Below are 552,140 nucleotides of genomic sequence, written 5' to 3'. Positions count from 1 at the left end.
AGATTAGCGGGGCTGGGGCTGGAGGCAGCCCAGGGCTGAGATAGCAGTGAGGCCGTGGGTCAGGACTGAGGGGCCTGGCAGAGTGGGGAGCTCAGGGCTGGGAGAGCAGTGAGGCCATGGGTCAGGACTGAGGGGCCTGGCAGAGCAGGGAGCTCAGGCCTGGGAGAGCAGTGCGGCCGTGGGTCGGGACTGAGGGGCCTGGCAGAGCAGTGCGGCCGTGGGTTGGGACCAAGGGCCCTGGCAGAGCGGGGAACTCAGGGCTGGGAGAGCAGTGAGGCCATGGGTCGGGACTGAGGGCCCTGGCAGAGCGGGGAGCTCAGAGCTGAGATAGCAGTGAGGCCATGGGTCGGGACTGAGGGCCCTGGCAGAGCGGGGAGCTCAGAGCTGAGATAGCAGTGAGGCCGTGGGTCGGGACTGAGGGGCCTGGCAGAGCGGGGAGCTCAGGCCTGGGAGAGCAGTGCGGCCGTGGGTCGGGACTGAGGGGCCTGGCAGAGCAGTGCGGCCTTGGGTCGGGACCAAGGGCCCTGGCAGAGCGGGGAACTCAGGGCTGAGATAGCAGTGAGGCCGTGGGTCGGGACTGAGGGGCCTGGCAGAGCGAGGAGCTCAGGCCTGGGAGAGCAGTGCGGCCATGGGTCGGGACTGAGGGGCCTGGCAGAGCGAGGAGCTCAGGCCTGGCAGAGCAGTGCGGCCGTGGGTCGGGACTGAGGGGCCTGGCAGAGCACTGCGGCCGTGGGTCGGGACCAAGGGCCCTGGCAGAGCGGGGAACTCAGGGCTGGGAGAGCAGTGAGGCCGTGGGTCGGGACTGAGGGCCCTGGCAGAGCGGGAAGCTCAGGGCTGAGATAGCAGTGAGGCCGTGGGTTGGGACTGAGGGGCCTGGCAGAGCGGGGAGCTCAGGGCTGGGAGAGCAGTGAGGCCGTGGGTCGGGACTGAGGGGCCTGGCAGAGTGGGGAGCTCAGGGCTGGGAGAGCAAGGTGGCCTGCAGGTCACAACTGAGATGTTTTGCCCCATGTCCACAGTGTTTCCTTTGCAGGCAAATGTTTTCATGGTGGAGGGAAAGTTTCTAATAAATCCAACGATTAAGCCAAACTCTTACTACATTTGATATTCAACTCCTAGAGCTTAAAGCCAGATGGGACCATTAGATCCTCTAGTCTGACCTGTCCAACACAAGCCATTGCATTTCGTCCATCTCCCGCTGAGCTGGGCCCAGGAGTTCTCTGTGGTTGTTTTTATGGGACTAGTGGGAAGAGACTCCATTCTACTAACTACATTTCCCTGGGAAATAACTACCGCACTTGGCTTGTTACCATTCCTGCCTGGGTTTCACACTGCGGAAAATCTAGAGTGGCTGCTCTGGAAAGGCGAAAGTCCCTGAAGTGCGAAGGCTTAAGGAGCAATTTTTCACAGTTTAGCACAATGACAAAGCAGCAGGGAATTTATTCTTTACATTCTTGTAGGCAAACAATAGTTGCATTGTACCGGTAGGCTGGCTTCCTAGTGGCTGCAGGGCCCGTGGCACAAAACACGACTTGTTTGCCCTTGCAGTGGGCATCAGTCCTAGGACTGGAAGGGAGAGGTCACCTAGTCCAGTCCCCTACACTCATCAAAAGAAAGTGAAAGATGCGTTAACATACACGGGTGTTTGTGGAAAGCTGCACGCTGCGTGTCTAGTGGTAAGTACCTGGTTCCTGATTCCAGAGAGTGGGAAGCAATTGCTGGGGTGGGGCTGGGAGTCGGGGCTCTCCTGGGTTCTGTTCCTAGCTCTGGGAGAGGGGTGGGAGCTAGTGGGTTAGAGCAGGGGAGGGGAGGGAGTCAGGGCTCCTGGGTTCTGTCTCCAGCTCTCTCCTGATTTGGGGTATGTCCATGGGAGGTCCCAGTCCTGTTGATATTTAAAACACGGCCCTGGAGTCTTAGACTGGAGAACAATCCTGCCTCTTAGGGTCTCACCAGAGCCCCATCAGCTGTACTTGCCACTGTTCTGCGAGCTGCCCAGGGTGGCTGATGAAAGTCTATAGCCAGAACCACTCGGGTAGGTTCATAGATTCCGAAGCCGAATCAGTGACTGACACTCCAGCACCACCCTGGTCAGTTGTTAATTACTCTCACCGGTAAAAATGTGTTCTTTGTTTTCCTCCTGAATCTTAGCTTCAACCCCCAGCCCCTGGATCATGTTAGACCTTCCTTAGCTAGATGGGAGAGCCCGTTACTAACTCTTTGTTCCCAGTGACTGTATTTATAGACTGTATGGGGGACACTTGATTACAGTCCGTAAGAACAAACGGGAGCGTGTGCTGGAAGTGAGAACTGCCTTATAAAGCCAGAGAAGTTAGAGATGGAAAAGCCCCATTGAGTCCCACCTTGTCCCTCACCAGTAGGGGCTCAGATTTATCCCTCCCCTCACACAAACTGTGCCCGGGATCCTGCTCAACCCCCCATGTCACAGAACCCTGAGCTTCAAGGCTTTAAATGGAGGAAGGCGCAAAGCCCTTGGCTCTAGCCAGACATCAATGCCCTGCAGTTTTTCAGGGTGACTCGCTGCTCAGAGAATCGCCAATATTTGACAGTAACTCCATGGAGCAGCTGAGGCCACCAGCAGCAGCCGGTCACGCAGCCCAGCTCTGGCCTCTATTTCCCTTTGCTGCTCTTCACCTACGTTCTCTTTCTTTCCCATTCGCTAATTGAAGGCTCGACCTACAGTGAGCCTCCCGTACCTGAGTGGGGTAGCTGCACGGCGGGCTGAAATCAGGGCTGATCAGTGTAGACTAGGGGGTCGTGAGGTTATTATGTGGGGGTTCCCGAGCTGTCAGCCTCTACCCCAAACCGCTCTTTGCCTCCAGGATTTATAATGGTGTTAAATATAAAAAAAAGTTTTTAATGTATAAAGGGGGGTTACACTCAGAGGGGTACACTTGCTGTGTGAAAGGGGTCACCAGGACAAAAGTTTGCGAATCACTGGTGTAGACGAAGCCAGAGTCAATGAGTCTCCAGGTGGAGGGCAAATTATCAGCCAATGAGATCGGGGAGAAGTGCTGAGTAATTTCTTGTGTGATGGCCAGATGTTGCATTTGGGTCACTGCCTGGTTCTGACCCAAGACCGTCACAGGCTCATGTACCATGATTATCTTGTGTTTTTTGTCAATTTACAGAGCACGTACCAATTCTATGAGTGGATCTTGGGGGTTTCAGGACACGGACGTACGTCTGTGACACTCCGTCAAGGATTTTGATCAGTGTGACTTGATGCTTCCTGGCGTTAGCTTTGAGTTCGGGTGTGAACACACCAAAAATTGAGCCGAGACCATATTTTAGTCTCCCATTTGATCACAGCTGGGGGTAGATTCACCCCAAAAGTCCATGAACCTTTCAAGTAATGCAGGCTGGATTTTGTAATCCAAGTGACTCACGTCCTGTCTCTTCCCCGTCAGTGATGCTTCTCTGCGGTTCGTTTCGCTGCTGGTAATAAGAGTCATGAGAGCTTGGAGACCGTAAAAGCAATGTTGTTGCTTTTGCAGGCAGGTCAAAGGCTGTCTGTTCTGCCCCCATGAAACCACCGGCTTTGTTGCATCTCACTTTTCCTGGTTAGAGGTGTTTCTCTCATGGCCCGTTCCAAAGCTCAGACTCCACAGAAATGTCTGTTGCCTCTAGTGAAACACTTCCTCTTGTCAGCCAGGAAGTGTTTGCGTTGGCCACCGGGAGGTTCTGCATGGGTGCAAATGGAAGGGGCGAGATCTATGAGCCGAGCTTTCGATTCAAATGTGACGCAGGTGTAAGAACCACTAGCTCCCTCAGAACATTTGTGGGTTCAGGAAAGATCTGCTGTGGAACTGGGACGCTCAGCTCCGACACCCAGGTAATCCTGTGACTGCCACTCGCGGATTGAAGATGGTGGATGCTCTGGTGGTTAAAGCACTGGGCTGGGACTCAGGAGATCTGGCTTCGCTCTCCAGTCTTGTCCTGGGCAGGTCACTTAGGCCCAGACTGGGGCCTAGATACCTTTGACAGACTCCCACTGAGCATCTGGCCTGTAACATCTTCATGCCTCAGTTTCCTTTCTGTGAAAAGAGAATAAGCCTTCCTTTGCCTGTCGTGCCTAGCTTGCGAACTCTACTGGGATCTTTCTTGCTATGTGTCTGTGCAGCGCCTGGCACTATGGGTCTCTCACCTCTGTTGTGGCCTCTAGAGCAGTGGTTCTCAGCTGAGGTACGTGTACCCCTGGGGGTGAACAAAGGTCTTCCAGGGGGTACTCAACTTATCTTGATCAGTGTTTCTCAACCTGGTGGTTACGGGACAGGTTTGGGGGATTGCAAGTACAGGGCCGGCCATAGGGGCTGGTAAGCAGGGCAGTTGCCCAGAGCCTCACACCACAGGGGTCTCTATGAAGCTAAGTTACATGCTTCAGCCCTGGGCGGCAGGGCTCGGGCTTCAGACAAGGCTCACAAGTGGAAAAAACTGGTTGAAGTATCACACTGAAATGTAACTGCAATATATTCCAATCCATTTATTTTCTAATGCTATGGTAAAAATGAGCAAGTCAGCCATTTGTCAGCACTAGCAGGCTCTGACACTTTTGTATTTTTATGTCTGATTGTGCAAGCAAGTGGTTTTTAAGTGAGGTGAAACTTGGGGTACGCAAGACAAATCAGACTCCTGCAAGGGGTACAGTCATCTGGAAAGGTTGAGAGCTGCTGGCCGAGACAGAGCAGCTGCAGCACCGTTCTCCACAGGACTGAAGAGCACTTTGCAGAGCTGGGCAGCTGTCATTTCCACCTGGTTTACAGATGAGAAAACTAGGGCAGGTGATTTGGCCAAGATCACAAAGTGACTCAGTGGCAGACCGTATTCTCTCGCTGCTGCTTATGAGTAATGGGACAATTTTCTGACCCCAGGCCTGTCCTCTGACCACTAGGTAACCGTGTGCACATTGAGAGTCCAAGTTACTAGCATAAAACTACCGATGGTACCGTCTACCCTCTCTGGCCCTAATCATGGGACAGAGCTGCTTTGAATCGTGAACTGTGTTAGAGATCTAAGTCACAGAAACGTTACGCCGTTCTAGAATTACATAATGCAGTTAAACGCCCTGCACATCTTAATGCAGCAGGAAAAGCAATGAGGAGGCGGATGGAGGCCCGAGACAGAGAGCAAAATCTGTGCAGAAGCTTTGTGCGTGCGTAGGGGGGAGATGGCAGGGAAGGGAGACAAGAAGACTGTTCTGGGTAACTGGAAGGAGCCGGAGATCGAGAGATACCAGATACCAAGAGAGGGGTTAGGGCAAGAAGTATCCCAGTTTTGTTGGCTGTTAGATGGTAGTAACCTTGTGCCACCCACAAGGCAAATCTGAGTTGAGAGACTGGCTCTAAATGTGATGCTCCAGTGGGCTTAGACCAAAGCAGTCCCAATGGCTGCCAGCGATGTAGGGGGCACCTTCTCCCCACCCCAGCCCATGTAATAAAAACCCTCGAGAGCCCAGGGGCTGAAACGGGCCACATGTGGGTGGACTGGTGACTCACTGCTCCATCTTCCTCCACAATCCAATCTTAAATTCTGGGGCGCTTTGTTCTCCGTGGCACTGCTCCGGCATGGGAAAGGGGCTTCCAATTGAGCGTCAGTTAATCTGTGCCCACTGTAACGAGGCCCTTTTTGCTGCTGAATGGCCGTAAAGAGGCCTGCGTGTACATGGGAACCGGCCCCTGTGCGGATCTAAAACTGCAGTTCTCCCCTTGATAGATCGCTCGGAAATAGACCAGAGTCCACTGAGGAGTCTTCTGGGCTTTGGACCAACTCAGCGGAGAGATGGGGAATCTTAAAGCAAGAGAGATAAACAAACAAGCCCGAATATAATTTCTTCCCTTCCCCTCAGTTGTTCCTATTGTCCCTAGGAGACAGACAGATGAGGGTGATTTTAATAGGGTCTAATGTTGTCATGGAGACAACTGCTCCATTGCTATTAACTGCGATCATGCCAGCTATTATCCTGGTAAAAAGAGTGTGAAGAAATTAATGTATCAGAGGCACCCAGGAATTGGGGAGGCCGCTGCTGTTTTTGGTGGAAAGTCTATTACATTGTCTTGTATTCATGGATCGATGCCTGCCTGCCTGCCTGAGTGGCAAGCACCCTGCTAGGCCAGGGCTAAGGTCCCGAAGGAGGTCTTTCAAAGGCACTTTCCCCTCCGCCGCTTTGTTTGAAGGTCACAGGGAAATAAAGCAGCGGCAGTGTTAGATGTTGATAGAAAACTGTTAATGGGAAAGAATCCATCTTGGAGACAGTTCACACTTAAACAACAGAAACAGAAAGAAGAGGTGGTGGGGGCAGATAATTGGGAGTCAGGACACCTGGGTTCTATTCCCAGCCCTGGAAGGGAATTGGGGTCTAGGGGCTACAGCAGAGGACGTGGGGACGGGTGTCAGGACTGCTGGGTTCTGTTCCAAGCTATGGGAGAGGAGTGGCGGCCTAGTGATTAGGGCAGAGGAAATAGTAATAATGCCTAGCTCCGATATAGTGTTTTTCCTCAGTGGATCTCAAAGCGCTTTACAAAGACAGTCAGTAGCATTATCTCCATTTTACAGATAGGGGAAACTGAGGCACAGAGCGGGGACGTGACTTGCCTGAGGTCACTCAGCGGATGGAGCAGCAAGTCACTCCGTGTCGCAAGTCCCAGCCCAATGCTCTGCCCACTAAGCTACGCTGCGTTCCTGTGGGGAGGCCCAGCTCTGCCACTGCCTGGGAGCAAGTCGCCTCCCCTCCATTTCCTCACATATCCCAGCACTAACCCGGGGATGATGCAGACTTCCTGGGGCTGTTCTGAGGCTGAGTTTTCAGATCCACGGATGGAAGCACTGGGGAGAGGCACGTATCCCCTCTCTAGTGTGCACGACCCTCTCTGGGCAGACTCCATCTCCTAACAGAGGCCGGGAACCTACAGGACGTACTTTTTTGCATACAGGAATTAAAAAAACCTTCCCATTTGTGCCCATGCGCAGCCCTAACGTGAGGCATGAAAGTCTGCTCCCAGACCAAGCCATTCCCGATAAACTGGCGCTCGTTCCTCTTCCATGAATAACCAACTCAGGGCCAGAAGGAACCATTGGGCTCATCTAGTCCGACCTCCTGTGTACCACAAGCCAGAGAACTGCCCCAGGATCATTCCCAGAGCAGAGCTTTTAGACAAACATCCAGCCTTAGTTTACAAATCGCCAGGGATGGAGAATCCGCCATCACACTTAGTGAAGTTTAAGCCTAACAATTCTTTTCCAGAGGCCTCCGTTTGCCTCTCGTCCAAAGGGAAAATTCCAAGTGGCTGCCATGGAGCGAGACCTTGGGGCGCACTTGTCCCAGAAACGGAATGGGGTGACCTATGGCTGGGATCCCAGATGGCCAAAGCAATGAGCGAGGATATTCGAACTTTGGTGAAGTCCCTGGCCCTGGACTAGGTCCTCAGCACCGTCACCCTCTGGAAGAGAGAATGGGAGGATATCTGGACAGTGAGCTGTTTAGCACAACATTCAAGTGCACTAGGGAACTCTGTTTGCACTAGCAGAGTCTACGTGCAGCCATTAATGTGTGCAACACGTCAGTGAACTTTAGACATCTCACCTCTGCAGCGTGTGTTGCCGCTCCATGTAGGCAGAGTCTGTGTCTAAGGGTTGCTCTGCACACAGTTGTTGTACGGGTATAACTATCTTGGTTGGGGTGTGACTTGATTTTTTTTATTTTTTTTTTTTAACCTGCAAAAATTCAGGTGATTGGTTTGGCTGCTAAGAGGTCAGGAAATGCAGCACTGTGTACACAATGTGTACGATTTTTTGGAGGAGGGGGGAGTTGGTTTGCGTCTTGTCTGTGTATCATCCATGAATGCTCGTGGTGTGCAACTGGGCATTTCATCAAATCCACATAAATAAAACTAAGGAAAGTGAAGGAGACTTCTCCATCCAGGGAACCTGCAGGGCGGATTCAGGGAGTTACAACATTAGTGACCCTAGTTAATGGTGGGTTAATTCCTAGGCTCTTATTTTTAATGATCACAAGAGGCCAGGGCCAGGGCAATGGTGCTTCCCAGGCATCTCCGACACCTAGCATCTTACTGGGGCTTTGGGGTTGTATATGGTGTCCTGCACCCCCGACGCTTTGATCGTCTCATCTATTTAGCTTGGCAGCTCTTCAGGGCAGGGGCCGTCTCCTGCTCTGTACGGTGCCTAGCACAATGGAGACCCTGCTCTTGGTTGGCCCTTGGACATACCATAATAAACAGGATTAATGCTTCCTCTGTACCGCCCCGACACTGCCGAGCCCTGAGCGCTGCCCTGGGACATTGACTCAGAAGAGGGCGCCATGGAGAGCCCCCGTTGAAGTGCTGACGCCCCTGGACCCTGCTGAGTTTCTGAGCACTGTCCTGACTTGAGCGCAAGATGGTATCGCTTCAGGCCCTGGGGACGGAAGCAAAGGCCTATGTACTGCAGTTGGGGGAGGATTTGAAGGGCTGATAAGGTCTGAGACCCTGAGAGCGACTCCATTAAGTTTATCGATATGGTGCTGCTGGTGGCAGGGGGCAAAGCCGAGCGATTCTTTTGTCCTTGCACCAAATTGCAAATCTTTTCCCAGCAAACCCATCAGCTCAGGGGATTGCGCGCCTGCCAGAGAAAGTCAGCAGCGAGGGAACTTGCAGTCGCTGGGCTGTTTGCAAGCCTCACTCCAGCCAGCTGTGCCTGCTTCACGGCCCGTCGATACTGTGGGGCTGAATTCAACCCCCGAGCTTGACAAGTCTTGTAATGAAGTGCCACGGATGACCGAGAAGCTGCAGGGAGCACCCCAGCTGCAGCTGCTGGAGTGCAACGTGGCTGATGGGTTTTATTGCCTCCCCCACTAAAACAAGGGTCAGTTTCTCTCTCTGGCGCCCAGAATGTGCTGTTTGTGGTGACTCACGCCTGCAAAGGGCTTTATACTCACAAGAGCAGCGCGGAGAAGTAGTTCCGCGGTTCATGCAGAGCCGGTGATGCAATGACTGTCTTTGTTCTGTGCATGTACAGCGCCAGATCCAACAGGATGCTGATCCATGACTCCTAGGTGCTATGGTAATACAGATAATTAATAATCATTGGATCGGACCATCCAGCATATGTGCCCCATCCCCTCTAGCAGGTTCCTGGAACATGGCTTCTCTTCTCTTCCCTTCCCTTCCCCGGTGCCATGCCATGATCTTTGCTCTATTTGTATTATTACTTAGGCAGTGCCACATGCTTTCCCCCTATACAGCAGGCCTGGTGTTTTGTACCGGCAGCAGGTAGATGTAAGGGAACCATAACACCCCCGCCCCACTACAATCAGCCTGTAGCTGTCGTTATCCTGCTTGGGGGAAAATAAGGCTAGTCGGTTCCTTTGTTAGATTACTGGATATCCTGTCGATAATTTGAATCCTTGGTTCCCCAGTTGGGGAATTGTAAGGTACACTAAAGAGTGACTCCCAACGGAGGCCAGCTCCCACATGCCGTCTCAGTCCATGGGGAGGACGCTCCCAGCTGCCACCAGTTGTAACATGGATTCTAACAAGCATGAGCCAGCAAATCTTGACGAATGGCCCATGGTCTAACCTTGCTCCCGGCCCCAGCAGCTCTAGGGTGCTGTGATTGAGTCTACGGTCTCTCCCATGATTTGCTTTAGCCAGGCTGAGATTCAGGAAACCCCAGTGTAGTGGCATTTAGAATGGGGCCACCCTGTACCCTTGGGTAAAAGTACACGCACTGGCTTTGACTGAGCTCGCGTGCTAAAAATGCAGTGTATCTGTGTCAGCAAGGGCTGGCTACCCGTGTGCGGTCCTGTCCAAGATCCTAGGTTCGTGCTTGGGCAGGTAGCCTGAGCTGCTGTGGCTGCACGGCTATTTTCACCGCACCAGCTTGATCGGAACTAGCGCCTGTATGTCTATGCAAGCCGGAAATTACCCCTCCAAGTTGCAGGGTGGACATACTCGTCGGCAGCAAAGGCCAAGTTGAGTGAATCTGGAAGCTGCGGCGTCATGTCTGTGCCTGGCGTCCTAAATGAAAGAAATCCCTCTTATCTTCATTGCAACTGAGTAATGCCTCTCTTCTACTGCAAAAGACCCTCTGTGGTCTCCTTGGACAACACAGTAAGCTCAGGGCTACTGTAATGTCTTGCAGAGAAGACGTCTCCAAGTGGGCTCTTTCCCTGTTCTTTGTTTAAAACACTTGGTGATGGCAACATAGGGTTCAAGGACAAGGCAAAGTTTGTACCTTGGGGAAGTTTTTAACCTAAGCTGGTAAGAATAAGCTTAGGGGGTCTTTCATGCAGGTCCCCATGTCTGTACCCTAGAGTTCAGAGTGGGGAAGGAACCTTGACATGGCTCTCAACCTTCCCAGATGACTGTACCCCTTTCAGGGGTCTGATTTGTCTTGCATACCCCAAGTGACACCTCACTACTTGCTTACACAATCAGACATAAAAATACAAGTGTCACGGCCCACTGTTATTGAAAAAAATGCTGACTTTCTCATTTGTACCTTATCATTATAAAATAAATCAACTGGACTATAAATATTGTACTTATATTTCAGTGGATAGTCTATAGAGCAGTATAGACAAGTCAATGTCTGGATGAAATGTTCGTTTGTACTGACTTGGCTAGTGCTTTTTATGTCGCCTGTTGTAAAACTGGGCAAATATCTAGGTGAGTTGTTGGACTGCCTGGAAGACCCCTGCGTGCCCCCAGGGGTACGTGAACCCCTAGTTGAGAACCACTGTCATAGAGGGTAGTAGAAGCTCTGAGGCCAGACCATGGGAGGTGCTGTGCTCTAGTCCCACTGGAGGTGAGAATTACATGCTGGGCCTAACTGCTTAAACAAAAAGGCCATTTGTGTCGATCTCTCTCCATTTTTAGGACAGACTGGGGGTGGGGAAGTGGGGTGAAGTGCAAGGAGATCAGATTTAAATAGAAACAGACAACTGACCTGCCCACTTCCTCAGGAAACGCACATGGTAAGCTGACCCCTCTCCTCCCCGCCACCATCACATGGAAATGGAAGACAGCCTCTGCCCAACCCTTTTAGAAACGTGTGGGTGGGGAGCCGGACGCGATTAATAACATCAGCAGGAAATGCTAATTACAGCAGGAGCAGGATCTTTGCCCAGAGACTTATAGGACTTGGCCTTCAATTTGCTCTTTGACTTAATTATTTCTCTCAGTCTCTTTCAAAAGTGTTATGAGTCTTTTGAGAAATCAGAGCGAAGAATCAGAGTGAAACCTGCAAGCCAAGTCTCCCCCACCCCTGCCTTTCCCTGGCCGGCTGTTAACACGGGTGAGGAATGATGGCAAAGAAAGCAGCTCATTGTACAGACCTAAATAACTAGCGTTTTACTTTTGGATCCCCTCTGAACCTCCTAAACCACCTCAAACCATTCCAACCAGAAAAGGGGAGGGGAAAGATTTTGCTTTGTCTCCTCAGAACTGGTGGTGCCTAAACAGGAGGCAGAAAAATAATCCCTCCATTCATGAGGGGAGATTGAAAATCTCAGGCAAAGCTCACATGTCTAAGATATCTAAATGACTTAGGCCCCTAAGTCCATTTTCAAAAGTGATTTAGGCACCTAGGGTGTTAAATCTCATTAAAAGACAAGGTTCCTAAGGGCTCCATGGCAGATTTTAAAAGGTATTTTGGTACCTACAGATGGAGATAGAAGCCTAGGGGGATTTTCAAAAGCACGTAGGTGCCTAATTGACTAGGCCTCCTTGGTGCTACGATAATACAAATAATAGGTGCCAAAGGTCTAGATCCTCAGAGGTATTAGGTGCCTAATTCCCATGGGAGTTGGGTGCCTAAATACCTTTGAGGATCTGGGCCAAAGCCCTGGAACTTCGGCACATTTGAAAATTTTTACCCTTAGTCTTTAACTTTTTTTGTTTGACTCTCTTATAGATACAAACGTTAAATGCATCCAAAGGATTATCAAAGCTGGACTGGCAGGTAGGAATTCCTTGTCCCAGCTCGTTAGTTTGCGGCAAGATCTCCGGCAAGTACCCTTTCTCTATGCTTCAGTCTCTCCTTCTGTAAAGTGGGGATAATGGTACTTAACTACCTCGCAGGCTGTTGTGGGCAAGTTGTCAGGTGCTGTGAAGAGGCTTTAATCCACAAATATCACAGTTTGCGTTTGGGAGTCAGACTGAAAAAAACGTGGTCAAAACGTAGGCAGAAAAGCAACAGGAATGCTATCAGCAGAACGAGCTTGTAACCAATGTGGGTGCTTAAGTGATTATCTCACTGTGAGATCTGGATGTTTTAGTAAGCTACCCGCTTTGTCATTTGGGCTACTCACATGAATCTTTTGTATGTAAACAGAGAAAATCGTTTGATTTTTCTTTCTCTCCAAATAGCTGTGACCCGTGAGCTGACTGTAAACGTCTGGACCCACGGTTCCTTCTTTTCCCACAAACTTTGCCCTAACACTTTCTGTTTCCTTTTCTTAAACTTGACTGGTCTACATGCTCTTCTGCAATGCTCCTGGGAAGCCAAGGGACAATCCTTTCATTTTTTCTAGCTTCTCTATCTGCGGTGCCATTAAACTCTTATTACAAACCTGTTAGCATTTCTTAGTGAGCTGTAGCTCACGAAAGCTTCTGCTCAAATAAATTGGTTAGTCTCTAAGGTGCCACAAGTCCTCCTGTTCTTTCTACTTCATCGTTATTGGCAGTTTCTTTAAGCATCAGCAATCGCAGTATATGCCAGTACAATATGCGGCAAGCTCCAGTAGCTCTTACTGTAAATACACCCGGAATATACTGTACAGCCTACACACATGCGTGCGTATCCACGATGGAACTAAAACAGACAGGAGACTAATATGAGGGAATACAAGGGGGGTGTTGCCAACTTGCACATGTTGAATGCAAGTCTCGTGATATTTGGTGTGTTTCTTAAAGGCCTAGCTGCCAGAGTCGTGGTATTTATGTGAAACTCTCCACTTTAATTGAAAACAAATAAAAGTAAGTTTTTTGCCTTCACGGCTACAAAGCTTGAAAACGTGACTCCTAAATGCTTCAAAAGTCAGAAGGCAAACTTAAAAAAAGAAAACCCAGATATATTAATTTTTTAAAATCTCGTGACTTTTAAGCCAATTGTGTGATTTATGGGGAGGGCTGACTCATTACTCTTTCATGTTTGGAGTTGGCAGTGTTGCAGGACTGTACAGGAGAATGAAAGATATAGAGAACGTAAGTCCAGTTTTCTTTTTTCATAACATATTTTTAACATCCTTTTTTCTGTCTTGTTAACTGCATAAGACACAGTCTCTCAAGGGAGCTAAATATATACTGGATGTAATTCCATTGGCTTTACACCAGGGATGAATTGGGGCAAACATGTTCCCAACCTTCGACCATTATAACAGGCTGCAGAATTTGCTGGTGCTATTCTTCTTCCGAGGTCCTAATGTGCTCGCTTACTAATTTTAAAGCTGCAAATAGAGCGCTAAATAACATCCTTCAAGATGTATAATCTTCTTCCCTTGATTTATAATTCTAAATTCTGCTGCGAATAAAAATGAAGTTCCCACTCTTTCTGCTTTGAAAGTCCTTTTTCATCTCTCAAGTTCCGCCTCCTAGCTTTGCATCTCTGGACTCAGAGCAGGGAAAAGAGGAAAAGGATTTATGAGTCATCATCAAATGTAAGTCCTCTTTAAACCCACCTTCTGTGAGAATTTGCTTCCACTCCTGTTTACCAGAAAAAGCTGCCATCATGCCTCTGTTTGAAGATTTGGTATGTGCTGCCTTGGAAGAGAGTCGATAGCATTTTTCCACAGCTACAGGTCATCCTGTATGTTAAGCTTTAGCAAATTTCCACAAAGTATCTATGCAAACTCTACTAGCTCCGGAATTCTGTGCTAGCAGGTACCTCTAATATGCATATAGTTGTGACCCTAATTTAGCATAACTTGTTTAAGGAACAGCGCATCAAACATTTAGCCCTGCCATGAGTGCAGGGGACTGGATTAGATTACCTCCGCTCTCAAGGTCCCTTCCAGTCCTATGTTTCTATGATTTGTATGGTCTGAGTTTCTTTCATCTCTTTAAAACTATTTTCCAGTTTCTCTGGTCTCTGTTTCACATTCAAAGCATAAACTTTACCATTGATACATCCTCCAACAAAATCATGCATGCTTTTGATGTATCATTGCAAGCCTGATTCTCCAAACATTTCCCCAGCTGAAGAGTTTGTACCTTCTACAGCGTCTGAGTTTTCATCTCAAGGATATGGGGGGTGGGAAATTGCTGGTAGCGGCATGTTCACTGGTGATGGGTTGTTTTTAAAGAAGTCAGTTTTCTTTCCTTGGGGGATTAATTTTTCTCTGTATTTATGCTGTAAATTAGCATTTTAAGATAGAGAAGGAACTCACCATGCACTGGTGTATGTTTTGTTCTCATTTAATGGGTCCTCATAAACATGTTGCTGATTTTGGAAGCATCCACCATGCTTGATTGTTGTCTAAATGGCCCTCGATCCCCCCGTTAGCATTTCTACCACACAACTTCTTTATTATTTGTGTGCCAGTGGTGCATAGAGATCCCTAGCAAGATTGGGGCCCCATTCTACAAGGCGCCCTACAGCCACACGGTAAAAGACGCTCCCTGCCCAGAAGAGTTTACAATCTAAAGGAACAAGATGGTGGAAGAAAGTAGTAGCCCCCTTTTACAAATGGGGATTTGAGGCACAAGAGGGTAGCTCTACACAGCAAAGAACCCATGGCAGCGAGTCTCAGAGCCTGGGTCAACTGACTCAGGCTCATGCTACGAAAAACAGCCGTGCAGACATTCGGGCGGGAGCTCTAAGCCCCTCCTGCCTCGCCAGGCTTCAGAGTCCAGCCCGAGCCCAAATGTTTATGCTGCAATTTTTAGCCCACCGGGTGAGCCCAAGTCAGTTGACCCAGACTCTGACTCGCTGCCAAGGTTACAGAGGAAGTGCGTGGAAGCCCCCAGAACTGAACTCTGCTTCCTACTCCCTTCACCATAAAACCATCCTGACTCTAATCCTAACCCCCCTCATTCCAGGGCTCTCGGACAATTCATGTTCTGGGCTGCACTTTTGCCAGTGACACGTCCTTTCTAGTGTAGTCCAGGAAACTCACATGGTTTTGATTTTGAAAGGCCCACAAAGATATTTGGCAAACCATCAGTCCCCGCTGTGGTCTTATCTCTCTCGGTATTTTGAAAACAAATGTAACACCCAGCTGAGATATTTAACTTGGAAATGTGGCAGCTGTGTAGAGGAGCTCAGAAACTATTTTTGAACACAATGTCATGAGGAGATTTTTTTCATAGTCAGAACAATTACAATCTATCTGCTCAATAATAATAATACTTAGCATAGCCAGCATTACTCTATCTTGCGAACATTAATTAATTCTCACAACCCCCTCTGAGACTGTATTATCCACATTATAAAGATGGAGACACTAACGCCCGTATTCTCAACAGGGCCACTCATTTTGACTAGCTCTGGTTTTGCATCACTAATTTAATACACCGTAAGTCTGATATTTATGAACATAAGAACTGCAAGCCTGGATCAAACCTGAGGTCCATCTTGTCTTGTCTACGATCTCCACCAGGGGCCAGCACCAGATCTTCAGAGGAAGGTGTAAGAACTTTGCAGTGGGCAGTAGTGAGATAATCTTCCCCCTGCATTAGGTCTCCTCTTAATTTCTAATCGTTAGAGACTGTTTTAAGCCCAGAAACATGAGGGTTAATATCCCTTCCAGAGTTTGTTGGTGATTTGTTGGTAACTCTGGATATTCTTGTTATCCATATCAATGTCCAATCCCCTTTTGAAACTTCCTAGATTCTTGGCCTCAATGACTTCCTGTGGCAGATTTCCAGTCTGATTGTGTGAAAAAATATTTCCTTTTACTGTTTCTGCACTTGCCACCTTCAGCAATACTGAGCACTGACGACTCCAAGTGAAGTCACTAGGTGCACAACACCTTTAAAAGTTAGGCCTGAACTCAAGTGGAACACCCCAAAATTGAAGCACTTAAAATAGACCCTGATCCTGCTAGTCACTATGCCCACACAGAGACCCACTGAGTTCATAGCTTCTTAAGGCTAGACAGGGCCATTTTGATCTTCTAGTCTGATTCTCCTAACACAGGCCAAGGAACTGCACTCTATTTCTGCATCAAATCTACAGCTTATTGGTGAGACAGATTAAATCTTTTAGAAAGACATCCAGTCTTGATTTAGTCATAGAGTTCAAAGCCAGAAGGGCCTATTAGATTATCCAGTCTGATCTCATGGGCCATTAACTTTCACCCAGTTATCTCTATACTGAGCCCAGTATCTTGGTCTTTGACTAAAGTGTAATTTACGTTTGGCAAAAGTATATCTTCCAGAAAGGCATCCAGTCTTGAATTGAAGACATCAAGGGATGGAGAATCCACCATGTGCCTTGGAAGTTTGTTCCAGTGGTAAATCACCCTGTTTTTAAAAAAAAAAAAGAAAAAAGTGCCTAATTTCTAATTCTGTTCCAGTGATTATTTACCCTCATTGTTACAAACGTGCACCTTATTTCTAGTCTGAATATGCTTAGCCTCAGCTTCCAACCATTGGATCTCATGACTGTTTCTGATAAAGAGCCATCTATCAAAAATCTTTTCCTCACGTAGACACTTGTAGACTGTGCTCAAGTCACCTCTTAACCTTCTCTTGAATAAAGCAGGGTGAGCTTCTTTAGTCTCCTGCTAGAAGGCATTTTCCAGTACATAAATCACTCATGTGGCTCTTTTCTGAACTCTTTCCAATTTTTCAATATCCCTTTAGAAGTGTGGACCCTGGCACTGGACATAATATTTGAATAATGGTCTCCCTGGTGTCATATACAGAAGTAGTACCACCTCCATATTCCTACTTTATATTCCCCTGCTCATATATCCAAGGATCATACTCTCCCTCTTGAGCTGCCAGTGTGAAGCTGTAGCTAAGTTCAATTGGTATCACTATCTACCACAAACCCTAAGCATTTCTTTGAGTCACGGCTTTCCAGAATACGCTCTCATATCTTACAAGCGTAACCTTCATTCTTATTTCCTACTTGTGAGCTTTGCAGTAACTGGAGTAGAGAAAAGAAGTTTTGAATTACACAACAAAAGAACAGGTTTCAGAGTAACAGCCGTGTTAGTCTGTATTCGCAAAAAGAAAAGGAGTACTTGTGGCACCTTAGAGACTAACCAATGTATTTGAGCCTAAGCTTTCGTGAGCTACAGCCCAGTATCCATCGGTGCATCCGATGAAGTGAGCTGTAGCTCACAAAAGCTTATGCTCAAATAAATTCGTTAGTCTCTAAGGTGCCACAAGTACTCCTTTTTCTTTTTACAACAAAAGAAGAATTTCTGCCAGCTACAGCTCAAAAAGAATCAAACCTGATTCCACCCAGGAATATCTTTCAGAAAACTATAAATGCCCATTTGCACCATCCCCTCCTTCATTTATTCCTACTAATGGAAAGTGCAAGAGAAGGGAGCAGATCGCTGAAGGTATGTCTACACTGCAAGCTGAGATGTGATTACTGCATGGGTAGACATACCCCCACTAACTATCTGCACTGTCATGTCTAAAAACAGCAATGTAGATAGACAGGGCAACAGGGGCTTCAGAGCAAGACAAGCGCAGCTGGGATCCTGAGTATATACTCGCGTTGCTAACCCATGCCACTATGTTTACACTGTCATGTTTAGCTGTGCTACCATGCGTATGGCTATCCATGCTGCAATCACACCTGGGATTACACTGTAGACAGACCCGGAGACTCAGAACTCCTGGATTCTAGTGTCAGCTCTGCCACCAACTCGCTGTTTGGCTTTGGGCAAATCGCTGCCTTAGTTTACACACCTGTCAAGTGTTTTGTAGATGTAAAGCAGCACATACGGGCTTGTGTGTTAATGCTCTGTTTTGCTGTTGCTTCTGCTAAAGACAATGGTAATCTGTTAGCATTCAAACTATACCGTGGCCGGGAAAGACAGAGGAAAAAAATCAATCGGCAATAAACACGTTGGGCTGACTGTTGCTCCATATGAATTTTGAATCAACAGCGTCTGTCTGGCACCAGCGACTACCAGGCAAGAAAATGCAAATCTTCCCTATCAGAGTCGGCAGCGCTCTTTGATTTAGGCTCATTTAATAAGAGTAGGGTTTACAGATTTGTCTCTTGCTGTTACCTGGAGCAAGCACTGAAGTTCTTTTGTAAAATAACAAAAGAAAACCTTCATTCTGTGACAACAGACTCAATGGTCTCCTTTGCTGCAGTGAAAATTAAATGTTTTTTTTTGGGGAAAAGGATAATATGGCATTCTGAGCATGTACCGCTGTAAAGCTCCATGAATAATGTGCATGTTAATTGAAGCTTAATAATATCAATGCTTCTCAAGGAATGAACTTGAGGAGGAAAAGCTTGAATAACTCACACATGCCTGTAAGGGTGCAATCTCTTAAAATGGAACACTCATGCTAGATGAAATAATCAAGTTATATTCATCTGTCAAACTGGGCTGTGAGGCAGACAACTTTTAAACTAGCTGGCACAGAATAAATATTGCGTGCTTGTATTTATAGATACATCCTTTAGTTTATAGCACCCATCATTCACGATTCCAGCATGCATTCCAGATTCAATAGGGTGTCCCTTCACCCACCACCGAAAGGCAGCCATCTCTGGGACAGAAGAAGGCAGGCAGTACACAACCCAGGACTGCCAATAAAATGGCCCCTTCTGTAGCTTTGCCCTCTGCATTGTACTCAGAGCAGTAGAGGCTGGAGACTTCTGGAAGTGGAGAGACAAATCTAACTCCACGCTCCAGCGGGGATTGGGAAAAATGCTTCCTTAAGAAATGCTGGTGATTTTTTTTTTTATTGAAATTGCACTACTGTATTGTGTTCATTTCAGCCACATTATATATACATCTAAGCTTATCTTGACCATTTTATGTAAGTTTCTACATGCCAGAATGAAGAGGCCTAACATAAGAGTCTGAGCTAAAAGTCTCACAGGTACCCACACTTCAATCACCTCCCCAGAAAGAGGGAGAGGTGAAGAGAGAAAGGGAATAAGGAGAAGCAGCGGCGGTTGGGAGATATGTCCAGATACAATATCCCCTTCCCGAATGAAACACGCTTATCATGTTTCTGCTGTTTTTTCCTCTAAGATGATGTTTCCCCCCCTGCCATCTCTTATTGCCTCTCTCTCTCATCTTCCTGTTCATATCACTCCCTGCCCAGGATACAGAGAGGCCTGTTAATATTAGTCCTGTCCGCCTCCTTTGGTTTTTTTCCTGTTCTCTCTTTATATTTCCCTTTCCCACCGCGCTTCTCTAAACACAGGAGAGGCATGGCAGTGGTAGGAAAAGTTGTTTGTGCTCCTTCCATTCCAACGGCCATATCTGACAAGGTCACTGGCTAGCCCTTGCCCACGAGCTGTACCAGAGCCACCCCCACCAGCACAGAAGTACCCACTTCCACTCCATTCTCAACCCTCACATGGTTGGAAGGGGAACTCCCTTTCTTTCACCCCAGCATCCCTTTTCCATCCTCCATGACTGCCAACACCTCTGCCTCCACCTTGAAGGATTTAGGAGCCCAGTAGCCTTTACTGGACTCCACTGAGGTACTGCTGCGTACTTCCCTAACTTCCAGTGCACTGTACATATATTAACAATCCTGCATACACTGCACAGTGCTACATAAACAATCGTCATTCTCAAACATCCATGTCTCCCACAAGCAGATTACATTCTGAAAGCTTTTGCCAGGGAAAGGTTTAGGAGTTTTTTGTGGAATCAAGATTCCTAATCTGGGCAAGGAATCCATGTGACTGGGCACTCATTTTTTAAAAATCTAGAAGGCAAGAGACAGGAGAAAATGGAGACCGGGAAAATCCATCCTACCAGGTATCCTGACATGAATTTTTGCCTCCAGAAGAGCATGAAATTTAGCTGAGGGGGCAGATTCTTCACCCTGCTGAGCTTCCAGATGCCAGCTAGTGCAGATTACAATAGTCCTTTGGGTTGGGCAGAGAATCAGGGGCCATAATTAGCTCTCCGACACCACCTGTTAATTGTAATAGAGAAGCAGGGCCTAGGTTTTGTGGGAGATGCAAACTGTCTCCATTTTGGGTGGGGTCCACAAGGTCTTTGCTGCCCATGAAAGAAGTACTCACCAGCATGTGCATACCTTAGGCAATTTACTCCACTGATCACATCACATTTCCACTCTGAAATTTGTTGACATCAACTATCTAAGCTAACACCTTCGGAGGTACCACTATTTCCTCTGACCCTATCAGTTCTCACACACGAGCAGGGTCAGGCTGGGACAGTAGTTGGATGAATGATAGAGTGCTTTCTCCTCTGAGTCAATGCTCCTTAATGGGTGCCGTGTTGCTGCAAAGGCTAGGTTTAGATTTATCATAAAATTTAGAAGCTGGCCACTAAACACTGGCCATTTTCAGGTGTTCTGGCCCATTATGCAGACCTAAATTCCCCTGCTGTTTCAACTGTATATAGGGCTCCTTATGTCCTGCCCTAAACTATTATGTGATGTTTTCCATGCTGTTAAACAGGTGCTACATTCTGCCCCAGATGTAGTTGAAAGCATTCCTATATTATATACCTCACAGAAATGTGGGGATCCTTAGTGTATGTTTATAAAGTGCTTTGAGAGCCTTGGAAGAGAGGGTCTGCAGAAGGCCAAAGGATTATTTAGGCAAGTACACACCAGTTTTCAGCTGTCACATGACCTAGTGTGCTGACTGAGACGGCCTTTCTCACTAGATGCTGCAAATAACAATGCATAAGCAGAAATGGAAGCCTACACTGTGGCCTCTTTCATGCTGAAAAAGAATGGGACAGATCAAGAGAATCCCAGATGCTAGTGCTGGCAAAGACCGGTTAGATTATCTATGCCACCTTTTCTACTGATAATTTCACTCGATAACCGCCCTGTCCTGTTCTTTCCCTCTGAAGCATCTGGTACTGGCCACTGTCCAAAGATAGGATACTGGATTAGATGGACCACTGATCTGACCCAGCATGGCCATTTTTACATTCTTATAGGGGGAGGGATAGCTCAGTGGTTTGCGCTTTGGCCTGCTAAACCCAGGGTTGTGAGTTCAATCCTTGAGGGGGCCATTTAGGGATCTGGGGCAAAAATTGGGGATTGGTCCTGCTTTGAGCAGGGGGTTGGACTAGATGACCTCCTGAGGTCCCTTCTAACCCTGATATTCTATGATTCTATGAAGATTTCTCCTTAAAGGTCTCTTTTCAAAGGTTTGGTCCAGTCCCAAACAATATGGCTTCCACAATTCCTCAAGGAATCATTCCCCAGTCCAACACACTTCATTCCCAGGGAACTCTCCATGAGTTTCACCCTAAAGTACTCATCTCTTCATTCACCCCATTCACGCGAGCTATTGTCCCCTCAGGCCGCTTCCATCAACACCACTAAACCCGACTGAAGAAGACAGTTTGTTCACACATGGAAGAAAACCCCTTTCACTCCCAGGCTGTGAGAGAGTCCCCAAGAGAACCACCAGCTCCTGTCTCCCCATTCCTGCCTCTTTCATCACCCCCCTCCTCGCTTTGCCCCCCTCCCATCACCACTCAGCCACCATCCTTCCCTTCCCCAGGCACTCCTCCGTCAGCCCTTGCCTCCTCACTCCCCCCAGTCTCCTCCCTGGCTTCTTCCATCACTCCTTAGCCCCAATTCCCTCACCCCCTCCTCCTGAGCCTCCCCATCTGCACCCTATTCTCTTCCCCCACTCCCCTCAGCCCCTTCCCCTTCCGAGTCCCCTCCCCTCAGCCCCCAATTCTACTCCCACCCCCTCTGAGCCCCTCAGCCCCCCATCCCCCTCCTGAGCCCCCTCCCCTCAGCCCCCATTCCCCTCCTGAGCCCCCTCCCCTCTGACCCCCTCCCCTCAGCCCCCCACCCCCTCCGACCCCCTGCCCTCAGCCCCCCATCCCCCTCCTGAGCCCCCTCCCCTCAGCCCCCATTCCCCTCCTGAGCCCCCTCCCCTCTGACCCCATCCCCCTCTGACCCCCTGCCCTCAGCCCCCCATCCTAGTGACACCCTAGTGTCACCCTAGTGACAGAGGATGTGGAAAAAGCTAATGTACTCAATGCTTTTTTTGCCTCTGTTTTCACTAACAAGGTCAGCTCCCAGACTGCTGCGCTGGGCATCACAAAATGCGGAAGAGATGGCCAGCCCTCTGTGGAGATAGAGGCGGTTAGGGACTATTTAGAAAAGCTGGACGTGCACAAGTCCATGGGGCCGGACGAGTTGCATCCGAGAGTGCTGAAGGAATTGGCGGCTGTGATTGCAGAGCCACTGGCCATTATCTTTGAAAACTCGTGGCGAACCGGGGAAGTCCCGGATGACTGGAAAAAGGCTAATGTAGTGCCAATCTTTAAAAAAGGGAAGAAGGAAGATCCTGGGAACTACAGGCCAGTCAGCCTCACCTCAGTCCCTGGAAAAATCATGGAGCAGGTCCTCAAAGAATCAATCCTGAAGCACTTGCATGAGAGGAAAGTGATCAGGAACAGCCAGCATGGATTCACCAAGGGAAGGTCATGCCTGACTAATCTAATCGCCTTTTATGATGAGATTACTGGTTCTGTGGATGAAGGGAAAGCAGTGGATGTATTGTTTCTTGACTTTAGCAAAGCTTTTGACACGGTCTCCCATAGTATTCTTGTCAGCAAGTTAAGGAAGTATGGGCTGGATGAATGCACTATAAGGTGGGTAGAAAGCTGGCTAAATTGTCGGGCTCAACGGGTAGTGATCAATGGCTCCATGTCTAGTTGGCAGCCGGTATCAAGTGGAGTGCCCCAAGGGTCGGTCCTGGGGCCGGTTTTATTCAATATCTTCATAAATGATCTGGAGGATGGTGTGGATTGCACTCTCAGCAAATTTGCGGATGATACTAAACTGGGAGGAGTGGTAGATACGCTGGAGGGGAGGGATAGGATACAGAAGGACCTAGACCAATTGGAAGATTGGGCCAAAAGGAATCTGATGAGGTTCAATAAGGATAAGTGCAGGGTCCTGCACTTAGGACGGAAGAACCCAATGCACAGCTACAGACTAGGGACCGAATGGCTCGGCAGCAGTTCTGCAGAAAAGGACCTAGGGGTGACAGTGGACGAGAAGCTGGATATGAGTCAGCAGTGTGCCCTTGTTGCCAAGAAGGCCAATGGCATTTTGGGATGTATAAGTAGGGGCATAGCGAGCAGATCGAGGGACGTGATCGTTCCCCTCTATTCGACATTGGTGAGGCCTCATCTGGAGTACTGTGTCCAGTTTTGGGCCCCACACTTCAAGAAGGATGTGGATAAATTCGAGAGAGTCCAGCGAAGGGCAACAAAAATGATTAGGGGACTGGAACACATGAGTTATGAGGAGAGGCTGAGGGAGCTGGGATTGTTTAGCCTGCAGAAGAGAAGAATGAGGGGGGATTTGATAGCTGCTTTCAACTACCTGAAAGGGGGTTCCAAAGAGGATGGCTCTAGACTGTTCTCAGTGGTAGCAGATGACAGAACGAGGAGTAATGGTCTCAAGTTGCAGTGGGGGAGGTTTAGATTGGATATTAGGAAAAACTTTTTCACTAAGAGGGTGGTGAAACACTGGAATGCGTTACCTAGGGAGGTGGTGGAATCTCCTTCCTTAGAGGTTTTTAAGGTCAGGCTTGACAAAGCCCTGGCTGGGATGATTTAACTGGGAATTGGTCCTGCTTCGAGCAGGGGGTTGGACTAGATGACCTTCTGGGGTCCCTTCCAACCCTGATATTCTATGATTCTATCCCCCTCCTGAGCCCCCTCCCAAGCTCCCCTCCCTGCCCCCATCAGCCTCCTATTCTACTCCCCCTCCCCCCATCAGCCGATTCTCCTCCGTCCCCGCCCCCCTCCTGAGGCCCCCATTCCTCTCAGCCCCACCAACCCCCTCCCCTTCGCCGCAGTGGCGCGGGCATTGCGCATGCGTGGCCGCGGCGGCGGCTCCTAACTGGGGGTGAGGGGGAGGCCGCTCGCACAGCCGGCGCGCGCCACCAAGGAGAGCGGGCACAGCTCGCCCCCGCCCACCGCCGCTCGAACGCTTCCCTCTCCTACCTCATTGGCTGAGGCTGGCTGGAAGGCGTTAGCGCGTGTCCCTTTCCTTAGCGCCCATTGGCTGAGCGCGAGAAACCCCCGGCTGCGAGGGGTGGGGGAAGGGAGAGCCCTGAGATACTTTCCCATTGGTTGCCGCCCTGAAAGCAGTGGGCGGGGTTATATCGGGATCGTCTCGACCCGTTGGCTGAGGCATGCGTCATGTTTCTTCCCATTGGATAAGGGCGGTTGGGACTCCACCCTCCTTGGCTGAAAGAGGGGAGGAGCGCGAACCACCCTCATGGCCCTGATTGGCTGTGCAACTCTGACGTGCCCGCGAAGGCGCGGCTGCGCCCAGAGGGAGAGGGCGGGGACGGGTGATTGAGTGCGCGAGCCCCGCTAGGGCCCGCCCAGTGACCGAGGCTGCCGCGAAGCGCGCGCGCGGTGGAGTTGGACCGGGAGCGCGCGCGGTGCTGCCTTCCGCGGGGGCGCGCGCAAGGGGGAGCTCGAACGTCTCCCTCACACACGGCAGCGGCGGTTCCTTTGTCCCCCCCAGAAAGAGACCCCGGGCCGCCCGCCCGCCCGCTCGCTTCCCCGGCGGGGATGGACCCCGCGAGCGGCTCCTCCCGGGACGGGCACGGTAAGTCCGGGAGGCCTGACGCGCCGCGTGGGGGGGGGCCCGGCCGGCTCCCCCATTGAATGAAATGGCGGGGAGGAGCGAGGGGCTGAGGGGGCTACGGCGGCCCGGGCGGGTCAAGAGGCCTCCGTGATTTCCCTTTGCGAGAGATCGGCCGGCTTATTGTGTGGGATAGGGGAGCAATTAATAACACCCCCCACAACCCTCCCATCAGCAGCCCCAGGGCACAGCCCCCCCCCGCTAACATCCTCCCTTCCCCCGTCCCTGGGGCCCTCCCCCCATTGACAGCTCCTCCCCCATTGACACCCCCATCCATGGGGCACGGCCCCCCCGCTAACATCCTCCCTTCCCCCGTCCCTGGGGCCCTGCCCCCATTGATACCCCCATCCCTGGTACAGTTCCCCTTCCCCCCCTTACCAGCACCCCCATCCGTGGGGCACGGCCCCCCCATTAGCATCCTCCCTTCCCCCGTCCCTGGGGCCCTCCCCCCCATTGACAGCTCCTCCCCCATTGACACCCCCATCCATGGGGCACGGCCCCCCCCAGCATCCTCCCTTCCCCCGTCCCTGGGGCCCCATCCCTGGGGCCCTGCCCCCATTGATACCCCCATCCCTGGTACAGTTCCCCTTCCCCCCCCTTACCAGCACCCCCATCCGTGGGGCACGGCCCCCCCATTAGCATCCTCCCTTCCCCCGTCCCTGGGGCCCTGCCCCCATTGATACCCCCATCCCTGGTACAGTTCCCCTTCCCCCCCCTTACCAGCACCCCCATCCGTGGGGCACGGCCCCCCCTATTAGCATCCTCCCTTCCCCCGTCCCTGGGGCCCTCCCCTCATTGACAGCTCCTCCCCCATTGACACCCCCATCCATGGGGCACGGCCCCCCCCCAGCATCCTCCCTTCCCCCGTCCTTGAGGCCCTGCCCCCATTGACACCCCCTCCCCCCATTGACACCCCGATCCCTGGTACATTTCCCCCCCGCTTACCAGCACCCCCATCCATGGGCATGGCCCCCCCGCTAGCATCCTCCCTTCCCCCATCCCTGGGGCCCTCCCCCCATTGACACCCCTTCCCCCCATCCTTGGTACACTTCCCTTTCCCGCCCTTACCAGCACCCCCATCCCTGGGGCACGGCCCTCCCACTAGCATCCTCCATTCCCCCGTCCCTGGGGCCGTCCCCCCATTGACACCCCCATCCCTGGTATACTTCCGCTTACCCACACCCCCATCCATTGGGCACTGCCCCCCGCTAGCATCCTCCCATCCCTGGGACACTGTCCTCATTAGCCCCTTCCCCCCCATTGACACCCGCATCCCTGGTACACTTGGCACTGCCCCCTATTAGCTCCCTCCCTTCCCCCATCACTGGGGCACTGTCCCCATTATCCCCCATTCCTTGGTACATTTGTGCCATCAGCACCCCCATCCCTGGGGCACTGCCCCCCACCACGAGCATCCTCCCTTCCCCCATCCATTGCCCCTCACCCTGTTAACACCCTGTCTGTGGTACAGTTCCCTCTTCCCCCATCAGCATCCCCACCCCTGGGGCACTGCCCCCCCCCGCTGGTATTGTTCCTCCCCCCTGTGAGCACCACTATCCCTGGGGCACTGCCCCCCCAGTAGCATTGTTCCTGCCCCCATTAGCACCCACATACCAGTTACACTCCCTGTTGTTACTATCAGTTCTCCCCCATTAGCACCCCATCCTCAGTGCACTGTACTCTGCTAGCATCTCTTCTCTCCCTATCAGCACCCCATCTCTGGTGCACTGCCTCCATTAGCATTTCCGTTCATTCTGGCGTTCGGCCCCTCCTCAAGCATGCTGTCTATTAGCATCGACCCCTCCTGCCACCTCCATTCACGAATCCTCTCCCCGATACTGCCCCACCCAGGGGCTGTGCCCCCTCCTCCAGTCAGCCTCTTTCCTTCATCCTTTCTCCCGGTGACACTGTGCCTCTACCTCATTAGCATCCCCCTCCACCCAGAAATTTCCCTGCTCCTTAGTGTCTCGCTCTTTAGGCTGGGGTACTTCCCCACCATCCGTGTCTGTTACCCCATCCAATCTACCCCAAGGTTACTGCCCCCCATAATATCTCCTACCCTGTGTGAACCAGTTTCACCCATCAGCATCCTCCCACTCCCCTTGGGGTACTGCCTCTATTTTAGCATCCTTCCTCCTGCCAAGGGACATTTCCTCACCTCATTTTAGGGATCCTGTCCTCACTACCATCATCTGCCCAGCCCTGAGGAACTGCATTTCCCCATCTCTTCCCTCTAGCCCTCTGGCTTGCTGTTCTGCCCTCAAGAGCTATTTCCCACCCCCCCCTTCTCCTTCCTTGGGTGATGTGAGGAGTGTGGCCTTAGATTCCTCAGGCCTACAACCTCCAGGCTGGACCTCCTACACATGTGCATGCTTTCCATTCATATATATATTGTGGGGAGGGTTCCAATTTTCCATCTGCCTGGGGCAGATCCACAGAATCAAGCCCAGTCACTTGTGCTTGCAGGAAGGGCTAGAAATCCTCTCCCCTAGCTGAATCCCATTGCCCATGCTCCCATTTCCTGGAGAGACACCCCTGTTCTCATGTGTTGGGGGAGGAGGTTGAAAGGTGCACCATTAGCAGCAGCAGCTGCACCAAATAGGCACATAACCACAGGCAACTCCACCGGCAAAGCCCATTGTCAGATGTGTTGGGGGAAGGGGTGAAAAAGAATTGCCCCAGTTCTAATCAGCTCATTTACATGAATTTGAGGGTGGGGGCGATTTAAAGAGGATCTGCTCACAAAGCCCATTAATAACCACCCCCTCTGCCCCCCGCATTCTCCTTCCCCCCTGCCCCCACACCCACATGGCTTTCTGATACACACAAAGCACATTTAAATATGAATGGTTTCAATATGTAGCACAACTTCCACTTGGAAATCAATTGGAAATAAAAGCAATATTTACTGATGCCCCAATATTTTAATGGTGGGTTTTAACTGTTCTCCTTCATCACCTGTTTTTGGGACAAATTTGTGTCGCCTTTGTTGGTCACACAACAGTTAACAATGTAGTCTAATTGTTTTAAGGCAGAGGCTCTTTGTTGTATTTTGTAACATTTGTAGCAGGTTTTTAATAACTGTCATATATATTGGCTAATACACCTATTTTTGTGGTGTGTGTTTCTGAGGATCATTCATATAAAAAGTCTTTTTAATTCAACATTCACAAAATGCCCTACATTTTTTAAGATACTGCAGGTTTTGATGTGTATAAACTTGACACAAATATTAGCCTGCGTTAAAGTCTGAGACATTTAACTATATATTAAATAATACCTCGTTCTAAATGTTAGATATTTTTACAAATGTTTTTTCCTCATTCCCATCTTTGAGAGAGAAATTACTCTAAGTATCTGAATTTCTCTTCTGCATAATTGTTTTAATGTTCAGATATTAGATGCAATATCTTTATTTTAAAGTACAACCCAATTTTCTGCATGTCTCCTTCAGAGATGGAGGAGAGTGACAGATATTTGACATTTGCTGGGAGGATTTCTTCAGGTTTTTTACTGGTAGACTGGATGTATGTCTTCATATGTTTTGCATTCATCTTTGCTTTGGTCCCTCAGTGTAATGACAGATAAATGGTATATAGCGTGTTCAGATCACTGACTGTGCTTTGCTAATCTTCTTGCCATTAAAATATGAAAGGGGATAGGCAAGTTAACTGAGGGAATCTGTTAATTTTCTGTTAAAATAATTTATATTTTCCTTTTTCAAAGATCAGAATCTAAAGAGAAGCAGAAATGGGGATATAATTAAAGGATTTGTGCAGCTGTTTTTTAAAATTCATGAGTTGCATTAGGATCATATAAAAATGAGTGGCTTTTAAGTGTAGCATATTTGATTACCTTTCTAGACAGGTTGGGTTTTCAGCATAGTGGAACATACTTATCACAGCAGACAGTTCAAGAAGGAGGTCATCCCCAAGTGAGACTTCTGTGGCATGTTTCCTTATTCTTTGCAGCTGGTATTTTCAAAGCAGTTGAGGGGATTTGGGTGCCCGACTCCTTTGAATCCCATCCTTTGTGTTATTCGGGGATGAACCTCAAGAAGAGAAAATGTGCTTTTTAATTTTATTTTTAATGCCTGAATGGTTTTCAAAGGTTTTAAACCTTCCCAAGGCTTTTATTTCTGTGTAATGAGAATTCTGCTATCATTTTCTCTGTTAAAGAAAACTCAAATAAAACTGATACTCCACAAATTATAAAAGATACTTTAGCAAATAACTGTTAAAATTGCAAATGCTTAGTTTTTTAACCAACTAGTAACATTTTTGAAGCAAGTAAGCTTTCAAACTAGATAATTAAGAACATAAGAACGGCAGTACTGGGTCAGACCAATGGTCCATCTAGCCCACTGGTTCTCAAAGTTTTGTACTGGTGACCCCTTTCACATAGGAAGCCTCTGAGTGTGACATCCCCCCGTAAATTAAAAGCACTTTTAAAATATATTTAACAACATTATAAATGCTGGAGGCAAAGCTGGATTTGGGGTGAAGGCTGACACCTTGTGACCCCCCCCCCGTAATAACCTCGCGACCCCCTGAGGGGTCCCGACCCACAGTTTGAGAATCCCTGATCTAGCCAGTATCCTGTCTCTGACAGTGCCAGATCCTTCAGAGGGAATGAACAGAACGGGGCAATTTTGAGTGATCCATCCCCTGTCATCCAGTCACAGCTTCTGGAGTTGGAAATTTAGGGACATGGGGTTGCATCTCTGACCATCTTGACTAATAGCCATTGCTGGACCCCTCCTCCATGAATTTAGCTAATTCTCTTTTGAAGCCAGGTATACTTTTGGTATGCACAACATCCCATGGCAACAAGTTCCACAGGTAGACTGTGCATTTTATGAAGAAGTACTTCCTATTGTTTGTTTTTAAACCTGCTGACTATTAATTTAATTGGTTAACTCCTAGTTCTTGTGCTCTATGAAGAGGTAAATAGTCACTTTCTGCACACCAGTCAAGAGTTACAGACCGCTGTCCTATCTCCCCTCTTAGTTGTCTCTCTTCTAAAATGAAGAGTCCCAGACTTTTTTTAATCTTTCCTTGTATGGAAGCTGTTCCATACCTTAATAATTTTGTGTTGCCCTTCTCTCCACCTTTTCCAATTCTAATGTGTCTTTTTTGAGATGGGATGACCAGAACTGCACACAGTAGTCAAGGTGGGGACGTACCATGGACTTGTATAGAGGCATTATGATATTTCCCATTTTATTATCTATCCCTTGCCCAATGATTCCTAACGTTCTATTAGCCTTTTTTGCTGCCGCTGCACATTGAGTGGGTGTTTTCAGAGAACTATCCACAATGACGCCAAGATCTTTCTTCAGTGGTAACAGCTAATTTAGACCCCATCCTTCTGGATGTATAGTTGGGATTATGTATTTCAATGTGCATTACTTTGCATTTATCAACATTGAATTTCATCTGCCATTTCTTTGCCCAGTCATCCAGTTTTGAGAGATCCTTTTGTATCTCTTTGCAATCAGCTTTGGTTTTAACTATCTTTTCTAATTTTGTATTGTCTGAAAATTTTGCCATCTTGCTGTTTACCCCTTTTCTATATCATTTATGGACATGTTGAACAGCATAGGTCCCAGTATAGATCCTTGGGAGACCCCCCTATTTACTTTTCTCCATTGTGAAAATTGATCATTTATTCCTACCCTTTGTTTCCTATCTTTTAAACAGTCACTGCTCCATGAGAGGATCAGTGAATTACAATAGTCCCTTCTGGCCTTATAATATGTGAATCTAAAAAAAGCACCAAAATGCTTTGGCAATAGGAAAAACATTACAAATGAATAAAATTAAGTATAACTTTTTTCTGTGATCAAGAGGGTAGTAACAGTTCTCTAGGGTCCTATATTAATTTTTGTTTCGATTGAAATTATGGCTATGAAACAAATAAGATATTTTGGGGTGGAGAGAAGTGTGAGATCCCTGCCGCTTTAACAAACATGTTCACACAAAGATCACTAGTTTTGATTCTTGAGGCAATTAATATTTTATTATAATACATTAGCACTCAGGGTTTTAGTCTAGGTCAGGCTATCTCAGCTGTGCTAGGCTATGTACAAATACAGAATTGTCCATCATCCCTGCCTATCTGAAAAGATGACTATTCTGTGAAGGGTTAGGGGAGTGGGAAACAATCACCTATAAATGTTTTAAATGGAATATATGGATTTTTTGTAATCATTTCAATAAATGTTGAGTTTACTCAGCTGCACCTCATTATGTTAGAATAGCACCTGGGACCTCCAATCAGGGTCAGAACAAACCAATGGATCACACTGAACAAATATTTAACATTGTCCTTACAAAGTGTACTTTACAAACACACAACAAAAAGACAGTCCATGCCCTGAAGAGTGTGCAGTGCAAGTATCTTTTTGTAGTAGATTGAAGCAGGAGAGCACATAAACCAGAGCAGTGATGATGACCCATGCATAAGGGACAGCATAGAAGAAAGCAAAAAGGTGTTTGTGGGAGGAGTGAACAAGTGGTAATTGAGGCTGGCATCACTATAAGGTGTGGGTTGTGATAAGAGTGGATAAGTAGAGAGGGGCGGAGTTGTAACAGGCCTTGGAGGTTAGATGTCTTCACTAATAATAACTGGTGCTTTTCATCAGTAGATCTCAAAGTGCTTTACCAAGGAGGTCAGTATAATTGTCCCCATTTCACAGATTGTGAAACTGACGCGTACTGTGGGGAGTAACTTGTTCAAGGTCACCCAGCAGGACATTGGCAAGCCGGGACTAGAACTCAGGTCTCCTTAGTCCAAGTTTAAGTCCAGTTCTCTGTCCACTAGCCGCACTGCGTCCTAAGCTCCCTGTTAGGGTTTATCTCAACCAGCTAACAGGTTAAAACTATAACTGCCCTGTCAATGCTAGGATTACAACATGGGTTTAAAAATGTACTTTTTCTCCTCGTACAGGTGCAGCCAAAGGGGGGAATGATGTGGTCAGTGTTTTGCGTGGAATGACTGTTTATTGCACCTCTATCCTGCTATAACACGGTCCTCGGGAGTCAAAAAATCTTACCGTGTTATAGGTGAAACCGTGTTTATATCTAACTTGCTTTGACCTCGAGCATTTCCATTATTAATAGTCACTTTCTGCCCCCTGACCCATCCAACGCCCCCTGTTCCCTGACAGGGTGTGGGACTCCCAGGACTCCCACATCTAATGCCCCTGTTCCCTGACCGCGCCGCCCACAGAACCTCCGAACCATCCAACAACCCCGTCCCCTGACTGCCCCCCCCGAGACCCTCTGCCCCTTATCCAACTGCTCGGCCCCGGCCCGGCACCCTTAACACCCCGCTCAGAGCAGCGTGTCGGAGCCAGACACACTGACGCGCTGATCCACCGGAGTGCGCAGCTCCGTCCCCCAGAGCGCTGCTTTACTGTGTTATATCTGAATTCGTGTTCTATTGGATCGTATTATATTGGGGTAGATGTGTATTTGTATTGTGGAGGTGCTCCAGTAATGGATCAAGACCCCATTGTGCTAGGAGCTGTACAGATATAAACAAAAACGTAATCAGCCCCAAAGAGCTCAGAATCTGAATATAAGACAGATATAGACAGATTGGGGAGGACAAGGAAACAGTTTTATATTCTCAACCACAGAATGCAAAAGGGTAAATAAGGTGACAAAAATCTCATGATACCTAGAAATGGTCATTTCCCTTAGAATTTTTTCTGTATTTTAATGGAAAGGCAAATAAGTTTAAAATCTATTAAGTGCAGCAATTGTTAGTTTCCCATTTGGAGGAACACAGCACAAATTGTATTAACATTCAGTAGCACACTTAAGTGTTTGGCTCTCCACCAGCAAAACTTGTTTGAGTGAGATGCAGCAGTTCTTTCAGCATTAGAAAGTCTGAAAGGAGCTGAGCCAGTCATTTTACATCTTGACAAAGCAGATCTATTTATTGGATAAACACATGTTTAAGACAGAATAGTAATGACCAGTTTCTTCTACAGCACTGGATTAAAAACTGGTAATCCTGAGACCTCAATCCCTCCATCATCACCACATGGACTCTGGGCTGTGAGATATCAGAGACCTCAATGTCCACAGGTAAGTTCTGGGCTGCTGACTTGTTCATCTCTGTTCCGATATTGATATTTTATGTGCTACAGAGGTGAGTTTTAATCATGGTTTATTGAAATATCACTTAGCTGACATTAGAAAGTGGAGTATCTTTCAATTTCAGTCACCTTAGAAATATATTTAAGGAGCCTATAACGCAGGGGAGAAAGAATCTTAGTGTTGCCGCATTTTCAGATCTGTAGTGAACTGAACTGGGTGTCCCGTTAGAAAAATGGGGCTGTAGTGTCATTTCAGGTTTTTTGGATTCCTTTGTTGGTTCTAAGAGCAGACTTCCTTTCTAGCTAGAGCACTTAAATCGCATTCATATTCCTTGAAGTACGGTATCATCATTTCATTTCAGTGCATTTTCTCAAAGCACTATTTTGTCCTTGAAAGCATTTGAAATCCTAGTGTGGTGCAACCGGCAGATCACATTATCTATTGACAGCAAGAGAATGAAATACATAACTTACAACTGTGCCAATAAAGAATATGTCCCTTCATAAATTTCATTGACCATTTGTAAACTGCAGGTTTGTAGGTCAGCCATTGCAAGCTATGAATCTTGTGCAGTGAATTAGGGCTCAGTCTTTTGTAGATAATTGGGTAGTGTCCTCCCTTTTTTGTCAAAATAAGATATTTAATTGTTCTTTGTTTTCCACTAGCTATTTGGTGGGGCGGGAGAGAGGTTGTGTGCATTTGTTTTTTGTGGTGTGTGGATTTTTTTGGTTTTTGTTTTTAAGGAAAGGGAAGAGGAAAATGTGCAATGACATGTCAGAAATTGGTAAGATTTCTGAGGACTAGAGAGAGACATGAGTGGAAAGACAATAGTCTAGATACAAATACCAGAAACCCATCTACAAATACCTATCTACATAGATTAACAAAAACTATGATAACTGATGGACTTTGACTTTCTGGCTTTTGTTTGGAATCAGTTTTTGTTTATCACTGGATACTAGTCATTTTAAAGAAGTAACTTTTAAACAAGTAAGTCTGACTGTAGTCTGGCCGCTCTGTGCAGTGCGAGAGATAGAGCTATCAACGTTGTTCAACTTCTTAATTCCGCATGACAGTGAAAATAGGTGCAGCTGACAAATGCAGTTTCTGCTTCGAAGGACTTAACAACTTAAGTGTGTTTACGTGTACACAAAAAAAATAAACTATATCCAACAAAGGTTTAAGTAACATTGTAGGTAGGCTATTTAATATTGCTTTGCTTTTGTTCTGAATGGGAATATTGTAAGCTTTAAGAATCCTAAGGCTTAAACACTAACGTTGCATGCCTTTGCATTGCTTGATAACTGTTCTTTGAGCAGGATCCTAATGAAAGGCATCTTTAGAGTGGAAAAGAATCCATAATGTACTAAAATGTGCATCCTTCTTAATGGAGCAAGAAGAAAAATCTTACTGGGAAGAAAATCTAGTCAGTGGCTGGCTAGCCATCAGGAACAGATGTTTTCAGTGTCATCTTTAAATTCACGTGGAATAATTTTTCCTATTTAACTGAAACGTCTTGAATATAGGACAGGGCTAAACACACTGGCACTGTGTAGTGAATTTATCAGTACTGTTGGTAAATTTGTTTGCTGTGACTAAATATCTTTTTTTTTTTTTTTTTTTACATTCTGACTCATGTTTGTGCTCAGGTCTGAATGTTTGAAGAGGAAACCTCCACTATGTCCAGAATTGGAAGGATTAGATTTTTATTGGCAAATGTTGGTAAACATCGATTTCACTGTGTATACATAAACCACCAAAAAATATTTCTATTGAGGGATCATCAAAATTTACAGATAGAGTAAGAAAAGGACTGCTTGAGCACTTATTAGAGTTTGTTTGAAGGATATTTACTTTGTGTATTTTACATGTAATGTTGATTTGTGTTTTAACCGTTATAACGCTTTAACTTTTTGAATCTCAACATCTACTGTCGTTAAATTGTCTGACCCCTCTCATAATTTCCCACAACTGTGAAAATCTAAACAGATAAAAATTGGGGGGGGGGGGGGGAAATGCTTAAAATCTCTAATTTAATGCAACTGTGAAAATTTAAGTCAATAAAATTAGGAAAGAATGCTTAATATAAACTGATATTATCAATGTTTAAATGACTAAAAAAATCAAATGTTGCCAAGCCTCATTATATCAAACTAAAATCTGGACTCAGCTTACCTTTCCATTTTCTTCTTTTTCCTTAACATGTTTGTATCAAAACCATGCATTGCTCCTTTATAGTCTTGTCTTCATTTAATCCTGTTTAGTAATCAGTCAGATTTGTGACCTCATAATCACTTTTGGTGATGTCATAGATGCAGGTTATGACTTCACAGCAAGATCAACAGAAGGTGAGGATGAAAGGATGCAGGCAGACTTCCTTTGTGCCTTTTAATAAGTGCTACACACATTTTTGATTAAAAATGTTGTTGTGTTATCAAGATTCCCTTTTCTTGTGATCAAGAATTATGAACCTAAGAGATTAGTTAGTGTGCACTCTTTCCTCCCTCTCACCTCTTTGCGTTGTCTATTTGTCTCTACAAATTCTTCCACTGAGCTGCATTTAGTTGAGGTCTAAGCTTTCAATGAATTTCATTGCTAATGCGAACTTGCCCTAGATTTCTAACCTCAGAGGTCCCAAAGAAATGCTGGAGGCAAAAACCAAATTTGTCACAATGTAGTGACTAACTACCAGTACCTCTGCAGTTGTGATTTAGGAATCTAAAACTGGACATGAGGTTTACTCAAATGCCATAAGGCCTCATGGAACAAAAGAATCTGCTCCAAATTCCTAAACCTTTGGCCTTATGCAGAAAGGCAGTGTCAACTCCCTGAAGAAGAGGTGACACTGGGAATAGTAAAATGAGGGAGGGTGGACCAGGGATTGAGGCAAGGAATGTGCCATTCTGAAGATCCAGTTTCTTCAAACCCATCTTGCAGCCAATCAGAAACATTTGCCCCCTGGACACAGCACGTCTCAGGGCACAATTTGGTCCAATTTTTACAACATGCAATTACGTCTCTTATCTGAGTACGAGTAGAAGCTGCAATCTGCAGAAAGCTTTAACTGAGGGGAAACCACATCTCAGTGCAGATAACTAATTTGTCTAATTTATCTTTAGGCTTGTCAGATTACCCTTTGATGGAGTAAGCAGCCTTGCTTGATATTTGACACCTTCATATCTTTCAGGCTTGATTACTGCAAATAACATCTGAAGTTTGGTATGGTAACAGCCCTAATGTTAAAAAGAACCACCTGGTTAGAACAAACTTCCCCAAACTGATGGGAGAAAATGGGGGACACTTAAGTTTTTACAGGTCTCTGACAAGCAGAATTTTGAATTTTAGAGCTAAATTGATATATAAATATTAGGTCTGTCAATTAGTCTCAGTTAACTCATGTGATTAACTCAAAAGTAATTGATTAAAAAAATTAATCACGATTAATCGCAGTTTTAATTGCACAGTTAAACACTAGAATACCAATTGAAATTTATTAAATATTTTGGATGTTTTTCTACATTTTCATTATATATAATATAGTAATCTGTGTTTGAAATCAGTGTATATTTTGTATTACAAATATTTGCTCTAAAAATGATAAAGTTCACGAAAGCTTATGCTCAAATAAATTGGTTAGTCTCTAAGGTGCCACAAGTATTCCTTTTCTTTTTGTGAATAAGACTAACACGACTGCTACTCTGAAAAAAATAAATAGTATTTTTCAGTTCACATCATTCAAGTACTGTAGTGCAGAATTGTCGTGGAAGTGCAACTTACAATGTAGTTGTTTTTTTTTTTGCATAACTGCACTCAAAAACAAAAACAAAACAATGTAAAACTTGAGGCTACAAGTTCACTCAGTCCTACTTCTTGTTCAGCCGATCGCTAAGACAAGCTAGTTTCTTTACATTTACAAGAGATAATGCTGCCCTCTTCTTCTTTACAATGTCACCAGAAAGTGAGAACAGGCATTTGCATGGCATTTTTGTAGCTGGCATTGCAAAGTATTTATGTGCAAGATATGCTAAACATTCGTATGCCCCTTCATGCTTCGGCTACCATTCCAGAGGACATGCTTCCATGCTGATGACGCTCGTTGAAAAAATGTGTTAATTAATTTTGTGACTAAACTCCTTGGGGAAGAATTGTATGTCTCCTGTTCTGTTTTCCGTGCTTTCTGCCATATATTTCATGTTATAGCAGTCTCTAATGATGACCCAGCACATGTTGTTCATTTTAAGAACATTTTCACTGCAGATTTCACAAAATGCAGTGAAGGTACCAATGTGAGATTTCTAAAGATAACTACAGCACTCGACCCAAGATTTAAGAATCTGAAGTGCCTTCCAAAGTCTGAGAGGGACAAGTGACAGTGGAGCATGCTTTCAGAAGTCTTAAAAGAGCAACACTCCAGTGTGGAAAATACAGAACCCGAACCACCAAAAAAGAAAATCAACCTTCTGCTGGTACCATCTGACTCAGATATTTTAAAATGAACATGCGTCAGTCTGCACTGCTTTGGATTGTTATCAAGCAGAACCTGTCATCAGCATGGATGCATGTCCCCTGGATTGGTGGTTGAAGCATGAAGGGACATATGAATCTTTAGCGCATCTGGCACGTAAATATCTTGCAACGCTGGCTACAACAGTGCCATGCAAATGCCTGTTCTCACTTCCAGGTGACATTGTAAACAAGAAGTGGGCAGCATTGTCTCCTGCAAATGTAAACAAACTTGCTTGTCTGAGCAATTGGCTGAACAAGAAGTAGGACTGAGTGGACTTACGGGCTCTACAATTTTACATTGTCTTATTTTTGAATGTAGTTTCTTGTACATAATTCTACATTTGTAAGTTCAACTTTCATGATTGCACTACAGTACTTGTGTTAGGTGAATCGAAAAATACTATTTTGTTTTTTACAGTGTAAATACTTGTAATCAAAAATAAATATAAAGTGAGCACTGTACCACTTTGTATTCTGTGTTGTAATTGAGATCAGTATATTTGAAAGTGTAGAAAAAATCCAAAAATATTTAAATGGTATTCTATTGTTTAACAGTGCGATTAATTGTGATTAAACTTTTTTAATCGCTTGATAACACTGACAAATATATGAAGAACATAGGATTTGTAAGACTAGATCTGACCTGAGGACCATCGAGTCCAGAATCCTTTTGAGGAAGGTGCAAAGAACTATGCAGTAGCAAATGTGAGATTATCTGCCCCCCATGAGGTTGTCATCCTGGTCTCTAACAGTTAGAGATTGGCTTAAACCCTGAAGCATGAGGTTTCATATCCTTTTCACAATTTTTGTTATCACTCTGTTTTTATATCCATATAAATGTTGGGTTTTTTTTTTTAAATTCTTGAGAAACTTCCTTATTTTTCTATCCTGTTTACAGATAAGGCAGAGGAGGGACAAAAAAATAGGGAAGGGGTTAACACTGGAACCTTATCTAGCAACATGGATTACCATCTAATATTGACCAATTGACAGTGTCTTACAGAGAAAGATCTAGAATAAGCGTTCTACTTTATCAATATTCTGATCATAAAAGACAAACATGAATCCTTTTAGAGTAGTATATTTTTGTCCCACAGAACAAGAAGCTCAAGAATTCTTAAATATTTAAGCAATACACCTTGCAAAGTAATAAAAAAAGACTTTGGATTGTACTTCTCATGAATGTGTTGGAGACATAAATTTAAAAATCCTCCTTTAACAACCCAAATATAGTATTTTAAACACTGAGATTTGTTATCCTTGATCATATAGGAGAACAGGTTTGCATTTTGTTCTTTCAGTTCCCACTTACGGTACCTTTTTTGCTCTCACAGCTGCAATATGTGTCAGAGCATGAAATCCAGAAATGGATTTGGTTTCCCATGTGGCAATTGGTTGGTTGTAAACATTTTACATGCTCCAGTGTAGCTTGGCAATTCTAAGATAGCTGATTCTGGCAGGTAATGGCATACATCTTTTCCCCAGACTCATTGCTCTGAGTATCTCTAGAACTTGAGAAATAACACTGCATCCTTGTGTTTTATTTTTAAATCAGAAGTTTAATTTATATTACCTGCCTCACAAGCAAGTGAAGCTTTTCTTGCATAATCAGTTAGACTTTTAATCTGGTCTGGGCAGTGAATATCTCGGCATTTTATATCCTGTGGAAACTTCAGTATGGCTACGTTGATGAGACTGTAGTGATGCTACAGGTTTTGCCTCCAAAACTCATTCTGACATGGCTGGGAGCAAAGGAGCATGATCAAAACTGAATACAATAAATGTTCTCTTCTCCATGGCTTATATTAACTGGGGCTTGTGTTCTCTTTAACCATCGGGAATCGTTACAAATATTTATACTCAAAACTGTCACCATACTTGAAATGAAAGCGATTTCAGTTGCAGAAATTGTAGGGTTGCTATCTGGACTCTTCTGTTGGCAATATGCAGCTGTGTAACTTGGAATTGTTATTCCAAACTGTACTTCGGAGCTACTGTTTCCATTGAATTTAGCAGATTTTAACATACAAATGCAATAGTGGTTGCAATTGTTAACGCAATATTTCCACCTACCTGCGTTTTTGAGGTATCAGAAATACAATGTTATGTCAATTTTTGTTTAAGAAAGGGAGTTTCTAATTTAAATGGAAAAATAAATGAAACTTGGATACATTGATTATCAGACAGTGTGTTTAATTTGGTTTATGCTGCCACAGTTGTAGACTGTGGTTTGCTACCACAGATTCCATTTTGCTGCTAACTCAGTCTATATTACCCAGGTCCCATCACACAACACAATTTCCTAGGTTTGGTTACACAGGACTGGCAGACTTATCTTGAAAATGTTCCGATGGTTTGGATTTGCCTCTGCATGAGTTTCTTATACAATTTAGGTTCTGGGTCAAGTTTTCTATTTGAGGTTTTCTGGTATGTATTAGTGACTCAACCCTTAAAAGAAAACTGGCATCTTACAGACTATGAGCCAAACCAGTGCCTTAGGGCACATATCTTCTGCAAAAAGTTAAATGGATAGAGCAATGTTTTCTGTAGGCATATTGATCTCTCCCAAATTAACATATTGAACTGGGTTCAAATTCCAGAGTTTTACTTGGAATATATAACCTATCAAGGTGTAGCAGCAACAGCATCTGGAGACTTGTTTGTACCATTGGAACAGCTTTCCGTGGTTAGTGATAGATTTTCCATCACTTGAAATTTTTAAATCAAAACTAGGTGTTTTTGTAAAAGATCAGCTCTTATTCAAACAGAATAAATTCAAGGAAGTCCTATGACCTGGGTTATACTGGAGGCTAGATTAGGTGATGGCAATGATTCCTTCTGGTTTTACAATCTGAGTCTACACAGAAGTTACATTAGTTAAAGTTAATCTTAAATTGGTTTTAAAAAAAAGTTTTTTGTTAAACCATTGTTTACATGGGCACAATTATATAATTTTAAAATAGATTAGATCAGCCGAATGTGCAACTCTGAATTTACTAACTGATGCAAAGTAAACAAATATAAGACGGATTTAAATCCGTTTGTCTCCACCCAAAAAATTACACTAGTTTAACAAAAATTGGTGTAAAATAACACTTTTAGTTAAACTGGTGCAACTTTGCATATAGACCAGGCCTTATTGGGATAACGCCTCCTTTGCATTCACATAATGCCCAGTAATATTGATGGGTGTTAAGCACATACATTGCAAGGAAAATCGACCCTTTTGTGAACTTCGTACATGCTAATGATAACTGGTTTACAAGTATTTGAAGGGTGTGAAAACGAAGGGGAGAGAGAAATTCTTGAGGGTGGTCCTAGTGTGTGCTACGAGAGTTAATGGGATGAAATTAAAGGGGAGATTTATTCTGAATACCATGAAAAACTTCTTGAAAATGAGATTTACAAGACTGTGAAATCATCTCTTTGAAGAAGAGACGGAAACTGCATCACTGTTGGGGCATTAAAACTAGTCTGGATGGAACACAGGGGAACAGATCTGCCCTGGCTTCAGGGAGTTTGGGGTGGGGGGGAGGGAGAGATTGGATTAATTGATCTTTTGTTTCTCTTTTGTATGGCTTTCTGACAAATGCAAACAAGAATAAAACTGTTAATGTACATTTTTTATATTGGTATAATTTATTTGGAATTTCTATTAAGCCCATAGTCTGGCTGCTTGAAACCCCGTGCATCCAAGTATATGGGCAGCTTCCCCCATCTGTCTTCTGAATTTGTTTCCCATGCTCATGCTCTTCTTTGGCAACATGGTCATTTCAAAGACGATGCATATCGAATAGTAGGGTGCTCGTTTCAGTCCCCTGTCGCTCCGTGAAATAAAATAGCACTATTATGATTTATTTATTTACTGTATTACTGTAGTGTCTAAGTGTCCCAGTCATGGGTATATAAACTTCTACCCTTGCCCCCTCTCAACTTTATGGGGCGACACTTCTGTCTTCAAAGCGGCACACCCTCAGTTTGCCATGTTGTAAGCCACTGACTGACTTACACTGACAGTCCTGTCTAAAGGCATGCTCTCTTGCACTAGGATACTGGTTTGAGCAATTCCATTGAAGATGTCCACTCCAGATCCTCCAATGGGAGGAACTCCTCGCCCAGGTCCTTCTCCTGGACCCGGCCCATCACCTGGTGCAATGTTGGGCCCCAGTCCTGGACCCTCGCCTGGCTCTGCACATAGTATGATGGGACCCAGCCCTGGACCACCTTCATCAGGACACGCTATACCACCTCAGGGGTCTGGGGGCTATGCTCAGGACAACATGCATCAGATGCACAAGGTAACCAACTGTAACAGTGCTCTGTTTGAGTGGGGCTTTTATTTTTTCCTGGCAGAGCTTGTACATTCCTCTTTTTCCCTAGTTATTAAAAATAAATGAATATAAAATGAAACCATTAAGAGTTGCCCTAATTTTCTACAGCATGCGATTTCCCCACAGCCAGTAAAATGTAGAGCAAGATATGATCCTTCCTAGGTCTTATCTTTCACAGTGGATCAAACCTGAAAGCAGATGAGTATAAGTTAAAGGTGATTTGTGAAGGAAATAAATAAAGGCTTCTGCCTCATTTCCATTTCTTGACAATGGATACAGAAGGCCTGGAATGTGGTGGGTTTTTTTTGTTTTGTTTTTTTTTAAAGATGGTTTACTTTGTTTTTGATACCTTAGGGATATAAAATATGGTTTTGCTGGAAGACGTGGGTTTCAGATGTGTAGAACCCTGCAAATCTGCAGATATCCACAGACCATGTTTGTGGATCCAAATTTTGTATCTAGAGCCCTGAAAATCTGCGGATATCTGCTTTTATATCTGTGGATATCCGTGGGCCATGTCTGTGGATCGCATGCAGATCCAAATTTTGTATCCATGCAGGGCTCTACAGATGTGAACTGAAAAACTTTCTTTCTTCTAACTGAAGGGGCAGGGGATTTGAAACTTATATGTATACAAACTCATACTTGTATATTAGTATGAGTTTGTACACATATATTTGTTTGCATGTTCATTTAATTCAAATGCCTAATAAACTCATACAAGAATATATTAGGCATTTGAGTTAAATGAACATTAACAAAAGTAAACAAACCCTCCTCCTACCCCACAGTTTAAGTCTGATTAAAAATATTTTTCCGTGTTAGTTCTCAACTTTTGTGATGTCAGAATTCATGTAGTTCTGTGGCTATCCATAGAGTTCCAGGGTGGAAAAGACCTCAGTTTTTAATGCAATAAACACCCTTTCAGGCCCTCTTCATACAAAGTAAGAAAGCAAAGAAAAGGTCCAACCCCTAATTTTTTACCTGACTTGGTCACCGTTATCACACCCGGTACACACAGGATGTTTTAACAGTTGGTATACTGTGTTCAGGCATAACCTATTTTTCAGTTGCTGATATGTGGGCTGCAAAATAACAAGAAATTGGACTTGGATTTCAAGGAATAATGCATTTAGTCTCAGAGTTATACCTGAAATTCTTTCATGAGATACATACAGCGCCTCTCAGTCTCATGCCACTGTGAACAAATAATGCAAGATAATGTAATAACTAATGCCAATGGCAAATTTTACAGCCTATGAGGAAATTTCGCTAGATACCCTCCAGGCTTAATGTGATTTTGGACTAAAAAATATTTGTCCTTAAATATTTCTCGTGTGATTTTTTTTTTCTTTCACTTCATTGAGTGCTGTCTGTTTATATGGTATCCTGAGTGTAGCCAATAAATAGATCTTCCTTTTGAAGATTGATGTTGGTAGAATCTGGGTCAGCATGCTACAAATGGTGCATCATTCATGTACCTAGGACACTACTCATCTAAATACAAACTGTACCACACAATGCAGCAGCCTATTCTCTGCTTCCACTAGTCCTTTGCCTCTAGGAGTAGCTTAGCTTTTTCTTTGATAGTAATTATTTTTAAGCAGGTTTTGCGCTGTCCCTTTTTCCTTTGCAGCCAATGGATTCCATGCATGAGAAGGGAATATCTGATGATCCTCGGTACGGCCAGATGAAGGGGATGGGAATGAGGCCAGGTGGGCACACGGGAATGGGTCCTCCTCCAAGCCCAATGGATCAGCATTCTCAAGGTCTGTCTTTTTCCTGAGCGAGGGGCCTGGGCGAGATTTGCAAGCAAGTTTCTGAACAGGACACTGGGCCCCAGTCTAGTGTTCAGTTTCCTTGTTGATTACGGCTGCAGTGGGACTCCTCTTGGGAGAGTGCACTATTACAGTAGCAAGAGCAGAGAACAATATGGATACAAACTTCGAATTTTTGTGAAAGGCCACCTGTTCCTCTCCATATTCTTTCTTTCTACCACACTGAGGACAGTTGCTACACAAAAGGGCAGCTGGTGTCCTGGCATAGCCACTTACAGCACAAAGTTCCCACAAAGGATACCCAGCCATATCCTGTAATTTCCTCTGCTGCCACTGAGAGTGCTCCTGTGCTCCCTTTGTCATGGGCATGGCAGTGGTTCAAGAAACTCTGGGGAGAGGGTGGTTTTATGATGGAGAAAATAAATCTACAAGCAGGGAACAGATGGGCCATGCAGCAGGTAAGAGACTTACAGCCCTTCGCAGCCACCAGTATGTCTGTGAACCCTCCCTGGACAGATTCCTCTGTAAATCCTCAAACGGGATTATTTTTGTTCTTTGTTTTAAACCTTTAGTTCCAAACCGGTTTCAGAGTAACAGCCGTGTTGGTCTGTATTCGCAAAAAGAAAAGGAGTACTTGTGGCACCTTAGAGACTAACCAATTTATTTGAGCATAAGCTTTCATGAGCTACAGCTTACTTCATCGGATGCATCTGATGAAGTGAGCTGTAGCTCACGAAAGCTTATGCTCAGATAAATTGGTTAGCCTCTAAGGTGCCACAAGTCCTCCTTTTCTTTTTAGTTCCAAACAAGTTTTAGTGCAATTACTTTCATTGGGGACCCTGGCTTAAAGCAGTTGCAGCCTCCATCAAGAGTGATTAAATAGCCTTTTTTCCTATAGCATTTTTAAAATAAAACTAGCCTTTCTGTATTACTATGCGAAGTCTACAGTATGCTGTAATATAATTGCATCTCTCTTTCCAGGTTACCCTTCTCCGCTTGGCGGTTCTGAGCATGCCTCAAGCCCAGTTCCAGCTAACGGTCCGTCCTCTGGCTCTCAAATGTCCTCTGGTCCTGGAGGAGTCCCGTTAGATGGTACTGACCCACAAGCATTAGGACAACAAAATCGGGGCCCAACCCCTTTTAACCAGAACCAGCTGCATCAGTTAAGAGCTCAGATCATGGCCTATAAGATGCTTGCCAGAGGGCAGCCGTTACCTGACCATCTTCAGATGGCAGTGCAGGGAAAGAGACCAATGCCTGGAATGCAGCAGCAAATGCCGACGCTACCTCCACCCTCTGTATCTGGGACAGGACCAGTGCAAGGAGCAGGGCCTGGGCCTGGACCAGGACCAACACCTCCAAATTACAACAGACCTCATGGTAAGCGCCAGCTTTGTTCCTTCCTTAGTCTAAATTCAAGACTCTTCCATTTCAGTACAGATGCACATAGACTGATGCATGGGGGTAGCATACACTTTCTGTTTATCTGTTTGGTACCTTACATTAGCTTATGGAGGGATGTTTGTCTGTACAATGTGTCTGGTCGTGCGTGCACAAAGACTCCTTTGTCACTTTCAAGATCCTGCACCATTTTGCCCCCCACAATATCTTTGCTCTCATTCCCTTGCATTCCTCCTAGGCCCCTCTCCTAATTGCTTCATGTCTCCTTTCACACTGTTTTGTGTCTTTTCACAAACCCTTTCAAGCCTGCTGCTAAGCACCTCCCCCATATTGCACCTCCCTTGTGGGAAACATTCCATCCTTTATAGCTGTGTTGGTATCACCCACATGCAGTCATGTGTTTCAGTCTGTCTGAATTGGGACTCTAAACTCTTCAGGGAAAGCTTGGAAATGGCCACGTATGCTGACCATGCTCTCACTAATTAAGGAGCCTGGTTTTGTTCCTATTAACTACATGCAAGGAACAAGCAGATATATTAATAAACTGCAGAGAGAGTGTCTTACTGCTGTCTTTTTTTACTCTTCTTTGTGCAGGTATAGGAGGGCCTAACATGCCTCCTCCTGGACCCTCAGGAGTTCCCCCAGGAATGCCTGGGCAGCCCCCTGGTGCACCCCCAAAGCCCTGGCCTGAAGGTGAGAATAACTAGGGTTCTTTTAAACCGTTAATTACAACAAATTTCTCTGGCATTCCCTTCCCCAGAGCAGTGAAGGCAGCATGGGGATGTGCTACTCAGGCATGTGGAGGAAGGGCACACTGAAGTGAAAACTGAGTCAAAAGTTTTTTTTGGCATCTTCTTTTGTTCCCCCAGCACATGAGTTGTTGCAAATCCTAGAAGACCTTTATTTTGGTTTCTGCTACAGTGTGTCCCTGCCAACTGTGGAAGACCTTACAACGTTAGCTAAGCTCTTTTAAAACCCTCCACCTGGATTTTGTGATCCTGCAGACAGACCAGTTAATTCCAGTGCAGATTTTGAAGCCTCTAGAGTATTTTTTTGGCAGCCACTTGATGTCTTTGCTCAGGTGGTTAGACTCCAATGGGTGATCTTTCCAAAGAGCTGACTCAGGCATCTACATGCTTTTATTCTGCTTGAACTGTTGTACTATAGGGGACAGCTGTACAAAGCTGCGCAGTTCATCTTGTAGCTAGGCGGAAGGAATTGCATTTGGTTGATGTGAAATTTACAGCTTGCCAGATGATTGAGAGGAGGTGGGGGGATAAACAGTAGGACTGAACGACTTGTTCAGGAGTCAGCATGGGGTGAACATAGCAATGTCCTATGTTATAAAGTATGGAAAGTGAATACGGAACATATGCAGAAGCAGAATATTTTTTAACCGTTTTCTCTGAAGAGGTTTTTTTGCCCTTAGACCTTGTAGCTGGGCTGCATGTCAGCATTCCAGTGCTACTTAGCGCCAGAATGTTCAAACTTGGGTGCCTGAAGTTTGTCACCTAAATGAGTGTCCTGATTTCCAGAGGTGGTGAAGCCAATAGAAGCTTTGTGCCCACAGCTGCTCTGAAAATCAGGCCATTTACTTAGGTGCCTAACTGGAGTCACCCAGGTCTGAACGTTTTGGCCAGGGCCCACGGTCAAATTCTGACAGGTTTAAAGAGGTGTCGGGGGACATACAACCCAGTGTCACTCCCAGTTTGGTTTTTGAACAGGACCAATGGCAAATGCTGCAGCCCCCACTAGCACACCTCAGAAACTGATTCCTCCTCAGCCAACTGGCCGTCCTTCACCAGCACCCCCGGCGGTACCTCCTGCAGCATCTCCTGTAATGCCACCCCAAACTCAGTCACCCGGGCAGCCAGCCCAGCCTGCCCCCATGGTGCAGCTCCATCAGAAGCAGAATCGTATCACACCGATCCAGAAGCCAAGAGGACTTGACCCAGTGGAAATCCTTCAGGAGAGGGAATACAGGTAAAAGCCATGGCTTCTGTTGGAATTGTGAGATGCTGATATCAAGTGGCTGGCTGCCTCTCTCCTTTTATCCTCCTACTGGTGTCCTCAGTTCTCTTGAAGAATACAGTGACTTTCCTTATTTACCATTCTCCCCCTCAGCGCCCCCCCCCCCCCAAATCAAAATTCCCAGTTGACATGTGCTGTACAGACTAATCTAGGACTGAGAAGAACTGTGCATAAGTTCACTTCAGAGCCTGTCAGGGCAACTCCTGAGATCTTACACATGCCTGCCTCTGCTTCTCCCAGGGGCTGACATTTCCCTGGCACTTTGGTTATTGAGCCCAGGTCTCTTTCATGCCAGAGAGGACTGCTACTGCTATGCCCATGTATTAAATGATGTTTTAAGCCCTATGTTCCAAACAAAGATGGACATAGCTGCCAAGAACTTCCATCGTACTTGAGATACGGTGACTCAAGGACTGGACAAAACACAGATGTATTTGATAGTCTTTTCAGTTGAACAGTAAAAGGCTAAAAGTGCCCAGACTTACTCATTTTATTTGTCTTCATCTGCTACGAAATTGTGTCTTATCCCCACAGATTGCAGGCTCGCATTGCTCACAGAATTCAAGAACTAGAAAACCTGCCCGGGTCCTTGGCTGGTGACCTGAGAACCAAAGCTACCATTGAACTTAAAGCACTAAGACTGCTTAACTTCCAGAGACAGGTAGGTTGTGGAGTTTCAGCAGCTGGCTTTCCAGTGTGTGATGCCTGATTCAGAGCAGGAATTAGCCAATTACTGCAGATTTTGTAATGTAAGGCAAATGCCAGATACACAGGAATAAGATAATTAGTGTGCATTTGTGTCTGTCTGGCTTGGAATAAAACAAACTGAACTAAATACAAGAACCTCCAGGCCTGCCTTGTGTGTTAGCTGGTTACCTTGGAAGTGGTCCCTGGATACTGGACTAGATAGAGCATTGGTGCATCCCATTTCCTGCTCCACTGATCTGACCTGACAGAAGGAAAAGCTGCCTGATGAGATGGGCCATTGGGCCAATTTGATGTGGCAGTGGACTAGATGAACCGTTGCTGTGTGGTGCTCTGGCAGCATCTTTATTCTTATAAATCTCAATTCTGAGACTCCATGTGGAAGAGAATCTGATTTTTTTAAGTAGTTTTGCTTTTTTGTTTTTCCACTGAGGGTGCAATCCACCCTGTGCAGAGGATCAACACAAGGCTGATGCACCATGTATGTCGCACAAGGGCTTAAGATCTAGAATAGGCCTTTTGCTGGTGAATTTCACCCTTAGTGTAAATACGCAGTGTTATACTGCGACACTGCATATTTTTCCAGTTCCATACCATACATCTTCGACCTGAATCTTTTGCCCAAGGCATCTTCAGAATTGTATTTCAGCCTTTGATTGTATGAAGTTTGGCCTTTTTAATGCCATGCAAAACTTTGGCACTTTTAAAATGGCACACAGAGAGAAATTAATTTTTTTAAATGTGAATTTCTTGAAAAGCTGCGCCAGGAAGTCGTGGTGTGCATGAGACGAGACACGGCCCTGGAAACGGCGCTGAATGCCAAGGCATACAAACGCAGCAAGCGGCAGTCCCTGCGCGAGGCTCGCATCACAGAGAAACTGGAGAAACAACAGAAGATCGAGCAAGAACGGAAACGCAGACAAAAGCACCAGGTAAGTTGTTTCCTTCCTGTTACTTTATTTTGTTTGTTGTTGTTTAGGTTGGGATTTTCAAAGGAGGGTAAGGAATTTAAGATTTCTTTGGGAATTGGGCACCGAAGGACAATAACTCTCTTGTTTCTCTGTAGAGAGAGTTAGAATACGGAGGCCATTTAAATTGAGTCGTTACTGAGATGTTAAATATATTTGGGGCAAATTACAGTCAGAGGAAAAGATCTTTTTTTGTGGCTAAATCTATGCATCAAATGGCTTACAACATAAAGACATTGATTATTACAGTGCAGAACAACAGATGGCTAGTGTGTGTATCTTGACTTTTTATAGTCCAATTGCCTTCACTTTGTCCCTTCAGGAATACCTCAATAGCATTCTCCAGCATGCCAAGGATTTCAAAGAATACCATCGATCTGTCACGGGAAAAATTCAAAAGCTTACGAAAGCGGTGGCTACTTACCACGCTAACACTGAGCGTGAGCAGAAGAAAGAGAATGAGAGGATTGAGAAAGAGCGAATGCGCAGGTTGATGGTAAGGTTTCCCATGGGACTGTAAAACAGTTTACACGCGCGCACATGTTGTATAGAAGTTTTAGCTGGCTAAATTTCTACTCGGGGCTGAAAGGATACTACCCTTCCCTCTTCCTTTAGGCTGAGGATGAAGAAGGGTACCGTAAGCTTATTGATCAGAAGAAAGATAAGCGCTTGGCATATCTACTCCAGCAGACAGACGAGTATGTGGCCAACCTGACCGAGCTGGTGCGGCAACACAAGGCCGCACAGGTGGCAAAGGAGAAAAAGAAGAAAAAGAAAAAGAAGGTGACTTAACGATTAAGCCTGCTTGTTGCTAGGACTGTTAGCTCTGGCAGGAGCCAGGTCTGGAGTAAGACAGGGGTTTGGAAACTGCTGTCTCTACTGTCATGCCTTGTTTCCGAGTTGCACTAGCCCAGCCTTTGCGGTTCAGAACATCTATTGAGCAGAGACGGTCATTCGTGCTGACGGCTTGTTCATAGACAGCTGTGACTAGGGTGAGATGAGCAAGCTCACTTCTCTTGTAATCAAATGCCATGTTTGAACTTGGGACTCCAGAACTTAAAGCCTAATGCATCATCTAACCTGCCATACCAATAAGCAGTTTACCCTACTTGAGAATGCATCTCTAAAACCAGAGTCTTCATGCTGTTTTCCTTAATTTTTTAACAGAAGGCATCGTAAACTGCAATGTGATTTTTTTTTTTCTTCCATAGTAATATAGTGAAAGAAACTGAAGACTGGTCTGTTTTGCCAACTTAAATATAACTAATGGAAATTTACTAGAGAGAATTTACTACAAGTTTTCTAAAGCAGAAACTCATTTGGTGAGAGTCACTAGATCAGAAAACTTGCAGTAAATTTTCCTTAGTAAATTGCCATCCATTAAATGGAAGTTGGGAAAAACTGAGAGCAGTTTTTTTGGTTTCTTTTACTGAAAAAATGGAAGAAAACAGTGTTATGAGTACAAGGGAATAAGCTGGTAGAACTGATAACAGTTTTTAAGTGTTGTGGTTTTTTGGTTTGTTTGTTTTTGTTTTCTTGGCGATAGGGATTTCTTTTCCAGGATATTTAAAACGGGGTGTCTTGACTTTTAAAGAACTATTTTGATTTCCTTTTAATAGTAAGGTGTGCAGAATTTTCTTTACTAATAAGAGCTGGCTTTATATGCTACGGTAATGGGTGTTATACAAAAAAAAAAAAAAAAAAAAACCCCAAACAGAGAAAAGTAGCTAATCTTGGATGTAGTAATCAAAAGCATCAGTCCTAATATAACACTGCATGACTGTGATAAACCAGTATAAAATGTTAGCTCTTTTTGAAGGAGGATTTCTTGGCTAGAACTTTACAAATCTGCTCCAACCTGAGCCGCTTCTGCATTTAACTGTGTCCTCCCTTCCCACCCTCCTTTTGAGTTGGGATACTTGCATTATAAACATGCGATTCCAGTGCAGTGCTCATATTTTGGGTTTGATTTTTGTTCCCATTATTAAAGGGTTGCTATGAGTTGTATTCCCTTTCTTTCAGAAGGCAGAGAATGCAGAAGGGCAAACTCCTGCAATTGGACCAGATGGCGAAGTAAGCACAAGAAACTTGTTTCATGTGGTGCCAAGTAGGATAGAAAACGTTTGTTAGCCACACGTTGAAAGGATCAGTTATGATGACGAGATTTTTGGATTGAAAGAGAAACAGCACTGAAGTGTAGTGCAGTAGATGGCTAAATCAAGACTTCCTAAAATAGAACATATTCAACTTTGTAAAGAAATATTTGTCTGTCTTCTTACTGTCTGCACCCACAAGAATGGTTCTGGCAGCCTCTCTAACCTGTCATGTCACTGCTAATTTCGGCAGCAACTCCAGTGTGCTCACACTGGCTCCAATCCTGCAAACCCTTAGATATGTCACGTAGGAGAGGAAGGGTGTAGAGAGTAAACAAGCCTGGGATTGGGAGGCTGGAGTTAATTCCCAGTTCTTCCAGTTTTCCTGTGTGACCTTGGGTAAATGTGTCTGTAAAAGGGGGATGACTGTGCTTTCCTACCTACAGCAGTGCTGTGAGGATCAATATGTTAAAGATTGCGAGGTGATCAGATACTATTGGGATCAGGGCCATAAGAACCTAAGGGAGAGCCACCCATAACTTTAGGCATGTGAGAAGTCCCAGTGAACTCAGTGGGACAAAAATGCTGAAAGTTACACATAAACCTAAGAAGTTGCAAGATCACTTGTGACAAAGTAAGTACTGAGTGGCAAATTAATTTATAAGAGAAGCTGGAGATATTTCACATTACAATAATTCTTTTATTCATGCCTTCAAATGCTAAGCAGCACTTTTGTCACAGCTAGGTCAAGACAATGGTTTCCTGTTCCTTCTTTTTGGATTAGTGCAAACCAAAACTTTTAAAAACAAACCAAAAAAAGCTTTGATCTACTTATTCTTTGGGTAAAGCGGTGTTTTAAAACTTCAGTGGGTGCCTCTTAAATATTTCTGCAATAGCACTTAACTGGTTTTAATTAAAGCATTGGCTAATAGAGCACAGAGAAGCTTTAATTCCAGATGGAATACTGAAATTTACATATGTTGTGCTTTTTCAGCCTCTGGATGAGACCAGCCAAATGAGTGATCTCCCTGTGAAAGTGATCCATGTGGAAAGTGGTAAAATCCTTACCGGCACAGACGCTCCAAAAGCTGGACAGCTGGACACTTGGTTGGAAATGAACCCAGGGTAAGCCATCGCTAGTTCCCAGATTGCCATCTGGTGTCCTGCCAGAAGGATGACAGCCTCACATTTGCTGTAACGCATTCTGTGGCTTTGCTTATACATCCTGTTCCATGCTCTAACTGAAATGGGTCAAAAATTACACCAGTTCACAGTCTGGGATACTGGCCCTGATCCTGCAGTGATTGTGTGTCTCCAAGGTACCTCCCTCACAGAGATCATTGCAGGATTGGGGCCTGCAATGGTTCAATTCAGGCAAGAAAAGCCCAAAATATCAGCATAGGCCCAGCCTAACACCTTGAGAGTCCCAAAGGGTCGGAAGGAGTATGTTATACCATTAGAAAGCGAAGATTCCTTTAACCTTACTGCAGCGGTCAGGGCACTGTTAAAATTATGTGGGAAATACTGTTACAAAAGATGCTTAATTGGTGGCCCTCTACTTATGCACCCAGACCCAATAAATTTTTCTAAGCACGAGTCCTAAAACCTGGGATTAGAAAGGGAAAAAAATTAGACAAATTCCTGTGTTAAAAGTAGCAGTAATCTCACTCTAGTTTGAGTTCAAAGGCTTTTAGAGACCAAGCTAGTCGCATGTTTGTGCATTGCTCTGTCAGAATCAGAACTGATATTAAATATTAATATTTGTATTTAATTAGATATGAAGTAGCTCCCAGATCTGACAGTGAAGAAAGTGGGTCGGAGGAGGAGGAAGAGGTAAGTGGATGTGCCTTAAGTCATATTTTTTGGGTACTTTTGTATTTTAAAATAGAAAATAACCAGTAGACCTAAAAAAGTCATTAAACTGAATCCAGTATTTATTTTTCAAATATAGTTCAGTGTCGATTTTAGCTAAAATGAGTTCATTTAGAACAAATAAATATTGAAAGAACAAATGTGTGCAGTGTGAATCAAATAACCTCGTGCTGTCATATTTCCAACCCCTTTCCACTTAGTATCTCTTCCTCTGTCATGTCTTAACGAGGACACAACCCTGCAAGCTTTTACTTCTGATAGTAGCCTGACATTGCCATCATACGTCAATAAGGATTTAAAAACATAAGAACTGCCATAGTGGATCAGACCAATGGTCCATCTGGCCTGGTATCCTGTCTCCAACCATGGTCAGTACAAGAGCTTCAAGGGGAGTGTACGGAACAGGGCAATTTTGCAGAGATCCACCCCCTGTCCTACAGGATCCTGTACTGGGTCTGTAAGGCAGTGACTGTTTCTTATGAGTTCGTAAAGATTCATAAACAGTCTGAAGCTATGTACATTTTTAAAAGTAGTAGGTCCAAGATGCACCAAGAATCTTTGAGTGCTCTATAAGTTGGGGTGAAGGAGAGATAATATTTTGGGGATAGGGTAAATTTTTTTTTTTTTTTAATGAGGTTGGCAGTGACTAGTGGCTCAATCTCCCTGTCTTACTGTTCTGCACTTGTTGTGCGCTAGACTGTTATTCTGCACTGGCAGCTTAGGGGCAGAACACAATTTTGCCCACATAATGGAAGTTCTCACTCCTGTCAAAAAATGTATTTTTAAATCGCTTTGGGAAATGAGGTTGGGTTGTTAGAATATGTATGCGGGAGGTAGGGTGCATCTGTATGTCAGCTTTGAATGATCAGTGTTCTAGAGCTTACATGAAAAATGTTCAAACTTGGGTGCTTAAGGTTAGCTCCTACATCCATATTTAGGAAGGAGACAAAACAGGGATTTATGTAGGTACCTATATAAATGGTGTGATTTTTTTTCAAAGGTGCCACGCATCTACAAATCTCACTGAAGTCAAGGGGAAAAGCAAGTGCTCACCGGTTTTGAAAAGGGCTGCTTGTATTTAGGTGTCTAAATATGGGTGTGGGAGCCTCATGTTTGGCCTAAGGGTTTATTTCCACCCAATTGATCAAAGATTTTTTTTGCCATTTTCTAAAAGAAAATGACGCAAAAGGGCCACAAATATGATCACAAAGTACAATTGTGGTATCTAGATCTACAGGGAGATGCAAAGAGATTCTCTAGCTTTATGTGCATTTCCTGGTGATTCCTACTCATGGAGAGTCAATGCAAATATACATCTCGGATGCATTCCAACCAATCAACTGGCATGTATATTGTCCTTCATTTCCTCTGTGTGCTGAAGTCTCCTGCATCACCAGCTGGTGAACAAAGCTGCATGCTTTATAGCATCTCAGGAGCAGGAAGGAAGGAAAAAGAGGTGTCTCCAGAGTGGTGATTTTTTTTGTGTGTGTGTGCAAAGTCTGCAGCATGTATTTAAAGAGTTTGCTGCATGTTAAGTGGCTTATGCAGACTTGATCAGCCCCGCCTTGCTGTGAGGATACAGAACACTGCCCTCTCCCTCATACATAAGAAGGAGTGTATGTAACTTGATAGTCCCAGTGATGGAGCCTTCAATTTCTGGCAGGAGGAGGAAGAGGAACAGCCACAACCTGCTCAGCCTGCCCTGCCTGTGGAGGAAAAGAAGAAGATCCCAGATCCAGACAGTGACGATGTGTCAGAAGTCGATGCCAGGCACATTATTGAGTAAGCCCCCCTAGTCACTTGCTGTGTCAGTATTTTTAAATCCTGATGCCCGTTTTGTTTCCCCTTTGGGGGGGCAAAAACAACCCAGGATTAGCCTGGATTGATTTTCATTATTCTGGATCACTTTGTGGGAGGCATAATTGACAGGCACTAATAACTGGCAAGAGAAGACTTGCAAACTGCTGTTTCTCTTGTCCCAGCACAAAGGGCAGCGTTCCATTGTGAAGTCCGTCTTTCACCTGACTGGCACATGAAAATATTATACTTCACTGTGAAAGTTTTGCATGTCATTTACTGCTAGAATAGCTTTAATTTTAATCCCTATTGCCAGTCTCTTGTAACTCCCTCCCAGTGCTCCCTAAAAATTACACTGGGGGGCTCTGATTTGTTATGCTTGGTCTTTTTACCCAGAGATTAAGGCTGAGAGATTCAAATCCACTTAATAGATTTAGATGCAATGCCTGTTCATTTTAATGAGACTTATGTCTGATTCTCCTAGGAAGCTTTGAATATATTGGTCCAGGTTTTTTGAAAACAGAAGAGAAATTAACATGTTGGTTATCAAAGTGCAGAGGAAATTGGGCGCTGTTTTCTTAATTTAAAGTTTCATGCTTAGGTATCCTCCTCCTCAGAGGGGAATGCTGCCATAGCTACATTTGGAGAAGGGAAAAGGTATGCAGATGAAAATAGCGTGACAAACCATGGTTGCATACCTACAAACATCACTAGACACACAAGGGGATGAGGTCATATCTTTTATGGTTTGTGAAAGAGAGAAGCTTTAGAGGTCCTGAAGAAGAGCTCTGTGTAAGTTCACAGCAGAAGTTGTTCCAGTAAAAGATATCTCACCCCCCTTATCTCTCCAATATCCTGGGACCAACACAGCTACAAAAACTCTGCCTACAGACATCAGTCCTAGATTATAAAGCCAGCAGGGGCCACTGATCATCTAGTCTGACCTGCATAATGCTGGTCAAAGGACTGTCGTGAATTAAGTCCTGTTTGAACTAGAGCAGATCTCTTAGAAAATCAATCAGTGAGGCATGAACCGTTACCCTCTAGCTCCATAATCATAAGCCCCTATCACTCGAGCTACATAAGAACAGCCATACTGGGTCAGACCAAAGGTCCATCTAGCCCAGTATCCTGTCTTCTGACAGTGGCCAATACCCGACATCCCAGAAGGAATGAACAGAACAGGTAATCATCCAGTGATCCATCCCCTGTCGCCCATTCCCAGCTTCTGGCAAACTGAAGCAAGGGACACCATCCCTGCCCATCCTGGCCAACAGCCATTGATGGACCTTTCCTCCAGGAACATACCAGCTTCTTTTTTTTTTTTTTTTTTTTTGAATACTGTTATAGTCTTGGCCTTCACAACATCCCCGGCAAGGAGTTCCACAGGTTGACTGTGCGTTGTGTGAAGAAATACTTCCTTTTGTTTGTTTTTAAACCTCCTGCCTGTTCATTTCATTGGGTGATCCCTAGTTATTGTGTTATGAGAAGAAGTAAATAACACTTTATTTACTTTCTCCACACCAGCAGTGATTTTATAGATCTCTAGCATATCTTCCCTTAGTCGTCTCTTTTCCAAACTGAAAAGTCCCAGTTGTATTAATCTTTTCTCATATGGAGGTTGTTGTTCCATACCCCTAATAATTTTTGTTGCCCTTTTCTGAACCTTTTCCAATTCCAATATCTTTTTTGAGATCGGGTGACCACTTCTGCACGCAGTATTCAAGATGTGTGCATACCATGGATTTCTATAGAGGCAATATGATATTTTCTGTCTTACGATCTATTGCTTTCTTAATGATTCCCAAAATTCTGTTCCCTTTTTTGACTGCCGCTGCACACTGAGTGGATGTTTTCAAAGAACTATCCACAATGACACCAAGATCTTTCTTGGGTGGTAACAGATAATTTAGACCCCATCGTTTTATATGTATAGTTGGAATTATGTTTTCCAATGTGCGTTACTTGCATTTATCAACACTGAATTTTGTCTGCTATTTTGTTGTCCAGTCATCCAGTTCTGTGAGATCCCTTTGTAGCTCTTCAGTCTGCTTGGGACTTAACTATCTTGAGTAGTTTTGTATCATCTGCAAATTTTGCCACCTCACTGTTTACTCCTTTTTCCAGATCATTTATGGATATATTGAATAGGACTGGTCGCAATACAGACCCCTCGGGGACACCACTATTTACCTCTCTCCATTCTGAAAACTGACCATTTATTCCTACTCTTTGTTACTTATCTTTTAATCAGTTACCAGTCCCTGAGAGGACCTTCCCTCTTATCCCATGACAGGTTACTTTGCTAAAGAAAAATCTTCCAGCTGTCAATAAGCAGAGGGCTGTTACATTTTCTGGTGACCAGCCAGTCTAGAGAGACAGTCACCTGCATTAAGCCAAGGTATTACGTAGCATAATGTGGTGGTTTTTATAAACCACCCATGGGTGTGGATATAGCCGTATTGGCATAAATGCACCTATGTGAGCTGTTAGTTATTTTAAACTAAAGAAATGGAAGAAAAGAGGGTAATGCAGTGTTGACATTTTACATAACAAAAAGTCAGGGATTACAGAGTTTATGGTTCCCATGGTGGCAGACATTGCCCGAATAAAGATAAGTTATTGCCATGTATGGAAAAAAATGAATATTTCAAAGTGGGTCCAAGTTATGTTTCTCTCAGCAACTAAACTTAAAATTCTGGATACTTCTGTGTATGTAAAAACTGAACCTCACTGTGGAAGTAACCTAGTTTTTTGCTTTTAATATTTATAAGGACTTAGACATCCCATACTCACAGATCTTCTCTCTTGCACCATCCTAGTTTCCTTTCTGAGATGCCCAAAAAAAAAAAAGTTGTGGGGGCCTTAAATTGAACTTGGAAAGTATCATTTGGTTGTAGTGTTAAGCCTCTGATTTGGGCAGTTTCTGGTGCATCAGTTGAAAGAGGTTCTCGTCACACCAGGAAATGTTAAGCTGTTTGCAGAAGAAACTATAATAGACTAAGTATAACTGTGTGAGGAAATAGGTGAAGTGTGTTTTTTAATTTTTTTTTTTTTTTTTTGAAACCATAATTCCTTTAAAATACAAGCTGCTGGATGAAATGGCAATAAGAATTTACCATTCAGGTCAAGATTCTTGCTCTCTCAAAAGTGTACTGTGATTTGGATCTTCAAAAGTCATCAGGACTTGTGCTCCGAAGTCACTTAGGCGCTGCTGTAAATCCCATCCCACCTGGTTAGTTTCCAAGGAATTAAACGTGCAGGCATTATTTTTTTGCTCCCTGATTTTAGAGAGCATGAGGCAAAGGGAAAAGAAACAGGGATGAGAAGAGACTAAAATATTCTTTCAAAAGCAAAGAAGTTGATTGGCTCTTGGGAGAGACGAGCTCATGAAATCCAAGGATTCGTGGGGTTTCCCAGGAGATCTTCGGGCCCCGGGGAAGCCCGTCTCCCAGAGAAGGATTCTCTCCATATCTATTCAAAACACTTTTACTTTATTTTTTAGAAATGCTAAGCAAGATGTTGATGATGAGTATGGGGTCTCCCAAGCTCTGGCGAGGGGATTGCAATCTTACTACGCTGTGGCCCACGCGGTCACTGAACGAGTGGACAAACAGTCTACGCTCATGGTCAATGGCGTCCTCAAACAATACCAGGTGAGACACTGAGGGAGGAAGTACCCTGATTCAGGGTGATGGTGACTGAAATAGCTTATGCACACATACAGCATGTCTGATAAACCATAAGTATACTCAGCACTGGGGGGAGAACCTAGAAATTGCCAGACTGAATGAGACCCAAGGCCCATCTAGTCCAGTATCCTGTCTCTGACCAGCAGCTCAAAGGAAGGTTTTCCTAGAACTCTGCAATAACATATGTAGGATAATCAGCCCCCCATATTAGGTTTCATCCTGACCTCTAGTAGTCAGAGATTGGCTTAAACCCTGATGCCTGAGATGTAATGTCCCTTCCAAAAGGTTGTCATTATTTATTAGAAGTAAACTGCACACCTTGCTCTGCCTTATAGTCTAGATAAGGAACTGAGACATGTATTTGAACATAAAACCCTCCTGAGATTGTTCCAGGCAACTTGTTTCACTCTGCTTGGTGTTAAGCTCCTGTCCTGCTTCCCTCACCGCTCTAATCAGGTGGCACTTCTTTACCATGCTCAGTTATTTCAGCTGTATCTGCCAGCTGATTTATTAAAGTCCATTTGGGGTTAATAGGTCATTATTTCTTACCTTTTGAACTTGCTGAGCAAAATTCATTGCAAGTGCCTCCATAAGCAAATACACAATATAATAAAGCTGACAAGCAAGTTTTAAACATATGCGCGTCTACACACACATCTAAATTGCAAGTTTTAAACATGTGAACGTGTGTGTGTACATACACACACGCCCCCCCCCCCCCCCCCCCAAATTGCACCAAACAGGCTGAAGGTGACTGGATAATACTTGAATCGTGTAGTCTCTGGGGAACAAAGCGTGACTCAACGGACTTTATCTGGCATTTTTAGTTGTAGTTAGATAATTGTGCAGTACTTTGAAGATGCAAAGCTCTATGGAAGGACTAAATTTTTGTGCTTATCAGTAGGCTCTGGTGTAAGACCTTACTTATAATGTTGTGTATTGCACTTGTCAGTGAAATCCTGGGGATTAAAGATAGGAGCCTGTTGACTCACACCTCTTATCTCTCCCACACTGCAGGAGTGGAGGATTGTTCCCTTCAGTCCATGCAAACAACCAGAAAGTTGTTAAGGTTCTGAGAGATGCAGATGGGAATAAAATGATCCAAGCTTCTGGGGGTGAGGGGAGGTCTTTTATAAAATAACCAATTAGCCGGACTTGGCCTCTGTAGCTTAAAGCAAAGAGCATTAAAGGGAGCTTTCAGTGTGGTACACATGATCCAGAAGGGAGAGGAATAGATCAGTGCCAAAGAGCGCTTTGAGATAATTAACTCTAAAACAAGCGGTTTAATAATCTATGAATAATTAATCTACAATGTTACATAAGGTGAGTGGCTGCAAATCATTCACAAGGAAGTGTGGCTTTTTTCCTCTGAGATCCTGTTCAGTTTACATTCTGTGAATCATCCTCCATTATCTTTTTATTCAGATTAAAGGTTTGGAGTGGCTCGTCTCTTTGTACAATAATAATCTGAATGGTATCCTGGCGGATGAGATGGGTCTGGGCAAAACTATCCAGACCATCGCTTTAATCACATACCTCATGGAGCACAAGCGTATCAATGGACCCTTCCTCATTATCGTACCTCTCTCGTAAGTGTGGTGCTCGAACTAATGGTGGGTTACAGCACTGGGAAGTTTAGGAGATATTTTTAGTGAGCAATGTTAATTCTAGCTGTGCTGTGGAAGGTAGCAGGGTGTGATGTTAGAGCAGGGAGGAAGACGGAGTCAGGAATTATGGGTTCTGTTCCTCACTCTGCCACTGACTCACTCTCTGACCTTGGAATTCATTCAGCTGCCTTGCCTCAGTTTAATAATCTGCAAAATGAGTGTAGAGATACTTACTGTACAGGGGAGTTTGGGAGCTTTTGTAAAGTGCCTTGAGGTCCTTGGATAAAAGTGCCTGTAGGAAACCCAAATAATGCTGCAGTTGCCCTAAGGGAAGAAGCTGTTTCTCCACCCCACCCCCCCCCCGGTCATAGACTTTTGGCTCATAACCTATTAATTTAGTCCATTTTAACAGTACTTACGTTCTGAGATGATTTCTCATAATATTAATTTGAATAATCAGAAAAAGTTTAAGGGCACCTTCCCAACTCAGTAGGTCAGCTTAAATAAATAAATGAGCCAGTGTGAAGAATCAGAATTCAGGCATTGCTGTTTGTAGCAGAACTGTTCCTCTCTTTGTATTTTGGTATAACATATAGATCTTCGCCAATAAAATAAGACAGCACTCCCCTGTGCACACACGCGACTGGATTGTTATATTTTCAGTTCAGTCCCTAGTGCATGGAAGTGTTCTTCGAGCGATTGCCCATGCTGATGCCACTCTTGAGGCATGTGCGCCCAATACATGCCACGTCAGATTATTTTGTCCGGTAGCATCTGATGGGGCTGGGGCTGTACCCTGAGTGTCCTCACAGCCCTCCCACTCCAGGGCAGAAAAGCTGAGTGGCCAAAGCATCCTCTGTCCATCCTTGCTGCCTGTGGCAGCAATGTAGAACCCCTGCACCGTCTGCTTCCTCCACGCACTGTGCGACTGACTTAGCCTTGTATAAAATAGTACAGTGTTAATGTAGTTTGCTTTTTTTATGGTGTCCTGGGGTTCACTCACCCCTACTGGCTGTCCTGGGGATTAGCTCTGGCCAGGCATTGCGCCCTCCTCTGGTTTTGTCTCTCCTGTCATCCTGCGGACCCCTTTGTTCCAGGAATGGCAGCTCCTCTTCGTGACTTGACCCTCTGACCACTCTGTGGTTCCCCCTTCCAGGGTCTGTAACAATGTCTTTTTGGAACAAATCAGGAAGTCCAATGTTTTCTGCCTGGTCGGTGCCACATCCCTAGTGGCTGGTAGGGAAACCCAAGCCTGCCCTCTACTCTGGGTTCCAATTCAGGGGCCCTCCAGTTAGCAGCCAAGGCCTGCACTGTCCTACCATGATGCTTTACCCCTGAGCCTTCTCCTATCTTCCTGGCTTCCCCCTCTCTGCATTTGTCAGCCTCCCGACTGCCCTCTACAGTAGACCCTCAGAGTCAGGAGTGAAGATTAGTTCAGCATTACGAACAAACTTTATGGTTCTTTCAAAAGTTTACAACTGAACATTGACTTAGTACAGCTTTGAAACTTTACTATGCAGAAGAAAAATGCTGCTTTTGACCATCTTAATTTAAATGAAACAAGCACAGAAACCATTTTCTTATCTTGTGAAATCTTTTTTTAAACTTTCCTTTAATTTTTTTAGTTCTTTGTTTAACACAGCAGTGTACTGTGTTTGCTTCCCGCCGAATACTTCCAAACGAGGAGTGTGGCTGACTGGTCAGTTCGTAACTCTGAAGTTATACTGTATAGGCCCCACACACCTCCTTTCACCCAGGGAGAGACTGCAAACTCCTTCCATGCAGCCCACGGCTGCTGTCACCTCCTGGGCTTTATTCAGGTGCCTGCTCTTCCTGCCCTGCTGAGCTTTATTTAATCAGCTCCTGCTCCCTGGCTCGTCCAGTGCAGCCTGGGCAGGTAATTGGCCCATCTAGCCATCTTAACCCTTCCAGGCCCTGGGTGGGGCGGACACCCCATCACATATGGTCTTTGTCAGTGTAATATCGGTAAGTTTTAGTTAACCTAGACAAACAGAGAAACTTGTGGAGCAGCTACGGGAGCTTGAGCCACACATTTACAAGACGCTGTTCCTTAGCGGAGGCTTCCAGATTGGAAGCCAATTTTGGTGGGACTGTCCTGCAGTCACTACTTAAGTAAGACTCTGGTTATCCACCTCCAAGCGATAGACAACTGCTTGCACATCACAAGGTGTGGGATCTGCGTTGACAACCACTCGAAGAAGAAAGGACACTTACTTTCCTTGCGGTAATTGGTTCTTCCAAATATCTTGTTCACAACCTTCCCTCTTTCTCAGCTACTCCAGAGTTCTGTACTGGTGAAAGAACTGAGGGGCAGTTGGGCCCACGCTGCCCTTTATGCCCTCAGGCGAGGGGGAAGTGAGGTTACTTATGGTGCAGGCGTGGCCCCAACAGACACTGCTGAACAAAATCATTTGATCTCTCGTGCGTGGAGCACATGTGCACCAAGAGCGGAATCTATATGGGCAATGCATCTCCAAGAACCACATTTACTGTAAGGTAAATAACTGTTCTTTCTGGCAGAGAAGAGAGTACTGTGGTCACATCTCATGATTGTCACAGAGAATTGTTGGATTGTGGTTGAGTGTCTTGGATAATGGATTTTGCAGCAAGAGTTGCTAGCTGGGAATAAAGGGTACTGATTTCTGAAGAGCTGCTGGAGACTTTTATGGTTTTACAACCAGTGGGGGCTGCTTTGGGCTATAGAAGGTTTGGAGTCCATTATGCAAGGGTGGGTTTTACTGTTCTCTTTCTCTCCTCCCCTCTCGTCTAGAACATTGTCAAACTGGGCATATGAATTTGATAAATGGGCTCCTTCTGTGGTGAAGGTCTCCTACAAGGCAAGTAGTGGAGTTCGGTCATGCACTTCTCACTGTGAAACCTTTGGTTGAATATTTTGTAAGCAGCTTTTAGTACCTGTATAACTAACCCCGACAGAAATGCAGCCTTCCCTTTTATCCAAAAAATAAACCGCTGCTTCGGGACTCTTCTTCCCTGTGTTAGATTCACACTCTCACTCAAGCGTTCATATCGAACTGCCACGGCCTGTATAAACATTCAAGCTAGATTTGCTTCCCTCCTGCCAATCAGGAACATGAGATTTTTTTCACCCTGTTGCTAATAATCAGAGCTTGTCTACAGAGTGTGGCAATGTGTACTAGAGGGGGGTGAATTCTGCAATGTACTGCGTGCTGCAGACTGACTGGCCTGCGTAGATGCTGCTGGCATGCACTAAAAATGTGCAATAGGGAATTTTTAGAGCATGCCAGCAGGGTCTACACGGGCCGGTTGGTGTGCAGCATGTTGGTGCTCTTTAGAATTTGTACCTCTCTACTGGTGCATTGCTGCACCCTGTAGGACAAGCCCTCAGTAACGCCCCCTGCTGGCAGTTACATTGGTTTAATTTTTTTTTCTCCTATTCCTCCTTTCCCAGGGCTCTCCAGCAGCAAGACGGGCATTTGTACCTCAGCTTCGAAGTGGGAAGTTTAATGTCTTGCTTACAACCTACGAGTACATCATCAAAGATAAGCACATTCTTGCCAAGGTGAGTGTTTGTGTTTCCTATGGCTAACTGCACCTCTGACACCCTCGTGGCTGCCTTAAGGGCCACCCCACTTAGGGCTCAGGCTCCCAGCCATCACCTTTCTCAGGCCCTGCAGTTTTGTGTTCTCTGGGGTAATAACAGGGTTAAGGAGTGATCAGCCATCTCTCATAAAGCAAAGTGTTCTTCATTCAGAACAAAAGCATTACAGAGGAAACATACCTTACCAATAAACAGCTTAGATACACATGCCTAGCTTAGCAGGTGCTCACCCATCTTTCACATAGAAACCCTGGCAGATCTAAAGTACCTCAGATCGTCTCACGTGGCCTGTCTCAGTTCGGGGTTTGTGCATGTCAGTTACCCTCTTCCAAGGTCAAACTGTATCAAGTGACAGCCTCAAGTCTTTTGTCCTGTTAGACCTCCTGATCAAGTCAAGGCAGTCTATGCAGGTCCTCCCCAGAAGTGTGGGAGTGTGCAACTTCACAAGACTAGTTATCTGAGTTATTTCAGCGTTAGTTACCTCCCAGAAACGTCTCTTATCTTGTGATCTTTATCTGTATCTTGTGTCAGTGAACTACTAAATTAAGCTGCACTGATTAGGGGTTTGTGCCTGTTTAACTATATCCAGTTAAACTGGTGCATCTTTTCTCACCTAGACATGGCCTTAGCAGGGAGGTTTTAGCTTTTTCTTTTCCCTTACTACTCCACTTCTTGAGTAACTGAAATGTATTTGGCTATGGCCAGGAAGCTAAGAAATTACTGATGGTGGTACAGGGTGTGTGAGATGCTAGGAATAACTGGGTCTCTTCCTTAATCATTTCTCAACATTACCGCCCCTTCCCTTTTCTTTACATTCTCTCCCTTATTCCATCAACTGTCTCAGTTCTCTGTACCACAGGCAAAGAAAGGGCTCATGAATGGCAGCACTTTCCCAGCAGCAGCCTGAATGGAACTTGACTAGGTTTTTACAGTCCTACTCAGTTCTGATCGGTCTCTGGTGGTGGCTCCCTGCTGGGCAGGCATATCTGCATGGATGGTTAAGACTCTGTGATTCTCCTGCGTCTGAGGACATGAATGTAGCTGCTGTGCTTATGGAAGGTGGGATTCCCACAGTGTCTGTTGTGATTCCGTCTCTACAGATTCGCTGGAAGTACATGATTGTTGATGAAGGTCACAGAATGAAGAATCACCACTGTAAGCTAACCCAAGTCCTCAACACACACTACGTAGCTCCGCGTCGTTTGCTGCTGACAGGAACTCCACTACAGAATAAGCTGCCAGAGCTGTGGGCTCTACTCAATTTCCTCCTTCCCACCATCTTCAAGAGCTGTAGCACATTTGAGCAGTGGTTTAATGCTCCATTTGCCATGACTGGAGAGAAGGTAGGTATGGAAGTAGCCGTCTGGCAGCAGTTGAGTTTGGACAGTCTTGTGTTAATATAAGGCACCAAATCACTGGATATCCACAGTATTTGGTTGTAATTAGTTTCCAGCTGTTAACTGGTATGCTAGCTCAGCGGTCTCCATCTTAGACCATTTGCTAATTAGGGGAGGGGTATTGTCTTCATTCAGAGTTTAATTTCTGGGACATGACAGCAGAGAAAGTGAGTTTGAGCTGTACGGGATAAAACAGAGACTGATGATAAGCAAATGCTGGAATAAGGGCAAGGTATCTTTCAGTCATAGACCTCCAGCCATCCCAGCAAGGCGCTGCCTTGGTTCTTGTCAAAATGGATTCTCAGATTGCACAGAATCCTCAAGGCTTTTAAGTGAACTGGTTATATTCATTCAAAACACCTTTCTTAAAGTGCAGTGACTGGGGACGTGAATACCAAGTAATAAAACAGCACAGGGTTTGAACCTTTAGAGTTTTCAGTACAGAAACCCCAGACTTGGACAGCAGCATAAGCAAGTTTGCAGTTTTGAGAGTTGTGTGGCTGCTCAAAACTGTAAGTCATCAGTTGCACAGTTTATGGAGGAAATCTTTAGGCCTTATTTCTATTCCCAGCTCTGCTACTGGCCTGCTGGGTGATCTTGGGCAAGTCACTTGCCCTCTCTGAGTCTGTTTTTCCATCTGTAGAATGGAGATAATTGTGACCTTCTTTGCAAAGCGCTTTGAGATCTACTGGGAATGGGCTAGACAAGAGCCGGGGCGGGGTGGGGGGGTTGTTGGGATCTTGCAGTATTTAGTGAAAAATGTTGAGGGGGGAGAGACTCAAGTTATTTTAACCTTTTTGTATTTCTTGGGTGGAAAAAATAGGTGGATTTGAATGAAGAAGAAACTATTCTGATTATCCGTCGTTTGCACAAAGTGCTGCGTCCCTTCCTGCTAAGGCGGTTAAAGAAGGAGGTGGAAGCACAGCTGCCTGAAAAGGTAAAGCTCGTAAGGAAGATGCAGACCCCCATACCCTCCAGGCTTCCTGGATGCATTTTTGGAAGAAGTTCTTTAGTCAAACACAAGTTATTGTGCTCAATACAGGGGGAGTGGAGTGAAATTCCCTGGTCTATGTGGTTATACAGGCGATCAGACTAGATCTAATAGTTCCTTCTGGCCTAAACAATCCTGTGATTCTAAAATCTATGAACTATGCTGCACTTAAATAGGGTTTTATTTGTTTTATGTTGCATCCCTGCTGTAAGTTTGTCATGTAGCTGAAGTGAGAGACTATAAGAGAAGCTGTGACCTCTCCTGAGGAAAGTGGGGAAAGCCCCAAGATTTGAGCATGTACAATGGGACAGGAGGAAGTAGTGAAAAATGCTCTAGACGGCGCTCCTGCCCTGGCCCATGAGTGGGGGATGAGCTAGTTGAACTAACCCATTTATTCTTTTTTAACTTGCATATAGTTGTCAGTTAAGCTGCCTGCTATTTGCTCCAGCATTTGACACCTGCTTCCATGTTGTCTTCACTAAAGGCTTTTGCTTTTTATGGTTTCTCTTTCTTCACTCCAGTGCTGTTGGAAAGGTCTTTTCTGTGGAAGCCAAATTTAGTTTTCTTTCTAGGAACTGCTGCAATTATACGGTATTTTGCAGCTTTTCATCTTGCTATTCTCATCCCAATGGCCTATGCTAGCCGGAGGAGAACAAACCAGATTGGTGGCTTAACTCTCTAGCACTGAGGTCGTAGGGCTCAAAGTGGGGAAGATGGGAGAACAGTGGTGGATGTTCGTGCCCCACAGTGACTTGTATGCCCATTCTGCCACTCCTGGGCCAGCAGCATCATAAAGACACCACACTGAGCCCTCTGGTTAAAGAGTATCTCATCAGCACTCTGGCCAGCTTGAGAACAGTGCTAATTGGTTGGGAAATAAGTCACAGTTCAGTGGTTGGCAGAGAGCTCGGAGCAGTACAGCAAAGTGTGTGTGTGGGGGGGGGGGGGTGCAGAGCTACAAGCCAGTGATGGAGGGGGCGGGGGAATGAGATGTTTTGGGAGCATGCAGAGAATCATGGAGGGTTGGTTACTATTGTTTGTGATGTTAAACTCTCCTCTGCTTTCCAGGTGGAGTATGTGATCAAGTGTGACATGTCAGCATTACAGAGGGTGCTGTATAGACACATGCAGGCCAAGGGAGTGCTGCTCACTGATGGCTCGGAGAAGGATAAAAAGGTGTGGCAATAGGGCCCTGATTTGTTCCTCACTCTCCCTGCATTTACATGCAGCAGGGCTGAAGAGCATTTCATGTACAGGGGCCTGTTTCCAAACTGGATTTTTTTCCATGCTGTCTGCCAGTCACGTTGCTGTTACGGTTTTAAGGGGACATTTTTTGTGGAGTTAAGCATTCAAATCCCCTTCACTTTCATAGGTGCCTAACTGCTCTTTGTGCTTTGGGAAATCCCCTTAATGCATTTGGCGCTGGCTCCCTGGAAACTGAGGCCTGATCTAGACCTAAAGCTTAGATCGACATAGTTGCGGTGCTCGGGGATGTGAAAAATCCACACCTCTGAGGCTGGTGTAGCCGCAGCTCGGTCAGCGGAAGAAAGCTTCAGTCAACTTAGCGACCATCGCGCGGGGAGGTGGAGTTCCTACAGCAACCAAAAACCCCGTCTGTCACCGTTGTCTGCCTGCACTACAGGGTTAAAGCGGTGTCACTATGACACCACAGCTGTGCCACCATAGTACCTGTAGTGTAGGCCTGGCCTTAAAGCCCCGGTGCACAGAATGGGTGCAGCAGGAACTGAGGCAGTGCGGGCTTCCTCCACATAACCATGACCTGAGCCTGTGCGTGCCTCTCCCAAGACTGCCCAAAAGGGCACCATGAGGGATGATGCTGTGCTGTGGATAACCGTCTGTCAGGAATTTCACAGAGAGCACTGAGAGCTTGTTTCACACATGCCACTCAACAGCTATCCGATGGCGGCAGCAGCAGGTTGGGCCAGGTTTAAAATGAACTGAAGGTGAAGTGTCCACTTTTCCAGTATGCATCCTCTGAGCCGCCCTTTATTCCTTGGATTGCGGAAGAGGATTTTAAGGTTTCTCCTTAACACCTTGAAGTTCAGCTTTCTGAGCAATGTGTTACACTGATTGATTGTTGTCTCGCTGTTCTGGGCAGCTTTCACAGCAGTGGGGCTGGGGGACTTGGCCTTGCTAGTGTATGGAGGAGGTTTTGGAGTCATTAATTGGGTTCTCTCCTAAAGTGGCAGCTCTGATACTAGATCTGTGTGACATTCACTTTTGAAAACTGAGTGAAGATGCATCCCATGTCCCATCCATGCTATAACAGCCGTTCACTGTCTTCAGTGTTCTGCACACATAGTTAGCTACTAAAGCTAACGTGATCAGCCTCGAATAATTCCATCTTTGTCCTCAGTTGCACCCATCTGCTTTCTCTCATGTGATATTTTACATTTTGCCAAGAGTGTAGAATGCCATGATAGCAAGGGGGGTGGAGCAGATCCTCCGCTTTCTCTTTCACGGCTTTAATGTGTGCTTGGACATATTTGTAAATTTTGTCTTTATTCACACAGGGCAAAGGTGGTACAAAAACCCTGATGAACACCATCATGCAGCTGAGGAAGATCTGTAACCATCCGTACATGTTTCAGCACATAGAGGTAATGTTGTATTTTTGTATCAGTGTTGCCTAGAGGCTCCTATGAGGATCTAGGTGCCTTAGTGCACAGATCCACTTTTCTGTAAAATGGGTAATATATGAACTAAGCTGTGCTTGGATGCTGTGGGGTAAATTTTCAGGGCAGCACTGTGTAACGTTCCTGTGTCTCATCTTAAAATGTTTCCCTGTAGCATCCAACGTTGGTTTAAACCTATTCAGACATGAAGTGTTCAATGAAGTGATATCAATTAAAAATGGTAAAATCAAGGCTCCTTGTCAAGCTAATCCCTTTGGATGCAGTCTGTCCTCAGAGACAACAAAACAAGTGTTCCACTAGTGAATCAGTGCTCCAACTTGCTCCTTGGGATCATCTTTTAACCTCAAGTGACCCCAGACAGATGCTTTAAAATTACTTTATTCCTACACATCCTTTCCAAGCCTTCATACAGCAATTGGATATCTTATAAATGGCAATAGGTTAATTCATAATTAGACCGCTTTCCAACCGAAGAATAAAATGGCTAATACCAAACTTGACACACACTTCTGCGGTAAGAACATCTGCCACAAGGCTAACCCAAAATATGTTGGTGTTACACTGGACCAGAGTTTGACCTTTCAACAACACCTCGAGAATGTCAGGTCTTGTGTCGCACTTATCAGAAAATTGGCCAGAACATCATGGGGCTCCAGTCCATGGACCCTATGAACTGCAACAATTGCCTTGGTATATTGTGCAGCTAAATGCTGTGCACCAGTGTGGTCTTACAGCAGTCATGCTAAACTCCTTGACACTCAATAACGCTATACGCATAGTGTCAGGGACGCTCAAATCGACTCCAGTCGACTGGCTCCTGGTCCTATCGCATATCCAGCCTCTACAGATTAGAAGAGCTCCTCAGACATCTTGTTTTCTCAACCATGTCAGTGCAAATGCAGGGATTCTGCTGCATGATGACCTGCAGAACCCACCAAAGACAAGATTTAAAATCCCACAATCCTCTATGGAACCACATCAAGACCCTTATGTCAGCTGTGACGCTGAGGCTCACATGGAGTGAGAATCACATGGAGTGTTTCAACTGCTCTAAACAAACAGCTTGTTGTTGACCCTGCCAAGGAACCACCAGGTTTTGATTTTATGTCGGAAAGACTGGTGCAGATTGAATTGCATCAGGACATCTCATGGGAGACTTGGACAAACCCTCTTTAAATGGAAAATGAGGCAAACACTTGCATGTGACTGTGGTCACCAGGCACAAATGATGGAGCACATCATATCTGAGTGTCCCCTTTGTTCCTTGGCCAGGAGCCTGAAGGACATTCACCAGCTCACTGCTGTGGCAATGTGCTGGCTATCTAACCTAGAAATACACTTGTAGTTGTTGCTATCCACCCAAGCCATATGAAAGCAGAAGAAGATTAGACGTATTTGACCTGATGATCAGTTTTCTATCAGGGCAATTCCAAGAGTTTGTTGGATTTATTGGACATTTGTGTTTGTATAGAAGAATGTGGTGCAATCAGTGTGACAGTGTTTCTGTTTTTGTTTGCAGGAATCCTTTTCAGAGCACTTAGGTTTCACTGGAGGTATTGTACAGGGGTAAGTTGAATGCTTTTGAGCTTTACAAAGGAGGATATTTGTAGTTTAAGTGTGGTGTGGTTTATCAATGAAGAATTACTTGGATTAGGTCAGTGTATTAATGTAACAAGCACTGGTAGCTCTCATTTGCTTGCGAGGGTGATGCATTTTTGTAGCATCAGATTCTCACCTATTGCCAATCCTCTCTGGTGAACTAGACTAGACCTGTACCGAGCATCTGGCAAATTTGAGCTCCTAGACAGGATTCTTCCCAAACTACGAGCCACCAACCACAAGGTGCTGCTGTTCTGTCAGATGACCTCACTCATGACCATCATGGAAGACTACTTTGCATACCGTGGCTTCAAATACCTCAGGCTGGATGGTGAGTTTAACTGGTAACAGAGAGACACTCAATCTCCGCCTGAATGCTCTGCTTTGGCAATATCAGTAGGCTAAATCCTACGTGTGTAGATAACGAATGATCAAATAACAAACCTCCTTTTAATCCTCATCACCACGCAATGTGCTTTGCAGCACATGTGGGAAACATGCATGAAACTAACAGCCATTCATAAAAATAGACAACCGAATTATCGTAACCAATCGCATCATGTACTAACTCTTGGTAAAGCTGGTGGGATTACACTGTTGCAACCTTTTCATTGCACACTTGCTTCTGGACGTGTTTCTCCTTTAACCTATGATTGGGAAAAAGGATTAACAGCGTTGCACGTACCTTACGCTTTTTTCTTGTAAGGTTAGTTTAGGGAGGTGGTTCACTGCTAATCCAGTTACCACTTTCCACCTCCTTTAAATTGGTGAAAGTCTCACCTCCAGGAAGAGCCCTGTTCTGTAGTCTGACATGGCGCATAGGCCTTGTGTTGTCTCTTGGAATTTCAGCCAGCATCAACAACTTTCTTCTGGATATTTGTAACCTGCTATCTTTGATACATTGGTCACCTTACATTACATTTTATATCCTGGAAGATCCCAAAGGGCTTTCCGACCTGACACACAGACTGCATGCACAGACCTCAATTTGCCATCATGATTACTGATTTTGGGTGCTACGATATTAGGGGTGCCCAATGTGGACCACCTCCAAGGGGCCTGGTTTTCAGAGGGTGTAGGTGCTCAACACTTTCCAAGTAAGGTGGAACCCCTCTTTGCTCTGTGGAGTTCTGAGTCCATGTTAAATAGAAAACTTTGCAGGGGAGGTAAATAGTAACCTCTCTCTTCTCCCTGGGCTTCTAGGAACCACTAAAGCTGAAGACCGTGGCATGTTGCTGAAGACCTTCAATGAGCCAGGCTCGGAATATTTCATTTTCCTGCTGAGCACTCGGGCCGGAGGGCTGGGACTGAACTTACAGTCTGCAGATACTGTGATTATTTTTGACAGTGACTGGAATCCGCACCAGGTAAAAAACCCTACAGAATTGATGGGAATCCCAGTACGGGGTTGTGTGGTTGTCTCTCCGTGTGTACATGAGACACGAGTCTTGCGTTCCCCAAATAACAAGAGGAAGGACTAGTGTGTCCCTCTCCTAGGGCTTGGATGAACTGAATGCCTGTAATGCTAGTTTAACCTCCTCCTAAGGATCTAAGAATGTGTCTGCACTATAGAGTGTGTTCTTAACGTTGGTTAAAAGAGCAGTGGGGGTTCAGCAAGCTGGTTTTTAACTCTGGTTAGCAGCTGGAATTCATCCTCAGACTGTCTCACGGGCTTTCACTCGAGAGGTTAGTGTTAGCAAGGTTGCCATGTTTTCTCTGCTATTAGTTAGCTAAGCAGAGTTGAGAACACTTTTTTTTTTTTTTTTTTCTTTTTTGGCAGTGTAGACATAAAACATAAAGTGCCCCATTGCACTAGGTGCTGACTGCACCACGGCCTGCATCACTGCTTTTCTCTTCCTGCATCCCCAGCACTTGTTTCTTGCCGTGGTCTTTGCAACCCCACGCTGTGACCTTGAGCCGCAGGTGCAGCCCAGAACCTAACACAAGCATCTGTTCATGCGCTGCCCGTCTCCTGGTTGTCTCTGCTCCGACAGGCAGGGTGCGCTGGCATACAGTGGGAGAGCCTCTTGTGGCTGATCATAATTATCCTTAACTATGCTAATTAACATGATTAACAGTTAGCACTGGTAGTGACTGAGGTTAAAGGTCCCCCTATCCCACCCACACCACGTGTCATATGAAGACACTGAAGCCTGCTGCTATCCTCTTATTCCCCCTTCCCCGGTGGTTCACCAGTGCTAGTAAGAATCCACGCATAGACACTCAGCTCTGTCCGGGAGGGCAAGTTTTAGGAGGCCGAGTAGACGAGCACTTTTGCTAGAGTTTGCTGTAATAGCTAGGCACAGTGGCCTGTATTTTCTAAAGTGCGTTGAATCACCAAGTAAAAGAGCAGTCAGCAAAACAAACTGTTTCGATTAATTACACTTCCCCAGCGGATGTAACGGAATCCTCTGGAGTCGTTGAGGGCCTCTAGGTAGCTCTGCGAGGCATGTATACTTTTCCTATGATGTGTTTAAAGGCTCAAATATTTACCTGGGAAAGAGTGAGGTTTAAATTACTCTGCAAACAACGTGCTCCCCTCTTCAGGATTTGCAGGCACAGGACCGAGCGCACCGTATCGGGCAGCAGAATGAGGTGCGCGTGCTCCGCCTCTGCACCGTGAACAGCGTGGAGGAGAAGATCCTGGCTGCAGCCAAGTACAAGCTGAACGTTGATCAGAAGGTCATCCAGGCTGGCATGTTTGACCAGAAATCCTCCAGCCATGAGCGGAGAGCTTTCCTCCAGGCTATCCTAGAGCACGAGGAGCAGGATGAGGTAAGGGGCGGTGCAGGTCACCCTCCCTCTACTGCAGAGCGTGAATGGTGAACGCGTGGCTGGCGCTTGCTCCGTTGCTCTGTGTCCCCGAGGCCAAGGGCATGTGGGCTGGAAGGAAGGAGCATGAACACTTGTTTCTCTTTGGAAGTGAACTGTAGTGTCGGTGAAAGGTGCCGGATTGACAGCCCTGGAGACTGAAGCCCTCTATTTATCCACAGAACAGATACAGCACGGGCAGCGGCAGTGGCAGTGCAAGCTTCCCCCACACTGCCTCAACCCTGTGCCTGAACCCTGACTTGGAGGAACCACCTCTAAAGGTGAGAGGGGTAGTTCAGTCTCCATGCCCAGGCAATCCTTGGCCCCGCTGCTGAGACTGCCAGCAAAGGCGCCGGCTCTGGTGGCGGTCTCCTGCGATGTGGATGCCTGTGTCCACTCGACACGGGACTGAGACCACCCAAACTCGTTTCGCATGGGCGGCCGAACAGGCGTCGGATGGTAGCAATGCTCGGTGTTCGGTTCCCAGGGTACGAACTGCCGCGCCGTCGTCTCTCGCCCTTAAGCCAGGCGTTTGAAATCTTGCAGGAAGAAGATGAAGTTCCCGACGACGAAACAGTCAACCAGATGATTGCCCGTCATGAGGAGGAATTTGACCTTTTTATGGTGAGCTTGGCAGAGGCCGTGGAAGAGAACCGAGCCTGTCCCTCTTCCGGGTAACACAGGCAATGCCATTTCTGATGGAGTTGAGCTCGTTATGTTTGAACAAACATCCCCTTGAGTAAGGACTAGGGGTCTAGTGGTTAGAGCAGCGGGAACGGAGTCAGGGCTCCTGGGTTCTATTCCTGGTGCTGGAAAGGGAGCAGGGTCTAAAAGTTTGAGCAGGCTCTGCCCCTGCCTTTGATGTCCTTGGCTTTCCCTAGATGGATGTAATGGGGAAAAATACTTACCGTAACGTGCTACTGAAGTATGTTGGTGAAGTGCGTTGAGATCTTCAGATGAAAGGCAGTAGGACAAGCAAAATATTTATTAAGCCAGGAGATCTATAGAATGTTCCATGTGACTCAGAGTACAAAAGACTCCTTTAGAAAATGACGCTCCTTCAGCAATACTTTTTAATGCCGACACATGTGTGGAGGAGGAGGCTTGCCCATGTCTGCCCCACGCTTGCCTGTCAGATGTGCTATGCTCTTGTGAGCCTGGGTAAGCTGATAATAGGGTGATGAGCTAGTAATGCTGATGGACGCTATAACCGCGCACTAACAATGCACCGTAGGGGAGAATCCAGCTTTAGCGAAGACAGTTGGCTGAGATGACCCCCAGTAATCGCTCTTGTCTGCCTCCAGTTCCAGTGATCTCTTCTCGTACCTTGTCCTTCATAGTGGTTAGTCTCATGCCAGCTAATATGCTCCCGCAGCGCTTAACCTGATGTACCTGTTGAGCTGTAGTGAGTCAGTAGGTATTTAAATAATTGTTAAACAAACCCCTTGAACTCCACAACACACTGCATTCCTGCTGTATCCCTCCCCCTGCATAGCTTCCCAAGGGCCTTGCGCTCAAAGATGGCAGAACGGCACTGCCATGGCTCCTGCGTGACCGAGAGAGTCACCAGGGAGCACCCCTTCCTGGAGGCCACATGCTGCACTGCAGCATTCCTTGCTCCTTGGTAACTGCTGGATGCCTGGGCCAGTTGGATATTTCCAAAGCCGAGATCAGTCACGTCCTGGTCCATCTGGGGTCAGCTGCATGACCCACAACGTCTGCTATAGAGATGACCTGCCTCAACTAAACAGCACCTAAATGGGCCAGCTAACTCCCTGATAGATGCATTCAGGCAATGGCTGCAGACCCTTCTGTCGCTGTGCCAGCGGTCCCCCCCACCCCAGCAAACACCTCTTATTTTAGCGCATGGACCTGGACCGCAGGCGGGAGGAGGCACGTAACCCAAAGCGAAAGCCACGTCTAATGGAAGAGGATGAGCTGCCATCCTGGATTATTAAGGATGATGCTGAAGTGGAGAGGCTCACGTGTGAGGAGGAGGAGGAGAAGATGTTTGGGCGAGGGTCACGTCACCGTAAGGAGGTGGACTACAGTGACTCGCTTACCGAGAAGCAGTGGCTCAAGGTATACATGGTACAGCATCGTTCTCCAATGGCCTTCTCAAATCTATGCTTCTACTGTGTTTTTGTCTATGTGCTAAAGAAAATACCCAGTACTGGAGGCTCTGATGGTGCATACCTTAAAATAAGCCTGCTTTGGATGTGTGGCTGAGTCCCCCAGCATCCTTCATTACCAATTGGAGGAAAATCGCCTCTTACCCAAATCTCCACAAAGGGTTTTGAGCAGCATGAATCAGTCATACTGATACATGTTATGCTATTGACCCATTCACTTATTACCAAACATTTGTTGCTTTAGGGTCTGTTTCTATTTCGCCACCTGATGCTGGTACTGGGTATTTGAAAAACTCACCTCACCCCATCACAGGGCTCTAGAGGGGTTTAAACAGTTGAAGCCATGCCATAGCTGACTACTACTTTAACAGCTGTCGAGCCTCCCAGGTAGAATGCACCCGATGGGCAGCTGAGTGCCTGCCGGATTCTGGGTAGCCATGAGGCTAATTCTGCTGAAGGGGGTGTTTATGGGCAGCAGGGAGAGGGAGGCTGCAGCAGCTCAAGAATTCATGTTAATTATTTCAAGTCTGGGATCTTAAGAGCTTTTCTTGAGCAGGAGGCTAGAGATGATGTTTTAGCTGTAGAGAATAGAATTACCCCCTCTTCCTTCTGTGGAGGTTAACCCTTGAGAGACCCTTTGCTTTCCTCCAATATCCCTCCAGTAAATACATTTTTCATCTTAAAATACCTCCGTGTTCAACTAAAAATCTCCCCTACATCTGGCATTTTCCTACTTTGAATTTAAACTTAGGGCCATTAGAGACTGCCTGATCAGCTGGGTGTAACGAGCAGAAGGCCGGTCTCTAGAGGCCTTCCATTCTTGGGAGGAAAAGCCCCAAACCATGCATGTGGTTCAGATGCACTCAGCAGGGCAGAGATGCTTTAGCCCATTACCAAGGAGCAACCACTTTAAAAAAAATGCTGGAGCATTAGCATGTGTTGCCAACCCAGGGGCCTTGCCCATATGGCTAAATTGGAAGGGGTCCCAATATGGAGAAGGTTACCATATGAAAAAATCTGAGAACCCCTTTTCTGTAACAGCCTGAACTACCGTCTCCGGTTGGGAGGAGGTCTGCCCACAAGCAAGGGGCAGCCCATAGAGCGCCCGCCCCAGTGGGCAGGACACCCTGGTCAGTAGTGCAGCAAATTAAAGCCTCGTATAAATGGCCATGCTTAGCGTTTCACAGGCCGCTCCCTTGCCCTTTCTTTGCATCTTTGCCCAGCAGTCTTGGTGCTAGCGGCCGCTCTGTTGCTCCCCTCCATAGGCTATAGAGGAGGGCACGCTGGAGGAGATCGAGGAGGAGGTTCGTCAGAAGAAATCTTCCCGCAAACGCAAGCGAGATGTTGACGTTGGCTCTGCCACCCCGACTACCAGCACCCGGAGCCGGGACAAAGACGATGATAGCAAAAAGCAGAAAAAGCGCGGCAGGCCTCCCGCCGAAAAGCTCTCCCCAAACCCCCCCAACCTCACCAAAAAAATGAAGAAGATCGTGGATGCTGTGATTAAATATAAGGACAGGTAAGAGAAGCAAGGGATGAGCACTCTCCTCAGAACTCCTGCATAGGGTCTGCTTTTCTGTCTTTTTAACCGCCAGTGCGCACAAACGTCTGGGGAGGAACAGCCAAATCCTAGTCCCTGGCTGGGCAGTCTTGGCATAAACCCACAGCACTTCTGACTTAAAATGGGAATAATTCTTACTCCCCTCCCAGGGAGTGGCTGATGTTTGCAAAGCCCTCTGAAGGCGAAGTCCACAGAGTACTGGCAGTTTCTAACTCACGGGCCAGAGGAATGTCTTGCCTGTGGGTGTTCTGTAGGCTGCTGTGTAACCTAGCAGAGATCGTGCCATGCAGTTAAGGCAATGAAAGGAGGGTGGACCCGTATGCATGTTGTGTAAGCTTTGGGAGTCAGGCTGTGATTGCTTCATTCCACCCAGTTTGTGCCTGCTTCACAGGCAAACTGCAGCAAGGGACAAATCCAGCTCTTGTCCCATTTCTCTCCAGTGATCAGCTGATCTGCTAGGTCCTTCTTAGGATCTTCCATCTAAGCGTGAAATGTCATGCTGTTGGCAGCTTCTGGTCGAGAACTGCAGCAGCCCCGCTGTTGCGTGCTGTGCATGACTGCTGGGGCACGGCTGGAGAGCACTTGTGGCCCTGGGGTGCTCTTCTGGCTAGCGCAGTAGGCAGTTTCCAGTATTGCTGTTTTCTAATAGAGGGTTGCAGTTCAGGCATCAACCGTACAGAGCAGAAGTTAAACACGTGGTCTGTGTGAATCAGTTTGAAAAGATCAAATTATTTCCTGTGGGATTTTCCAGGCTCTTTTATTTGGCCAGCGAACAAATAGTTTTTTTCTATCCTCTACTTTTGATTAATTGACTCACAGCCGGAAAAAGTTCCCTGGATCGAGGGAAGTATTAAATGTCTCAGCTCAACATGCTAAGTGGGTTTTGAACCATTGTGACTGGCCAGCGCATTAGAGCACAACCTGGAAGAAGCATAGCTGAGTTGACGCCTGGTTTGCTTAGAAGCTCTGGTGCTCTCCCCACCCCATGTCTTAGGAGCCTTTTAAGAAAAATCCAAGTTTTTCTCTGCCCTATTCCAAACAGACCACTGCTTTTCCTCACCGTACTTTAATGAACCACTGGATTTTGTGCAGTGGCAAAAAAAAAAGATCAAGAGACCAGGGCCAGCTTTCAGAGTTGTAATGAAAGTGCTGACAGGCTCTTGCTGTAGTACCCATTAGGCAACACAGTAACCCTGCCAGCTTCTTGGCTAGCATAATGGATTGTCCGTCCTTCAGCGCTGAGCAGGCCTCCGTGCTAAAGGAGGGACGTTTTCCTGCCTGCGCGGTGGCAGTGTGTCGTGTGATTTTGGAAGCAGTTCTGCGTGGCAGGCTGGAAGTTGCTGTCCTGGCGAGAGGGGAGGGGGATTGATTCGGTCTTTGATCTTGTATTTCTTCCTTGTTTTGTAGTAGTAGTGGACGCCAGCTTAGCGAAGTCTTCATCCAGCTGCCTTCTCGCAAGGAGCTCCCGGAGTACTATGAGCTCATCCGCAAGCCAGTGGATTTCAAAAAAATAAAGGTAACCCTGCCCGCCCTCAGTGGATGCTTGAGGTACCAGGCAGCACTCTTACATCACATCCTTGATTTGTGTCTTCACTGTGATTTAATGCCGCTCAGTGCATCCGAAACAGCCCAGCCCCGGCCCTCTTCCTGTCCTGTGGCACAACCATTGCTGTCCTGTCACTCCCTGTTCTCCCCTCCAGGCCCAGCCCAACTCCCTCCCTGCATCTCTACCTGGTTGCTCCCTACATGCCCACTGTTCCCTGGTCTCCACTCAAACTTCTCCATCTTTGCTTGTTCCTGGGCCCACCCTGAAGCTGGGGTCAGCCAAATCTCCCTTACCAAGTGCTGTCATTCTCCACCATTAAACGCCTTCTGAGAGCTCCTGGCGGTGAGACGAAGTGAGGGGCTATACAGCCGCCAGCCCACTGTGTCGTGACGCTCTGCCTCGAGCGCCCTCCTGCCTTTAGCTCTACAGAGCAAGGACTCCTCTAGTCAGGTCTTGTGTTAGCTGGACAGCCGTGCTGCCAAGTGATTTGGGCCAGCCCCCTCAAGAGAAGTGGCTAAATGGGACCCGCTAATTGTCTCCCCCCACTTATTGGTGTGTTCCAGGAGCTGTGCTTCCCACCAATCCCCTCTCACTGGAGAGCCTCCTCCACTGGCACATTTTGCAGCTCGCTGCATCCTTGGATGCACCGAACTGGAGTCCGGTTGGGCCGGGGAGATAATGGAGGCATTCAGCCTTCTGTTCTCTATTGGTTCTTATCCTGGCCTCATCACTGTCGTGTCTGAGCCCCCACCAGACACGCGTTAAGCAAGGCAGTTCACCCTCCCCCAGCATTGACTGGTGCAGAGGAATAAATGAAAATGGAGGCCGACAGGCATGCACAGAACTGGGGCTTGAGTCTGGGAGCAGGATTCTAGGCAGTTAAAAAAAAAAACAGCCCAGGGAGAAAGTGCAAACACCCTCCTCCTTAACAGCAGGTTAGACAAACCCCTGTCAGGGATGGTCTAGATAATACTTAGTCCTGCCACGAGTGCAGGAGACTGGACTAAATGACCTTTCGCGGTCCCTTCCAGTCCTATGATTCTTGGCACTCTGTCCTTGTGTTCCTCCCTCCACCTTCTCAGTGACACCTCCAAAACTGCCCAATGCTGCTGCTCCTGACCTCTCCTCCTCCCTCCTGTCCCTGGGCTCCACCCAAATTTGTGCCGACTGCTCCCTGCCTCTCCTTCCCCTGCTCACACCTGCAGATCCGCATTAGCCAAGCACCTTCTCTCTGCTTGCCACACCTGTTCTCACAAGGCCTGTCCCACGGGGCCCCACCTGGCTGCCTTTGTGGCTTGTGGCACCTGTAGGGTGCGGACCTCTTTCTTGATGGTGCAATTCTGTGTGCTAAATACCAGTGTGTGGGGGGAGATTTCCTTCATGGTCCCAGCTATCAGTGCCTCTGCAGCTGGCTGTGATGACAGCCACTCACCTGACTGCGTGTAAGGTGCTGCAGCTGGGTTGGGAGCAGCACTGCTTATTTCAGGCTGTCGATTTGAGGGTTCGCACCACCCTGCCAGAGGCTGCCTGTAGTTCCATGGCACAGGCCATGCAGGTGCATTGGGGAGGGCTGGGAACAAAGCCCCAAGGGGCACACAGCCTAAAGGTGTAAGAGAGCAAACTGAGGTGTGCGGTCTTCCTTGAGCTTGCTGGAGCCGTGCACTTGGCCTGTGCTAATTGTGAGGCCATTCTAGGTGATGTGGAAGGCAGCATTGGGCAGCCCGCAAGGGAGCTGTTAGGGTGGAGCCCAAGGAGTGGGAGCAGCAGGGCAGCACCAGGCGTTGAATCGCTGGCCATGTTTGAGGTGACACTGACCTTTGCCCCTTTCTCAGGAACGCATCCGCAACCACAAGTACCGCAGCCTGAATGACCTGGAGAAGGATGTCATGCTGCTGTGTCAGAACGCACAAACCTTTAATCTGGAAGGCTCTCTGGTAAGGAACTTCCTCCCCACTGCCAGGGCTCAAGAGGGGGCACCGCCCTTACCTGGCCAGCGATCCTCCCTCTCTCGACCCAGGGTGTGATTGGGACTAAACACCCCTTTTTTAGGATGTACTTAGAATCCCATTAAATCCTGCCAGCCAGTTAGATTGCAAGATGACCAGCCATTTCTTCCTAATAAAAGATGAAAAGCTGATCCGGTTAAAGCTGGATTATTCCTAAGCACGGCAAATGCTTAATACCCAGGCTTTGGCGTGAGCGGGCATGTTAGATTAAGCAGGCGTTGCGTTGTGTGAAAGAGCACCAAGACTCTGGCACCCTGAGCAGGGAATGGATTGGGAGAGCCACAGCTCTCTCCAGAAGGTAACCTACCCTGACTCACCCTGGCCACTGTGGCCTCTTCCTCTAGATCTACGAAGACTCGATAGTGCTGCAGTCTGTCTTCACCAGCGTGAGGCAGAAAATTGAGAAAGAGGAAGACAGTGAAGGTGAGGAGAGTGAGGAGGAGGAGGAAGGAGAAGAGGAAGGATCTGAATCCGAGTGTGAGTACTCTTCTGCTGCTGCCTCTGCTAAGCAGGAGTGTGTGCATGTGTGGGTGTCTGCCCTATTCAGCTGTCCTGTGTGCGTTGGAGACCAGCTCGAAAGCTAACTGTAAGGCCGCGGACCCTGCCCTCTCCTCTCTTCTCCAGGACAGGACTGAGGCACATTGGCAGGGCACTGTGGCTGGGGGAAGCTCACACTGCCCTGCCTGTGTTCTCTCTGTTCTGGGGCAGGGAGAGGACTGCAGGCGCCAGGGCTGCCTTGAAGGAAAGGAAATGCATGTCGGTTCTCTGCATGGGGAACGTAACTCCTCCCACTTGCTTTCTAGGCCATAGCTGCTCAACCAGGTAGGTCTGGAGATTTCCAGCGGCAGCTGAGTTAAAGGACAACATGAAACTTACTAGGGATGCAGCTGGGGGGTGGGGGGGAGAGTTCGATGAAAGACCAGATGCTCTGAAAGTACGGGGAAGTGACGAGGTACAGTGTTGCATTTGTCTGTGTTTTAGATGGCAGCTGTTGGAAGGTAAGCAGAAGGCACCACTGTCGCCCTGAGGTGGAAAGCATTCTAGAAGTGCCACGTACTTACTATGTCTGTGTTAGAACAGGACAGGTCTAATTTGCAGCGGAAGCTTTGTTGCTATGTGGGAGTGCCAAGCCTTAACCTGTGCAATTGTTCAGACTCTCTGCCTCTCCTTGTACTTCCCCGCAGCTCGCTCCGTCAAGGTGAAGATCAAGCTGGGCAGAAAGGAGAAAGCACAAGACCGGCTAAAGGGTCGCAGGCGCACCAGCCGCGGCTCCCGGGCCAAGCCAGTGGTTAGTGACGACGATAGTGAAGAGGAGCAGGAAGAGGTAAATGCAGGAGCTCAGTTCTCCACTCCAGGTTGCTGCTAGTGTAACCTTGTATGGTGGTTGGCTTGGTGTTTGCAGAGTACCTGAGATGGGGCTATAGCGGGAGTGGGAGGAGCCCTCTTTAAAAAGCAAGGACTGGGAGGACTCAGGAAGGCTGATGGGATTAAACTGTCCCTAAGCACTCAGCCCTGCCACTGGAATGTCTCCACTCTGATCTCTCCCCCTGTCCATTTCGTCTTTTCTTCCAGGATCGCTCGGGAAGTGGCACCGAAGATGATTAAGCAACATTCCATGGCCCAGACCACCAGAGCCGACCTTTCCAAAGCGGACGTGCTGCATCCCTTTAGCTCTAACGGGTAGCAACAAATGTAGTATCAGACTTCAGTAAACTGTATAAAACTCTTCCATATTTATACTGCAGAGAAGATGTAGGACTGTTTGTGTCTTGCCTTGTCCTGACATCAGTAGCGTTTGTTACAGCATTAACTGTTTAAGAGAATTATGAATCGGGGAACACGTGATATCTATTTTTTCTTTTTATGGCAGTACTGTTTCAGTTGCAGTATTGAATCACTGTAGTTTTAAACTGTGGATGCATGTGTGTAGCAGTCCACTCCTAGTACTGTATTTTATTAAACCGGTCAAACTGCCAGCTGCCCGCTAGTTGACAAGGGTGGCGGCGGTGACTGTGTGTGTCAATGTCACTGGATTTCAAACAGTAATAAATTAAACAGAATGTTACTTTTTTTTCTCGCTGGGTCGTTTTTCTGGCTCACTGAAAATGTGTGTTCAGTTAATTAGGCCCCACAACCCCCCTTCCAACTGCTGCCTGATCTGGCCTTCAGCTGGTTCCCTCCCTCCCCCTCACCCCGCCCCCCAAGAAATGCTGAGGCTGACCCCGTGGCTGGCTCTTGGCTCGGCAGTTGTAGCAGCAGGGCTGCATCAAGACCTTCTGCCTCTCTCTACTCACTGTAGTGACCGTCTTGTAAGAGTACACATTAGCTCCCCCAGCATAGCAAGCCCCAGTGACCCACCCGGATTGTAAGGGGTGGTACAGCCCAGGCCTTGGGTCCATGAGCCAGATTAGATCTAGAATTAAGCAGTGCTGTCTCTGCAGCATCCCGCTGGCCTGCTGCACTCACCCCAATATCCACAACTGACATCTGGATAAACCGATCAGCTGGACAGCGGTTTATATTTGAATTTGTCATCTGCCGTCAGGGCTGACACCATCTCTTTGGGATGAAAGCAGCCAGCTCACGCCCCTGAGTTAGTCCCGCTGGCAGACTCCACTGCATCAATTTACATTTGAGTCCGCCATGGAAGGGATTCTTTGCACCCCCGAGGGCTGGAGATTGAGTTAGTGTATTAGTGAAGGTTCAGATTGCGGAGCACGGTTCTGGAGACAATTTAAAAATTCACAGTCTCGTTTCCAGCCTGAGGATGTGCCCGGAGCCAGCAGGGGAACACTGCGGCAGTGACCCGCAGAGAGACCCCAGTGACACCCAGCCATGAAGTTCCTGTCTTCTCGGCAAGATCCACTAGGTGGGGGTGTGCAGTCAAATACAGCAGAGGGTCTGGCAGTGGCTGGCTATTGGCACCCCCCTGCAGTGCCCTGTGTTTCAACATGGGCACAGAGAACCAAATTGTCTCTGCCTCGGGGTGGCTTCTTGTTTTGTTAATGTATTTTAACCCTAATTGTTCCTGAGGGTTTCTTTTAACGATTTGTGACCTGCAAGCCCCGCCTAGTGGGTTGGGCTGAGAGAGACAGGTAAATAATCCACCTCTTTTGGGAATTATTTACTGATATCTGTGAAGTCCCAGAGGTTCTCTGCTCTCCCACAGGCTCCCTGCTGCCCTTTCCTCTGCGCTCGCTGGCACAACGGCCTTTTTCACCTAACAATCATTTAATATTTTGACAATGAAAATTTAGGGCAGCCAGGGAAGATGAGTGGGAAGGAACGGTTACTTCAAGATGTCTTGGCCGCGTGGACCCCACTTACGGCTCCCATGCGTGCTACATGTGAGCGTAAGTGGATCCACATGGCCAAGATCTCTCACAGAAGCGGAGGGTTTCCCATAGGAGCTGTAGCCAGCTGGCAGCCCTGGCAGCACCTCCCCTCCAAGAGCCAGGCTGCGCCGCTCAGAAGCGACTGAGCTGGGTTTCCTCTGCCCCGCCACACTAGGAAGTTGGAAGCTGGCTGAAGGCAGGGCCGGTTTGACTGGAACGTAAGCAGCAGTCAAGTCTCTCCTTCCTGGGATCTGTTGTCCTCGGTGGCTTGACTCAAAGATCTCTCCATGGAGTTGTTGCCACATGGCTCTGACTGGAGGGCAGCAGACCAGCGTCTGGGGCACCCCTGTGATCAATGAGCCTGGCTGAAGAATCTGGTTAGATTAATGTCTGTCTTCAGCCTCAAACATCACAGGATCTAGCCACCTTAGTCCTCTCTCTTGCCCTGCTGTTGGAAAGCGGGGAAGGTCCTGGGAGGGATGACAGCTGCATCTTGCATTCCACGGTGCTCACGATAACACCAGTCACGTGGATGCAAACTTCCCTCGCCTGATGTTTGCTGATGCCATCTACCCATGTACGTCAGAACCGGAAATCCGGCTCACCTCCTTCCCGGCCCCCTCGCCCCCCACTACAGTTGCACCAAGAGTGACTCATTTGCTCTGTACTAGGCGCTGTGTTCTTCTGCCTTCCTTCCTGTTTAACGGAACATGTCCCGGTAGAGAGGCAGGCCTGTGTCATTCTGTAGGAGATGCGGGGAGGGGAGCATGGCCCTGTCTTTCCCAACTGCCGTTCTGAGGCTTTCTTTTTCCCAAAGTGAAAGCAACCCAAGCAGAAGGGACTGATTTGCTCTGGGACTTTGTCCCACGGTAGCGCAGCTGAATGGCCAGTTGCAGGCTGTGAAGCTCTTGGTTTGTCCAGTGCTATGGGAAGATGCTTTTCAGAAAAGAACAGGAAATAAGGGGTGACATTTTCCAAAGCACTCTGGTGATTTAGGAACCTATTTCCATTCTCCAAAGGGATTAGGACCCACCATGTCACTAAAAGCTGATGGGCGGTAAGTCTACCGCACCAGCAGCCTCTCGCTTGGGTGAACCTGCCTTGGTTTATCAGAGGGGGATGTGAGATGTGTGCTGAGGACAGTGGCTGGGGGAGAGAGGGAGACCTCAGCCCGAGCATGGCATGGATGCCTCATTTCACCCCTGCCACTCGGAGCCAGGCCAGCTCTCACTAGCCATTTGCCCTCATAAGAACATAAGAATGGCCCTACTGGGTCAGACCAAAGGTCCATCCAGCCCAGTGTCCTGTCTACTGACAGTGGCCAGTGCCAGGTGCCCCAGAGGAAATGAACAGAACAGGGAATCATCTAGTGATCAATCCCGTGTCGCCCATTCCCAGCTTCTGGCAAACAGAGGCTAGGGACTCCATCCCTGCCCATCCTGGCTAATAGCCATTGATGGACCTATTCTCCATGAATTTATCCAGTTCTTTTTTTGAACCTAGTTATGGTCTTGGCCTTCACAACATCCTCTGGCAAGGAGTTCCACAGGTTGACTGTGCGTTGTGTGAAGAAATACTTCCTTTTGTTTTAAACCTGCTGCCTGTTAATTTCATTTGGTGACCCCTAGTTCTTATGAAAAGTAGTAAACAACACTTCCTTAACACATCTACTTTCTCCACACCAGTCATGATTTTATAGACCTCAATCATATCTCCCTTTAGCTGTCTCTTTTCCAAGCTGAAAAGTCCCAGTCTTCTTATCTCCTCACATGGAAGCCGTTCCATACCCCTAATCATTTCTGTTGCCCTTTTCTGAACCTTTTCCAAGTCCAATAGATCTTTTTTGCGATGGGGCGACCACATCTGCATGCAGGATTCAAGATGTGGGCGCCCCATAGATTTATATAGAGGCAATATGATATTTTCAATCCTATGATCTCTCCCTTAATGATTCCCAACATTCTGTTAGCTTTTTTGGCTGCCGCTGCATATTGAGTGGATATTTTCAGAGAACTCTCCACAAGGACTCCAAGATCTTTCTTGAGTGATAACGGATAATTCATATCCCATCATTTTATATGTATAGTTGGGATTTATGTTTTCCAATATACATTACTTTGCATTTATCAACATGAAATTTAATCTGCTATTTTGTTGCCCAGTCGCCCAGTTTTGTGAGATCCCTTTGTAGCTCTTTGCAGTCTGCCTGGGTCTTAACTATCTTTAGTAATTTTGTATCTACAAATTTTGCCACTTCACTGTTTACCCATTACCACTGTTTACCCCTCGGCCCTGCTGCCAGCCTCCTGCACGGGGCTGTCACCCCAAGGAGCAGAGGGTAGAGTCAGAGATATTGGTGGGGATGGGGCAGAGGCTGGACCCCCCACGTCTCTGCCCTGAGGCATCACGGGCCCCCTTGGTACTGTTTCCTCAATGTGCCAGAGCCTTGGTGTGGCCCCCTGTCACGGAGTCCCCAGGCGATGCTCTGGAACTGCTCCCTACAAAGCCAGGCAGGACTCGGGTGAAGTCTCCTCTCTGGGAGCAGACTGTCTGCAGGGCAAGAAGCTCACACGGCTTCCACCTTCCTGGGTCTGATCTCGGAGCATTCAGCCCCTCCATGTGCTTCCCACAGCGAATCTGCCCAGGCGGGGTCCTGGGGGGGCCAGAGGGTCCTGCCCCAACTCCATAGCTAGACGAGACTCTCACCCAGCCAGTAAACCAGAGGTTTATTAGATGACAGGAACATGGTCTAACACAGAGCTTGTAGGTACAGCAAACAGGACCCCTCAGCTGGGTCCATTTTGGGGGGGCAGTGAGCCAGACAACCCCTACTGCCCTTCACTCCATGTCCCCAGCCAGACCCAAACTGAAACTCTCTCCAGCCCCCGCTCCTCTGGGTTTGAATGGAAATCCGAGCATCCACACAGCCGGTACTGCGGGTTTCTCGTCGTGCTTTTAAACTGGTGCTGCTCTGCCCGTGCCCCCGCTCTAATAAACTGACCCCTACCCGACCCAGCTGTCTAGCTCCACCCTCCCGCCCCCCAGGCCTTCTTCCCAGAATTCCCAGGAGCCAGCCGCAGCCCTCTCTGTTCTCAAAGAGGGCTGCATCCCACGCACTAAGGGCCTGCTTTCCATGGAGGCTTGGGCTGGAATTAACGGCACCGAACTCTGAGCCTGCTGCGGTTTGAAGCCGCTGTCCTAGGAGTTTTGCAGTCCTGCACCGGCTGCATTAGGACAGCGTTGCAACACGGTGTTGGCACCCAACTGGCCTCCCTCCCCCCAAATATCACCGTGGCTAGGGGGTCCCCTTGGGATTCCAAGCAGCCGTGGGCTGGCCCAGGGTCAGGGCCTCACCCAAAGGTGGCTTAAGGCCACTTTTGCATGTACACAGCCCTCCCCAGCTGGGGCAAATCCACCCCATGGGTGGTGGAGACTTGGGCTGAGAGGACGTTCCATCGGCACACAGCTAGAATCCTAGAAATGCAGGGCAGGGCACGAGGCCACGTGGGAAGAGGAGTCTGCACCTACCCAGGAGGGAGGCCAATTCCCCAAGAACCACCGAATTCTGAATCTGAGCTGCACTTTCCTAGAGACGCATTCCGGAAAGGCCCTCCTGGCCCACAGCCACCGCCTCTTGGATGCCTTTCACCCACTAGGGATCGTTTCCTCCAAGCTTCCCCTTTCCAGTTGCCAGAGGCTGGCTCTGGGGAGGAGTCTGTCAGCGCATCGCCTCCCTGGTCCCCTGCGGCTCGGCAGCCAACCAGCAAAGGAGCAGGGAGGAGTCACAAAGTGGCCTGATTTCTTTTTAAGGTAAACCTGACTCCTCGCCATGTAGACCTGGCTCCATCTTAGCAGCCGCCAGATTCCTCAAGTACAGCCAGCTGGGAGAGGCTGGGCCTCACTTCATGGACGTCAGCGACTAATGAATTAAAGGGCCCTGAGAGAGCGGCTTTGCCTGCTGGCGTGATGAACACAGGCAGCTCCACTCACTCTTCGTGACCACTGAATGCGTCCGATGAAGCGAGCTGGAGCTCACGAAAGCTTCTGCTCAAATACATTGGTTAGTCTCTAAGGTGCCACAAGGCCTCCTGTTCTTCGTGACCTAGCAGTTCACAGGGGTCCCTGGGATCAGCTGAGCAAGGTTCTCTGCCTTGTGAGATGATCACAAGGGTCCCGTCTCCACGTAAACTCGGGGGTGAGGTTGTCACCCCTTTCCTGCCAGGAGTGGTGTGATCCCCATACCCAGGCAGGGGAGGATTCACTTCCCAGGGCCCCCTCGCGAGCGAGAGGGGGGCAGTGTAAACTCCTCCCTGGAGCATGTGGAGTCAGCACGCTTTGGCTCTGGCAGCTGTCCAGAGCCTTGGCTCCAGGACGCATGGGAGCATTTAGGTCGTCGTGGCTGGTGGCATGTCTCGGTAACTGGGCACATTGACCAGAGCTCAATAGAGCCGGTGGCGGGTTTGAAACCCCAGCAAGTATGTTTGTCAGCGTCCCTCGCTCGCTGCGACCTGGGCCAAGAGGCCTGTCATGCTAATCCTGTGCCCCTCGGAGAGCGGGACCATTGTTCTTGTTTAGGGCTAGTATTATAGTCTGGTCTGGAGGCCTCTGCTGAAATCAGGGCCTTGCTGGGCCGGGCAAAGCGCAGACACATGCTGAGGTGGTCCCTGACCCAGGAAGTTCACCGTCAAAACCAATGAGAGACAAGAAGGATCATTCTCCCCATTGTACAGATGAGGAAACTGAGGCCCAGACCCTCAAAGGTATTTTGGTGCCTACAGGAATCACTGATTTCAATGGTAGTTAATCATGTAAATGCCTCTGAGGCTCTGGGCCTAGGTCCTGTGGGAAGTTCTGACTCCGGCTCCCCAACCAGAGCCGTGCCTCGGTAGCTCTAAAGATCTGGGCCGAGACTTGCCCAAGGTCGCCCAGGGAGTCTGTGGCAAAGCAGGGACTCCCACCCAGGTCACCCTAACCATTGCACCCTCCTTCCTTCTGCCCCCCTCCTGACCGACCCCACCCCGAATGACCCATGCTGTGCACACCCCCCCGGAATGAGTGTTGCTACCATTTGAGCTTCTCAGCAAGACGCTTGATTTGGAGGGCGGGCGGGCGGGGTTACGCCAGCTCCTGGGAGCGCAGTCCGGTGCAGAATGGAAGTGACTGGAAATAAATCCTACACCTATTCATAGGAAATAAATCCGATAAATTCTGCAGCGCCACCCATCCCAGGAAGGGGCCTTTTCTCTGCAGCACGCGGCCAGGCTCCCTTGGCAGCGTGCAAACCGTGAAGACGAAACCAACGTGAGCCCAGCCTGCATGTGACCCCTGCCATTGACGCTCAGTTACCCAGACGAAAATGCACAAAGATCCAGGAAAGGGCTCCGGACCAGTGAGTTGAGGGTGGTCAGGCTGCCAGGAGAGAAGATCTCTGGGAGGAAAACGCTCCAGCAGGAGGATTAAACTCTGGCTATGTCAGCCCCAGACGACCCAGCACCGATTGTCAGAGAGCCAGCACAGACGTCTGCTTGGTCCAGAGACTCAACTCCTACCACAGCATCTCACCTACCAAGGGTGCAGGGCTCAGACCCTCCACGCCCTGGGCGTTAGGATCTGGGCTGAGGGGTCTAGGAAGGGCCCCCTCGGAGGAAGGAAGCAGGAGCTCGCAATGAAGGAGAACCAGCGACAGGCTGTGGCTATCATGGTTAAGGTGCTGTTGTTAGGAGGTAGAGTAGTCCAGTGGTTAGAGAAGGGAAGGGGGGTCAGGACTCCTGGGTTCCGTTCTGAGCTCTAGGGGACAGCATGGCCCGTGGTTCGAGAAGGAAACCAGGACTCCTGCATTCTGAGGTGGAGGTTTGTCCAGTCGTTGGAGGTGAGAACCGGGGGTCAGGACTCCTGGGTTCTGTAAGCCTCTCTGTGCCGCCTCTCCACTTTATCTTTCAAATGGGGCTGCTCTTGATCCGTCTCCCGGGTACAAGGTGTCAGATTGGCTGGTCCCTGAGATCTGGAGGATCAGCAATTGAGGAGCTCGTTGGGTGGTCCTAGCTGAACTGTTGCTCAGCTCTCCTGGTCTGAGCTGAGTCACCTTCATCCTCATCCCTGTGGCCGGCCTCCTCCTCTTCCTGACCCTGGACTGGCTAAGCCGCGTGCCGTGCCGAAGGAGAGATCGAGGACACGCTGCTGGGCGATGGGATGAGTCCGAGCATCGTGAAGAGGCATAGGCCTGTTCAACGGGGATGCTCTGAAACGGGACCCCCATCTTCACCTTCCTTTGTTGTTGATTAATGAAGCTGGGTTCATCACATGCTCCCTGCCCCCAGCAGCCTCTTCTGCACGGCCCAAGGTGGCCTGGATCGGAAGAGAACTCGCTGCCCAATTCCAGGCCCCAATCCCTCCGGTGAGCATGGGCACAGGGGAAGGAGAAGAGGTCCCCCAGTGGGGTCAGGGCTGTGAGATGACTCTGTACAAAGCTTGGTATGTAGAGGTTGCAAGGGGACCGTGACCAGAAAAAGCTCCTGGAAGAGGAAGTCAGCAGAGGAGCCCGTCCTCTGTTGGTGTCCAACACCCGCAGCTAATCTCTCCCCGGCTATTGGCTTGGTGTTCTGGGCTGGCAGGAGAAAACTCTTTCAAGCACCGCAGCAAACCTAGGGCAGGAGGACACCAGGGCGTGCGGGGCTGAGATCTAAACCCGGTCTCCTCTTGGACTGACCAGCGCCAAAGCGGTTCCCGTTGCAGGGTGTCTGTGGAGGGCAAGGCCCCTCTTGGTTAAGAAGGACCCAGGATAAGGAACGTTTTAACTGTAGCTTGCTTGGCTCAGAGGATGGGAACAAAGCCAGCTGGAAGCGAGTTAATTTCTTTCTCCTGAAAGGAAGTGACTAGTGTCAGAGCAATTATCCCAGCTCTTACTGTGGGTAGATCTCAAAGCACTTTACAAAGGGAGGGTCAATGTCATTATCTCCATCTTACAGGTGGGGAAACTGAGGCACAGAGAAACAAAATGATTTCAACAAGGCCATGTGGCAGGCCTGGGCAGAGAACCCAGGTCTCCTTGAGTCCCCAGCCACTGCTCTATCCGCTAGACCATACTGTCTCCTCATCTGCCGTCCCGTCCCTCCTTTGTGTGTTTAAACGCCTAGGGAGACCGCCGGCAGCTGCCTGCTGGAAGCTCTGCTGCCCCAGCCTGCGCCTTGCATCCACCTGGAGGTCCGTCTGCCATGGCCGCCCGGGGTGTCTTACCGACCGATCCTCCCCAGAGCCGCTAAGCTGTACCAGGGAAACCCATTGGGCCGCACGTGAGCCCAACGCTGCAGGGCCGGCGGCGGGGGACGCTCGCCAACAACTCGAAGCGGCATTGGGGAGGACCATCTGGCTACGGGGGCAGGCCGGGTGGACTTTCCCCCGTGGAATCCAGGGGCTGGCGTGCTGTTTAACGAGAGCTAGCTGTGTGTTTGCAAATTCGAGCTGTACGCTGGCCACAAATGGACGTGCTGGCCCCGTGGACCTTGGGCCACCAGTGGGGCACTCCGCCTAGCCAATCGCACACCTGGGAGCCAAGCCAGACAACACCGTCCACTCCGGCGGGGCTCACCGAGCCGGGGCCATCAACCAGCAGCGCTTCCCTGGGCTAATTCTACTGCTAGGGCTGTGCCGGCAGGCCACCCCGCCTGGGAGTTAGAGCACCTTGTCCAGTTTAGCTCCTGTCACTGGGGAAGCAGCTTGAGCTAGAATTAGACTGCTGTAGCTATGCTGGTGAATTGTCCTATGTAGACATTATTGTGCCAGGAGCTGTACGTTATCTATTAGGTGTATTATGGTAGCACCTAGGAGTCCAGTCATAGCCCAGGGCCCCAGCGTGCCAGGAGCTACACAAACACAGAGCAAAAAGACGGGCCCTGCCCCAAAGAGCTTCTAGTCTAGGTATGAGACAGACGCCTGCTGGGTCCGGCCGGACGGGCAGCGCAAGGAAACACTGGATGCTGGTGCCCAGTGCGATGGGCCGTGCTCAACGCAGAATTCTCGGGTTGGTTGCAGGCCTCCCGGCAAAGGGGAGGGATTTGCAGGTGGATGATGAGGCTCTTGGGAGGGGTTTATGGGGAGCTGCTCCCAAGCAGAGAGAAAGCACCGCGGGTCTGGTTTGGAAAAGGTCCAGGCAGGTGCTGGAGGCTGGGATCAGGGGCCGGTTGGAGAGGGGAGTCGACAGCTCCATGTCCGGGGAAATGAATCACACACCAAAAATGCAAATTATTGCAAAAAGAAATTCACTAGCTCAGCACTAACCCTGGCTCAGATCCTGTCCTCTCTCCCATGCTGGAAATCACTGGAGAGTTTGGCTCCAGGGGCCCGTTCCCCCTCCTCCCCTCCCCCCAGCACCCTGCGGACTTTGAAGTGAGTTCAATCATTGCCTGAGGCCGCAGGAACTCAGAGTGGGTGCCAGGTGCAGCTACAGCCCCTTTAAGGGCCCTGGACGCTGCTGGATTTTTGCCATTGTCTCTGCACCTTTTATGCCCTGAATTTGAGGGATCAGCAGCTACTGGTAGCCAGCACGATCCTGAACTTGCCCAGCAGGGACCAGGGAGGCCGCCCATGCTGCAAACCACTGTAGCTCTCGCAGCTGCTGAGCGGCCCTGGCCTCCCATTCCAGCCGCCAGGGCCATGCTCTGGCACCGGCCGAAGTTCTGCTAGGGAGGCCTGTTAGCTGGACTCTAGGCGGGATCCCTGGGGGTTTGGGTCACATGCTATCTTTTCACCCGCCCAGCTGTGTGGACCTTGCACAAGCCAAGCTCGCGTGAGCCCTGGGTGAAGAAGCAATGCAGGACCAAGCCCCAAACCGGACTTGGGACAACTTGTCCGGGCGTGCAGAGGAACTCTGTGAACGCTGGGGTGCTTCCTCGGTGGAAAACCACTGGGCTGGATCTCAACGGGCAGGAGCCGCCTACCTTCACTTTGGAAGTGACTTGAGCTAAACGGCATGGAGGCCACTTTAAGTCTGAGGGCTTGGTTAGGCCGTTGCGAGCTGGGCGTGACTCTACCCCACGGCAGCGGGCCGCGCGCTGGCTGTCTGGCCGCGGCTGCTGCGTAGACGGTTGCGGGTGGGCTTTGATCTGAGCCGTTCGGAAACGGGAGTAGCCCCAAGCGCCCTGGGGAACAGTTCGTGCACAGACGCAGCGGCCCGGCAGGCACCGAATGCGCGGCCGCCTAGCTCAGGGGAGCGGCGCACCCCCGCTTGCCCCGAACGCCGTGTCCAGGTAGACAAGCCCTGAACGAGGGTCCACACAGGAGGTTAATGTGATTTAACTCTTTACATTCACGCCGGTGGTGAATTTGGATGTGTTCCCCCCAAGTGCTGGTGTGTAGACAAAGCCCTGCTTTAGTTTTAAAAAATCAAACTGCTGGGGCCCTGGCCCCAAAGCTGCGGGGCCTATGCCATAGTCCAGCCATTTCAGAGAGCACTTGGGAAGCAGTTATGGCCACAAATCTTCTAATAGAAGGAACTAGGAATAAAGAGCAGGGAACAGACAAAAAGTTTCCTGCTCTTTGCCTCTGCTTCTCCAAGAGTTGAACAATCAGCGCATGGTGCCACTGTTATTTTTCTGGGGTGCCAGCTCTCCTATTTTCATTGCTAGTCTTGTGATATTTGGTGCTTTCCTGTAAAGCCCCAGCTCCCGGAGTCAGGTGATTTTTATTTTTTGCCTGAGAATTGCAGCTTTCGTTTAAAAAATATAATCCTGCTCTCCACAGTTGCAGAGAAAAGCTTGCCAATGTGACCTCTCATGGCTCAGAACCCACACGGCAAATGGGAAGAAACCCAATAATACATTTTGGGAAGATCTCATAATTTTTCTAGCCATTCGCCTGAGTTTTTTGGGGCTGGATTTGTGAGTTTTGTGAGCTTGGCAGTGCTGCTGTTAGAATGAACGATTGCCATGGCAGCTGTGAAGGGTTTTGAGGGATGTCATGGCCAGGGGCAGGAGACCATTACAATCATCTGGGGCTTGTCATGCAGAGGGGAAGCAGCCAGAAACTCTGGGTCCAAAAAGAGGCAAGAGACAATTTCCTTTGCTAAATGTTTAATGCCTCTAAATGCCATGGCCTCTTAAGACCCAACTTCACAACTCTAAAAGTAGAATTTTATTCTATCTGCACCAGTAAAGATCAGTTTTTCTACATAACGCCCTTTGCCTTGTTCCTGCGGGGGAGGGGGCTGCCCTCTGGGCCCATACATCAGGAATTGAACCTGGGATCTACAGCTGCTGGGGCCTTGTAATAACTCGTGGACTGACAGAGAGGGGGACTCGCCCGCGTGGGGTACACACGTTTGGCCAGATGGCCGGAGCTCACTGGATGTCCCTGATGTGGGCTCTCTTACGGAGACACCCACGTACATAACATGTGTGTTAGAAGCAGACAATCTGACACCCCGGCCTTGAAGAGCGAGGCAGTGAAATTCGGGGCCAAGCTCTCTGCAGTGACGCAGAGTGCAGACGGAACTGTCAAGGTCTCCTGGACCCTGCGGTGTCCACGCCCCTGTCTCCCTATAAACCACGTGATGCTGCAGGCTGATGAGTGCAGCGGCTTGAGTCCTCCTAGCATAACACAAAATATCTCGGTGGTTCTAGGCTCATTCCCTTCCCCGGGGCGGTGCTGAGACACCCGTGGAGGGTCTGGCCCACAACGGGGGCTTGCAAAGTTTCAGTGGCTCCTCCAATGCCTGGTGGGCAGGGTTTGCCCAACGCTGTGCCCTGCGCTGCCGTAGGCCAGTAGCCGAAAGGCCGCACCTGCCTCACAACTGGGACATCTTGCCACCAGCTCCTTTTTCCTAGAGCTGTGCAGCCCCCGCACCCGACAGCGCCCGCTGAGCCAAACCTGCCCTATGGGGCGTTGTCTTTGACGCCCAGGTGAACAGAAGAGGTTTATGATCTGTAGCAGTGGTTCTCAGCCCGCGGGCTGCCTGCAGCCCGATCAGCACACAGTCGCAGCCCGTGTGACATCCTCTGGGCCACACAGGCCATCTGTACACTGCGTGGATGTGGCCCACGTAACAGAGAGTTGCGTAGGTGGCCGACAATGGTAGAACCACTGGTCTATAGGGACTTCCAGATGAGGATCGCAAAGCACTTGCCAAGCATGAATGAATTTAGCCTTAAGTCAGCCCTGTGAGGCCATTACTATTAGTCCTCATTTAACACATGGGGAAACTGAGGCACAGAGCAGTGGCCATGATGTACCAAAGGGCGCACAGCATTAGAGGTATTGGTGACTGCGGCTCTTCTCTTCCCTCTCCCCCCCCAAGCTGCGGGCTGCTCATGTGAGCAATCACGTGGCAGGTGGCCTTTCAGCAAGGCCCAAAGCAGCTGTGGGCGGGTTAAGTTCAGCTGATTAATCGGAGCATCAGGGAGAACCTTGGAGGACCATCGCCTGTCAGTTTTCAGTCCTTGAGGCGGTCGCTGTGGTTACAGAATACCGGACGGCAAGCAGAGGTGGGCATCCTGGGACCGGAGGGAATAGTTCTTAGGTTGCAATTCACATTTGGCATCGCTTCGGTGAAAGTCTTTCCGGGATCGTCTTTGAGTCGGTGGGATCATCTCATTTGACCTGCGTCGCACATGGGGCTGCCCTGAATTACTTCCTGGTTGTACTACACAGATCTCAGGCCGGAGGAGCGTCAAAGCAGGGGCCATCTGTTTTGTTCTGTGCTCGCAGGGCGCCTCGCACAAGGGGTCCTGAGCTGCTAGCCGAACGCCAATAAATATTCAGAGTCTTCTAAGTTATCAACCATTGTCTCAAATGGCATCTGTGCTGCCCACATTCCTCCCTGTTTGCGCCCGCACCCGCTCGAAATACAGCTCTCAGGGAAGAGCACAACTCTGCAAAGCTTCCCAGGCAGGGTTTAAACACAGTGTGCCCGAAATCCCGCGGGCTTGTGTCTCCTCACACATCGGTTGACCCTGGGGTAACTCCAGGGGCCGAAGAGGGTAAAATCAGGCCCAAAGTCCTCAAGGAAGCTGCCAAATAAGGAGACTCTGTAAGCTAAGGGTTGGGGGTAATTGCTGCTTTTTAATTTCGCCCCATTCAGACGCTGGTCTCTCCCCCTAATTATTTTTGTTGCCCTTCTCTGTACCTTTTCCAGTTCTAATACCTCTTTTTTGAGATGGGGCGACCAGATCTGCAGGCAGCGTACAAGATGTGGGCGCACCAGGGATTTATAGAGCAGCGTTATGGTATTTGATAATAACACTGTCAATGCACCTCTTCATTTTGTGGTGTTTGCTTAACTCTGTAATTATGACTGTGACTGTCACAGGTCCCGTGAGTCCTGTTGCTCTGTACACGAGTCGTGGGCGCTTTCGAGAGCCCTAGCCATTCTGCAATGTATGTTGTGAAATGACAAAGATAGATGATGCTCCCCAAAATGGACGTGTATTGCAAACCACAACCAGACACAGAAAGGGTGTGCAAAGCAAAATAAAAACTCACTCTGAAATCAACGAACAGAACAGCACTTCACCAGGGGCAAGAGCATCCCTGTCCATTTCACTCTATTTTGGCTAAACCTGCAGCAGTGTGTGCGAGGCAGGCGGGGCTGTCCTGGCCCTCCCCGGGGCGGAGGGGCAGGGATGCAGCCACTGGTGCCATGTAGATTGTCCACAAGCATCTGCAGCATCTGTGTTTGCTGACGGAAAAGCCCCGTTATGTCCTGGTGGAACTCCCCCTGCTCTCCTTTTCCTGCTGGGCCTCTTGGGCCTCTCCTGTCTGCTCCTTCCTCCTCCTCCCTCTAGAGACAATGCTGCCCATGCAAGTCCCCTAGCAGCTGACAGGGGAGCCCTGGGCTCCTCAGTGCAAGGTCTGCTCCCAGGACTTTTCCTCCAGCTGGTTATCGGTTCCCATCCAGCTGTGGTTGCCAGCTGCAGAGTGCCAGGCTGCCCCCTGGGGGCACTGCTCCCATTCTTTAGGCCTTTACGTCCAAGTGATCCCGGTGTAACAAGCAGCTAACGCCGGTCTCTGAGGTCCGAGGCGCTCGGCTGACCCACTGAACAGCACAGGCCCCGCTTGCTCCCCTGGGCAGTGGAGTTCACAACGGTGGCCAGAGCGGTCAGTGTCGGGCATCGTGGGACAGCTGCTGGAGGACTGTTTGGGTTGCCATAGGTCATGCAGCGTCTACGCTCGTATGTCAGCCACAGCCCAGTGCCACTCGGGGAGGTCGTGTTCCTGCGTCGCTGGAGCAGGGCGCTCGCACTGGTGGTAAACAAATCTAAGTGCAGACACGAGCCCAGCTTGGTTGACGCAAAGCGTCTTACATTGACCTAACTTTGTAGAGTAGACCAGGCGGGCTTCAGTGCCAGGGGAGCAGCCTGCTTTCTCTCTCTCTGGTTAGTGGGTATGCTCGGTCTGGAGTCTAAGCAATCAAGGCGTGTTATATTGCAACCGCCCAGCAAGAATGATTGATGTTTGGTTCTAAGTTCTCTGTGTGTGTACCGTGAAACACAGCCCCAACGAGGCGATTAAAAACACGCAGCCATGCTCATATGATGCCTGCCTCCTCCTCCTCCGCCAGCCTCTCTGTGTCTCCTACCTCTTGGGTTGGGATGTTAGCCAGGATAGCAAGCTGTTTGGGACAGGGATTGTCATTCTGTTTGCACAACGCCTTGCACAATGAAGCCCTGTTGCATGATCAGGCCCTTTGCCAGTTGCTGTCATGCAACTGAAAAAGAAATCCCCATTAAACCCTTGAAGGCGGTGTCTTAACATTGATTCAGAATCACAGGTTCCACTCACGTCAGATGGAGTCCCCAGATCACAGTGGCTTAGGGTGAACCCCTTGGGGGTGGGAGGCTGGCTCTGCATTGCTGCGCTGTGCCTCAGTTTCCCCATTTATAAAATAGGGGTAATGATACTGACCTCCTCGGTAAAGCACCTAGGCCCCGATTGACAAAGGGATTTAGGTGCCCAATGGGATTTAGGTGCCAAAATACCTTTTCGGAGCTAGGCCTTTTGAAATCTACTGATGAAAAGTGCTAGATAAAAACTAGGGCTTTTTATTAATACGGACCCATGCCTTCAGAACCCACCAGCTCCCTTAATGACTAGCTGGAGTGCTAAGCCCCTAGGGCTCAGCCAACTCTTTTGGGCTGTTACTAGCTGACATCCTAAAACGTATTTATCAAACATCATTCAACCCCAAGAGGATTTTAGGTTTTTTATAGCAACAAGGCCCCATCTAAGCTCTGGCACGATGCTGCTGTAGTACAGTATTGTAGCTTCTTCCTATAGCAACGGAGGTGGGTTTTCCACCGCTGGAGATCCTCCCCCTCCAAGCAGCGGTAGCCAGGGCAGTGGAAGAATGCTTCTGTCAGCCTAGCGGCATCTACACCACGGTCGGGATAGCTCTAGGGCTCAGGGGTGAATTTACACCCTGAGAGCTGGAGCAATGTCAACCTCACGCCTAAGTGTAGACGAGGTTTTAAAGTTTAGATGGGGCCAAATTAAGGTCCCCAGTTCTCCAGCTGTGGATGACAAAATTCTTTGTCTGTTTACATTTGACGTGGTTGGTTGGCACCTGTATGTGCTCATGGACCAAAGAGTAAAAAACACTCATCTTCCCACCTGCCAGCAGAGCTGCTATTGCTGAACAGACAGATCCCAAAAGGGCAGTTTTCCTCTGGGCAATTTCTTGGTCCTGTTAGTGGTGCCGTGATTCCAGTTCGCTCTCGGAAAAGAAACGGGGTCTGAACCGTCTGCAGTGTTGCTCGCATGGCATGTGTTGCCATGTGACGTTCCCAAGAGGGCTGATCAAAGGAGTTGCCTTCAAATAACGTCCTTTTCCTTCCAAGATTTTGCTCGGTGTCTGTCACAGTCTGGTCAGTTTCTGTCCAGATAAAGTATTTTCATGCTATCACTGGAAAACTTCAAGGGAGAATTTCTGGGACAAATCAGTGGCAAAAAATAGAGCTAACTTTGGCCCCTACTTTCCCTCAAAGCCAAACACAATCGAACTCTCAGGATCATTTAGCTCCAGAGTTCAGGTTTTGATTTAAAACACAACGGTAAGAATGTTAGGGCATCTTTCAGTAGCTGGATTTGACACCTGTAGTTTGGGCAGCAGCCACTGACGCTTCCCCTACACATCACACCCTGCCATGTGTCCAGTTATCCGTGGCCATGCGAACACAGCACTTACGTGAAATCAGGCCTGCGTCCTTTGCACACGGCTGTGGAAAGCTGCAGCGTTCGCTTGCTGGAGACAGGACTGCAAGAAGGGATGCAAGATGTGATCACAACCTACATTGTTCCTTGTTGATTGTTCCTGTGGGGATAAGATCTGCCATGTTCCCCCACCCAGCTTCTTGCAGTGGGGTGACTGACTGCTTTCACGGGCCACGCCCTGTATGGTGTGATCCCTCTTGAACCAGTTTCTCTGGGTTTTCGCTACCCCTGAAGGCCAGGAATATTGCTCAGCTGGTAGTCTTAGCTGAGGAGGAGTGTAAGCCATGACTAGCTGCAAGGTTGCAACAGCCAAGGACCATGGTGTCCCGGAAAAGCGCAGTGACAGGTGATTCTCACTTTCATCAGCACTAGAATACAGGAAGGGTAAAGGGCTGTCATCAGGCATGGGTCAATTACAGAGCTGGTATAAAGCTGGAGGTCCTAGCCACCCTTCTCTAAGGCTAAAGGGGGGGAGCAATTAAGCCCCTTTGTGTAGTGATAGCTGGAGCCAATAGAAACCATCGCCCAAGGCAATTGGCTGCACACCGAAGCCTGAGTGGAATTAAACCATGTGATCTGAGGGGTATCCCTGGGGACTGATTGGCACCAGGGGTTGGGGAAAGGGGGAGTTGCTGGGAAGCTGTGTGCCTGAGGGAGAAAGCAAGCAGGCAGCGAGAAAAGCAGTTGTGGGCATAGGCAGCGAGTTATATGGGCCCGTGGTGCCCTGGCACCAGCAGTATTCAGAGCCCAGGGGCCCAGCTCCACCAGTATTTGGGGCTGGGTGTCCCCCGGCCTCCCCTTGCTGTGCCCAGGCCCTGCAGCGACTGCTGCCGCAGGGTCCTCGTGCCCCCAACTCCCTTGCCAGGGCAGACTGACTCTGAGCCTGCCCTTCCACCTCAGACCCTTCCCTTTTCCGGGGGGGACCCTCCACCAGCACAGGGGGCCCCCCCGCCCGCAGTCACTGCTCCTGCCCCGTGCTGGGCAAGGGGCAGCCCCATCCCTCACCCCCAGTGAGGCTACAGGCAGGGGCAACAGCACGGGGGGAGGCGCACACAGCACCCCCCCGCCCCGACACCTACCACAGGGGAGGGGAGGGAGATTCCTGGGCCTGAGAGAGGCCCTACCAGCACATGCAGTGAGAGTGGCGGGGGGAGAGTGTATTGCTGGGGGGGCAGGAAAGGGGGGCTCCTCCCCCAGAGCTCGCTGCTGCCAGCAGGGAAACGGGTAGGGGGTAGTCCTCCTCTCTGGCCCCTGTCCTGGAGCAGCCTGCCTGCACCCCAAACTCATCCCCAGCCCTGCCCCACCCCAGAGCCCATACCCCCCAGCCAGAGCTTTCTCCCCCCCACCGCACCCTCAACCCTCTGCCCTCGCCCTGAGACCCTCCAGCACCCCAAACACCTCATCCCCAGTCCCAGCCAGAGCCCTCATCCCCCTGCACTCCAACCCTCTGCCCCAGCCCTGAGCCTCTCTAACACCCCAAACCCCCCAGCCCCAGACAGAGCCCTCACCCCCTACACCCCTACTCTCACCCTGAGCCCCTCCCACACCCCAAACCCCTCATCTGCAGCCATACCCCACAGCCGTCACCCCACACCCCTCCACCCCCTCCCTCTGCACCCCCTCCCATGCCCAAACTCCCTCCTAGAGCCTGCACCCCAATCCCCTGCTCCAGCCTAGGGCCTGAACCCCAGACCTCCTCCCCAACCCTCCCTCCCAGAGCCTTGAGCAGGTGGGGGTGGAGTTTGGGCAGGGGCAGGTTCTGGGCACCACCAAAAATTATACAAACCTGCTGCCCCTGGTAGTGAGCATGTCCCTGAGACAGGGCGGAGGGACAGAGCTCCTTGGGGCACAGGACTGGCTAGAGGGAGGCTTGGAAATAGCGAGCCAGGAAACTGCCTGCTGTCGTCTGTTTGTTTCTACTGTGATCAAGGAAACAGGACTTTGTGCATTCTGTGTAAATAAACAGGATTGCACCAAAGAACTACCTGACTTGTAGCATCAATTTTTCCTCCAAAAGGGAACAAGCCTGGCACTGATTAACCACTTGAGCAAAGGGGAAGCGCTGGCAACGAAAATATTGGATAACTACAGCGGCTGGCACAGCAAAGCCGGCGTGCACCTCGGAGCCAGGTGCTGAATGTTGGCGATAGGCTAACCCGCCGGCGGATTTTGACGCATCTCACCAGGGCCCCCCCCCACACACACACCGGGGCTGACAGAATGAGAGAATGCTCTACGCTGTCTGTGTGCTGCGGGGGACTGCCCTGCTTCCGCGAAACCCACTGCTTAGCGGGTGCTGAAGTGCTCTGCTGAACTGCGGCCTATACGACTGGAGAAGGTGCCGGGCCATGGAGAATCTGGCCTTTGCTGTTCTGCTTTCCTACCCGCTTGCATCCTCAGTCTCTCTCTCCCTTCCCGTGGGCTTCTCCCTGGAGCTCCGGTAGTTTGGAACTCTCCCGCTGTGCCCCTTTCTGCCTCACTGATCTCGAGGCCTGCTCTGTGCACAAGAACTATTGCAGGCAGCGGTGGGATTTTTCTTTTGACTCCTCTCGTATAATTTCATTGATTTATTAGGTGAATTATGGTTGCACCAAAGAGCCCCAGTCATGGAGCAGAACCCCACTGTGCTGGGCTCTGTACGCACCCAGAACAAAAGTCAGTTCCTAATCATTATACCTGCATCGCCCCTCACGTGGATGCGGTTACCCCCACTAGAATTGAGGCACAGAGAGATTAAGCAACTGGCTAAAGCTCACTCATGAAGTCTGTAGCAGAGGACGGACTTGAATCCAGGCATTCTGAGTCTAAGCCAGCTCCCTAGCCACCAGCCTGGTGGGTTTTTTAATCTCCTCTTGTATTATTTCAGTTCCTCTGCACTGTCCGGCACTGTCGTAGTTCTCAGTGCCTTGGCCCTCACGGCTCTCAGGTGGCAGCCAAAGAGTTTCATTAGTAGAAGTGAGTGAAAACTGGACTTTTCGGTGTGTTGGCGATTTGGAGAAGTCAAAAGAGAAACCATTTGGGGTCAAACAACATTTCGACAAAATCAAAATGTTTTGATTCTGAGCATTGTTAATTTTTTTGGGGTTAAAAACAAAATATCAGTAAAGGACATCTTGACAGCAAGACTCATTTCAGACGGCGAAGTCAGGGCGTTTCGTTATGGAACTAGCCATCCCAGCATTTCGAGTTTTCTCAAATTTTAAAATTTTTTCCAAAACAAAAATGTCAGCAAAAGCGGCGCCTAGTTGGAACCCGTTTTGGTGTCACTGGAGTGGCATTGTTTGCCAAATAAAAGGTTGGTGTAAATAATTTCACCCAGTCCTAGTTGTTAGCTCGCCGGCAAACCACGGCTTACTCCTGTCTGCATCTGTTCCCATGGTAATGGCCCTCCCAATGCTGCAAATGAGGCAAGGTCCTTTTAAACCAATGAAAATAAACCAGTGAGGAGCGAATTCTCACTATGGACTCCGTGCAGCCAGCCCGCATTTGACCCCAGTGAACAAAGAGGCAGAGAAAGTGACGGGCCGAAGAAAGCAAAGGACACTTGGAGACAGGGAAGGGGAAAATCTGGACACGACGTAAGAAAACTAGAGTGTCAAAGCAAAGCAGCAACCCCTAAAGAAATAGCGTCACACTGTCAGATCCAGCATAGAACTACCAAAGGACTCGAGACAGAGAAGGAAAGAGGAACAGCACATCAGGAAATCTCAGTCACAAAATATAACAGTAAATTATTTTAAAAGAGCGAGAGATCAAAGAACATTTAAATATTTTTTATGCTTCTTCCTCCAGCTCGAGTGCGTCACATCAGTGTCAGTCACTCCCGTGCCTCCCTCTGTGAATAGTAAATGTTGTACATTTCTACAGCCCCTTTCATCCCGACGGATCCCAAAATACTTTAACAAACTACTAAACACACAGACGACAGGCCGGGATTCCCTGTGTGCCCCAGGGAAACGCGTCTGTTTTGCAGCCCGCAGCGATACTCCATGAGCGTTTGGGACAGGAAGTCAATATTTCCTCCAAATTCGTTTGCAATTCTAATTAACCCATTGCGGGGGACCTAGAGGCGTTAGACCATAATTAACGACGTTGGACTTTGGTTAGGCTGCCTGTGTTAATATTTCAGACTCTTGCAAAAAAATGCTCTGGGATCTCCAATCTCTACCATTGCATGCTGAGGAAATAAAGACAAATTAGACCCCTTTCCAGTTACTTTTCTCACACTCTTCAATTCAAGGCCCCTGCCAACGCAGCCCTAACTTCTCCCCTCTGCTACCAGCCGTCCTCCCCACTCAGATCAGCTCCCGGTTCTCGCTTTCCAGGCCTGCGCCTGACGCAGGCCCCCTGCGAGCTGTAGGAATGAGACCGCAGGCCAAGGGAGGGGAGGGACAGTGGGAGCCCCGGCTGGGTCGCTGGCCTAGTGGTGGCAGGCCGTTGTCTGTGTCTCTGTGAGTGTGTGCCAGGTCCCGCCCTATGCCCAAGCCCCAGCGCTGCCAGTTGCAGTCCCAGCTGGGGCGTTTCAGCGGTGGAAGTCCCCGGTTCACTCCTTAGCGTGCTGAGTGACGCGGCAGCTGTCACTTCTCATGTAGGTGCCTTGACAGGTCACCTCCACGGCTTGGCACTCATTTAGCAACCCAGCCGTTAGCCCTGCTGTGCACCCCCCAGCGAGGTAGGGGAGAATCCTTATCCCCATTTCACAGGTGGGGCAGTCCAGCAAAGTCAGCATCCAGCAGGAAACGTCTAGTTCCCAACAAAACAGACGGTGGCGTGGGGAAGGGACGAAGGTGCCAATCGGTGCATGTTTCCTATCGCAGCCGTTTGGCCGTGGTACGAACCCTCCCCGCTGCACAGGTCGGGAATGGCCCCCAGCGGGGTAAACAGGGATCAGGCAATGGAGCCGCTGTGCAGATCTGCCATTAGCACGGGAGAGACGGTCGTGGCCCAAACGTCGCGCTGGGAGAATTTGCGACCGGTGAATACAGAGAAGCACCAGAGGGGGCCCCACTTTCCGTTCTGCTCACAGGATTAAAAGGGAGCCCAGTCAGAAGGCTGCCATGCTGCTTAAGTCCCACTTAAGTGCTACTGTGAAGGCTTAAGTGGGACTTATGTGATGCATCAGAGGTGGGCGGGGCCACGCTGGACACTAAGAGGTGCTGAGTCCATGACCCTCCCATTGCTAGAGCTAGAAGTCTCAGGACATTCCAGGTGCTCAGGGCCTCTCAGGATGAGGCCTTGAGGATGAAAAGTAGGTTTTAAATCTCCTGCATATGGAAACTTGCAGCTACTGGAGGGACCTGCTGTGGCGTCCCCAGGCTGTGTCTCTCCTGGCCCTATGCCAGCCTTCCCAAGAGGGTTGCTGCAGCTCTGATGGTGGGGGATCCCGGGGAGCAGCGTTACCTAGGGGCTAGAGCTCTGGGCTGGGACTCTGGAGACCTGGCTTCTAGTCCTGGCTCTGCCACAGGCCTGCTGGATGACCTTGGGCAAGTCATGTCACTGCCCCGTGCCTCAGTTTCCCCCCTGTGAAATGAGGATAATGCTGCCTCCTGTGGTGAAGCTCTTTGCGCTCTGCTGATAGAAAGTGCTAACTCAGAGCTGGGGCTTATGATTTATTTTCAACAAAACCAGCTTTCCTTCGCTGGCTTGAGCTGGCTGCCATCTTGGCTCGTAATGCGTGTCTCCACCATCCTGCATTTCCTGCAACCTGCGTTACAAAGTGCTGGGCGGCCATTTCAGCCTGTAGCCCTTGATCTTCATCCCTGCATGGCATGAGCTCCCCCCGCGCCCGTGAGTATGACGTAGGCGTGGCCTTGTGAAAGAGGAACACAGGGCTGGTGTTGTGGAGACACGGTTGTAGCTTTTGCTTCAGACATTTCCTTTCTGGTTCAATTTTCTAGCTAGGGTTGGAGACCCGGGTTAACGGGCGTTTTAGGAAGACAGATCGAGTGCTGGGCTGTTTTACAAGGTAGCGTTTCTCCTCCCCACTGTCTCTGCCTTAGATTCATGCCCAGCCCCACCTTTGCTGAAAAATTGAGCAAGAGCGCACCACTGGAAGGCTTCCTAGAGCCCACCACTGGAAGTTTACAGACTGAGGCAGCTCAGGGTACCTTTAGGTCAAGGTAAAATGATGAGAACTAAGGGGTTGGTGCAAACCTGGGTTCGTGCACCCCCAGGAAAAGCTCCAGATCTCTGCTTCCCCGCAGTGGGTTGGGAATGGCTCTGAAAAGCCGGAGGGCACGTGCCTGCCCAGACAGAGTCACTGGGCCTGGGTCCTGTCTCTCTTACTCCAGTTTTTACATCAGTGTCACGCCGCTGGCTTTGGCGGAGTTTCTACTGATCCACGCGGCTGGAAGTGACGAGAGAATCAGGCCTGGAGTTTCTTCGGGAACATATGCCCAGGCACCGAGGCACCAGGCCAGGGCCCTGGATTTCTAGCACGGCACCATCTTGATTTCAGCAGAGGCAGGAGAATTACTCAGCTTTGCTTCATGCTCTTAGCACATCCACCTCTCCCCGGTGAGAAAGCAGCATCAGCCCTGGATTGCAAACAGTGTCGGGAATAAGAACAAGACTTGAGCTGTAGCCCAGGAAAGCTTCTGTGCAAATACACTGGTTAGTCTCTAAGGTGCCACAAGGCCTCCTGTTCTTTCTGAGGAGTCCTTGTGGCACTGTAGAGAGGAACACATTTATCGGAGCAGCGTAGGGAATGCAGCCCCATGGGTTTCAGAGCAGCAGCCGGGTTGGTCTGTATTCGGCAAAAGAACAGGAGGACTTGTGGCACCCTAGAGACTAACCCATTTATTTGAGCAGAAGGGTTCCCGCACTGGCCCCTCACCCGGTCTTACTGGGTGGGGCTGGGCTGGGCTTACCTAGTGTGACCTTCTGAATTGCTCGAGGCTCTTTTATTGAGTAGCCAGGCTGGCTTGTGCCAGCCCCTTTACTCGGGAATCAGGCCTATCGCTACCTTGCATTCCTGCAGCACCGGGGGAGGGGGGGACCAAAGCACTTTGCTGGCAGGAGTCATTAAAAATTAACTCCTCCATTCGTAGCAGGGGCTCCGCTAGCGGGGACCGGTCTGGGGGGAGACCAGGACGGGCCATTACCATGGCTTCGGTTGGTAAACGACCCAGCCGGGGGGAAACGAGGCCCCCCCCTTGTCTCTGGTGGCCGGCGAGGCGCTCAGCACCCGCCCTACGGCCAGGACCTGGGGGGGGCCTAAGCCGCCCATGTCACATCATCCGTTCCCAGCTCCGCCCCCGCCGGTGAGGTTTGAAAATCACCCCACTTTAAACCCCTCCCCGCCGCAGCCCGTTGAAATGCGCTGACTCCAGCCCCACGGGCGCTGGCCACAGCAGAGCGGGCTCCCGGCGGCGGGGTACGGCGCGCCCAGGCCGGCCGCTGCACCGAGAGGCGCCCCCGGGGGAAGCCGGCATGGGGCAGGCAGGGGTCGCAGCCGCCCGGCTGGCGCTGGCGCTGCTCGCCCTGGCTGCAAGCGCAGGTAGGGGCCGGCGCGCGGCGTCCCGGGCGCGTGGCTAGGCTGGGGGGGGGCTTGGCTAGGCTGGGGGGGGCGCTTGTTGCCCCCAGGGCGGGCTGGGGGGGGCGGGGCGCGTGGCTAGGCTGGGGGGGGCGCTTGTTGCCCCCAGGGCGGGCTGGGGGGGCGCGTGGCTAGGCTGGGGGGGGCGCTTGTTGCCCCCAGGGCGGGCTGGGGGGGGCCGCGTGGCTAGGCTGGGGGGGGCGCTTGTTGCCCCCAGGGCGGGCTGGGAGGGGGGGGTCGGAGGGAAAAGGGGGTGACTGGGTGGTCCTAGAGTGTGATGTTGGGGCTCGGGGGGGGCCCCCCCGGCTGGGGCAGGGGCTAGTGACTGCCCGGAGCCCCCTCGCTGCCTCCCCAGCATCGCGGCAGCTAGAGGTGGGGGAGACCCCGCGTTTCTCAGGGTGAGGGGCTTTCCTGCCCCCCCCATCGCCTCCGAGGGGGGCGGGTTACTGTCAAGCCGCTTCCTCGCTGGGGTGTTTCTCCCGCGTGGGGAGGGGCTGGGAAGTCGGGGGGGCTCAGCCCCCCCGTGTGTGTGGGGGGGTGCAGCTGGACTCACCGCCCCCTTTCCTAGCCACCCCTTAACCCAGCTGGAAACCTCCAGGGCCCGTCTGTCTCCACCCGTTGCTGCCTCCTAACCCCCTTGACACACGCTGCTCCCCCCGGCGTGGCTAGACCGGAGTTACTCCGGATTGACACCCCAGCGCCGAATCAAACCCTAGACCGTGCTGGGGGGGGCGGTCTCTGTAGAAGGAGGGTTCAGTGATCAGGGGATTGCAAGGGGGACTGATTTGGTCTTGAGGCGCCCCTGAGCCCAAAGTGCCGTCAAGGGGCGTTAGGAGCCCAAAGTGGGGGCGTGCGAGGTGGGGGGCCTGGTGGCTGCTCTGGGGGGGGTCCCCGGTGGGGCTCTGAGGTGAATGGGGGGGTCTGGTGTTGGGGGGGGTAACGGGTTTCACACAGCGGGGGGGCACTGTCCGGGTGAGGGGGGGACTGGAGAACTTGGGGGTGAGGGTCTGGCACCGTGGGTGGGCGGGGCCACCCGGATGGGCGGGAAGGAAAAGGGGCGGGGCCCCGCCCCTCTCCCCCCCCCACCCTTTCCGCCCCAGCCTGCGCGCGCTGGACTCTCCCCTCGCCCATTGGCTGTGGCGGCAACTGGCCACCGGGGAGGCCCCGCCCCCTGCCCAATGAGAGCTGATGTGGGCGGAGCCCAGCCTAGGAGTCCCCGTGTCTCTCATGACCCCCCCCATGTGAGCCCCCTGGATCAACCCCTCTTCCCACATGACCCCTGAGCCCCCCCAGGGTCTCTCTCAGTGACCCCCCCCATATGGCCCCCTTCAGTGTCTGCGTCAGCCCCCCTCCCATCATGACCCCAGACCCCCCCCAGGGTCTCTCTCAGTGACCCCCCCCATATGGCCCCCTTCAATGTCTGCGTCAGCCCCCCTCCCATCATGACCCCTGAGCCCCCCCCAGGGTCTCTCTCAGTGACCCCCCCCCCATCATGAGGTCAGAAGGGACCATTATGATCATCTAGTCCGAGCCCCTGCACAACGCAGGCCCCTATTTACCATGAGGCCCCTAGTGTGTACTGAGCCCCCCCGTGTGTACCCCCCCTGCAAATCCCCTTCCCCCCCATAAACCCAGGACCGTCCCCCCAAGAGCCCCTGGTGCAGGTGTCTCCAGCACCCCCCACCCATGGCCAGAGTCGTGCCCCAGCCAGGGGGAGCGGGACCTGGGGCGTTGGCTCCTTTGCTGACTTGGGGATGTGGCTGATCCCGAAACTCATGTCTGTGGCCAAGCCCGTCTCAGGGTGTGAACGGTCGCCCTGACTGCGGCAGGACCCCGGGGAGCTGCAGCCCGGCCCTGTCCTTAGTCGCTGAGTCTAAAAATCCATAAACAAGCTTCAGAGCCGTGGCCCCAAGGCCATGGCCCCACGTCCAAAGCCCCTTGTCAGGCAGCCTGCAGCGTGTGTCAGAAGGGACCTGCTTTGACATGCCAAGGGCTGTGACCAAGGTGAACCCTCCAGGCCTGTTCCTGGTACACTGGCACGTTTCCGTCCCATCCCCTCAGCGCTTCACGAGCGAGGATCTTGCGTCGCTCTGCGTCTTGTGTCATCACTTACACTAGTGCAAGGGGCTACCCATTCGGACTTGGCAGCGTTTTGCACCTCAGTGTGCAGGAACGTAAATCTGTTCCGAAGGGCTTTGTCTGCACCCAAATGCCTGTTGCTTTGAGTGTCAGGTGGGCATTTCCTTGCTTCCCCTGAGTGGTGGCTGACTGCAGTCTTTTTTTGGGGGGGGATCCCCCTAATTTTTTAAAAACATGCTAGTATTCAAAAGAAGAGAGACACTGCGTGAGTTGATACAAAAGACTAACTGATCAGCTCAGTGTTTAGTAGGGTGTCTTTGAAGCTACATACGGTTTTGGTTCAGGATCTCTCTCCCCCTGTTCAAAATCCCCATGCAGGGGTGAACTCTTGGGGTGTTTTTACCCAGGCGCTGCTCTCTGCAGCCAGGGAATGTGCACTTGTGCTCTGTCCAAGAAAGCAGAGAGTTGTTATATGCCTCTGTAGGCAAATATCTACCTGGATGTTCAGCAACCACAGAGGTCACTGTAGCATTGCTGTGCTCTCCTAGTTACCTCTGTAGCCAAAAATCCTAGTTAGCTGAATCCACAGCCTTGGGCTCCCCCCTTCCCCACCCCCCTTGGGTGCAAACGCTGGGTCTAGATAGCCAGCATTGCTGTAAATTGGGAGTGTACCGGAATTAAAGCTACTGTAGGGGAGCACCTGGATCTTTACTAGTTGCAGATGTTGCTGTCGCATTCATTTAACTAGAGCAAGAGGCAGAGTCCCTTCCCTACAAATCTTCCTTTCCCTCTGACTTCACCAGGGCGCTGTGGGGTCTTGAGAAATCAGTGTTTCCTTTCAGTCGAGCACAGTGAGCTGTATTGAACGTAGGGTGTTCTATTCAGCAGGAAAGGAAACTCATTGCTCATCGTACAAATCTGGCTCATTCGAGATTTCTCTGCCTGTGTCACAGAGAGAGAGAGTTTCCACAACAGGCTGCGTGTCACATTGGGGCTGCTTCTCCTGGCACCCCGTGAGCCAAACTGTGCGGACATAAAGTTAGACTAAGGGCCAAATTGATGATGGTATTTAGGCACCTGGAGATGCTGATAGATTCTTTTGTAAATTCCTCTAGGTGCCTAACTCCCAGTGACTGTCAACCCAACTCAGGTGCCTTTGTAAATCTGGTCCTAAGTCTGTAGAGTAATTACTCTGTTACTTTGTCATTACTTTGCTTTGGCCTTATGAGCTGTTCCTGATCTACACTGATTCCTCCCCCCCCCCCCCCCATGGACTCCTGCCATCTGCGCTAATTGCCTAGTGCCCTTGATTTTCCGGAGTGTGATTCCAGGCCCTCTGGATCTGTTCCCTTGCTTCTCAGCTCCTTCTGAAGGCTGAATGGAGACACGCTGGGTTTCAATTGCTCGTGCTCCAGGGCGACCTACAGCAAAATGCCACTAATGAATGCACATGGTTTTCTGGCTGAGTACAGACTCTGGAGTGAGTGCATTACTCATTCATCCTTCCAGGCGCTGTCAAGGGCATGATGTCGTTGCTACAGGGAGGTGATGCTCCAGACGCCCACGCCAGGCAAAGGGGCTTTGCGATTGGCTTTGCCAGCGATTTGAGGAATTTAACTGTATTCCAGGCATTCTTACAAACTAGGCAAGGGCTGGAGTGATGTTTTATCCTGAACTTGTGACCTGAGAAAGCTGAAATGGAAAGAGTAGCTACAGGCTTCTATAACCAGCACTTGCAGGACTTACGAACGGTCTGTGGCAAAGTGGAACCTGCCGTGGAAGTGGTTAGAAATCGTCTGTCACGTGAAAGGGTGACTTGAGCTCCCCCTAAAAAATCCAGCCCTAAATCTCCAACTGGAGCAAATAGAACATCACAGTTCTAAGTGTCTGCAGTGAAAAGTATTTAAAAATTAATTTGTTTCTAGGACCAGTAGAGAAAAATATACATGTTGCCACTAGGCAATGGTTCCTTTTGCTCTCCACTCTCTCTGTGCAGACAGCAGGTGTGTGTGGTAGGACAATAAGCCAGGCAAAGTTTAATTTGATTTTTAGGGAAGATAATTGAGGATGTCGATTTGAAAAGGAAGTGGTGTTTTTTAGTTGCTTAAACTTTTTAATGTAAATTTCAAAGCGTTTCTTAGATGGGCGTCTGTTCTGGCCAAGATGGCAGGGTCTCTTCCATTTAAACCCAGAAATACTATCTGCAAACCACCCACTCCCGGGGCAGTTGACCATGGTCCGATGGGATGCCGGATGCCCCAAGGCTGGGTTGAGAAAATCAGTTTGGAGAGTCTTGTCGTCTGACTGTCCTCTCCTGGGGCTCAACAGTCAAAATGTCTCCTCGGTGCTTTCCAGCTTTTTGTTGCTGCGGCCATAAAATGGCGTGAAATGGTTTAGTTCTGTCTAATCTAAATCCCCAGCACCAGTGGTGGCTGTCAGGCTGCACCCCTTGCAGTACAAATAGCCTGACAAAGAGATGAAAACCCCATAAGGGATGCTCTTCTTCCACAGTCAGTAGTGCATGGGGCTGCGCTGGGCAAAGCCGAATGAGTGGCTTTCTCCTGCAGTGCATTGACTGAAGTATTCTTCTGAGCAGCCTCCGTCTCTGGCTAGGTTCGCACTAATGGGTTAATGGGAAGTAGGTTGCCTTTACTGGAAATTGAGCAGTGCTGTTGCGAATTGTGCCCAACAATCCTGTTGTTAACTTTGCTTGGGCGCTGCTAGTTTCCCACATTAAAGGTCTGTGTTGGCTCAGCGTTACCTTGATGTGGCTGAGCTGTACGGGGTCCTTGCACTTAAGGCCTGCGAGGGGCAGAAAATGTTGAAATCTGCAAGTGACGCGCCACTTGGCCATGAGCCCCTGAAAGCTTTCCCCAGGTGAATGGAATCACTCGAGCCCTGATCCTGAAAAGACCAAAAGGTGGGCTTAGCCCTGCCATGGGAGCAGCCCCAAAGCTAAGCAAGTGCGTGTATGTTCCCAGGCAGCATCGGGGCCCAGACGAATAGGGATGCTGCGGTGACTCTAAAGTGAAGTGAAACCAAGGGATGTCTCAAGTGCCACTTTGATGTGTCTGACCTTGTAACAGACAGAGCTGCCAGCTCCTGCTAGACGTTTCCTCTGGCTGTAGGACAGGGCCCCAGCCTCAGATCCCTCAAGAATCTAGCGTTTGGCCTGGCTGTGTGTGGTTAAAGTAAACCGCACTAGAGGTTGATGTCCAAGGCTTTGGACTACATAGGGAGACTGTTACGTTGCTGGGAACTGGCTTCCCCAGATACAGATGCTGTTTGCTTTCTTGGATCCTTCTGCGCATCAGCTGACGTCTGTGTAGCGACAACCCCATCTTAGGATTGTCTACGCTTAAAACGCTTGTGCCAAGTAGAGAGGCTCCCGTCAGCGCAGGTGATCCACCTCCAAGAGGCAGTAGCTAGATGGACGGAAGAATTTGTCTGTCGACCTAGCGCTGTCTCCATGGGGACTTGGGTCAGTGTAACTATGCACTCCGGGGTGTGGATTTTCCCCACCCCTGACGGACGTAGTTAAACCAACCTCATTGTTTGGTGTAGCCCAGGCCTTTTGGGGGAGCTGTAAAAAACAGAAGGACACAGGGTTTTGGAGCTGTGTGTTAGTGGAACTTTCGTAGGGCGAAGTCAGATCCAGCGAAGCCCAGTTAAAAATGGAAGGAAAGTCCCAGGTAGCTTGTGGTTCCAATCGAGAGGAGAGGTGGTGTGTGGGCTGTACTTCTCGATGCCTTCCTGCCGGAGCCACAGCTGCCATCTTGCGTCTTTTCCTTCACAGAAAGAACGTTACAAAGCAGCCGACTGTTGGCCTCTTGGGGTGCCTTACTGTCTGTTCACTCTTGTCCTGATGTCAGGTGAAATAAGCCATCTAGGCTGGAAAAAATGCCCGGCTCATGTCCATTTCAGTGCCACACGATTTGCAAATTAGTAACCATTCCAGATCCTGGGAAGGGCACTGTGGTCAGGGCCAGCTATATAATAGACTGACTTCTAGAAAGGCTCCAGTCTGCCATTACCCCTCATGACAGGTGCAATCCTGTAACAAGGTGCATACTAGAAATGGACCAACAGCTGCAAATTCAGCTGGAGGGGAGGAAGGTTTTTACTTCAGGCCTCCCGAGTATTTAAACTCGGGTGACGCAACCGGGTGTGCGGTGTGCGTGTGAAGGCAGGGAATAGATTTCAGTGTTGTGCCAAAGATGTCCCTGTGGCTCAATCACCTGATGGTGTCTTGTTTGTGTTAGGCTCTGGCTAGCAAACACTGAAGTGTTGGTGGAGCCAGACAGGAAAAGTACTTCTCCTTTGGAGAGCTTATCTCGGAAGATTAATAGCTGGGCTGAGCCCCGGCTGCTGGTGGTGTGATCCTGGCTCCTCCTCGCCGTGCGCTGGGATGACTGCGACACAGAGCCGGGGCGGCTCCCCTGTTTTAAGGGCGTGTGAGAAATGACGTCTTGTGAATCAGCTGAAACTCGGTGGTGTGCTGCAGAGCAGCAGCAGTGGGAGGAAAACCCAGTGTGCCGTGAGTCAGCTCATGCCTGAGATGTGTGTGTGTGTCTGTTTCGCAGGGCGTGTCGGATGCCAGCTGGGATCTGAGGGCCGCGCACAGTCATGTACTTCCCCCCCGGGGTGCAGGAGCCGGGGCAGAACAGCCTAGTGCCCGGCTAACCCTGGTCTCTTCTAATCATTGTAGTTCACTGTAATTCTCCGCGGCTTGCAGCGGGACTGTCCCTTGAGTTTTGAACATTCTGGCTGACTCCAAGCATCAGACAGTCCCAAGCTGGGCCCCATAAAACCATGAGATCTTAAAAGTGGACTCTCTTGGTGTAGGAACTGGGTGGCCCAGCAGTTAGAGCACTAGCCTAGGAGCTCTGGGTTCAAATCCTGGCTCTGCCAGACTCCCTGTGTGACCTTGGCCCAGTCTTTGGCCCTCCATTCCCATCTGGATATAATGGCCCTACCCTGCCTCCCAGGGGTGTGTTTGAGCCTAAAGACGTTAAAGGCTGTCAGGTGCTCAGCTGTTCTGGTGCTGGGGAGAAGGACCTTGGGTATGGCTGACATGTTTGAGATTTCCCCCAGCAGCTAGGGGGCTAGGCGGCTTCTCTTTTAAATTAAAGCTGATTTGGGGGGGAAGGGGTAGGAATGTAAATCACCAGACCCCAGAAGCTGGGCCTTCACAAAGGCTGTCAAATATCACAAGACTTGCAATAGACATGGCAAGCGTTGGCAGGGCTGAGCCGTTCTGTTCTCGAATCCGGCTTCTGTCCCACTGGGGCAAGGCACCTTCTGTTTCCTAAACCCCACTTGTTCCATGAAGGGCTGATGGGGCCCCGTGTTCTCCACGGGCCGCCGTTCCCCTGCAGCACCATGGGACGTGGCCCTGTTGGGTCCCTTTTAGACTGGTGGATGTGAGCCGTGGGAACTGTGTAGTGGAAAAGGTACCCTGCTTTCCAACCAAAAACTCCCGGCTCCTTCTGGTCGCTTTCACAGTGTGTCTAGTCGGGTGATGGTATTTCTTAGCATGGGTTGAACACCGGCTCCCTCTCTCCTGTGGATGAGCAAGGACAATTCATTTCCTTTCCTCTCCAGCGATGCTTTTCCCAAGGCTTCTGCTTGCATTGGCGAAAGGGATCAAGGCTGGAGGAGCAATTCTTTAATGCTCAGCTGGTGTAGGGAGACCGGGAATTGCTTCATGGCCCCGTGCAATGCCCATATGCAGAATGCCTGTAAAAAGACACTGGTGAAGTCTGGGCCCACTGAAGCCACAAATTCACTCCATGGATCTACCATGAAGATCTTTAAAATGTGGATTCACTCAAGTGGGGGACCCCAATCCCCATGGATAGTGGGGCTCCGATCAGAGCTGGGAATAACAGCTTGCGTCCAAAGATGCTGAGAGACCTTGGTTTGCCCCTCTCGCCCTCAGATGGGTTAAGGGGCCAGATCTTCAGCTGGTGTGAATCAGGATGGCTCCCTTGGCATCAGTGGTCTATGCTGATTTACACCAGCGGATATCGCTGGAGCGAAGTCGCTGTGGAGCAGAGGATCTGGCCTGTTATCTCGCCCGCTGCAGCAGACAGGCAGATGAGGGATACTACGGGCTTAGCTGGAGTTTTTCCAGGGATGAACTCGACTTATAGGGTCTAGTCCATCTCCGGCCATGCAGCGTGGTTCCTGACGGAACATTTCCGAGCACTCTGCTTCACTGTCTGCACCCCGGCTGCTGCTGCTCCCCTGGGAGCCTGTCTCGCTCTCCTCTCCGCAGCTAACCTGGTGGCCTCTTGTTTCCCTCGCAGCAGAGGAGAAATGCGGTAAGACCGAGTTCCAGTGCCAGAATGGCGAGTGCATCCCCTCCAAGTGGGTGTGCGACGGGAGCCCGGAGTGCAAAGACGAGTCCGACGAGTGGCAGGAGACCTGCAGTAAGTAGCCACTCCAGGAAACCGAGCAGGGAATCGAGGGCCGATCTCATGGGAGGAGATGTGGAGCAGGGCGGGCCTGCATCGGGGCAGGGGGGACCCCCGGGGGAGGGTGAAGAGCTGTTAAAGGGCAAAGTTGGCCCAAGAAGAAATGGGGGCAAACTGGCCAGGGATCGACGCCAGCTGGAAAGGAGAGGAAATCTTTGAACCATCCGACAGAGGGAGGGAGGGAGGATCTGGGCCAGCCAGGGTGAGATGACAGGGTGGCCCGTGCTAGCAGGGACTGGCCTCGAGGTCTCATCCAGCCCCATGTCCCCTGCACCCAGTGCAGTTCCTGAGGCCGTTGCCTGTTCCTTGTCTCCTCCAGAGTTGGTGACATGCAAGTCAGAGGAGTTCAGCTGCGGGGGCCGCGTTAACCGGTGCATCCCGGCTTCCTGGAGGTGCGACACCAAGGCGGACTGCGAGAACGGCTCAGACGAGCAGGATTGCCGTAAGTTGCGCTCGGCGCCGGGGCTGTTCGGGCTCCTGGAGCCAAAGGCCCTCACAGAACGTCCTGCATGTCTGGCTTTAAAGGGAGGGAGCAGGGCCTGGCATCCGAGCAGGCATGTGGGGAGGTGCTGGTGCTGGAGGGACTGGTTTGGTCTAGGGGAAACCGGGGAATCGTGATTGCGGGGTTCTGCTCCCAGCTCTGGGAGGGGAGGGGGGCTAGTGGCTAGAGCAGGGGGACCTGGGAGACAGGCTCCCGGGTCCTACCCCAGCTCTGTAGCTGCTTTGTTGTGACCTTGGGCACCTCGCTTCACGTCTGCACGTCGAACAGGGCTGGTGCCTAGCTGCAGTTGGAGGTGTGACTGCTGCACGCATAGACAGAGCTGAGTTCGCTCCAGGATCAGCCTCCCAGGCCGCCGGGGACGTGCTCTGGGGGCTGCCCATGCTCCTGGGGCTCTGTTGCGGCTGTTCACGCTAGCTGGCTTGCATGGAAGGCGAAAAGCGCATCAAGTCCTGTTGCAGGGGCCAAGTCTCTCTCCCTAGCCCCCTGGCATGGGCCGCTGATTTCCCCCCCCCACCTTGCCCCTCTCTCCAGCCCCCTGGTGTGGGCTGCTGATCACACCCTCTGCCTTGCCCCTCTCTCCAGCCCCCTGGCGTGGGCTGCTGATCCCCCCCACCTTGCCCCTCTCTCCAGCCCCCTGGCGTGGGCTGCTGATCACACCCTCTGCCTTGCCCCTCTCTCCAGCCCCCTGGCGTGGGCTGCTGATCACACCCTCTGCCTTGCCCCTCTCTCCAGCCCCCTGGCGTGGGCTGCTGATCACACCCTCTGCCTTGCCCCTCTCTCCAGCCCCCAAGAGCTGCATGGACGACCAGTTCCAGTGCCACGGCGGGCAGTGCGTCTCCTTGGCTTTTGTCTGCGACGAGGACCACGACTGCGAGGACGGGAGTGATGAGGCTGACTGCCCCGCCCCGACCTGCAACCCCAACATGTTCCAGTGCAACAACTCCGTCTGCATCCCCAAGCTATGGGCCTGCGACGATGACCCCGACTGCCCGGACGGCTCCGACGAGTGGCCCCAGAACTGCGGCGGGCGGGTGGCCCCTGCCCCCAACCCCTGCTCGCCGCTGGAGTTCCACTGTGGCTCCGGGGAGTGCATCCACGCCCAGTGGCGCTGCGACGGGGGCTTGGACTGCCGGGATCGATCAGACGAGGAAAACTGTGGTACGCCGGGCACTCTCTGGGCGGGGCCAGGCAGCTGCCGACTTCTAACCGCGGGGGGAAGGCCTGACGCCTGTGACCGGCTGCGGGCCACATTGGCTCCTGGGAAATGAGTCGGGTTTTCAGTGCACTTCCAACTGGCCCAGTCTCCTGCCTCCCAACCGGCTCTAGTGGATCAGCATCGGGAGAGGCCTGGAACAGCCCCAGATACTGATCTGGGGTCCCGTCCAGGCCCAGGGCTCAGCCGTGTTGGCTGAAGCGTGAGGTGGGGCGGGGAAACCTGGCCTTAAGAAAAGACCGGCCGTACTGGGTCAGGGCAATGGTCCATCCAGCCTAGTGTCCTGTCTTCTGACAGCAGCCAGTGCCAGGTGCTGCAGAGGGAATGAACCGAACAGGGCAATTATCGTGTGATCCATCCCTTGCTGGCCTCTCCCAGCTTCTGGCAAACCGAGGCTAGTGACCCCGTCCCGGCCTGGCCGTCTCCTGGGCTGACCCTGCTCAGGGATGAATTGGGAGTGGCTGATATGATAGTCACGTTGCCCGCCTGCTGCCTGGCAAGCGACCGCTGTGACTGCCCCTCGTTCAGCTGGCGCGTTCACCGGGGCCGGCTCCAGCCCAGAGACGCCGTGTGCTTTCTGGGGTCGGATTTAAATAAAATCCCTCCGGAGCAAGCGGGGTAGAGACCCGAGCTGGCTTTCCCCGGGCAGCGGGAAACGCCGCGCTGGTTGCTTTTGCAGCTGGGTCCTCAAGTCTCTGCCTTCCTCTCCGTCCCCTCAGCAAAGCCCACGTGCCGCCCGGACGAGTTTCAGTGCAGTGACGGGGCCTGCGTGCACGGCAGCCGGCAGTGCGACAAGGAGTATGACTGCAAAGACCTGAGTGACGAGGTCGGCTGCGAGAACGGTGAGTGCTGCAGGGTGGGCGCGCCCGAGAGACCCGCGTGACCTGGCATTCGACAAGCCCAGGGCCGCCTCCTGTGGGCTTGAGCCAGATCACCAATGCTCTCCAAGCTGTCCTAAGACCAATGGTGCCCATTTGGGCCAGAATCTCTAGCCGAACAAGGATTTCTGCAGTCACAAGTCGTGCCTACGTCCTAGGATGGCTGGTACTCCTGGGGGCTTCTGCAGGGGCGCACAATTCATGTGGCCTCCATTTTTCTGTGCCCCCCCCCCCCCGCCACAAAAAAAATCTGCTGGGGGACACGCCCCTCTTTCCAGGCAGCGCATCTGTTCCAGCGTGCCCGGAGCAGCCTCCGAGACGGGAGGGGCGCTGGACGTGCATGCCTGGGTGATTGATCACTGTCGGGGGGAGAGGGGGCGCAGGGCTGGGTGTACACACGTGCCAATGAGAGAGACTCTGTCCCTCTCCCTTGCTACTGCAGCTGGCTGGTGTGGAAGGGTCGGGCTTTTTATTATGCAGGAGGCGGCTAGAGATACAAATGTAGCAGCCTGCCTGAGTAAATTGATCTCCTTCTTTGAGGCAGAAATGCAGCAGCCTGCCTGCTCGTAACATTGTTAATGTTCCTGGTGTTAGTTAACGATTCCCATTCTCAGTCCATTCCCCCAGCAGCAGAAAACCTGGGACAGTTTTCAGGCCCCTACACTGCCAGCGTGGTGTAGAGGAGCTTTACCCTAAGTGGCAGGAAAGGGATCCTCCACTAGGAAGAGCGATGCGCTTTCTCGCTCGTTTCCTGTGCCGAAGTGGCACCATGGGGTTCAGGATTTATTTTACTTATCCATTTAAAAGCAAGACTCGGAGGGCAAATAAAACCTTTCCCAAGCAGTCAATAAAATGTCAGGACAGTCCGAACCCAGCACTTCCCAAAGTACCCAGCCAGGTCCAGGACAACGATGGGTTTAGCAAAACTGAGAGACTTCCATGTGGAATTGGCTGCTGTGCTGAGCTCTTAGCTGGAGGAGGGGGAAGACTGAACCCCCCCACCCCATCCCATCCTGGCCTTTCTCTGCACAGCTGGAGGTGAGGCGCTCAGTCGGCAGACCTCTCCAGCTCTTGCTGAGTGGGGCAGAGCAGCCATCCAGGGCTTGTCTGTCTTACAAGAGAAGCCCAGCAGGAAACTCAAGAGACTCTTCCTTCCTTCCAGTGACTACCTGCGAAGGGCCTGACCAGTTTAAGTGCCGCTCTGGGGAGTGCATCGCTCTGGACAAAGTGTGCAACCGGCAGAGAGATTGCAGGGACTGGTCTGACGAGCCCATCAAGGAGTGTGGTAAGAGTTTGTTCTGTCGTGCGTTGGGCGTGCTGCCTTGCAGCATCATTGCTCGAAGACACACAACTGGCCAGAGCAGGGCACCATCCATTCAGGGGAGAACAGATGGCTCTGTTGAGCTGGGATCCCAAGTTTCTTGCAATTGGTTCTCTCACCATTGCTGGATCCTACAGACTCTCTGATGGGTTTGAGGAAGGGGGCAGTCAGTGTCGTGCTTACAGACACCTCTGCTCGGGACCTGCGCTGTGTGTCGATGGCCTTGGAGGGGCAGGCAGCTTAGGTGAAAAGCTTTGCTCACCATCGTCCACTCATGCCCCAGTCGGTTTCCTTCCAGATACAAATGAGTGCCTGGCCAACAAAGGCGGCTGCTCCCACATCTGCAAAGATCTCAAGCTTGGGTACGAGTGCCTGTGTCCTGAGGGCTACCAGCTGGTTGGCCAGAAGAAATGTGAAGGTAGGTTCTCCACCCCGCCGTCAACCTCCCGCCAACTGCTGCATTTGGCTTTAAAATCCGCTGCCAGGTGCGGTGACGAGTCTGGAGCAGTATTTTTAACTGCCTCTCGCTGGCCGTGGGGGACATTTCTGTGGCTTTGAGGGGTAACGGCCGCTTTTAAGCAGCATGCTCGGAGACCGCTCCCGACGGCACCACAGCCTGCAAGCGCCGTCTGACAAGTGAGGCCCGTGAAGGTCCTACTCCATCCTGACTGGGCCATATTCAGTGCAAAGGCAGGTCCGTTTACCGTCACCAGACGTGTGGCTGTCAGTCCCGCCTTGCTGTGCAGGGGGCTTTGCTCCGTCTAGCACAGCTGACTTTCCACAGGGTCCCGCTGATGAGTTTATGCGACCTCCGGCTCTGGCCACCATCCCTAGCCCTGAAATTGGGGCGACCCTGTTTTTATAATGGTGGTAAATGTAGCTCCCTTTCTGAAGCCCATTCCCTGCTCTACCTTGGCAAGACCCTTTTTAGTATCTCCTCTGGGATTGTGACACAACAAACGCATGCGGCTCTCAGCCTCCCGGGAATTAAAAAAGAAAAAACTTTTCCCTATGTAAAATCTCTGCTGGGACGTCCTGTCTCTTACATTTCAAGGGGTTTTTAACTGCTTCCTCTTGGGGTTTGCAGATATTGACGAGTGTCTGAACCCCGATACGTGTAGCCAGACCTGCGTGAACCTGGAGGGAAGTTACAAGTGTGAATGTAACGAAGGATACCGGCTTGACCTCACTACCAAAACCTGCAAAGCCGTCGGTAAGTCAGCAACTCCTGGTTCTTGGGGGCACCTCTTTTGGTTTACACTCCTGTATCTTTTGGCCAGGCGGGGCTAAAAAAATACTGCAGTATTCTTGGGAAAACTGGGGTTCGCTTCACTGTGCAATGCAGCATCTGGTTCCTAGTCCCTCCGTGCAGCCAGGCTGATTCAGGTCTGCCTCTTGCCGGTCCCAGGTCTGTCTCTCAGCAGTCCCTGCTTTTAGGACCATTCCCCATCAGCGCTTCCCAACTGTAGGGTCAGGTGACTCACCAGGAATCTGAGAGCAGGATGTTTGCTTAAGGAAACTGTTGCAAGTGGTTAATGAGAAACCCACGGGCTATTTCCCAGCGCCTGGCGGTGTCAGGCGGAACCGCCCTGTGGGATGGTAGCTGTGGCCACGGCAGGTGTCTTGGTGTTGGACTGTGTCTATCGCTGTGAACTTCCAGCTCTGCCGGGCTGTTCCCTCTTCCCGCTCGCGAAGGGGACCGGGCGCATCTTGCCTGGGTCTAAGCTAACGGCCCTGTCTCATGGCCCCCCTCTTCCTTCCCGTCCCTGCTAGGCACCATCGCATACCTCTTCTTCACCAACCGCAATGAAGTGAGGCGCATGACGCTGGATCGCAGCGACTACGGCAACCTCCTCTCCCACCTCAAGCACGTGGTGGCCTTGGACTTGGAAATCGCCGAGCGCAAAATCTACTGGACTGACCTGTCTCAGAAGAAAATCTACAGGTACAGCCGGTTCTGCTGGGGCAGCTTGGCTTTGCTAGCGATGGGCGCGACCCAGACCTGCGCTGGGCAGGGGTAACCCGACCCAGCAGGGTGTGAAGGCCGCCCCCAGCTGATAGACCCTCCAGCAAAGAAGCTAATCCCGTTTCCCAGTGGAGGGGGGTCCACATAGTGAAACCACAAGCCCCTTCATGGTAGCCCCAGCAGAGACTCCCGTGAGGTCTCCTCCCTCGGCTGGGAGGGGTGATGTGGGCTGGGGGAAGCTGGCCCTGCTGATCCCTAGGCTGTCCTTGTCCTGTGCCTAGAGGATGTCTGTCTCCAGGACTGTTGGTCTGGTGTCTTCTCACCAGTGCCAGAGTTTGCCCTTGATCCTCCGCTGGCAGAAACCGTCGCGGTTCCGTGGCATTCATTGGCACTGCCCTGACTGGCCTGTTGTCTCTGCTTGCCTGCAGCCCTGCTGCGAGGATGCGCTTGGTACCACTCCTCCAGTGTGCCTTGGTCCAAGCCCCAGGCTCTAACCCATCTCTCTTCTCCCCGGCAGCACCCAGATAGACCAGGCTGACAACTCCACCCACCACACCACTGTGATCAGCACCGGCCTCCAAGCCCCCGACGGCATCGCCGTCGACTGGGTCCACGGGAACATCTACTGGACGGACTCGGAACTGGGCACCGTCTCTGTGGCCGACCGGGAGGGTGCCAAGAGGAAGACCCTGATCGAAGAGCCCGGCTCCAAGCCACGAGCCATCGTGGTGGACCCCAGTCACGGGTACGTGGCTTTAAAGCCGTCTCGTGTGTAACGGGAGGAGGGGAAGTGCCCATCAGAGCTCCTGCCAATCTATGAGCATTCCCTAGGCAACGCAGACAGATGAGGCATCTGATGCCCTGACTGGAGAATTCAAACAGAGATGGGCTTGAACTCTGTGCCCAGACTCAGAGCTTTCTTCTCCAGGTTGTGCTAGCTTAGCCTGTCCCCGGTGAGCAGTGGTTTCTAATCTCCTTGTGCCTCCCTCCTGGCAGCTTCATGTACTGGACGGACTGGGGGACTTCTGCCAAGATCGGAAAGAGCGGGCTGAATGGAGTGGACAGCTTTCCTCTGGTGAAAGACGGCATTGAGTGGCCTAATGGAATAACTCTAGGTATGAGGGGGGTGTCTGTGGGTCCCACTGTTCCCTGCCAGAAGGGTGAGCACAGAACTGAAGGAATGTTCCCTTGAGGAGAGCCTGGGTAGGAGAATGCAGGGGGAAACCGATCGGAAACCAAAGGGAATTTGGCCAATATGGTTTCGCTGTCCTGGGCACTGTGCTGCAGTGACCCCTTTCAGCCCAATATTTCTATGGGTCGAAGAACAAACACCAGGGCTAGAGTAACGAGCTTGCGGGGGGTGTCAGTAACACACACTGAGGAGGGTTTATTGGCCAAGACTTTCAAGTCTGGGAGCCCAAAACTAAGCTCCTCAGGGAGTGAGTTTCTTGGGAGCTTCTGAAAATCAGGCCACTGACTTAAGCACCCAAATATAGATCTTCTGAAGGCCAGAAATTGTCTAAAGCGAGGCTCCTGAAACCATCTGTTGTGTCCCATTTAAATCGGGTTTCTTTGACCTCTTGGCTACGCGGAGGTTTCAGGCACGCGTACGAGGTGTGCTGGTGGGTCTTGTTGAGCCAAAGATGTCTTTGGAAGCTCTTGTTTCTGTAGCTTTGGGGAGTGTTAGCACAGAATGGGACGTAACGTTCCTTTCACGTGGCTGGATTCTCCATGGCTTGGCTGAATGGGGAGGCTGGCTTGTCTAGAAGGTCTCTTAGCTGAGTGCTCCAGCTCCCTGCGAGATCTCTGCTGCCCTGGAGCCCCTGGAGCCTTCACTGTACCTGGGTCCATTTCAGATCTGGTAAACCAGCGCCTCTACTGGGTAGACTCCAAGCTGCATTCCATCTCCAGCGTGGGCGTCAATGGGGGCAGCAGGAAAACCGTCCTCGAGGACCGGGAGAGACTGGCTCACCCTTTCGCAGTCACCGTCTTTGAGGTGAGTCTTGGGTCTAAGCTCTCCTGTCTTGGATCAGCCTCGCAAAATCATGGTGGAAACTTAAACGTCCCGGGACAAAATCAAAGTACCTGCCCCTGGCATCATGGGGCTCCCTGCTTTCAAAAGCAGCTTGTGATGTGGGGGCCTCTGTGATTGCCCGACTTGACACTTCAAAAGAGGCCTGGCTTTTTCCCCCGCTCTCCCAGCGAGCACTGAGCACCTGCCCTCTGAAAATCCAGCCACTTTAAGGGATCCCAAGTTGGACACCCCGGTAATTGCTAGTCACTCTTGAAAAACATTCACCTTGGAGTTAAAAGCCTCTCCGTGTCCCGGCACCTGATGTAGCTTGTGTTGGTGGGTGACACTGCATTACAGGCTCCAACCTGGTCTGACACCACCCCGTTCTGCTGGGGGCTGTGTAGACACAATGGAAAAGCCCGTCCCAGGAGCTTACGGCTGACGTGCTTTGTGCACAGGGGCTGTTCCGAACGTGGCCGGTCTCCTGACTCGGCTCATCTGACGAATCACTAAATTTCTAGCCTCTCTTCAACCCCCGATTCCATCCGTTGGGTCGACTGCTTAGAGGAGGAAGGTCTGGGACTGCCTGGACCTTGCACCATGCAGAGATCAGTGATGCAACTTGCTGTGGTTACAGAGGCCAGGCATTTGTCTGCCTCTTTGTCAGTATTTGCTCTTGTGTCCCTGGCACGTACTGTTGTGTTTTCGGTGAGTGGGTGTCGGGAGGAGTCAGTGGCTAACGAGGGGGCGGCTTTTTGATTTTTTTCCATCTCGAATCCCACTTCAGGATAAGGTGTTCTGGACAGATATCCTCAATGAAGCCATCTTCAGCGCCAACCGCCTGACTGGTGCCAACGTCACCCTGGTGGCGGAAGACTTGTTTTCCCCGGAAGATCTCGTCCTGTATCACAACCTGCGGCAGCCAGCAGGTACGGAAGGTGCTCATCCGGTCGACCCGGAGTGTGCCGGCTGCGGGACTCTCTGCCCCCACGCTGGGATCTCCTTGCAGAATCCCTCCGTCTGTCTCTGGAGCGCCCCCCCATTGCTTTCGATGCTCATGCCTGTACTCTGTGCCCTCCCAGGCGTCAACTGGTGCGAGAACCACCCTCTCCCGAACGGCGGCTGCGAGTACCTGTGCCTCCCGGCCCCCCAGATCACACGCCACTCGCCCAAGTACACCTGTGCTTGCCCCGATGCCCTGCACCTCGCTGCGGACATGAGGAGCTGCACCAAAGGTACGTGGGGGAATCGGTCACCACTTCTGCTGCCAGCTCGATGGCGTTTCCCGCTGCCTCTGTGCCGAGTTTTCTGTAGAAGGCCTGGTCCTGTTGGAGGGGGCAGGAGTGTTCCCTGGTGGTTAGAGCAAGGGAGTGGGTAGCCAGGACTCCTGGGTCCTATTCTCAGTGCAGTCGTTGACACCCAGCATCACACAGGGAAAGTCACTTGACCTCCATAGGCTGCCAGTAAAATGGGCAGAGAAACCTCTCTTCCCACCTCTCCGCTAAGTGTTAAATTCCCCTCCCAGATCCTGAAGTCCCAGCGGCCCCCAGAACCACGCCTGGGAGACCTGCCGCCAGCATCACGCCCCCGGCCCGGCTGCTCACCACGACCAGCGTGCTGAAGCAGACAGCAAGGCCGCCGGCTGCCACCCGTGCCAGCCCCGACCTCACCACGCCAGAGATGGTCACTCTGTCGCAGCAGGGTAAGAGTGTCTTTCTATTTCTCCCCCCACCCCCGACAAGCTCAGGGGGCAAACAGCCTCACTTCTGCAGAACCATAGCTAGAAATGCTGTCCAGCAGTTAGAGCAGAGGGGACTGGGAGTCCTGACTTCTGGGTTATGCTCCCAACTCGGGGGAGGGCAACATGGTCTAATGGTTAGAGCCGGGTGTTCTTGGTGTCCGGACACCTGGCTTCTATTTTTCAGTTCTGGGAGAGGAGTGTATTCTCATGATTAGACGGCAGGGGAGAATGGGAGTTGGGACTCCTGGGTTCTAATCCTGCCAAGGCATCAGCTTGCCTGAGGTCACTGGGCTTCTGTGCCTCAGTTTCCCCACCTGTAAAAGGAGGCTGATGCAATCAGCGGCAGAAGAGCCAAGAGTCAGCCAGTCGCTCTGTTGGCTACTGTGACAGTGGGATCTCTGTACAGTGCCTGGGATAGACAAGCCATCCTTTCCACCAGTCCCATCCTGTCTTGAACGGCCACTTGGCTCCTGCCCTTCTGCCACATGCTAACTGGCTTCTCCCCCCTTCCTCCAGCTCGCAACGACGTTGCTGCTGAGACCAACCAGGACAAGCACAGCGGCCCCACTGTGCTCTCCATTGTCTTGCCACTGGGTAAGTTCCTGTTCCTAAAACGCTGGCTGCTCTGAGCAGCCTCCTTCTCTGCGAACGAAATTGCCGGGGGCTTGGATCCTGGCTGTTCCCTGCCTTGGTTGCCAAGGCGTCCGGTCATGGCCATCGGGTTCAGCGGCTTGCCCCAGTCTGGAATTGGGAAGGAATTTCTCCCATGAATGCGTTAGGGACCCCTGGGGTGGGCGCCTGCCTCAGTTTCCCCATCAGTATAATGGGGAATAGCAGCGCTGTTGTGGAGATGAACACATTGGATTCTGAGGCACTCATAGTCCCCATCAGCGGGGTCTAAGTACCAGAGAGAGAGAGAGAGACCTCCGTTACCTCTGATCCATCTTTCCCTCCCATCGGTGATTCTCTGACCTCGGCTTAAATGCTTTGCCGGATCAGGACCGGTTGGGGGCCTCTGTGCGCCATGGGAATTTCACATCCCAGCATCTTCCGTAGTGAATCGATACAGACTGTACCATTGCCTCACGGGGGCAGGGATTGAATAGAACTTCTCAGGTCTTGTGTTTAATTCCAGCAGTTACAATAACGTTTCCTCCTCCTCTTACCTCTCTCGCCCCCCCCAGTGCTCATTAGCTTAATCGCCTTCGGTGCTTTCCTGGTGTGGAAGAACTGGCGCCTCAAGAACACCAACAGCATCAACTTCGACAACCCCGTCTATCAGAAAACGACGGAGGACGAGATTCACATCTGTCGGAGCCAGGACGGATACACGTACCCATCGGTAAGCCAGTTCCTGCCTCTCTGCTAGCTGCCAAAATCTGCTTGCAAAACAGAGTTCTGACCTGTACGCCAACCGGGAGGTCTGCAGTCCCTGCTGAGAGGAAGGTGGCAAGGAGCCCAGGGTCCAAGTATGTCCCCAGTCTGTGCTCTGCTAGGAGTCTTCCAAGAGCCGCAGGCATGGCCTGCACGCAGGGCTGGCAGCCAGGAACGTCTGAGCAGAGCTGGGCCAAAAAACCTCTGCTTCGTCCGCAACTTTGGAAACTTAAAAAAAAAATGTTTCCGGGTTTTTTGTCCGCTGGTTTGGTTCGGAGTAGCTTTAACTGAAAGGAATTGCTTAGACAAAAAGCTGTGTCAAACCCAAACAGTTCAATCGGGACATGTTGAAACTGGCTGCTTCAAAAACGCAGTGAAATTGACGCCTGTGTTTGAGAAACATTTGCGGGGTCGCTGAATCTGCTTTGTCAAAAGTTTTTTTGGTTTTTTTTTTTTTTTTTTCCCCCACCCAGCTCGGGGCTTTGGCAAAGTCACTGCTCATCTCACGGGGATAATATTTCACACCTCCTCGGGATCCTGGGAGTACCACTACCCCCTACTTGATGGAATCAGAGTAGTTGACTGTCCTAGCCCCCATACTGCCAGCAGCTAAGAGGAGTTCTCCTTTAGCACAAGCAATTTCTGAAGCAGAAGTTCCTGCCTCCTATTTCCCAATGGCCGATACACCCTGGCTAGTCAGAACTTCACCCAGTAGGGACAAACCCTGAAGTCTGAAGCAGCCGCTTTGTTTGGTTTCTGAGGCTTAGCTAGATCCCCACCCGAAGGAGACCCCTTTGGTAACGGCTGAAATGTGTTTCCTTGACAGAGACAGATCGTCAGCTTGGAAGACGATGCTGCATGAACCTGGAATGTGCCTCCCGCCAGACTTTGCTGCTCGTTTCACGGGAGGGAAGGACGCGCCACGTCTTTCTCCCCCCCTGACTTTTTGATTCTTTAACGACCGTCCAATCCGCCCACAGTGCCGCACCACTTCCTGAGTAACTTGATGAGCCTGCGCTGCTTCTCCCCCAGCACACTGTTCGCCTGGCTCTCAGGGGAGGAGACGCATGTGGTTTGACTCATGGGGTTTTTATGTTTTATATATTTAATACTTTTTGTATCGGATGCAGTCAATTTCCCCCAGGGACGTACCTGCTGGTTTTCTTCCGTTTTTATCTGGGGAAAGAGAATTTTTCTTACGTGGGAAATCGGGGGGGCTGTGCAAAGAAACACAACTTCTCTGGATGTAAGCTGGCAGTCCCCACTGCTACAGCTGGTCAATTTCACTAAAGGGCTCAGGGCAGAGAGGAAGAATGGAGCCTGATCTGTATCAGGGACTTAAAAACCAAATCGGTGCTACCATCACATCTGTACTCGGTGTCTGCCTGCGTGCGCCCCTTCTGGGGAATGGATGTTTGCTTGGCTCTGGAATCCCGCCCCCCACCCCGACACATATGCATGTCCCATGTCTCTTTCCCAAGCAGGATAAGTCTTCAGACACGCCCCCCCCCCCCAGGCAAATATGGCACGACCCACGTGCTTCTCTCGGTCAGCGACACTGGCATGTGAACAGGACGGTTCTTTGGAGATGGGCCGGTGCAGTTGCCCTTCGCCGATTCCCGTCGCCGGGTTCAAATGTTGTAACTTCTCCCCCAGCCGCCTTGCACTTTTTGGGGTTCTCTTCAGGGGGGGTTGTATATTTTTGGTAACTTCTTTTTTTGCACGGTCTTTCATTTTTTCCCTCCTTCCCTCTTGCGCTGCAGGGTTGGCAGAGCACGGGGGGGGGGGGGGGGGGGGCGCAAGGAAGAAATCCAAGTTGGGCTCAAAGAGGTCTCGTTGCGTTGGCGCTGTGCTGATGCTTAGTACTGTACGTCCTCTGCGCACCTGGCTGGGAGGGCAAAGAGGAGTGGCTTGTGCTGGCCAGGGCAGTAGGAAATGTAAGCCATGATAGTGGGCTCTGAATTTTTATTACTGTTTACAGTTGCCACATGCCTTAGCACTTTGAGTCTTGATAACAGCTAAGCCGGCTGCCTTCCCCTGCCCCCCAATTCCTCCCTCCCTCCCTCCTGCTTTGTCTGAATGCTTTTTACAGCCCCACCCCTGGAACTGCCCTTTTTTAAAAAAAAAACAAAAAACAAAAAGAAAACCCTGCGCAGGATTCTGCACCCTACCAAAAATACCCAGAATGAAAAACCTTCTAAGCTTTTGTGAACGATGGAGCTTTTCTCTACCCGTGCTCGACAGCGTACTTGAGTTACTGGCATTCCCCATGTGCGTATATCTTGCGTTGGAGCGACTTTGCTCACAAACGTGCAGGATCAGGGCTTAAATGTTGCCTTTCTGATTTGGTACCTTCCCTATTCAGCCTGTCTGCTGGGGGGGAATTCTGCATAGATGTGAGTTTTAATAATCGAGGTGTGGGGAAGGCAGTGTAATGTTCCGGGATCTAAAGGTTAAAGATAACAAAAGGGCAACTCTTCCCGCCTTGGCTTAGCCACCCTTTCCCTCGGGCCAGGGAACACGGCTACAGACCAACGCAAAGAACTCGCCCCTTTCTGCCTGAAGCTGTGACCAATTCAACTTTTCTTATTTTGAAGGGTGTAAATAATGTCTGTGTACAGCTTATACATAGTATCTATGGTCACACACACTGGCCTTTTGTGTGTTTGTAAATGTTTGGCTGGAGCCATTTCCTGTATGTAAAATATGATTTATTTATTTTCTCGATTTCATGGTTGCTGAGTTAATTTCTTCCTTCATCCCCCCCCCCTTTCTATTTTGTTTGTGGGGGTGGGAGGGTGTCTCCACCTGCCAGCCAATTTTTCAGTGAATAAAGGGATTTTTGCACTACTGACCGGTCTCCGTCACAACTGGCGCCTACTGGGGAAAAGTGTCCTCTACAGTCAATAAGTGTCACAGATTTAAAAAAAAATCCAAGTGTTGAAATTTCTATTCTAATATGATCAATTAAATTTTGGAATGGAAACTATCAGTAGAAACTTCACCGTGTCCTTCTCTTTGTAATTAATATAGACTCTTAATTAGTTACATCTCCCTTTTGAAGGAGGGGATAAGGTTTGTGGAGGTTTCCCCCCCACCCCTCCAGTTCTTCTGACTCTCAATTCAGGAAAGCTTGAATTCCATGAGACCTTAAGCATGTGGTCAAAGCTAAGGGCCTGCTTTCTTGAATTGTTTTTTTATATATAATTTAAACAAAGGAGATTCTTACAAGTTCTGTAAACTCTGTTTCCAGCTTATCTTCCCCATTGGGCACACCTATTTGTAAATTGCCTGGCAAATGTGCTGATATTAATCACTAACTGTGCAGCATAATGTTAATCTATCGATCTCTGTCAGTTGCCCTCTTTTAACTGCATCTTTAATTGTGATCATCTGGCTCCACAGCCAAAAAATAACCCTTACCCTGGCATTTTTACTTGAAAAAAGACATTACGCAGACATTACTTGTATAATACTCCCCAGCCACTTACCCTTCCATAAGGGCTTTTGATGGTAGCTTAGTGGATGCCGGATGATCAGTCATTAGACTCTAGCTCCCTGGGGCGTGACTCTTCTGCTGATTTAAGCAAGGGCTGCTGCATGGATTGATTGCAATCAGAGATGGCTCAGAATATGCCGCCGTCTGTTCTGTTCCCCTCCTCGGCTGTCGTATCCATGTAATCAAGCCTGAGCTTGCTCTTCAGTGGCTTTGAATACGTCCCCTGAAGTCTCACATGTGCCTGCAGAATAAGGCACGGGTTGGCTGCGCTCACGTAGTCGAGCTGCACGTACTTATTTAAACCAAGTGACTCTTAAAGAAGGAAAAAAACATCCTATGGTAACTTCTCTAAACTTTGTTGCCTTTTATATAAACACAACTGCAACCTGTACCCGGAACGAATGTTGGGTTCTGCAGCGTCTGTCCTCCGTTATCTAAACCAACTTCTAATGCTGGGCCTTCAATCCAACATGAGCTGGTGTTTTTCTGTCAAATACAGAGACCTTTATAAGGAGAAGTTCTGTACTCCGTGTCCTGAAGTGCGGCTAAGGAAATGGGGCTCCAGATGTTAATTCCACACATTTCTTAGCTTTACTAACAAGTGGTGGATCTGTTTTTTGATGGCAAAGCGCTGGACCAAGTCCTTGTCTTGCAGAGGACCTGATCCAAAGGCCGCCTTTCCCAATAGCCGCTAGGTCCGGCCCAGAGGACAAAGCCTGTGGCCCACAGACCCTTCCCTTTCCGTGGCAGAGGTGCCTCCAGAAATCAACTTACTCTCCTCCCGCTCTTCTCCATCATCAGCTGGCCTCCTGCCAGAGTCTCCTTCTGCCAAAAGCCAAGAGCGCTGCTCTGTCAGAAAGGGAAAGGAGCTTAAAAATTGCACTCGTTATTTTTTTACGTGGAGACAGTTGCGTGGCTCACCTGCAGTCCTCAAGCAGGGTTAGTGAATTGGAACTTCTTTAATTGTATTTGACCTGATCTTAGTGCCACGGGCCCCATCCCGGCTCATGGTGAGCATGACGGACCTGTGGGGTTCTGAGCTTCAGCCAAGTCTCCCACGCAGTGAGACAAGGGAAAGGAATTGAATGGGGCAAGCGGGGATGTTTCAAAGGAACCTAAGACAATTAAACACCAACTCCAGTAGGATTTGAGTGTTAAGCTCTTCTGAGCCTGTTGGAAAAACCCTGCCTGAAACCTGCTCAGGTGAAACTTGTCCTAACGCTGGCTCCAAGAGCTAAACCCAACTGCCTTGATTCTGTTCACTTTCTGCCTTGGTTTTTTTCTCTTTTCTCTTCTCTTCCCCCCGCCTTACCTTCCAGGCAGGTGGCCTGTTTCTCCACAAATTCTTCATATGGTGCTAAACTGATCTCCTGCCACTTGCCTCGTTCAGCATCCCTGGTTCTAAATGTTTCCGCAAGTTCCTTCTTTTATGCACGAAGGAAATTCTACCTCTTTTTCCCTTCTAGTAAATGCCTCCTTTCCTGGAGGCTTTGAGGGGTGGGGGCTGAAAGTTGTGGGGCCAAGGGCTAGTTGGAATTTCTTAGCTGCTCACTTGTGGGGAAAGTGGCAGAGTGAGGTATTGGAGGGGGAGGGGGACCTGCTGGTAGAGTGGTTTCTCTCTCCGTGAAGCAGCCTGCGGGGCCGTCTGTCCTGCCCCTCTCTGTCATGGTTCAGCCTGTGCCCTGCAAGCCTTAGGAGGAAGATTTTTGCAAGCTTCCCCTGTTAACAGCACTTCAACTACAGTAACCCTAGCAATGTTAGGTGCCCTGGTGTAGACAGGCCTCTGGCGTTCTGAATGCTGTTATCTAAACCACCTTGGAACACGTTTTGCTGTCCCTCCTAGCTGGCTCTGCCCTGGTTTCCCCTTTACATGGTAGAGTTTTGAACCAGTGCCCTCAGTGGTGGCTGCGTTCTGCAGGATTGGCAAGACACTGAACTGGGGCAGGAAGCAAAAGCAATGATGGCAAAGGGCTTGTCTCCCCTGGGCATAGGGCTGGTGCAAAAATCACAGGGCTCCTCGATCCAGATCCCATTGAGTCCAGGGGAAGATAGAGGCTATCTGCTGCTGCAGAGCTGGGCCTAGACTAGCAGGTGCCTGTGTTCTTGGGGGGGATTCCCCCAGCCAGGGCACAGCTGCCCGCAGTGTGCTCAACAAGCAGCCGGGTGGTTGCCAGGGTGTTGCTACACCCGCCGCAAAGGCCGTTTAACCAGCTGTTTCCCCCCTTTCATTTCAGGCCGTTTGCAGGCACTTTGCAGCAAACCCCATGTGCAGGGCCTGCTCCCCTGCCCGCGAGGGGTCCCTGGGAGCCCAGGCAGGGTTCAGGTTCGGGTTCGGGCACTGAGCTGAGGCCTAGATGTAGTTCCGGGCAGGCCGGCCACGGACGAGGTACTTGACCTGGGAGCAGGGTTTGCAGAAAGGCTGGCTCTGGGCTCCTCCGTGGGAGGGGAGACGTCTTAAAGTCCCGCTCCTTACTCAGACAGGGCCCGAGTCACTGCTGTGCGATTGCCTGAGGCCGGCAGCTGCCGGGCCAATGAGCCTGGGGGAGATTTCAGAGACCGCGAACGCCTGGTGGCTAGGTTTGGGTCGTGCTTTGCCAGCCTAGCTTATGTGGGCTGGGGAGAGGAGGGATCGGCTGAGGAAGCCTCCTGACCTGGCCTCAGCTGTGTTAAAACCCTGCCTTAAACCACCACCCCCCGCCAAGCCCCCCTTTGCGTTTGGCTGTTTCCATACATCAGTGACTGAATAAAACTTTAAATGCACAAAACCAGCCCCTTGTTTCTTTCCTCTGTATTGCTTTGACATTTTCCATGGTGCCCATGGCATTTGCCTTGGCCTGAAGGGGGGGAATTGAGGAGCTCAAGGGGGGAGGTGTTTCAAAAATATTTGGAGAGGGGGGCTTGGGTGTAAACCCCTTATTCCCCGTCTCCCCCGGAGCTCTGTGCAATGATCCTGAATGATCTGTTAATCATCTGTTAATCACTGTTAACCACAGGAGGCCCGTAGTGCCAGCTTCAGTTTACAGAGAGGGGAAACTGAGGCACGGAGAGGGCAAGTGACTTGCCCAAGGTCAGAGGTAGCTGGTGACAGCTCTGCTGAATCAACCACATTTTGGTGAGCCTGGCTCGGGGCAAATGAGCTGCTTTGTTTTCTGTCTCCACGGGTGAGTTGGGTTAACGCTTGGGAGAGCTGCTGTTTGCTGCTGTGGGAGCGGCCGGCGCAGGGGGCTGTTAGACTCGCTGCGCTGCTGTTGTGCAAACATCTTCTGCAAATCATTTTCTAGGCTAGTTTGCCCTTAAAGGGCGGGTGTTACCCTCACAGCATCGAGGTGCACACATAACTGTGCCTGCTGGCAGCCTGCAGCATAACACGGCTTCCTGTCTGAGAATCCCAACCCCGTCAAATCCAAAACCAGCGAGAGCCAAAGCAGGCTGCTCCCTCTGGCAGAGGTGCACAATTCTCCCCACCTTCCACTAGGCTGGGACACAGATCACAGCGTTTCCTACAGCATCTCGCTGCCAGCAGCACCAGGAGACCCCCCTGAACCGCACAGGGTCAGCCTGCAATTTTAACATGCTTTGCTGTCGGCCCAGCAGCTCTGGATGCCCACTCACCTCTCCCCGCTGCCAGAGAGAGAGGCGTATAAATAAGGTTTGAACTTTGTGCTAGTGGGCGCTGGGCCATCCTGGGCATTGCTCCCTGCCAGCCAGCCTACGCCACAGGGCAGGGGACAAGGACGCTCACCAGCCATCGCTCCCACTGGGGCTTGTCGACAAGTCAGGGTTGAAGAGAGAGCTGCAGGGGTCACCAAAGCCGGCCCCACAGCTCACTTGCCTCTGAAAGGGCCTAGGGATTTGTCAGCAGAGACAGCCAGAGAGCCAAAGGGAGAGATGGGGGAGCCGGGAGCCAGGACTCCTGGGTTCTATCCCAGCTCTGGGAGGGGAGGGGAATGGGGTCTAGTGGTTAGAGTAGGGGGCTGGGGATCAGGACTCCTGGGGTCTATCCCAGCTCTGGGAGGGGAGTGTGGTCTAGTGGTTAGAGGGGCTAGGCTGGGACCCTGGGTTCTTTCCCTGACTCTGTAAGGGGAGTGGGGTTTACTGGTTACAGCCTGGGGGGAGGGTTGAGAGTCAGGACTCCTGGGTTCTCTTCCCAGCTCTGGGAGGGTGGTGGGGTGCAGTGGTCAGAGCAGGGTGTCAGGACTAGATCCAGGAGAGATGGTTTGGGCTGGGCACAGGCAGGGTTATTCGCAGCATTTGATACCCCTGAATGTTGGACCCCTGAGCCTGAGCCTGGCTGACAAATGCTGACTTTGTTTAGTGATCCATTTGCCGGTTTTTGAGCCCTTGTGTGTGTTTGTGTGTGTGAGTGTGAGGGAGAGGGAGATGCTCTTTTCTCCACAGCCGAGAGGGTGAGAAATCAACTCATTTTTTAAACTGAAACCTGCAAGTCTCCCTGTCCCAGTCTTGGGTGCACCCAGGCTGTGGCCTCCTGCCCCGTACCCGCAAGTGCCTCCCCAGACCATGCCCCTGGCCGCGACAGTCCAGCGCTCTGGGTACTGTGCAGCCCTAGGCTGCCGCGTCGGGTCCTGGGGGCAATAGCACAGATCTCCGGTGGCGTCCCCCAGCCTTGGTTACCTGCCCCGAGCCATGCGTGTGGGACGGGCCAGCCCTGTCTGGGAACACTCAGCGGGACGGTCGCGTTCGTCGCCCCTTTAAGGCCTCAGTTTGTTCCTTTAACGGGCGTTACCAAGCTGGGCTGGGGCAGAGTAAAACTAACCCCGGGGTAGTAACAAAAGGAGCCAGGCGTTTGCGTGAATTCCCGGCTCCGGGGTGACGACAGACCTGGGGCCTGGCAAATCTAAGTGACAAGACGCAGCTAAAAGTCTCAGCTGTAACCTAGCAAGTCTGGGGCCCAGGCTTTGCTCATGACGGCCACTACCCCCTGGCGCCCCTCTCCTGGCCCCGGCTCGCGCCCAAAGTCTCCGTAGGTGAAAGGGGATCTCGGCCCCTAACTTCTATAGTCCTGTGAACCACTGGTGTCTTCGGCAGAGTCCCTGCGAAGGGCAGTTGAATCGAGCTGTGACAAAGGCAATGGGAAGGTGGCTCTGGGCTCCTCGAATGCAAATTGCTCCGTGTCCTGCCAGCACCTCCCAGGCCGCCTTGAGGCCCCTGTTTAACCCGCCCCGGCTGTGTTTAGGCCAGGCCGCTTCGATGCCATTTGCCGGGGCAGCACCGCCAGCTAATACCATCGTACAGGGAGCTGCCAAACTGCACCCTGCATAGCACCCTGGCCATTTCATAGCGACTGGCAGGGGGGTTAGTTTTCAAATGAGCCCTCACAAGGCAAGTCGTGTGCGAAGACGATTACAATAGTGTGTAGGGGTCTGGGAGGGGGTTGGGGGGGGGTGAGGGGCTTGATAACGTGACTCCAGGAGCTGGGGCTTTAGGAAGGCCAGGAAATAGTGCAAGACTGGATGTATGGGCAGTCAAACTGGTGGCACTGCATCCCCTGCCAAAGCTGGGGTGGGACCCAGGAGTCCTGGCTCCCAGCCCCCTGTTCTAATCCACCAGACCCTGCACCCGCCAAGGGCTGGGCCGGGAGCCAGGACGCCTGGCTCCCAGCCCACTGCTAATAGCGAGTGCTTACACTATGTAACCGCTCTGTTACTTCAGTGCTGTGGAATCCCAGCGGCTGCAGCTAATGCTAGGCCCAGGGAGGGCAGGCAGTACCCAGGTGGAGGGCTAGGACTGTTCATGAATGGCACGAGGGCACCCCCTAGCGGTGGGAGCCAGGGTAGCACTGCTTTCCACCAGGGCAGCTAGCCAGTGAAGGGGAGTAGGGTCTAGTGGTTAGAGCAGGAGAGGGCTGAGAGTCAGGACTCACGGGCTTGATCTCTAGTTCAGGGCGGGTAGAATCCAATGCTTAGAGCAATGTGATCTTGAAACAATTGCTAGACCACTCTGTGCCTCAGTTTCCCACTCCAGCAATGAGGCTGAGCCCGATGCCCCTCCCTCCCCCGTCAGATACATCAGGTGATTTGTGAGCTCCCTGCTAGGGCCGCCCTGTGCCGCAGCGACTGTCAGTGGCACCTTAGTCACTTAGGCTCAGGTACCCAACCCCCATTGCTAGCACCTAAATCCCACAGCGGTGCCAGGCTTGGGGCACATCCGAAGCTGGTGCCGTGTGGGTGGGGGGGATGGGCTATAGTGCGGCAGCAGCTCCGGGCTCCTGGCCCTTCGCCCTCACCCGAGGGGCTTGCTGCTACTTTGGGAAGTGCTGCCCCCCAGCTGGGCACGCTTGGCCTGGGGGGTTTCCAGCCCTGGCCGACGCACGAGCTGCTGGACCTAGCAGGAGGCTTTGGCCAGCCCAGCCCAGGCCAGCCCTTGGCGCGGCAGTGTTCAGCCTGGCACCCGGATGCCTGGGGGGCCTAACTGCCCTGCCCTGGTGCACATGTGTACAATGGCCCGGGCCCCAGTCATCATGAGCCTCTGCTTCCCCACACGCTCTGCTTGGCTTGCACGGGAGCCCTCCGCACCCTGCCGCGCCCATGGGCCGGCCGCCTTCATGCCCAAAGCCCGGCCGTGCCCACGGGCCGCCCGTCGAGGTGGCTGAGCGACGACCCGGCAGCTTGCGAGCAGCCCGGGGCTAATGGCTCGGTGCCGGCTGGGCTATGGGAAGCCCAGCACAGAGCCCTGGCCCTATGGGGTGTGTGGGTGTGGAGGGCCGGGGAATCCATTTGCCCTGCAGGCTATAAAAACGCCAGGGCCCAGTGGGGCGGCCCCCAGGCTTCAGCTGCCAGCGCCGGGGCTGCTTCTGGGCTGGCGGGCCATTAGCCCAGTGGGGCTGGGCCTCTGGGCCTCAGCCACTGGGTCTGGGGCTTGAGCCCTCTGGGGCTGGGGGCTTCTCCCTCATGGGGCGCTGGGGCTTGGCGCTCCAGGCTTCCAGCTTCAGCCCTGCAGGGGGAAGGGACTTGGGACTCGGGGTTCTGGGCTTCGGCTGTGGGGCCCCACAGACCCCTGAAACCAGTCTCCCCCCACCCCCACCCCCGGAGTGCTGTGGACCCTTGGTTGAGAACCGCAGGGATTGATGAGGGGAGCGCAGCGGGATTAGGAACATATGCTGGCTCCTTTGGGTGCTGGGTCCGCACGGAGGGGGTGGGAGGGTCGGGGGCCCCAGCCGGCTCTCTGGGGCACTCATTGGCACGGAGGGGGTGGGAGGCTGCAGCTCTGTCTGTAGGGTGGGGCTCACACTCGCTCACCTCGGGTGGCTGGGTGTCGTGGTCCATTTCCCGGTGACGCTGGCCGAGGTGACGCTGGGGCTCATCCAGCTCCCTGGCTGAGGAGACGGGGAGCCAGCCCCCATCCCAACGAGACACAGCACGGCCCAGTCCCCCGGCCATGGGGCTGGATTGGAGCTGGCAGCCCCTAGAGGTAAAGGGCCCCATGTCCCACTCCACAAGCCCTGGGATCTGAGCTGGCTGGCATCTCTGGGGCGGGGGCCTTGGGCAGCAGTTTATAGCGAGTGGCCGGTGGGTCCTAGGGGGTGGTGTGGCAGTGTGGGGACACCGGGGGGGGCTGATGCTGAGCCCCCCGAGCCCAGCAGGACAACGGTGCCGCGCCGAGGACGAGCTCCAGGACGGCCGGGGGCAGCAGCAGTCCCATGTCACCTTCTGACTCAAGGCATCCACCCCCCACGGCGCCCCTGCCCTAGCCCCAGAGGGTGGAGCTGCTGCAATGCTCCATCTGTCTGCCCCTCGGGTCTCCTGAGCGTCGCCCGAGTCCGCCAACATGCCCCTCTTCGACTCCCCCGGCAAGTATGACCAGGCCTTTGGGGCGGTGGGGATGCTTCCTCTATCTCAGTGCCCTGAGCTGGTCTCCTCCGATGGGATCCTTGCCCCGGTCACGCCCTGGCCCTGTTCCTGCTGCAGCTCTCTCTCTACACACACCCTGTGCTGCCTCTGTGAAGTCCTGGCCCTCCCCTCCCCTCCCCATCTGTCTCACTCCCCTGCGCTAGCCCTGTTGGACCCCCTGCTGGAAGTGCACCTGGTCCTGGCCACCTTGTCAGACCCCAACAGCAGCTCACAGGCCCACTCCACAACCTTGCAGGCCTGGCCAGCCAGTGGGTAAGCAGGACCCTGAGAGTTTGACAGTGGCACTCACAGTTGTCATTAGGGTTCAGAGTAAACAACCCCATTGGACTGCCTGGCTGCCATCTCCCTCATAGGGCTGCTGTTACAGGACGTCTGCCCACTCAGGTAGCAGCTTCTGTGGGGAAGCCTAAGGGTGGGAGAGCTGGGATAGCAGGCTGGCCCCAGGGGGGTAGGGTAGGGACCCCATCTCTGGCCCCAGCCCCACTCCCTTCTCCCCACAGGGCCTTTCCCCCAGCTACCCCTGCTGATGACTTCGATTCCTACCTGATCGCCATGGAGACCACACATGAGGAGGGGCTTGGGCTGCCCTCCAGCCCCACCTTTCCCCAGAGACAACCCCATCCGGGCACTGCCCTGGAGTCAGAGAGCAGCGATGTGGAGGGGGCTGTGCCAGGGACCCCCCCACACACAGAAAAAGCTATGGGGTGGTGACTGGGGTATCCCTGATCGGGGGTACAAGGTTTACGGGGCAAGGTACAGGCGGTGAGATATGGGGTATGATGTTCCTAGAATGGCTATGTTCCGGCGTGGAGCATAACGAGCGGCTACGATGATGAGGCTGGATTGACCCTCATTTGGGGAGAGTTAACGTTCAGTGAGCTTATGGTTTCCGCCCATATGGTCCAAAGGAAAAAGTCTCTCGGTCCCTTTCTCACTGTCGCTCCTGGTCACCCCTCCTGGTCCTGTCGGTGGCCGGTGTGTTCGCTGTACATGGCCCTGGACCAGCGGCTGGTGGCCGAGACCATGAGGGGCCGCATGAGCCGTGCATAGCATCGACCCATCCCGCAGGCCCGCAGCACACACTCGTCCCAGAGGTCCCAGGCGCCCGGGGCTCCGACGACCAGGGCGTCCATCTGCCCCTCGTAGCCCTTCGCTCTCAGGGGGTCAGCCGGGGGGCCCTACTTTTCCAGCTTACGAGCTGGGGCCTCGCGGAAGGCCGGGGTCCTGTTCTCACCGGAGACTGGGACGTCGACGAGGGTGATCTTTTTCTGGGCCTCGTGGGCGACGAGGACGTCGGGTCGCCGCTGGCTGGCGGTGCGGGGATGGCGCGGTTCGGGACGGCGTTGTGTAATAAAACAGGCTGCTGCCGGCAGAGCTGCTGCTGGAGGAGAAGCTCAGCTCCCCCTTCTCCCGGGCAGAGGAACACCCCCAGGATCCTTTCCCTCCTGCACCTTGCAGAGGCTGGGCCAGGAGTGGGAAAGGCTAGTCCATCCCCCAAGTTCCTCTTACAGTAGCCAAGCTAGCCTAGGTCCTTCTTGCAGGGCTGGTGGGATTGCGGCGGGGGCTGGGGGTGTATCTGTCTCCCCCAGCTTGCCCTGCAGGGACTGTCCTCACTCAGGGCGAATTGCTGGAAGCTGGCAGAGCCTTGCTTCCGGCCGAGAGGGGACTGGTTATGGAGCTGAGCGGCTGCGGCCCGCGGTAACTCTCTGACTGCCCCCGGAGCAGGATCCCACCCAGCCCTGGGGCCCAGTAACCGGACGTCCCCAGGCCACCCTGCTAGGCAGAGCGGGAGGTGGGTCCCGCTCCTGGCTCGTATCAGCCCACATGGGGGGCAGGAAGAGCAGGCCCAAGCTTCCCCCCCCCAGCAATGCAACACCCCCTGCCCCATTGTAATGGCTGTGATACCCCGAGACCCTCTGCGACAGCGACCCTCACTTTGCCAGTCTGGGCTCAGTGTCCTCTGACGCCCTCAACACCCGCTTCCGGGCAGGGACCCCTTGGGTCCTGGAGCCATCAAGGTCCCCGCAGGGGCTGTGGCCCCCTGCTCTCCTCCCTCGCATCAGCAAGGTAGATCCCAGCGGAGTTCATGGCCCCACCGTAACACCCCCCGACCCGCAGTGAGGGGCAGCATGGCTCTCCCCAGAAGTGGCTGCACGTCAGCACTCCGCCCCGGGGGCATGTCAGGAGGTGCTGGGGCCCGGAAGGCACCACCCAGGGCGAGGCCCCCGCTCACAGGTCAGGCAGGAGCCCCCCATGGCATTGGCCGTGGGAGCAGAGGGGAGATTCCATGCTCCACTCCCAGGGGCATTAGAGCCTGAGCATGGGGCAGGACGGGGTATTCCCTGCACAGCCCCCCAGCCCCCTTCTCCCTGCCACGGGTAAGAATTTCTGGTAAATATTTATTCGAGAAGGAATCCTCTGAGCGTGGGGGGCAGGTATGGGGGCTCAACTGGCAAAACAGACTTGATCCAAAAAGATTAAACTCATGCTCCCAAAATCAAGAGCCCTCCCTGGCCCCCTCGCCCCAGAGCAGGATTTTTGGTCTCGAACTCCAGGAGTTTAAAAGTAACAATTCAGCTCTGCCCCAGGCAGGCAGGGCGGGTGAGCACAGGACCGCAGAGCCAGAGAGCCGGGGGCACGGCAGTGAGGGGGGCACCCCCCGTCCATGGGGCAAGGCAGGGGGAGCAGCCCGTTACTTCTTGGCCTTGGCCGAGTTGTGCGGGGGTGTGACAGGGCGTCTGCCAGGGTTCAGGCCCCTGAACTGCCCGTACTTGCCCTTAGTCTTGTCAGCCGGTTTCAGGATCTGCAGGAGGAGAGGCAGGTTGGATGCAGGGAAGGGGGGCTCAGCCCCCCAAGAGCTGTCACAGGTACTGGACCAGGGCCCCTGCCAGGCCCCACAGCCCAGGGGATCTACTGCTCTTGAAATTGGAGCCCCACCCCCTACCTGAAGAAGTGGCTGCCATGGGGACACCCCCCCACACACGCCTCAGTGCCACAGAGCCCAGACTTGGGGTCCCCACAGCTCCTCTAAGACCCAGACCCTTCCCCATCTGGACTGTTACTGGAAGGGGGGTTGTCCTCTGCAGGAGGTTTCCTCCTGCACTCACTGTTACCCCAGCCGAGGAGTGACACCCCCCGGCCGGGGGCTCACCTGGAAGGAGCACATCAGCGTCTCGTCCACACTCATCATGGCGCCCGCGCTGTCAAACTCGCCGCAGTAGTTGGGGGCTGAGAAGAGCGTCACCAACTGGCGCTTGGCAAAGAACTCGTAACCATCCTCCACCACCTGGGGCAGGGAGACAGGAGGGCGTGTCTGGCCCTGCCCACCCCCAGCACCCCACTCCCTGCCCCCAGCTCTGCCTGCCCCCCAAACAGGCACAGCCTGGCACCACAGACTAACCCCTCTCTGTCACCCACATGGGACGCAGGGGCAGGGAACAGACTGATCCGAACAATGCAAACCACCCCCAGCCAGCAGGGTCCTGTACCCCAGCCAGGGGAACCCCCGCCAGCAGAGCACCCCACGCAGCTCTGCCGATCTCCTGCCATGCCGATGCTCTTCCATGACGACCCCCAGCTGTCCCAGCCCTTCTGATGCCCCTCAATCCCCGCCGACAGCCCCCCCGGCTGGCACCTGGTGTGCCCGACAGATAAAGTCCAGGTTGTGTTTGTGCAGGAACTTGGTGACCACGTCAGGGCCAAAGGTGAAGGAGACGCCACGATCGTTCTCGCCCCAGCCCTGGACATCCTTCTCGGGGTCCGACCAGAGGAGGTCGCACAGCAGGCCCTGGTCCGGCACGTCTGTGGGGCGCATGATCCTGCGGATCTGCTCCATCGACTGCAGGTCTGGCGAGAGCCCTGAGGGGAGGGGGGAGATGGGTGTTAGATTCTGCCCCTCACAGGAGCCCCACCCACTGTGGCAGCATGTTAATAGGGCCCTTCATTTTCAGTTTTTATTTTATTTAATTTTCCCCAGGAATTTATCAGTGTTTATTACCACCACAACAAACCCAGGTGAAAATCAGAGCAAAAATTCATTTCTTCTGGGTAAATATTGGATTTATCTTGGCGGCCGGAAGGACGGGGGGAGAGGATCCAGCAGATGACTGGAAGTCACAGCATTAACCAATGCGGTTTGAGCGCTAACCCCCAAATGGAAAAGTTTTCGTTTGAACAGACAGGCTACTGGTGTGGACTTAGACCCTTTAGCCTATAAATAGTGACGGTTGATAATGGGGCCGCACCCACCTTCGGCCTCTTCTCCTCTTTCGGTGTCTGAAAACTTCGGAATACTTCCTCGTGTCGGAAACGTATTCCGACAGATGTTCCCTGGCTCCCCGTTTCAGTGGGTCAGATCCTCGCACTGTTACCTGCTAACGGCTTGAAACGCGGACGTGGCAGGTCAGATGCGTGCGCACCCCCGAGCGTGCCCGTTTCTGGCGTGCATCTTCGAGGCCGATACGCAGCCTTAGTTCAACCGGCAGCTTTGGGTAGGCGCCCAGACGCACGTCTTATCGTGACACCTTTCGCCCATGCGATGCTTTGTACTTTCCTAATCAAACACGTTCTTTATATACCTCTGAATGACACAAAAGTAGGGCGAAAATCAGAAAAACTGAACAGTCCTTTGTGTAAAACCTGGGGATTTTCCAGTAAAAATCATTTAAAACTGAAAACGAAGGGGCTTACATTTTAATTATCCCACCATACAGAGCCCCGATAGCAACTCCCTGCCCTCCCCAATATCTGCCTTGCAGCCCCTCCCCCAGCATCCATTAGCCCTGCCCCAGCACCCCCCCATCCCACCCCCATGACAACGCCCGTGGGGCCTAGCGCCCTCCACCTTCCCCCGCAGCGCCCTCCACTGGACGAAGCCCACATTCCTGCAACACCCCGCTGGGCTGACTCCCTCCCTGCCGGGGGGCAGGGGCACAGGGCACTGCCCCCCACACCCTGTGGCCCCTCCCGCACCTCCATGGCAGCAGAAGATTTTCTCGTCCACAGCTGCAGCGATGGGCAGGCAGTTGAAGCAGTCGGTGAACGTCTTCCACAGCTTGATGTTACGGTGCCTCTTGCCCGTGGGGGACAATCGGGGGCACGGGGGCCTAGCCACTGAGGGAGACCCACGGGAGCGGGGCCCCCGCCCAGGCTGGGCCCTGGCCTGCTGGGAGAGACCCAGGCCATACAGGGAGCCACGTGAACCGTGCAGCGACTTCACACAGGGCCCTCCTCCGCCGGACCCCAGGATCAGCACACGGCATGTGGGGCAGAGGCTGCCCTCTGCCATGGACACTGGTGCACTCACGGTTGGGGGTGTAGGGGATATGGTGGTCAGGGCAGAGGGGGTACAAGAGTATAGATGTGGGGCGGTGGAGGGGATGGAGTAATCCAGGCACACTCATCGTAGAAGCCGTAGAAGCCGTAGATGCTGGGGCACTCGTGGTAGGGGTGAGGGGAGCAGGGTGGGGGGGACTCGGGGGGCCGGGTGCTGGGGGGGCCCACACTCTCACTCATCGTAGAAGCCGTAGATGCTGGGGCACTCGTGGTAGGGGTGAGGAGAGCAGGGTGGAGGGGACTCGGGGGGCCGGGCGCTGGCGGGGGGGGCCCACACTCACACTCATCGTAGAAGCCGTAGATGCTGGGGTGCTCGTGGTAGGGGTGAGGGGAGCAGGGTGGGGGGGACTCGGGGGGCCGGGCGCTGGGGGGGGCCACACTCTCACTCATCGTAGAAGCCGTAGATGCTGGGGCGCTCGTGGCTGCCGCGCAGCAGGAAGAAGTTCTCGGGGTACTTGTAGGCCAGCAGGAGGCAGGTGGTCTCCAGCGACTGCTCGCCCCGGTCCGCGTAGTCGCCCAGGCGGAGGTAGTCGCTCTCAGGCGGGAAGCCCCCGTACTCGAAGAGCCACAGCAGGCGGCAGAACTGCCCATGGATGTCGCCTGGGGAGGGCGGGAGGTGGGGGAGCAGCTGCCAGAGCCAGGCCTAACCCGCCTCCCCCCCAAGGCCAGGGATCCCTCCCACCGCTGGAAAGGGCCAGCAAGGGAGCCACGGATCCACCCCTGGCCTGCCCACCCGGCCCAGCCCCAGCCAGTGAACCCCTGCAGAGTGAACAAGGGGTGCAGGGAATCCCCCCATGGCCGCTGGGAGGAAGGGTCCCCACCCCCCGACCTGGCCCACTCACCGCAGATCTCCAGCAGGACGGGCTGGCTCAGGAAGATCCCCCGCGACTTGTGGCAGAGGTCCCGGACCTCATGCTCCGGCAAATGCACGTTCTTGCCGGGCCGGGAGCCTTGCACTGCAACATGGCACAGCGGGCGTCTCTGCCGGGCCAGGGTCATAGCCCCCACACTGCTCACAGACCCACCCACAGCTCAGGGCAAGGCCCCAGCTCCAGCTGGGATGGTCCAAGGGGCAACGGGGCTGAACTGCCGGCGGCTCTTCTGGACGGGCCTGGGTACCACCCCTCTGCCCCCGGCCAAAGGGCAGGATCAGAGCTGGGGCCCACTCGAGGGACAGGTCCTGTATCCCATTCCCCAGCCGCCTGGCTCCTGGGCACACTCGAGTCCTTTCCAACGCTGCAGGAGGCAGAATACAGACGCTTTAAGAGGCAGGGTGGCCTAGCAGCTGATACCGGACTGTGAGGCCGGGCACCTGGGTTCTTTCCCCAGCTCTGAAGGTTCCCTAACCTTGGGCCACGCCCTTCCCCCGTGCCTCAGTTTCCCCATATGACACACAGGACTGATGCATCTGCTTTGCCTGTGTGATGCATGGGGATGCGAGATCAGATAATCTGCCGCTCAGCAACTGCTCCAGCCCCGGGTCCAGCCCCAGAAAGCGTAGCTAGGGTCACCCCCCGCAACACCCCTAGTATTATAGGGGTGCAGGGAAGTAACAGCTAATCTCCCCCGCCCGTTTGGTAGCAGCACGGGGAGAACAGAGTTCGCACTGGGACCCCCCCCCCGGTAGGGTCAGCCCCGACCCCCGCCCAGGAGCTCTGCAGGCGGGGAGACCCGAGCGAAAACAAGGGACCCCACAAAGTCAACAGGGAACTTCCCGGAGCGCCCGGCCCGCGGCCGGCCCCGCCACAGCCCAGCCTGTGCATCTGGGGGGGGGGTAGGATCCACCCGGACATACCCCCCAGCACCGCCCCACGCCCTTGATCGCCCCCACTCAGACTCCTCCCCTCCCGCCCCCCCCCATGCTAGGCTCCCCCCCAGGGCTCTCCCCCCCGCACCTTCCAGCAGCCGCCGGAGTCCAAGCTGAGTTTCTCGCCCTCCGACATGGCAGCTCTGCGGGGGGGGGAAGGGGGGGGGACCTGGACTCATAGGCACCGACTTCACCTCTGCCCTGCACCGGCACCGCCCTCACCCCGCCCCTCCTGTTCCCGCAAGTGCCCGCCCCTGCCGCGTCCCTTCTCCGCCTCCCCCCCCCCGGGAAGCTCCTAAGCCCCGCCAAACAGCTGTTAGGGGGCGGGAAGCGCTGGGAGGGAGCGGGAGGAGCGGGGGCGCTGGCTGGGGGCGGGCTCCCGGCTGTTCCAGCCTCCGCCGGCAGGGGGCGCTGCAGGGAGCGGGGTGGGGGCGCTGGCTGGGGGGGGAAGTTCCCGGCTATTCCAGCCTCTGCCGGCAGGGGGCGCTGGAGGGAGCGGGGTGGGGGCGCTGGCTGGGGGGTGGGAGTTCCCGGCTATTCCAGCCTCCGCCGGCAGGGGGCGCTGCAGGGAGCGGGGTGGGGGCGCTGGCTGGGGGGGGAAGTTCCCGGCTATTCCAGCCTCTGCCGGCAGGGGGCGCTGGAGGGAGCGGGGTGGGGGCGCTGGCTGGGGGGGGGAGTTCCTGGTTATTCCAGCCTCCGCCGGCAGGGGGCGCTGCAGGGAGCGGGGTGGGGGCGCTGGCTGGGGGGGGGAGTTCCTGGCTATTCCAGCCTCTGCCGGCAGGGGGCGGGGTGGGGGCGCTGGCTGGGGGGGGAGTTCCCGGCTATTCCAGCCTCCGCCAGCAGGGGGCGCTGCAGGGGGCGGGGTGGGGGCGCTGGCTGGGGGGAGCTCCCAGTTATTCCAGCCTCTGCCGGCAGGGGGCGCTGCAGGGAGTGGGGTGGGGGCCACACTCCCCCTGGCCTCAGCCCTCCTCCCCCCCCCAGCCCCCGCCTCAGCCCGGTCGGCTGCAAAGGGAAATGGCAGCAAAGAGGAGACCAGTTTGCAGCGCCCGCGGGGAGCGCGCTGGACTGAGGGGTTGGCAAGGGGCGGGTGCCCGGCCCTGCCACCTGGGCACTGCCCCACTGGGAACGGCCCCAGCACAGAGCATGACCCAAGGGGATTGGGCACCCTGAGGTGGGAACAAGAGAACGGAGCACGGGGAGGGCTCCTTGGGGGCAATGTGGGGAGATTCCTTACGAAGCCCCCTGAGCCGTGCTGGGGGGGGGGGGGCAGGCTTGGAGACAAGAGCTTCGCAAAGTCACCCCCCCCCAGGATAGACACACGAGAAACCAGCCCCCCATGGATTCCTCCCCACCGTACACATGGGGTGGGAGGAGCTGGGCCCGGGGCGGGGGAATGGAGGTGTGGGGCCCTGGGCTGGAATCAAAGATGTGGGGGAAGAGCCCTGAGCGGGGCAGACCCTGGGAGATGGGACTGTGGGGTTTTCGGTGGGGCAGATCCTAGGGAAGATGGGGGTGAGGGGCCCTGGGCGGGGCAGACCCTGGAGGGGAGGGGATGAGGGGCCCAGGGAGACAGACCCTGGGGAATATGGGGGGTGCAGGGCCCGGGCCATTCCAGCCACAGCGCCCCGGGGCTCCCCGCCCCCCTCCCAGCCCAGCTCAGCCTGTGCTTTGGGGGTAGATGGTGGGATCCAACTGGACAAACCCCCCAGCACCGCCCCACGCCCTCAATCACCCCCACTCGGTCTCCTCCCGTCCCGGCCCCCCCATGCTAGGGCCCCCCCCGTGCCTCCAGGGCCCCCCGCACCTTCCAGCAGCCGCGCGATGAGAGAGTCCAAGTTGAGTGTCCCGTCCCCCCCCATGGCAGCTCTGCAGGGGGAGGCCCGGAGGGTTCAAAGCCCGGCTCGGGGGTTTAGTGTCGGAGCATTAATGCAATCGGCTTCGCGCTGCCCTGGCTGAATGGCGGGTCAGGCGCTGCCTGCCATGAGGGGCTGCAAGGTGCCATGTTTGCTGGGGGGGTGGGGGGGGGTTGGCCTGGGCTAGCTGGAGGGCAGTTGGTCAAGAGTGAGGGGCATTGGTGGGGGGGGAGCAGGAGAACAGGGGTGGGGGTGGGAATGAGACCAAGGCCGGAGCCTGCCACGTTTCTGCCCGGGGCGCGCCTGGCTCAAGCCGGGCCAGGTGAACTCCCAAGGCCTGTGTGTGGACAGCGGCTCCCGGGCTGCCAGGACCAGGCGTTAGCAGCTGCTGATGGCTTGTGCTGGCAGAGCAAGGGCGGGTGCTGGGGCTTTTCCGGCCCAGGCTGGGGCTGTGCAGGGAGCCGGGCACCAGCCCCTCTGCCTGGACCAGGGAGACGCGTGCCAGCCTGAGCCCAAGGCCAGCGCGTACTGCAGCCCCCGGGGCGGGACGGGGGGACAGAGCTGGGTTGTATTAGTGACACATGCCCCCGGGCTGGTGTCACCCAGACCAGCCCGATGATGCTCGGCTCCGTGCACCGATGCACTGACTTTATTTCAGTCCCTGGCCAATAGGGGGCGTCTGGCACCTTCCTCTGCAGCAGCTGGTGGCTGTCAGAGGCCAGATACCGGGGTAGATGGGCCCCTGGAGTCTGGCAATTCCTTTGCGCTGACGGGCCATGCAGGGATTTGAGATGAGAGCTTAAAATCCGAGTGCTGGCTGGACAATAACGCTCCCCAGGTGAGGATGCGATTTCACAGCTAGCTGGCCCCATTAATATTAGTTGCATTATGGTAGCAATTAGAGATAGATAGACTGAGATTGCCCCCCCCCCCCCCCACATACACACACAGTGTGCCAGGTGCTGCACAAACCTCCACCCAAGATCAGGGCCCCGTCGTGCCAGGCGCTGCACAAACCCCCACCTGAGATCAGGGCCCTGTCGTGCCGGGCGCTGCCCAGACCCCAGCTGAGACCAGGGCCCCGTTGCGTCGGGCGCTGCCCAGACCCCAGCTGAGATCAGGGCCCCGTTGCGTCAGGCGCTGCCCAGACCCCAGCCGAGATCAGGGCCCCGTTGTGTCGGGCGCTGCCCAGACCCCTTGTCATGCCGGGCCCTGCAGTGACACACTGAGACAGTCCTTGCCCTAAAGAGCTTACAGTCTAACCAGACAAAGATAGGGAGGGGAAACTGAGGCATGGAGGGACAAGTGACTCACTGTAGGTCACCCAGCAGGGCAGTGGCAGAGCTGGGACCAGACCTTGGGTCTCAGCTCAGCCCGCAGCACGCCCCAGCCCTCTAACCGCCCTGATGTTTAACAGACCAGAACCAGGGCATCGTTTTTCCAAGAGCTTTATTTTTAACAGGTTATAAATGGGATTAACGTAATACTGACATCAGCGAATACACCTCTTTGTATGTGCGACTAAACAGCCCCCCCAGGTATAAACTGAGTGCTGAGCTCACCGCCCCCCTCCCCAGAATACTGCCCCAGCGTGCGCGGGCGGGGGGTGGGGGGATTATAAAATGTTCAATAAACATGGCTGGGGGGTGGGGTGGGTCAGACAGCAAACGGAAGCTTAAAAAAAAAAAGACACAGATTTGTACCGCGGCTTTGAACCAAGCCCCAAATGTGGGGGTGGAGGGGGCAGGGGAGGGGAAAATAAGACATCACCCTAAAAGTCTGACTGGCTCATACCAAGGCAGAGCATAAATGTGGAAGCTAAACACCCGGCGGGTCTGTGAACGCTGCAGCCAGCCCTGCCCTCTGCGTCCGGCTGTCTGCGTCCGCCGAGGCCCTAAATACCGGGCGGTAAAGTAACGTAGATCTGTCATTCTTTTCTCGGCGTATATTAATCTACAGATTTGGTATAAATTAGGAATGTTTCCCTTCTTAGTTCTTTCTTTTTAAAACCACTTGCCACACCCTTTGGTTCCAATTTCTTTCCCATCCTTTGGCCGGAGAGAAATGGCTTTTGGGAGAAGTTTGGTACTTAAAAGGATTTGTTATTGCAGCTCAAAGATACATAGAGCTGGGTTCCAGAGGAGCAGCCGTGTGAGTCTGTATCCGCAAGAACAGGAGGCCTTGTGGAACCTCAGAGACTAACCCATTTATTTGAGCAGAAGCTTTCATGGGCTACAGCTCACTTCATCGGATGCATACCGTGGAAAATACAGTGGGGAGATTTGATATGCACAAAGAACATGAAAAAATGGGTGATCTATGCCATCCTGTGCCAGCAATGCCCCTCTGCCATGTACGTTGGCCAGACCGGACAGTCTCTACGTAAAAGAATAAACGGACACAAATCAGATGTCAAGAATTTTAACATTCAAAAACCAGTCGGAGAACACGTCAACCTCCCTGGACACTCGATTTCAGACCTAAAAGAGGCAATTCTTCAACAACAAAACTTCAAAAACAGACTCCAACCAGAGACTGCTGAATTGGATTTAATTTGCAAACTGGACACCATTAACTTAGGCTTGAATAGAGACCGGGAGTGGTCATTACACAAAGTAAAACTATTTCCCCTTGTTTATTCCCCCTTCTTCCCCCCCTCCCACGCACTTCCTCACACGTTCTTGTCAACTGCTGGCAATGGCCCACCTTGATCATCTCTACAAAAGGTCCCCCCCTGCTCTCCTGCTGGTAATGGCTCGCCTTAAGTGATCACTCTGGTTACAGTGTGTATGGTGACACCCATTGGTTCATGTTCTCTGTGGATATAAATCTTCCCCACTGTATTTTCTACTGAATGCATCCGATGAAGTGAGCTGTAGCTCACAAAAGCTTATGCTCAAATAAATTGGTTAGTCTCTGAGGTGCCACAAGGACTCCTGTTCTTTTTATATAGAGAGCTAGGTAGGTATAGAGAGAGAGGAGGTGCTGCCCCCTACTGGCCAGGTAGGGTAATTAATCCATGCAACCTCCCAGACAGTTAACACCCTATGAGTTGTGTGGGTATTTACCAGGCTGGAACTTTTAGGAAGGTTTTTTTAAAAAACCTGCTCCCTTTAAAATCAATTCTAGAAACAGAGCCCCAGCTGCTTCCATCACAGAAATAACACTGAGTAGAGCAAGCTTTTTTAAGTGGGGAAAACAATCCAGACGGGAAACTGAGGCACAGAGCGACAGAATGTGACTTGCCCAAGGTCACGCGCACAGGAGGAGTCTGGGTCTGTCCCCTGAAGATGGACGGAGTACCCACAATGCACCAAAGAGCCCCCCGTCTCCAGCTACAGTCCAATGGGGGGACAGGGGAGGGGAGCTCCTGGCTCGCGTGAATTTCCATGGCGTGTAGGAATGGCCCCTGGACGGGAATCCCGTGTCTGCCAGAAGCAGGCCAGGGCGATGCAGCTGCTGCTGGAGCGGAGCCTATCAAACCAGCTGTGGCAGGGCCCACAGTCGCGGGTCCTTCCCTGTGGGACCTAATCCAGCGGAGACGTAGAAAACGCAGCTGCCCGATTTCCACCACCGAGCTTGTCTCCGGCTTCCTTTGTCTCATGTCCTTGCTGCCCCCCAACATCCATCCCAACTCCCCCCAGCCAGCAGCAGCCGCCCCCCGGCTCCGGCTGGCACAGGGGCTCCAGTGGCTCGGCTCGGACCGCAGGAGGGATGGGCCTTCGTAAGTTTCAGTGCTTGGGGTGGACGGCATTCCCTCGAGACCCGCCCCCTTCCTCCCCCCACATCTCGATCGCTGTCTTCGGGGCTGCCTGGGCGGAAACGCCGTCCCCTGCTGCCAGCAAGAGGGGGGAGAAACACGGCAGGTCCCTCCTCCGCTACTGAGCCTCGGTGGGCAGGACGGCTGCTGCGGTCTCGGCTTTTGGCTGCTTTGGGGTCCCCTGGAAAGAACATTTTGGCTTCAGTGTCGACCCGGCCTTGGCCCCGTGCGCCCGCTCCCTGTCCCCATTTAACAGCTGGGGAAACTGAGGCATGGAGCGAGCACAGGACACGCCACTGCTCATGCACAACAGAGCCAGAATTCGAACCCAGGGCTGCTGAGTCCCAGCCCAGGTCGTCCACTCAGCCGTGCTCAGGGAACCTCTCTCAGAGCCGGGGATAACGGCCCAGACCCGGGGGCCAGCCGGCTCTAAGCCGTGCCGACCACTCCAGAAGCAGCCCACCCGGCTCGGTCTGCATCTGCAGGTGTCTTTGTGTGTGAGACACGCCCAGGCCTCCCCCTTACCCAAGACACTGTCCCCCCATCCCACCCTTGGGAGAGGACACCAGCCCCTGCAGGCTCCGTCTCCCAGAGGGGCTCTGGGCACTGAGCTGCCCCACCCCGCTCCTGCTGCGTGCCGAGGGGCTGCTGGCCCCCAGCTCTGCCTGGCTCGCTCGCTGCCCCATCCTCGGGGCTCCCAGACGCCCGGCAGCCAGAGCTCCCTCTTTCGGGGCCGCGCTGCCCCACGGCTCCCCCCAGCTAGAGCCACTAGGGGCTGGGGGAGCCGGCAGGAGACACCGAAAAACAGGGCCCAAGCCTGGGAAAGCTGGACATGCCCCTTGGCATGGCCCTGCTCCATTTGTATCAGTGTGCGGGGGTGCGTGTTACACGCCCCGGGCCGGGCTCTGTCTGCACCCAGGGGGGCCATGCGGGGGTGGGGGGCACACCCATCACTCACCGGGGAAGGCGGCTTGGCGAAGTTCATGTGGGCATAGAGCATGGCGGCGATGTCGTTCTGCCCGGCCTCCAGCGCGATGGACAGGGCTGTGCTGCCGTCCTGCCGGGGGGGACGGGGTCAGGGGCGCCTGCTTGGGGTGACCTGTCCCGTCTCCGCAGCTGCCCCCCCCCGATGCTCCTGGCCCCTCTGGCTGCCCCAAAGCAGCTAGCACCCACCCCGTGGGGGAATGGTTCCGCAGTGGGTGACGCACAGGCCAATATGCAAATCAGGACATCACTACATTTGCATAAGCTCCCCCCACACCCCTCGGAGTATCTGCAAAGCTGGGTCTCCCCCCGTCCGCACCTCGAGGGCCCCCCTTTAAGCTACCAGGCCGGGGATGCTGACAAAGTCCCTGGGCTGGGCACTCACGTGGTCGGCCAGGCCCACGTGGCAGGCGGGCGTGGCCAGCAGCAGGCGGGCGATCTCGGCGTGGCCGTGCTCGCAGGCGCACATCAGGGCCGTCGAGCCGTCGGCGTCCTGCAGGTTCACGTCGGCCGCGCAGGCCAGCAGAGCCCCCACCATGTCCTGGCGCCCGTGGCTCACGGCCAGCATCAGGGCCGTCTGCCCTGCCTGCGGGGAGCCCGGGGTCAGGCAGAGCTTGTGGGGTTGATCCATGGGGGCAGGTGGGAAGGAGGAAACTCAGGGCGAGGGGAGAGATTGATGGGGGAGGGAGGACGGGGGGGGTGAATCTCAGGAGAAATCTATAGGGGGAGGAGTCCACAGGAGACAGGAGGGGTGGGGGGGTGTCAGTGGGTGGGGGGGGAGAGCGAGCTGGGGGGGTGAGGGAGGAGTCCGTAGGGAAGGGCGTGGGGTGAGGCGTGGGCCAGGTGGGGTGGAAGGGGTTGAACCCAGGTTAGTTCATCCAACCCCCGCCCCCCCGGCCAGTCCCCAGCCCCCTGCACTCCTGGCCAGCCCCACTCCCCAGCCAGCCCCCAGCCCCCCACGCTCCCAGCCAGTTTCCCCCCCCGGCCCTGGCCAGTCCCCCGCGCCCCCGTGCTCCTGGCCTGCCCCCGCCCACACCTGGCTGGCCTTGGCGTTGACGTTGCCCAGCTGCAGCAGCTGCTGGATGGTGGCCATGTCCTTGTCGGAGCGGGTGGCGGCCAGTGCCGTCAGCATGATGGCTGTGTAGCCCGCTTTGTTCTGCTTGTCCACGTTGCACAGGCCTGGGGAGGGAAACAGAGTCAGTAGAGGGAAGACCCCCCCCCACCCTGCCCTGCTCTGTTAACCACTAGCCCCCACCCCCATCCCAGTGCTGGAATAGAACCCAGGAGTCTGGGCTCTCCACACACCCCCCTGCTCTAACCACTAGCCCCCACTCTCCCCTCTGTGGCCCCTCACCGGTCTCCAGGAGGCGCTGGACCACGGGGAAGTTGGAGTGCGAGACGGTGTAGTGCAGGGCCGTGTTCCCGTTCCCGTCCGCCATGTTGAGGATGAACTCCAGCAGCCGGGGTGAGAGGTCGCGGTACGCGGCCAGGCGCCCCCCAACGGCCTCAGGGGCAGCCTCCCTGTGGCATGACAGCTGCAGCCAGTCCTGCAGCACCAGGGTGTAGGCGGCCTTCTGGGGGGAGACGGGGAGAGGGGTGTCGCCCGCGAGCTTTTGGAGGCTCTAGCCACCAGCCCCCACTCCCCTCCCGGAGCTGGGACAGAACCCAGGAGTCCTGGTGTGATGTTGCACTCCATATGTTTATGGAAATATGCTTATGAGTGTAAATATAATGTACCTGGAATATGCTTTAAGCAAAAGGTCTTGTGTAAGGTATCATTACAAAGCTTATAATCCACTGAGTGTAGTCATCCTATTTGTATGAATGTACCGTTCTTGCATCTGAAACTAGAAATATGAAAAATAACTCTGAGGTCCTATTGTAATTATGCAAAGCGTGGGCCATTAATGGTGGTTTGGAATCTTGATGGCTCCCATTAACCAGGACAATTGACTGTAGATGGCTCTGTTTACTTGCAAGCCTTCCTGTGAGTCAGGCCTGGAAGAATGAAGGCTTGAGGGGTCTCACAGGACATGTGACCATGTCCCCTGGTACTGGAATCCATCTTAAACCTGGTGCTTTTCCATTTAGAAGAAGGGGTGGGGACCCAGAGAGACAAAAGAGTCCCACCTTGTGCCAAAGCTATAAAAGGGGGTGGAGCAGAACAAAGGAGGCTGCAGTCATGAGAAATCCCCTAGTTACCACATGAACGGGAACTAACAAGGTCTGTACCAGGGGAAAGGATTGGGCCCAGACTAGGAAGGAGTCTAGTCTGTGAAGGAAGCTTATTGGAACATCTCTAGGGGTGAGATTTACCTGTATTCAGTTTCTTAATGTATCAGGCTTAGACTTGTGTGTTTTGTTTTATTTTGCTTGGTAACTCACTTTGTTCTGTTTGTTATTACTTGGAACCACTTAAATCCTACTTTTTATACTTAATAAAATCACTTTTGTTTATTAATTAACCCAGAGTAAGTGATTAATTCCTGGGGGAGCAAAGAGCTGTGCCATCAGTGTTATAGAGGTTGGACAGTTTATGAGTTTACCCTGTATAAGCTTTATACAGAGTAAAACGGATTTATTTGAGGTTTGGATCCCACTGGGAGCTGGGTGTCTGGGTGCTGGAGACAGGAGCACTTGCTGAGCTGTTTTCAGTTACGTCTGCAGCTTTGGGGGCCTGGTTCAGACCCTGGGTCTGGGTTGCAGCAGGCTGGCATGTCTGGCTCGACAAGGCAGGGTTCTGGAGTCCCAAGCTGGCAGGGAAAACGGGCTCAGAAGTCTCAGCACATCAGGTGACAGTCCCAAGGGGGTCTCTGTGACTGAACCTGTCACTCCTGGCTCCCAGATCCCCTGCTCTGACCACTAGACCCCCCCAGTCTCAGCCAGGGGCTGTGCAGCACCCAGCATGATGGGGCCCTGATTTTGGCTGGGGTCATTACCCTCTAACCCTAGTACAAAGAATTAACAAGAGCAAATCTTTGCCTGGCACCCGCTTTTGCTCTGTTTCAATCCCCCCACCCTGTTTCTCTCAGCTGACATGAACGAGGTGCCGCATTTCACTTTAAGGCCACGTCACTTTCACCTCCCGGCGCTGCTCTGCTTCGCTGGCAGAATCCTGCCGGGGAATTTCCTGGTTGTTTGAGCCCCTCTGCAGGCTCTTTGGCCGGGCTTCACGTTGTATAACCCCTGGCCCTTCTCGGGGTGCTCCCTGCAGCTAGCCAAGACGGCAGTGTGAAGGGAGGCAGCGTGGCCTCAAGGGTAGCGCACTGCCCTGGCCCTCAGGAGCCCGGGGATCTCCTCCCAGCTCTGCCCTAGGCCCGCTGGATGAGCTGGGGCAGGTCACATCCCCTCCCAGTGCCTCGGTTTCTTAGATGACGATTCTGTGACCTGCTTTTCAAAGGGACCTGAGCTCTAGGGTTTATTCTTGTCTGTTCCTCCACGTCCATTAAACCACCTGCCGGGCAGGAAGCTGGGCCGTGTCTCGCTGCCCCAGGCTGGCGGGGTGTGTTCTGGGCTCGCTGAGGAAAGCCCTCTGCCAGGAGAAAGCAGCGAGAACCCGGGAGTCCTGCCTCCACCCACAGCCTGCACCAGGATAGTTCGCTGTCCCCCCCCACCACACACACAGTGGCCACTCTGTGAACAGCAGGTGCTGTAGATCCTGTAGCTCCGGCAGAAGCAGCCTGGGCTGTCGTACCCTGAGGTCCCAGGTTCTAGACCCGCGCACGGGCCCCTTATCTCTCCGTACCATCTCCTTGTCCATGAGCAGGTCTGGGCTCTCCAGGTACTTCTGCAGGGTTTCACAGGCCGCTAACAACTCCGGGCTGAGTCCTGTCCTGCAACGAGAGGTGGGAGCAGGGGGCTAGTGGGGTCTAACCCATTGGGGGGGGGTTTCCTGAATCTTGGGGGGGATGAGAGGACGAGCCAGGGACTCTAGTGAGTCCTGCAAAGGGGGCTGGTCCCTGAAAGCGGCATCCAAGGGTTATGTTGGGCCTAACGGGCAGCAGGGCCAGGGCAAGGCGGCCGGAGGGGAGAGCTGCCCTCCCCAGGCATGGTTCAGGACAGACGGAAGCCAAGGAGCCAGCTGCTCAGGGCATGATCCCGGCTCCGGCTGCAGCCCCGAGAGCCCAGCCTGGGCCCAGGTTAGTCCCAGCTGGGTGGGGGCAGAGCCCAAGCAGGTGCTGAAGGCGTTAGCCCAGCTAGGATCCAGACAAATCCCTGGCACAACATTCCCCTCCCAGAGCTGGGAGAGAACCCAGGAGTCCTGGCTCCCTGGTCTAACCCCCAACCCCACTCCCCTTGCACGAGGGCGCAGACCCCTGTACAGTTACCCAGTGGTGCTTCCTTGTGCCGTGCTGGGGGGTTCCCCTGCCGTCGCCGTGTTGCCCTCTGCCGGGACTCTCTGGGGGGCCAGCACCTGCCCCGCCGGGGGCCCCTCGCTGGCCTCATGGTACTCGCTCTCCGTGCTCTCGTTGTCAGAGGAGTTCTCGGCCGTGCTGGAGCCCGAGGAAGTGGACTCGTACCTGAGGTGGGGAGTGGGGTCAGAGCTGGCAGGGCAGCACCAGGTCTCGCGCCCCTCCCCGAACCCAGGAATCCTGGCTCCCAGCCCCCCTGCTCTAACCGCTAGACCCGCACTCCCCTCCACAGCTGGCAAATAGAACCCAGGAGTCCTAACACCCAGCCCCCGCCCACCCCGCTCTAACCACTAGACCCCCATTTCCTGAAACAGGAAGCGAACCCAGGAGTCCTGGCCACCAGCCCCCTCTCCTCCTGCTCTGCAGTTCTCCTTACCCGCCGTTGACGCCCACAAACTGGAGAGTTTTCTTGCTCGCCATCTCCGGGGCCTCCTCTTGCCGCTTCGTGCCGGTTCTGACGCCCCCCTGAGCCGGGGCTGCAGGGAGACAAGCAGAGAGGCCAGGATCAGAGACCGGCCCGAGCCCCCCACCCCTGAAGCCCCTTGGCCGCTCCTGAAGCTCCTGGCCCACCGTGCCCCTCACCTGGGTCCTCTGCCTTGCTTGGACACGGTGCAGCTGGCTGAGCTGGGACAAGGTCCGGGGCGACTGCAGCCTCTGGCTTCTGGGGGGCTCCGGGGGGCTCTGGGGGGGGGCGAAGGGGGGCAGAGTTAGAGACACAGACCCATGCCCAGGTGGCACCACTGACCCTGGGCTGGCTGACGGGGGAGGGGAGATGCTCAGATGCCGGCTGGGCCTGGCCCGGCAAGGCTGTGACAGGTGCCCAGCGGGCAGGGGGATGGTGGAGTGTGGGGGAGGGGCTCTAAGAGGTTCGGGTGGGGGTTGGTTGGGAGATAGGATCAGAGACCCCCCGCCCCCCCCTTAGCAGCAATCCTTGCATCCATGGGCCCAGTGCCTCCCCAGCAGGTCCCGTTCCACCCTCTAGCCCCCCGCACCCCCCGGCAGGTGGGGCAATCTGGGGGGACGACACTGGGTGATGCAATGAGCCCGGCTCATGGTAATGGTGGACTAACAAGGACGCTAATCGAATCTCACGCTCCCGCCTCAGCTCCAGCAGTCCAGAGCCCCTGGGCAGGAGGGGGACCCAGGGGTCCGGGCTCCCAGGACCTCTAGGCAGGAGGGGCACCCAGGGGTCCGGGCTCCCAGGACCTCTAGGCAGGAGGGGGACCCAGGGGTCCGGGCTCCCAGGACCTCTAGGCAGGAGGGGGACCCAGGGGTCCGGGCTCCCAGGACCTCTAGGCAGGAGGGGGACCCAGGGGTCCGGGCTCCCAGGACCTCTAGGCAGGAGGGGCACCCAGGGGTCCGGGCTCCCAGGACCTCTAGGCAGGAGGGGCACCCAGGGGTCCGGGCTCCCAGGACCTCTAGGCAGGAGGGGGACCCAGGGGTCTGGGCTCCCAGGACCTCTAGGCAGGAGGGGCACCCAGGGGTCCGGGCTCCCAGGACCTCTAGGCAGGAGGGGCACCCAGGGGTCCGGGCTCCCAGGACCTCTAGGCAGGAGGGGGACCCAGGGGTCCGGGCTCCCAGGACCTCTAGGCAGGAGGGGGACCCAGGGGTCCGGGCTCCCAGGACCTCTAGGCAGGAGGGGGACCCAGGGGTCCGGGCTCCCAGGACCTCTAGGCAGGAGGGGGACCCAGGGGTCCGGGCTCCCAGGACCTCTAGGCAGGAGGGGGACCCAGGGGTCCGGGCTCCCAGGACCTCTAGGCAGGAGGGGCACCCAGGGGTCCGGGCTCCCAGGACCTCTAGGCAGGAGGGGGACCCAGGGGTCCGGGCTCCCAGGACCTCTAGGCAGGAGGGGGACCCAGGGGTCCGGGCTCCCAGGACCTCTAGGCAGGAGGGGGACCCAGGGGTCCGGGCTCCCAGGACCTCTAGGCAGGAGGGGCACCCAGGGGTCCGGGCTCCCAGGACCTCTAGCCAGGAAGGGGAACCAGGAGTCCGGGCTCCCAGGACCTCTAGCCATGAAGCTACAAGCCCCGGCTAGGGCTGGGAAGGGACCCAGGTGTCCTGCGTTGCACTCACTGTCTTGTGTGGTTTCCCAGCCCTGCACAACCCTTTCCCCGCCCCACCCCACAGCTCCATCCCAGGCCTTCCCCCCAGCCAGCCCCCATCTCCCCTTCCAGCTCTTAGGTTTAGGCCAGCTGCCCCCCACATCCATCCCCCCCCAACTCCACTTGTGAGACCAGAGACCCCTCAGTCAACAAGAAGGGGCCCGATTCTCAGTGATGCTCGCCCCGCCCCCGGGGTGGAAGTGCCCCTCTGAGGTCGCTGCTCCCTGGTGTAGGGGGATGGGTCAGGGGCAAGGCCAGAGCACATTATGGGTATTCTCTGCTCGGCCATGCATGAGGTAGAGCAGCCCCAAGGCTGCTGGAAGTGACACGGGGTCTGGGCAAGACAGGGAGAGGGGAAGGAGCTAAAGAGGCTCAGACCCCCTCCCCCAAGGACAGGCTGGACATTTGCGGAGAGAGCTGGGGCCCCAGGAAACAAGCCTGGAGCCACCCCAGAGGCACGGGCAACGGGACTGGGGGGCAAGTACGTTTATCCATCCAGCCGCCGGGAAAGGACCGAAAAGAACCAGAGCTCGCCAGGCTCCTGGATTCCCAGCCCCCTTTGATCTCCCCAGGGAGGAGGCTGCTTAAAGTCTCTCTCATCTGCTCTAAGCAGCTGGCCCCAACCATCCTCTCCAAACAACCCCCTGCGATTTCGGACAGGCGGGAGACGGGGGACGGCCAGCGGTGCCCCTTCCCCCGCGATTTTGGGCTGGCGGGAGACGGGGGATGGCCAACGGTGGCCCCCCGCGATTTCAGGCAGGAGGGGGATGGCCAGCGGTGTCCCCCCGCGATTTCGGGCAGGCAGGAGACTGGGGACGGCCAGCGCTGTTATTGCAGGAGCCGTCGGCACCGGATTCTGCTCTGGTTCCAACGGGGACGGACGCTGGACATTTTAAACTCAACACGGGCTGGGTTCTGGCGAGATCTCCCTCTAATGCCCGAAGTCCCAGGGCCCGAGTTCCCCAGGAGACTGGAGCCCACGCTCACTGCGGCCCAGCTGGCCGTGCAAGGCTCGGCAGCCAGCGGGTTTATTTTGGACTCATTTTGATGGCCGGCAAAGTTTATTTTTAAGCATCTTTTCTCTATTTTTATCAGTTTCGGTTTCCCCAGTTGCGCTGGCTGACGGGGTCCAAGCACAGCTTTGCAGTTTCCCCGCTGGTGGGATATTACGGAGGGGCAGGCAGGAATTGTTTTTTACTGCAGCCGCCGAGCGTCCAAAAGGGAACACGCTGCAACCGGTCCAACCCAAACCGCCTGGGGCACAGGTCCAAGAAGCCTGGGGGAGCAGCCTGAAGTCGAACGCCGACGGAGTCTCAAGCAGCGGCTCGCTGGCTTCGCCCGCCTGTGCCCTTCGCTGACTGCCGTGGGCGAGATCTTTCGGCTGGGTCCGTGCCATGACATCGGCAGTCCCTGAGAAAAATCTGACCCTTCCGAGCCTGGTTCTAATCGATGGACCTTGTTGTAATACAAGGTATGAACTCAGGGCCCCTTGTTCCCTGCAAAACCCAGCTGTCTTCTTACCCTTAACTTGAGTAACGAGCCTAATCAAGAGGAATTTGGAGGTCACATTAAACTCCAGACGCCCTTATGACCTTGATCTGCTAACTTGTGTTCGACTCCTACCCACCGCTCACTCGCCAGAGCTGCGGCCAGTTAGACCGCACCTCGCTGCGCCGTGTAGACGTGCCCCATAGCTGGGCTTTCAAACCAGTTTAGGTCGGGCTGGTTGGACGAGTGCAGATCTCACCAGAACATGCAGCCTTTCCCTGGGGGGCACTGCATTGGATAGGTGGGGGGACGGGGGGACGGGCCGGCTCAGGGGGGTGGGGAATGGGACACGGGGCCTTTCCCATTTAGCTCTGCCCCCCAATAATCCCCACCCCAGCACTGACCAGGGGCTGGGGAGCCCCTGAGGAAGGACACAGGGAGCCCTCCCACCCCCCCACAGATGCCTGCGCTGGGCCCTACCTGGTGAGGCTCCACCGCCCGGGCCCGTCTCCTCCCCGCGGGGCTCGGCCACGATGCTGATCTTCTTAACGCCGTGGATGGGGGCGGCGTGGGGCGCGGCGGCGTGGATGGGGAAGGCCGTTTCCACCACCACGGCCTGGGGCGGCGTCCCCGGCTCCCCCCGGGTCAGGGCCCGCAGGCTAGCGTAGGGCTCCTTGGTCTCCAGGCTCTGTGCCCGCTGCGGCCGGTGGGCCACGCCCGTGGCCTTGCTGGCGGCGATCTCCGGCTCCCGCTGCACCTGGATCACCTTGACCGTGTCCGCCTTGACGGGCACCTCCTGCTGCTGCCAGCCGGGGCGTCCCTCCTGCCCGGCCGTGCCCGGCTGCGCCAGCTTCTGCTGGGCCCCCTGCAGCTCCCGGAGGGCCTTCTGCAGCTGCTTCTCCAGCACGGCGACCTTGGCCGACAGGGCGAGCGCGGCCTGACGCTGCCCCTCCGGGACCAGCTCGTGCTCGCTCACCCCCACCCCCACGCTCCGCCGGTCCCCCGGCTCCGCCGTCCCCACCCCCACCGACCTCACCTCCTTCCGCTCTGCCGCCGGTGGGGGGGTCAGGGGGGCCGAGCCCCCCGAATCCAGCCTCCGGCTCCCCCGCAGCGGGGAGGTGGCCCCCTCCCCGCCCCTGCCCTCCTCCGGGATCTCGATGTAGAGCTCGCCCCTGGCTTTGCCCTTCCCAAACCCGCCCGGGTGGCCCAGGAACTTCTGGCTCTTCAGCTGGACGCTGAGCTGCCGCTTCTCCTCCTGCAGCACCGAGACCTTCACCTGCAGCACCGGGATCACCTTCACCTGCTCCTCCAGCTGCCGCAGCTTCTGCAGGGCCCCGGCCATCTGCTCCCGCACATGCTGCAGGTGCCCGGGGCTGGGGCACACGGGCGTGGACAGCCCCGAGCCCAGCGGGGTGAACCCGGCCGGCGCGCCGGGGGGCTGCCCGCCCAGCAGGGAGCTGGAGGAGCCCGAGACGCTGCTGTGCAGGCTCCCCAGGCCCCCCGCCTGGTCCTCCAGCTTCTTGCGGGCGTCCAGCAGGGTCTTCTCCACGCGGGCGTTGAAGGCGCCCGTCCCGCCCGGGGGGTAGAAGCCGGGGGCGCAGTAGGAGTAGGAGGAGTGGCGGCTGTCCAGGCTGGCGTTGGAGCACAGGGACTCGGTAGAAGTCCACCAGGAGCCGGCGCCGCGGGGCAGGGAGCTGTGGCGGGGCCGCCGGTGAACCGGGACCCGCCGGATGGTGTTGCCTTTCTCGATGTCGTCCACGTACTTCAGGAAGTCCAGGTCGAGGCGGTAGCCGTACGGCGTCTCCACCGAGTAGGGCAGCTGCGGCTCCTGGGCCCCGAAGGCGGCGGGGGAGGTGGGGGTGGGCTTCCCTGCAAGCCGGGGGAGGGCAGGGGTCAGTGGGGGTGCACAGGCGTTAGCTGACTCCCCCGCCCCGCCCCCATCCCTGTTTGCAGAGAGAGAAAAACTGAGCCACGAGAACGTTACCCCCAAGTGCATCAGTAACTAGACCCCCAGCGTCCTGGCACCCAGCCCCTGCCTCACTAACCCTTCCCCTAGCTGGGGATAGAACCCAGGAGTCCTGGCACCCAGCCCCCTCCCCTCCCAGAGCTGGGGATAGAGGCCAGGAGTCCTGGCTCCCAGCCCCCCTCCCCACACACACATTAACCACTAGACCCCACTCCCCTCCCCGAGCTGGGAACAGAAACCAGGAACACCGTTAGGCCCCTGGGATTTGGATTTATTCAGCGCCTTGCACCCTGGAGGAACCCACAGGTCCTTAGAAAACCAATTTACCATCTATAGGTGCCCAGGCAGCTTCCTTGTCTCATGGGTAGAGTGCAGCCACCTCTGGGGTGGGGCACAGCAGCTGACTAACACCCCACAGCACCGCTGCACTGGACAGGAAGCGAGGCTCTTGGGTTCGACTGAAGCCGCATTGGGGGCAGATGTTGGCCCAGACTCCTGGTTTCACACCTGAGCTCTGCAAAGCGGGCCCAGAGGTCTTTGCACTCCCTGTGCCCTGAGCACAACACTCACCTGGGAAACCGGTCTCCATGTGCAGCACCTGCGCCATCCTGGCCCGGGTCCCCGCCTCAGCCCGTCACCGAAATCCGGGGAGCCCTTAGCAAGCGGGAAGACGCAGCCCCACGACCTGCAACAAGAGGCAGTGACGTGGCTGGGAACACGGCCGGGGGAGGAGACCGACCAGGGGGCCCATCTAGCTCCAGGCCCCCCCAGCCTCGAGGGGACTGGCTGGCCCAGGAGTCCTGCCTCAAACTGCTACACGCCCACTTTCCTCCCAGGGCTGGGGAGAGAACCCAGGCGTCCTGGCTCCCAGCCCCCCTGTTCTAACCCACCAGCCCCCCTCCCCTCCCAGAGCCGGGGAGAGAACCCAGGAGTCCTGGCTCCCAGCCCCGCTCCCCTCCACCACGATCCCAGTTTGCTTAAAGCCTGACTCTCCGGGCCCCGTACCGCCCGCCCCGCCCCGCCCCTGGCTCTTGCCCTCCCAGTGACCCAGCGCCCAGACCCCCCCAGCACTTTCCCATCTGCTGTGTCTGGTTTCCTGGCCCCGCCAGGCTGGGCCCTGAGCCAGCAGCATGGATCCCGCCCTCCCCCATCCGCTCGCTGGGGGGTCCTACGGGGTGTCCCCTCCCCAGCCTGCTCAGCCAGTCACGGGGCGGGGACATGGCCTCCCACTGACCCACAGTGTCCCCCCTCCCTCCCACTCCCTCCCCCAAGAGCCCCTCCGACTGCAGGGGGTCTCTTCCCCACTCCATCCACGCCTGGAGCCCGGAGCAGGGTCCCCCACCCAGTGTGGAGCCCGGGACCTGTTGGGGGGAGTCCTGCTCTGACCCCCCATCAGACCCCACTCCCCTCCCAGAACCAGGGAGAGAACCCAGGAGTCCTGCCTCCCAGCCCCACCCTGCTCTAACCCACCAGCCCCCACTCCCCTCCCAGAGCCAGGGAGAGAACCCAGGAGTCCTGGCTCCGACCCCCACCCGCTCTAACCACTGGACCCCATTCCCCAGCCAGGCATTAACGTGAGCTGCTTGGCCAGGCTGCTCAGCTGGGGTGAGCTGGCGTTGCTCCGTCAGCCGCAGGGGAGGCCCGCTGGGGCTCCGGCCCCCTGGCACCGTCACGCCAAGGGCATTTCTGCCAAGGAGCCAGGCGCAGAGAACCAGTGACAGGGGCCAGGGAGCCACAGGGACTTTCCAGCCCCCCGGCCAAGCGGAGCTCTTGGCAGGGTCATTCCCGGTGCCAGGCCTCTGGGAAGTCTGATGCTGGGCAGGGGAGGGGGCTGGGAACTGGGCCAAGACAGCGTCTCGCTGGGAGGGGGAAAGCGCCCCCCTGGGGTTGGTCTGGCCTCCCTGGCAGGGGACTGGATCCCTCTGCCGGGCACATCGACGCCTGGCGGCAGGACAGGAGCGTGGCTCTGGGAGGAGGTGGTGGCTGGGAGACAGGGCTCCTTTCCCAGAGTTGGGGAGAGAACCCAGGAGTCCTGGCTCCCAGCACCCCGGCTCTCCCGGACCCCACTCCCCTCCCAGCGCTGGGGAGAGAACCCAAGAGTCCTGCGTGATCCCTACAGATGCGATGCCAAGGGGGGGGCTGGTGGTGCCAACCCCAGAGCACGGGGCTCTGACGCTGTGTTAATCTTGGGGTGCACCCGCCCCCCCCAGCCGCCTGCCCACAGGCCTGCATTCACCCGCATTGCCCCACGCACCTCGGCAAAGCCCCGAGCCGGGATGCAAGCGGCCGCCGGGCTTGGGGGGCGAGATGGACACACGGACACGGTGAGAGACCCAGACAGCATGCACACGTGCCCCCTCCCTCACCAGCAGGGGAAACACACCAATGGCATTGCTGGACCGGGGCTGTTCACGGCACAGTCCGACCCACATCGGCATGTGGCTGGTGCCCATTGATTTTTCCATGTCCCGCTGGGTCGATGGGGCCTTTGCGCCCCCTCCCTGCGATGTCGGCCTTAGGGGCAGAGGGCTCCGCTGCCCTGGTGCTCTGGGAATGGCGCTGGGGGGCGGGGGGATAACTGGGCCCCAAGCCCCCTGCTCAGCCCGTGGGGGGGGGGCACCATCCGATCTACGGCATCCAGTGTTTCCCCTTTGCAACCCCCCACCACCCAGTCAGCCAATTAGGAAGCAACAAAATCAAGCAGAAGGGAAAATAGTTCATAGCCAAGGAACAATCCCCCCGCCCCCGAGGCTGCCATAGTGACCAGGGGTGGCATCACTCGCAGGATGCCGGGGTTCACGGTGCAGCCGGTGCCCAGGCCGCAAGGGGCTGAGATCTGGTCACAAGGGGGGGGAGGTACCCGGAGGGGAGGGCGAGAAGCGTGCGGTTGACAGAGATCAGCTGGGCACCAGAGGAGAGATTGTCCCACCTACAGCAGGTTAAGCGCCAGTGGGGGTCGGGGGGGGGCGGCTGGGTTGCGAGCTGGGTGCTGGATCGGTCAGCCCCCCCCTTCTGGTCAGTTTCCAGGCGCTGGGCTCTGCCAGGAGAGGGGACCCGGGGGCATCGGGACGTTTTCGTGTCATGACGGCGCCCGGGAGCCCCAGCCACGGCCCAGGCCCCCGTTGTGCCAGACGCTGCCCCCCACGCACCGAGGGCCCGTCCCTGCCCCCCCCAGGCCCTAGTCCATGGGGATAGGAGGGACTCGGGCCCAGCAGCTGTGGGGGCCACCCGGACCCCGCTCCCCCAGCGGAAGAGCGGGGCCCAGCCATGCTGGTCCCCCCGGGCCCCCGCTCAATGCCCACCTGCAGGACCCAGTGACCCCCCCCAGCCCCCGACTCCCCAGTGCCGGGGACCCCGTTGGGGGGCACGACCCCGGCCGGGCTGAACAGGACGGATGTTGCTGGGGGAGGGGGTGGCTCCGTAGCTAAAGCATCAGATGGAAAATAAAACAAATGGTTTAAAAATAGAAGTGGGGGGGGGCAGGGGAGGGAGCTTTTGAGGCACAGACCCAGGAAGCAGCGTCTGGGGCCGGGGAGCTGCCAAGGCCGGGGTGGTGGGGGGGCAGTGGGGGGAGGCAGAGCAAGATCAGGCCCTCTGCCCATTTCACCAGAGCCCTGCCCCCCCAGCCCTGCCGGTGCCCCTCACTCCCCACCCGCAGCCCCTGCCCCCCCAGCCCTGCGGGTGCCCCTCAAGGGGAGAAATGGAAACCCAAATCTCCTGCCCAGCCCGAAGCTGGGCTCCGGCCCCTTTGGTGGCTGATTTGAGAAACGACCTGGGGCTGCTGACCCAGCAGGGGGAGGGGCAGGAAGCTGGAGAAATGGGAGGCAGGTGGGGGGGAGGGTCTGTGTGAGCCGGGGAGAGGGCAGAAGGGAAGGGGGGGAGCGGGGAGGGGCAGGGGCTAGGGGAGCAGATAGGGCAGTGAAGGGGAAGGGCATAGAGAGGTGGGGGGAGATGGGGAGGGGGGGACCGCAGCAGGCGAGGGGGGAGCACGGGAGTTGGGGATGGAGCGGATGGGCAGTGGGGGGAGAGCAGGGGATGGGCAGGGGAGGGGAGCACAGGGAGAGGGGGAGGGGGGATGGGCAGGGGAGGGGAGCACAAGGAGAGGGGGAGGGGGAGGGGGGATGGGCGGGGAAAGGAGCACAGGGAGAGGGGGAGGTGGGGGGATGGGCAGGGGAGGGGAGCACAAGGAGGGGGGATGGGCGGGGAGGGGAGCACAGGGAGCAGGAGAGAGTGGAGGGGGGGATGGGCAGTGGGGGAGCAGGGGAGGAGTGGGGGAGGGGCAGGAGAGGGGGAGGGGCAGCGGGGGGCGCACGGGGAGGGGGGGAAGGGCCCCCGCAGCCCGGGTCCTTTCCGTATATGGCAGCGATTTGCTCTAAAAATAAACAGTTTTGCAGGCGGCTACGTGAGAATTTCCTGCCGCCGGGCCAGGCTCAGCCCCCCCGCTGACCCCCGCCTGCAGCCCCCCCCAGCCAGGGGCACGGGGGCAATGAGGCAAAAGCAAGAAGAGGCCCTTCCCCTCGGGGGCGCCAGCTCCCATCCGGCCCCGGGGGGGGACTCAGGGATTTCCCCAGCTCAGGCCTGTGTGTGCCCCATTGTGCACCAAGCGTGGCAGGTCTGAGCCCAGGCCCCGGTGGCCAGCAGGGTGGGGGGGTGGCTTTACCCTCAGGGGCCCGGCTCCCCCCCCAGGGCGCAGAGCAGGGCCCTGGGTGCCAGGCAGGGAGGCAGCCATGGGCCTTGCTCTGGGAACCACTGAGGCACAGCAGCCCCCCCTCCCGCCCCACGCAGGGTCCTTCCTCCTGGGGCAGCCCTCCTCCTACGCGCCCCCCTGCGAGTGTCACCCCCTGCCCAGCCCAGAGCGGGGCGCCCCTTCCCCCTCGTCAGCCCTTAGCAAAGCTGGGGACCCCCCTGCCCACCCATGGGGCTGCCGCTGCAGCCTCCTCTGGAGGGGCCCTTAGGGGGGCCGCGTGGGGCGAAACGAAGCGGACCCGGCTGTGTCGTGTGCTGCATCTAACTGCCCATCCCCCGGGAGCCCCTGCTCCAGCCACGGGTCCCCCAAAGGCTCCCTCGCACCCCCTGCCCCCCAACTCCTGCCCCGCCAAGGGGAGCTGCCCGGCCCCAGTCTCAGCGGGCTACATTGGGGCTAAGCAGGTGGGTCCCTGGCCCGTCGGGCAGCGCGGCCGGGTGCCCCCTCCCTGGGCACAGTCACCTGTGAGCCCTTCATTGCACAACCAGGGACCCTTCGACCCCTCTGGTCCTGGGGGGTGGTATGCTCCGCCCCCCGCGGCCGGCGACCCACTCTCACCCCAGCCAGCGGTGCCTCCCGATCACTCTGCCTGTGCCGGGGGAGACGGGATGCCAGCACCATGCTGCCCCCGGGCACGTCGCCCCCCGAGCCGTCCCCACCTGCCCAGCGACGGTCGCTGCCCTGCGGAGCAAAAGGCACCAAGTGTCAGTCACTGAACGGAGGAGAACCCAGGAGTCCTGGCTCCCAGCCCCCCCCCCCCCCCCCAGCTCTAACCACTGGACCCCACTCCCCTCCCAGAGCTGGGGAGAGAACCCAGGCGTCCTGGCTCCCAGCCCCCCTGCTCTAACCACTGGACCCCGACTCCCCGGAGAGACCCCCCGGCGTGCTCTTCCCCCCGCCCCCGCAGCAAGCTGCCAGTCTGTGCATGGAGGAAATTTAGCTTCGCTCCTGAGCCTCCCACCACAGGCCGGACGCGGCTCAGCCTCCCCCTGCCCCACCCCATGGGGTGGGGCAGGGGTGGGTCCCCCTCCTGGCAGCGTCTGGGAGCTGAAGGATGTGGGGGAAACGCCCCGCCAATGCTGGACTCACGCTCAATTGTTCCATCTCCCCCTGGACCCCAAAAGAATTCGTATTAAGAAACAGTGAGATTGAGGCACTGCGCAGACCCCAGCCGAGACCAGGGCCCCGTCACGCCCGGCGCTGCCCAGACCCCAGCCGAGATCAGGGCCCCGTCGTGGTGGGCGCCGCCCAGACCCCAGCCGAGATCAGAGCCCCGTCGTACAGGGCCCCGTCACGCCCGGCGCTGCCCAGACCCCAGCCGAGACCAGGGCCCCGTTGGGCCAGGCGCCGCCCAGACCCCAGCCGAGATCAGGGCCCCGTCACGCCCGGCGCTGCCCAGACCCCAGCCGAGACCAGGGCCCCGTCGCGCCCGGCGCTGCCCAGACCCCAGCCGAGATCAGGGCCCCGTCGTGGTGGGCGCCGCCCAGACCCCAGCTGAGATCAGGGCCCCGTCGCGCCGGGCGCCGCCCAGATCCCAGCCGAGACCAGGGCCCCGTCACGCCCGGCGCTGCCCAGACCCCAGCCGAGACCAGGGCCCCGTTGGGCCGGGCGCCGCCCAGATCCCAGCCGAGACCAGGGCCCCGTCACGCCCGGCGCTGCCCAGATCCCAGCCGAGACCAGGGCCCCGTCACGCCCGGCGCTGCCCAGATCCCAGCCGAGACCAGGGCCCCGTCGCGCCCGGCGCTGCCCAGACCCCAGCCGAGACCAGGGCCCCGTCGCGCCCGGCGCTGCCCAGACCCCAGCCGAGATCAGGGCCCCGTCGTGGTGGGTGCCGCCCAGACCCCAGCCGAGATCAGGGCCCCGTCACGCCCGGCGCTGCCCAGACCCCAGCCGAGACCAGGGCCCCGTCGCGCCCGGCGCTGCCCAGACCCCAGCCGAGATCAGGGCCCCGTCGTGGTGGGTGCCGCCCAGACCCCAGCTGAGATCAGGGCCCCGTCGCGCCGGGCGCCGCCCAGATCCCAGCCGAGACCAGGGCCCCGTCACGCCCGGCGCTGCCCAGACCCCAGCCGAGACCAGGGCCCCGTCGTGGTGGGCGCCGCCCAGACCCCAGCTGAGATCAGGGCCCCGTCGCGCCGGGCGCCGCCCAGACCCCAGGCGAGACCAGGGCCCCGTTGGGCCGGGCGCCGCCCAGATCCCAGCCGAGACCAGGGCCCCGTCGCGCCGGGCGCCGCCCAGATCCCAGCCGAGACCAGGGCCCCGTCGTGGTGGGTGCCGCCCAGACCCCAGCTGAGATCAGGGCCCCGTCACGCCCGGCGCTGCCCAGACCCCAGCCGAGACCAGGGCTCCGTCGCGCCGGGCGCCGCCCAGACCCCAGCCGAGACCAGGGCCCCGTCGCGCCCGGCGCTGCCCAGACCCCAGCCGAGACCAGGGCCCCGTCGCGCCCGGCGCCGCCCAGACCCCAGCCGAGACCAGGGCCCCGCTGGGCCGGGTGCCGCCCAGATCCCAGCCGAGACCAGGGCCCCGTCGCGCCCGGCGCTGCCCAGACCCCAGCCGAGACCAGGGCCCCGTCGCGCCCGGCGCTGCCCAGACCCCAGCCGAGACCAGGGCCCCGTCGCGCCCGGCGCTGCCCAGACCCCAGCCGAGACCAGGGCCCCGCTGGGCCGGGTGCCGCCCAGATCCCAGCCGAGACCAGGGCCCCGTCGCGCCCGGCGCTGCCCAGACCCCAGCCGAGACCAGGGCCCCGCTGGGCCGGGTGCCGCCCAGATCCCAGCCGAGACCAGGGCCCCGTCGCGCCGGGCGCCGCCCAGACCCCAGCCAAGACCAGGGCCCCGCTGGGCCGGGTGCCGCCCAGATCCCAGCCGAGACCAGGGCCCCGCTGGGCCGGGTGCCGCCCAGACCCCAGCCGAGACCAGGGCCCCGCTGGGCCGGGTGCCGCCCAGATCCCAGCCGAGACCAGGGCCCCGTCGTGGTGGGTGCCGCCCAGACCCCAGCTGAGATCAGGGCCCCGTCACGCCCGGCGCTGCCCAGACCCCAGCCGAGACCAGGGCTCCGTCGCGCCGGGCGCCGCCCAGACCCCAGCCGAGACCAGGGCCCCGTCGCGCCCGGCGCTGCCCAGACCCCAGCCGAGATCAGGGCCCCGTCGTGGTGGGCGCCGCCCAGACCCCAGCCGAGATCAGAGCCCCGTCGTACAGGGCCCCGTCACGCCCGGCGCTGCCCAGACCCCAGCCGAGACCAGGGCCCCGTTGGGCCAGGCGCCGCCCAGACCCCAGCCGAGATCAGGGCCCCGTCACGCCCGGCGCTGCCCAGACCCCAGCCGAGACCAGGGCCCCGTCGCGCCCGGCGCTGCCCAGACCCCAGCCGAGATCAGGGCCCCGTCGTGGTGGGCGCCGCCCAGACCCCAACTGAGATCAGGGCCCCGTCGCGCCGGGCGCCGCCCAGATCCCAGCCGAGACCAGGGCCCCGTCACGCCCGGCGCTGCCCAGACCCCAGCCGAGACCAGGGCCCCGTTGGGCCGGGCGCCGCCCAGATCCCAGCCGAGACCAGGGCCCCGTCACGCCCGGCGCTGCCCAGATCCCAGCCGAGACCAGGGCCCCGTCACGCCCGGCGCTGCCCAGATCCCAGCCGAGACCAGGGCCCCGTCGCGCCCGGCGCTGCCCAGACCCCAGCCGAGACCAGGGCCCCGTCGCGCCCGGCGCTGCCCAGACCCCAGCCGAGATCAGGGCCCCGTCGTGGTGGGTGCCGCCCAGACCCCAGCCGAGATCAGGGCCCCGTCACGCCCGGCGCTGCCCAGACCCCAGCCGAGACCAGGGCCCCGTCGCGCCCGGCGCTGCCCAGACCCCAGCCGAGATCAGGGCCCCGTCGTGGTGGGTGCCGCCCAGACCCCAGCTGAGATCAGGGCCCCGTCGCGCCGGGCGCCGCCCAGATCCCAGCCGAGACCAGGGCCCCGTCACGCCCGGCGCTGCCCAGACCCCAGCCGAGACCAGGGCCCCGTCGTGGTGGGCGCCGCCCAGACCCCAGCTGAGATCAGGGCCCCGTCGCGCCGGGCGCCGCCCAGACCCCAGGCGAGACCAGGGCCCCGTTGGGCCGGGCGCCGCCCAGATCCCAGCCGAGACCAGGGCCCCGTCGCGCCGGGCGCCGCCCAGATCCCAGCCGAGACCAGGGCCCCGTCGTGGTGGGTGCCGCCCAGACCCCAGCTGAGATCAGGGCCCCGTCACGCCCGGCGCTGCCCAGACCCCAGCCGAGACCAGGGCTCCGTCGCGCCGGGCGCCGCCCAGACCCCAGCCGAGACCAGGGCCCCGTCGCGCCCGGCGCTGCCCAGACCCCAGCCGAGACCAGGGCCCCGTCGCGCCCGGCGCCGCCCAGACCCCAGCCGAGACCAGGGCCCCGCTGGGCCGGGTGCCGCCCAGATCCCAGCCGAGACCAGGGCCCCGTCGCGCCCGGCGCTGCCCAGACCCCAGCCGAGACCAGGGCCCCGTCGCGCCCGGCGCTGCCCAGACCCCAGCCGAGACCAGGGCCCCGTCGCGCCCGGCGCTGCCCAGACCCCAGCCGAGACCAGGGCCCCGCTGGGCCGGGTGCCGCCCAGATCCCAGCCGAGACCAGGGCCCCGTCGCGCCCGGCGCTGCCCAGACCCCAGCCGAGACCAGGGCCCCGCTGGGCCGGGTGCCGCCCAGATCCCAGCCGAGACCAGGGCCCCGTCGCGCCGGGCGCCGCCCAGACCCCAGCCAAGACCAGGGCCCCGCTGGGCCGGGTGCCGCCCAGATCCCAGCCGAGACCAGGGCCCCGCTGGGCCGGGTGCCGCCCAGACCCCAGCCGAGACCAGGGCCCCGCTGGGCCGGGTGCCGCCCAGATCCCAGCCGAGACCAGGGCCCCGTCGTGGTGGGTGCCGCCCAGACCCCAGCTGAGATCAGGGCCCCGTCACGCCCGGCGCTGCCCAGACCCCAGCCGAGACCAGGGCTCCGTCGCGCCGGGCGCCGCCCAGACCCCAGCCGAGACCAGGGCCCCGTCGCGCCCGGCGCTGCCCAGACCCCAGCCGAGACCAGGGCCCCGTCGCGCCCGGCGCCGCCCAGACCCCAGCCGAGACCAGGGCCCCGCTGGGCCGGGTGCCGCCCAGATCCCAGCCGAGACCAGGGCCCCGTCGCGCCCGGCGCTGCCCAGACCCCAGCCGAGACCAGGGCCCCGTCGCGCCCGGCGCTGCCCAGACCCCAGCCGAGACCAGGGCCCCGTCGCGCCCGGCGCTGCCCAGACCCCAGCCGAGACCAGGGCCCCGCTGGGCCGGGTGCCGCCCAGATCCCAGCCGAGACCAGGGCCCCGTCGCGCCCGGCGCTGCCCAGACCCCAGCCGAGACCAGGGCCCCGCTGGGCCGGGTGCCGCCCAGATCCCAGCCGAGACCAGGGCCCCGTCGCGCCCGGCGCTGCCCAGACCCCAGGCGAGACCAGGGCCCCGTTGGGCCGGGCGCCGCCCAGATCCCAGCCGAGACCAGGGCCCCGTCGCGCCGGGCGCCGCCCAGATCCCAGCCGAGACCAGGGCCCCGTCGCGCCCGGCGCTGCCCAGATCCCAGCCGAGACCAGGGCCCCGTCGCGCCGGGTGCCGCCCAGACCCCAGCCGAGACCAGGGCCCCGCTGGGCCGGGTGCCGCCCAGATCCCAGCCGAGACCAGGGCCCCGTCGCGCCCGGCGCCGCCCAGACCAGTAGATGGGTCCCCTGGAGGTGGGACATGTGGAGGGAAGGGAAAGGACATAGAGAGAAGAGGGCAGGGCAACCCGAAAGCGCCGCCGAAGCCCACGGGAGGGAGAGGGACACACAGAGACCGCGGACGAGGCCGGGGCGAGGGAAAGGAGCCGGCGAGGGCCGCGAGTTGCCGGCTGGACGAGCCGCTCCCTGACCCCATCCCCAGGAGACACCCCCTTGTCCTTCGCTTCCCGTGAGTCACCCCGGAGGCCCCGCCGGCGCTGGCTGGAGCTGGTGGTGAGCTGGACCTGGGAGAGGAGCTGCTCCGGGGCATCCACGCCGGGGAGCCAAGCGTCCCAGCCGGGGTCTGGCTCAGAGAGCACCCGACGGGGCGCGGTCGGCCCTGGGGGAACCGGGCTCAGAGCAGCCCCTGGCTGGGGAGGGATTTGGCCGGCTCCCGGGGCCCCGGCTCCCCCACGCTGGAACATCCATTGCTCCTGACCACAGCTGGCACCGTGGGATCCCTGCCAGCTCCTGGCTCTGCCCTGGGCCCCACCGCCGCCTCGGCCAGCGAGAGACCTGGCTCCTGCCCCAAATGCAGCCACCTCTGGGGCGGGACGCGGCAGGCAGGCGATCCCCTGGCAGCCTGGGCTGGCCAGTGCCCCAGTGCAGCCCTAGGGGGCGCTGTGCCGCAGGGGGGGGGGCAGCAGGGGGCGCTCTCTCCCGACACTGAGCCCCACCCTGTTCCCGGCAGTGGCCCATGGAGGAGAGGAGAGCGCCCCCCGCAGCAGGGAGTGGCCGCCATGGGGCTTTCCTGGGTTGAAGGAGCCAGAGTGGGGCTGGCTGGGGGGCGGCTGACTGACCTGGGGGGGGGCACAGGCTGCAGGGAATTTGCTGCACCAGCCCTGCCCCGGTGCCAGACAGCATAGGCCAGGCAATGGAAACCCCTCGCCCCCCGGCACCAGCCTGGGATCCCTGCTGGGAGCGCTGGGGGCGGGGGGGCACTGCACCCAGCAATGCCAGCACGCCTCAATCCAGACTCAGCCCCCTGAAACCCCAGCCCTGGGCTCCCCCCTGGCCCCTCACTCCCGCCCCGCAGCCCCCTGCTAGCCCAGCCCTGCCGGTGCCCCTCAATCCTGACCCACAGCCCCCTGAAACCCCAGCCCTGGGCTCCCCCTGGCCCCTCACTCCCGCCCCGCAGCCCCCTGCTAGCCCAGCCCTGCTGGTGCCCCTCAATCCCGACCCACAGCCCCCTGTAACCCCAGCCCTGGGCTCCCCCTGGCCCCTCACTCCCACCCCGCAGCCCCCACATGTGGCTTTGCCTATAGAAGGCCAGGAGGCCGGGGCAAAGCTGCCACATTCCTGCTTGTTTTGCAGCCGGGAGCTGCAGGGCTCTGGCTCCGGGACACGCCCGAGGGGTGGGGGCCACGCTGCCTGGGTGTGTCCCTGTGTCTGTGGTTTCCATGGACCCCTCCCCGGCCCGCCGCCCCTCCAGCCCAGCTCAGGCCCTGCTAATCCTGCGGCTCAGGGTGTCGGGAACCCCCAGGGCACCAGGGAATTGGGGGGGATCCAATAGTGTTAGAGGGACCCTGGCCTGGGCCTCCCCCCGTCCACCACCCAGGGACTGTCACCCCCCAGCCTTGGTGCATGTGCCAGGAGACTGGGAGTCAGGATGTCTGGGTTCTAGATTCAGGCCTGGGAGGGGGTTCTGGGCCCCCAGATCACACCCCGGGGCCCTGTGTCCAAGTGCTCTCCACACGGGTGCCCCATACGGACCGGTCTCTACAGGGCCAGGCTGCCAGGCTGCAGCTTGGAGGGGGAGGATCACAGAAGGGACACTCTCCCCCACCCCAGACCTCAGCACGGCCCCTTTAAGGCAGGTCCGCCCCCCCCCCCCAGCCCTGGGAGCACATGGAACCAATTAGTCTGGGCCTGGCTCGCATGGGTCCGGCCGGGGCTCGGGTTTCACGCCCAGAGCTGTACGCAGGGGAGGGGAGCGGGGGCTGGTTGTACAGGGACCCTGCCCCCACCGCTGAGATGCAGCTACCTCTGGGGTGGGGCCCCAGGGCTGGTTATACAGGGATCCCGGCTGGGAAGGAGGGTGCTGGGGCCAGGCTGGTGCCGGGGTGGAGTGGGTCGGCTGGGCCCAGGCTCAGGGGGTGCGGGGGGGGGGAAGCAGAAACCCGGGCTTGCTCCTGGCCGAGGCACCGGACTGGGTTTTCTCAGACGCCTGCGTCCAGCTCTGGTCTGAGCCACAGCGGCCTTGATCCCACCTGGCTCCCACTGACTGCGGGACCTGCCCAGCTCCGACCCCCGCCAGCCCCCCGCAGCAAGTGCAAATGCCCCAAAAGAGTGCGGGGCCACGGCCGGGGGGGCACCCGCCTAGCAGGAGCTCCGGGCGCAGACACAGCCGCGGATCAGTGCCCCCGTTCTAGGGCAGTCCCTGGCGAGGCCGCTCTGGTCCCACCCATGGTGCACTGGGCCCTGGGACGGCGCTGAGAGCAGTGACCCCTCCAGGGTGCCCATCCCCGGGGCGTCTGGGCCTCGGACACCACCCTCAGAGCCGGCCCTGTGGCAAAGACATGGACAGGATGCCCCAAAACCAACCCCATGGGCCAAGGCCAGGGTATCCCAGCCGGGCCCCGGGCCCTGCCTCCTGCCTCCCCCAGCCTGGGGTGGGTCAGAGGGGAAAGGCCCGGTGTCCTGTTCCCCTTCTGCGGCCGTGGGGATGGGCTCAGAGGCCGGGTGAGGGACTGGCATGGGAGGAGGGCAGGACCTCCAGATGGTCCATGCTACAGCCCCACAGATTTTGGACCTCCTGCCCCTGTCTCTGCCCCAGGGGGGAGCTGCAGGAAATAAATCAAGCCCCCACCCCCATCCCAGCTGGAATCCCACCCCCAAAGCTCCCCATCCTCCTGCTCTGAGCCCCCCCCAGCCACAGGCCCCGCCTGGGCCCCCTTAGGGACTTTTCCTACTTCCGCCTGGGCCTGGCATGAAAGCAGCGATTGTCTGACCTTCCCCCGCCGCCCGCGCCTCACTCGCACAACGGAGCCATTCAGCCTCGGGAGCCCCCCAGCCCCCTCCCCCCCAACGGGGTCCGGCCAGTGCGCAGGGACTGGGGGGAGCCGTGGGGAGGGCTGCACCTTGGGAGACGGGGCCCCCAAAATGGGGGCATCCGTGCGAATCCTCCCCTTCTGGCACAGACCAGGGGGTGGGAGAGAGGGGCTGCAGTGCGTTAAATGGGCTTGCAGGTTGTGGGGCAGATTCTGGAATAGGGGGGACGTTGGGGGACCCTTTCCACTCTCCCCAAATGGCACAGAGCCCCCCCCACAAGAAGGCAGGACTTAGCCCAACCCCCCCCGATTCTGTTCCTGGCCCTAGTGCCGAGACTGGAGGGAGCAGAGAGGCTGCAAAGGGGGAAAAACAGCTGCAGGCTTCAGGGCTTCGGCAGCCGCAGGGGGTCAGGAAGGACATGCCACTAATGCAGGGGGCAGGGGCCTCTGGGGTGTCAGGCGCTGGAGATTGGACAGGAGTGGCTGGGTCCAGGGATCCAGACTGGAGCGGCAAGGAACAGGGGGAGCCTGGCTAGCTGGGCCCATGGGGCTGGACTGGGTGGTGGGGGACAGTGTGGGGGCAGGAGGGATATCGGGGGAGCTGATCTGGGGGATGGCGTGTGCCAGGGGGATCCCACAATTCCCGTGGCCCCTGGGAACAGGCCCATCCCTCCGCCCCGAGCAGCCCCACCCCACACACTCACCCCAAACCCAGCCAGCCCCAAGTGTGGCAGCCACCCCCGACCCAGACAGGCCTGGGCCAAGCAGCCCGCATGGCCCAGGGCAGTGCCTGGGGGAGGGGGGGAAATCAGGCTGGGTCTCCTCAAGCTACGATGTGGGGAGACAGAGACTGGCTGATGTGGGTCGGATCCCCCCGATCCTCCCTGCAGGCCAGGACCCCCCCACCCTCTGCCCCATCCCTCCTCCCCTGCCCACAGCCCTACGACCCCCCCTTGCAATCCAAGCCCCCCCCAGTCCGAGCCTCCCCGCCCACTGCTGCTGCCCCATCCCCCATCCCCCCCTTCCCATGGGCCAAGTCCAGCCCCCAACCGTCTCGAGTTTGTCTCCCAGCACGACTGGGCCCAGCTACCCGCGGCCCCTCTCTGCCCAGAGCTGAGAATGGGGGGCCTGGGGGGCAGCACCCCTGTTGGGCACAGAAATTCCTTCCGCTTGAGCTGTTTTTGAGCCACCGTCAAGAATGTCCTGGGGGGGAGAGGGGGGGCGTCTCCTGCCCCGTTGTCCTGCTTGGGGCGGGGAGGGATCGGGGCCCAGCCTCCGGCCCTGCACCCTGCCTGGCCCCCCCAGGCTCCCTGGCAAGGAGCCTGTGCAGAAGCTGAAAGCAGCAGATCTCGGGGCCAGGTGGCCGCCCCCGAGGTGCTGCGGCACTGGATTGGGAGCCCGGACACCTGGGTTCCATGTCTGCCTCTGATCCCCTGGCTGAGTCCCTTCCCCCGCTCCGTGCCTCAGTTTCCTCCATGTGAGCTCTCATGGTACATGTCCCAGCGCCCAGCACGATGGGGGCCCCACATTTGACTGGGGGGACACACACAGTGGGGCCCTGATCTCGGCTGGGGTCTGGGCTGCAGCTGTCACGATGGGGGCCCTGAATTTGGGGAGACACACAATGGGGGGGTCCCCGATCCCAGCCATGGCTGCGTGAGGGTTTTCCCCCAGCAGCTCTTAGAGGTGGCCACGGAGGGGTTAATTGCTAATCGGCCCTAATCGGCTAATCCCGGTTCTGATCCTTCCCTTCTGACATCACACCTCTCAGCTGCTCCTTGGCACTGTCCCACCGTTACCTCCCCCACGGCCGCCGCACCCAGCCTGCCTGCCGGGGTGGGGACATGGCCCGTCAGGGCCCCGGCCACCCACCGAAACGAAACGCCACCCGATCCCGACCTTCACCCCCTAAACTTATTACTGGCCCCTCCCCCTAAATTCCACCCCCTTAAAGCTGGGATTCTCCATCGCTTCCCGTTCCCCACGGCTGCCGCATTCCCCACGAGAGGCAGCTACCTGTCTGCATGTGGGGTTGCAGGAAACGGGCCCTTGTGATTTATGGCCCTGATTCTGCAACCGCTTTTGCACGTGCACAACCGGGATCTTAGCCTGGGAGCTCTAGGCTCTGCCCCTCTGTGTCTGCAGCACCAGGCCCGCCAGGGCCCCGAACTTCCTGCAGCGTAGCTGGTAAACCTCCCGTGTTATAACCTCCCGCCAGTGTGGGAGCCTGTTAAACCAGGGGCATTTCCACCTGGCGGGTGAGTCCGGGGGGGATCTGGCCTCCAGCGACTGGAGGAGAAATGAGATACTGCTTACTCGATACTTAGTGCCCAGAGATCCGGCTGAGGTTGTGACCCCTTGTTGTGCCAGGCGTGGCCCAGACCCCGGCCAAGATCAGGGCCCTGTTGTGCCGGGCACTGCCCAGACCCTGACCGAGATCAGGGCCCCATCGTGCCGGGCGCTGCCCAGACCCTGGCTGAGATCAGGGCCCCGTCGCGCCGGGGGCTACCCAGACCCTGGCCGAGATCAGGGCCCCGTCGCACCGGGTGCTGCCCAGACCCCGGCTGAGATCAGGGCCCCGTCGCGCCGGGCGCTGCCCAGACCCCAGCTGAGATCAGGGCCCTGTTGTGCCGGGCGCTGCCCAGACCCTGGCCGAGATCAGGGCCCTGTCGCGCCGGGGGCTACCCAGACCCTGGCTGAGATCAGGGCCCCATCGTGCCGGGCGCTGCCCAGACCCTGGCTGAGATCAGGGCCCCGTCGCGCCGGGGGCTACCGAGACACCGACTGAGATCAGGGCCCCATCGTGCCGGGCGCTGCCCAGACCCCAGCTGAGATCAGGGCCCTGTTGTGCCGGGCGCTGCCCAGACCCTGGCCGAGATCAGGGCCCCGTTGCGCCGGGGGCTACCGAGACACCGACTGAGATCAGGGCCCTGTTGTGCCGGGCGCTGCCCAGACTCATAATAAGATCCAGTCCCTGCCCCTGGGATCTCCCAGTCAAGGGGTCATGGCCCCCACGTTACCCCCAGAGAGGCTAAGTGAGCAGCCCAGGGCCCCACAGCAAGTCGCTGGCAGAGCTGGGGATTTGACCCCCATCTCCCAGCCCTGGGCCATGTGCCAGAAGCACGACGCCGTCCGCCCTCTCCCCAACGGCCTGCGGGCCGCCCCATATCCCTTGGAGTGATTTCACCCCCCGCACCACCCGGCACCCTCACCTGGCACCCAGATGTGTAGGGAGAAGCCAAGATGCCTGACCCAGGGCTGCGGCTCAAAGCGTCTATCATGGGGGGCCAGGCCGGGCCCAGGGACCTGACTCCGGAACCCCAACTGGGAATCAAACTGCAGGCCCAGGGGGCCAAAGACAAGGCGCTTCCCCTGGGAGTCCCCATCCCACTCCGATCTCAGCCCCCAGAACTGGGTCGCTCCCGCATTTCCCTTCCCCAAGGCCAGGGAGCCACTCTGCAAGCCCCTGCCCAGCTGGCCCAGCCACTGGCCACCCCAGCCCCCAGCCCGCCCACACACAAGTGGAAAACAAGGGGTAAAGCCGCTAGAGTCTAATGACAAACATCTGGAGCTGGGAGACTGACCAGAGCTCCCCTCCCCCCGGCACAGTCCAGCCCAGAACCGTGCCCTTCCAAAATATATCCGATTGCCTCCGAGCGGAGCCGTCCCCGGCCCACAGCTCCCCCTCGCCGGGCTGGAGGGCAGGGACCCCGGGAGAAAAAGGGGCCCAGCAAAATACTCCAGCCTCTTCCAGAGCCGATTGGTCGGGAGTTGGGGACTTCTGAGGCCGCCTTTGGGCCCTCGCTGTGTTTCAAATGGACCACGGACAGCCCGATCGACGCCCCTGGGGTGCAGTTAGATTTCCCTACTCTCCGGGCTCCTCTCCTGGTCCTGCCCAATGAGGGGCTGGGGAATCCGGCTGGAAAGTCGCCTGGCGAAGAACGCGAACCCGAGCGAAGCAGAAGGCCGGGGATCGTCGCTCGCTTACCTTGGGAGAAACCCCGTCCCCACGTCGGACTCTCCTCGCCCCGTCCTGACCTGGCGAAGCGAGAAGAAAGGTCTCGGTTTAACGGGAACTGGCGGTTCGGGGGGCCGGGGGCATCGGGACTGCGGGACCGCGCGGGGTCAGAATCTGGGGTTTGAACAGGGGCCGAGAAAGAAGCGGGTGAAGTGACCTCAGCTAAACTCCGGGGACGGGACGGACGGGACCTGGTCTCCGCAGGCCCCAAAGGAGATGCCGGCTCCCTCCAGTTCCCCACCTTCCCCCTCGACGCCGTGCCTGCAAAGAGCCCCCCAGGTTGGCACCAAATTAGTCGGGCTCCTTGGGAGGAACGGGCGGGTTCTCTGGGTCTCCAGCCTTCCCGCGGCCCAGGTGCGCCCCTCGGGGGCCCCACGCCAAGGGGGCAGAGGAGGATCCGGGGGGATTTTGCAGGGTCTGGTACCGTTTTTCCCTCCGCTGTCAGTTTCCCAGTCTCCCAGGCAGAGACTCCAGAGCTCTGAAAGTGACCAGCCAGCCCAGCGCCCTGGGGCTGCCTTCGGTCCCGCCCCCCTGCCCGGGACACACCCCTCCCCAGCTAAAAGGGGCAGCGACCAGTGTGAGCGGGGCCCGATCCGGCGTGCGAAGCACTGGTGGGATAGAAGATCAGGGTAGGAAGGGACCTCAGGAGATCATCTAGTCCAACCCCCTGCTCAAAGCAGGACCAATCCCCAATTTTTGCCCCAGATCCCTAAATGGCCCCCTCAAGGATTGAACTCACAACCCTGGGTTTAGCAGGCCAATGCTCAAACCACTGAGCTCATTCCTCTGCCAGGAGCAGAACCAGAGCCTGGCTGCGGCCCACCGGGGAGCTGCACAACCAGGAGCCCAGAGCGCCAAGGGCTGGGCCTCAGGCTCGGCTGCTTCCGAGCTCCAGGCAAAGGGGATTTGGGCAAACTGGGCGAACCGGTAACGGCCACGTCTTCCTGAGGGTCTGGGCGGCGCGACGGGGCCCTGATCTCGGTTAGGGTCTGGGCAGCGCCCGGCCTGACAGAGCCCTGGTCTCGGTTGGGGTCTGGGCAGCGCCCGGCCGGACGGGGCCCTGGTCTCGGTTGGGGTCTGGGCAGCACCCATGGGGCCCTGGTCTTGGTCGGGGTCTGGGCAGCCCCCGGGCCACCGGGGCTCTGGTCTCGGTCGGGGTCTGGGCAGCCCCCGGGCCACCGGGGCTCTGATCTCGGTGGGGGTCTGTGCCAGGTAATATTCCAGGGGAATCTGTGGGGATTGAGGGGCCCATTTACACCCTCCATCAGCACAGTAAGTGGCGTTTATTAGGTGTATTACGGTAGCGCCCAGCCCCCACCCCGTGCCAGGCGCTGCACAGACCCAGAACTAAAAGCCAGGCCCTGCCCGTTGCGCTGCCCCTCTCCGGGGGCTCCTCCTGGGTCCTGTGGGCTGCCGCGAGGCAGGAGAAGGCAGCCTGGCAGGAGTTAATTCGCAGCGGCTGGTGACCGGCTCTCGGGCCTGGTTCTAATTTAGCTGCTGCTCCCGGCTCTTGGTGCATTTTTGCTTGGAGCTGAAACGTTACACGCAGAGTTTGTGGCTAGTGATAATGACGTGGGTTTGAGCTTCATGGGTGGAGCCCAGCCGAGATTGGGGCCCTGTCGCGCCGGGCGCCGCCCAGACCCCAGCCGAGACCAGGGCCCCGTCACGCCGGGCGCCGCCCAGACCCCAGCCGAGACCGGGGCCCCGTCGCGCCGGGCGCCCCCCAGACCCCAGCCGAGACCAGGGCCCCGTCACGCCCGGCGCCGCCCAGACCCCAGCTGAGACCAGGGCCCCGTCACGCCCGGCGCCGCCCAGACCCCAGCCGAGACCAGGGCCCCGTCACGCCGGGCGCCGCCCAGACCCCAGCCGAGATCGGGGCCCCGTCGCGCCGGGCGCCCCCCAGACCCCAGCCGAGACCAGGGCCCCGTCGCCGCCCAGACCCCGGCCGAGATCAGGGCCCCGTCACGCCGGGCGCCGCCCAGACCCCAGCCGAGATCAGGGCCCCGTCGCGCCGGGCGCCGCCCAGACCCCAGCCGAGACCAGGGCCCCGTCACGCCGGGCGCCGCCCAGACCCCAGCCGAGATCGGGGCCCCGTCGCGCCGGGCGCCCCCCAGACCCCAGCCGAGACCAGGGCCCCGTCGCGCCGGGCGCCGCCCAGACCCCAGCCGAGACCAGGGCCCCGTCGCCGCCCAGACCCCAGCCGAGATCAGGGCCCCGTCGCGCCGGGCGCCGCCCAGACCCCAGCCGAGATCAGGGCCCCGTCGCGCCGGGCGCCGCCCAGACCCCAGCTAAAACCAGGCTGGGGTTCGGATGCACCAAATCACTGTGGTGCTGCCGGCCGCAAGGCTCTGCTGCCAAACCCGGGCCCCGATCCTGCAGCCCGGACTCCACCAGGCGGCCGAGGTGGGGGGCAGATCCTGGAAGGGTCGGGCCCTCGGCCTGCACTGGGGCTCCGGGGGAGGGCGCAGGGAGAGTTGGGTTTTGCTCCTGCCTCGGCCCTGCCTGACTGGGGGGCAAGTTACATCATCCTGCTGGCTGTCCAGTTACACTGCACTCGAGGGTCGGGGTCTGGGCAGCGCCCCGCCCGATGGGGCCCCGGTTTTGGCTCCAGCTGCTCCCCCCTGCCCCCCCGGGGTAGCCGGCGAACCCAGCTGCGTCGATTCCTCACCCCGCTCGGCTGGGTTTCGGCTCAGAGGCCCAGGGCAGAAGGCGTCGCTCTGCAAACAGCCCAGCTCCCGTCTTTCCCATTGCTGGGGGCTCCAGCTCTGCCCTGACGCCCGGGGGAGGGCGCCCTGCCCCGCAGAGGGGGCTCGGCCCAGCGGGTGCAGAGAGGGGCCGGCCAAGGGACATTTATCCCTGGCCTCACGAGCCCCACGGCGCCAGGGCTGCAGCCAGATGCATGGGGCACCACCCTGAGCTGGCGTTTTGCTCGGTTGTGCCCGTCTGCTCCTGCCAGGGCCCTGGGCTGGGCCGCCCCAGAGCTGAGCAGCTCTAGGGCCGGATAATCCCCCCTTCCTGCCCCCGAACGGGCCCAGCTGGACCCAGTGACTTGCCCGGGGGCCTGAGAGAGGCCTGGCGTCAAGCCGGGCATTGAACCTGAGGTCCCGGCCTCCATCTCAGGGCCCCTCGTCCCCCTCCCCACACCTGGCAGCTGCCGGGCCCCAGGCCTGCTGGGGCGACTCGCAGGCAGTGTCACTTCGCGAGGGTCCCATCCGGCTGCCTTGCCGAACCCCACCCGCATGGCCTGAGACACCTGGGTTCTTTCCCCTGCTCCAACCATAGGCAAGTCCTGCCTCAGTTTCCCCTCCCACCCTGCCTCTAGCTAGTCTGGGAGCTCTTTGGGGTCTGGACAGTCTCTCGCTGCATGTCTGGGCAGCGCCAGGGCCCGGATCTCAGACAGGGACTGGGCAGCACCTGGCACCAAGTGGGGGAGCCCCAGATCTCAGCGCTACCATAATACACCTAATAGTAACTAATTCACATCCAGCCCAGCCCCTAACCCCTGCTGTCCCCCACGGCCATCAGCAACTCCTGCCCAGGTGCCCGCCTGTCAGCAGCGCCTGCCCCCCAATTGCCCGTGCACAAGCTGGGCCCCCCGGCACAGCTGTCTGTCCCCTCACCGCTCCAGCTGTTGGGTCTATCAGGGCTGGGTGCTATCACCCAGCACACGCCGCCCTGGCATGGGCCTGGCAAGATTAGATGCCACAAGCTCCAGCGAAAGGGGGCGGGTGGGTGGCTGGGCCTGGCTCTGCCACTGGCCTGCGGGGGGGGGGGTGTCCTCAGTTTCCCCTCCAAAGCCTTGGCGAGCGTCAGCTCGACAGGCAGGGATGTGTCTGCCCAGCGCTCAGCCCGAGGGGGCCCCCACATTCCTGGGGGGCTGCATGGGGGCTGGTGGGCAGAGGGGCCCCCAGCCTGGCTGGGGGTGTCTGCACAGGCCCCCCCCTCCGCCCCCCACCCTCACTCGACCCCACTGCAACACAAACCAGACTCGGCTCCTGGGAATTCAAACAATCCAAAGGTTTTGGGTTTTATTGTTAAATCGCTTTATAAATAAACCCCCAGCCGGCGCCTCTCCCCGCGGTCCCAGCCGGCCAGACGCGGGGTGGGGGGGCAGGCCCGGGGTGGGAGGCTACGGAGGACGCTGAGGGGAGACCATGTCCCCCCATGTCCTGCCCCAGAGCAAGGCAGGAGCCAAATCCAATGGGGTGCATGGGAGGGGAGGGGAGGGAGCTGGGGGGGGGGGCAGCAACAGCTTCACCCCTCCCCTACCTGGTATTTAATGTGGGGGAGAGTTTCCAGTTTGGGGTTAAGGCCGGTGGCCCAGACCGGGAAGGGGGAGGGGCACAGCACCAGTGATTTGAAGGGGGCAGGGAAGGTCTGGGCTCCCCCCCAACTCCCCATCCAGGCCCTGCTGGAGTTGAGGGGGCAGCAGGGCCCCACGCCGGACACTCTTGGCCCCCCCAGGGTACAGCTGGGGGGTGGGGGGGCTCGCACTGACACTGCAGGGCCTGGGGAATCCCCTGCCCACCCCACAGGTGGAGGGCCTGGAGTGGGACCTAATGGAGGGGCCCATGCCTGGCAGCCCCCCCCCCCATCTGTGCCCCTTTGCTGGGGGTACCGCCTGCCCCACTGCCAGTAGACCAGCCCCCTCTCCCCGACTCACGTGGAACAGCCTCATGGCTATGCTTCACCCTGCCCCTGCTTGCCCTCCCCATTTAACCAGATCAGCCCCCCAGACCACCCCTTCCACCCATGGGTTAATGAACGTCCCAGAGGGGGCCCCCCGCTGGGGGTCAAGGAAGAGATAGCAGAAGCGGGGGAGAGGAAGGCTCCCCAGGGTGAGAAAAGAAACATACAGAGGTGAGTGGGGCGGGAAGTGGGGCACCCCCCCTCCTTCCACTACAGCTAGGGCCGGCCCAGGCACTTGGGGGGTTGGAAGGCTCCAGCTGCCCCCCCCAGCACAGGGATTGGGCAGAGGCTGTGTCCCCCCCCTCCCCCCAGAGGGGTGGGGGAGCAGGATCCTCAAGCACCACAAGGGCCATAGGGCCCCTGGCTTTGGCGCAGCGGGGAGAGGACTCCTGGGTTCTGTTCCCAGCACTGGGAGGGGGACTCCATGGCCTGCCCCATTCTCTCGCCCCAGGAACCAGCCAGCTGTGCCATTTGCCATGGGTGAGGTGGGGGTGATCTTGGCCTGGTGCCGCTTCGCTGCCCGCATTTGGGGGATCCGCAGGGGGAGATGCTCGGGAGGCAGCTTGCTGAGCTTTGGTCCAGAGGCAGGGTCCCTGGCAGGATTGGGGCCACCCAACTTCTACCGCTGGCTGCTAGGTAAACAGGCCAGACAGCCCGCCTGGCTCCTGCAGCACCGGGCACAGGCCGCGGGAGAGACACCAGACCCGAGTCCTGGCGCCTTGCCCTTAACGCCCCGGGCAGCAGAAGGCAGCGGGAAGGGGCGGAGAACGACCCTGATACACCACGGACACCTGGCATTTGACTGGGTCGAGTGGTCTCCCCGCAGGCCCGGCTGGGGGCAGAGTTTGAGAGTGGGCCTGGACCCGGGGGAGGCGGCTTGGGCTGGCTCCATACGGGGGGCTCAGCAAGGCACTCTGGAGGCTGGCAGGGTGTGTCCCCCCAGGCTGGAAGAGCGGACGCAGCCGGTCCAAGGTCCTCGGTGATCCTGCTGGCTCCTCCTAGCCCTCCAGCTTGTGGAGACTAGACCTGTTCAGAGAGTTTCTGGTGGGGGCGAGGGGGGAAAGCCTCTAATTAATCCAATGGGTGAAATTAACATGTGGCAAATCTGCCCCCTCCCCGGCGGGTGGGGGACCCTGGGAACTGCCAGGTGTGGCGAGACCCCAGGGAACAAGCCAACCCTGGATTCCCTGCTCAGGGAAGGGAGTGGAGTGTAGTGGTCAGAGCAGAGAGCCAGGACTCCTGGGTCCCATTCCTGGCTATGCCACAGGATTCCCTGCATGACCCTGGGCACGTCCCATCTCCTCACTGCCTCAGTTTCTCCTCTTGTCCTGTGCGTATTCCGGCTGGGCACGACCTGGGGACGGTCTCTCCCTGTGTCCGGGCAGTGCCTGGCGCTGGGGGGTGCTCACCGGTGGGTGGAGCGCGGGACGGGCGGGGCGTAGAGCTGGGGGATCCGGCGGCCCAGCAGGGGCTGCAGCGACTCCCGGAGGCGCAGGAAGTTCCGTTCCAGCTCCCGGTGATACTCGCGCTGGTCCGGCCCGATCAGCGCCTTGTTCTTACGCAGGGCGTCTTCGCACCTGCAACCGAGGGGCGGGGCTCATCACCACGGCCAACGGGGGTCCCAGAATGCACTGCTTCGCCCCAGCTGAGTGCAGGGCCCAGGGCTGGGGGGCTCGGAGCCCCACGGAGGGAGCTGGGGGCAGGCAGGGGCCAGGACGCAGCCCCCCATCTCCTGGGGATGAGGCCAGCCCTGGCGAAGGGTTGTGCCGGTGGGGGAAGCGGGGGGCCGGGGGGGAGAGGGGGGAAGGGGGGGCTGGGGGGTGGGGGGGGGGCCGGTACCGTTTGGTGAAGTCCCTGAAGCAGAGGCGCAGCTTGTTGTGGTGCCGGTAGAGCCGGGGGTCGTCCGGGATCTCGGCCAGGAACACCTGGGCCACCTCCAGCGGGCCCTGGGCAATGGGCAGTGGGTCAGCGCCCGGCCCCGCCCCCGCCCGGCCCCGCCCCGCCCCCTGCTGGCCCCGCCCAGCCCCGCCCCGCCCGGCCCGGCCCCCGCCCCCGCCCGGCCCGGCCCCGCGGTGCCCCAGCATGACTCAACTCCTGGCGCAAGGGCCAAAGCGGCCGTGGGGCGGGGGATGTGGGGGGGGGCACCGGCGCAGCCCCAGAAGGGGGCGGGGGGGAGGATCGAGGCCCCCTCCCGGCCCGTGTCCGCTGTGTGACCCCCGACCCCCCTGCCCTGCCCGGGGCCGCCCCACCTGGTTGACGGTGGTGCCCACGCAGCCCTGCAGCACCATCTGCAGCATCTTGGCGTCGGCCGGGTCCTGGTGGGTGGCGAAGGCCAGTTCCTGCGTCTTCTTCTGCATGTCCTCAATGGCCACCTCGATGGGGGTCAGGATGATCTGGGTGCACCGGGGGGGGGGTCAGCTTGGCCCCCCAGACCCCCGCAGCGCCGAGCCCCCCTCCCAAACCCTCGGCCACGGCGCCCACCGCTGAGCCCCCGCCTCCCCCCCCCGCAGCCCGGCGCCCACCGCCGAGCCTCCCTCCCGAACCCCTGCCCACGGCACCCCCGCCGAGCCCCCCTCCCGAACCCCCGCAGCCCGATGCCCACCGCCGAGCCCCCCTGCCGAGCCCCCCGGCGGCACCTCCTCCTTGTGGACGACGGGCAGGCGGGTTCTGAGGTAGGGGAAGGCGTGCGAGGTGGCGAGCAGCGTCTTGCGCTTGAACTGCTCGTGCAGCTCCCCGTGCGCCCGCCCGTCCAGCGTGAAGGGCGTGCAGAAGAGGAAGCTGCGCAGACCGTAGTTCTTCTCGAAGTAGGTGACCCGCTCCTTCAGCTCGTAGGTGTCGAAGAAGGGCTCCACATAGGTCAGCTGGATGTAGGCCTGGGGGCGGGGGGGGGGGCCGTGAAGGGGGGCACAGCCGGGAATCTGCCGCCCAGCCCCAGGGAGCCCCATGACAGGAGGACCCGGCCCACCCCGCCCTCCTCACGGCCCCGGAGCTGGGTGACACTGGGCGAGTCCTTGTCCTGCTCCGCGCCTCGGTTTCCCCTCCTGCCTTGTGCCTACTCAGACTGGGAGCTCCTTGGGGCAGGGCGGGTCTCGCTGTGTCCATGCAGTGCCCGGCACGATGGGGACCCCCAATCTTGGCTGGAGTCTGGGCAGCACCCGGGGCGTGACAGGGGAGGGAGGGGGTCCAATCTCAGCCGGGGGCCCCAGGCACTGCCGTATACCCCTACCCTTGGGTCCCAGCTTTACCTTATTGGGGTCCAGCTTGGCCTTGTCCACAGGGTTCGAGTCCTTGATGATCTCGACCAGGTCATCCCCGAAGCGTTCGGCGTAGAACTCCTGGGGGCGGGGGGGGGGAAGAGACCCCCCCGTTCTATGGGCCTGGGCCTGGAACTGGCCAGTTTCCAGCCAGGGTGCCTCTGGCCGTCACCCCGGGGGGTGGCCCCAGAACAGCCCCAGGTCCCCCAGCCTGCAGCCTCCCTGGCTGGCAGCAGAGGGACCACGGAGGCCCAGTGTGTGTAGAAGGGCCCCCAGCCCCCCACCCCGCTGTCCCGGGGCAGAGCTGCCCAAGCTGCAGACAGAATTCGTCTAGGTGCCCAGAGACCACAATGATGGGCAGAGGGGGCATGGGCGCCTGGCGATCAGAGGTCCATGGGGGGGCACCCAGGCAGCATCCCATGCAGGGGGGCGGGTTACAAGCCGGGCTCCCAGGAGAGCTGCCAAAATCCAGCAGGATTCCCACCCCTCCCCCCTTGGCCACTGCGGGAAGCTGGGGGGCAGTGTGAGGGGCAGAACCAGCCCATGGAACTCCAGCCAGGGAGGCCCGAGGGGGAGAGCAGAGCCATTTCCAACCGACCCGCAGCCCCCAACTACCCCAGCCCTGGGCTCCCCCCATCCTGCCAGTGCCCCTCACTCCGACCCGCAGCCCCCAGCCACCCCAGCCCTGGGCTCCCCCCATCCTGCCAGTGCCCCTCACTCCGACCCGCAGCCCCCTGCTAGCCCATTCCTGGGCTCCCCCCATCCTGCCAGTGCCCCTCTCCCTGCCCCTGCCTCACCTCCAGCCGGTGGGAGATCTCGGCCAGCTTGGTGATGGACGGCTCTTTATACACAAACTCCTGCTCGTCCAGGTCCCCGAACTTGCTGCCGTAGAATCCGACCCGGAAATACGTCCCGAACATGCGCTGGGGGCCTGGGCAGAGCGGGGCCGGTGAGCCTGGGCGCCGGGCCAGGAAAGGCCAAGAGCCGGTGGCCGCAAGCCTCCCTTAACTGCAGCCATCTCCGGATACAGCAACAGCTTGCGGGCAGGGTGGGGAAGGGGCGGCCATGGTGCTGCCATAGGGGAACCCTGGGACCTGACTGGCAGGGGTGGGAAGGGAGGCTGTAGGGGGCAGTGGGACCTAATGGTTACAGCAGGACGCCTGGGTTCTCTCCCCAGCTCTGGGAGGGGAAGTGGGGGCTAGTGGTTCGACCCCACCCAGAGCTAGGGAGAGAACTCAGGAGTCCTGGCACCCGGCCCCCTGCTCTAACCACTAGATGCCCCCTTCCCTCTCAGCAGGGACCCAGGAGCTGCTCTCTGACCCTGCTGCCCACCCTGCGGGGAGCCGGCCGGGCTGGGGGAGCCGGGCACAGCAGGGAAACCCGCGGCCTTGCCTGGGCGTTGCTGGGCGCGAGGCTCCGAGGCCGGACCCAGAACCCACCAGGCTCGGGGGTTCCCAGGGAACGGCCTCCCCAGTCCCTTCCCAGGCACTCGGCTGCCATGGCCGCACCCCCACACGGACGCTCCCCTCCATCCTCCAGCACAATCCTGCCCTCAGGACCCCCAGGGCACCCCTTCACCCGTCCCTGCTGAGAGTAGAGCCCCCCTCTCCCTCGGTAGCCTCGGGGCCCTGGCTCAGGCCCCGTCCCTACGAGCTTTTCTCCGGCTCCTCCCCTGCATCCCCCCCCGACCTGGCTTTGCTCCCTGGCTGGGAGGTTCCTGCAGCTTGGAGGACATGGCCCAGGGCACGCCCCCAAATTGGTGGCACGCCCCAGGGGGGCAACTTACCGCAGCATCGAGGTGGGGGAGCAGCAGCGGGCAGGACCGGCAGCCGGGGAGAGAAGACGAGAGGCAGCAGGTTAGTAGGGGGCAGGGGGTGGCTCCTAGCGTGGCGCTGGGGGGCCCAGGGCCTGGCAGGGGGGGCCCCCGGGACAGATCGGCCCCCCCAGTACGGTAGAGCTGAAACCACAACAACCATGCAGCCCCCATCTCCCCCGGGGCACTGCCATCCCCAGCCACCTCCACTTTGACCCCACATACAGAGGTGAAAGGTCACCGGCATCACACCTGGGGTCACCCGGGGCACACTGGGGCAGAGGGGCTGGGGGGGGCTGCACCCCCACCCTGTATGGGGATTTCCTGCCCTGGCCCACAGCTCTTCCCAGCCAGGGCTACCTGGCCCCCCAGTCTGGAAGTGGGCGCGAAGCAGGGACCAGCCGAGACCTGCTAACTCATCACACTCAGGACAACCGCCCACGGTCGGGGTCACTTGCAGCAGGGAGAGCAGGGCCACTAACCGCTAGGCCCCACTCCCCTCCCCGAGCCAGGGAGAGAACCCAGGAGTCCTGGCTCCCAGGCCCCGCCGCTCTAACCGCTAGGCCCCACTCCCCTCCCCGAGCCAGGGAGGGAACCCAGGAGTCCTGGCTCCCAGCCCCCGCCACTCTAACCGCTAGGCCCCACTCCCCTCCCCGAGCCAGGGAGGGAACCCAGGAGTCCTGGTTCCCAGCCCCCGCCGCTCTAACCGCTAGGCCCCGCTTCCCAAGCTGGACAGCGTTAGAAACAGACCATTCCACCAGGCAGCCCAGACCATGCACGGGGCGGGGGGGGCATGCGCGGGGGGGGGGGGCTGTGAGAGTGCTGCACACACAGGGCTGGGGGGAGGGGGTGGGCGCACACACACACACACACAGTGTCCTACCTCCCAGCCAGCGCTCTGACAGGACGGGCGCAGAGGGGGGCGAAGAGAGCAGGAGAGAGAGCTCGTCAATTGCCGTCGGGACCCCCCCCGCCCCACAGGATCGCACCCACAGCACACCCCAACCCCCCCCCCCGGACGCTGCAGGTGGGGCTCGGAGGGGAGGCCTGACCGATCGGAAAACACTGCCCCCCTGGGGAACTGGGGCAACCCCGAGGCAGCTCCCCACTGCAGCCAGCTGGGCACCACCCACTTCGCCTTCAGCGGGAAGCTGGGGTCCCCTCCCCTACAATTCACATCTCTGCCACAAGGGGGCGCTCTCACCAAGGGGCCACGCCCACACTCTGCCTCAGCCGAGCAGCCAGCTAATAGAAGGTGCTCCACGGTGCAGAGGGGGAAACTGAGGCACAGACAGGAAGGGACCTGCCCAGAGATGCGGGCAGACAGTGGCAGAGCCAGGGAGAGAACCCAGGAGTCCTGGCTCCCAGCCCCGCCACTCTAACCACTAGACCCCCACCTCCCTTCCCCGAGCCAGGGAGAGAACCCAGGAGTCCTGGCTCTCGGTCCCAACACCACCCACTGGAGCCGCCCCCCTCCAGGACCCATGGCCCCGAGGCTGCAGGGCCCCGGCCCGCGCGGCCCCCCAGCTGTGCCCGCCGGCGGGCGCTCACCTGGCTGGTGATCTTGCCGAAGGCGTCCTGCAGGTTGCCGTGCAGCGCAGCCAGCTTCTTGAACTCCCGGTTGGCCTCGTGGATGGGGATGAGGATCTTGTAGACCTCGTTCACCGCCTCGTACAGCCCGCCCTGGGGGGGTCAGATGGGGACCGCAGCCCCCCAGCCACGTGAGCAAAGGGGGCAAATAGTCTGCCCCCTGCCCAGCTCCCCCAGGCCCAGACACCCCCTCCAAACGCCCCACGCACTGCCCCTTCCGCCGCCAGGGGCAGGCTCAGGGCCACGCTGGCTCCCTCCCTCGGCCGGCGGCAGCAGTAGGGCCGTTCCCTGGCGCTCACCATGGTGAAGAAGGCGGCCGCCTGCTCCAGCAGCCCCACCAGCCCCAGCTCAGTGAAGAACTTCCCGGAGCAGATCCCCTCCTCGTCCGGGGCCAGCACGTCGTCCGAGACGGCCGACTCCTCCAGCACGTTGGACGAGATGCCCTGCCGGAGACGGGCGGTGAGTGGGGTTGGGGGGCCGAGAACCCCCCGCTGCTCCCCACGGGCGGGCAGGTCAGCGGGCAGGCCTGCCCGGGGATGGGGCAGGGAGGAGGCTCTAGTGTTAGAGGGGTGGGGGGGCAGCCAGGACTCCTGGGTTCTCTCCTCAGTTCAGGGAGGGGAGCGGGGTCTAATGGTCAGAGCATGGGGCTGGGGGCCAGGACTCCTGGGTTCTCTCCCCGGCTCTGGAGGGGAGCTGGGGCTGGTGGGTTGGAGCCGGGGGCGGGGGCTGGAAGCCAGGACTCCTGGGTTCTCCCCCCAGTTCAGGGAGGGGAGCGGGGTGGGGTCTAGGGGTCAGAGCATGGGTCTGGGAGCCAGGACTCCTGGGTTCTCTCCCTGGCTCTGGAGGGGAGTTGGGGCTGGTGGGTTGGAGCGGAGGGCGGGGGCTGGAAGCCAGGACTCCTGGGTTCTCCCCCCGGCTCTGGAGGGGAGTTGGGGGCGGGGGCTGGAAGCCAGGACTCCTGGGTTCTCCCCCCCAGCTCAGGGAGGGGAGCGGGGTGGGGTTTAGGGGGTCAGAGCATGGGTCTGGGAGCCAGGACTCCTGGGTTCTCTCCTTCTCCCCCTGGCAGGGGTGGTGTGTCTGGTCAGCACTCGAGGCGGCACCGGCCCCGATCTCCTCTGCCGCCCCCCGCTCACCTGGAAGGAGACGCAGCCCACGGGCAGGTAGCGACAGTCCTCCAGCATGCTCAGGTACTCGGCCACCAGCGCGGCCGCGTGCACCAGGCACTGGGCCGCCTCGGCGTGGTTCCCCTGCGACGAGTGCTTGGCCGCCATGTTCTGCAGCCACGTCAGCCGCAGGTCCGGGGAGTTCTGGTAGCCCTTGGCGATCCTGGGAAAGAAACAGGGGCTGAGAGCCAGGACGCCTGGGTTCTCCCCCTGGTCCGGGGGCGGGACGGGACGACTAGTGGGTTAGAGCGGTGGTGCGGGAGGGCTGAGAGCCAGCCCGGGGAGGGGAGAGGGGGTCTAGTCGGTTGGAGTGGGGGGCTGGAACCCAGGGCTCAGTCCGTTAGCTTGTGACAAGTCTCCCCTCTGCTCCTCAGCCCCCCACTTCTCTACTGGGAGGTGCCACTCCCAGGGAGTTGCAGGGGGGGGGGGGCTGTATTCCTGCCTGGAGAGTGCTGAGCAGTGCACGGGGGTGGGCAGGACCAGGAACCTGGCTGGGGGTGGATGGGGTGTGGGGGAGGACGCTGGAGGAGCAGGCTGGGGGCGTGGCCATGGCTGGGGGCGTGGCCGGGGCTGGGTAGGGGGCGTGGCCGGGGCTCTCACCTGTACATCAGGTCTATCAGCATCTCCGGATCCTCCTGATGCTCCTTCATCTTGACGGTGTCGGTGAGGATCATGTGCAGGTTGAAGACGAGGTCCTGCACCTGTGGGGGACAGCGGGGGGGCCAGGGCTCAGACTCCCCCCTCCCCGCCCATCACCCCCCACTGCCAGTGCCGCTCCGGGAGCGTGGCTGGGCCGGGGCCCCCAGCAGAGCTGGCCACGCGCCGGCCTGCCACAGGGGGCCAAGAGTCGAGGAGCCCTTGGCTGGACCAGCCCCAGGCTGTTGAGGGGACCCTGTGCGCCCTCCCGCTACCCCCAGCTGGCACCCACCCGGTACCCACTCAGCTACAGGAGTGGGCCCTCAGGGGGCACAGCGGGGGAGCCTGGCTGGCTGGGGGCCTGTCAATCAGGGCAGGCCCCCCCCGCTCAGGGAAGGTGCCGTGCAGTGGGCTTCCCCCCCGCTCCATACCTGCTCAGCGAAGCTGCTGTCCCGCAGCCCGGCGTCCTCCTCGGTGTAGGTCAGGATGGTTTTCAGCGAGCGCCGTAGATGCTCCTCGTTGAAGTTGGACGAGGTCCCGACGAGCGAGGAGAGCGACATGGTCACCTGCATCTTCACCCGGGCAAAGTTCTGCGGGGAGAGGGGGAGGGGCTGAGCCGAGGAACCTGCGGCGCCCCCTGCTGCCCGGCTGCTGGCACGGGGGTGAGGGCAGGGGATGCCCAGGCAGCCCCTGGGATCCCGCCGGCTGGCTGTGCCCGAGTTCCCTGGCAGCCCGGAGCCTCCAACAAACCACCCCCATCTTCCCCTTGCAAAGGAGCCGGCGGCGTGCCCCAGACAGCCCACCCAACGGCTGCGCTCCACCCCAGAGACAGCCGCATGGCAGCGGGCGGGGAGTGGGGCCGTGCCCAGCGGGGGGGGGCTGCACTCACGTGGCCGATCTCGAAGTTCTGGCGCATGAGCAGGTAGAGGGAGGCGCTGGCGTGGGTGCGGATGGCAGCCACCCGGCTGCTACAATGCCGCAGTAGCCGCAGACACAGGTCGGCGCAGAGCTCCGTGTCCTCCTCGAACAGCATCTCCGGGAACTGCGCCGCGGGGAGAGGGGTTACAGCCGCCCTGGGAGGCCGGGACGCCTGGGTTCTCGCCCGGCGCTGGCAGGGAGCGGGGTCCAGGGGCTGGAATGTTGGGGGGGCGCTGGGAGCCAGGACGCCTGGGTTCTCGCCTGGCGCTAGAAGGAAGCGCTGGCAGCCAGGACACCTGGGTTCTCGCCCGGCTTGCTGGAGGGCCCAGCAGCTGCGGCAGCGGGTTGGGTTCCCATCCTGGCTTCACCACTCCCTCTGGATGGAGTCACACAAACCCGGGCGCGACCTCCCCAGAGCCGGCCTGGCCCAGCCACCCGTGGGACGGGCCCAGGCGAACCCACCCTGGACTCCGATCTCCCGCTGCCCAGGGGCCCCCATGGGCAGACAGAGCCCTTCTCCCCGCTGCCCAGTCACCCCGTCCACCCCCCCGCCAGCTCCCCGCGGGCCATCGATCTCGGGGCCCCTGGATCGACCTGCCCCGGCTGGGCTGGGCTGAGCCAGCGGGCACCTGCCCCAGTCCCGGGGCGCGGCTACTCGGAGGCAGCGGAGCCCGGGGGCCGCCCGGGGGCCCCCACTCACCTTGCTCACCAGCGCCCTCTGGGAGGCGAAGCAGTGCTGCAGGAAGAGGGCGCTGGGCGTGCAGGCCATGCCGTGGAGCAGCACCCGCAGCACCCCGTCCAGCACGCTCTCCTTGGCCTCCGCCAGCAGCACCGTCTGCGGGACACGGGCCGTGAGGGCGGAGCTCGCCAGGGGGAGGGCGGAGCTCGCCAGGGGGAGGGCGGAGCTCGCCAGGGGGAGGGGCCGGGAAGGCGGAGCTCACCAGGGGGAGGAGCTTGCAAGGGGAGGGGCCGGGAAGGCAGAGCTCCCAGGGGGAGGGTCCGGGAGGGCGGAGCTCACCAGAGGCAGAGCTTGCCAGGGGGAGGGGCTGGGAGGGTGGAGCTCGCTGGGGGTGGAGCTCGCTGGGGGAGGGGCCGGGAAGGCGGAGCTCACCAGGGGGCGGTGCTCACCAGGGGGAGGGGCTTGCCAGGGGGAGGGGCCGGGAAGGCGGAGCTCACCAGAGGCAGAGCTTGCCAGGGGGAGGGGCTGGGACGGTGGAGCTCGCCGGGGGTGGAGCTCGCCGGGGGGAGGGGCCGGGAAGGCGGAGCTCGCCAGGGGGCGGTGCTCACCAGGGGGCGGGGCTTGCCAGGGGGAGGGGCCGGGAAGGCGGAGCTCACCAGAGGCAGAGCTTGCCAGGGGGAGGGGCTGGGAGGGTGGAGCTCGCCGGGGGAGGGGCCGGGAAGGCGGAGCTCGCCAGGGGGCGGTGCTCACCAGGGGGAGGGGCTTGCCAGGGGGAGGGGCCGGGAAGGCAGAGCTCACCAGAGGCAGAGCTCGTCAGGAGCAGAGCTTGCCAGGGGGAGGGGCTGGGAAGGCGGAGCTCGCCAGGGGGCGGTGCTCACCAGGGGGAGGGGCTTGCCAGGGGAGGGGCCGGGAGGGCAGAGCTCACCAGGGGGAGGAGCTTACCAGGGGGAGGGGCCAGGAAGGCGGAGCTTGCCAGGGGAGGGGCCGGGAGGGTGGTGCTCTGGGGAGTGGGGATGGAGCTCGCGGGGGGGGGGGGGAGGAGAGAGGAAGGAGCAGGAGGGCAGAGCCTCCTGCGGCAACCAGTCCCTGATGTTCACAGGGAGCAGGGGCTGGTTGTTAGAGGCAGGAGCTGGGAGCCAGGACCCCTGGGTCCCATCCCCAGCTCTGAGAGGGGGCAGGACAGGTCAGCGGCAGCTGCTGGGGTGCGGGGGGCGCTGGGAGGGAAGGGGTTAACTCCGCCTTGCCCCCACCTGGACGATGATCTCCAGTGTGTCCAGCACCACCAGGTTGGCCTCGGTCGCCAGGTTCCCCTCCACCAGCACCTCCTGCTCCACCTCCTCCCGGCTCCTGGGGGAGAGCCGGGCATCAGCATCCGCCCCCCAGCCTGGCACTCCCCAGGGCCAGCCCCCTGCGTGCCACGGGCTCCTTGGCGTCACTCCCATCCTGGTCCCTGCCCGGTGCCCCCAGCCCCCACCCACCCCATGGCCCCCCACTGCTCCCCAGCATCCACCCCCCCCAGACACTGCCCCAGCACCCCCTAGCATGGAGCCCCCCCCAGCCCAGCCCCCCACAGTGCCCCAGCACCCCCTAGCATGGAGCCCCCCCCCAGCCCAGCCCCCCCCAGTGCCCCAGGCTCCCTGGCATCGCTCCCATCCTGGGCCCTGCCCAGCACCCCCAGCCCGGTACCCCCCAGCACCCCCCTCCCAGCCCGGTGCCCCCAGTGTCTCCTGGTGCCCCCCACCCCAGGGCCCCAGGTGTGGCAGCACACGCACTTGTCCACCTTGTCGGAGTTCGGGCGCCAGTGGGCGAGGTTCTTCCTCCAGCGAACGCTCTCCTGGCCCCCCAGGGGGCTGCGCTCTGCGGGAAGTGCGCGTGTGTCAGGAGCTGCATGGCAGGGGCTGGGGTGGGGAGAGGCAGGCGTGGCACAGCAGGGGCTGGGGGGGGGCATGCCACAGGCTGGGGGAGTCTGGCAGGTGCAGTGGGCAGGGTCAGCCAGGGCCAGAAGAAGCAGGGCTGGCGGGGCAGGGCCAGGGCCGACAAGGGGGTGTAACATTACTGACGTGAACTGGGACCGTATAGATCATTGTTGCAACCAAGGTCCTGTAGTTGCACCAAATCTTGTACAAAGAAGGTCCAGGACGGGGTCTATGGAGAGGTTGTGAGTTGCTGGTTATGACGGTGTGTGTGTGTGTGTGATGTTTCTAAGCAGCCTCAGTGAAGTATTGGGCCAGCTTCTTGAGAAGGGACTATTCTCCGAAGGTGCCCAATCCAGAAACACTTCGCTGACAATGGACTTTGGGAGACGCCAGTCCACATCTGAGCTTTCCTGGGAACTCAAACTAACAGGTAAAGAATGGCAAACTGAGGCATGCATGGACATGTGACTTGTCCATGTGACTCCAGACTCCATCTTGCTGCTGTGATTTCCACAGTGGGAATGGAGGGGGGTCCTCCCACGGGCAGAGAATATAACAGGCCCTGAAAACCCCTCCCACCTGGTCGTCTGTCCTGCTGCTCACCTCTGGAGGGACGCTGCTACACACAGAAGCTCTGAACTCAGGACCAAAGGACCCCTCCCAGCTGGGGACATTCTCCAGAGCCTGGATTTGAACCTGCCGCTTATTCCATCCCTGCTACAAGCCTGACCCGAGAACTTGGCCGTTACTGGATGGGACTGATTCCATTTCACCAGTGCTGGCTCTCACCAACCTCGGTTTCCTTTGATCAATAAACCTTTAGCTTTTAGATGCTAAAGGATCGGCAACAGCGTGATTTGTGGGTAAGAGCTGACTTGTCCCGGGGTCTGGGGCTTGGTCCGTTGGATCGGGAGAACCGTCTTTCTTTTACTGGCGAATTGGTTTTCATAACCGTGCGTCCCCACAGCGAGCGGCGCTGGTGGGGATCCTGGGAAACGGGCGCGTCTGAGGGCATTGCCGGCCTGACTTGTGGTTAGCCCGTGGGGTGAGACCCAAGTCCTCGCTGGCTGGCGGGTTTGGTTTGCCTTAGTTTGCAAAAGCCCTGCCCTGCTCTCAGCAATGTGTCCTGACTTGATACGCTCAGAAGTGTCCCACCAAAGCCAGCATTGTTACCGGAGGCGGGGCGGGGCGGGGCAGGGCGGGACAGAGCCATTTGGGGGGGGGGCAGGGCCGGGGGCAGGGCCAGTAGCAGGGGGGGCAGGGCCAGGGGGAGCAGGGCCATGGCTCAGCCCCGTGGCGCTGCTCCCCCCCGCCCACAAGAAGCTGTCGCCGGGGGGGAGCTGACACCGGGGGGGGGGGTGTCAGGCCACCGTCCCACTCCCCCCGCCCCGGCTCACCCCTGCTGCGCCGCACCATCTCCTGGCGGGCCCCGACGGTGCCCAGGATGGCCTCCTCCAGCCGCGCCTTCATGTCCAGCGACTTCTTAAAGGCCAGGCTGCTGATGCGCTCGAAGGCCTTCCTGCCCTGCGGGAGTGGGGGGGTGAGAACAGGGCTGGGGTCGGGGGCGGCCGCAGGGAGCCGGATTAAGCACTGCGGGGCTGATGGAAGGTTCCCCAGGGATTCAGACCCAGCCCCCCAGCATGGGCCCCCGTGACTCCAAGCGGGGCTGGCCCCCCGGCAGCCTGGACAGAGGCTGGAGATGAGGGTCCCCGGCCAGGGCACACAGCCTGCAGGGGGCGCTGCACCCTACATGGAGCCCCAGGGGGCCCGGACGCTCAGGGCTGTGTCTGGGGACCACCCTGCCCTGCCCCGCCGGGTTCCCCCCACAGATCTGCCCCCCGGCCCGCTGGATCCCTGCCCCCAGATCCACCCAGCCTGCTGAGTTCCCCCCCAGATCTGCCCCCACGACCTCTGGATCCCTGCCTCCAGATCTGCCCGGCCCTCTGGGTTTCACCCCAGATCTGCCCCCCCAAGCTCTGGATCCTGGCCCCCAGATCCCCCCGACCCACTGGGTTCCCCCCCAGATCTGCCCCCCGCCTGCTAGATCCCTGCCCCCAGATCCCCACGGCTCACTGGGTCCCCCCAGGTCCCCCCCACCTTGTACTCGAAGCAGGCCACGCAGAGGTAGAGCAGGTCAAGGAGGCGGCCGAGGTGCAGGGGGGACAGCTCCGCAAACCAGCCTTGCAGCGCCCCCACGTCCCCGTTCTTCAGCACCCACAGCAGGCAGGCCAGCAGGGTGCGGCTCGCCTCGGCCGACAGAGTGCCACCCGGGCGGGGGGGCTGCGGGGAGAGACGGGGTCAGCGCCCATCCCCGCCCGGCTGTGGGGGGAGCTCCAGGACCGTACCCCATGGGGTGCCCTCCAGCAGCTGCCCCCCATTCCCAGCCCCTGGTTTCACTCTCACAGCTAGGGCCCAGGATCAATCCTGGGGGCAGACCCCACCCCGCCCATGCCCAGCTGCTCACTAGGGACAGCCCTGCAAGGCCTAACGAGCCCGCAGATGCCACCCACTCCCAGGGGGCGCTGTGCTCAAAGGGGAGCCACTCCTGGCTCCGGGTAGGGGTCTAGTTGTTAGAGGGCGGGGGCTGGGAGCCAGGACGCCTGGGTTCTCTCCCCAGCTCTGGGAGGGAGGGGTCCCTGGAAAGAGCTCTCCATCTCCAGAGATCGGGGTTGCTCTGATGTCCTGGGGGGCCTCTAGGCTCCCCTCCTACCCCCGTGCCCCGACAGGTACTCACGGCTGCTGGCAGCAGGAAGGGGCTGGCCCGGTGGGCGTGGGACAGCGGGGAGCCGGCGATGGCCATGGCCACTGACTGGCTGATGGTGCTGCTGTCACTGTCTCCTTCATCCCCCGGCACAGTGACCAGGCGCCCGCGTGGACTGTGGTTCTCTGGGGGGAGACAGCGCAGGGCTGGAGGGTGTCGGGGCAGTAGGCAGCCTGGGGGGTCCCCGGACAGAGAAAAGGGAACAGAGCCAGGACCTGGAGTGGCTGGAGCTCAGACTCCTGGGTTCTCTCCCCGGCTCTGGGAAGGGGACGGGGTCTAGTGGGTTAGAGCAGGGGGGCTGAGAGCCAGGACTCCTGGGTTCTCTCCCCGGCTCTGGGAGGGGAGTGGGGGCTGGTGTGTGAGGGGAGTAGGGGCTGGGAGCCAGGACTCCTGGGTTCTCTCCCCAGCTCGGGGAGGGGAGTGGAGGCCGGTGGGTTAGAGCAGGGGGGACTGGGAGCCAGGACTCCTGGGTTCTTTCCCTGGCTCCAGGAGGGGAGTGGAGGCTGGTGGGTTAGAGCAGGGGGGACTGGGAGCCAGGACTCCTGGGTTCTTTCCCTGGCTCCAGGAGGGGAGTGGAGGCTGGTGGGTTAGAGCCGGGGGCTGAGAGCCAGGACTCCTGGGTTCTCTCCCTGGCTCCAGGAGGGGAGTGGAGGCTGGTGGGTTAGAGCCGGGGGCTGGGAGCCAGGACTCCTGGGTTCTCTTCCCAGCTCCGGGAGGAGCGGGGTCTAGTGGTTAGAGCCGGGGGGCTGGGAGCCAGGACTCCTGGGTTCTCTTCCCAGCTCCGGGAGGGGAGCGGGGTCTAGTGGTTAGAGCCGGGGGCTGGCTGGGCGTTGCCGTGTACTCTGGGGGGGGATGCCCGGCAGGTCCGAGCCCTCCCCGCTCACCGGTGAAGTCGTAGAGCTGTGGCAGGGCGTCCAGGGCGATGCTGAGGAGCGGCAGGTACAGCCGGGCCACATGGGCGCGGGCGGGGGGGGTGGCATAGCGGGCGTCGGCATCATGGCTGCACAGCAGACTGTGCAGGGCACTGATGGCCTTCTTGTGCAGGAAGAAGACGCTGCGGGGTGGGGGAGGGGGAGGGAAGGAGGGGGCTGCGTGAGACGGGGCCTGGGAATGAGACTTCCCCACTCTACCCACTGCACCCAACTCCCCTCCCCGAGCTGGGGCAAGAACCCAGGAGTCCAGGCCCCCAGCCTCCCTGCTTTAACCACTCCACCCAATTCCCCTCCCCGAGCTGGGATAGAACCCAGGCATCCGGGCTCCCAGCCCCCCCTGCTCTAACAACTACACCCAACTCCCCCTCTCGAGCTGGGGCAAGAACCCAGGAGTCCGGGCTCCCAGCCCCCCTGCTCTAACCACTGCACCCAACTCCCTTCCCTGACCTGGGATAGAACCCAGGAGTCCTGGGCCCACCCACCCGCGGGAAGCTCTCGCGCGCTCTGGGCTGGATCGCAGGGGGGACCCGGGCCTCCCCGGGAGAGCGGCCGGAGGACCCCGCTCACCCTTCGGCATCCGGCTCCAGGACGAGCGCCAACTCCGTCAACACCAGCCCCGCCAGGAAATGCTGCCGGCGGTAGGGCCCCGACAGCTCGAACATGCTGGCCACCCGCGGGTCCTGCGCCGGGCTGGAGAAGGCTGAGCCCTGCGGGAGCGAGCGGGCATGAGCCGGGAGCACAGGGGGTGGGGGGAGAAGGTGGCACAAGGGTGAGGGCGGGGAAGAGCCATGGGAACAGGAACTGCCTGGCCAGCCACTGCCCCATGCCTGGGTCCCCCCCATGGTGCCGCCCGCCAGCCGGGGGGCTCCCCCCCCCCGTGATTCCCCCCTCAGTGCCACCCGCCAGCCGGGGGGCTCCCCCCCCCCGTGATTCCCCCCTCGGTGCTGCCCGCCAGCCGGGGGCTCCCTCCAGCTGTGATGGCCGGGCCGGGGGTGACAGAGCTCGGTGAGGGACCTCCCCAGACTGGCGCCCCCCAGGCAGAGACGGGGGCCCAGGGTGGATTTTGCTCCGCTCCGGGGGGCACCCGGGGGCTTGGGCCTGGCCGCGGGCTGTACCTGGGAGGTGGCGGAGGACACGGAGGGCGAGGGCGAGGCGGGCGGCGAGAGGCGATGCCAGGGCAGGTTCAGGCTGACAAAGTGCTCGTGGCTGCAGATGACGCGCAGGAAATCCAGGCGCAGCGCCATCAGGGCGGGGGGGTTCTGGGCGCTCGGCAGCCGGTTACCGATCTGGGGGGGACGCAGCCTGTGACGGGGGGGACGGGCTCCCGGGGACAGCCCGGCAGCTGACAGCTCCCCAGGTAATCCCCCCGGCCCAGCCGCCCCCCTCCCGACCGCCCCTTTTCCCGCCTGCCTGCCCGCCCCCACCGCCCCAGCTGCCCCCCCGACCGCCCCCTTTCTCGTCTGCCCCCCTGGCTCAACTGTCCCCCCCGACCACCCACTTTCCTGCCTGCTTCCCCCCCGACCGTCCCCTTTCCCGCCTGCCCCCCCAGCCCAGCTGTTCCCCCCGACCGCCCCCTTTCCCGCCAGACCCCCCAGCCCAGCTGTTCCCCCCGACCGCCCCCTTTCCCGCCAGACCCCCCGCTCAACTGTCCCCCCCAACACCCCTCTTTCCCGCCTGTTCCCCCCGAAGGCCCCCTTTCCCGCCCGCCCACTCTAGCCCCCCGTGCCCACCCCCTCCCCAGCTCTCGGAGTTCGCTGGCTGATCTCCTGTAGCCCGGTGGCACAGCCCCCCACCCCAACCCGGTTCTGAGGCCGCAGCTCAAAGTGGAGAACCGACCACCCTAGGGGGGTTTCAAAGCCCCAGCCTGGCCCGGGCCTGCGGAACTCCCAGCCCCAGGACGTCCCGTGGGAAGACTGCCCCAGCCAACCTGCTTGTAGTAGGCGCGGATGAGGCCGAAGACGAAGCCGCGGTCCATCAGGGAGAGCAGGTCGTTGAGGAAGAAGGCCAGGCTGCTGTTGAGGCACTCCACCAGCTCCACGTCCTGCCGAGACAAGGCCGGGGGGTGGGGTGGGGGGGTGTTTATGCCCCCCAGGGACACGGGGCTCCAAGCAATCCAGGAGCAATGGTGTGACAAAGCGGGACTGTTCTTAATGTTTCCTCGGAATAGTGTGGGGGTGCCTCAGTTTCCCCCAGGCAGTTCTCAAGTCTCTAGGGGGTGGGGTAAGGGTGTATGATCGTTGCAGAGCCCTAGAGGGCAGGTGTGTGCAGGGGTCTGGATGCAGACAATGGCCGACACCCTGTTTCCTGGCCACTGATGGCCTGGGCCGGTCCCCCCTGCGAGGTGAGAGCTAAAGGGTTGGAGAACAAAGGAATCCGGTGTCCTCCTGGCCCGGGGAAAGGAACAAAGCCCAGAGGAGGAGGGGCTGGAGGGAGTTTCAGTTTGGGGCTGGCTGGGACATGGAGTGAAGGACAGACATGGTTGTCTGGCTCACTGCCCCCCAAAATGGACCCGGCTGAGGGGTCCTGTTCTCTGCACCTACAAGCTCTGTGTTAAACCATGTTCCTGTCGTCTAATAAAACTTGTGTTTTACTGGCTGGCTGAGAGTCCCGTCTGACTGCGGAGTTGGGGGGCAGGACCCTCTGGCTTCCCCAGGAGCCCCACCTGAGTGGACTCGCTGGGGGAAGCACACGGAGGGGTAGAGGATGCTGGATGCTCCGAGGTCAGACCCAGGAAGGTGGAAGCCGGGTGAGCTGTGTGTCCTGCAGACAGGCTGCTCCCAGAGAGGAGACTTCCCCAGAGTCCTGCCTGGCTTCGTGGGGAGCAGTTCCAGAGCATCGCCCGGGGACCCCGTGTGACGAAGTGGGACTATTCTTAATGTTTCCTCTGAATATTGTGGGGGTGCCTCAGTTTCCCCTATGCAGTTCTTAAGTATCTAGGTGGTGGGGTAAGGGTGTATGATCATTGCAGAGCCCTAGAGGGCAGGTGTGTGCAGGGGTCTGGACACAGAGAAAGAAAAGGAGGACTTGTGGCACCTTAGAGACTAACCAATTTATTTGAGCATGAGCTTTCGTGAGCTACAGCTCACTTCATCGGATGCATACCGTGGAAACTGCAGCAGACATTATATACACACAGAGATCATGAAACAATACCTCCTCCCACCCCACTGTCCTGCTGGTAATAGCTTATCTAAAGTGATCATCAAGTTGGGCCATTTCCAGCACAAATCCAGGTTTTCTCACCCTCCACCCCCCCACACACAAACTCATTCTCCTGCTGGTAATAGCCCATCCAAAGTGACCACTCTCCCTACAATGTGCATGGTAATCAAGGTGGGCCATGTCCAGCACAAATCCAGGTTCTCTCACCCCCACCCCCCTTTTTCCCGGGGACACAGACACACACACAAACTCACTCTCCTGCTGGATAAGCTATTACCAGCAGGACAGTGGGGTGGGAGGAGGTATTGTTTCATGATCTCTGTGTGTATATAATGTCTGCTGCAGTTTCCACGGTATGCATCCGATGAAGTGAGCTGTAGCTCACGAAAGCTCATGCTCAAATAAATTGGTTAGTCTCTAAGGTGCCACAAGTCCTCCTTTTCTTTTTGCGAATACAGACTAACACGGCTGTTACTCTGAAACCTGGACACAGACAATGGCCGACACCCTGTTTCCTGGCCACTGATGGCCTGGGCCCTTCCCCCCTGCAAGGTGAGAGCTAAAGGGTTGGAGAACAAAGGAATCCGGTGACCTCCTGGCCCGGGGAAAGGAACAAAGCCCAGGGGAGGAGGGGCTGGAGGGAGTTTCATTTTGGGGCTGGCTGGGGACATGGAGCGAAGGGCAGACGTGGTTGTCTGGCTCACTGCCCCCCAGAATGGACCCAGCTGAGGGGTCCTGTTCTCTGCACCTACAAGCTCTGGTTTAGACCATGTTCCTGTCGTTTAATAAACCTTCTGTTTTACTGGCTGGCTGAGAGTCACGTCTGACTGCGGAGTTGGGGGGCAGGACCCTCCGGCTTCCCCAGGAGCCCGCCTGAGCGGACTGGCTGTGGGAAGCGCACGGAGGGGCAGAGGAGGCTGAATGCTCCGAGGTCAGACCCAGGAAGGTGGGAGCCGGGTGAGCTGTGTGTCCTGCAGACAGTCTGCTCCCAGAGAGGAGACTCCCCAGAGTCCTGACTGGCTTCACGGGGAGCAGTTCCAGAGCTTCGCCCGGGGACTCCGTGACACCCCGTGACAGACCCCCAGGGACACGGGACTCCAAGCTGTCCAGGAGCAATGGGTGGGGTGAGAAAGGAGGCCGGGCTGGGGGCCAGCAAGGGCAGGTGGAGGGAGGGGCAGACAGGAGGAGCGGATGGAGAACAGGGGGGCTGGCCGGGGGTGGGGGGAATAGGGGATGGATGGACGGACAGTGTGGGGCCGGACAGGCTGGGGATGGAGGGAGGGACACACGGGTGGGTTACGGGGGGCTGGCTGGATACCTAGATGGACAGATGACAATGGGGGGACAGCTTAATGGGAAGAGGGGCGGGGGGGGCAGGGGGGCAGGTGGGGGCACCGACCTTCTGGTAGCGGGTGGCGATCTCGATGCTGACGGCGCCCACCAGGGCGGCGATGTCGTCCACGAAGCGGCTGGGGAAGCGCTCCCGGCGCGGGGCCTCCAGCTTCTCGGCCTGGTGCAGATGCAGGGCCATGCTCTTCCCCTGCGGGCGAGAGCCATCAGCGCTGGGCACAGGCGGGGGCCACCGGGGGGAGGGGGAGCTGCAGCGGGGGCAGGAGCCGTGGGGACCAAGGAACCCCCCGCCGGGGGACGGCAGCCACCTGCTGCCGGAACCGCAGCCTGGAGCCTCCCTCCCCCGCCCCATGAGCCCAGGGACGGTGCTGGGGGGCTGCCAGGCCAAGGCGGATGCACGGAGCGGGGACGGAGACGGGGCTAATGCTGGGGGAGCCCGGACACTAGGGGGGCTGCCAGGGCCAAGGGGGCTGAGGGAGGGGCCCCTCCCGGGCACTCACCAGCAGCCGGAAGAAGAACCAGGCCTGGCGTATCACGGCCTCGCGCACGGCGCTGGTGCTCACCACCCACTGCAGGGCCAGCTCCTCGTGCAGCAGCTGGGCAGAGGGACGGGTGGTTAACGGGGGGGGGCAGCACCAAGGGGGTAACATGGGGGGGGAGCTCATCTCCTCCCGGGCTGGGGCATCAAGTGTCTTCCCCCTCTCCCACTGCTCTGAGGCCTGGCCCCAGCAGGAATTTACACTGATTTACGCCAGCCCCCATCACCCTTCCTGCTCCCCAGTCCACACAACCGCGCCCCGCCTCCCCCGTGGCCAGGCCAGGTTCTGACCCCTCGGCACAGGTGGGGAACCGAGGCGCAGGGAGACTCAGCTACGTGGGTCCAGCCCCGCTGGCACGCGCCAGGCCTGGCTCGGGCAGTCCTCCTGGCCTGGGAACGGTACCGCGCTCCCCACCGATGCTTGCCTGGGGGGCCGAGCAGCGGAAACGCTCCGGAGAGGCGCCCAGGGCGGGGACAGACCCTGGGTTCGTCTGGCCCCAGCACGGCCCTGCCGGAATTCCTTACGGCCTACGGCTGGTCTGCAGCGTGTCTCCCCCCGAAACACACTGGGCCCCTCTGTTAGCTCACGGCTACCACTGGGCGCCGGGCCTGCCCTCGGCTGCGGGACCCGGTGGCTGCACCTCCCCGCCGGCCCGAGGCTGCGAACCTGGAGGGGAAAGCGGCCCAGCCGGGCGCTCCCTGGGCACACCGGCGAGGAAGCCGGCGAGGGGCTGAGGTGGAAGGCGGCTCACGCAGACATGGCAGAGGAGGGGTGGATGGTGATGGGGCGCAGGGCAGAAGATGGATGGAGAGTAACAGAGACAGGAGATTTTAGCTGGGGGGTGATAGATGGAACCTGTCTGAAAGGAGACGTCTCCCCCCGACCCGGATTCTCTCTCTGTCCGGCCGGGGGACCCGGGGCACGGAACGATTTTGGAGCGAGAGGATTCTGAATAATGCGTCGGGCGTGGGCGGGATCACAGCCCAGGACCGATTCAACGCTCTAACGACACACTGGGACTCTCCAGGGCAGGGCTCCAAGCACTTTCCTGGGGTTCGTTAACTCGGCCTCCTGTCACCCCAGTGAGGCTAAGCGTTATCAGTGGGGAAACTGAGGCACAGAAAAGGGACATGACCTACCCCAGGCCACACAGGATGTCAGTGGCAAGGCTGGGGGCAGAGGACCGGACTCCCAGGGCTCCAACTTTAGCCATTACCTCACTTCCTGCTCCTAGAGCCAGGGATGGAACCCAGGAGTCCTGGCTCCCAGCCCCCCCACTAGCTCCCACTCCCCTCCCAGCGTGGGGGACAGAACCCAGGCGTCCGGGCTCCCAGCCTTGGGCTTTGATCATGAGACCCCACCCCCACCCCGGGTCTCCTCTGTCCCATGGGTGGATGCGGGGGGTGGGTGGGGTGAGCCTGAGGATCAGCTGTAGTGAGCAAGAACCATCCCCCCGCCTCCCGATTTTTGCTGGGCCGCCCTCCCGCCCCCTCTACCTTCTTGGCGGTCGGCCTGGTGGGGGCGGCAGGCGCGGAGGGGCGCTCCAGGAAGGAGGAGAGGCGGTTGGAGCTTCGCTCGCAGGCCTGCGGGGTGCGGGGGGCCGCGACGATGGAGGAGAGGAGTTAATGGAACAAGAGGATGGAGCAGAGGAGAGACGTGATGGATGAGCCCCCCCCACCCCGTGCCCCATGCGGGGTCTGCTCCGGATCTACCCGCCCACCCCGGGCGGAGGTGCCGAGGGACAGCGAAGAGGCGCCGCAGGCCTCGCTCCCCACCAGCAGGGGTCAGCGCTGGGCGGGCCGGGGGCCCGGCGGGCGGGCCGGGGGCCCGGCAGGGGCCCGGCGCGGCTGGCAAGCGAAGCGAAGCGGAGAAGGGGAAGGGGCACCTGTTTGAGGTCGGCGCTGGAGCTGGGCGGGTTCCGGCGGAGCACGGCCTTGGGCCCGCCGGGGGCGTAGGCCGAGTTCACCCAGGAGTGCGAGCGGTCGATCCCCTGCACCGCGGCCGCCGGGAGAGAAGAGAGCAGCGAGAGCCGTCACCAGGGGGAGGGCGGATTCAGAGCCAAGAGCAGGACCCCCGCCCACCCCCAGCGGGATTGCAGACGGGAACCGGGAGGAAAGGCCCCTCCCAGAGCGACCCACCACCGGAGCAGCCCCAGCCCGAAAGCACCAAGCGGGGAAGGTGGCAGGGGACGGGGGAGCCGTGCCCCGACCGGCGGCTTGCACGGACCGCGGGGAAGGGCCGACCCAGGGGGGCCAATTCCACCCCGGAGGGTGCAGAGCGCCCCGGGGGAGCGGCAGAGCCGGGAAGGGGGTCGGGGGTGCGGGCCCCGGGCGCCCCTCCCCAGGGCGCAGCCAGCGCCGGCCTTACTTTGCTGCCCAGGATCTTCTGCACCTCGTCGTCGGGGGAGCCGGGCGCGGTGGCCAGGTCGGGGTTGCTGTTGCTGATGCTCTTGGAGCGCGACAGGTTGAGGCTGGCAGGGCGGCCGGAGGCACGGGACAGGGTGGCGCACTGGATGGCAGCCCCATGGGGCGGCGTCCCGGCCTCTGGAACAAACACACCCGGGGGGGAGTCAACGGCGGGGGGAGGCATTTAACCCCCTTGGAGAACCCAGGAGTCCTGGCTCCCAGCCCCCTGCTCTAACCATCACACCCCACTCCCCTCCCAAGGCTGGGGAGAGAACCCAGGATTCCTGCATCTCAGCCCAGTTCCCCTCCCCGACTCTGTCCCCATTCCCAAGGATCCCCTCCTGGGATCAGACCCCCTCCCCACCCCCCTGGGAGCAGCCCTCCTCTCCCCACTGGACTCCTCCCACCCACCCCTCCCCAGAAGCAGCCCCTGCCTCCCCCACACCCCTGACAACTGGTCCCCAGCAGCCGCCCCGCCCCCCCCAGAACTCACAGCCCCATGGATGTTAAGGGGCCGGCTTCCCGGAGCTCCCCCAGCCGAGGAGCCCCCGGGGGCTCTGCCCCCCCCCCTCAGCTCACCGCTCCCCGGGGCCGGTGGCTCGGCGGGCAGGCGGAAGGCGAAGTGGATGTAGGCGGCCAGCAGCGGGTTGTGGCCATGCTGGCCCTGGCTGGCCTCCAGGCCCTGGTGGATCTGGTTCACCATGACGGCCATGGCCTCGAAGGCGGCGCGGCCCAGGTTGACTGAGGGAAGACGCGAAGCAGGCGGGGGTGAGCCAGGGCAGGGCTGGGCCCCAGGACTCCTGGGTTCCTCTCCCTGGGGCATGGAAGCAGGTCCCCATCGGTCCTGGCCCAGTGGGGGGAGCCCTGCCCTGGCACGCGGGAGTCCTTGGCTCTGCCTCTGGCCGATCACAGGCAAGCCACTGCCCCTCCCGGTGCCTCAGTTTCCCCTTTAGGACAGCAGGGCTAAGGCTCCCCTGGGGCGGGGGCTCTGACACGTGCCCCGGGTCACAACTGGGAAATTGACTGTGTAAAAAGCCCCCCCTGATTGGCAGTCTTCCCTAGCCTAGCACCTAGCCTGGGAAGGGGGAGGGGACCCCAGTGCTGCCCCCCCAGGCCTGGAAAGGGGGTGAGCGAGTCCCCAGGAGGAGCAGAGGTGGGGGGGCAGAATTCGATCGGCAGAAAACGACAGACCCCCCATTCCCTTTTTCCAGACCCTGTTAAGCCTGCAACTTGCTGCTCTGGCCACACTCAGGGGCCGAGATCCTCGCGGGGCGGGTGGGGGGAAGAGAGGCCAGGTAATCCGGCGATCAGGGGGCGAGGTCCCCGTGGGGGGCAGCACTAGGTACTCCGGTGATCAGGCGCCGAGAACCCCAGGTGGGGGAGAGGCAGGCACCCCCCCAATCACAGGGCGAGGTCCCCGCGGGGGGGCCGGGCTCCCCCCGATCACAGGGCGAGGTCCCCGCGGGGGGGCCGGGCTCCCCCCGATCACAGGGCGAGGTCCCCGCGGGGGGGCCGGGCTCCCCCCGATCACAGGGCGAGGTCCCCGCAGGGTGGCCGGGCTCCCCCCGATCACAGGGCGAGGTCCCCGCAGGGTGGCCGGGCTCCCCCCGATCACATGACGAGGTCCCCGCGGGGTGGTGTGGGGGCCGGGCACCCCCGATCACAGGACGAGGTCCCCGTGGGGTGGCGGGGGGGCCGGGCACCCCCCGATCACAGGGCGAGGTCCCCGCGGGGTGGCGGGGGGGCCGGGCTCCCCCCGATCACAGGGCGAGGTCCCCGCGGGGTGGCGGGGGGGCCGGGCTCCCCCCGATCACAGGGCGAGGTCCCCGCGGGGGGGCCGGGCTCCCCCCGATCACAGGGCGAGGTCCCCGCGGGGGGGCCGGGCTCCCCCCGATCACAGGACGAGGTCCCTGTGGGGTGGCGGGGGGGCCGGGCACCCCCGATCACAGGGCGAGGTCCCTGTGGGGTGGCGGGGGGGCCGGGCACCCCCCGATCACAGGGTGAGGTCCCCGCGGGGTGGCGGGGGGGCCGGGCACCCCCTGATCACAGGGCGAGGTCCCCGCGGGGGGGCCGGGCTCCCCCCGATCACAGGGCGAGGTCCCCGCGGGGGGGCGTGGGGGCCGGGCACCCCCCAATCACAGGGCGAGGTCCCTGCAGGGTGGCGGGGGGGCCGGGCTCCCCCCGATCACAGGGCGAGGTCCCCGCAGGGTGGCGGGGGGGCCGGGCTCCCCCCGATCACAGGGCGAGGTCCCCGCGGGGTGGCGGGGGGGCCGGGCTCCCCCCGATCACAGGGCGAGGTCCCCGCGGGGTGGCGTGGGGGCCGGGCACCCCCGATCACAGGGCGAGGTCCCCGTGGGGTGGCGTGGGGGGCCGGGCACCCCCGATCACAGGGCGAGGTCCCCGCGGGGTGGCGGGGGGGCCGGGCACCCCCCGATCACAGGGCGAGGTCCCCGCGGGGTGGCGGGGGGGCCGGGCACCCCCCGATCACAGGGCGAGGTCCCCGCGGGGTGGCGGGGGGGCCGGGCTCCCCCCGATCACAGGGCGAGGTCCCCGCGGGGTGGCCGGGCTCCCCCCGATCACAGGACGAGGTCCCTGTGGGGTGGCGGGGGGGCCGGGCACCCCTGATCACAGGACGAGGTCCCCGCGGGGTGGCCGTGGGGGCCGGGCTCCCCCCGATCACAGGGCGAGGTCCCCGCGGGGTGGCCGGGCACTCACCGATCTGGCCCCCGATGACGGGCGGCCGGGCGATGAGCAGCAGCAGCTTGTCCAGGACCTGGTGGCAGTGGGCCAGCAGTGGCCCCAGGCCGGCCCCCCGCAGCCCCGCCACGCTGGCCCGCAGCTCCCCCTCCACGCTGCTCTCGGTCAGCAGGGCGTCCCGCAGGCGCACCGGGAAGTTGCTCTCCTCCAGCACGTGGCCCAGAGTGAAGAACTTATCCAGGGCGGGGTCCTGCCGGGGGACAGGGGCAAGTGGCATCGGGGGGGGGCAGCCCCAGCTCCTGCCTCCTGGGATCTCCCAGCACTGGCTGGCGCCGATCCGCCCTCTTGCACTAGTGCCCCCCAGTGCAGGGGGGGGGGACCAACGACCTGGGAAATGGACCCAGGAGTCCTGGCCCCCAACGCCAGGCTCTAGCTCCCCACGGGGCACCCCAGTGGGTACGTAGTGCGGGCACAGGGGGATCAGACCCATCGGGCACAGGGAGGCTGGGTACGTTGGCAGAGGGGGGCTGGGACTGGTGCCAGCAGGCGCGTGGTGGCCAAGAGCTGGGGCGGCGGGTCTGGAGCCAGGGGGCGCAGGCCCCAATCCCAGCCCCAGAGACAGATGGCGCATGAGGACGAGGGGCAGGGCCCAGATCCTCAGCCAGGCCCCCGGGGACCCAGCGCAGCTGGGCAAAGCGCCCAACACGCAGGAACTAGACACGGTGCCCTGGAGCCTCGACCCCCATCCCCCGTACCTCCCCACCCCACTGGGAAGCCTTACAGAGCACCCCCAACCTCCCCCATCCCCCGGGGATCCCAGTTCCAGCACCCCCCCGTTCCCCCCACCCCCGCTGGGGAACCACACCGCTCCAGTCAGCCAGGATGCCCCCCCAGTCCCCCCTCACCTGCGTGTGCACCGAGGACACGGCCAGCAGCTCCACGTGAAACACCCCCTTGTGGTTATCGACCCACTTCATGCCGGGGAGCTGCACCTGCCGGCGGGGAGGGAGAGCCGTGGGCCCCAGCCCCTGACTGCTCCTGGCCCCACTCCCTCCCCCAGCCCCCACACCTGCCCCTACCCGGGGCCCGGCCCCTGCACCCGCTCCCACCCCATCCCCATGGGCAGAGGGCACGGCAGCGCTCCCTCTTGGGATCTGACCCCGCCCCCGTGACTCAGTTTCCCTGCCAGCTGCAGGGCAGGTAGTGCCCGAAGGAAGGACACCCCCGCCCGGCCCTGCTTAGCCCCGTCTCAAAGGGGGCTGACTCCCCCACCCCGGCCTCACTGGGCGAGGGTGCTGGGTGTGAGGAGGTCCCAGCAGGGCCCTGCGAGGTCCAGACTGGGTCTGCTGGCCTGGACACGCACCTCCCAGAGCCCAGCCCGAGGCGACCGGCGCCCCCTTGGGCCAGGGGCCGGAACACTGGGTCCAGCCGGCCCAGGGCTGCCACGGAGCCACTGTGCCTACTTACGTCAGGGGTGAGCACGGAGTAGCTGGGCGGGGGCTTCTCCACCGACACGGGCAGGCAGAGGGGCCCCGTCCGCAGACGGCCGTGCTGCAGCAGCGGGATCCACTGGCGGGAGAGAGTGGGGATGAGCCCAGGGGACTGGGCCATGGGGTGGTGAGGTTCCTGGGGGACCCAGACACAGGGCGGGGGGTCCGAGCAGCCAGGGAGGTTCCCAGGGCAGGGACACAAGACAGGGGGGGCCTCAGGGCTAGGGAGGTTCCCAGGGGGCAGGGACTTGGGGGTCCAAGGCCCTGGGAAGGTTCCCGAGGGCAGGGATTTGGGGGTCCGAAGCCCTGGGAAGGCTCCCGGGGGGCAGGGATGCGGGCCTGCAGGGGGACCAGGGGTGGGGAAAGTTGCCAGGGGCAGGGATTTGGGGGTTTGAGGCCCTGGGGAGGTTCCCGGGAGGCAGGGACGCGGGCCTGCAGGGGGACCAGGGGTGGTGGAGGTTCCCAGGGGGCAGGGATTGGGGGGTCCGAGGGCCTGGGGAGGTTCCCGGGGGGCAGGGACGCAGGCCTGCAGGGGGACCAGGGGTGGGGGAGGTTCCCAGGGGGCAGGGATTTGGGGGTCCGAGGGCCTGGGGAGGTTCCCGGGGGGCAGGGACGCAGGCCTGTAGGGGGACCAGGGGTGGGGGAGGTTCCCAGGGGGCAGGGATTTGGGGGTCCGAGGGCCTGGGGAGGTTCCGGGGGGCAGGGAGGAGGACCCTGGGGCCAGGCGGACCGTGTAGCCGACGGGAGTCTCCAGCGGCGTGTTCTGCTTCGGCTGGCAGCTGACGTGGTAGAAGGTGAAGAGCAGGTGGTGATTGTCCGTCAGGGCGGGCGGGATCCGCAGCTTGAACTCCTCGTAGAACTCGGGGCACCTGGGGGGTGCCAGCAAGCAGTGAGGGCCCCAAGCCGTCCGCGCGGGGCACCCCCCGATCCCCACGCTCAGGCACTGAACCCCCTCCCCCCGATCTCCAGGCTGGGGGGCTGCCCTGGGCCTCGGCCCACGGCAGAGACCGGCCTGGCCCAGCGCCCCCCTCAACCTAAACACCCCTAGACGGGTTACCATATTAACTGAAACAGCCCCCCCATCCAGTTTAGCACCCCCCACCCAGACACCCCTAGACGGGTTACTGTATTAACTGAAATAGCACCCCCCATCCAGCTTAGCACCCCCCACGCAGACACCCCTAGACGGGTTACCGTATTAACTGAAATAGCCCCCCCATCCAGCTTAGCAGCCCCCACCCAGACACCCCTAGGCGGGTTACCGTATTAACTGAAATAGCCTCCCCAAATCCAGCTTAGTACCCCCCCCCCCGACACCCCTAGGTGGGTTACCGTATTTACTGAAATAGGCCCCCGCAGGCCTCGACAGCTGGGTGGGCAGCGCTCACCTGTTGTGATACACCACGGCCGTGTAGGCCTCCCTCATAAACTCGCTGCAGCTCGACTTGCCAAATATCACCTGGTGAAAGAGAAATGAGGTGACACCAGGTGAGGGGGGGCTGAACTGCGGCCACCCCTGGCCTGGGGAAGACAGGCGGGATGGCCACAGAACAACACGACGGCAAGAGATGGGAGAGGGACAGTGCTGACGAGGGGGTTCAGGCACCAGGCATGGGTTTAACTTCCCTGGGCTCCTGGAGAGAGTTCAACCTTTGGCTGGAAGCTTTGGGTGCCCCCTATTAACATCGCAGAGCTGGGGGGCCCCCACCTGATCTCGGGGCTGACGTGAGGTGCCTCGAAGGGCCCTGGGTTTGCAGGCAACCTGTGGCTCCCCTGAAGCCTGGGCGTTTTTGGGGTGTGTCAGGCTTGGCAGCCCCAAGGAGGCAAAACTCTCCAGCCAGGCCCCTGAAATCCCGAGACGGGCTGGAGGCTGCGGCTCAGTGACGCCCTGAGGAGAGCCAGAGCCTATCGCCCCCACGGGCCCAGCACCCCCAGGGTACCCCATCCCTTCCGCCCCTGGGATGGCGCTTTGGTGTAGGGCCAGGGCCCCCCAGCCTCTTGCTCGGCCGGACTCTGCTTCTGGGCTGCAAGCAGGGAGGGGCGGTGCCCACTCTCAGCGGGCGGGGACAGACCCATCTCGGCTTCACCCCTTTCTCGGGTCCATTTCTGCTGCCCCCCGAACGGGCCATCGGCACAGGTGCCCTGGCTGTGCCCTGGGGCGGAAGAAGCTGGGTGCCCCTGCCGGCTGTCGCTCCCGGGCGGGTGGGACCGGGGAGCTCTGGGCTGAGGCCAGCACTCACCGGCAGGGCCTGGCTGGGGTCCTCGCCCGCCATGAACTGCACCTTCACGGCGATGTTGCGCACCGAGCCCTGGCGGCTGCTGAAGTTCAGACTGTGGGGATAGACGTAGAGCAGGTTCCTGGGAGGGCAGGAGAGACATGCAAGGGGTCAGCGGGGCCCAGCAACACCCATTCACACAGCTGCAGCCTGCAGGCGGGGTCCTGCCCCCCAGAGGCCTGCGGGGCAGAGCAGCGGCCCCATTGCAGGGAGGGAAACTGAGGCACGGAGGGGGGAAGGAGCTTGGTGCCAAGGCAGAGGAGAGAACCCAGGCATCCTAGCTCCTAGGTGGTGCTGCCCTGCCTTCCTCCCCCCCGGCTGGGCAGTGGTGCCTCCTGCCCGCCCCAGCCCCTGCCTGATCCCCGCCTGCACATGGCTGCCCGCCAGTGACCCTGATGGGACTGACCACGAGGCCGCTCTGGGGCGGCCACGCAGCTGGGCAGGCAAAGAGCCAGTGGGCAGAAGGGAGCCAGGAGTGCGGGGGAGGGGGATGAAAGGCGGGGGAGGATTTGGGGAAGGATTTGGTTTGAGATTTGGTGTCATCCCCCTGCTGCCCTGCACAGGACTGCCCCAGCTCCTGTCTCAGCTGGAACCCCAGTCTGGGAGGGGAGCAGGATCTAGTGGTTAGAGGGGCAGGGCTGGGAACCAGGACTCCTGGGTTCTCTCCCCAGTCTGGGAGGGGAGCAGGATCTAGTGGTTAGAGGGGCAGGGCTGGGAACCAGGACTCCTGGGTTCTCTCCCCAGCTCTGGGAGGGGAGCGGGGTCTAGTGGTTAGAGGGGCAGGGCTGGGAACCAGGACTCCTGGGTTCTCTCCCCAGCTCTGGGAGGGGAGCGGGGTCTAGTGGTTAGAGGGGCAGGGCTGGGAACCAGGACTCCTGGGTTCTCTCCCCGGCTCTGCGCGGGGAGCGGGATCTAGTGGTTGGGGGGGTCAGGAGCTCTATGGTTGCCTGCTGGGGCTCTGTCCCGCGCCCCCCCCAGCCCGCGCTGGCGGCAGGGAGCTTTGAGGAGCCCTTGCCAGCTCTGCTATTAACCCCTCGCTGCCCACCTCTGACGCAACCCCCTTTCGCAACTGCCCTGCCCCGGCCAGGGGCTCCATGCCCCAGGGCAGCCATCAGGACAGGGCGCTGGACCCACGCCAGCTGCCAAAGTCTGCTGGCACCGGAGCCCCGGGGGCGGGGAGGAGACGCTCACCAGACACCCAATGCCCTGCCCCACCCCACCCCCTGTCCCCAGGCCCACATAAGGCCGCCTCCTACCCTCCGGCGCCAGGTGCTGGGCAATGCTGAGCCTGGTGCTGCTGCTGGCCCTGCTGCATCCTGGCGCAGCCCTGCCCGCCCCAGGGGGGGCCCCGCAGGAGGAGGTGGACATCCTGGTCTATGGGGTGCTGCAGTTCAGCCAGGCGCTGCATGAGACCTATGGCACCACGGGGCAGCGGCTGGAGCAGGCCGGGCGCCGGGTCGGGCGCTGCCAACACCTGCTGGGGGCCCTGCAGCACCAGGCGCGCCAGGCCCGGCAGGCAGTGGGGGAGCTGCGCGGGGCAGTGGAGGGGCTCAAGGTACCCACCTGGGGAGCACGGGGGAAGTAGGGGAGGGGGGTTGGGAGCCAGGACTCCTGGGTTTTATTCCTGGCTCTGGCACTTGCTCAAGGTTTCAAGTTGCGGGTCACATCTGTGCCTCAGTTTCCCCAGCTGCACAGCAGAGGGTGACGGTTTAGAGTCTGCAAAGCCTGCAGGAGGCCAGGCGGGGAGGAGGACGAGGTCGCTGGACCCTGGCCCTGGGGCTAAGAGGATTTGGGGGTGCCTCCCCGGCTGGGGCCAGGTGTCTATTAACCCCCAAGTCTCTGGGTCTCCCACTTCACCTGCCCATCTGAGGGCTCACCCAGCCCCTGGCCTCAGTCCCACAGCCCCAAGGATGGGGCAGGATTACCAGCCCTGGATGCGGAAACTGAGGCACAGGGCAGGATACTTTTGCTGCTCTCCCCCCTTGCAGTACCCCCAGGCCCAGCTCAGCGGCCCAACAGCTCTCTGCTCTCCCCCCCCGGCCAGGCTGAGGAGACAGCCCTGCGGCTGCAGACCCAGAGCACGGCCCAGGCCTTCCGGGCAATGCTAGCCGGGCACCTCCTGCTGGCAGAGCGGGTGAGGGAGCTGGACGACACGCTGGCCGGTCTGGCGAGGAGGGACCCCCGGGATGGGGGCAGGGAGCTGGCTGCTCTCAAGGTAACGTGCACGCGCGCTGGGGTCCTTACAGGCCTGGGCCCTGGGAATTCCCAGCTCCAGATGCTGCACTGACCCCAGGTGTCAGACACCCCTGAACCCAGCCCTGGCCCGGCCTCCGCCGCAGGGGGAGCGCTGAACGGCGGGCTCAGACCTCGCCTGGCGGGGATCGGCACGGCCCGTCAAGGGGAGTGGAGTGACCCCAGCTGGGATCTGGCCCCAACGGCCCCCGAGGAGCAATGCCGACCAACCCCGGCTGGGATCCGGCCCCTATGATCCGTTGGGCCCCAACAGTTGGGGGGGCGCGCTGATCCCCAGGGCTGCTGGGCCCCCAGCTCGGGGGAGATGCGGGGCAGGCAGCCCGCGGGGAGGGGCAGAGGGCTAACACGAGGGGAGCTGGGGAGAGCGCGGCTGGCGGGGGCGTCTCTGACCCCCGCCTCTCCCCAGACGCACGTGGAGCGGCAGAACCTCACTCTCCGGTCCCTGGCGGACGCGGCCTGGCAGTGGCAGGAGCAAGTGGCCAGGCAGACGGAGCAGCTGGCCCGGCTCCGGAAGCAGGCAAGGCCCCCGCAGGATGGCGGGGAGGGGAGCTCGGCTTGGGAGAGATTGGGGGGCCACAGCTCAGGGCTGCCGTGGGAAAGGCTGGCATCGCTACCCACAGGGAAACTGAGGCAGAGAGGGCCTAGCAGAGCTGGGATTAGAACCAGGTGCCCTGTGGCCATCGCACTAGCCACGAGCCCATGTTGCCTATGATCCCCAGCTCTCAGGCACAACTATCCCCCCCCCCCAGCCCGCCCGCCCTCTGCAGCCAGGGGGCCTGAGCCAGGCTGGGGACCCTGGGTCTGTGAGCGGGATCGGCTCCTTTGGGTGCTGCCTGTGGGGGCGGAGCCCAGGTGGTCTCCCTGAAAAGCCAGTCGGTCCCCCCGCCACGATGCCGATTGCCCCCCCTCCGCTGCCCAGCCCCCGCCTGCTCTCAGCCTGCCCACTCCTCCCCTGGCAGATGGAGGGCCAGGCTGGCACCAGGACATGATCAGGCCCCACGGGACGGCGGAGGAAACCCACACGGAGCCTCACGGCTGCGAGGGATGGCCCGGAGAGCACACGCCCAGCTGGCCGCGGGGACCCCGGCTCCAGGGCGCGCTGCGATGAGGGGCCAGGCCGCGCCAGCCGGGCCGCTGGATCTGGAGGACCCTGGCTCCCGGGGGACGGACACGCCTCACGGGGGCTCTGGCACCGAGCGCCGGAGCCTCCCTCCCTCCCCCCCACATCTCCCCTGGGAAATAAATGAACCTGGGGCAGGGGGGAGCCGCCCTCCTCCTGGAGCTGATTGGAGAGAAAGTGACTCTGGCTTCTACAGGGGCGCGAGGGAAAAGCTCCCCCATAACACAGCTCTGCCGGTGGCCCTCAATCCCGACCTGCAGCCCCCGCTGTCCCAGCCCCTGGCTCCCCCAAGCTCTGCCAGTGCCCCTCACTCCCGACCCGCAGCCCCCACCAACCCAGCCCTGGGCTCACAGCCCTGCTGCTGCCCCTCACTCCCAACCCGCAGCCCCCTGCTAGCCCAGCCCTGCCCCCCAGCTCTGCCAGTGGCCCTCACTCCCAACCCACAGCCCCCTGCTACCCCATCCCTGCCCCCCAGCTCTGCTGGTGGCCCTCACTCGTGACCGGCAGCCCCCTGCCAGCCCAGCCCTGCCCCCCCAGCTCTGCCGGTGGCCCTCACTCCCAACCCACAGCCCCCTGCTACCCCAGCCCTGCCCCTCCAGCTCTGCCGGTGGCCCTCACTCCCAACCCACAGCCCCCTGCTACCCCAGCCCTGCCCCTCCAGCTCTGCCGGTGGCCCTCACTCCCAACCCACAGCCCCCTGCTACCCCAGCCCTGCCCCCCCAGCCCTGCCGGTGGCCCTCACTCCCAACCCACAGCCCCTGCCCCCCCAGCTCTGCCGGTGGCTCGCATTCTCAACCTGCAGCCCCTCCACTATCCCAGCCCCGACTCCCCACACCCCATCTTTGTTGTTGCCCTTCAGAAATCAGACTACCCCTTCAGTCACATTTTCCCAGCGGCTTTCGTGGGTGCACTCAGGGCTGGTAGCCAGCCCCTCTGGCCGTACCAGGGGTCCCAGCGGACGCGCCCGGCCCTACTGATCAGCAAAGCGCCCATCTGATCGCCGATTGCGCAGTGCCCGGGTGTCGCCGCGTGGCCCGTGACTCCCCAGGAGAGGCCAGCAGCCCACGTGCTCACGGGTGCCCACTCGGCTGCCACCCACCTGTAGGTGGTGTGGGGGACATAGACCTCCCGGGCTGGGAACTCCAGGATCTCCTTGGTGGGCCGCACCCGGGGGTCCGGGTAGGGCTTGACGTGCAGCAGCTCCGGGGAGAGGCAGTAGTAGGGGCTCTCGGGCGCCGGCGAGATGTCCACCTTGAACTGAGCTGCAGAGAGGAGGCGACGGGCCGTAAGGATCTTAGCGCTATGGGGCCGGTGCATGGGGCAGACCCCCAGGGCCAGAGCCGGCCCGGTGCCTGATGGGAAAGGAGGGCCACGGCTACGCTAACACACAGGACTGAGCCCAGGGGCTGGTGGGAAGGGGCCCAAGGAAGAATCCAACCGGGGAAGGCACCTGGCCCCTGGCCCAGGGCAGGGAAAAGGTGGGACCCGGGAGGGGGCGGGGCTTGGAGCTCCCCTCCCCCAGAGCTGCCGGAGGCTCCTTTGGCCTCGATGTAGGTTAGAGCAGCCGTGAGGGTTGCCCTGGGTGCAGCGGCCATTGCCGGTGTGGCTCTGTGGCTGCCCCTGGGGCCCCGCCCCCTGAAGGGGGCATAGTCAGCTTCCCTGGGGGGCCTTACTGCTGCGTATGGGCCCCTAACCGCCCCCCCCCCCAGTACACAGAGCCCACACCGTCCCTGCCAGCCGCACCTGTGACGGGCCGCAGCCGGCGCAGCAGTGAGGACGGGCGCCTCATGTCCGCCAGGAACTTGTACAGGTCCTCGGTGCTCAGGCGGTCGCCTTCCTGCGGGGGCCGGGCGAGCGTGAGAGCGGAGGGGGCTGCGGCGTCTGGCACCAGCCCCCAGAGCCACAAGGCGGCCAGGCGCCCCCACAGCAAAGACACCCCATAGCCCCAGCTGCCCATCACACAACGAGCAGCTCCACCCCCCCGAAGCACCCTAAATGCTGCCTCCATCCACCCCAAGCCCCACCCGCCCTAAAAGCGAAGCAACCCCTACCAGGGCCAGCAGGGGGCGCCCCGCCCCGTTACCTGTTTGAAGAAGTTGGTGACGGTCAGGGTGGCGGGGCGGAAGCTGCCGAAGCTGCACGGCTCCTCCCCGGCGCTCACGCGCTCCAGCGTCCTCCGCTTGCGCTCGTTCCAGGTGCCCCGGCGCTCTGCCGGGGGGGGGGGGTGGTCACCGCGGGCAAGGGGGCTCCCAGCGGGCAGGCCCAGCAAAGCCCCACGGGCCGTGCCAACCGGCGACACACCCGGCTCCACTGGGCCTGCCGGCCGCCCAGGGAGAAGCCCGGTAGCGCCCAGACTCTTCTCGGGGGGCCCCCAGCTCAGCTAGACGACGAAGGGTTGGGGTTTTTTTGCAGCCACCTCTGGGGTGGGAGGCAGCAGCTGCCTTTGCAGCCACTGGTAAGAAACCTGCGGCCCACTGTACCCACGGGGGGCGGGCGCGGCCAGCGCTCAGACACGGGGAACAGGAACCGTTAACCCCCCGCAGCAGCCATGACCTCCTGCAGCACAGCGCCCCCTAGCTCGGGCCCGGGGCTCTGGGGCCAGCCCTGCCTGCCAGGGGCCAGTGCCCCCCGCTGAGCCCCATCCCGCCCCGGGGCCAGCCCTGCCTGCCAGGGGCCAGTGCCCCCCGCTGAGCCCCATCCCGCCCCGGGGCCAGCCCTGCCTGCCAGGGGAGAGTGCCCCCCGCTGAGCCCCATCCCGGGGGCACTGGGGCCAGCACCGAGCCAGAGGGCAGAATGCCCCCTACCAAGCCCGGCAGCGCCCCCCAGCCCCAGGCTGCGGGGAACGTGGCGCCAGGGAGGTCTCCGGACCGCGCCCAGGCCCGTGCCCCACGTGCTGCCCCCCCGCCGGGCTCACCGCTCTCGGCGTCGGCGGCCTCCCGCTCCAGGGCCCCGGCGGTGCTGGCGATGTTCAGCAGGTGGATGGCCGTCCAGGCGAAGGGCATGCGGTACCGGCCCAGACGGCCGCAGAACTGCTCCACCGCCCCACGCAGCTTCTCCAGCTTCTCCTTGTTCTGGGGCGGGCGGGCACCGAGTTAACGTGGTGGGGCAACCCCAGCTCACACCGAGCCCCACACCGAGCCCTCTGGGGCACGGGGGCATTGCACTGCCACTGTCAGAGCCGTACCCCTGTTAGAGTGGGGGGGCTGGGAGCCAGGACTCCTGGGTTCTCTCCCTGGCTCTGGGGAGGGCATTGGTGCTGAGTGGCTAGAGAGGGGGACGCTGGGAACTAGGACTCCGGGGTTCTCTCCCTGGCTCTGGGGAGGGCATTGGTGCTGAGTGGCTAGAGAGGGGGACGCTGGGAACTAGGACTCCTGGGTTCTCTCCCTGGCTCTGGGGAGGGCATTGGTGCTGAGTGGCTAGAGAGGGGGACGCTGGGAACTAGGACTCCGGGGTTCTCTCCCTGGCTCTGGGGAGGGCATTGGTGCTGAGTGGCTAGAGCGGGGGACGCTGGGAACTAGGACTCCGGGGTTCTCTCCCGGGCTCTGGGAGGGCAGTGGTGCTCAGTGGTTAGAGCAGGGAGGACGGGCTGGCTCCGAGGCAGCACCTACCTTGGCTGTGTCCGTCTCCTTCATGACCATGTAGGGCTCACAGCAGTCCCCGATGTCCCCCTGCTGCAGTACCTTCTCCAGCTGGGGGAGAAGAGGAACAGTGACCCACTGGGGAGGGGAGTGGGGGCCAGTGCTTAGAGCAGGGGGGGTGGGCTGGGAGCCAGGACTCCTGGGTTCCAGCTCTCGGGAGTGAGGTCTAGTGGTTAGAGCAGGAGGCTGGGAGCCCCCCCCCCCTCACCTTGATGACCAGGAAGATGTCGGGGGAGGGGTAGGTGATGGAGAAGATGGCGGAGCGTGCCAGTGTGGAGATGGCGGGGTGGGCGCCGGGCGCCCGCAGCAGCCCCTTCACCTGCTCCGAGTTGAGGTCGAAGTAGAAGTTCTCGGAGATCTAGGGACGGAGCAAAGGTGAGAGCAGGAGACAGAGCCTGCACGTGGGCTGGCCAGGGCCCTGCCCCTCAGCCCCCCAGCCCAGTCAGTACGGCCCAGGCCCTGCCCCTCACCCCTGGTCAGTACGCCCCAGGCCACGCCCCCCACCCCACATCCCTGCCCCCTGGTCATTTGTGAGGAAGCGGGACTGTTCTTAATGTTTCCTCTGAATAGTGTGGGGGTACCTCAGTTTCCCCTAGGCAGTTCTTAAGTATCTAGGGGGTGGGGTAAGGGTGTATGATCATTGCAGAGCCCTAGAGGGCAGGTGTGTGCAGTGGTCTGGACACAGACAATGGCCAACACCGTTTCCTGGCCACTGATGGCCTGGCCCTTCCCCCCTGCAAGGTGAGAGCTAAAGGGTTGGAGAACAAAGGACTCGGGTGACCTTCTGGCTCAGGAAAGGGACAAAGTCCAGGGGAGGAGGGGCTGGAGAGAGTTTCAGTTTGGGGCTGGCTGGGGACATGGAGTGAAGGGCAGACGTGGTTGTCTGGCTCACTGCCCCCCAGAATGGACCCAGCTGAGGGGTCCTGTTCTCTGCACCTACAAGCTCTGGTTTAGACCATGTTCCTGTCGTCTAATAAACCTTCTGTGTTACTGGCTGGCTGAGAGTCCCGTCTGACTGCGGAGTTGGGGGGCAGGACCCTCTGGCTTCCCCAGGACCCCGGCTGGGCGGACTGGCTGTGGGAAGCGCATGGAGGGGCAGAGGAGGCTGAATGCTCCGAGGTCAGACCCAGGAAGGTGGAGCCGGGTGAGCTGTGTGTCCTGCAGACAGGCTGCTCCCAGAGAGGAGACTTCCCCAGGGTCCTGCCTGGCTTTCGTGGGGAGCAGTTCCAGAGCATCGCCCAGGGACCCCGTGACCGTCCAGCCCAGGCCACGCCCCTCACCCTGCATCCCCGCCCCCTGGTCAGTACGGCCCAGCCACACCCCCTGTCCTGCATCCCCGCCCCTCTGCCCAGTAGGTATAGACCAGGCCAGGACATGCCCCTCACCCTGTGTCCTTGGCCCCCCGTTCAGTCAGTACAGCCCAGGACAGGCTCCCCGCCCACCCATCTGGTCAGTACAGCCGAGGACACGCCCCTCACCCTGCGTCCCCGCCCCCCTGGCCTGGCACATGCCCCGATGGGGCGGGGCCATCGGGTACCTTTTTCTTTTCCTTGATATCATACAGGGCAAGTGTCCCGAAGATGGGCTCGATCTCGATCTCAAACCTGGCACCAGGGAGACAGCGAGCGCATCAGGGCCCTTCAGCTGGGAGCAACAGCCCCACAGCCACCCCCCACCCCCAGCCCCACACCCCTCGGCACTCAGGGGGCAGTGTGGCCTAGGCGGCTGCGAGCCAGGACACCTGGGTTCCATTCCCAGCTCGGGGGGAGCGGGGTCTAGTGGTTAGAGCGGGGGGGGGGGGGAAGGGAGGGACTGGATTCCTGGGTTCCATTCCAGGATCTGCCACTACTCACTGGGCCGCCATGGCGAAGCCCCACCCCCAGTGCCTCAGTTTCCCCTCCAACACAGATATCACTGCCCCCACATGCCCCCCAGTGGTCCTAGGGATGAGCAGGGCTCAGCATGGACATCCAAGGCTGAGCTGTTCGCCCTCACAGCCAGCCCCTCCTCCCATTCTGCGGGGGGAGCCAGGGGACCCCACCCTACCCAGAGACCTCTCCTCCCCCTGCTGGACAGGCCCAGCCTCCAGGGCAGTTCGCTTGGCTCTGGCGGGCTCCTCCCCGCAGCGGGGATGGAAACACTACCTCCCCCCAGCCCCAGGGAGCCCCCGCAGCCCCTAGCTCCCTCGCTGTGATGATGGGGGGGCGACTTACTTGAGAGACAGGCACTTCACCAGGATCCGCTGGCCGAAGTGCTCCCGGGGCATCTCGGGCAGGCTGCAGCGCTCCACCGCCTCGTCCTGCCGGCAGGGGGAGCAGCGGTGAGAGTGGCCTCTCGAACCCAGGGCCCCCAGCCCGCCCCACGCAGCCACCCAGACCCTGCCTTTATACCCGCTGCACACGCAGGCCCTGCGGCCTTGTGAAGACACCAGGGCTCTATTCCCGGCTCTGCCACTGACTTCAGCTCTGTGCCTCAGTTTCCCCTCCCCCCGGGTATGTTTAGACTGAGAGCTTGTTGGGGCAGGGCCCAGCCCAAAGAGGGGGCCCCGATCTCGCTCGGGGCATTGGGACACCACCTTAACACACCTAGGAAAGGGGACCCGGCCCGTTCCCCGCGGCGGGGCTCACCTCGTCAGGGGCGGGGAAGAGGGCCAGGAGCTCCGGGTGCCGGTTCTCCTTGCGCAGCTCCTCGTTACGCCGGTCGACCTCCTCCATCGCCGTGTGCTCCAGCAGGGTGGGCAGCAGCGGGTCGGCCACCGAGTTCTTCAGGTCGAAGATGCTGGAGGCCCAGCTGCCCCGGGGCGTGTCGTCCAGGGAGGGCGAGCGGCGCTTCAGCTCCTCCTGAGGGGGTGGGGAGGGGTGAGGGGGCGCCAGGCCGCCTCCCACCACCCCAGGCCAGCCCAGCCCTGTCACCCCACAACACCCCCGTCCCAGCCCCCCCAACATCCTCCCTCTACCCCAATGTCCCTCCGGCCCAGCCCCCCGACCCCTGCAGACGATACCGCCGTCCCAGCCAGGCCTCTTCCCCTCCAGATCCCCCAGCTGGGGCCACGCTCTGCCCGGGGGCATCCTCCCTCGCCCCCTGGCCTCACCGGCTCCTCCGCGGCCTCGTCCAGCTCGAAGACCTGCCGGGGCAGCCCTGTCTGTCTCTGCCGCTGCCGCTCGGCCGTGTGGGGGCTGTACATGGTGCTGAGACGCTGGTACCTGCGGGCGCGGGGAGCCTTGGTCACATCCCCCGGCCCCCCGCAGCGCAGCCCCACAATGGGAGCGAGGGAGACCAGGCTATTGCCTGGGGGATGGGGGGAGAGGTGCAAGAAAGGATAGTTCCCATCATCCTCCCCCTTTATTTCAGCCACATGATGGGTCGCCCTTGCATGGGGGAGGGGGGGCAGGGAACAACACACCTGGATCACCCCAGCCCAGGTAGAGAGGGGCGGGGACTCAGGGTCGGAGCACAGGAAAGGGAGCCAGGAACTAACCATCCCTGCTCTGTGCCTTGATTTCTCCATCTGTAAAACAGGGGTTGGTGCTCCCCTCCTTCCCAAGGATTCAGCTGCTGTGTAACCCGGGCTGAGGGACGGACAGATGGGCAGAGGACAAACAGATCATTGTCCCTTGGCCAAGCCACCAGTTGCGCCCGCCTCCGGGACACGAGGCAGAGCCGGGCTCGGCTGACCGAGCCCCAGGCACCAGGAGAAACAAGGTCCCTTTCTCTAAGGACTGAACGGATCCGGTTACCAGGAGTTTGGAAGCCCATAGCGGGCGGCTGGCTCCGGTATAGCTCCGGGCAACCCAGCCACGCGCCAGCGTGCTGGGCCCATCCCCCTGGCCTCCCGCCAGGCATGTAGTGGGCCAGCGATTTCAGCCTGCGGGGAGAGGGGACGGGAGACAGGCCTGGCTCCAAAGCGCAGCACTGGAAGCTGTCCACGGGCGCTGGCTCCGGGCGCTGGCTCCGGGCTTGCCCTGCCCCCTCCGACCGGCCGTGGGGTGCTCCGCCAACTTACTTCCTCCGCACCACCAGCCAGTCCTCCGTGTAGACCTGCACCGCGTCCCGCACCCGGGCATCCAGCTTCCTGGCGGGAGGGAAACACACAGGGCTCGCCTCTGAATCAGCGGGGGGAGGGACGAGGGCAGGGGACGCTTGGGCAGCTCCAGGGAGCAGCGGGTACACCACAACCCCAGGGGCCTCTTTTCCAACCCCGCAGCCTTCAGAACTGCCAGGACACCTGGGTTCCCGCTTCCTGGCTCTGCCGCTGGCCGGCTGGGTGACCTTGAGCAAGTCACTCTGCCGGCATTATTTAATTATAACTCCCTAATTAAGCCTCGTCACAGCCCCCGGGGGCAGGCAAGGAGAATTATCCCAGCCATGCGTCCAGGCCGGGGACGTGCCAAAGTGGAGGAATGCTCATATGCCCCATCTCAAAGCACCCCTTGTGCAGCAGAGGACGGGGCTGAGCCAGGCACAGGGTGTGCACGGCAAGGGGGTGAGACACAGAGAGGGTGGGGGGTGATCACGGGGCTGGAAGCTGAGAATTCATGAGCTCTGATGCCTCAAGTCCCCACCCCTGTCCGGTCTGTATGGCTCAGGCCACGCCCCTTATCCAGAGTCCCCGCCCCCATCCAGTCTGTATAGCCCAGGCCAGGCCCCTTGTCCTGAGTCCCCGCCTCCCCAGTCTGGTCAGTCCCCCTGGTGGCTCAGTTTCCCCAGGGGGAGGACAAAATGTCCCAAGACGTAGGACCCTGTGCTAAATGCGCTGCCCCCTGCTGGTGGCTGGGCAGTACTGAGATGCTAATCTGCAGTGCCCCATCCAGGGCTGGGGGTCTCTTGCACCACCACACAGGGCCAGGTCCCACCCCACTCCCACATTCAGCAGCAAGCCCCGGCCCAGGCACCCACCCCTCGTCGGGTAACCCCGGTTCCAGCGTGCGGCATTCCCGCGGCTCCCGGACCACCTCCACGTCATCAGCGGGGAACTCGACCAGGTCACGGAGTGGGCCAGGCTCCACCTCGGGGGGGTGGGCAGCCAGGTACTCCTCGAAGTCCACCGGCTCCACCACCTCCGTCAGCGGCACCTGCGGGGACAGACCGGTCAGCACAGGGCGGGATCGTCCCAATGCAGCCAGGGCAGCTCCCTGCAAACCCCACCTCACCGCTGCCCCCTGCTGGTGGTTGGAGCTGGGACAACCCCAGTGTGGACCCCCAAGGATGAGACAGGCTGCGCTCCCCACAGCGGTGGGATAAGCTAAGGGTTAGAGCAGGGGGCTGGGAGCAGGACTCCTGGGTTCTATCCCCGGCTCCGGGAGGGGAGTGGGGTCCAGTGATTGGAGCAGGAGACTCAGGACTCCTGGGTTCCTTTGCCAACAGTGTGCAATCTGGGGTACCACATCACTGCCTGACTGAGCAGGGAGAGCGACCCCGGCTGAGCTCCTGGCAGCCCCGCACAGCTGAGAGTCAGTATCGACTGGGAATAGAGCGCCCCAAGCGAACCCCCAGCATCACTCCCTGCAGCCCCCCGGCTCCTCCCCAGGCATCCTCCCAGACTGGCCACTGAGAGGCGGCAGGAAGTCGGGCAGCTGCCGGCACGTGGCTGGCCAAGGGGGCTCTCTCAATACTCCTGGGCTGGGCGGGGGCCACGCTGGCTGACGGGAGGGGGCACGGGTAGCACAAGCCATCTGTGCCAGAGGAAATCTCAGCGCCGACCTGCCCACAAGCGCCTGCCGGGCCGGCACTAACCGGGCAGGAAGTGAGGGCAAGACACTGAAACCACACGGGAAAGGGAAGGGGAAACCAACGCGGTTAGATCTAAAGCACGCCAGAACCCTCCCCCTTGGCGCCTGGCCCCAGCCACTCGGCCTGGGGCTCCCGGAGGCCAATGCGCCGGCCCTGAGCCTGCCAGCACATGGGACCGGGAGACGGATGGAAACACCCCATTCTCCACGGCATGCTCCCCCCAGTGCAACCCCCCTGCTCTAACCACTAGCCCCCCACTCTCCTCCCAGAGCTGGGTGGAGAACCCAGGAGTCCTGGCTCCCAGTCTTCTCCCCCACCCACTCTAGCCACTAGACCCCACTCCCCGTCTAACAGCTCCACCTCCTTTTAAAGCTCAGCGGGTTCGCCGCAGGACAAGAGGCAGCGCGGGAGAGAGGCCTGGAAACCGTTGTAGAGGGGGAGTCCGCGCCGTCCCCATCCCTGCTGCGGGCCCCTCACTAAGCCCCCAAGGGCCCCCAGGGTCCTGGAGCGGAGAAGGGACAACAGGGAACAGCGCGGCTGGCTCCTCGCCCGGGTGCTGGGGCCCTCACCACGGCCCCATGTCTAGCGGGGGCCACGAGCCGGCTCCAGCCGCGACTCCCAGCCCTCGGCAGCGCCAGCTCGGGCAGGAGGGTGCCGCCTTTACACACCGAGGTGGCAGGTTCGATGCCTGCTGTCCGCCCCCCCCCCCCGCGCCCAGAGTGGTGGGCAGGGTCGGGCAAGACGGGGATGGGAAGGGCGGGACCAGTGAGGTAGAGTCCCGGGACGTTCCCATGATGCTTTGGGAAGGGGAGAGGCTACAGGGGAAGAGCCAATGGCAGGTGCCGGCGGTGACGTTCCCCAAGGTGGCTCTGTCCCCCACTAGTGGCCGGACCACGCTGAGAGCCCGTCAGTGCCGGGGGCTGAGGGACGCGGGGCGCTGGGGTACTCACCAACTGCTGGGAGCCACTGCGCTTCTTGGAGAGCTGGGGGGACCCGCCATACTCCCGGGACACCTGCTTCCGCACCTCGGCGGCCACCGTCCTGCAAGAGACACGGGTCAGGGGAGATAGCGCCCTGGGCTCGGCCGATCCCGCGGGGCAGGGAGCCGGACGAGGGGGGCTGGGGGTTCGGGCAGGGGGCCATTCGCTCGTCCTTCCTGTCCCCCAGTCCTCTGGTCTAACCACTAGGTCACATTCCCGCTCCGAACAGAACCCAGGAGTCCAGGCTCGCAGCCCCGGCCCCCCCCAACCCCCGTGAACTCCCCCCTCTGTGCCCGGCTGCAGATTAGATCAAACAAGACGCACACTGCACACAACTGAGCTGGAGAAATGCGCGCCCAGCCCCAGGCCAGCAGCTGCTGTCCCCCCCTTCCCCTCCCAGGGCTGCGCTGCCCCCGGCCCCTCCCTCCCCGCCCCATCTCCCATCACAGCCCAACTTTGCTCTCTCAGCCTCAGCTGGCCTGGCAGGCTCTGAGCTCCCCTCCACGAATCGCCCCAAGGCCTGGGGGTGGCACCAGCGAGCCTGGGGGAGCCTCCTTGCTTCACCACAGCATTTGGTTTTTAATTCCCCTTCTCTCAGTGATGTGCACTGAGGACACCCGGGCTCTGCTACTGACTCCCTGTGTGACCTTGGGTAAGTCATAGGGCTGCCCCGTGCCTCAGTTTCCCTCACCTGTAACATGCCGCTAATGATCCTTCCATTTTTCTCTCACTGGGTTAGGGACTGTCCCGCACTGGATCTGTGCAGTGCCTGGCACGACGGGGCCCCGATCACTGCTGGGGTCCGGGCAGCACCCAACACGACGGGGCCCTGATCTTGGTGAGGGCTCCTACGTGCTACCGTAATACACCTACTGCTAGGTAAGGGAGTTGGCAGGAAACAGCAGGCCTGGGTTTAGTAGATCTGCAAGCTCTCTCCAAAGGTGGTTACCATCACCCCCATTTCACAGATGGGGAAACTGAGGCACAGAGCAGGGAAGGGGCTTGCCCTAAGGCACCCAGCAAGCCAGTGGCAGAGGCAGGAATAGAACCCAGGAATCCTGCTGTCACGGCGTGTGGGGGAGTCCAGGCCCTGCACCCCTCTTCCTGAGATTCACTGAGACTCTCAGCCAGCCAGTAAAACAGAAGGTTTATTGGACAACAGGAACACAGTCCAAAACAGAGCTTGTGGGTACAACCAGGACCCCTCAGTCAAGTCCTTCTGGGGGAGCAGGGAGCTTAGACCCCAGCCCTGGGGTTCCCTGCGTTCCTCCACCCAGCCCCAAACTGAAACTAAACCCCCCCAGCAGGCTCCCTTCTGCAGCCTCTGTCCACATTCCCGGGCAGAGGTGTTACCTCCTCCTCCCCCTCCTGGCTCAGGTGACAGGCTCTCAGGTCTCCCCTCCCCAGGGCACATTCCCAGGTCAACACTCCCCCCTCCCTGCTGCGTCACATCTCCCCCCCCTTCAAGACTGAACTGAGCGGGGTCACTCTAACCAGTGACCTGGGGAAGTTCGGGGCCCCCTCTCCGGGACAGCGCATCCGCTATCAGGTTGGCTCTTCCCTTCGCGTGGACAGGTCGTAATCCTGCAGGAGCAGGCTCCATCTCAGGAGCTTGGCGTTGGCTCCTTTCATCTGGTGCAGCCAGGTCAGGGGCGAGTGGTCGGTGTAGACGGTGAAGTGTCGCCCGAAGAGATAGGGCTCTAGTTTCTTGAGGGCCCACACCATGGCCAGGCACTCCTTCTCGATGGCCACGTAGTGTTGCTCCCGGGGTAGCAACTTCTTGCTCAGGTACCCGATGGGGTGTGTCTCCCCCTTTTCATCCTCCTGCATTAACACCGCCCCCAGTCCCGTGTCTGAGGCATTGGTGAACACCACAAAGGGCTTGTCAAAGTCTGGGTTTGCCAGAACTGGGCCACTGACCAGAGCCTCTTTCAGCGCCCGGAAAGCCTCCTGGCACTGCTCGGTCCAGACCACCTTGTCTGGCTTCCCCTTCTTGCATAGCTCAGTGATGGGGGTGGCTATGGTGCTAAAGTGGGGCACAAATCTTCGGTAGCATCCTGCCATCCCAATAAAGGCTTGGACCTGCTTTTTGATGTGGGGAGCGGGCCAGTCTCTGATCACCTCCACCTTGGCTGGTTCCGGATTTAGGCGGCCGCTCCCCACCCGGTTAGCCCAGGTAAGATACTTCCGCCATCCCCACCTTGCACTTCTCTGCTTTTACAGTCAGCCCAGCCCCCTGGAGTCAGTCCAGCACTTGTCTAACCTGGGACACATGGTCCTCCCAGGTCTGGCTAAAGACACAGATGTCATCAATATACGCCACGGCAAAACTCTCCATCCCCCTCAGGAGCTGGTCCACTAGGCGCTGGAAGGTGGCCGGCGCTCCCTTGAGGCCAAAAGGCAGGGTCAGGAACTCATAGAGCCCCAGAGGGGTGATAAAGGCTGATTTCAGCTGGGCATCTGCATCCAGCGGCACTTGCCAGTAGCCCTTTGTAAGGTCCATGGTGGAAAGGTACCGAGCTCCTCCGAGCTTGTCTAGGAGCTCATCAGGCCTGGGCATGGTGTAGGCATCAGATACAGTGATGGCATTGAGCTTCCGATCGTCCACACAGAACCAGACCGACCCGTCCTTTTTGGGGACCAGCACCACCGGCGAGGCCCAAGGGCTGGCAGATGGCTGGATCACCCCCAAAGCCAGCATGTCCCGGACCTCTCTTTCCAGGTCCTGAGCAGTTTTCCCTGTGACTCGGAAGGGGGAGCATCTTATCGGTGGGTGCGACCCCATCTGCACCCGGTGGACAGTCAGATTAGTGCATCCAGGCTGGTTGGAAAACAGCTGTCGGGACGGATGCAGCACCCCCCTGACCTCAGCTTGCTGGGCAGGGGTTAGCTGATCCGAGAGGGGAATTGTTTCCAGGGGGGAACCAGCTCTGGTCCCAGGGAATAGATCTACTAAAGGGTCATCTCCCTGCTCCTCCCACTGTCCACACACGGCCAACACCACATTTCCCCTGGCATAATATGGCTTCATCATGTTCACATGGTACACCCGGCGGTGGTGCGCCCGGTTCAACAGCTCCACCACATAGTTTACCTCACTGAGCTGCTTGACAACCTTGAAAGGGCTCTCCCAGGTGGCCTGTAGTTTGTTCTTTCTCACAGGGATGAGAACCATCACCTGATCCCCGGTGGCGTAGGCCCGGGCCCGTGCCGTGCGGTCATACCAGACCTTCTGCTTCCTCTGGGCTCGGGCCAGATTCTCCCTGGCCAGGCCCATGAGTTCAGCCAGTCTCTCTCGGAAGATCAGGACATACTCCACCACTGACTCTCCATCGGGAGTGGCCTTCCCCTCCCACTCGTCTCTCATCAGGTCCAGGGGGCCCCTCACCCTCCTTCCATATAACAGTTTGAAAGGCGAAAATCCGGTCGACTCCTGGGGCACCTCCCTGTACGCGAACAGCAGGTGCAGTAAGTACTTGTCCCAATCCTGTGGGTGCTGGTCCATAAAGGTTTTCAGCATCATCTTTAGCGTCCCATTGAACCTCTCCACCAGCCCATTGGACTGGGGGTGATAAGCTGAGGCCCAGTCGTGCCGGACCCCACATTTCTCCCACAAGCACCGGAGCAGGGCCGACATGAAGTTGGAGCCTTGGTCTGTCAAGACTTCCTTGGGGAACCCCCACTCGGCTGAAAATGGTCAGGAGCGCATTGGCCATGGTGTCTGCCTCAATGGAAGCTGAGGGCACTGCCTTGGGGTAGCGGGTGGCAAAATCTACCACCCCCAGAATGTATTTCTTCCCCGACAGGGTCGTCTTGCTGAGAGGCCCCACGATGTCCATGGCCACCTTCTGGAAAGGCTCCTCTGTGATGGGCAAAGGTCTCAAAGCCGCTTTCCCCTTGTCCCGGGCCTTCCCCACCCTCTGACAGGGGTCACAGGATCAGCAATACTGCCGGACCGTGGTAAAGACCCCGGGCCAGTAAAAGTTCTGTAGCAACCTCTGCCGGGTGCGCCGGATTCCCTGGTGCCCTGCGAGGGGGATGTCATGGGCCAGGTACAGGAGCCTGCGGCGATACTTCTGGGGGACGACCAGCTGCCTCCTGATCCCACAGGACTCTACTTCCCTTGGGGGAGCCCATTCTCGGTACAGGAACCCCTTCTCCCACAGGAACCTCTCCTGGCAGCCTCTCCTCATGGTCCGTACCACCCTGAGGTCGGCCAGGTCCCTGAGCTTCCGCAAGGAGGGATCTTTCCTCAACTCGGCCTGGAACTCAGCGGCTGGGGCAGGGACGGGGCCCGGTTCCCCCTCAGTGACCAGGTCTGAGGCCTCAGCCTCTCTGAGCCGTGCCCCTCGGCGCTCCCTCCCCACCAGGGTAGGGTCCTGCGCCTCCGGTGTGGTACCCTCCCCGAGGTCAGGGCGCAGTGCCCCGCGCCGGTTCTGGCTACGGGTCAGAACCAGGGCGGTCTGGGGGTTGCTTGGCCAGTCCTCTTTCTCCCCCCATCAAAACCTCAGTGGGCAAATGGTGGTGTATCCCCACATCCTTGGGGCCCTCCTTGGTTCCCCATTTCAGGTGTAACCTTGCCACGGGCACCTTAAATGGGGTCCCACCCACCCCCGGGTCAGGTAGATGTTGGGCACCACCCGATCTGGGGCCACCACCTCGAGTCGGGCCAGCGTCACCTCCGCGCCCGTATCCCAGTGTCCATTGACCTTCCTCCCATCCACCTCCAGGGGAACAAGGCACTCTCTCCGGAGGGACAGCCCCGCGCCCACCCTGTAAACCGAGCACCCTGAGTCCAGAGCCTCCAGCCCTCTGGCGGAGCTGGCCAGGGGTACTCTTCCCTCCGGAGCAGGTGGTAAACTGGCAGCCCCCCTTGCCTGGGCTGTCTTCCCCTCGTCCCGCTGGGTCCCTACCCAGTTAACCCTGGGTAGGTTGGGTCTGCTCAGTCTGTCCCTGAGCCCGGGGCACTGGGTCCGTACGTGGCCTCTCTGGCCACAGTGATAGCAGCTCAGGTCACGTTGGTCCCCTCGAGCGGGTCGGAGGGGCCCGACACCAGGCGTTCCCCTTTGGGGGGGGTTCTCCCTATTTCCCCGCTGGGAGGCCCCCTGGTGACTCTCTCTCTGCATCGGGGGGGCCTGTTCTTTTGTGACTCCTCCCGGCTACCCCCTGACCGACTGTTCACAAACTCGTCGGCCAGCTGCCCTGCGTGCTGGGGGTTCTCGAGCTTTTTGTCCACCAGCCACAGCCTCAGGTCGGAAGGGCACTGATCATACAGCTGCTCCAGTACGATTAGGTCAAGCAGGTCCTCTTTAGCTCGGGCCCCAGCTGTCCACTTGCAGGCATATCCCTGCATCCGGTTGACCCGTTGTAGGTAGGTGACCTCAGGCGTTTTACGCTGACTCCGGAACCTTCTCCGGTACATCTCGGGGGTCAGCCCAAACTCACGGAGCAGGGCCTCTTTGAACAGTTCATAGTCCCCTGCCTCCGGCCCTGTCATCCGGCTGTACACCTCCACGGCTTTGGGGTCCAGTAAGGGGGTGAGAAATTGGAGCCTGTCGGCAGGGTCAACACTGTGCATCTCACAGGCATTCTCAAAGGCCATCAGGAAGCTATCCATGTCCTCCCCCTCCTTCCGCTGGGCCAGGAAGCACTTATCAAAGCTCCTTGCAGTCTTGGGTCCCCCCGCACTCACCGCAGCCGTGGCCCCACTGCTCCTCAGCCTGGCCAGCTCCAGTTCATGCTGTCTTTGTTTCTCCTTCTCCTCCTGCTCATGCCTACGTTCCCTCTCCTTCTCCCGATGTTCCCTCTCCTTCTCCTCCTGCTCATGCTTACGTTGTTTCTCATGATCCTCCAGCTCCCTCATTTTCATCTCCCTCTCCCATTCCAGCCGCCTCCGCTCCAGGGATGGGGAGCTCCGCTGGGAGGATCCCCTGCTGGCTGCCGGGGTCAGGGTGCCCTCGGTATTCACTGGGCTTCCCCCAACCCCTCCCCCAGGCATAGGTAGGAAGGGTCTTGGGATGTCCTTGGCAGCAGTCTGACCCCTCCCAGCTCGGTCAGGTCCCAGGGCCACGCTGCGTCCGCCGGGCGGCTTTCCTCCGGGACAGGGATCGGGTCATCCAAGCGATCCCTCTCCTCCAACTGGGCAATTAGATGTTCCTTGGTGGACCTCCCAATGCGCAGCCCCCTCTGCCTGCACAGCTCCACCAGGTCGCTCTTCAGGCATTTAGCGTACATCTCCCTGCTGGCCACTCGCAGGCCTGGGCAGCTGTCCACGGTTTCCAGGAAAAACCCCTCGTGTGCCAGTCCTTCTTGAGGTCATCACCTCTTTGCCAGGGTCGAGCTGCAAACTCCTCCGCCCCTGGGACCGCTCGCTGCAATCCCCCAGGGGACCCTGTTACTGCAAAAGTCCTTCTCTCTGGTCACACACTCCCAGGGGTTAACCGCCCCCTGAAACCGTCTCTCTCTGAATCTTCAGCACGCCTGGTCCCCGTTAATCCCCCTTCGTTTTACTGCTCCCCAGTCACTTACTGCAGGAAGCACCGTTCACGGGGTGCAGTACATCCCACCGCTGCCACCAGTTGTCACCGAGTGTGGGGGAATCCAGGCCCTGCACCCCTCTTCCTGGGATTCACTGAGACTCTCAGCCAGCCAGTAAAACAGAAGGTTTATTAGACAACAGGAACACAGTTCAAAACAGAGCTTGTGGGTACAACCAGGACCCCTCAGTCAAGTCCTTCTGGGAGAGCAGGGAGCTTAGACCCCAGCCCTGGGGTTCCCTGCGTTCCTCCACCCAGCCCCAAACTGAAACTAAACCCCCCCAGCAGGCTCCCTTCTCAGCCTGTCTTCTCATTCCTGGGCAGAGGTGTCCCCTCCCTCTCCCCCTCCTGGCTCAGGCTCTCAGGTCTCCCATCCCCAGGGCACATTCCCAGGTCAACACTCCCCCCTCCCTGCTGCCTCACATCCTCACACCTGCATCCCTGGCACAAGTGATCTGGAAGCGGGGACGCTCTCCCGCACTGGCAGTGGATCCTCTGCTGCCTTTAGCGCCCCCGTCCTGGGAGGGGGGGGCCCCCCGAATTCCTTCTAGCTCAGCAGCGACTGCAGGGCGGTGCCTCCGAGAAGCCGACACGTGGCCCGCCGTCAGCCCAGTCAGGTGAAGTCAGCCCTGGCCCCCGCTCAAGTTCCCGGGGGGGGGGCAGGGGGTGGGAGCATCATGATGAGCGGACGTCCCGCCCCCCCCATCGCAGACAGGCACTGCTGGGCGCATGTGAAAGGCGACGGGTGCTGCCAGGTGGCCCCGCACCGGGAGATCTCCCCACGGCGACACAGAGACAGCTGCGAGTGGCACCTGCCTGCCCAGAGAGGGGGGGCTCGGAGCGCAGGCGCCAACCGGGTGGGAAATCCCCGGGGGCGGGGGGGCTGCTGAAAAGGAGGGTCTGTCGTCTCCCGGCCCCCCGCTTCAAGCAACGACTTTATCTGCTTCATGTCACTTAACCCAAGCCAGGCCTATACCAGAGCAAGGGGAAAAGCAGGGAGCTAGTGTTCGAGCGGGGAGTCAGGAATCCTGGGTTTTGGCCTGGCAGGTGAGCGGGGTCTAGGAGTTAGAGCAGGGGCATGGAGGTCAGGACTCCTGGGTTCTCTCCTAGCTCTGGCAGGGAAGCGGGGTCCAGGGATTAGACCATGGGGGCTGGGGGTCAGGACTCCTGGATTCTGTCCCGGCTCTGGGAGGGGAATGGGGTCTAGTGGTTAGATTTCAACTTTTCAGTGGGGGGAAAAAAAAAAATTAACTAGTCAAACCAGCAACTTTCAGCCCCAACCTTCCCCCTCTGAAACGGGGCCACAGCGCTTCCGAGGCGGAGCCGAGAATCAAACCCAGGTGTCCGAGGCCCTGCCCAGCGCCTTCCCCACAATCCGGGCCGGAGTCAGCTCTGACGTGCCCGAAGCTCTGCACGGCTGGCCCTGCTCCGAGACACGGAGGCATCCGCAGATGCGAGCGCAGGACGGGCACTGGGGGCAGCTCCCTGCCCCGCCGGAGGGGAGAGGCCCCCGAAGAGCCGAGCGTCTCCAGGCCAGCAGCTCTGCAAACTCCAGAGCAGACCCTGAGCGGGTCTGAAGCCAGCGGCTCCCCGGGGGCCCAGTTCACGCAGTGCACTGAACGGCACAGGCCAGTGGCACTAGCTGCCCCTAGCTCGCGCTCTCTACCCTCGCTCCGGCCGGGGACTCGGAGCACGGCACAGGGCCCCGGCTGGGCACCCGTCTGGCTGGGGCTGGCAGTGCCAGGCTTCGCAACTCAGCCATGGCGCAGCAGCTGCCGGGCCGGCCTCCCCAGCTCAGCGCTCAGCCCGGCTTCCTGGGGAGATGGATGTTTTTCCAGCTGGCTCCTCGGCCAGGCTCCCACGCTCCGGCAGCGGGGCCCAGCCGGGGAGGGAGGGAGAGGAGTCATCAGGGTGGCAGGATAGTCCAGAGCCCCAAGCTAGGCCAGCAGGGACCCCAGGTTCCCTGGGCGTCAATGCTGCCGGGACTGCAGGGCACGCGACCACCCTAGAGGCTTGCGGCTCAAAGCCTGGTGCAGACAAGGCCTGAGGGTCACTGCCCCCCACCCGCCCCCCTGGGAAAGCTGACCTGCCCCCGGGACAATAAAGCCAGCGACAAACCACACCGAGGTTTTAACTGCGGGATTCCTGCAGGCAGTGCCCCAATCCCATGCACAGGGGCTGTTAATGCCCGGGCCCAGCGGGGGGCTCAGCCCCCTAAGGGAAGCGGCGCCCCCCAGTGGGAGGGGAGAGACTGCAGCGACCAGAGCCGGGATTTCGTCAGGACTCCAGGGTCCCTCCCCATCACTCCCACGTGCCAGGGCCCCAGGATTACAGCACTTGCAAAGGGTGGTACCCACAGCAGCACAGCGCCCCCTAGCACCACACTGGGGCATTGGGTCCCGCAGGCAGAGAGAGCGCCCCCTACAGCACAGGCTAGAAGTATCGGCCTGGGGAACAAATACTTCACACCGGGCTCTCGAGTCTAGCAGCCGAAGGAGGCTGGAAGTGGGAGTGAGATGAACTCAGACGGGAAAGGAGGGGAATGGAGCCTGGGTGCAATTCGCCCCGGGCTGCGGTGGCTTCTCCATCCAGGCAGAGGGTCTGTCCAGGGTGAGGAACGGAATCGGGGCACCCGGCGGCCGGTCAGACCAGCTGCTCACCGGGGTCCCCTCGGGCCCTGGAATCCACAAGGCCAGGGGAGTGGTCCAGCCGCGGGACAGCCTTCCTGCCCCCTCCCCTCCTCCGGGGCAGGCCCAGCCAGGAGCTCAGGGCAGGGGAAGTGGGGCGGTGCCATGTCTGGGGGAGGATGTGCAGGCCGTAAATCAGCTGCAGTCAGCCTGGCCCTGTGTGTGTGTGTGGGGGGGGGGGGGGGGCGCCGCACATCTGTCCGGCTCCGAGGTGCCGGGATCAGGCCAGGAAGCCTGGTGGCGACTGGCTCCCTCTCTCCGGTACGCTGGCTGTGGGGGAGGGGGAACCCAGCCACCTGCAGCCCCACAGTAACACCGGGCCCCCTTTAGCTGAAGGGAGTCAGGCCCCCAAGTAACTCAATGGGAGCCCGGCACCTAAATCCCTGCCTTGGCTCTCATCCAGCATGGGCCACCCACCTCTGCAGAGGCTAGGGGAGATCACTCACCCCCCTTACAGATGGGGAAACTGAGGCAAGGAGGGATGCCTGGCCCGATGTCACCAGCAAAGCCAGGATTGTCTTGCCAGATTGTGAGTTCCCGCATCGCGGACTCTGTCCTCGCCAGCTCCCCACAGGCTGGGAGCTAGGGGCGAATGGGAGGGGTTGGGGTAGGGACAGCCGCCCTGCGCTCCTGGGACTAGCTCAGAGACAGGCTCCTGCCGCAGGCTGTACAATGGATTATTTATGGATTCTGTGATAGCACCTTGGAGCCTTGTGATCGCTGCAAGGGCCCCGCCCTGGAGCAGTGGGGAGGCTCCCCTGCTGTGCCGGGTGCTGTACAGAGTCCTTGCCAGAAGGGGCTCACAGTCCAATGAGACAAGAGGGGGGAGGGAGGACTTTTGTGCCCATTTTTGCAGCTGGGAGAACCAAGGCCAAGAGAGTGGAGGGAAAGGATGGTGCAGTGGTTAGAGCGCTGGCCTGGGACCTGTGAGGCGCCCAGATACCCCGGGGATGGGGGTCAGACAAGTACCTTAGACGGGTAAATGAAGAGACTTGCCCAAGGGAGTCTGCAGCCCGGGCAGGTCCCCCAGGTCCCAGACCCGTCTCTTACGCCCCCAAGCTAACCCCACGGGACGTGTCTCTGCCCGCTGCCCCTCTGCCTTCCCCTCAGAAACCAGCGGGGCCAAGTGCAGCCACAGGCCCGGCGGCCCAGCCCGCCGCACACATCCGCCACCAGGAGCCTGGCGAAGGAAAGAGGAAGCCGAAAGCAACCACAGAGGCAGGGGGAGGGAAGAGCCCAGAGCACTGAATTATTCACACACCTGCTCCCCGCTTGCTGCCAGCTCATGAGATGACCCAAAGGCCCCGGCATCGTCCATTTTGCAACCCTGCCCCAACACACACCCCGGAGATCCTGCTCTTACTCCTTTGGTTATTGCCAGGCGACTGCCGGACGCTGAGCTGGGTTGTGTGTGGAGTTGGGGGGGTTGGTTTTTTTTTTACAGAACAAGAAAACGACGGGACACAAATCCAAGACTCCGGCCGCAGAACAAAACCGACACAGTTCAACGTCCACGAACTGCTATTTAAATTTGAATGGGTGCGTGGGTGGGCCCAGCTCCCCGCCTTCCACCTACGAGACACCAGCGCTTTGCCAGAGCATTAGCCCCACACTTTGCAAACTGGAGGAAAAGCAAACCCCTGCACACACACACACACGCCCCCCAAGCAGGCAAGGCAACAAAGCCCAGCAATTAAAAACTGCAGGGCCAGCTCTGGTCCCAGCGGGGAGAGCCAGGAAATGGGTCAGAATTTCCTTCCGCGGGATGAAACAATACATGCCAGAGCGGGGCTGGCCGAGGGCAGGGAAGGGGAGGAGGCGCTGGTGACCGTGGCCTAGGGCAGGTCTTGCCTGGATCCAGAGGGCGTTAGGCACACACGGGTTACGATCCTTGTGTAGACGGGCCACTTGTCATGTCACCGCGTTACCTGGCCCGAGTCAGCGCTCGTGCGGAACGGAGGGCTGTCGCGGGGCCAGCCCATGCTTCCCACCGGCGATCATCTCAGCCCGTCTGCACTAGGCTCCCCGAAGGGGGGACCAGCACCCGCTACGGTCACCCTCTCACAGCAGCGTCTACACGAGGCTGCAGCCGTGCCAAGGTTGTGGGGCGACGGCGAGCTGCTAAAAGCACAGCCACGAACGCTGGGGTGGTAAAACCCACCTCGCCACGGGGCACCCTCCTGAAACACACCAGGAATCCCGCACCACAGGCAGCCTGGCGTCTCGGACGCCGACCCGGCCCCGCACAGCTCCAGCATTTCACGACGGGACACGCCCGGCACAAGCACGTGCAAGAAGTCACCCATGCGCCTTACAAGGGGAGAGCGGGGATACCTGGCTGCCCCGCCATCTTCTGGGGCCGGGGCTCAGCTCACATTTGGGGGGTGGGGGGGTGGGGAGACTCCAGTTCTCAGCCCCATCGGCGCCCAATCCCACATCTTTAGAAAGAGGCGAGTGCGGGGGATGTTCCCATCCGGCAAAGGCAGGAGGGGTGGTTGGCTCACACGCCCACCTAGGGGGGGAAGGGGAGATGCCAGCTGGGACCCCACAGGGCACAGGATTCCTCCCCCAGAGACCCACCCCACCAAGGCCGTGCTAGGAAGCTGCTCAGGATTCTATCCCCTTCCCCAAGTGCACATCCTGGGGACCCCCCCAGCCTGTTCAGCCTACGCCTGGCAGGAGGGGGCTCTGCTGGGAGGTGGAAGCAGGTTTTGGGGAGCACCAGGCTATTGGCTGTCAGACGGGATGGGGACATGGCGCCCCCAGTGCAGAGGGAGCTGTGGGGCTCAGAGGTGCCCCACAGGGGAGGGATCCGGGCTGGGGGTGTTCGTGGGTGGATGGAAAATGGGGGGTGCCCCACAGGGGCCTGTGGGGTCAGGAATAGGGGTGGCTGCCCATTAGCTTGCCATGGGGAGGATCGGGGCTGGGAGTGGGGGCACCGTGGGCTTAGGGGGGCCCACAGGATGCAGAGGGAGATACACAGGGATGGGAGGAGGTGCACAGACTGGGGTGCCCATGGGGTAGGTACAGGGGGCAGTAGGGGAGTACCGCTGGCACTGTGGGTTGGGGACTGGGTACCATGGGGCTGGGAAGTGGGTGTTCTGGGCAGTGGGTGCCTTGGGTGCCTTCACTGGGTGGGTGCTAGGTGCTGGATGCCCTAAGCAGTGAGTGCTGGGGGCCCCAGAGGGGCTGCCTAGGGCAAGGGCACTGGGTGCCCTTGGGGTGGGCTGGGTAGGGACTGGGTGCTCTCAGGCAGGGGTGGGTGGGTGCCCTTGGGCAAGTAGGCTGGAGGGGCTGGACTCTGGGTGGGTGCTGGGTGCCCTCGGAGGGGTGCTGGGTGGGGCGCTCAGTGCCCAGAGTGGTGGGTGCCCTGGTGGGGCGCAGGGGGGACATGCTGGGTGCCTGGGGGGGCGGTGGCGCTGGGGGGGACACGCTGGGGGGACGCGCTGGGTGCCCGGGGGGGGGCGCTGGGTGCCCGGGGGGGGCGCTGGGGGGGACGCGCTGGGTGCCCGGGGGGGGCGCGCTGGGGGGGACGCGCTGGGTGCCGGGGGGGGCGCTGGGTGCCCGGGGGGGGCGCTGGGGGGGACGCGCTGGGTGCCCGGGGGGGGCGCGCTGGGGGGGACGCGCTGGGTGCCCGGGGGGGGGCCGCCGGGTCTCTCACCGGCTGATGCGCTGGGCGAAGGCCCGTCGCTCCGGGGCCGCCATGTGGCTCCGTCCCGCCGCCGCCGCCGCCGGCTCCGCTCCGCGCTGGGCGCCCCGGGCCGGGCTGGGCAGGCGGGGCCGAGCCGGGGGCGGCCCCTTCCGGGTCCGGGCGCCGGGACCGCGCCGCCACCTGCCGGCCGGAGCCCTGTAGGGGCAGCGTCCCCTATGGAGACCCTATAGAGCGCCCGGAGACAGCCCGGCCCCGGGCGGGGACCCTATAGCGAGACCCCCAGAGACCCCCCAGGGACGCTTCCCGCTACACGTTGAGGGAGAGCCCTGTGTGGACTCAGAGCTATAGGCAGAATCCCCTACAGAAATGCGCCCCTAAAGACGGAGAGGTCCCGTGACGAACTCCGTGGAGAGACCACTTCCCCCCCAGAGAGCCCTCAGAGAGAGACCCTTCCGCTACACGGGCCCTTATAGGGCACCTATAGACAGACTTTCCCCCTCCAGTGAGACACCCCCCCCATATAAACAGTGCTTTTATAAAAGACACCTTTAAACAGCGGCATCCCCTACAGAAATGCAGCTGTAAAGGCAGAGAGACCTTTACCCCTAGAGAAATCCCATCAAGAGGGAGACTCCTCCTGCCCGGGGCCCTTTCCCCTATAGAAATACCAATGACCCTACAGGGAGTCCCTCCCCCGCACTTTCGGGAGATCCGACTCCTCACCCTCCCGTGCAAGGAGTGGGGCTGGGTGTCATTTATTCTGTGGGGCTGGTGGGTCGGCCTATTATCAGCTGTACAGTAGGATAGTGCAGGGGGCCAGCACTGCCCAGACCCCATCCGAGATCACCGCCCCACTGTGCTGCACTGGCAAACATTGAGAGACAGTCCCTGCCCCAATTAGCTCACAGTCTAAAGAGACAAAGGGCGGGAGGGGAAACTGAGGCACACAGAAGGCAGGGGATGTGCCCAAGGTCACCCAGCATCTCGAATGCGGCCCGCAGCTCTGGTCACACCAGCTCAAACTAGATATATGAGAACCGGGAAAAGTGCCGTGAAGGGCAACCAGTGATGGGGTGGGGGGGTGATGGGGGGGGTGGAACAGCTGTGGGTGCCCTAAGCAGTGAGTGCTGGGGGGGGTGATGGGGGGGTGATGGGGGGTGGAACAGCTGCTGTGTGAGGCGATTACAAAGGCTGGAACAGTTCAGCTTGGAACAGAGACGACTAAGGAGGGATCTGAGAGAGGTCTGTACGATCATGCCCGGGGTGGAGAAAGTGACTTGGGAAGTGTTATTTACCTCGTCACATAACCCAAGAACCAGGGGGTCACCCAGTGAAATTAGTGATCAGCAGGTTTCAACCAAACAAAAGGAAGCATTTCTTCACACAACGCTCAGTCAGCCTGTGGAACTCCTCGCCAGGGGATGTTGTGAAGGCCAAAAGTATAACTGGGTTCAGAAAAGAACCAGAGAAGTTCATAGAGGGCAGGTCCATCAACAGCTCTTAGCCAGGATAGGCAGGAACACAGCCCCATGCTCAGGGTGTCCCTAAACCTCTGCCTGCCAGAAGCTGGGGCTGGAGGACAGGGGGTAGACCAGTCGATAATTGCCCTGGTTTAGTCATTCCCTCTCTACAGGTGGGGTAAGATTCAATTAGAAATAGAAACAGGCAGACCTATAGATCAGATGGGATCAAATTAGCTTGCCTTAGATTCGATTACAATAGGAACGAACATTTGCACAGAGCAGATTGAATTAGCTACCAACAGGGTTAGTTACAGTGGCTCAGCCCGGGGGGGCCCATCGAGCCCGGTGTCCCGCCTCGGCCAGTGCCAGCTGCTTCAGACAAAGGATCATGACAGGAGACGTTCCTTCGGGACCCCGGGCAGCTGCAGGCGGGCGGATTCTCCAGCCAAACCAAAAGCTCTTTTCAAACTTTTTTTTCCCCCCAATCCTGAAATTATTTCTATTAACCCGGGGCCAGATCCTGAGCTGGTGTCAATCGCCTGAGCCCCATGGATTGACACCAGCTGAGGATCTGGCCCAATAAATCTGATCCACAGCGCTGAACGGGAGGACCCTAATTCTCTTGACGGTGGGATATTGGTGGCTGAAGACGGACACAATCCAGCTGGAAATAAGGCACAAAGTTTATCGGGGCGGGGGAGTAAGCACGGTGTGGGGGGTTGGGGGGGAACTCCCCAGAGAAGTGGTGGATTCTCTGGCTCCCCGTGACTTCCCATGCAGCCTCGCTGCCTGCCTGGAAGATGCTTTAGCCGAACGCAAGCGGCTGGGCCCAGCACAGGGGCACCTGGGTGCAACGGGACGGCCTGGGCTCTCCAGGAGCTCTGGCTAGATCACAGGTGGGCCAGTCAGCCAGCGGGACCTGGCCCGGGCTGGCCCCGGGAATGGAGATGGCTGTTGGGCTGGCCAGGCACGGACGGGGCCTGAAACCGAGCCACGACAAGGGGCAAACAGGGCCGGGATGGTGGTGGTGGGGGGTAACGCACAGCAGTGCACTGGGGTACAGCAAGGCCCCTGCCGACCTCCCTCCGCCGGGCACTGGCTTTCCAAGGCCCTGGCCCGAGCCCGGCGGGGAGATGGAGAAACATCGCCCTCTAGTGAGGCTTTGCAGAACAGCCGCATGAACCGCCAGGGTGTGTTTGCCAAGCTTGGGGTGAGATTTTCCCCCGCTCCAGCGAGCAGCGGCCCCACATCCGTCCCTCCTGAGCCGTGCAGTCGCTGACAGCTGCAGAGGCCTCTGCCCTGATTCAGGTCAATGTTTACAGGCTTCCCGGAGCTGTTTCAGCTGCACAGTCAGAGCAGGGGCCCGTCTCTGAGCGGGGCCAGGAACAATTGCTCCGAGACACCCTGCTGCAGAAGGCAGAGATGGGACATCCAGCCAGCGGGGACAGCTCCTTCCTGACCGCTCCCCGCCAAAGGTCTGCTCAGGCCCTGAAGCATCAGGCTTTATAACCCTTCCAATCGCCTTCATTTACAACTCTGGCTTTGAATGTTCTTGCTAAACCAAGAGCCCAGTGGATGCAAGAGAACTCAGGACAGGGCGGCAACAACATTATGGCCGGGTCTGGCTGTGTTCTGGGGGCCTGATCCCCTACTGGGGTAAATCAGCCTCATGCCAATTCAGTCAATAGCTCTGCTCTGATTCACAGCGGGCCAGGATCCAGCCCCAGACATGACAGTGATGCATGTTCAGACGGACAGGCAGACGGAGGGGGTATATGGGGATAGACAGACAGGCAGACGGAGGGGGTGTATGGGGATAGACAGACAGGCAGACGGAGGGGGTGTATGGGGATAGACAGACAGGCAGACGGAGGGGGTATATGGGGATAGACAGACAGGCAGACAGAGGGGGTGTACGGGGATAGACAGATCCATCTGAAGAAGAGCTCTGTGTAGCTCGAAAGCTTGTCTCTTTCACCAACAGCAGTTGGTCCAGTAAAAGGTCCTCACCCCCCTTGTCTCTCTGAGTACGTAGGTAGATTCCTTTACTGCACTGAAAGGAAATTCAGGCCCTTTGACAGGTCTCCAGAGGAGCAATCCCACAGTCATGAGTCACCGTTTAAAACTACTGCCTTACCCTCTCTGGGCCTCAGTTTCCCCATCTGTAAAGTGGGAAGAATAATCCTTCCTCCCACCTTTTGTCTCTTCAGACTGTGAGCTCTTCAGAGCAGGGGCTGCCTCTCTCTCTGTGGCTGTGCAGCGCCCACCGCGACGGGGCCCTGGTCTGGGCTGGGGTCTGGGCGGCACCCGGCACCAGGGAGCTCTGATCTCAGTCGGGGTCTGGGCAGCGCCCGGCACGACGGGGCCCTGATCTCGGTCGGGGTCTGGGCAGCGCCCGGCATGACGGGGCCCTGATCTCGGTCGGGGTCTGGGCGGCACCTGGCACCAGGGAGCCCCAATCTCAGCCAGGCCCTAGCGGTGTTATCATAACACAGATTATAACAGGTGGGATTTTCCACAGCTCCTCTTCCCAAGTCCCAGTGACTCAGGGTAACCTCCCCTGAATGCCTGCGCTCCCCGGGGGCTCGAGGGAACTCCATCCCACGTTCCCCTGGGCCAACGGCTGGCTGGGCCCAGAGCACCGCCGAAAGCTCGGCCCTCGCCGCGGGAAGCGAAGCGTTAAAGCTGCGAGTGTACAAGCCCGCTGCCTGCACTCCCCTCCCCCTGCCCCGCTGGGAGCTCAGGCGGGCTCAGGTGGGGAGGGCGATGAAGTCCCAGAAGCAGGCACAACTCCAGAGCAGAGAGCGGAGATCAAACCCCGGAGCCGCCGCTCGCTGTTGTGTGGCAGGTGGGGAGCCACACCCTGTGGAAAGGAGACACCCACCGGCACCCACACCCCCGCACACTCACCCGCACACTCACCCGCACAGCCCCGCACACTCACCCGCACACTCACCCGCACCCTCCCCCCGCACACTCACCCGCATACACACCCTGTGGAAAGGAGACACACACCGGCACCCACACACCCACCCACACACCCCCCGCACACTCACCCGCATACACACCCTGTGGAAAGGAGACACACACCACCACACACCTCAGCAGACTCACCCACATGCACACTCACTCGCCCACACACACATCAGGACACTCACCTGCACACACACACCCCGCACACACACACACACACACACAGAGCAAACTTCCCAGCCACCCCTCCAAGAGGTAAGAGCTTTTTGCATGTCCAATATCCGCATTTCTCTTGTGTGTATAGCCAAAGGAGGCCAGGCCCTTTGCTGTCGCTCTGCGGAAATCAACGGAGTCGTGCCCAGCAGAGGATTTGGCCCCGGGAGATTCAGGCTTGTTGCAAAAGTCCAGCTCGCAAACCTGAAATCTGACCCAGTTTGCTAAAATGCTGGGTCTCTGTAGTCTTCTGTCATAGATGTGTAGTTCCCAACACGCAGCTCTGCCGGTGACCCTCAATCCCGACCTGCAGCCCCTGCTATCCCATCCCCGCCCTGGGCTCCCCCCAGCTCTGCCAGTGCCCCTCAATCCCGACCTGCAGCCCCTGCTACCCCATCCCCGCCCTGGGCTCCCCCCAGCTCTGCCGGTGCCCCTCAATCCCGACCTGCAGCCCCTGCTATCCCAACCCCGCCCTGGGCTCCCCCTAGCTCTGCCGGTGCCCCTCAATCCCAACCTGCAGCCCCTGCTATCCCAACCCCGCCCTGGGCTCCCCCCAGCTCTGCCGGTGCCCCTCAAACCCGACCTGCAGCCCCTGCTATCCCAACCCCGCCCTGGGCTCCCCCAGCTCTGCCAGTGCCCCTCAATCCTGATTCTCTGGCACTGTGGACAATGGATTTATCCGTACCCCACCACCAAGTGAGGGTTACCCCCATTTCACAGATGGGGAAACTGAGTCACAGGGCAGGCGTGACTTGCCTGCGTTTCTTTGCCTGCTTTGAACCCGGATCTCGCCAGCAGGGCACCGGGCTCCAGCTGTAGATGGAGCTTCAGCACCAGCCATCAGCACCCACATGGCTCTGCTGCTGCCCCTCAACTCCAGCCTGCAGCCCCCTGCAATCCCAGCCCTGCAGACCACACACATCACAAGGAAGGTGCCTCCTGGCTGAGCCCTTCTGAACAGGGAGTCGGGCTGAACCCTTTGGATTCCCTGCTGGACAGGTTTCAGGGCCCCACCCTGAGGCCCCCGAGCTCTCCTAGTGGGAGGCTGCTGTTCGTGGAACCCCCAGGATAAAGGGGTGCAGGCGGATCCCAGCCCATTGGCTGCTGCTAGGCAACAGCTTCAGCTGCAGGGAAACAAGGGGCTAGGAGACGATGCTGCAGAGGTGGCCTTAGGGAGCGGCGGTGCAGGGAGGAGGTGCAGGGAGTTGGCCTTAGGGAGCAGTGGTGGAGGGAGGAGGTGCAGGGGGAGCCTGTAGCCTCAGGGCAGGTTGTCCTATCGCTGCTGGGAGACGGGCGAGGCCCTGCTCCAGTCTGATCCGGTCAGTCCTGCGCGGGAGCAGTGCGCTGAGTGCTTACTAGATGTGATGAGTCTGCAAGGCTCAGAAGCCCCTGTTCCTAGGCTCACCCTGACTCACCCCCTTCCAGTATCTAGAGCGTGGGCTGGGGTGGCACGACCCCCAACAGGTTGTGCAGAGTCTTCGGGGCTAGATGGGAGGGAAGGCCGAGCACCACTGAACTAGCCGCGGATTCACTGAGACGCGTCACCCTGAGATCTTCCCACCCCCTTTTCCTGGCTCAGTGACTTGCTTATCCAGGCCCAGCTGCCTCTTTTATAGCTTCCACATTTCGGGGAAGGCACCGCTTGGGAACCAGCCCAGCTCCTGAAGCAGTGAGGAGCTACAGAGCAATGGTCCTTGCTGGCCCAGCACGGGGCACCCCGTGACTTGACCCAGTGCCAAGGAGCCATGGCAGGAGGAAAGGACCGAGAGCAGATAGCTCTCCCATCGTGGCCGAACGAGACCCTGCGGCTGGAGCCAAAACTGGACAATTCAGATGGGAAAGAAGGGGCAGATTTTGAACCGTGAGGGGAATTAACCATTGGAGCAGCCACCTCAGGGCCAGGGCAGATTCTCCATCACATGCCCGCTGTCAGTCAAGACCGGATGTCCTTCCAAATCTAGCTCAGTGGGATGTGACGGGCTTGATGCAGGCATTGTTGAATGAGTTTCTAGGAGTCAGTGCCAGAGGAGGTCAGAGGGAGCAGGGCCCAGTGCCCAGAGCAAAAGACCAGCACTCTGCAGACTGGGGTTCTGTTACCCACTCAGCACCTGGCCTGTCACTTCCCTGCCTCAGTTTCCCCAGCTGCATAATGGAGCTAATGAGAGTGGCCTCCTTTTGAGGAGCGCTTTGCAATCTACGATGGAAGAAACTATGTAAGAGTGAGGTATTGTTCTCAATGGTCCCTTCTGGCTTTAAAACCTAGCAACCGCCTTTATGTTACTTTACTCCTGCTCCGTGGGGAAAGTGAATCCCTCTCTGCTTTTTACCGCGGTTGCGCATTCAGTGGTTTGCAAAGGGTTAACACATGATGCACCAACGTTCTGAGCCTATTACAGCCATGAGCAGCTCATGTGATCCGTGTTCACAGCTTCCTAGATCCCCAGGCCAGAAAGGACCATTGTGATCTTCTGGTCTGACCTCCTGGAGAACACAGGCCCTGGGGATTCCCTCAATCCGTTCAGACTTGAGACAAACACCCATCTTGATTTAAAAACTGCCAATGCTTACAATCCACCAGGATCCATGGGAAGCTGGTCTGGTGTGTAATTACTCTCACCGGTACAAATTTGCACTTTATTGCCAGTCAGAATTGGTCTAGCTTCAACTTCCAGCCATTGGCTTTTGTTAGACCTTTTTTGGCTGCTAGATCAAAGAGCCCCCTATGGTCAGATATTTGTCCCCATGTAGGTACTTACAGACTGTGATCGAGGCACCCATCACCCTCTGCTTTGTTTAGCTAAAAGGCTTGAGCTCCTGGAGGCTCTTGCTGGCACTAGGTAAGATCCTTGGGGGATGATGTTCGAGACAGTTATAAGCCCTGGTTATAAGCGAGATCAGTGGTTTGACAATTGATGGACTATTTATGAAAACGTCTAACCACCAGGTTTTCATCTTTTATAGATGCCTTATAAATTGGAAGCTTCAAACAAGGTGTGAGCTACACTGCAACCTGGCTGGGTGGGGAAGTTATTTCATATCAGTGTCTGGAACGCTGCTCGCCCTGACCGTTCAGAAACGGTCACTGTGGCCTTGCATAAATCATGAGCTGGTTTTTTTTAAATCAATTTTCTGGGGATCTGTTTCTATGCCTTCTATTTGTTGAGTCTTTGGGGATCACATCTACAAGCTTCTCTCTGCAGCTGGGAGAGCTAGAAAGTTGCTTTATTTTTCTTTTCTTTTTTCTTTAAATGAAAACTGTGAGTTTCATAAAATCACCTGACTCCAGTGGCTGGGACTTTAAGAAAAAGCCCAAATATAGTGAGAGTTGGGAACACTGTAAACAGTGGAAAACACCCACATCCTCTCTGTCCCCTGTGTGGTCTGCCTCACCCCTCTACATCACACTTCTTATCTCAGGCAGTTTGGACAAGTCTGGGCCTGAGAAGGCTTTGCAGGGTCGGAGCTATCACCTTATTTATTGTGTGTATTATGGTAGTTCCGAGAGATTCACACCGAGTCGGGGGGGGCCCTGTAGTGCCGGGCGCTGCACAGCCCCCCATTGCGACTGAGCGGGGCCATGCTGAACCCCACGTCTTTACTGCCCCCTTCTCCTCTCCATGTAGGTGCTGGAAGATGGGCTGCTTCTCATTCCTGAAGATGATGATGTTTGTGTTCAATGGCGTTATATTTGTGAGTAGGCAAAACCGCAGCTGGTGGGCTGGGGGCTCTGATCCCGTGTGGAAGGAGAAGAGAAGGCCCTGCAGGCTGGGGGTAACCCTGGGAGCTGCAGTGCAGCCCGAGAAAGGAGCCTTGCGCAGAATGTGGCCCCGCAGGGCCCTTTAGGGAAAACTTTTTCACTAGGAGGGCGGTGAAGCACTGGAATGCGTTACCTAGGGAGGTGGTGGAATCTCCTTCCTTAGATATTTTTAAGGTCAGACTTGACAAAGCCCTGGCTGGGATGATTTAGTTGGGGATTGGTCCTGCTTTGAGCAGGGGGTTGGACTAGATGACCTCCTGAGGTCCCTTCCAACCCTGATATTCTATGATTCTATGATTCCCATGGTGAGGAATGAAGGGAGGCCGCTCACTGCTTACCAGCCTCTCTCCCCCAGCTGGGCGGGCTGGCCGTGCTGGGCATTGGCATCTGGATGAAGGTGGATGGAGGCTCCTTCGTGCAGATTCTGGGGGCCGCTGCACCCCAGCTGATGCAGCTGATCAACGTGGGGTACCTGTGCATCGCTGTTGGCACCTTCCTGCTGCTCATGGGCTTTCTGGGCTGCTGCGGGGCCATGAAGGAGAGCAAGTGCATGCTGCTGCTGGTAGGGGCTGCAGCACCATGGGGAAGGGTTGGGGGCTAACGGACAGAGCACTGGACTGGGATACAGGAGTCTCTGGGACCTCAGGCCAGCTGCCTCCCCTCTGTGCTTCATTCTCCCCAGTACGCAGTGGGGATAGCAGCCAGACCTACCTTTGTGCAGAGTCGAAGTGCTCCTGGCTAGAGGGATCATTAAGGGGGTTGGCTAGGACACAGTACATTTTGTTTCAGATTCTGGCTTTGCCCCAGACTCCCGGAGTGACCCTGGGCACAGCACCGCTGTGTGCCTCAGTTTCCCCTACCTACGATGGGGGTGCAGGTCATGGCAACTTCTGCAAAACTGGTTCTGTTTTGAACCTTTGTCCGAATCCTGGGTGACGGTAGGAAGGTGGAGAGGCAGGAGCCAGGAACCAAAGCCCGGGGTCAGAGAAGCTGAACGGCAAACCCAGGGTCTGAGTCTTGAGTCAAGCCGAGGGGCAGAGCCAGAGATGGAGTCCAGGCCAAGGGCCAGCGCCAGGTATCAGGGTCAGCACTGGGGTTCCGGGGTTGAGCGGGAGACAGGTCAGAGCCAACGTCAATGCCGGTTGTTCAGAGACAGAGAAGCAGCGCAGTCGTGGAAGCTGGTCACACTGTTATCCTCTGGGTGCCTCCTGGGATGCCCAGGGGCTTACGGAGGATCAAGGAGCCAATCAGGGATTGTTAAACCACCGGTCAGCTGGCTCTCCCGGGGCAGACCGTCCGACGGCGTGCACCCTCGGTGGATTGCGGGCGGGCGGGCGGGCGGGCGGGCTATGACAGCGCGAGGAGGTGGTGGCTGACCCCTCGGCAGGCCTGGGCTTGAGTCCCACCGTGGAAACGTGCGAGATATTTCCCACAAAATGATTTTTCCAGCTCTGCCCCACCCCTGCCGCCTCTCCAGGTTAGGAAGTGGGAAAATTTCCCTCTAAAGGCTTTTTTGGGACATTTTCACCCCCAAGATTCCCACTGTTGCTGGAAATGTTCAGGTTTCTGCCAAAAAAATCCCCAACCCCTGAAAAGCAGCGGGGGGAGGGAGAACTGGTTTTCAGCAACGGCATTTTGTGGCTTTGAGAAATTTCAGGTTTTGATAGAAAAATACCAGAACTTTTTGTGGGAAGGAGGTGGATGAAAATCTGAAAAATTCTAAGAAACATTTGATGAAAATGTACAAAATTTTGTCAAAATTTCCAGGGGAAAAATATAATTTCCCAGCTAGCTCTGAGCTCAGATTCTTCTAAGACTATCCAAAAGTCGGTCCCTCTGTAGCTAACACCGAACAACTCGTTGTCTCCCCTAGGGGCTGGAAGCCAGATTTACAAGGTAGTTCAGAAGCAGATTCCTAGATGCTAAAGCCCGAAGGGACCATTGTGATCCCTCAGCCTGACCTCCTGTATAACACAGGCCGATTGGCCCTTCCCGACTCAATTCCTGTTTAAGTGAGAGCAGATCTTTTAGAAAAACATCCTGTCTTGATTTGAACACTGCCAGCGAGGGAGAAGCTGCCTTAGCCCTTTGAAACTTGTTTGAATGGTTAATTACCCTCGCGGTTAATAACGTGCCCCTTATTTCCAGCCTGAATGAGTCTAGCTTCGACTTCCAGCTGCTGGACCTTGTTAGACCTTTGTCAGCTGCATTGACGAGCGCTTTAATAAAACAGGCGCCTACTAGAATGTAAAAGGTGCCTCTGTGAGTTGGGTACCTAATTCCCATTGGCTCTGCATCTTCAGGTGCCTAAATACCCAAATCTGGCCCTTGGCTGTGTTGGTCTATTTCTGACTATGACCGCCTGGGGCTGCCACACCTTGCCAGGGGACCCTTTTCTCCAGCCCCCAGGGATGGCTCCTGCAAAGGTCTCTGTGCCGGTACGGGCGGCTTTTGATCTCGGTCTCTCTCTGTCTCCAGTTCTTTGTCATTATCCTGATTCTCTTCATCGCTGAGGTCACGGGGGCTGTCGTAGTCCTCGCCTTCTCTTCTATGGTAAGTTCAAGGCTGGGCTTTGAGAACATTCGAGCTGCCAGCCTGGGTCAGACCCGAGTCCATCCAGCCCAGGATCCTGTCTCCACCACTGCCCTGTACCAGAGCATCAGGGGAGTGTATGGAACAGAGCCGTTCAGTGAGCCACCACTGTGCTCCACTCCCAGCTTCTGGTGTCTGAGTCAGAGCCCCACAGGCTGGGAACTGTTTGACGGCTCTCCTCCGCCTCTTAAAACAGGACCTAGGGGGATTCTGCTAAGGGAGGTGGAAAGTCATGGGAGTCAGGATTCCTGGGTTCTCTCCTGCAGCACCCCCGGGGCCCTGGCCTAGGCTTGTCTCCCTAGATGTTGTAAATAACAGGGTAAATAACAATGCCTAGAGCCTAGAGACAGCTGAGTGAGCGACTGAGTATTTGGTTCAGTGGCTGAACTGGAATTGTTTTCAAAAATATTTCAGGTTGACCCCAAACTTTCATTTTTTTTCTTGCCAAAACAAAAAACTGAAAAAAAAATTGTTATAGATTCATGGACACTAAGGTCAGACGGGACCATTATGATCATCTAGTCCGACCTCCTGCACCACGCAGGCCACAGAATCTCACCCACCCACTCCTGCAATAAACCTCTCACCTATGTCTGAGCTATTGAAGTCCTCAAATCGTGGTTTAAAGACTTCACGGTGCAGAGAATCCTCCAGCAAGTGACCCGCGCCCCATGCTGCAGAGGAAGGCGAAAAACCCCCAGGGCCTCATCCAATCTGCCCTGGAGGAAAATTCCTTCCCGACCCCAAATATGGCGATCAGCTGAACCCTGAGCATGTGGGCAAGATTCACCAGCCAGATACCGAGGAAAGAATTCTCTGTCGTAACTCAGATCCCACCCCCTCTAACATCCCTGGGTTTGTTTAGTTTCTCGATGGTTTCTTTTTACCCTTTTGGGGTTTGTTTGGAATTTTTCGTTAAATCTAACTAAATTTAGAAATGAAATGTTTTGACTGTTTAGGAGAAACCCCTCCCCCCTTTTTTTGGCCGAAACTATGCAGAAAATTCAACTAAACCTGCATTTTTGGCCAACAAGCATTTTGCACCCCCCCAAAATAATAACAATTTGTTCAACTCCAATCCTCATGACTTTCTCTGGGTCAACATTTAAAACCCCCGTCAAAGCACAAGATCAAGGGGATGCTGACTGGAACTGAAAGGTGTCAACCTCAGGGTTGATTGACAGAAATATTTTTTCACACAACGTGCTATTCATCTGTGGAACTCACTGCCGCTGGATGGTGCTTAGGCTGAGAACATAGCAAAATTCAGAGAGAGGTTGGAAGATTACATACGTACTAGAAGTAGAGTTGTGATAGTTAATGCAAATAAATGGTCCTGGAAAGGAAATTAATCCTATTCCTTCCTCTGAAGGATGTGACTTTGACCACTGTCAGAGATGGGATATTGCCTTAGATGGACCATTGGTCTGATCCAGGCTGGCCGTCCCCGGGTTAAACAAATAGAAGATAAAGGTATAAAACACTAGATCTGCCATGTGTCTCCCGAGGGCTGGTGCAGTCATTTAAATGCCTGGCTCGTTGCACTGGGAGGTTGTTTCATTTGTCTGCTAAGCTCAATAAATGAAAAACCAAACAGCTCCTGAAAGACAAGACAAGGTGCCAATCTGTGTGTGTCTCTGGGTTCCAGGCTGATATATTCATTGAGCACCTGAAAACCTGGGCTGTGAAAACCTTACGAGAGGATTACGGGAGGCAGGACGACTTGACTGCAATTTGGGACACAACCATGAAGGAGGTGAGCAGTGGCGCATTTCGGCATTCCCTCTGGAAGAGATGGATTTGGCCAGCTGATGCATGGCGGGCAAGGGGAATTCCCCCAGCAGTGTGTGTGTGGGGGGGAGGGGGAATCTCCATGCTGGAAGGCCAGTGGGACTTGAGCACATGCTTGAAATTAAGCACCTGCAGAGGCAGCTCTTACATCACTCCTAGGGGTCCGGCTGGAGGGCTTTAGTGCTCTGGATAGTCTAAGCTGGCCCACGGGGGAGCTGGAAGGATCATTAGCTGCATTTTCCAGATGGGGGAAACTGAGGCACAGAATCTTGCCTAGGGACTCTAGAAATTGAATGTAGATCTCCTGTGTCCCAGCCAAGCACTTTAAATGCAAAGCCACCCACTTCCGTTAGCGATTAAGCCTATGTGATTCACTTTCAGGGCAGGGCAAGGTTTTTACAACACTGCCTTCTTAAACGGCCACATCCTCCCCCCAGTCAAACCGTCCTGGACGTGAATCTAAAATGTGGCTGTGGCTGTAAATCAACTGGTGTTCTCGTTCTAGCTGAAGTGCTGTGGCTTCAACAACTACAAGGATTTCAACAGCTCCTACTTCTACCAAACGCACAGCCAGACTTATCCCGCAGGCTGCTGCCTGCCGCCCAAGCGGGAGTGCCCGGAATCTGAACTGGACAGCACCAAGAAGGTAAGGAAAAGACCATAGCAAGGTATTTGCCATAGGAGACAGGCTATGAGTTGTTAGTGAATGTGGCGCTGACATACACAGTCTTCCAAATTCTTCTTATTTTTTAGCGTTCTGAGCAAGTTTTCAGTCTTGGGAAGAAATTCTGTGTTCTTAGTTTTGGGTTAGCAAGGCTCTGGGTAGAGTTTGCTGTCTGCCTCGGGCTCTGATTAGCCAGTTCCTGAGGCAGAGTTGCTCCCGGGGAAACTGGTTGGATTGAGATTCCAAGACGAAGGAATTGCCTGGCTTGCTCTTTGGTCACCTCTCTGAACTCTTCCGCCGGTAGATGCTGCATCTCCATTCGGAGGGTTTGCTGATAGAGCTGCATAGCTCTATCAGTAAATCTGTCTAGTATAAGGCCTGGCCTAAGAAGAAACTTTCCCAGGGACAGGTTGTGGAACTGCCGTTGGTTTTTCACACCAACAGAGAATCCAGCCCTAGGTTTGATATTACAATCACATCCCCAGTTAACGAGCCGCTATGGGCCATTGTGGGGACAGACTGTCATTAGTGCCGAGATGAGACGCACTGGCCCCATCACTGGCCCGCTTTGCATCTGTGATTCTCTTTCCCCTCCCAGGGCTGCTTGCAGGAGTTCCAGACCTTCCTGAGCAGGAACGGGAGGATCGTTGGTGGGGTGGCATTAGGAATTGGTGTGCTCGAGGTACGCTTTATGCTTTCATGGCATACTTGTGGTCTAGGACTCATGAGAACTTCATTCAGTTCCTGGCTCTGCTACTGCCTTGCTGGGCAATCCCTGGCAAGTCACTTCCCCCAGCCCCACTCGTCCCTGCTCCATGCCTCAGTTTCCCCACCTGTAAAATGGGGGGCAGTTATCTTTCCTTGGATCGTGCCCCTCGGCACCTTGGCCTGAACAGTTTGGCGGTGTCAGAGTTCACAAGTCCAGGTCCTGCAGACCCGGGTTTACAATGCAGTGCAGACAGGGGTAATTCTCTGGCCTGTTATACAGGATGTCAGACTAGAAGTTCTAATGATTTATTACAGGGGTGGCCAATCTGAGCCTGAGAAGGAGCCAGAATTTACCAATGTACATTGCCAAAGAGCCACAGTAATACGCCAGCAGCCCCACATCAGCTCCCTTCCCCCTGCTCCCGGCACCTCCCGCCCACCGGCAGCCCCCCGCCGGTCAGCGCCTCCCCCTCCTGCCTCCCCCCTCCCTCCCTGCACTTTCCAATCAGCTGTTTCGTGGGGTGCAGGAGGCTGGGGGGGAGAAGCGAGATCAGGGTAGGCTCAGGGGAGGGGGCGGGAAGGGGTGGGGAGCCAGGGGTTGAGCAGTGAGCACCCCCTGGCACATTGGAAAGTTGGCGCCTGTCGCTCCAGGCCTGGAGTCGGGGCCTAGACAAGGAGCAGTGTATTAACTTCTGAAGAGCCGCATGGGGCTCCCGAGCCACAGGTTGGCCACCCCTGGCCTATTGTGATCTTAAAATCTATGAACTCTTTGTAACTGTTTCCCTCTTTGTTTTCTTGTTTCCTAGCTGGCGGCTATGGCTGTTTCCCTGGTTCTGTATTGTCAGATCGGTACAAACTCCTGAAAAACAAGATTTCCACCGGAAACACAAAATGCCTCTCCTGCCGTCCATAACTCCTCCTGCCTGTGCATCTTCCTGATGTTTACTGCGAGAGAAACCTAACTTTTCTTATTAATAACTAATCACTAATATTTCCTGTTAATCTGTAATAGCACTAAGCAATCAGATGGATACGACGCCAATGAGACTACGTGAAAATGGAGATGGTATCTTTTCCATGCCATTTTTTGTGTATGTTTCAATGATAAATTTGATCTGACCTGTTTTTCTTGTGTGCTCAACAAGAAATTAGCTTAAAGGTGGCAATCTAAACATCTAAAAGAGGAGAATGAAACCAACATGCCCCCTACCACATGTTATTGTAGACCCTACCCAAAACATGCACTGACTGAGGATCATTTACGTAGCTCTTACAGTATTTCCTTTCATTTGTCACATGCTTTGAGCTGTGACACAGTGAGCCATGTTGACATTTTAACGTACTCTCATTGCGTCTGAGCTGCAATGAAAAGGGCAGGTCCCTCCTTTCAGAGTGACTGATTCAGGCTCTCTGCAAACTCAGGCAGATGTCACTGCATCAGTTACTTCACATGCTGAGGGTTCTCTTTGCAGCCGTAACAGCTTGAGACTGGCTCTTCCATCCCTTCTTTTAATGAAAGCAGAGACTTGGGGGAATAATTACAAATTCCAGTCATCCCTCTGTGCTCACCACAGCTTTAAACATGCCCAGCAATCTGAGAAACACTTAAACGATGCACTTTTACTGATATAGCACATCATGAACTTGAATTCTAATGAAATATTTCATGTCCCTTTTCCCCCATCCTCCTTGTGTGTGTTCGGAAAAGATCAAGTCAACAGTGTGTCATTGGTTTTCTGCCCCCGGCAATGTTTTTTCTGCCAATGTCTTGTAATTTGTATAAATTAAATATCCATGATCTTTCTATGCAGATGTTGTTACCTTGGCTATTGCAAGTGGCTGTTTGAAAGTGACGAGGTTCAGGGAAGAGCAAAGCTGGGTTGTGGAGGGAAAAAAAGATTTCCCTTTACTCATTTTGGAATGAAATTCATCCCTGGGATTATGGACAGCACATGATCTTAAACTCCCAAGGGGTGACTCTTATACTTCTAGAATTCAATTGCCTTGTTAATTTCTAAAAGGAAGACGGTTTTTTGTGGGTGCCTATTTATTGTTTGTGTTATGGTAGCACCCAGAGGTCTCCTGTACAAACAGTCCCTGCCCCCCAAAGATTCTGAAGAGACAAAGAAAGGAGAACAATCTCCATTTTACAGATGGGGAAACTGAGGCACAGGAAGGGGACAGGGAATCTGTGGCAGAGCCAGGAACAGAACCCATGTCACATGAGTCCCAGTCCCACCCCTTAACTACAAGCCCTTCCTTCTTCATTTTGGGAGTTCTAGTCAACAAGAGCCAGCCCAGCCCCCTCCTTGGCTAACTCTCTGTAATGTACAAAGCACGACCGTGGTTACTAAGCCCTGTACAGAATGGCCCCGTGGGAACACTTGTTGCAGGATCGCAGCCCGTGCTTTACAGAGAGGGAGAGGTGGGACTGGGCATTGCACCCCCTGGCCAAAATGCCCCCAGGGGGCCTATGGGCGGCGTTGCGGGAATCCCCTATCTCCCGCTGAATGGAGCTGAATAGTCATGGGCTGCATGTTCCAGCATATGCCGCTCAGCCTGGCCCCCCACCAGCCCCCATGCCCTCTGCTGGCACGGCCCTGCTCCCGGCAGGGGCTAGCTGGATGTGGCAGAGGGGTGGGGCCCCAAATACGGGACCAAAAGAACAGCCCTTGGTTGGTAGTCACTGACAGAATGGGGTCCCCTAGTGTTCTGTGGGGAAGATCTGATTTAGTCCCAAGCCATAGACCCTGCAGCCATGGGAAACTGAGGACCGTATAGACACCCTACAGTGGTCCCAGTCTATGGCCCTATAGCAGTCCCACTCTCTGGCCCCTAGGGACGAAGGAGGCAGATGCTGCCTCACAATGGAGCCTGCTCCCCATTCTCCCGCCCCTTCCAACAGCCATCGGGCGACGGTTGGAATCCCCACAGGCGCTGGGCGAGCCGGAGCACAGGGGCCCGGACCAAGGACACGTGAGACCCGGGGCACGTTGCAGGGCCGGGAGCCAGGCTGGCCAGGGCAGGAGGCTCCGGGGAGCCAGCACAAGGCCCCGTGGGTGGGTCTGAGCAAATGTGCCGGCCGCTCCCTTAGCTCCGGGCTTGTGAGTTTCGATTCTGAGGCCTGGGCGTCAGCCACGCCACCCGCTAGGGCTGCTGGCCCCTGGACGCCCAGGCCTGGGTCATGGGTGGGAGGTGAAGAGCCCTTGACGCAGAGAAGGGAGACGGAAGCGTCAGTAGCAGCCCCCTGCTAGCCTCTACACGGGGCGAGTTTCCCCTGCAGCGGAGTCCGGGCTAAAGCTAACAGTGGCTGCGATGGGGGATAAACACTTTCCTTCCCACAGCCCAGGAGTCACCGGGTCTGTAGTCTGTAAGGCCATGACAATTGTCGAGTACTGAAATCTCCCCTGGGGGGCGGCTGGATTTTCACATGTCACAGAGACCCCACTCCCCCAAACTCAGTGACAACCTCTCAGTGCAACCACTGATCATTATTTACAGGATGCGCTGACTGGGGCCTCACTGTGTCAGGCGCTGCACAGACCCTCTCAACCGAGATCGGGGTCCTGTTGTGCCAGGTGCTGCATAGATGCACAGCAACAGACAGTCCCTGTCCCGCGGAGCTTCCAGTCTAACTCGACAAAGGATTATTACCCCCCTCTGAGATGGGGAAACTGAGGCACAGAATAATGCAGTCACATGAGTGGTCTGGATCAGAGCCAGGAAACAAAATCCAATCTCCTGGTCCCTTGGCCAGCAGTACCCACTAGACTAACCTCCCTGCTTAGCATTAGCTTTTAAATAAAAGTATTTGCCCCGTCATAAGTAAAAGCCTCCAACAATGTGCTGCATTGCTAGTGGGTTTAACATAAAACCAAGGTGCGAATGGATCCTTGTGAAAGGCAGCAAGTCCAGCTGAAAATCTCTCCGCCATCTCTCCAACCTAGAAGCCATTCTGCGAGCAGCCGCACTGGCCGGTTTTCACCATGGCTCCCTCGCGCAGTTGCTATGCCACTCTGAAGACTGTAATGATTTGCTTCAACACCATTATCTTTGTAAGTCTGTGTTTTCAAACACAGGTTTATTTAGGTGTATTATGGTGGCACCAGGGTCCCATGGTGCCAGGGGCTGCACAGACCCAGAGTGAGAGGCAGTCCTGCCCTGAAGAGCTTACAGCCTAACCAGGCACTAGGTGAGAGGGGAAACTGAGGCACAGAGCAGGGAAGAAACTCGTTCACGGTCACGCAGCAGGTCTGGGGCAGAGCAAAGGATAAAACCTGCCAGTCCTGTGCCCAGAGTTCAGGGGCTCAATCCTCAGCCGGTGTAGATCTCTGTTGACACTGATGGCGCTGCAATGATTTACATCAACGGGGGATCTGGCCCTCGGCGTTCAGGTAACATTCACATCTCTCCACGGCTGGTCAGAACTCTGGGTTGTGTTCAGCAGCCTCTGTTCAGTTCTTGGTGGGCAGACCTGAGCGGGGAGGAGGGACTGGCCATGGAATGGCACAGAGGGGCTGGCTCTCAGTGACGTTCACGGCTCCCCGGCCTGGCCCTGGCATCTCTGCACCTCGCCCCGGGTGAATTGGGGGAATGGCCGGAGCGCTCGAGCTGAAGGGCCAATGCACGCCCTAGCACACACACACACACACACACGCATATACGTTTATTGTCACCCTAGGTTGTCGGCTGCACCTTGGTTGCGCTGGGCCTGTGGATTAAACTGGGAAGCACCTCCTTCGTCAGGGTCCTGGGCTCCACCTCGGTGAACTTTGTCCACATCGGGTACTTCTGCATCGTGGTGGGCATCGTGGTGGCCATGCTGGGGTTCATGGGGTGCTGGGGTGCAGCGAAAGAGAGCAGATGCCTCTTGCTGATGGTGAGTACACACAGCTGCTCTCAGCTGGGGCGGAGTCCCGGACCGCGAGGACAGGGCTGCAGACCTTTCCTGCTTGAGCTGGGGGGGGTCAAGTGTGCCGTTACGATGCACCCATTGCCACAGCCACGTGATTTACCCCAGCTGGGGATCTGGGTTCCTAAATTTGGCCCTAACCATGCTTTAGACTCTAACTAAACAGTGGTCTCCCTTGCAGTCACAAGCTATTTTTTCCCATCCTTAGCGTGTGAAACTCACGTCTGTTCAGAGGGAGCGGGACAAGATCCACACACCACTTAAGTCCTTTGGCAGCTTATGTGGTCCCCAGCGCGCTCTGTTCTGGGGGGACTTTGACCATGTGTGCCCTGCTTTCTACCCACGGGAAAGCTTTGTTTAGGAGACAGCCTCTCAGTCAGCAGCGGTCAAGACTCTTATGGACGGGCATGACCTCCTGACCCCTGTTCACCTTCATTTGGGCAGCCCCAGCCCCTCTGGGCTAAATCCTTTTACTGCAGTGTAAATTTGCCTCTTGTGTTTCACTTCGCAATCCCTGCACCTTCATCCCGAATGAATCTGAGCGTGAACAAGGCCTCCGCTGTGTGCACTCACAGCAACCTTCCAATTTCCTTCCACACCCCTCTCTCACAGTACTTCTTAATAATGCTGGTCATCTTCATCGCCGAAATCACAGCAGCCGTCGTCGTTTTCGCTTTCACTCAGTTTGTGAGTATCAAGAATTCCCTTCTGGTGTGGGAAATTCTCATTTTCCTTGACAAAGCTGCAGGCCCCGATCCTACAAAGAAGAGTCGCTTGGGATCGGGTCCTTTTTCCAAACAGGGAGACATTTCCAAAGGGAAGTTAAGTGGCCAATTTTTGTGAGTATCTTGGAAAATCTAGGAGCCGCACGGGACCCTAAACATCTAGTGCTGCCCCTTTCCAATAGCACTGCTCCAAAGAACGAGCACAGAGTTTCCAAATCTGGAACTTTTGTTGACCAAATAAAAAAATGTTGACAAAATTTCCCCTCCAGGTTCTGATCATCTGGACTCTGAGAGCAGGAGGAATTCAGACTAACTCTTTTGTCAAAAATTTAATTGCACAAAAAGAAAAGAAAAAGGAAATCTCTCCCCGCCCCTTGCATTTGAACCAGCTCTGTCCCTCAAAACCAACTCACGGCTTTAACTGAGGTCTACCCACTCCCCATGCTTAACTGAGTAAAAGGTTCCTCTTTGCTTTAGAATTATTCCTACCGCATTATTCTTATTCTTTGTAAAAGAAAATTTAAATATGAGTGATTATCCTTTGGCTTGGATATACATTTACAAAACTAAGGCCCAGATCCTGCACAGATTCACAGAGTTTAAGGCTAAAATGGATGGTTATCATAGAATATCAGGGTTGGAAGAGACCTCAGGAGGTCATCGAGTCCAACTCCCTGCTCAAAGCAGGACTGATCCCCAATTTTTGCCCCAGATCCCAAATGGCCCCCTCAAGGACTGAATTCACAACCCTGGGTTTAGCAGGCCAATGCTCAAACCACTGACCTATGCCTCCCCCCTGATCTAGTGCGACTTCCAGCATAACACCGTCCAGAAAATTTCACCTAGTTATTCCTGTATCCAGACCAGTAACCTCTAGTTGCATGAGCGACTCCTCTAGAAAGGTGTGCTGCCCTATGCCTTGGGAATCTGATCCACTGGCTAGTTACCCTACCTGTTAAGTACCTGTACCTTACTTCCACGCAGGCTTCACTTTACACCCACCCACTGCAGGAGCAATAGATGTCATGTTAAGTGCGTGAGTAAATCTTTGCAGGATTGGGGCCCACCCTAGGGCCAAAGTGAGCTCGCTAGTCTGAGGCTGGCCCGCGGCTGCATTGCAGTCAGCTTTTACCAGCCCAGCGTAACACTTTGCTGTCTCTGGGCTAGATCTTTAGCGGGTGGACATCAGCTCAGTTCTGCTGAGCTCGGTGAAGCTATGAGGATTTACCCTCCCTGAAAGCGTTTGGCCACACTTTGGCACCAGACGGGATCTGAGGAGAAAATATTTCCTGGTCTAGCCCTGTTTCATTCCCCCCGTTTAAGGCTCGTAGTATCGTCCTAGACAAATCACTGACTGCCTTGAAGAAGAAATACAGCGGCTACAAACACGATGATATCGTGTCCTATGGATGGAATGCATTCATGCTGAAGGTAGGGGACCCTCTGCCCCCCAAACCTCCTGTTTCAATGGACTCAACACTTTTTCCCCACAGTCTTATTAGATGCATTACGGTAGCTCTGAGAGTCCCCACCCAGTGTGCCTGGTGCTGCATATACACAGTGACAGTCCCTGCTGTGACGAGGTGGTGTGAGAGGAAGGACAGTCTAGTGGTTAGGACAGAAAATCCTGGTTCAATTCCCTTCTCTCCCACGCACTCCCTGTGTGACCTGGGGCCAGTCACCTGGACTCTCTGGGCAACAGTTCCCCATCGGTACCATGCGGATTGTAGCCGAGAGGTTGGGAGGAGATGCCCAGCTGGTACGGTGATGGGCCCATGTACACGCCTCAGACAGAGAGCAGAATTTACAATCTAAAGAGGCAGGCCAGGCGAAAGGGAGGCTGGTTGTGTGCCCACCCTACAACTAGGAAAAGAGACACACAGATTCGCCCAAGTGCTTCTGTAACACAGCTGGGAATTGGGTCCCAGGGCAGTATCTTAACCACATGCCCTCCAACGCAAGCGTTGAGCGAGTCTCCGGGCTGGAACCTCTGTGTGAATCAGCGCTGCTCTGGCCATAAAGCAGTCAAGCCGATACACACGTGCTGAGGATCTGCTGTGTAGATTTTTTGGGCCAGAAGTTTCACACAGTCTCAGGCCAGACGGGATAGCCAGTCTGAGCTCCCATTCAGCACAGGCCACTAAACTCCACGCAGTGACTAGTTAGATCAAAGCATCCTAATCCTCAGAGACAACCCTCTTGTGAGCCACAGGCAGAGAATAGGGCCCACCAAGGAGTGACCAGTGCCTACAGCCCTTGCCATGGCAGGGAACTGATTGGGTGAGACAAACCCCAGGACCCCAGTAGCGACCTGCACCCCACACTGCGGAGGAAGGTGAAAAAATCCTGTCAATCTGAGCTGGGGTTTCTTTCCAACCCCAAATCTGGCAACCTCGAGCATGTGAGTGAGATGCACCAGCCAGATGGAGGTGCCTCTGTACCAGCTCAGAGCACTGGTCCATCCCGTCTGGTGTCCCATCTCCCACTGTGGTTGATTTCTGGAGCTTCAGAAGAAGGTGGAAAAACCCCACCCCAGAATACAAGATGGGACGATTTTGCTTATCTTGTCTGACCTGTCAACCACAGGCCTTAGAATTTCACCCAGCGTTTACAACTCAGGCATTTGATAGCAATTGAATCATAGAATCATAGAAGATAAGGGTTGGAAGAGCCCTCAGGAGGTCATATAGTCCAACTGAAGGGTTAAATGTACTTCTCCTCTGGTAAAAATCACCATTTGAACAAAGGGGCATTGAGGAAATTCTGCCAGGATACCGCAGGGAAGGGGAGGTAGAAAGGAAAAACTAACTGTTCAAGACCCTGGCCTTTAACAAACCCTGTTGTGTGTCGTTCCTAGCTGAACTGCTGTGGGGTTCATAACTACACAGACTTTTCTGGCTCTGCCTTTCAAATACGGACCAACCTGACTTATCCCAAAAGCTGCTGCAAAGATCCAATGAGCTTGGCATGCAACGGACACAATGTCAGCAGCGTGGTCATCAACCAGGAGGTCGCAGCCCAGTTTGGACGTTGAAAAGGAAACCGTGGGAATAGTGCTGTTAAAAACCTAGCCTGTGTCTGCTGGAGTTGAAGGGAGCAAGGGAGCACGTGGGGGGAGGGACCAGCACCCTGATCTTGCAGAGAATGCTGCATGAATGTCTCCCTGCACTCACAGGGATCTCATGGCAGGATCAGTGCCTATGTGCTCTAAATTCAAAACCAGAAAGCCCCTTGTAGACCCCTTAACTGAAGGTCGTGGGCCTAGTGGGCAGGGCACTGGGTTGGCTCTTCCTGCAGCACGACTTTAGGCAAGCCACTCCCCCGTGCCTCAGTTTCCCTCTCTGTAAAGAGTGGGGGAATAACGATACAGACGTCTTTTGGAAAGCACTTTGAAATCTATGGATTTAGGCACAGGCATAGGCCGGTGGCCAGTCAGCCACACAGGGGCTAATTCCACCCACCCCTTGTGACGGGAAGATACAATAGTTTGCACAGCAAGTGTGTTGAAGCCAATGGGATTCCACCGGGGGATGGGCAACCATTGCTTTTTGTTTCCAATTACTCTTAAAGCAGCCTACACCTCACTGTCATTTTTACCCTTCAGGGCTGCTTCCACAAGCTGGTTTCCCTGGTCAAAGAGAAGAGCCTACTGCTCGGCGGAGCTGCCACCGGAGCTGCCCTGCTGGAAGTGAGTTGAACCCAAGTTAGCCTGGCCTTAAAGGGACGTGTCCACTTTTAAGTACTCCAATGATGCACAATTAGCCAGCTGTGCACAGATCGACCATGGGTATGTGCAGTGCCTAACACAGTGGGGCCCTGACCTCAGTTAGATGCCAGGGGGTTACACATAAACCTAAGAACATAAGAATGGCCAGACTGGGTCAGACCAATGGTTCATCTAGCCCAGTATCCTGTCTTCCGACAGTAGCTGGTGCCAGATGCTTCAGAGGGAATGAACAGAACAGGGCAATCATCAAACAATCCAATCCCCGTTGTCCAGTCCCAGCATCTGGCAGTCAGAGGTTTAGGGACACCCAGAGCACTGGGTTGCATCCCTGACTATCTTGGCTAATAGCCGCTGATGGGCCTATCCTCCAGGAACTTATCTCATTCTTTTCTCAACCCAGTTATACTTTTGGCCTTCACAGTATCCGTTGGCAGTGAGTTCCACAGGTTGTGTGAAGAATTACTTCCTTTTGTTTGTTTTAAACGTGCTGCCTTTTAATTTCATTGGGTGACCCCTAGTTCATGTGTTATGTGATGAGGTAAATAACACTTCCTTATTTGCTTTCTCCACACCAGTCATTATTTTGTAGTCCTCTATCGTATCCCCCTTAGTTATCTCCTTTCTACGCTGAACTGTCCTAGTCTTTAAAATCTCTCCTCATATGGAAGCTGTTCCATATCCCTGATCATTTTTATTGCCCTACACTTTTTCCAATTCTATATAACATTTTTGAGATGGGGTGACCAGAACTGCACGCAGTATTCAAGACGTGGGCATACCATGGATTTCTATAGAGGCAATAGGATATTTTCTGTCATATGATCTATCCCTTTCCGAATGATTCCCAACATTCTGTTTGCTTTTTTGACGGCCGCTGCACATTGAGTGGATATTTTCAGAGAACTCTCCACAATGACACCAAGATCTCTCTCTTGAGTGGTAACAGCTAATTTAGACCCCATCATTTACATGTATAGTTGGGATTATGTTTTCCAATGTGCATTACTTTGCATTTATCAACATTGAATTTCATCTGTCATTTCGTTGCCCAGTCACCCAGTTTTGTGAGATCCCTTTTTAACTCTTCACAGTCAGCTTTGCACTTAACTATCTTCAGTAAATTTGTATTGTCTACAAACTTTGCCTTAAGAAAAGGAGTACTTGTGGCAAAGCTCATGCTCAAATAAATTGGTTAGTCTCTAAGGTGCCACAAGTACTCCTTTTCTTTTTGCGAATACAGACTAACTGTTACTGTTTCAGGCTGTTACTCTGAAACTTTGCCTTGTCACTGTTTACCCCTTTTTCCAGATCAGCTATGGATATGATGAACAGCACTGGTCCTAGTACAGACCCTTGGTCAACCTCGCTAGTTACCTCTCTCCACTGTGAAAATTGATCATTTATTCCTACCCTTTGTTTCCTGTCTGTTAACTAATTATTGATCCATGAGAGAACCTTCCCTCTTATCTCATGACTGCCTACTTCGCATAAGAGCTTTTGGTGAGGGACCTTGTCAAAGGCTTTCGGAAAGTCCAAGTACACTATATCCACTGGATCACCCTTGTCCACGCTTGTTGAACCTCTCAAAGAATTCTAGTAGATTGGGGAGGCATGATTTCCCTTTACAACAGCTGTGTTGACTCTTCCCCAGCAAATTGTGTTCATCTATGTTTCTGACAATTCTGTTCTTTACTGTAGTTTCAACCAATTTGCCTGGTACTGAAGTTAGGCTCACGAGCCTGGAATTGTCAGGATCACCTCTGGATCCTTATTTAAACATCGGCGTCACATTAGCTATTCTCCAGTCATCTGGTACAGAAGCTAATTTAAGCGATGTATTACATGCCACAGTTAGTCGTTCTGCAATTTCACATTTGAGTTCCTTCAGAACTCTTGAGTGATACCACCTGGTCCTCGTGACTTCTTATTGTTTGATTTATCAATTTGTTACAAAACCTCTACTGACACCTCAATCGGGGATAGTTCCTCAGATCTGCCGCCTAAAAAGAATGGCTGAGGTGTGGGAATCTTCCTCACATCCTCTGCAGTGAAGACTGATGCAAAGAATTCACTTAGCTTCTCTGCAACAGCCTTGTCTTCCTTGAGTGCTTCTCTTACTTTTTTTGTATTTGGGGTATACATTTAGTTTGAGCCTCTATTATGGTGTTTTTAAAAAGTTTCCATGCAACTTGCAGGCATTTCACTCTTGTGATTGTTCCTTTTAATTTCCAAATTAACTAGCTTCTTCATTTTTGCATAGTCCCCTTTCTGAAGTTTCTTGTTCCTGTGGTGGGTTTCTTTGGTATTTTCCCCTAATAAGAAAAGGAGTACTTGTGGCACCTTAGAGACTAACAAATTACTCCTTTTCCTTTTACAGACTAACACGGCTGCTCCCCTAATAAGGATGTTAAATTTAATAACATTATGGCTGCTGTTACCAAATGGTTCATCTATATTCACCTCTTGGACCAGATCCTGTGCACCACTCGGGACTGAATCAAGAATTACCTCTCCCCTTGTGGGTTCCAGGAGAAGCTGCTCAAAGAAGTAGTCATTAATGATGTCTAAAAATGTTATCTCCACATCCCATCCAGAGGTGACATGTTCCCAGTCAACGGGGGGATAACTGAAATCCCCCATTATTATTATATTTTCTGTGTTTGTAGCCTCTCTAATCTCCCTGAGCATTTTACAGCGATTATCACCATCCTGGTCAGGTGGCCAGTGGTATATGCTATGCTCTTATTACACAAGCACAATTGTGTTTGATTCATTTAAGATTTTCACTATATTTGGCTTGATGCTTTCTTTCACATACAGTGCCGCTCGGCCACCTGCCCCACCTACTCTGACATTCCAATCTATTTTGTACCCTGGCGTTCCCGGGTCTCATTGAATATCATTGTTCCACCAAGTGTCTGTGATGCCTGTTATATCAACATCATTTACTACCAGGCACTCAAGTTCACCCATCCTGGTAGTTAGACTTCTTGCATTTGTGTACAAGCATTTATAAAATATGTCAATATTTAGTTTCCTGCCTTCATGTGGGGTAACTGAATGGGACTCTTTTTCATTCAAAAACCAGTCGGAGAACACCTCAACCGCCCTGCTCACTCAGTTACAGACCTAAAAGTCGCAATACTCCAACAAAAATACTTCAAAAACAGACTCCAACGTAAGACTGCTGAATTGGAATTAATTTGCAAACTGGACACCATTAAATTAGGCTTGAATAAAGACTGGGAGTGGACGAGTCATTACACAAAGTAAAAACTATTTCCCCTTGCTAATTTTTCCCCTACTGTTACTCACAGCTTTTTGTCAACTGTTGGAAATGGGCCATCCTGATTATCCCTACAAAAGTTTTTTTTCTCCTGCTGATAATAGCCCACCTTAATTGATTAGTCTCGTTATAGTTGGTATGGCAACACCCATTTTTTCATGTTCTCTCTGTATATATCTTCCTACTGTATTTTCCACTCCATGCATCCGATGAAGTGGGTTTTAGCCCACAAAACCTTATGCCCAAATAAATTTGTTAGTCTCTAAGGTGCCACAAGTACTCCTGTTCTTTTTTCTGATACAGACTAACACGGCTGCTAGTCTGAAACCTGTCATTTGACTGTTTCTCTTCAGTTCCTACCTGTACTTTATCAAGTTCTATCCTCTCCTCTTTACTAGGCTATATAGTACCCCCTTTAATAAATCCTCCCCTAAGGGATGTTTCCATCCAAACCGGATCCTCCTCTGCACCTGTCAGCTTTCCCCCAGCCCTTAGTTTAAAAACTCCTCTATGACCCTTTTAATTTTACATGCCAGCAACTTGGTTCCATGTTGGTTTAGGTGGAGCCTATCGGTCTGTATAGAATCCTCCTTTCACAAAAGGTTTCCCAGTTCCTAATAAACCTAAATCTCTACTCTGAACACCATTGTCTCATTCACTCATTGAGACCCTACCGTTCTGCCTGTCTAACTGGCCCTGTACACAGAACTGGAAGCATTTCAGAGAATGCTACCATGGAGGTCCTGGACTTTAATCTCTTACCGAACAGCCTAAATTTGGCCTCCAGGACCTCTTTCATACCCATCCCTATGTCTTTGGTACCTAGAAGTACCAAAAATGTATGTAACAATAATCATGAGTTTAGATGCCAGTCTTTAGGCACCAAGGTTGGAAAATTTTTGACATAATCCTTAAGACTTTTATTCATTCCTTCTATATTTTTTCTCTCCACTGCAGCTAGCAGCTATGATAGTCTCCTTAATGCTGTACGTTAAACTGGTATGACAACATGTGAAGAAACACAGAAGGACTGAAGCAATCGGTTCCATTTCCCAAACACCTGGAAGTTTGTTGCATCGGGGCCGGGAGGGCAGACGGGCGGACACACACTGCACTGCATTGCAGCAAAGCTGAAATAGTACCAAGCACTCACGATCCTGCCCCATGGCCGTCACTGGGACTTTGCCACTGACTTCCGCAGGAGCAGGACCATTCATTTGTCCAGTTTTCCAGCTCCATATTCACATAACAGGAAATCCTGGGAGCCATATCAATATGCAGGATCAAAGTGTCTCCAGAGCTGTGAATATGGAAACCACTCTACACATGTGTGGTTATTAGTGATTAATATACTGAAATCTGTATATTTTTTAATTCTCCATCCCCTTGGGGGGAAAATACCATTTAAACAGAGATAATAAAAATGGGGAGATTGATTGCTAGAGTCTCTGTGTTTTTAAATGTCTCATCTTCCTAAAATACCAATCAACAGCTTGCTTACCTGTCTGAGTAGAAATCAGGTTTTAATTCTGCACTGGCAGGTGTCTTTTTGCCAGAGGCCTGGAAAGGACTGAGAAGGGGATAGCCACTTTCATACCACTGAAAATAAAAGGAGAGAGAATGATGTTGGGGTTAAGGGACAGGACCAGGGCTATGTCACATTAGCAATGCTTGATCAGTTTAGGAATGCCAATATACTATATGGCAACGCGCTCCTAGGGCAGACACAGCTATGCTGGCAAAGAGGTACAGTTTATTCCAAAGTGCAGTTTTGCTGGTATAACTGTGTCTACACTAGGAACTTCTGTGGACATAACTGTCAGTCAGAGGTCCCACCTCTTCCCACCGCTGACTGACACAGCTATGCCAGTAGAGGTCTCTAGCGTAGATGCGGCCTAGGGCTCTGGAGATTTTAAGGCCAGAAGGGACCATTGTGATTATGACGGGTTGGGTCACAGAAACCCCCTTGTGACAGCCACCTGATGTACCTAGACTACCTCTGAGCCCGTTTTCCCTGTCAGCTTGGGACTTCAGTACCTTGCCTTGTTTGAGCCAGACACGCTCGCCTCCTGCAAACACAGATCCAAGTCTCAGCCACGTCCCCCACAAGCTGCAGGCTTAACTGAAAACAGCTCAAGAAGTGCTCCCACCTCCAGCACTCGGATACCCAGCTCCCAATGGGGCCCAATCCCCAAATAAATCCATTTTACCCTGTATAAAGCTTATACAGGGTAAACTCATAAATTGTTCGCCCTCTATAACACTGATAGAGAGATATGCAGAGCTGTTTGCCCCCTCCCCCACAGGTATTAATATTTACTCTGGGTTAATTAATAAGTAAGAAGTGATTTTATTAAATACCAAAAGTAGGATTTAAGTGGTTCTAAGTAATAACAGACATAACAAAGTGAATTACCAAGCAAAATAAAATAAAGCACACAAGTCTAAGCCTAATACAGTAAAAACTAAATGCAGGTAAATCTCACCCTCAGAGATGTTCCAATAAGCCTCTTTTACAGACTAGACTTCCTCCTAGTCTGGGTTCAGCAATCATTCACACCCCTGTAGTTACTGTCCTTGTTTCAGTTTCTTTCAGGCATCTCCTTGGGTTGGAGAGGCTATCTTTTGTGCCATCTGAAGACAAAATGGAGGGGCTTCCCCAGGGGCTTGTATAGTCTCTCTCTTGTGGGTGGAAACCCCTTCCCCTCTCCTAAGGAGAATCCAGCTCCAAGATGGAGTTTTGGAGTCACATGGGCAAGTCACATGTCCATCCACGACTCAGTTCCTTACAGGCCAATGTCACATTCCCAGGAAAGCTCAGATATGGATTGGCATCTCTCAAAGTTCATTGTTAGCTTAAGTGTTTCTTGATTGGGCACTTACTGAGAACAGTCTTTTCTCAAAAAGCTGACCAACTGCTTCACTGAGGGTACTTAAAATCAAACAAGTACATAGCCAATATTCATAACTTTGAATACAAAAATGATACATGCATACAAACAGGATGAATATATTCAGTAGATTTAACCTTTGCAGAGATATGTTACATGGCATATCTAGCATAAAACATATTCCAGTTATGTCATATTTACACTCATAAGCATACTTCTATAAAGCATTATGGGGTGCAACATCACAGTGATTATCTAGTCTGACCTCCTGTATAACACAGGCCAGGGAACTGCCCCAAAAGACTCCTGCATACAGCCCATCACTTCTGGTTCTGACACAGGTACAGTTACAGAAAGCAGATACCCCTCTCATCAGGTCAGTGACCTTCTTCCCGGTGTCAAAACCAAATGCAAATAAACCATAAGCCCAGCCACCAAAAGCCCAACCAGTGAATAACACACCCCAGGGCCTGTGTCTAGGAGGAAGACCTAGAAAACCCAGATGGAAAAGAGGGTTGTTGTGCCTTTCTCATGGCCCTGGTGGACAGCAACCTTGGGGCAGAGGCTGGGGAGTGCCGACAACTATGAGGGGATAGGTAATGGCCTCAGGTGGGGGAGTGACAACTACGGAGGGCAGAGGTACAGGCCGGGGGCGGGGGAGGGACAACCATGAGGGCAGAGGGCAGAGGTAAAATCCCATGGGAAGCAAGTCTAAGGGGCAAAACAATTCAAGACAGTTGGCAGTTTTTCAAAGAGACATTATTAAGGGCGCAAGAGCGAACTATCCCACTGCATAGGAAAGACAGGAAGTATGGCAGGAGACCACCCTGGCTTACCCAGGAGATCTTCAATGATCTGAAACTCAAAAAAGAGTCCTGCAAAAAGTGGAAACTCAGTCAAATGACAAAGGATGAATATAAACAAATAACACAAGTACGTAGGGACAAAATTAGAAAAGCCAAGGCACAAAATGAGATCAAACTAGCTAGGGACATAAAAGGAAACAAGAAAACATTCTACAAATACATTAGAAGCAAGAGGAAGACCAAGGACAGAGCAGGCCCATTACTCAATGATGGGGGAAAGACAATAACAGAAAATGTGGAAATGGCAGAGGTGCTTCATGACTTCTTTGTTTCGGTTTTCACCAAGAAGGTTGGTGTGGATTGGACGTCTAACATAGTGAATGCCAGTGAAAATGAGGTAGGATCAGAGTCTAAAATAGGGAAAGAACAAGTCAAAAATTACTTAGACAAGTTAGATGTCTTCGAATCACCAAGGCCTGATGAAATGCATCCGAGACTACTCAAGGAGCTGACTGAGGAGATATCTGAGTCATTAGCAATTGTCTTTGAAAAGTCATGGAAGACAGGAGACATTCCAGAAGACTGGAAAAGGGCAAATATAGTGCCCATCTATAAAAAGGGACATAAGGACAATTCAGGGAATTACAAACCAGTCAGCTTAACTTCTGTATCTGGAAAGATAATGGAGCAAATAATTAAGCAATCAATTTGCAAACACCTGGAAGATAATAAGGTGATGAATAACAGTCAGCATGGATTGGTCAAGAACAAATCGTGTCAAACCAACCTGATAGCTTTCTTTGACAGGGTAACAAGCCTTGTGGATAGGGGGGAAGCGGTAGATGTGGTATATCTTGACTTTAGTAAGGCTTTTGGTTCTGTCTCACATGTCCTTCTCATAAACAAACTAGGGAAAATCAACCTAGATGGAGCTACTATAAGGTGGGTGCATAACTGGTTGGAAAATCGTTCCCAGAAAGTAGTTATCAGTGGTTCACAATCAAGCTGGAAGGGCATAACGAGTGGGGTCCCGTAGGGATCGGTTCTGGGTCTGATTCTGTTCAATGTCTTCATCAATGGTTTAGATAATAGCATAGAGTCCACTTATAAAGTTTGCAGACGATACCAACCTGGGAGGGGTTGCAAGTGCTTTGGAGGATAGGATTAAAATTCAAAATGATCTGGACAAACTGGAGAAATGGTCTGAGGTAAATAGGATCAAATTCAATAAGGGCAAAATGGGAAATGACTGCCTCGGAAGGAGTCCTGCGGAAAGAGACCTGGGGGTTGTAAGGATTCCGCCAGAAGCCCTCAGATGACCCCAGGACACAGCAAAGACAGAAGGCAGAAACAGCAAGTTAAAGGGACGAGCTGATGCAAACAGCAAGGCAAAGATGCCAGCTTGCAAAGAGGAAGTCCTGCGGGAGTAGTGCGTTTTATGTACGGTGACGAACAAATTAACAAGAACAAAATGTAACAAGCAATATAAAGTTTGCAAGCAGCAAAAAGATGTTAGCAGCAAAAATGCTTATAATAGATGCAAGCGCTTAACACAGTCTACACGCTGGGCCAGTCAGAGATGGGCAAAAGGCACAGACCAAAACAAGTAAAAGGGTATATAAGGATACCAGGTTCAGCACAAAGTGTGCTTCCACCGGTATTGCAGACCTGGGAAGAAAGTAAAAGGTCGTGCTGACTTGTTCCACCTCGGAAGAGGCTCAGCGCAACGGACTGGTAATGTATTAACTTGCTTGCTTGAGTATAGGGACGCCTGTAGGGAACTAGCCAGTGTTTTCACCTTGCGCAGGGAAGCGCAACGTGTTAGAAACTGAAACTGAGAAATGAAAATAAAGCCTGCTATTAAAAGCTCTCTGGTTATTGACTGTTCAGAGTCATTTGACGTAGAGTCCCAAACAGAGGCTACAGGGGACAACTGGGACCCAAGCTTTCTCTGGGGAGGTTTCCTTTGGTGGTAGGGATTTTTGGGTGGTGTTACCGTTACTGTCACCCTATTTGGATTATTATTCCTCTTTTACGCTTTGGCTGTGGCATATTACCTGTAAATGTACATCGCCTTTGGTTGGAGCCCTAACAGAACCAAACTAGCAATTATCTCTGCACCCGCTGTGGACCCCCTCCCAGAGGACGATTGGGATACTGTGTATTTTTCAGGTAACGGGGCCCCAATTCCAGCTCTGCAGAGCACTGCCTTAGGCCCATTGTTGGTACAATCCCCCGGTTGGGTTTGGCGAGTCCATTATGTCCCCCGACCTGCACCTGGACACTATGTCACACAACTGAATGAGCAAGGGCAGCTTCTGCATCAGGAACTAGACGACTTCCTCCCTTAGGCACCCGCATATATCACCCCCTTTATGAAAATCAGTTGTGGTTTTATACCCCCATGCCAGCCCCTCCTCTAGAATAACTTAAATTCGCCACGAGATGGGTTGTGACGTCTATTCACCACCTGACCATCACAGGGGTCATAGTGGATCACAAGCTAAATATGAGTGAACAGTGTAACGCTGTTACAAAAAAAGCAAACATCATTCTGGGATGTATTAGCCGGAGTGTTGTAAGCAAGACATGAGAAGTAATTCTTCCGCTGTACTCTGCGCTGATTAGGCCTCAACTGGAGTATTGTGTCCAGTTCTGGGTACCACATTTTAGGAAAGATGTGGACAAATTGGAGAAAATCCAGAGAAGAGCAACAAAAATGATTAAAAGTCTGGAAAACCTATGAAGTTTGGACCTATGAGGGAAGATTGAAAACATTGGGTTTGTTTAGTCTGGAGAAGAGAAGACAAGAGAAGACTGAGAGGGGACATGAGAACAGTTTTCAAGTACATAAAAGGTTGTTACAAGGAGGAGGGAGAAAATTTGTTCTTCCTAACCTCCGACGCTAGGACAAGAAGCGATGGGCTTAAATTGCAGCAAGGGAGGTCTAGGTTGGACATTAGGAAAAACTTCCTGTCAGGGTGGTGAAGCACTGGAATAAGTTGCCCAGGAGGTTGTGGAATCTCCATCACAGGGGATTTTTAAGAGCAGGTTGGACAAACCCCTGTCAGGGATGGTCTAGATCAGTGGTTCCCAAACTTGTTCCGTGGCTTGTGCAGGGAAAGCCCCTGGCGGGCCAGGCCGGTTTGTTTACCTGCCGTGTCCGCAGGTTCAGGTGATCGCGGCTCCCACTGGCCGTGGTTCGCCGCTCCTGGCCAATGGGGGCTGCGGGAAGTGGCAGCCAGCACGTCCCTCAGCCCGATGAATCCAACAAAGTGAGCTGTAGCTCCCGAAAGCTTCTGCTCAAATAAATTGGTTAGACTCTAAGGTGCCACAAGGCCTCCTGTTCTTTCTGTGGATACAGACTAACACGGCTGCTCCTCTGAAACCTTCCAGTCCTGTGATTCTGTAACTGGGGGGGTACCCGACAACCACAGGGCAGAGCTCCGAGCCTCCGGGGGACGACCACCACCGGGGCAGGGGTGGGAGCTGCGGGGAAGGAGCCGGAAATCTCTGCCTTTGAGATGGGGAGCAAAGGTCCCGGCCTCGTGGCTGGGTCAGAGGTCACAGGCTCAGGTAGGGGGCAAAGGTCACATCTTTCGAGCCGGGTCAGAGGTCACAGGCTCAGGTAGGGGGCAAAGGTCACATCTTCTGAACCGGGTCAGAGGTCACAGGCTCAGGTAGGGGGCAAAGGTCACATCTTCCGAGCCGGGTCAGAGGTCACAGGCTCAGGTAGGGGGCAAAGGTCACATCTTTCGAACCGGGTCAGAGGTCACAGGCTCAGGTAGGGGGCAAAGGTCACATCTTTCGAGCCGGGTCAGAGGTCACAGGCTCAGGTAGGGGGCAAAGGTCACATCTTCCGAGCCGGGTCAGAGGTCACAGGCCGGAAGGGCCGCACTGAGGCAAAGGCCAGGGGCTGGCTAATGCTCCCAGAGCGCACTGGCGAGAGCGAGGCCACATGGGACATGCACAAGAGAAACCACGCGCCCAAAGGATTATGGGTAAAGCGCTCTCTAAGCTGTCACCCCGCCTGGGCAATATACACTGGTGAAGCCCAGCTCACTTCCAATGTGATTGGCCGATGTGGCTGTCAATCTGGCCAGAGCTTCAATCACTCTCCACTTCTTTCCCTTCAACGTCGTATTGGCTCATCCTCCAATAGGGAGGTAGATGGGATATATTACTTTTTATTGGCTTAGCTGCCTGTCAATCAATGTTAGACCCACCCATCCATGCACCAATAAGGAGAGCTCTTGGGCATTCTACATTTCTGATTGGTTTGCATACCTGTCACTCACTAATAAGAACCGCCCATGCATTGCACCTTCCAATAAAGAAGTAGCGTGTGGAATCCCTTCCCTGTGAATGGCTCAAATACCTGTCAATTAAATTCGCTCCTGCCTTTTCATCATTCAATAGGTGGGCCAGATAGGCCTGTCCTGGGCACTTGCCATCTTTGATTGGTCCATAAAAATGTCAATCAATTATAATATCAGCCCATCCTTAATCTTCTCCAATGGAAGTCCAAAAACGAGCAACATTTCATCTCTGACTGGCTTAATCCCGTGTCAATCAATACAGACACTCGCCTACTTGTTCTCCAATAATAAAGCAAATTCAGGGATCTTTGCCGGTGCGATTGGATGAGTCCTCTGACACTCAGTTTTAACTCCCGCCTCCCATCCCTTTAATAGGCCAGTCAGGTAAGCCGGCTCCTTCCTTATCGGGATTGGTTGTATGTCGTTGTCACTCAGAGCGCTCCGCGTGTGTGACTGGCCTTCGAGCCTCGCGGGGGGCGGGGATATCGGCGGAGTCCCCGCCCCCCGATCCCACCGTGCTTTGCGGGGGTGTGTGGAGAGCTCGGCCTGGTTCCCGCGTTGAGCCCTCGCCGCCGCCGCCGCCTCCTCAGCGTCTCTCGCCGGCCTCAGCCGCCGCCATGTCGGACTATAGCCCGGCCGGGCCCCCGCCCTCCGGAGGGCCCCCCGGTGGGGGAGCCGGCGGAGCCGGAGCTGGGGGGCCGCCGCCGGGAGGAGCGGGCGCGGGAGGCGCGGGGGGGCCCGGCCCGGGCGGAGCGGGGGGGCCGCCCGGGGGGATCCGCAAGGACGCCTTCGCCGACGCCGTGCAGCGGGCCCGACAGGTGAGGGGGCGGCGGGGCCGGGCCGGGAGCCGGGGGGGGCTTGGGCCTGAGGCGCGAGGTGGGGGGGGGGCCGGAGCTATGAGGGTTAGAGGGGATGGGCGGAGGAAAGGGGATGGGCCGCGAGGGCTGCGAGCAGAGGGGAGGGGGGGTGGAATGGGGGGGGCGGGACGGGGCGGGGGGGGGCTGGGAGCGGGGGGGGGCAGGGACAGGTATGGGGTCCGGGAGCAGAGGGCTGGGGGCGGGGGACAGGGACGGGTTATGGGGGATGGGAGCAGAGGGGAGGGAGCTAGGAGGGGCGGAGAAAGGGGTATAGGTTATGGGGGGAGGGGGGCTAGAATGGGCCTGGGGCGGAGGAGGGGGTATGGGAGTGGGGGAGGTAGGATGGGAGGGAAGGGGTATGGGTTGTGGGGGCTGGGAGCAGAGGAGAGGGGGCCTAGGGGAGGGGCCTGGTGTGTGGGGGATGGGTATAAGCTGTGGGAGGAGGGAGGCGGGGTGGGTTGGTAACAGGGCTGGGGGTAATGGGATGGAGAGCAGGATGTGGGGAGAAGAGGAATTAGGGACTGTATGCGGTAGGTGTTGGGAACAGAGGGGCTGGGCTCTTAAGAGTGGAAGGGGAGGTAAAGGGTTGGAGAGAGCTGGAGGAGAGGATAGGCTGGGTGAAGGGATCCCCCCAAGGTGGCCTACTCCTGTTCCCCCACGGGGGTAGGACACTCCCTTCTATCACCAGTTTGGGGAGGGGGAAGGTCAGAGTTGTTCATCTGCATTCAGCTTCAGGATTTAATGGTCCATATTCAGCTTATTCTTAGCCTGGGTCTCACTTCTTGCTTCATGCATGTGGAAGAGGGGGTTGGCCAGGCTCCTGGGTCTGTTCCCTCACATATGGCCAGCAGAGAGCTCTGCTCAGCCCTCCCCTATTTCTGCCTGCAGCACCCATTGGGGCCTCATCCCTAGTCCCACATTAAATAGGGACATGTTTGGGATGGCCCTCCTTAATTCTGGGGTTCTTTCCGTTCTTGTTGCAATATGACTGTCCCAAAAGAAGAAGGTTGGCAGTGTTAACCTTGTCCTCAGGTGGTTGGTGGTTTATCTAACTTAATGGGTGGTAGGGCTTGTTGTCCCCATGCATCCCAACTTCTGCAGGTGTCCCTTATTTTTCTGACTTTGCAAGACTAGCAGAATGCTATAAAACCGCAGAGCCATGGGCTGCTAACCCAACTGCTCAAACAAGCTTGTCTCCAACACACAGTCTACAAAAAATAGATACCCAACATTTGGGAGATGAGGGTGATGCTTCCCACTGAAATTGTGGAGCAGATTAGCATCTTTATCAGCTAGGCAAGCCACTACAACTCATGGCTTCATTTCCTCAGACTACAGAGGAAGCAGCGTAAATACTGACAAGTCAGTCACAATTCAGATGAACAATTGCATTTGCAGAAGGAATTTCTCTACGTTGAAAATGTCTGTATCCTGCTATGACTCGTGGGCACTGGTGGTTGGACATAGCGCTGAAATGTGGGCTCTGCTAACATGCAGGGAAATTCTGCACTAGTCTTCTCACTGCAAGGAAGTACTGAGATGCTGGTGGTTTGGTGATGTTTTATGCTAATTTTCTTCCCAACTTTTAGGTAAATTTTTCTGCAGTGCTAAAATCTTGGAATATTAATGCATCTGTATGTCAGATGGATGCTTCAGTATAAAACTGACAACTTAAGTTTGGGAAATGTATTTCTAAATTTTTAACCTCTTGAATGCTTTGTAGCTGCCCCAATTTGAAATTTGACTTTTAAAATGAGAAGATTATTTTTTTGTTTTTAGGGGATCAAGGGGCAAAGCTCACTTCGTTAAAAAGTGAAGGATCCCAAAGTGAAACAAATATGCAACCTTAAATCAGGGATAAGTCTGTTTTTAATAAAATGAAGGGATTGGTGGGATGGTTTAGTGGCCTAATAATGGGGTGTACAAAGCTTTTCACTTCTGTGTCACTGATTGGAATCCAGTCCAGCTTGATAGCTGCCAAAAGTGCTCACCATTGAATGGTGTGGCTGGGCTGGGGAGTTAACTTTTGTCAATAATAATGTCAATTTAAGGTGTGATTTTTTTTAATGACACTTTTATATGGACAAAAGCCTAGTGTAAACCCGGTTATGTCAGCAAAGAAATACTTTTCCAGAATAGCGTCTGTCCTTTGGGGAACTGTGTAAACTGACCCAGCACAAACACTCTTAATCTGCATTGCCACTAGAAGAGTTTGCAAGGAGAGCCCTGCGTGGGACTCTTTTTTGTTTTTAATCCTGCTCCAGTCCTGCACCGCAATATCCGCTCCTGCATTGTTTCTTGCATTTTATCCCGCTCTCACCCACAAAAACCTTAGATCCTACAAGAGAAACCGATTTCCCCCATGCCACTAAAACCAAAACCTCAAAACAATCCCATCAGTTTTTCTCTCTGAAAAAACAGAATTCAGACCATTTTTATCATTAAAAGAATAAAACAAATCTTTAACCATTTACAGTTTTCCCCCACAAATTACTGCAGTCTGGGGTATTTTTATTTTATTTTGTTTGCCCACCCAATTGCATCTGCAACAAAGTACATTTTACCTGTTCCCACTATTAGGGCAACAGGTCCTGCGGAACCACAGGATTCCAGTCCCACTGCAGGGCTCTGTTTGCCAGGATCGGTATCTTCTAGCTATCCCAGCAAACCTTTTCTGGTAATGACTAAGCTTCAGTCCGCTTCTCAGTGAACAGGTCTCCACAACACACATCACCAGAGTTCAGTTGGCTTCCTCACCAAAGGGGCAAAGGATTGAATGGGCCATGGAAACTGAGCTGTCCTCTGCCCCAAAGAGGAGTCCCTCCAGGTCACTTGAGAATTGCAGTTCTTCCGGGCAGGGATAGCCTTTTGTGAATTGTACAGCAGCAAGCTCACTGTCAGCACTTAACAATAATTACTAGTCGTCGTGGATGACACACATTGCTGCGGGCATTGCAGGGAATCTCGCCTTGCTGTTGGACTGCCTGGCTGTACTTGATTTGGCTAGGTAGAGAACTTTGACCTTCAGTGCTGTCAGTCTTGCACCTTTTATGAACACTATAAAAATGACTTATCTGCCAATACCCAAGCACGGGATTTTCTCTGTCCTGCAACAGCTGAGCACATCACCATGTCCTCTACTGTCTTCAGGTGCCTGTGGTGGTGTCAGCTCCTGTTGAGCAGAATCCTAAACTTGAGTTGCAGCAGGTAAATAAACAAGGGAGCTACTTCTAAAAATCAGTTGAAAACCGATGTTAATGCAGGGTTAAGGTTGTGAATTTAAATGGGAAATACAAAATATCATCTGATAGTCTTACTTCTATCCTATTGGATCTTAACTGTACACATTAATCTAATCAGTAATTGAAATAATGAATATTTGTCGGTTCCAATTATTAATGAATATACTCAAGTTACACATTTGTCCTGTGTGCACAAATTCAGATTCTCATAAAAACACTAACTATTGCAATGCTTGACTTCTTAATTAAAATTTGCAACCTTAATGTTGTATTAACAATTTTTTTGCATTTAATTTCCTAAGTTTAATGAAAGAGGGAAATCTGTCTGAGTTGTGTACACTCATGTAAATACAAAATTAATGCATGCGCACACCTAAGAGACACGAGTGTATACTGATGCTTCCAGAGAGCTAGCTGGAGTGTGAGAATTTGAAATGAGCGTGAGCTAACAGTTCTACGTACAAGAAACACTGTTGTGACCACACATCCTACCTGAGAGGTAGAAATGGGACAAAGTCTCTCAACTGGCGTTCAAAAGTGGACTCTTAGCTAGTGAAATTTGCTGCTGCACATTCTGCTTCCACGCTCTCAAATTATTTGGAGTTAATGTGGTACAGGTCTCTTGGCTGAGAGTTGTGTCTGGTAGGTATAAAGATCGAAGGTACTGCCACTTTTGAGTTACATCAGTGAACAAACATAGGAAGGGACATTTATAATGCGTTTTTAAGTAAGGTTTTTTGCATAAGTCGCATTTTGGCTGAAATAAAGTACAAATCTTTCAGCCCCAGAAAATGTTTTTCAGGAAGTTTAAGCACATGCGTTAAGTAGCTGCAATTTTTCAGCTTTAATAGTGTTTGCTACATGCAAATACTATGTCATTAACTCTCTTTATATAGACCTAAGTTAGAGTATATTTTTTAGTGCTGTAATAACATGCTAGCCCTTGCTTAGCTTAAGCGTGGTTGTTTAATGTCATCTGAACTGTGTAGCCTAGCCTAGGACTTTTTAAATGGCATTGCAGTTATTGTGTGGTATATTTAATGGACTGAAGGTCCTAGGGCTTGAGAATTTTGTTTTTGCTAATCCAGTTGCTTTTACTTCCCCATTGTTGCTAATTTCTGGAAGGATTTTCCCTTTGGTAGTAACTGTACAATGCCAACTGCTTTCTTTTCAGATAGCGGCTAAAATTGGGGGTGATGCAGCTACCACGGTGAACAACAACACTCCAGACTTTGGGTTTGGGGGTCAGAAGAGGCAACTGGAAGACGGAGGTACTGCAGGGTGTTCGTTGTCTATATTTGAACAGCACCATTATGTGATGAGTGCTGGGCCTTGGTGATACTTATCACTTACCTAGTGCTTTTCATCTGTAGCTGGGGGGCGGGGGGGGAGCTTTTCAGTATATCCCTATTGTACAACTAACACAGCTGACATACACAGATGAGAAATGACTTGCTCAAGCTCTCACACAGCCACTGGCCAAGCTGGGAGTAACCCCCCATGTCTCTGCACTTCTAGTTCAGTACCCTCTCTGCCCAATCCATTGCCATCTCTGATTCCAACACCTGTAGAAGTGCCAGGGCCTTTCAGCATGGGTGAAAGTTTCCTGGGTATTGTCTAAGCACAGGATGGAAAGTACTACATAAATGCTAGTTGTTGTCATAGGCGCTTGGATTTAGAATATTAATTTTTATTTTGATAAGTTTCCATTGTTTAAATGTTCTAATGGTTTCCTTAATGAAGATGTACATAGCTCACATCTAGACCATCATACTTCGAGAGTTGGTCTCCTATGTCACATGTCAGCATGTGGAGAAAGGAGGCCACCTGTAAGTACTGGAAAGAGGTTGGCTTGCATCTAATCTACTCCCTTCTCTTTTAAACAGACCAGCCAGAGAGCAAGAAACTGGCTGCTCAAGGTGATTGTAAGTACAACATACATTAAAAGGGATTATAGCCGGTGCCTGGGGAGGTGCTGTTAACCACATATAAAACCCTCTGATAGCTGTTGCTCACCTGGAGTGGGCATTTCATGTTGAGGCTGAGAAAATAATAATGGATTGGGTGAAAGATGAGGGAAGGGGGAAGATTTGGGTTAGAAATGTGCAGGAACCTGTTTTTAACCTGCTGGGATTTTTATCTTCCATAGTCTACCTGGATAGTGACTGATTTGTTGTTGGCTTTGTGGCATTGTTCTGCATTCTGGTATGTGAATTCATAACCCAAAACCTCTCATGGTTTTCCTTTTTAGCAATGTCAGCTCAACTTGGACCGATCCATCCTCCTCCCAGGTAAACTCCACCTTCACCCTTCTCCCCCACCCCAAAGTCATGAGGCTTGTGAGTTTGAACCGAACATTCAGAACCAGATTAGCGACACGTCTCTTGTACTTCAGATGTCTGCAGGAGGGGCAACATTGTGATGCCCCAAAACTTAACAAGCTGCTTTGCTCAGATGTGAGGCTTGCACTTGGAGTCGTGTGACATGCCATTGGGGAGACTGGTCGCTCCTGGCATGAGTGTGCCGTGTTGGTAGTGAGGGACGTGCTTCTTGGCCACCAGCGTGGTATTTCTAGCTCTTGTGCAGCCTTTGCTTTAGGTTTCATAGCTTTGGCTTCTGTAAAAACCAGAGCACTGTGTGCAAATGCTGATACAGTGGACTCCAGGACATGTAGCTAGTTTGCCATGCATAACCCCGACACACCCGCATCCCCTAGCCTGGTGCCAATAGCTCTGTCACCTTCCAATCGGTCTGTCCTCCCAGGAGAAGGAAAGTCCTTTTCTTTTGTTTCTGATCGATGCAGGTGACTATCGGTTCCTATTTTGTTACCCTCCCACTCCTCACTTTAAGCCGCTGACCGTTTCCCTTTGCAGGTCTACAGTGACTGAAGAGTACAGAGTACCTGATGGCATGGTGGGACTCAGTGAGTATTAGACAGGGAGGGAGCAGCCTTGCTGTTGCTTTAGTGAAAGGCTTTCACTGTTACCTTTACTCGCAAATACCTTCCTGGCTTCTCAGGGCCAGTTGCTGAGCTTTTTGCAGAAAAACTCAGTTGTTCTTTGCTCTGATCCCCTTCGCTGTTGGGTTACAGCTATCCGAGATCTGACTAGCATTTGAGTCTTACGCTAACACTCTGGCAACTCTGGTGTGGCACTTGTGCCAGCCAGGAAAGATGCAGGGTGGAGCATTTTGTGTTATTGGTTGCACGGGCTCGGACTCCCTGCTTTAAATGGTAGGGATTAGATACCGAGGGGAACTTCCTAGACGGGTGTGTTGTCACCGTGGTTGTTGGCACTTCCATTGTGCACTGAGATTGTGGTCTGTGGGCAGTGGCATGGATTCACAGGAGTGTTGTGAAGGGCTCAGTGTTCCTCTCCCAGGGAAGAGGGGACTTTCAGTCTTGTCTCGCTGATCTGAGAAGCAGTGACTGGCTCTGAAGGGAGTCCAATCTAGACCTTTGCCAGAAGGAATGGTGGCTGTAACACTGGCTTCAGCGTGATGCTAAGCAGGAGAAAACTGGGCTCCATTGCATACAAGATCTGAGCCCAGGAAACAGTTGGTTTGCAAGATGCGGTTTCAGTTGGCTTGGTTTTCTGAGCTTTTTGAGGCTAGAGGAGGAGTTGAGTGAGTTTGGGTGCCCCAAACTCTCCTTCAGAGGCTACTGATTCCTTTAGGCTGCCCAGGCCCTGTGGTGAACAAGGCCCTTCTGAGAGTCTTGTTTAACTAGATTTAATATTTGAATCTGTTGCTTCTCTTCCCCCTTCTGACCCCCATAGACTCACATGGGGCACTGGACTCGAGCCCTGGGTTCTGTTCGCTGCTGCTTCAGTTTTCCCTTCTCTAGAAAGGGGATAATGAAACCCACTCGCCTTTGTAGAGTGCTTTGAGATTCATGGCTGAAAAGTGCCATATGTTAGTAGCTGTGAGAGCGAAGATCATCCTACAACCTGCAGTGTGGGGGGGGAGGGACCCTCCCACTACATTATATTTGAACATTATTTTTACTATTCCTCCAGTAGAATGTAAGGCTTCTATCTTCTGCATGGAGATAGATGGATATTGGATTGTTTTCTTTTTAAAGTGGTTGCAGATTAATAGTCTATAACTGAATCATGTGAAGCATTTTGCTTTGAGACCTGTCTGCTAGTGACATTTCCTTTCCCTGTAGTAAGCCAGTGTTCCTTAGCAGTTCTTCTCCTTTCCTTTTTTTTCCAGTTATAGGCAGAGGAGGTGAACAGATCAACAAAATCCAGCAAGACTCGGGCTGCAAAGTACAGATATCACCAGGTATGGACTGGTGCTTCTTGGGAATCCTTCACGGTGCAAGAACTCTGCAGAGTGCTCATCAATGCCCAGCTAGACTGGTCTTCCTGGGCCCCTTCATTTGAGGTGTAAATTTATAGCAGTGAACATAATTACCCCTTTAAGCAATGGATGTGGTCGATTCTCAGTCCTCTGTCGCTAGTATATTGTTGGGCTCCGTGGCAATTCCTGGGTGGAGTTCTATGCAGGTCAGACTAAATGATCATAGTGGTCCTTTCTGGCCTTAAATCTCTGAAGCAAAGAATGCCCCTGGCATCGAGCATTCCCCAGAAATATTCTAATGTGTTCCCCGGGAGTGTGGTTTAATAGTGTGTTAGACAGCTCTGGCCATGTCTTTCCTGGGATGCAGTGAGTTCACTCATCTATAGAGTAGTGCCTAGCTACTGTAGTGATGCCTTATAAATACCAGGGGTCACTGATATAAAATGGCAAAGGCCATCAGCACCAGCAGGCATAATGGAATTACGAGCCACGTGGCACAGTGTGAACTCAGCCACCACAGAGCATTTCCCCCTTCAGATCTCTGCCGTTATTCCAGCTCCTTCATAGCACCATTCTGCCTTAGTTTGTAGGGAGAGAAAGCATAAGCACATCTGTAGAGGTTCCCGTGGGAACCTCCAGGCAAAGTGCCCTAGGAGCATGTCATTTAACACGGTCTTCTCCTACAGACAGTGGCGGATTACCAGAGCGGAGCGTCTCTCTGACTGGATCCCCAGAATCTGTCCAGTGAGTACACCCTTTATTCAGCCATGGGTCCTGGTACATACTGTAATCAGCTGGCTGTCAGGCAGGGCCTTGTTGTTGAACTTTAAGCTCAAATCTTCAGAACTTGCTTTGTGTTTGCTGCCTCTCCTCCCTCACTATCAAACCACTGCCAAAGGTTCTCCCTGTCACCTGCCTTCTGCTGTGCTGTCCTGGAGGTTCTGCTGCTGTTTGGTGGTTTTCTTCTTGGGAACTTTCGCAGTCTTCAGGGAGGACAAGAGCTGTATAAAGTTAGTGGGAAGAGAGACCCTGAAGAAAATTCATAACCCTTCCCCTCCCCTTTCCAAAGAGCGGAATTCTGAGTGGGCGATTTGCAAGTATAGGGTCTCCTGCCCCATCATTAGAAGGGACCGTAGCCTCTTGTCTTGAGCTGGGCAGTTGTAAAAGGGTTTGGCTATAGGCTGTAGAACCAAAATGCCCAGGTATAGGTGCAGCAGTAGGAATCTCCTGACCTTACTGCTCAGGGCTCTTGATGACAGAACAGCAATGTCCACTTTGGTTTGTAATCATGGGGTTAGCATGTAGCAAATGTCAGCCCTGGGCAGCGTGGCAACTGGGCCTGCCTTCTTGGCAAGGTCTTACTGTCCTTGACTGAACAACCCCCCCTCTGGAATATGCAGGGATAGGCAGAAACACGCTGTGCGGGTTATCTGGGCTGTCCAAATCTTGAGACTTGGCATGGTGGGATGGGAGCTCCCGGCGAGAGGGTCATCCTGGAAGGGGGCTGGATGGGCCACTGCAGTGCCAAGGGCCTGTCCTGTGTATTGCAGCATTAGTCTGGGGTGTATGAATGGTGGCTGGGTGTCAGTTCCCTCCCCCGCTCCCCCCCCCCCCACTGCTCACCACCATTGCTGGTTTTCTTTCCCCTTACAGGAAGGCAAAAATGATGCTGGATGATATCGTGTCGCGGGGTCGTGGGGGGCCGCCTGGCCAGTTCCATGACAATGCTAACGGGCAGAATGGCACAGTGCAGGAAATCATGATCCCGGCTGGGAAGGCAGGGCTGGTGATCGGCAAAGGGGGAGAGACCATTAAACAGTTACAGGTAAGGGCTGGGAGCCACCCAGCCTGTGGGGCAGGTGGACTGAGAACTGCCTGTGGTTAGAGCAGGGGGCAGTGCACCAGAGCTGCCCCTTTTCCCCTCACTTAGCAATTTCCTCCTCTTTCCTGTCTCATTAACTCTACCTGCCTTGCGGCTCAGCCTGCTCTAGCATGGTGCCTTTGGTGGCCTCTTCATCTTCATCAAGCAGTGAAAGGCTTCTGCCCTGGGGCCACTCTGATTCCTTCTGAAATTCTGGGTCACTCGCTAATGTGGTGTGTCCAGCTGTGCCCTGTTAGCTCAGGTGGGGTGCATGGCCATCTTTTCCTCAGGGGGCTTGGCAAAGTCCATATAATGCCCCTAAGGCCCTGTCTATGCAACGGGTTATGTTGGTGTCGCTCCACCAACATAAGCTGGGGTTGGCACCCATCTAACTTACCAGGATGTCACTTGTGCAAACCCCACTTTGCACTGGAGCAACCCTGTGCAGACTTCCCTAGTCTAGATAAGCCCCAAGGCAGTTTTGCTTAGCTGCCTCCCTGGCATCTCTGGAAAAGTGCAGCAGGAACAGAGGGACACTGAGTCACCCGGGCATCAGTCAGGGCGCAGGGAATCCTGCCTAAGTCGGCACATGTTCAGAAAGCTTCATCACTGGAAAGGCTAGGAGTGTGACTCAATGGAAACCTAAAACCCTGGAGATCCCAAAATCTACAGGTAGGGGCTTGTGCCCTTGGCAGTGATGGTTCCAGGTCTGGTTTCTACTGCCAACTGCCATGTCTGTATTGGAACTATGGTTCACGACACAAGCTGAATTCTTGGGTGAGTCTCTCTAGAGACCATGGTGAAGGTCCTGATGTTAGTTAGTGGGGAAGTCTGGTCCCTTCTACTTCCCCCCTATCAGAGCTCCAGTCACCGTAGGTTATGGCAGGTTTATGCTATAGAACCTTGATGGCTGGAACTCTCCAGGCTTGCCCAACCTCTGGCTGACTTCCAGTCTCCTTTCGCCCCAATGCAGGAGCGAGCTGGAGTGAAAATGATTTTAATTCAAGACGGTTCCCAAAACACCAATGTAGACAAGCCCCTTCGGATAATTGGAGACCCCTACAAAGTACAGGTAGGTCAGGCTGACTTGCCCTAGTGAGAGTGTTTGTGTATGTAGCTGTCTGTGTGGAGAGCGAGGGGAGGAGGTTGACTGCACTGTTTTCCCTATTTGCCTGTGGGGAGGGCTTGTTGTGGATGGTATAAAGTGGTTCCCGTTTCGTGGTCCCTTTATTGCAGTGGCTCTCAACCTTTGACTATTGTACCCCTTTCAGGAGGCTGATTTGTCTTGCATACCCCAAGTTTCACCTTACTTAACCACTTGCTTACAAAACCAGACAAAAATGGCAAGTGTCACAGCCTGCTATTATTGAAAAGTTGGTTACTTTCTCATGGTACTATATAATTATGACATCAATTGGAATATAAATATTGTACTTTCATTTCAGTGGCTAGTCTATAGAGCAGTATACACAAGTCATTGTCTGGATGAAATGTTCGTTTGTACTGACTGGGCTAGTGCTTTTTATGTCGCCTGTTGTAAAACAAGGCAAATCTCTAGATGAGTTGATGTACCCCACAGGATACATGTACCCCTGGTTGAGAACCGCTGCTTTCCTAGTCAGTGGTTACCTGCCTTAGGGCCATTCTGAAGCTAACTACTTTGGCTCAAACCTTATAAGTGTTCTAATGCAGTGGTCCCCAACCTTTCTTGTGGGAATAGCATATTGCTATTCACAGAAGACTGTGGCGGGTGCCAGACACCCCGCCACCGCAATGCTGCCGCCGAGAAGCAGTAGTGGGAAGAATCATCGCCGCCGAGAAACAGCAATGCTTCTCAGCAGCCTTTCAGCGGCGGGGTGTCCTGCGACTGCACAAAAATGCCCCAGTGGGCTCCATGGTGCCCGTGGGCACCGTGTTGGGACCCCGTCCTACTGAGTCACTTTGATCTCTCCAGAACACTTTACACATTCAGAATTGCTTCACGTACATGCCTCCCCTTGTGAAACCGCTCAGTCCGACAGCACAAACTTGTTTAGGACAGGAAGTGAATACTGAATAGTGTCCACCTGAGAGGAAGGATGGGCTTGTAGTTAAAGCACCAGGCTAGGAGTCTGGAGGCTTGGCTTCTAGTCCTAGCTCCGCCTCTCACTTGCTGTGACACCTTGGACAAGCATGTGAGATGATGCTGGACATCTTGCGAGAACGTGGACATGTCGTTTCTGTTCCCTATTTCCCCAAAATTACACTTAAATAGGGTGTGGAAGTGAATTTGATGTAAACTTCTGAGCTCTTCAGATGGTGGGCACGGTACAGGTATAAACATGTATTGAAATGATTAAATTAAGCAGCTAGGGAATCTGCCCGTGGTTGTATCATAAACACTGTGTATCCTTGGGCAGTTTGACCTCTGTCTGCTTGTACCTTGGTAAAAGGAGGTTGAATATACCTGACACACAGCTGCAGTGGATGTTCTGCTATATATAGATCACTGAGATCCTCTATGAAAGTGCTGGACAAGTGTGAACCAGGCGCTCTACTACAGTGGTCTTATCGTACCTGCCACTGGGGCGAATTTAGGAACTGCCCAGCCTTGGCCAGGAGACTGAGAACAGAGCTGTGTATGCCTGAACTGTGAAACATAGCTGGGGATGTGCGTGTCACTCTTGGATCTTCCCTTGAGCTGCATTGTTCCCGGTCACTTGGTAGCAGTTGTGACTTTTTACTGTGGCTTTTCTGGACCACTGGGATCCTTTGTGTGGGGGGCCCCTGGGATTAAAGTCACTTAACCTAGCTAATGGTCCCCATGTATTTAAAGAAGGAATTCTTGGCTGGGTGCCCAGTGGTCCATGCAAGCCTCAGTCCTGCTTACTCTGGGAGCCAGGCCTGCAGCATGGGAGTCACTGGTTCCCTGGGCTCATGTTGCTGTTTCTTGTTTGCAGCAAGCATGTGAGATGGTGATGGACATCCTGCGAGAACGTGACCAGGGAGGCTTTGGTGACCGAAATGAATACGGTTCCAGGATTGGTGGAGGAATAGATGTAAGACCGATTTAGCGCATTAGTTTGGGGCACAATCTTTCCTTGCTGAACAGTCTGCCTGCTGCTGGTTCTGTCAAAGGCGAATGTTATGTAGTCTGACAGTAGGGGGCAGCAGTCACCAAAAAAAACACCTTAGGCCTAGTGTCCTAGGAAATTACTTCCTAGGTCTTAGCCGTGTTTCCTGTTCTCCAGTTAATTTTGCTCTTGACCCTTCCTCAGGTCCCTGTGCCCAGGCATTCTGTCGGTGTGGTTATTGGCCGTAGCGGAGAGATGATTAAGAAAATACAAAATGATGCTGGAGTTCGGATACAGTTCAAGCAAGGTCAGAAGCCTAAATAGCTCTCCCCTTCCCCTTCACCAGAGAATCCTTCCAAACCCATCTCCTGCATGGCTAAGCATCAAGATTCTCCTCAACCAGAGACTCAGCCTGGGCTCTTCTGCACACACGTTCCCTGGGGCATTGATATTGTAACTCGCATCATTCAGTGATCACTTCAAAGTTCCTCATTCATAGCCGCACCACACTAACTTTTTTTTGGGGGTGGGGGAGGGTATTTTTCCTGTAAACCAATAAGACAGATTGTTTGTTTTTTTTCCTTGGAAAAAATCCCAAGAATTGCCTATCCAATCTCATGCCTTGTGGGTTAAGGGATCAGGAAGGAATAGTCTTCCCCCTGTACATGAGTGCAAATAGCCCAGTGCATTATGCAAAGTGGGATGGGATGGTGGCCTCCTTCTGAAGCAACAGGTATCTGCCACTTCCAGAGGTGGATAACCTGGCTTGGGGAACCAGTGGTTGGCCCTGGCTGGGAAGTTCTGTGCTCTGGGCACTCTTTAATGGAGAGAACATTTAAGCATAGAGCAGATTTCACTCCAGCTTCCAAGAGGTTAATTTCCCCACATAGCTTAAATCTGCTTCTTCAGGCTGATTGGATGTGTGACCTGCTCTTCCACCTGCTGATCCTATGTTAACAAAACGGGTACCGTGCAAGCTTGTAAGGCAGAGGAAGCGCATTTTAGCATAGTCTATGCTGTCCAGATAGACTTAAGCCAGGAGGTTGGCTCCTGGTACTTGTACCCCATCTATACAGCCCTCTTCACCATGGTCCAAGTGCCACGGCTGAGGATAGGTACAAGGGAACGCTACTACTTCCTTTTACTGCTGCAAACACAATGGTAAACCTTGTCCGCTGCTAATGCGAAGTGTTCTGGGGCCTGGCGCTTGTCTTGAGGAGTCGGGCATGGCAATGGGTACCTCGCTTGTTGAGCTGGCTCCTGTGCTTGTTTCAGATGATGGGACGGGTCCTGAGAAGATCGCCCATATTATGGGGCCCCCAGACAGGTGCGAGCATGCTGCCCGGATTATAAATGACCTCCTGCAGAGCCTTCGGGTAGGTAACACTGGGGTGCCCCGCTCCAGCATACTGCCCTAGGAGGGGCCGACTCCCCGCCCAGTGCGTGTTCCTTAGCAGAAAATTCATCCTTATTAGCTGGCGAATAGAGTGAGTCAGGAAGACCTGAGTCTCAGAGCGACCTGGTAGATCAGAATGAGACCTACCATGGTACAGGTTACCCTGCTGCTGCAGGGTTTTTACACCTTCTTCCAAAACCTCAGGGGTGGCATCTGCTGGAATACTGGGCTAGACTGGCCTCAGGTCTGATCCAGTCTGGCTGTCCAGATGTTTCTTTAACCAACAAAGGAGTCCTAAAAATAGAACCTGTACCACTTCTTTTCTGCTGCATGATGTATAAGGGAGCCTGAAAAGTCAGATTTCTTCCTACTTATTTTTAAGTTTAAAAGAAAAAAAAAAATCAGGACTGTGATCTTCCCTGGCTTTGGCAGACCAGTGGGAGATAGAAGCTCTGTTTGTTGCAAACTCTTAACACCTTAATTGAAAAGCTGAGTGTTGCAAATTAGGGTTTCTTTTTAATCAAAATGTTAATTAGGTGTTAACAAACATTTAAGTGGTGACTCAGGGCATGTCCACGCTAGGGGAGCTACAGTGTCACAGCTGAAGCATCTTAGTGTGGACGCTTCCTACAGTGGAAAGGTTTCTGTCCCTGTAGGTAATCCAAGAGCAGGAGCTGGGTCAAATGAAGAATTTTCTGTTGACCTAGCTGCTCCTGTGCTGAGGGTTAGGTCTGCATAGCTAGGTTGATCTAAATTGTAAGTGTAGAGGGGGGCCAAGGTGTGCTCTGTAGGCTTTTTACTGATTTTAACTATTTCAGGTGTGATTATTTCTTACTGAAATAGTTACCCCAGTGCAGCCCATAAGGTGGATGCTGTTAGGATAATCTTTAGTTCTTATCAGTAGATCAAAAAGGAGGTCAATATTATCCCCATTATACAGATAGGAAAAGTGAGGCACAAGGAGGACTTGCTCAAGGTCACCCAGCAGGGCAGAGCTGGGAAGAGAATCCAGAACTCCCGAGTCCCTGGCCGGTGCACTCTCCACTAGACCACACTGTCTCCTCTTATCTGTGCCTTATTCCAGTATGGCTTGGTCCCTTTCCCATAAGGGAATAGCAGTATCTGGAGAACTGCCCACAGTAGGGGGTGGTGCCACTTTAACGGTACCAGGGCAAATGATAGAAAAAGCTGTACAAAAATGGTTAGCCCACTCCTAAAAATCTGTCCCTCTTAACAAGTAGCTTTTGTTCTTGGGTCGTCATTAACACTAGCTCTGTTCCCAGCCTCCCAGCAGACTGGACCTGAATTTTAGAACCTAAGTAACGCAGAAACATACTTTCTGACGGGGCATTTCTCAACCCTTCTCGGATAGTGGCCCCTACCTAGAGGTCAGATTTTCATGACCACCCTCTAAACTGACTCTCTAAGAGTGTGTAAAAAAAACAAAACAAAACAAACACGGTATCAGCGAGAACCTTATAGAATGTGTGTGTGTGAGAGGTCGACTGAGAATACCTGACCTGGAAGGGAGAGGGAGTGAGGTTGTCTTGGCTTTCAGTACATGCTCGCAGCCTGCCCCCAAGTGATTGCTCTTTGTGCTCTCTGGGGCTTGTGACCTGGCACACGCCCACTTTTTCCTCCCTCAGCGGGTCGCTTTTAAAGCACAAAGCACCTGAATCCCAAGACTGATTTCCCCCCTGCCGGCGCGAGGTGCCAAGATGTTCCGCACTGCAGCTGGCTGCCAGTGACCCATCCCTGAAGCTGTTTCTGCTGTTGTCTTGCAGAGTGGCCCGCCGGGCCCCCCTGGCCCAGGAATGCCCCCTGGAGGCAGAGGTCGTGGCCGAGGGCAGGGTAACTGGGGGCCTCCTGGAGGAGAAATGACCTTCTCTATCCCTACTCACAAGTGTGGGCTGGTCATTGGCAGAGGTGAGTGCCCTTTGCCATCGGCTCTTCATACAGCGGTTCCCAGCGTCTCCCCCGCCACCGCTCCAGCAGAGCCAGAGCTCACAGCTCCACCCTCTCTTCCAGGCGGGGAGAACGTCAAAGCCATAAACCAGCAGACGGGGGCGTTCGTCGAGATCTCCCGGCAGCTGCCTCCCAACGGAGACCCCAACTTCAAACTGTTCATCATCCGAGGCTCCCCGCAGCAGATCGACCACGCCAAGCAGCTCATCGAGGAGAAGATCGAGGTGGGTGCAGGGAGTGCCCCCAGCTTCCACCTACCCCCACAGCGAGGGGGCAGCAGAGCACTGGAGGCTGACCTGGGGCATCGTGGCTCTCAGCACTTACGGATTATTTCCTCTCTCCAGGGCCCCCTCTGCCCAGTTGGACCTGGGCCTGGGCCTGGAGGGCCCCCGGGCCCTGCTGGCCCAATGGGCCCTTTCAACCCAGGACCTTTCAATCCAGGGCCACCAGGAGCTCCCCCTCAGTGAGTATTGGAATCTCCTGCCTCTTTTGGGGGCAGGGGAGGGAGTGCATGACATGCTGCAAAAAGGTGTTTGTGGATGATGCTGGGTCTTTAAGGGGTTGGAATGAGCAATGAATCCAGGGGCATCTGGTGGCCTAGTTTTGGAGGCAGGGGCTGCTCCCCTAGTGTCTAGGGAATCCTCTATAATGTCTAGTGCCCAAACTTTGGACCATCCTTCCAGTCTAGGAGCAAGAAAAAAAACAGCCCTAAGTTCTGCTGGGGAAGCTCCTGGCCAAATCCTCCCCTCCTCGGGGAAGATGGGAGAATGGATAAGACTGCAGAGACCCGGTTCTGGATCTTGATGGACCAGAAGCAGGGCTGCAGGGAGTTATTCTGCACCAGGGAAGATTAGTCTTGAGCTTGCCCTTTGGTGGAGGTGGATGCTAAGAAGTAGCCTGTAAAATAGGTGGATTAACCCCACCAGATCTTCAGAGTCAGCTGGCCTCTTCCTATCCGCCCTGAGTGCTCGAGAGCTGTGCAGTTGGTACTTTATACTGGGGTGGCACAGAGGAGCCCGGTCACTACCCTGGAGCCCATAGTGCCAGGCCCTGTACAAACACAAACCGAAGGGAGCACAGTAAAGCCTCTGTCTGCCCATTTGGCTCTGTTGGGCTGCCTGTCCCCACTGGTGCTGCAGCAGGGATCTGAGAACCATGCTTTGGGGAGATGTGCAGGGACATGCCCACCCTCCCAGTCAGCATGTCCCAGCCGGGTTCTGCTCCCTCCTCATCAGTGTCTCTTGCTCTCCTCTTTCAGCCCTGGGGCTCCTCCCCCCCACCCATACCCACCCCAAGGCTGGGGGAACACCTACCCGCAGTGGCAGCCTCCGGCTCCTCATGACCCAAGTAAGTACCTAGAGCCACCCCCTGCGGAGCCAGTGGGCGGGGCAGGAGCCGGTGTCTGTTCTCATGTGTCTCCTTTCCAGGCAAAGCAGCAGCGGCAGCAGATCCCAACGCAGCCTGGGCAGCATACTACTCGCACTACTACCAGCAGCCACCTGGCCCCGTGCCCGGGCAGCCACCAGCTCCCACAGCGCCCCCGGTTCAGGGAGAGCCGCCGCAGCCACCCCCGGCCGGGCAGTCCGACTACACTAAAGCGTGGGAGGAGTATTACAAAAAACTAGGTAATGCCCTGGGCGGCCCAGGGGACTCGGTCTGCCTCTAGCGGGGTGGGGTGGCTTAGCCAATGCAGACACAGCCCCAGGTGAAGAGCGCTGTGCTGGATGGCAGCAGTGAATCGAGGGTCTTGGTCCAGCTCCTTGTGACCTCAGGACTGACACTAACTGGCCCTAGTGCAAAGGCTGAACATTGAGAGTCCTGAGGACTGAACTCCAGCCCTGAGCAAGAGGTACCTGCCTCTGAAGCAGACTGGCCTGGCCGCATATGTGGGCAGAGGGTTGTTCTAGTGACAGGCCATGGGCTGATTTCCCCAGCACTGAGCAGTCAGACCTGTTCTGAGAGGGAAAGTCACTGAGGGTCAGGTGGAGAAAGGGGTTCAGCAGCTTGTCTAGTTCGGGAGATGTAGGCCCGTGGGCAGACCCAGCAAGTGAGCCGTGTGCCCTGCAGAATCCATGTGAACATCCCCAGTCTTCACCCCAACCAGAAATGCCACTTGGCAAAGCCAGTTCGTGTTGGTCTCAAACCCACTGGGCAAAGGGGGCAGTAATACTGCCAGGCTGCTCCTCCCTCCCCAGCTGCTCATTCCCTTGCCCACCTGTCCGGGGTCCCTGATGCATGTGTCTCTGCCCACAGGCCAGCAGCCCCAGCAGCCTGGGGCACCCCCACAGCAGGACTACACGAAAGCCTGGGAGGAATATTATAAGAAACAAGGTGAGCGAGGCCTGGAGCGTGTGCATGCGTGTGTGTGTGTGTGTGTGAATCAGCAAGGAAAGTCCAGCTCCTGTCTGCTGACCATTGGAGACATATTGGGGGGTGGGGGAGGGAGCCCAATGCCCCTGGAGTCACTGACTCACCCCCCTCTTCTCTCCCCTGCCCCATCGTAGCAGCTCAAGTGGCTACTGGTGGAGGACCAGGGGCACCACCGGGACCTCAGCCAGACTACAGCGCAGCCTGGGCAGAGTACTACAGACAGCAGGCTGCCTACTACGGACAGACACCAGGGGCTGGGGGCCCAGTGCCGCCACCGACACAGCAGGGACAGCAGGTGAGTGATCGGCCATGTGCCCCGCTGCCTGCCTTCAACCCCCAGCTGTAGCTTCTCCTGCCTGGGCGAGACCCTCGGTCCCACAGGAAGCGCTTCCTGAGCGGCATCTTTGTGCTCGTGCACCGGCTCCCACATCGGTCGTCGACGGGGATTCAACCCAGGACACCTCGACCTACAAGCCTGAGCTTCTACTGCTTGAGCTAAAGGACCCAGTCCATTAGCTGGAGGCAGTAGCAGACTCGTAAACCTCTTCTATGGATCCGCCACTAGGTGGCAACACAGACCCACGCTGTTAATGTGGATTTACGTTGATGCATAGACACCTGGGGGGTGGTCAGAGGAGATGGGAGCTCAGGGAAATGGACAGAACTGGTAAAAGATTCTCCAGTTTCCCCTGGGCTCTTAGCTCTGGCTCATAGGTCCATTTTCAGGGGCTAGGACTTCTTCGTAGGGTTAGGGGTTGTCTTATCCATTGGGGGATGTGGGGGGATCACTTTGTTAGCCCTGGTAGTTCAAGGGGATCGGTCTGTAGAGATGTTGGAATATAGCGAGCTTCAAACCAGGGAAACTCCTTCAAAGAGAACCTGGGTGCAGATTCCTACGTTTCTGACCAGCTTCTCCTCCGTAAGGTGAGAGCACGCTCGGCAGCGCTGACCTGAAAGGTGCTGTTCGCTGACCTAGGGAACTAGATTCGCTCCAGCCTCTAGCCTGTCCTGCTGCAGCTCTTGGGCTGTCAACCCTGCAGTGGGCCAGGCTTAGTGGTTACATTCTAGGGCCACGTTTTTCAGAAACAGAAGCCTAAAAATCAGGTTTCAGCTACATTTAGGCACCTGACTAAGTGACTTTTTTCCAGCAGCACCTGGAGACTTCACTTGGTCTTGCTAGGGGCTCCGTGCCACTTACTTAGCTGCCTAAATATGCCGAATTTCAAGCAGCCCCCTTTAGAAATGCTTTCCCCAGGCCAAGACTTTCATCTGATCTTCAGGACTGACCAAAGCTGCTGCTTCTGAAACCTAGATTCTCTTCCAGACTTGACCTGCCAATTTCCTTTTCAAACACCCTGCTTCAGTGGTGGGATTTCCTAGTGTGCAGGGGAGTTGGGAGCCGAGGCCAGTTTTCGCTCCACTCCAACTTGGCAGCACATTGCCGGTGCTGTTGCAGCAGAGGGCGGCCCTGTGTTGCTTTCGGACTCTTCCGTCCGTAGCGGTGTCTGTCAGGGGTAACTGACTCCTGTCTCTCTCCCCGATCCTTGCAGGCTCAGTGAATTGAATGTGAACTTCCCACCTGTGAAACCCTTTTTGTTTTTGGAAAGAGATGGCCGCTGTTGGGGAAGGGAGCTGGGTCTGATTGCTGGGTTTCTTAGCGGAACCTCGGCTGCTCCTCCTTCAAGTCCTTTAAAATAAAATAAAATAAAAATAAAAATATCTGAATCCTTCATGTTGAGCCAGCTGTAGAAGATAGTGAACTAAAACTGCTGCAAGAACTCAGCCCTCCTGAAACACACGTCGATTTCAGGGTAACATGTTTTTTCTTTTCGTTTTGTTTTTAAAAAAAAATAAAAAACTTTACAAGGAGAAAAAAAAATCACTCTGCTTTTTAGTTAGAGTTGGAACATTCCTCGAATAAGGTGTCGGTGTTTCAGATAAAACAACCCCTTTCCCCCTCCCATTTTCCCACAATTGGGACTGGTCTGTCATGTATTTCGTCTGTTCAAGAGGAGACTGAAACAAACAATTGTACGCTCAGTTTTTACTTTTTACCGCTTGTTTTTAACTTCACAAATAAATGATAACAAAACCTCCCTGTGTCTGCTGGGTGGCGTCTGTCTGTCCATAGGGTTTTGAAGCGGATTGTTCTCATGATATAGCTGTTGTAAAACCTGATGAACTAAGAGCTCCTGTGGTTTTTTTATAGTTTGAGCAGGCAATTGTGCTTTGTTAAATAAAATGCTCTTTTTGTTTTGAAACCAACTCTGCTGCACTATTTCCGAACCGAGCAACTGGCGATAAGGTATGCCCCCGGATACTGCTTGTTAGGAGGGGCTTTATGCCACTGCCCCTCAGCGGCATATCTGGCCTGGTGAGCTGAGGTTACCCATGTGGGGTAAGGAATTGCTTCTCTTGACAGTTGAGGAGCAAGTGGAGCTGTGCTCGGCCCATTCAATACCTCCCGTCTTTTGCTGAGCAATCCCAAGGGACTGTAATTTCACTGATACCTAGGCAGGTCCATTCCCACTGTAAGGCCTTAGCTGGCCCTGTCTCTGTAGTACCTGAATGCCTCCTACTCATCCATGTTTGTCCCTGCACCCCCCTGGACGGCAGGGCAGAGCTCTGATCCCCACTGGACAGATGAAGAACTGGAGGCCCAGACTGTGACTTGCCCAGATTCCTCTGGGGTCAGACCTTACACCTGGTTTCCCCAGTCCTAGGCTGATGCCCTAAGCACTGAACTCTCCTCTGCTTATGGACAGATGAGCCTCCCTTGGCTTGGCCTCTCCAGCTGGGGCAGGAGGTTGTCCAAGCAGATGTGGGGGACCTGGTGCTTCTCCCATAGAGCGAGTGCAGGCTATCAGAAAGCACCTTTGGAAAGGTTCTTCCCTATCCACCTGCTGGACACTCCCTGGCTTGGGGTGATGCAGGGGGAAGCCTTCCCTGGAACCGCTTCCTGTGCTAGCCTGCTGTTCTGCCCTGAGCTGCCCGGGCAGCTGAGGGCAGAGCTTGGCACAAAGCTCACTTTCAGATGACAGGTGTGGGGCTGACCTCTGTAGAAAAGCTGGTGCCCAGCTGGAGCTCTCTTCACTCATGTGTAGCTGAGCTTGAACTCATGTATTGAAAAAACAAAAGGACTTTTGGTGGTAAACTCAGTGTTTTGATGGATGTGGTCTTGTCTTGGCTGCTACTTGTCCCCTCAGAAGAACCCTCCCCATGCTCCAGCCTGGCTGTCTTGTCACAGCCGTTCTCCTTTCATGCAGTCCTGCTCCCCGAAGGGGGGCTGATTTGGAATTGCGTAGGTCTGATTCGGGGGGGGGGGTGCCGTAAAAGGTTCCTGCAGCTACTGCCCTGATGAGTAAGGAGTTAGGGGTTAGGCCAGGAGGCTGGTGAGCTAATTGGCTGCTCCAGAAGGCAGAGCAGGGACTTTTGCCCTGCGATATCTGCCTAACTCAAAGCAGCCAGTGTGGTGGAGCTGTGGCCATCTCCCCTCCGCTGGGACCTGGGCGTTTGCTCTTTGCCATAGGCTTCACCCACCTTGCCTGGCTCCCTTGCATGTGTCAAATACTTTCCGTGTCCGCAAGCCCCTGGATCCCTGCTGGCCGTTTCTGTGCACCTGGGCCACTGCCTCGCTAGCTCTGAGGTACCTTGGCTGCTGGTATAGCTAGTTCCAGCAGCACGATGCTGCCTCTGAGGGGGGAGGCGAAGGGCCCGGACTGAGAAAGGGCCCTGGACCATCCCCATAAGCATGTGGTGTCAGCTCTGGGCCACCAGCTGGCACTCATAAGCCCCATATGATGGGGCAGGCGCTGAGGGACGTCTCTGCGTAGGGCAAGCGTAGGACCAGGGCCAGAAGCTGAGCCTTTATTTGAACACAGCGCCAGCTGCGGGGTGGCCCCAGGCAGGGCAGCAGCAGGCCCGTGGCCTAAACGAGGCTGTCGATGACGAAGCAGCACTTTGAGTAGATGGCGTCTTCCGGCTCCTCGCCTAGAATCTGCAGGACACAACAGAGCAGCTGGGCTGGAGCCGCATCTGCCATGGGCCCTGCAGGCACCTGGCTCTAGTTCCCTCCCGCTGGGCCTCACTGAGCACCTGGCATTAGTACCCACCCCCTGGGAAACCCTTGGGTGTCCCTGTGCTTGGGGGAGGGGGGAATGCAGCCCTAGGCCCTGCTCAAAACCACTGAGCTTTTGTGCAGCCCAGGCCCATTCTCTCCCACCCCCAGTGCTGTGGGCAGGGGGGCTCCAGCTGCCACCGAGTTCCTCCTCCCCTCTCGGGCCCAAGGGGCCTGCCCACTGGCTCAGCCCCTGGATGGTGTTTCCATGCGCCTGGTGAGTGGTACCCACGATCCTGCTAACCCAGGAGGGCCCACCCGGGCAGCCTGCAATGGGCTCCGCTGGGCTGTGAGGGGAGAAGGAAAGGGGAGGGGTTAATGCCCAGGAAGTCTCTTGTGATGCCCCCCCTACGTTTCTGAGCAGGTTCTGCTGCTGGTAGTAGCTGATGACGGGCTCGCACAGCGAGTAGTGAGTCTCCAGCCGCTGGCGGATACAGGCCTCGTGGTCGTCGGCCCGATGGCCGGTCTGGCCCCGCAGCAGCAGCCGCTGGATCATGGTCTCTGTCGAGCAGTCCAAGACGATCACGATGTTGGGAGGACGCCCCACCTGCGGCATGGTAAACCCCCGCTCAGGGGTGCAGCACCACCCTGGCAGACTGCTCCCTGGCCAGCCACCAAGGGGTGGGGTGCAGCAGCCCCAGGGCCAGCGGAGAAATGGGCATCAGGCCGTTCCTGCGCAAGGCGAGAGGATGGGGTGGGGGCCGACGCCCTGGAGCAGGGGGAGCCGGGCCATGACTGAGCCCTGCTGGCTCTGAGTTCGGGAAGGGGGAAGAGTGGCTGCGGCTCCAGCATGCACTCAGCCCCTCTGAATGCCTCACGCTGCCTCCTTCCTCTACCTCCTGGGTATCAGCACAGCACCTGCCCCCCGCCCTGGCCAGCGGCCTGCTGGTCCTTCCTCCCCTGCGGCGCTTACCACACGCTCGAAGTCCTTGGCCTGCTTGAGCTCCCGGGGGAAGCCATTGACCAGGAAGCCCTTCGCCTCCTCTCTCTGCAGCAGGTTGTCGTTCAGCAGGTCAAGGATGAAGCCCTAGGGAGACAGAAGCCCCCCCTCAGCGCTAAGGAAGAAGGGCTTTGTCCGGAGCCACCCCTGGTTGCGTGAGCAAGTGCCCCACGTCCCCTTGCCCACAAGACTAAGGCACTGGAGGGACCCCAGACCCCCACACAGCTCCTGGCCTCTCCCTTGGGCCGGCTAGTGGGGCGGTGGGGCTGGATCCAGACTGGGAAAGGGGGTGGGAGAGGGATGAGCAGGGCAGGGAGCAGCAGAGGGGGAGCCAGGGCGGTGGCAGAGCTGGCAGGCTGGTGCTTGCAGAGGGTGGCTCTTTTGCAGCCTTGGAACATTTCTTGGGGCCCTTAGGAAGTGCCAGGCACGGAGCTGACTGGGGGGGATCATTCCCCCAGGGAAGGTGGGGCTGCTGCAATCCGCGAGGGAAGTGGGGTGGGGGAGCCTCACTGAAGGCACGAGCGCTCCTTTCATCATGATGTCCTTGATTTGTCGCCCCTGGCGCGTGGGCTGGCTGGCTTCCGCCCGCAGGAGGCTCCCCAGGCCCAGGTGCTGGAACTGGTACTTGGCAGCCAGCCTCTCACACTGTGTCCCTTTGCCACAGCCCGGGCCTCCTATCACGAAGATGATGACTTGCGACTTCAGCTTCTCTGTGGCGAGAGACAGAGATGGGGCAGGGAGAAGGGGTGAGACAAGGATCTCCCAAGGCGCATTGGACAGGCCTGATGCTGCTCCATTTGATGAGATCCCAGCCCAGAGCGGGTTGGTTGTGAGCACAAAATAGGCACAAAAATTGCTGTAGCCCGATGGGGAAAATAAGCTAAGGGGAAGGGACCAGGAGGGCCTAGCACTGGGTGCTGAGTTAGATGGACCCCCGGTCCGGTCCAGTGCGGCAACTCCCCCATCTCAACCATGCAGTAGACATCAGCTCCTGAAAACCCTCGTTAACCCCCCACTAAATTGACAGCCCTCGACCCCCTAGGCAAGTATCCCACGCTTAACACCAATGTGCCTCAGTCCTGCCCTGGAGAGATCCCTCTTGTGGGAAGCTCGCTGTCCGTGGCCCACCTCCCACCCCGAAAAGGGGCCCATTAGCTGGTGGATTCTGGGCTGTGTCCATTAGGAACTAGAGTCACCGCGCTGGCTGTTGGGAGTCGCAGCCTGAGCCCCTCTGGTGTCAGTGCCCAGGAAGTGGCAATTGTAGAACCAGAAGCAGAATTTGGGCCAAGGCCTTTCAGTCACTGCTAGGTGCTACAAAGCAGCTGTCTCGCTAGGACCTGCCCCCGTGAGCAAGACCTCGGAGTCAGCCAGGGTTAAAGTACCCACTGAGCTGTTTAGAAAAGCCAAGGGGCCTTGGTGTGAACCAGCCACCCCATAAATTGCAATCATCCTCTAGAGACATCTCTACTCTGTACGATGAGCAAGCAGCCGGGGCAGTTATGGGCTATGTAATGCCCCTCAGATACCACAAAGGGCCAGATAAGAACACAGATGGGCGAACCTGAGCTCTGTTCATTTCTAGCTGGGATAAACTGGTGGAAGAGCCGGGCCTGACCCTGTGGTAGCAGATGGGCTTAAACCTGCGTAGAGAGCCCTGAAAAAACCCAGCCCAGCCCAACCGCTCCAGTGCAGGCAGATGCGACTGAGCGTTGTTCTTCCTCCAGAGGAATTTCGTGCTGTAAGAGGTGGGGGCTGGTAACTCCGGGGCCCAGTGTTCTGCATTTATCTCCAGAACTGAGACCGACTCGCTCTCCCTTATGCGGACACGCTGCGCTGCTGGCACTCGCTGCCATGTGCACACCCCCTTCCCTGGCACAGATGGACACACGCTGCCACTCCACATGCATCCATCCCTGCCATGGTGGGACAAGAGAGCTGGGCCTCCATCCCCCAGAGGAGGTTGGTCCAGGCTGTGACTTTGATGGGATCGGTTGTTCTCTGGGATCAGGAAGAATCCCTTCTCCTCCCTCTGACTTTCTGCGCCAAGCAGGGAATGAGTTTTGACCATCACCCATGGGAGCTGGCTTCCAGAGGGCGAGGCCGGACTGGTGGGTTTCACACCCCATGCTCCCTCCAAGCCAACATCTCGCTGCAGTAGGCGTGCTTCTGGATCAGGGTACACCCTGGACCAGCATCTTCCCCCTAAATCCCAGCCAAGCTAAAGTGCTGCTAGGAAATAGGCACTGTTTTCCACCGGGAGCCAACCACCCTTCTGTTGACCTGCTGGCGGAAGCAGGAGTTCCCAGAAGAGTCATACGGTAACAAGACAGCAAATTAAATCCTCCCTCATGGCCCAGCCTCTCCATTGCTTGGGTGGATTTGTCCCGGGTGGATTTGTCCCTTCCCATAAAGGCTATTTCCCAGCCTTCTTGCAGCTCTGACCACTAGACCCCCCTCCCCTCCCGGAGCTGGGAATGGAACCGAGAGTACGGGCTCCCTGGGCTCAAACCAGCAAGAGAGACTCACCCATCCACACATTTTGATATCCCCTGAAAGCTCAGAAAGCCCCACCCCCGCCATGCCCCCAGAGCCAGCTTGCCATTTACCCTGCAGTTCAGGTTTCAGTGGCTTAGCAGTTTTAGGAAGCCGGGCCTGGCAGAGTCCCATCTTCCAGGGCACAAACCGATCCCCTCTTCACTCCCTTTCTGGGGGAGGGGCCCCAAGGTGCTGGCCTGGCCTGCAGCCCTCAAGCTCCCGTGTAAAACTAATCTGGCCATTTTAGCCCAGGCCCTGCTGCTTAGCCAGCTGGGCTTTCTGATGTCACAAGGCAGCCATGAGCTGGCCTGTCGCCGGGGCCAGGCTCAGCACTGGGATGCGATTCCAGTTGGTGCTGGAAGTGGGGGAGGCAGCGAGGAAGCCAGAGCACGTGGTCTCGTGACCAGAACGATACAACCAGGACACCTGGGATCTCCCCCAGCTCCACCACTGGCTGGGCCTCAGTTTCCCCCAGGGGAGCTAGTTCCCCAGCTCTGAGATCTCCAGATGGGAGATGCATTGAGAGCAGCCTGGCCAGGATCCAACGTAAGAGCAGCTGCATTACCCCCATCCCGCCCCGGGGTCAAGGGGCCCGTACCCCCCATCCCCCACCCCGGGGCAAGAGGCACCATAGCCCCCCCCCGGGCAAGAGGCCCGTACCCCCCATCCCCCACCCCCGGGGCAAGAGGCACCATAGCCCCCCCCCGGGATCAAGGGGCCCGTACCCCCCATCCCCCACCCCGGGGCAAGAGGCACCATAGCCCCCCCCGGGATCAAGGGGCCCGTACCCCCCATCCCCCACCCTGGGGCAAGAGGCACCATAGCCCCCCCCCGGGATCAAGGGGCCCGTACCCCCCCATCCCCCACCCCGGGGCAAGAGGCACCATAGCCCCCCCCGGGATCAAGGGGCCCGTACCCCCCCATCCCCCACCCCGGGGCAAGAGGCACCATAGCCCCCCCCCGGGCAAGGGGCCCCTACCCCCCATCCCCCACCCCCGGGGCAAGAGGCACCATAGCCCCCCCCGGGCAAGGGGCCCGTATCCCCCATCCCCCACCCCGGGGCAAGAGGCACCATAGCCCCCCCCCGGGCAAGGGGCCCGTATCCCCCATCCCCCACCCCGGGGCAAGAGGCACCATAGCCCCCCCCCCCCGCAGCCCAAGCGGTGAGAGCTGCCCCGCCCCGCCGTGGAGGTAACCCCGCCCCTTTTCCCTGAGGGGGCGGGGCACGGCCGTGCAGGTTCCCACGGCAACCATCGCGGCTGGCCTCTCTTCCGGTGCGAGGGGGCTCCGGCTTCCGGTCATGCGCGGCGAGCGGCGCACGCGCAGGCAGCCGCTCCGTCATTGGCGTGGGCGGGGCGCTTGGCGCGGAGCAGCGGGGCCGGCGGAGAGGGGGGAGCCGGGGGCGGGGTAAGGGTCACTGCGGGCGGCTGGGGGAGGGGGCGAGGGTCGGTGGGGGAGGGCGAGGAGGGAGGGGGTTGGAGTAAGGGTCACTAGGGAGGGGGTAAGGGTCACTAGGGGTGGGGGAGGGGGCTGGGGTGAGGGTCAGTAGGGGTGGGGGAGGAGGGAGGGGGTATGGGTCAGTGAGGGAGGGGGTAAGGGTCAGTGGGGGTGGGAGAGGAGGGAGGGGGTACGGGTCAGTAGGGGTGGGGGAGGGGGCTGGGGTGAGGGTCATTGGGGAGGGGGTAAGGGTCACTAGGGGTGGGGGAGGGGGCTGGGGTGAGGGTCAGTAGGGGTGGGGGAGGAGGGAGGGGGTATGGGTCAGTGAGGGAGGGGGTAAGGGTCAGTGGGGGTGGGAGAGGAGGGAGGGGGTACGGGTCAGTAGGGGTGGGGGAGGGGGCTGGGGTGAGGGTCATTGGGGAGGGGGTAAGGGTCACTAGGGGTGGGGGAGGGGGCTGGGGTGAGGGTCAGTAGGGGTGGGGGAGGAGGGAGGGGGTATGGGTCAGTGAGGGAGGGGGTAAGGGTCAGTGGGGGTGGGAGAGGAGGGAGGGGGTACGGGTCAGTAGGGGTGGGGGAGGGGGCTGGGGTGAGGGTCATTGGGGAGGGGGTAAGGGTCACTAGGGGTGGGGGAGGAGGGAGGGGATAAGGATCAGTGGGGGAGGGAGCTGGGGTAAGGGTCACTGGGGAGGGGGTAAGTGTCAGTGGGGGAGGGGGCTGGGGTAAGGGTCAGTGGGGGAGGGGGCTGAGGTAAGGGTCACTAGGGGTGGGGGAGGGGGTAAGGGGCACTGAGGGGAGGGGGTTGGTGAGGATGGTTAGCAGGCACTGGGAGGGGCTCTGAGTGGAGCGTGAAGTCTGGGGCAGGGCTTGGAAGGAAGCACCATGGGGGAGGGCCGGGCCGGGGAGGGCCGACTCACCTGTGGAACTGGTCACACAAGACACTGGTTCAACAGTGTATCTTGGATTTATACCTTTGTCCAATATCATTCCCAGCACTGACCAGCAGACCCCACTCTGCTCCCAGTGCTGGGAACAGGACCCAGGAGTCCTGGCTCCCAGCCCCCTGCTCCAGCACGGCTTCTCCAGCAGAGTTTCTGACCATCTTATCCCCACACTTCCCCATGTGTGTCAGCTTCTCCTTGCCTCTGCCCCTTTTAGGATTTTGGATTCTCCTGGCTCCCCCTCCCAGCCCCACAAAGGTAGTCCTACCAGTGCTTGCTCTGCTAAGAAGCCCTGACTTTTTGTTTCTCTCTTAGATTCTTTCCTAAAAGCCCGGGTGGATGCGCAGCCCTATCTCTGCCAAAATGACCTCCCTGGTAAGTTCTCAGTTTCCCAAACTTGGAGCCATCATAGGTTTGGGAAATACGCCCCAGGCCTAGACTGATACGCCCATCTAGTTTGGTATCCAGTCTTTAAGTGACTTGTCCTGAGTGCCTCAGAAGAAGCTGGTAACCCCTCATCACCTGCCAGCTCTCCTCTTATGTGAAAATCCCTTCCTGACCCCAGCTAATGCCCTGAAGCAAGAGGACAGAGAACCCTTGTTAATTTTTCCCCAGCTAGCCTGGCTGCTATTCTTATAGCCATTTCATGTGTCGCCTGCTATGATCTTGGGGTGGGGGCGGCTTCCTAACTAGCCCTTGGCTAACGCACACCTCTGAAATGAAACCTCAATCTTTGTTCTCTCCCCAGGGCACGAGTAGCCAGTCGGTTACAGAGTATGTGGTGCGAGTACCCAAGTGAGTCCTCTCTGATTTCCCAGCCCTCTTTGCTTATGTGGCACCATGCTGAAAGCTTACCTCCCTGGGGAAAACAGCAGAGATTGGGGAGTCCCTTGCATAGCTAGGTCAAATCAAGCTCAGGTCACTGTTCTCTGGCAATGGATGAACCGAGTTGTAGGTCTCAGCCTGTCTCCCTGGCTGTCCAGCCTCTGTTTTGTTTGATCTAAACAGCAGGCTTATTGCTGGGCCTGGGGCCACGTATATTTGGCGTATTACAGTAACTCCCCAACTGAGATCAGGGCCCTTTGTCCCAGACCTTCCCGGCGTCTGCCCTGAAGAGCTTGCAGTTTAAATAGACAAAAGGGTGGGGAAGAGAAACTGAGCCATGGAGCAGGAATGTGGTTTGCCCACGGTCACCGAGTAGGGCAGGGCTGGGAATAGAGCCATGCTGCCTGTTGTATCGTATAAACTGCTGGGTCCTACTGGACCCTGTGGTGGGTTCAACACAGAGATGGGGGTCTGAATGGGACCTGGGGGCCAAACGCCCCAGGGAGGGTGGCTGGGCAGGGCTGAGGCACTTTGGCAGCAGGGGTTGGGTAGCTCTGGTGCCTGGGTGTGATTCGCTGTGTGGCTAGCGAGCGCTCAGCATCGCGCCAGGCTTGCAGCAGGGGGACAGCTCTCCTCAAGCTGGAGCCGCTGGCCACTCAGGTTTCTGCCCTCCTCTTGCTGCAGAAACACACCCAAGAAGTACAACATCATGGCCTTCAACGCTGCCGACAAGGTCAACTTCACCACCTGGCACCAGGTAGGGTGCTGCCATAGCTGTGCCCCCTAGCCCCACATAGCAAGGGCAGCCTGCCTGCTGCTTGGAGGCACTTCCAGGTGCCAGAGCTCCCTCTGCGCTGACGGCCTGGCCCCTCGAGCGGGGTGTTGGACTCTGGATGGATCAACAGTTGTGACTGCATCTGGCGCTGGGCCTGCCAGCAAGGCTAGAAATACTGGGCCCAGCATCCCCCATAATGCACTGGACCACAGGGCAGCGTCTTGCTCCCCCCCCCACCCATGCTGGGGAACACATCAGGGTCCATCTGGCCCCACCCCCTGCACCAATCGATCCCTGATATGGCAGACAGCGGCGAGTCCTCTCTCGGTGCCCCGGGTGCAGGGCTGTTCTCTGGGCCTGGCGAGGGATCCCAGGAGGTGACTTGGTTTCAGCCCTGAAGCCCAGCGTTCACTCTGGCTCTTAGCGTGCAGAGTTGTGGGCGGCCTGGACCAGGTCACTCCACGGCCATCGCTAGCTTGGCGCTGCAGGGAGCTGAGTGGGGGTACTGCCATGCAGCGCTGGGGGACTGGACACACAAGGTGACCAAGCAGGGGGGCTTTTCCCTCCCCAGGGCCGGGGAGGTGACGTTCTCCTTTGCTCCCTCTCCTAGGCAAAAATGGAGCGAGATCTCAGCAACAAGAAGATCTACCAGGAAGAGGAGATGCCAGAGTCGGGGGCTGGCAGCGAGTTCAACCGCAAGCTGCGCGAGGAGGCGCGCCGCAAGAAGTACGGCATTGTCCTCCGGGAGTTCAAGCCCGAGGACCAGCCCTGGATCCTCAAGGTCAACGGCAAAGCTGGGCGCAAGTGAGTGGGGGTCCCAGGGGCTGAACTGTGAGTGCTGGGTCCAAACACACAAGCCCCTCCAGTTTGCGCTCCATGCCTCAGCTGTGTTGGCCAGCAGCCCCCTTTGGAGAGGGAGAGTTAGAGTGGCACTAACGCCATGTCACGGGGCAGAGAAAGAACCCAGGAATCCTAGGTCGCTGTGTCCCTGCTCTGGCCACTAGACTCACTCCCTCTGAGCCAGGAGTGAAGACTAGGAGTCTTGCCTCCCTAGCCTCCTTGATTTAACTACTAGTTTCTGCTCCCTTCCCAGAGCCTGCAATAGAACCCAGGGTCCTGGCTTCCAGCCCCACCTGCTGGGCCATTCGGCCAGATCCCAGGTGCCCCCCTGAATCCAGCTCTCCCTTTCCCTCATGCCCAGGTTCAAAGGGGTGAAAAAGGGTGGCGTGACCGAGAACGCCTCCTACTACATCTTCACGCAGTGCCCCGACGGCGCCTTTGAGGCCTTCCCGGTCAGCAACTGGTACAACTTCACTCCTGTGGCCAAGCATCGCACCCTGACAGCCGAGGAGGCGGAGGAGGAGTGGGAGCGGTGAGTGAGGGCATGGGCTGCCCCTGCCCTGCTGTCACCAGGAGTCCTGGCACTCTGCTCTAACCTGCGGGACCCCCCTCTCCTAGTCCTGGCTGCCAGCTCCCCTGCTCTACCCACTAGACCCAAACCGAGATTGTTCCAGGGATTGGCTGACACAGGAAGGGCTGTGCTTCTGGCAGATTGGAGCTGGAGGACGGGCTGAGGGTGCATCTGGGGCTCCTTGCGGCCTGCACGGCGTCACAGGGTGAGGAGTCCACTCTGCATTGCCAGGAGGTTGGTCTGGTGACCGGCGCGGGCCCAGCTGCTGCTAGAGGCCTCCCCTGGTCCTCTCCCTGGCTGCTTCCACCAGGGCAGGCGTGGAGCTCAGCACCGGCCTCTCTGGGTCCAGCACCCCCCTTCCAGCCTGGTACCAGGGAGCCCTGCTCCTTTCTCTGTGGATCATATAGGCTTTGGGGAGTCCCTTCTCCCCACGCCCCCTTGCAATCCCAACAACAGCCTCATAGGGCTGGGTTTCACTCCGTCATGGCAGAGCCCCTCTCCCCTGTGGTGGGGTCAGGCAGTGGAGGGGGTCCCACCTCCAGTGTTCTCACCCTCTGCCCTCTCCCTCCCAGGCGGAACAAGGTGCTGAACCACTTCACCATCATGCAGCAACGGCGGCTGAAGGACCAGGATGACGAGGAGGAGGAGAAGGAGAAGAAGACCAAGAAGAAGAGCAGCGAGCTGAAGATCCACGACCTGGAGGACGACCTGGAGATGAGCTCAGACGAGAGCGAGCTGAGTGACGCCGACGGTGAGGGGCCCCTGGAGGCTGAGCCAGCCCTGCTGCCGTGGGACCACCAGCACCTCTTTCTGTTGCCCTGAGGTCACTGAGACAACCCTAGCTTGGGCCTTCAGCCCAGTGCTACCCCCTGCTGGGGGTCACAGGCGTAGAACAGCGACCCCTTTCTCACTTATTGCATGGGAGAGGTAGCCCTGTGTCCTGGCTAACAGGTGAGCTGGCTACTGCCTAGGCCTGTGTCATGAACCCCGCCAGCATCCATGTAGCTTGGGGCCCAGGCTGACCCCTGTGCCTTCGAAGCATGGTGCTACCCCTCTGAGAGCCTGCAGCCTGTCAGGAGTCCCCATATAGAACCTGGGGTCCTGGTTCTCAGCCCGTCCCTCTAATCCCACTCCCCCTCTCTTGCTGGGCCCATGGCTGTCACCTCCACGCCAGCTCTTGCCATGACCTTGCCACTGAGTCAGCCGCTGGCTGTTTCCCATAATGCTACAGGGGAGAAGGCAGCCAAGCCCCAGAAGAAAACCCCGCTGACCAAAAAGAAGAAGAAGAAGAAGAAGGGCTCGGATGATGAGGCCTTCGAGGACAGTGACGACGGAGACTTTGAGGGGCAGGAAGTAGATTACATGTCAGACGGGTCCAGGTAAGGGTGGGGCCTTAGGGGCAGGGTCTGCTCCACCCCTCCCCACTGGAACGGGGTGCCTGGCTCAGCTCCACTCGGCTCCTTACCTGGCGCTGCCTGTGCCCATTAAGCAGCTTGTTCTGTTCCCCACCTGTCCTGGGAACGTAGATCTCTGCTGTACTCTGCACAGGTAGTCTAGGCAGAGGCAGGTTCCCTCCCCCACCCCCTCTGTGCCCGGCTGTGTCCATTCAAATTCTTCCCGTGTCTTGCAGCAGTTCGCAGGAGGAGGCAACAGTGGGGAAGCCCAAGGTGACGAAGGAAGAGGATGGTCCCAAAGGTACGTGGCAGATACGGGGCCACAGTTGGTACCGCTGAGACCTGGCGGGGGCAGCCCCCATTGGACCTCAGCGGGGCCCTTGGTGACATCGCGACTGGTTGGAAATTCTCCATCGAGGCTGCTTTCTGGTGGAGAATTAGGTGTTCAGCAATGTTCCGCAAAAAACGTCCGTTTTCCACCCAAAAATCCGGTTGCTTTAATAGAAAACCGGCAAGTGAAATAGCTGGTTTCGGCTGTGCTGCCCCAGTGCCTTGTGGGACATGGGGCCTCTGGCCCCCGCTTCCCACCCCCATAACCTCAGCAGCACCTTGCTCCTGAACTGGCTTGGGGGGGTTGTTGGCAGGCCCAGCCAGTGCTGAGCTGTTCAGCACTTGCGCCCTTGCAGGAGGGGTTGCGGGGTAAGAAGAGGGCTGCGGGGCCCTGGGTTGGGAACGCCCAGCACGAGGGCTCGGTAAGTCGGGCAGTGGGGAGCTCACTGCTCTGTGGGCATCGAATCCAGGAAGCCCTTTCTCTTGGAGGTTACTGTGGCTCATAGGCAGTGGGCTATGGTCCCGTGGGCCGGCCGCAAGCCGGGCTCCACCGCTGCAAAACGGCTCCTTCTTGCTCCCTGAGCCGGCTGTCGGTTGGCTGCCCAGGGATCGACGAGGCGAGCGAGAGCAGCGAGGAGAGCGAGGAGGAGAAGCCTGCCGAGGAGAAGGAGGAGGAGGAAGAAGAGAAGAAGGCCCCCACCCCTCAGGAGAAGAAGAAGAAAAAGGGTGAATGTTTTGGGGAGGGAGGGGGCTGTGCCGCGGGGGGCCCAAGGGTGGCAGTCTCTGCTGCTGGGTCATCAAATGGGCACTGAGCTACACTGGGTCTCAGTGGGGATAGAGCTGGGGCGGTAACTAGGACTCTTGGGTTCTTTCTCTAACTGCCACTCGCTCACTCAAGCCCCTGGTCACTTTCCCTCCCCTCAGGTAGGGCTGGTGCTGATCCCCCATGGGGGTGTCTGGGGGAGGAGCTATGAAATCACTTTGAGATCCTCGGGGAGGTGCTACAGAAACCCCTCCTCGTTAACCCTTACAGCGTTGGTATCTACCAACAGGCCTCCTCCAAAGGGAGCTGCAGAGGGGACAGGACCCTTCCCTGTGCTGCCCCACATCCCACCCCTCAGTTGATGCTGTGTCAGCTGACCCCAGGGCAGGGGGAGTTCCCCCTCACTGCGGGGGGTGCTGTGGCTGGAACTCCTCGCCCACTTCACAGCCCAAGGCTTCTGGTTCAGGTCTCTGGCTGGCCTAGAAATAAGCTTCCTCTGGACTGAGTATGCTGAGTGAAGAGCCCTGGGGTGGCTAGAGCCAGGGGCCATGGGAGGTCGTAGAGAGAGAGAGCTCTGACCCCGAGCACCCCAGAGGGGCTCGAGATTGACAGGTGATTCGGAGGGGAGGGACTTGCTCTGACCGCGTACCATGTGTTCCAGACAGCAGTGATGAGTCGGAGACGTCAGAGGAGAGCGACATCGACAGCGAAGCGTCCTCTGCTCTCTTCATGGCGGTAACCCCGACCCGCGTCCTTTGGGGGCGGGGCTGGCTGGGTTGCCTGCTTGGGGGCTCTGGATGCTTGGGGTCTTGGGAGGATCCCAAACCTTTAGCTCTTCTTTAACCAATGTCCCCATGGGTGCTCTGCATTAGGTGTGTGTGTGTGCATCCCTGTGCCTAGGATCACAGGGTTTTGGTAGCAGCGCCGTTTGGGCCACACTTGTGCTCCCCCACTTTGCGCCCTTTGTAGCTCTGTGCGGCCCAGCTGCCCTTGGCCTGAGCACTCCTAGCGAGTCTCCAAGTGCCTCCGTTCTCCTTTGGTAGCATTTGTTACAATTTTAGTCAGTTTCAATTTTAGTCAGTTTCCATTTTCCCTCTTTTCCCCCCATTTCCTTTTCCCCCCATTTCCTTGTCATTACCCCCGTAGGTTGATTCCAATCAGGGGGTTATGCCTGGATCCCCTGGATTCAAACAGTGCCTCTCCTGCCAGGAGGCCATCCCCGTTGGGGACGGGCACCCCCATTGCCTCCAGTGTTTGGGAGAGGCACACGTGCCCCAAAAGTGCACGCATTGCCTTAACCTTAAGGCTCACAGTCAGAAAGCCCGTGACCTGAAGGCAAAACCCCAAATGAAGGAGCACTCGCTGCGGCCAGCCTCAGACCCTGGTCCCGGGACCCGCCCTGGACAACAGTCACCGTCGGCACCAGCTGCTCCGTACTCCCTGCGGGCTACAAAGAGGAAATCAACAGATTCCTCGCGAAAAGACACTAAAAAGCGAGCCTCAAGTCCACCCACCAAGGAGCCATGGAAAAGAAAGAGGTCCCCAGCGAGATCGGTAGCTTTGGCCCCGACAGGTATAATACTGAGCACCCATGACGCTCCTGGGACCTCCGGTATCGTCAACGCCGGTAAGTCCAAGGACCCCAAGAGGGCAAGACTGGACAAGACGACAGAGGTAAGGAAAAACCCAAAACCTCAAAGACGGAACCGACCAGCCCCATGGCACCGGGCACTTTGGCGCTGCCTGCTGGGTGTTCAGCGGAACATAGAACAACCTTGGCGCTGACAAGACAGTCGACACTGACACAACTGCCTCCCCCGGCGCCGAAGGTGCCACACGAGTTTAGATTCCCAGAAGACGGATTAGTCTCCGAGACGCCAGAGTCTCCACCGCTCCGTACTGGGACGGCTGCAGTACACGCCAAACCGCCGGGGGCGAACGTGGCACCCGCCCGTTCACCGTCACCCTCCGGGACTGCCCCCTCCTTCTCCAGTGGAGACGAGGAGGAAAATGATGCTTATTCTGTGCCTTTGCGTAGCTGCCCTTTGCGCCGGGGTGCTGCACGACTTGACTCTTCTGCCCGCCATAGGCACCAGGAGCCGAGAGGTGGCCCAACACCCTGGTATGGACACCCATGGATGCCCCCCTTCATGCCTGTGCCCCAACAATGGCCTTGCTGGGATCTGTGGGCTGCTCACCGGCAACAGTTTTCCAGGCCATCCAATACCCAGAGGGAGAAACTGAGGCACTCCCTGTCATCTTCAGTATCCAGACCTCCCGAGCCTGAAGAAGAATCTGTCAAGGAGCAGGAGGAAAGGCTCAAGCAGGAAGCTGCGTCTGCACCCAATATACCGTCGTCCTCAGCGGCCAAAGCAGTCGTGCCTCCCCCTCCATTGTTGGCTGATGATGATTTCCGACAGCGTCAGGAGCTGTTCAGACGGATCGCAGATTCTCTCCACATCCCATTAGAGGAACCAAGAGAGTCGCGATGCATGTTTCTGGATATACTGCCCACATCAACCAAGATCGGGTTGCCTATACTTAAGGCCCTCTTAGACCCAGCTAAAGAGGTCTGGCAAACTCCAGCCACGATCCCTCCTACCTGTAAGAGGGCTGAGAAAAACTATATTGTCCCCTCAAAGGACATGGAGTTCCTATCTTCGCTGCCCACACCAAATTCAATGGTGGTCTTGGAGGTGAACGAAAGGGAGAGACTACGTCTGACCAACCCGTATGACAAAGATTGGAAGAAACTAGATTTGCTGGGCCATAAAGCATACTCCTCAGCAGCTCTCCAATTCCGAATTGCCAATTATGAGGCGTTCATGTCAAGGTATAATCACACGAACTATTCAAAACTGAACAAATTTATTCAGTGTATCCCAGAGGACAAGAGAGAACAATTCCAGGCAATCGTGATGGAGGGACAGCTGCTGGCAAGGACGGCATTGCAAGCATCCCTAGATGCAGCAGACACAGCTGCTCGCTCCATAGCAACAGCAGCGGTCATGAGGCAAGCTTTGTGGCTACGTCTTTTGGGACTCCCAAAGTACATACAAGCGACAGTGGAGGATTTTCCCTTTGAAGGCTCCAACTTATTTGCCGACAAGACCGATGACTATTTCCACTCCATCCAGGCTGCAAGAGAGACACTGAGAGCATTACATGTCTCCACACCTGTACCAAGAAGGCGGCAGAATAGATACCATGATACCTCGAGATCTCGAACCTCTGCAGTTCCCCCACCTCAACAACACTACGACCCGGAAATGACCGATACCTCCCAAATGTAACCGCCCCCGACATGGTCAAGTGCATCTCACCAACCCACCTCACAACAGGTGTTTTGAAAATGGGATTGAGGCTCCGAGATGCCTCCTGGATCCATGTGCTGTGACCACCAGAAAACATCCGTCAGTTTGGTGACCGCCTGACCCTGTTCTACCCAGTGTCACATTGGACAAGTGGGTGTTGGAAATGGTCAGCAACGGATACTTGATGCAATTTCTCTCCCCCTCTCCCCCTGTCACGGAGTCCCTGGGCAATGCTCTGGAACTGCTCCCTACGAAGCCATTTAGGACTCTGTGGAAGTCTCCTTTCTGGGAGCAGCCTGTCTGCAGGACACACAGCTTCCACCTTCCTGGGTCTGACCTCGGAGCATTCAGCATCCTCTGCCCCTCCGTGCGCTTCCCACAGCGAGTCCACCCAGGCGGGGCTCCTGGGGAAGCCAGAGGGTCCTGCCCCCCAACTCCGCAGTCAGACGTGACTCTCAGCCAGCCAGTAAAACAGAGTGTCACGGAGTGTGGGGGAGTCCAGGCCCTGCACCCCTCTTCTTGGGATTCACTGAGAGACTCAGCCAGCCAGTAAAACGGAAGGCTTATTGGACCACAGGAACACAGTCTCAAACAGAGCTTCTGGGTACAACCAGGACCCCTCAGTCAAGTCCTTCTGGGGGAGCAGGGAGCTTAGACCCCAGCCCTGGGGTTCCCTGCGTTCCACCCCCCAGCCCCAAACTGAAACTCTCTCCAGCCCCCGCTCCTCTGGGCTTTGTCCCTTTCCCGGGCCAGGAGGTCACCGGATTTCTTTGTTCTCCAACCCTTTAGCTCTCACCTTGCAGGGGGGGAAGGGCCCAGGCCATCAGTTTCCAGGAAACAGGGTGTCTGCCATTCTCTGTGTCCAGACCCCTGCACACACCTGCCCTCTAGGGCTCTGCAGTGATCATACACCCTTACCCCACCACCTAGATACTTAAGAACTGCACAGGGGAAACTGAGGCACCCCCACACTATTCAGAGGAACCATTAAGAACAGTCCCACTTCGTCACACCCCCGTACCCCACCCCCTGGCACCTTCTGCAGGAAGAAATAATCCACTCGGGGGCTGTAGAGCCAGTTCTGATCCAACACCACAGGAGAAGCTTTTATTCCAACTATTCCCTCATGCCAAAAAAGCAGTGGGTGGAGACCCAGTCTAGACATGAGAACGCTCAACAAGTTCATTCGTTCAACAGCGATGATTCAGCATGGTCACATTAGCAACAATAATCCCAACACTGGACCAGTGGGATTGATTTTAGCCCTCAACCTCCTAGATGCATGTTGTCACATTACCATACACCATCTCCCAGAGATTCCTCAGATTTGTTCTGGGCTTGGATCCCAGCCAGTACAAAGTACTTCCCTTTGGCCTCTGGCCCCAGGGAAGCTCCTTGCGGTGTGGTGCACCTCCGCCAACAGACTATTATGATATTCCCATACTCGTCTAATTGCCTTCTCAAAGGCCCCCCTTGAGACGACGCAGTCCTGGCTACACAGAGAACTATGAACCTTTTCTCACAACTAGGCCTTCAAATAAACACTCAAAAATCAACACTGACATCTACCGCATCTGGGGTTCATTGGGCTCTACCCTGCCGCAGTGGAGGCCAAAGCCTCCTGACCAACACACAGACTTGCCACCCTTGGCAATTTGATCTCCACAGTACCAAACCAGTCCGCAGGTATCAGCCAGAACATGTAGACAACTACCAGGGCATATGGCAGGCCACGCAGGTGTGGCTCCGGACTGTATACGTTCCGCACAGGCACAGCTTAACCAAATCTCTCTCAAAGGCAGTCTTACCCGTGTGAATGGAAAAGATTCCAGACCTGGTGCGACAAAAAGCACGTTTCAGCTATAACCTCTCCCTTGTCCCTGGTACTGGACTGCATCTTGGAACTAAAAAGGCCAGGGCTGTCCTCGAGTTCAATCAGAATGCATCTTGCAGCCATCCCGGCCTTCCGCCGCAAGGTTGCCAGCCCCTCAATGTTCGCCCACTCTGTAACAAGATGGTTTCTCAGAGGAATTTGAAATCTCTACCTTGAAGTAAGAGATCCTGCTGTACCTTGGGACCTTAACCTAGTCATGCGATGCCTGACTGGACACTCCTTGGAGCCCATGATGACCTACCTGCTCGTTCATAGACTGTCTTCATTGACAGATGTGTCTCGTTACCCCATCCCAATATAATCTTCAACGATAGTTTCGTTGAGACCTCATCCGAAGTTCCTTCCTAAAATGCCATCGTTGTCCTTAAACCGCATAGAACTAAACGTTCCACACACTAGATGGGTGCTTGCCTCTGACCTCGAAAGGACTAACCCTTTCGGAAAAATCGGAGATCAGCCATATCTAAACAAAGACTTTCAAAACAGGTTTCTGACTGCATTCACCTTTGTATTGTCAACCCGATTTGCCCCTGAAGGCACTCCACACGATCGATTTCCACCTCTCTCGTTTTCCCGACCCATGTACCGATCACGGACGTTGGTAAAGCGGCGACCTGGGCGTTGGCACGCACATTCCCAGAGCATTACGCCATTGTGCGAGTCTCGACAGCAGATGCTCACTAGGATTGTCCATGTGATCGTCGCTAACAAATCCAACTCCGAAGCCCTGGCCTTCCAGCGGGGGGGCACTGCTCTCCTGTCACCTAAAGTGGAGCACCCGCAGGGACACGACTCGCCCTGTGCGGTAAGGGAGGTTCTTCGAGACGGGTGTCCCTGCGGGTGCTGCACTGCTCGCCCTCCTCCCTCTGCTTCAGAGTTCGGCCAGGGGCTCTGCGGTAGAGAAGGAGCTGAGGGCAGCTGGGCCGCACAGCGCTACATAGCCTCCGCACAGGGCGCGAGATGGGGCAGCACCCGTGCGGCCCAAACGGGCGCTGCTATGGAAAATCTCTGACCCTAAGCGCAGGGACGTGGCACCCGCAGGGACACGCATCTCGGAGAACAAGGTTCCTGCACAGGGTGAGTAACCTTTTCTCCCCAAGCGGCCGGCTGAGCACTAACTTCCCTTCTGGCTTGTGTATGCCGAGCTGGGGGTTTTCTTAGCCTGGCTCCTGGGGGGATGGGGACCCGCATCTTGCTGACCACCTCCCAGCTGGAGGCCTCAGCAGAGAGCCCAAGGCCCCAGTTCCCCTTTCGCCCCAGAGGGGTCCCTTCCAGGCTGGGGGCGCTGTGCTTTGCTCCTTGTGGCAGCAAAGGGCTGGTGGTTTGGCTCAGGCAGGGGGGGCCGGACTGGGGTTAGCTCCCAGACTGGGAACCTGGCGGGGGAATCCCTTCCCAGGGAGTGGAGTGGGGCACTGACCCCTCTAGCACTGCTGGACAGGCTGCCTTTTGGCTAAGACCCACCACTACAGCCTTGATCTCCCCTCCCTTTCCGGGATAAGGGGACAGTGACCCCACTGCCTTGGCCACACCCCTGTGGAACCAATTCCACTCTGACTCCCTAGCCCTCCCCTCGGTTCTCACCCGGAGCCGGGAGTCATCTCCCCTTGCGTCTGTGCCATCGCGGAGATGACATGTCAAGTGTGGAGGATGCTGGGGAAGGAGGGGTGCCCAAGTGGGTTGCAGAGGGTGCCTGGTTGTTCCTCTGCACGGCCCCCCGTGCCCTGGCTTGGCTCAGGGTGTGCGGTACACTAGGAGGCATCTCGGGACGATGCCCAATGCCGGCTCCTCTTCTCACCCGACACCTAGAAGAGGAAAACTCCACCCAAGAAGGAGCGGAAGGGGTCGGCCAGCAGCTCCCGGGGGGACAGCCGCCCAGGGACGCCCCCCGTGGACCCCGGCAGCACATCCTCCACACTGCACGCTGCAGCCAGCAAGCTGGAACAAGGTAAGGGCTCGGGCGGGCTGGCCGCATCGGGCGCTGCTGGGGCATCAGCCTGGGGCTTCCAGGCCAGATGTTGGAACAGTCACAAACGCCAGCAGGGGGCAGCGTCCCTCTGCAGCTCACCCAGCCTTTACACCAGCTGTTGAAGGCAGGGAAGGAGGGGTCCCACGTGCAGAGGTCTGGGGAGAACCCCGTGCGGCCTGGTTCCTGACCTCGCCAGCAGGGGGGGCAGGGCGCCTGTTTGTGGGAATTGGGGACAGGGACTGGGCAGGACACTGAGCTGCTCCGTCTTGGTGCAGGGAAGCGGCAATCGGGATCCGGTGACCTCCCAGCGGCCAAGAGGCTGAAATTGGACTCGGGACCCCAGACAACCTCGGGCAAGTCTACTCCCCAGCCACAGTCGGGCAAGTCCACCCCCAGCAGCGGGTGAGTGACCGGGGGCGGGGCCTATTGGCCAATCCCATGGGGGTGGGTGGGGCTGCTGCCATGGTTGGCTGGTGCCATCAGCTGGGAGCGGTCCCAGGGGCGGCAGATGGAAGAGCCTTTGGGGCAGGAGCCAGCACATGGGCTCTGACTGGCTTGTTTGGGGACAGAGCCGGCCCCTGTCGGCGCCCAGAGCCTCTCGGGCTATGGCCCAGCCTTCGGCACCCCCTGCTCAGGCCCCATTCTGCCCCCGCAGAGACGTGCAGCTGACGGAAGAGGCCGTGCGCCGCTATCTGACCCGCAAGCCCATGACCACCAAGGACCTGCTGAAGAAGTTCCAGACCAAGAAGACGGGGCTGAGCAGCGAACAGACGGTGAACGTGCTAGCCCAGATCCTCAAGCGCCTCAACCCCGAGCGCAAAATGATCAATGACAAGATGCACTTCTTCCTGAAGGAGTGAGAGGTGGGGCCTGGGTAGGCCACACCCCCATCCCCTCCCCCACTCAGGCCCAGAGGGCAAAGCTCATCTTCCTTCCTGGGTTCAAAACCTTCCTGCTGTAAGGGCCTGGGCCCCCATGGCAGCTGTGGGGAGACCTGGCCCATGGGGTCCTGTTCCCCAAGGGAACTCAACCCATACCCTCCGCAGCCCAGATGTGGCCACTTCGTGGTGAGTAGGGACAAGGTGGGCTGGGGGAATGTCCCTGTTACCCCCCTGCCTGCCTTGTTTCCTGAGAGATCTCCCTCGGGCGCTCCCTGGACCCTGCCCCCAGGGTGTCTGCACGGTGCCCTTGAGAGGGTTGATTCTGTTTCTCCCAAGGTAGGACCAGTGGCTGTCCTGCCCCCTTGTTACAATAAACGGGTGTCTCTTCGTTCCTTCGACCTGCATCAGGGATGGTTTATTGCTCGCTGAGGGCGCGTGCTGCCAGACACTCCTGCATGGGGCAGGCCCCTGCTCTGAGAGGGGTTTACGCTCGCTGCCTGCCCCACAGCGGGGATGATTCCCTCGCGCTTGGAGTCTGGCAGGGGCAGGGCCTCTGCTGCTCAGCCTGCCCTGGGGAGGAGCGGCAGGGTGCGGCCCTGTGTCCGTCTCCCCCACTGCCCCCGGAAGTGGCTGCTTTGCGGGATGCCTGAGATGCCGGGATTAATTCCCCAGCCATGGTGTGTGGTTCGGGTGAGCATTCCAGCGGCTCGCCGTCCCCCAGCTGGGGGGGACGCATGGGCACCAGCCTGGCCCAGCATCGCCACCTTTTATGGTGAAGCCGAGCGTGGAATCCAGGCCTGGGGTGACTTCATCCAACCTGGGCTGAGCCCTCGCCCTGGAGGGCCAGGCCCTGTGCATGCATCCCCCAGGGGCTGCGTGGGCCGGCTCTGCTGAGGAGCATCCTCCGCCAGCGTTGACTTCCTCCCGGGCTGACCCTAACCCTTGACCTGCTGTGCTGAGTCCCACCCAGAGGCAGCCAGATTTCTGAAACCCCCAGCCCAGCCGCCAGCATGCCCAGCTTCTCAAAGGACACCAGCTCTCTCAGCCCACAAGGGGGAACCAACTGCAGGAGCACTTCCCGGCCACCCGCCCCCAGGGAAGCCACGTGAGATCCAGCCAACTTGTTTCACAAGTGAGTACAACTTCTACTCACTCCTGACCCTTGCAGGACTTGACCTGGTGACATCTGGGCAAAACAGCCCGAGCCAGCTGCTCCTCCACGTGGACAGAACTGGGCCTAAGAAGGGGGGGCATCTTCTTAAAGCCCCCCTTCTCTCCCCCCGCTCCCCCCAGGTGCAGAGTGCAGGCCGTGGCCTGCCTGAGCTGTTTTTCCAGTGGATTAAGAGCTGAGCCGATATGGAAAAGTCTCGGAGCCACCGGCCTTGATTTATCATCCCAAGAAAGAAAAATCCCCAGCCTTGCCCTGGTTGCTATTTATTATTTTTCCAATGCTCCTAAGGAAAACCTCCAGGCTTTGCCACAGGTGGGAGGCTGTGGACACACAGTTCAGGCCAGCTGAGCCTGCGGGGGCGCTGGGTGATTTATTGTCTCCTTCACCCCATCTCTGCTGGGCGAGCTCTCCCAGCCCAAGTCTCCGGCATGGGCCGCTCAGCTGTGTAACCCCACAGGTCGCATCACTGGCCAGCGGCGGGCCCTGATTAACACTTAGAGGCACCTGCCCTGGTTGATGAAGGTGGAGTGGTGGGTTCTGGCTGCCAAAGGGGCAAAAGCCCCTTGAATCAGGGCCTGTTAAGGGACTGCAGCCCTAGCCCCAAAGCCAGGTCACGCCTGAGCTGGGAAAGGCCCCATGTCCCATTCTCTGCCCCCTAGAGTCAGCCACTCTCCCTGCCCAGGGGCTGGCTGGAGCCACTGCCCTGATCTCCTTTCTTACCCACCCCGGGGCTGGATCAGAACCAATGCTGGAGCCTGGACTGCCCCTCTAGTTTTGTTTCCAGTCCACCCCCTTGCTCTGGGCGAAAGCAGAGTCTGTTCCACCAGGGGCTAGCAGGAGTCAGCTGGGCCGTGCCACCCTCAAAGCAGAGCCATGATAAGGAGCATGAGCTTGGGCCCAGCCATCACGCTGAACCCGGGGCGCTGGCAGTTAACAGAACCCTGCCTGGTTCCTGGCCTGCGGGTGGAGGGACCCTAAACCCATGTGGCAGGGAGCACAGCTCTGAAAGCCGGGGCCCTGTGGGGGTGGGGGCAGCAGGTGCCTTGCCAGGAAGGCAGAGAAGCAGAGGGCAGGCAGCCCTAGAGTTAAGGCGATTGCCCAGCTGGTGCTGCGGGAAGGGAGTGACCAGCCAGCCCCAGTGGAGTTGGGCCTATGGGGAAGCCAGCTGCCTCCTTGATCCCCAGCCAGCAATGGGAGAATGGGGGGCACAGTGACTCCTGCCCCATGTACCATGGAATGGGGCCCTCCACCATAATGTCTATGACAGGTCCTGGGTGGTTAGCGTGGGGGGGGGGCAGGGACTCCTGGGTTCAATCAGCAGCTCTGGGAGGAGCGTGAAGTTGAGTGGTTACAGCAGCTAGGGGGCAGGGCTGGAAGTCAGGGTCCCAATCCTGGCTCTGCCATGAGGTGCTGTGCAGCTAAGTCCCTTCCCCCTTGGTGCCTCAGTTTCCCCATTCTGTCCAATGATGCTCCTGACCAGGAGGCTGCCCCAGCCTGGACCCCTGTGCGCCCCTCCAGCTGAGCATCGTGGAGTGACATTGAACATACTCATGGGGCCAACGCCCTCCCTGCTGCAGCCAGTTCCTGGCCCTGCTACGCTGCCGCGTAAAGGAAAACCCAGCCGTGATTTATCCCCAGGGAGTCGGGCTGCCCTTGGCGCAGCCCCTGGCATTCCTCGCATTGCTCTTGCCTTTCCCCACATGCTGCTCTCGTTAGCCCGGCCAGCTGGGGGGGGCGCTGTGCTGGCGGGCCTCTCAGATCTCCCTGCTAAAAATAACCCGCTGGGATGGGCCAGGAGATAACACCTGAGCCGCCTCCATTCCTAGAGCCCAGCGGTGGGCAGAGGCAGCTGGTGTGTCTGGCTGCCAGAAGCCCCCCCCAGCCCCTTTGCCTCTGCAGCTAGTTCCCAGCCCCCCCATACTGGCAGCAGGGTTGGCTCAGGCAGGCCTCAAAGGCTGAGACCTGGCTCCTCAAAGATATTTAGGTGCCTAGATCCCAGAATCAGGTGTCTAAATACCTTTGAGGTTGGCCACTGAGTGCCCGGGTTGGGGGGTGTTACTGAACAGCTGGGGGACTGGGGCTGGCCTTGCTCTGGAAAGGTCCCCCTCCCCTTGCCCACAGAGTATTTACTACTTGGTGCAAGCACCCACTACAGCCCCTCCTCCACATGGTACCCTGAGGGCCAGACTAATGGGAGTCAAATATCTTTAGCTCCCAGGTGGGAAGAGCTGAATTCTGCTTGTGGCGCTGTACAAGGTGAGGCCTGCGGATGTGCCTGTATCTAGTAGCAGTGAGTTCCACAGGCTTTTGGGCCAGCCACTGGGAACGTTCTGTCTCCCTGGAGTCAGCCTGGAGGGCAAGTCTAGTCAAAGTACAATCCCTGCATTACATAACAGAGCCTCACCCACCAGGGCTTCCTTCCCCGCCTCAACTAGCCTGTGTCTAGTATTTCAGGGGTTCAAAATGCTTTATTGTTAATGGCATCCCTAGCTGCTGGTGGGTGACAGCATCACCATTTGACAGAGGGGCAAGCACGGGCCATCTTTCCCTACGCAGTGGGGGGAAGGCTGGGCTCTGAAAACCAGAGCCCTGCGAAAGACTGAGGAGGAGGGAAGTTCCAGACTAGGAAACACTCGACCCCCACTTCCCTTTGGTGCTGGGAAGAGAACCCAGGCGTCCTGACTCCCACTCCTCCAACAGCTAGCCCTCACCCCCTCCTAGAGTGAGGAAGAGAACCCAGGTGTCTGGACCACCCCCTTGGAAGTCTAGCCCATTCCCTTCCCTCTGGGGTGTTTCCACTCCTGCCATCTCCCTCCAGCCTGGCAGGGCCTGGCTTCACCGCCCTGCTCGCCATTGGCACAGCCGGCGGAGGAAGGAGTGGAAGGAATGCGCTCGGCCGGCCCCAGTCCCAGACGGCGCCGAGCCCTCTCCTGTCAGCGCCGGCCCTGATTTATCCCCGGGGCCTGTGACGCTGCGTGCAATCCCCCTGCCTCGGCCCGGCGCAGGGAGATGTTCCATACACGGCAGGACTAAGCCGGGAACCAGACGGCTGCTCTTCCCCTCCGCCCCCAAATTCTTCTTCCTCCTTTGCTGACCTTTCCCTCGGCATTCCCGGAACGCAAGGACAAGTGGAAGCAGCTGAGCGCCATCCCCGGGGAGTCCTACCTGCAGTGGCATGATGGGAGATTCCCCACGGCACTGACCTACCCCGAGCCACCAGCTCACGCTGGGCTCTGTGGTAGATCTCACGCTAGGCAGCATCCAGCCAGAGCTGTACTTGGAGGGGAGACCATCAAGCTGCCACCCAAGGCGCACACAGATGACAGAGGCCTGCGGCTGCTAGTGAAGGGGGAACTTGTGGTAGAAACCTCTAGGATTTACCTAGGGCCCAGCCCACGGCTCAGGGGTGCGGGGAAGCAGAGACCAGCTGAGCACACATGCTCATTAAAGGCTCCAGAACCTTCGTGCAGGGCTGGTGTCTGGCCAAAATCCTAGCTCCTCATTCCACTACAGCCCCATAATTGCCTGCTGCAGTTGCCCGCTGCCCTGCAGCGTCGCTCCACCCCAGAGCTGGGCGAGTGACCCAGACAGACCTTTGGGTTTAATGACACCTCCCTTGTTTGACTACTTGGGTCAAACAAGAATCCTAGAAACAAAGAGCTGGACGGGACCTCGAGAAGTCCAGCCCCCGGCACTGAGGCAGGACTGTGTAAACCTAGACCATCCCTGACAGGTGTCCATTCAACCTGTTCTTGAAATCCTCCAAGGCCGGGGATCCTGTAGCCTCTGGAGCTTCACGGAGTGTTAGAAAGGTAACCGAAATCTCCCTTGATAGGAGCAGAAACTTTAACTCCAGAGGTATTTAAGCTCTGGAGTAGGCATCCAAGCTGCTGTCTAACGGCTGTGGGAACCCCCAGGGGTAATGGGGTGTGAGGGCCAAGCCTGGGGCAGAGGATGGCAAAGGAAATTGGGCTGAGGCAGGAAGGGTTAGAGGCTGTGGTATCGGGGAGCCCCATGCAGGCCGCAGCGTAGGGGATGGGGCAGGTGACATAAGGGGGATTTTCTCTCTGGTTCATCCCTGGGCTGTGCTGGTGGGAGGCAGGAAGTTGGGGAGACAGAAGCATGGATGATGCAGCTGGGAAAGCCCTCTAGCCCTTGCTCCCCAAGGCTGGGCTGGCTCCCGAGTTTATGGAAGAAGCATCCGAGTAGAACAGGGCACGGGCTCCTCCCGAAGCGCACAGCTCTGGGGAGGTGACCTGCCCTCCACCTGGTCTAGCAGGGGCGGAGTCTGTGCCACACGCAGCCAGCCGTTGGTTCCAGGGAGCAGCCGGCACTAGGCAGGCTGGCCACAAGCCGCCCAGGGCAGCCTTCTTCTAGCTTGGGATCAGAGGCCACATAGTGGCCTGTCCTGAAAAATAGGCCCCTTCTGACCTCTGGCTACCGGTTACCCCAACGCCCCACAGGCTGCCTGGATGTGGAGAGCTAAATCGGGCACCCCCACCTCCTAGGGCCAAAGGGGTTTGGGTGCATAGCAGGGGCTGCTGCCCATCTCTTCCTCTCCTCTTTATCTAGCCCAGGAAGCTGAGGGCCTGATCCTGCCAGCACCCTCCGGGGGAACCGCAGTGACTACAGGACTGGGTCAGAGGCCTTCCAGGGCCTGCCCCGAATCAGGGAGAGACGGGGGAGAAGGCAAAGTGCTCATGGGAGGGTGAAGTGAACCTGATGCCCTGCACTGCCTCCTCTGGGCCTACAACTGGAGGGTTGTCTGCGGCAACTGCCCCCTGAGCTGCATTGTGGGAAAGGGGGAAGTTCGAGCCAGCTGAGCATTGCTGCCTCGCAGAGCCAGGAGAGGGAAACCTGCCTGATCTCCAGCGTGGAACCAAGTCAAGCCCAGTAAATCCCGGCTCCATCCCATCCACCAGGGCCAGGAGTCCCCCCTTTCCGGCCGTCTCGCCAGACAGACACAGGCCTGGGCAGCCCGTCCGGCCAGGCGCACTCATGCTCTACTAACAGGCTGTTACCAGCCGGCTCAACGTGTTACCCTAGCCCACCCCTGCCGCGACCCTATAATTTATGTACAATCCCCCTTCCATCTCCCCCCGCTCTCCCCCAAAGGTATTTGCACAGCAGATCTGGGTGTAATCAAGTCCAGGAATTTCCATTCAAGTATCCTGGGCTTTTTTTTTTTTTCCCCAAGATTTTCAGTTAACTCTTTCAGAGGGGGAGAGAACGAGGATTTAACCCCATCCCAGCTCCCCAAACCCCACCGCTCTAACGTCGCTTTCAGTCAAACAACCCGGGGCCGGGGTGACGTGAGCGGGCGCAAGGTACCGCCTTGGAGTGCAGTTCGCGGCTAGCCAGCTCGGCCGCGAGCATCCTACCGTCCAGAGTCAAAGACTCTACCCCGACTGCAAAAGAGAGACCGGATCGAATGCAGGGTCAAGACACCAACGCCAGAGACTCCGCTGGGAACGAGTCTCCTTCCAGCCCCCCTGAACCCGCCCTGCATTTGGCCCAGCATGGAATGTTTCAAGGATTACGAAGAGTTAACGCCTGCCCTGCCAACCCCCCAGGCCATCCCAAGGAGGATATAAATTAGAGATGAGCCACCTTCCTTTCAGAAGCCAACCCGGCTTAATTGGGGAAGGATGGATTCATCCCAGCTCCTCTGCAGCATCTCGTTCATCCTCCTGGTCAGACCCGCTGTCTCCCAGCCACTGGAAGACAAGAGGCCCATGCTGATGGAAGAGCAAGAGCCGGGTACCAGCATCAGGGACCTGCTCTGGGCACTCCTAGGTATGAGACACTTTCAGTGCTGTTCCCAGGCAGGGCAGTGCCAGGGTGGCGGGGGCATGTTCCCATTTTGTACGGTTATTTCCCCAACCCCGGCGATTTCTGGGCTAAGGGTAACTGACCTCAAGCTTTATCCTCACAAATGCCTGGGAGGCAAGGCAGTGCTATGATCCCCCTTGCACACATGAGGAAACTGAGGCACGGGGAGGCGAAGGTCACACAGGGAATCTGTGGTGGAGCCCGGAATTGCACCTGGATCTTAGTGAGCTAGTGCCCTAACGACGGAGTGCACTCTCTATGCTCCCAAGGTAGAGTGGACAGCAGAGGGATGAATTTTCCAGCTGGCAGGGAGAAGAGTTCAGTTCAGTCCTCGGGGCCACTCAATCCTTGCTAAGAGGCTAGCTAGGGGCACGGCAGGGGAGGGTATATGTACATAAAATTACTGGATTAGAGCAGGCGATTCTGCTCTCTAACCCCAGCCATCGGACCGGCAGACCGAGAGCAGAGCAGCAGAAAGACATGCACACGCTAGATGTGCAGTATCAGCTGGTAGAGACGAGGGAAATTACCGCTATAAATCTAGGCGGCTGCACGCTCTAGGCACTCAGATACTGCAAGGGCTGAGCATGGAATAAATGTCTGGGTAGATCTGTGTGGGTGGGGGGGGGGGTTAAACCCATCCCTCAGTTCACTGTCAATGGCATCACTCAATTCGCTGTACAAAGTCCATTGATCCTCATGCTTCAGGGCTTGAGGTGAGCAACAACAGAGGGGTCAGGAAGGTACTGCTTCCCCCTCCACCGCCCCAGTCCAATTATTAAATGACCAGCCACTGGGGATTTAGTTTCTTCCTCTGACGCATCTAGTACAGGTCATGGCTGGAGTCAAGAGGCCAAACGGGATGGGCCATTGCCCAGATTGGATGCAGCAGGGCTACAGGACGATAGGACCCACTGGTGTGAACAAACGAGGGGGGATATGAGACCAGACCCAACAGGGGAGGGTATGGGACCCTCTAGTTTAGTCTGATACAGCACAGGGGGGATATTGACTAGTAGCGTGGGTACAACACATCCTGTCTTCCCCTCCTAACAATACAAAACCTCTGACTTCTCCAGCTGTGTCCACCGCAGGATCGCTGCGTGGAGGATCGGAGTAGCCTCCTGTAGAATCACTGGGATCCCCAATGGTTTGAGTCGCTTAAAACTTGACAGTGCAAAAAGCTCAGCATCGCTTCTCACTTTTAAACGATCCCATTGATGGGGCTTCTGCCAGCCTCTCTAGCCCCAGAGCCAGCCGTCCCGAAAGCCATCCGAGGTCACCCTTGCTCCTGCACCCCGGGACTCTCCTTGTCCCTTCACAGTGGCTATTCAGCTACGCCCTGTCACCCAGGAGCCGCAGCCTCTGGATTGCTGCTGCTGCTGCTTTCCTCTGAGCTCCCTGCAAAGCGTCTCCATCTCCCTGGTGCCGAGTTTGTCCTTGGTTCAGAAGCACAATGGCAGACAGGATTCTCCCCTCTTTGCCCAGTGGTGGCGGATCACCACAGGGGCAGTCTGGGCCATACAGGGGTTCCCTCTTCCCTGCTCAAGGAGGTGGTGGGTGGGATTCCGGGCCTGGGCTGTGCCTTCAGCACCCCTCCCCAGTTTGGCGTGATCTGTCTCTCTCTGTTTCAGAGACGCACATGCCAAAGGGACCTTCCCTGCACGTCCCGGACAACCCTAGAAACCTGCTGCCCTACGCCTCCCCCAAGCCGGCCAAGAGCCGTCAGAAACGCTTGTGGGAGCAGCCAGAGGAGCAGGAGTGCCGGCTGCGGAGCTTGCTGTTGCGCGTCAGGGACCTGGGCCTGGGCTACGACTCCGAGGAGACCATCCTGTTCAAGTATTGCAGTGGGAGCTGCCCCAAGGCCCGCACCAACCACGACCTGACGCTCTCCGTGCTGCTCCAGAAGAGCGAGATCCCGGCCCTGGGTGAGGAGAAGATCGTTGGCGACCCCTGCTGCCGGCCAACACACTACGAGGACGTGGCCTTCCTGGACAACAGCCACCAGTGGCATGAGGTGGAGAAGCTCTCTGCTTCTGCCTGCTCCTGCGTGGGCTGATGTCGCTGGCGGGAGGGTGCGTCAGCAGGGTGGGTGTAGTGCCGATGTTAAAGCAGTCAGTGTTTCTTCCTCCCACACCCTTGAACCCGTAGCCTGAGAGAAGCCCAAACTCCATGCCACAGATCCCACAGGACGGGGGCCGGGACTTTTGCCCTCCCTCTAGGGGTGGGAGAAGGGAACTGCTATCAAAACAACAATGGTGTTCACTTCACACCACCCCCTCCTTCCAACCCCATCCTGTTTCTTTGCATTACTGAGATGCTAGCTTGTTTGCTAAGGCCTGGAACTTCAAAGGCATTTAGGCTCCTAACTTCCACTGAAAACAATGGGAGTTAGGAGCCTAAATACCTTGGAGGCTCTGAGCCCGAGATCCTGCCTGGAGGAGGTGTGCATGGCTCATCTACACACAGGTGCAGGGGGAGAGCTGGACGATAAGAGATATTTATGGATTCCTAAGTTATTTATTTATTTGGTTTCTTCCACTAAGGGCAGGGCGGGCTAGGGATCTCATTCCCGCTGCCTCCCTACCTGAGCTTCTTAGAGTCCCTTTTTAATTTATTTGCTTCTTTCCGCTAGTAGAGAGTCGGGATTGTGTTTGTTTGCTCGTTTTCAGGCATGTCTTGGGAACAGCTGAAATGTACACGGTGGTTTCAAACTAATAAAAGCCGTGAAACTGATCAAAAGACGTGTGGCTATTTTGTGGTACAGATGGGAAAGGATTACTTCCTTCGAGCTAGCCCAGGGTCGTCCCTTAGGCAGACCACAATGTGGCCCTGTTTGCAGCTGGCCTTTAGGAACTACTGGAACAAAAATGATTAATAATAACTTTGAAAAAAGGTAGGTTAAAATAAATTATTTTTAATGAGGGAAATTCACCAAAATTCACCAGCGCCAGCGGTTCTCTTTAAAAACCAACAGAAGCAGCACACTTCTGTCTGAATTCTATTTACCTGCTGTTGTTAAAGTCACCCCATGCCCCGTCACAAAGATCACAGGGGAGATATTTCTATTTTAGATTTTACTTGTTGGGTTTAACACGGCCTATGCAATCAAGCCAGCTTCCCTTGCCCCGTGGGTAGCCAATACGGTGCATTAAATCATTTGTTAATGGCACTGCTGATGACACAGTAGGTACCTGGGTGGTTGTTGAGGGTACACACATCCACAGGCTCCTCCATGGCTGCGTGTTGACAGGAGAAGTCCCCTGGCTTAGTCTTGGCTACAAACCTCCATGGAGTGAAAGCGTAAACCAGATCAACTGAAAACAGTCAGCTCTGCTCCAGCCCGGAGAGGGGAGGAAGGCTGGTTTCCAATCCCACAGCTCCACTCGTGGCTCTAGCTTGGGGCTGGTGGCACTGGCAGGTTCCTGCAGATGACAGAAATCCTCCTCTCTCGCGGGATCTTCTGGCCATCAAAAAAGGACTCCTCGTCTTTGAGGATCTCGTGGGTGAACTCGTAGCGAGCCGGGCCTCTGTGAAAGGAGGGAAGAGAGGAAATCTGGCTCAGCCCAAGAGCCACTGGCCTCTATGACTCTATAACATATGACTAGGGAGACCCAACTTCAATTCCATGCACTGCCAGAGACCCCCTGTGAGACCACAGGCAAGTCACTTAGTATTTGTGCCTCAGTTTCCACAGCAGTACACTGGGTATAAAAGCCCTGCTCTGTTCCACAGGGGGTTGTGAGAATAAATACAGTCCTCAGATACTATGGGGATGGACCAAAAATGGGCCTTAGGTAGAACCTCTAAGGGTGAGTCCAGCGTCCACGGCACATTCAGTCCTCGGCCTCTGCGCTGAGACTGAAATCAGGATGCCCAGTCTCCAGCCCCAGCTGCCACTAAGGGAGGCACTGAGGCCTAGTGGGTAGAGACTGGGAGTCAGGAGACGTAGGTTCTGTTTCTGGCTCTGCCACTGGCTCGCGGGGTGACCTTGGGTACGTCACTTTTCTGCTCTGTGCCTCAGTTTCCCCATCTGTAAATCAGGGATAATTATACTGACCTCCTTGGTAAAGCCCTCTGAGATGTGCTGCTGGTAAGAACTATTCAGGACCTAGGGATTATTAACATTCCTCCCTCCCCCACCCCTCCAAAACTAACTCCTCTCAGAAATCACCTCCTCTGGCACCTCTCACAAAGTTGACAGCAGAGACAAAGCGCTGTCATGTCTAGGGCTCGCCACACCCCCACCTGATGGGCCACGTTACCTGAGGATGTACAGAGAACGGCGCGGCAGCAACAGGTCCATCCAGTCCTCTGGGTTCTGTTCGCTGACCAGCCGCATCACACTGGAGGACAGCAAGGACAGCCCCGCAATCGTGCAGCCGCAAAACTAATGCGAGGAAGAAAAGTAACGATAAAAGCCAGTAATGCAGCCAGGCATTTCTATCCCATTGTTCATCCTAGCCCTTTGGAACCCAGCACGGAGGTCTCCCACCCAGCGATCGCAACCACCTCTGGGGTGGCACGCTGCAGCTGCTTACCAGCGCACAGCAACACATGGCAATTTTAGGACAGGGAGTGAAGAATCACATATCCAAAATGAAACTGCAGGGAAATTTAGGAAGAGCCAACTATTGACCTAAATTGGAATTAGGCCAGGATGTGGGGATACCCCCTCGCATTGAAAAAAAAAAACAACAAAACCCTGGGATCATCACTGCTAAAGTAGTCCTGCCTTTCTTTTTATTCTTCACCCAAAAGAGCAACCCATGATATCATGCTGGCACTACGCTGGGGCACTAGCTCAGAGCAGAGAGTGCCTGCCCCCTAGCCTGCTGAGCCACCCACCCCGATCCCTACAGAATAAAGGTTTTGCTTCCCAGCGCTGACTTGACCGTACGCAGCTTAGGATGAGCAATGAAGCCCGAGGTGCTCTGGCTGAAGGATAAAACCAAATGTCTCTGTTCTCTCTATCCCCACCCAGCCCCTTCGATCCTCCAGCCTCAGCTCCCTCCAACCAGATCGCATCTGAGCCCTGCAGCTTCACCTTGACACTGTCTACGTGAGGTTTGATGTAGCCGCTTTTATCCAGGTCAAGGACGTGGACTAGCGAGAGCGGAGACATTCCTGGCAGGAAGGCCGTACCCCGGACCCGCTGCAAGATTTCCTGGCTCTCCTCGCTCCACTGGGCTATCTCTGTTTCCCGGAAGCCATGAATAGCCTGGATGAGAGAACGCCATGGTAACGAATTGGAGCGTCTCCGCTTTGTCCTGTGCCCAGGTAAGCCCAACCCCCGACTGACAGAGGGATGCTCCTCTGGGGGATGATTCCCTGTGCCCATCTTTATCCAAGACACCCCACGCCGCACCTGGGGCCAATCTGAGCCGTATCAACCCACTCCTGCATTGGCTCCCATGACCTCCCTTCAGCACCCCCCATCCCTATGGTAGGGAATTCGCTCTGTTCCCCACTTCTCCTATGCCCAGCGAGCCAACATCCACCCTTCACATGCCCAACCCTTCAGGACACCTCAATAACTGGGTGGCCGGCTGCTAGCCAGCCACTCACCTGTAAGGCCCACCAGCTGCCTGCCCCCTGCGCCCATCCCCCAAGACACCCTCCCCCCAGAGAGCCCAGGGCACGGAGAAGCCACTCCCACCCCATAACCAGCTTGCTTCCCTTTTTCCACCAGGAGCCTCCTCTCCCCTGCCCCCAAGAAGCACATGCTCGACTTAGACCCGCTAAGACCACAGAAGTCAAGGAGAACCCCCTGGATACCCAGGCTGAGCCCCCACAAAAGGGCAGCTCAGCCCCCATCAGCTCCTATGGAGCCCAGCTTAGCCCCAATAACTGCAGCCCCCCAAGTTTCCCTGTTCAGAGCACACAGCGCTGCTCAGGCATCCAGAACCCAGCTTAGAACAATCGAGGGACCCCCCAAAATCTGCTTCGCCCCGCATCCCCCCAATAACGCCCAAAGGCTCCTAACTCAGACCTGACACCTGCTAGCTCCCTCCCCAACCCCGGGGAGCCCCGCCCCCCATGTTCCCTCCCCAACTAACCCCCCCCCGCCAATACTGAGCTCACTTCACAACCTGCCCCCTCCCCAAACATTCAGCTCCTCCCAGCTGCCCTCCTGCAGCTCAGCTCCCTGCCGCCCTCCTGCAGCTCAGCTCCCTGCCCACCACAGACCTGCCCAGTTCTCCCCATTGCCAGCCCCCCAGGCTCCCCCACCCCGCCCCCTCCCGCGGCTGCCCCGCCCCGCCCCCGCCCCGCGGCTCGCCCCGCCCCCCGCCCCCTCCCGCGGCTCGCCCCGCCCCCGCCCAGCGCCCCGCCCCCTCCCGCGGCTGCCCCGCCCCCTCCCGCGGCTGCCCCGCCCCGCGCCCCGCGGCTCGCCCCGCGCCGCCCCCCGCCCCCTCCCGCGGCTGCCCCGCCCCCGCCCCGCGCCGCCCCCTCCCGCGGCTGCCCCGCCCCCCGGCTCACCCCGCCCCCTCCCGCGGCTGCCCCGCCCCGCCCCTCCCGCGGCTGCCCCGCCCCGCGCCCCGCCCCCTCCCGCGGCTGCCCCGCCCCCTCCCGCGGCTCGCCCCGCCCCGCCCCCCGCCCCCGCCCAGCGCCCCGCCCCCCGCCCCGCCCCCTCCCGCGGCTGCCCCGCCCCCGCCCCCCGGCTCGCCCCGCCCCGCCCCGCCCCCCGGCTCACCCCGTCCCAGTGGTCGAACTGGTAGCGGCGGCGGCGCAGCTGCGGCTCCAGCTCGCGGCCCAGCGCCGCCTCCTCGGGGCCGCTGAGGAAGCCGGGCCGCACCCCCGCCTGGCCCCGCAGCCGCCGCGCCACGCCCGGCCCCGAGGCCCGCACCAGCGCCGGGGCCTCCCCGCACAGGGCCCGCCGGGGCCAGGCGGCCGCAGCGCGGCGCAGGGGGCCAGGCCCGGGCGGGGGCAGGCGGGCCGCGGCGCGGTGCATTGTGGGCGGGGCCTGGCGGAAGGAAGAAAAATGGGCGACGCCCGGGGCATTGTGGGAAGTAGGGGTCTGGCCCTCGCTCTCCGCCCCCCCGGTGCATTGTGGGAAGGAGCGACATGGGCGTCCCCGACCCTCTCCCCCGGTGCATTGTGGGAAGGAGCGACATGGGCGTCCCCGACCCTCTCCCCCGGTGCATTGTGGGAAAGAGCGACATGGGCGTCCCTGACCCTCCCCCCGGTGCATTGTGGGAAAGAGCGATATGTATCCCTGACCCTCTCCCCCGGTGCATTGTGGGAAAGAGCGACATGGGCGTCCCTGACCCTCCCCCCGGTGCATTGTGGGAAAGAGCGACATGGGCGTCCCTGACCCTCCCCCGCAGTGCATTGTGGGAAGGATTAAGTGACTTGACAACTGCCCCAGTGCATTCTGGGACCGAGGGACAGCCATGGGCAGCCGCCCCAGTGCATGATGGGAAGCAGAGACCGGGCCAGGAAGAAGGGGCATCAGTCCCTGGGTCCAGAGGTGCAGGACTTTGGCCATCCCTGGCTCAGGGCCGAGAAGCAAGGGCCGCCCTGCTCCATGCAAACTCCTTGGGCAGCTCCACCCCCGAGACAGCTTCTGCCCCCGCAGAAATTTACCCACATTGGCCTGGCAAGGCTGGAGCTTGCTTTTGCCCTCACCCCTGCCGCCGCCGTCTGGCCCAGCAGACCCCGTCGCTGTCACCCCATTTTAAAAGACAAAAACATTACCTTTAAATGTCTCTTTATTATAATAAATATAAAAGTAGCTAAGAAGCCCCCCGCCCCCAGCACCAGGACACAGAATAGCAACACCCAGGGGAGGGGGATAACATTTTGGATGAGGTAGTAGCAGAAGGGAAAGCCCTTCTCCATTCTCCAAGGCAAGTTTTTTTTACATTCACAATCCCTGGGTCGGGTGGGGGAGTTTGCTAGCACCCAGCCTTGAGGAGGTTTCAGTGGAGAAAGGCACCAAGCAAGCAGCGTTTAACTGGCTTTTATAGAACAGCCCAATATTTAAAACCACGACTGTCAAAAAGTAAAAATATCAGAGACCTCCAGGGAGGATAAAAAGCTTACAGGCAAAGAGCAGGGATTCCTCTCCGCAGAGAATTCCCAACTCATGAGCCAGTAGTGAGATCTCATCTACTGAGTCACCATCCACATAGGCTGCAGCTATGGAGGTCTGAGCAAGAAGTTAGCACTCATCAGGGTGGATTAGATCTTCCAAGGAGGGGGGGAACACCCCCCCACACACACAAATGTTACTAGTGGTGGTCAAAGATGGTGCAGCACTGGGAGGAGCTGACCCTGTTCTTCCAGCAATGGAGGGACTGGGTGGGAACAGTGGTGTGAGGTCAACCTGAGTGTCTTCAAGCTCAAGTAGCACAGAGGTCAGGTTCTTCCAGGTAAATGCAGCAAGGGGCTAGAAGGAGCGGTCTAAGAAGTGGTCCAGAAGGTCACTGCTAATGGGCCAGAAGTCCTCGCTCTCTGTCTGGCAGGCTGTGTCTTTGTGGCTTTCCTTCTGGTCATTACTCTGCAGGCTGGACTGCGTGGGGGGTGGGGGTCTGTGGGGAGATCAGGGTGAGAGATTCAGAATCATGTTCTACTAGGTCCCCAATTGCATTTTCTTTCCCTTACACATGGGGACATCGAGAAGGTCCCAAACACAGTGCAGGAGTCACAGCAGCTGCTCTTAACACCTGAATCCTACTGGTGGGTGTAGTTGCTAAAGAACTCCCCTCTCTACCCCCTCCCCCCCACACCCAACCTCCAGCTTCTCCTGGGTTCCCACCTCCACCAGCCATCTAAAATCCTCGGCGGCTGCTTCCCCAATCCTTGGCACAGGTCCCAGTCCTGGTTACTCTAGCATTTTGCAGCCAGCCTTTTGTGCATGTCCTTCCCTTTCCTCAACGAGTCCCTGTGCTGGGCCCTGGGGTGCCCTCATTGACTGCTTTCCAGCCAACCTGTGTGCCGCTCATGACCCTCCAGGGCTGTTCTAAGTCCCCAGCCCCATAGCTGCAGCAGTCCATGCTCTGTCGATGGTTAGATCAGTTGCAGTTGTATGGGAGGTCGCTCAGTCTGGCTGCAGGGATGCAGCTGGCCATAGCAGTTGGGATTTACTAGGTTATGCCTGGTCCACCTCACAGAGCACGGCCTTCCCATGCTACTCCGTACCCGTTATCCGGGATGAGCTTCAGCACCCTGAGCAGCTCCGCCGTGCTGGGTGTGACGGGACTGGGGGCGAGGTGCCTGCTTCTGACCAGCACCACTGGGGTGTTGGCCTTCGGGTAGGGGGTGTAGGTGGGTTTGTTCCATTTCTTTGGCTGGGGGAGAATCTCCTGTTCCGCAGCTGAGGAGGAAGGGGAAGGGAGGTTAGAGGCAGCCATGGGGCTAGGACTCAGACTAGCCATGGAGAGGAGGGGGTGAAAAGGGATGGCAGCAGACACACAGCGCTCACACGCAGGAGAGTAGATACAGCCAATGCTGGGTGTGTGAGGGCCGTCGGTCAAGACTACCTGGAGGAGGAGTCCAGACCCTCTGCACCAGCTCTGCTTCCAGTTGGGCGCCTTAGAGCTTCAGGGCATGATCTGAGCCAGGGGCAAGCAGCAGGGTTCACAACTTCCGCATGCAATACAAGCGGTGAGCCCACCCGCAGTCCCTGCCCATGGCAAGGGAGCAGTGATGCTGGTAAATGGTGCAGAGATCCCACCACAGGGCCATAGAGCCTCTTCCAGAGTCCCCTTGGGAGCCTGCGGAGCCTTTCCCACCGGTGGTGGGAATCCACATGCCTTGATGGGAAGCCTGTTTACTGGTCCGGCCCTGCTCACCTTGGGCAGCAAGTGGGGCCGATTGCCTCCGCCCAGGGTCTCTGGGTCCCAGCCCCGCCACTGTGCTCAGGAAGTGCTGCTTCAGGAGGATGGCTCGTTCCTCCTCAAACTGCTTCCTCTAGCAGGAGAGGGGAAGAAGAGAAATAAGGAGCCAGGATGCCGGGTGAGGGAAGGTTCCCATGGACGGCTCCTTCCAACCCCCTCCCCCTCTCCCTACTTATCACACTCCCGACTCCAGCGACTTTTCAATGGGCTTCCCTGGGTACTCCGGCGTGCCCGCCACCCGGCCCTCGCCCCGGCATCTCTCTGCACCAGCAACCCTTGGGCCTGCCTGTGGCTAAAGGGACGGGGCCTTCTGAATGCCATGGAGAACCAAAGATACAGGCCCCGCTCACCCACAAAACGACCCCCAGAGCCAGCAATCCAGAAGCCAACTCAGGGAGGAAGATGCTGTTCAGTGAGCGATCCCCACCCTTCGGCCCCTCCGGAGGAGACCCTGGGGTCCGGCCACGCAAGGCAGAGGAAGGCCTAGCTTGCCATCCCAATAGATGCACAGGACGTGGTCCCTAAAGAGTTAAACGTGAGCCCCCATGGCTTGGCATGGAAGAGGAAGCAGAGGCTAGCTACCTCATGCCCCAGGCGGATGGCAGCTTCTGTGAAGTTCTTGCGCTCCTCCTCGAAGGCTCGCTTCTGCTGCTGGAACACCTCCTGCTCCTCCTGCAGCCGCTGCTGCTCCTCCAGGAAGTAGGAGCCCCTCAGGCTGGCCGGCAGCTCGCTGTTGGCAGCTGCAATCAGTTGCTCCTGGGAGGAGGATGGGGAGAGAAGCCAGGGGCCTGAAGAGGCAGCAATCCCCTGGAGGTGTGGCTTGCGGGGAATCAAACCCACCACCTTCAGGTCGCACAGCACCAGCCTCTGCTGCGGCAGGTGGGGGTGAGCTCGGAGTTGGAGCGACAACTACAAAGAGCCCGGGACAAGCTGGGAAGCAGCTGCCCAAACGTGGTGGATTTGAAATCTGGGTTTTCTTGCTCCGGCCTGCAAGCCGGGGGCTCCGCAGGGACGCCGGCGCCGGCCATCAGCGCAGTCAGCAGACGGACCCCGCCCCGGAGTAAGGTGGGGTAAATTGTATAGCCCGGCCTTAGGGAGCAGCCTGTTTTGTCCTCTCTCCGGCTTTGGGCTAGTGTGTTAATGCAGGCCATGGGACTTCCCTGAATTCGTTCCGGTGTGAACTAGAACCAAAATGTCTCATTGCTAGTGATGGCGAGTCACCCCCAGCCCTTGGTAAGTTGTGCCAGTGGTTAACGAAGTCCCTTCATCGTTAAAACGTACACCTTATTTCTAGTCTGAACTGATCTAGCTTCATCTTCCAGCCATTGGCTCGTTAGACCTTTGCCTGGTAGACTGACGAGCACGTGTCGGAACTTCCAGTCTGTGACCAAGCCGCCCCCCTCACCCCCGCTTTGTTAAGCACCCAGAGTCGCTCTCTGTAAGGCAGGTTTTCCAACTTCTTAATCCTTCTCGTGGCTCTTCTCTGACCCCTCTCCTGTTTACACCATCCTTCTGGAAGGGTGGGCACCAGAGCCGGACCCAGGATCCCAGCAGCAGGTAGGTGGGATGAGCTCCAGGGCCACGGGCATTGAGCCGGATGGTTCGGCCGCTCAGCTGATGCCATGGTATGTGCCCATCTCTTGATTGTGGCTCCGGAACCTGGGTCCCACCTGTGGGGCATGTGGGCGGGGGAGGGCAGGGAGTTCCCCCTGCAAGGGTGCTCACCTGGAAACATCGCTGCTGAAAGGCAATCAGCTGCTGACTGTCCTCGATCTCCGCCTTCAGCTTCATGATCTCCTTGTCGTGGTCCGTCACGCTGATCACATGGTCCCCACCCTCGGCCTCGCACCCCTGGGAGCCGGTGGCCACTGCTGGAAGGATGGAGCAAGGACAGCTGAGCTCTGGAAGGTGGAACGGTGGCGGGGGGGTGTTTCTGGGCTCTCAAAGGGGAGCCAGGGTATGGCTGCTTGGGGGGAGATCCTTCCCACAGTAGGGCTGATCGAAGAGGCAGGGCAAGCCCCTCTTCTTGGCCCAGCGAGGAGGAGAGTGGGGTTGGGGGGGGACCATTGGTGGAGACACCCTGAGGTGAATCCCCCTCGGCATAGGGACTGGGGGGTCTCTCTAGGGCAGGGACAGAGGAGAGGATGTGAGGAGGGGTGAAGGTCTAGGGCAGGGTTTGGGGACAGCAGCCGGTGGGGCATGAACGGGTTGGGCTCCCTCTCCAAAGGGATTGGGGGGTTCCTCTGGGGCACATTTGGGGAGGGCAGGGGGATGGGCTCGGGGAGACGGGGCCATGGGGTAACAGACACCCAGCCTGGCACCTCGTGAGGTCACTGCCCGGGGAGGGGGGGGGCTGCCCCAGATGAGATCGCAGCTGGCGGGCGGGGAGGGTCATACCCTGACTGCCCAGACTTTCCACAGGGCTCTTGAAGCTGCGCCATTGGTCCCGGATGCTGCACGTCAGCTGCCCCTGCGTCGCGTTGGACGAACAGGTCCCCTCCGGCGCCGGCTCCGGCTCCCCTTCGCCTCCCTGCACGGGGCAGCGGGGCGGGATGAGCGGCCAGGGAAGCAGCACCCCCGCCAGCGGCCCCCGGAGGGCAGCGCTCACCTGGGCAGCCCCCAGCAGGCCCCCCGTGTCCTGGCGCAACTGGTCCAGCAGCCGCTTCAGCTCCGCGTTCTCCAGCATCAGCTCCTGCAGCTGCTTCTCCTGGGCCGCCAGCAGGGAGCGGAACATCTCCTCCTCCTTCCTGCCGGGGCGGGGAGCTACCCACTGAGCCCCCCAGCGTGCCCCAGAGCCCCACCCCAGCGTCCCCCAGCACCAGCATCCCCCAGAGCCCCCCCAGCCCAGCACCCAACCACCCTCAGTGTCCCCCAGAGCCCCACCCCAGCGCCCCCCAGCCCCCACCCACCCTCAGCATCCCCCAGCCCAGCACCCACCCACTCCCAGCATTCTCCAGAGCCCCCCAGCCCCCACCCACCCTCAGCATCCCCCAGCCCAGCACCCGCCCACTCCGTCTGCCCCCCAGTGATCCACTTACCAAGACACCCCCATGGTCCCACCAGCACCCCACCCCTGCCCAGCATCTCCCAAAGCCCCACCCCAGCACCCCCCGCCTCCCCAGTGACCCACCCACCAAGACACCCCGATGATCCTGCCAGTGCCCCCCCAGCACCCACCCTCAGCGCCCCCCCAGTGCCTCACCCTATCACATTCACCCACCCCAACTGCTCCCAGTGACCCCCAGCATCCCCCACCCACCACCTCTGCCCCCCCAGCACCCACCCACCCCAGCACCTGCCCACCAAGACACCCCTACTGCTCCCATTCACCCAGACCTTCCCATCCTCCGCCACTGGCCTCCCTCAGCCAGAGCCCCCACAGGACCCTCTCCCCAGGGCCCCACCTTCCTATGGCCCATCATCCAGTCAGATCCCCCCACCCCAACAACTGCCTACACACCCATTGTCCTCCCTGAGCCACCACCGAGAGGAACTCCCCCCATCCCCCTGCACAGCCTCCCCCCACCGCAGGGTTCAGACCCAGCCATGCGACCCCACCCACAGGCACATGCCAGCTGCCCTTGTCTGCCATGGCCAGGGGGCCGCCTCTGCCCAGCCCAGCGCCCAGAACTCCAGGTGCCCAGCACGGACAGGCCTCGTCTCTTACCTGCCGAGTGACTTCCCGGTTTTCCAGGTTGCCCTTCTGCCATCCGCCCGGCCCAGGTTATTGAGAATCTCCATGGCTGGGGGAGAGCAAGGACTCTCAGAACGACAGCCCCTAACGAGCTAACCCCCACACCGCTCTAACCACGAGGCCCCTCCCTGAGCCAGGGACATAACCCAGGCGCCCTGACTCCCAGCCCCCTGCTCTAACCACTGGGCCCCACTCCCTTGACAGTGCTAGGGATAGAACCCAGGAGTCCTGGCCCTGTAACGTCCCCTTCTCTAGCTACTGTACTGCGCTATCTCCCCTGAACTTTAGCTTTGTGCTGAAATCTTGTGCCTCTACCAGAAAGACCACTCACCCACCACTGAAATGCAGCCACCTCTGGGGCGGAGCAGGGCAGCTATTTACCCGCCGCAGAGAACGCAGCAAGTGGAGAAGCCTGAATCTGATGGGAACTGCAGCAGGGAGCGGGTATGTAGGGAGGCAGAAGGTAGATCCACAGAGGTCACCCCGGCACTCCCCACTCACTCACCCGCGCGCCGGTCCCTCTTGTCCGTCAGCTGCTGGCTCATCTTCTCCTTCAGCCGGCTCAGCTCCTGCTCCTTCCTCCTCAACTCGTGGCGGTGTTGCACCCCACGGCTGGCAAGGGTGGCCAGGAGCTTCACCACCTGCTGGGCACCCCAAGGCTGCCCCCTCCCGTCACTGTAACTCTGCCCCAAGGGGCACAAGAACCAGCCCAATGCGTGGCTTGGCTCAACCGTAGATGGGGGCCCCCCCCCTCAGTCATCTACACCGGGGATCTCAGCACCGCGCTTCCTTCTGGATCACAGATGGCTGCTGGCCTGTGCTTCAGCCATGCCCCTGGGTGGGTGGGTGTTGGGGGTGTCCCTGGGTAGGCAGGGGTGCTGGGTGGGCAGCCAGTGCGGGGGGGTAGCGCTCCAAGGCATGCAAGGGGGTGATGCCCTGGCACCTGCACCCGCCCCTTTGCCCTCGATGGCTTTGCCCCGCTCGAACCCAGGCTCCGATCAGGGTCACTGAAGTGCCTTCAGGACCCTCCAGCAGCACAATGGCTTATTGTGCGTCACTAGCCTGTGGAACTCCCTGCCACAGGAAGCTGTTGAGGCCAAGAACTCAGCCAGATTCCAAGCGGGATACGGACACCAACCACCAGAGTTGTAAGAGTTAATGCCCAGAGCCAGTGTCCATTAGAGGTCAGGATGAGACTCCATGCGGGGAGCAGATGATCCCTAACTGCATCTGTGATGTTTCTACCCCCCACCACCCACCCGCCCGAAGCCTTTGGGGCTGACTGTCAGAAATGGGAGTCAGGTCCGATCCAGTATGGCAGTTCCTATGCACCCCTTCCACAGGGGTCTGGCACGTCGCTGTGGGATGGGGCAGCCGGGTGGGAAGATCCCCCCCGTCCCGCGCCCCCTCACCTCGTCCTTCTCTCCTTTCAGCAAGGCCAGCAGCTCTTTGTTCTTGCTCTGCAGCTGCCGCTCCTCGCTCTGCACAGCCGCGATCTCTCTCTCGCAGGCCTCCACTTGCGCCTGGCGTGGGAAAAGAGACGGTGGACGCAGGGCTGGCAGCTCCCGCAGGCACCACTCCCGGGAGACTGTCAGAAGTTAGCAAGCCCGCCAGGGCCCTGTCCGATCCCCCAGAGGGGTAGGAGGCTGGGGAGCCACCTCCGTAAGCACCCTGGGGCAGCATCTAGCTCGCCTCGCAGGGCGGAATCCATCTGGGCACAGCGCTCGGAGTATCACCGATTCTAACGGCGAGGCCTCCTCCCCTTCCCGTGGGAAACGATCCCTTAGCTCAGCTGGGACCCACCCCCCCAACCCCTCAAGTTCCCCCTTCGTTCAGCTCCAAGTCTTTGCCCCACTCCGACACGCTCCTCTCCTGCTGGCCGTCAGCCTGTGGAACTCTCCACCACAGGAAAGTAGCGTGGTTGGGTAGCATCCTGACCCACGGCGATGCAAGCTAAGAGAGGGGTGGCCCAACCGCAAGGCTCAGGACACACGGCGACGACCACCGCAGGGGGGGTCCCACTGCCACCAAAAACCTGCACTGGGCTGTTGGTGGGCGATTGCCCAAGGCAATTCATGCCCTCGGCTGAACCCTCTGGTGTCTGCCGCTGCCGGAGAAAGGGCACAAGACTCGGCTTGTCTCCTTCGTCCAGGGCACTCCGAGCCCGATGGGCCCTTTCTCCGAGCCGGTGCAAACCACAGCCCCTCCCCCGGCTCCCCAGCACCCACCTTGAGCTTGCTCTGCCGGCCCCTCAGGTAGCCCAGCTCGCCGGCTCGCCTCAGCTCCTCGGCCTCCATGGCGCCCAGCTTGGCCGAGGCCTCCCGGTAGAGCCGCAGCAGGGCGTAGGTGCCGTTCACCAGGGCCCGGAGGTCAAAGCCTCCCTCCGCATAGAGTGGGGCCAGCCCCAGCACCCTCACCTCCTGCAGGGGCAGATGGGCCAGACCGGGGGACTGGGGGTCATGGCAGGGCAGGGTTTGGATCCCAATTAGCCCCCCACTCATGACCCGCCTTCCCAATTAGCCCCACCCACTCCCGCTCAGCCCCATCCCCTGCCATGTCCCCAATTAGCTCCCTCATGCCCCCACCACCTCCCCGATTACCCCAAGTCCTGTCCAGTTGCACCCCGTTTGCCCTGCCCCCTGCCCAGTTGTAGCTCCGCCCCATTAGCTCCACCCCTCTCCCCCACCTTCTGTCCCCTTAGCTCCAGCCCCTGGCCAATTTGACTTGACCCAGCTCCCCAGGCTGCGGGTCCCCAGAGATCTGTACCAAGAAGGGTTGGATTTCAGGGCCCAGCCGGCTGCAGCCTGGCTGTTTGGCAGGGGAATCCCCCTGGGGCTGGAGAGGTGCCTTTTCTTTGTCCCGGGAAATTCACAATGAGCGTGGGATCCCTCCATGGAACCAGCGAGGAGGGTTAACGGGGCCCACCGCAGTCAGGGCAGGAACCAGCCCGTTGCCCTGGGCATATTAACCCCTCCCAGCCTGGCACCCGGGACGCCACCTGCCTCGTTGAGGTATGAGATGCAGTGATCAATGTTGGTGCTCCAGCAGAAGGCCCCGCTCAGCTCACTGGCCCCCTCCAGCAGCTCCAGGGGGCCATCGGGGTCGGCCAGGCTGGTCGCCACCAGTGAAGAGATGCCTGGCTCAGGGATGTACTTGGCCATTGCACCCCTGGTCTCTGCAGTGGGGGAAAGAGACTGTGAAATCTGGGCTCCAGCAGGGCAGACCAGGGTGAAGGAGCTAGCCCAAGAGGTCAGAGTCAGTCAGGGACATAGCTGGGAATAGAACCCAGGAGTCCTGGCTTCCAGCCCCACCCCTGCTCTAACCATTACACCCCACACTCCTCCCAGAGCTGGGAATAGAACCCAGGAGTCCTATAGAATCCAGGAGTCCTGGCTGCCAGCCCTGCACTGGATCACACTGTTTAGACAAGCAGAGATAACCACCCAAGAACCCCACTCTAATCACTGCCCCACGCTGCCCCACAGGGCTTGGCTCTCAGATATGGAACCAGGTGCTCCTAACTAACCGCTCCCTGCTCTGAGTCAGGGCCAGGAACTACCCAGATCCCTGCGGCCACCTGACCCTACATCTGCCAAAATGTTTGGCCCAAGTTCCCATGGGTGCGGGGTGCAGTGGTTAGAGCAGGGGGGCCGGAAGCAAGGACTCCTGGGTTCTATTCCAGCTCTGGGAGGAGAGTGGGGTCTAGAGGGAGAGGGACAGGTGGGTCAGGACTCCTGGGTTCTATTCCGGTCTTGGGATGAGGTGGGGTTCAGGGTCTAATGAGGAAGGGAAGAGGGTTAGAGAAGCAGGTTTGGGAGTCAGGACCCTGGAATTCTGTTCCCAGCTCTAACTTGGAGCCTGGGTCCCATCCTGTCCCGTCCCCGTCCCCCGTTTGTGCCTCAGTTTCCCTTTCCAGTAAAGAAGGGGCAACACCAACTTACCAGCTTCACAGAGGGGAGGGGCCCACGAGGCTTCAAAGCACTTTAATGTGAGAAAACGCACCCTGGGGTCCTTAGCCCCAAAGCCAGATTGTGGCCCTGGCAGTTACCTGGTGATGGCTCGGCCTCCTGTGCCGAGGGGCACCCCAAGTTCTCCAGAGCTCCCCGCTGCAGACAAATGGGAACTGAGAGGAAACGGGGAGAAGCTCAAAAATCTTCCCAGATTGGCAGGAAAAATGGGGGCTCAGGCTCCCGCGCCCCTCGACCTCCCTACCCACTGGTGATGCCCCCACAGGGCTCCTGGCCCTCCAGGAGCTCAGAGCCCAGGGGCTCCTACTGCCAGACATCGCAGTACAACCTGAGAGCTGGCCCCCACTGAACGCAGCCCGCGCACGCAGACCCCCACAATCCAGACCTCAACCCAGCACTTCCAACCCCCACCTCCAGCCCAAGTCCCCCCGGCGCCCCACCATCCAGACTCCAACCCCAGACCCAGCCCCCTCAATCCCAACCCCCCATAACCCTGACCCCAACCCAGCACCTCCAACCCAGTTCTCCTCAGCCCGCCACCATCCAGACCCCAGACCCCACAATCCCAGCCCGCACCTCCAGCCCCACCACCCTCAATCCCCGCCCCACACAATCCAGACCTCCTCTCAATCCCAACCACCCAACTCCAGCTCAATTCTCCCAACCTCAGCCCCCCACAATCCAGACACCAACCCCCCACCTCCATCCCAGCCCCCCACAATCCAGACACCAACCCCCCACCTCCATCCCAGCCCCCCACAATCCAAGCCCCCCAAAACCCCAACTCCATTAGCCAAACCCGGCAACCCCCCCACACCCAGCACCTTCCAAATATCCACCCCACCCCCTCTGGCCCCAGCCCCCTGTAACCTACCCAGCTCCCAGCCCAGCTGATCTCACTGTGGGAACAGCAAACAAAAGCCACCTCCCTGGCCCCGGGAACCTTTCAAACAGCCCGCCTCCCAGCGCCTCTCCCATTGGCCATTCTGCCCCACTCTGTGGCTTTCCACTGGGCGAGAAGGCAGCAGGGCTAGCCAATGGCATTGCTTAGGAGGGAGGGGCGTGGCTAGGGAGATGGGCATGCTGGGAATTGTAGTTCTTTGTGGCTGTGTAAGCCCACATGGAGGGTGGATGGGGCTTGAGGGGGATTGAAGGGGCTCTAGGTACAGAGGGTGGCTCTGGGCGAGATATACAGGGTTCTAGAGGGATGCAGATACAGAGTTATACGGGGCAGATGTTGTGGCTAGAAGGGACAGATACGGGTGTGTATCTGGAGAGAGGAGCAGGTGAGGAATGGACAGGGTGCATAGATGGAAATACAGGGTGTATGGGGGGGCCGTAGGACTGGATATGGGGATACAGGGCTGGAGAGAGACAGATTTTTTCTCCTTCTTGTGTGCAAAGCAGCAGCCTGGTTCTCGTTCTCTGCACCCACAGCTTGTGCAGAGTCTCTGCGAGCCACTTGAAATGGAGCAGGGCCCTGATGGGAGCAGCGCTGCCCCTGCTGGGCACTCAGGGGCCCGGTGCTGCAGGACGCGGGGGGCTCTGGCCCTGTCCCTGGCCCCGCTGGGCACTCAGGGGCCCGGTGCTGCAGGACGCGGGGGGCTCTGGCCCTGTCCCTGGCCCCGCTGGGCACTCAGGGGCCCGGTGCTGCAGGACGCGGGGGGCTCTGGCCCTGTCCCTGGCCCCGCTGGGCACTCAGGGGCCCGGTGCTGCAGGACGCGGGGGGCTCTGGCCCCGGCCCCGCTGGGCACTCAGGGGCCCGGTGCTGCAGGACGCGGGGGGCTCTGGCCCCGGCCCCGCTGGGCACTCAGGGGCCTGGTGCTGCAGGACGCGGGGGGCTCTGGCCCCGGCCCCGCTGGGCACTCAGGGGCCCGGTGCTGCAGGACGCGGGGGGCTCTGGCCCTGACCCTGCTGGGCACTCAGGGGCCCGGTGCTGCAGGACGCGGGGGGCTCTGGCCCCGCTGGGGCAGTGGCTCAGCACGAGGGGCTCTGCCGAGGGTCCTGGGGGCTCCCTCGCAGTCAGTGCTGATCCCAGTGCCCTAGGATGGTGCTGGGGGCGCTGTGCTACATCCTAGAGGTAAAACTGAGGCCCGGCCCCCCTGTGGTCACAAAAGATCCCATTAAATCTGCACCGGAGTCCACACCAACCCCCCCCTTTACGCAACGTCCAGCTGCCTTCCCTAGAATCCCCTCTGCAGTCAGCCCGCGACGGGCTTGTCTTCACCGCCTGGCCTAGATGACCACGTAGCAGAAGAGCCGCTTGTTTCCCTCTCACCCCTCCTCCCGGGCCAATGACCCATTGCTCCACGTCAGACATTCCCTGCGCTTTACCCGGGCCAGCTTTAAAAGGCTCAGGCCGCCCCCGCCCACCCCTCCCCAGGGGCAGAGCACGACACAGGCCAATGCATTACATCACCTTTCTACAAGAGCGATCGTGTACCTGCCCTGCCCCACCCTAAAGGTGGCCGCATTTCAGTCCAGAGTGAACCAGACCCTTGTGCGGCGTTGCTGTGAGCTGTTAAATAGCTGCTGCAAACCCTGCTTGGGATCTTTCCCCAAAGAGTCCTTCGCAAAAAACGCACACACCGGTCAGCAAAGACCTGTTGAGAATCACTCCCGGGCAGGGACTGTCCCAGCTGCTCGGGGAGAGAGGGAGAAAGTACACAGCACTGGGCTATTCTCTGCTCCCTGCGGGTCAGTAGGAAGCAGAACTCAAGAGACACAAGGGGACCAGGACATGGGGAGCATGAAGGAGGCTTAAAGACATGTCCCCATCTCAAGAAATATTTGTTTCACGCATCCTCACCTGCTGACGTTTCAGGGGAAAGGACCCAACACAGAGTGCGAACAGCTTGGCCAGTTCAATTTAATAACAATCATTCAGCTAATGACTCTACACCAGGAGGGGTGGCGTGTTCGTGCGACCCAAAGGTACCAAAATAATTGCACCCTGCCAGACACACCCCAGCTCGCCAGCTGCTGGTGGGGCAGCAGAGGGGGACACCCAGTGGGAGGTATGGGGGTGGTTTCCTCTCGCATCCATCCAGCAAGCGGGGTGTGTGTGGGTGTAATCCCAGCATGGGGCTTTGCTGCCCCCATCCCTCTGCTTCGAGTGGTTGGTGTCTCCTAGCTTCCTCCCTCCTGACTGGAACGATCCCCAGCACCCCGGCAAAGCACCAGCCACCTCTGTCAGTTCCCATCCGAGCCCAGAGGTCTCTCAGGGCTCAGCTGAGGAAGAGGAGGAGGGCGGGGAAGGCTCTTTCTGGACCAGCTCCGGCTCGTCCTCTCCGTCGTGAGGGGGGTGGACCAGCACCTTGTCCAAGATCCCGAACTCCTGGGCTTCCATGGGGCTCATGTAGCGGTCTCTCTCCATGGTGGACTCTGCAGGACAAGGTGAAGGTGAGGGGTGCCCTGGGCTGGGGGGCGGAGAGCCTCTAGACTCTGGCCTAGGGCACATCACCCTCTAGTGGCTGACCCAAAGAGAGGGGGGGGGATAAAAGCCTGAACACTGCAGCAGCCACTGGAGATCCCCCCTGGAGTTCCCACATCTAGAGCAGAAGATTCTAGCCTCACTGGTGTCTCTGGAGTTAACAAACCCCTGCACTGCTTGAGATATTTCACCCCATCAGCATCCATTCCTTCCTGACCCCTGCAGTAGCAAGCAGCTGACGCCCTGAAGCATGAGGGCTGATCACCCCGCCTTCAGGATCTGAACTTTGACCTCTCCACACAGGGGGGTGTGAGGCTGGATCTGGGCCCCACTCCCTCCCACTTCCCCCGTAGAACGGAAACATTTTGGGAAGCTCAGTGCAGCTGTCCCCACCTCCCCCTGCCTCATTGGAGACCCCAGAGGGCTATTTCAGGGGCACTCACCGATCACCTCCAGGGGCTGCTTGGTGTGCTTGGCGTACAGCCCGTTGATCTGCTTCTTCAGCTTCAGGATCTCCTCGGCTTGGATGGCGATGTCCGTGGCTTGCCCCTGTGGGGAGGCACCATGAGGTGCAGCCTGGCTTCACGGAGCCCCCAGCAGGGGGTGCCCCTCACTAGTCCAACTGCAGCAGGACAGAGCAGAGCTGTGCCAAACTCGGCATCGGCCAGGAACGATAGTGGGTCTCTATCCACTCGGGGACGGCGACCTTAGGGTCAAAGGTTCCCCCTACCCCGGAGGGACCCCCCAGGACCGGCAGCCAGAGGGGAACCTGCCCCCGTGGTCCAATCAGTCCCCAGCCTCGTCCGCAACATCGGGGGCTGGTCAGTGCCTGCTGGGATGGGCCCTGGCAGCATGGAGATTCCCCCGGCCGGGGGCTGCTGGGACTGATCTTGACGCTAAAGGGGCCCCCATACGTCCCCCGCCCCAGGGCTCCCACTCCCGCCAGGGGGCCGATCAGTGCCCGGACTCACCCGCGCCCCTCCCGAAGGCTGGTGGATCATGATGCGGGAGTTGGGCAGGGAGTGCCTCATACCCTGGGAGCCGGCAGCCAGGAGCAGCGACCCCATGCTGGCCGCCTGCCCCACGCACCAGGTGCAGATGGGGTTCAGGATGTACTGCATGGTGTCATAGATGGCCAGCCCCGAGGTCACGGCACCACCTGGAGAGAGAACCGGAGAATGACGGCAGGCAAGAGGGAGGATCTCTCCGATTCACCCAGCCTCAGCCAGAAGGGGGCACTTCGGGGGATGGCCGGCTGGTCTCATAGTGGTGCTCACAGTCTGGGCTTCCACTCACCAGGGCTGTTGATGTACATGTGGATCGGCTTCTTGTTGCTCTCTGACTGCAGGAAGAGCAGCTGGGCAATGACCAGACTGGCCACCCCATCGTCGATCTGCGGAAGGTGGAGAGATAGAGGTGGCAGCAACCTGGGGAACTCCCTACTGCAGGGGCTCGGAGAGACAAACGTAGCGGCTGGGGCGGTTTGAAATGTTTTTTCCCCTCAAGGCTGAATCATTTCACGACCATTAACTCTCGTGGCTCAGAGAAGGAGGGTTAGGGGCTGGCAGGGGGTCAGGATTCTGCCAGCTCAAACCACTCCTCACCACTATGTGGGGTGGAACGCCTCCTCTGACGCCTATTGGTCTGGTCCAGAGCATTATTGGGGCGTGGGGAGGTGGATACAGGGGTAGAAGGGCCCATTGTCTGATAGCACAGCAAGGGGTTTGCTGACCCCCTGGTCCAGTGTATGTGTGGGGCTCTGGCCCAGGAGGACACTAGAGTAGCTGGTGCAGGCAGTGGCTGACCCCACACCCCCGTTAGAGACAGGGCGACCCCACCCTCTTTATCTCCTGTTGGGCGGGGGCTGCGTGAGCCCAGGGTGGCTGGGCCACGAGCAGCCCCGGACACTCACCGGCCCCATGACGCACACGATCCTCTCCCGCAGCAGCCGGGAGTAAATGTCGTAGGCTCTCTCGCCGCGGCCCTGCAACACACACCAGGAGCTCAGCCCAGCTGGGAATTAACACTGCCAGCACCCTCTCGAGGGGCAGGGAGGGAGTGCGGGGGGCAGAGGGGGCCTGAGCACCTGGGGAGGGAGCAAGATTCATGATTGCATGTGGGAGTCCTGGTTTCGTAGCGCACAAGTGAAATGAGTTTGGTGGGGCTCAGTTCAGCCGCTAGACAATGTTAACAGCTCAGCCCAAAAGCCAACACCTGACCAGGCCCTGTCCAGAGAGACTCAGGGTTGGGCTAGCAGGGGGCTGCGGGTCGGAACTGAGGGGCACCGGCAGGGCTGGGGGGACCCCAGGGCTGGGCTAGCAGGGGGCCTGCGGGTCAGGACTGAGGGGCACCGGCAGGGCTGGGCTAGCAGGGGGCTGCGGGTCAGGACTGAGGGGCACCGGCAGGGCTGGGCTAGCAGGGGGGCTGCGGGTCCAGACTGAGGGGCACCGGCAGGGCTGGGGGGACCCCAGGGCTGGGCTAGCAGGGGGCTGTGGGTCGGGACTGAGGGACACCAGCTCACCGTCTGCTCCACCACGATGGGGATGAGTGGGATGTGGCTCACTGGTGTCCGGTGGAGGCTCCGGTGAGCAGTCGCTGCCTGGCAGCCGGGACGGAGGGTGCGCTGTGGGGCAGAGACCCAGCCAGTTAGGGGAGAATGAACCGCTGCCCCCCCCACCTGGGCATAGGTCACTTCCTAGTACTCCTGCCCCCTCCACCCCCCAATCCGCTCTGTGCCCAGCCCCCACCCCACACTGCAGCACCTCCCTGCCCTGCAACCACCAGGGCCCAAGGCAGGGACCCCCCTCCCCCCCAACAGGGGCCTGCCCCCGGCACCCTCACCCCAGGGGGGGATCTGAGCCCAGCGACATCAATGGAATCCTCACTTCCTGCTCTAACCACTAGACCCCTGCCCCTCCCAGCGCCGGGGATAGAACCCAGGAGTCCTGGCTCCCAGCCCCCCCTGCTCTAACCAGTCAGCCACAATCCCCTCCCAGCGCCAGGGAGAGAACCCAGGAGTCCTGGCTCCCAGCCCCCCCTGCTCTAACCACTGAGCCCCGATCCCCTCCCAGCGCCGGGGAGAGAACCCAGGAGTCCTGGCTCCCAGCCCCCCCTGCTCTAACCTACCAGCCCCCACTCCCCTCCCAGCGCCGGGGAGAGAACCCAGGAGTCCTGGCTCCCAGCCCCCCCTGCTCTAACCACTAGACCCCTGCCCCTCCCAGCGCCGGGGATAGAACCCAGGAGTCCTGGCTCCCAGCCCCCCCTGCTCTAACCAGTCAGCCACAATCCCCTCCCAGCGCCAGGGAGAGAACCCAGGAGTCCTGGCTCCCAGCCCCCCCTGCTCTAACCACTGAGCCCCGATCCCCTCCCAGCGCCGGGGAGAGAACCCAGGAGTCCTGGCTCCCAGCCCCCCCTGCTCTAACCTACCAGCCCCCACTCCCCTCCCAGCGCCGGGGAGAGAACCCAGGAGTCCTGGCTCCCAGCCCCCCCTGCTCTAACCACTCAGCCACGATCCCCTCCCAGCGCCAGGGAGAGAACCCAGGAGTCCTGGCTCCCAGCCCCCCCTGCTCTAACCTACCAGCCCCCACTCCCCTCCCAGCGCCGGGGAGAGAACCCAGGAGTCCTGGCTCCCAGCCCCCCCTGCTCTAACCACTCAGCCACGATCCCCTCCCAGCGCCAGGGAGAGAACCCAGGAGTCCTGGCTCCCAGCCCCACCCCCCACTCACTGCTATTCTCAGCAGCATCTTCTCGCTCCAACCCAGCCCCGCCCCTTCCCTGCTCCCGCGACCCGGACGTGATGCCCTGCCCCGCCCCTCAGGAGGTGGAGCCTGTGGGAGTCATGTGATCAGGGCCCCGCAGGCTGGAACTACAGCTCCCAGCATGCATGGCGCGGCTGCAGTGACTGCTGGGGATTGTAGTTCTAGCGCCTGGGCTGCTGATTGGAGAAGGTGGAGCGGGGTCTAGTGGTTAGAGCTGGGGGGAGGGTTAAAAGCCAGGACTCCTGGGTTCTATCCCCAGCCCTGGGAGGGGAGTGGGGTCTAGTGGTTAGAGCAGGGGGCTGGGAGCCAGGACTCCTGGGTTCTCCCCCCAGAATGATGACTTTGTTGTGACTCAGTGGAATGGCTTTACGCGGTGTCGTTGTGACCAGGACACAGCTGCTGACCAGCCCCACACCCCCCGAGAGCTGGGGATGGAACCCAGGAGTCCTGACTCCCAGCCCCGACCCAGTTCTAGCCACTAGACCCCACTGCTCTCCCAGCACTGGGGCTAGAAGCCAGGTGTGCCACCCCTCTGTGTCCAGAGCCAGCCTGGCCGTGCTGGAGGAAGCGAGACAGATGATTCCTCAGGGTCCTGGCAGAGGCTGTCACCCCCCGTCGATGTGTGGCAGCCTTGTGCCAAGTGCCCCCCCCCACCTCAGGGTCTCTAGTGCCCACCTTGATTTCACACCCCATGTTCTGCATCGCCCAGTTCACTGGGGGACGTGGCGGAGCCTGCAGCCCCCGCACACACCACACAGGGGCAGCAAGGAGCGAGGAATAGCCAGGCAGCCAGCTGGAAGTTGGGGGGCCAGGGTGGGGTCTGTCCAGTCCAGGCTCACAGGTTGGTGCCCAGGCTCACGGTTCGGTGCTGGAGGCACAAAGGAGCTTGTAGGAATTGGGCTGAGACCTGCCCAATTTGATACACCCAGGGACGGCAGAGCAGGGTGGGGTCAAATCGGCAAACCGGGGGGGGGGGGGGGGAGACGGACCTAAGCCTTGGCTCACTGGGTGCGAGAGGGGAGTGGCAGGCAGGCCACAGAGCCGGGCGATAGCACTTGGGAAGGGCACCAGGATTTATGAGGTGTTAATTGGTGGCGTGTGCCCGTCCCAGCAAAGGGCCCGCGCCCAGGGTGTGATAACAGAGGGTGAAACCGGGCAGTGATTACATTGCGGAGATGTCTCAGCTAGCCGGGGCAAACCTCAGACAACTCAGAGAGCACCCCCTGGTCTCCCACTGGACCCCACGCCCCTGCTGGAGACAAGGCTAGAACCCAGGAGTCCTGGCTCAGTCTCACCACTAGACCCCCTCTCCCTCCCCGTCCTCCTCGGAGCTCAGTGGCGTGTCTCTCTGTTTAGAACAGTGCAGCTAAAGTTTAGGGAATTCTCACTTTGGGGGTCTTTGAAGCCAAGGTTCACTTTGGGATTTAACTGTTGTATTTCACACTGCTCCTCCCCTAGGCAATGAGGTACAGTCGTTAAAGCAGGAGCAGGGTAGGGAACCTGGACTCCTGGGTTCTGTCCCTGGCTGTGGGAGGGGAATGGGGTCTAGTGGTTACAGCAGGATTCCGGGGCTCTATTCCGCACTTCACTGACACGCTGTCTGTCCTTGGGTGAGGCATGCTTGGTGCCTCATTTTCCCCTTTGTAGCCAGGGTGAACACTTCCTGAGTTTCCCAGGAAGGGCCCCAGGAGCTGAGACCTTTGGGCCAAGTCCATCTGAAATGTTACTGCAGGGCAAAGTGTGATCACCCGGCCTCCTCCCCTGCCTGCAGTAACTATCCCAAGGCAGCTGGGAAACAAGATAGGGCGCTCCCACGTGTAACCGTCATTCCCTGTCCCCCGGGCGTGGGAGGGTGCCATCCAGCACCGTCCGGAGCTGGAGGGAGTGCAGGGTGAAGGACAACACCAGGCGCCCAGAGCAGCCAGGAGAACATGCCACAGAAAGGGGACTGGGGTGGCGTGGTTAGAGCAAGGGGGGCTGGGAGCCAGGACTCCTGGGTTCTATCCCTGGCTCAGGGACGGGAGTGGGCTCTAGTGGTTCGAGCGGGGGGGCTGGGAGCCAGGACTCCTGGGTTCTATCCCTGGCTCAGGGACGGGAGTGGGCTCTAGTGGTTCGAGCAGGGGGGCTGGGAGCCAGCATGCCTGGGTTTTATCCCTGGCTCAAGAAGGGGAGTGGGCTCTAGTGGTTCGAGCAGGGGGGCTGGGAGCCAGGACTCCTGGGTTCTATCCCTGGCTCAGGGAGGGGAGCGGGGTCTAGTGGTTAGAGTAGTGGGGCTGGGAGCCAGGATTGCACTGGAGTCAATGGGACCCTATCCCCAGCTGGTATAAACCGGGTGGTGGGACTCAGTGGAGCTGGCTTGCTTTACAGCAGGTGAGGATGTGGCTTCTTGGCTCCGCTCCCCGGCTTGGGAGCCGATTCTGGGCCTGGTGCCCAGTACACACTAGTGCAAACTGGGGGGAATTCCCCCCCTCCCCTGTTGGCCTGGTGGAAATGCCACGTGGGAGGAGCGAGCACCATACCTGCTGGGGAGATGCTGTGGTTGCCAAGGGTCACTGCTAAGGTTTGGCCCCCGCCTGCGGCTGCCAGGCGTGTCCCGCTCACCCCCTGTGCTGTGAGTCACAGAGCGTGAGTCGCTACCTCCCAGCTCTGATTCCCGGCACTCCCTGGGCTCAAGCAGCGACCCCAGGGCTGGGGACTGGCTGGCTCAGGGGGCATGGGGCCTGTCTCCTCAAGGGGGCACCGGCTCCAATCAGGCCCCAAGTCAGGAGGGACCAAAATTCGTTCCCCTCTGAGATGCTTGATGTGAAATGAGTTTGGGGGGGTGTCTCAGCCCAGGGGTCCGTAGCGCTCGTTGGCAGGCTCAGTGGCGATGTCCAGGACCAGCTGGGCCAAGGAGCCAGAGCAGCTGCTCCCTCGGTTCCCCTTTGGGCAGGAGCTGCCCCTGTGCCCAAGCTGGCTGAGGTGGAAGCCCTCAGCTGGGCACCGTGACCAGCTGGGCACCGTGGGAGAATTTCTGAGCTGAATCGCCAGGCTTTCCAGCTGCTTCCAGCCCCGGCCCTGGACTGAGCCCAGGCAGCTGCTGGAGTCAGTTGTTATATTGCGGCCAAAGTACTTCCCCACCCCCAACGCTAGTCCGGGCTCCCAGCTCTAACCACTAGTCCCCACTCCCCTCCCAGAGCTGGGATAGAACCCAGGCGTCCTGGCTCCCCTCCTGGTTCATGTGGGAAATGTTGTGAGGCCAGAGTCCCAGGACCCAGAGGCACCCACGGCTTCAGCTTGGGCTTCCCCCTGGGATGGCAGCGGTGTCTAGGGAGTCAGGACTCCTGGGTTCTCTCTCCATTGCTGGAAGGAAGCAGGCTCTAGTGGTTAGACCCCTGGCTCTGGCACAGAATTCAGCTCCCTGCCCCCACCCAGGGCACCTCTTTGTTCACAGGCAGATTAGCGGCTGTTTCCATCCCGCTTTCCCAGCGCCTTTTCTCCCTGAACTTTTTTATCTAGACAGGAAAAGAAACAAAGAGCCCGTTCAGCATTAGCTGCGCAGCACCGGCCCCAACCTCCCATGGGCACGGCCCTCGCAGGGCTGGAGCGCCCAGCTCCCAAGCCCCCCAGCGCTGTGCGAGCTCACCCCCCACCGCCCCAGGATCCATGTGCTAGTACCAAGACTCTCACTTTCTCCGCACTGATCTCGGCCGGGGCCTGGGCAGTGCCCGGCGTGACGGGGCCCTGATCTTGGTTGGGGTCTGGGCAGCGCCCGGCGCGACGGGGCCCTGATCTCGGTTGGGGTCTGGGCAGCGCCCGGCGCGACGGGGCCCTGATCTCGGTTGGGGTCTGGGCAGTGCCCAGCACAACGGGGCCCTGATCTCAGTCGGGGTCTGGCCAGTGCCCGGCGCGACGGGGCCCTGATCTCAGTCGGGGTCTGGCCAGTGCCCGGTGCGACGGGGCCCTGATCTCGGTCGGCCTGGCACAGAGGGGCACTGATCTTAGTCAGGGCCTGGTGCCATTACCATGGTCTAGATGGGCCCTGACCATTTGCTCCTCTGTAGTGTCCCAGAAGGCGGCTGTACATGGGCAATTTTTTCAGTCGAATGGGCTCCCAATTGGAAGCCAAAGAGGCCTCCCACCCCCTGGACCCCGTGAATTTCGCACTGATTTCCCGCCCCCGTCTCTGCACCCTGCCCCAGCCCATCGGCTGGGATTTCGCCATCCGCCTCTGCTCTGGAAGAAGCTGGCACGACCCTGCATGCCCCCGAGCTGGCGAGCCACAGTCAGCACTCTCTGCGGCTTGCTGGGCACCGGGGCCTGGCTCAGGTTAGGGGAGATCCCGCCCGAAACTACAGGGGCGTCTTTGCTCCCAAAAGGAGCCGCACCAGGTGCCCCCCCAAGCCCAGCACCACTTTCAGCGGGGAGAACAAGCTTCAGCCGTGGCCCGTGGCTTCTGTCCACGGCACGATTGGCTCAGGGACGCGCCAGAAGTCCCAGCTCAGCGTCAGGGCCAGTGACTTATCTCGGGCTGGGCAGGCTCAGTGCCAGCCAGCACACTGGCCACGGGCCCACTTGGTCCCGTCCTTTGCTGACAGCTGCCCCGTGTATAAGCCGGCCCTGGAGACATGGCTTGAGACCCCCCCAGCTAAAGAGCTGCGGCTTATCTGTGAGTATATAGGGCGTAGGGCTGCTTTCTCCACTCCTCTGTGGAGCGAAGCCGTGGGCTCTCTGCCCGTCGCCCGCGGGGAAGCCAGCTGCCCCTCAGCCCTGTCATGCAGCCACCACCCCCATGGTGACACCACATGGCATCAGCTGGGGCTCCCAGGAGCCTGTCTGCATCCCTCCCCCAGCCCCCGCCCCGGTGTGTTTGCCCAGGCTGCAAGGCGTGGCCACATGGTGGGGTCAGCCCAGGGGAGCCCTCCAGCGAATGCAGAATTGACCCCACGGCCGAATACTGCTCTCACTGACACCAGCTTCCGCAGCTGTCAATGGTGTCACTCCTGCTTTACACCTCTGTAAGGGAGGGGAGGATCCGAGCCCTGTGAACATGGCATCACCCACGGTGATCGAAACCCGGCCAGCTGTCATATCACCTTGATCTGTCTGCCGCTCCCTTGAATTGCTGCAGGGGCGCTCAGCCAGTTGCTTTCACTCTCTGTGCGTGGGCCCCGCTGGCATAAACCCTCTGCATCGCTCCAGGGCAGCCAGGCCGATTTACACCCAGCAGGGATCTGGGACCATCTCCAACACTAGGTCCAAGGCTGTTCCCTTCATTATTAGCGGTTATTGAGTAATCAGTACCTCCGCTGGACTTTGACGGGGGTTATGGCCATGAGCTGGTTCACTCCCCGGAGTGAGGCGGGGTGGAATGATCATCCCTCTTTGTCAGACTAGGGAAACTGAGGCCAGGAGGGAAGCAGGGACTTGCCTACGGACGGAGGCCGGGGGTTGTGTGTACTTTTTCCCCCAGCTCCCCCACCTCCATACACTGTGAAATGTACAAAGGGATGGGGACAGCAACCATTGAAAACAGGCCCACAGGCCCCAGCTCGGGGGCTGAGCTGTAGCCAGGCTGACGCCACTTGCCGGCTAGCTGGAGCCACAGCGGATGGGGGAGTCTGTGACACCCTGCTGTGATAGCTGCTCAAACCAGGGAGGCTGCCACCTCTGCCCATCCCTGGGCTTGACCAACTGGCAAGTGGCTGGACCTTCAGGCCTGTCAGGTCCCAGGTGGCTGCAGGTGGCTGACGTCTGTGTCACTTAGAGCAGCTGGGAGAGGCTCTACTTTATAGCAGCACAGGGCTGTGTGTGGGCTGCTCTCCAGTGCTCTGCAGCGGTGAATTCCCAGAGTAACGTCTGCTATGGGGCCTCCCAGCCCTTCCCACCAACTGCCCCAGCCAGCCAGCTCCCCGCCCCCCCCCACTCCCCCCTTGATCCGGTCTGTCCTCACTCAGGCAAAACTGCCATGGACATCACTGGGAGTTTTTCAACTTGCAAGCTGGCTCATTCAGTGCCCTCACATAAAACCTTTTGGCAATTAATCAATTTGATTATTGATGAATCCGACAGGGGGGCCCTGCTGCGACCTCATACTCTCGACCACCTTTGCGTTACTCCACTTGGAATCGTTGTGGCAATAAGCCAAGTCGTTTGGTGCTTTTGCTTTTGTTTATTGATTCTTTTTCTTAAACCCTTTTCGCTTAAAATGCCCAGTAGCTTCTTCCCAAGATGATTTCATGCCTGAGTACTCTGAGTACTACTCTGTCGGCTTGTTTCAGAAGCGACTGCTTCTGGGGAGGAGACTATGTCAGGCTTAATATGTTTGGGATCAAAGTTATACTAGTACTTGGCCAAATGTTCATGATTTCTGCTGCGGGTTGCATTATCCTCCCACTATGTAAAAGATAGAGAAACTGAGGCATAGAGTGGTGAAGTGACTTGCACAAGGACATGTAGGAAATCAGTGGCACAGCTGGGCCTAGAACCCAGGCGTCCCAAGGCCACACTAATCATAATCCCACCCAACCCAGAGTTCAAAGTGGTTGCGATTCTGGTCCACAAGTTTTACAAGCTTGCCTGCGTGTTTTAGTATAATAGAGAACCAGGTTCTGATTGCCTTTACACTGGTGTGACTCTGGAGTCACCCCATTTGAGTGACTCTGGAGTCACACCGGGATAGCTCAGATCAGCGCCTAGTCCAGAGTGTTAAAGGCCTCATCCTGCCGTGAATTCCAAAATCCCTTTAATTTGGGATTTGGCTTGCTCTAAAAAATAATCAACTACAATGCGTTTCACCTAGGTCTCTCCTGATTGGTCCATGGAGAAAGCTGGGGTGGGAGGAGGTGAAGCGAAGTAGTTCATCACCCAATCAAACCGGCCTGGGTGGTCACACGCATTAAAGCTTTGTCCAATCAGGTAGGTGGGAAGGGCACATGGTGGTTCCAGCAGTGGGATCCTGGAAGGATCAAGTGGAGTGTAGGTTCTGGAGCGGGATGGGAGGTGCTAGGACGTTCCCCACCCTCCACATTGTCTCTCCCTTCCCTCCGCGGTGCTGCTCCCTACTCCTGACTCTCCGGGTTGCTGACAGCTCCCGACTCCCAGCGCTGGATTAAGGCACTTTTCTGGCGAAGGCTCCGGGGGCTTTTCTCCACCTGTGGTGGGGATGGGACAGCGTAAGCCACTGAGGACAACAAAGGCAGAGATCTAGCAAATACGTGGCAAAGGGGGAGAGGCCTTTCCCTGCAGCGAGGCAGGCCACGTGTCCATGTGCCCACTGCAGGGGCAGCTCTGGAATGAACAAGGATTGCATGCCCATGGCGGGGATCGAACCCTTGACCTTCCACCATAAGGGGCTGCTGCCATGACACCCACTGCTGGGGGTCCCAGGCTGTGGTAGGTCCTGAACTGGCCACTAGAGGACGAAAGGGCCCTGGGCCCCAGGAGAGGGGATGACGGTTGCGTGTGCCCAGACATGTCTGTTGTGACCATTGCGTGATCGTGGGCAGGCGTCCGTGTGAGGAGGAGCAGGTGCAGGCTTGTGTGTGTTTGAGTCCGTGTGGTTTTGTGCGTCTCTGTGTTCTGTGCATGGGCGCAGCGCTCCCGGGGGGATTCATGTGTGTCGGTGCGTGTTTGTGTGGGGAGGCCGCGCGCGGCGGCGTGTCTCTATGTTACGGGGGCTCAGGTGGCTGTATTTATGCGGATGCACGAATGCCCGCACTGCACATTGTACACGCGTGTGCAATTGTTCCCAAAGCAGTGAGCATGCAGGAGGGGGCTCACGGCCACTACCGTATGTCAGCCCGTGTGTGGCTGCACGCATGCATCTGCCAGGAGTCGGGACACTAGGACTGAATGTCCCCCCCCTCACCCAACAGGGCTCCTCAAGGAATAGCAACGGCTCTGGGCTCTGGCGTGTGACTGTGTGTTGGAGCATGTGTCTGTGGCCAGGCAGGTTCCGTGGGCGCTTCCCCATGTTGCCGCCTTCACACGTGTCCACGCTCACACGTGTGTTCATGGGGGTTGATGCCTGTCAGTGGCAGAGCACGGCTCCCAGGGCTCATTGCCTGGCGCAGGGCCAGGCCTGGCAGTGACCTGGGTCAGCGGTGCAAGGCGGGGCAGGGGGGCCAGGGGGGCAGTTACCTGGTCCAGCCCATTCTCCTGGGGGCTCTCCGACAGGGCGCGGGGAGGCCAGGTCACATCGAGCTTCCCGCAGGATGGTCTCTCTGCAACAAGGGGGAGGAAAGTGGCTCAGGGTCTGCAGGCTCCTTCCGCCTCCTTCCTGGGGCTTTGCCAGGCTGAGTGATGGGGCTCCCACGCCCCCCCCCCCAGATTCTGTACCCTAATACCTCTTCCTCCGCAAGAAACACTGCCTGCCCCCCTGAGATTCAGCCTCAGTTTCCCTGTGCCCCACCTCATGCCCCCCTAGCAGCTGGGTTAGGGGAATTCACCCTGCCCCGGGGGCTGGTGGAGGATGCATCTAGATAGGGTGACCTAGTGGCTAGGGCACTGGACCCGAATTCAGGATGCCTGGGTTCTGTTCCTGGCTTTGCCAGTGACCCACTTCTGCCCTCTGGGCCTCGGTTTCCCCTCCCTCCCTGTGTCTCTTTAGACCGAGCCCCGTGGGGCAGGGGCTGGCTCTCATTAGGTGTCTGCACAGTCCCTGGCACAATGGGGCCCAGTCTCAGGATGCGGGGTGGGGGGTGTCTGTGTGGCACTGGGTGCAATGCGACCCTGTTCTGGGTCAGGATCCATGCAGCACCTGGGACAAAGGGGGCCCAATGTCAGTTCAGGGGGGTCCGTGCAGCACCCAGCTAGCACAGTGGGGTGGGTGGTGAGGTCCTGATCTTGATTGTGGCATCCGGGCGCTCTTGAAATACTGATCATTCAGCTCATGACTCTGCAGCAGGGCCCTGATCCCCAGAAACAGGGCGAACCCCGGCTCTGAAACCACAGGCTGGCCCTGCTCCTGGCTCCCCCTGGGCCCCGGGCACAGCCCCGCCAGCCTGCCCCCTTCCCACCACCGCTGAGTGGCTTTCCCTTTCGTTCTAGCCAAAGGTCGGCACCGTGCCCCGCCCTGATGCAGCCACCGCCCCCTGGATACACACACCGGCTCCCCAGGGGCAGCTCAGGGCCAGCAGCTCCCGGGTTGGCTGGGGCTGGGAACCCAGCCTCTGGCCTGGCCTGGCCTTGGGTCAGGGGGGGAGAGGGGCTGCTGGGATCCCCTCCCTCTCTCCCTGGGGACAGCTAGAGATTTCTCAGCCCTGGCCCTGGGACGTGTCCCACACATGCCAAGAACATGGCACGTTGGTGCACTCACGGAGGTGCTGCTGAGACAGGCAGAGAGCCTTTTAGGGGAGATAAAGCCCCCATCTCCGTGTGGGATGCACCTGTCTCTCTACAGCCCTCCAGGGCCCCCTGGAGGTCCCCTGCCTCCTGTACCCCTAGATCCTCTCTCCCGCCCCCACCATGCTGACATCTATCACCTGCTTCTTCCAGGCCTCGCCCGGCTCCGGAACCGGGGTGTCTTGCCCCAGGAGTCGCGGTCTTTGCCAGCCCCGTGCCTGCGCCATTGGACCCTTGTGGGGAGCAGCAGAAGGGCAAATCTGGGTGCCCGTTACCCCCACTATCTGGACACACCCTGCTGGCCCGTTGGCAACACCCACTGGGCACGAGTGGGATGCCAGTCATGAGGCAGCCAGGAAGGGAGTCCCACTGCACTCATCCCATGGGAACAGCTCCCTGTCACAGCCGGCGGCTGGGCTGGAATGGTCTCTCCCAGTGGCCCTCAGAGATGGTCAGTGTCATTAGCTCCATGTTACGGATGGGGAAACCGAGGCACAGAGTGCAGGTCGCACAGGGAGTCAGTGACAGCTGGCCATCGACTCCAATCCTGGCTCTCAGGCCTCCATCACAGGCTCTCAGGCCCTGTTCCTTCTTGGAGTTGGAAAGAGAACCCAGGCGTCCTGACTCCCAGACCCCAGTTCTAGGTATTAAGCAATGCTCCCACCTGGTTCCAGGGAAAGAACCTAGGAGTCCTGCCTCCTAGGCCCAGTGCTCTAACCTCTCATCAGCACTGCCTTCCTCCAGCTGCCCCTAGACCCGGTTTGTGCAGCCCCCGCTGCGCCCCCCTTACCTGGCTGACTGCGGCGCAGCTCCTCCCCATCGGCCGCCCCCTGGGCATCGCCGGGCAGGTCCCAGCCGTACAGACTGTGCCTCTGTTTCTGCAGCTCCTGTTCCCTCTTCTGGGCCTCCTGCACCTCCAACTCCAGCCGGGACTGGGGGCTCCTGGAGCGCAGTCTGAAGAAGGGGTTGCCCTGGGCCGAGGAGCTCCACTCCAGGGGGGCCTGGCGGCCAGGGCTGGGGCGCAGCAGGGTGCTGGGCTCCAGGATGACCATGTTGGCCCGGCTGTTGGCCTTGGCGAAGGATGGTCCCCGGGGGCCCTGATCTCGGGGGGTCTCGGCACTGCTGCTGCAGGTGACCCTTGCCGGCTTCCTGGGGGAAGGGGGCTCGGGGCTGGGCTGCTGCTCGAAGAGCATCTTCTTCTCCTGCAGCTCCTGGGCGGTGCCCCGGTCGTAGGTGCCCCGCACCTTGCCCAGCTGCACTAGGTCTTCCTCACGGAGCCTCTCCCGCTGGATCTCCCGCTGCATCTGGGCCCCGGCCCACTGGCGCTCCTTCTCCTTGGGCAGCTGGGCGGGTGGCTGGGCCTGGCTCAAGATGGGCTTCATCCGCACCTCCACGTACTGCTGGGTGTCCCGCGAGCTGGCCAGGCCCCGCTGCCGCCTCAGGGTCTCCTCCCTCTCCTGGTGCAGCCGGATCTCCCGCTCGATGGGGGTCTCGCCGCCCGGCTTCAGGGCTGGAGAGGCTTCGCCGTCACTGGAGGGGTCCCCGTTCTCCATGCTCTCCCCCTTCTGCTCCAAGGCAGCTCCCGGGTCTTTGGCCCCAGCTGGGTCCCCAGCACTGGTCTGCCCGTTGGCACCGGCTGGAGCTGCCGCACTGCCCCGATCGCTGGGAGCAGCTGGATCTCCACTGGCCAGATCTGTGGCACCGGCTGTCTCCGGCGGACCGGCTGGATCTTTGGTACCTGTCAGATCCCTGGTACCCGCTGGACCTGCGGCATCGCCCAGATCTTCAGCACCATCTGGCTCCCTGGCACCGTCTCCCCCGGGCAAGGTCTCTCGGGGCCCGGCAGCGCTGGGTGGCACCTCGTTTGGCTCAGATTCCACCACAGCCCCGGCTCCGACCTCACCCCGGGGTTTATTGTTGTCACCAGCTCCACCTGGTGAGCTGCCAGCTGGTCCCTCCCTCTGGCCTTCCCTGCCCCCCGGCTCCCAGCTGCTATCGCGCGCCAGGTGGGCAGGCCCAGAGGAGTCACCAGTTGCCACGGGAGACCTTGGCACTGCCGTCTCAGGCCTGGCGCCTGCTGCCCCCTGCTGGCTGCAAGGGGCAAGGTCCCCCGGTGCCAGCAAGGGTCCCCCTGGCACCGGCGTGCCATCCGGCTTGAGTGGGCAGCTGGCATCCTGGCTCCCCTTGGCACCAGCGCTATCCAGCGCATGGGGTCCCTGTTCCCCAGCCAGCCAGGGATCCTTTTCAGACTCCTCCGCCGGCTGCTCTGACCCCGGGCTGGTGGCTGGTGACTCATCCCCATGCGGGCCGGGGGCCTTCTCCTCGCCCATCTCTGTGCCCACTGCCTCGGTGCTCTCCTGGCAGCCCTGCTCGGAGCTGGCACTCAGCTTTGGCTCCCCAGGGCTCGCTTGGCTGTGGGCGTTGGCAGCTTGAGGTGGCTCCGAGGAGGGGGTGGCATCGGGGGGGTCACCAAAGACATCCTTGCTGCCCTCCCCTCCACAGGCTGGCCGGCCTGAGGCATCAGCAGGGTCTGGCTGCGCCGGGGGAGCGGGGCAGGCGCCACAGTGATCGGCCTGGTTGCCCCCCTCCCCTGAGGCAGCAGGGGACTGTCCGTGTGTTGGGGCCTCGTCCTGGCCAGTGGTGCCAGGGGGCTTGGGTGCCCCAGGCTCCCTCTCTTGTGCAATGACGGGGTCAATGCCACCTTCCCCTGGCCTGTGCCCCTTCCCGGGGACATCCATGCCCTCCTCAGCTGGGCACAGGCCAGCGGGGGCATCCCCCTGGCACCCCTCTGGGGAAGAGGGTGGCAGGGACGCAGCCTCCGTTGCCATCAGGGCCAGGCCAGGGCTCTCCAGCGAAACCTAGGGCAGGAAGAGATGCCAGGGTGAGTGCCTGGGGCTGCCCCTCGCCAGTGCACACCAGGGAGGGAGAGGGGGGATTAGATTTCAGGGGTAGCCTCAGGGGTTTGGGGTCAGAGGGGAGCGGAGCCTGGGAGGGGCATAAACCTGGTGGGTGCCGTGAGAAACCTGAGGCTGTCAAACTACTCCTTCTCCTGGGTGATTTTCCACCTTGCCAGGGTCACCCTGAGGACGGAGGCTCATGACGTGAGGGCGCCCGCTGCTGGTGCCTGCCTGGCACCAATGTGAAGGGCTCCCCCAGGCATCACCCGGGGGGTGGAGGGGGGCTCCTTCTAGCTTTAATTACCAGGCACCCAGAAGGGCAAGAGGACCTGGGGGGACAGGGCACAGACCCCAGCTCCTTGTCACGGGGGCAGAACAGGATCCCTGCGCCCACCTACAGTGGTGTCGGGGTGGCTGGCGAGCTCTGATCACCGCAGGCCCAGCCCAGGACGGTCCCTGCCACCTCACACTCCCCCCACCCCATCGCCACCCCCTGCCCCGATTGCCCCCTGCAGGCAATTGCTTCTGGGCAATGAGAAGCAACAGGCTTTCCCCTCCCCCTCTGCACCCACCTGGGCACCCGCTCCTGGGGGGCTACAGGGTGGCGGGGGGGGCAGGGGAAAAAAGGGGTCTGGCCCCCAAACACATGACAGATGCGCAGGGAGCTTAAATGCTTCCCAGACCAGGGCAGCCCCGGGGCACCAGCAGCGTCCTCCCCCTTTACCGCTGGCACGGGGCCCCCCCACATACGTGTCCGCCTGCCCAGCCCCCCGGCACAGAAGATTAACTGCTGGCCCCTCCCTCCTTGGCTGACCCCCCAGCTGGAGCCGCGACCCTCACTCACGTTTCTGCGGGCGTTGGGGGGGGTCCCCGTTTCCCGGTGCCAGCCCCTCGCTGCCCACCTGGCCCGAGCCGCGCACCCCTGGGCGGCTGCACCAGGAAGGTCGCGGTGCCCCGCGGTCCCTGTGATTTATCCCCGGCCGCTGAGCCAATGACACGCGCTGCGCTAATCTCCAGCCGGCGCAGCCCGGGACGGCAAAGGGCCGGGAGCTGCCCGTGGCGAGCGCGGCCCCCGGCGCCCCTCCCCGGCCCTGAGCACACACGGGGCTATTAAACATTAACCCCGGGCCAGCGCCGCGCCGGGATGCGCAGGGACCGGCAGCCTGGAAAGGTGGGAGCGCACCTGCCCCGCGCCCCGCAGCGCCCCCTGCCGGGAGCAGCCGGGAGCCACCCCCAGCCAGGGCTTCTGCCCCGCGCCCCGCAGCGCCCCCTGCCGGGAGCAGCCGGGAGCCACCCCCAGCCAGGGCTTCTGCCCCGCGCCCCGCAGCGCCCCCTGCCGGGAGCAGCCGGGAGCCGCCCCCAGCCAGCGCTCCTGCCCCGCGCCCCGCAGCGCCCCCTGCCGGGAGCAGCCGGGAGCCGCCCCCAGCCAGCGCTCCTGCCCCGCGCCCCGCAGCGCCCCCTGCCGGGAGCAGCCGGGAGCCGCCCCCAGCCAGCGCACCTGCCCCGCGCCCCGCAGCGCCCCCTGCCGGGAGCAGCCGGGAGCCGCCCCCAGCCAGCGCTCCTGCCCCGCGCCCCGCAGCGCCCCCTGCCGGGAGCAGCCTGGAGCCACCCCCAACCAGCGCACCTGCCCCGCGCCCCGCAGCGCCCCCTGCCGGGAGCAGCCGGGAGCCGCCCCCAGCCAGAGCACCTGCCCCGCGCCCCGCAGCGCCCCCTGCCGGGATCCGCCGGGATCCGCCCCCAGCCAGCGCACCTGTCCCGCGCCCCGCAGCGCCCCCTGCCGGGAGCAGCCGGGAGCCACCCCCAGCCAGCGCTCCTGCCCCGCGCCCCGCAGCGCCCCCTGCTGGCAGAGCTCGGGGCTGGAGTCCCCAGGAGCTCCCTTCATTCTCAACACTTCTGGGAGGACCTCTGAGTAGCTGCCCCCCTCTGCAAATGCCACTGCTGGTCCCCGGGGGGCGGGTGTCACCCCTTGGCTCACCTGGCTGTGTAGTTCTGAGTGTGGGGTACATGTACCAAGTTGTCTGGTCTCAGCCTGGGGGGCAGGGGAGTCACAAGCTCTCACTCCTGGGGCAGCTTTCCAATCACCCTCCCCGTCACCCAGGCACAGGGAGACGCCTCGGCGGTTGGGAGATGACTGCAGTATGGGGTTCTTGACCCATGGATGGCACACAGAGGCAAAGGCTGCTCTGGGAGGGGGACTGCCTGGTGAAGGCGGATGGTTCATTCTGTGGTTATTGAGCTCAGCTGGGATGCAGGATACCTGGGTTCTATTTCCAGTTCTGCATGACATGGTGTATGTCACATCTCAGCTCTGGGCCTCAGTTTCCCCATCTTTACTGTGGGGAGAACAATCCTGCCTTCATCCGCCACATCAGTTTGGATTGTTAGCTCTGCAGCACCAGTTCTCACTGAATGCCTGGGCAGCGCCTGGCGCGACGGGGCCCTGATCTCGGTTGGGGTCTGGGCAGCGCCCGGCGCGACGGGGCCCTGATCTTGGCTGGGGTCTGGGCAGTGTCCGGCGCGACGGGGCCTTGATCTCGGTCAGGGTCTGGGCAGCACTCGGCGCAACGGGGCCTTGATCTCAGTTGGGGTCTGGGCAGCGCCCGGCACAACAGGGCCCTGATTTCGGGTGGGGTCTGGGCAGCGCCCTGGCATCACAATGGAGGTCTTGCGCTTGGTTAGGGGGCCTCTGGCCATTACTGTTACGGGATGGGACTGGGTCACCCATGCCAGTCAAACAAGGATGCTGCATCTCAGCCAGCGGGGCAGGTAGAGACCCCAAACCCACCCAGGTTGATGGGTTCCCCCATTGCCCCTGAAGAGAAAAATGGAAAGGTCGCTGCTGGGAATGGAAATGGTGGGGGCCGGGGAGAGGTTTGTCAGGGATCCCACTAAGTGGGGGGGAGAGCATAAAAGGGGAGTGGCTAACTTTGGGGTCCCCCAGGGAATATGGGGTGTGCCCTTTGGAATACTGGGAGCCCTCTAAGGCAGATTGTCGACGTATCCCCTCCCTTTTAACACCCCTGTTTCCCCACCCCCGGGAAGGCACCTCCTGGCTCCAGTCACCTTGCTGCTGACTTTGGGCAGGTGCGTACCCAGCCGGGCATGTGATCCAGGTGTGGGGGGAGGGATTGGAGCTGGAGTCTAGCCTGGCACAGCAGCCAGGCCAGGATGGAGTGGTGGTGGTGGGGTCATCAGTGCTAAGTACTCCCCCCAGCTGTTTACACAGGATTAGAGGACACTCAAGGACTCAGCTAATTCAGATCAGGCTCAAAGGCTTTGCACAACCTCTCGGCTGCCTGGCAGGGACCGGATCCAGCTGCTGAGCCAAAGGAGGGAGGGGGGACGGGCAGGGCCTGGCACAGTCACTGGCATAGCCCCAGGGTTTGGGATCTGTACGGTCGCCTCTCATTTTGTGGGTGTCGAAATCGCCGGGGCCGGAGCAAACAGGATCGGCACGCAGGGCCGCGGGGGGCATGGGACATGCCAGCCTGCCCTTGCCAGCCACGAGAGATCGCAATCACCGTGGGGAAGGGGAGCAACAACAGGATGGGGAGGCAGCCCAAGGTCAGCTGGAGCACGGGAGAGTCAAAGCGGGGAATAGAACCCAGGTGTCCTGGCTCCTAGGCCTCCCCCTGTCTCTAACAAACAGCCCCCAGCCCCCTCCCGGAGCTGGGACCAGAACCCAGGCACTGCAGGGCTGAAGGTGAAAGCATCCAGGCGGGTTTTAGGGGTCTCTGAGCTTTCAGCTCTGAGTGGCTCAGTCTCCGGGCACACAGGAATGCCCACACACAGAGCCAAGCTTAGCATCCTCCCCAGCTTAGCCAAACCCAGGTTCTTCAGGGATAGGGGTGTGTCCCCCGGAAGCAGGCAGGCATGGGATAATCTGCCCCCATCAAGGTCTCCTCCTCACACCCCTGCCTTAAACCCCTGAAGCACATGGTATTTTTAACTCTTTCAAATCTCTTTGTTAGCACAAACTGCTCTACTTCTGGGCCTTCTCCTTAGCAGTGTAAACTTCCAACCCCTGTTGGATTCTCCAGCCCCACACCGTCCCGTGGGAGGGAGTTCCACAGGCTCCCTGAAGAGGGCATGAAGGAGCATTTCCTTTGAGCGCTTTGCATTTGCTCCCTGCCCTGCCAAGGAAAGAGGTGCGGGGGAGTGGCATTATCACAAGCGTCGGGGAAGTGGGCTCCGGGACTGATCCTGGGCCTGGACAAAAGCTTCCTTGTCTTAGAGGGAAGCTGAGTCCAGTGCCCGGTTCATTAGGACCATGGCCCCTGTGCGCTCGGGCCCCACCACTTCCCAGTGCAGATGGGCAGAAAAGGACCCAGGCGTCCAGCGTCCGCCTTGCTGAATGAAAACACACTGGGAGGTTTTCCTGAAGGCGGGGAGCAAAAGTCTAATTGGGCACCACCTAGTGGCAGCAGGGTGAAAGAGTGCGTAGGTGGGGAGTAGTTGGTTCCAGGCTATTAGACACACAAGGTGGGTGAGATAAATACCTTCGGGGAGGGACACAAGCTGTCACCGAGCTCTTCTCCAGCTCAGAGCACGGCAGCTCAGAGAAAGTGGAACAGCTTGTTTAGCAGAAATGGGTCCCACACATTCCAAGAAAGAACAGGAGGCCTTGTGGCACCTTAGAGACTAACCAATGTATTTGAGCAGAAGCTTTCGGGAGCTCCAGCTCACTTCATCGGATGCATCGGATGCTGTAGCTCACAAAAGCTTCTGCTCAAATAAACTGGTTAGTCTCTAAGGTGCCACAAGGCCTCCTGTTCTTTCTGTGGATACAGACTCCTCTGGAACAAAACATTCCAAGGGATCATTCAAGGTGATTGGCCATTAACAGCTCTCCAGTCCTAGGGGGGAAAGGGAGCGTGGGGGGGGGCAGGGGCAGGGGCGGGGGCGGGGAGTTTTGTGAAGATAAGAAGGGCCAAACTGGGGCAGAGCAACAGTCCATCGAGCCCAGTGCCCTGTCTTCAGACAGTGGCCAATGCCAGGTGCCCCAGAGGGAATGAGCAGAACAGGGCAATTAGTGAGTGATCCATCCCCTGTCGTCCAGGCCCAGCTTATGGGGTTTAGTGCAGCGGTTCTCAACCAGGGGAACCCACGGGCCTGCCAGGGGTCCAACAGCTGATCTAGAGATTTGCCTCGTTTTACAACCGGTGACATAACAATCACTAGCCCAGTCAGCACACACTAAAATCCCCAACAGTGACTTGTTTCTACCACTCTATAGACCATACGCAGAAATGTAAATGCAATATTTCCATTCCGATCGATTTATTTTAAAATGATACGGTAAGAATGAGGGAGTCAGCATTTGTTCAGTAATCGTGGGCTGCGGCACTCTGGTATTTTTATGTCTGATTGTATGAGCAAGTAGGTTTTGAGTGAGGTGAAACTTGGGGTACGTGAGACCAATCCGACTCCTTTTGTCCTGCTTTTGAGCAGGGGGTTGGACTAGATACCTCCTGAGGTCCCTTCCAACCCTGATACTCTATGATTCTATGATTCCTGCAATGGGCACAGGCATCTGGGAAGGTTGAGAGCCGCTGGTTTAGTGGGTTGCAGATTGTTGCACTAAGCCGTAAATCCAGGGTCTCTGCTCAGTCCCTGATTTTTAGCGTCTAGCAAAGTTCTGAATTTAAGCTCCCGGGCGTGTCTTTTGCTGGGGTGGGGCAGGTTTCGTGGCAGGATGAGGACTGAGAGGGGAGCAATGGAGTGATCGCGCTGTGGGAAGTGTCCGCCCACGGGTGATAGGGTGTTGTTTTTCTGTGCGAGTTCGTTCAGCGATCGTCCCGTCTCCCCCCCAGCCACCCCAAGAGTTGCTAGCGGGGCAGTGAGTGCCCTGGATGAAGACCGGCACACGTTGTGAGAGATGTGTGTGTGTGTGTACAGGTGTCACAGATTCCCCGGGCGATGCTCTGGAACTGTTCCCCATGAAGCCAGGCAGGACTCTGGGGCAGTCGCCTTCCTGTCTGCAGGACACACAGCTCACCCAGCTTCCACCTTCCTGGGTCGGACCTTGGAGCATTCAGCATCCTCTGCCCCTCTGTGCGCGAGTCCACTCAGGCGGGGTCCTGGGGAAGCCAGAGGGTCCTGCCCCCCAACTCCGCAGTCAGACGGGACTCTCAGCCAGCCAGTAAAACAGAAGGTTTATTAGACGACAGGGACATGGTCTAACACAGAGTTTGTAGGTGCAGAGAACAGGACCCCTCAGCTGGGTCCATTTTGGGGGGCAGTGAGCCAGACAACCACGTCTGTACTTCACTCCATGTCCCAGCTAGCCCCAAACTGAAACTCCCTCCATCCCCACCTCCTCTGGGCTTTGTCCCTTTCCCCGGCCAGGAGGTCACCTGATTCCTTTGATCTCCAACCCTTTAGCTCTCACCTTGCAGGGGGGAAAGGCCAGGCCAGGAAACAGGGTGTCAGCCATTCTCTGTGTCCAGACTCCTGCACATACCTGCCCTCTATGGGCTCTGCAGTGATCATACACCCTTATCCCACCACCCAGACACTCAAGAACTGTATAGGGGAAACTGAGGCACCCCACACTATTCAGAGGAAACATTAAGAACAGTCCCACTTCATCACATCTCTCCCCACTTCGAGATCGAACTGAGCGGGGTCACTTTAGCCTGTGACCTGGGGAAGTTCGAAGCCACCAGCGTTCCCATGGATGCCCCAGCATCTCTCCCATTCCTTGGTAGGAGTTACACCAGGCCCTCCCAGTTTCACGCCCTCCCTTAGGTCGGGGGTGGTCAATAGCACTCGCAGGCCGCATGTGGGAAGGTTTATGCAGCCTGGGCCCTTTGGCCATCCCCAAAACCCCAGGGGGTCAAACTGGGATTGGGTCTTCTCCCCAACAAGCTGGCCAAACACAGCCACTTGGTTATCAGACTGTTTAACTTTCTTAACAGCTTTCACTTCATCTGAGACCTTCTCAAAGCTCTCCACACTGGGTCTTTCAACAGGGAAGTCAGTGGATCCATTCACAACAGAAAATTTCTGGCTGTTAGGAACTGAAACTTTCTTGATTAAATCACTTTCACACCCTTCAGTTGCAGTAAACTGCTTGCAAAGACTCCATGAGGATTCCTTTCCCAAGGGCTTTTCTATGCAACAATTCACCCCGCACAGAAATTCTGCTCTTACCCTCTTTAACAAGGGCTTGCTCTAGAGGAACACTTTCCTGAGCAACAACAGACTCTTTCTGGGTCTCCCTTACATCCAGAATTACCTCTGGCCCATCCAGCGGTTTCCTACACAATCCCCTTTCAGGCAAACTCACAGACTTCCTAGATAAAAAGTCAGAAGCATTCTCCTTCCTTTTGCCACACACAAGTTCAGGAATCTTTTCCTTCTTGCTACAGGTTTCCACACCCTCAGTAGGTAACACAATCACACACCTTCATGCTCTCCTTGTGTCCTGGCTAGGATCTCACCCTGATTAGTCAGAGTTGCTACACCCTTTCCCAACAACACACTAGCAACAAGCAAAATACAAGCACCAGAATTGTCTGGTCTCGGGGATTTTACATAGACACTAACTGGATGCGACCTAGTTACAGGGCCATTCTCCCGAGCAGACACAAACTTAGGACCATTCCCTTCCTGGGCGTTAGCTGAATCCAGAACCAGCTCTGAGACAACTGCACGACCCTCAACCATCACAGGCTGAAAGGCCCCTTCTTTCGCCCCACAGACAAAGAAGAGCCAGACACACTTTCTCCTTTCCCAGACCCACAGCTTGGGAGCTCATTCCCCTGGTCCCAGCACACAAGGCTTGGAGACACAGACAACTGCTTGGAGACCAGGGTAGCTCCCTCCATAGGCAAGTCAATACCCCTGACAGACACGGGCGCGTTTCCTTCACTGTCCCACTTCTCCACCCAGCTAACAGGTAAGGTCCAGGGACACTCGTCTTCCACTCTCCTCGCCTTCCCACCCTGCTGACTAGACACAGCCATCAGCTCACAAGGCTGCCTAGGCTCATCCAGACTTTCCTTACCCAGCACCTTGCCACTTCCCACAGATCCCCTGCCCTGCCTGTGTCTCCCCCCACTCAGCTGGGGTCTCAGCTCCCACTGTGCTCAGCACTGCCCTGGCTGTCCCAGTGGGGTAGGCAGCGAGCTCGCTGCTTTCCTCACTGCATCAGAGCCAGAGTGAGCCCCCTCTCCGGTGTGCAGGGGGGCAGGGAGCCCCAGGGGTCTGGTCACAGGCAGGCAGGTAGCCTGGGCCTAGCGGCTCCTCCCCGCTGCCAGCCAGGTCATCTGCATTTTCACTGACCATTTCCCTGTCTGCCGATTGGTTCTCTGGATTCAAATTCAAACCCTTGGGAGTTACAGGAGCAGGGCCTGGATCCTGTCCCAAAGAGACACAATCACCCCACAACAGGGTCTCGCAGCTGGTGTCCTGGAAAACGCCAACAACCAGACAGCCCGACCCCTCCTGGGTCTGCACAGGGATCTGGGCCATAGGCAGGGTGAGGGGCTTCGTCCCTGGGACCCTCACACAGCCCCTCAGCATCTGAGGCTGCACCACCCAGGGCCTGACAACAGTTCTCCCTGTCCCAGGATCTCGCCACCCCAGGAATGTCTCCCCATTGACCATCACCTTCCGCTCCCACTGGAGGTCCGAGGGGCCTGGCCCCAGGAAACTCCACACAGACATATCGGTTGGGGTCAGGAGTATGAGCCTGTCCACCTCCCCACCCATCTGGCTGATGGAGTCTATGGCTTGGGACCCAGCAAGGGAGCTAGACGCCGGGGCTTTTTCGCAGGGTCCCCCTGGTTCAAATCTCCAGCCTGCTCAAAGGCAGTGAGGTGGCCATCCACATCCCCCTGCTCCTTAACCAGGGGCAGCAATTTACTCTCGAGGTTCCCTGCGGAACTGGCCCCCCGGGGTCTATCCCCATGCACCCCTGGGAGGTCCCCTAGGCCTCTCCACCCCACCACCGCCAGTTCATGCTGCTTCTGCAGCTCTTTCTCGGGCTCTCGCTGTCTCTCACCGTCCTCTTGCTCTCTCGGACTCAGCTCCAATCCCGTCCGTCTCCGATCCCCCGACGGGGAACCCGATTGTGAAGACCCTCGTCTGGTCGGGGACAGGAGTCTTGGGGATGCCTGGCTCCCACTCCAGCTGCTCCCAGATCCTGCTATAGCCCCATTTGGGGTCAGGAATCTGTTCCTTAGAGCGGTCATCCTCCTCCAGCTGCACGATTAACTCTGCTTTGGTGAACTTTCCAATGCTCAATCCCCTCTTCCTGCACAGGGTTACAATGTCCTTCTTAAGGAGACGGTGACAGGCCGTCACTCCGCTCTTCCCAAGTGGTTGTGGACTCACAGGCCTGTGTGCTCTCAGCTCCCCACGGTTTCCAGGGAGAACCTCTAGTGTGCCAGCCCTTCTCAAGGTCACCACCTCTTTGCCAGGGTCAAGCTGCAGACTCCTCCGCCCCTGGGACTGCTTGCTGCAATCCCCCAGGGGACCCTGTTACTGCAAAAGTCCTTCTCTCTGGTCACACACTCCCAGGGGTTAACCGCCCCCTGAAACCATCTCTCTCTGAATCTTCAGCACGCCTGGTCCCCGTCAATCCCCCTTCGTTTTACTGCTTCCCAGTCACTTACTGCAGGAAGCGCCGTCCACGGGGTGCAGTAGATCCCACCGCTGCCACCAGTTGTCACGGAGTCCCTGGGCGATGCTCTGGAACTGCTCCCCATGAAGCCAGTCAGGATTCTGGGGCAGTCACCTTTCTGTGAGCAGCCTGTCTTCAGGACACACAGCTCACACAGCTTCCACCTTCCTGGGTCTGACCTCCGGGCATTCAGCATCCTCTGCCCCTCCGTGCGGTTCCCACAGCAAGTCCACTCAGGTGGGGCTCCTGAGGAAGCCAGAGGGTCCTGCCCCCCAACTTCGCAGTCAGACGTGACTCTCAGCCAGCCAGTAAAACAGAGGTTTATTAGACGACAGGAACATGGTCTAACACAGAGCTTGCAGGTGCAGAGAACAGGACCCCTCAGCTCCCTCCAGCCCCACCTTCTCTGGGCTTTGACCCTTTCCCGGGCCAGGAGGTCACCGGATTCCTTTGTTCTCCAACCCTTTAGCTCTCACCTTGCAGGGGGGAAGGGCCCAGGCCATCAGTTGCCAGGAAACAGGGTGTCGACCATTGTTTGTGTCCAGACCCCTGCACACACCTGCCCTCTAGGGCTCTGCAATGATCATACACCCTTACCCCACCACCCAGACACTCAAGGACTGGATAGGGGAAACTGAGGCACCCCACACTATTCAAAGGAAACATTAAGAACAGTCCCACTTCGTCACAACAGGTACATAGGTGTCTCTCTGTATCTCTAAGCATTGCTCTGAGAGACCCATCCAGCGCCCCCTGACATTGGCTGGCTGGCGGCTAGGACGCAGCCTGTGGCAAGGGGCCCTGAAGCCAGATGTGTCCCGCTCCCCAAGCCCCATGTTTGGCAGAGGAGCTGTGATGCTCAGGGGGTGGGAGGGGGCAGCTGTGATGCTACAGTGTTCCCTCCACCCCCTCCCAGCCCCACATGGCAGCCGACCTGCAAGACGGTTCCTAGCTCAGTGTTCGGGACACAGTGTCATGAGCAGCTCAGCCTTCCTGGGCAGCAGACAAATGTATTTCCTGCCCCTGTATTCTCCAGTGGTGTGACCTGAGGGGTCCAAGCCTAGATGGGCCCTGTAACAGAGTCACTACCCTCTCATAGCCAGGGAAGGCGTCACAGCAGCTCCAGCCTCAGTTTCCCTGGGAGACTCCCAGAACTAGCCCACCAGGGCTTTCTCCCGCAGCTAGCACTCCAGCACAGGGAGGGGTTCGAAACCACCCTCCTCCCATAGGCACCAACTTTTGCCAGCGCCGGTGCGTGCTCAACGCCCCCCACCCCCGGCCCTGCCCCCATTCCACCCCTGCCCCGCCCTCTCCCACCCCCATTCCAACCCTTTCCCCAAAGTCCCCGCCCCAACTCTACCCCCTCCCTACCTCTATTGGACCCCTTCCCCAAATCCCCGCCCTGGCCCCGCCTCTTCCCGGAGAGCGCCGCGTTCCCCCCTCCCTCCCAGCGCTTGCCGCCGCGAAACAGCTGTTTCGCAGCGGCAAGGGCTGGGAGCTAGAGGGAGAAGCCGGGAAGGCACACTCCGGGGAGGAGGCGGAGGTGAGCTGGGACGGGGAGACGCTGGTGGGTGCAGAGTTGGTGCCTATGCCTCCTCCCCCACCCCACAAACCGCATCTTCTGCCAGGGTCTGGAGCCCTTCGTCCAGCCGTCGCTCCTTCCCTACCCCTGGTTTGTCTCCTCTCTGCCTCAGACAGCTCAGCAGAAAACCCCCCTCTGCAGCCCCCGCCGCCCCCTTGAATCCCATGGTCTGCCGCAAGGGCCTTGGGGGTCTCAGCACTTTCCCCTCCCAGCTCTTTGCTGAGGTTCCTTTTCCCCAGGCTTCTCCCCTGCTGACCCCAGTGGCCTGGCTTAATCCCACGTTCCCTTTCCAGTTGACGAGCCCCATTTCCCATTACAGGGCCAGGCCACCCTGTGACAGGCCCATTGGTCTGACCAAGCCCAGACATTCCTCGGTTCAATGGAAAATCACTTGACCCAAACTCGGGGAAACGTCCCTCCTGCCACACGGACCCCACGATGCTGGGGGCCAGAGCTGCGGCCGGGGGACGCCTTCCACACTGTCCAGCAGAGGCAGGCAGCCAGGCATCAAGGCGTTCACAAAGCCACTGGCACCATGCACCCCAAAGGTGTGGGGCACGGGGGGAGGCTGGCCTAGCTGGGCAAAGCGATGGAGTCTGGGGGGTTAGCCCAAATTTGGAGGGGGCTGCACTGGGGTGCATGCGACAGGATCTCTGAGCCATGGTGCATGCAGGACCCCTGCCTGCTGGGGCTGGAGAAAGCAGATCCTGGCCGCGCAACCCCCACGCCCGCCAGGGGCGTTCTCCACTGGCTGCCGACGCCCCGCCACACAGCAGCTGCGGAAACCATGGCCTGCAAGCACCCGCCGCGAGCCCCGCAGTGCGACGGCCAGGCCCAGCTGGCCTCCCTTTGCCGACCATTGAAAGCCCCCAGTGTTTATTTGTTACAGCTTTACGGACCCGCCCCGCCCAAGCCCTATTCAAGAGACCGTGTCTCCGCACACGCACTGCGCCCGCCACCTCGCTGCCTGGCTTAGCACCGCCGGGGACCAGCATGTGTCGATGTGTAGCTTGCTTCATTGCCCCCTGTGCTTCACCCACTCCGGGCTCCTTTCCCATCGTCCCACGCCAGGTGCTGTCTGTTGTGCCCGGGCACAGCGGGCGGAATGCCCTCCAATGCCGTGGTGCCTAGCTATGGCACTTGCCGCAGGGCCCTCGAGGGACAGGGATGCCAAGCCGGCCCCTTGTGCCAGCTGTTCCTGGCTGCTGGGGGTGATAGCAGGGTCCCCCAGCAGGTTGGCTGGAGGGTCCTGCTCAGAGGGAGATGGAGAGCCCAGTGCCTCCTTCCAGGCGGGCCTGGGATCTGCACTCCCACCGGACACGCACGTGTGAGAGAGCAGACAGGTGGCTGAACAAGGCAGCCCAGGAATGCTGGTAAATAATTCAGCCAGACAGCTGATAGCGTCTCCAGATCATACCCAGGAACGCGGGCAGGGGCCGGGATGGGGGGGAGCGGCAGAGCTCTCTCAAGGGCGTCCAGACCCGGAACCGCTCCAGTACCTCTGGGAAATCCACCTCCCTTGCCCAGCGCTGCCTGGCTGCACCTTTCTCCTGAGCCCAAACCGGCCTAACCAGCTCTCCCGAGCCACCCCCCAAAGCCACGCCGGGGAAGGCAGCTCGCAGGCAGGGAGCTCAGAGCCAGCGTGAGGCGGAGGGAGAGATTTGATGATGCCGCGCCGTTGACTTGGCGAGCCGGACGGCGGAGTGGCGGCAGTCCTGCCGAGCAGTGCCCCCCAGCTGGACGGGGGAGGGGACCCCGCCAGGGGTCTGCAAGCCTCACCCAGGTCCTGGCCCCCTGTCCGTGCCTCCCCCCCCCACCCCCGGTAGAGTCAGCAGCAACGGTAGCAGCGGTAAGTGGAGGATGGAAGGGACCGACTATCGCGGGTGCCTGTGAGCTGGGGACTAGGGGGCGAGGGAGCCGCAGAGGGAGAGAGAAGGGTGCGTGGCCTCAGGGGATAGGGACCGATCCCTCCCCAGGCTCCCTCCTGGGCTTTGACCTCAAGGCCGCCAGTTCAAATGCAGCCCAGGGCCAGGCCGAAGCGCCCGGCCCCTCGTTGGGGGAAATTGGCTGGTCGGGTCTCAGGCCAGGTCCCCGTGTTGACAGAACAACGAGTAGGAGTTAACCAGGCAGAGAGGCCAAAGTGCCAAGCGGGCCATGGAACCTGAGCGCATGCCTGGGGGGCAGCCGTGTGCACCTCAAAGACAATGTGCACAGGGCTGAGCTGCCCATCGAGGGGGTCCGCCTGGCAAACTCCTTCCCCTCTCTCCGCTCAGCCCTGCTTTGCTGCAGGGACCGCTCCCCCACTCGACGCCCCCCGGGGAGGTTGCTGGGCGGCGCAGGGGAAGGATGCTGTGCTCAGAAAGGGACGCAGACGATCTCGAAACCTGGGCAATTCCAGACCCTGCCTCAGCGGAGCCCTTTATGACTCTGCGCCTGGGGCCCCTGAGGAGTGCATTGCAGGTCCTGGGCCGGGTCCCCGGCTGCTGGACCCCCAGCTAAGGAGTAGGGCATGCTCCTGGCGCTGGTGATCTCTCGTTCAATCCCCTGCCCAGGGCTCCTACAACACACACCCATTAGAAGTTACAGCCACTCCAGGATCTTCCCCCTTCAGCTGCTGTCCCTAGGAAGGAGCAAATCAGAAGTAATTAGTCTGAAGGCCTTGGAGCCCTGGCTATGTGCCCTGCGGGGGAACGTCTGGGAGGAGTGGTTGACTACCAGAGCATCATACCAGGCCGTTGAGTGGAACAGGTTTCGGGGGACACTCCCTCCTTGATGTCTGGGGTGCCCGGGAGCCCTGCCAGGGCTGGGGATGGCTAATGACACCCTGCTAGTCAGGGCTAGCCCTTGGGTTGGGCTCTCTGCTGACAGCTGGCCGGGGTAAAGTGCCGTCGGCCCTTAGGGCTCTGCAAATAACCACAAAGATTCCGCTCTCGCTTGTTAAGCCTGTGGTGTGGAAGGGATTGGGATCCCCATTTATCTGACTGGGGAACTGAGGCACAGAAAGGCCAAGGGGCTTGCTGAGCATCACCGTTAGTGAGCTGGGAATAGAACCCAGGAGTCCTGGCTCCCAGGTCTTTGCTCAGGGCTCCAGGCTGGGCGGCCTCCCGGCACCTTTTGTACCTTTAATTCCAAAGGGGACGGGTGCCAGGCAGTGCCATGTGGAGCTGTTTGGACAGAGGGCTCCCACTGATGTCCCTGGGGAGAGAGCCCACCTGGGCTCTCCGCTGCACTCACTGGCGGTCACCTGGATGATGGAATTGGGTGGCCCTGCCTGTAGTGAGTTTGACAGGTCTCAGTCCAGTTCAGCAAATGGGCCTCGGAGCCCAGACTGCCCTCAGCCCCAAGAGAAAGTCCTTCCAGGGGTGCGTAGCAGCTGTGTAACAGCACACAGCAACCCCACGCAGGCATGGCTCACCCAGCACCAACATGCAGCCACCTCTGGGGTGGGACATGGCAGCTGTGTAACAGTGCAGAGCATTGGCAGAGGGGGACAGTGAGTAGAAACAGAAGGAGATTTGCCTCTTCTGAGGCTGCTGACCGAGCAGAGAATTCACTTAGGATAGGAACAAGGACAGGAGCCAGGGTAGCCTGTTGGCTGGAGTGTGGGGGCCTCTGGCTCGCTGCCTCTGTGGCTAGGTCTATTTGCTTGAATACACAGGGACTTCACTCCCTCTGGCCCTTCCCTTGCTCCCACCTCAGCTCTGGCAGCCGGTCTGTGGCTGGGGGCTGTCAGTAAAGCAAATGGGTTTGAATTCGATTAGCAGCTGTGGAGAGGACTAAAATAAAACGGCAGGATGGAGGAGAAACAGAGGGAGCCAGAAAGAAAAAGACAAGGAGAGGGAAGGATAAACCAGGGCCCGGATCTTAAATGTCTCTGTGGATTCTCATCTTGAAGAATCTCTCTATATAGATACAGATCACTTTGTGCAACAGTGCAATGCAGCCACTTCTGGGGTGCGGCATGCCAGCTGTAAAACGGTACTCAGGAATTTTGTACAGGGATCACTCACCCAGCACTGAAATGCAGCTGCTTCTGGGGTGGGACCTGGCAGCTACATAAAAGCACACAGCAATGCCACACAGGGCTGGCTCACCCAGCATTGTCATGCAGCCATCTCTGGGGAGCCCGTATGTAGAAATGGACCCTGTATGCATTGGAGTGTGTATGCATGGGGGGAACGTAGCATGCGTGGGGGAAGAGATGAGTTAGGTGGAACGAGGGATATGGCCCCATTCCACTCCCTTTCTCCCTGCTGTATGCTGACCCCGTGCCTGCCTCCTGGGACGTGTCCACAGCCCCCCTCCCGCCCTGGGCCCCCTCCAGCCCAGCTCCCTGGCATCCGCTTTCCCTGATCCTGCAGTTTGCCAGCGTCCATTATTAACCTGGCTGCTGATCGGCGTGGGAGGGCGGGGGCTGGACAAGATGGCCTCAAGTAACCTCAGGGGCAAAGGGACCCAGCTTTGATCGGATACTGTCCCTCCCCCCCCCCCCTTCCCTATGACCATTTCCCCACAGCTCTCCCTGCCAATGCCTGCCCTGAGCCATCCTTCTGTGGGGGTGGAGGGAGGGGGCGAGTATCAAAGTCCTGCCAGGCTAGCTTATTTCCCTCAGGGAACTGGTGTAATCTACCAGCTCTTTTGCTGATAGAAGCTGCTGTAACCCACCCCAGAGGCAGCCGTATTTCGGAGCTGGGGGAGCGATCCCTGTACCGTGTGGCTGTGCTTTGGAATACAGCTGTTCTGCCTTCACTGGGGGAGTTTGCCCGTACGGCTGCTCTGGTCTAGCTCTGCTGGCAAACCCTTTCTAGTGTAGACAGGAGTTCCTAGAGCGGCGCTCAGCCAGCATCTGGGCCCCTGTGTGTGGGGGGGTCCCAGTGTGTCTATGTGTCTCGCAGTGCGTGTGTGTCTCTCAGGCTGTGGGTATGTCTACACTGCACCATGAACCCGAGTTCCGACTCAGGTTTGAGCCCAATCCCCCTTCCGTCCACACTCAAATCAGTCTGACTTGGGCCAGGAACCCCTTGGGACTTGGGCCCGTGGCCCCTGCCAGGAGGGTGAGACTCGGGGCAGAGCCCTGTCACTGTGCAGTGTGGATGCAGGTCGAACCGCAGAGCTGAGCCGGAAGGTCGGCGGAGCACAGTGTGGACCCGTTAGCGAGGCCGTGAGACCCGGGTCTGGCAAGTGTGATCCTGCAGCGTCGCCGGACGCCCAGGCACGGGCACGGAGCCAGCCAGTCCCCCAGCGCGGATCCCGCTGTCCTCAGAGCTCCTCAGCGTCTGTCTGTCCATATCCCGGCGCAGCTGCGCCTCAGCGAGTGTTGCGGGGGACGCCCAGAGGAGCTGGCGGCTCCACTCCCTTCCCCTCCCAGGCCCCGCCGGCCTCACACTGTCAGCCCTTCACACCGTGTTTGTTTGCGTGTCTATGACCCCCCGCAGACCCAGGCACCTGGGCCGGGTGGTGGGGAGGTGACGCCCCCCCCAGGTGACTCGGCCCCCAGAGAGGAGCAAAAAGGGGGCCCAGTCTATTGCTGAACGTGCTAGGACCTGAAGGGGAACCCCCACCAGGGGAGCTCTGGCCCAGCTTCAGTAACCAGAGCCCCTGCTGCCAAACCCTGTTCCTCCAAACCTCCCAGGGCAGCGGGGCAGGACAGGGTCCCCACTTCATCCCCTTCCAAGCCCTTGCCTCCTGCACAGAGATGGGGGGAGGTTTGGTCAGCTCCAGAGCCGATGCCCATAGCTGATGTGCCCCCTCCCCTGCTCGGCCCCTGCTCTCTGTGCCCCCACACCACAGGGCAAGCTGCATGGGGCAAGGCCCCTCTGCCACACCTTCTTCCAAACCTGGCCCCTCCCCAGAGCAGAGATCCCCCCCACCCCTCCCCATACACACATCAGCCCCTTCCCTGGAATTTTTGCCCAGCAGGGTACCAAGACCAGGATCCTGCCAGCATCCCAAATGCCTGGGGTCCATCTGCCCCTGGCGATGTCCCCTCCAGCCCCTCCCAGTGCCCCCCATATGAGCCAGATGCCGGCTCCGCTCCCCACTCTGCTCTGCCAGCACCGGTACTCCCCTGGGCTCCTCTGCACCACAGGGGCCATGGGGGCCTCTGGGGCAGGGGCAGAGGAAGTGGCTGGGTGCGGCATGGCAGGCTGGCTGCAGTGCCCACCGCTGGGAGAGGCCAGGACCGAAGTAGCCAGGAGCTCGCCCCCCTCCCCGCCCCCAAAGCCAGCACTTCCTGCTGGGAAAGCCCGGGACTGGGATTGCAAACATAGTAACTTGGGTTGCGCTGGGGGGAAAAAGTGCCAGCTGATTTTTGAAACAGGTGTGAAGCCTTGTGGGGGTGCAGAGGGGAGTGGAGCTCCCCCCCGCCCGCAAATGTGGCATGGTCCCAGCTCTTGCTCTCTGGCAGGGGAACCTGAGGCCGAGAGCAAGTTTGAAGTCCCCTTCCGTCCTGTCCAGACTTGCTGCTGAATCCCACAAATGCCGCAGCTTCTCGGCCAGGCAGGAGGAGGGGAAGGGACCCAGAGAGGGGGAATGGGAGAGGGAGGGAAAGAAGGGAAGGAAAAGGAGCACGTGAAGGAGCGATAGAGGGGGCAGGAACGGAGGAGAAAGCTGGTGCCGCTCGACCTTTGGCCATCCCCAGGCTTGGTTTGTCTTTCAGAGGGAAGATGACCGAGAGCTCGCTGTACACGCAGCGCCTGGAGGCCATCGTGGTGAGTGGACCCCTCCCCACCCCCAGGGACCCCAGCTGAGACAGGCCTCGGGCCCCTGGCCGGCATCGCCCCCCCGCCGTCCGTCCTTTGGCTTCCCCTAGTGGAGCCACTTGCCCCGCTCTGGGAGAACCCAGTGAGTCAGCAGCCCAGGGCACATGAGAGGCCCAAGCTGGTGCCCCCGGGGGCAGTGGCAGAGGTCGTGCAGGGGCAGAGGAATCCAATTCGACAAAGGGCAAATATGCCTCCAAGAGCCAGAGAGTGGAGTGGAGTAGCCAGGAGCTCCTGCCCCGCTCCCCACAGTGCCCCCTGCTGGGGGAGACTGGCACTGGACTAGCCCCGAGCTCCCCCCACAGCCAGCCGTCCAGCCGTCCAGCTCCAGGCAACAGGTGCTGGGCGGAGGGGGACTGAGCCCAGTTTCTGGGCCTGCTGGAGCTGAGAACTGGCCTGTTCGTCACAGCAGTGACCTCCTCTCTCTGCAGGCCCATGGGCTGGGCTGAATCCTGGAGGCAGAAAGCTCTTAGCAGCCAGGGGAGTAACCTGAGCCCTGGCTCCCCTCGTCTTGCCCCCCCGCCCCCACCCCCGCCTGGCATTAACAAATGAATTATTCAGCAGGCAGTGGCTCCAGAAGCAGCTTTTCTCTGGTCCAGGCCTTTCAGGCTGAGAGAGGGACCTGGAGGCCTGCCCAGCCCCGGCGCAGCAGCCCGGGACAGGGGGATGGGGGAGAAGGGGAATCGGGCCAGGGGCCGGGCCAGGGCAGCAGGCATGTGGGGGTAGCGATATGCATGGGGCCACACGACATGGACATGGGTGTGAGCAGCATTTGTCACAGGCTTGTGCGCCTGGGGTGAATAGTGTCAGGGACACACGTGTGCACAGAGGGTGTGATGCAGCAGGCGGGAGGCATGTGCACACGGAAGTGACCAGCAACAGAGACATGCGTGTGCACGAGGGCAAACAGCAACTGGAACACACATGGGCATAGGGACATGGAAAGCGGGGGGGGGGGCACACGCGCACTCAGAGAATGAACAGAGGCAAGGGCGCGTGTGGGGAACAGGGTCAGGGAAAACGTGCATGTCCATGGGTGACTAGTGTCAGGGACACGCGTGTGCACTCGGAATGCACAGAAGCAAGGACACGCAGGTGCCGGGTGGGGAACAGGGTCAGGGACAAAACGTGTGTGCACACGGGGTGCATAGTGTCAGGGACACGCGTGTGCATGTGGGGTGACCAGCAGCAGGGACACACGTGTGCATGGGTGAATAGTGTCAGGGACAACACGTGTGCGCAGATGGGTGATTAGTGTCAGGGACACGTGTGCACGGGTGGGGAACAGGGTCAGGGACAACACGTGTGCATGGGTGAATAGTGTCAGGGACACACGTGTGCGCAGATGGGTGACTAGTGTCAGGGACACACGTGTGCACGGGTGGGGAACCGGGTCAGGGGACAACACCTGTGTGCACAGATGGGTGACTAGTGTCAGGGACACACGTGTGCACGGGTGGGGAACCGGGTCAGGGACAACACGTGTGCGCAGATGAGTGACTAGTGTCAGGGACACACGTGTGCACGGGTGGGGAATAGGGTCAGGGACAACACGTGTGTGCAGATGAGTGACTAGTGTCAGGGACACACGTGTGCACGGGTGGGGAACTGGGTCAGGGACAACACGTGTGTGCAGACGGGTGAATAGTGTCAGGGACACACGTGTGCACGGGTGGGGAACCGGGTCAGGGGACAACACCTGTGTGCACACGGGCTGAACAGTGTCAGGGACACGCGGGTGCCCTGGGCCGGGTCTATCCCGTGCCAGCTCCGCAGGGTCCCCACTGGCCGCGGGAGGGTTAAAGCCCCGGCCGCGCACGTGGGCTCCCCCGCCCAGGGCCCTTTGTCCGCGGCTCGCCGCGCCTGGCCCCGCAGGGCGGCGGCTCCAGCCTCGCTCTTGTCGCTCCGCGGCTGCAGGGGCGGCGCAAGGTGCAGGAGCGGATCCTCCGGGCGCGCCGGGAGCTGGAGGAGGAGAAAGTCCGAGCCCAGCAGCTCAAGGTACCAGGATCGGGACTGGGGACGGCGGGGGGACTTGGGGGGAGCTGGAGGATGGGGGGGGGGTGTTGTTAGGGGAGCTGGGGGGTCTCGTGAGGGTGGGCTTTGTGGAGGGGGTTAAGGGACGTGTGGGGGGGGGGTTAGGGGAGCTGGGGGGTCTCGTGAGGGTGGGCTTTGTGGAGGGGGTTAAGGGACGTGTGGGGGGGGTTAGGGGAGCTGGGGGGTCTCGTGAGGGTGGGCTTTGTGGAGGGGGTTAAGGGACGTGTGGGGGGGGGTTAGGGGAGCTGGGGGGTCTCGTGAGGGTGGGCTTTGTGGAGGGGGTTAAGGGACGTGGGGGGGGGTTAGGGGAGCTGGGGGGTGCGGTCTGCTGGGGGTTGGCCCAGCAGAGGGGGTGTCAGGGTCCCTGTGGCTTGCCAGCGTGGGGTGCTGGCTGCTGGGGGATTTGGGAGGTGGTAGGTTCCAGCCAGGCTCCCCTGCCCAGGGACACAGCAGCCCCCTGACCCACACCAGCATCCCCCCAGGGTGGCGGCTACCCGAGCCCCATTGCAGCTGTCCCAGGGCAAAGCCCTTAGCCTTGATGTGGGCTGCGGGGAGCTGCTGTTCCCCCTCGCAGGGCTGGGGGGAGGGGCCATGTGCATTTTGCTCAAGGCAGGGAATCCGCTCCCGCCACCCCACTTTTCCCGCCTGGGGGTCCCCCCGCTCAGGGGGGTTCCGTCAGAGGCCGCCTGCTGCCCGGCTCCTCGGGCCGGGGGAGGTGCTGAAGTGCGTGAGTGTGGGGGCGCGGGCGGGTGTGTGCTCCCGTGTGTGGGGCTGGGGCTGTCTGCGCGTGTGAACGCGCGTTTCTGTGTCCCTGCGTGGGCACATTTACGCATCCACGGGCTAGCATGGCGCACGAAGCCTGCGTGGCAGCGGGGCCAGTCCGTGCATGCGTGTCCGTATGTCCCCGGAGACAGGTCTGTGTACTTGGACACACGTGTGCATGGAGCAGGAGCAATGGCAAGGACACGTGTGCTGGGGGGTGAGGAGCTGTGGTAGAACACGTGGGCGTGTCCACAGCCATGTGGGTGCGTGACCGCACGGGTGCGTGGCTGGCTGTCACTGTGCACACATGGCCTCGACCCAGGGCGTGGCGGGAGGGGCAGGCTGATAGAGGACGCTCTGCTCTCTTCCCCCAGAGGAAGTCCCTGCGAGACCGGTGGCTGATGGAGGGGTCATGCCCGCCCCCCGAGAACGACCCCACCTCCCCGCTCTGGCAGGCACAGTCCCGCATCCAGGAGCTAGAGCAGGATCTGTCCAGGTAAGGGGAGGGCGGCGGGTACGTCACAGGGGAGATCTGCAGCTGTAGCCCTCAGGCCTCTTCCCCAGGAGGGATCACAAAGCATTTTACATGCTTCACCCAGCACTGAAATGCAGCCACCTCTGGGGCGGGGCTTGGCAGCTCTTTACAGCCACACAGCAATGCAGCACTGAGGATTACTCATTCAGCCTTGAGCTGCAGCCACCTCTCAGGGTAGGGCAGGGCAGGGCCGCTGATTAACTCCCACCCAGCAAGCTGCCTGGGGATTGCTCGCTCGATGCTGAAACGCAGCCATCTCTGGGGTGAGGCGTGCAGCTGTTTAACAGCCACACAGCAGTTCGGGACAGGAAGGAAGATGTGTTGGGGATTTTAGGGAAGCAAGGTGGAAGCAGCCAGATTTGGAATTGGGGATTGGCCCCCAAACTTTTGGTGGGGGACATGAGCCCTCCGTACTTCACCCCCTACCCCGTACCCAAGAGCTCCCCTCTCCTGTCTGGACCGGAAGACGCGTGCACGTAAAACGCAGCCAAGGAATCGGACATTTCCAAAGCAGACAAACGGTCTAAAACACAGAAGCTGTCACAAAGGCAAAGTGTGGAGGGAACCAAAAGGACACAGGGCGGGGAGGTGACTGAATGCCGAGTGAGCAGTGCTCCGCAGGATTAAATCACCGCTCAGAACGAGGGACAAGACAAGCCACAGCCGAGCAAGTCACACGCATTGAACTTTTTACCCCTGCCCACGGGGGACCCCCTCCCCGGGGTCCGTCCATCTAAAGGGGCCTTTGAGATCTCTCTGCCCAATCAGAGCTGCTTTCACCCAGCAATCTCACAGCGCTTTGCCAAGGCAGGGGGAAACTGAGGCACAGAGTGACTTGCCCAGGGCCACAGAGTGAGGCAGGAGCAAAGCTGGGAATGGAACCCAGGAATCCTGACTCCCAGTGCCTCCGCTCTAGCCTCTAGGCTTACAGTTGCTCAGACCAGGGCATCCCTCCCCCAGCTCCCCCTTATCCATCGTGTGAACATAAGCTGCTTGTCTTCTCTTTCACGGCCTCTCCCCACCAGACCAATCGTCTCTCATTCACTATTGAGCTGCCAACTCCCGTCCCCTGATCCCAGCCTCTAGCACCGGCCTGGACCCTTTGCAAACCAGCCCCGTGGTGCTTTCTCCCTGCTTGGGAGCAGCTTCCCGTAAACCCCCACCAAGCGCCTCTTTAGCCACCTGCAAATCCCTCCCCTTTGCCAGGAGGCCTGCAACCAACCCGAGAAAGGCCAGGCTGCTGGTGAGCAGACAGCACGGCCTGCCATGCTGTTTCCTTGGCCTGCCGGTAACCAGCTGGTGTCTCTTGTCCCAAACTGAGATCGGAAGCTCTGAGGGCAGGGACTGTCTTTTTGTCCTGTTTCTACAGGCCCTTAGCACAGTGCGGTCGTGGTCTGTGACTGGGGCACCTATGCGTTACCATAATACACCTAATCACAACCAGAGATTTAGCTGACTCTCAAAACCAGAGACAGGGCACCCAGGAGTCCTGACTCCCAGTCCCCCTTGCTCCAACCCCTGGACCATACTGCCCGTGCACGTGAACACGTAACGAACAAGAAGGCTATTGGCAACGTGGTATAATTTCAAAATGCCCATTTATATGGAACCCACCACTTCAACCAGCCAGGTTAGAAAAGCCAATGAAACTGGCGTGCACATGGGAAAAACTGGCAGGGGTGAGTGCGTGTGAACGTACATGCTAGGGAGGAAGACACCCCTTCAGTCTGGCACGTGGAATCGGAACTATTCACCTATGTGTTTAGCCCCTATACCGCTCCCATATAAAGGAGATTTCCCTTTAGACCTGTATTATTATGTGTAGATAGATCAGGGTTCCCTTGCATCAGGTGCTGCCCAGACATAGCGAGGGAGAGTCCCTGCCCCAGAGAGCTCACAGGCTAAATACATAAAGGATGGGAGGGGAAACTGAGGCACAATGAAGGGAAACATCTTGCCAGGGATAGAACCCAGGTGTCCTGACTTGCAGGGGCCTGTGCTTTAGTTTTTGCTCCTGGGACATTGTAAGAGGCCAGTGGGGTTGTACCCCCAACAGGCAGGGGCCAGGGCAAAATTCTACATGGCCGAATTTTGAGCTCGGCTTCTCTGCTTTCCTGCCTGGGAGCCTGGTTGTGGCCGGGGAGCAGGGTCAGCCCTGTGGAAAGGGACCCAGCCTGGGAGCTTTTCTCTCCCCCTCTCTGCAGCCTCCAGTCCCAGATGCAGCAGCTGAATAACCCGGAGCATCGCGGCAGGCCGCAGGAGGCCTTGGAAGATGCTAAGGGGGCAGGGGGCACCTGTGAGGTAATGCAATGGGGCAGGTGGCACCTGCGGGTGCAGGAGGTGGGGGGAGCGCATGCGGCAACAGCCCAGGAAGAGGGGGAGCTGTGGGGCAAGGGGGGGGGCGCACGCCGTTCCCAAGCTGGGGGGGCCTCCCTCTGCGTGCTCCCAACAATTAGCTCCTGGGTGGGCACATGGGGCAGGTAAGAGGGCAGCGGGGGATGGGACGGGTTCAGTCCCCCTGAAGATATGGGGGGGGTGGGGGGTTAGCCCATTGCGAGGGCCTGCCCGTGGGACACCAGCCTGGATGGGCCCCATTGCTTCATCCCTCTGTGGCTATGCAGATAGCACAGCCCGGCTGTGAACTCCCAGCCCCCACCCAGCCCATTCCTGCTGCTCATCCCTCAGGGGCGGGGGGGGGGTGTCAGATCCTTCTAATTACCCCCAGACAGGCCACTGGCCAGCTAAGTCTGCCCCCGCAGCGCGGCTCGTGTTCTCTCCCTTCCCCTGCCTGGGCTGTCTTGTCTCTACAGTTTGTGGCCTAAATTCCTCCCCCCAAGTTCTGTGTCTGAGCCTCTGGCCTCTTTTCAGGACTCCTGGGTTCTCCTTATGTTTCCTTTGGGCGTCGATCGCTTCCTTCTTGGGCTGCAGAAGCAACCCCAGATGAAGCAAAACTGACCCCTGGAAAACAGGAGGCAGGAGCCATTCTGGGCCACCCATGCCCCCCAGTTCCCTCCCCAAGCTGTCACCTCCACCCCCTAAGGCTCCCGTCTCTCTCTTTCAGGCCCGTGGGGCTGGTTCTGCTTCGGCAGGTGAGTTGTTCCCTGTTGGCGGGGAAAGCGGCCGGGTCTGGTTTCCCCAGAAGGTCGTGGATAGGCTCCTTCCTGAGGCTCAGGGGGGCTCGGCAGGGCCAAGGCACAAGGGGGTCGAGGCTCAGGGAATGGGGGCGGTTTGGTGGCAGCCACAGGGCGTGAGCCGGCGTTGGGATGGTGCCGCAGCGTGCAGGGAGGGAGCGGGACCCTGCAACGCAGGCTTGGGGGGCCTGGGGAAAGCCTGCATGCCTGGAAGCCGACCTCGTGGGCAAGAGAGGGGACCGGCCCCTGCTCTGGGGGCTTGTCCCAGGGCAGCCCATGGAGCATCGAGGCTGGTGACGGGGGAGAGGGCATTCCAGTGTAATATTGATAGGGCTGGGACTGAATGTGTCCTGGGGGCTCTGCTCCCCATAGGGGGTCCCTCTGGGGCAGGGCAGAGAAGGGAGGGCGCAGGAGAGCCTGTCTCGGTGATCAACCCAGCCTCCTTTGCCTTCCAACCAACCCCAGGTGGGGGCGGATGTGGCTGTGAGACCGAACCTGCCCTCCGCCTGGCTCCAGTCCCCCCCAAGAGGGCCATGCGAGCGGCAGCCCGGGAGAGCCTGGAGAATGGGGACGTGTCGGGAGCAGGTCAGTGTTCGGACGGGGCGGTGCATGGGGCAGTGCTCCATCGTTCCCAGAGCCCCGGCCCGGGAGCTAGGCCAGCACTAGAGGGCAGCCTGGGGATTCCTGCATGGGAAGGGTTAGCGCAGGGGGGCTGGGAGCCAGGGCTCCTGGGTTCTGTCCACAGCTCTGGGAAGGCAGTAGTGTCTAGTGGTTAGAGCAGGGAGACTAGGAGCCAGGACCTCTGGGCTCTGTGTGGGAAGACTTGTCTAGTGGTTAGAGCAGGGGGCTGGGAGCCGGGACTCCTGGGTTCTGATCTCAGCTGGGGGATAGAAGGTTGGCGCAATGGGGCGATGAGGGTATGGGGAACCAGAACCCTTGGGTTCCTTTCCTGACTGCCACAACTTCCCCAGGTGGCCTTGGACTAGTGTACCATTCCCTGTGGGGCCCCAAAGACACCACGGCTGCCTCTCTTGCCTCTCTGCTACCCCTCCTGGGGCCCAGGGTGTTATAAAAAAAAAACCCCTTACCAGAGACAGTTTATCACCCCCAGATCTAGAGCATGGAGCCCTTAAAATCCCACAACATCTGTTCCATCAGTGTAGCACACACCACGCTCTGGCGGCTTTCACCGCTCCTTGGTTCGCCTTCAGTCCTCTCCTGGCCTTCTGCCAGGCCTGGCACACCAGCCCCACTCTTCCCAGGGGACCCCTTTCCCCCCACTGGGAGTGCCTGCTCAGCTGGGGAGCCTCCGTCACTCCCTCTCAGAGACCCACCCTCTGGCCCTCGGCTCCAGCTCAGTAGGCAACTCCTGCCTTCAGCCTTCCCCAGCCTGGCCAACTCCTCTGCTACCTTCAGCCTCTCCCCAGGGCCCTTTACATCCTCCTGCCAGGATCTCTTCCCTCTCTGATTCTCCTGGATCCCTTATAGCCCCAGTTGCTGCTCCCGCCGTCTTGATTGGCCCAGTTGGGCACACTGCATCCTATGTCACAGGGTGGCTGAGCCCTCCAGCTCCCCTCTGCTGACAAGTCACCTCCCCGTCTGTGCCTCGGTTTCCCCACCAGTCAAATGGGACTGATCTCCCACAGTGCCCACCATGGGGCGTCTTGGTCCAGAGAGGTCTGTGAAGCGCTTTGTAATGGGGGGAGGAGAAGGGGCAAAGCCCACGGACCCCTGAAGTAATGACCACCTTTAGCAGGGGGCCTCCCACTTGGGGACCAGTCTGAAGGATCCCCCAGGTGATGCTGTTGCCTAGAGACCAGTATCTCCTCAGCCGCCTTGGGACAGATCCCCCTCCCCCGGGCCATGCGGAGAGATCCAAGGGGCTGACCCACATTCTCTTTTGCCTTCAAGGTCCCTTTGACGTGGAGGGGATCGGCCCTGGGGAAGGCAAGACTGAAGCCAGCTCTGCTTCTCTGGGAACTCAGGATGACGGGGCAGGAGCCTCTGCCAAGCAGCTGGAGAAGCTGGGCATGGGGAAGGTGGAGATGATCATTAGAAACCACCTGGGCCAGGAAGTGGGCAGCATGGACGCCATCGGGCGGACGTCCCCGGAGACGGAGGGGGAAGCTCCCCGGGGAGAGAATGGGTTGGAGGAGGCTTGGGACGGAAGGATGGAGCAGGAGCTGCAGAGCCCGCCCGCCCTTGCGAGCGACGCCCGGGACGGCGGGATGGAGGAGAGGATGCCCCGGACGGCGGGGCTAGAGGAGAGCTTGGCAAGGCAAGGGAGCAGAGAGGGGCCGGAGGGGGAATCCGGGGTGCAGGAGGGGGAGACGCAGGTCCTGAAGGATGAGAACTGCTGCCTCGATTCCCCAAGGCCCGAGCCGGACGGGGAGCTGGAGGAGCCGATAGGGGTCGTGGAAGAGGGGGAGATCTCGGCCGAGCCTGCCAGAGGAGCCACGGGAATGGAGGAGGCAGAGGCTGTCCAGAGGGCTCAGGGCAGGGCAGCAGAACCAGAGAGGCCAGAGGAGCTGGGACCCACCCAGGGGACAGGCCCTATGTGGCAGGAGCCTGCTAGGGAACAGGAGCGTCAGGTGTCCCCTGGGGCAGAGCATCCCCAGGCTGCAGGGGTGGGAGAAGGAACAGAGACGAAGGCCTCTTTGCAGGACCAGATCCCAGCTCTGCAGGACCAGATCCCTTCCTCTCTTCAGGAGGCTAAAACTTCTCTGCAAGACCAGATCCCAGCTCTTCAGGGACAGACCCCCTCCCACCAAGAAGCTAAAGCAGCTCTCCAGGACCAGATCCCAGCTCTCCAGGACCAGATCCCATCAGCTGTCCAAGACCAGACCCCTTCCTCTCTGCAGGAGGCTGAAGTATCTATGCAAAACCAGATCCCAACTGTGCAGGGCCAGTTCCCATTGTCTTTGCTGGAAGTTAAAACATCCCTTCAGGGCCAGATCCCCTCACCACAAGAGGCTAAGGCAGCTCTCCAGGACCAGATCCCTTCCTCTCTGCAGGAAGCGAATGCATCTCTCCAGGACCAGATCCCATCAGCTCTCCAAAACCAGATCCCATCACCCCAAGAAGCTAAAGCAGCTCTGCAGGACCAGATCCCTTCCTCTCTGCAGGACCAGATCCAATTTATGCAGGACCAGATCCCTTCCTCTCTGCAGGAGGCTGAAGTATCTATGCAAAACCAGATCCCAACTGTGCAGGACCAGATCCCATTGTCTCTGCTGGAAGTTAAAACATCCCTTCAGGGCCAGATCCCCTCACCACAAAAGGCTAAGGCAGCTCTCCAGGACCAGATCCCTTCCTCTCTGCAGGAAGCGAATGCATCTCTCCAGGACCAGATCCCTTCCTCTCTGCAGGAAGCGAATGCATCTCTCCAGGACCAGATCCCTTCTTCTCTGCAGGAAGCGAATGCATCTCTCCAGGACCAGATCCCATCACCCCAAGAAGCTAAAGCAGCTCTTCAGGACCAGATCCCTTCCTCTCTCCAGGACCAGATCCCTTCTTCTCTGCAGGAAGCGAATGCATCTCTCCAGGACCAGATCCCTTCTTCTCTGCAGGAAGCGAATGCATCTCTCCAGGACCAGATCCCTTCCTCTCTGCAGGAAGCGAATGCATCTCTCCAGGACCAGATCCCTTCCTCTCTGCAGGAAGCGAATGCATCTCTCCAGGACCAGATCCCATCACCCCAAGAAGCTAAAGCAGCTCTCCAGGACCAGATCCCTTCCTCTCTGCAGGACGCTAACACATCTTTCCAGGACCAGATCCCTTCACCCCAAGAAGCTAAAGCAGCTTTCCAGAACCAGATCCCTTCACCCCAGGAGGCTAAACATTCATTCCACAGCCAGATCCCCTCCAGCCAAGAGCCAATCCCTGCACTTCACGGGGAGGTACCGCTTACCCCAGGGGAGTTGCCACCTGGCAGAGCACCCGCTCTGGAGCAGGTGCCTGCCCGACCCGGGGAAAGCGTGGCCCTGAAAGGAGGCAACGATGCTGGCCCGGTTTCATCGACTGCAGAAGAAACCACTGAAAACCTGGGGAAGCTCCACCCGGAGCAGCAGCCTCTGCTCAAGGAAGCCTCCAGGCTCTGGACAGGCCGGAAGGCGCCACTAGATCCCATGGCCAGAAGCCCGCAGCCGGGAGCTGGCACCTTGAAGTCGCTGGCAGCCGTGAGCCCAGAGGCCCCGACGTACACGACCGCCTCAGCCAACCCCGGCTCTCCGTGCCAGGGCAGGAACGCCGCCCCCCCCCAGCTGGCAGAGGGGCAGGAGGCGGGCAGACGCAAGCAGAAGACCTGCCAGTGTTGCTCTGTCATGTGATCCCAGCCCCGCCAGCCGCTGGCCGCCCTCAGCGCTGGGATGGGCATCGAGAGCCCCCGCCGGAGACGGGCCGATCAGAGGGACCTTGCTCCAGTGACTGGGGGCCCAGGCAGCCGTGGCTCAGCCCCTGGGTGTTTTAATTCCCCCGGGGGGGGCTGTTCATTTGTACTGCCTGATGTTTTCCTATGGAGGGGTGCCCGGGGTAGGCAGTCAGTTTGGGGGGCGCCTGTCTCCTGCTGGCAGGACATGGCTGCAGCGCTAATTTCACGTCTGGTGGCTTCTGTTCCAAGCCCCTGCATGGAGGGGTCCTTTCCCTTCTGTCCCTGCCACGTCTGCCCCCTTCCGGAGCTCTAAGGGTATTGCGCAAAGCGGGGAGGGAAGGGGGTCTCCTGTTCCTGGGAGTTCAGGGCCCCAGCTCACACTTCTGCACACGCCTGTATACACGCTCGCCCCCCCCGCATGAATGCACACGCATGTACACACGCCCCTGCCCGAATACAAACCTCTGCGGACAAACACGTGGACACGCACCCAGTCTCACGCACACGCCCGAATATACAGACAAGCCCCCAGGTACAAATACAGCTGTAGTCTGGCCCCCTCCCCCCCGACACAATGCTTACCCCTCTGCACCCGCATCACTGCCCAGACAGGTGCGCTCACGCTCACACCCACAGGCCCGACACAATCGCAGGGGCACAGTAGCAGGTGCCTCGCCAGACACCTGCACGCCCCCAGACTTACACGTGCCGGCGTGGCCCCCAGCGACAGGCTTCCTGCCTCACCTCCAGCTGGGCTGGGCATTGCCCAGCTGCCTGCTCCCAGACATGTCTTGCCCGAGAGACCTTTCCTAGAGCCAGCGCTGCGCCAGGAGGGGGCGCCCCCCGCAGGTCAGTGAGGGAGGCATCGGAAACCACCTCCTCCCACGGTCCTCAGCTCAGCCCCTGCATCCTGCCCCTTGCGGGACCGAAACCCCTTTCCCAGCTCTGGCTCGGGCAGCCCTGGAGCTCAGTTAGGGGACAGGCTGGAGCTCTAGCCCCGACCCCTTCCGGCGCATCCCTAGGCAGCCTGGCCCCGAGCCTCGGAGCTATGTCGGTGTCTCTGAGGGTCTGGGCCTCAGATGCCACGGTGATGGGCATCCCTAGAACAGCCCCCAAAGCTGGTTTTGTCTCTGGGCCTTTCCCCCGCCTTAAACCGCCCTTGTTTGGAGTGAGTGTGAGCCAGTCACGCAGGGTAGCCTTGAACCGTCCAGCAGGGTCACTACGGAGCGATGCTCAATTAAAGTCACTTTCAATGGGAAGCCCGCTCCTTGTGACTGTGTGGGGGAGGGTCAGCGAGTGGTTTTCCAGGTGTCGGCCTGCTGGGTTCTGTGCCCACCTCTGCCATTTTACCACTGGGTGACCTGGGGCAGGTCCCGTCCCCTCTCTGGCCTCAGTTTCCCCTCCCACCCTCTTTGTCTCGGTGAGCGTTGCCGGGCAGGGACGGTCTCTCGCTGTGTGTCTGTGTGGTGCCCAGAACAGCGAGATCCCTGACCTCAGTCGGGGTCTGGGCAGCGCCCAGCCGGAGGGGGACTCTGATCTCGGTCGCGGTCTCTGCCCTGAGCTGATAGGCACCAAGCTTGGGGATTGTCCCCATTTCAGAGAGGGGAATGCGGAGCTAGGGAATCCCTGCTCCAACCTGTAAGGTCCCCTCCCTCCCAGTGCTGAGAATAGGACTCCTGGGTTCTGGTCCCAGCTCTGGGAGGGCAGTGAGGGCTAGTGAGTTGGAGCAGTGGGCTGGGAGGCTGGACTTCTGGGTTCTAGCCCCAGCTGTGGGAGGAGAATGTGGTGTAGTGATTAGAGCAGGCCTGGACTGGGAGTCAGCGACTCCAGATTTACACCGCAGAGCATCCTGGGACCTCCAGCTTTGCAGCACTGGTCCCCCCTCTGGGCTTGTCTCCTCAAGTGGGGCTGCCCAGATTTCAGCCCTCAGAGCAGCCCCCAACTGCTTATAGGGGCAGCAGCTCCGAGCCACCATTTACCCCCAGTGCTGCAGTCCAGGCTGAGACAGCGGGAGACCAGAATCACGCCCCTGGCACCTCTGTCTCTGCCTGCACAGACTGTCCCATCACACGGGGCCCTGCTGCTGCCCTGACCCTAATGAAACCTTCCCCCAGGGCCAAATCTCCCCCACGCTGAGCTGCCAGCTCTGAGCACAGGTCACAGCGAGGGCTGCTGGGCAGACATCACCGTGTGGTGCTCAGCGTCTCGTCTGAGCCTGGATTGTCCCTTTTAAAAGCTGACAGAGCCACTGGAGTGGATGAGGCTGGATCCCCAGCTGGTGTAGATCAAGGTAGCATCATTGTGTGGGTGGGGCTGTTTGACACCGGCTGAGGCTCTGGCCCTTGCTGCTAAATGAAATCAGTGGGAGTTCAGCCCTTGGAGCTTCCCAGGGGCTGAGGAGGTGGGTTGTGACTGGCTCCAGGTTTCCCCGCAGTTGTGAATTCAGCACATCCCAGTGAGGCTGAGGGGGTTAAAGTCAAGTGAATTGAGATCTGATGTGTGTGTGGGGGTCTTTCTCATCTGGGGGGTAGGAATATCGCCCTCTTCTCTCTGCTCAATAGACTGGGCATGAAATTCAACCCCCCTCACCTTGGTTTGATGTCTGCCAAGCGTTGGCCTCATGCTTAAGGTCCTTAGTAGGGACTCAGGACACCTGGGTTCAATTCCTGACTCTATTGCCTCACCATGTGACCTTGGACAAGTGACTTCATCGCTGTGTGCCTCAGTTTCCCTTGTTTAGACTGTGTGCTCTAAGGGGTAGGGCTTGTTTCATTGTGTGTGGGCAGCACCCAGCCGAACGGGGCCCTGTAAATGCACATAATTGCAGCTGGAAAGCACGGAGGATTGTTATCAATCAGCCTGGAATTCAGCTTCTCGCGCTGCTACGGCCAAGCTGCCGGCGCTGAAGGGGAATTGCTGGGAGCGATGCAGGGCCTATGACACACGGCTAAGCCGAGCCAGCAGAGGGCAGTGGCGTTACCTGCGTTAGCCAGCTTGTTACAGTATTAAGTCTTCGAGCCAGAGGGGTTCACCTCATTGGTCCCACATTGGAGGGGGCCGGGGGGGGTTCCTCTCAAGGCCCATAGCCCTGCATAGTCCAAGCAATTCCTCAGTTCAGGTCCCAACCCCTCCCTTCATCTGTCAGGTTCGCACCCAGGGCGTTGAATCCCGAGGGCTGGGCTGCACCCGATGGGCCTTTCCTACCCCTGCCAAGACTGAGCGCAACTCCCACCTCCCCAGCGTGGGGGGCTGCAGGGCCAATTCCCGCCCCACACACACGCCCTAGTCTGTGCTGCCCACTCCATCGAACCGACCAAGTCAGGCGCAGGGCTGGAGCAGGGCACAGAGCTGACATGTCTGGCACGCACAGGAGCAGCCAGAGGCTACATGCTGCTCACAGAGACCTGCCCAGCTGCGTAGCCCCCGGTGCTCCGAGGGCACGGCGGGCATTGCTAGGGGGAGGCTGGGCGCAGTGCGGTGCAGAGGCAGCTCTGGGCCGGGGCCCCTGGGCTGCGGAAGCAGAGCCCTGCCCCGCCCCTGTGCGCTGCACTGGAAGGCTGCAGCATTTCACTTTACTCTGCACCTCGCCCGAGAGGAAGGATGTTCTTGTGGTCTCCAGCCCTTCTGGCTGCTACGCCACGACCACAAGAACATCCTTCCTGTGAAGGAGGAGAGAGCTTCCTATGAGGAGCTCTGCCACTGTCTGAGTCTGGGCAAGCTGCAGCCGTGCTCACAGGGCCTTGGGCAGCGGGCCTGGGTTCCTGGAGCAAGCATGGGGAATTGGGCGGCAGGACTCCTGGGTCCTACACCCAAGTCCACGACTGCCGTGCTGTGTGACCGTAGCCCAGTCGCTCTGTGCCTCAGTTTCCCCATCTGTAAAATGGGACTCAGGCTCCCTTCCTTCCAGGCCGTTGACGTGAGGCACAATTCCTTAGCCTCCGTAAGGCGCTGTAATAAGGCAGCCCCACCTGTGGCATGACGAATTTCCCTCAGTCCACTATAAAGCAAACCCAGTCTCTCTTGCTGGCCCATTCAATGGTCAGGAGCACCCAGCTGGTAACCAGGCTGCCCAGTGTCACAGTGACCCATCATTTCCCAGTCTGCCCTACAGTGACTTACCCCTGAGCACTCGGGTTCCAGGCTGTTGCTCGCCCCACCGGCTGAGTCTTCTACTCACAATGCAGCCCACCGACAGCCCCCCGGCACTGGCTCTCCAGGCCGGCTGCCAGCCACCCCTACTCCTGCGGTGAGCTTGCCGCTTTCTGCAGCTTCCCTGGCAGCCTCTGACCACCAGGCGGGAGGCAGCGGGTCACAGGGGCTCCTGACCCTGCCCTGCCATGAAGGGCCCAGTCACCATGTGACAGCCCCTTTGAGGTCCAGACAGGAAAGTCGCTGCTTTGTTTGTGGCAATGAGAGACAGGGAGCGAAGGTTAAAAAAACCGTGTACAAGTAAAAAAAAATGCCATACAACTGCATGGTGTGCAGCTCCGAGCTCGAGCGGGGCTCGAGAGTGGGGAGAAAGCTGGCCTGTGGAGGAGGGAACCTGCGGGGGGCCTGATACCAGGGTGACGGGCTGCTGACAATTAGAGGGGCAGAGTCTGGGTCTGTCACAGGCTCTGGGAGGAGGGGGCTGGGAGCAGGGGCTGGCTCCAGGCACCAGCTCTCGAAGCTGGTGCTCGGGGCGGCAATTAGAATGGGGCGGCAGTCCGTGTCCCACGGCGACTGCTTGGGGGGCCGGGGGGGAACTTGCTAGAGCCGCCCCTGGCTGGGAGTCAGGACTCCTGAGCTCTATCCCCAGCTCCAGGAGAGGAGTAGCGTGCGTAGTGGTTAGAGCAGAGGGGGCTGGGAGTCCGGAGAGGAACTCTGTCTCCATGGGCCATTCGGTCTTTGGCGTGTCTGCTAAGGCAGCCTGTCGGGAAGGTTGTCTAGGAGGGACGCAGTATACCAGCAAACTCAGTCCACCAGGCAGGGGCAATTCGGTCGCTGCAGAATTAAGGCTGGATCAGAGCCTGCACCACTAACAGGGGAAAATCTCTGTGTCCCATTCCCTGCCCCAAAGAGCGCCCCAACCTGAGCTTGCAGCCGGCGCCCCCTACAGGGGAAAGAGCCCATGTCCCAGTCTTTGGCCCCTCGAGCCAGGCACTCCTGGCTGGGTCCCCCCAGTGCCTAGGGCAGTGCTGTGTGGCGCTGGTGGTTCTCGCCCAGCCACATCCCTCAGGCCAGTCCCAGCACCTCCTCCGGGGTGGGCATGAAATGTTTCTCGTAGCCAGAAATGACCGGGGCTTTGTCTCCCCACGTCTCCTCCAAGGTGGGGCTGCTTGGCACCAGCTCCTCTGTCCTGGGCTTGCTCCCGGTCCAGTCGTCAGCCCCCCCGCTGTGGGGCAGGGCAGGCAGAGGAGACTCCAGCTGGGGCAGAGTTGAGTAGCCCTGGTTCACGTTCTCCGCTGGTTCCCCGATATCAAGCTCGGTGATGGGGGTCTCCTCCGCATCCAGGTTCCGCACCAAAGGCCCCCTGTAGCTGTGGGGATCCTGGAGAAAACAGATCATGAGAGCAGCCATCTCACTCCCTAGCGACAAGGAGCTCCCTGCCAGAGCTGGGCATGGAACCCAGGAGTCCTGATTCCCCGACCCCCCCGCTCTAACCACTAGACCCCACTCCCCTCCCATAGCTGTGGATAGAACCCAGGAGTCCTGACTCCCAGCCTGGCCCCCCCACTCTAACCACTAGACCCCACTCCCAAACCCCTGATTGTCCAGGCCTGGCTCATCTGATCTGCCTCTCTTGGCCCTACTGCAGAGGACAAGGGCGGGTCACGCATCCTAGCCTGGGCCCCCCATCTCACCCTGTTCACCTCATGCAGCATAATCCTGCTGTGGGTGGCATCTGGGACCTTCTCCCAGCACCAGCTGGGCAGCACCTTGTGGCACAGGTCCAGCAGCCTGTGGGTGAGAGAGAGGAAGGGTTTTTTTAACACCTGGGGTGAGGGGTAGGGAGACTGCCTGGCTATGGAGGGCCAGCCCCCTTGAGGTGTTATGCAAATCATGGCACGCCTTGAGCTGCAGACTTGATAAATATGCAACACCTCATTTGCATAAATGAGATCCACATTGTGCCTCATTTGCATAAATTAGATCAATGCGTTACCTTGTTTGCATAAATTAGACCCACCAGAGATGCCTTCCCCCATCGCTCTCTCAGGCACCCCATTTAAATTTATTCCCTCCGCTGTCTCACCCTCTAACTAGCTCCCTCATCTCCCCTCCCCACCAAACTGGGAGCCTCTAGGGCACTAGTTTGGAGCCAGTGTCGCCCAATGGCCGTTGGGTGAAACGAATTTGGTGGCTCTCAGCCCACAGTTCCGTGGCTCTGACTCGTCCGATCCCAGGGACTCAGATACTACAGAACAGAGAGGGTTAAGGAAGACCCCAGCCCCCCTTGGTGCTGGGAGCGTGTCCTTCCACCGCTGGGGGACGGGGGTGGGTTGTGGGTACTCGGGATTGAACCCAGAGCCACTAGATCTAAAAGCTGGAGGGCGTCTATAGCTGAACCGACTCCACTCGCTAATGCTAGAGCAGGAGTATCCACCTCTCTGGGTGCAGGGCTGAGCCAATCCTGGGGTGTTCGGCTCTCTGGCAATTCCAAAAAAACCCTCGAAAACCAGACCTGAGGTTTTTTCAACAGTGTCAGCGAATGGCAAAGGCCAGACCCCACCACTGTGGGTGGGAAAGCCTCATTCGGGGCGAATCGACACCTTGCGCTCGCCTTTCACGCGTCCTGGGAACGTTTCTCTGTTTGCGAAAACCGACGCGGCAGGACGTTTCCAAACCCAAAGTTGCTTGGAGCCGGGACAATATGGAACTATTTCGACATGGAATTTGGGGGGGGGGGGGTTGCTTTTCCGATGCGCAACTTGGCAACCAGACCCGGATTTGCCCAACTTGCTGGCACTGCTGACTCTCCGTTTTTCACCAAAAATGTTTCCGCTGAAAGATGTTGCCTGGCTCTGTCTGTGTGTCCCAGCCACCACTGAGCACGACACGGCGAGGGCTCCCTACGGCTTAAAAGCCCCGTCCAGGATGACCTAGGACCCTGCGTGGGGGCCCGCTCCCCGCCCCCACCGACTGCCTGGCATTCTTACTGCACATGCAGGACAGCTCCCAGGACACAGGCCAGGAAGAGGAGGAATCCCACCGCCAGGAGGGAAGCCAGGACAGCCTCCCAGCGGGAATCTGCAGGGAGAGGGAGCAGGGTTGGGAGAAAGCCTGAGTGCCTCTGTCCCTGAATCCCAACATGCCCCCCCAGCTGGAGGGGAGAGCCCCACGCGGCCCAGAGAGGGCAGGGCCCACCCAGACCTAACGCAGCACCACTCTGCAACAGGATCTATGCCACGCACACCCACGCCCTCCCCCGGCCATGTTACAGGGGCATAGAGTGAGAGGAAGGCCCAGCAGGGCAGGACAAGGCTTCTGTAACCTCCTGGATCCCTTCCTCTGACAATCCCAAAGCGTTAAGCAAATAGCTAGGTATGGAGGGGGGCAGTTGCACTGAAAGGCAGCCACCTCTGGGGTGGAACACAGCACCAGTGCATGGGGATTGCTCTGCCAGCACTGAGATGCAGCCATCTCTGGGGTGGGGCATGGCAGCTGTTTACACAGGGATCCCTCGCCCGGTGCTGAGATGCACCTGCCTCTGGGGTGAGGCGTGGCAGGTGAGGAACAGCTACACAGCTTGTTGTACACGGGAGGTGAAGGAGAATCCCGCATCTGGCTGCAACTGCATGGGAGGCTGAACTGAAAATGGGACACCGTAGCTGATCCCCTGAGTCTTGGGGGGAAAGCGCCCCCTGCTGAGCCCACATCCTGCAGCACAGCACCCCCTCTTCCCACAGTGGGGGGAAAGCACCCCGCTTCTTGCAGTTCTAGGGGCTCCCGTCCCAGCTCCGCCCCGCCGGACCCTGCTGAGCCCACAAGCCCCCAGCAGCTGGCAGCCCCCACCTGGGGTGTGGAAGAGGTGGATGGAGCTGGCGTTTCCTTCCCCAGCCGAGGTGGAGCCCGTCATCCAGAGCTGGTAGGAGGTGCCAGGCTCCAGGCCTGAGAGGTTGTAGCTTGTCTCTGTAGCAGCGACTGCACAAGGGATGAGAGATGCGTGAGCTGGGAGGCCTGAGGTCTCCGTATTCCCATTGCCCCCAGCCCCGCCCCTCCCGGGTCAGATAGCAGGGGAAGGGACAGCTTCCCTTCCTGTCCAAGGCTAGTGCCCCTCCTCCACTCCCAAGCCTCGGCTCCTGTCTCCACTAGCACCCCCTCTAGTGGCCAGCCTACATAGAGGATAAAAGTCTCACTACCGCTGCTAGCAGAGGGAGCAACTCCTTTAGCTCGGAGACCCCCAGGTCCAACTCCAGCTGCTGCCCCACCTGAGATATCAGCTCAGCTCCCACCAGAGGCCCATGCTGCTGGGGTGAAGCCTGTTCCCACAGCACCCCGGATCCCTGGGGAGGGCCCCATGCCCCACGGATAGGCACTTACTGGGCTGGTAGGTCTGTGGGCTCCCCGTGGGCGCGGCGAGGTAGAGGGTGTAGTGGGTGATGTGCCCATTGCGCTGCGCCAGGGGGATCGCCTCCCAGGAGATGACAGACGCCTCCTTGGAGATGCTACGATCCTGCAGGCCCTGGGGCCCTGCCGACGGCACTGGGGAGAGTGAAGAGGGGATGGGCTGTGAGTGAAGCCAGCAGTACCCATCCCACCTTCCTTAGCTCCCAGCGTGGGCCCATCGGGGTGGGACGGGGGCTGCGCACCTACCTCCTTCCTGGGTGTAGGCTCGGACAGGGGCCGATGCACCAAAGCCCCCGGGGTACAGCCCGTACACGCGGACCTGATACGGCACCCGTGGCCTGAAGTCACCTGGGGCAGGGGAGCGAAGGGAGACAGGGTCAGTTCCCAGGGGGAGCTGCCAATCTGAGCGGTCGCTGCCGAGTCCTGGCTTAGAAGCACAAAGTAGAAATTCCCAGCCCTTCTCGGACACCTCACAACCAAGCCCCACAGCCCCAGCCTCCCCTCCCCGTCCTCGGTGCAGCAGGACTCCGAGGCGCATCTTACAAATGGGGAAACTGAGGCACCCAGCTATTTTGTGCAAGGGCCCAGGATAGAGCCCAGGCGTTATGACTCTCAGCCCTCCCCCCGCTCTAACCACTAGACCCCACTCCCCATTTCCAGAGCTGGGACTAGACCCCAGGAGCCTTGACTCCTGTCCTATCGCTCCTTTAACCCACTAGACCCCACTCCCCACCCACAGCCAAAGATAGAACCCAGGAGTCCTGACTCCCAGCCCCCCCGCTCTAACCACTAGACCTCACTCACACGTGCAAAGGGCCTGACCGTTGCTCAGGCTCTGAGTTTTCCCAGCAGAGTGTCAGGCGTGGGACAGGGTGAAGCAGCCCCCTGGCCCCATGCTGTGGCATGCAGGGGCCTCCGTGGCCAGGCTCTCCCCATACCTGTCAGCAGGGCACTGTGAACGCCCGCTGCCCTGCGCACCCAGCCCAGGGATGCCGCCTTTGAGCTGCTGCACTCCTTGGCCCACTCCACCAGGTACTCCGTGGGCTCCCCTTCCAGTGGGTCCTTGCTGGGCTCCCAGGTAACGCGGAGATCCTGCCCATGCATGGCCACAGCCTGGACCCCTGCCGGGGCAGACAGATCTGGGAGAATCCACAGGATCCATCACTGGGCGCAGCTCCCCCTAGGGTAGTCGTTCTCTGGGTCCCCCCTGCACCAGCTTAGGGATGCTGCAGGAATGGGACTCGGGGCCTTTCCCTTCTAGGGGGCACTGGCCCTGATTCAACCCAGGGTGGGGGGACTGGCTGGCTCGGGGGGGGGGGGCAGGCAGGGAATGGGGCTCCGGGCCTTTCCCCTCTAGGGGGCGCCATCCCAGATCCAGCCCAGCGTGGGGGGACTGGCTGGCTTGGGGGGGCAGGGGAGGGGCAGGGAATCGGGCATAGGGTCTTTCCCCTCTAGGGGGCGCCAGCTCCCATCTTACCCCATGGCAGGGAAGGGGCCAGCTCAGGGAGGGCAGGGAATGGAACTTGGGGCCTTTCCCCTCTAGGGGGCGCCATCCCGGATCCAGCCCAGCGTGGGGGGACTGGCTGGCTTCGGGGGGGGGCAAGGAATGGGGGCTTTCCCCTCTAGGGAGCGCCGGCTCCCATCTGGCCCCAGGGTGTGGGACTGGCTGGCTCGGTGCAGGGGGAGCAGGGAATGGGGCACGGGGCCTTTCCCCTCTAGGGGATGCCAGCTCCCATCTGATTCTGCGGCAGGGGAGAGTCTGGCTCGGTGGTTAGGGAATGGGACACGGGCCCAGTGCGGTCAGGCCCCCACGGGGTCGTACCCTGCCGCTCCAAGCTGAGGTTGGCAGGCTGCGTCCGCCCGACGTGGTTGTTTGCCGAGATCCAGACGTGGGTGGTTCTGGCGGGGAGGCTCGCGTTGCAGCAGGGGGACTCCAGGGGGCTCTCGGCGCCGTCGCTGCCCGTCCGGAAGGCCAGGCTGTAGCTGTGAATGACTCCCCTGGCTGCTTCGGAATTGAGCGGCTGGTAGGGAATCCAGCGAAGGGTTAACGCAAATGGATGAGTATCCCATCCCCTCCCCCTGCCCCACCCCGCCCTCCAGATGGGGCCGCCCCTTGTGCTTGACATCGCTAGGGCCCCCGTTGCCTGGGAATAACCTGGGCCACCCCTGCAATGCAACCACCTCTGGGGTGGAACGTGGCCGCTGCTTAGCAGCTGCGTGGACACACTGTGCATCAGTTTAGGACAGGAAGTGGAGGCTACGGGCGTGTCCAGGAGGGAAAGCCAATCGGAATTTGGCCAGGGCACCGGGGGGCACACCCCAGTCATGTGACAGCGGAGCTTATCCAATCGGCTGGGACCTCCAGCACCGATGGGAAGACTCCTGCTGTACTGTACCCCTTTGTTTCCTGGTTTGCAGCGATCTAAGCACGGGGGCCTCTCGGGGGGGTAGCGCCGGGGAACCTCAACCCTGCAATGATGGGCCCAGGTGGGTCTCACCTTCCACAGCAGCAGCAGGCTGGGCTCTCCGGACTCAGCAGGGCTGGCCACTTGCCACACGTCCACCAGGCCCAGCGGGGCTAAGGGCAACAGAGAGGGGCCGTGGCATCAGAGAAGAAACTGGGGTCGCTCCAGGGCAGGGAGGGTGTACAGGGCACACAGCAGCTCTCCGGAGCCAGGAAAGCACTGGGCCCCTTTCCCAAGAGGGGTGTTCCCCTGACTGCCCGGGGCAGGACAGGCCTCTGCATTTAGCATTGCAGGGAGACCTTTTCCAGGGCTGGGAATAGAACCCAGGAATCCTGGCACCCAGTTTTTTCATCTTCTCCCCTATTACTAGACCCCACTCCCCTCCCAGAGCTGGGAACTGAACCCCAGAGTCTTGACTTCCAGCCCCCTGACCCCCCCCCCTTCCACCCCCCAGCTGGGAATAGAACCCAGGAGTCCTGACTGTTGCCGCCTTAACTGACTACACCACATGTGACCCTCCCCGGCAAGGCAGGCGTTTTGCTCTGGCTAGCTCAGGCCCATACGTACCAGCCTCGGGAGTCTGGAAGGTCTGGGACGGGCTCCAGTCGCTCCAGAAGCCCTTCCCGTCCTCAGGGATGCAGCGGGCCTGCACCTCGTAGGCCGTGAAAGGCTCCAGGCTGGAGAACTCGTAGTGGTTGGGCTCAACATCCCCCTCATGAACCTGCCAGGGAGAACGGCACAGAGAGAGATGGAGCCGCAGGGCTCTGGGGACCCATCTCGCAGGAGGGAGGGCTGGGAGGGGAGCGGGGTCCAGTGGTTAGAGCAGAGGGGATGGGAGTCAGGACTGCTGGGTTCTGTCCCCAGCTCTGGAAGCGGAGCAGGGTCTAATGCTCCATTGGTAGACCCCTGAGCCGTTCAGCCCAGATGATTAAGACACGGTGACCTTTGGCCTGTATGCCGGCTCCACCCTAGCCAGCAAGGCCCCGGTGTAGGAGGAATTCTGTGGTGGCCAGGTCATCCCAATTTAAGGAGTAGATGGGCCTGAGCGTAACTAGGAATCAGCATCTTTCATTCTACAGCTGCCCCCAGTCAGCAGAAGGTGTAACAGGCCCTGCTATTTGTTATGAGCAGGATTTGAACCCAGGACTCTGTAGCACCAGAATGCAGTCCTCCATTACTTGAGCTGAAGGAGGAGCTCTATTATCTAGCAGCAGTAGTAGGCTGCTATCCCAGAGGAAGCCCTGTCTTTCAACACCCCCCCTCCCCGCCCCAAGCACATTTTGCAATCCTGTCACGCAGACTCACCCTGGTCCAGTTGGTGGTCCCAGATACCCGGTAGCGAAGGTGGCAGGCCAGATCCCGGGAGAAATGCTCAGGCCACTGGGGGTTTGTCCAGCTCATGGTGACCACAGGGGTCACGTCCTCTAGGCTCAGTACAGGGGGATCCGGCTTCACTGGAACCAACACAGTGAATGAAGGGAAAGTAGGAGCCAAAAGTCCTGGCTCCCAGGCCTAACCACTGAACCCCACTCCCCTCCCACAACTGGGATAGAACCCAGGAGTCCTGGCTCCCAGCCTCACCCACACCCAATCTAATCACTGTACCCAGGCTTTCTATGAAACAGCTGGCCCAGTTCTAGAGGATTTTAAGTGGAAAGCCTCGAGATGAAATCCACACAAATTCCCAATGGGGCCCAACAGCCTAGCCCCCATCTCCCAATCCCCCACCCCCACCATTCACTCCTAGGGCCGGTGAGGAGCTGGGCTGCTGCCTGGCGCTGGGTCACCTATTTCGTGCAGGGTCAGAGTTAGCCTTGGTGTGATCTGGGTCCCGTCACCAGCCTCCACCCATACGGCATAGTTCTCATTGCGTGTCAGGTTGCTTCTTCCAATCACCACCCAGCTCTGTCCGGCGGGGGCCTGGGAACTCTGCGTCTGGTTGCGTTTGCTGGCGGATGAACCCAGGGAAGAAACTGATGAGTCGGAGCATACAACAGGGCAGAGCTAGAATACAACCCGGGAATCCTGGTTCCCAGACCTCCCACTGCTCTCACCTCTAGACCCCACACCCCTCCCAGAGCCGGGAATAGAACCCAGGAGTCCCGGCTCACAGCTCATGCTCTAGCCCAGGGGTAGGCAACCTACGGCACGGGTGCCAAAGGAGGCCTGCAAGCTGATGTTCAATGGCACTCACACTGCCCGGGTCCTGGCCACCGCTCTGGGGGGCTCTGCATTTTAGTGTAATTTTAAAAGAATCTTCTTAAACATTTTAAAAACCTTATTTACTTTACACACAACAATAGTGTAGGTATAGATTATAGACTTATAGAAAGAGACCTTCTAAAAACGTTAAAATGTATGAGTGGCACGCAAAACCTTAAATTAGAGTGAATGAACGAAGACTCGGCACACCACTTCTGAAAGGCTGCCGACCCCTGCTCTAGCCACTGCACTCCACTCCCCTCCCAGAGCTGGGGAGCTGTTCTGGGCACCTGAGCAGTGGGTGGGATCCTGGGCTCCCTCCCCCAGGCAGGGGGTTATACTCACAACTTCAGGCTCTGGTAGTGGAGGGTGTAGGTGGTGATAGCCTCAGAGCCGGACCTGCTGGGCCATGTGCAATTCATGCCCCCTCTGGGGCCCACCTGGTAACACTCCAGCCCTGTGGGTTCCTCTGGGTCACCTGCACCCAAGCACATATCAACCTGCAGCTGTCTGGGGAGGCCGGGGGCTTGGACGCTTCTATCCAGCCTGAGCGTGACTGGCCCCAGGGGTCCTGGGCCTAAGTGCTGGATCACACCCAGCAGCCTGCCACCTAGACCCTTCTCCTCCCCCACCCAGAGTCGGGAATAGAACCCAGGAGTCCTGACTCCCAGTGCCCCCCTGCTGTAATCCACTAGCTCCCGCTCTCCCCCCAGAGCTGGGAATAGAACCCAGGAGTCCTGAGCCCCTCTCCTGAGCATGGACTTGCAGAGGGCTGTGCTGTCACTCCGTCTCCATTAAGATGCCCCATCCCCTGCCTTAACCTAGCTCAGTGCTTCCTGCTGAGTGCAGCAGGTCTAGGGCTCGTGGGGTGAGGGGCCAGGGGGGAGGGGCTGACGGAGCCTTCCTCTGTCTGTCTGTCTGTCTGCAGCAGCCGCATCTCCATGCCCAAAGCCTCTGTCAACATCTCCCCCAGCACACGTGCCACCAAGTCAAACAGTTATAAACCGCAGGGCGCTAGCAATCCGAGTGTCGGTGGCCGGGGGGGGAGGGGAGAGGGTGTCTGCCCGTGGGGGTAACCTAGATCCTCTTTCACTGGGTTTCCATCCGCTCATGCTGGGCAGAGCCAGGCCTGCTGGATGGGAAAGTCAGGGTGTCGCAGGGAGTGGGAGGGGGGGCTCGCCAGGGTGCTCTCTCCCCTCCAACAGTGCTGACCTGGGTGTGGTGCCTGGGGTCCTGTGCTGTAGAGAGCAGGGGGGGGCTCCCTCCCTTCAGTCAGTGCTGAGCCCAACATGGGACAAGGAGGGGGGTCTGTGCTGCAGGGAGCCGGGGTGGGGCTGTTGTGGTCCACTGGGGGGCAGTTGCAGCCTGGTGGGTAAGGGGCCGGGGACTGAGCCTCAGACAGAGCAGGGGTCTGATTCTGACGGCACCCCGACTGGCTTTCCATCCATGCGTGGCAATAGACTCTTTAGGAGTCACTCCTGATTTACCCCAGTGTAAATGAAATCGGAACCAGGACTTGGGTGTCCTGGGAAATTGAAATTGAGCTCTCACCTTCCTGAAACCCAAAGGTCTTCAGTGCCAGCAGCAGGAGCCATGCTCCCTTCCATCTCTTCCTCATGGTGCCAGCCCCGCATGGGAAGCAGAGATAGCTGGTCAGCAACCTGGCAAGCAAGGAGCAAGGGTGTGTATGCTGGTAACCACCATAGTGCAGCAGGTCTGGGCCCCTCTGGTTTTGCCGGGAGTCACTGGGAGGTCTCAGAAATGCAGACTGGGAGCTCCCTCCGCCTCTAATTTACAATGTCCCCATCTGTAAAAGAGGGCTGGTGATCCTATGTGAAGTGCTTGGAGAGCTCCTGAGTCGTAGATCACAAGGCCAGACGGGACCGTTGTGGTCATCTGGTCTGGCCTCCTGGCTAACACAGGCCAGAGAATGTGCCCCACAATAATTCCCAGAGCAGAGCCTTTAGAAACACATCCAGTCCTGACTGTAAACTTGTCCACGATGGAGAAGCCACCACGACTCTGGGTAAGTTGTTCCAGTGATCAATCCCCCTCGCTGTTAAAAAAAAACAATGCCTTACTGCCAGCCTGAATTGGTCTAGCTTCAACATCATTGGCTCTTGTTAGACCTTGGGCTGCTAGATAGAAGAGCCTGTTATCAAAAATTTATAGGTATTTACAGATTGGGATCAAGTCACCCCTTAACCTTCTCTTTGTTGAGCTGAATAGATTGAGCTCCCTGAGTCTCTCACTACCAGGCAAGTTTTCTAACCCTTCAATCATTCTCGTGGCTCTTCTCTGACCCCTCTCTGATTTATCAACATCCTTCTTGAATCCAGATTCCTGTTTATACATCCCCGGATCCCACTAGCCCTTTTGGCCCCAGCTTTGCGCTGGGAGCTTCTGTCCAGCTGGTTTTCTGCCATGACCCCCAAATCTTTCCAGAGTCCCAGCTTCCCAGGAGAGAGTCCCCATCCTGTAAGCACGGCCGACATTCTCTGTTTTGAAATGTAACAGCTACATTGGGCCATTTCAAAATGCAGATTGCTTGCTTCCTCAGTTTACCAACCAATCCAGACTGCCCTGAACCAGTGACCCCATCCTCTCTGTTATTTACCATTCCCCCAATTTCTGTGCGGCGGTCAAACTTTATCAGGGATGGTTTTGTTTTCTTTTCTTCCATATCGTTAATAACAATGTTAAGTAGCATAGCAGGGCCAAGAGCAGATCCCGGCTGGACTCCACTAGGAACAGACCTGCTTGATGCTGAGTCTCCACTTACACTTTGAGAACTATCACGTAACCCGATTTTCATCCATTAATGTGTGCCATGTTAATTGGGATGAAGAGCACTAAATAAAAGCTAGGGAGTTATTAGTCATTGTTATTGTTTAATTGCAGGGTTTAACCCAGATAGTTTTGCTCCTAACCACTCCTCGGGCATTTGAGTTAAATAGGCACCAATGAAATAAACAAATCAGTGTTTTCTCCACTCAGTTCATAAGCATCTCAGGGGGCAAAAGCTTCCCTGTTATCCATAGAGTCTTCTCACAGGAAGGTGGGGAAGGAAATACCAGAGGAGACAAAGCATCCTAAAACTGCCACCAACAACTAAAGGAAATGAATAAAAATCGAGCCCACAAACTACACCCCAGGCATTAATTTGACCCCCAAAAAGGGGAAGGGCCGGAAAGACACCATGAAATCCGCTCAGGCCATGCTATGGCCGTGGGTTTAACACAGGAGGTGCCCAGAGTCCACAGTGACGGGTGGCAGGATAAAGCTCTAACACTGAGGTGAGATCTAAATGTCAAAAGCAAAAAAAATAGTAAATAAAAGAGCAGAACAAAACAAAACAAAACAAAATGAGAAAGCGGGGAGACTGATGGGAAACCAGTGATGTGGTGATGCACTGGAGCTCCGACTTGCACCTCTTCATGGCCTCAGTTCGCTCTCATGCGCAGACAGCACATAGGAAAGGCCGGACTGGATCAGCACCAAGGTCCATCTAGCCCACCCAGCAGTGCCTGGCACCTGCTGTCCCAGAACCCCACAGGGCGGGGATCACCAGCCCATAGGAAAGGTCCTTCCTGACCCCTAATCGGCTCCAGCCCCACAGCTAGAAGGTTGTAAATTTCTTGGGCAGAATGCCTATTGGCTCCTCTAGGGCCAGGATTTCCCTCTCGGATGCTCTCCTTACCCATACAAATGTGCAAGCTGATGGTTTGGAATCCTGCTAAGCTTTTGGATCAGTCTGGTCTCGTAGCAAAAACTAACCTTGACTTCAATTGTTATTGTCTTTATTACCCCGATTTCCAGCCTGCCCCCCTGCCCCGATCTAGCCACTAGATCCCACTCCCCTCCTTGAGCCAGGGGTAAAATGCAGAAATTCTGACTCTCAGTCTGCTGCGCCTCGAACCACTAATTCCATCTTCCCTCCGAGATCTGGGAATAGGACCGGACAGCTGACTTCCAGCCCTCCCTGCTTGCTCTAACCACTAGATCCCACTCCCCCCCTTGTTCCATGGATAGAACCCAGTAATTCTGACTCACAGAACTGGGAATAGAACCCAGGAGACCTGATTCCCAGCAGCCCCGCCCCAAACCAGAAAACATGACTCCCCTTCTCATGCCAGGGGTAAAACCCTAGCATCTTGGCTCCCAGCCACCGCTCCTCTAACCATGAGCCCAAACTCCCCTCCCAGAGCTGGGAATTCAACCCAGGAGTCCTGACTCTTGGGCTCAGTAGAGCTTGTGTCAAGCGCTTCTTTGTGCTTCTCCCCTGCTCACCTCCTCTCCACCCACTCCATAGCACGACCTGAACAAATGAACATCCAGAGATCTTCCGCGGACCACCCTTTGAGACTCCCCTTTCACTGCAGCCCTCCCTGCCCCCCGGGGGAGGGGGAGGAAATGCAGAGCCCCCCCCCCACATCTGGAACAGCTGGGCCCCATCACCTTAGCCCAGTAACCCCCCCCTCCTTCCATCCTTACCCGTCAGCCAACACTGTCCCACAATCCCCTCCACAAGGTACTTGGCAACCCCAGTCACATACTTGGCTTAAAGTTGGAGGCTGTGGCCGAGCTCCCCTGGTAAGAGGACAAAGGAACAGAGGAACAGCTGGGAAAGGAAGCGGTTGCCAAATCAGGCCACACGCCAGGGGCTCCCACGGTCCCCGCCGCCTGCCTCGGGGGCCGCCCAGCGCTCGCCCTGGGCCAAAGCGGCCGGCGGCGAGGGAAGAGGGAAGAGCCCGAAGCAGGAAGCGCTGGGTTGCACACTCGCTGAGCAAGCTGTACAGGGGACGGACACACACGCAGCCAGCTGCCGAGACACCGGAACAAGCCCCCCGTCAGAGTTTCCGAAAGTTTGCAGCGTCGCCCGGGTGGCTCTTCGGGGCGCACGTCCCCCCGAGCTAGCGCCGGAAGGCGGGGGCGCTGCTGGGTTGGTGTCTCTGCGGCGCGGGGGGCGCAGGCAGGGGGGAGAAGCCAAGCGCCGCCCAGCGCGCCGCGGAGCGGGGGATCCCCCAGGCTGTTGCTTTAACCATGTGCCGGTCAGAGCCAGGGCGAGAAGCCAGAACTCCCGGCTTCCGGCCGCCCCAGGAGCCTCGTGGAGAGTAAACGGGGGTAGACAGAGCCGGACCCCCTGCCTATCTGGGGCTGACGGAGTTTAGTTTACCCACTTCTTTTCTTTGCCACTAGACCATGGAGTCAGCCCTGCTCTAACCACCAGACCTCGCTCCCCACCCAGCAATAGGCATAACGCCCAGGAGTCCTGGTTTTCAGTTCTCTGCCGCTGCTCTAACCACTAGTTCACACATTCCCCTCTCACAGCCAGGAACAGAGTCCACCAGTCCTGCTTCCTGTCCCCTCTTAATCTACAGCATACTCCTCTCCCAGCGCCCAGGGGTCCGGACCCACACGTCCCTTGCTCTAACCACAAGCCCATACTCTCTCCCACAGCAACATGGAGAACTGTTCACTCCAGAACTCTTGTTTCCTGTACCAAACACTGTCACGGGGTACCCGGGCGATGCTCTGGAACTGCTCCCCATGAAGCCAGGCAGGACTCTGGGGTAGTCGCCTTTCTGTGAGCAGCCTGTCTGCAGGACACACAGCTCACACAGCTTCCACCTTCCTGGGTCTGACCTCGGAGCATTCAGCCTCCTCTGCCCCTCCGTGCGCTTCCCACAGCGAGTCTGCCCAGCCGGGGTCCTGGGGAAGCCAGAGGGTCCTGCCCCCCAACTCCGCAGTCAGACGGGACTGTCAGCCAGCCAGTAAAACAGAAGGTTTATTAGACGACAGGGACATGGTCTAACACAGAGCTTGTAGGTACAGAGAACAGGACCCCTCAGCCGGGTCCATTCTGGGGGGCAGTGAGCCAGACAACCATGTCTGTCCTTCACTCCATGTGCCCAGCCAGCTCCAAACTGAAACTCCCTCCAGCCCCTCCTCCTCTGGGCTTTGTCCCTTTCCCGGGCCAGGAGGTCACCGGATTCCTTTGTTCTCCAACCCTTTAGCTCTCACCTTGCAGGGGGGAAGGGCCCAGGCCATCAGTGGCCAGGAAACAGGGTGTCGGCCATTGTCTGTGTCCAGACCCCTGCACACACCTGCCCTCTAGGGCTCTGCAGTGATCATACACCCTTATCCCACCCCCTAGATACTTAAGAACTGCCTAGGGGAAACTGAGGCACCCCCACACAATTCAGAGGAAACATTAAGAACAGTCCCGCTTCGTCACAAACACTAAGTAACATTCTTTGTTCAGTGCCACACAATGTACTAACGTGCATCTAATAATATCCCTCATTAAGGAGATTCCAGTGCAAGGAGACGTGCAAGCAAAGGAAGAAAGTCAGGACTTCTGGGTTTTATCCCCAGCTCTGGGAGGGGAGTGGGGTCAAGTGGGTAGAGCAGGGGAGGGGGAGGGCTGGGAGTCATGACTTATGGTTTTTATTCCCAGCTCTGATGGAGAGTGGGGTCTAGCAGTTAGAGCAGGGGGGCCGGGCCCCAGCCCTCCTAGGTTCTATTCCCAGCACGGGGAGGGGATTGGGGTCTAGTGGTTAGCCCTAAGCTAACTGACTCTACCAGCTGCAGAGTGACAGTTGACCAGCCCCACAGATTTGAAGGCTGACTATCCAGCCTGCAGCCCACCAGCCAGAGAATCGGAGCCATGGGGTCCTGCCCCTGGAGCTGTGTCGACTCCTCTTGAAAAGCCCTTTGCTAAACCTCTTTTGAAAGGGATTTTTTGAACCCCTTTGAAAACCTCTTTTCTGTGAGCCCGTCCATGGTCACTTGGCTCCTGGGGGATTTAGGGGGTGTATCAGGCCTAGGCACCCCTGTCATAGACCAGGACCCTGCTCTGTTAGGGGCTGGACAAACAGAGAACACATGCAGGGTTTTAAGAGAGTCCCTTGCTAGTGGTGTTTACCAGGCTTGCCCAACCGTTGCTGTTATGCATCGATCGCTGGGGACGGACTGGAAGCGTGGGTAAGAGGAGAATCATTCCTGGAATTCACCATAAAACATGATGCCACAGGGAAGTAAGGCAGAACCTGACGGGAATTCTCAGCCCAGGGGCTTTCCCAGGAAGGGCCATGGGACATAGCTGTGGCTCCAGCTAGTCCACGCCCGGCTTCTCCCAGCAACAGGCCCTACAGGATGGGAGGAGGAGAGCTGGCTGTGTGGGGAGCTCCAGTCTCAGCAGGGGGGGCTGCAGGGAGCAGGGCAGATGTGCCAGCTGTGGGAGGGTAGCTCACAGCCATTGCAGTCCTGGCTTCTCCCAACAGGGGGCGGGACAGGGAGCGGGGGAGATGTGCCGACTGGAGGGGAGCTCCTGGCTACTCCAGCACCAGCAGGAGGCGCTCTGCGGAAGGTCCAGCCCCTGCTAAATCGCTCCGATTTTCCAGGGTGTGGGAATGTGCAGCCCCATGCCCTGATCCCAGAGTCCCTCTCACACAGTTAATTTCTTTTGATCTTTTATTTAACCCTGAATACCAGCGCAAGAAGAGGCAACATTGGGGGGGGGGGGAAGACACCACAACTGGAAGGGGAAGGGCAGGGCGAGATTTGTCATCTGGTTCCTTATTCATGTCCAAATCAAAACTCAGCCGCCCATCTCCATTTGCCCCAGAACCCTGGAGTCCACCACTGCCCCCTTCCAGGGGCCACCCCCAGCATTATATTACCCCATCTGAAGTCACATACATTTCCATGGCCCGTTCCCTGCAGTCCTCACTCGGATAGAGCTCCCAGGGAGCTGAGCAACTGCAGGGCTCTTAACTGTGGGTTTCTACTTGCAGCTGTGATCCCAGGGCCAGATCCTCCGCCGGTGCTAATCAGAGCTGCCCTGATGCCAGCTGAAGACCTAGTGCCAACATGCGGTGCCGTGTGCTGAACCCTGCCCCCTCCCCCTGTGCCCCAGCCCCCCGTCTCTAGCACAGGGAGCTGATCTCGCTCTTGCTGCATCCCCACTTGCAGCACGAGGTGCTCAGCCCTGCCATGACGTCCCGGACGATGCGCTCCAGAGGCCAGCTTGCTTCGGTGAGGCCGCGGCCCGGTTTGCCTCTCCACCTCTCGTGGTAGTCAGAGGAGAGCTCTTGGTGGGGCAGTGTCCCGGGCAGGTGGCTGGCATCCCACTCGCTGGAGGCGGCTTCTGCGGAGTCTTCCCCTGCAAGGGGGCTGCTCAGGATATCGAGGTCACCTGCAGCGGAGGAGGAGACAGGGAAGTGGGAGGGAAGGGGTTAATGCATAGAGAACAGAGGTCACAATTTCCTGTCGACAGCAAGGCTAGAACTCAGTTTCTCCTGCTCCAGGAGCACTGACCTCTCCGCTTGACTTGAAGGGAAAATCTCCCTCTTGCTGTTAGCAACATAGGGCCTATGACACACAGACGAGCTGTTCTGATTCCAGCCTGCAGAGGTAGCCACACAGTGCTCCCATCTGACATTATCTTGGTCTCTCTGCCTTCTCGTTCTGACATGCAAGCCTCTCTCCTAAAGACCCAAGAGACCCTGCCAATAGGTCACTCCCTAAGCAGTATGGTGCGCAAAAGTAAAACCTAGATGCCTTATCTCGCCAAGCACAGCACGGACACAGACATCGGGGCCTCCCATCACACCAGTCACTTCACAGACACCCCCCTCCTTAGGGAGATCGGGGCCCCCCACCCCAGTGACTGGACAGACACCCCTTCCTGATCACCCTTCATGTGGGCATCTCCCTGACAATACGCCCTCCCCCCAAGCAAGGTCAGTGTCTCCACTGCACCAGGAGCTGCACAGACCAACCCCCCACACCTGAGACAAGGGGCCCCCATCACACTAAATGCCGCACAAAACCCTGGCTCCTCCCCAGCCAAGAGCAGGGTCCCCATTGTGCCAGGTGCTGCACAGACACAAGGGGAGAGACAGTCCCTGCCCTGAAGATCTTGCTCTCTGAACAGATCAAAGCCTCATTCTACAGATGGGGAAACTGAGGTACAGTGAGGGGAAGGGACATGCCCAAGGTCCACCCAGCAGGGCGGGTGGCCGAGCCAGGAACAGAAGCAAGGGCTCAGTCTAGCACCTGCAGTGGGAACAACAGACAAGTCCTAGGTAGCAAATCAAACACTAGCCCCACAACCGGACTAGACACTGGCAGGCTGCAACCTCTGGCCTGAGCCCAGCTTCTTTCAAGGAGCGAGCGGTAGGGATAAGCTCCCCCCTTTTAGCCCCTTCCCCTCCACGGCTGACACTCACTGCGGGTGTAGCGGGGCAGGGCTGACTGAGCCAATGCAGCGTGGGAACCTATTCCCGGCCGCACGGGGTTTGTACGCCCCATCACAGATCCCCCCAGCTGGCGGGCGATGAGGCAGGAAGCGCCGGCAAATTTCCCAGGGGGGGAAATTGCCATTGGCTTCTGACTTGTCATGGGAGCAAATCTGCTCTGAGAGCTGCTGGAGAGGGATAAATGTGGGACCCTAGATCTGCCCTTCTGGGTGACACGGGCTCCCCGGGCTGCTCCTAAGAACCGAGCAGCGAGTCACACCCCACCTGGGGGGAGCAGACACTCAGTAACTCCTGGATTGTACCCGTGGAACCCCCCTCCAAAGCCGCAGCACACTTCACCAACATTGAATTAAGTCTCACAATCCCCACCTCTGGGGAGGCAAGGTAGGGACACTGATCCTTGTTTTACACATTGGGAAACTGAGGCACAGAGCGGGGGAGTGAGCTGACAAAAAGTCATGCTGCAAGTCAGTGGTAGAGCCAAGAATAGAACCCAGGAGTCCTGACTCCCAATTCCCCCCCGCCTCACGCACACCACTTCTCTTCCAGAGCCAGGAGTAGAGTCCTGATCCTCAGCTCCCACTCCCATTCCAACCAGCAGACCCCGCTCCGCTCCCATTGAGTACCCAGCAGCCATGCACACTCCCCCACAACCGCCCTTCTCACCTGTCCGTCTCCAGCGGGAACCCCCACAGGTGAAGATGACAGCCCGAATGAACTCCCTCCCACACAGCTTGACGCCGTAGGGTGGGTTCCGGCCCTCAGCCCCCAGCCTCAGCTCCGAGAACAGCAACCCAAAAGCCAGAGCCAGAAGGAGCTTCTGCATGGCTGCTTGGGGTGGCGAGATGGACGCCAAGGCCAGAAGAGCTCACAGCTGCCTCCTGAGCCCCACTGCGGCCCCCTTTATACATCCCACCCCCTCCCTGCTGAGGAGCCCCTCGGAATAACCACACAAAGGGTGGCCTTTGGCCATTGGCTCTGGTGCTATCTCTCCAATTAGCTGGCCGAGTCACTCGAGTGGCACACAGAGACCTTTCCGTTGGAGCTGGGGACATCAGGCCTGGGTGCCAGGGAGCGAGACGCTGATAACCTTTTCCTGGTTATCGCTGTGCCCAAGGCGGAAGGACAGACGTCGGCGGTGAGCCAGTGGCTCTCTGTGTGCTCTCTCTCTCTCTCTCTCTCTCTCACACACACACAAATGCAAACCCTCTCCATGCATGGAGCATCCATTCAAACCCCTCTGTCGTTCCCCCAGCCAACAAGGCCAGGGGTCAGAGCTGCCCATGTGACGCTGCTGGGAAGGTTGGAAGCTCCTGAGGGCCCTGCTCCCTTGGACTGGCTTTTCCCACCCCTTGTGAGGACCATTACCCCCATTTTGCCATGGGGAGAAACTGAGGCACAGAGAGGGTCAGGGACTTTCCTGAGCTGTCATAGGCAGTCAGCAGTAGAGCTGGGGACAGACCCAGGAGTCTTGTCTGTCTGCTTTGCCCTCTCCATCCCTGGAGTTGTTATGGGGATCTAGCGTTTCCTCTAGACTTTGTGGATGGCAGACACTACATTCCCTATAGGGAAAGCTGGTTGTGCGGCGCTCACAGCTACTCCAATACCAGCCTCCGCCAGCAGGGGGCACCGTAGGCAGTGGGGCAGGAACACATGTAGCTGTTGGAGCACCACCCAGCTCTCCTGATTCTCCCCAGCAATCTCATTCCTTCAGAGCTTTCCCCACAAGCTCATCACCCAGTGCAGAGCGCTCTTGCATCACCCCAGACAGCAGGAGCAACAGTGACCTTTGCTTATCTCCTTTCAATTATATCCTTCCTCCTCCGATGTGAGAGGCCGTGGGCTGTGCGGAAAATGCCAGCCTGCGGCGCAGAGATAACCCCAGCTGGAGCCCCTCCTGCCCTGCCAGATAACAACTCATATTTCCAAACTCAGCCACAGTCCATGCTCTCCTTGGGGGGGGGGGGACGCCCCCTGTGCTGGGGAGGAACACTGCCACCATGTCTCTTTTGACGTTTCTTATTCTTCTCTGGAGATAAATGAGACAAAGCTATGAGTGCCACTTCCCTTCCCTCAGGTTCATATGCATTTCGCACAGCAACAGCTTTGGGGCAAACGCTCCCCCTCCCCAAACCCTACCGCAAGTGCCCTCAGGCCTCTGACATCCACCGAGGAGTCTATTTTTAAAAGCGTATTCCACAAGAAGTGCAGACCTCATCCTAGCATAGCTGCATCAACTTCACAGGAGTCACTCCTGATTTACACCATCATAACAGAGAAAGTCTGACCCAGCGACTCAATTTAAATTGAAGGCTGGAGCTGTCCCTATGGGGATTTGAACCTGTGATAGCAGGAAGTTTCACACCTGCTGCTTGAGTGCTCTGAGCCCTTGGAAAGCACAACCCAAGCTGCATGAATTTGGTAACTATGATAGATTTTTATCTGAATGCTAGACCTAAAGTATCAATTCAGGGATCTTGGGAATCTAAGAAACAGGTTTCCTTCTTTGTCAGTTTCATCCAACAGGCAGGGGATTACACAGGCTCAGAAACAAAAATCTATGTGAAGACAAGAGAAGGGTCCCTCTGGGCCTGGCTAAAGCACATTGGTACATAGGACCTGCCATTCCCAGGGGAGGAACTGGGCTGGATCATCCCTCCCCCCCGTCATGCTTTCTGGAGGCTGCTATCTCATGCTCCAAGATCTCAGTTCTCATGATTTTTAAAAAATAAATGAGTGCAGAGAAAACACCACTGGACTGTGGTCAGGCACTCGGGCGATGGCGACGGGTGGCAGCACAGAGCCTAACAGGGAAACGGTGCAGCGATGGCTGCGGAGAAGCTGAGCGTCCACTGTCCGGCCTTTGTTTATTCAGTCCTTTGTGCGGGTGCAAAGGAAGCGCGAGACGGTCCCCAGGCAATACAGCCGGAGAGCAGCCCCCAGGCACCAGCACGAGTGACGGCACGAGGGCCAGGCAGGTCGGGATCCCGCCTGTGCCGTGCCCCGGAGCACCCAGGGCTCATCACCAGTGACATCACTGCCTCACGAGGCGTGGCATCGCTGGGGTTTCGAGGCACAGGGTGACGTCACACCCAGCGCAGTGACGTCACAGGTTTGAGACAGGCGGTGCTCCTTGTCCCCTCCAGCCACAGCAGAGACAGGGGGGCAACCCCTGGCCTCTGCTAGCCAAGAACTACATTTCCCATCATCCCCCAGGGCAGAGCCCGCTTGCGCGTTTCTCCCACGCTGGGGCGCGGCTCTACAGGGCTCAGCTGTCGCTTCCCCTCCAACTGACTGAAGGCGGCTCTAGCCAATCGCAACCAGCCAACGCCCTGACTGGCCAATCCCAACCCGCCTCCTCAACCCCCCCCCCCGAAACCGACGGAGGAACTGCCCAATCAACGTGTAGACGGACGTGGAGAGAAGCCAATCAGCACGCTCCAAGCGAATCAGACCAATTACAACCAGGATTGGAAAAGCGACGTCAAAGGAGTAGCAGGGCCTCCAGCCAATCAGAGCGAGCAGGGCGAAGATTGACAGCCAGGGTACCCAATGGAGCGGTCAGCTCCGTCCAATCAGCCCAGGGGCCTCCCTCTCTCCCCCTTCGGCCCCGCCCGCAGCCGAGGTGGGTAGCAACAGTTGCCCCGGTGAGGGAACACGGAGGGCGCCATAGCCACGGTAGTCGTGGCGACCAGGAAACCCGGCAACAACAACAACAACCGCCCCGAGCGGACCCCCCTCCCCCCACCGACTAATCGATACCCTCCAAAAATCCGGCACCGCCGCGGCCGATGACCGGCGGCTCCACCCGAGCCCGGCGCGTCGGAGCCTGAAGGGAAGCGGCCTCCGCGGGGCTCCGAGACCGGGCCGCGGGGAGGGACAGTTCAGGTGGGTCCTACTCTAATTCCCCCTCCACACAAAATGGCTGCGGGGGATGGGCGCCGGAGGGGCCGCGCCCCTGAGAGGAAGGCGGGCGGGCGGGGGGGGGGGTGATACAGTCGATGACTCGGAGGCTGCTCGCGCTCGAGTGAGGGCCTGGCCGTTGCCCCAGGATTAAGAAGGGCCCAGGCTCGGTGGGCGGGGCTTACAGCGCTCCCCGGTGATTGGTGGGCGGACGGGCCAATGAAAAGAAGCGGGGCACCGGGGGCACCCAATGGGGGGAGGGGGAGGGGCTAAAACGGGGAGCCCCCTGCCCCCAACACTAGGGCGGGTTTCCAAAGTGGGGCGGGGTTCCCCCCCCCCCCCACCACCGTGATGTCATAAGGCACGTGGCAGTGTCAGGGCCCATGATGTCATCCAGTGACATCACAAGGCCCAGCGGTGAGGTTGTCAGGGGTCATCACGGTGTGTTCCCGTGCCCGCGCGCCCTGGCCACGCCAGGCTCTCCCAGTCCGCGGGGGAGCCTGCAAGATCCCGCTGCCGGCCCCCTTGGTGTTTTATGATGACGCCATTGTGAAGCGTTGCCAGGTCAGCGTAGCGAGGCGTGAAAATGACATCCCCCCCCACGCCGTGATGGGGCATTCACCTGTCATTAGGGTACGCACAAGGCTGCATTAAAAAGTCAAGATGTTATTCCAATGCCACAGGCTTCAAAATGACCAAGTGTGGCATCAGAACCCCTTTGCACCATGTAGTGATGGTGATGTCAAAATATCAGCATTGCCATGCACAGATGGTGCATTATAATATCATCGTATGATGTCAAACTCGTCCTGGCAAAAGGGGGCTTTGCCTCCGAGCAGTGTTGTGCCACAAGATGCGAAGATGATATGTTGAAAACTTCATGTCTTAACCCGATGGCCGTCATGTGGAGTCAAAAGGTGACGGGAGGTGACAGTGCCTTTGAAACGTCATCACTCCACCAGGCAGCACGCTGACGTCTCAAAACACCCTCACGCTGTGGGTGACATGTCACTAGTGTGTCAAAATGGCATCAAAGCTGCCACTGCTCATGCTTGTGCAAAATGTCATTTTGACAGTGTGTCAAAGCATTGTTGTGTTGTCACACTATGGCACTGGGAGATCACAACATAGCATCAAAATACCACAGAGCAGACACAGCATGATCACATTTCTCAGACGCTGGAAACAATTTCCAAACCCATGAAAGTCCTCAGTAAATTGAATCCTGTCAACAGAATTGGAGCAATTTAGGAAAATTAGGGATGGGGACCATTCACCAGGGAAATTACCTTCTCCCTGGCTCTAAATTACCCATTCCCTGGCTTTAAAAGTTCAGTAGGGGGTGGATTTGCTCCTTCTGTATATTTTCCTGTGGTTCGCATTACTATTAAATAACTTTATTATGATGCTGCGTTTATCTTGGCCTGTGGCTGTGGATCCTTTGTGTGACTTTCCCCTTGACCTCCTTCTGGGCATTTCACAAATAAATTGCAAGGGGATAGGTAAAATGGGGAGGAATGAGATGTTGTTATATATAGAGATGAGGCTTGGGGGGAATAGCTACTAGGAGTTGAATGGACATTGATCAGTTTAGGCTGAGTGAGAAGGAAGAGAAGGCTCTTACGTTGCAAAAGTCGGGATACAGGATATAAACTTGCGAGGTGCTGAGTGCCCTCAACATCTCTTGAAGCCAGAGGGAGTTGAGGGTGCCCATCACCTTACAGGATCACACCGTCTAATCAGGGATCTTGGCTGTAAATTTGTCATTCCAAAAGCCTAGAGAGTTTTAATCCGTTCCTGTCATCCATGCCCTTTTGTATCAGTCTGCCCCAGCCAGTGTTAACTGGTCCGTTTTAAGCAAATCACATGTTTTGTGAAGAGATTCCAGCACTTTGTCTCATGCATGTGGAAGGGAGGATGCTGTTCACAGGATCTAACTGGAGAACAAACCATGCTGCTGTGTCAGATGAGAAAAAGAGACAAGATAGGCAGAATAGTCTGTTGCTTTGATCCTTGGCGAGACAAATCTGTCGTTTTAAAGGGCCAGTGGAGCTGGTGTGAGTGGATACTTTGTGTTATTAAACACTAAAATCAACACAAATACAGTACAGGGACATGCTCAGGTTAAAGAGCATATGTTTTTTAAAAGTGTTCCTGCCTTTCTTGGAAAGGAAGGGTAGTTTTGTGATTAAAGTACAGGACTGGGAGTTAGAAGTTCTGGATTCCATTTCTAGCTATACGAGAGGCTTCCTCTTTGACTTCAGGTAAACCACATTAACCGCTCTGTGCCTCAGTTTCTCTCTCTGAAAGATGAACATAATGATACCTACCTCCCAAAAGCATTAAGAAATTTAATTCATAAATGTTTGCAATAGACAGTGTTAGAGAAGTAAAGAATATTAGTAATTATCATTAGCTGTGTTACTCCTGACACCTTCAATTTATAAAATGAAAAGATTTTACAAATCTGGTTTACTTCTCACTATTTATGTTGGGTCTAGGGCTGAATTTGGTCAGTGAAAACAGACTGGTCAGTTTCACTTTTATTTCCTCACCAATTTCACCTTCAGGTTCTCATGCAGTAGCTCAGAACTGCAAAGTTGGCAGACACTGGGGTCTTTGTTGCTGTGGTTCCCCCCCTTTGTGCAGCAGACATGGATCTTCTCAAGCATCTTTGTGTGCTTACACTCCCACATAAAGCACCTCTAGACTGGGTCCTGCACATTATGAAATATGAGATTTAATCACAAGACTCAGGCTGTTAAATTGAGGTTCCTGGCCAAATTCTAGTTCAGGTGATTCCATTTTGCCTCTGCAGTTTCAGCTGGATATGGGCTTCTTCACTCCCTCTCCTAAACTATATGCTTGCTGTGTGCTGTTAAACAGCTGCCACATTCCCCCCCAGAGATGGCTGCATTTTAGTGATAATGCCAATGTGTAACATGCATGCCAGTTTCATAAGCTCCCTGGGATTCTTTAGAAGGAAAAGGCTCTACAGGAACATGAGATAGTTATTGTTATTTGAGCTCATTTTGTAAGAGTTTTTAACCTTCAAACCTTGGTGAATTTCTTGCTGATGAAAGGTGTTGGATTGAGATCGCTCTGCAGAACAATGACAAGGCAAGCTTCCTCTGTGCAAGCTTCCCACCTTCAGCCTTGGAGGGACCCACTCTGGGGTAAGAGGCAAGTATGGCCCATTTAACCATTAGCCAAGACAGTCAGCTAGGTCCCACTGTAAATCCTAACATGCTGAGGGAACTTGTTCACACCATTGTTGTCCCCACATACTATGGAAGCCTGGTTCAGGCTTGCAGGGTAGATGAGAATATTTAGATAAATTAGAAGTATTCAAGTTGTCAGGGCCTGATTAAATTTATCCTAGGGTGCTTAGGGAACTAGCTGAAGCAATCCTTGGAACCGTTAGCAATTATCTTCGATAACTCCTGGAGGATGGGTGAGGTCCCAGAGGAGTGGAGAACGGCAATCATAATACTTGTCTTTAAAAAGGACAAAGACGACCTGGGGAATTATAGATGAGCCAGCCTAACTTTGATACTTGGGAAGATAGAGGAACAAATTATTTAATAATCAGTTTGTAAGCACCTAGAGGACAATAGGGTTATAGGTAATAGTCAGCATGTATTTGTCAAGAACAAATCATGCCAAACCAATCTAATTTCTTTCTGTGGCAGCGTTACTGGGCTAGCAGATGCAGTAGACATGATATATCTGGATTTTAGTACGGCTTCTGACACAGTCTCACATGACAGTCTCAAACTGGAGAAAGTGGTCTAGATGAAATTAGCATAAAATGGGTGCATAGCTGGTTGACAAACTGTACTCAAAGAGTAGCTATCAATGGTTTGTTGTCAAATGGGTATGAAGTATCTAGTGGGACCCGGCACAGGTCTGTCTGGAGTCCAGTACTATTCAGTATTTTCACTAAGGATCTGGGTAATGGAGTGGTGTGTATGCAGATGACACCAAACTGGGAGAGATTGCAAGCACTTGGGAGAATAGGATTAGAATTCAAAATGACCTTGACAAATTAGAGAATTGGTCTGAAATCAACAAGATGAAATTCAGTAAAGACAAGTGCACAGTACTGCACTTAGGAAGGAAAAATCAAATGCACAAGTATAAAACGAGGAATAAATGGCTAGGTGGTAATAAAGCTGAAAACGGGTCATAGTGGATCACAAGCTGAAATATGAGTCAATAATGTGATGCAGTTGCGAAAAAGGTTAATATAATTTTGGGGTGTATTAACACAAGTGTCATATATAAGACACAGGAGGTAGTTGTCCCACTCTGCGTGGCACTGGTGAGGCCTCAGCCGGAGTTCTGAGTCCAGTTCTGGGAGTCACACTTTAAGAAAGATGTGGACAAACTGGAGAGAGTCCACAGGAGAGCAACAAAAATTATGGAAGGTTTAGAAAATCTGAACTATCAGGACAAAATAAAAAACTGGACATGTTTAGTCTTGGAAAGGTCGACTGAGGGGGGACCTGAGAGCAGTTTCAAATATGTTCAGGGCTGATACAAGGAGGATGGTGATCACTTATTCTCCATGGCCGCTGAAGGTAGGACTAGAAGGAATTGGCTTAATTTGCAGGACAGGAGGTTTAGGACAGATATTAGGAAAAGCTTTCTAACTAGAAGGATAGCAAAGGACAGGAACAGGCTTCCAAGGCATGTTGTGGAATCCCCATCATTGTAGGTTTTTAGGAATAGGTTAGACAGACACTTGTCAGGGATACTCTCGGGGGCTGGATTTAATGACCCTCTTGAGATTCCTGCCAGTCTGACATTTTTGTGATTCTATGAGAATAAACCATTATGTGCAGCATAATTCAGGATCATTGTTTAAACACACTCCAATCCTGTCTACCCTGAAAAAGCCACCTGTCCTGTGCTGTTATCCCAACCCAGTAGGAACTAGAATATGGCCAAGCCCCTAAGGTGGTCACTAGGAATTGGCCTCTGACCACTTCCAAACTCATTTCACATGGGTCACTAAAGAAACCCTAGAAGCTGCAACTTTTGGTCACTACCAAATTACCAATGTAGACTGGGACCAGCAGCCTAGAGGTGATCCCTGAACCAGCCAGTTCCCCCAGCACCTTGCAGCTGGATTGGAATGTCTCTCTCTCATTCGCAGTGGTCACTGAGTCTCCCAGCTGTCTGCCATTTGCATTCATCTTGTGTAGAGGAAGCTTCCATAGCATATTGTTAGACTACTGTGTGCTTTAAAAAAAGCACCATCCACAAATCGTAGCAGCCTCTGTTGGTGAAGACCTGTGGGATGTATTCTCTGATTGGGGCATTCAGTAGCCCGGAGTGTTCCTTTGTTCTGGGGGAGGAGGACAGTTTAATGCAATCCGGAGGCCCTTTTAGAAGGTTTTATGTGCCTGGTTTGAGAGATTGGCCCTCTTGCTCTGCAGCGTTAGAAGAATCAGCAAGTGGCTGGAGCCAGGAACTTGCCTCAGAAGGGGCCACACACCCACACAGGCTCTTCAGCATCTTGGAGAATCAGGACCCGTATTTGTTTGCTGTGATTCATCCCGGGGGTGGGGAATGGATCTAAAAACAGACAGGTTATTTCCAAGATTGGCATGTTCCTAAAGGAGTGATCAAGGGCACAGGAACCTTTGGAATGTGGATTGTGCCTTAAGCTGAGCACTGCAGCTTTGCACATGCTGTGGCCTCCCTGCCTGCCAGAAAGCAATCCTGGCTATCGCAGTGCTGTTGGCATGTGGGAAATGCCTGCTTAGCAGCATGTGCCTACGGCTGCAAATGATCCATAGGGGACACTTAGTAATGTAGGAAAAGAGACATCTTTTCATTGGGTCAGAAGCTCTTCACATCTTCAGTAAGATTTGCAGATATTAACGAAGTAATCCTCTCTGTCTCCACAGGAGGTTATTGTCCTTATCCCCATTTTACATATTGGAAAACTGAGGCATGGGGGATGGCTCACTCAAGGTCACAGAGATGGGCATAGAATCCAGGTGTCTTGACTCTTAGATCACACATACCTCTCAGAGCGGGGAATAGAACCAGCTCAAAGGTCTGCTTTAAGAACTAGAACTTCTCCTTCCCAGAGGCTCTAGGCATGCTTAGATGCTTCGATCTCTAAGCCAGTGGTTCTCAACCCGGGATCCGGGGCCTCCGGAAGACCGTGAGCAGGTTTCAGGGAGGCCACCAAGCAGGGCCAGTATTAAACTCGCTGTTGCCCAGGGTAGAAAGCCAAAGCCCCACCGCATGGGGCTGAGGCTCGGGGCCCTGAGCCCTGCCATATGGGGCTGAAACTGAAGCCTGAACAATGTAGTTTTGCGGGGGCCCCTGCAGTATGGGGTCCCAGACACCTAACATGCTTGCTACCCCCTAACGCCGGCCCTGGATTTTCTATGCAGAAAACTAGTTATTGTGGCCCAGGTGGGCTGGGGAGTTTTTATCGCATGGGCCGGGGGTGGAACCCCTACTCTAAGCCATCTCTCCCAGCTGCAGTTGTGGCAGAAGTGTGCAGTGCTGCTGGGTGAAAAGACCTTTAAAGGTAGGGATGTGTGTGTGTATGCTCAGATACTTGTATCTACTCACACCCTTCCTTGGGGACCTGGCGGTGAGAGACAAAGGACCAGCCCTGTCCCTGGCATGCCCAATGAGTCCTATGGTCCGGAACGCCCACCCCCAAAGGTTGGTGGTAGATAACAATGAAAAGCTGAAGGGTCACTGATGGAAACCCAACCCCTGCTACATGGGGGCTTGGCCTATTATGGGGCCTTGGCACTATCATGAATATTTATTCAGATGCCCAGCCTTCCATGTCCATATCCAGCTTCCTCCCCCTCAGAATATCAGGGTGCCCTTATCCTGTAGGTTAAGATATTAATGTTTTTTAGCTCATTATCATAGACATTACCTATTGCTAAAGCAAGTTTGTGGTTAAACATCTACCAACTATTCTATCTGAAAATACCCAAGCCCAGGCTCTGCTCAGTGTTCCTGAGGTTGCCTGGTATCGTTATGAACCAGCTCCCTCTCTTGAGCAAGCAGTTCCCAGTTTCCCAAAATCTAGGGTAACTGTCAGGACATTTTATCAGTGCTAAGAGTCATGGGCCTGCTTTACTTATGTTAACCTGCTTTAGCCAGTGTCTTACAGGGTACAGGTCTGTAGATTCCTTGTGTTACTGCTGAGTAAAATAAAAGGCTAAAGTAGCTCTGTGGGCTCTGAGAGCCACCAAGGTGGAAGGGACAGGGAGAGCTGTGATGCGAGTGACAGCTGGGAGGTCATGGAGCTGGGAAGCACACTAAGGGCAAACAGGCAGCCCTAGAACGGCTCTGGGGTGGGAGCTTTGGCAGATCAGAGTGACAAATGAAAACTGTTGTCGAAAAGCTTCAGGCAGCCATAACTCTGGAGTCTGGGCTGTTGTCTCTGAGAAGCAACTGATGGCCTTGTCTGCTGCTTACAGTGCGTGATTCTTATGACTTCTCCCTCAGAGACCCTTGCGTAGGAGCACATACGTCAGAAATGCTGCTGTCTGAGCTTCTGTCCTTATCTTTAGCAGAGCGGGAAATGAACTGGGGTGTGCAAAGCTGAGTGGAGTGTCTTCATGCCCTTCCTCAGAACACTTCCCCTCCGAGGAGCTCAGCTTGCTTTACAAATATTAATCAATCCTCAGTGGTATCCCTGTTTTACAGATGGGGAAACCGAGGCACCAAGGGGCAAAATGACTCAGCTGAGCTCCTCCAGTTGACTCCATTGATGGATTGGAAAGTGGGACCCAGGAGATCTGACTTCCAGGCTCCTGCTCTTACCCTTAGATCAGACTAAGGCTGACAGTCAGGATGGTGAGGTTCTACGAGGCTAGAAGGCATTGTGGTCTGGTGGGTAGAGTAAGGGACCAGTTGGAAAGAAATCTAGATCTGGTCCTAACTCTGCCACTGACTCATTTGTGTGTGCTTGGGAAAAGTCACTTCTTCGCTCCATGCCTCAGTTTGCCCACGTCACTAGCATCTCCCAGAGGCTTTGAGATGCCTCATTAACTAATGCTTGTAAATTGCTTTAAGATCCTCAGTCCAAGAGTGCTTGAGAGTGTCAAGGGATTATTGTAGACTGGAGTCTACCACCATGGGCTCGCTTGTAACATGAACATGCTCAGTAACAGGAAGTGTGATGTGTGTCAGGCGTAAGAGTGAGCGCTCTCCTTCTCTAATATATCTGAGGCCTGGCACCCTTCTGATGATCGGGCCTGCTTCAGACCTTCAGATTTCTAATAATATTTGACTTTTGCATAGCACTTTTCACTGCAAAGCTTCTTGTAAACCCTTCAACATACACCACCAATGAAATGCAGCCACTTCTGGGGCTTAGAGGGGCAATCAGCAGGTGCACAACAGCAAAAAGAGGGGAAATTTTGGCCATGAATCAGAGACTCTTTTGAAAAGTGTCCTGGGATGTTTCCATATCCGCAGGAGCTGACGGGACCTTGTTTTAGTTAAATTTTATCCATGAATCTCCGACACAGTGAACTGCACAGGACTCAGACTCACAAGGGGTGAGCTGGTGATGCTGTCAGAACCTCCAGCAGGCCTGGAGGCGGAATTCTGCTCTATTGATGTGAAGCTGTGTATTTACATCAGTGGCACTGATTTGCAGAATCTGGTCTAGTGGGTTTCGCGTCTGAGCACAAAGCTATCCTTTCCCATGTGCTGGGCCAAATCCAGCCATGGCGTAAGAGGAGAGTAGCCCCTGGGGTTGAAGTTGATCCATCAAGGGGAAGCTTGATCGTTTGTTATGTGGAAATGAATGCAATTTCCAAACTCCCAGCTTCATTTGGAGATGCAGGCACTCAGCACCTCTGGAAACTGGGCCCAAGGCGCCTCAAGTTGGGCACCCACAATCCGAGGCCACTACCAAAAATGCCAGCTTAAGGGCTTGCTTCTCCTCTCCCTCATGCCCATTGGCTTTGATGTAGTTACTGCAGATTTCCCTTAGTGGACGCGAGAGCAGAAGCAGGCTGATCTCTAATTTCAGTATGGTTAAAAAGGGTATGTTGTAGTGGTGGGGATTTGGGAGATAATTGACGCAGCTTCGTAAATTGCATCCAATCATAATGTGGGGATTGGTTCTGAACAGGTTTCTCCAGAACCGTTACTTTTCCAGGCCTGTTTCCGCAGAGAAAGATGAACTCTGCTACTGCTTTTTCCTGCTGTAATTGACTGTAATTAGTTATTAACCATGGGGTGTAATTAAGTTATTGCTTAACGAATAGAACAGCAGGGAGCTGTTTCTATCCCCAGATCGCTTTGCAATTGATTAATTGGTTTTTTTTTCTTTCTTTTTTTATTTTGTTTTTTCCTCTTTTTTTTCTCAACAAAAGGAAGCAAAAAAAAAAAGCCTTATTTATTATCATTTTCCCCACTGTTGGTATGGCAACACAGGCGTACGTTACGGAATTACAGGCAGCTCAGCAACAGTCACAACAGCAACAGGCGCAGCAACAGCCGGCGACGACGGCGACAACAACGGCACCAGCAGCAGCCCAGCAACAGTATGTAGCGGAATTGCAAAGCCCGCAGCAACCAGCCACTCAGAAACAGTATGTCTCGGAAATCCAGGCCCCACAGCCACAGGCTCAGGCCACAGGCCAACAAACTCCAGCACCAGCCCCACAGCAGTATATCATAGTCACAGTGTCCGGTAAGTCTGGGAGGAGTGTGGTGGGGGAAAACCTCATGGCTTCTCACATGTTATGGTTGCTCCTTCAGCCTGAGTGGTTAGTTAATGTCAGGGGCCTTTCAGAATTGTTTAGGCTGAGGGATTGATTATAGGAGCCAGGTATATTCTTGGTTTATCTTGTTTATTTCCAAAAAAATGTCCAGAGTGCTGTTTTCTCTGACCATAGAAACAAACAGCAGCAGGCAATTTCCTCCCTCAGAAATTCCCATGCCTGAGCCTCCGGTGAGCTCTGTGCCCAAGAAGCTTAGACACTCTGCCTCACCTCAAGGTCACACTCACACTCCTGGCTGTTTCTTCCAACACACACAGGCAGCAACCGACAGCCTAGTCCCTGTGTTTGCAACCAGGAAAACCACTCGGCCCATACAACTTAGCTCTGACCTACCATGTGACCCAGTGGTTTGGGCAGTAGCTTCCATGTTCACAACTGTCTCTGCTACCTAAAGGGTCTTGATTGTTTCTTCTTTTGGGCCTAAAACTATGCTTGCCACAAACATAAGTTTTAGTGAGATCTGGGATTGTCTTTAGATACAAGATTAACTGCTAACCCCTTTCAGCAGAACACTTTGTATGTTTATTCCAGTCTTGCTCCCTCAGGAGACCATTGACTTCAGTGAGAACAGGATCAGGCCCAGACGTTTATGTCATCTGTCTATGGACACAGCCTCCGGGTACATGTATATAATTGAAACAAATATCAATCACCTCTGCCTGCAATAGATGGGCATGAACTCCTTCTTATCTGTTTTAGGTCCTTCTATGACCTGGATCACCACAGTATCTGAGCACCTCACAGTCTCTGTTGTATTTACCCTCAGGCCCCCCGTGGGCAGCAGGAAAATATTTTTATCCCCATTTTACAGATGAATAACTGAGGCCCAGAGAGACTAAGTGAGCTGGTGAAATTCACACAGGGAGTTTGTGGGCAGAGCAGGGAATTGAACTGGGTCTCCCAAATCCCATGCCAGTGCCTGAACTACTGGAACCATCCTTCCTCTCTGCCTGATCTTCCCTGTCACACTGGCCTCTTGCCATCCTCTGGGTCAGTACCAGTAATATGGCTCTGCAGGGAATCTCTGTCCCCAGGAACAGCTGTGCAGCCCCATTGCCTTTGTAACCCCCTCAGAATTGAATCAGCAATTCTCTCGATGAGGCATGAGCCACAAGAGACTCTACCTTGCTCTCCCAGAGCTCTCTTGGCTCCGCAGGGCTAATCAGAGTGAGAAGCAGCCAAATCTGACTGTTGCCTCTACCGGTAGATCCTGCCAGGGCGAATGTCTGAGAGGTAAGAAGGAGCAATGATCACTCTTCAGAATAGAACACGCGCTTTAAAATAAATCCAAGCTGTGGAACAGGCTCAGGTAAACAAACAGAGGCACCTTTATACAGTGATCTGGAGAGCTGACTCTCCACTGAGAACTAACCATACATCAAGAGACTTTCAGCAAGAGATGGACTTATTCCAATGTACTGCTCCTATTGAGAATGTCTACGTGAGGCTCCTCCTTTATCATCTCTCGACAACTCCGGATACAGATGTACTCGCTTTTCAAGTGAAAAGATAATAATGTAATGCTACCAGACTGCAAACTCCCCCTGAGGTCAGGGAGTCAAGCCAGGTTCTTTCCAGCTTACGCATCATCAATTCAGATTTGAATTTGGAATTTAGTGTATTCCGTTGGTGATGCACAAGTTAGAATAGAATCCAGCTCATTCTCCCAGGACAGGGTTTCCTCTGCAGGTCTAACAGAAACAAGAAGTCATAAAAACGTAGGTTAGTCACTGTAGAACCTATCTATTACGATGGCTGTGTACTGTTGTAGCCACATTATTTATTGGTCTAGAGCCAATCTATCCAGGTTTCATAGATTATAAAGCCAGTAGAGACTGTTGTGATCCTCTAGTTTGACCTCCTGTATAACACAGGCCATAGGACTTCCCTGAATTAATTCCTGTGTGTACGAGAGCAGATCTTTTAGAAAAACATCTAGTCTTGATTTAAAAATTGCTAGCGATGGAGAATCCAGCACAGCTCTTGTTAAATTTTTCCAGTGGTTAATTACCCTAACTGTTAAAAATGTACGCCTTACGTCTAGGCTGAATTTGTCTAGCTTCCAGCCATCCGAGCTTCTTAGACCTATGGCTGCCAGATTGAAGAGCCCATTATCAAAGTTTTGTTTCCCATGCAGGTACTTGCAGGCTGTGATCAAGTCACCCCTTAGCCTTTTCTTGGTTAGATTGAGCTCCTTGAGTCTATCACTGTAAGGCAGGTTTCCCAATCCTTTAAGTCATCACTGGAGTAGATGAATGGTGAGTAAGTAGAGCCACTTGAGTGCTTGCAAGTTTGTTAAGATGCATTAAGAACTGAACTCCATCCATAAATACCACAATTTGTACTGGGCTATATTCTAGTTTCTGTCTCAGAAGGCAGGTGTGTGAAGGCCCTTTGTCCTGTGAGATCATGCTAAGAAACCCTTACAGTAGCACGTTCTTGTGATTCAGGCCAGGGTCTGCATAAGCAGTAGAAAGAGATGGGTTAATAGGCGGAACATTTCCAGTTAACTCTGAATCAGAACCAACCAACCATCCCTTCTAGATCTAAACATCCCCAGATCAGGAGCAGTCGGTTTCCTATAGAAAGGAAGATTGTTACTAAATAGCTGAGGGCAGGCAAGGAAAACAGCCGGATAATATTCTCGCTGACTTCAATCGTGTGTTGCAGAGTTGCATGAAATATCATCCAAAGAAACTGGACATCCTGAGATAATAATCAGGCTCCACCTAAGCTGTTGAGAAATCTCTTGAGCCTTTTGATTCATGTTCCGGTTGGGAGTTTTAACAAGATTGTGTTTTCCTAGCAGTGGAAAGTTTAATTGGAGAAGGTGCTGGGTTTCTAGCTACCAAGCCACTCCCTGTAAGGTCTTAAGACATCCATCTACAACCAAAGCTGGAGTTTATCTTTTTGGCAGACTTCCCCCAACACTTCCCTCCTCTCCAGTTCAGTTCCATTAAGGGCTATCTGCAGACGCTAGGTTTTAAATCTGGCTCGGATTTTATTCAGAGAAAATTTGTTGTAATTCTCAAGGGGGAGTGTGAGCTAAGGCAGATTTTCCACCGTGCAGACCCTGTCATAATAGATTGACCCTTCTGTTTGCATCCTGGAGTGATGCAGGCCAGAGATCTGCCACAAGTATTATTCCTTCTAGTTCCCTGGCATAAAGGCTAAGATCCTCACCAAGTGTAGATTGATGCAGCTCCATTGACTTCAGCTGGAACTGTGGGTGTCAGCACCTCTGAAAATCAGGCCCCAATATCGAGTACCTGGCTGGCTAGAGGGGGTGTGTGAGGGGTGGTGCATAGCCACCTACACCTCTACCCTGATATAACACGACCCGATATAACACGAATTCGGGTACAACACGGTAAAGCAGCACTCCGGGGGGGCGGGGCTGCACGCTCCAGTGGATCAAAGCATGTTCAATATAACGCGGTTTCACCTATAACGCGGTAAAATTTTTTGGCTCCCCAGGACAGCGTTATATCGGGGTAGAGGTGTAGTTAGTTAGAAGACATCGGTCTCCTTCACTCTTCCAGAAATCATTTCCTACTGGGCCAGCTCAGAGCTGTGGCGATGAAAGCCCCTGAAGCTGGTCTTGGGAGAGCAATCATCCAGTTCCCTGCTTTGCTGCACTGTGAAGGAAGTGAGCATGCCTCTCTCGGGCATCACTTCTTTCTCCTGGGACGCCATTAGGGCACTCCAGGCGCAGCTTTCTTCAGCACCTATAAGCAAAGTGAACAGCGCCGTACCCAGAGGGGGACCCTACCTGGGAGGTGCTCAACTCCATCGGGAGAGAAGTTGCCAAGAGGTGCTGAGCCTCTGCAGCGGCCACTGACTGCTGCCTTCTAGCACCTGGCGAGATCTGGTCCATAGTCAATAACACTGACCCTGGTGCAATCAGACAAGCGTCTCTCTCTCCCCACCAGTGTAGCAGTGGAAACAGTTCTAATAACACAAAATGCCTTGTAATCCCAGGAACCCACGCTCTGCTGCCTTTAAAAAGGGAGCAAGAGAGAGAGAGAAGGAAAGCAATAATAATGAAAGGTTTACCTACCATCTGGCCTTTAGGTGAAGGAGGAGGGGTGGGGGTGGCTTGATGCACAGCTGAGCAAAGATCTCACCACCTAGAAACTTGTGTAGGGGCTGATTTCTTTCTGCATTCATCTCCCACTTAATCTAATTGAAATGGGCATCAATATGTTTGCAGACAGCGCAAAGAGCTGGTTTTCCTTTGCAAAAGTTATGTAGGCACCTGGATCTGAATGGGAGTTAGGCGTCTTAATACCTTTGACGTTCATTTCCCCATCTGAACAGCAGAGGTAATAATACTTAATAGTTGCCTACCTTGCAGGGTAGCTGTGGGGCTTAACTCAGGTCCCAACATGCTTTGTAAACTTTCAGTGCGGTCGGATCAATGGCTGTTGCAGTTTTAGGCACATTAGAAATACTCATCTCAATTGGAGCAGCTGGAATTTAAAGGGAAGGAATATGATAATAATGTAACGTTTCTCTCAGGTCTTTGATCACGACCTACGCGCACACACACACACTCACTGAAATGCACCTACCTCTGGGGCAGAGGGTTGCAGCCACTTATTGATGAGTGGCGAGGGCAGAAATTTTGGTCAAAATGCTTTACAGAGCATCTTCCACAAAATAAAAAGAACCGTCCCTTGTTTTTATCTAGCGCTTTTCACCAATAGATTGCATAGCATTTTACAAAGTAGCTCACTGTCATCATCCCTATTTTACAGATGGGGAGACTGAGGCAAAGTGAGTCACCCAAGGTTGCTCTGTAGAGCAGTATCAGAGCTAGGAAATGTCCCAGTCCTGTGCTCTGTCCAGTAGGCCACGGCACCTCCTTTTTAACAAACTAGTGTGATGACAGGGGGCACTGTGCTGCTGGATGGCATGGGGGAGCCAGTGGAATTGGATTTTCCGAAGGCTTTTGACAAAGTTTCACCTAACCGATCACTGTCCAAACTCCCGACGTCTGGGTTAGGAAAGAAGGGGCCAGGGCTGCTCACTGAAGTCCGTGGGAGTTCAGGCAGATCAGTCGAAGGAGGTCCTCCGGCTTTGGAAGCTGCATCAGAATCATTGGGGGTAGCAGTGCAGCTGCCTACGTGAAAAGTAGATTGCAGGAATCAGGCCTGGCTGCACTAAGACGTTTTTTCCATCGTTAATGTCTCCGATTCTGTGGTGTGCAAAGTAACCAGCACAAATATGGTTACTATCAAGTGCCAGATACTCTGCACATTACCAATGCTAGGGCCCCGCTCAATTGTTCAATAAATGCCAGAGCACCAGACACCATATGACCCATCGTGCAAAAGCTTCCTCAAAATCCATCTCCACTGGTCCATGGAATCATAGCTGTTAACGTGGGAAAAGGGCTTCCCGCTTAGCCACTCCTGCCTCCCGGAGTTCCCAAGCTGGTAAACCCATCGTTACCCTTGATTTGTTCAAGCGCCTGAAGGAAACAGACTAATTCACCATCCTGGAAGGTCGCTGAGCTGTTTTTTTCCTACTCTTCTGTTGATAATGTCAAACGAGACGCCCATGAAACGTGATCTCCTGCTTCTCGATTAGAATCAGCCCCAGATGAGCTCCCCCTACTCCTCCCTGGAAGGATCAGAGGGTTGGGATTGCACCTAATAGTATGGGGATGTTTATTCTAAACCAGCCTCACTGGAGCTTTGGTGAGAACTGGCAGGGATTAGGTGGCCAAGGTTCCTGGTTATAAAAGCCTTGGGTCTTTTATTACCTGTCTCGCAAGGAAGGGGAGCAAACACAAACGCACACCCCTGTGCCCACTGCACCATGTCTTACGATTGTCTCTGTACAACTCCTTGTGATCGTAAGTACCTGGCTTGCTTTGCAGGGAATGTCTTTGCGTTAAGGATCCATCGAACAAGCAGACTGTATCAGAGGCCTCAGTCACCTGTTTTCTCACTAGTTTTTGGTAGAGGCGGTTGCTGGGTTTTTCTTTCGGTTAGAAGCAGAGGCTGAAATTCACACCGGGTGCTGAACAGTAATCAGAGGAGTTATGCCTGATGGCAGAGAGCTCCATTCTGCATGTGGGCATGAAGCTACTGAGCCACGGGGTTGGGAGTCAGGACTCCTGGGTTCCATTCCCAAGTCTGGGAGCTGTATTCCCGTCCCAGCACTGTGACTAGAACCCCCCATAGGTCCCAACACCAGTCCTGTGCTCAGTCCACTTTGCAACTCCCTTGAAATATACAGGAGGGATTTGGACACCTTTTCCGAATTGCCTTCCTCAGACTTTTCATGTGACCTTTTCTTCTCCTCTTCTGAAATCCAGAAGGTGCCATGAGGCCCAGTGACTCCGTCTCTGAGTCCAGTCCGGGCTCGTCGGCCACACAGTCTGGGGTGCCAACCCAGGTGGTGCAGCAAGTCCAGGCCACGCAGCAGGTAGGTGGACAAGCAGGCGATCTTCCTGGGGGCAGCTGGGTGCTGTTAGACTTGTTGAAGGGGAAATAAATCAGGCTAGAATTGGGCTCCTTGGATTTGTTTGTTGCTTCTGGGCCTGGTGAACATGAAATCATTTCAGCTCTAGTGGTCTAGGGCAGGCTGGGGGGCTGTATGTCTGAATTCTGTTCTGAGCTTGGGGGCGGGAAGTGGGAGCTAGTGGTTAGAGCAGGGGGCTGGGAGTCAGGACTCCTAGTTTCTATTCCCAGCTCTAGAAGGGGAGTGTGTCTCGAAGTTACAGGGTTGGGAGGACCAGAAATCAGGACTCCTGGGTTCTGTTCCCAGCTCTGTCACTAAGTTAGTGTATGAATTTGGGCAGGTCGCTCCCCGCTCTGTGCCCTAGGACCAAACAGGGCTGATGATACTTCATCCCCTTTGTGAAGTGTGTTGATGCCCTCTGCTTCCAGGTTCTTTGTTAAATGCTGGGGCCTGAGGATAACCGGCAAATGCCTGGGTGCTGTTGCTGTAATCACTCCTGCTTCCTCCATTCACCTTGAACTCTGGGTGTTTTGTTTGACAGAGGCTGTTGGTTCAAGCCAGCGTGCAGGCTAAGCCACCGTCGGTATCCCCCCTCCAGCTAACAGGTGTGCAAGTGCCCCAGCAGGTAAGTGATGTTTCAGAAAGCCCCAGGCCCTGTGCTTTTCCACGCTTCCCCCCCGCAACTCCCTGTGCTTGGCACTCTTGCAGCTCACAGCGTCCCAGTGTTAAACTGCCCCCCGAACATAGCTGTAGGCCCAGCTCCCTCACTGCTCGCTGAGTTCATTCGCACACCGAGAATTAGCAGCCTGAGGGTCTGACCCTCCTTTCCCTTCAACCAGCGCAGAGCAGGAGTAACTCCTCGGGAACGATGGAGTTCCACCGCTGTAAAAGCCCGAGGAAAATCTGGCTGCATGAGGGGCACCTGATCGTGCTGACCCAGGGAAATAACAGGGCTTCTGCGACACGCCATGTTAGCAGCTAGGATATTAGAAGTTAGAGATGGGCAAGAATCATTCAGATCAATTAATCCAACTTGTGCAGGGGAAGCTTATTGTTGAGTGAGATTGGGGTCCAGATTTAGTGGTGCCTTAAATGGGGTTGCGTGTTGGGTGTAATGCTGGTCAGAAGACTGGATGGAAGTGGGTTGGATCCAGGCCTCATTGACATCAGTGCAGGGGAGCTGGAACAATGTGTATAGTGGGGGTGCTGAGAGCCATTGAACCAAACTGTAAACCCTGTATATGATGGAAATGGCTGAAAGCCGGGGGGGAGGGAGCCCCCCCAGCACCAGCATCTCTGTGTTAGTGGCTAAACGGTGGATTGTCTTACATGGGAGCAGGATTTTACTTAGCTGGTGTCAGGGGGCATGAAACAGGAAAAGCAAATCACAAGAGGATGGACAATCAAAGAAGCTCTGCCAACTCATTTATCTTCCCTGTCTGTTATTTGCTTTTCCGGCTACTTCCCCAGGCCTTCCACCCCCTTGATGTGTAATTGTCATGCATTTTGCATCTCCCTGCTGTGTAATTGTCATGCGTTTTGCACAGCACCCTCTGTTGTTCCTACATGTCACAGGGCCTCACAGCTGCTGGGTGAGTTCTGCCTCCTTTGTACTAATCTGACTCAGCCACTGATGTGTGTAATTGACATATGTTTTGCATGTCCACTGAATGCCAGAGGGGTTTATAGCATCTATACCGGATTCTCCACTCACTTTGCACCCCACGTAACTGACGCCATTATTTATGGCCCTGTCTGATTCTGGATCAGAGGCCTTACTGCCCTATCTTATTCCAGGTCTGAATGTAGCCCTAGGATTTAAGTGGTAACTGGACCCATTGGGCTCAATTAATCCCTGGTCATATAGGGCCAGATCCAACTCTCATTGACATCAATAGGAGCCTTTTCACCTACTTTAATGGGAATTTAATCAGACCCTTTATGGAGTGCTTGGGTTACTTGCTCCCAGCATTGTTCTCACTGGAATGCACAGCAGCAAAGACGGCTCAGGCATCAGAAGACGCAGAGGCTCCTCCTGCAGTGCCGGCAAAGGGGGAGCAGGGCTGTTTGGCCTGTGGAAGGGACCTTCTAAAAACAGTGACCATTTCTTAAGAAAGGAGGGTGGTCATGTGATTAAAGCACAGAATCAACACCCAGATGTCAGAAGATCTGGGTTCCATTCCCGGTTCATCCACTGACTGTCTGTCTGGTGGACTTTGAGGGCATGCAAGACTCCTCAATTCTATTCCCAGCTCTGGGAAAGGAGTGGTGAGTGGTCAGAGCAGGGGGCTGGGAGTCAGGACTCCTGGATTCTCATCCTGACTGTCTCTGTGACTTTGAACCAATCACATACTCTCTCTACCACTTAGTTTCCCAATCTGCAAATCCGGGGTAATTCTTACCAACTTCTCCTGGGGCAGGCAGTATGAGTCAGAATAGTATGGGGGATGCCCTCTGACAGAAGGTGCTATCTTTGTAAAGCATTACATTTGTAATGAAGATGCAGCTGTAGTCATATGGACAGGCATCTGGAGACTGCAAGAAGGTTTGTGAGTTTCTATCATCTAGCACAGCTGACGGGGTACTAATCACGCACTAATCATGATCTAAACAGTGATTTAATCCATGTCTGGGACAGACTGGAGCATGCCCAGCACAAGGGAGACTCAGTTCTGTGCAAACTCTGGTCCCCTCTGCCTCTGGCTTTTCCTTTTCACGTTTAAAAAAAAAAAAAATGCCAGGCAAGAAGTTGTCTTGCCTTGAATTTATCTGTGATTGAAACTCAGGTGGATTTGACAGCTACGCACAAGCAGTGGGGTTGCAGACACTGAACTAGGCAAGATTAAGGAGAGGAAGCAACATTCCCATGTTTCCAGTCCGTGGTTGGTTTGGCAGCTTCCTTCTTCCTCATGAAATGAATAAAATATATCCTAAAGCAGTTCACAGACTACACACAGTAGCACTGAAATGCAGCTGCCTCTGGGAGATAGCTCACAACCAGATGATACAGTGGGAAACTTTGGCCAAGGACAGAGTTAAACGATCTCCCTTAGAAAAGAAGCACATCATGAGATCTTTCCTATCCCAGCACCTCTGTTTAAAAGATGTCGTCTAAAAGCCCCTGAAGGATTAACATTTAAATAACCCCTGGATTTGGGTTGCTGAGATATTTCTAGTCTGATGTTCAGACCCCAAATCTGTCGCCTCTGCTGATATCGAGGAGAGCGACTCCTGTGTGATGATTCTTCATACCGAACCTGCCAGGTTAATGGTGGGAGCATTTGCAGCAATGGTGGACATTGCTGGGCATGGCTACAGTGCTTTACAGAAGGAAAAGGAAGTTGCAGCTAGCACATCGCATGGAGACTCAGAGTCATGGAAATGTGCAGCTGGAAGGGACCTCGAGAGGTCGTCTAGTCCAGCCCCCAGCACTGAGGCAGGACTAAATGAACCCAGACCATCCCTGACAGTGGTTTGTCCAACCTGTTCTTAAAAACCTCCAATGAGGGGGTTCCCCAGCCTCCTTTGGAAGCCTGTTCCAGAGCTTGACTATCCTTGCTAGAAAGTTTTTCCTAATATCTAACATAAATCCTTGCTGCAGATTAAGATGATGCCTTCTTGTCCTACTTCAGTGGATGTGGAGAACAGCTTATCATTGTCCTCTTTGTAACAGCTCTTAGCATATTTGAAGACTTGCCTCAGGTTTCCCGCCAGTCTGCTTTTCTCTAGACTAAACATGCCCAGGGTTTTTAATCTTTCCTCTTAGGTCAGGTTTTCTAAACCTTCCATCATTTTTGTTGCTCTCCTGTGGACTCTCTCCAGTTTGTTCACATCTTTCTTAAAGTGTGGCACCCTGTAGCCAGGACTCCAGCTATGGCCTAACCCATGCTGAGCAGAGCCGGACAATTACCTCCAATGTCTTAAATGCCACACTCCTGCAAATACAGCCCAGAATGATATTACCCTTTTTCACAACTCCATCACATTGTTGGCTCCTATTAAATATTTCATTTGTGATCCATTACAACTCTCAGCTCCTTTTCAGCAGTGCTACCCTCTGGCCAGTTATTGCCCATTTTGTAGTTGTGCATTTGATTTTTCCTTCTTAAGCCTGGTCTTGTCTTTACTGAATTTCACTTTGTTGATTTCAGACCTGTTCTCCAATTTTTCAAAGTGGTTTTGAATTCTAACCCTGTCCTCCAAAGTGTTTGCAACCCCTCCCAACATGGTGTCATGTTCAGATTTTATAAGTATACTCTCCATTCCATTATTCAAGTCATTAATGAAAACACCGAATGGCACCGGTTTCAGGACAGACCCCTGCAAGACTCTAGTAGATACGTTCCCCCAGTTTGACAGCAAACTGTTGATAACTACTGAGGATGGTCTTTAAACCTGTTTTGTACCCATTTTACAGTAATTTCATCTAGACCACATTTTCCTAGCTTTCTTATGAGAATGTTGCTTGGGACTGTCAAAAGCCTGCCTGAAATCATCTCCTAAGCAGAACACGCTACAGAGGAGATCTGTGCTTCCCAGCTTCTGCTGGGTTCTATTCCCTATTAGATCTATGACGAGGTTCTGATGTTGATTTACAGTGACCCTAATGGGTCAGACCTCCTCCATCACAAAGCCTTCTCCATAGCGAGATGTCAGGGTGAGTCAGCGCTCACCACGACGCCAGACAGATCAGAACCCTACAGCCAATCGCGCATGCAAAGATTTGGACAGAGTCTTGGCTGTCTGATCTGGACAGATCTTACTGGAATTTGAAATCGGTGTGTAGTGCCTAAAACCTCAGTGATGGGCTCTTCAGACATGCCAGTTGAGGTCCATCTGTTTGGACTAGCATGATGAACACTATAGCAGGAAGAGAGCCTGAGACACAAGCCCTTCTATTAGAGCTTAACTTTGTATATTCACTAATGTTTTATCCAGTCAGATTTTAAAGTCCCAAGTGTTGGGGCTCCCACCCCTCCCTTTGGAGAGGCTCTTCCACAGCCAGGTCTCCAAGCCAAGATGCTGTCCCAGACAGTTTCCCATTATTCCTAGTTGGCCCAGCTTTCACGCCTGCTTCACAGTACCCTGGGTTAACCTTTGTCTGTTTCGGCTAACATTCTACTTAGGAATGACCTGAAAAGCCTTTTCCTGGGTAATGAAGTTGCCTTGACAGTGCGGTGCTAAAGGAACTGCAGATAACCTAAAACCACATCTCAGTTGTCTGCATGCCGGGCTGGTGAAGAAACCACCTATCAACTGGCTGCAAAGATTTTCTGCATGCTGGCATCTCCTGAAGGTGGATCAAGGAGAAGAGAATGGGACCCAAATGCTGCATCATGCCTCCAGGTTTTGGCGGGTTGCAGTTGCATTTGGAAAGGGAAATAAAAAAATCCTTGGCCAGTGTGCATGATGGAAGGCAGCCATTCCTCAGAGCTACAAAAAGGAAACGCAACAGAATTTGCCCCATTGCATTTTATTTTCACTGACTCAAAGAAGGTAGAGATGGAAGAGCCCTTAGATCCTTAGTCTACCCTGTTTCCCAGCCAGTGTATTTCTCGCTTTGCTTTGTTTGTCTAGTGTTTAAAATCCCCAAGTAATGGCACCCCCCCATCCTTGGGACACAAGTGGACAGCCTGTTTGATATTGGCCAGACACAAGCAGATGAAGGTTTCTGCTCCCCAGGGAACCAAAGAAGTCGTTTTGGTTTAGGCTCGGTTCTGTTGGCAAATCCAGATAAATACTGAACATGCTGAATGGAAATTGACTGTACCTGCGAGTACTGTTCCTAATGACACTCTGGCTTGGGCTGTGCTGGTGAGTATGGTTACCCAAAGCCAATGCAGCTTCACTTACACTCTGGACTAGCGCCGGCTGCCCGACTCGGGCAGTCCTCTGGACCAGCGCCGGCCAGGACCAGCCCTGCTCCCCAGCGGCCAGCAGAACTTGGCATTGCTCTGACTGCGAGGTGGTCATTAACCAGGACTTCTTTTGTATCATCCCTTTGCAGCGGCTGGTGGTGCCGAGTACTTCCCAGGCTAGCAAAGGAAGCCAAGTCTCGTTGGCTGTGCACAGTGTTCAGCAGCAGGTCCATTCTCCACCTGAGGTGGGTGGCGGGATGTTCGTTCCTCCCTAACCTGGGGAAAAGCATGACCAGGTGCCTAGACAGCCACAAAGCGGGAAGATTTGTTTGCATTGCTCTTTGTCGCTCATTATTTACCCCCCTTTCAGTTCACCACCAGCATCCTTGTCTCATCGCTGCAGCATTTCACATTCACAGCTAGACATCAGCCTCTTCCTGGGGAATGCTTCAGCCACCCCACTTGCAAGTGTTTAGCTCTGGGTTTATGTTTTGGCCCCAGCTCTGGCCCAGAGTTTGACAGTTTGGCCCCAGATCCTGTCCAGACCTCAAGCCAGGGCAGGGGCATGTTCAAGGGATATTTGTTTGATGGTTTAATGATCCCCATTGCATCTTGAGTAACTGGCAGGTCTGGAAAGCTGCTCTTGGTCACTCACAATCACGCGGCATTGAGCATTCGGGCTGAAGTGTTCGCTTACAAGTGACGGGGCTCAGTGCAGGGAGAACCAGCCTGCGTTCGACAGGTCTGGCTAGATGAGCTAACGGCCCCTAGGGATCTAGGCTGATCTTGGTTTTGACACAGGAAGGGGATTGGTGGGGGGTGCATGAGGCACGGAGGGGGGAATCAAGCCACCATATTTTGTGTGTCCTTGGCATAGACTCACCATTCTGGAGCACCTCCTCGTGGCAAGATCTGGCATTGCAGCTCCTCTGGAGTTCAGGGGTCTATGCAGTGACTTGGCCCTCCAGCCAGCTCACACTGAGTGCCCCAGCCCTTCTGGGGTAACCAAGGCCCAGCTCAAAGAATGAAAACTTCCCCCCTTCCCAGATCCCACCCTCCAGAGTCTTTGCTGCTCTGCAGAGTTCTTCTGCGCTCTGTGACAGAGTACTGCCCCCTGGGCCTTCTCCCTGGAGGCCTGTCTCCTCCCCAGCCACTAAGCCTCAGACTTCTTCTTCTTCCCTCAGGCCTGCTTTATGTATCTCTGGCTGCCCTCTCCCTTCAGGGATGGTCCCAGAGCACAAGCTGCTCCCTGCAGATAGATCCCTTTGTAGTTCCATTCTCAGAGAGCAGAAAATCCCTTCTTCCTGTCTTCTGGGTCTCTCCTATTGGCCCTGCAGTCCTTCTTTTATAGGGCCCGCCCAGCCGGTTTCTCCCCAGCTGGGGCTAATCCTTCATTGCCCTCCAGATGCCCCAGAAGGGGCTAATTGGGCTGTCAGTCTTCCTGTAACCCTGTCACTGCCAGCGTGGGGTATACACAATCCTCATGACCTAAAGGGACATTGGCCCAGATCCTCCATACAATGTAGGCACTTCACCCCATTGAAATCAGTCAGAGTGAGGCTCTTACGCACCTTTGAGGGTCTGGGCCTTTGTCATGCTCCGCACCTGACCCTGTGCTCTGTGGGGCTGTCCTGTTGAACTCAGCAGGACCCTTGTGGGGAGTGAGGGCTGCAGGGTCAGACCCTCAGGATCTGCTTTTGGCACATTTTAGTGCAGGCCAGAATGTCCTAATGATGTGTATAAATGATTGACCATAAAGCTGTTTGTTAATAAATGTAAGTAACTTCCCCTGCTATATTTGCACAACTTCCCTCGCACCCCCAGCCTTGTGGGGGTTTGTGGCCGGAAAGGGCAGCTGGCAAAACAGAGTCTGCTTTCACTTGCTGTGCTGAGCGAAATAATGAAAGTAAAGTAGGACTCCTGGTTTCTGTTCTCAGCCCTGGAAGGGAGTAGGGTGTAGCAGAGCAGGGGGCTGGGAGCCAAGACTCCCGGTTTCTGGTATCAGCCCTGGAGTGTAGCAGGGTGTAGTGATCAGAGCAGGGGGCTGAGAGCCAGGACTCCTGGGTTCTGGTCTCAGCCCTGGAGGGAAAGGGAGTGTAGCAGAGCGGGCAGTTTCTACAACAGCTGTAACCCAACAGCTCTCAGCCCCCTGCGTTCTCATTGACTGCTCCCCAGCAGCTCTGACGGCCCCTTTCACCCCATTCACTCCCTTAAGGGGCTGGTCCCCAAGGGTGGTTAGGAGCTGAAGGACATTTGAGGATCTGGCCCTACTTCCTAGCAGCTCTAACTAGCACTGTTCCCCTCCCGCTAATACAGAGTCCAGTGAAATCAGAGGTTTGCCCTTAATTTTTTGGGGAGGGGGTAGGGACGGACCAAGATGTTTCTTGTTCTGCTTCTGCTCCTCTTCTAAAGTGATTAATTAATCAGGGACTTTGGTCCAGACCCTCCCAGGTCTTTAGGTGCCTAACTCCCATTGATTTCAGTGGGCATTAAGCATCTGAGCACCTTGCAGGAGCTGGGACCGGTAAGTGTTTTTTGCAATTTACTGACCTTGTGTGTGAGTAAAGTGACGTAGCTTCCATCAGGACCAAACCTGGGGCTCTCTGGAAGGTCCCCACTGTGCCAAGGACTCTCAGGGGCCCAGCCGATGAAAGGAATCTTTGTAGGAAGAGGCAAAATGTTACAAAATTCTTCCCAGTATTAACTCAGAGAAGGACCTTTGGCAGCGTGTGATCTCTTAGCGTGGCAATGTCTCTTTTGTCCATCCTGGTTTTTACACACCATAGATGTGCAGCAAATTTGTAAGGAAGAGCTTGCTAGCAGAACTGGCAAGGGGTGAGCTTCCCTTCCCTTCCCCGCCATGAAGGGAGTGATTGGATGGGGTCACATGATGGAAGCACGTGACTCAGACCCAGTCCTGTTGGCCTGGGACATATGAAGGGAGCAAGAGTTCAAGCCAGGAGCAGGGAGGCTGCAGTACAGTTGTGCTAAAGGAGGCAAAGAGCTACTTTAGAAACCACAGTTGGGAGCAAATTATCAAGCGTGAACTGAGTGCTCACCACTGCAGGACACTAGAATAGCTAACGCAGCCCCAGCCCCAAGGAGTGTTGCCTAGTGGTTAGAGCTTTGGACTGGACTCAAGAGACATGGGTTCCGTTCTCAGCTCTGTTGCTGGCCTGCTGGGTGACCTTTAGCAAGTCAGTTCATTGCTCTATGCCTCAGTTTCCCCCACCAGTAAAATAGGGTTATGCTACTGACCTCCTTTATAAAGTGCTTTGAGATCTACTGATGTAAAGCGCTGGATAAGAGCTAGGAATTATTATTATCATCACTTTTTAAAGCTAGGCAAAGATCAGGCAAGAATGCTCTTGGTGATGCAGGGGATGACAGCAATATAGAAAGGAAACGCTCTTTTGGTTACACATTCTGAATTAACTTGTGGAACTCTCTGCCACTGGATATTATTGGGACCAAGAGCATAACTGGATTCACAAAAGGGTGGGGCATTTACATGAATAATAGGAACAATTACATTAGATTGAATAACGAATAGGCGCAAACCCTGCCTGAGAGGTGGTAGGAAGAAACATCCCCTTTGAAGCAGCTGTGACTGCTTGCTATGGAAGATGGGGTAGAGGATCCAGTCTAGCACTTCCTATATTCTTCACATTGTCTCCCCAGGGGGAGGGGGGAAGGGTGGCATCACAGTATCGGTGCTCTTATCTACCCACTTCCTGGGTTGATGTCACTTCCTGTTGTTCCTGTCTTAATCTGCATGCTTTTCATCTGTTCCACAAAGCACCATCCAGATCTGGCAGGTAGTAAAGTCAACCCTCAGAACAGCACACGGCTGTGGGTGGTGGGGTTGGCAGAGCCAGGAGCTCCCAGGAGGGATCTGAAACAGGAAGGAGGGGGTATGTGTTACGGGAACACAATCTGTGTTACTCCTTCCCACTAAGCAGCCGATAAAACACCACCTCCTTGTTTTTCCAGCACTCCCCTGTCCAGAGCAACAACTCCACTGCCAAACCAGGACAAGTGCAGCAGCTTCAGGTGCATGGAGTCCAGCAAGTGCCCGTCTCACAAGAGGTGCTGTATGGTTGCAGATCCCAAAGTAACCCCCTCCTGGGGGTTCACCCGAGCCCTGTCTGGTGGCGAAAGAAAAGCCACTGCGGGATGATGGTAGTAAATGCTCTCAAGAGCTTGATTTTGGAGCTCCATTGGTGTGAGCGTGGATCCCAGATCTGAGATCTAGATTCTATTATAGTGTCCCCATTGCAACAGCTGCCCAATACAATTTTAGCATCTTTTCCCCCCAGTAGCAACTCACAGCTGTTGAGGTTTCAAAGAGGCGGCAGCTCAGACCATCTCTACTACCTAGAAACAAACATGAACCTTGCAAAGTTTTGTTATTGGCACGCAGATACAGTCCAGGCAACATCAGAGTTATGTGGCCACTCACGGGCCCCAGCCCTGCCCTGTGGGGCGAGAGGGGGAATTCGGTCTCCGGGATCTATTCCATCTTTGGTGGTGAAGCTGCCCTCCAGGAGGGCTCTTAGCACTTCTAGCGGTGCCTGTTTGAGTTAGATGAGGACACTCGGGGGTATAAATGGTGGTGACTTGAAAACTGATCAAAGCAAATACTTTCTCCCACAACACAGAATCAGACTGTGGAACTCCCTGCCATAGGAAGTCATTGAGGCTAAGAACTTAGCAAGATTCAAAAAGGGACTGGCCACTCCTATGGATAACAAGAATATCCAGGATTGGAAGAGATGTTACATTTCCTGCCTCAGGGTTTAAGCCAATCTCTGCCTGTTATGGTCTGTCTACACTGCAGAGGGGAGGTGTGATTGCAGCATGCATAGACAAACCCGAGCGAGCGAGATCAAAACAACAGGAGCAGTGAAACCACAGCACGGCTGGCAATGGCCATTTGAACGTGTAGCCAGGGTCCTGGGGAGGCAGAACTAGCCCATGCCACTGCCCATCCTGCCACAACTTTGCTGTTGTTGGCACTTGAGCTAGCCTGGGCACATCTACACACGCTCCAACCCATACCTCCCGACTGCAGTGTAGACAGGCTCTTGAGACCAGACTGAGAGAGAACGTGGAGCAGATTGTCCAACATCTGCTTCTGGAGGGTTCTTACGCCTCCCTGGGACACATCTGGTGCTGGCCTCTCTCTGAGGCAGGACGCTGGGCTGCTCGGCTCCAGCCTGGCCATTCCTATATTCCTAACTCATTCCACCCAGGAGCCATCAGGTAGGAGCAGCTGTTGGTTACTACAAGCTTGGGCTGGGCTATAAGTGACCCAGGTAGCGAGTGCCATCAAAGCAAAGACGGCCTTTCTGGGTCTCTCTGTTCATTGCCTTGCACTAACAGACCCCTTTGTTGGCAGCCTTAGCACTGAGGCCAGAGAAATGGAGCTCCCCTCTCACCCCAGCGATTGCTCTGATGCAGGGCGGTGTGCATGCAACAGGGCACGTGCCCTGCCTGATTGTGATCTCCGATAAACAGCCTTGGACTCTCTTGGGCTGTCAGGTGGCACCTTTCACCAGCACGGATTTCACTCCAGGAGGTTGTTGATGGCCTGTGTGTTTGCCTCCACAGCGCTCGGTCGTGCAGACCACCCCCCAGACCCCGAAAGCGGGCACAGTACAACAGCTGACAGTGCAAGGACTCCAGCAGGTTCACGTCGCTCAAGAGGTAGAGCTTTCCAGTCACGTAGCGAGCTGCCTGGGGGCTGTGCCCTTCGGCTAGTTCTGAGGCAGACATCCTCTGCCCTCAGCCGTGGTGCTCCTGAGCTAGACCGACAGTCGTCTCTTTGCAGAGTAGCTGATCCCAGCATGGGCAGAGAGTTCAAGGTCAGAAGGGACCATTAGATTATCTGGGCTGACCTCCCCTGGAGGAGCATCTCTCACCAAATCAATCCCTGGCCACTGCAGGCGTGTCTCGCTCCCTCCTATTCTCTGCCTCTGGCACCCAGTTTCTGATGGCTGAACCACCTGGTCTGACAAAAGTCACTGGGCTGAATAGGGGGGGGGGGCGGGGGGAGGTGTGTCTGTGTCTGCATGATGTAATGGCCTGTGATGTACAGGAGATCCGATTGGATAAGGTCATAGAAATAACACAGGCCATGGAATTTCAGCCAGTTTCTCCTGTACTGAGCACACTTCCTGGTTTGCTGGCCACACTTTCAGAGAGGGAAGAGACCTGATAGGTCCCATCCAACCCATTCCCTTGGCGGTCCATGCCCTATTGGTCCCTGTTCATCCAGGCCATTTTCCATTCTCTGAGCAAGGGAGCTTCCAGCCTGTGCTTTTCTTCCCATTACTTGTATTGGGGGTAGACCCAGGGAGGGTGGTAAGGGACAGAGTTGGCATAAGAACCAGTGGGGACAAACTGACCAGGAATAGATTGAAGCTGGCTATGAGAAGCAGGTTTCTGCCCCTCACAGGAGGCAGGGTCTGGGACAGCCTCCAATAGGAGCAGTGGGGACAACAACCTAACTCCTCTGAAGGTGGTGTTTGCTCAGCGTGTGAATGGCATGAGGTGACAGGGTGGCCTGGACATGATGAGCCAGGTGGTCCCTGCCAGTCTTGTGTTCCCATTACCCTTCACATCCCCTAAAGAGTTGCTCTGCCCCCCCTTGTTTGTCCCCACCGGATACACCTAGCGCTGGGACAAAGGAAGCTCTGGAAAAGCTGAAATCCCCCACCCAGGCTTTGGTGCTAGATGTTTGGTTTTAAGATGCTCTAGGACTAAATCCAGCTCCTGCCTCTGCATAGCCAGCATGGTCTAACTGATCTCATTAGCCCCCCCGCTGGGGGAACCTGCTAGCAATGCTGCACAGAACCAGTGCTGCAAAAGCGAACAGTCTAATCTTCAAACTACAGGGTCATAAGGTGGCAAGCTCCACAAACCCATCTCTGGCTAGCAGTCACCTTGTGGGCGTCTCCCTCCTCTCCTCACCCCACCCTCCGCCAAGTAATCAGTATGTGATCTAGTGGTTAGAGCTGGGGAGTCAGGACGCCTGGGTTCTGTTCCCAGATCCTCCACTGGGTAAATTTAACCAAGACCCTGATCCTCACAGGTATTGAGGTTCCTGACTTCCATCAAAATCTATGAGAATTAGGTGCCTAAATACCTTTGAGTATACGGGCCCAAGTCACTTCACCTCTAGTGCCTCCCTTTTCCCATCTGTATAATGGGAATAATTTTCCTTACCTGCCGTTATTCAGCACAGTCAGGTCCTCAGATGGAAGATGCCACATAAATGCAGAGTACGGTTGTGGTACAAGGTGCTGCATTAAGTAGCAACTGGGTTTAACTCTGAGCAGGAGCTTCCCCCATGAGCAGGGAAGCAGTCGAACAGCTCGTGGTCGCAACGCAACCTCCGATTTCCTCAGTGTTTCTGTTTATCGTTTAGAGCGCAGGCAGTGAGTTCCCTGGTCCGGCTAGGAACGGTGAGCAGCAGCAGCCGCAGGCAGTGCAGCATCCTCTCTCCTTAGAGCGTAGTAGCGGGACGCATCCGCTGGCCAGCTGCTGTCTAGCCAGCCAAGAGCACAGGCTCCACTACCTCCACTCGCTAGAATCCACTTCGGAGCAGTGGGTGGAACTGGTCCGAATGCTTCCTCAGCACCTCCTCCTCCCGCAGCAAAAGGTGGTGATTGAGCAGCTGCCGTTCCTCTCCTCTCATCACGCCAGTCCCGACCAGAGAGTCAAGATTCAGAGAGTCCCTCAGGTGCTAGTGTTTGGGACAGCAGCCACAGCTCTTAAAGTAGGTCATGGAGAGGTTCCCCAGGGAGATCCAAGAATGGTTGCCTTTGCCCTCCCTGCTCCTTCCAGAGAGCAGAGCTGGAACCACCCAGCATCCCCATCCCGTTGCATTAGGACACCACGGACCACTTCCTTCTGCTGAAGCCAGTAACATTACACCAGGGATCCCCGTTTTGCCTTCATTCCTTACCCACCTAGGCCAGTCCCTGCCACGGGCACCGAAATTCTTGGACCTCTTGAAAGCAGATATTTGGTTTGTGTCTTGGATTTGAGTGAAATAGGAGCCCAGGAGCCGAGTTTTGGGGGAGGGAGATGCCTGGGAGACAAGGCTGGAACATGGGAGAACAAACAATTCTGATTCAATGCAGCAGATTTCACTGTAAGATACACGCGAGTCAGAATACTGAGCTCTTCCTTCAGAAACCCACGGGCAGGGCTACTTCTGGCCATTGCAGCTTCCATTTCATTCACCCCAATGTCCTGGCTAAGTGTCCCGATGGGCCATTTACATTCTGCTTCCCTGAAATCTGACTTGTAATTTCAGTTGGATGCAGCATTCCTTTTCACTTCCTACCATAAACTCTCGTGCAGTGCGGCTAGGCAGCTGTCAAACAGCTGCTGCACCCCGCCCCAGGGGGTGGGGCCCTTTAGTGGTGTAATGCCTGGGGATCCCTTTGTGATGGACGGGGTTGGACCAGTTTCAGATATTGTAATAGCTTGGATAGGAACCTCACAGGGTTTATAAAGGAAGGAGATTGCGTTGTTCAGAGTTGCTGGAAACCTGCAAGTGGGGGCGGGGGGAGAACAGTGTCAAGATACAAGCTGTAGCTTCCAAAAATAGGAGCTAGCTTCAAACAGTTGACTCAGCTCGTTATCTAGCAGGAGCCCCAGGTTCCTGGAGGAAAAGTTCATTGCCCTTTAGAGAGACTGTGAGGGCTACTGGTTAGATCAGGGACCTGGGTGACAGGATTCCTGGGTTCGATCACTGACTTGCAGTGTAATAATTTGTATTTATTGTTCGTATTACCATAGCACCGAGGGTCAGGTCCCCACTCTTCGGAGCACTGTGCAGTATTTATTAGGTGTATTACGGTAATGCCCTGAAGCCTCAGTCATGGACCAGGCCCCCCAGTGTGCTGGGCACTGTACAAACACAGACCAAAAAAAAAAAAAAAAAAAGAGAGACAGTACCTGCCCTAAAGAGTTTCCAGTCTAAGTGTCATTTTCCCTCTCAAGTCAGTATTTAATCACCATCACCCCTCTGTGCCTCAGTTTCCCTAGGGGGCAAGGTGGGGAGGTAATAGTGACCCACTTTTGATGGGGTTGTGATGCTCAGTGGGTCCAGATGGCGTTGAGACCCTCAGAGGAAGCATGGAGAGCCGGGAAGGGGGACAGCCATGCCGAAGGACTTGGGCTGTTATGAATTTCTCTCCCCTGCTTCGTTCAGGTGCAGCAGCTGCAGCAGGTGCCCGTCCAGCATGTCTATCCCAACCAGGTGCAGTATGTGGAAGGGGGCGACGCCAGTTACACAGCGAGCACCATGTAAGTGACCCACGCCAAGCCACTGCTGCCCTTGCGCCTGGCTCATGGCTCGAGAGAGGCGAGCCCTCTGTTCACTGCCCCCTTTTCCCGGGGATTTTCGGTGCTGTTCAGCTGGCCTCCCACAATGTCAGCAGGGGCAATTAAAGGGTGATGGCCTCCCCGCTTTGTTCTTTCCAGGCAAAGCTCCGGCTCTCTCAGAGCCAGACTTGGATGGGAGACCTCCAAGGAACAGCTAGGCCCTGCAATTGCTGTGCCTGCCCACCTTGGCTCTCCTGCACCCAGCGGGGCAGTAGGCAGGCAGCAGGCATTGCCCTGCCATGACTTGTCCTGCCCCCTGGGGCACATGCACTGAAAGCAGCCGCTCTGCTCCTGCTCACGCTGATCCCCCTGCTGAATCTGAGCCAGGAACAGTGGAAGAGGCGGCAGTTGGGGGCACACAATTGAGGGGCCCATTCTTGGCTCCAGGCTACCGCTCTCCCTGCAGCCGACTGGCTGTGGTTCTCCCTCCACATCCAGCCAACTGCCACTGGCATTCCTCTTCCCCACAGCTGCCAGGCGTTCACCAAACAATCCTTTCACCAGCCACTCCAACGGCCCAGGCAACCCTCACTCTCTCCATCACTCACTTCCCCCAACACATACACCTCCTCTTCCCCATAGCTATCCAGGAACCTCTGTCACCACCTACCTGCCAAGTGGGCTCTCCCGCTACCTGCTTCTGGGCAACAGACTCCCCGCTCCTCTTTCCACTCACTCTTACTCCCACTGATCTAAGGGGAGGAGGGATCAGCTTGTACCTCCCCATCTTTTTCTGCTCCTTAAAGGGCTGTGGGGTGGAGAGAGAATGAATCAGAGACTCGAACTTGGCAGCTATAGTGCTGCAGGAAGTGGTGTCAATGTGGCACTAACAGGCGCTTCTCCACTGCTTTGCTGGGTGAGCTCTGTGTCTCAGTTTCCCCGTCTGAGAAATGGGGTTAACTATACTGCCCTCCTTTGTAAAGCACTTTGAGATCCATGTATGGAAACCACTATATTATTATCATCATCTTTCTGGTGAAATGAAGAACTGAGGCCCTGTGCACATTAACCCTATCACCCCAGCCAAAGTCCAGCCTGGATAACTCTGTTGTGCCTCGCTAAATTCACCCTGCACTTTGTTGGATACAAGATTTCCTGCCGTAGACTGTTGTGGTATTAATCAGGTGCTGGGTTCCACCCCAGCGGTGGCTGCATTTCAGTGGCGGGTGAAAGGTGCTCTGTAAACGTGAAATGTCCATTTGCACAGCGGCCCCGGCACCAGCTCTGCTAACCCTCCCTCTCGTTTCAGACGTTCCAGCACTTACCCATACACAGAGACCCCTCTCTATACGCAGAACACGGGAGCTAGTTATTACGAATCGCAAGCCACCCCGGCACAGGTCACCACTCCTGCAACCTCCCAGACCGTGGCCAGCACTGGAGCCGTCCCTATGTACGTCTCTGGAGGGCAAATCATAGCCAATCCGAGCGGCGGAGGCGGTGGAGGAGGAGGAGGAGGAGGAGGCGGCGGCAGCGGCGGAACAGGAACCTACGTGATTCAGGGAGGATACATGTTAGGAAGCTCTAGTCAGTCTTACTCCCACACCACACGTGCCTCTCCAGCAACTGTAAGTCGCCAAGGCACCCGTGGGGCTGCTTCTCCTTTTCAGGCCACATAACTGGAAACCCCCCTTTAGGATACGTTTATCCTTCTCTGCTGTTTGCAAATGCGGAACCAGGCCTGAAGAATCGGGAGGCAGGGCCTGGCTGCATGGGAGTGGGGGGGGGGGGGTCAACATGCATGGGCTAGAGAATGGCCCTGGCCTTTCTTTCTGCTGGGCTTAGCTCAGATCCATCCCAACTCACTAGCTCTGTGCTATGTCCCAGAATGCACTTCTGCTAGGGGCTGCGCCTCCACCGCACAGCCCTGCCCCACAGGTGGGGCGGGCGACGGGGCTGTTTAGTTCCATCATGGCACAGTTTTGCAAAGATTTTTTAAAAAAAATATTTGCATTTTATAAATAAAACTTTGTAAAAGCATAAAACTAAACCAGGACTTACCTATACGCCTAGAGGGCTGTGACAGAGGGCAGGGCCGGGCCACTGGTTAGAATTGGGACTGGGAGTCTGTTGCCCCTGTGGAAGGAAATCCAATGGATAAGGGAACCAGGGGGAACCTCTGTTCTGCCTCAGTTTCCCACCCCCCCCCAGTCTGTTTAGATGGTAAGAGATTCCCTGCGCTGAAGAGTTTAGCCTTACCCGAGACACTGTAAACCAGGAGCCAAGCTGAGCATTACTATGGTAACAAGTAACAATACATGTTTAAGGTAGGTGTAATGGTGCTGACCTGCCTGGCAAGGGATCGGGAAGTTTAATGAACTGTTGTCTGTAAGTAGCTCTGAGGTCTTCGAATGAGACATGCTGTTGCTGGGCAAAGTGTAGGTAGGGTTATTGCTGGCTGGGAATTGTTTATCCGTGACAGCTCTGGAGTTTGAGATCTATCATTAATATTTATTAGGTATATTATGGTAGCATATAGGGGCCCCAGTCGGGCTCCAGGATCCCATTGTGTCGGGCACTATATAAGCAGAACAAAAAGATGACCCCTACCCAAAGATTTTCCAGTCTAAGAGCTCTGGGAAGGACAGGTTGTACACGCTCCTTACCTCAGTTATTTGGAGCAGCTGACATATTGAATCAAAGCACTTTGATTTTTTTAAAATCCTGTTTGCATGTTTAAAGCAACAGAGACAGATTTTGATGCAAATCACACAAGTGTAAACCAGAATAACGCCACTGGGACAGAGGCGGATCTCGGGTACTAGTGTAAAACCAGAGTAGGTCCTTTGGTATAAGAATGAGGTCACACTGGTTTAACAGAGAATCCAAACCACAGTGTCTTCTTTACATAGTTATGGGTCAAACCTGCACTCCTGACTCCAATGGAATTGCTGTGGTATAGCTTATAGCAGAACTTGGCTTGTTTTGTTACTATACTTCCATTATTCCAAATATTTGCAGTCAGCTGCACATAGTAACAGGACATCCACATTTGGGCTTTTAGTTTGGACACTGTCATGTTAAATTTGGCAACAAATACTTTGTATAAATCAATTCTGACCGAACCCAGGACCAGCAGAAATCCAATGGAAACATTTAAAGCAACAAAACAAATAAACCACAGCATTTACCACTCAAATATTGCAGCCTTGTGCTAGCATAGGAGAGCCAGAAAGTGAAAGGGACTAGAAACAACCATGAAACTGACTAGTCTGTTTTCACTATCCAAGCCCACATCAGTTCAGAACCCTGAACTAGTGCAGACAGGGAAAAGTGAATTAGATTTTTAAAATACTTCGTCAGGTTTAATCCTTTCAAAGGGGGGTCAAAAAAGGGTGAGTTTTAACCCTTCTGGAACTGGAGGACGGTCTGTCATTAAGATGCCTCGTTGGGAGTCAAGACTCTGCGGTTTTAGTTCCAGCTGTGCCCTGACATGCTGTGTGCGACTTTGGACACAACAGCAACCTGTGACACAGGTCGGGGAGCAGGGGGCTGGATTGTTAAACTTTGGGCCTGCAAAGTACTTTGGAATTCCTGGATGGAAGGGGCTGGAGAAGCGTACAATAATTCTCACAACTAACACCCAGTTCTTACCTAGCAATTGGTGCCATAGAGCTCAAGGTACTTTATAAAAGAAAGTCAGTATAATTTTTTTTTTACAGATGGGGAAACTGAGGCACGGAGCATCAGGGACTTGCCCAAGATCACCCAGCAGGCCAGTGGCAAATGTGTACGCCCAGCTAAAGGGGAGAACCCTGGTCTCCTGAGTCCCAGTCTAGTACTCTATCCCCTCGGCCACATTGCCTTTGTTGGGGCCTGTTAGTACCATATGACCCAGTCCTACAAACACTGACTGCCGGCCATAATGCTTAGGACTGTGCTTTAAGACAGTGGAATGTCTCCTGGTAGCGAGTGTGTGCAGGACATGGCCCCCAGACAGGGGGATTGGTTGCTTTAATAGTACATTTGACTTGTGCCCCTTTAAACCCATGTGTAGGCACCTAAAATGGCCATTTATGTTCCCACAGTCAGCTCAAGCCCACAAGGCTTGGCCTAGGCTGGCCTGGCCTGGCAGTGCCCGTGGCTGACAACTAGGCCAGTGCTGGTAATGCTGATGAGGGTGATGGTGACACCTGTATGGCAGCAGTGCAGGAGACGGTGGGGTCAGTGTGGGAGATCCGAGGTGCGAGGTCTGTGCCAGCGGGCGTCTGGTGGACACAATGGCTGGCCCCGAAGAAGCCCTGTAACCACTGCTGTTTCTTTGAAGGTTCAGTGGCTGCTGGAGAACTACGAGACGGCCGAGGGCGTGAGCCTGCCGCGCAGCACCCTCTACTGCCATTACCTGCTGCACTGCCAGGAGCAGAAACTGGAGCCAGTAAACGCAGCATCTTTCGGCAAACTGATCCGATCCGTCTTCATGGGACTCCGCACCCGCAGGCTTGGCACACGGTAAAGGCAGCTGCTGGGAGCATTAACCCTTTACAACCCACTATGCCCTGGTTAACAGTCACCGGTAGTAAGAAGGGAACTTCAGGCTCCGTTCCTGCAAGGTGCTGGTGGCCTCCTCACTCCCTGAGATCCGGGCAAACGGAGGGTGCTCAGCAAAAACACAGGATTAGACCCGTCACGATAAAGGTCTCTCCTGGCCCTAGTATAGGGCTGCTGCTCTGTTTCCCGTTCACCTATGGGTACACTGCCACCAGCCCCAGCTGGGCTCCTGCACCTGCTAAGAACTGCAGAAACCTGCTTTGCCTGTGAACTGGAAACACAGACGCCCGATTCCCATTCTCCCAGCATCCCACTCAGAGCGGAAGGGCCGGATTCTGATCTCTGCAATGCGGGCATGAATCCTGAGTAAACTCCACTAGAGTTGATGGGAGTGGGCTGGGGTAAGGGAAAGCAGAATCTGGCCCAAGGATTTGATGCAGAATAGTGTTTCCTCCTCGATACCAGACACTCGATGGTGGGTTTGTGTTTCCCCGGAGCTCTTATATATCCTGATTTCCTTTCAGAGGGAACTCCAAGTACCACTACTACGGCCTCCGCATCAAAGCCAACTCGCCACTGCTACGCCTGATGGAGGATCAGCAGCATCTGGCCATGAGGCAGCAGCCCTTCTCCCAGAAGCAAAGGTAGGAGGCAATATGGTGTAGAGCCCCTCGGGTACCCATGTATGCTCCTGTGCACCCAGCTGGAGCAGTCCTGTCTGGATCCACCATCAGTCACTGGTGACTACAGACACAGAGGGCGGCTGCTCTGTCTGAAGTGCCTGGATGGGAAATCCCCTGTGACACCTTTCCGTGCCCATGGGATCTCATGGCACAAGCACTCACACAACGACCTTCCCAGGTGCCACGTTTCCCGGCCTCATCCGCAGGCCCGCAGCTCTGTCAGCACCTGACCTTTGGCTCCTCCGCTTTTCAGACTCAAGCCCATTCAGAAGATGGAGGGGATGACCAACGGGGCAGCGGTGGGCCAGCAGCCGGGCTCTGGGCTGTCTGACATCAGTGCTCAAGTGCAGCAGTATCAGCAGTTCCTGGGTGAGAGCTGGCGGTAGAGGACGGGGAGGGGGCTGGGACAGGAATTCATTCGGTCGATGGAAGGCAAGAGAGCGTAGTTCCTATCCTGCTCTCTCTGCCGGGGAGGGAGCTGGGACCGGTCAGCGCTTAGAGGCTGATGCTCATGAGACAGTTGTATCAGACTCGGTGGGGTCCTCACAATGGAGCGGCTGCATTGCCAGCGGGGCACTTATCAGCGCACCCTGATGAATTAGAGGTCAGTTCTGTTCACGTCCTAAATTTCAACCTAGGGGACTGAGGGGAACACGGAGTTCCAGGGCATGAGGATCAGCAAAGGGGCCGTTTGCCTCTAGCTCGCGAAATCACATCTGGGACCGGCCAGTAGTGGTCAAATCATTGCTATCCCGTGAGGGCATGAAATGGCCCATTCATGTGCGTCTCCATCACAGAGATCACCACCGCCGCTTTCACGGATGACGTGTGGTTGGCAGCATCAGCAAAGAGGCCAGGGACTGAATGGGCCCCAGAGTCCAAACTCCTCTCTCAGACCAGGAAAGCTGGAGATACTGAGCTAAACCCTGGTGGCCGTACCTAGGCAAAGACCCATTGAAACCAACGGACGTTAAGCTTAATAAGGCCCTCAAAGGCAGTCACGTTATTGTTCTGTCCTCACATTGGCTTGATGTCATCTTCCTCCCCATAGATGCGTCACGGACCCTCTCAGAGTTCTCTGAGATAGACCTACAAGGGAAACCTCTGCCCGACGGCATTGGGGCAGAGGATGTGAAGGCCTTCCAGCAGCTCTATCGAGAGCATTGTGAGGTATGGGGCCACCTGCAGAATGGGGCAATCTCCCCTGGGAAGCACTGGCAACAGGGCATGGACCTTCTCGCCTCATGGCGACTGGTTTAAATCCAGCACAGGCTGGTAGGGACAGACCTTGTTCCCATTGGGTGGCCTGCATGAAATTTTTCCATCAAACTTGTTTTTCAATGGAAAATTGGAGGGGGAGTGTCTACTTTGTGTAGGAAACTAAGCACCCAAAAAACCAACCTTACATCCTGTAGCAGGGCGGGACACACCCCTGCAGCACCTCCTGCTGGTCATCCAGGGAATTAGTATTTCCAGCCTCCAGAGCACCCTCTACAGGCTGGTGTCCCACTTGCCACTGGGCCAGAGTCCCTCCTGGACCCCAGTATCCCTTTCAGGCCAGGGTGCTGCCCCCTGGCAGTACCCCCACAGATCTGGGTCTTCCCTTCCCAGGGAGCCCCCACCCTCTATCCCCACCTCACCTCAGTCTTTAGCCACTGCCAGTCATCAACTAGCCCCCGTTCCCTAGGGCAGACTGCAGTGTAAGTACCACTCATGACCAGCAAGGGGGATTTGGACCTGCTGCTTCTGCCTACCCTTGGGTTGCCCTCTGCAACCCCAGTACCTTTCTTTTGCCTTTAACAAGGCCTGCAGCCTCGGGGGTTTCCAGGCCAAAGCTCCCCAGCTCCTCTGGCCTTCTCCCAGCCCTACTCCAGTCTTAGTACCCTGCTTAGCTCCTAGCAGCCAGGCCCATCTCCCTCCACAGCATGAGAGAGAGAGTATGTTTGCTCCTGGCCCACTGCCCTCTTATAAGGGCCAGCTGGGCCCTGATTGGTGCGTGGCCGTATCTGTGGCTGGTTCCCCTAGCAGCAGCCCTCTCACCGCCTCAGCCCTCTCCCAGGGCTGATTTCAAGCCCTTCAGGGCAGCAGCGGGCGGCCACCCCGCTACACATCCCTTTGCCACTGCAGTCCCTCATGTTCCCATTCTCCTCTGTGGGCTGTGCTTCCATGTTGTACTACATTTCCCATGATGCACCTTTGTCTCTCCTTTCCAGAGAGATGATTGTGCACATTGAGTTTCCCTGGCCATGGTACATCATGGGACATGTTGTCTACGTTGGGGAGCCTGGCTCATACGGGACATAAGGCAACTGTTCTCCTCTATGGGCTGGACTCACCAGTATTTTCCATGATGCACCACCTCCTCCAAAAGGTGAGTGTGTAATACACCATGGGAGATGGAGCCCGACACGAGAGCCCGGCCTATAGAGGACAACGGGAACGTGAAGGTGCTGAACTACAGCTCCCACAAGGCCCTTCAGCAGTATTTCCATATCAAAACTTCCAGGTTTTTGGTCAAAATATTTTAATTTTCGGGTGAGGAAAAAAAAAATCAAAATTTTCCACTAAAAATGTAGATTTTTTTTGCTTTCATCAGTGCTTCTTGCCTCAGTTTCCCCTCCTGGATCCCTGAATAGCTCACCCAGTCCACGTCCTTTTGAAACATTCCCCTTCTGGAGCAGGATCCAGTTTATTTAGGCCATACAGACATTGGTCTTCCAGGCCCAACCCCAGATCAGAGTTTCTCTCCTTGAATCAGGAGTCCCCCCCGCCCTCCTTCCCAAAGCTGTGTTCTGGTCAAACAGTCCCTTAATTCCCTGCAGGAACCAGTCTCGATCCCTGTCACACTCACCTGCAACTGTTTCCTCAGACAAGCTGCAGTTTCCCCAGCTTCTCAAGAAGCTTAGTCTGTATAGCTTAACAAAGAGACGGGGAAGGGGTGACCTGATCACAGTCTGTAAGTACCTCCCTGGGGAGCAGAGGTTGGATAATAGAGGGCTCGTCAGCCCAAGGTCGAATACAATCCAATGGCTGGAGGTTGAAGCTAGACAAATGCAGAGTGGGAATAAGGTGCACACTTAACAGTTGGAACGACTTACCCAGGGCTGTGATTCTCTGTTGCTGACAAGTTTTAAACCAAGCAGGGGTGTTTATCTAACAGATCTGCTCTGGGAATTTTCTTCAGGGAAGTTCTCTGGCCTGAGTTACACCGGTGGTCAGACCAGATGATCCCAGTGGTCCCTTTAGGTCTTGAAATCCATTGATTCTTCTGCCTAGCTGGAGTTCTAAGATCTCCCTCAGACCTTACATCCCTAGGCCTGGCCTGAGTTAGTCACATGATCTTCCAGTCACATGACCAAAATCATTCTCCCACCTGGGAACCCGTGAGCTGATCTGTCACAGGTGGGGCTGAGGCTCCATTTCCCCTTAACGGGCGAGCCACCCCATGACCATCCTCCTTCAGGGAGATAGTGGTACCGTTCTGCCCCTTTAAAATTCCTCCAGCCCTGGGGGGAGACTTCCACTGAGCTCCTATACAAGTCTAGCTGCTCCTGTCCAGTAGCACGGGGGATTTTAAAGGGCCAGGGCAGTGTTAATACAGATGGATGATTGGCCCCATTGTGTGAGGTTCCCGCTGGTCTTCTTCATCTCAGGCCCTGACATGCAGCTGCTCCTCCTGGGGTGCGCCCTGAAGGGAACATCTTAGGAGGACCAGGGCAGAAGACTGGGGACAAGGGATCACTCACCTCATAGCTACTGACCCATGGCCTACACCAGCGCTGACCCTCCAGCTCCTTCTCCTCAGGCCATCGTGGACGTGATGATAAACCTGCAGTTCACTCTGGTGGAGACCTTATGGAAGACCTTCTGGAGGTACAACTTGAATCAGCCCAGTGAAGCCACCCCCATAGCAGTGTGAGTACCCGCGAACCGTGCCTCTCTTCCCTGCCATGGCAGCAGGGGCTGGGGTGAGCTGGCCCTCGCTGGGGCACTGCCCCAGCCCCTCTGCAGTGGTTGGCCCTTGGTCTTTGCAGAATTAAAGATTCAGTTCAGGAAAAAGTTGGTTTCTACCCCTTTAATGGTGTATATGGCAGGGGCTGGGGGGAGGGAGACTGCATGAGTCTGCAGCTAGCACCTGGGAGAGGTGTGAACCACTCCATTCAGCACCCCTGGAGATAGCTGAACCCCTGGATGACTGCTTATCATCATCGTGTTAACTCCTTCCCTGCTGAGCATTTCGGCAAAACCAGCTAGCTAATGCGGTTGAGCCGGTGCTGTGGAATTAGGGGCAGCTCTTTGCAGTCAAGAGATGCTGGGGTGGGAAAGAAGAAAGAGGCCAGTCAGACCCTCTCCATCACCCAAAACCCCCTCCCCAATCTCTCTACTTCCAACCGCTAAATACTCCTGCTTCCCTGAGTGCAGCTGAGCGTTGTCCAGAATAATTCCTAGCTTGTGCGCAGAACCTTTAATTGGTAGACCTCAAAGCTCTTTTCAAGGGAGGGCGGTATCATTCGCCCCATGTTACAGATGGGGAAACTGAGGCACAAGGGGGGCAGTGACTTGCCCAAGAGCATTTAGCAGGCCAATGGTAGAGCTAGGAATAGAACCCTGAACCCCAGTCCAGTGCACGAACCACTAGGCCGACAGAGCTGCTCCGTAGAGTTTCTAGACTGCTGCCCAACCTAGAAGGCCTGACTGTAGGACCTAGTTCTAGCGTGGTACAAAGCACACGGGGCCTCGGCTGTCGTGTTTCTGGGGTGAACTGGTACGTGGCTCTTATATGCACTAACTGGGGCAAACGTGTTTGTCTAGTCACGATGAAGCAGAGAAGCGTCTCCCAAAGAACTGCCTGGTGATACTGTCCAAATACGAACCTGTCCTGAAATGGACAAAGGACTGTGACAACATGCTGTACCAGGGGCTGGTGGAGATCCTCATCCCCGACGTTCTCCGGCCCATTCCCAGTAAGTGCAGCAGCACCACGGGGCTGCGTCAGAGCGGCCTGGCCTGGCTCCTTGCGCTGAGCCCACGGGGCTGCGTCAGAGCGGCCTGGCCTGGCTCCTTGCGCTGAGCCCACGGGGCTGCGTCAGAGCGGCCTGGCCTGGCTCCTTGCGCTGAGCCCACGGGGCTGCGTCAGAGCGGCCTGGCCTGGCTCCTTGCGCTGAGCCCACGGGGCTGCGTCAGAGCGGCCTGGCCTGGCTCCTTGCGCTGAGCCCACGGGGCTGCGTCAGAGCGGCCTGGCCTGGCTCCTTGCGCTGAGCCCACGGGGCTGCGTCAGAGCGGCCTGGCCTGGCTCCTTGCGCTGAGCCCACGGGGCTGCGTCAGAGCGGCCTGGCCTGGCTCCTTGCGCTGAGCCCACGGGGCTGCGTCAGAGCGGCCTGGCCTGGCTCCTTGCGCTGAGCCCACGGGGCTGCGTCAGAGCGGCCTGGCCTGGCTCCTTGCGCTGAGCCCACGGGGCTGCGTCAGAGCGGCCTGGCCTGGCTCCTTGCGCTGACCCCACAGGGCTGTGGGCTTGGACACTGGTCCCAGGGTCACCACACTAGAGTTGTGATGGCACCTGCACAACACAGCTGATCCTGCCCCCTCCTATGTAGGACATCTTCCCATCTGTAGATCTCAAAGCACTGTACAAAGGAAGTTAGTGTCATCATCTTCATTTAACAGATGGGGAAACTGAGGCACCGAGCGGGGTGGCCACTTGCCCAGGGTCACCCATAGGCCAGTAACAGAGCCAGGAATTGAACCCAGGTCTCCTGAGGCCTAGGCCTAGGCCTGTGCTCTATCCTCTAAGGCACACTGCCTCACCTGGTCAGGTTTCGTGCTCCAGGCCCAGCTGCTGTCCCCTAGGGTTAGATTTCGAAGCCACAGTGGGCCGGGTGGATGCTGGGATCTTCCCAGTGCCACGCCAGGGAAAGGGCTCCTCCTCCTAGCTCTGAGCAGCTGACCAATCAGCGGCTGTGTGGGTGTCTCACTGCCCCTCTCTATCCCAGGTGCCTTGACGCAAGCGATCCGAAATTTCGCAAAGAGTTTGGAAAGCTGGTTAACCAACGCAATGATGAATATTCCTGAAGAGATGGTCCGAGTGAAGGTGAGATGTGGGAGGGGCGTGGCGGGAGTTGGCTGGGACCCAGACCTCGGCAGTGTGACTCCTGAGCAGTGCCAGGCTCTGATCTCTGGCAGCGCCAGGCTCTGGTCTCTAGTCTCTGTGATCCTTGGACTGCATTGTAGCATGGTCTGTGGCTCTGTGCCCCTTGGACAATGCTGGGCAGTGATTTCTGGCTCTTGGTCGGTATCAGATCCAGCTCTCAGCCCCAGCTACCCTAAGGCAGTGCCCAACCGTGGGCATGCTGTCTGTTCTGTAGCTAGGCCGTGTGTGTGGAACCTGCCCATGCTCTGGGGGTTTGAACCCTGTCTGTCCCCCAGGTGGCAGCAGCAAGTGCCTTTGCCCAGACTCTGCGTCGATACACCTCCCTGAACCACCTCGCCCAGGCCGCCCGGGCCGTATTACAGAATACGGCCCAGATCAACCAGATGCTGAGCGACCTCAATCGGGTGGACTTTGCAAACGTCCAGGTAACAGAATCCCTCCTTCCCTGGCCAGTTGCACTAGGAGCCATTTTTTGGTGCTTGCCTGTCTGCCCCCAGCACTGTGCAGGCAGGAACCCCCTGGGCTGGGTAAGAGCTGCCGACCCACCTGCCAGCGTAGCACAGAGGGAGCTGAGTGAAGTGAGCTGGGCCTTCGGCTTCTCTCATCCCCTGCAGTGGGTACAGCTGGTAGGTGATCCCCAGGAGACTGGCCCAGACTCTCTGTGCCCATGAAGCCTGGAGTCATGCTGAGTGCCCTGGGGGACTGACCAGTAACACAGCAGCCGACCCAGAACACACTGTCTCCAGAACCCTTTGGCACCAGCCTCTTATCCCAATGCCATGGTAACGGGGCAGCATGGTCTAGTGGTTAGAACAGGGGACGGGGGTTTAGGTCCTCTGAATTCTAGGCCCAGCTCCATCCCGGGGCCCTGGGCCTGTCACCTCTCTGCGCTCTCTGGAAAATGCGGATAAGGACACTTTGCTGCCTAAGCAACAGGTTGTGAATCCTAATGATCTAGACCCAAATTCTCTGAAGCTGCCTCTGCTGCTGGATGCCAAATTTGAGTCACCTCTGGTCTGCTGGTTAGAGGTGCCACACGCCAGCCATTCTCATTGGTGTGGGGGGGCCGCAGGTGCCCGGGGCACCCCTGACAGAGGCTGGCTTATCGCACGCCCCAGGGGCTCCTTCCATTCCTCCCTGTGCGCCACCCTCCCATTGGGTCTGCTAAGCTGAGGCCAGGGACTCCCTGTGTCCCTCTTCCAGTTCCCCCCAGCTCCCGAGGGTTCTGCCCATTGGCAGTGGAACATTCCTGGGGACTCCGAACTCCCGGCGTTCCAGGCAAATGGAGCTGGCCCCTCAGGGCCTCGCAAGCAGCGATAACTTCCTGGAGGTCACAGTGTGGACGGGGCTGAGCTCACGGGGCTGGAGCCACATTTGGGATGTGACTTCTCCAGTGCCCAGCCCTGGCCCTATCCCTCGGCCGCGTTGCTCCCCTCTCTGAAGGTGCTGATGTCCCTGTCGTTCCTCCCCGCCCACAGGAGCAGGCCTCGTGGGTGTGCCGCTGTGAAGACCGCGTGGTGCAGCGCCTGGAGCAGGATTTCAAGCTGACCCTGCAGCAGCAGAATTCCCTGGAGCAGTGGGCGGTGTGGCTGGACGGGGTGGTCACCCAGGTCCTCAAGCCCCACCAGGGCAGCTCCAGCTTCCCCAAGGCTGCCAAGCTTTTCCTCCTCAAGTGGTCCTTCTACAGGTACGTTCCTGCCCTCTCCCGCTCCCAGTCTGGGACTGGATGATTGATCGAGAGGGAGGGGTAACCCCAGAGCCGGGCTCTCTTTCCACAGCTCCATGGTAATCCGGGATCTGACCCTGAGGAGCGCTGCCAGCTTCGGCTCCTTCCATCTCATCCGGCTCCTCTATGACGAGTACATGTACTACCTGATAGAGCACCGAGTGGCCCAGGCCAAGGGAGAGACCCCCATCGCTGTCATGGGAGAGGTGGGTGCTGCTCCGTCAATGCTTCACGGGGAGATCTCCGAGCAGGGGGCTCTGTAATCCAGCAGACAAGGCAGAACCAGATCCCCATGGCTGGGAGCCAAAGATGGACAAATTCAGACTGGAAAGAAGGGGCAAATTTTTAACCGGGAGGGGAATTAACCATTGGACCAGCTGCCCTGGCACCCGGTGGAGTGTCCATCACTTGCCCTCTTTCAGTCGGCACGGGCTGTCTTTTGGAAACATCGCTGTAGCTTAGCTCAGCAGGATCCCAGGGCAGGGCTGTGGTACCGGAGGTCAGAATGGTCCTTTCTGGCTGTCAGATCTATTCATCCCATCCCCCCAGAACCCAAGGGCGCTGGGCAGCACCCGCTTAATAAAGGGAAACTGCCATGTCTCAGTGCTGGGTTCCTGCGCCAGGATTTATGGGGCCGGATCAGGTCAAACTTGACATGAGAAAGGGCTGGAGAATTTCATCCTGGCTGGGAATGCTGCCGGCAGTGCAGGTGCAGAGAGGGCTAAGGTGACTGGAAACATCTGGGTTCAGGAAGGAATTCCACCCCATAGAGCATTAGGTCAGCTGCTCTGTGGGGTGGTGGGGGCCTTCCTCTGAGGCACTAGTATACCCTGCCTTTCCACGCTAAGAACTAGATGGGCCAAATCAAGTGAAGCTGAGATGGGGACACCAGGCGAGATGGGTCGTGGCTCCGATCCAGTGCAGCGGGGAGGCGGGGTTACCAGGCGAGAGAGGTCGTTGCTCCGATCCAGTGCAGCGGGGAGGCGGGGTTACCAGGCGAGAGTGGTCGTTGCTCCGATCCAGTGCAGCGGGGAGGCGGGGTTACCAGGCGAGATGGGTCGTGGCTCCGATCCAGTGCAGCAGGGAGGTGGGGTTACCAGGCGAGATGGCTCTGATCCAGTGCAGCGGGGAGGCGGGGTTACCAGGCGAGATGGGTCGTGGCTCCGATCCAGTGCAGCGGGGAGGCGGGGTTACCAGGCGAGAGGGGTTGTGGCTCCGATCCAGTGCAGCGGGGAGGCGGGGTTACCAGGCGAGATGGCTCTGATCCAGTGCAGCAGGGAGGAGGGGTTACCAGGCGAGATGGGTCGTTGCTCCGATCCAGTGCAGCGGGGAGGAGGGGTTACCAGGCGAGATGGGTCGTTGCTCCGATCCAGTGCAGCGGGGCGGTGGGGTTACCAGGCGAGAGGGGTCGTGGCTCCGATCCAGTGCAGCGGGGAGGCGGGGTTACCAGGCGAGAGGGGTCGTGGCTCCGATCCAGTGCAGCGGGGAGGCGGGGTTACCAGGCGAGAGGGGTCGTGGCTCCGATCCAGTGCAGCGGGGAGGCGGGGTTACCAGGCGAGAGGGGTTGTGGCTCCGATCCAGTGCAGCGGGGAGGCGGGGTTACCAGGCGAGAGGGGTTGTGGCTCCGATCCAGTGCAGCGGGGAGGCGGGTTTACCAGGCGAGATGGCTCTGATCCAGTGCAGCGGGGAGGAGGGGTTACCAGGCGAGATGGGTCGTGGCTCCGATCCAGTGCAGCGGGGAGGCGGGGTTACCAGGCGAGAGGGGTCGTGGCTCCGATCCAGTGCAGCGGGGAGGCGGGGTTACCAGGCGAGAGGGGTCGTGGCTCCGATCCAGTGCAGCGGGGAGGCGGCGTTACCAGACGAGATGGGTTGTGGCTCCGATCCAGTGCAGCGGGGAGGCGGGGTTACCAGGCGAGATGGGTCGTGGCTCCGATCCAGTGCAGCGGGGAGGCGGGGTTACCAGGCGAGATGGGTCGTGGCTCCGATCCAGTGCAGCGGGGAGGCGGGGTTACCAGGCGAGAGGGGTCGTGGCTCCGATCCAGTGCAGCGGGGAGGCGGGGTTACCAGGCGAGAGGGGTCGTGGCTCCGATCCAGTGCAGCGGGGAGGCGGGGTTACCAGGCGAGATGGCTCCGATCCAGTGCAGCGGGGAGGAGGGGTTACCAGGCGAGATGGGTCGTGGCTCCGATCCAGTGCAGCGGGGAGGCGGGGTTACCAGGCGAGATGGCTCCGATCCAGTGCAGCGGGGAGGAGGGGTTACCAGGCGAGAGGGGTCGTGGCTCCGATCCAGTGCAGCGGGGAGGCGGGGTTACCAGGCGAGAGGGGCCCTAGCTCCGATCCAGTGCAGCGGGGAGGCGGGGTTACCAGGCGAGATGGGTCGTGGCTCCGATCCAGTGCAGCGGGGAGGCGGGGTTACCAGGCGAGAGGGGTCGTGGCTCCGATCCAGTGCAGCGGGGAGGCGGGGTTACCAGGCGAGAGGGGTCGTGGCTCCGATCCAGTGCAGCGGGGAGGCGGGGTTACCAGGCGAGAGGGGTTGTGGCTCCGATCCAGTGCAGCGGGGAGGCGGGGTTACCAGGCGAGAGGGGTCGTGGCTCCGATCCAGTGCAGCGGGGAGGCGGGGTTACCAGGCGAGAGGGGTCGTGGCTCCGATCCAGTGCAGCGGGGAGGCGGGGTTACCAGGCGAGAGGGGTCGTGGCTCCGATCCAGTGCAGCGGGGAGGCGGGGTTACCAGGCGAGAGGGGTTGTGGCTCCGATCCAGTGCAGCGGGGAGGCGGGGTTACCAGGCGAGAGGGGTCGTGGCTCCGATCCAGTGCAGCGGGGAGGCGGGGTTACCAGGCGAGATGGGTCGTGGCTCCGATCCAGTGCAGCGGGGAGGCGGGGTTACCAGGCGAGATGGGTCGTGGCTCCGATCCAGTGCAGCGGGGAGGCGGGGTTACCAGGCGAGAGGGGTCGTGGCTCCGATCCAGTGCAGCGGGGAGGCGGGGTTACCAGGCGAGATGGCTCCGATCCAGTGCAGCGGGGAGGAGGGGTTACCAGGCGAGAGGGGTCGTGGCTCCGATCCAGTGCAGCGGGGAGGCGGGGTTACCAGGCGAGAGGGGTCGTGGCTCCGATCCAGTGCAGCGGGGAGGCGGGGTTACCAGGCGAGATGGGTCGTGGCTCCGATCCAGTGCAGCGGGGAGGCGGGGTTACCAGGCGAGATGGGTCGTGGCTCCGATCCAGTGCAGCGGGGAGGCGGGGTTACCAGGCGAGATGGGTCGTGGCTCCGATCCAGTGCAGCGGATAGGGCTGATGCCCTGGACTAGACTATCTTGTACAGGAAATGTGTTTCTCTGAAGTCCTGGTGCCCCCTTGTCAGAGGGGAAGGTGGAGGTGTCCATTGCAATGGAGGGGAGCGGGAGGGGATGCTGGTCCCCCCAACCCATGTTCTATTGTCTTGCTCTGTGGTGGGGAGGGGTTTAAGCGCGGGCGGGGCGGGGGGCTCTGAGTGCTCATCCTTGTTTGTCTTTTCCAGTTTGCTAACCTGACGAGCTCCTTGAATTCGCTGGACCCAGACAAAGGTAACTGCCCACCTGCCACGTCTCTCTGCGAATGGGGCCATTGCCTTTAAGCTGCCAAGAGCCACAGTTCCCGGCAGTCCAGCTCGCTCGGTCCAGCAGCAGACGCCACCAGGGCCCTGAACCAAAAAATTCAACCCCCCCATATCAAGTCCCCTCCAGCCCTGCCGCAGAGGGGCTTCAGAGGAGACGCGGGCTCCTTCTTGGAGCCAGGAGCCCAGCTCCCCATCACACTAATGCATGGGTCCATGTGGAGATCTGCCACAGCCATGGGACGATGGAATAGTTAGGAGGGACTGTCCTGATTGGTCAGGACCGGGAGAGGGGGTGTGGCCATGAGGGGTAAGGCCAGGACCACAGAAATCCAGGGTTTAGGGCACAGACGGTCCAGCGCCCAGATACTCAGCACCCTCTCTCGTTCCTGATCTCTTTGACTCAGACGAGGAGGAGGAGGAAGAGGAGGAGAGCGACGACGAGATGCAGCAGGAGATTTCCCTCAACTCCAATGACTCCACCAGCCTGACAGCCGAGCCCCTGGAACCTCCCTCCAAGCTCTCACGGACGGACTCCAGGGGGATCTTTGTGCAAGCCCTGCCTTCCAGCTAGAGGCCAGAGAGACGCCTGCGTGGGCCTGGAGTCAGAACCACACAGCCAGAGCCGAGTCCTGTGTCCCGGTTCCTCCCGGCTGCTGCCTAGCGATAAAGATGAGCTATTTCTTGTCTCCAAGTGGTATGCAAAGCGCTTTCATTTCCAACCCCTGCCCCCAGCCGAGCTCCGGGCTAGGCCCCGCTCCCTGTCATGGGTGCTTTGTGGGCTGCAGAAGGCTTGTGCAGTGAGGGCACCCATTAGGAGGGAGGCGAAGTAAGATGCCATTTAACACCACTTTTGCCCCTGCTCTGACCCCACAGGCCGGTTGGCTCCTGCAGGGCTGCTCTCCTGCCATGTGGGGCAGCAGCTCCCTCCCCAGCCAGGCACATGGCTGCTAGGCTCCAGCTTCGCTGCTTTTTACTTTCCCAGATCTGGCAGAGAGCATCCTGGAACTTCTTAACCCATCCAGCCGCAGGCGCCCCTCACCTGCCAGCCCCTATTAGCTGTCAGAGCCGTGTTCCAGCGGGCCAGTTCACTTGGATTCTCACCCAGGCAGTGATTGGACCAGCCCCCCTGTCTGCATGGGTCCAGGCTGTCTGCGCGGGCCAGTCCCTTTTGAACCATCCCCGTGGGAAGGCACCAAGCCAAGCACAGAGTCCTCCCACCAGCAAACCCCTTGCACAGCCAGTCTGGCTCCCAACTGGTCCAGTCACGGCTTCCCCCGGCCAGGGAAAATAGGGAAAGCCAGTGTCAGTGGACTGGGTGCGGCTAGGTATGGCTCAGCGAGAGCAGGGGTAGCGTCCTTTAAAGGCTTTTCCTGGGCCCAGCAGGGACGAGAGCTGCACAATCAAAAGGACGTGTCCCCTCGTTTTTTAGTGGCTAAGGGACTAGTGCAGGGGAGCCCCCAGCAGGGCTTGTGGGGCTGGCCACGCTAGCCCCTGGCTGAGAGCAGAGGTCATTTATAAATGACTCCCATTGGCAAAGGCAGCATGGCCAGCTCTGTGTCATCAGAGTGCTCAGCTCCAGGGCCCAGCCCCTTTGCTACCTGCACTGCTCAGCGCTGCCCTCTCTCACCTGTCGGCCTGCCTGCACAGGGCTGAAATCAGGAGGCCGGGTCCGCTCCAGCCTGCTCTGTGTGGCCTCAGGGGTCGCTCGCCATACAGGGGACATGCAGCAGAACCCACGTGCCTTAGGGAACATGCATTTGTTGTGCCATTTGCATCAGCTGCCGGAGCATCCTCAGGCTGCCGGAGAAGCCCTGGCCAGTCGGCTCCTTAGAGAACAGACTGGGGCAGGGGAGATGGACGGGGGCTAAGTGGATATTTCTCCTCTTGGCCGCAGTGGGGGATTACATCACAGAACCAGCGGAACTGGCAAAGCCATGGCCAGAAGACCAGTGGGCCCCTTAGTGGGCCCCAACCTGGCTGAGGTGGGCGAGAGCATGAGCCATGGCAAAGCTGCCCTGGCAGCGATCATGTCGGGATCACTGAGTCTGTCACTGCCTCCTGGGGAGTTGGCTCTGGGGGGTTACATACCCCCGCCCCACATCTGCACAATCCCTCCCAGCTTCGTTTTCCTCTCCGCTAAACAGTGGTACAGTCGCTTGGAATCTCCTTCCCCCTCCCGCACATCATGCTGCCGGTTGGTCCTGCGGGTTCCAGGAACCGGGTGGGTGGGTGGGTGGGTGGGAGAGGGGACAACATCCTTTCCCCCGGCCTATTTCATTCATTCATTCATTCCTGGTCTTGGATCTCTTCTCTCTCTCGTGTATTTTCTCCCCTCTTGGGATCTCAGACCTCAACATTCCCATCCTTACACAGAAGCTGTTTTCCCAGCATCCCTGCTAAAATCCTCCCTGGTCGACCCAGTGAGCTCTGGCTGCTCGTGCTAAGGGGTGTCCAAGATCCAGCGTCTTTGCAACCAGCAGCCCCGTCTGGGGCTCCTGCTCTTTGTCTTCCCAGCCGGCAGGCAGGACCTGGAGGAATACGAGTCTCCCGAGAGCAGAGCTGTTTCACGGGCAGTTCTTCACTCACAGCACCTCTGGCTTCTTGCGATGGTTACACTGCAGACGAAGCTGCAGTGTAGCCCTAGAGCTTGTGCCCTGCCTGCTCTCTGCCCGGAGTCCTAGCTCTTCACCCCACGAAGTGGCCAGTGGTCACGAGACCTGGAGACCTTCTCCCCCAGGAATCCCCTGGCAAGTCCAGCTGCTGCCAAAGCTCCAGCTTTCCCGCCGGGCCTGCACGTGACAGGCAGGGCCGCGCGCTGGCTGGCTCCAGGGAGTGGCTGCTCGGCCACATGGCACGCAGCCTCCCGGCTCTGCCCTGTATGCCATCTGTGTTGTGGGCCATGTTGCCCCTACTGCTAGTGTTCTTTGCACCTGGCACTGCCTTACCAGCTGCACCCCTGCTTGGCGCTGCTGGGCTGGCAGCTGGTGCATCGCAGCTCCGTACACTTGGCCAGTGTACTTGGTTATACTGGGAGCCTCTTACATACTGGGGGCCTCTTAGCCTCCTCCACAGCACCCCCTTGCGCACCGTCCTGGACGGACGCTCTGATCTTCGGTCAGGCAGCCGACCCGGCCTTTCCTATTCCCCTTTCTGCTGCGGCCCGCGAAGTCCCAGGGACAGACCTAGGATACCAGGCCAAGCAAACTGCTCCCACTGGGGCAGCCTACCCTGCTGACAGCAAGCCACAGGGACAGCTGGAGCATCGATCTCTGCTCTGGATGTAGGATAAGGGGCTTAGGCATGAGCCGGGCTGTAAAGGGAGGGGTTCTGAGCAGCAGCATTGCAGGACCCGGGGGCAGTTTAAAATGCCTGAATCCCCACACTGGGGGCTTCCTGGCAATCGTATTCATCCCCAGATCTTGACCTACCCCCTGAAATCTCCCCCCAAGATCGTAAGGTGACCTCTGACCTCGTCTCCATAGAAAAGACTCAGGTGGCTGGAGGGTCTGAATAAGAGACTGGTCCCTGCCCTTGAGACATACTGTGGGTTCAGAGCTCATCAGGCAGACAGCTGGCCAGCTCTGCCGCTCTCTGGCATTTCTGAATCAGCTGGGGCCATGGATTCCCGCAGATCCAGCCCCCGTGGGCAGGGCTCAGCCTGGCAACGTGTCAGGTTCGCAGGAGCCGCAGGGAGAGCGAGCGTCTCAAGCAGCAGGCGCACCAGTGAGCCCCTGGTGCTCCCCTTGTTCATTCCCACATGGGGTAAGAAATTGGGTCTCCGCTAACCTCCCTCAAGGGCAGGGCATTTCTACTTGGAGGTCCAGGAGAGCTGTGGAAGGCTGGGGCCTCCCGCAGGGACCCACAGCCCCTGGCAGGGACCCTCCCCACCAGCCACCACCCCAGCAATGCCAGGGCAGACAGGGCAAAGAGGGGGAGTGAATCCGGACAAGGCATCAGCAAGGTCTCAGCCGGTTAGGGTGGAGCGAGGCTATGGCAGGGGGCAGCGCCCTAGCAATCGGCTGGCCTGGGATGGTGGGTGGGGAAGCAGCATTTTCCCCTTGGCAGTTCTCCTGGGGATGGGGGGCTTCAGCAGCCTGGGGAGGCTACACTATGTCCCTTGCTTTCCCCCAGCCAGTCAGAGCGAGGGGTCGTGTTCTGGCTGGGGTTTTGGGATTGGAATAAGGGAAGTTTCCCTCCACCACCACCACCACCCTCCGCTCTTCTCACCCTGCTCCCTCATGGCTCGTCAGGAGTCCAACCCTCCAAGCCATCTCCTGTGAGTGCTCAGAGCAGAGTGCCCCCAGCTGTCCCATCTTGCCTAGTTAGCTAGCTGAATGCAGCCAGCTTTGAATTTCCCTGGACTCCGATTGCAGCCGGTTCTCTGCCCTTTTCCAGGTACCTGGCTTTGTGTTCCCCTGTGTTGCTGTTTTAATTGGCATGGCAAGGCAGGATGGCTCCTTTTGCCTGGGTAACAGGAACCCACTCATTGTCCAAGTGCAATTCCAGCTGGGTGCTGCACTGCTTTCGACAAGGGCTCTTCCATAGGAGAGTCTCCGCCTCGAAAGGACCTGCACCGGGGCCCAAGCAGACACAGTGCCCAGCACCTTCCCCGCCTGCAGGAGTTGCTGGCTACTGAGCATGCTCAGTGTCTCCAAGGCAGGGCCCTACCCAGATGCCAAATCCCCCCCCCTTCACAGAATAGTGTTGAAACCCCCGCAGGTGATTTGCTGAGAACTGACCCAGGCTGTAGCTCCCAGTCCTGCAGGGCTAGGGCAGGGGACGTGGAGAGAATGAGGATAACTGAGCTCAACACCCCTTCTTCTGGCCACCAGCCCAGCCTCACTTAGATCCCAACCACTTTCCATGATGCCAGGCCACCGCCGGCGCGTCTCACAGCAAAGGGTCCTTGCCGCTTGTCTGGGTCTTCTACAGCTTCCCCCTCAGCTAGCAAAATGTCCTCACGTTTCCCAATGCAAACCCTGCAAGAGGGGACTCGCCCCTCCCACTGAGAAAACGGCTAACGTCAACACAGAGTTCTCATGCCCACCTGGGACGCTGACTGCCACCTGCCAGAGCTCAGAGCCACTGCGAGCTTTAGACCAGCCCGGGGCAAGCGAAGACATATTTCACACCCCCACAGGGGCTAGAGCATCATAGCCACCGCGGGAGAAACATCCACCAGCTCTGGCGGCCCTGGTCCAGCAGCCGGAAGGGAGGCAGCAGCCACCAAAAACGTCAAGAAATAGGTAGTTTGACTTTTGTTTGCTTCCAGCCAAAGCGTAGGACAATACGAGGGCAGCTGTGCCCCACCTGGCTTTGGCTTTAGGAACACTCGAGTCCTGTCCAGTCATGTTGCAATTCAGACTTGTGGCATGAGCCCTCTGCTAAAAGCTACCTGCCCTCCTCCTCCTGCACTGCACCCCCACAGAGCAGGACGGCCAGAGACACGATCTTGCCTTTCTTTTGAGTTGCTGCCTTATAAAAATACCCTCTCCCACAGGTAGCTTCTGGGCTGGCTGGGAGACAATTGAGCCCAAGGTCAGTCAGTGGGCAGGTCTGTGATCTTGCTTATCCCCTGGCTTTGCTCTGAGAGAACAGATCAAAATTCTCCTTGGCGTCCCTCCTCTACGCTAGTAACCAAGAGCTCATCAGTCAGTCAGTCTCGGCTCCTCTCCAGAAACCAAGCTCTACTCTACCAGGCTGTAATTGAATATTAGATATTCTAGTTTTAAAGAGGAAAAGAAATCTGTGCTTTTGTATGTAATGACTAATCCTTACTCTATAAACCACTTAAATATTGTGAGATTGGTGAAGCTATAAATTACTTGATATTTTTGGGTTTTTTCCAACCATCATGGCCTTATTTGTTCACTTTTTCCAGTGGTTTAAACCTGTGAGATAGATGTTTATTGCAAAAATCTACATATTGTATAAAATATATATTTTGTGTCAATCTTCTGTGCAGCAGCCGCAGCCGTGGACTGCGCTGCAGCCTTCACGTGGAGTGTGAAGAGCTTTTGTAGGTGTCCCGGCCCAGGAGATGGGCAGTGCCTGTGATCGGATGATGTAGACGTGTGTAGTCTAGAGTGCAAACGCTGTTTTCTACCTTTTGTAGTTCTTTCTTAAGAGAAATAAATTCAGCCGTGTTCTTTGCCTCCGGTGCCACTTGGTTATTGGCAGCGGGAGCCGTTTGCCTGGACCAGGCTCAGGAAGCTTCCAGCTGTGCTGCGGGTGAATGCATCTCGCTCATCCGGGAGAGCACGGCCTAGTCCCATGGTGCTCAGCACACCTGGAAGGTCGCTCCACACCGTCCTCCATGTACAGACACACCTGCTAGATGAGTGTGGTACTTTTCAAAACACATCTGAGGTACTCGTATAGCCCCCATCACTGCTGTATCTCTAAGGTATTTATCCTCTCAGCACCTCTGCATGCAGGGCAGGGCTATTCTCTTCATTGTACAGAGGGAAACTGGGGCACAGAGACCAAGTGACTGGCCCACGGCCACACAAGGTATTAAGTCCCAGGCTAGCACCCAAACCACCTGACCACTGGAATTAGTGGCAGGGGGTTTAAATCCCTGGACTACTCTGAAAAGCTCAGCTGACATGACTCCACTCAGGTCTGTGGTGGAGCTGGGAAGTGACCCCAGAGCTGCGTGACAGGTGCACTCCAGGGCCAGGCACCCTCCCCTGCGCCCGCAGCAGAAAGCAACGCGAGCCGGTGGCTTGGAAATTAAAACATTTATTACAGGGAAACAAAAGCCCATTTGAGGAGAAACTAAATGATTAACAGTGGGGCTGGGGACTGTGGAATGATCCACAAAGTGTGCAGGCGGGGGAGAGGTGTGTTATCTGGACTCAAAGGAAAAACCTCCTCCACTGGAAAAAGTGCCTTAAACACCAAACAGAGAATGACACTTAAATATACACTGAACAGAACTGGGAAGTCTGGCCCCCAGGAGGGCGGGAGATTTGTTCTGCCACAGGATCGCACTACACCTGGGGGAAGCTGGAATGCTGCCCTCTCGCCCCCTCAGCAGCTAACGACTCAATGACAACGGAGCGGTACCAGGAGAGGGGCCGCGCGGGTCGTTCTCAGGGGCCAGGCGTGCTGCTGGCGGCTTTGGCAGCACGTGGCCCGAGCAGTATTAAAAGAAGAATTCACCGTCTCCAAAGAGAAGGGAGATGGTTCAAGTGGTGTCCTGAGCCGGAGGAAGACGCTGCTCCGTCGCCAGAGAGGGTGGACCCCGGCCCTAGCAGCAAGTGCCACGGACGAGCCCTGCTGCTCATGCTGAGCGAGGGCATGTTACTGCTAAGTCACCGCAGACGGCGGTGGCGAGGGCCAGGTGCCTGCCACAGCATCCGGCTAGCCTGACTGCACCGGCTCTAGCCCCAGCTGAGCACGTGCACCGCAGGCAACGCCGCCCGTAGGCCCTGGCGGAGCCGCCCGTAGGCCCTGGCGGAGCCGCCCGTAGGCGCTGGCGGAGCCGCCCGTAGGCCCTGGCGGAGCCGCCCGTAGGCCCTGGCGGAGCCGCCCGTAGGCCCTGGCGGAGCCGCCCGTAGGCCCTGGCGGAGCCGCCCGTAGGCCCTGGCGGAGGCAAGAGACTCACGGTCCGAGCCCAGAGCAGACCCTGGGCTGGGCCCTCGGACGACAGGCATTCCCCCTCCCCTAGGGATACTCCTACTTACATCCACTTTCAGCAAAAGCACGAGTTACTCTAATTAAAAAAAAGGATGAAGAGAAATTAAAACCCAACGAAACTCAAACAGGAGGAGGTAGTTAAATCCGACGTACAGTACGGCAGGAACCAAACCAGTCTCGCCTCCGCGTCACAAGACGATCCAAGTGTAGCGCTCATTGTCTGCTAGGACCTTCAAGGAGCAGCCTAGAGAGATCAAAGAGCAGATGGGTTTAAGGAGCGGACGTGGTGGCCATTTCCCCACTCCCCAGGCTGGGCGGATGAGGGCAGGGGGTCGCTCCTTCGGCTCCACGGCTAGCTGGGCTGGGGGGGAGATCCAAGTCTCTCCACTTCACTGATGGCAAAGGAACGTGGCAGGATCCGCTGAGGAAGGCGGGTCCTAGGCCAGGAGTCAGCGTGGCTAAGCCACCGTGCAGCAAGGGGTCAAGCCAGGGGCGCGCGCAGTGCAGTGTGTGGGTCTTCCCTCACAGCAGGGCAGGAGGTGGTCCTGCTGGGGGGTGGTGATTAAAGCCCAGCACAGCATGCCTGCCACACCCACCCCACATCCCCAGGCACGGCTCTGCCCTCCCCTGCCTACTGACACGGGGACAGCTCTGCCTGGCTCAGCTGCCAGCCAAGCGCAGAATTCCGTCAGTGGGTCTGGAGCCTTCTGGCCTTCCCGTGCTCAGATGCGGAGTCAGGAGACACACGGGGTGGAGGGAGAGGGAACAGCAGGCCCTGGAGAGATGGCAGCTGTGGGGAAGAGATGGGACAGAATCCTGCACCCAGAGAGCGGGGACCAGCTGCCCCTGGAACAGCCCAGGCAGCTGCACCTGTTTCCCCCTCGTTCCCATTAGGGCTTCCAGGCGTGACCCAGCGCTCCAGCTAAGGGATCAGCTGGGTCCAGGCTGGGAGGGGTTTGGTCAGACACCGTCTGCACCAGGACTGCTGGGGGGTTGGCTTCTGTGTCTAACCCATCTACCCAAACTTAGCCATGGGCTGCCTGCAGGAATCCCTGGGGCAAGGGTCTCGGCTGCGTGATCCCAGCAGCCCCTTCTGGCCTTCACCAATACACAGGGATCTAGGAGTGCGCAATTATTTCCGGTGCAGAAAAGAGGCAGGTGGGGGGTTTAACCGGGGGCCATGCAGCGAAGAGCCATGACTGGGCAGATGATCTACCCCAGGCGGTCTGAACAGGGGAGGCCGAGATTAGAGGGCAGAGAGGGTCACCCCCACACATGGAGTCTGGGGCAGGATGCAACAGCGCAGAAAGTAACTGTCCCGCAACACGCCAGGGAGCTTAGCGGCCCCCCCGTGCTGGGCTCTGGAGGGAACCGTGCCCTTGGCAGCACGGCCCAGACACTTCACCTCCTTTAAGCTGGAGCTGAGAGTAGCTTCCCCGAGATCCAGCCGCACAGCACATGGCTTGCACAGGCCCCAGCCGGCTGCAGTGCCACGTTCCTGCTGGCAGGGGCGCAGAGCACAGGTCTGGAGCCAAGCGAGTGGATCCAGGGCTCTATGGCCCTCCCAGGCAGGCTCACAAGGCTGGGGGCATAGCAGGGCATTGCGTGTCAGCACACTGAGCAGCAGAACGCAGCAGGGAAGCTGCGTGCTGAAGGTGATCTTCCAGCTGAAGCAGGCAGCCAGCCATGCTGCGTCACACTGCCCGGGGCCCGTCCCACTCACGCAGGCCTTGCTAGGAGATCCTTAGCCTTCAGCAGGGCTTGGCTGCACGCCAGAGGGGAAGCCGGGCAGCCCCTTCCTCCAGGGCTCAGCGCCCGGCTAGGGAAGGGGCGTTTACCTTTATGAAGTGCCTCGTTCGTCATTCTGTTGACGTATCGCCCGCTGCTCTCTGGCACCAGCCACTTCATCACCATGTCCACACAGCTCTTCCGGTAGGAGCTCCAAACGCTGCCGCTGCGGACAGGGGAACAGCACTGTGAGCGAGCAAGCAGGGCAGGGGCCGCTGGGCGAGGCCCCCAGCCTGTGGTTTTCCCTGAGGCAACGCCCGGAGTGGTTTGTATTAGGGCTGTCAAACGCAAGCGCCAGGCAGTTCTGGGGCTGATCAGATCCCCACAGCCCCAGCCTTGGAGGCAAGCAGCGGCAGGCCCTCCGGACACCCCAGGCCCAGCTTAGATGCGGTGGAAGGGAGTTGTGTTCCCAGCGGAGAACGCTGGAAGGCAGGGCCATTTTGATTCGGAAAAGGGAGGTCTGAACTGGGGTGGCAACTGGCTCAGTGAAGGGCTCTTGATTCTAACCAGCAAAGGTCTGAGGGAGCCAGGACCTGGGACTCCACACCCAAGCCCAGCTCTCTGGAATGGGTCTCTCTTCCCAGCTCAGCGCAGCGCAGCCATCTGGGGAGGGACACCTGAGCAGGCACCGGCCACTGCCACGCACCTGGTCTGCCCCTTGACTTCTGTGAGGTCTCCCACGCTGACGGTGATGAAGGTGCCAGTGTTCAGATTCCAGGCCACTTTCAAGCTGGTGTGATAGGTCTTTGGTCTGGAGGGGAGGCACAGGACACACACCGGCCTGGTCAGGTTAAAATAGGGGAGTGGGCTAGAAATTAACCATTTCCTCCCCAAACCCCACGGCACACAAGCCCCACGTACAATCTGGGCAGTTACCAGGACCCCTGGAGCCTGCTAGGGACTGAGGCTGGGTGAAGGGGTTCTAGCAAGGGAGTTGCCCTGCTGCTACTGGAATTCCTCCAAGTTCCCCCCCGCCCCTCCAGGCATCTGCTCCCTGTGACCTCCCCTCACCCCAGTTCTTGCCCCTTCTGTGGGGACTGGGTCCCCTAAAAGCACACGCTGAGGGGATGGAGAGACGTCACAGGGGGAGTTCAGCAGCAGCTGTACTCACCTAAGCTGGCCCTCTTCATCAGGAGATGGAAAGGCCAAGAGCAATAATCCGATATTGATGATGACTTGGTTGGTTTCTGGACACACCTAGAGGGAGGGGATTGGACAGTTGACTCGGGGAGGTTACTCAGAGCTGGCAAGGGGGTAACAGAGCCTGGCAGAGATCACTGCAGAGCAGTGCTGGGCATGGATCACGCTGGGCAGGGCAGATCAGGCAGAAGGAAGGGTGGCCTGGTTGTATTTAGCCCTGGACGGTACCTCCAGAGACCAGGGCTCTCCGTTAAGCCACACACCGAGTACAGCAGCCCCACAAGCCACCTCTTCAGCCCACCTTCCCCCTTCCCTGGGCAGCTGATCTGCACAAGAGACACCTGTCCACTGGGATTCCCCACCACGCACCGGGCACTGCAGAGTCAAGACAGTAGAAATGTGAGCGAGATTTGAAACAGCAACACCAAAGGGAGGGGGCCTGACCCCTCCTTCCCCCTCAGATTAGGTTAGTCAGAAGCTCCAACAGCTGTCCCCCAGAGAGGTCAGCAGCCAGGTGCTGCAGCAGGAAGTGAGATCCCCACCCCCAAAGAGGGAGCAGGTGCCAATCAACTCCCCTCTGACACCCCCCTGATCCCAGCACAGCAGCCAGGGGGAAATGCAGAGGCTGACACCTGCCCCTTCTCTAGGTTCTTGGCCAGACCGTCTCTCCCTACCCACCAGGTTCCCCAAGGACCCCTTCAACTCTGCCACCTACAGACAGGACCCAAGAAGGATACAGCTCCCAGGCATGCAATGCTGGCCGCCCCACATTGAGCGCCGGGATCTGGAACCCCCTGGCCACACCCTGTTACAGAGGAGGGCTACTCCAATCGGTTTCATTTCAGAGGCAGCACTAACGTGTCTGGCCGGTTCCTTGCTCCAGTATGTGGCAGCCAACAAACGTTCGTTGATCCTGCTGGAGGAGCAGCCGGCAGAGCCGCTGGGGGTTACACCTCTGTGCTGGCTCCCAGCCCAGACAGGGCGCTGCAGCTCTCAAGTCACCCAGACGGAGGTGGTCCTGTTCCAACGCTGCCTGATGGCTTCGTGAGGCAGCATGAGGCTCGCCTGGCTCCGTGGGGGAAGGGATGCTCACGCACACTCACCTCTAGGATGACAATGTCGTAGTCGCTGAAAGAGCAGAACTGCCTGGACCAGGAGGCGTCGTTCCGGATCACCTCATTAATGACATACTCAAAATCCAGAGTCAGCTGCTCCACAGTCAGGTACTGGCCCTGCAATGGGGGGAGAGAACCCAGAACCCTCAGCAGCTGTTTCTCCATAGTCCTAAGGGCTTGTCACTTGAGTTCCCGCCCTCAGCCCAGCCATGCTAGGTGGGCCCTGGCTAGGTAGAAAGCTTTGTGTTTGAGGCACAAGATGTCTGATCCAGGGAACTTACTCCTCAAAGTACAGTTCCACCCCGCGATGGGACTCGCAGAAAGGGCCCCTTTTCCCACCCCACAGCTCTGTGCTGAGACAGACACAGGCTGCTCCAAGCTTCTAGCTACGTACGTCCAGCCCTGCTCCGAGGGCACAAGCTAGAGTCGACTCAGCTCACCCATCACCAGAACTGTGACCAAAGTTTGAACTGCGGGCTCCAGCTCTGCCCTCATGAACAAGCCCATTACCTCCTACTGGGCTGGCAGCCAGGTTAGAGGGAGGAGCCGCTTGTGATGCTCGCTGGGACTCCAGAGAGCTGGGTTTGATTGCCAGACTCGCTGTGTGACCTTGGGCACTGGGCAGTACGCGTGTCCATCTGTAAGAGGCTTCACCTCTTCTGCCCTTTATCTTGGCTGTAAGCTTGTGAGGGAGGAGCTCTCACTGGGTGTTTGTGCTTGGTGCTCTAGGCCCCATCTCAGCTGAAGCCTGTAGACCCCATACCAATTCCATCAGCGCCGAGACAGACAGGACGGGGGCACCTCTCTGGCTGGCAGAATCTTTTATGACCAACAGTGGACAAAAAACACGGTACGGCTCGGACACGAAGCCCCCCTCAGAACAGACCTGCTCATTAGTAATCCCCCCCACCGAGTGCTGTTCATCGCTGTACAGAGGTGATCGGTATCATTACTCCCATGCTACAGATGGGAAACTTAGGCATGGGGGGATGTGGCTCGCCCAGCAGCAGAGTCAAGAATGGAAGCTAGGTCTCCTGAGTCTCAGTCCAGTGCTCTGCCCACTACAGCAGTGGTTCTCAACCAGGGGGCCGGGGCCCTCCGGGGAGCCGCGAGCAGTTTCAGGGGCCTGTGAAGAAGGGCCAGCATCAGATTCACTGGGGCCCAGGGCAGAAAGCCGAAGCCCAAGGCCCTGAGCCCCACCACCTGGGGCTGAAGCCAGAGCCTGAGCAGCTTCGCTTCCTGGGGCTCCCTGTGGCATGGGGCTCCAGGCAGCTGCCCTGTTTGCTACCCCCCAACACTGGCCCTGGCTTTTATAGGCAGAAAAGCAGCTGTCGTAGCACGGGTGGGCTGTAGAGGGGCCTCGGAAAGAACAAGGTTGCGAACCCCTGCACTAGAGCACACTCCTCATTCACACTTCCCGCCCCCAGCCCTCATGCTTCTTGCGGATCACAGCTAACCTCCCCTCTGTTAGGGAGGAATCGGCCTCCCACTTATAAGGTGAAAAATCAGAATTTTTGTGAACGTAGAAAGCGTTTGTGAAATCTGCGCAGTTCGGCTGCCCCCCTGGAGAAGGTGGACTGGAGACAGGGCAGCATGGTCAGTCTTCGCCCCAGGGCGTTACTCTCAGCTGCCAGGCTCAGAATGGACCCCTTAAAACGCAACACTCGGCTCTGGACAAAGCACTGCACATTGGGACTTGTAGTCTCCATGGAGACTACATCTCTATGGAGCAGCAGCGGCTGATGAAAGCGTTGAAAAGGACCCCCACGTCTATCTGCAAGTCTCTCACACACCACTGTTACGGCAGACACCTAAGTGGACAGCACTGGGTCAGACACTTCTCCCTTTGCCTCGTACATCACAAGGGCCTTTGCATATGGTCAAACCCTCCATTTCCAGCGATGAGGCAGGATCAAATGCATTCAGTGGTAAGAGAACATGGCTGTCAAACCCCAGAAACCGGCAGCTGGGGGAGTGTTAGCTCATTATTTGAAACAGACTAGATTTCAAGCGGACAATGTCCCTTTAAGTCCACCCACTGCCCCCACATGACAGGACCAGGGCCTGAGGCCACGCCTGACCTGGAATATGGCTCTCTCCTTCAGCGGCTTGAGGTTTCGCCCTCTCAGGTCAGTTACGACAAACGGCAGGGAGATCTTGTCATCCTCGTACTCTGAAAGGGAAGGCAGCATGAGGCAGAGGCCACATGGCTGGCGAAGTGGCTGGGCCTGCAATCCAAGGAACCGGAAAGCGGTCTGCAAAGTCGTCCCCCCCCCCCCCCAAATGGAAGAGTCTTGAGCAGGAATTAAACACTGGTTTCAGTCTCCCTGGTTTAGTGCAATATATTCCAAAGAGTGGCTAGCTACAAATGGCTCTTCCTGCTCAGACCTGCTCCATGTGCATTTCCGAGCCAGCTTTGGGGACCAGAGCTCTTGCTCCCATCAGCCCTACCGAGTAAATACAGCTCTGGGAGAATGAGCCAGATGCTAGGACTCCTGTACTGCAAGTAGAATCGTTCCCCAAGCTCCAATGCTTAGATTGTAGGCTCTGTGGGGCTGGGACTGGCTTTTGGTTTGGGGTTCTGGTCCATGCCTAGGGCTCCTAGGTGCTACCGTGGTACAAATAAAACCATGCCTTCAGTTACACCTGGGCAATACAACCGAAGGCACCAGACTGGGCCAGTGGTTGGTGGGGACAGAAACGGGGCAGTGAAAGAACCTAATTACAAAAAGCTGGACCTGCTGAAGTGAACTGGCACCTTCCCAAGAGGGATAAGGACAATTAACTAAGGGGTCCATCCCTCAGTCAACATTAGTTGGGACAGGAACATTTAGGAAAGTCAGGGAAGATTCTGGCAATTCAGATGTGCTGAGTCCTTGTTTGGGAGCCTCGGGTGGGACTCTGGGGCAGGCAAGTGCTCTGGTGTCTCTCAGAGCCTCATTAACCAGCTTTCTGCTCACTGCGGCAAGGAAGAGAGAAAGCGCAAGAGCACACCTGTGCCATCTGGTAAGGGAGGGACAGCAGTAACGACCATGACAGGATCAGAACTGCTTGGGCAGCCTGGGGCCAGGCGTGTGCTGCGCCAAGGAGGCGGGTACCTTTCAGCACCTGTGCAGAGACTGGCCGCTCAGGGCACACCTACGCTGCAGCTGGCAGGGAGCCTCCCAGCCCAGGTCCCCAGATTTAGGGTAGTGGGGCTCGCGCTTATGCTCCGAAAACAGCTGTGCAGACGTTATGGCTGAAGCTGGAGCTCTGGCTCTCCCGCTCCAGCCCAGGCTTCAGAGCCTGAGACGTTCCCCAAGGGCTTGGGCAGCAGGGCTGCTATGGAGAGATCTCCCCAAGGGAGGGGACAGGGCCCCCTTGGCCAGAGGCCCCTTCTGAGAACTACAGAACCAGTAACTAGCGGGGGGGGCCTCGTAGCACTAGGGGGGGTGGGGGGTTAGCAGCATGGAGGCCTGACTGCTGGGAACCAGAGGGAGACCCAAACTCACTGCACAAGCCGGCACTAGACCGTTAACAGCTCTCGGTTACAACGCACGTAAGTCCAATTCCAAGCAGACTGAGGATGAAAGGACCCGGGGTCCAGCTGAAAACCCCTCGAGTTACCAGTCAGCTCAGCCCTACACACAATCCCAGCCCCTAAGCGAGTCAGTCCCTGCACCGAGAAGTGGACTGGCCTCCCTAAGCCCTGCTTACCGTCCTCCGGCTCTGACAGGTCGCTGGGCTCCAAGACATAGCGTAGCTTGGTGTAGTTCACGTAGCCGGGCTCAGCCGGCTGGCTCTCCATCTCCGGTCCGGCAAGGGGAGAATCTTTCGGGGGTTGATCCCCTTCTGGAGTTCGGTCTCCCCTGGGAGACGAGAGGCCATGATGCAGGCGGCAGTAACTCCCGGAGGGCCCTGAGCACAGCCTTGCCTCCCATGGTGCATCAGCAGGGGTGCCCTGGGACAGGGATCTGTGTGGGCTGGCTTCCTGGGCAGGACGACACTCAAACCGGCCGCCACCCACCTCCTCCTCTTCCGCTGGGGCTGGGCCTTTAGCCTCTTTGGCCCGTCGGAAGATATCGGCCACAAACTCTTTTGCCTTGGCCACGGCTGGCGACAGCTCCATGGGTTTGATGGGGCTTTCCAGGCCCTGGGAAGCTCTGCTGGCGGACGATGGTGCGGCAGCCATTCGGCAAGGGCAGCCATCTCTTTCCATCCGATCCTCCGCACCCACTGGGCACTGCATGGCACCTGCAGCATCACAAGCCCCCGCGTGGGGCGACTGGGGCTGGTTCCTTCTGTCATAGAGGATTTGGCAGAAGTTGCTGTCCTCTAAACCAGAGAGAGGTGAGGAAGGGGTTAAAGAGGCCACAGCTACACAGAGAACAGTTTCCATGGAGACATCCCTCAGCATTTTCCACTGCACAAGTGGGAGCAGAAAGGTCTAGTGGATAGAGCACCGAGTGCCCTGATACCAGGGTGATGGGCACGGCATACAAACCATTCCCCGGGCTCTGCAACTCAGCCTCTCTGCGCCTCAGGTCCCAGATCCTCACCTGTAACATGGGGGCACATGACACGTGCCCTCTTCTGTCAGACGCTGGGAGCATGCTAGAACTCTGCCTCCATTTAGACGGGCAGGATTCTGGGGTCAGCAGTACCGCCCGGCTCCTGTGCAATGCTTTCCCATCTGTGCACCTGAAAGGGCTTCACAAGCTTTAATGCATTTCCCCTAATAACTCCCTGGGAGGTAGGGCTGGGGGGAACCAAGGCAAAGGGGTCACACACGGAGTCTGAACTCAGGTCTCCCAGGGCCGGCTCTAGGTTTTGCCACCCCAAGAGCTCAACTGCCCAAGTGAAAAAAAGAAAAAAAAGGGGGGGGGCTGGAATGCCCCCCTGGAATTTGTGCCACCCCAAGCATGTGCTTGCTTTGCTGGTGCCGGTCCTGACTGGACCATGCTTCCTCTCATCAGGGCTCCATAACGGAATGCAGTGGCTGGGCACATCATTTCAGAGTTCGGCTGAGCTTCGGACAGCTATTGAAGGGGATTGGATGCCCACTTCCCACGGGTTTTAAGGAGAAATGAATGCAAAGCCTTAATTCACAGAACAGCCACCCCCTCCCTGAGGCTGGCTCTCTGGGATCTGAAGGTGCTTTGCAGATGTTAAAGGATTGAGTCTCCAAAGCTCCTGTGCAAAGGAGGCAGGTCCCAGCCGCAAATATGTGCGCACAAAGGTGGAGTGACTTGCCCCAGGTCACACAGTGAGCCAGTGGCAGAGGCAGGAGCACAGTTGGGAACAGAATCCAGGAGTCTCAACTCCCAGCCTCCTGCTCTGGACTCTCAAACCTGCTTGTAGATACACCAGGATTTCCCTGGAATAAAACATAACCATCTCTAACATACCCCAGACAACTCCCCATCGCGCCAGTGGGCTGTGGGTTTCACCCCTTGTACATTTCCCTGTGTCATCATTTTAGCAGCAAGTTTCTCTCTGAAATGAGAGATTACACACATTGGGCTGGTCTCCTGGAGGAAGCCACCACAGCTTTACAGTGCTAGCTAACATGGGTCAAGTTTACCTCTCCCAATGTCTAAAACACTGGGAAACCAGCACACCATGTGCTTCCAACTTCTCGTAGGAGAGTTAGAAAGAGACTCAATATCACTGCATCAGATTCTCACCTTTGAGGCCCTTCCCCTATGTGTCCCTTACATGCTTCCCACCTCACCCACCAAATCTCTGCTCCATTATCAACTTCTCTAACCCAAACATAGAATCCTAGACTTGTAGGACTGGAAGGGACCTCAAGAGGGCATCTAGTCCAGTCCGCTACACTCATGGCTGGACTAAGTATTAGACCATCCCTGACAGGTGTTTGGCTAACCTGCTCTTAAAAACCTCCAATGATGGAGATTCCACACCTCAGAACATCCTTCCACTCTGCCCTTAGGTATGGGACACCCACCCTGGACCAAGTCGTTCGGGCCTCAGGAACTGGAGCAACCTTATGGCACCCAGGAACAATACACGCTCCCATTGTGCCTGGCTGCAAGATCTGGACAACATACCTGTACATTGCTACAGCAACTTGCAATCAAGGATCTCAAAGCACTTTACAATCACATATTAACCCATGCAGCCCCCAGGGGGTGGACAGAGTGGATAATCACTAGCTCTAATTTTTCATCAGCAGATCTCAAAGCACTTCTCAATCCTTTAAATCAGTGATAAAAAGTGATTCTTTTTTAAAATTGCATTTATTGAAAACAGCTTATTTGAATTAAATACATTTTCTTTTAAAAAATACACCTAAGATTAAATGTGAAATGACAACAACCCATGTTAAAACCTAATCTCACTATACTCTACTCAAATCATTTAAATAAATTAAAATATACTGTGAGCTCTCCTCAAATTTTAATGAGTTGGATTATATACAGCAGTGGTTTTCAACCTTTCACATTTGTGGACTGCTAAAAAATTTCAAATGGAGGTGCAGATCCCTTTGGAAATCTTAGACAGTCTGTGAACCCTCAGGGGTCCGTGGACCACAGGTTGAAAACCCCTGATATACAGAATCAGGGGAAAACCAACTATCTTTTGAGGTCAACTCAAGCTTTCTAAATATGTCAATTTCCTGTTCTGCACTAGGGGTATGTATTATTTTCATATTAGGTACATACTTCTCAGATGTACGTTGCTTACAAAGGAGGTTGGTATCATTCTTCCCATTTTACAGATGGGGAAATTGTGGCACGGGACAAGGAAGTGACTTGCCCAAGGTCAACCAGCAGGTCAATGGTAGAGCCAGGAATAGAACCCAGGTCTCCTGGGTCCCAGTTCAATACTCTATCCACTAGACCACACTGTCTACTATATATAAACTGAGAGGCTCACTCCCCCTGCCCCCACACTTCCTCTGCTGGTTTTCTTACATTGCAAGCTCTTTGGGGCAGGAACATCTGATTGTACAGCACCTGGCGCAACAGGCCACTGGGCCCTACCACAAGACCATCCTTCCCTCCCTTGTGGTTAGTGCTTGAGACCGTTGGAAGCTGGAAATCCAAACCCTCACAAGGCCGAGGCGGTTGCTTTGTTCTCAGGTGGTTCAGCAGCTGTTAAGTGGGGAACGAGAACCTGAGGGTCTGATGCATCTTGCAACACCTAAGGCTACAAAGAATGCCCTACATTACCCTGGGAAGCTGGGACTGCCAGCTCTCCCATGCATCACTTACTCATCTCCAGGCCCAGAGACCTGCAAGATACCAGACCTTCCACTGACCCCTGGGTTCCCCTCTCTGAGCAGCGCTTTCACAGCACTGACGGTAGACTGCACTCATTCTGAATCCACGGGGTTTCCAACCCCTGGCCAAGCCACAGGCCCGTGGGTTGCTGAAAGCGCCGCACCTAGTACTTGCGATGCTCGAGCCGGTTGGAAGAGAAGGATGGTGGTGAAGTTCTCTGGCCTGCGGTATACAGGAGGTCAGACTCGATGAGCTAATGGTCCCTCCAAATCTAAGATGAGGGAGAGAAGATACCCTGGCTAGACAGACTAAACTAAGCAGCTGTTCCAACACATCCATAACCTCGCAGCTGACCTTGCTGAAACACCCAGCGAGGCCTGGAATTCCGAACACAGTATCTTCCAAGGAAGAAGTCCACGCACGTTAACGCTCTCCAATCCCAGCTGCCCCCAGAGAGGCAAGGCTCTTACCTGCAGTGTGTACAGAAACAGCACATGCTACGAGGGAGTAGCTGGTGTTCAGCAGCACCACCTGGTCCTTCTTGAGCTGGAAGGCTGGCTGGAATGTGGGGAAAGGATAGACCACCTGGTACTTGGTGTGCAGCATGAAGCCGTGCTGCAGACAGTGGGCATTTGGGTCCCCTGAGAACACACAAGGAGAGGGACAAGTGAGACCATCCCTGCCCACAAGACAAGAACAGCTGGGGGTCAGACAGCACGTGGGAGACAAGCAGTCAGTCCCAGAGTCACCCACATCGAACGTGCCTAGCGCCTGGCAGGTTAAGAACATTTCCATTACTAACACTAAATGAACCCCACAGGGAATCAGATTACATTATCCTCATGGTGTGGACCTATGGGAAAACTGAGGCAGAGGATGAACGCTTGCCCAAAGATCATGCAGCAAGTCAGTGGAAGAGCTGGCAAGAGGACCCAGGAGTCCCAACTGTCCCCTAAACCAATCAGGAGACCTCACTCTGTCCCATCACCAAGTCTATCACCCCACCTTCACCAAAGCTCCAAGTGTCACAGATTGCCTCATCTGACCGCCTTAGGAAGATGTACATCAGCTTTCCTGGTGAGCATATTCTCTGCAGCTACGGAACCGTCCTCCTGGCTCACCTGGATGCGCAAGGGCCATATCCCTGCAGCCGGGACAGTACATAAGTGGGGGCATGGCCACCGTGCTGATGTAAATATCCCGATGGTTTTCATCACTCATCATCATCATGTTCATCAGCAGGCCGTTTGCGGAGCGTGTGCTGCCAGGGAGACAGGAGACACCTCTGGTCACTTTCAGAGAAGTTCAGGGATTCAAACCCTCGTCTCCCACATTTAAACCCACATATTCCATCCCTGATCTCTGTCCTAGCTTCCAAATCAGGCCTATTAGCCAGTCAATACATGGGAGAGGAGGCAAATGGGTTCTCTCTTCAAAGGATTTAATAAAAACTGGAGTCGCTACTAAATTAAACTATTATTTCTCTTTTATAGGAACCTTGGGGCTAAGAGGCAGGACTGAAATGCTCTCAGATCTTTAGGAACACGTTTCACATGCAGTGAGGTTACACAGAGCTCCCACCCCCATTCCCAGTTTGGGTGATTAAAACATCAACATTTACTTTGATTGCAAGCTTTCTGGGGCAGGGACAGTCTTTTGGTTGAGTTTGTGCAGCGCCCAGCACAATGGGGCCCTGGCCCACAACTAGGGGTTCAAGGTGCTATTGTATCACAAATAAATACAATGTAGAGGAAAAAGCAAAAACACATATCTTTGCCAGTCTAACAACACAAAACTAAGTATTTACAGTCATTAAAAACAGATGGAGAACAAAGCAGGTTTTTTCAAAAAGTGAACAAAGAAACAAGGGAAGTCAAACCATTTCAACTGATAAGGGGCCTTTCCCTAAACTGGAACCCTACGGCAGCCCCTCTTGACTGGAGTTTGTATTCTGCTAGCCAACCACAGCAGATGCACCCCACCTGTCTCTCTTATTTGCCAGGTCAGGGCATCGGGCTCTTCCAACCTCAGATTCAGCTCAGGAGGAGGTGGGAGAGTAACCAAGCCACGGTTCTCCCCTTAATATCCCAAAGCACCGCTTCCCCCCTCCTGACAGCCTTAGGCACTCCATCTTCTAGGGCTGGGGTGAGGTGACAGTGTGTACGTGCGCAGGGAGAGGCTGAAGGGAAGGCTTGGCCTGTGCTCACCAGGCTGCACTCAATCTGTGGATAGGACGAAGACGTCAGTTTCCAAGGCTGTCAGTCCTGCACTTGTGTGTTAAGTAAAGTATTTGTAACTATTTTAAAGAGGCAGGACTATCACCCAGAAAACCCTCAGGGAGGAGGCGGACGGCAGCAGTGAAGAATTTGCTGTGGGTCTCTCAGCCTCCTTTAAGCGGGATGTGAAGTTGGGAGTGCAGGAGGGAACACAAATTCTGTCCAAATCACTCCCTCACCCCCCAAGACCAGACTCATTCAATGGAACTCACTTGAAGCCAAAGACGATGACCTTGGAGGAGTCACTGGGCCATTCACACACAGTCAGGTAAAGGTCACTGTAGATTTCTTCATCCTGAAACAAGCGAACCTGTCGTACCTGTGGGAACAACAGAGCAAATCAGATTGAATCCAAGGAGTGGGATCTGGAATTCAACCCCCCACCAGACAACTATAGAGCCAAAGTTACTTGGGAATGTCTTTTAAGAGGCTTAGCTGAGATCAGGCATTCTCTGAAAGATGTTTGGTTTAGCAAAGAGAAGATACGTGATTTTACATTTCAGATGCCCCTTTCACTCAGGAGGGTCTCAAAATGCTTTAGCGTTACAAACAGATTACAGACAAGAATCACTGCATACAGCTGCCTCTGGGGTGGAGCGCAACAGTAGTTTGACAGTGCACAGCAACACTGCACTAGCATTTAGCATAGGAAGAACTGAAACCAGGGGGGAAATTTCAGGAGGCAAACTGTGATGAGCTGATTGGGGATCTGAGGATAGCAGCTCCTCAGCTCTAGCAAAACACATGCAATTGAGGCGTCAGTTTTATGCCTTGTTTAAAAGGTGATGCTTCTTGCACCATAGTACCTCCTACAACTGGACTGGGCAACAGTGCTCCACACAGCACCCTCTAGTCTCATACAGGGGCAATGACCCAAAGGAAAGAGTGTCCCCTATTGAATCCCCAGTGCCCTTTCTGGGTTTTCCTTTGAAGTCTCCCTTCCAAGCACTGGCCACACCTAACCCTGATTAACAGTAGATACCTCTGGATCACAGCCCAGAGGGGGAATATCTGCAGGAAGTGGGTCTTTACTCCTTGTGAACTCATTCACCACACACAGTTCCTTCAGGAGCCTTCCCTCCCCCAGCGCCAGATGGGGGGCCATCATACATACCAGCTTCAGCTTGCTGTGAACATTGAATTCCCACCAATAGAGGTGGTAGATGTAGAAGGAGAAGTCGTCATCACCGCTGTTGCTGGTATATGACAAGACGTACCTCCCGCACTTGGAGAAGCCGAGAAAGATGTGTCTGGAAGATGAGCACAGGAGTGTAGCTCAGCCCAGAGCACTCACATGCATTCACATCCCCATCTCATCAAACTTGCTGGGCATGGAAGCTCCCCATGAGTTTGTCTGCCCCCGCCCTCATGGAAGTCAAGCTGAGAATGATGGCTGGCCCTGCCATCCTGCTTAAGGGAGAAATGCCAGATCTTACCCTGCACACAAGAAATCTTCGTCAACAATATTCTTCAGGGAAACACACACCCTTGGGGGCAGCTTGCGGAAGAGGCGTGGAGAAAGCTGCCCGCTGATCTGGAAAGAAGGGAAGTGTCAGAGGCTCGGGGGTACATCCAACAAGAAGCAGGCTCAAGATATCCACTAATGTGGGAGCACCCAAAATATGTCCTGAATTGCTGCCTGTGGATGCCTTCTGCTTGTAACTCCAGTGTGAGCAAGGGCTATATGAGCAGATATCAGAGTCATGGGCGTTTATTTCTGGTAACAGTGACCACATTAGTTGTTGCCCTTGGGCTCTCCTGACAACTCACCATTGCAGCACCCAGGACTGGGACTTTTGGGGCAATGGCTGCATGGAGCAACCTCACCGCAGGGTCAGGGCAGCAGAACAGAGGCTGACATAGAAAACTAGGTGCCAAGACTCTTGGGTCAGAGGGATCTAATGAACTGGGCTGGGTGGGGAAATGTTGGGAATCAGTAGTCTGGGGTTCTATCCCCAGCTCTCTGCTCAAGTAATTTCACCCACTTCTGTAGAAACCGCCCCCTCTTCCTACACAGATCCTCTTACTGTCCGTCCCCCCCCCCCCCGAGAGATCTTCCCCTCTCCCACAATCACACCACAGTCCCAATCAGTCAGCCCCCCTTCCCCGTGCAACTGCCCCTCACAGAGCCCCCCGCCCCCTCCCCGTGAGCTCCTCACCCCCCTCCACCCATCCAGCCTCTCAGGAGCCTCCCTCAGTGTCCCTTTCAGCACTCCCCGGTCAATAAGCCCCCCCAACCTTTCCTCACAGGACCGCCCGCAGGCCTCAATTAGTCCCTCATCCCCACCCTGCCCCCACATCCCCCCCCAGAGCTCCCCGCCCCTCAGTGCCCCCCGCCAATGAGCCGCCCCCCCACAGAGCACTCCACCCTGCCCCCAGATTCCTCCCCACAGAGCCCCCCGCCAATGAGCCGCCCCCCCACAGAGCACTCCACCCTGCCCCCAGATTCCTCCCCACAGAGCCCCCCGCCAATGAGCCGCCCCGCCCCTAACCCCCACCCCCGACAGAGCCCCCCCGCCAACGAGCCGCCCCCCCACAGAGCACTCCGCCCTGCCCCCCAGGTTCCTCCCCACAGAGCCCCCCGCCAATGAGCCGCCCCGCCCCCAATGAGCCCCCCCCGCCAATGAGCCGCCCCCCGCCCCAATGACCCCCACCCCTCCGCCCTGCCCCCCACGGAGCCCCCCGCCCCCTCCACCCTGCCCCCTCCAGAGCCCCCACCAATGAGCCGCCCCGCCCCCAAAGACCCCCCCGCCCCGCCCCCCACAGAGGCCCCGCCAATGAGGCGCCCCGCCCCGCTTGCCCCCCCCCAGAGGCGCCCCCCCCCTCACCTTGACCCGGTCGAGCTGCCGCACCACGTGCTCCCGGCGGCCCCGGACCCCCCCGGAGGAGGATCCGCCCCCCGCCCCAGCCGGGCCCCGCTTCCCCCCCGGGCCGCCCCGCTCCGATTTCGAGCTGGGCGCCATTTTCCCCCCGGCCCCCTCAGCTTCCGGAGCGGCCCGGCCCGCCCACGCTGCTTTTCCACGGGCCAGCCCCGGCGCCCGCCGGGATTTAAGATCTCTTCGCGATTCCCATTCGCCAGATGGTCTGTCAATCTTAAACATCCCGCCCCTGCAGGGCACGCGCGCCAACCAGAAAGCGTCTCCTCGCCCCGCCCCGTCAGCGCGCGTTGTCCGATTGGTGGCTGACTCCTGTCAGTCTCTATCTCGTTTGGTTGCTATGGAGAAGAGCTATCGGCTAGGCCCCGCCTCCCGGGCTGACTGGGGGCGAGACTAAGGGCCCTTGGGCGCGGGGGGGGCCCTCCAGAGCGGGACTTCGGGGCGTCTAAGCGGTGCCTGAGAAATACAGGGTGCTGGGCCGTCGTCATGGAGACAGGGGCCCTGTGTCCTCAGGGACATGAGGCCCAGGCATCCCCCGGTGACAGCCCAGCCCTGGCACGAGAGATGGTGTAGAGCCCAACGGGGCGACAGCCGACAGCCGACAGCCGACAGCATGGAGCCCAACGGGGCGACAGCCGACAGCCGACAGCATGGAGCCCAATGGGGCGACAGCCGACAGCATGGAGCCCAATGGGGCGACAGCCGACAGCCGACAGCCGACAGCATGGAGCCCAACGGGGCGACAGCCGACAGCCGACAGCATGGAGCCCAATGGGGCGACAGCCGACAGCCGACAGCATGGAGCCCAACGGGGCGACAGCCGACAGCCGACAGCATGGAGCCCAATGGGGCGACAGCCGACAGCATGGAGCCCAACGGGGCGACAGCCGACAGCACGACAGCCGACAGCCGAGAGCACAGCGCCCAACGGGGCGACAGCCGACAGCCGACAGCATGGAGCCCAACGGGGCGACAGCCAAGAGCCGACAGCCGACAGCCGAGAGCACAGCGCCCAATGGGGCGACAGCCGACAGCCGACAGCATGGAGCCCAACGGGGCGACAGCCGACAGCCGACAGCATGGAGCCCAATGGGGCGTCAGCCGAGAGCCGACAGCCGACAGCATGGAGCCCAACGGGGCGACAGCCGACAGCACGACAGCCGACAGCCGAGAGCACAGCGCCCAATGGGGTGACAGCCGACAGCCGACAGCCGAGAGCACAGTGCCCAACGGGGCGACAGCCGACAGCCGACAGCATGGAGCCCAACGGGGCGACAGCCGACAGCCGACAGCACAGCGCCCAACGGGGCGACAGCCGACAGCCGAGAGCACAGCGCCCAATGGGGCGACAGCCGACAGCCGACAGCATGGAGCCCAACGGGGCGACAGCCGACAGCCGACAGCCGACAGCACAGCGCCCAACGGGGCGACAGCCGACAGCCGAGAGCACAGCGCCCAATGGGGCGACAGCCGACAGCCGACAGCCGACAGCATGGAGCCCAACGGGGCGACAGCCGACAGCCGACAGCATGGAGCCCAATGGGGCGACAGCCGACGGGCGACAGCCGACAGCCGACAGCATGGAGCCCAACGGGCCGACAGCCGACAGCATGGAGCCCAATGGGGCGACAGCCGAGAGCCGACAGCCGACAGCATGGAGCCCAACGGGGCGACAGCCGACAGCACGACAGCCGACAGCCGAGAGCACAGCGCCCAACGGGGTGACAGCCGAGAGCCGACAGCATGGAGCCCAACGGGGCGACAGCCGACAGCACGACAGCCAACAGCCGAGAGCACAGCGCCCAACGGGGCGACAGCCGACAGCCAACAGCATGGAGCCCAACGGGGCGACAGCCAAGAGCCGACAGCCGACAGCCGACAGCCGAGAGCACAGCGCCCAACGGGGCGACAGCCGACAGCCGACAGCATGGAGCCCAACGGGGCGTCAGCCGAGAGCCGACAGCCGACAGCATGGAGCCCAACGGGGCGACAGCCGACAGCACGACAGCCGACAGCCGAGAGCACAGCGCCCAATGGGGCGACAGCCGACAGCCAACAGCCGAGAGCACAGTGCCCAACGGGGCGACAGCCGACAGCTGACAGCATGGAGCCCAACGGGGCGACAGCCGACAGCCGACAGCACAGCGCCCAACGGGGCAACAGCCAACAGCCGAGAGCACAGCGCCCAATGGGGCGACAGCCGACAGCCGACAGCATGGAGCCCAACGGGGCGACAGCCAAGAGCCGACAGCCGAGAGCACAGCGCCCAACGGGGCGACAGCCGACAGCCGAGAGCACAGCGCCCAACGGGGCGACAGCCGACAGCCGACAGCACGGCGCGCAACGGGGCGACAGCCGAGAGCCGACAGCATGGAGCCCAACGGGGCAACAGCCGAGAGCTGACAGCCGACAGCACAGCGCCCAACGGGGCGACAGCCGACAGCACGACAGCCGACAGCCGAGAGCACAGCGCCCAATGGGGCGACAGCCGACAGCCGACAGCACAGCGCCCAACGGGGCGACAGCCGACAGCACGACAGCCGACAGCCGAGAGCACAGCGCCCAATGGGGCGACAGCCGACAGCCGAGAGCACAGCGCCCAATGGGGCGACAGCCGACAGCATGGAGTCCAACGGGGCGACAGCCAAGAGCCGACAGCCGACAGCCGAGAGCACAGCGCCCAACAGGGCGACAGCCGACAGCCGACAGCCGAGAGCACAGCGCCCAACGGGGCGACAGCCGACAGCCGAGAGCACGGCGCCCAACGGGGCGACAGCCGACAGCACGACAGCTGACAACATGGACCCCAACGGGGCGACAGCCAACAGCACGGCGCCCAACGGGGCGACAGCCGACAGCACAGCGCCCAATGGGGCGACAGCCGAGAGCCGACAGCACGGCGCCCAACGGGGCGACAGCCGACAGCACGGCGCCCAACGGGGCGACAGCCAAGAGCCGACAGCCGACAGCCGAGAGCACGGCGCCCAACGGGGCGACAGCCAAGAGCCGACAGCTGACAGCACGGCGCCCAACGGGGCGACAGCCAAGAGCCGACAGCCGACAGCCGAGAGCACGGCGCCCAACGGGGCGACAGCCGACAGCACGACAGCTGACAGCATGGACCCCAACGGGGCGACAGCCAACAACACGGCGCCCAACGGGGTGACAGCCGACAGCACAGCGCCCAATGGGGCAACAGCCGAGAGCCGACAGCACGGCGCCCAACGGGGCGACAGCCGACAGCACGGTGCCCAATGGGGCGACAGCCGAGAGCCGACAGCACGGCGCCCAACGGGGCGACAGCCGACGGCACGACAGCCGACAGCACGGCGCGCAACGGGGCGACAGCCAACAGCACGACAGCTGACAGCACGGCGCCCAACGGAGCGACAGCCGACAGCACGGCGCCCAACGGAGCGACAGCCAAGAGCCGACAGCACGGCGCCCAACGGGGCGACAGCCAACAGCACGGCGCCCAACGGGGCGACAGCCGACAGCACGGCACCCAACAGGGCGACAGCCGAGAGCCGACAGCACGGTGCCCAACGGGGCGACAGCCGACAGCACGACAGCTGACAGCACGGCGCCCAACGGGGCGACAGCCAACAGCACAACAGCTGACAGCACGGCGCCCAACGGGGCGACAGCCGAGAGCCAACAGCACGGCGCCCAACGGGGCGACAGCCGACAGCCCAGTGCCCAACGGGGCGACAGCCGAGAGCCGACTGCACGGCGCCCAACGTGGCGACAGCCGACAGCACGGCGCCCAACGGGGTGACATCCGACAGCACTGCGCCCAACGGGGCGACAGCCGAGAGCCGACAGCACGGCGCCCAACGGGGCGACAGCCGACAGCACGGCGCCCAACGGGGCGACTGCCGAGAGCCGACAGCACGGCGCCCAACGGGGCGACAGCCGAGAGCCGACAGCAAGGCGCCCAACAGGGTGACAGCCTGACAGCCGACAGCACGGCGCCCAACGGGGCGACAGCCAAGAGCCGACAGCACGGCGCGCAATGGGGCGACAGCTGACAGCACGACAGCTGACAGCATGGACCCCAACGGGGCGACAGCCAACAGCACGGCGCCCAACGGGGCGACAGCCGACAGCACAGCGCCCAATGGGGCGACAGCCGAGAGCCGACAGCACGGCGCCCAACGGGGCGACAGCCGACAGCACGACAGCCGACAGCACGGCGCCCAACGGGGCGACAGCCAAGAGCCGACAGCCGACAGCCGACAGCCGAGAGCACGGCGCCCAATGGGGCGACAGCCGACAGCACGACAGCCGACAGCACGGCGCCCAACGGGGCGACAGCCAAGAGCCAACAGCCGACAGCACGGCGCCCAACGGGGCGACAGCCGACAGCACGACAGCTGAGAGCACGGTGCCCAACGGGGCGACAGCCAAGAGCCGACAGCCGACAGCACGGCGCCCAACGGGGCGACAGCCGACAGCACGACAGCTGACAGCACGGCGCCCAACGGGGCGACAGCCAAGAGCCGACAGCACGGCGCGCAACGGGGCGACAGCCGACAGCACGACAGCTGACAGCATGGACCCCAACGGGGCGACAGCCAACAACATGGCGCCCAACGGGGCGACAGCCGACAGCACAGCGCCCAATGGGGCGACAGCCGAGAGCCGACAGCACGGCACCCAACGGGGCGACAGCCGACAGCACGGCGCCCAATGGGGCGACAGCCGAGAGCCGACAGCACGGCGCCCAACGGGGCGACAGCCGACGGCACGACAGCCGACAGCACGGCGCGCAACGGGGCGACAGCCAACAGCACGACAGCTGACAGCACGGCGCCCAACGGAGCGACAGCCAAGAGCCGACAGCACGGCGCCCAACGGAGCGACAGCCAAGAGCCGACAGCACGGCGCCCAACGGGGCGACCGCCAACAGCACGGCGCCCAACGGGGTGACAGCCGACAGCACGGCACCCAACAGGGCGACAGCCGAGAGCCGACAGCACGGTGCCCAACGGGGCGACAGCTGACAGCACGACAGCCGACAGCACGGCGCCCAACGGGGCGACAGCAGACAGCACAACAGCCAACAGCACGGCGCCCAACGGGGCGACAGCCGACAGCACGGCGCCCAACGGGGCGACAGCCGAGAGCCGACAGCACGGCGCCCAACGGGGCGACAGCCGACAGCACGGCGCCCAACGGGGTGACATCCGACAGCACTGCGCCCAACGGGGCGACAGCCGAGAGCCGACAGCACAGCGCCCAACGGGGCGACAGCCGAGAGCCGACAGCAAGGCTCCCAACGGGGCGACAGCCGAGAGCCAGCAGCACGGCGCCCAACGGGGCGACAGCCGACAGCACGGCGCCCAACGGGGCGACAGCCGAGAGCCGACAGCACGGCGCCCAACGGGGCGACAGCCGACAGCACGGCGCCCAACGGGGTGACATCCGACAGCACTGCGCCCAATGGGGCGACTGCCGACAGCCGACAGCACGGCGCCCAACGGGGCGACAGCCGAGAGCCGACAGCAAGGTGCCCAACGGGGCGACAGCCTGACAGCCGACAGCAAGGTGCCCAACGGGGCGACAGCCAACAGCCTGACAGCCGACAGCACGGCGCCCAACGGGGCGACAGCCGAGAGCCGACAGCACGGCGCCCAACGGGGTGACAGCCGACAGCACTGCGCCCAACGGGGCAACTGCCGACAGCCGACAGCACGGCGCCCAACGGGGCGACAGCCGAGAGCCAACAGCGTGGCGCCCAACAGGGCGTGGTGTGTCCCAACGACCAAAGCCTAGGCGTGACACAGGGAAAAGGCAAGGCGCGCAACAGGATGACAACTCAATGGCATTGTGCCCAATGACGGTGTAGCCCAAAGACAATGACAGCCAAACGGCCTAGGACCCAATGGGGCAGCAACCCAGTGGCATGGTCCACAATGATGGGCAGCCAAATGGTACCACCTTGCTCAATTGGGCTGACAACCAAACCATGTTGTGATCTATGGTGGTGCTGCCCAGTGGTAGGAACAGCTAAATGGCATCATGCCCAGCCATGGTGCAACTCAATGCCAACCAAACGACACTGTGCCCAATGGCAAGATGCTTTAAACTGTCATTACATCCCAACCAAATTGTGTCATCGCCCTGCACTGAAACGTCATCAGACTGCACTAAAACATTCCCCCCTCTGTAAAGGAGGGAGATTTGCGGACGTTGTGGCCAAAAGAGACCATTTTGATCAGCTGATCTGTCTTCTGGCAGAAAACAGACCAGAGACTCCTACCCAGTGATTCCTGAAGCAAACCCCAAACTTCTATCTGAGTTTGAGCATCTCCTTTAGAAAGACATCCAGACTTGATTTATGTCCCAGGGAAGTTCTGACGATAAATCCCTTCAGCTCTGTGATGTGCTCAGTCGGGTGGTGAGCACCACCAGAAAGATCACGAGGAAACATCATCTAACTGCCTGGAAATGTCACTGATGCAGCCCAGTGTCATCTTGTCACAGCTGAACATCATGTGAAATCATCTGCATGTGGCATGAAAATGAGGTCTGAAGCCATGGACATAAAGGATGGGTCACCCATCCCTTGTAGAATCCTAGAAGGCTTGTGGTACGCAGCATCCACCATCCTCATTTATGCATGACTTAAGTAAATGATCAGTGACTTATTTATGGGGCACATTGAAGGAATCAGTCAGAAAACAAGCTGAGAGCTTCCTCCTTCTCATCAATGTTGGGGTTTTAATAATACTCTGACCATCTCCTGCATCTTCCATCCAACGCATTCAAGCACTTTGCCAACATTAATGGCTTGAGCTTCGCAATACTCCTGGGAGGTAGGTCAGTATGATTAACCCCTTTTATCTCAGGGAGGGGAAACTGTGACACAAAGAAGGAAAGTGAATTGGCCAGGGTCACAGGGCCTGAGATGTAGCGCAGTGATTCGGACTAACCGCTAGGTCACACTGCCTTCCAGCGCCGGCGATAGAGACGAACTCCCGGTGCTCTCACCATTAGGCTTCTCCCATAGCCAGAAGTAGCACCAAAGAGTCCTGATGCTTACTCCTGCTTTCTACCCAGATGTCTTGGCTTCCAGACGCCTGATCTTACCACTAGCACACTCTCCTCTCAGAGCCAGGAATAGAACCCAGGAGTCCTGACTCCAAGTTCTCGCCTTTTGCCACGAGACATCTTTATCACTATAGATCCTTAGGACCAAATTAATCTCACTTGGCATAAGGAGGCATTTCACCTGCGTACGCTGTATCTTGGCTCAGCCTTGGCATTGAAATTCACCTGCCAGGAGAGCAGAGGATCAGTGAGGGGGGAAATACCCTGTTCCCCAGATCCGGGGCTAGCCCAGAAGCTTTCAGTATGACTGCTCAGAGCTCAAGTATGAAACTGCAGAAAAACCTGAGAGTCTCTGGATTAAGTTTAGAAGTGTAAGCAACAAGGGTGATGTCGTGGTGGGAGTCTAATATAGACCACCGGACCAGGGGGATGAGGTGGACGAGGCTTTCTTCCAGCAACTCGCAGAAGTTATTAGATCGCACGCCCTGGTTCTCATGGGAGAATTCAATCACCCTGATATCTGCTGGGAGAGCAATACAGCGGTGCACAGACAATCCAGGAAGTTTTTGGAAAATGTAGGGGACAATTTCCTGGTGCAAGTGCTGGAGGAACCAACTAGGGGCAGAGCTGTTCTTGACCTGCTGCTCACAAACTGGGAAGAACTAGTAGGGGAAGCTAAAGTGGATGGGAACCTGGGAGGCAGTGACCATGAGATGGTCGAGTTCAGGATCCTGACACAAGGAAGAAAGGAAAGCAGCAGAATACGGACCCTGGACTTCAGAAAAGCAGACTTTGACTCCCTCAGGGAACTGATGGGCAGGATCCCCTGGGAGAATAACATGAGGGGGAAGGGAGTCCAGGAGAGCTGGCTGTATTTTTAAGAATCCTTATTGAGGTTACAGGGACAAACCATCCCAATGTGTAGAAAGAATAGTAAATATGGCAGGCGACCAGCTTGGCTTAACAGTGAAAGCCTTGCTGATCTTAAATACAAAAAAGAAGCTTACAAGAAGTGGAAGATTGGATAAATGACCAGGGATGAGTATAAAAATATTGCTCGGGCATGCAGGAGTGAAATCAGGAAGGCCAAATCACACCTGGAGTTGCAGCTAGCAAGAGATGTTAAGAGTAACAAGAAGGGTTTCTTCAGGTATGTTAGCAACAAGAAGAAAGTCAAGGAAAGTGTGGGCCCCTTACTGAATGAGGGAGGCAAGCTAGTGACAGAGGATGTGGAAAAAGCTAATGTACTCAATTCTTTTTTTGCCTCTGTCTTCACGAACAAGGTCAGCTCCCAGACTACTGCACTGGGCAGCACAGCATGGGGAGGAGGTGACCAGCCCTCTGTGGAGAAAGAAGTGGTTTGTGACTATTTAGAAAAGCTGGACGTGCACAAGTCCATGGGGCCGAATGCGTTGCATCCGAGAGTGCTAAAGGAGTTGGCGGATGTGATTGCAGAGCCATTGGCCATTATCTTTGAAAACTCATGGCGATCAGGGGAAGTCCCAGACAACTGGAAAAAGGCTAATGTAGTGCCCATCTTTAAAAAAGGGAAGAAGGAGGATCCTGGGAACTACAGGCCAGTCAGCCTCACCTCAGTCCCTGGAAAAATCATGGAGCAGGTAGGTCCTCAAGGAATCAATTTTGAAGCACTTAGAGGAGAGGAAAGTGATCAGGAACAGTCAGCATGGATTCACCAAGGGCAAGTCATGCCTGACTAATCTAATTGCCTTCTATGACGAGATAACTGGTTCTGTGGATGAAGGGAAGCAGTGGACGTGTTGTTCCTTGACTTTAGCAAAGCTTTTGACACTCTCTCCCACAGTATTCTTGCCAGCAAGTTAAAGAAGTATGGGCTGGATGAATGGACTATAAGATGGATAGAAAGCTGGCTAGATTGTCGGGCTCAACAGGTAGTGATCAATGGCTCCATGTCTAGTTGGCAGCCGGTATCAAGTGGAGTGCCCAAGGGTCGGTCCTGGGGCCAGTTTTGTTCAATATCTTCATAAATGATCTGGAAGATGGTGTGGATTGCACCCTCAGCAAAATTGCAGGTGACACTAAACTGGGAGGAGTGGTAGATACGCTGGAGGGTAGGGATAGGATACAGAGGGACCTAGACAAATTTGAGGATGAGGCCAAAAGAAATCTGATGAGATTCAACAAGGACAAGTGCAGAGTCCTGCACTTAGGATGGAAGAATCCAATGCACCGCTACAGACTAGGGACCGAATGGCTCGGCAGCAGTTCTGCAGAAAAGGACCTAGGGGTTACAGTGGACGAGAAGCTGGATATGAGTCAACAGTGTGCCCTTGTTGCCAAGAAGGCCAATGGCATTTTGGGATGTATAAGTAGGGGCATTGCCAGCAGATCGAGGGACGTGATTGTTCCCCTCTATTCGACACTGGTGAGGCCTCATCTGGAGTACTGTGTCCAGGTTTGGGCCCCACACTACAAGAAGGATGTGGAAAAATTGGAAAGAGTCCAGCAGAGGGCAACAAAAATGATTAGGGGACTGGAACACATGAGTTATGAGGAAAGGCTGAGGGAACTGGGGATGTTTAGTCTACGGAAGAGAAGAATGAGGGGGGATTTGATAGCTGCTTTCAACTCCCTGAAAGGGGGTTCCAAAGAGGATGGCTGTAGACTGTTGTCGGGGTAGCAGATGGCAGAACAAGGAGTAATGGTCTCAAGTTGCAGTGGGGGAGATTTAGGTTGGATATTAGGAAAAACTTTTTCACTAGGAGGGTGGTGAAACACTGGAATGTGTTACCTAGGGAGGTGGTGGAATCTCCTTCCTTAGAAGTTTTTAAGGTCAGGCTTGACAAAGCCCTGGCTGGAATGATTTAATTGGGGATCGGTCCTGCTTTGAGCAGGGGGTTGGACTAGATGACCTCCTGAGGTCCCTTCCAACCCTGATATTCTATGATTCTCATGTTGAAACAGTTGGGGCCTGATCACAGGCTCTCTGCAGGACAGAGACAGAGTCATGGCTCTATTCTCTGTCTGACTCAGAAGCTGGCAGGACTCTTAATACACTGGCAAATGGTCAGAATGTGGGATTTGGAAAAGAAAAGCCAGAAAAATATGTTTACAGTTCTATCCTGGCCTTGAGCCAGCCAAGCCAGGCTGGAGCCTGGGCCTATAAATAGGCCTTTAAAACTAGCTTCCAAGGGTCGGCCAGTCAAATACCAGGAATACTTTTAAAACAGGGGCTTGGGAATCTTGTTACTATCATAGCATTGTTAGTGATGTAAGGCAAGATAAGTGTTAATCCACTGTCATGCTTCAAGGCATCATCTGATTGCTGCAGGGCTCAGGAAGGTTTTATTTAAAAAAAATAACACTGCCACCTGTATTTCTACAAAGAAGTGGCCATGGGATATCAATGTAAAACTGCTCAGTTGTGGGTCATAGGCTCTATATTGTTCCTGGCTAATGGAGAGTCTCCTATAGTTCAAGTTGGCGATGGTGATTTTGGAGCAGAGAGTCTGAGATCTCTCCTCATTCATTATATGTAACAGTGACATCTGTAAAGTCCCAGTGGTGAGAGGAGGCTAGTGGACCAGTGCGACTGGTCTGATCCAGTGCAGCAGGAGTCAGGGATATGGGACTAAATCACGTTTTGGTTCAGGGGTCAAATTTTTATAGTGCCTAAGGAAGCTAAATTCCATTTTCAAAAGTCTATCTGGGTTTTCAACAGCGCGTTCGAAGATGATGCGCCAGGGCAGTAGATTATGGGACAGGACAGAGGGAGTTATGGGCCTTTGACCCCAAATTCCCACTATTCCCTGAGAGAAGTACGGATATCCCACCACGCATCCTAAAAATTCCCCACAAGGCAGCACACTTGCAGGTGGGACACATAGGATGCTGGGATGCTTACCCATAATGCAACGCCTTTTTGCCCATACACCCTGATGCTGTGTGTGGCCTCAAGGTGCCAGCACCCATGTGGGAGTGTGCTCTGCCAAAATAATTTTGTCGGCAGCAGAACTTTTGCCAGTGAAGTCACTTAACCTTTTAACCAAACTTGTGAAGCAGGAGCTGAGAGATTAGAGTAGGTGGATGTTGATCCAATGCACTGGGGAAGCAGGTGTACTAAATTACATGGGGCAGTGCTCTGAACCGGTACTCTAAGAAACTGGACAGACAGAAGCCTAGCGGGATGGATGGTCAGATTGGATATAGCAAATCCATAGTTCCTTCCTGTCCTCTACAGAGAAACGACGTAAACCCCTTGAGGAGCAAATTGCAAAGTTATATGAATGGCAGGAAAGTAAATTAGATTTAAAGAAATTGGGCTTTGCCAATTAGGAGCCAAGGATGACTCTGACCTTGTAAGGAGTTTGGGTACTCCTCAGTTTTGCTTTAAGGATGGTGGGGTTCTCTGTTGTACTTCATGGTGGTATTGGAAATCTGGCCCCATGGCTTTAACAGCTTCAGTGCTTTCCAGTGACCTGGCTTGGTCTGGGGTGTCTGTAATTATAGGAAGTGTGTGACTTCGAAAGGAGAGCTTGGGGTTTCTTAAAACACAGCTAAGGCTTCTTAATTTGATTTTGGCAGTGGCTGGAGCACATTCTAGCATCCTCCTTGGATTTCAGTTTGCAAGGAATGAAAGAATTGAGGCTGAAACATGCGAGGGGTTGGGTCGAAATGGTACAAGTCTGATACTTCGCTCTCAGGTAGCGCATTTCATCAAAGCAGCTTTAAACGAGGTATCATCCTCCTCACATCACAGATGGGGAAACAGAGGTACAGAAAGGTGAAGTGGCCTGTCTGGTGCCCCCCATGTGCAGCCTTGCCTAGTCTTGTGATATTTGGTGGTTTTCTTAAAGCTCCAGTTCTTGGAGTCATGTTATTACGTGAGACTCTCGGCTTTTCTTTTTTAAAAGCCGTCCTATTCTAGCCCGGCGCAGCAGAGGAAAGTCTGGAAACATGACCCTTGTACAGCTCAAAAAGGCAAAGGAGAAGAACTCAAATGTCTCCTGGAGCTTGAACGGTTGGGGTTGGCAATATTGCATGTGTGCTGGGGAGCTGTGCATGTTACCTCAGATTGGGGGGGGCTCCAGGTAGGGTAGCCCAACAGACATTTCCTGTACTAAGAAGTACTGTAATGAGAACTACCACTAGAGGGTGTTCAGAAACATGACAGCATTGATTTGGTGTAAGACTTTTGCTGCAGAGATGCCTCAGTACCCCAGAATCCTTTGCAGTAGTGGGCACTTCAGGGTCCCAGAGTCCTTTGTGGCAGCTGCCTCAGTACTTCTGAACTGCTAACTCTGCAGGAGGTGCAAAGAATTCTGGGGGCACGTTTTGAAATCTCGAAGCACCAGCCACAGACATATGAGCAGAAACCAGGTAGCCCCTGCAGGCTGGGGGAATGACACAGACAAGGCAGGATTCATAGAATATCAGGGTTGGCAGGGACCTCAGGAGGTATCTAGTCCAACCACCTGCCTATAGCAGGACCAATCCCTAATTTTTGCCCCAGATCCCTAAATGGCCCCCTCAAGGATTGAACTCACAACCCTGGGTTTAGCAGGCCAATGCTCAAACCACTGAGCTATCCCTCCCCCCAGGATTGGGTGGGAGATGGAAGCAGCAAGCCAGCTGGGTCAAGGGGTGCCAATCCCTGTCTTTGCCTAGAGCAGCATGTAGGGGTGGTTGGGATGAGCCGTCCTTCCGGCGCTAGAAGAGATAGAAGCCCAGAGACTTGGCACCACCTCCTGTTGCAAGATGTGTGTGAGGGGCATGAGTTATGAAGGGTTTGGAGCAGAGGGGCCAGCAGCAGCACTGAGAGTGGGAACCAGAGAGGAGTTCATTCTTCTCTGGGATGGATGGGCCCAGAGAAATAGCTGCCTTGAATCTAACAATGCTCGTTTGGTATGAGGGTGATCCTGGGGTAGGGGACGGTTTTGGAGTCAATCCAGGGAGTCAGCCCCTGCTCCCTGCAGAGCCCATGGGGTTTGTCCAGACGGGCTCGGAGAAAGCCTCTGAGGTCTCTTGAATTTGCACTCAGAATGCTGGAGGCAACTGTGGCGGCCTACAGCTGGCCGGGTGACAAGTATTTCAGTTACGGTAATTGGCCATTACCACTGACTCCGAAGTACAAACACTGCGATTCCCAGGGAGGTCTTTGAGGCTGGACAAATTACATTCTTCATGGCCCATCAGGAGCCAGAAATGTTACCCCATATGGGAATCACGCAACCTCCCATTGCTGGCCCCCTGGATAACTCAGCAACAAGGAGTGGGCAGCCGGGAAGCCGAATCCCAGTGCTTGACGGAGGGGAGGGGAATCTGGGAATTCCCACATCCCACTGGTTAGTGGGAGAAATCTGGGGTCCCTAGTGGGAACGGAGCCCAGAGATCAGAGACTTGTGGGCTAATGGGCACGATCTGGGGGCTTATGTTTCCTGGGGTGGGGGCTAGTTTCAGCTTGGTGGGGTGGAAGTGTTAGTCCAGTACTTACAGCAGGGACACTGAGTCAGGACTCCTGGGTTTTATTCCCAGCTCTGGGATGGAAGTGGGGTCTAGTGGATAGAGAAGGAGGGGCCGGGAGTCAGGACTCCTGGGTTCTATTCCCACCTCTGGGTTGGAAGTGGGGTCTAGTGACGGAATTTTGAGGAAGGACTCCTGACTTCTTTCCAATGCCCTGGGTGACCTTGGGCAAGTCACGTCAGCTCATTATGCCTCAGTTTCCCCCCGGGTTATGTGGCGGCACTAACACCAAGCCAGCCTGCGTGGAGGGCAGCTTAGCGACTGGGTGCGGAGTAGCACAGGATCGGGGCGGGGGCAGAACATGGCGGTTCCGACCGCACGCAGGAAAAACAAACAGTAACAGTTAAGTTTCCCCAGAGTCCTAGCTGCCTCTGTGCATGGTTGGAATGCCAGACTCAGTAAACGTGATCCCTTCCAAACGTTCCGGCAGGACCTCTGCCAGCCCCATTATGCAACCCCAGTCGCAGCAGACCCAGAGTCCCCCTACTTGCCCAGAGCCCGAGTCTCCCCCAGCCCACCTCCCTCCCTTGGCTTTGATCAGACGAGAAGACAACACCAAGCGAAGACACAGCGTCCCGGCTGCAGTGCGACAGCTCCTGGCAGGTTGCTTTCTCCGTTTCCTTTCCCAGTGCCCCGGGAGGCGAGCGTGCGGGCGTGTGCGGAACGCGACTCTTCCTGTGGGGACCGTGTGAGGACGATCTTTATTTCAGAGGCAAAGACAGAGCTGAGGGAATCAGGAGCCCCACACCGATCTGGCTTCAATTAAAGATCCTGGGAAGACTGCAGAGTGGAGCCTGGGAGCCTCGCAGCTGGGACCCGGCTATGGTGAGGGAGAGCTTCGGCTCCGGCCTTTTCGGGGACCCAGCGGACTTAAGGCTTATTGGCGAAGAGGCTCCAGCGATGCCTGCTTGGGCGGGTGACTCATGAGGGCAGCTGGGGGCCATCCCACTCTGTGCTGGAGGAGGGAGGAGGTCTCCCAGACCCGCTTAGATGCATTGGCACTGGCCAAAAGGGGAAAATTTTATGAGGGATTCATCCCAGCCTTTGGGGGAGTCTCCCTCTGGCCCTGCCCCCCACCTGCTCTGAGCAGGGTTCGATGACACAGTGATAGCGCTCTCGCTGGTGGGGCTGTGTCGAAGGAGATTTCCCAGGCAAGGCCCAGGGGAGATCCAGCTTTCGACCCCAGGGCCGATTCGCTGCTCTTGGAGGGGAGTGGGGTCTAGTGGGTAGAGCAGGGGCCTGGCATTAAGGTGAGGGTCCCCAGACCCTGCAGGTACAACCCCAGAGCAGAGCTCATTCTTTATGGCCAATTTGTTGGAGCTGTCAACAAGGGGCCATTCAGTGCCTGTTGGGCTGGCAGGTTTTGACCTGTCTGCCAGCTGGGAACTGGGCTGGGACCCTGCCCGCTCATTTCACACTCGTCTCCCAAAGGGGGAGGGAGCAACTCCCCCGGTCCTGGCCAATTTCAAACCACGTCACAGTTGGGTCCATTTTGGCAGCCTCGGCGGAGAAGCTGAAGACTGAACAGATTCTGCTCTGGAGGGACGGGACAGGAGTGTGTCCAGGCCGCACCTGTTGTTCTGTGGGGGATTGGGGCCGGTGAATCTATCGGAGCCCATCTAGCCCTGCAGGGTCATTCCCTCCAGGGCGTTTTCCAGGGCTGTGTCCCATCTGCTGTTAAATCACTCTCTGGGATACCGAACAGAGCTCGTGGGAGCCCTGTAGTGCGTACCTGTTGTTCCACAAATGTACACGTCGCTTCCAGTAAAGCATGTGGCCAGGGAATGAAACAGGCAGTGGGAGAGTGGGGTTTCTTGTATTATCGTTAGGGTGACCAGGTGTCTGGTTTTCGACTGGGACACCTGGTCGAAAAGGGACCCTGGGGGCTCCTGTCGGTACTGCCGACCTAGCCATTAAAAGTCCGTTTGGCGGTGCTGTGGCACCAAGGCAGGCTGGACCCTACCTGTCCTGGGGCACCGCACAGCGCCCTGGAAGCGGCCAGCAGGTCCGGCTCTTAGGCGGTGGGGTTGGGGGCAGGGGGCTCCACGCGCTGCCCCCGCCTGATGCACCAGCTCCACACTCCACCGCGGAGCCTCCTGCCCCCTCGCCTAGGAGCCGGACCTGCTGGCCGCTTCCAGGGTGCAGCGCAGTGCCCCAGGACAGGGCTCTGCAACACTGCCGCCCCGGAGCTGCCCGAGGTAAGCCTGCGTCCCAAACCCCTGCCCTGAGGCCCCCCAAACCCGGAGCCCCCTTCTGCCCCGCAAACCTCTCATCACTGACTCCACCCCAGAGCCTGCACAGACTGCAGCCCCTGACTGAGATCAGGGCCCCGTCGTACCAGGCGCTGCACAGACCCTGACTGAGATCGGGGCCCCATTGTGCCAGGCGCTGCACAGACCTAACTGAGATCGGGGCCCCATTGTACCAGGCACTACCCAGACCCTGACTGAGATCGGGGCCCCATTGTGCCAGGCGCTGCACAGACCTAACTGAGATCGGGGCCCCATTGTACCAGGCGCTACCCAGACCCTGACTGAGATCGGGGCCCCATTGTGCCAGGCGCTGCACAGACCTAACTGAGATCGGGGCCCCATTGTACCAGGCGCTACCCAGACCCTGACTGAGATCGGGGCCCCATTGTGCCAGGCGCTGCACAGACCTAACTGAGATCGGGGCCCCATTGTACCAGGCGCTACCCAGACCCTGACTGAGATCGGGGCCCCATTGTGCCAGGCGCTACCCAGACCCTGACTGAGATCGGGGCCCCATTGTGCCAGGTGCTGATGTGTTAATTTACAGACGCACACACACGTGCACACACAATCCGGCTGCCGTGCTGAGGAGGTGAAACAGCAGCCTGTGTAGCTGGGGGGAGCTGGTCGGCTGCCAGGCCGGCTAAAACAACAACTAAGGCATTTCAGAGCTGCCAAGTGCCCTGTAAACCGACCTGCCTGGATCCCCAGCAGGCCTGGCTCAGTGGGGCCCTTCATCCCCCCGCAGCAGTGGCTGGTGCTGTGGAGACAGAGCCTGCATTGATGGGGCCGAGCAGGGCCAGGCCTGGGCTGGTAGGAGCCCCCGGGATCGCCGCTCCGTAGGGCTGTGGCATACAGACGGTTCAGTTTGCTCCGGAATTCACCGGACCCTCTTCCCCTCTCCCCAGCGGCTGAGCTGCGGCTGTCTCCTGGTCCTCTTTGTGAAGATCCCCTCCTTCTGCCTGGTCGGGAGCCAGGATGACGAGGACACCCCGCCATCCCCCCGGCTCAGGGGGGGGGGCCTGCCCAAGAAGAATGCCCCAGGCTGCCCGGCCAACTGCACCTGCCCATCAGAGGAGACGGTGGAGTGCGGTGGGCTCGACCTGCACGTCTTCCCCAGTAACGTCTCCAGAGCTGTCCAGCATCTTTCTCTGCAGGTAACTGTCCCCTGCCCCGCAGCGAACCCGGGAGCCCAGTCAGGGCCAGAACCCAGTTTCCGAGGAGGGTCTATAGAGCAACCCAGGGGTCAGGGGCAGATGGGTCCCGTTGGATGTGGCGTCCCAGGGGTCAGAGGCAGCCGGGGACCGTTGGACATGGCGCCCCAGGGGTCAGGGGCAGCTGGGACCCATTGGCTGCAGCGGCCCACGGTTCAGAGGGCAGCTGGGGGCCCTTGGATGTGGCATCCCAGGGGTTAGGGGCAGTCGGGGGCCGTTGGACGTGGTGCCCCAGGGGTCAGGGGCAGCTGGGGGCCCTTGGATGTGGTGTCCCAGGGGTCAGAGGGCAGCCGGGGGCCGTTTGACGTAGCACTCCAGGGGTCAGAGGGCAGCCAGGGGCCTATCGGACGTGTTTCTCCTGGGAGGCCAGAGCCCAGAGCAGCCCTCCCCTGACTCTCCACCTCCCGTGTCTCTCTCACTGCTGCCCTCCGGCCCTGGGCAAATGCCTCCCACTTCCCCAGGGACTGAGGTGAGCGGGGTCTTCTTCTGCAGAATAACCAGCTACGGGAGCTGCCCTATGACGAGCTGGCCCAGCTGACCAGCCTGAAAACCCTCAACCTGCACAACAACCACATCATCTCCGATGGTGAGGGAGCCGCTGCGGGCAGGGGGCTGGGGACGCCATCGAAGGGAGCGGTGCAGTGGGCAAGGGCCCTGCCTGCGTGACCTGGGTGTGTGTGTGTGCGAGTCAAGGGAGAGCTCTTCCCAGCCTCCAATGGAACAGAAATCCCCATGGTCCGGTATCGGAGCCCGTCATCCCTTTGTCCTTCTCTCCTTGAATCCCAGCAGGCCGTCCCCCTGTCCTGCAGTTTCAGCTGGATACAGGAATTTCCTCCACTTCCACTTCTAAATTCTTGTGCAGCTGCTGGCTCCTACCCCAGAGGCAGCTGCATTTCAGCAGCATGAGAAGTTTTTTGGGACCGTTATAGAAAAGCGCGGTGGGAAGCTGGATGCAAAGCATTCTGGGTAGCTGGATGGCAGGTACAGGATGCATAGCTCCGTGGGTGAGTGGAAGCAGCCACGGGGCCTTGCAGGGGTGGAGGCAGGGTCTGAGTTCGTGAGCTGGATGGAGCAGGTACACGTACCGGCCTCCCTTCTGCGCAGGGTGTGCCTGGACTAGGCAGCCTTCTCTCTGCTGCTTTCTAGGCCTCCCGGATGAAGCCTTTGAATCCTTGGAGTCGCTGCAGTACATCTACCTGGCCAACAACAAGGTGTGTGCGCGTCTGTCCTCTGATATGGGGGCGGCAGGGTGGGGCCCGGTGCTCAGCATTCACAGCTGCTTTAACGAGCTGGGATGGCACCAGGAGTTTGCACCCAGCTAGCTGGAAGGGGCTCTGCATGTGTATGTGTGAGAGAGGGATTTCACAAGCTAAACCATGCTGAGCGTGGTCACCAGTGGGATGGGACCTCCAGGGAAAGCCAAGGGTGCTGCAGGGAGTGGTATGGGTGACTCCATCATGTGGCACTAGGGGGCGCTGCGCTGCAGGGAGCAGGTCGGGTGGCTCCTCTCTGGGTTCGTGCTGACCCCGGAGCCCAGCCTGGGGGCACTGTGCTGCAGGAGGTCCCACCTTTCAGAGGAGACAGGTCCCACATGGTCATTAGAGATGCTGTCCCATTTCCCTCAAGTGTCTGTGCTAACCCTGGTGTCCTGGGAGATTCCAGCTAGGGTGATTCCATCCTGTCTTCCTAACCTCCTGCTGCTGTGCTCATTGGAGACAGGATTCCTCTCCACTTCCTGTCCCAAACCTTTGTGTGGCGGCACTGGGCACTATTAAACAGCTGCTGCATTCTACCCCAGAGCAGATGTTGAGCAACCCCTGTATAAACAGCTGCTGCCTCTGACCCCAGAGGTGGCTGCGTGTCAGTGACCAGTGAAGCAATCCCTCTATAAAGCCTGGCCAGGCCCTCTGGCAGCAACGGGTAGAGCCAGGGCCACACTGATCTCCTGCTAGCATTGGCCTGTCCCCCTTTGGTTTCTTTCCCAGCTCACAGTAGCACCGCAGATCCTCCCCAGCACAGTGCGCATAGTGGACCTGGCTGCTAACCTGCTCACTGAAGTCTATCCGCTCACCTTTGGACAGAAAGCCAACCTCAGGTAGAGCTGCCCTCCAGGCCTCCTGCTTCGGGCACACGGGAGAAGGGAGCACTCTGACGCAGAGGGCCTGCAGCTGTGGGCCGTTTGCTGAGGGGCTCGGATCTCAGTGGGTTGGACTGGCTAAGCCAAGCTCTGGGCATGATTAGTGTGGGCATCTTCTTCAAGCTGGGTGGGGAGCTCAGTAGGGGGCGCTCTCCCCTCTGTGTTGGCCTCAATGTCCCAGCACAGTGCTAGGGGGCGCTGTGCTGCAGGGAGCGGGATGGGGGCTCACTAGGGGGTGCTCTCCCCACTATGGCACTAGGGGGATGGGGGCTCACTAGGGGGTGCTCTCCCTTTGCAGTCAGTCCTCACCCCAGCATGGCTCTAGGGGGTGCTGTGCTGCAGGGAGCGGGATGGGGGCTCACTAGGGGGTGCTGTGCTGCAGGGAGCGGGATGGGGGCTCACTAGGGGGTGCTCTCCCCACTATGGCACTAGGGGGATGGGGGCTCACTAGGGGGCGCTCTCCCTTTGCAGTCAGTCCTCACCCCAGCATGGCTCTAGGGGGCGCTGTGCTGCAGGGAGCGGGATGGGGGCTCACTAGGGGGCGCTCTCCCCTTGCAGTCAGTGCTCACCCCAGCATGGCTCTAGGGGGCGCTGTGCTGCAGGGAGCGGGATGGGGGCTCACTAGGGGTTGCTGTGCTGCAGGGAGCGGGATGGGGGCTCACTAGGGGGTGCTCTCCCCACTATGGCACTAGGGGGATGGGGGCTCACTAGGGGGCGCTCTCCCTTTGCAGTCAGTCCTCACCCCAGCATGGCTCTAGGGGGCGCTGTGCTGCAGGGAGCGGGATGGGGGCTCACTAGGGGTTGCTGTGCTGCAGGGAGCGGGATGGGGGCTCACTAGGGGGCGCTCTCCCCTTGCAGTCAGTGCTCACCCCAGCATGGCTCTAGGGGGCGCTGTGCTGCAGGGAGCGGGATGGGGGCTCACTAGGGGGCGCTGTGCTGCAGGGAGCGGGATGGGGGCTCACTAGGGGGCGCTGTGCTGCAGGGAGCGGGATGGGGGCTCACTAGGGGGCGCTCTCCCCTTGCAGTCAGTGCTCACCCCAGCATGGCTCTAGGGGGCGCTGTGCTGCAGGGAGGGGATGGGGGCTCACTAGGGGGCGCTCTCCCCTTGCAGTCAGTGCTCACCCCAGCATGGCTCTAGGGGGCGCTGTGCTGCAGGGAGCGGGATGGGGGCTCACTAGGGGACGCTGTGCTGCAGGGAGGGGATGGGGGCTCACTAGGGGGCGCTCTCCCCTTGCAGTCAGTGCTCACCCCAGCATGGCTCTAGGGGGCGCTGTGCTGCAGGGAGTGGGATGGGGGCTCACTACGGCGGCTCTCCTCTTCGGGACAGAGACTGGTGTCAGCTCTGTTTTGCTTCCCTCTCCTCCATGTAGGTCCGTGTATCTTCACAACAACCAGCTAGCCAACTCTGGGCTCCCCTATGACGCCTTCAACGGCTCCGACGCCGTCAGCACCATGATCCTCTCCAGCAACCAGCTCAGCTACCTGCCCCAGAACCTGCCCCCCGCGCTCGTCCGGCTCCACTTACAGGTGGGGCAGGGCTGGGGCTCATGACCGGGGTTGGGTGGGGGGTCTGCCTCTGCAGGTACTTTGTATAAATGTGTGGTTGGCCTGGATCCCTGAGGCATGACACATCCCAAAGCCCCACAGCCATTTGCCTTTGATATGGGGAGAGGAGGTGTGGGCCAGTGGTTAGAGCAGGGGGCTGGGAGCCAGGACTCCTGGGTTCCATTTCCAGCTCCGGGAGGGGAGTGGGGTCTAGTGGTTAGAGCAGGAGGGCTGGGAGCCAGGATTCCTGGGTTCTATGCTCAGCGTGGCCTTCGTTTCACTCTGGGACCTTGGGCAAGCCCATCCCCTCTCTGTGCCCCAGCTCTGCCATTCAGATGGCAGCTGGGCTGGGTGGCCTAGTGCTTATCTTGGTACCATATCGAGGGCAGTCTCCCCCCAGCCCTGCTGATGGTGTCTGAGGCGGGCTTGGGAGCTTCTCCCGACTCTAGTGGCCACGACCTCCTGTCCCTGCAGAACAACCGCATCGCCCGGATCCCCAGGGGGGCGCTGAGCAGCCACTGGAAGCTCCGAGAGCTCTACCTGCAGAACAACAACCTGTCCAACCAGGGCATGGACCCGTCTACTTTCAGGTGCGGCTGGGGGAGGGAGCTGCCGCGTGGCAGAGTGCTTAGAGCGGAGGAGATGGGACTTCTGGGCAGGGAGTGGGGTCTAGTGGTTATAGCCAGTGGGGCTGGGAGTCAGGACTCCTGGGTTCTGTTCCTGGCTTTGGGAGGGGAATATGGGTTAGGTGGTAGAGCTGGGGGCCTGGGAGCCAGGACTCTTGGGCTCTATTTCCAGCTCTGGGAGGGGAGTGGGGTCTAGTGGTTAAAGCGGGGGGACCAGCGCGTCAGGATGCCTGGGTCCAGTACAGCAGGAGGCTGCGGCATTAGCTGCTCCCCCCGAGCCAGCGCCCCGTTCCCCGTCCCCTTTGCAGCAAGCTGAAGAGCCTGGAGTACCTGGATCTGTCTAATAACAACCTGACCGAGATCCCGGCTGGCTTCCCCCCGAACATCATGATCCTGCACCTGGGCAAGAACCGCATCGGCTCGCTGCCCCGGGACAGCCTGAGCCGGGTGCGCGGCCTGCAGTACCTGCTGCTGCAGAGCAACCGCCTGACGGCCGCCGGCATCCACCCCGACGCCTTCCTCAGGCTGCGCAAGCTGCATACCCTGCACCTCTACAACAACCGGCTGGAGCGGGTGCCCCCGGGGCTGCCCCGCCGGGTGCGCTCCCTCATGATCCTGCACAACCAGATCGCTCACGTCGGCCTGCACGACTTCGCCAGCACCTACCTGCTGGCCGAGCTCAACCTGAGCTACAACCGGCTCTGCAGCGCCAAGATCCACCGGCTGGCCTTCCGCAAGCTGCGCCGGCTCCAGAGCCTGGACCTGTCGGGCAACCAGCTCACCCTCCTGCCCGCCGGCCTCCCGCCCAGCCTCCAGGTGCTCACGCTGCACAAGAACCAGCTCAACTCCCTCTCGCCCGAGCTGCTGGCCAACCTGACCAGCCTCAAGGAGCTGCACCTGGCCCACAACAGGCTGCGCATCAGCTCCATCACCCCTGGCACGTGGCAGGAGCTGCAGGGGCTCAAGGTGAGGGAGGGGGACGATTGCCCCAGTGACGTAATCGGTGAGGGCAGTGGGGTTGACTGGTTAGAGCAGGGGGCTGGCAGCCAGGTCTCCTGGGTTCTATTCCGGCTCTGGGAGGGGAGTGGGGTCTAGGGGTTAGAGCAGGGAGCTGGGGATCAGGACTCCTGGGTTCTATCCCGGCTCTGCGGGGGAATGTGGCTTAGTGATTAGAGATGAGGCACCAAAACTCCTGAGTTTGTACCTTCATTGCTAGGTTAAAGAGCCCTCTGGCAGCATGGCAATGTGAGACTGGATCAGGACCAGTGGCCAAGTAGCCTCTTATCCTGTCTCTGAGAGGCCCACCATTAGATGCCTCAGCTGAAGGTGCAGGAACCCCCACAGGGATACTCAGCCCCCTATGGAGCTCTCCTAATAGTCAGAGATTGGCTTAAAACCGCGAGGTTTAATCTTCCTTCCAGAACTGTTCTAACTCCAGATGTCCTTGTCATCCGTACAAACATCCAGCCCACTCTTCGAGTCTGACTGTGTTCGCAGCCTCATTGACTTCATGTGACAGGGAGTTCCACAGGCGAACAACATGCTGAATGGAGAAGTAGTTTGAGTTTGTGCCCCACTCCCAGTGTAGAGACTCGAAGGCTGCGATCGAGTCCCCGACCAGCCTGCCCTGCTATTGTCTAGAACAGTCAGGCCTGGCAGGGCGTTACCAGCGATTAGTGGTGTAGAATGAATCCAAGAAGCTGTTGAGAACTCTGCTGGTGGCTTGGGTAACCCTGTCCCTCCTCCTCCCCCAGCTCCTGGATCTCAGCAACAACGAGTTGTCCTACATCCCCCCTGACCTGCCGGAGTCCCTCGAGTACCTGTATCTCCAGCACAACCGCATTGCCGTCATCGGGGCCGAAGCCTTCCACACCATCCCAGACATCCGAGCCATCATCCTCAGGTAACAGCCAGAGCAGCAACAGTAGTGCTGGGAGCACAGGCAGGCTCCCGCCCCGCCATCCTGCTGACCAGAAGGTGGGGCCAGAGCAGGGGGCTGGGAGTCAGGATTCCTGGGTCTCTGTCCCTGGTTCTGGGAAGGGTGTGGGGGGAAGTGGTCAGAGCAGGGGGCTGGGAGTCAGGATTCCTGGGTCTCTGTCCCTGGTTCTGGGAAGGGTGTGGGGGGAAGTGGTCAGAGCAGGGGGCTGGGAGTCAGGATTCCTGGGTCTCTGTCCCTGGTTCTGGGAAGGGTGTGGGGGGAAGTGGTCAGAGCAGGGGGCTGGGAGTCAGGATTCCTGGGTCTCTGACCCTGGTTCTGGGAAGGGTGTGGGGTGAAGTGGCCAGAGCAGGGGGCTGGGAGTCAGAACCCCGGCTCGCTGAAGGTGCGTCTACGTTGCAGCTGGGAGCACGCCTCGCAGTGCAGGTAGACAGACTTGCACTAGCTTCGCTGGGGAAAATCCAGCTGTGATGGGGAGAAGGAGAGGCGGCTCCAGCTAGCCCCCCGAGCTGCAACCCACGGGCTTGGGCGGGCTCGGACTCTGGTGGCCAGCCTGACTCCTGCCAGAGTCTCATCTCAGTGGTCAGAGTCAGTTAGCGCACTCGCTTGAGGCTTGCTGCAGCGCAAGAGGTCCCCTGGGTGACCTCAGCCAAGTCGCTGCTCTCCGCACCCCCTCCAGCACCTAAGCAACACTTGTGGGGTGGGGAGGGCCAGAGGGTCAGGTTGGAGCCCAAGTTTGGGCTCCCCGGAGCTATAGAGAATGGGACTGTCCCGTCCTTGCTCTGTCACCTGAGGCCTCTGGCGTTGAGGGGCCCAGTGCTGAGGGCAGGGTCCTAGGTGCCATCTGCCTGGACTATTCGGCCAACAGAGGCCTCTTCTTGGCAGAGAACGAAGTTTTTCACCAGTCCTCCTGTTCTTTCAGATCCAACCGTCTGCTGGCAGCCAGCGTGTCTGACCAGGCCTTCGCGGCCCTGAAGCAGCTGGAGGTCGTGGACACTACGGGGAACCCCGAACCCATCAGTGTCAAGATGCCACGAGCGGGGCACTGGCTCAGGTCCCAACCAGGCCCCTAGCAAGCAGCCACCTGAGCCGGTCAGTGTCTGCCCTGGGCCTGGTTTGTCAGGGAAGCTTGAGTAGCAGCGAGGAAGTGAGGAACCAGGGCAGCTTTCTCCTCCAGCTGCGCTGTTCAGGTCCTAGACCGTGTTATCGCTATGGGCTTGGACGGTCCTGTTAAGGAGCGGCAGCTAAGCAGGGTTGGGCAGGCTCGGTACTTGGACGGGAAAATCCAGCTATGGTGGGGAGTAGGGTGGGTGTCTCAGTAGGGGGTGCGCTTCCCTGAGAGTCAGCACAGTACTGGGGGCGCTGTGCTACCGGGAGCAGGGGGCACGCTCCTGCTCTTTCAGCCAACCACAGAATTGAGGTCCTGTGCCTTGATCAGCCTGGCGAATTCCATCTGCCTCCCTAACTCCCCCGGCACTCTCCACTAGATCGGCCACTCTTCTCCAACCTCTCATCCAAACCATCACGTGGAACTGCCACGTTCCACCCCAGAGGTGGCTGCATTTCAGTGCCAGGGAAGTTACTGCCCTCTGTATGCACATCTGTATAGGGCTAAATTCTGAGCTGCTATCAGGTGCGATTCCTCTGAGCCCTCCAACCAGCTCTGAACTAGACAGGTGCTTTGGGATCTCTCGGGCTGAGAGGAGATCTAGCAAAATCCCCTGAAATCCCTCTCTCCTGCGGTCATTTCCTGCAGCCACCTTCCCTCTGTCATTTCCTGCAGCCGCCTTCCCTTGCTCCCAAGCTCTGCCGCTCCACAGCCCAGATCACAGCGATAACATGGTTTCAATATCCTCCCTGCCTGCCCCAAGGCAGTGTTCCAGAGGGATTACACTGCCCGCTATTCGCTCCTCGGGGCTCGTCCAGCTGCACAGAGCCCCGACACACCACTAGGCCCTGCCGCAGCCTCCTGAGGATCAGCACATCCCGTCGGGCACTTAAGGTCTCGCTCAACTTTAGCCACGTATTTGAACCAGCCTTACAGGGCACAGGCTCTCAGGAGGGCTGCTTGCCGCTGTGCCCGAGTGGGCCAGCTGGAGGCGTGCATCCGCAGAACCTGACCTGTCTTCAGCCAGGGCCTGAACTCCACCCAGCTGACAGGGACCCTCCCCGAAGATTAGTGACAGCAGTACAGGCAAGGTAAGGGCTGGGATGGGGTCTGGACCCTGCGCCTCAGGGCTGCCAGGTAACAGGCGTCTCCATGCTGCCGCCCAGCAAGAGCGCTGATGAAGCCAAAGGCAGGTATTTCAGCTACTGGAACAGGGGAATGGGCCTGGCCCCAGGCAATGGGGCCAGCAGAGCTGTCGGGTGTCTCCACGTCTCTGAGCCACGGGGCGGGGTGGCATGTTTTGGGTCCGGTAGCCAAGGACCGCAGGGTGAATGAAATAACCAGGGCCCCTGTCCTCTGTCCCCAGTTAGCTCCCATCCCCCTTGAATGAATCCCTAACAAATAGATGTCACCTGGCCCCAACGCAGGCTAGAGGAAATGACTGTAAGGTGGGTGCACCATTGGTTGAAAAACCACCCTCGAGTCGCTCTGCCCTGGGACTGGTCCGAGGCAATATTTGCCTTCATGACTTGGCTAATGGACTGTGTGCTTACGACTTTGGCAGAGGACACCATGGGAGGGGCTAGAGGACTGGATTAGAATTCAAACCAACCCTGCCTAATTGGAAACTGGGCCTGAATTCAACAAGGTGAACTTCAGTAAAGTGCAAGTCCTACGCTTTGGAAGGAAATGACACACCGATACACACCAGGGAAACCCTGGGTAGGTGACAGTGCAGTAGAAAAGGATCAGGGGGTTACAGTGGATCACAAATTGGATATGAGCCAACACTGTGAAGGCGGCTAATATTCTGGGCTGTATTCACAGGAATGTGGTATGTAAGACACGGGAGGTAATTGTCCTGCTCTGCTCAGCGCTGGTGAGGCCCCAGCTGGAGTGCTGTGTCCAGGACTGGGCACCAGCCTTTTAGAAGGATGAGGACAATTTGCAGGAAGGACAGAGCAGAGCAACAAAAATGATTAAAAGGTTTAGAAAACCTGACCTGCGAAGAAAGATTAAAAACACTGGGTATGGTTAGTTGTGAGACAAGAAGACCGAGGGGAAGCTGGTAGGTCTTTAAGTATGTTAAGGGCTGTTATAACAAGACCAGCAATCAACTGTTCTCCACGGCAACAGAAGACCACGAAGGAATTGTTTTAGTCTGCAATAAGGGAGATTTAGGTTAGACATTAGGCTAGTGACATACAGGACTAGGTTACGGGGGGTAGAGGGGAGTTGTGGCATCCCTGTCATTGGAGGTTTTTAAGAACAGGTTAAACAAACCTGTCAGGGATGACGGAGATTTACTTGGTCCTGCCTGAGTGCAGGGGTCTGAACTAGGTGACCTCTTGAGGTTCCCTCCAGCCCGACAGTTCCCTGAATCTAACCAAATCTCCGCCAAGGCCCTGAGCTGTTTCAGGCCCTACATGAGGAGCTGGCAGCAGGAGCAGGCCATGGAACGAGTGATCCATGCGCGGCCCAGTGAGCCCTGATAGCACGCCCCCCTCAGCAGCATGCTGCCCCTCAGCTTGCACGAAGTACTCAGTGACTGCAGCTGGTCTGAGAAGCAGTGTAGCCTAGAGGTCTGCGTGGGCAGCCAGGACTCCTGGGTTCCTAGCCCCTGCTTGCTCATTAATTCACTCTATGCCTATAGACCTGTCACTGCCCCTCTCTGCGCCTGTGTTTTAGTATCTGTAAAATGGAACTAACTCATCCTGAGACAAAGTTAACACAGCACTTTGAACAGGTAAAAGGGCAACAGTGTTACTGGGGTTGTTTCTTCCTAGGCAGAGCCTGGGGCCATCTCCAAGCTGTGTTCAGGTCTCCCCCTTTCAGACCAGGCATGCCTGAGGCACCTAGGTTACCCTGTGAAGACGGCTCAGGTTGGTGCTGACCACGCGGCACTGTCAGAGAATGGTTTGGCAGCCCACATGTGCAATGAGCACAGTAGATCTCGGTCCATTTCATGGAGGGGGGGCAGGCAGCCCCATTTGTAATTAGCCCCGTTGTTGGGAAAGAAGCACCACCGCTGACCGAACCAGACCCCTTGCTGGAGAGACTATACCAGGTGGGCAGAAGAGTTAGGTAAGTTCAGTGAAGGATGGGTACAGAGACAGGGTGGGGGTGCAATCGATTTCAGCTGCTCTTTCCCCTGGGATGGGAAGCTGGCATTAAGTGAATCCGGCAGAGAACACAAGGACTAAAGAGGTTCCAGAGAGGTTTAATTGTTGTTACAGGATTTCAGTTCAGGGTAGAGCTGGGTCTTGTTTTGGTTGTTTGGTAGAAAAAGAGATTTGTCTTAAAAACTTTATTATATAGATTTGTGGTCTATCTAAGCACAAAATAAAACCAGAACACAGTCAGTTCCAACATCTCTGCATTTACATTTGCTCTCGGATTCTCCGGACTGACAGACGCCCCCAGAGACAGGCACTTACATCATGTAAAACCAGACCCAGCAACACACACGGTTCACTGGGCTGTGGAATCAGACGAGGCGGATCAAGAGACATTTCGACAATCTACCCATTATTTACCCTCCAACAAGATTTCTCTTGGGCCAGAGACAGAAAGGGTTAAAATTTGGTTTAAAAGGAAGGTCTGGGGGGAGGGGGAAGTTGAGATTGGACCATTTTGACAGCTAATCAACTCATCCCTCATCCAGCAGCAGCTCTTAGAATTTGGTTATTTACAGGGCTTAAAGGAATGTTTCTGTCTAAAGCAGGCTGTCCCTTGCAAGGGGTGGGGAGAATCCGGATCAGTCTCACACGATCCTTTCCCCTCCTGCCAGGACAGGGAGCAGCGATTAGCGGCGCAGCCCCGCTGGTGCGTGGAGGCTCATCGCCATTGTCAGGGCCACGCAGCTCTCAGGGCCAGGCACGTAAGGAAGAGGCACCAGCCCCACCGCCAAGCTGGGACTGAGATGCCAGCAAGAGTGGGGCAATGCAGGAGGGAGAGAGATCCAGGGGGAATCCCAGCACCACTGAAGTCCAGGATTTCAACCCCTCTAGTGTTTGGGCCTGGGGGTAAGTGGGACTCATTCAGCTATTGCCCTCCACTCCCAAGAGCTCCTAGGAACAGGACAGTTCCCCACCTCCCCCACCCAGCTGCTTGCTTGTAGGATAGCTCTGTCTCTCCCCTCTTGCTCACTGGGGGGTGGGGTTTGCGGTCTCTGCTTTAGGCAGCTCAGAGCTAGAGGTAACCCAGCTTTGGCCTCCTAATGAGCATGGGGTTTTTGAAATCAACCATTCCCAGCCAGGGTATCCCGAGCCTGCCGAGCTGCTGAACCTGGTTCCTGCAGGGAGAAGCTGCAGCTGGTCCATTGGAGCAGGCGCCAGGGGAGAAGGGCAGCAGGGTGAAATGCAGATCTGTTTCAGCCTGCGGCCACAGGGAGAGAAAGCCAGCCCTGCGTGCGCGCGTGGCTCCCTCTGTCCAAAGGGCAAGGAAGAGGCATCGGAGCGGGACAAATGGCCAGAGAGGGGCTCTAGCTGCAGGTTCCTCTATGGTCACTACCAGTAAGTGGGAAATGCAGGGCGAGGGGGATCTTGGACAGCACTCAGACTGGGCCCCTATTAGCCCTTCTGGGTGGATCAGGTCAGTAGCGAGAAATAGCCCTATTTTCCAATTCCCTCTTTCACAGTCTCCTTAAAGCAGCAGGCCCACGCTGGGGTTGGCAGTTCACAACGTGTACCACCCTCCCCAGGCATCCTCTTCCTAGAGCCCTGTGAGTCCTGAACAAAGCAGCGTGAGCAGCTGGGGCCTGCAGGCCCTGGGGGAGGGCGTGCGTGCAAAGTGCATTGGTGCAGGGATCCCTCCATGCGAGATGGGCTGCGACCAGAGTGCAAATCAGGGGTGGGGAGAGGGTCCCTGTGAGCCATAATGGGGGGAAGGGGAGGGAGCATCTTTAGTGTCATCTAGTTCTGACAAGGTGCGGAAGTCTTAGTCGGTATTTACACGGTAGCCAGTTGAGGACGCTGGGTCAGCTGCTCTGATCCACAATGAGGTGCCTTTCCCTCCGTGATTGTCCCGGCCTTGGCAGGAGGAGACAGCAGGAACATGTCCTCCCTTCCCCTGTAGTCCACTGGATCCAAAGGCAGTGCCACATTCACACTCACCGTGTCCCTGCTCTGACTCCTTAAAGCAGCTTCCTGCCCCACATACTGCCCCGGATCTCACCCGGTTGGGGCGGGGTGGGGGGGCCTCAGAGGGTGTCTCGGGGCTAGGGAAAGGGTTTTCTGCCCATCTCTGCTCACACAGCCCTGGCCTCCCACCACGCAGGCAAAGGCTGGAAGAGCAGCTGCTGCCAAAGCCGGAGCTCTGATGATACAGGCTGGGGAAGGGCGTCGGGGGGCATCCGGGGACAGGCCTTAGCTATGTCTGTGTGACGCAGACAGGCACTGGAGTGGCCCCGGGAGATGCTGCTGCAGGCAGAGGACGGGGCATTCCACAAAAACAGCACCAGGGATTGGATTAGCTGGGGGACAGATAAGTGCCCCCCCGCCTGGGGCCTTTGGGAGGGAGAGCACAGGGCAGTGCTCACAGGTCGCAGCCTTAGCCTGGCTCACGGTGCTGTGTGGTACAAAGCCCCCTTATAAACCGGTGCCCAGAAGGACAGCACGGATTGCACTTTACCAAGGTGGGGGGAGAGTTGCAGAGACAATGGCTATACTCTAGTCTGGCCTCGAACCCTGCTCCAGCCAGCACCCGTGCCCCAGGACAGGCACGGCCTTTTCCCAACCACTCCCTGCCCACAGAATTCTAGCCCAGGGTCTGCAAAATGGTTTCAGACTGGGCTCTGAGGGAGAGGGCAGGAGATGGGACGGGTGGTTTCCCTTTGCACCAGGTCTTGCCTGGACTAGGACGGGGACCTGTGGCTGAGAACAGGGTGCATCAGCCACCGATACACCCCTAGGCTCCTGTCAGATGGTGCTGAGAACGGCCCGGGGGCTAGCGTAGACGGGGCATTACAGGTAACGGCTGCACAAACGAAGAGTCCTGCACACTGCAGTCCTGTCTGCCCGAGCAGCCAAGTGCTGAGCCTGCTGAAGGGAGGCGGGACCTGTGGTCAGCACCCATTTGCCACAAGTATCTGCCCTAGCACGGGCCCAGCCCTTGTAGAGACAAACCCGGCTGTAGTTTGGCCTTGTGAATAAAGTGCTCTCCCGCTAAGCCTTTTACCAGGCGGCCAGCAGAGCCAGGGACCAGGAGTGGGGTGGACGCCGTGAGCAGAGGGGCAAAGTGATTGTCACACGATTGTCTGGCTCTTCTCCCTGCGGGGCATCATGCACCTCAGGGTTCGGGGGGGGCTCTTCTGGGGGGTGGGGGTGAGGTCAGGGCCTGAGCTTACTCCTACCACCAGAGTGGGGTGGGGAAGGGGCACAAGGACAGCACCCTCCCTACATGAGCAGAGGATGCAAGGTCAATTTCAGGGCCTTTCCCATCCCCTCATGTATATCCCACCCCTGGGGGAAAGGAACTCCACCCCTCCCATTAGTGTCTGTCTAGTTTCTCCCCCATGTGGGTCACGGAGGGAAGAGGAGTGCAGTGTGTGGGGGGCAGGCCATTCTGTCCCAGGCCTTCAAAACACCAAGGGCTTCATCTGCGGAACTTCTGAAGCTGGAAGAGAAAGACACGTGTGGGTATTTGAGTGGCAGCCCCTGGGGCCAGGTGGGGCAGGGCGGGGCAGGGTCAAGCAGCACTTAACTCCTGGGCCGGGGCTACAGAAACCACAGCAGGTCGGCATGAGGGAGCTACGGCTTGCACTTGGGACCCCCAAGATCCTGGGACTGCCGGACAGCTTTGGTGTTTCCAAGCCTGAAGGATTGGGAAAATCGACTGCGTCGGTGCCACCATAAATCTAATGAACGGCTCCGTCGCTGGTCAGCCCCCTCCATGGCAGCCCAGGCAGAGAGGCCGAGGGGGGAATGGGCCATGGAGACTGAGCTCCCCTCCAGCTGCCAGTGGGGGTCCAGGGCTGAGATGTGGGAAACTGACCCTGCTCTTAGGATAAACCAAGGACTCCTGGCCAAATGCACTTTGACCCTGCTCAGCTGCTCGGGGACGCTTACCTCGCTCTCCACCAGATTCCGCTTGTACAGGGCTTCCTTGGCAGCGTCCTGTTAACCAACACAACAAGCATCAGGAAGTCTAACTCCCCTGGGGCGGGGGGAAGCTGCTGCAGGGACCATGCCAAGTTTGACAGCTCTGCTGCTTTAAAGCAGGTACCTTGGCAGCAGTGAGCGATGGGCCTGGCACAAGAATCTCGCCAGGCTTCTACCTACGCCCCCACAGAACCACTGGGCAGTAGTGAGCACGTGAAGTTAGACACCAGTCCCACAGATTCCAGTCGCCCCGTGTTATTTGTCACGAGTGGAAAGGGCTCATGCCAAGACGCCAGCCCTGTCCCACCACACACGATCACAGAACCAACGTTTGGCTTCTGCCCCAGCTTTCTGTCAGGGAGAAGAGAATGGTAAGCGGTTTCCTCACCCGATTGCCCTCGTTCCCGAGACGCCGTGCAGACTCGGTGTAGAACTGCAGGAACCTCTCCAGCTGCGTCAGGTACTCTAGGGGGAGGAAGGTTCGATTCAGTCAAGCCTCTACAGGCAGGACGGGGGTCTTCAAACCTTTCTGGGGTGGGGAATGCAGCTGAATATCGATTCTCTTCAAGACCCCTTCCCTCCCCAGCTGCAGAACGCTCGCTGTGGCGGTTGCTCAGTGTCATGCAGCGTTAGGAAAGCCCTTCTGTTCAGTTGCTCTTAGTGCAATCCCTCAGTTAAAGCAAGGCAGCCCCAGCACATGTGACTAGCCAGCGCTCTGTGGTTTGGGAGTCTCTGCTCTTGGCACGACCCCTGTGCCTACGGGGTGAGCGAGTGAGATTCAACAGGCCCAGTCAGGCATAGGCATTACGGCTAAAAAGAGCAGGGGGGTCCTTAAGGTGCCGTAGGAACGTGGCTTAGGAATTACCACAGACATGACAAATCACTGGTCTCTGTCCAAGTCCTAGTGGGACGCGTGTCCCTTGCCCCAAGTCCCTTTCAGAGGGCGAGGCCACGACGGAACGGCCGACTCACCCACAGCTCAGGGTGGAGGCTTGCAAGTCAGGCTGTACCCGTCCTGGGGCAGAAGCCGGGATTATAGGATTTACACGTCTCACAAGCACTGCGATGGGCAGCACCCCCCAAAACGAGCTCCGATTGCCGGGCTGCACTTACCTTTCCTGAACGCAGGGCCCCCGTGCTGCAGCTGGGATTTCAGCCACTGGCTCCGCTGTGTGATGTCCTGGTACTGTCCCACTAGGTCGCTGGGAAGCGGTCTTTGAGCCTGTCTGTACGCCAACACCTGCCAGCAAAGCCAGAAGGCATGTTCGCTTCCCAGGCAAACACAGGGGAGCCCACAAAGCCCTGACATACATCAAACCATCGCAAGCTGCAGGCGGGAATCAGCGCCGGTAGCAGAGAGCACGGGCTGGTGGGGGGCAGCTCTGGAAAAGCAGCCAGGACCCAGTGAGCCCGGCGCAGGTCAGTGGTGGATGCATCCAGTGGCAGGGCATTCTCTAGCCCTTTTTTCATTGCCCCTAGAAGGGGACATGACCTGCGGCCACGTCTCCCATAACCTGGCACCTTTGTGATTGTGCGGCAAGAGCCACTGAAGCCCACCAAGCATGGGACCTGCAAGTCGTAAGCGGCTGGTTCCCCTCGGCGGCCACTGGGCGGGGTGGGTTCCTGAACTCAAGATCATTTCACATTCCAGTTCATTGGGAACCCGCACCGGGAGCAGGGCTGGTGAGGACCTGCCCAGCAGAGACAGCAGCTGGACGCTGCCTGAAGGGACCTGCCCCAAAGACCATGCTTGCGCAAGGGAGAGACAGAGCCAACACATTTTAAAATCCTAGCACAGTCAGGGCGGGCTGTGGTGTGAATTGGTGCTCCAGGGGGAAGGTGAACCCGAGAGGGAAATGCCTTCCCAGCTGAGGCAGCCCCACAGAATTAACGTGCTGGGGCCTGATCCAGAGCCCACTGCAGTCAAAGGGAATCTTTCCATTCGCTTTCGGACCAGGCCACCAGCAGGGTAATATCCTAAATAGGGACGGGCCTCAGCCAGGCTCTTGGATTCAACGCCCCCGAGGCCAGAGTCCATTCCCAACCCTGCAGCGTGAACTGCTTCCCCGCCCAAATGGGGAGTGCAAGTTTTGTCAAAGCAGGCACCTGGGAGTCAAGTCACCACTGTTCTTTTTCTAGCTCTGCCACTAACCTCCAGGTCACCCAGGCCCCTCGCGGCGAAGCCCAGCAGCTGCACAAGCCCCCGCCACTTCCCCACAGAATTCTACTTGAGGCCTAGCTGAGCTGATGCTGCGGGAGAATCGGGGCAGGGTTAGGGCATCGGGTTTCACTCACCTTCTTTTCCAGCTTCTCCTTGTCAAAGGCTAAGACATTCAAGCTGTGTAGAGTGTGAATGGGTTTGCTGAGGGAAGAGAAACATTAGCCTTGGTTAGACCCAGGAAAGGGGCAGGATTCCATTCCCCCCGGAGGTACGTACAGAGCACGACTACGGGCCAGGAAGTGGCTAGAACTTCCCCTCGCTCTGACTTCCCCAGAGGGGACATGCTCTGACTCCAGAGAGAGGAGAGACGGTCAGGAATCGAGACCACGCCAGTGCAGAAGAGATCCCAGGGTTTACCCTACCGAGATCCTCATGGCCTGGGGAAGCTCTGCCCTGCCAGAATGCCTGACTTCAGGCCAGAGCTGCTACTCCAAAGCAGGCTTCAGCCCCTTGAAGGGATAGCAAGCATGCTCCTGTGATCTGAACCCACTCCCGCTGCCTAGAAATGAGCTCCCCTGACATCTGCCAGTAGCTCTAGCTCCCAGTTCGATGGCTTTGCTGGACTAGATGTCGCGTTGGGGAAGGTGGGAGGGGTGCAGAGGCAGCGCTGTCCCCAGACAGGCACTTGGGTGCTCTACATGGTGTTGAAAGGAAAGAGGGACACAAAGGAACAGGGAGGGGTGGGTCAAGTTCAGTCACGTTGTGTCAGACAGAGCGACGAGAGCTCAGGCGTAGAGAGGGGAAGTGAATTGTCCGCCACCACAGCCAGGATTACAACTCAGGAATCCTGACTCTCCCAACCCCAGCCCCCCAGCTCAAACCACTAGACTCCACTCCCGTTCCAAAGCTGTGACTACAGCCTAGGAGTCCAGAGGCCCAGTCCCTTGCTCCAGTCACTAGTCCACGTGAAGCCTGGAAAACAACACAGCCTTTAGAGAAGCCACCCACCACATGTGAACATAAAAGCCTTTTGAGTCAACAGGTTAGGAGACTGGTGGGAGTGTTAACTCAGACCTGGTGCATGTCAGTGCACTGTGGTCTACCGGCGCTTGTAAAACATCCTGGAAACACAGGAGCCCAGTGTGGTGTTCCCATCAGACCCCCACTTGTCAAGCTCTAGCTACCTCTCACTTCCCAGCCTTGCCACGCAGCACAGTGACTGATGGGCTGCAGGCCCCCGGAGAGAGTCTGCATCCCTCTGTCATGGCCTGCACGCCTGGACCAAGTGGGTCAGTCCAAATGCACAGAGGGAACATTCATCAGGTTAAAGGAAGGGCCCCCAACTCTGACAACCCCTGAGGAGGTGGAGGGTCCTGGAGTGAAGGCAAAGCAGAAAAGTGATCCCTGCCGCCACACAAATCCCACTGCATAAAGATGCTGGGCTCTCAGAAGCCAGTTAGTGGTGGGGAGATTAGAGCATGGGACTGGGAGTTAGGACTCCTGGGATCTATTCCCAGCTGTGTCACTAACTCATTGCATGGCCTTGAGCAAGTCACTTGCCCTCTACTGTGCCTCAGTTTCCCCTCATAGTTAACAGTATCGCTGTCTCCTCTCTGGTACAAACTAAGGCAAACCTTTTGCTGGGGATGGATTAGTTTGTCTCATTGAAACATTTTTACAGCTGCACAGACATGAGCTCTTCACTCTCACACACATACACGTCCCATCCTTGCCATTTCCTTTCAGGACATCACCTGCTGCACTCCGGCTGAGAGATACTTTCAGAGCTGGGACCTCTGTCATGGGAAATCAGGGATCCAGGCAGGGAAGGGAGGTAGGGAACTGCTGTCCCTCCCCCCCCCCCCCACAGTCCACTTGCTCTCCCCAGTCCAGATCCAAAGCCTGGGACACATCACTGGGAAGCAGACTGCTCCCGACTTCATCCTCCTGCCACCTCTCCCCAGTGCTGTGACTCTTTCTGTGTCTACACTGTATTCGCTAGCCCCTGCTTGTCCCCCACCCAGCTCCTTTTCATTTTATTCTCTCCAGCTCTGAGTCCTACCTGATTTCTTGCTCCTTCTCCTGACTCTCTGCTTGGCCTTCCTCCTCCTCAAGCCTCTGTTCTTCACCACTTCTCTCTGTCGCCTCTGAGCCTTCCCCTTCTCCCTGCCTCCAGCCTGGTGCTGAGAAAACCCATTGCCTGCCCCCCTCCCCCATCTCTACCCCTAGCTCCCGGAGGAGTTGTTCGAGACCTCCATGCTGTTCTGCACACATCACGTCACCTCATACCTTTTCTCTGCCCTCTCAGGAGATGCATAGCTCACCTCTGCCACTGGGGAGAGGTGGCAGGAGGATGAAGCGGGGAGCAGGGTCTGTAGGACACCAGCAAAAGGGAGAGTATCCCTGGATTAGACTGAAGCAGGAGGTTCCTGGAATACCAGGGGCCCTAAATGCGCTAGTCACTCTAAGCTATCACTCTTCCAGGGCCAGCAGAAGCGAAAGGTGTTCCACGTAAGAACTTCCAGGGCCCGAGAGGAGGAAGAGGGTCCAGAGCCGGCCTTGCTACAGCACTGAGCAGATGGACGTTCTGAAAGGAAATTAAAGACAGAGACAAGAGACCATAAACAGCGACTGTCAGACAGAGGCTGCGCCCTGATCTCAGCAGGGCCTGCACAGTCTCACTCATCCCATTCAGGGAACCTGATAGGACTCGCTGGACATACAGCCTAAGGTATCTAAGCACAGCACACTGCCATCTCAGAGCGCTTCTCAGCCAGCACTGTCAGGATCCCCTCCCCATGTATCCAGGATCTAGCCAGGATCCCCCTTTCCGCACATGAATATGGGAAGGGCAGGGTGGCCGCAATCCCATACATTAGACAGCTACACAAATTTTCTCCGTTTGCTGTCCTGGCTACGGTGGCAAGTCTCTCTGTGGGTGCTGCTGTTTTACTGATCTTTCCTCACCCCCACCCAGGAAGTTGGGTCTGTCCAGCAGGATGGAGAGAGTTGCTTTCTCCACTGGAGCAAATGGGAAATCAGTCGCAGATGAGCACAGCTTTGCACTTCTGCACCACTGCTCATCCATAGATCTCAGAGCGCTCGATGAAGGCAAGCATTCTTCCCACTTTACAACTGGGAAACTGAGGCATGGGGCAGCAAAGTGACTTGCCCGGGGTCACGCAGTGAGTCAGTGGCAGAGCCGGGAATGAGCTCAGTTCCCTGCTCTAATAAAAGCATTCCCCCTTCCCCCACCCCAGTTACAAAATATCTCTAATAACTGGTATAGGGTGTTACTGTGAGCAGCTACCATACTGTGCAATAATGCAGCTTGTCAGAGCACCATGCAGGGAAGGAATAATTAGTGACTAAATCACACGAGTGAGAGGCAAATAATCTGGGTTCTGTTCCCTACTCTGGCACCAGTTTGTTCCATAACCACTCACTTTCCCCTTTCTGAGCCTTAGTTTTCCCACCTGTACAATGGGGATAATTCTGACCTACATCCCAGAGAAGACATTGTGAAGTGCAGGGCGATTCTGTGAGTGGACAGAAGGTCCTAGAGAAGGGCAAAGAATTATTTATTATTGTATTATTACCCTGGAGTTTACAGTCTACAATATCAGCACTGCCAGCGGAGGGTAGTTTGCTTATGCCCACATGTCTCATCGTCCAAAGCTACAGAAGCAAAAGCTCAGCAGGAATGCAAAACATCCAGCAGGAATCCCCCCCCCACCCCCGAAAGAATGGGGGAGGGAAAGGATCTTTAAGCAGACAAATCCTCAGTTTCCTTAGAGCACAGAAAAAACCTCAAGCAGCACAACTAAGCCAAGCCAACGTGAGTGGGACGTACCTGTTACCCACGTCCCTTACTGGACCGATTGTTGGTTTGGGTTTGGGGAGAGTAACCTGAAAGAAGAAGCAGAAGCTTACAAAATAAGCCACAGCACTGCGATGCCTTTTCATCCCCGGATCTCCAGGTGCTTTACAAGAGGCCAGGACAGGATCATTACCCCACTTAATGGCTTGGGAAATGACTTGTCCAGTGTCCAGCCTCACACACGTCAGTGGCATAGCTGGGAACAGAATCTCCCCAGTACAGAGCCCTGCACACTGGACTGTGCTGCATCTCTATTAGAAGGGAAAAGGGCCTTTTTGAGCAAAATCCCCGGGGGCAACACCACAGCTCACATGGGTGACCCCAGGCAGACCGGCTGCATGCTGCTCCTTGGGCAATTTTTCTTTTCGGTCAAGTCCCAGCTCTTCGGACCCCGGCGCGTGATGAAGCTTTGCAGGCGAGGGGGAGGAGATGTGACCGCTCTGTTTGGGACCATCTTACATTCCCTCTCTCACGCCAACACCCTGAGGGACGCTGCCTCCTCTGACTGGCGGCCCAACTCCAGTGGCCTGGGGCTAAGGCAAAGTCTCTGCAGAGCCGGATCTGACTCTCTTGCAGGGCACTTAGCATTAGGAGGCTTTCCCAGTCAGTCCTAGCATCATCCTGCCTGGGTCACAGGGAACCCAGAGCTCCATCAAGACAGCTGCCCTTACCGCTGGCATGGTCTGAGGGTCAATAACCAGCCATTTCTCTGTTGTTGTCTCCAGCTGCTGAGAACTCAGAGGCTCCCTTAGACGCACAATCACCTCCAACTTCCCCCCTGTGGGCCGGCGGCCATCCAGTAGCTAGGCATGGAAAGAATGGAGCAGAGAAGTGGGTGAGGGGGAAACAGTGAAAAATCAAGAGGAGGCCAAAGCAAAATGAAACAATGGGGTCGCTAGTCCAATATCCCATCTCAGGACATATCTAGTCTAGCATTCTGCCTCCCTGGAGCAGACCACTGGGGTTCATCTAGCCCAGTATCCTCTCTCCAACAGTCTTCAGAGACAGGCTCAAGCCCATAATTGGCACCCGGGCTGACAGTGAAATACTTCACAGCAAAGGGGACTGGAATTCCTTCCTGACCCTGCGGCCTCCAGCTGTGAAGCATGAGATTGGATTATCCTCATTTTAGCAGAATTATCTTTATTACTGGTCAATTATCCAGCCCATTAAAAAAACCCATCCAGACGCAGTGTCTGCCTTTGCTCCTACAGCCGTGCCCACTGTACAGCAGGGAAGTATTTCAGAGAGGTGTTGACTGCAGCTGGAAATGGTTGGGGGCCACAGTAACAGAACCAGCCCGACATTGACCAGAGAGTTCAAGCAGCTGGTAATAACATCCAGCCCCTGCCCCTACTCTGCTGTTTGCTCCTTTCTAATCTCAGCTCCTCTGGCCTGGAGGAAGCTCTGGGACTGAGACTCTGAAGGGTAAGGGGGTAGGATTTATAGGCAGCTGCTTAAAGGGAGGAGGGGAACCCTCCACCGTTTCCTACCTCAACAATCTCCCGAAGCTCACACGTAGTCTCCAGCGCCTCCAGTTTCAGTTGTGCTGTCCCCACCACGCGGTCTGTCTTGAACAGCCCCCTGGGAGATGGGGGGAGGGGGGAAGAGCAGGGAGAAAAGGATATGACAACATTAAATTGAAGTCCTCATCAATCCCTCAGCCCAAGGCATCCAATCCCAGCTCCCACAAAGACCTGTTTGTCCCTGGAACGTCCCCAAAGTGGGAATCAAATTCTCAGAAGTGACTAATGGGCAAAACCCTGCCACTCCGACCCCCGTTCCCACGGTGAACGATCCCAGCAGCACTCCCCCAGATCTAACACGTCAATGGGCGGGTTTCAGCTTTTGGGGGAAGGTCCCGGCTCTGTGCCCCCTAAGGGCCAGCTGTGCTCTGGAGGTGCTGCACCAGTGGGCTAATATATCCCTCCTCCGGCAGCTGCTGCTCCGTTCAGCTCAGTCCCATGCCGCTGTCTCCAGGACTGTTTCCCCTGCACCAGTGTCAATCTCCATGCAGCCTCTCTCTACAAGCAACTAGATGTTTCCTAGACTCTCACAACCCTCCACTCACAAGTCGTCTCCCCTCCTCCCTTGTCAGAGCCCAGGCAATCCAGCAATCCCTCTCCCCCACCGTGACCACTATCCTTCCAGCTAAGCAGGGCCACACATTCACTGCTGCTGCTGACGTGGCCTAGTGAGTGGCGCTGTTATGGGTATGCTACAGCGTGAGGGCGGGTGGGACTGTCGCGCACACAGGCATACCCAAGTGCTGGCTTTAATTTAGCCAGCACGGATAACAGCGCCAGTGAAAACATGGTGGCACAGGCTTCAGCCTCGGCTAATCACTCGAGTACGCACCCGGGGCCCTGGTGGGTATGCCTACACACCTGCTCTTGCAGCCTAGACATACCCTATGTGACAAACTGTTCTCCTCCCCAGGCAGGCTACCTCTGCGGTGCTCCCAACACAGGGGCGGGACACAGGCAGGGAATGAGCCCAGCTCTCTGCCTGGCAGCACAGAGCACTTACCGGCAGGACAGTGAGTAGGCACTATTCCTTTGCTACGCAGTGTAACAGTAACCTGACGACCAGCACTCCAGGTACACAGAGATGTGCACGCTTGGTCCATCTCACAGTACTGCAGGTGTTGATTTCAGCAGAAGACCGACCGTCGGCAGCAGCGAAGCTGTTAATAAGCAGTGATGCCCCACAGCCTTTGTTTATTTCACCTTTGAATGCTGCCATGGACCTTCTGCCTGCCCCCAGTATTCATGAGTTTTCCGCCCCAGGATATATCAAGAATGTCATAGGGAAGGTTCCCTCTAGCTTCTGCGGATGACATTTAAACCTGCCCTCCAGTGCTCCCAGCCTCGCATCTCACTCACCCTTTGTGGACAACCTCAAACTTGAGGCCTTTGGTCTGAAAGACTCTCTTGAGCCCTCGGTGGCCCCGATTAATATACAGCTTGAACTGCTCTTTGAATTCTGCCAAGGGAACAGCAGCAAATCATAGTATTAGCATGAGGATTACACACCAAGGGAAGAGCCGTCAACTGCATCCCTGGGCAAGACAGGAGCCAGGAATAGGATTAGTAGGAAACACTGCACAGCTGCAATGATTTTCGCCTTGGGATCTCAGTGCGCTTTGCAGTTAGTTATGCCTCAATATAACCCCCTCCACCTGCTCCATTTTATAGCTGGAGAAAAGGAAACAGTGTGGTGAAGTAATCTGCCCCCAAGGTATCACAGAATCAGCAGCAGAGCTGGGAACAGAACCCAGACTCCTGGTTCCTAGTCCCCTGCTTTAGCCACTGCAGCCATCGCTTCTCAAAATCTTGGGAAGAAAGGCCTTGAGGCACCAGCTGACATGTCACTGGAGATTACAGCCTCTCGGTCTTCCAACCTCAAGCAGAGCTTATTTCACAGAACAAGTTTCCAAGTCAGGCAAGTGGAAATTGTGATGCTTACAGGAGAGGGAATAAAAACAGATCCAGAGAGGCACCGAGGGGGCATACACTGAGCGGTCCTTGCCTACACAGCTCTGCCCCCACAGTGAAATCTTGTCCCTTTACCAACCACCCACCCCACCCTAATATACCAGTCCTGGGCTCCCCACACACACAGCTCTGCTGATGCCTCTCAATCCCAGCCTGCTGGCTCCCCACTATTCCAGCCCATGAGCTCCTTGCACACTATTTAGCGACTGTCCCTCAATCCTGACCTGCCCCCCTCTGCTTTCCCAGTCCCAAGTCTCCAGATAGAAGACTGACGTGCACCTTCAAAGCTGTTTATCCAGGATCCCTGCAGTATCTAAGTGCTTCATTGCAGAACCATTTCCATTTCTGCTCTGCAACTCTCTTGAACAAAGACTACTCGATTACATGTGGGGTGTTCTGTCACCTGGGCTCATTCCACATGCAGATCACCTGAAGGCCAGAGCTCTAGTCTTCAGAAATGAAAGGCTAACAAGGGAACCCTCCTCCCAACACAAACACACGCACACGCATCCATAACTCCAGACGGGAACCTACCGGGCGAATCTGTGTTTTTGATCACGTTGGTCTTATCTTTTTGAGCTTCCTCCTACAACACAAGACAAAAACAAGGGGGCGTGAGAACTGAGCCTTCCCAACTGAAGCCTGGGAATGTCGCCGAGCAGCAATCATAACTCACCGCGTTGGGGTGGGGAAACTCGAAGCGCACAAAGGCATCCAGGTCATTGGGAGTCACGCCTTAAAATACAAAAAAACCCCACCCAGTTTATAGCTTAAAGACGACGACCTAATATGCAACACATGATATACAAATCCAAGGACTCTGCTAGGATTACTGGGAGCAAGCAATCCCCCCTGAAGCTACCTAACTAGAGGAGAGAGCTTTTTAACTAAAGGGCAGATTAATCTGTACTGGAGACATCGGGGATAGTTGAAATGGTTGTTTAAGACAGAAGGTTCTGGCCTACACGGGAGACAAATCCTTTTTCTAGGACTGGCTGAAAATTGTCAAAACTCTTCTGTGATGGAAAAGTGAGTTTTCGATTCAACAATATTTTTCACAAGAAGTGCCCAATTTCCACAGAAAGTTTTGGCTTTTCCGCAAAAATCCCAAATGCCCCCAAACCAAAGTATTTCTATTTGGATAATCTGCCACACCACCTCATGGGAGCTGTAGTTCCGCTGTCTCACATCCCCATTCTCCTCGACTTTAGCTGAGCTCCCTGGCTGGACTACATCTTCCACGATGCACCACAGCCAGGGATTCCCCTCTCCAACTGGGGAGTGGGTGCATCATGGCAGATGCATGTGAACCAGGGAACCCAGTGAGTAGGAGAATGGGAGCACAAGGTACCCAAACTACAACTCCCATAAGGTACTGCAGCAGCATTTCCAAGTAGAAATTTTGCAGTTTTCAAATTTTCCGAGAAAAAATAAATTTTCTGTTGGGGGAAAAAAACCATTTGCCAACCAGCTCAAATGCTTTCACTCAGAGAGAGAGTCTATAATCCATCCTAGATCTGTGCAGTCTCACGTTCTGCTCATTTCTTCCCACACATTCACAGTTACCACCATCCACCTCATGCCCAGCTATTGCTATTTGATCATATTTTGGTGTTATTTTTGTCTGATACCCTCCTATCGCCCCATATCCCACTTTGTTCCTCCTCTGCTAACGACTGGATACATTTCACTAAAAGTTAATCCTGCTGAAGAGCGTTGGCTCAGATTAAGGACTGGGCCTCAGGAGAAATGGCTTCAGTGTGTGGCTCTGCCAGACTTCCCGTGTGACCTCGCACAAGTCACATAACCTCTGGGTGCCTCTGTTCTCCCTCTGTAAAACGGGGGTAGAAATACCGATCTACCTCCAAGGGGCATTGTGATAATCAACAACATCTGTAAGACACTCAGATATTAGGGTGATGGCGTAGTACCTAGACAAGTACCTAGGTACTAGGTAAGTACCTAGACGAATAGACAGAATTGCTGCAGGACAGGGTTATTTCCAACTGAGGCTGAAAATATGGAGACAGCAAATCTTCTACGGTACTTAAGTTCCTCATAAATTGTAACTTTGCATTTCCATAGCAATTTTCATTCCAGGATCTCAAAGTCGATGCCAAACATTAATAAATTAAAGAGACAAAGTGGGTGAGGTAATATCTTTTATTAGACCAACTTCAGCTGGTGAAAGAAACAAGCTTTTGAGCGACACAAACAAGAGTGATGTCCAAGCTCGAAAGCTTGTGTCTTTCACCAACAGAAATTAGTCCAATAAACGGTATTACCTCACCCACCTTGTCTGTCTGATATCCTGGAACACACACAGCTACAACAACACTGCAAACAATTAATAAATTAAGTCTCTCAGTCCTCTTCCCCAAGAGCTAGGTGGTATCCCTATTTTACACATGGGGAAACTGAGGCACGGAGGCTAAACAACTTGCCCAAGGTCACACAATCAGTGGCAGAGTCTGGGACAGAACTCATTTTTCCTGACTTTTAGTCCCATGTTCTAATCATCTGAGTCCCAGCCCCCATGGGGTTCTTCTCTTTATTGGGACAGCTCTGCATAACCGTGTTTCAGACACACAATTATTGATGCACCTACTAGTCCACAAGGGGACCCCATACGAGAAGAGCAGGGAAAAGCACCAGTGATTATTGCTGGTGCTCTGACCAACAGCCTCTGGGGTATTTTAACAAAAGGTAATTAAAAAGCAGCTGAAAATGGGCTGTGTGTGTGGTAGTCCAAGAGCTCGAGCAGACACCATAGCAACAGCCCACCCCACCCACATCATCGTCAGACAAAGCTCCATGCTTCCACTGCACCTAGGCCACCACCTTTGGCTGATACCCCACTCGACAGCAGTCACAGTGCCTGGGGCTCTTCACTGCTCCAATCGGTCATGGCATTAGCAGAACAGATTATTCCCACTGCAGAGCAAAACCTCCACTCAGCCCCTCTGTTTATGGTTATTCCTCATAGCGGTAATAAGACACATCCCCATCATCCCACTCCTTTGCTAATAAGAGTTGATTGCTGTTTTACCTGGAGGAGCTGGGAGGTTGATCCCTTTCACTATAGTTAGAACCATATCGTTGCTGTTCAGCTCAGGAAAGATCCTTCAAGAATAAGGCAGAAAGAAGGTTAAACATGAAATAATTCCTACCTCCTCCAGCCAAGTAGTGACTTGGGGATGTGGAGTTGGTATGCTCTGCAGTGCCCTCTGCAGGTGCTGTAGGTCGACACTTCCTGCTCTTGCATAGAGCAGACCAACACAGCTATGTCTCAACTATACCAGTAAAAATATATCTGCCATACAAATGTTCAAACACTGCACGTACACCACCTTCCATCCAAGAATTGCAATGTATTATCCCCATTTTGCTGATGGGGAAACTGAGGCACAGAGTGGGCTGTATAGATCTCAGTTTTAACAAATATTGTGTTTAACGGACTATCAAGTATGGCAACAAGACGGCATATAGGGTTAGCCATGGATGAAACATACAACAGTCCTATCCACTCCACCTGCTGTGGGCCCCCATCTCTACCTGACCCACACACCATAGCATGAAAGAACTCAAATCAGTTATTCAGTTCCTGAGAATAGAGTGGGAGGGAGGGCCCCAGACCAATTGGGAGGCAGCGGTCAACATGCACACACCAGTAATAGAAGAGCTCCCCCAAAAGTGAGGCCACGGGAAGCCCAGTGGAGGGCCAAACATGTCAGCATTGGCGAGGTCTTGGTTACCTTCTCCCACCCTGCAATGAGGGATAGCACGGCTGGAATGAAAGAAGCAGGAACCAACTGGCAGCAAATTAACTTACTTGACCACACTGAAGGTCCTCTGCTCATAGTGGTACTTGGGCAATGGGAAGCCTTTGGCGTGGGCTTGCTTTAAGATTTCCATGTTCTTCTTGCAATCCTCTGCCATCTTCTCAAACCTGCAGAGGGAAGGGCTAAAATGAGCCAGGAGTTTACTCTTATGGAGATTCTTTTGTTATTCTGGGCTCTGCTCTCAGACCAGTACAAGAACCTTCACGCCTGCAGCTCCTGCCGTCTGGAAGAGCATTCCTGCATTGTCCACTCTCCATCTCACTACAGATTGCAGGAGATGGCCTATCCCATTCACCCTCGTCTGTGGCTTTGTAGTGAATACCACTACAATCAGAAGCGGGGACTGCAGCTCCTGTAGGCCTAGCTAGAACAACAATGGCAGTTTAGCCACAGCAGTGCAGGTGGTTACACGGGCTCATTGTCAGCGTACGCACCCAGGGTCCCGGGTGGGGTTGTACTCGAAGGTCACCTGGGTATGCCTGTAGAGCTGCAACCACACCTCAGGACTGCAGCGTGGACGCACCCTCAACTTCTCTCCCCTTCTGTTTATTAAACTCTGAACTGTAGCCTCAAAACTTCGCATGAGTGATACTAAACAACACCCCAATTGCTTTATTTTGTAACATATATTGTGCACATTGCATAAATATCTGGTATTGTTGGCCACTGTCCTTGCTGAAGGCATCTCTGTGTGCCTGACCCATTGAGTCAATTCCTATCTCACAAATTCAAACCATGAGCTTATGTCTAACAGACGTGGAGCAAACTGGACCCATTTGGGCCAAGGCAATCTTAATCTTAGCTTTGACTCAGGGTGGGGAGTGGAAGATAGACTGCTAAATTTAGTAAAAGCACCTTCTAGGATGGAGAGAGAAACTGGAGACACTGGGTTACTAGTTTAATATGATCACTACAAACACTCTCTATATTTAATATAGCACCCTTCATCCAAATGCTTCAGAAGTTGCAATGCTTTTAAGTATTTCGGCCACCACTGAAATGCAGCCACCTCTGGAGTAGAAAAGTGTGTGCTATTAAACAACACTGCACAGTGAGGTGTCCTGTGTGCCAGGAATTTTAGGCAGGCAGTATGGAATTACCTATGCTGGAATTTAGCCAGGACACGGGGGTTGGGAAAAATGCCATAGGATCGTTAACCCATGAGCAGTCAGGACCTCTGCTTAGCATCTCATCTGAAAGGCAGAACATCCAGCAGAGCCCCCAACATGACAGAAATTGGCAGCCACACAACACAACCACATTTCAGAAAGGAAATGCATCACTTCCCTGACGGAAGCAACGGGGACGGACACCCTGGATAATTCTGCAGCAGCCTCATGGTATGTACAAACAACACAAGGAAAGGAGCCTGAGGGAAAAGGGGATAGAATCACTCCTGCTGACATACTTACTTGGTTGTTTCAGCGATATTTCCTAGGTGAGTGAACTGCTTGGAGTAATTCAAACACATCTGGGACAAAAACACACGAGAAAGTTACCACCATCTGCCCCCCTCTAGTGCCTTCTATCCATCCAAGGATCTGCAGCATGTCACCAACACACACTGACACAGCCTCCTGTGAAAGAGGTATTCTCATTCACAATTACAGATAGAGCCACTGAGACGGAAAAGGGAAGGTCGCTCTACGAGTCAATGGTGGATCTGGAAATAGAACCCCCTGAGTCTTGTCTCCCAAGTTATCCTTTCTTCCTCATACAGGCCTTTACAATCCAACCAGTACACTCATCAGGATGGCATTCCTGCCAACACACACTACAGCAATACAAGTCTGCTTAACGAAACTGGAGTCTCCCTCGGCCCCCTGCCTAATGCCTTGGATCAGCGGCTCTCAATCTGGGAACCAACAGACACCTGTGTTTTCTTGCTATGCCCACCGAAATCCCACAATCCTTTGCAGAGGGATGACTCCAGAAGAGGCAGAGCAAGTTTGACTTAACAAGCCGCAGCAGCTGCTGTGATCCTAACACTCCCAGGATCACAGCTGGCAGAATCTCCTCCTGGAGGAAGAAGGGCAAGAAACTTCATTTAAGCCTAGGCATGAAAACTCCAGTCCCCGAGGAATCCACTCCCCTGTCACTGCTGTTCTGAAGAGCTTCCCCGTAGATTCTAAGCCTCTGAAAACCCAACCCAACCCTCTCTTCCTAGCTGATCCCCCCTTGGATCGTCTACCTCGTGCTGCTGCCTCATCAGCTTCATCAACTCCATGTACTGGCTGGCTGCCTCTGGGGAGATGCTGACCCCACGACGCTGCACGAGCACGAAATCCTCCTTGTTCACTGGGGCTTGGGGCACCTGAAATGGAAGTGAGGCACGACAGTGACCTGTGGTTTCAAGAGAAGAGATTTTCACCTACACCAACGCATCTGCAAAAGTTAGGCCTGGAGTAAGGAATGGCCCATGCTGGACCATATCTTCCACCGAGGCACTCAAAACCCTTTTTCATTATCTCACCAAGCCTCACAGCCCCCTAGAAGGTAGAGATTATCCCCACTTTGCAAACTGGACAAGTCACTTCCTCTTTGCATCTCCATTTCCAAAGTCCCACAATGGGTCAGTATCAGAACCAAAACCCAGGAGTACTGACTTCCACTCTCCTGCTCTAAGCACTAGACCCAACTCCCCTCTCAGAGCTTGGAATAGAGTCCAGGAGACTTGAATGCTCACCCCCTAACCTCACCCCCATTAGACATGTCTTCTGGTACAGGCAGAGACATCAGCACTCCAAAAGCAAGTGCAGGGGGCGGGGTATTCAAGTGTTCAGTAGAGAACACAGATCCAGTTACATTTAAGTTCAGGAGCTTGTGCATTCCATACTCCTGAATTCAGGTAAAACACATAGCTATGAATATTCATACAGTGGCTAGTTTTAGAGACAGATCATTATTACAGTATAAGTAGCAATATAACCATTTATCTTTTTGTTATGCAGGATCCCCAATGATCTTTACAAACTTTAACAGTGACACACGTGGTCCGTGAGGATCACAATGCCCCGCACTAAAATGCAGCCACTTCTGGGGTGGGAAGTGTCAGCTGTCTAACTAGCACACCGCAATGGTGCACAACATGGTAGGAGAGGGAGTGAAAGATGCCATAGTAAACACATTTTGAATCAAAAGAGGCAGAATAGAATTACCCAGGACTTCTGGGCTTTTGAAAAGGCCAGGAATCGTTAACAACTGAGTGGTCAGAAACCAGTAGTTCTCATGCCGTGGATTGGTCTCAAATTAAATGCACCGCAGGGACCTCCTTACTTTGGTTATGTCGACAGGAAGCCCACCCTGGGACGCCTCGATCATGGGGTCAAGGCCCTTGGCCTGACGCAGGAACAGCTTCGCTCCCTCAATGTCATTCTTCTGTTTGGCTCCAAGTGCCGCCTGCATCAGTTGTTTCTTCCTGCCCTCCAGGAAAGCCAGCTGCTGTTGGGCTGCCGGGAGGAGGAGAGAGAGGATAGTCACGTCGGGGGTGGCTGTCAGGACCTCATGCTATGGGTAGTCCAAGCTGGAAAGGGAAGCTGGGAATGTTGGTGTATTCAAAATACCGGGCCCATCACCTCGTGGGACCCAGTCTGACATTTCAAACTGGGTACATGAGGCATGTGTCATTAGTGTCGTCTTGGGGACCTCTCTCACAAACGAGACATCACTGACTTAAGACCACCATTTGCTCAGGACAGATGTCAGATGACTCTGGTGCAATCGAACCTAAAACAGTGTTTGTTGCTTGGCAGCCTCACTATCAATAAAATATAGTGAAACTAGAAGATGTTCAGAGAAAGGCAACAGAGATTAGAGGAAGGGGAGGGACTGACTTAGCAGGGAAAAGGTAACACTTGGCTAACTGACAACTAAGATGGCAATAGAAAGGAGGAGAGGAAGAGATTCTAGTCTCATGTACCTGAGACACAGAAACAGCAGGGAAGGAAATGGTTTCGGATGGGCTGAGAAACAAGGGGCAATGGAATGAGTTTGAGTTAGATCACCTACAGCTCAGCAGTCAGGGGGCCACAACATCCTACTCCCTGACATCATCTGTGCTGGAAATGGCAGATACACCATAGTGCCTCTTCCTACAGGAGACAGGTCTTGGGTGTACCAAATATATAAACAATTCTTTAGCGAGGCTGCTGAATACAGATCCTACAGTCCTCTCTGGTTCCTAGCCTGTGCTCCCCCTAAATCCTGGCCTGGCCTCCTGACTACACCATAGGTACCGAGTCAGACAAGGGAACCATTCCAGCCAGAGAGCCGTAGCAGGGACTGGTACCAGCACCACAGATCAGCACATAGCCCAGCGTGGCACTGAACGCAGCCTGACTGCTTCCTACAGCATCAGCCTTGATAAAGAGGGAACGTTTCTGAGAGCTGGAAAGCAAAGTACCTTTTGTGGTGGCTTTCGCAGTGGATTTACCAGACCCAGCTGGATTTGCTGAAGCAGGGGTACCTCCCGAAGACGCACGTGGAACCAGCTTGGGCTGGGACTGGGCGGCTGGCTTTGACAGTTCAGGGCGGGAGCCAGGCTGTAATTAAGAATCAGAAAAATACATGAAGCTATTTTTCTTACAACAGAACACGATAAGTCTGAACTCTGGGACTCAGGTAAGATGGGAATTGAAACAAATGGAGATGAAAAAAGCCCATGTTAGCCAGCACTATAAAATTCAATCCAAACACAGACCCATAGGACTTCAAGGGTCCATCATGATCATCTGGTCTGACCTCCCACACATTGCAGACCACAGACCGTCATCCACCCAATCCTGTAATAGACCCCTAACTTGTGGCTGGTCCTCAAATCATGGTTTAAAGACCAAATTACAGAGAATCCACCTTTTATACTACTTTAAACCTGCAAATGACCTGTATCCAGTTTCCATAGAGAAAGAAGTTTCATAGCACAAATGAATGGGGTTCTGTATAAATGGGTCCAACCCCGGATACGCAGTTAATACAACTCAGAATCGGTTTTAATTGAGCCATCTTGTGCCTAACAGGTTAGCAGAACCGGACCTTCTTCGTCCCCTCCACACTGTCATCTTCCTCATCATTCTCTCGGTCTTCCTGATTGGCTAGTTTTATAGCAGTTTCCAGGACTCCCATGATGCTTTGGTCTCCTGATGAAGCCTCCATGCCATGGATGGGTGGGAAGCCTACCAAAGAGATGGCAAGTCTAAAGAGGGGATCGAAACAGATCAAACTACTATAGAGAGCAGCTGCATACCCAAGCACCCCAAAGAGTTAGGAAGATACCACATCTAGCTACTCGTGTGTTAATTCCATTCAAGCCCACTGAGTGAACCGTGCTAGAGAACAGAACTGCAGGGAACAAGGGGGGGCGTCTCAGAAGAAATGCCAATGACCACAGAAAGGAGACGGAAATTCCCTCTTGCTCCTAGGGGAAAGGTCCTTCCAGGGCAGGGCTGAGAGACATTGGTGGGGATGGAGTGGTAGAAATGTGCCCTGTTACTGCCAATGCTGCATGTGTTGTGAATAGAGAGGTCTCCAGAGCTGCTGTTCCAGAGTGAAATTCACACATATGGAAGTTTTAAAAAAACTGTGAGTGAAGAGTGTCCTCTACTGTTCTACTCTGGTAGCAAAATAAAATCAGAAAATACCTGGTGGAACAGGCAGCTCAGCAAAATCCACAGCTTTCCCTGCTTTGTGAGCTCGGATGGCCGCTTGGTATTGCTGAAAGAGAAATCACGACTGAGCACCTCGGCCATGGTGCCTCACAGGCATGCCCTTCTGAGAAAGACGTATCCCTTATTATTTACACTAGGGTAGCACTTATGAGCCCCAGTTGTGGGCAAGGACCCCGTTGTGCTAGGCACTGTACAAACAGAACAAAAAGGTGGTCCCTGCTCCAGAGAGTTTACAATTTAAGTATAGGCCAAGAGGCGAGGTGGGTACAGACAGATGGGGGGAGCACAAGGAAACAATGAGACAATCCACATGCAAGCTGCCAATAGAGGGATGTTCCATCAACTAATCAGAGTCAGACAACCATATTGCGCCTCAGAATCTTTTTACTGAGGAGTTCAAATATTATCCCATGGCACCAGTTAGGGGTTTCTCCTCCCATTACTGCATTGAGTGGGGAATGAGAGAAGAAACCTGGCTAACTAACGTCCATTGGAATTATGCACATCAGTGGCAGATTAGATTCCAATCATAGTAGTGTTTTGCTTAGGTCTAAAAGATCAGGTTTTTTTTGTTTGTTTGTTTGTTTTTAAGCACTCCATTGCTCTGTCAAGATATTGGCAATTTGCACCAGGCTTTAATGCTCAGCCTTCAAGAAGATACTGAGCAAAACTGATGGACTTTACAAATAAAGATGATAGGCACAAAGATGTTTCACTCATCACTGAAATGCAGCAGTCTCTGGGGTGGAACAGAGCAGCTGTTTAGCAGCGCACAGAAACATTTATGCTACTTGAAGTGATGTATCATGGATCCAAATGAAACTGCAGGGGGATTTAGGAAGGCAGTATACAGTTACCCAAAATGTACTATACCCCCCAACCTTTGGGGAAAGCACTAAAGACTCTCATGACTACGAGTGGGAAAGAATCTCACTCAAAAAGATGGCACCTCCCGAGGCACTGTACCCCCGGCAAGTGGGGTCAGCACTGACTCAGAGAGACACAACCACCAACTGAATCGCCAGCAGCAGATAACATTGCCCCAGAAAGAGTACTGTCCTGCTGTACAGCTCTGATTCAGAACTGTATCTGTCGGGGGTGAGGGGAGCCAAGATCCACGCAGAGCTGTAGGTTATGGGACTTTCATGCTTTCCTCACCTTCACAATGCGCTCATGCATTCTTGCCTTCCGGTCATCTCCTTTGCTCTTGGCCTGAGCTGAGGCTGTTTTGTACCGCTCCATCCTCTGCTGCAGGGCTTCCAGCATGTCTCGCGGGGGTGGAGGGATATCTGTTTCAGGGGTGGGAAGAAAGGGATGACACGCTTATTGGGTTTACTTTTCTAACTTCTCCCTCCTTAACAAAAATCTGTAACTCTGCCCCAGCCCTCGCTAAGGTGGTGACAGGAGGCAACTCAGCATTTCAATACCAACCCATTTCTAACCGCTGCCTAGAATATCTGGCTCTTATCACAAGTTGTCATCAGTAGATCTCAACGTGATTTACATATGAAGTCGTATCAGTATATCCACTTTTTACAGATGGGGAAACTGAGGCACAAAGCGGGCCATGACTTGCCCATGGTCACCCAACGGGAGAGCCAGAACTAGAACCCAGGTCTTCTAAGTCCTAGTCCAGTGCTCTATCCACTAGGCAACACTGACTGCTCCCCGAGAGCTGACGATAAATAAGAGCTGTTCCCTGCCAATCAGGGAGCAAACATGTTCCCACCCCAGTACTCACGTGCCCACCCATCCCCGTCTCATAACGATTCTTCTGATTATCTGCACATGCAGCACAGAGCTCCGCACGGCTCTAGAATGTTTTCTGGTAGCTGCCGTGATCTCTGCAGGTAAGAGCTGAACTGGAGTTTGCACAGGACCACCACTCAAGCTAGAGATACTCCCATGCTTGCCTCTTTCTCCCCTCCAGGTCCCACTTACTTTCTGGGTGGGTTTTTCCTTTCACTACAGAGGGGGTTTGCTGTCCTTAGGAACAAAAGCAAGGCTGGCAAGATACACAGCAACTACCAAACAGGCAGTACAGCTTGCAGCTCCCATTCAGTCTAAAAGAAATTCCAAGGTTGATCGGCTGCATGGCATAACGAGCAACCTCTAGTCATGCTGCGGCGGCTCAGATACCAAGGCACAATTCTGGAGCTCATACCTGCAGCGGGGGCTGCTGATTTTGCTAACGGCATTGTTGTCGACACAGCAGATTGTTGTTGTAGACCTGGGGACAACAGCTCCTTGGGCAGCTGGTCTGTGAAAATAAGATTGTAAATGACAAGCAGAAAGTGAAAAATAAAAATAAATCAACCAACCCAGGTCGACAGAAAGTAAATAGGTTACTCCTCTCCCACCAGGCCCACCCAACCCAGTCCTCACAAGGAGCATCACCCAGATGGTACACTGCAATAATGATATTTCGTCTTTCTCTGGCACCTTCCAAGCCAGGATCCCAAAGCACTCCTCCCCTTTCCCCCCAGCCCCATTTTACAAATACAGAAATTGAGACGCAGAGTGGTAGAGTCCCCTTCTAAAGGCCACACAGCGAGTAAGAGACAGAACCGGGAACAGAACCCATGAGTCCCAACGTCCAGGGGCTCTCCAACCACTGGACGACACTAAGGGCTAGTCTACACTAGAAAGGCTTTGCTGATACAGCTGTACCAGTGGAGTGGTACTGGCAGAGCCCCCTAGTGCAGCTTTACTGGCATCAGGAGATCTTTTGCTGGTACAAGCCACCTCCCTGAACGACAACGTAAAGACTCGTACCAGCAGTTGCATGTCAACGGGCGGTTTTGCAGGCATAGCCATGTAAGTCAAGGGCGTGGGTTTCTTCATGTCTCTGACTGGTATAGCTATGCTGGCAAAATTTTGTAGGCCTGTCTTAGCAAGGAAAGAGCATGACTGCTGTGTTAGCAATTTTAGCACAGGCTGTTTCCTCCACCCAGTCAGTGCCTCCATTGCCATGTCAGTGAAATCAGTGGCAAAGCTGAGTATCAAGTCTCACCTGCAGGTGGGGGCAGGTGGCCCAGATCCACGGTTTCACCTTTCCCCAAGGCTTCTAGAATGGGATCAAAGCTCTGAAAGGCACAAGCCAGGGAGAAAAGTACTTTTAAATGCTTTCTTCAAAGATCTTAAAACATTTTACTCAAAACCACTCAAACCAACCTCATATATCCCATGTAAAGTGGGATTTATCTCCAAATTACAACTGAGAAAACGAGAGCAATTTGCCCAAGGTTTCACAGTGAACTGAAATTAGAACATAGTAGTCTTGGCTGCCAGTGTTCTGCTCTAACTACTAGGCCACGTTCTCCCCCAGAATCAGAACCCAGCCCTCTGGGCTCCCAGCCTCCTGCTACAGCAAATGAACCATACTACTAGTGCAAGTTCAGTGTTGGTTATAGAGGGATGCTCCAAAGGTGGAGGACAGACAGGAGCAGAGGAATGTATTGTCTTTAGCCACACCTGAGCTGACCTATGGAGATAATAACTGCATCTGCATTAACTGCAATTTTCAAGGTCTTTCTTTTGTAGAAGGGAGGCCACAGCTTGATTTTAATTCTCCATACGAAGCTGAACTGAAGGAAAAGCCTGTCCCAGAATAAGACTAGCCAAGGTGAAATAGAGTCACAAACGTGCTGCAGAACCAGTGGATGTGGTTTACCAGCAGCCTTCTAAGCACCAACTGGTCAACTTCTTAATTGCACCCACTGAAAGTGTCACTTCTAGGGCCAAACCAAAGCCCCTGCCAGTCTAACAGAACAGCGCTTTGGCTGGCAGGCACCTACCTTAGCAATGCGGTAGTATTTACTAGCCATCTCGACACTGCCTTGCTGTTTAGCATGCAGCGCGGCTAGCTTGTACTCCCGCTGCCTGTCCTGTAGGAGCGCCTGGGTGCTGAAGTTTTCAGAACCTGTAGAGAGACAGAGAAAAGAGTCACTGTGCTTTGTGTTTCAGAATCATCCAGTGCAAGATCAGGGGAACATCACGGTCATAGATCAGTTGGTATTTATAAGCTCAATCTTCTGCGATGAGAGAGAATGAAAAGGTCCCCCATGCTTACCCGATAGTGCCAAAGGGACAGGTTTTTCCTCTGGTGTCTCTGGAGATCTGATGGGCAGGGCCAGGGCTGGCTTTGGAAGTACAGGAGGCGGCGGCTTGGGAGATGCTGCAGAGGGTCCCTGTGGAGGTGCTGCAGTGGGTGGCTGTGGAGGGGGATGGCTGGATAAACTGAACCTTCCGTTGGGTGTGGAGCTCTGAGATGAGAGAGTCAGTGGAGAAGGGGACGGCAGCTGGGAGTTCCCGCCCTTTCCTAGTGCAACTGCAGGAGGGATTTCTTCCTCATCAATCTTTTTGCCCTTCCTCACAGAGGTCAGCATGTTTTCTAATGTCTTGGAAACAAACAACAGATAATTAGCGATAAGCTTCCAAACTCTCTCACTCTTGGTTTTGCCAACAGCTATAGAAAACAAGTGCTTTAAAATTAGCCAGAACTTCAGCTGAGAGCCTGACAGCAGGAAAACTGGATACCAGCACCTTAGTCCTTAGCCAGCCCAGAAACTGCAGCCTAATTAGACCTCAGAAACCCACAGCCTGTCATCAGCTAAAAAGCCATTCCTCAGTCAGACAGCAAGTTCCTAATTCCCACATTTTTCATGACTAGAAGGTAGCAGCCTCTTCGATTGCTATAGTGCCATTCATCCTAGGGAAGCCAAAAGTGCTCTACAAACCACATGCCCTTTGTGGAGAAATCTCATTGCAGAAATGCAGCTCTCGGTGGGGGGAAGCAGCAGGGTGATTAGCAACAGCACACAGTCAGAGCACATCCAGTTTCCTAAGTAAAGACTCCAGACCCCAATGAAGATGCAGGGAGAATTTTAGGGCGGCAGAATAAAAGTACCCAAGATGGAATTGGCCAGGATGCTGGGACAGGCACTCTGACTTGAGAAAAGCACTATGGGAACTTTAATGATCAGGAGTGATCAGGTCCTCAATTGTACATATACTTGGAAAGCCCACTGCTGCAGTTGTACAGGATCTATTAGGACCATGCGGGGACCTTTGGGCTCAATGTTATCTCTGAGGACACAGCAATATCACTAAATATTAAGACATCAAAGCGCTGCATCCCCTGCAATATACTGATCGCGGAGGAGGTTATCAGCTATTGTATTATCCATATTTAGGCTCCTCAATAAAAGTGATTTTCAGAAGGGCTCCGGACCCATAGCTTCCACCAAAAGCACTAGGAGCAAGACTGAAAAAACAGGCCCCTTACGTGGGTGCCTAAAAATGGATTTAAGTGCCACACTTTGAAGTCTGAAAACGTTGGCCATGCTCAGTTGCAAATTTAAGATCGAACAATTTCTATTATGTTTCTAAAAAATCTTTTCAGTTTTATTCTTAAAGAGCGTCTTGGAAGACAAGATAGTTACCAAGACATTAGCCTGGGCACACTGTATTCTGGGTGCATTATTTAAAGCTCACCTTGAGGCCTCTTTCATATCTGCGCACTTTGGCGCTGTCTCCAGCTTGCTTTGCATTAGCGATGGCCATTCTGTACATTTCCAGCCTTTCCACCAGAGTAGATTCTACGCTGCTGGAATCAGCCGGAGTTTCATTCACCTGTAAGAGCCCAGGGAAGAGGAGGAAAAAGTGTTGTTAATTAATCCAAAGCCCTGGCCTGCTGGGGGACAGCCATATCAACACTTCCAATGACAGACCTATTTTGTTCGGCTCAGGACAGTCAAACTAGACTGATCAGTTTCACTTTCCAGTTCTTACATGCTGGCAAAATTCTCCTGGACAACATGACCACAACTCAGGGTATCTCTGTTCAGACATTAAGGACTGAAGGTGGGCAGCTGGTGAAACAATAGGTGCCTTAGGAAGGTCTGAAAGCACAAGGCTATTGAGTTTGGGTTAACTAATCTGGCCACATACAACAAAAATGTCTCTATTCATATTAGATTTCCCTCCACCCCACACCCTTTTTTTTTTTTTTTTTAAATATAAACAGAACTGGTCCTCAACTAGTTGAGAGTCTTTTAAAGATAATAGAAAAAACGATACAATATGTAATATGCAATATGCAAAGGGAATTGGTAAAGAAATAAGAACTCTTCTCAGTGTATACCAGGGTTCAAGCAACGGCTACTAAGAACTGAAGCTGAGGAAGGATGCATTCATCTTTGATATTCAGAAAAGCCTTTAAAAAGACAATGGAACAGTATGCCGATGTATGGCCGCAGGAAAGTGCAGTACTTATGACACAATCTCCAACGAAAGTGAGAAATTAATGGCAATAGCACAAGGCCCTTTCTGCTAGTCGCAATGACCTAGACTCAGAGGTTTATGGGTTTTTCCAACCTTATCAGCTGTAATTCTAAAACACAGCTGATTTCAAAACACAGCTGATTACTCAATTTTTCCTTAGGGACTTGGCTCATGAAGGTTCTGAAGATTGACTTTACTGAGGGTGCAAATTTAGGCCCTGACCCTGTAATTTGTGACACATGGGACAGCGGCTGCACCTGCAGAGCCCCGCTCCGGCAACACGACTCCCAGCGGTCACAGCATGTTGCCCACACACTGCGAAGTGCTGGAGTGGGCCTTATCTTCTCCACCCAATTACTTTGCTCAATTGACAGGGAGCAAAACAAGCCTCCTGACTGTCTACCAATGTCACCAATTCAATGTGGTATCTGAAAAAACCCAGATCCAATATTGTCAGCTGTCAGAACCTGACGGTCAGTTTTGCTATTGATGGGTGAAGCAGAAGAGACTCCAGCTCACTCATCCCCTGAACCAACAGGAAGATGGACTTTGACCACATAGGTCATTTACATCTCTAACTTCAGACTCTGCAATGCTAACAGGAAACACATGCTGGTTTGTGTCAATGGGGCAAGTATATATAACTTGCAGAGCTACAGGGAACAGATACGTAGCACAAGGAGGAGCCATTTCTGTACTATATCCTCAAGAGGAAGCAAAGTTGGAAGGGGAGTTTTGCACCTTAGTAGCAGGTATTGTGGCATCCTTGATTTCTTTCTCTTCACCCAGGACTTCATTGAGTTCCGCCTACAAAACAAAGAAATTTAGTCTCTTAATTTTGTCTAGAGATGCTCAAAAATGTAAGTCACACTGATGGGAAGTGAAGCAGTAATTTATAAACTACAGAGAGACAGATTAAGGGTGACAACTAGCAAGGGACAGGCATTGCAGCAGAAGTCCCAGCACTTAATGAGCATCTCCTCCTTATTAGGATGTGACAGGCACTTATGTATAACACTCCATCTTTAAGGAAATGGAATAATCTAGGAGTCAAGACACTTACTCCGATATCTACAGATAGGTAAGATTGCGGGATTCTAATATGAGTATCAGTATAATGGGTTCGGATCACAATGCAGCTGTGAGCAAAATTCAATAGAAGGATCCCTGGTCAGTGATACACTGTGGTACAAAGCTTTTTGGAGAAAAAAATCCTGTTTCTCCAAGAGGACCTAGAGGGAGCAGGGAGGTGGCAGATGAATGGATCTATTCACCTGTTGCTACACAAGAATTCTCATTTAGACATGTCACTTTAGACACTCCCCACATATGAGGCATTGACCTGATAACAAGGCCTTTTGTGTAACATTCCCAGTCCTTCACCGAGTATGAAGTCCTTCATACCATCAGATCATCTTCATCTTCCAGATCTTCTTCCTCTTCCTCGTCATCCAGGTCCTTCATGCAGAGAGCGGCCATTCTCTCAATAGCTTCCATGGGCAAAGGGGCTGAAAAGAAGAGGAGACAAATACACAACTCATTTCACATAACCATATATCATCAGAATTCAAGCTAGTGTGCTGGGAGGGTGCGGGGAAGAAAGGTCTTGTTGCTAAGCACAGGACTGCGAGGCTCTGCCACTTCTCTCTTGCTGTAGCTCTGAAATTAAGGCACTAGAAACTTAACAGTTTGTAACTCTTTTAATCAAGTCCTTCTGGGATTCAGATGTGTCCTAGCTGAGCCGATGTATAATGGGCATAGAGTTGAGGACCACTTACTTTTCCCTTTCGGCTTCTCTTTTGAATCTGGCTGGCCTCCAACTATAGCTATTAATTCTGCTTCCAGTTCACCATCCTCCTCCTTATCATTGTACATCATCCCATCTGGAGAGAAATCCACTAGCAAACCCATCTAGAGACGATAAAAGACAAACCACGAGTCAATGGTTTCCTAACAGACAACAAGAGGCAGTGGTATCTAGTGCTTAGATCAAGGGACCAGGCGTCAGGATTCCTGAATTCTAGTCTCAACTGAAAGAGGGAGAAGTGTCATCTGATGGTTAGAGCAGGAGATAAGGAGGGGGTACTTTTTTCTCCCTGCTTTGGGAAAAGAACATAAGAATGGCCATACTGGGTCACACCAACGGTCCATCCATGTACAGTATCCTGCCTTCTGATAGTGGTATGCACCACCTGGAGCCTGCACCGCATCCCAAACCCTCTTCCTCAGCCCTGAGCCCCCTCCTGCACCCAAACCCCCTCCCAGAGCCCACATCCACTCCCATACCCAACTCCCTGAGCCCCCTCCTGCACCCAAACTCCCTCCCAGAGCTGCACCCCATATCCCCTCCTGCACCCCAATCCCCTGCCCCAGCCCTGAGCCCCCTCCTGCACCCAAACCCCTCACCCCCTCCCACACCCTAACCCCCTGCCCCAGCCCAGTGAAAATGAGTGAGGGTGGGGGAGAGCGAGCGACGGAGGGGCCTCGGAAAAGGTGGTGGGGCAAGGAAGTTTGGTTTTCTGCAGTCACTTCACCTCTGTGTGCCAATTTGCCCACTGATAACATGAAGTTAACAGGACACCTACTTACACTACTAGGCATTGTAAAGTTTAACGTATGTTCATAAAGCATTCCGAGAGCCTCATATGAAAGGAGCTACAGGCGTATAATCATATTACACAACACGGGCTTTTTGACAGCTTCCCCTAACATGTGGTTAGGGTGTGTCTTGCTGTTTGTACAGTGGAGTGCACCTCACTGTAATATCAGAGAAGATTCAATTTTCATACTGCTCGTTAAGAAGAATCATCTCTCCCTCCTACAGAGACTGCTGCAAAGACTTAATTGCAGGTGTGTATGTGCTTTTATAGGAGTGTGTTGGTTTGCGCTTCCCAACACCTGTCTCTGCTTGGAGTTTGACCCAATCCCTGATAGGCGAAAGAATAAAGCATAAGGGAGGGGGCAGACTTTCACCTGAGACAGGACAAGGCAATACAAACCCTGTGTGCATGCACCACTATGTGAAAATCCCTGACAGATGGCAAAACTCAACCCAGTACCTCCTCCTGGTAGATTATTAAAAGAAAGACTAATGCAAGTACCCTAAACCTTCAGATGGCCTGAAAATGGGGAAGCAACATGCAATCGCCCCACCCTCCAAGCACAATCAGATAAATTTTACGGTCTATCAAGGTTTTATAGCCAGTGAAATTGAAAGCTCTCACCAATTAACTGGTCAAACATTAATTTTATTGAAAGCAGGATTCAAGCGAAGGGGGAGGTTTAGTACATTATCCACACCTAATTGGATTCTGCCGGACACAAAGCCCTCCAGCATATGAAGAGAGGGAGGGCTATTACCATATGTCCCTGGACAGTTTGTCCTCCATAGACTTGCTCTAGATCTCTGATTTCGTCCATGACTTGCATGTTGTGACAATTTGGCCATTCTTAACATGCTCTTTCTGCAGACAAGTACTTCCATTAATAATTTGGTGCAGTGCCAGACAGCAGTACTAGTTACGGTCATCTGTGCCTCGGTACCGTAGTGACTAGAATACCATATACAATACCACTGAAAGTGATAGGTTTTCCAGCCATTCCATCTTTTAGCACATAGACAAGTTCAGTAAAAAGGGTGCAAAAGAAAGGTCTACAGAAGCTCAATTACCCACATCCCCCAATACAAGAGACCTGGAATAATGCCCAGTTTTATCCACCATAGACTGGAAATGCTGCAGGATGCTGGACCATCTATCCTACAGAATGGCAATTTAACCTGGGATCTATGACAAGACATCAAATTTTATTCCTCTGAGAAAGTGACTTAGAAGCAATCAAGTTCCCATCCTTAGACTGGCACATGTGCTCCACAGACGAGTGGCAGGCACAGTGTGACAGAAAAATGAGCTTTGAAAAGTTAAATTGGTTCTTTGACATTTGCAAAACAGTATTTAACACCATTCATTTCAAACATCTTCAGCAAAATTCTAAATTCACCTCCCCAGTCATTCTAGGAAAATAAAGCAATTGTTTGATCATGCCAGAAGCTGTCAGAAAGGAGACCTGCAACTCACGTAAACCTGCTATGTGATTCTGATCTAGGTTAATAAAAGTTAAGAGCCAGAAACAACTCAAAAGATCACCCTGCCCATCGGCCTGTACACAGAGATTGAGAAATTTCTCAGATTTCTAGTTCACTATGTAAACACAAATGAACATTAACATCAGGAATTCTGCATCACGAAACTGGGGTAAAAGAAATGCTGTGCTTTAAGGAAACGTACGCAACACTATTTTAAATTCCACACGTTACTATTTTCCTTGTTTACTTTTAATTCCACATTTTGGGCATTAGCAGAGGGATGTTGGGAACAGATGAATCACTCCTCTTCATCGGGTCCCATCTTTGTCCCAAAGGGCTAGGGTGGAGGTGGGGTATAATGATGATTTGTTTACTTCTATTATTTCTGGTTTGTCAATTCCCCTGATGTGATTTCTAAATGACAGCAAATCTGATTCTCACCTCGGGATGGAGGCAGAGGCCACTTTGGTTACAACCTGGCCAATTTTCTCACTGGCAAAACCAGTATTTTTACCATAAGGCCAGCAGGACAAAAATTTACCCACAATGAAAGAACCAATATTATTAACGAACAGCAACAATTTTCCATCTCTATAGAACTTTTCATCCTGCAGAAGCCAAACTTTACAAACTACAGGCCTGAACCTGCTCCCACTGAAGTCAAGAGTAGCAAGGTTGGGGCCTTTATACACACAAAGGTTACTTCAGGGATCACTTATTGGGGGGTGGGAGCAGCAGCCTCAGGGATTGGGGGAATTTAGGAAACTGACAACAGTACAACTACATTTTTTTATACCAAGACTCTCAAAGCAGATCCGAAGGAAGAGGCGTTTCCTCATACAGACAGGGGAGACGTAAAAAAAGAAACCCAGGACTCACCTGTCTGGCTTTGGCAGCACCACTGCGTCCTGGTGGTGGAGGCGGCCTCCTGTTCTTGTTCATTTCTTTTTTCCCCCCCTCAGACTGAGCTAAAAAGAATCAGTGCATTGGGTCAGATGGAGCTAGATGGTTACAATGGGATCACCCAGGCACTGTCCCTGTGTTTCCGCTCCACCCCAGGACAGTTTGGCTAACAAACCTCATTCCTTCCTCCTCCTAATGCTTTCTTCTTCCCCTCCTCTTTACCTCTCCCTACTCAGCCCTCTGACTCCATCCCACTTTTCCCCTCATACCCACTCCAATGCCCTCCTCTCCTCCACAGAGTTCCCAACTTCCAGGAGTTCTCCCACAAATCCCCAACACAGCACACACACTTCCCAGATCCTTGCTTCCCTTTCAATCCAGGAGAGGCATAATGAACTATTCTCCCTGCCCATAGTGGTCCCTCTCTCTCCCTACCTGAACTATCCACATGCCCCCCCACCCCGCCAGCTCCTGCTCTCCCATCCCCAGCAACCACACCCTGAAGCCCTACAGAGCTCATTGTCCACTCCCCCAAAAGCCTACTCTCCCCAGCCCCAAGGCTTCTGCCACCACCAGCACCCCGCTCCCCCACCCCAGAACCCCCCCCACTTCCTGACCCCTCTCCCCGGCACCTCGCACCCCCACCCCAGCACTCCCCCACCTCCTGACTCCTCCCCCTGGCACCCCGCTCCCCCACCCCAGAACCTCCTTTCCCCAGCACCCCGCTCCCCCCACCCCAGAACCCCCCCACCTCCTGACCCCTCCCCCCAGCACCTCGCACTCCACCCCAGAACCCCCCCACCTCCTGACCTCCTCTCCCCGGCACCTCGCACCCCCACCCCAGAACCTCCTTTCCTCAGCACCCCGCTCCCCCACCCCAGAACCCCCCCACCCCCTGACCTCCTTTCCCCAGCACCCCACTCCCCCACCCCAGAACCCCCCTATCTCCAGACCTCCTCTCCCCGGCACCCCGCACCCCCCCACCTCCTGACCCCTCCCCCCGGCACCCCACTCCCCCACCCCAGCACTCCCCCACCTCCTGACTCCTCCCCCTGGCACCCCGCTCCCCCACCCCAGCACTCTCCCACCTCCTGACTCCTCCCCCTGGCACCCCGCTCCCCCACCCCAGAACCTCCTTTCCCCAGCACCCCGCTCTCCCCACCCCAGAACCCCCCCACCCCCTGACCTCCTTTCCCCAGCACCCCGCTCTCCCCACCCCAGAACCCCCCCACCTCCTGACCCCTCCCCCCGGCACCCCGCACCCCCCCCGCTCTGACCCCTCCCTCACACTTCCTGGCTCCCCTCAGGAGCCTCGCTGTCTCCCCCAGTAGAGGGCTCCCTTCGAAGACACCCCAGGGGGAGGTGGCCCCACTCCCTCCTTATCCCCCCCCAACTCACTTCCTGCTTCGCCCAGGCAGCTGACAACAACACGCCTTGCTTTACGACCACCGGCACACCATTGTCGCAAAACCGGCAGCGCCGTCGACGTGCTTTACGGAAGGCGGAACCCGAGCGAGCGGGTGACCCTGCGCGGCAGAGCGCACGGGCTGAGGGGAGGGGACTACATTTCCCAGGAGACAACGCAGGGAGGGAGCTGAAGCGCGCATGTGTAATAGTGGAGGAGGCGAGACCTAAAGAGGGGCGGGGCTAACAGCCAAAGGTCGGGAGGGAACTGGGAACCTTAACCGGGGGGCGTGGCTGAGAGAGAGGGCGGACGAAACCTGGGCTGGGCCCCCATTAGGGGGCGGAGCTAAATGCCCGGCCAGGGAGCCGGGGAGCGCCGCGGCGAAGCGAGAGGGGCGGGGCCAAGCTAGGGCCGGTTGGGGAAAGGGCGGGAAAGGCGAGCGCGAGCCTCTGGCGGCGACGGCGGCCTGAGGCGACGCCGGCGCGAGCCCTGAGGCGAAGGGCGGGGCAAGGGGGTGAGAGAGACCCCGAAAGGGCGGGAAAACCCGAGTGGCGCTGAGGGGAGCGCATACCCCCCTTCTCTCCTGAGGTGACTATCGCGCTTGGGGGGGAGGAGGAGGAGGAGGAGGAGGCCCACCACCCCCATCCCCCGGCCTCAACAGACAGGCGGCAGGGCTGTGGCTGGGCTGCCCGCAGTAGCACCCGCCGCAGCCAAGCAACGGGTAACCGTGCGTTGGCAGGATGCGGTGGTGCCAAGGGGCCGGCTCATCCGGTGGAGATGGGCCGCCTCCCTCCGGCCATACCGTCAGGAGCTGCTGGTGCAGCGGGGTGACGCCAGGATGCCACCGTGTCACAGCGAGCGGACGACGCGCTGGCTGGCGGGCCCCGGCCAGGGAACGGATGTTCTGTCCCCGTGACAAACTTAGACGATCTGAGGAAACGTGGCCTGACTTGAGACGAAAGGCGAACCTTCCAAAACAAGAAGAAAAGGCGCACTTCGTCGGACGCATCGGCTCCCGAAAGCTTCTGCTCGAATAAATTTGTTAGTCTCTAAGGTGCCACAAGTCCTCCTGTTCTTTCTGCGGATGCAGACTGACACAGCGGCCACTCTGAAACCTGTCAAAACAAAAGTCTAAATACAATTACTTTTAGGTCCATTGAAAACGCTTGCTTT

The 552,140-nt window shown here is 56.5% G+C and overlaps 21 protein-coding genes, 1 long non-coding RNA gene and 1 pseudogene across 63 annotated transcripts in view; 11 read left to right on the top strand and 12 right to left on the bottom strand.

Moving 5' to 3' along the window:
• LOC311510619 overlaps positions 1-10,920 on the top strand; it is a 13,292-nt gene extending 2,372 nt beyond the window's left edge. The window contains exons 2-3 of the long non-coding RNA XR_014709114.1: positions 1,546-1,673; positions 3,147-10,920. This is a non-coding gene — a long non-coding RNA (uncharacterized lncRNA). The remainder of the gene's footprint in view (positions 1-1,545; positions 1,674-3,146) is intronic.
• Positions 10,921-24,548: 13,628 nt separating this feature from the next.
• SMARCA4 (SWI/SNF related BAF chromatin remodeling complex subunit ATPase 4) lies at positions 24,549-82,052 on the top strand. Of its 8 annotated transcripts, none has more exons than XM_084609816.1 (36): positions 24,549-24,758; positions 32,797-32,893; positions 41,460-41,709; positions 43,379-43,511; positions 44,502-44,900; positions 45,516-45,614; positions 46,646-46,904; positions 47,487-47,613; positions 48,416-48,589; positions 48,948-49,121; positions 49,241-49,408; positions 50,651-50,698; positions 51,713-51,843; positions 52,494-52,551; positions 54,254-54,372; positions 57,893-58,043; positions 59,505-59,668; positions 62,478-62,544; positions 63,138-63,248; positions 64,388-64,630; positions 65,508-65,621; positions 66,744-66,851; positions 68,210-68,296; positions 69,852-69,898; positions 70,096-70,262; positions 71,135-71,298; positions 72,479-72,706; positions 72,925-73,023; positions 73,289-73,366; positions 74,606-74,833; positions 76,140-76,393; positions 77,843-77,951; positions 79,814-79,915; positions 80,332-80,464; positions 81,172-81,311; positions 81,560-82,052. In XM_084609816.1, exons 3-36 carry the CDS (start codon positions 41,488-41,490, stop codon positions 81,590-81,592), a joined length of 4,938 nt encoding a protein of 1,645 aa, XP_084465942.1. In that variant the 5' UTR covers positions 24,549-24,758; positions 32,797-32,893; positions 41,460-41,487; the 3' UTR covers positions 81,593-82,052. The 8 variants fall into 8 exon arrangements, with proteins under 8 accessions (XP_084465942.1, XP_084465940.1, XP_084465944.1 ...); XM_084609814.1 differs by having other exon boundaries at positions 50,648-50,698; XM_084609817.1 differs by having other exon boundaries at positions 24,550-24,758; positions 50,648-50,698; positions 74,606-74,824.
• Positions 82,053-105,818: 23,766 nt separating this feature from the next.
• On the top strand, positions 105,819-127,408 carry LDLR (low density lipoprotein receptor). 2 transcript variants are annotated; one of them, XM_084610663.1, is made up of 18 exons: positions 105,819-106,018; positions 114,448-114,567; positions 114,932-115,054; positions 115,898-116,272; positions 117,047-117,169; positions 118,368-118,490; positions 118,825-118,944; positions 119,614-119,739; positions 120,300-120,471; positions 121,010-121,237; positions 121,489-121,607; positions 122,349-122,488; positions 123,294-123,435; positions 123,589-123,741; positions 124,032-124,208; positions 124,764-124,841; positions 125,432-125,589; positions 126,448-127,408. In XM_084610663.1, exons 1-18 carry the CDS (start codon positions 105,952-105,954, stop codon positions 126,481-126,483), a joined length of 2,580 nt encoding a protein of 859 aa, XP_084466789.1. In that variant the 5' UTR covers positions 105,819-105,951; the 3' UTR covers positions 126,484-127,408. The 2 variants fall into 2 exon arrangements, with proteins under 2 accessions (XP_084466789.1, XP_084466788.1); XM_084610662.1 differs by having other exon boundaries at positions 114,445-114,567.
• An 11,977-nt stretch (positions 127,409-139,385) lies between these two features.
• LOC311510367 (serine/threonine-protein phosphatase PP1-alpha catalytic subunit-like) lies at positions 139,386-144,319 on the bottom strand. The gene is made up of 7 exons (XM_084609982.1): positions 144,218-144,319; positions 143,165-143,558; positions 142,709-142,922; positions 141,960-142,093; positions 140,623-140,846; positions 140,140-140,274; positions 139,386-139,791 (listed from the first exon to the last, which is right to left on the bottom strand). Exons 2-7 carry the CDS (start codon positions 143,319-143,321, stop codon positions 139,681-139,683), a joined length of 975 nt encoding a protein of 324 aa, XP_084466108.1. The 5' UTR covers positions 143,322-143,558; positions 144,218-144,319; the 3' UTR covers positions 139,386-139,680.
• A 3,095-nt stretch (positions 144,320-147,414) lies between these two features.
• On the bottom strand, positions 147,415-178,677 carry KANK2 (KN motif and ankyrin repeat domains 2). Of its 2 annotated transcripts, none has more exons than XM_084609943.1 (14): positions 178,600-178,677; positions 178,146-178,195; positions 165,997-166,119; positions 161,265-161,379; positions 159,209-160,597; positions 155,721-155,819; positions 155,515-155,614; positions 155,055-155,246; positions 154,472-154,559; positions 152,081-152,300; positions 151,763-151,905; positions 151,112-151,312; positions 150,701-150,799; positions 147,415-149,923 (listed from the first exon to the last, which is right to left on the bottom strand). In XM_084609943.1, exons 4-14 carry the CDS (start codon positions 161,299-161,301, stop codon positions 149,861-149,863), a joined length of 2,631 nt encoding a protein of 876 aa, XP_084466069.1. In that variant the 5' UTR covers positions 161,302-161,379; positions 165,997-166,119; positions 178,146-178,195; positions 178,600-178,677; the 3' UTR covers positions 147,415-149,860. The 2 variants fall into 2 exon arrangements, with proteins under 2 accessions (XP_084466069.1, XP_084466070.1); XM_084609944.1 differs by lacking the exon at positions 178,600-178,677 and adding an exon at positions 178,333-178,546.
• A 3,500-nt stretch (positions 178,678-182,177) lies between these two features.
• Positions 182,178-239,199, bottom strand: DOCK6 (dedicator of cytokinesis 6). Of its 7 annotated transcripts, XM_084610420.1 has the most exons (50): positions 239,051-239,198; positions 226,137-226,227; positions 224,353-224,528; positions 223,460-223,528; positions 222,548-222,659; positions 222,084-222,296; positions 221,670-221,755; positions 220,994-221,060; positions 219,665-219,814; positions 219,427-219,507; positions 218,733-218,889; positions 217,902-218,026; positions 217,562-217,655; positions 216,918-217,080; positions 212,410-212,527; positions 211,558-211,628; positions 210,900-211,038; positions 210,147-210,248; positions 209,585-209,671; positions 208,698-208,929; positions 206,562-206,723; positions 205,945-206,120; positions 205,463-205,567; positions 205,074-205,160; positions 203,539-203,634; positions 203,088-203,228; positions 200,454-200,567; positions 199,642-199,812; positions 199,094-199,233; positions 198,479-198,648; positions 197,568-197,719; positions 196,931-197,113; positions 196,231-196,357; positions 194,690-194,774; positions 194,168-194,264; positions 192,939-193,073; positions 192,210-192,362; positions 191,752-191,910; positions 191,285-191,385; positions 190,655-190,847; positions 189,821-189,964; positions 189,483-189,614; positions 188,815-188,829; positions 186,916-187,041; positions 186,110-186,199; positions 185,501-185,737; positions 185,114-185,257; positions 184,704-184,810; positions 184,274-184,441; positions 182,178-183,905 (listed from the first exon to the last, which is right to left on the bottom strand). In XM_084610420.1, exons 1-50 carry the CDS (start codon positions 239,092-239,094, stop codon positions 183,863-183,865), a joined length of 6,330 nt encoding a protein of 2,109 aa, XP_084466546.1. In that variant the 5' UTR covers positions 239,095-239,198; the 3' UTR covers positions 182,178-183,862. The 7 variants fall into 7 exon arrangements, with proteins under 7 accessions (XP_084466546.1, XP_084466547.1, XP_084466548.1 ...); XM_084610421.1 differs by lacking the exon at positions 188,815-188,829; XM_084610422.1 differs by lacking the exon at positions 205,074-205,160.
• A 2,669-nt stretch (positions 239,200-241,868) lies between these two features.
• Positions 241,869-254,997, top strand: LOC311510280 (tetraspanin-1-like). Of its 7 annotated transcripts, none has more exons than XM_084609838.1 (9): positions 241,869-241,979; positions 246,652-246,681; positions 247,314-247,380; positions 247,803-248,009; positions 249,926-250,000; positions 251,688-251,795; positions 252,336-252,476; positions 253,093-253,176; positions 254,009-254,997. In XM_084609838.1, exons 1-9 carry the CDS (start codon positions 241,927-241,929, stop codon positions 254,063-254,065), a joined length of 822 nt encoding a protein of 273 aa, XP_084465964.1. In that variant the 5' UTR covers positions 241,869-241,926; the 3' UTR covers positions 254,066-254,997. The 7 variants fall into 7 exon arrangements, with proteins under 7 accessions (XP_084465964.1, XP_084465965.1, XP_084465969.1 ...); XM_084609843.1 differs by lacking the exon at positions 246,652-246,681 and adding an exon at positions 246,439-246,527 and having other exon boundaries at positions 241,880-241,979; XM_084609837.1 differs by lacking the exon at positions 241,869-241,979 and adding an exon at positions 243,545-243,732.
• Positions 254,998-257,188: 2,191 nt separating this feature from the next.
• Positions 257,189-261,873, top strand: TSPAN16 (tetraspanin 16; the record flags this gene model as incomplete). The annotated part of the gene is made up of 5 exons (XM_084610128.1): positions 257,189-257,257; positions 257,884-258,081; positions 258,727-258,801; positions 260,163-260,270; positions 261,697-261,873. The coding sequence occupies 5 exons, from the start codon at positions 257,189-257,191 to the stop codon at positions 261,871-261,873; spliced, it is 627 nt and encodes a 208-aa protein (XP_084466254.1).
• A 12,505-nt stretch (positions 261,874-274,378) lies between these two features.
• Positions 274,379-295,013, top strand: KHSRP (KH-type splicing regulatory protein). Of its 3 annotated transcripts, XM_084609812.1 has the most exons (21): positions 274,380-274,686; positions 277,876-277,932; positions 279,142-279,238; positions 279,854-279,892; positions 280,219-280,258; positions 280,841-280,890; positions 282,183-282,254; positions 282,959-283,016; positions 283,926-284,097; positions 285,107-285,205; positions 287,073-287,171; positions 287,391-287,493; positions 288,462-288,562; positions 290,367-290,508; positions 290,611-290,771; positions 290,892-291,010; positions 291,806-291,894; positions 291,975-292,172; positions 292,801-292,878; positions 293,052-293,212; positions 294,468-295,013. In XM_084609812.1, exons 1-21 carry the CDS (start codon positions 274,486-274,488, stop codon positions 294,474-294,476), a joined length of 2,145 nt encoding a protein of 714 aa, XP_084465938.1. In that variant the 5' UTR covers positions 274,380-274,485; the 3' UTR covers positions 294,477-295,013. The 3 variants fall into 3 exon arrangements, with proteins under 3 accessions (XP_084465937.1, XP_084465938.1, XP_084465939.1); XM_084609811.1 differs by having other exon boundaries at positions 274,379-274,686; positions 293,052-295,013; XM_084609813.1 differs by lacking the exon at positions 277,876-277,932 and having other exon boundaries at positions 293,052-295,013.
• A 2,116-nt stretch (positions 295,014-297,129) lies between these two features.
• LOC311510738 (adenylate kinase isoenzyme 1-like) lies at positions 297,130-301,008 on the bottom strand (annotated as a pseudogene). The gene is made up of 4 exons (XR_014714604.1): positions 300,581-301,008; positions 298,485-298,684; positions 297,948-298,061; positions 297,130-297,581 (listed from the first exon to the last, which is right to left on the bottom strand). The product of XR_014714604.1 is annotated as an adenylate kinase isoenzyme 1-like (transcript).
• An 885-nt stretch (positions 301,009-301,893) lies between these two features.
• Positions 301,894-316,833, top strand: GTF2F1 (general transcription factor IIF subunit 1). The gene is made up of 14 exons (XM_084610349.1): positions 301,894-301,916; positions 303,200-303,259; positions 303,633-303,679; positions 304,394-304,466; positions 305,095-305,288; positions 305,686-305,856; positions 306,468-306,646; positions 307,127-307,274; positions 307,526-307,590; positions 308,226-308,345; positions 309,044-309,117; positions 315,397-315,535; positions 315,832-315,958; positions 316,212-316,833. Exons 2-14 carry the CDS (start codon positions 303,224-303,226, stop codon positions 316,414-316,416), a joined length of 1,578 nt encoding a protein of 525 aa, XP_084466475.1. The 5' UTR covers positions 301,894-301,916; positions 303,200-303,223; the 3' UTR covers positions 316,417-316,833.
• Positions 316,834-316,915: 82 nt separating this feature from the next.
• PSPN (persephin) lies at positions 316,916-326,256 on the top strand. Its single transcript, XM_084610352.1, has 3 exons — positions 316,916-317,569; positions 322,806-323,404; positions 325,075-326,256. Exons 2-3 carry the CDS (start codon positions 323,257-323,259, stop codon positions 325,497-325,499), a joined length of 573 nt encoding a protein of 190 aa, XP_084466478.1. The 5' UTR covers positions 316,916-317,569; positions 322,806-323,256; the 3' UTR covers positions 325,500-326,256.
• Positions 326,257-326,337: 81 nt separating this feature from the next.
• ALKBH7 (alkB homolog 7) lies at positions 326,338-330,407 on the bottom strand. The gene is made up of 4 exons (XM_084610350.1): positions 330,135-330,407; positions 328,488-328,661; positions 327,706-327,830; positions 326,338-326,970 (listed from the first exon to the last, which is right to left on the bottom strand). The coding sequence occupies exons 1-4, from the start codon at positions 330,390-330,392 to the stop codon at positions 326,835-326,837; spliced, it is 693 nt and encodes a 230-aa protein (XP_084466476.1). The 5' UTR covers positions 330,393-330,407; the 3' UTR covers positions 326,338-326,834.
• Positions 330,408-331,156: 749 nt separating this feature from the next.
• LOC311510348 (afadin- and alpha-actinin-binding protein-like) lies at positions 331,157-341,892 on the bottom strand. The gene is made up of 14 exons (XM_084609942.1): positions 341,819-341,892; positions 341,025-341,099; positions 339,979-340,151; positions 339,205-339,396; positions 338,389-338,499; positions 337,482-337,617; positions 336,950-337,025; positions 335,891-336,029; positions 335,680-335,812; positions 335,008-335,153; positions 333,865-334,038; positions 333,238-333,355; positions 332,585-332,759; positions 331,157-331,974 (listed from the first exon to the last, which is right to left on the bottom strand). Exons 3-14 carry the CDS (start codon positions 340,135-340,137, stop codon positions 331,833-331,835), a joined length of 1,701 nt encoding a protein of 566 aa, XP_084466068.1. The 5' UTR covers positions 340,138-340,151; positions 341,025-341,099; positions 341,819-341,892; the 3' UTR covers positions 331,157-331,832.
• Positions 341,893-343,797: 1,905 nt separating this feature from the next.
• On the bottom strand, positions 343,798-348,178 carry CLPP (caseinolytic mitochondrial matrix peptidase proteolytic subunit). The gene is made up of 7 exons (XM_084610661.1): positions 348,103-348,178; positions 346,899-347,000; positions 346,290-346,361; positions 345,674-345,770; positions 345,349-345,536; positions 344,821-344,926; positions 343,798-344,328 (listed from the first exon to the last, which is right to left on the bottom strand). Exons 1-7 carry the CDS (start codon positions 348,118-348,120, stop codon positions 344,165-344,167), a joined length of 747 nt encoding a protein of 248 aa, XP_084466787.1. The 5' UTR covers positions 348,121-348,178; the 3' UTR covers positions 343,798-344,164.
• A 6,074-nt stretch (positions 348,179-354,252) lies between these two features.
• On the bottom strand, positions 354,253-361,423 carry MISP3 (MISP family member 3). The gene is made up of 4 exons (XM_084610300.1): positions 361,201-361,423; positions 358,250-360,317; positions 356,257-356,339; positions 354,253-355,268 (listed from the first exon to the last, which is right to left on the bottom strand). The coding sequence occupies exons 2-4, from the start codon at positions 360,285-360,287 to the stop codon at positions 355,176-355,178; spliced, it is 2,214 nt and encodes a 737-aa protein (XP_084466426.1). The 5' UTR covers positions 360,288-360,317; positions 361,201-361,423; the 3' UTR covers positions 354,253-355,175.
• Positions 361,424-373,035: 11,612 nt separating this feature from the next.
• PALM3 (paralemmin 3) lies at positions 373,036-390,417 on the top strand. Its single transcript, XM_084610651.1, has 8 exons — positions 373,036-373,418; positions 378,228-378,279; positions 380,245-380,325; positions 381,498-381,619; positions 383,863-383,959; positions 384,720-384,747; positions 385,255-385,374; positions 386,701-390,417. Exons 2-8 carry the CDS (start codon positions 378,235-378,237, stop codon positions 389,115-389,117), a joined length of 2,910 nt encoding a protein of 969 aa, XP_084466777.1. The 5' UTR covers positions 373,036-373,418; positions 378,228-378,234; the 3' UTR covers positions 389,118-390,417.
• A 3,166-nt stretch (positions 390,418-393,583) lies between these two features.
• IL27RA (interleukin 27 receptor subunit alpha) lies at positions 393,584-407,068 on the bottom strand. 9 transcript variants are annotated; one of them, XM_084610652.1, is made up of 15 exons: positions 406,932-407,068; positions 403,927-404,431; positions 402,721-402,853; positions 401,961-402,121; positions 401,479-401,627; positions 400,741-400,894; positions 400,207-400,286; positions 399,531-399,729; positions 398,647-398,847; positions 397,955-398,056; positions 397,682-397,843; positions 397,154-397,282; positions 396,298-396,388; positions 395,002-395,098; positions 393,584-394,687 (listed from the first exon to the last, which is right to left on the bottom strand). In XM_084610652.1, exons 2-15 carry the CDS (start codon positions 403,991-403,993, stop codon positions 394,373-394,375), a joined length of 2,040 nt encoding a protein of 679 aa, XP_084466778.1. In that variant the 5' UTR covers positions 403,994-404,431; positions 406,932-407,068; the 3' UTR covers positions 393,584-394,372. The 9 variants fall into 9 exon arrangements, with proteins under 9 accessions (XP_084466778.1, XP_084466782.1, XP_084466780.1 ...); XM_084610656.1 differs by having other exon boundaries at positions 395,011-395,098; XM_084610654.1 differs by having other exon boundaries at positions 403,927-404,036.
• Positions 407,069-409,837: 2,769 nt separating this feature from the next.
• RLN3 (relaxin 3) lies at positions 409,838-415,540 on the bottom strand. 2 transcript variants are annotated; one of them, XM_084610228.1, is made up of 2 exons: positions 412,308-412,523; positions 409,838-410,575 (listed from the first exon to the last, which is right to left on the bottom strand). In XM_084610228.1, exons 1-2 carry the CDS (start codon positions 412,465-412,467, stop codon positions 410,307-410,309), a joined length of 429 nt encoding a protein of 142 aa, XP_084466354.1. In that variant the 5' UTR covers positions 412,468-412,523; the 3' UTR covers positions 409,838-410,306. The 2 variants fall into 2 exon arrangements, 1 of the variants encoding a protein (XP_084466354.1); XR_014709104.1 differs by lacking the exon at positions 412,308-412,523 and adding an exon at positions 415,404-415,540 and having other exon boundaries at positions 410,438-410,575.
• Positions 415,399-465,920, top strand: RFX1 (regulatory factor X1). Of its 3 annotated transcripts, XM_084610225.1 has the most exons (22): positions 415,399-415,529; positions 424,928-425,247; positions 431,667-431,776; positions 432,354-432,437; positions 437,820-437,915; positions 441,664-441,759; positions 443,284-443,379; positions 445,103-445,453; positions 446,900-446,994; positions 448,322-448,640; positions 451,340-451,521; positions 452,085-452,204; positions 452,497-452,612; positions 453,295-453,413; positions 456,049-456,158; positions 457,056-457,207; positions 458,234-458,331; positions 458,667-458,816; positions 459,870-460,078; positions 460,170-460,323; positions 463,627-463,672; positions 464,109-465,920. In XM_084610225.1, the coding sequence occupies exons 2-22, from the start codon at positions 424,977-424,979 to the stop codon at positions 464,273-464,275; spliced, it is 3,141 nt and encodes a 1,046-aa protein (XP_084466351.1). In that variant the 5' UTR covers positions 415,399-415,529; positions 424,928-424,976; the 3' UTR covers positions 464,276-465,920. The 3 variants fall into 3 exon arrangements, with proteins under 3 accessions (XP_084466351.1, XP_084466352.1, XP_084466353.1); XM_084610226.1 differs by lacking the exon at positions 445,103-445,453; XM_084610227.1 differs by lacking the exons at positions 443,284-443,379; positions 445,103-445,453.
• Positions 465,921-470,432: 4,512 nt separating this feature from the next.
• DCAF15 (DDB1 and CUL4 associated factor 15) lies at positions 470,433-487,859 on the bottom strand (the record flags this gene model as incomplete). 2 transcript variants are annotated; one of them, XM_084610725.1, is made up of 13 exons in its annotated part: positions 470,433-471,592; positions 473,187-473,302; positions 473,783-473,917; positions 474,248-474,333; positions 475,380-475,508; positions 477,473-477,564; positions 479,088-479,705; positions 483,091-483,261; positions 483,742-483,881; positions 485,109-485,215; positions 486,011-486,146; positions 486,333-486,430; positions 487,725-487,859. In XM_084610725.1, the coding sequence occupies 13 exons, from the start codon at positions 487,857-487,859 to the stop codon at positions 471,537-471,539; spliced, it is 2,019 nt and encodes a 672-aa protein (XP_084466851.1). In that variant the 3' UTR covers positions 470,433-471,536. The 2 variants fall into 2 exon arrangements, with proteins under 2 accessions (XP_084466851.1, XP_084466852.1); XM_084610726.1 differs by having other exon boundaries at positions 473,783-473,887.
• A 5,592-nt stretch (positions 487,860-493,451) lies between these two features.
• Positions 493,452-515,516, top strand: PODNL1 (podocan like 1). The gene is made up of 12 exons (XM_084610416.1): positions 493,452-494,593; positions 496,112-496,447; positions 501,959-502,154; positions 504,490-504,738; positions 505,288-505,381; positions 505,942-506,006; positions 506,781-506,890; positions 508,303-508,459; positions 508,952-509,067; positions 509,412-510,069; positions 510,858-511,006; positions 511,962-515,516. Exons 3-12 carry the CDS (start codon positions 502,152-502,154, stop codon positions 512,110-512,112), a joined length of 1,752 nt encoding a protein of 583 aa, XP_084466542.1. The 5' UTR covers positions 493,452-494,593; positions 496,112-496,447; positions 501,959-502,151; the 3' UTR covers positions 512,113-515,516.
• On the bottom strand, positions 515,440-551,076 carry CC2D1A (coiled-coil and C2 domain containing 1A). Of its 6 annotated transcripts, none has more exons than XM_084610413.1 (30): positions 550,961-551,076; positions 549,539-549,627; positions 546,354-546,486; positions 545,980-546,083; positions 545,317-545,382; positions 543,787-543,924; positions 542,363-542,690; positions 542,088-542,212; positions 541,304-541,376; positions 540,455-540,550; positions 539,449-539,579; positions 538,264-538,336; positions 537,659-537,798; positions 537,030-537,168; positions 535,904-536,076; positions 534,819-534,941; positions 534,040-534,098; positions 532,618-532,734; positions 531,835-531,908; positions 529,462-529,520; positions 529,320-529,371; positions 528,174-528,273; positions 526,782-526,872; positions 525,960-526,091; positions 525,262-525,317; positions 521,543-521,609; positions 520,361-520,487; positions 519,636-519,712; positions 519,215-519,262; positions 515,440-518,762 (listed from the first exon to the last, which is right to left on the bottom strand). In XM_084610413.1, exons 2-30 carry the CDS (start codon positions 549,599-549,601, stop codon positions 518,742-518,744), a joined length of 2,985 nt encoding a protein of 994 aa, XP_084466539.1. In that variant the 5' UTR covers positions 549,602-549,627; positions 550,961-551,076; the 3' UTR covers positions 515,440-518,741. The 6 variants fall into 6 exon arrangements, 5 of the variants coding, with proteins under 5 accessions (XP_084466539.1, XP_084466537.1, XP_084466538.1 ...); XM_084610411.1 differs by lacking the exon at positions 515,440-518,762 and adding an exon at positions 518,770-518,960; XM_084610412.1 differs by lacking the exons at positions 515,440-518,762; positions 550,961-551,076 and adding exons at positions 518,770-518,960; positions 550,851-550,935.
• Between the last annotated feature and the right edge of the window lie 1,064 nt (positions 551,077-552,140).

The sequence above is a fragment of the Lepidochelys olivacea genome (assembly GCF_965140295.1).
Source record: "Lepidochelys olivacea isolate rLepOli2 genome assembly, chromosome: 20".
Classification (NCBI taxonomy): Eukaryota; Metazoa; Chordata; order Testudines; family Cheloniidae; genus Lepidochelys; species Lepidochelys olivacea.
This window is presented reverse-complemented; position numbering and strand designations above follow the sequence as displayed.

Excerpts from the sequence above, each read along its gene's own strand:
- SMARCA4 (XM_084609814.1), top strand. The coding sequence starts at position 41,488 with ATGTCCACTCCAGATCCTCCAATGGGAGGAACTCCTCGCCCAGGTCCT. Across the intron at positions 66,852-68,209 it reads GCTCGGAGAAGGATAAAAAG|GGCAAAGGTGGTACAAAAAC; the intron begins GTGTGGCAATAG and ends TTATTCACACAG. Across the intron at positions 81,312-81,559 it reads GTGAAGAGGAGCAGGAAGAG|GATCGCTCGGGAAGTGGCAC; the intron begins GTAAATGCAGGA and ends CTTTTCTTCCAG.
- LDLR (XM_084610662.1), top strand. The coding sequence starts at position 105,952 with ATGGGGCAGGCAGGGGTCGCAGCCGCCCGGCTGGCGCTGGCGCTGCTC. Across the intron at positions 115,055-115,897 it reads CTCAGACGAGCAGGATTGCC|CCCCCAAGAGCTGCATGGAC; the intron begins GTAAGTTGCGCT and ends CCCTCTCTCCAG. Across the intron at positions 121,238-121,488 it reads GTGGTGGACCCCAGTCACGG|CTTCATGTACTGGACGGACT; the intron begins GTACGTGGCTTT and ends CCCTCCTGGCAG.
- LOC311510367 (XM_084609982.1), bottom strand. The coding sequence starts at position 143,321 with ATGACCCTGGCCCGGCAGAGACGCCCGCTGTGCCATGTTGCAGTGCAA. Across the intron at positions 142,923-143,164 it reads CGTCCTGCTGGAGATCTGCG|GCGACATCCATGGGCAGTTC; the intron begins GTGAGTGGGCCA and ends CGCCCTCCCCAG. Across the intron at positions 142,094-142,708 it reads ATCTACGGCTTCTACGATGA|GCCCCCGTGCCCCCGATTGT; the intron begins GTGAGAGTGTGG and ends CTCAGTGGCTAG.
- KANK2 (XM_084609943.1), bottom strand. The coding sequence starts at position 161,301 with ATGGCGCAGGTGCTGCACATGGAGACCGGTTTCCCAG. Across the intron at positions 160,598-161,264 it reads CATGGAGACCGGTTTCCCAG|GGAAGCCCACCCCCACCTCC; the intron begins GTGAGTGTTGTG and ends CCCGGCTTGCAG. Across the intron at positions 150,800-151,111 it reads ACGTGGGCCTGGCCGACCAC|GACGGCAGCACAGCCCTGTC; the intron begins GTGAGTGCCCAG and ends CCCCCCCGGCAG.
- DOCK6 (XM_084610420.1), bottom strand. The coding sequence starts at position 239,094 with ATGGCGGCCCCGGAGCGACGGGCCTTCGCCCAGCGCATCAGCCG. Across the intron at positions 197,720-198,478 it reads ACAGCTCTACGACTTCACCG|AGAACCACAGTCCACGCGGG; the intron begins GTGAGCGGGGAG and ends GTCTCCCCCCAG. Across the intron at positions 191,911-192,209 it reads AGAACTTCGAGATCGGCCAC|AACTTTGCCCGGGTGAAGAT; the intron begins GTGAGTGCAGCC and ends CTCTCCCCGCAG.
- LOC311510280 (XM_084609837.1), top strand. The coding sequence starts at position 243,623 with ATGCACACTCACTCGCCCACACACACATCAGGACACTCACCTGCACAC. Across the intron at positions 247,381-247,802 it reads TGTTCAATGGCGTTATATTT|CTGGGCGGGCTGGCCGTGCT; the intron begins GTGAGTAGGCAA and ends TCTCTCCCCCAG. Across the intron at positions 248,010-249,925 it reads GCAAGTGCATGCTGCTGCTG|TTCTTTGTCATTATCCTGAT; the intron begins GTAGGGGCTGCA and ends CTCTGTCTCCAG.
- KHSRP (XM_084609811.1), top strand. The coding sequence starts at position 274,486 with ATGTCGGACTATAGCCCGGCCGGGCCCCCGCCCTCCGGAGGGCCCCCC. Across the intron at positions 274,687-277,875 it reads CCGTGCAGCGGGCCCGACAG|GTGCCTGTGGTGGTGTCAGC; the intron begins GTGAGGGGGCGG and ends TACTGTCTTCAG. Across the intron at positions 292,879-293,051 it reads GGAATATTATAAGAAACAAG|CAGCTCAAGTGGCTACTGGT; the intron begins GTGAGCGAGGCC and ends GCCCCATCGTAG.
- GTF2F1 (XM_084610349.1), top strand. The coding sequence starts at position 303,224 with ATGCGCAGCCCTATCTCTGCCAAAATGACCTCCCTG. Across the intron at positions 307,591-308,225 it reads GGAAGAGGATGGTCCCAAAG|GGATCGACGAGGCGAGCGAG; the intron begins GTACGTGGCAGA and ends TTGGCTGCCCAG. Across the intron at positions 309,118-315,396 it reads CCTCTGCTCTCTTCATGGCG|AAGAGGAAAACTCCACCCAA; the intron begins GTAACCCCGACC and ends CCCGACACCTAG.
- PSPN (XM_084610352.1), top strand. The coding sequence starts at position 323,257 with ATGGATTCATCCCAGCTCCTCTGCAGCATCTCGTTCATCCTCCTGGTC. Across the intron at positions 323,405-325,074 it reads CCTGCTCTGGGCACTCCTAG|AGACGCACATGCCAAAGGGA; the intron begins GTATGAGACACT and ends TCTCTGTTTCAG.
- ALKBH7 (XM_084610350.1), bottom strand. The coding sequence starts at position 330,392 with ATGCACCGCGCCGCGGCCCGCCTGCCCCCGCCCGGGCCTGGCCCCCTG. Across the intron at positions 328,662-330,134 it reads AGTTCGACCACTGGGACGGG|GCTATTCATGGCTTCCGGGA; the intron begins GTGAGCCGGGGG and ends TCTCTCATCCAG. Across the intron at positions 327,831-328,487 it reads CTCACGTAGACAGTGTCAAG|TTTTGCGGCTGCACGATTGC; the intron begins GTGAAGCTGCAG and ends TCCTCGCATTAG.
- LOC311510348 (XM_084609942.1), bottom strand. The coding sequence starts at position 340,137 with ATGGCCAAGTACATCCCTGAGCCAGGCATCTCTTCACTGGTGGCGACC. Across the intron at positions 335,813-335,890 it reads GCCTGCTGGGGGCTGCCCAG|GGAGGCGAAGGGGAGCCGGA; the intron begins GTGAGCGCTGCC and ends TGCCCCGTGCAG. Across the intron at positions 332,760-333,237 it reads GGCCCCACTTGCTGCCCAAG|CTGCGGAACAGGAGATTCTC; the intron begins GTGAGCAGGGCC and ends CTTCCTCCTCAG.
- CLPP (XM_084610661.1), bottom strand. Across the intron at positions 346,362-346,898 it reads CCATCGTGGTGGAGCAGACG|GGCCGCGGCGAGAGAGCCTA; the intron begins GTGAGCTGGTGT and ends TGTGTGTTGCAG. Across the intron at positions 345,537-345,673 it reads CATGTACATCAACAGCCCTG|GTGGTGCCGTGACCTCGGGG; the intron begins GTGAGTGGAAGC and ends TTCTCTCTCCAG.
- MISP3 (XM_084610300.1), bottom strand. The coding sequence starts at position 360,287 with ATGGCAACGGAGGCTGCGTCCCTGCCACCCTCTTCCCCAGAGGGGTGC. Across the intron at positions 356,340-358,249 it reads GCTGCGCCGCAGTCAGCCAG|AGAGACCATCCTGCGGGAAG; the intron begins GTAAGGGGGGCG and ends CCCTTGTTGCAG. Across the intron at positions 355,269-356,256 it reads AGGAGAATGGGCTGGACCAG|GTGGAGAAAAGCCCCCGGAG; the intron begins GTAACTGCCCCC and ends TCCCCACCACAG.
- PALM3 (XM_084610651.1), top strand. The coding sequence starts at position 378,235 with ATGACCGAGAGCTCGCTGTACACGCAGCGCCTGGAGGCCATCGTG. Across the intron at positions 383,960-384,719 it reads GGGCAGGGGGCACCTGTGAG|GCCCGTGGGGCTGGTTCTGC; the intron begins GTAATGCAATGG and ends TCTCTCTTTCAG. Across the intron at positions 384,748-385,254 it reads GGCTGGTTCTGCTTCGGCAG|GTGGGGGCGGATGTGGCTGT; the intron begins GTGAGTTGTTCC and ends AACCAACCCCAG.
- IL27RA (XM_084610652.1), bottom strand. The coding sequence starts at position 403,993 with ATGAGGAAGAGATGGAAGGGAGCATGGCTCCTGCTGCTGGCACTGAAG. Across the intron at positions 402,854-403,926 it reads GACCTTTGGGTTTCAGGAAG|GTGACCCAGAGGAACCCACA; the intron begins GTGAGAGCTCAA and ends GCTTGGGTGCAG. Across the intron at positions 394,688-395,001 it reads TGCTGCATGAGGTGAACAGG|GATCCCCACAGCTACAGGGG; the intron begins GTGAGATGGGGG and ends TGTTTTCTCCAG.
- RLN3 (XM_084610228.1), bottom strand. The coding sequence starts at position 412,467 with ATGCAGAAGCTCCTTCTGGCTCTGGCTTTTGGGTTGCTGTTCTCGGAG. Across the intron at positions 410,576-412,307 it reads TTCCCGCTGGAGACGGACAG|GTGACCTCGATATCCTGAGC; the intron begins GTGAGAAGGGCG and ends CCTCCGCTGCAG.
- RFX1 (XM_084610225.1), top strand. The coding sequence starts at position 424,977 with ATGGCAACACAGGCGTACGTTACGGAATTACAGGCAGCTCAGCAACAG. Across the intron at positions 446,995-448,321 it reads AGTTACACAGCGAGCACCAT|ACGTTCCAGCACTTACCCAT; the intron begins GTAAGTGACCCA and ends CTCTCGTTTCAG. Across the intron at positions 460,324-463,626 it reads CCATCGCTGTCATGGGAGAG|TTTGCTAACCTGACGAGCTC; the intron begins GTGGGTGCTGCT and ends TGTCTTTTCCAG.
- PODNL1 (XM_084610416.1), top strand. Across the intron at positions 506,891-508,302 it reads GGACAGAAAGCCAACCTCAG|GTCCGTGTATCTTCACAACA; the intron begins GTAGAGCTGCCC and ends TCCTCCATGTAG. Across the intron at positions 510,070-510,857 it reads AGGAGCTGCAGGGGCTCAAG|CTCCTGGATCTCAGCAACAA; the intron begins GTGAGGGAGGGG and ends CTCCTCCCCCAG.
- CC2D1A (XM_084610411.1), bottom strand. The coding sequence starts at position 549,601 with ATGAACAAGAACAGGAGGCCGCCTCCACCACCAGGACGCAGTGGTGCT. Across the intron at positions 532,735-534,039 it reads AATATCGCTGAAACAACCAA|GTTTGAGAAGATGGCAGAGG; the intron begins GTAAGTATGTCA and ends TTCCCTCTGCAG. Across the intron at positions 529,372-529,461 it reads AGTTTCCCCACCCCAACGCG|GAGGAAGCTCAAAAAGATAA; the intron begins GTGAGTTATGAT and ends CTTGTGTTGTAG.